The sequence below is a fragment of the Acinonyx jubatus genome, chromosome D4, assembly GCF_027475565.1.
Source record: "Acinonyx jubatus isolate Ajub_Pintada_27869175 chromosome D4, VMU_Ajub_asm_v1.0, whole genome shotgun sequence".
Classification (NCBI taxonomy): domain Eukaryota; kingdom Metazoa; phylum Chordata; class Mammalia; order Carnivora; family Felidae; genus Acinonyx; species Acinonyx jubatus.
Window position 1 is genome coordinate 81,568,304 of NC_069391.1, and position 476,607 is coordinate 82,044,910.

General features: G+C 45.2%; 3 protein-coding genes, 3 long non-coding RNA genes, 1 other non-coding gene and 2 pseudogenes across 11 annotated transcripts; 2 read left to right on the forward strand and 7 right to left on the reverse strand.

Moving 5' to 3' along the window:
• Positions 1-13,845: 13,845 nt before the first annotated feature.
• PIP5K1B (phosphatidylinositol-4-phosphate 5-kinase type 1 beta) lies at positions 13,846-325,127 on the reverse strand. 5 transcript variants are annotated; one of them, XM_027041084.2, is made up of 14 exons: positions 324,613-325,127; positions 201,068-201,136; positions 153,383-153,513; positions 143,508-143,625; positions 134,641-134,793; positions 128,629-128,928; positions 105,931-106,142; positions 104,283-104,366; positions 104,113-104,161; positions 100,745-100,829; positions 97,442-97,597; positions 90,586-90,730; positions 40,890-41,007; positions 13,848-14,079 (listed from the first exon to the last, which is right to left on the reverse strand). In XM_027041084.2, the coding sequence occupies exons 2-14, from the start codon at positions 201,134-201,136 to the stop codon at positions 14,044-14,046; spliced, it is 1,656 nt and encodes a 551-aa protein (XP_026896885.1). In that variant the 5' UTR covers positions 324,613-325,127; the 3' UTR covers positions 13,848-14,043. The 5 variants fall into 5 exon arrangements, with proteins under 5 accessions (XP_053061272.1, XP_026896885.1, XP_053061273.1 ...); XM_053205298.1 differs by lacking the exon at positions 324,613-325,127 and adding an exon at positions 292,142-292,766; XM_053205297.1 differs by lacking the exons at positions 201,068-201,136; positions 324,613-325,127 and adding an exon at positions 187,623-187,948 and having other exon boundaries at positions 13,846-14,079.
• TRNAR-UCG (transfer RNA arginine (anticodon UCG)) lies at positions 109,867-109,951 on the reverse strand. Its single transcript has one exon. It is a non-coding gene; the product is annotated as a tRNA-Arg (tRNA).
• Positions 128,946-131,917, reverse strand: LOC113594234 (40S ribosomal protein S2-like; annotated as a pseudogene).
• Positions 163,230-169,680, reverse strand: LOC128312242 (uncharacterized). The gene is made up of 2 exons (XR_008291269.1): positions 168,064-169,680; positions 163,230-167,191 (listed from the first exon to the last, which is right to left on the reverse strand). It is a non-coding gene; the product is annotated as an uncharacterized LOC128312242 (long non-coding RNA).
• On the reverse strand, positions 242,436-245,009 carry PABIR1 (PP2A Aalpha (PPP2R1A) and B55A (PPP2R2A) interacting phosphatase regulator 1). Its single transcript, XM_015064506.3, has one exon. The coding sequence runs from the start codon at positions 244,919-244,921 to the stop codon at positions 244,058-244,060; it is 864 nt and encodes a 287-aa protein (XP_014919992.1). The 5' UTR covers positions 244,922-245,009; the 3' UTR covers positions 242,436-244,057.
• A 2,371-nt stretch (positions 325,128-327,498) lies between the features above and the next one.
• On the reverse strand, positions 327,499-410,802 carry LOC128312244 (uncharacterized). The gene is made up of 5 exons (XR_008291270.1): positions 409,534-410,802; positions 369,006-369,086; positions 366,614-366,790; positions 345,979-346,106; positions 327,499-333,532 (listed from the first exon to the last, which is right to left on the reverse strand). It is a non-coding gene; the product is annotated as an uncharacterized LOC128312244 (long non-coding RNA).
• LOC113594236 (uncharacterized) lies at positions 329,509-340,961 on the forward strand. Its single transcript, XR_008291271.1, has 3 exons — positions 329,509-330,503; positions 339,199-339,333; positions 339,761-340,961. It is a non-coding gene; the product is annotated as an uncharacterized LOC113594236 (long non-coding RNA).
• LOC128312243 (heterogeneous nuclear ribonucleoprotein A1-like) lies at positions 375,283-376,404 on the reverse strand (annotated as a pseudogene).
• A 56,481-nt stretch (positions 410,803-467,283) lies between the features above and the next one.
• On the forward strand, positions 467,284-471,991 carry TMEM252 (transmembrane protein 252). The gene is made up of 2 exons (XM_015064504.3): positions 467,284-467,636; positions 471,419-471,991. Exons 1-2 carry the CDS (start codon positions 467,359-467,361, stop codon positions 471,642-471,644), a joined length of 504 nt encoding a protein of 167 aa, XP_014919990.1. The 5' UTR covers positions 467,284-467,358; the 3' UTR covers positions 471,645-471,991.
• Positions 471,992-476,607: the final 4,616 nt, after the last annotated feature.

The following is a 476,607-nucleotide window of genomic DNA, read 5'->3' on the forward strand; positions in this document are numbered from 1 at the left end:
TCCCTTACTTTTTTGGGCTCCTAGATTCCTTACCTTGGTATTTGTGCATTTGAATAAGCAGTCTCCTCTCCCAGGCTTTACATGTTCACTCTGGCAAAGACAATTCTTTACTGTTCAGCTGAATTTCATTTTCTGGACATGTCTGCCTATAATATCCTCAGGCAGGTGGGGCCTGTTATCAGGGTCTATTTTGGGGCCTGGCCGCTGTCCAAGCCTTAAGGTTGTATGAGGGGGTGCCAGCTGAGATGTTGGGCAGGACTGCTGGCTTTGTTCTCCACCCAAGCAAGGCTGTAGGATGGACCCTGCAGTTGACTGGATTCTCTGGTCACACTTACTAGGTTGTCTGGTTATTACACTCAGCAGTAGGTGGGGCTATGAATTAGCTTTCCTATCTTGGCAGGGCAGCAGGATGGGGCCCAGTGTCTGCATGGCCAAGTGGTTGGAGACCTAAATAAGGCAAGACTGTGCACTGAATTTCATAGCCATACAAGGCCACTGGTTTTGTTCTGCAGATAGGGATTGCCATGGGCTGTACTTTCTGTTTAAGTGACACTGTAAGCAGGCTTGTTGAATGGCCTACATAGCTTCCCATGTGCTCTGATGAAGGCAAGCTGAAGGCTGTATGAGCAACGGGCAGGGTTCCCTTTCTGAGAAAAGTAGAACAAACAGATTCAAGGTGGTAACGCTCTTGGTTTGTGGTTTTGACTGAAGCTGACCCAGACCCCAAGTTCCCTGGCTGAATAGAATTACTGGGGGAGCACACTCTGTGCTTCTGCATGGCTGAGCTGTGCAGCTTGGAGATGTTCTTGCCAGCCTTTTTGATGAGGCGGGGCTGGCAGCTACACTTAGCAGTGGACCAGCCTTTGACTCTGCTTCCCTGAGTGGCCAGGGACAGACCAGTCTCTAGGCTTGGCAAAGCCTAGAACTTATTTGAGCACGCAAATCAGGCAGACTTGCACCCTACTGAGTTCCTTTCAATAGACAGCATCACCATCTTGGTTCTGTAGATGAGCAAAACTCCTGCTTGGGACCACTTGAGTGCCACAGGTGGGAACTCAGTCTGCCAAGATTCAACTGCTGGTTGTTGGCAGATTCTCCCTCCTTCTCCATCACAATCAGATTGCCAGTGGTCAAGCTCTGAATATACTCCTGCAATTTTTGTGGAGTGGTACTGAAGTTGGACGTCCTAACAAGTGACTCACAATTCTGGGGGAGCTGTAAGTCCATCCTGGGCCTTCTTTTTCCACTGGAGGAACTATAAGCCCAGAGGAGACTTCTTGGGGAGGCTACAGTCAGCGTGTAGGTGTTCCTCCTATGCCTGTAATGTACTCTGTTAGTCTCGGTGAAGCAGAGGGTAGATGCTTCAGCCTGACTGCCATATTCTGGTCTCAGCGGTGTCTTGTTTTTGAATAGCGGTTAGTTCTTGTGAAAGGCAAAGGAGCCAGGGATGACCTTTTTTCGCCAATCATGGTCACATGACCCTGGAAGATCTTTGTAATTTCTTAATAGATGCACTCATTGCTATAACTTCTCTGTTAAAACTGCTTTTGCATCATCCCCTAGGTTTTGATATGTTGTGTTCCCATTTTCATTTGTTTGTGGAGTTTTAAAAATTTTCCCTTTTTACTTCTTCTTAGATACATTGGTTGTGCAAGTGTGTGTCTTTAGTTTTCATACATTTGTAGATTTTCCAGCTTTGTTTTTGTTGATTTCTAGTTTCATACTGTGGTTGGAAAAGATAATTGGTGTGATCTTGGTCTTCTTAAACTTGATGAAACTTGTTTTACATCTGATCCTGTGATCTCTCCTGGTAAATATTCTATCTGCAGTTGAGAAGAATGTATATTCTGTACCTTTCCCCCTGTGACTTGGGCATTCCATAACTGGAAGCCTGTACCTCCCACTCTTTGACCCATCTTTACTCATGCCTCCATCCTTTTCCCTCTGGCAACCACCCGTTGTCTATTTTAATGGATTTGCTTCTTCATTTTGTTTTTTTTGTTGTTGTTGTTGTTTTTACATTTTACTTATAAGTGAAATACAAATGGTATTTATCTTTGTCTGACTTGACTTAGCATAATACCCTATAGGTCCATCCATGTTGCAAAGGGGAAGATCTCATTTTTTCTCCTGAGTAATACTCCATTATAAACACACACACACACACACACACACACACACACACACACACTTTTATAATCACATTTTTATCCACTTATATCTATATCTGTATATATAATCCCATCTTTATCCACTTATCTATCAATGGACACTTAGGTTGCTTCCTTATTTTGACTAGTACACATAAAGCTGTAATAAGCATAGTGGTGCCTGTATCTTTTCAAATTAGCGTTTTCATTCTGTTTGGGTAAATACCCAGCAGTGGAATTACTGGATCATATGGTACTAATATTTTTAATTTTTTGAGAAACCTCTGTAGTGTTTTCCAACACTGATTGTACCAGTTTGCATTCTTACCAACAGTGTATGAGACTTCCTTTTTTTCCACATCCTCACCAACACTTGTTACTTGTTGTCTTGGTGACTCTAACCTTTCTGACAACGGTGAGGTGATAGCTCATTGTGGTTTTGATCTGCATTTCCCTGACTAGTGATGCTGAGCATCTTTTCATGTATCTATTGGCTACCTGTATGTATATTTTTGGAAAACTGTTGGGATCTACCCATTTTTTAATCGGATTTTTTTGGTGTTGAGTTGTATAAATTCTTCATATATTTTGACTATTAACCCCTTATCAGATATAGATGTATCATTTGCAGATATCTTCTCTTACTCAGCAGGTTGCTTTTTGTTTTGTAAATGTCCTCCTTTACTGCACAAACTTTTTTTATTTTCGTGTAGTCCCAATAATATATTTTTGCTTTTGTTTTTCCTTGCCTGAGGAGACAGATCTAGAAAAATGTTGCTAAGGCCAATGTTCAAGAGATAATTGCCTATGTTTTCTTTTAGGAGTTTATGGTTTCAGGTCTCACCTTTAGGTCTTTGATTGATTTTGAGTGTATTTTTGTGTGTGGTATAAGGAAGTGATTTAGTATAATTCTTTTACGTGGAGCTCTCCAGTTTTCCCAGAACTTTTTTTTCATTAAAAAACCTTAAATCCAAGTTAGTTAACATATAGTGTAATAATGATATCAGGAATATAACTTAGTGATTCATTACTTACATATAACACCCAGTGCTCATCCCAACAAGTGTCCTCCTTATGCCCCTCCCCCTTTAGAACTCCCCCCTCACTCAGAACCCCACCAGCAACCCTCAGTTTGTTCTGTATGTAAGAATCTTTTAAGGTTTCTCTCTCTGTGTTTTTATATTATTTTTACTTCCTTTCCCTTATGTTCATCTGTTGTGTTTCTTAAGTTCCACATGAGTGAAATCATATGATACTTGTCTTTCTCTGAGTGACTTCGTGTAGCATAATACCCTCCAGTTCAATCTATGTTATTGCAAATGGCAAGATTTCATTCTTTTTTATCACCAAGTAGTATTCCATTGTGTGTGTGTGTGTGTGTGTATACACATATATATGTATGTATGTATGTGTATGTGTGTATGTGTGTGTATACACACTCATATACGCATACACACCACATCTTTATCCATTCATCAGTTGGTGGACATTTGGGCTCTTGCCATAATTTGGCTATTGTTGATAGTGCTGCTATAAACATTGGGGTAAATGTACCCCTACGAATCAGCACTCCTTTATCCTTTGGATAAATTGCTCATAGTGCTATTGCTGAGTCCTAGGGTGATTCTATTTTTAATTTTTCTGAGGAACCTCCACACTGTTTTCCAGAGTGGCTGCACCAGTTGGCATTGCCATCAGCACTGCAAGAGGGTTCCCATTTCTCCACATCTTCGCCAATGTCTGCTGTTTCCTGAGTTGTTAATTTTAGCCACTCTGACTGGCGTGAGGTGGTATCTCATTGTGGTTTTGATTTGTATTTCCCTGATCATGAACTATGTTGAGCATCTTTTTATGTGTCTGTTAGCCACCTGTCTTCCATGTCTTCCTATGTCTTCTTTGGAAAAGTGTCTACTCGTGTCTTCTGCCCATTTCTTCACCGAATTATTTGTTTTTCGGTAAGTTCTTGATACATTTTTGGTACTAACCATTTATCTAATCTGTCATTTGCAAATATCTTCTCCCATTCTGTCAGTTGCCATTAAGTTTTGTTGATTGTTTCCTTTGCTGTGCAGAAGGGTTTTATCTTGATGAGGTCCCAATAGTTCTTTTTTTTTTTTTTTTTGCTTTTATTTCCCTTGCCTTTGGATATGTGTTGAGTAAGATGCTGCTGCAGCTGAGGTCAAAGAAGTTGTTGCCTGCTTTCCCCTCTACTGTCTTGATGGTCTCCTGTCTCACATTTAGGTCTTTCATCCATTTTGAGTTTATTTTTGTGTATGGGGTAAGAGAGTGGTCCGGTTTCATTCTTCTGCACGTTGCTGTCCAGTTTGACCAGCACCATTTGCTGAAGAGAATGTCTTTTTTTCCATTCGATACTCTGCCCTGCTTTGTCAAAGATTAGTTGGCCATACATTTCTGGGTTCTCTATTCTATTCCATTGGTCTATGTTTCTGTTTTTGTGCCAATACCATACTGGCTGGATGATTACAGCTTGGTAGTATAGGCTAGAGTCTGGGATTGTGATGCCTCCCGTTTTGGTTTTCTTTTTCAACATTATTTTGCCTGTTTGGGGTCTTTGCTGGTTCCATATAAACTTTAGGATTGTTAATTCTAGCTCTGTGAAGATTGCTAGTGCTGTTTTGATGGGTATTGCATTGAATGTGTAGATTGCTTTGGGTAGTATTGACATTTTAACAACATTTATACTTCCAATCCATGAGTACGGAATGTTTTTCTGTTTCTTTGTGTCTTCAATTTCTTTCACAAGCTTTCTATAGTTTTCAGCATAACGGATCTTTTGCCTCTTCAGTTAGACATATTCCCAGGTATTTTATGGTTCTGGTGCAATTGTAAATGGGATTGATTCCTTGATTTTCTGCTGCTTCATAATTGGCGTATAGATCTGCAACTGATTTCTGTACATCGGTTTTATATCCTGAGACTTTGGTGAATGCATGGATCAGTTCTAGCACTTTTTTGGTTAAGTCTTCTGGGTTTCCCGCATAGAGTATCATGTCATCTGCAAAAAGTGAAAGTTTGACTTCTTCTTTGCCAATTTGGATGCCTTTTATTTGATTTTGTTGTCTATTTGCTGAGGCTAGGACTTTGAACCCTATGTTTAACAATAGTGGTGAGAATGGACATCCCTGTTATGTTCCTGGTATCGGGGGGGAAAGCTCTCAGTTTTTCCCCATTGAGGATGATATTAGCAGTGGGTCTTTTGTATATAGCTTTTTCCAGAAGCTCTCCTTCCATTTCTAGTTTATGAAACAACTTGAGAAAAATAGATATTAACTCAGCTTTAAATCTCAGGTAGAATTCCCCTGGGAAGCTATCTGGCCCAGGACTCTTACTTGTTCAGAGAGTTTTGATAACCGATTGAATTTCTTCGCTGGTTATGGGTCTGTTTAAATTTTCTATTCCTGTTTGAGTTTTGATACTGTGTGGGTGTCTAGGAATTTGTCCATTTCTTCCAGATTGTCCAGAGTGTTGGCATATGATTTTTCATAGTATTATCTAATACTTGTTTGTATTTCTGTGGTGTTGGTTCTGATCTCTCCTGTTTAATTCATGATTACATCTATTTGGGTACTCTCTTTTCTTAGAAATCTGGTAGGGGTTTATCAATTTTGTTAATTTTTTCAAAAAGCCAGCTGTGAGATACATCTGTTCTGCTGTTTTGTGTGTGTGTGTGTGTGTGTGTGTGTGTGTTTGGTTCTATACTGTTGATTTCTGTTCTAATCTTTATTATTTCTTTTCTGCTGACTTTGGGCTTGCTTTGCTGCTGTGTTTCTAGGTCCTTTAGGTGTGAGGTTAGGCTCTATATTTGGGATCTTTCTTGCTTCTTGAAATAGGCCTGGAGTGCAATGTATTTTCCTCTTAGGACTGCCTTTGCTGCATCCCAAAGGGTTTGGACTGTCAAGTATCCTTTTCATTTGCTTCCATATATTTTTAAATTTCTTCTTTAATTTCCTGGTTGACCCACTCATTATTTAGTAGGATATTCTTTAACCTCAACGTATTTAAAGGCTTTCCAATTTTTTTTTCTTGCGGTTGATTTCAAGTTTCATAGCGTTGTGATCTGAAAATATGCATGGTACGATCTCAGTCCTTTTATATTTCTTGAGGGTTGTTTTGTGACCCAGTATATCTGTTTTGGAGAATGTTGCATGTATACTCAAGAAGAATATGTATTCTGCTTTGGGATGAAAAGTTTTGAAATATATCTGTGAAGTCCATCTAGTCTAGTGTATCATTCAAGGCCATTGTTTCCTTATTGATTGTCTGCCTAGTTGATCTGTCCCTTGCTATAAGTGGAGTATTAAAGTCACCTACAATTATAGTATTATTATCAATAAGTTTGCTTATGTTTGTGATTGATTTATATATTTGGGCACTTTCACTTTGGGGCATAAACATTTACAATTGTTAGCTCTTCTTGATGGATAGACCCTTTAATTATGATATAATGTCCTTTTTCATTGCTTGTTACAGTTTTTGGTGTAAAATATAGTTTGTCTGACATAACTATGGCTACTCCAACTTTATTTTGATACCCAGTAACATAATAGATGGTTCTCCATCCCCCACTTTCAATCTGCAGATGTTCTCAGGTCTAAAATAGTCTCTTGTAGGCAGGGTATAGATGGATCTTGTGGGTTTTTTTTTTTTAATCCATTTTGATACCCTATGTCTTTTGATTGGGGCATTTAGTCCATTTACATTCAGAGTGATTATTGAAACATACGGATTTAGTGTCATGGTGTTAACTGTAGGTTTGATGCTTGTGGTAATGTCTCTGGTCTTTGGTGGTCTTTCTGCTTTCCACTCACAGAGTCCCCCTTAGGATCTCTTGCGTGGCTGGTTTAGTGGTCGTGAACTCCTTTAGTTTTTGATTGTCTGGGAAAGCTTTTCTCTCTCCTTCTATTCAGAATGCCAGTCTTCTTAGAAAAGGATTCTTGGCTCCGTATTTTTACTATTCAGCACATTGGATATTTCCTGCCACTCTATTCTGGCCTGCCAAGTTTCAGTGGACAGGTCTGCAACTACCCTTATGTGTCTACCCTTGTAGATTAAAGGCCTGTTTGTCCCTAGCTGCTTTCAGAATTCGCTCTTTATCTTTGTATTTTGCCAGTTTCACTATGATACATCATGGGGTTGACCTGTTTTTGTTGATTTTGAAGGGAGTTCTCTGTGCTTCCTGAGCTTGGATGTCTACATCCTTCCCCAGATTAAGGGAGTTCTCAGCTATAATTTGTTCAAATAAACATCTTCCTTCTCTCTCTCTCTTCTTCTGGAACTCCTATGATAAAGATACGGTTTCATTTCATGGAATCACTTAGGTCTCTAATACTCCCTTCGTGATCTAGTAATTTCCTATCCCTCTTTTTACCAGCTTCATCAGTTTCTATAATTTTATCTTTTATTTCACTTATTCTCCCTTCGCTTCTTCCATCCTTGCTGTCACTGCATCTAATTTATTTTGCATCTCATTTATAGCATTTCTTAATTCATCGTGACTATTTCTTAGGTCCTTGATCTCTGCAGCAATAGATTCTCTGCTGACTTGCATGCTTTTTCAAACCCAACTATTAGTGTCATGACTATTATTCTAAATTCATGTTCAGATACATTGTTTATATCTGTTTTGAGCAATTCTCTGGTTGTCATTTCTTCCTGGAATTTCTTTTGAAGAGAAGTCTTCCGTTTCTTCATTTTGGCTAGCTTTTTTTTTTGTCTGTTATGTGTTTTAATAGCTTGTTATGTTTCCTGCACCTGAAAGTACTACTACATCAAAAAGGGGTCATACACTGTCTAGGGCCTGGCACTTCAGGAAGCATATTTGGAGTCTCTTGTTGAATCTCTGGTCACTTTATCTCACTGCTCATAGTGGTGGTTTGGATCTTCCACAGGTGTGCTTTGATTTGTTTGTTGATGTAACCCTGGGGGAAAAAGGGGGAGGGTGGAAGAAGCCTTATCCCATGCAAAGAGACAAATGACAGGGGTGAAATGAAAGTTGAGGCAGAGAGTCAAAGAAACCATAAGGCTTAATCCAGGGAGAGAGAGAAGGGGAGAGAGAAAGAGGAAAATAAAAAAGAAGGAAATACAGAAAAGGTATAAAAATAATAAGTGCCTGATTAAAAAAACAACCAGAACAGAGAAAGAAAGAAAGAAAGAAAGAAAGAAAGAAAGAAAGAAAAAAAAATATATATAGTGAGAACATATATATAATTATATTTATATATATGGCAGGATAGTTGTCTGTTGGTGCCTGGGACTGAAGGCTGTGCTGGTCTGGAGGAGAGGCCATCGGGTTTGTTCAGTGTCAATTTCACTCTGGTCTAGCAGTTACCAGTCAAGGGTGGGGGTTGGTGTGAGCAGCTCCTGCCTCCACTGGGGGCCATTGTCCTGTTCCTTGAAGCCCCATCATGTTGGTGATGGGGAGAAAAATGGTGACAACACAATCTCTCCTTCTCGGACTGGGTGTCCCAAACCACACTGTTTAGGCAATCCTCTCAGAGCCACACGAGTGGACCGGCTTGTCCTGCTCCACAGTCTCCTGCACCTCCTAGGTGCTCACCTGAGATTCAAGCCCCAATGTCTTAAAAGATCCTGCTCTGCATGGACAGCTTCCGGAATAGCACCTCTCTGCCCAGCCAACAAAGGGCCTGTGGCTGGTGCCTGCAGGGTCTTTTGTCCTTGGAGGGGCAATATACCCTCTTCCCACAGTACTCAAGGAAAGGGACTGTTTTCTCCCAGTGTGCCCCTAAGATCGCTACCATCCTCTGGGGCTGGCTCCCTCTTTGCCCTAGGTATGACCATCTGCAGTGGCTGCGGTCTGGAGAAAGTCGCGCACCCCTGAAAACTCTACTCTTCACTCCTAAGGCTGTTTGCAAAGTAGACACTGGCTCTCTCCATGTTCTTTGTTCCCTAGTCCGTGGTCCAGAGAGGTTTTTCTCTTCTCCAAATGCAATCCCGCACTTGCACAGCCTCTCTTTCCCTTCCTCTGAAGGGGTTCCCCCAGACCGTGCCTATGTCATCGATTTTATTTCTCCCAATTAACAAACATGCACCATCTCCTGTACCCTCATGGAGGTGTTTCTGTCACTCTGTGGCCTGGATTCCTGGAATGCCAAGTGTTCTGACCTCAATACTGCTGTGTTTGGGGGATGAGGGAAATTTGGGTTCCCCTACTTCTCTGCCATCTTGACTCTCCCCTTGGGTAGTTCTATTTGTAATTTTTTGAGGAACTTCCATCCTGTTTTCTAGAGTGGCTGCACCAGTTTTCCCCAGAACTATTGATTGAAGAGACTATTTCCCCATTGTCTATTACATGTGAACATAAAATTTCAATTTTCTGAGGTAAATTATCAAGAGTTGAATTTCTGGGTCATATGATAAAGGTACTTTTTTTTTGTTTGCTTTTATTTTAATCACCTAGTGCTTATCAGAAGTGTATTCCTGGGGCGCTTGGGTGGCTCAGTCAGTTAAGCGTCCGACTTCAGCTCAGGTCATGATCTCATGGCTTGTGAGTTTGAGCCCCATGTCGGGCTCTGTGCTGACAGCTCAGAACCTGGAGCCTGCTTCAGGTTTTGTCTCTCTTTCTCTCTCTCTCTCTCTCTCTCTCTGTCTCTCTCTGCCACTCTTCCGCTTATGCTGTCCCTCTCTCTGTCTCAAAAATAAATAAACATGAAAAACAAAAAACAAGCATATTCTTTAATCACCATCACCTATTTGACCCATTCGCCTACCTTCCTCCCCTCTAGTAACCATCAGTTCTCTGTAGTTAAGAATCTGTTTCTTGGTTTCTTTCTGTGTGCTCTTCCCCCTTTCGCTTGTTTAAATTCCACACAAGAATGAAATCATATGGATGGTATTTGTCTTTGACTTCTTTGACTTAGCATTATACTCTCTAGATCCATCCATGCCATTACAAGCAGCAAGATTTCATTCCTTTTTATGGCTGAATAACATTCCGTGTGTGTGTGTGCATGTACATATGTACGTAACACATCTTAAAAAATTTTTTTTAAATGTTTTTTCATTTTTGAGAGACAAAGAGAACAGCACATGAGTGGGGGAGGGGCAGAGAGAGAGGGAGCCAGAATCCAAAGCAGGCTCCAGGCTCGGAGCACAGAGCCCGATTTGGGGCTCGAACTCCTCACTAGATCAGAGCCGAAGTTGGACACTAAACCTACTGAGCCACCCGGGGCCCTGTACATACCCCATCTTTATCCATTCATCAATCGATGGACACTGGGTTACTTCCATACCTTGGCTCTTGTAAATAATGCTGCTATAAACATAGGGGTGTAATTAGCGTTTTCGTGTTTAGGTAAATACATAGTGGTATAACTAGTGGATTATAGGATAATTCCGTTTTTTTTTCCAAATTTTTATTTAAATTCTAGTTCATTAACATACATTGTAATACTATTTCGAGGAGTAGAATTGAGTGATTTCATCACTTACATATGACACCCATTTCTCAACACAAGTGCCTTCCTAAATGTCCATCACCCACCCACCTCCCTCCATCAGCCCTCCATTGTTCTCTATTGTGAAGAGTCTCTTATGGTTTGTTTCCCTCTCTCTTCCCCCCACCTTCCCATATATTCTTCCATTTTATTTCTTAAATTCCCCCACATATGAGTGAAATCATAAGGTATTTATCTTTCTCTGACTTATTTTGCTGAGCATAATACTCTGTAGCTCCACCTACCTTATTGCAAATGGCAAGATTTCATCTTTTTGATGTCTGAGTAATACTCCACTGTGTTCTTTATCCATTCTTCAGTTGATGGACATCGGGGCTCTCTCCATAGTTTGACTATTGTTGACTATGCTGCCATAAACATCAGGGTTGCATGTGCCCCTTTGAATCAGCATTTTTGTATCCTTTGGGTAAATACCTAGTAGTGCAATTGCTGGCTTGTAGGGGAGTTGTATTTTTAACTTTTGAGGAACCTCTATACTATACTCCAGAGTGGCTATACCAGTTTGTATTCCCACCAACAGTGCATGAAGAGGGTTCCCCTTTCTCTGAATCCTTGCCAACACTTGGCGTCTATTGTATTGTTACTTTTAGCCATTCTGACAGGGGTGAGGTGATACCTCATTGTACTTGTGATTTGCATTTCCCTGATACTAAGTAACGTGAGCATCTTTTCATAGGTGTGTTGGCCATTTGTATGCCTTCTTGGGAGAAATGTCTGTTCATGTCTTCTGCCCATTAAAATTTTTTTAATGTATATTAACTTTTGAAAGAGAGAATGTGGGAGGGGCAAAGAGAGAGGGAGACACAGAATCCGAATCAGGCTCCAGGCTCTGAGCTGTCAGCACAGAGCCTGACTTGGGGCTTGGACCCAAGAGCCGTGAGATCATGACCTGAGCCGAAGTTGGAAGCCCAACCAACTGAGCCACCCAAGCGCCCCAGGTTGTATAAGTTGTTGACATATTTTGGATACTATGTCATTTGAAAATATCTTTCCCTATTCTGTAGGTTGCCTTTCAGTTTTCTTGATTGTTTCCTTTGCTGTGCAGAAGCTTCTATTTTGACTTTTTCAAAAAACATTGAATTATTTTTGAGAGAGCACGAACAGGGGAGAGGCAGAGAGAGAGGCAGACACAGTATCCAAAGCAGGATCCAGGCTCTGAGCTGTCAGCACCGAGCCTGCCCCAAGGCTTGAACCCATGAACCGTGAGCTCATGACCTGAGCTGAAGTTGGACGCTTACCCGACTGAGCCACCCAGGTGCCCCACATGTAGTCCCAATAGTTTAATTTTGTTGTAGTGGCTCTTGCCTCAGTGGACCCTATCTAGAAGAAAGTTGCTATGGTCAATGGCAGAGAAAATGCTGCTTGTGCTTTGTTCTAGGGTTTTTATGGTGTTTGGGTCTCACATGTAGGTCTTTGAGCCATTTTGTTGATTTTTGTATACGGTGTAAGAGGGTGGTCTGTTTTCATTCTTGTGCGTGTCGCTGTCCAGTTTTCCCAACACCATCTGTTCTTGAGGGTGATGTCCTTACGAAGAAGAGTTCCCACAGTGGCCTGCAGGGTCGTGTCCTCTGTCCCCAGGGCCCTGTTTCCAGGAGCGTCTCTAATGGGTGCTGCGTGAGCTCTGCTTTTGTGTCCTGGCCCCTTGATCCTTCAAGCCAGACATGGGCAGAGGCTCTCTTTGCCTGTTGTGGGCAGTATTGGGTCCCCGCCTGAATGGGGGGCATTTTAAGTAGGTGTGCCCTGCTCTGTTGGTGAAATGGGACTTAGCACCACTGCTGCTGGAACCAAGGCCTTGCAAAAGTCCCAGGTGAGGAGATGCAAGGATGAGCAGGGGTTTGGGGCCCGTCTTGTGGGGGTGGGAGCCCCCTCCGCGCTGGGACTGAGGCACATGAGGCTGATGGGTGGTGACCCTAGGGCATGGGGGGCGGGGCTCGGTGTAATCAAGTTAGGTGGTGAGTGTCCGTGCTGGGCTGGGTCCTGCACGTGACCCTGTGCTTACGCTGAGGGGTAGGGGTAGGTGACCTGGTGCTGGCCAGCTCCTGCTCTGGGAAGAGCAACTAACGTCCCCACTCTGCGCCCCTGGTGCTCTTCAGACCAGATCCCATGCTGGAGGTGTGGGTCATTGGCCCGCCTTCTCTCCCAAGAGCAGCGCGAGGATCTCTGGACCGTATCCTGGCCAAGCCCGCTCACCTTTACACTCCAAGCTTCAAGCCCCTTTGCTCGCAAGAGCTCACAAAATTCAGGCCCTCTCAGTTTTCAAGCCACTGGCTGTGGGGATTTGTTTTCCCTGCGGGCTCCTCTGTGTGCCGGTCCGTCTCTCGCCTTGTGGCCACACTGTGGCCACAGCTGTCTGCTCATCACAGCAGCCATGACCTCTTTCTCTCCTGAGCTGCTTCTCCTCACTCCCTACCTTCTTTGATGTGACCTCTTCTCTTTCTTCACTTGTCAAGTTTGTTCTTCCTGTCTTCAGGTCGATTTCTGGGGTATTTCGGAGGAGACGATAGTCACCTAGTTGTATTTGGGGGACAAGGTGAGCGTATAGTCCTACTCGGCTGCCATCTGTCAGAAGCGTCCAAGGTCCGTTTAACCTTATGATAAACTGAAAAGGTTTTTTTTTTTTCTCCCCAGAATGGCTGTCCCATTTTGCCTTCCTAGCGGAAAAATACGAGAGTTAGAATTGCTTTACATTCTCACCAGCCCTTGGCATTGTCAATTAAGAAAAAATTTTCCATTTGAATATATGGGTAGTGAAATGTCATTATAATTTTAATTTGCATTTTCCTAATAACTAATGGTGTTGAGCATCTCGTGCTTATTTGCCATTCATATATTTTCTTTGAAGTGTCTGTTTAAATCTTTTGACCATGTATTTTTCAGTCTTGATATACTTTTTTGGGGGGAATCAGTTTAGATATACCGAAAATTTGCAAAGATAGAATATAGTTCCTGTATACCCTTGACCTAGTTTCTCTTACTGTTAACATCTTCTAGAACTATGATTCCTTTGCCCAAACTAAGAGATGAAACTTCATCAACACTGTTAATTAATTTCCAAACTTTATTCAGATTTCTCCAGTTTTTCTGCTAATGTCATCCGAAGCTCCCCCCACCCCCCACCCCCGGTCCAACTCCAGGATCAATTCCAGGGTATGGAGAGTTAAAGTTTTATGCCCTCATTTTATAAATCTCCTGGGTATCTTCACCTTCTTGGAGAACTGGGGCCCAGAGCCATCTGACCTCTAATCTTGAGAGTTTTTTGGATCTTCTCCATTATTGACATCTTGGGATATCCCTTTACCTTCATCTTGGGGGATTCCTTTCACCTCCCTCTTGGGTTGTTTGTCCTATTTTCTGGATCTTAGGCCTTTCATTTTCATGGCATTCTTTCTCTTGGTTCATTATCTCATTTTGGCAAAACACACATTTTGAAGCTTCTAGGTAAAAGGAAGATGGAAGTTATTTTTGTATAGATTATTCTATTCTTACATAATATTTTTTTCAGGATGTGGTAATTTTATTTTTATTTTTTAAGAACTTTACTTAAACCCAAATTAGTTAACATACAGTGTAGTACTGATTTCAGGAATAGAATTTAATGATTCATCACTTACATAGAACACCCAGTGCTTGTCCCAACAGGTGCCCCCCTTAATGCCCATCACCCATTTAGCCCATCCTCCCACCCACCACCCCTCCCTGATTTTGTTCTCTGTATTTAAGAGCCTCTTAGGGTTTTCCTCCCTCTCTGTTTTTATCTTATTTTCCTTCCCTTCCCCTAGGTTCATCTATATTGTTAAATTTCACAGGAGTGAAATCATGTCATATTTGTCCTTCTCTGACTTGTTTCACTAAGCATAACACATTCTAGTTCCATCCATATTGTTGCAAATAGCAAGATTTCATTCTTTTCGATTGCTGAGTAGTATGAGCAATATTCCATTATATACATATATTTGTGTATATATATGTATATGTATTTATGTATGTACACACACACACACACACACACACACCATCTTCTTTATCCATTCATCAGTCGATGGACATTTGGGCTCTTTCCATAGCTTGGCTATTGTTGATAGTGCTGCTATAAACATTGGGGTGCATGTGACCCTTGGAATCAGCATTTTTGTATTCTTTGGATAAATACCTAGTAGTGCAATTGCTGGCTTGTAGGGTAGTTCTATTTTTAATTTTTGGAGGAAACTCCACACTGTTCTCCAGAGCGGCTGCACCAGTTTGCATTCCCACCAACTGCACAAAAGGGTTCCCTTTTCTCCACATCCTTGCCAGCATCTCGTTTCCTGAGTTGTTGATTTTAACCACTCTGGCCAGTGTGAGGTGGGATCTTAGTGTGGTTTTGATTTGTATTTCCCTGATGGTGAGTGACGTTGAGCATCTTTTCGTGTGCCTGTTAGCCATCTGGATGTCTTCTTCGGAAAAGTGTTCATGTCTTCTGCCCTTTTTTTTTCACTGAATGATTTGTTTTTCGGGGGGTTGAGTTTGAGAAGTTCTTTATAGATTTTGGATACCAACCCTTTATCTGATAGGTCATTTGCAAATATCTTCTCCCATTCCACAGGCTGCCTTTTAGTTTTGTCATTTCCTTTGCCGTGCAGAAGCTTTTTGTCTTGATGAGGTGGTCGTGAATTTTACATCCCAACTTGCCTAGGGTAGAGTACCCAGTTAGTTAATCAAACACTGATGTAGGTATTGCTGAAAAATATTTTGTGGATGTGGTTGTAGGTCCGTAATGAGTTGACTTTGTTTAAACAGTAATTTATATTGATAGGTTTTTATTTAAATTCAAGTTAGTTAACATAGTGTAATATTGGTTTCAGGAGTAGAATATAGTGATTCATCACTTACATTCAACACCCAGTACTCATCACAACAAAGTGCCCTCCTTAATGCCCATCCCCCATTTAGCGCATTCCCAGCCCACCTCCCCTCCAGCGACTGTCAGTTTGTTCTCTATCATTAAGAGTCTTTTACAGCTTGCCTCCCTTTCTTCCCCCCACTGCCCCTATGTTCATCTGCTTTGTTTCTTAAAATCCAAATGAATGAAATCACATGGTATTTATCTTTATCTGACTGACGTATTTTGCTTAGCATAGTACCATAATTAGTTGACTTTAAGTAAAGAAAATTACCCTCGCCAAATGAATGGACCTCATCCAATCAAGAGATGGCCTTTAAGGAAAAAGTGATGTCTTCTAGAAAAGAAGAAAGGATGCCTCACAACTATTCTATCAACACCTTTGTATCCAGCCTGCTAACCTGCCATTTGAATTTCACAGTGGCCTTTTCTCGCAATCATGTGAGCCAATTTCTTAAATCGATTAGCTATGTCTATGTCACTCCTATTTGTCGAGAGAAACCTAAGTAACATACAGGGTATAGGATTATAGATTAGAAATAAATTCCTCTCAGAAGTTTGAAGGCTCCATTAGTTTCTAGCTTCCAGTGATGCTGTTGATAACTTTGATTCAATTCTGACCCTTGAGCTTTATACAAAACTAATTTTAGTCTCTGAAGGTCTAGAGAGTCTCATGATCATCCCTGGTGGCTGGAAATTGCATGGTCAGGTTCATTTTTGTCCGTCTTTATGGGCATTCATTCCCTTTCAATCTGGGAAGTCATGTTTTTGAGTTTGAAGAAATTTTCTTAAATTATTTGTTTGAAGGCTTCTTTACCTCCATGGTCTATGTTTTCTCTTTGTGGAATTAACATTGGATAGATGATCTGGTGGAATAGTCTGTAAAATTTTGAAATTCTTTTTCCTCTTTTAAAAAATTGTTTGGATGTTTCCTCAGTCTTATCTTCCAATCACTTTTTTTTTTTTGTTTATTTGTAAGGTCTGTGCCCAATGGGGCTTGAATTTAGGACCCTGAGACCAAGAGTCACATAGTCTACAACTGAACAAGGCAGGCACCCCAATCATTCTCTTAATTTCTACTTTCCACCATTATGCTTTGACTTTCCAAGAGCTCTTTGATGTTTTGTGAATGTTCATTTTTGTAATAGCATCGTGATCTTGTTTAATGGATGCCATATAATTTGTTACTTATAAAGATATAATGGTAATTCTTGTTTGTCTCGAGGTTTTTTTTTTTAAAGATTTTATTTTCAAGTAATCTCTACACTCACTGTGGGGCCCAAAGTCACAACCCCAAGATTAAGAGTTGCACGTTTGACTGAGCCAGCCAGGCTCCTCCAAATTTGCTTCATATACTCCGTTTCTCTCTGTCCTCAGTTTTCTGTGGGTATGTTTGTTCTGTTTTAGAGAATTTCCTCAGCTGTTTCTTGATCCTTAGCTGCCTGCTCATGAAGAGTGGGGACTAAATGCCACGAGCACTGGTGGCGGGGGAAGGCTTGGTAGCTGAAACTCATTGTACGGTGCCCTGGCTAAGTCAACCGCCGGGAGATCGCCAATGTTATGATCTGTAGACTCTCTCCTTTGGTAAAGTAATATCGTGGTGGTCCAAATGCAAGAGTGGGGAGAGTAAAAGAATGTACTGTCGTCATGCCTGAGAGTCGGGCATAATCTCAGGCTGTCCTAGGCAAATTAGAGGATGATCATCTCCTTCCTGATAGGGATATTCCTCACGGAAAATTCTTCCATATCCAGTACAGGTGCTAGAAGTCAAAATTGTCTGCGTCTAGCAGCTGTGTGAAGGAAGAGGTCTAGGAGTTCTTGTCATCCATCTTCCAACGTTCATGTTTGTTTATAGTCTTAAATCTGAGGCAGCCTACATTCCAATCGGCAACCGTGTAGAAAACTGGAATTCACACAATGGAATGCTACTCGGTAGTGAAAAAGAATGAGCCTCTGCTACATAAAAGGGAATGAATTTTAAATAGTGTTGAACAGGGACACCAAAAAACCAGATAGAAAGTACATGCCATATGATCCCATTTATGTGAAATACAAGAACTGGCAAAACGAATCCAGGATGATAGAAGTCGTAAGAAGTGAATTTCGGGACACCAATGGAGAGGCATTGATGGCACCAGGGGAGGGCACACGGAAGAGTCTGTAGGCCAGATATGGGTAGATTTACAAATTGGGGGTAGGAGAGAGTGGCATTTCAGCTAGGTAAACCTCTACCGGAGGTGGGGAAATTCATTAGGACAGGAATATTAGGGAAAGGGTCCTCAGCTGCTGGCTTCATTAGAATTCTATGTTGAAATCCCAACCCAGGATCGATGCCCAGCGCCAACTCTGCAGGTAAAATTACTACTTACACTGAGGAACCATGGCTTTAGGTTATATTTACAAAAGTGAATACCATGTTTGCCTTTAAGAATCTGTTGGCTTGAACTTGAAGTATTTTACACTGAGCATCTTAATCATCAGGAATGGCTTTCTGTAGCCTTTGTCATTCTGCTTTCCAATGCTGTGTTTCTCCATCGTAAGCCTCTGCTGCTGGGGAAACCCATGAGATGGTGTAGATGCAATAATAGCTTAAAATACCCACCGTGCCTCTTTGCCGAGTCAATTCCTCGGTGAGAAGTAGACTTCCCATTCCTCTGGCATGAGTCCTGTCAGTGTCGTTTACTTGGGCCAGTGCCATGTCACAAGGTGACGTTCAAGAGAACGTAAGCTACATCTAAGCAGAAGCTTTATGAGCTCCTCTTGCCTGCTTGCACTGTCACTTTTTTGTCTTCTGCCATACAAATGCCATGTTCTAGAAGGGGGCTGCTCTGGTTCCCCTATCCAGAGATTTTGGGATTATTTGTTACCTCAGTATAAGATACTGCACCCTAATCCACCAGGATGTTTGAGAAATTCTCTTGAACAAGTTGAGCAGAATCTACTGTATCTTCTCTCAGGATCCAGAGAATGTTCTCTGCTTTGATCATGAGAGATACAGGATCCCTGAATGTCTAAAAATGGAGAAATATCTAGGTTATGTGTTTTTTTAAATTTTAATGTTTCTTCATCTTAGAGAGAGACAGGGAGGAAGGAATGGAGACACAGAATCTGAAGCAAGGCTCTAGGCTCTGAGCTGTCAGCACAGAGCCTGATGAGGGGCTTGAACTCATGAACCGTGAGATCATGACCTGAGCCAAAGTCAGACGCTTAACTGACAGAGCCACCCAGGCACCCTAGGTGATCTGTTTTTAACTAATAAAAGAAATTTAAAGACCATAAACCATCAGAATTAATGTCCCACCACAATTGAGAACAAAATATTTTATTTCTCTCAATAAAACTATAGTTTACAATAGTATTTACTAAATAAATTATATAATTTCTCTTTTACAAGCCATAAACTAAATCACAAATATTTCAAAGACAACGTATGTACACGACATAAGGCCTTTTATAAATAGCTTTGCTTTTCTCATTTCACTAGTAAACAGTGAAAAAATCTTTATAGAAGCTAGTTTCCTATAAAGTATATGCAGACCTATTACACTGATCTTGATATGAAACCAATTTAAACTTTTAATGACATGGGCTATGATTATCATTTTGCAAAAAAAATGCAGAATTTATACTTTATTTACCATTTTGCATGAATGGATTTTTTTAAAAAATAAGCAGATTACATATGTTGCTCATGTATAACCACTGGATGCATGCAAAATGAAATAATGCAAGCGTCAATAGGAAAATAGCACTTCCAAGTCCAAAATGGTGATTGGCAATGGCCTAGAAAGCAGCTTAAATATAGTTCATGAAGTTCTTCACAGTTCAGCAAGCAACAGCAAATGATAGAATGGTGTGATGGTTTTCACATCACATCTGCTGATCAGCCTATGGACCAAGGTTCCCCCCACACTTTGCAAACTCCTAGATCCACTTGATTGTTTCTTGTGTGCCAGGAGGGTCAGCCGAGTTCCTCTGGGTAATTCTGGAGTGGAGAAACTTCTCTTCCACAACTGTGGAATGGTCACCATTTTCACTTACTGGGGAGGTTAAAAAAAAAAAAAAGCAGCTGTAAACCTAAGTTTTGGCATGGATTTATAACTGTTCCTCACGAAAGGGAACACAAGGTCATCATTAGGCCTAAGCCTTGTGCCTGGGAAATGTGCGGGTAGAGGTCAGGGTGCATTAGGCTCGGGGTCCTTCTGTGATGATTATCATAGCATTCACTTCTCTGGTGGACCTATGGCCTCTGAGGACACCGGGTGTATCGAGTTCCTGTGACAGCACAGCACTGTGCTAAGACTCAGAAGGAAACAACACTGGCTAAGGTGCACCCCTGACCTCTAAGGGCACAGGGCTTGGGGCATGTGCTGTTACAGCAGGCCTGAAGCCAATCAGAACAACTTGAACCTGGTCTTGACTCATGAATGCCGTGTTCGTTTTCAAACACTGTCCTCGTGACGGGGGAGTAAAAATATATCCAGCAAATATTTAACTTAAAATGGTAAGCATTTAAGGTCAGAGACTGCCGGTTCAGTCTATGACCGTTAAGCCAAGATCTACATGGGAAGGCAGTACCATGTTCAGTTTTTAGAGGCAGACGTAGCTGGTTAAACCTACTGGTTTCCTAAGTACTACAGCTACGGGATGTTATGCAAATAAATTTCTTTTTAAAATTTTTTATTTTGAGAAAGAGCACGAGCGGGAGAGAGAGGATCATAAGCAGGCTGTACACCACCAGTGCAGAGCCCAATGCGGGGCTCGAACTCAGGAACGGTGAGGCCAGGACCTGAGTCGAAATCAAGAGTTGGACGCCTAACCTACAGAACCCCCTAGGCAACCCTACTTAACCTTCTTTGTACCTTGTTTTAGCTGGAAAATGGGAGTCCTAAATCCTACCTTACAGGGTAGTTTAAGGGATAAACTTTTTGGGGGGAAATACAGTGCATGTATGTATGTGACTGTGGGTACACACACACAAGCTACATACACAGATTAAATAGGGGTCATTTAGTGTCAGCCACGTGCTTTTGTCCTCAAAATAGTTGAGAAGGTCGGAGGTGTTGGAATGTGTGGTCCAACACCTTCATTTGGAGGCTGAAAAAGCAAATGCATTTGAAATGATTTTGAAAATTAAGAGGCTATGTCAAAGATTCGGTTTAAAAAGGAATACTTTATCATGTAATTTAAGCCTATTGGGATTTGTAATTTTTAATAGTTTCCATTTTGTTTCCTATTAATCTAAGTTAGGAAGATTTGCCTGCCTAAATGTATAACCTGCTCTAATTAATACTTAAATCATCTTCCAAAAATAGCCCAGGGGTCATGAGCCACAGCAGTGGGCAGAGGGGAAGCTGCCCACGTTCTCAGGACAGATGTGTGTGAAGTGGACTTTATTCAGATTCAGTCTGATCCCTTAGTGTGGTGCATATCAATGAGGGACATAAAAAAAATCCATGTAAAATGATACGTTCCTACTGGTCAGCTTTATCAGTCTTGCTTTGTTTTTTTCTTTCTAACACTTTAATTCATTTTTGAGGGACAGAGAGACACAGAGTGTGAGCAGGGGAGGGGCAGAGAGAGAGGGAGACACAGGATCTGAAGCAGGCTCCAGGCTCTGAGCTGTCAGCACACAGCCTGACCTGGGGCTCGAACCCACAGACTGTGAGATCATGACCTGAGCCAAAGTTGGATGCTTAATCGACTAGTCCACCCAGGCGCCCCTATCAGTCTTGCTTTCTTAAAAAACAAAAAACAAAAGACTGAAGGAGGTGACAGTTCTGTTCTTCTTGTTCTCTAGATCACAGAAACCAGTCTGGGTCTGGTTTCTAATGATAAATTTGGAGAAAGCCATGACCCAGTTGGACACATGGCCGAGATGACCCAACATGGAAGGGCTCCAAACCCAAGACCCCATGAAAATGGTTAAAAACCTGGGCATTTTGGTCTAGTAGAGACCTAGAGATGCCCAGTAGAGACCTGGGCATGAAGGCTGTCTTCCAACTACTGAAGGCCACGGGGAAGGAAGAGTTGGGTACTCATTTAGTCCTAAGATACATGTCCTCAATAATAGGGGCACAGATGGCCTGGATCCTCGGGGTGGGGGTTAGAATATCAGCATGTGTGGAGTAGAGTAGCAAAAGCTTAACCCTTCTCAATCTCTTCCCATTGGACACCCTGATCAGTATGTCCCAGCCCAGGGACAAGAGTGTAATTTCCCATCTGTTGAGACCAATGAGTGAGACTAAATGGCTCTAAGACCACAACCATGGCAGACTCATGGAAACCAGTTTAGCTTTGACTTGGAAGTGTATTCTGACCACAGTAAAGAAAGGAGTGATCACCGAAGGAGGGGTGGTTGCTGTCACTGAGGCCTGAGGCAGGCCAGCCTCTTGGCAGGTGAGGCAGGAGACCCAGCATCCAGAACGCACTCGACATGGGCTGGCCAGCTGGGGGGACTTGGGCAGTCATGGTGGGCTGTGTCAACACATCCCATTGTTGTGTTCAAACCAAAAGATTGTATTAAATATGGTTAACAAATTTATTGTAAATAGTTCCCGTATATAAATCACTATTTGAAAAAAAGTAGTATTTGGGTGTCTCTCAAATTAGGTTACATTGATAATTTAGTAAAAAACCAAAGGCTTTATAATGAAATACACTCTCTAGGGGCACCTGGGTGACTCAGTCGGTTTAGGGTCCAACTTTGGCTTAGGTTGTGATCTCACGGTTCGTGGGTTCAAGCCCTGCATTGGGCTCTGTGCTGACAGCTCAGAGCCTGGAGCCTGCTTAGGATGCTGTGTTTCCCTCTCTCTGCCCCTCCCTGTTGTCTCTCTCTCAAATATCAACACTAAAAATTATAATGAAATATACTGTCCTTACTATTAAAAATAATGAAAAATCCTTAATATTCACCTGTTTTTATTAAATTGAGGGTGTTGTATAAGTTTCTTTTAAACTTGTATTAACACCTACTGTCACCTCTAGGGTCCAAGAATGTCCACGTGCGGTAAGAACTACCAACTCTCTATGTCCTAACATAATCCTGGGACGACATGATGGGTTACATGAAAGTGTCTGTTTTGTGCTAACTTAGAACTATAATAAAACAAGGTGGCCAGACAGGTCTTTAAATCTGTGTGGAATCTGACAGCATAGTGTCTCTCTGCTTGGCCACAGTGCGAAGTCTGCAGAAAGCAATTTTATTATCCTCTTATTTAGGAGGGGATGTGCTATAATTTTCCTTCAAATTAGACCCCTCAAGTCCTTACCGGTCACTGGAAAGAAGCACCAGCTGATGATCCTAGAAGGAGACTAAGCCTTTGAGTTGATTTTCCACAATGGGGCACACAGGCTGGTACCTCCAGCTGCACCCCCATCCTCCATCGAAGATGGGATTTTCACAGTATTATTGCCCCAAAGACGAGCAACTTTTGGGGTGCCCTGAGATGCAACCACCCCTGGCCTTGAGGCTTTAGAAACAGAAATGGGAACTGGTGTTTTGGCAAGAGAACCCGGCCAGATCTCAGAAAAGGGATGACAGACAGACAACGTCGTCTGAGCCGTCACCCACTGAACTGTCGTGTGTGTGCAGCTATGGCAAGGTTTCTTCCTACGCGTGTGGTACTGGGAGAATACGTAATATTTTAAATTCTGAGACCTGAAGGTACAGGTGTGATAATGGCCATGGGAAAAGTAAAAGAGTATTTAGGTACAGACAGCCCCCGACTTAGGATGGTCTGACTTAGGATTTTTTTTTTGACTTGATAGTGCGAAAGCCGTAGACATTTGGTGGGAGTCCAGCTTTGAATTCTGATCTTGGATCTTTCCCTGGGCTAGCAACGTGTGGTATGAACCTCTCGTAGGATGCTGGGCAGTGGCAGCCAGCCACGTGCTCGTGGTACCCATACAACCTTCCTGTTCTTTCAGTACAGTTTTTGATAAATTACACCTTCTTATAAAATAAGCTTGGTGCTAGATGATTTAGCTCAACTTTAGGCGAATGTAAGTATCCTGGGCACTTTAAGGCAGGCCAGGCTAAGCCACGATGTTCAGGAACTGGGGTGTCTTATGTGCCCTTTGCATTTGTGATACTGTCACCTTTTTGTGGGACCTAAACCCATCGTTAAGCCAAGATCTGAACTCCTGTGGCCTGATCCTAGCGTTATTTATTCCACGTAAGTGTTTACGTCTGAGAGTGTGGGTGACAGAAATGCATCTTTATTTCCACTGAAGCTTAAGTGCTTAACTTCAGTGACTGAAACCACACACTAATGCACACTTGTGGTCAAAGACTGCAAAGCTTTTTCGTATTTAAAAAGATTTAGGGGCGCCTGGGTGGCGCAGTCGGTTAAGCATCCGACTTCAGCCAGGTCACGATCTCGCGGTCCATGAGTTCGAGCCCCGTGACGGGCTCTGGGCTGATGGCTCAGAGCCTGGAGCCTGTTTCCGATTCTGTGTCTCCCTCTCTCTCTGCCCCTCCCCCGTTCATGCTCTGTCTCTCTCTGTCCCAAAAATAAATAAACGTTGAAAAAAAAAATTAAAAAGAAAAAAAGATTTAAAGCACAGACACAGAAATCAAAGAGCAAGTCATAAGCAGTCTGTTTGCTAACGGGAAGCCCTTTCCAAGTCTGGACTGCAGTAGGGGGAACCAGACACCCCAGGGGGGACCCTGAAAGTGGAGCACTTTGGGTGGGCTTCCCAGTGGGGAGAGCTGAAGTTCACTTTTCAGAACCATGTGCAGGGGGCATCAGAGATGAGACACACCTTTCATTTCTGAGGTCTCCTTTCAAGGCTTATTTCCAAGCCTTTTTTTCCCCCCCACCAACTTTCTGCCTAAGAAACTCACACCCTTAACCTGATGTTTACTTTTTTGGAATAATTTTTTTTATTGAAGCGTAGTTGACATACAATGTGAGATTAGTTTCAGATACAGAACGTGGTGATTCGACTAGTCTGTATGTTCTGCTCTGCTCACCGCATGGGTAGCTACGGTCTGCCTCCACAATACCACCGACCAGATTCTCTGCTATACCTTTTATTCCTGTGATTTAACCATTCTTCAACTGGAAGCTGGATCTGCCACTCCCTTTCGCTTGCTTTGCCCATTCCCTGCCTTCCTCCCCTCTGGCAACCATCGTTTTCTCTGTATTTCTCAATCTGTTTCTGCTTTTTGTTTTGTCTTGTGTTGTTTTTTCGATTCTACATACAAGTGAAATCAGGTGGTATTTGTCTGACTTGACTTAGCATAATGCCCTTTCGGTCCATTCACTTGTGGCTCATGTCAAGATCTCAGGATTTTTCTATGGCTGAGAAACTTACACCGCCATCTTTGGGTGGCTTCCATATCTTGGCTATTATAAATAAAGCTGCAATAAATACAGGAGCATGGTGATCTTTTAGAACTAGTGTTTTCGTTTTCCCTGGGTAAATACCCAGTGGTGCGATTATCATAAGGTATTTCTATTGTCAACTTTCTGAGAAACCTTCGTAGTGTTTTCCACAGTGGCTTCCCCAATTTACATTCCCACCAGTAGTGTACAAGGGGTCCTTCTTCTCCACGTCCTACCAACACTTAATTCTTGGCTTTTCGATTCTAGCCATTTTGGCCAGTGTAAAGTGATACTTTGCTGTGGTTTTGATTTGCATTTCCCTGGTGATGAGTGATGTTGGACATCTTTTCTGTGTCTGTGGGCATCTGTAGGTCTTCTCTGGAAAAATGTCTACTCAGATCCTCTTCGCAATTTTTTTTTTTTGATCGTCTTCCTATTTTTATTTAAAAAAACATTTTTTTTACATTTTTAATTTATTTTTGATAGAGGGAGAGAGCACAAGTGGGGGAGGAGCAGAGAGAGAGGAAGACACAGAATCCGAAGCAGGCTCCAGGCTCCAAGCTGTCAGCTGAGAGCCCGACGCGGGGCTCGAACTCACAAGCCACAAGATCATGACCTGAGCCGAAGTCGGACGCTTAACCAACTGAGCCACCCAGGCACCCCTCGTCTTCCCATTTTTAAACATTTTTTCTTTTAACGTTTTATTCATTTTTGAGACAGAGAGAGACAGAACATGAACGGGGGAGGGTCAGAGAGACAGGGAGACACAGAATCCGAAGCAGGCTCGAGGCTCTGAGCTGTCAGCACAGAGCCCGACGCGGGGCTCGAACTCACGGACCGTGAGATCGTGACCTGAGCTGAAGTCGGACGCTCAACCAACTGAGCCACCCAGGCGCCCCACGTCTTCCCATTTTTAAATCAAATGTGTGTGTGTGTGTGTTGAGTTGTACAAGTTCTTTATGTATTTTGGAGATCAACCCCTAATGGGATATATCAACTACAAATGTAGGTTGCGTTTTCATTTTGTTGATGGTTTGATTTGCTGTGCAGAAGCTTTTCATTTTGGTGTAGTCCCAGTAGTTTATTTGGGCTTCTGTTTCCCTTGCCTGAGGAGACTTACCTAGAAAAAGGTTTCTACAACAGATATCAAAGAAATTACTAACTTTGTTTTCTTTTAGGGACTTAATGGTTTTAGGTCTCATATTTTGGTCTTTAATCCATTTTAAGTTACTTTTTGTGTATGGTGTGATAGTGGTCCAATTTCATTCTTCTGCTGTAGCTATCCAGTTTCCCCAGCACCACTGATCAAAGAGATGGTCTTTTCTTAATTGTACATTCTTGCCTCCTTTGTCATAGGTTAACTGACCTTTAAATGCATAGATTTACTTCTGAGCTATTTGGTTCCATTGATCTGTGTGTCTATTTTTAGGATAGTCCTACACTGTTTTCACTCCTGTAGCTTTGCAATATATTTTAAAATCTAGGATTGTGGTATCTCCAATTTTTATTTCCTTAAGAATGCTTTGGGTATTGGGGGTCTTTTGTGCTTCCTTAGAAACTGTAGTATTACTTGTCCTAGTTCTGTGAAAAATGCTGTTGATGTTCTGACTGCGCTAAGCTTGTAGACTGAGTTGGGTAGTATGAACATGTTAACAATATTAATTCTTGCAATCCGTGAGCATGGACTGTATTTCCATTTGTTTGTGTCCTCTTCAATTTCTCTTACCAGTGTTCTATAGTTTGCAGAGTACAGGTGTTTTACCTCCTTGGTTAAAGTTATTCCTAGGTATTTGATTCTGTTGAAGTTGTAAAGGGAGTTATTTTCTTTGTGCTTCTTTGTTACTAGGGTACAGAAACTCAACTTTGCCGTGTATTGGTTTTGAGTCCTGCAACTCTACTGACAGCACTTAACTCTAATAGGTTTTTGGTGGCATCTTAGGGTTTTCTGTGCATAGCATCATGTCACCTGCAAACAGTGACCGTTTCACTACTTTCTTACCCATTTGGATGCCTTTTCTTTCTTGTCTGATTTGCTCTGGCTACAACCTCCACTACCATGTTGAATAGAAGTGGTGAGATAGACTTGTCTATTCCTAATGTTACAGGAAAAGCTCTTGTTCACTGTTGAGTAGGATGTTATGCTTGGGTTTCTCCTACATGGGCTTTATTTGGTTGAGGTATGAGCTCTCTAACATGAAGTTTTCATCTAGAACGGATGCTGAATTTTGTGAAAAGTTTTTCCTGCATCTAGTGAGATAATCATATGATTTTTCTCCCTTGTTAATGTGATGTATCCTGTTGACTGATTTACAAATATTGAACCATCCTTGCATCCCAGGAATAAGTCCCATTTGATTGTGGTGAATGATCCTTTAACGTATTGATGAATGAGGTTTGCTAATGTTTTGCTGAAGATTTTTGCATCTATGTTAGTCGAATATTGGCCTTTAGTTTTCCTTTTTATTTTTTTTTGTAGTATCTTTGGTTTTGGTATCAGGGTAATGCTGGCCTTGTGGAATGTATTTCGAAGCTTTTCTTCCTCTTCTATTTTTTGATCTAGTTTGAGGAGAGTAAGTATTAAGGCTTCTTTAAATGTTTGGTAGAATTTGCCTGTGAGGCTATCTGGTCTTGGACTTTTCTTGGGAAGTTTTTTGATTACCAGCAATGAAACTGAGTCAGTCATCACCCTGTTCAGATTTCCTACTTCTTCCTGATTCAGTTTTGCAAGATCGTTTATAGAAATTTGTCTATTTTTTCTAGGTTGTGCAATTTGTTGGCATTTAATTTTTCATAGTACTCTTAGAATCTTTTGTGTTTCTGTAGTGTTGGTGGTTCTCTTTTGTTTCTAATTTTGAGTCTTTTTTTTATCTTGGAACGTCTGGGTAAATGTTTATCATTTCCGTTTATCTTCTCAAAGAACCAGCTCTTGGTTTCATCTTTTCTTTTGTGTTTTTAGTCTTTTTCATTTATTCTTGCTCTGATACTATCTCCTTCTTTCTACTAACCTTAGCCTTGGTTTGTTCTTTTTCTAGTTCCTTTCAATGTAAGGTCAGATTTTTTTTTTTAAGTTTATTTCAATAGAGCACATGAGCCAGCAGGGGAGGGGCAGAGAGAGAGAGAGAGAGAGAGAGAGAGAGAGAGAATCCTAAGTAGGCTCTGTGTTGTTAGCATGGAGCCTGATGGGGGGGGGTGGGCTCGATCTCACAAATGTGAGTTCACGACCTCAGCTGAAATCAAGAGTTGGACACTTAACCATCTGAGCCACCCAGGTGCCCCCAGATTTTTTTTCTAGAGATATTTTTTTCTTGAGAAAAGTATGTATTAGTATTAATTTTCCTCTTGTAAAAGCTTTAGCTGTGTCCCCAAGACTTTGGACTGTTGGTTTTAGTTTCATTTGTCTCTATGTATTTTGATTTCCTCTTTGATTTCTTTGACCCATTGGCTGTTGAGTATCATGGTGTTGAGCCTCCATGGATTTTGTGTTTTTTTCCAATCTTTTTAAATTTACTGAGACCTGGGGCGCCTGGGTGGCGCAGTCGGTTAAGCGTCCGACTTCAGCCAGGTCACGATCTCGCGGTCCATGAGTTCGAGCCCCGCGTCAGGCTCTGGGCTGATGGCTCAGAGCCTGGAGCCTGTTTCCGATTCTGTGTCTCCCTCTCTCGCTGCCCCTCCCCCGTTCATGCTCTGTCTCTCTCTGTCCCAAAAATAAAATAAACGTTGAAAAAAAAAATTTAAATTTACTGAGACTTGCTTTGTGGCCTAACATGTGATCTATCCTTGAGAATGTTCCATGTGCACTTGAAAAAAATGTGTATTCAGATGCTTTTGGGTGGACCGTTCTGTATTTATTTATTTGTCTCCCTCCTTTTTAAAAACTATTTTTTAAAATTTACATCCAAATTAGTTATTATATAGTGAAGCAATGATTTCAGTAGATTCCTTAATGCCCCTTACCCATTTAGTCCATCCCCCCCCCACAACCCCTCCAGCAACCCTCAGTTTGTTCTCCATATTTATAAGTCTCTTTTGTTTTGTCCCCCTTCCTGTTTTTATATGATTTTTGTTTCCCTTCCCTTATGTTGATCTGTTTTGTCTCTTAAAGTCCTCATATGAGTAAAGTCATATGATTTTTGTCTTTCTCTGACTAATTTTACTTAGCATAATACCCTCCAGTTTCATCCACGTAGTTGCAAATGGCAAGATTTCATTCTTTTTGATTGCCGAGTAATACTCCATTGTATATATATATGCCAAATTTTCTTTATTCATTCTGTATATATTTAGATCCATCCGGTCTAATGTGTTGTTGAAAGACACTGTTTCCATACTGATTTTCTACCTGATAATCTATGCATTGATGTAAGTGGGGTGTTCAAGTTGCCTACTATTATTGTATTACTGCAGATTTCTCCCTTTATGTTTAATAGTGGCTTTATTTACTCAGCATTCCACTGTTGGGTGCATAGATATTTGCAACTGTTACATTATTTTGTGGAATTGATTGCTTTATCATCCTGGTAATGCCCTTCTTTGTCTCTTATTACAGTCTTTGTTTTAAAGTCTATTTTAAGTATTGATATACTGGCTTTTCCCCATCCCTCCACTGGTCTATATATGTCTTGAGGTCAAGACTCAACTTGAAGTTGAGTTTCTTGTAGGCAGCAGGTAGACTGTCTTGATTATTTATTCATGCTTCCATCTTATCTTTTTTGATTAAATGTAAATGCTCTAAATGCTCCAAAGTAACTTGTGATAGGCATGTCCTTACTGTCATTTTGTAAAGTCATTAAACCTACATTTAGAAAATGTAACACCTGGAATGGGGTGGCCAGGCAGAGCTTCCCAAGCTGGCCAATATGACCAGCACTAAATGGTCCATGAAGTCTCCACATTCCACGAACCCTTGGGGTGATGCTCTTTCTTAACTACATCTACCTTGGGGGATAGCCCAAGGGCCCCACATAAGTAGGCTCTTTCCCTGTATGGTTTCCAAATACAGCTTCATTTTGGTTTCAAATTGAAATTTTTGCCCTCCATATAGACAAGGAAAGCACTGATTTGGTTTTTTTCTCTCCAGGCTAACATAGGCAATAATCCTGTGTTCCCTTTCTCTGCACCAAGCCCCCATTTTCTTCAGCAATTTCTGAATTCTCTTTACCTCAGCCCTGCTTTGTTTCCTTTCTATTTTCTATTCTTCTTCTGGCGAATGTTCCTTCTGTTGCCCTGAGGGCACAACTAGTCCTGCCTCACGGTAGCCAAAGCTCCCGGCATGCCCACACACGCGCATAAAGGCTTTACAATGCCTCACCCTAACCTCATCCCAGGGGCTCTGGACTCCCCTCCAGCTCTGGGTTCACTAGATTGATTTCTCAGCACTCCCTGAATTTCAAACACAAAACAGTCACTGTTGGACTCTGGGAAGCTTTGAATCTTTTTCTTCCTTTCCTTAGCTAAGGCTCTATTTACATTTTATTGTATTCCTGTCTACCTCATGTTGGGGGTTACTTCACAAGACACAATCACTTGAAGATAGATTGGAGGGGGGCTTTCTCTTTGTCCAACAGCTGCAGAGATAGAAAAGTGCACCACATTCTTGGAGTGGGGTGGGGGGGGGGAGATGACTGTTCAGGCTAGTGCTACGGAAGCGAGGACACCAGGCGTGACTAGGTTAAGCAATACGACTATGGCATCTCATAGATGGAAGGAACCTTAGAGAAGCTATGGTCCAAACTGCCTACCTGGACACTTACAGAAAAAAAAAAATTAGGCTTGGGATCAGAGGTGAAAATACTCGGCTAAGAACCAAGGACTGTAGGCCTCTCACCAAGAACCTGTGAGGCCGAATGTGAAATGTTCTTGAAGGGCATGTCCAGCTGGGGTGAAAACTACCATGTTGTGCCCAGTCTGACAGAATGCCTGTTGAAATCCAAGATGCGGGCAGCACAGGGCATGCCCGGCCTCTGGCCAACTGTTAAATGCCCTATCAGAATTCCACGCCGACCAGCAGAGACTACAGGCATACTCTGGGGTGGCTGGGGCCATTTCTTAAGACAACAATGAAGTTGGTGGCATCGGCTGACTCTTCCTTTCCTGAACCGTCTCTCTGGAGGATGGTGATGCTGTCTGACAGCATTGTCCCCACAGCCGAACGTCTTTCAAAATTGTAGTCCGTCTTCCCCGCCACTGCTTTATCAACTAAGTGTGCCTAATAGTTTAAATTCTTGGCTATCACTTCAACAATCTGCACAGCACCTTCTCCAGGGACAGATTCCATCTCAAGAAATCATTTTCTTTGCTGATCTACAAGAAACGGCACCTCACGTGTTGAGGTTTTCTCAGGAGATTGCAGCCGTTCAATCCCATCTTCAGGCGCTAGCCCTCTTGAGATTCCCACCCATCCACAGTTACTGACTCCGCCGAAACCCGGAATCCCTCAAGGTCCTCCCTCAGGACTGGAATAAACTTCTTCCAAACTTGAATTTAGGCTGATATTCTGGGCCTCTTCCCATGAATCACATACGTTCTTGATGGCATCTAGTAAATCTTGCCAGAACATTTTCAATTTACTCTGCCCAGATCCATCACAGGAATCATTATCTAGGGCAGCTATGGCCTTATGAAATGTATTTTTTGAGACTTGAAACTCAAAATGACTCCTTGCTCCATTGGCTGCAGAACGGATGTTTTGTCAGCAGGCAAGGAAACCACAATCTGATTGTGCATCTCCCTCAGAGCCGCTGGGTGATCCGGTGCATTGTCAGCAGTAATACTTTGAAAGGAATACTGTGTTCGGAGCACTAGGTCTCCACAGTGGGCTTGAAATGCTCGGTAAACCATGCTGTAAACAGATATACTGCCATCTAGGCTTTGCTCCATTTAGAGAGCACAGGGAGAGTAGAATTAGCACAATGCTTAAGGGCCCTGGGATTTTCAGAATGGTACCTGAGTGCTGGCTTAAACTTAGAGGCTCATGGGACTTTAACAAGAGGGCCAACCTGTCCTTTGAAGCTTTCAAGCCAGGCATTGACTTCTCTTTTCCAGCTACAGAAGTCCTAGATGATATCTTCTTCTAAGACTGTTGTATCTACATTGAAAAGCTGTTGCTTAGTGTAGCCCCCTTTGTTAATATCTCAGCTCGATCATCCGGAGAGCTCGCTGCAGCTTCTACATCAGCACTTGCTGCCTCACCTTGCACTTGTAGGTCGTGGAGGTGCCTTCCTTCCTTAAACCTCATGAACCAACGCCTGCCAGCTTCAGACTTCTCTTCTGCAGCTTTCCCACCTGTCCCAGCCTTCATAGAGCTGAAGAAAGCTAGGGTCTTGCTCTGGGTTAGGCTTTGGCTTAAGGGAATGTTGGGGGTGATGTGGTCCTCTATCCAGACCACTAAAACTTTGTCCATATCAGCAATATGGCTGTTTCCCTTTTTTTAAAAACAATTTTTAAAATGTTTATTTTTGAGAGAGAGAGAGACAGAGACAGAGAGCCCGAGTGGGAGAGGGGCAGAGAAAGCTGGAGACACAGAATCCAAAGCAGACTCCAGGCTCTGAGCTGTCAGCACAGAGCCCGAGGTGGGGCTCGAACTCACGAATCCCGAGATCATGACGTGAGTCGAAGGCGGATGCTTGACTGAGCCACCCAGGGGCACCAGCTGTTTCACTTTCTTATCACTTAGGTGTGCATCGGAATAGCACTTATAATTTCCTTCAGGAGCTTGTCCTCTTGGCTGTTTGGTGCAAGAGGCAGAGCTTTTGGGCCATCTCAGTTTCCAAAATGGCTTCCTTGCTAAGCTTAACCATTTCTAGCTTTTGACGTAAAGTGAGAGACATGGGGTTCTTCCTTTCAGGTGGACACTTAGGCCAGTTAATAACCCTATAGTGGCCTCTAACTTCAGTATCATTGTGTCTCGGGGACTAGGAAGGCCCCAGGAGAGGGGGAGAGAGGGGAACGGCTGATTGGTGAAGCAGAACACACACGTTAAGTTCGCTGAGGTGGGTGTGGTTAGTGGCTCCCTAAAACTATTAGGGATCATTAAAACAAATGCAATGACAAAGTTTGATTGCAAACCAAGTTTGCAAATACTGCAAAGATTACCAGAACGTGACACACAGACACAAAGCGAGTAAATGGTGTTGGAAAAATGGGACGGAAAGGCTTCTTCATTGCAGAGTTGTCAAAAACCTCGAATTTGTAAAACTTACAATAAGAGGTGTGTCTGTATTGGTGAGATGAGAACACTCGAAAAATCGGGCACGCACTGTGGATGTCTCAGGGGAATGAATTTAAGACTATGGCCCCTCTTTTTTTAAACTGTTACCGCCGCTGTACTGTTTTAACACAGTTCCCTGCTGATTAATTTGTTTCCCCAAAACCTGAGAGAAGCCTGAGGGCATCAGTGATGCATACAGGCTGCCAGTTCTATGTTGGACTTTCCAGCGCTTGAGTGACTTCTGCTAACTGTAAATCCAAAATTGTTATCACCTAGTAGATCCTATAGCCCTGGGGCCTCAACCCAATTCACTCAGACCCCTGCTTATGCTGCAGTTGGAAAACGTCGGGTGTAGGAAGATAATCTTGGTTTTATTTGAAAAGGAGCAGTGCTTTGGGATGAGACTACTGAATTCTCTTCCACCTAGGTAGGGAAGGAGAGCACAGACGCCAGAGGCCCCTGGCCTCCATGCAGAGAGCAGGAACCAGAAGCTGTTCCCCCATCAAGCCTTTGTGCTCCCGCATTTCTATTGCTACCCTTTCTCTTTATAGAAAGACAACAGAAGCAATTATGGGTTGAATAGCATCTCTCCAAAATTCCTATGTGGAAGTCCTAACGCCCAGAACCACAGAATGTGGCTCCATCTGGAGGCAAGGGGTCTTTATAGAGCTCAAGATCTTAAAAGAAGGTCACTAGGGGGAGCCCTAGTGACCTAATATGATGGATGTCTTTACCAAAAGGGGAAGCTTGGACACTGAGACTGACACACACACACAGAGGGAGGCCCACGTGAAGACACGGAGAAGACAGCCAAGGTGAGGGGCCTGCAACAGATCCTTGCCCCACGGCCCTCAGAAGGAAACAACCCCCCCCCCCCCCCCGACACTCCTCTCTGACTCCTGGCCTCCAGAACCGGGAGATGATAAATTTCCTTGTTGGTAGTACTTTGTTACAGCAACCCTCTAATCCAGTATGGTAGCCATTCCTGGGATTTAGAAAGTTTTCTTTTTTAAGTGAAAAATCTGTAAGATACTCAAGGCCATCCCTTACTGGGGGTTACTTCGAGAAGTACAGCCACCTAGGAGTTGAGAGGCTGCAAGGGGTGGCTTGTCAAAGATTCAAAAGGATCTTTCGACCTTGTATTTGTCGATCCTCTGTTAAAGTTGCTGCTAAAAACAGTATAAAGGGCATTTTCTATGCTGAATCCCCAAACCGCTGAGGGGCCTTTCCAAGAGACTTCGGAAGAATTGGCCTTGACAGCTGAGGTCAAGCTCGGACGCCGGGGAAGATGAGCCCCTCCTGTGGTGCACCTGTTCCTCACCCGGACTGCAGAGCAACCTGAAAGGTGGCAGGTGTGGGGCCCGTCCGAGGCAGCTGCCTTTGTCAGCTGGAGGACGTGACCCTGCTGGCCGTGCACACACGGCACGGAGGGTCTGCGAGAAAGTCCACAGCGTGGACAGAGCTCAGCGAACTCGGAGCAGGCACACTTGCTCTTAGGATTCAAGGACTTGTGTCACTCCTTGCGCCCCGTGGTCACAGGTGCCTTTCCACCACTAGGTGGCAGCAGGGCTTGCTGCAAGAGGAAAACAGTCCCAGGCTGGGTAGCATGCTGGGAGTATGGTAGGAGTCCCCTGGGGGTCACCTTAGCTTTGCTTTCTGGTCCACAAGAAGGGGACCCAGAGACAAGGCTCCATGAAGACATCGGCAGAGATTAGTGCTGCACAGCAAAGAATGCCAAGGACCCCTGGGGCCACCAGAAGCTGGAGGAAGGGAGGAAGCATCCCCTCCTAGAGCTTTCCCATGGAGTATAACCCTGCTGATACCTTGGTCTTGGACTTCTGGCCTCCACAACTGTGAGATGATACATTTCTGTTGCAGCCCCCCAGATATGGGTACTGGGTTTTAGGGGAGCCCTAGGAACCTAACACTGGTAGAGACAAACCAAAGGAAGCCGAGCCCTCAGAGCCCCACTCCTCAGTCCTCCTCATACCGTTCGCCACACTCAGGGACGCCTTATTTTTTATTCAGTGCATAATGCATACACCTTCTCCGCCCTACCAAATGTGCCGTCTTCCTCCTCAGATCCCATAAGGGCGAAATGGTAGGAATGAGGACAGCCCTGTTCACTCGGTCCATGGATAGGTTGTAATTTGCTTTCTTAAAACCCATCTGTTCCTAGTGTGGGTTCATTTGGAGTGTGTTCCTGCAGGCTCCATGCCGGGCGGCTTCCAAGGTCACACCATTGGAGACTGTTCCCTTTGCCCAAAAATTGGAAAGGCTCGGGAGAGTAGCAAACATTGGCTCCCCCTGACATGGCAGAACATGGAAACTGAAATCCCAGAGAGAAGCGTTAGGGAGATTCTAGAGGGAGTGGGGAGGTGGAGACAAGCCAGCGCCAGGAGGCAAAGATGGAAAAATGATGGGGTGACCCTCGGGGTGCCCCGGATGCAGGTGCCTCAGGCAGAGCTGACCTCAAGGCAGAAATCAAGCGGGCCAGTGAGGCCAGGAGGCACTACAAAGCTAGGACCCAACAGAAAGGAAAAAAAAAAAACAACAAATCTCTGCTACCCTGCCTGCAGCCTGTCATTCAATTGCTAATTTGGGTGTAATTTAACTGAAAAGCCAGAATGCCTGGGTGACTACCAATGCCCTTAGCTAATCCTTAAACAGTAGTTTAACAGTTTTATATATATATATATATATATATATATATATATATATATATATATATATATATATATATATATATAAACCACAATCCTATGGGAGTCCTCCTATCCCAGACCAATGGGTTGCCTCGTTAATTTGAAAACTGTGTCAGTATGGGAATCGCTCACAGTTGCCATAGGCCTAGGAGCTGGGAATCCATTTTGTCCGTTCTTCTGCACGTCTTACAAGTATTATTTGGTCAATGACGTAAGGGGGCCCAGCATTTCTGGGAATAAACAAAGGGAGCAACTTTGCTCTTGCTGAAATCTCTCCATTTCTTCCCAATGTGGTCATATGGCAGAAGGAAACTGCATTCTGGTTAAATTCCTTACAAACCAAGGGCACTGCCTTCCTCCTCATCCTCCTCCTCTGCTCTCCCTCAAATCTACCAAGATCCCAAGCAGCCTCTTTGGCAGATGGGGATTCTAGCTTTCTGCTGAGAAGCAATAGAATTGCCCCGTTTCAAATAAACACCCCTTGCGGCAGCCAGTCTGGCTCAAATGGGAGTGATTAAAGGGACCTGATACTCCGCATACAAGTCTTTAAGCTCAATGCCAGTGAAGCGAAATCCACAAATGCTGTTTCTCTTGCCAGAAAGTTCCAGTGGATTTTCTAAGACCCCCGTGACCTAATTTAAAGTGTTTTTCTTCTTTTTTTTCTTTGGTCAGGCTTTTCTGATACATAATGCTACGATAAGCTGTTAATTCAATCATTTTCACTTCTCTGCCACTCTTCGTCCTGTGATCAAAGAGTATTATTAGCCACCCTAAAGACACATTAAATAAACAAGCTGTCCAACAGCTGCACATCAGAGCATTAATCTCCAATCCAGGCAAGGCTAAGAAATGGCTTAACTGTTTCTTTTCCTCTGCCCACAGCTATTTTTACACCTCAAACAGCCATCTTGCAGAGACACCTCTCTGGATGAAAGCACCTATTATTGAGAGGATGTTAATAGGGAAAGTGTGAAAAAGAAAAGAGTAGAACCTGGAGACTAAAAAGAAGAAAGTCATTGTTTAGTGGCATCTTTCAAACTTCCGTGTTCTTAAAGCAATCCCATGATCCCCCACGGACCCATCCCTGCTCAGCTAGTCAGACCCATAACATTTTTCAGCAGCGTTTGGTTGGTTGTTCCCCTTCTCCTTAAATTGCATTCTACATCAAAGAAGCTGCCTTAGGATGTGAAATAACCACTACGGGGACAGCGTCAGTGCCTTAGAATATTTGAGACTATTCAAAAAGTGGAATCTAGTTCTATTATGAAGATGGCATGATTGCCCATTTTCAATCAACAGAGCCTGTTCATCGCTGTTGTATTCTTTTAAATACCCTCATCTGTGCCATCAACTCAAAATTCAATGGCAGACGCATCTTTGGTCACTGCATAAAACCCTCCTGAAAAACAACTCCCGTGACTTGAATATTTGCAAATGAAGCAGAGAGCCTGGAACTCTTTGGAGTGAAGGTGAATGGTCTTTTTCAAAGGAACGCAGGACAGTGGAAACACGGAACCTGAACCCAATGCTTTAGTGAGGGTGATGGGACAATTAGCTGCCTTTCGAGGTAAACTATGCTTTCAATTTCATGTCAGATCACAGCGGAAAGCAGGATAGCTGGCTGAACTGACAAGTGTATAATGTGGGTGGGTCCTTAAAAGGAATTTCATAGGTTACCCGGTGTACATACATGATGTGGTTTTAAATCCTATTTTTAAAGGGTTCTACACAGTATTATATAGTAATAGACAAATAATAGCACCAGGGGATTAGGTTGTATCTATCTGTAGAGAAACACTGTATCCTAAAGGAGGAGAAGCATAAGAGAAACCTGCCTATTTCTGGTTAAACGCTGAAAACAATGTCACCACCAAAGCCTCCAAATGCCCTTCAAGTAAGGATGCCTTTGATTAAGAGGATTCTAATGAGGTCCAGAGGAAGACGAAAAAAGGTCTTCTCTTCTCCTGTTTATCTTTTCCATTCACGCTTTCAGAGTGTGGAGGCAAACTAAAAAGCGTGGCCCAGGAGCTGTATCCTTTTGGAACTGAAAGGGCATGCGAAATAAAAAATAAAAACCTCCAGCGTGAAAACACAACCTGGAATTGCTAATTACTGGTGCAGCACTTTCTAGATGCATTGCCCAAAAATTTAAGTCTAAATACCGTGAAGGTTCAGGGTAGAGAAGGTGATGAGACAGCAACATTCGGAGAAACCAGTGCTGTGACTCTGGCAAAACCTCCTTTACCACAGCTCCATGTAATTTGGAGGAAGTCAGGGCAGGCCAGAGCTGGTGAGTTAATGATCCATCTTATAGATGAAAACACTGAGGCCCTAATAAAAGAGTGGTCAATTCAAAGTCCACGACTGGTGAGAGGCAGAGATAGGCACAGAACCCAGGTGCCTATTTCTGAGTCATTCCTTTATGTCCCATGTGGTTCTGCAGCAGGGGAAGGGGCTAACTGAAAGGATTAGGACAGTGGGTGGGAGACCATTTCTGGGGATCCATCAGATCTTTGTAAATAATAATCAGAAGGTCACCTGCCTTTTCCTTCCCATGCCCTCTGGTGGGCACACAGGGTCGTATGAAGACGTGCCCGATCACAACAGACTGAGGTGGAAACAACACAAGAATCCAGCCTCTTCTATTAAACCAGAAGTTAGGGATTTTAAAGATGTAAAATACTGCTGCTCTTCTCATTTGTTTCTGTTCTGGAAAATCATTATTTTGATCGAAATTTACTTAAGTGAACACCAACGGTGTGACTGAAGGAAGTGAGGGGCTTTGGGGTAGACTCCCCCCAGTGGGGTCCTTGAATCCCAGCGCTTAATCAGTTACTCTTTGGTTGCATAACTTGGGGCAAACTGATGATCTTTCTGTACAACGGAGCTCCATTTGCTTCGTGGGTTGTGGGGATTAAGTGGCTTAAGACCAAGTATTTAGGACATTGCCAGGCTTGTAGGAAACACTGAAAAATGTTAAAGGGCTTACGGTTAGTAGCTACAAAATAGGATTAGGCTAGAGCAGCTTTTCTCCAAGCTTGGTGAGAACTTCTACTGCCTCGGCTGCCTGAGTCCTCTCACTTCCTGTGCTGCTGAACCACAAGGGACCCTGTGCGGGGAAGGCTGGGCAGATGACCACAGCCACCCGGTAACTATCACCACTGTCTCTTTCAGTTCTAAACTCCCAGATCCCTTGAGTTCTAAGTGCTGCTCAAGTGTTTTCAGTACAACCGACCATTAATATCGTGGCTTTTCCCTGTGGCTTCTTGAGGCAAGCATTATCTTTTAGTGAAATGTTGTGCTTGTCAGTGTCCAAGAAAGGCACAGAAGCAGCACAGTAAAATCAGACACTGATAAAAGTACATAAGCAGGCTCCTTATACATGAAACTGTTAATACCAGGGAGGAACAGCTGAAATGACTAAGGAGACAAGCTTTCTACCAAAGGAATAAGGGTAACAGATAAGGGACTGGCGTCAGCAGGGCCATTTAACCACCTTGTGATCTTACATTGCACGCAGCAGTATCCCATGCCCCCAGTTGGTGCAAATCTGGTTTTTAAAAGAAACACACAAGGAGCACAAACTCTTAGTGCATGAAGATGAGATTTCACTTCCTCTTTCATTGTAGACTTCCCAACTTCTACTTCTGGATAAAGCCAAACTTGCCCTGGGACCAAAAAATTACTATAAACCTTTTTTTTTTTTTTCCTATTTAATTCCCTATCTTCTTGGTGGTAGAGAGGAACCAGCTCTTCTGTAAGGATTTTACAATACATCATAGCTTATTTTAAAAAGTGGGGGCGGTGTGGGAGGAGTGTTGCCCAGGGGAAAAAAATTCTATTAGTGCCACAATCAGGATATTCAGAGGTCCTTTCCCAATGGTTGTTGTGGGGAGAGGGCTTCTGGTTTATGTAAGAGGTCAAGGAAAGCTTATCTGAGAGGGAGATGTTTGAGCTGAGATTGAAGGAAGCAAGGGAGCAAGCATGGAACAACAAATTATGTCCAGACAGTAATAGCAAATGCAAAGGTCCTGAGGCAGAGACATGCTTGGTTACGGGAGGAACACCAAGGCCAGTGTGGTTGGAATGGTATCAGGAAGAAAGACAGAGGCAGGGAAAGGAGGTCAGAGAGGCAGGGTGGATCAGACCATGCAGGGCCTTGAGGACTGTGGATCTTACTCTGGGAGGGGAGGGAAGACACTGGAGGCCTCTGGGATAATGAGTAGCATTCTCGGTGACTGATGTTCTCCAGAGTATACTTGAGGGGAATACAGGGCTAGGTTGGGGCATATGGACAAGTGTAAAATGGTGGTGTGGGAGTGTTCCTACACTGGTTCCCAACGTGGAGCTTGCACACACATGCGTGGAAAATCTGAAAGCAACACTTGACCTGTTTCATGGGATTTCTGTGCAGGTGTACAAGGATGTGGGGAATGCGTGTGGGATGTACTTCGTAGGGGAAATGCCCCTTCTCCTCTTTTACACTTGAGTCCATCATGTATCTTTCCAGCCCTCATCTAATAATTCAGTTAAGCCACTGCAGACAACTTGGCAGGCACTAAAGGGTGTTCACACACGGGATCACTCCTCATCCTGTAAGCAGCCTCGGGAGGCGGGTGTTATTTCCCTCCTTTGGCAAATAAGGACACACAGAGAGGTTCCTGTCCAGATCACACAGCTGGTTGGTGACAACTGAGGGAGAGAGCCAAGATTCTTGAGTGCTGACTTTTCCCCACAACCCTGTTCTGTGCCTCTTAAGCTACCAATTTACCAAGGCAGTGATCCAGAATTCGAGAAGATTTACACACAAGAGGATACACATTTGAGTTCAAGAAGGCCTGACTTTGTTGAGAATAACATGGAGAAGCCACACCCTGCCTCATGAGCAGGGGACTTGTTCTCTGGTTACATATGCCGATTTTGCGTCTCACCCTACCTATTCTTTTGTGTGATGTTCTACGCGAACTGTGGGAGAACATGGCTTGTGGAAAGACACGCCATTTGCAGCAGTGATAGGGTGCCACTGTTTGTTTAAAACCCAAGCATGCCTGTTCTTGTGTCGGCTGAGGCCTGGGTCCGTCTGTCAACCAGAAGGGAAGGGAAAGAAATGAAAATTACTTACTAAATAGACATCCAGCACAGAGGCATTATCATCCTGCATTTCCAGAGCATTGGACTCCGAAGTCAAGTAGATGGTCCCCTCTTCCAAGGTAAATGTTGAACTGGAAGGTAACCCTTTACTGGAAAAACAAAGAAGAATGATGAGCACGTGGCCTCCGGAGCAAAATCCACGGATACTCGCAAAGTTGTGGCTAAAGAAGCAGAGTTTGGGAAAGCCTTTCGGGATAAAAAAAAATGATTTTGAGAGTTCAAAGGAAATACGGTCCTGCCCAGAGATAGGCTCACTTGAGTTTAAGGAATTTGGTGGTGCCAGCAGATTTTTCTGTCTACTTTCCTCCATGAGATGCTTTACATTTCTGAGAAGTGATTTGTGGGTCCCCAGCCTCGGGAGGGTGGAGAGCTATAATCCAGAGGCACACGGGTCAGCTCTGACTTTGAGAAATTGGTTCCCACTGCCTACATTTTCCACTTGGAGTATTCATGCTCTGGTAGTTGATAAAGATAACCTTGTGCGCCATCCGTAGTGACGATTTCTCTCTACTGTTCTCTTTTCCTTTTAGGTGGGGAAGGTCCAGTTGTAACCATGGTTCTCAAACTTAAGTGTGCATCAGAATCCCCTACAGGGTTGGTTAGAACCCAGTTTCCTAGGCCCCATACCCCCAGATTTGATGAAGTTGATCTGACACAGAGCCCATCAGTTTGCATTTTTTAAATTAAGTTTATTTATTTGAGACAGAGACAGTGGGTGCAGGGGAGGGGGAGAGAGAGAATCCTAAGCAGGCTCCACAGCACCGACAGTGCAGAGCCTGATGCAGGGCTCGAACTCCCCAAACCGCAAGATCATGACCTGAGCTGAAACCAAGAGTGGGACACTTAACAGAGCCACCCAGGCGGCCCATCAGTTTGCATTTCTAATAAGCTCCAAGGTGAGGCTCATGCTGTTGTCCAAGGCCTACACTCTGCCTAATGATGACTGACGTAGACACCGAGCACCGTGTGATGTGATGTGCTGGTGAAAACAGCCTACGTGCGCCTTCGGTAACAGGAAGGACAACAGATGCAAAGGAAGGTGGCCAGACAGACGTACTCGTGAGTGAGGTACGAGGGAAAACCACCTTGTTCTGTCATGATGGGAGAGCCACTGGCACCTGTTGAAGTAATCAGCCCACTTTGATAGCAGTGACACTGGGAATCGAGCTAGGAGCTCAGGAATGTGCAAGTTAGATCTTTAAACTGGGAATTTTCCACGGGAAGGTTTTGCAAGAACACAGTGTGGCCAACAGCAGTGGAGGAGAGGACTAGGGAGGCCCGGTGAGCTGTGGCAAGGGGCTGGCCATCACCAGGTGGAGCCCACCTGCCAGGGGACCAGAGCAGGAGGGTGGAAGACTGCTCCCTCTCACCTGCCCTGTGACCAGGTCCCGCCACCCTGCAGGGCCCCACTCCTAGCTCACTGCTTCTGAAAACTCTAGTCCGAAGCCATCCTCTGAGTTTTTTGTCGGAGCCTCCCAGCTCAACAGGAGACTGACAGGACCTTCTAATCCTCTGCCCGTCCCTACTCTGGGAACAACACATCATTTTCTTTCCGTACATGTTTACCCATCAGTTGAAGCTATGTCACATAGTTAGAAATCCTGACCTTTTCAGTACTGGAAAAAAAAAAAAGGATCACTAGAATTGTAGGAGTCTTAATAAATCAGGTTCATTTGCATTTTTTTCTGATCATAAAAGATACTGAAACAATAACTGTAAAAATAGTACAAAAGTAGTGAGAAGGGCACGGGAGTCTCCTGCGGGCCTCTCATTTGGTGATGCGGGGGAACGTGAAAACGAAGGGGTAAAAGCCACTGTACTCTGCCTAGACAGGTTTTCTCCTACATTCTGGACACTGTAGAAAAAAAAAGTCCTCTTTGTTTTCAAAAACCCCACAGTGTGGGACACGCAGTTTGTCCCGAAGGACTTAAAAGAGCAGGGTGAGGGTGACCTCTCTCCATGGAGCTGTTGACTTCATAAACCTTTAATGTTTATTTCTGAGAGAGAGAGAGAGAGAAGGAGAGAGGGACAGAGTGTGAGTGGGGGAGGGGCAGAGAGAGAGGGAGACACAGCATCTGAAGCAGGCTCCAGGCTCCGAGCTGTCAGCACAGAGCCCGACGCGGGGCTCGAACTCACAAACTGTGAGACCCTGACCTGAAGTTGGTCGCTCAACCGACTGAGCCACCCATTCTGTAAACCTTTAGCGATTTCTTGGTTTGGTAAACTGTCAGCCTTCAAGGGAAGCTGCTTTGAGAAGCACTGTGTAGCCGTGAATACTGCTCAAGTTATTTTTTGCACCAAAAGTAAGGATGCAGTGATGGGTTTTAAATGACGTTTGCTTTTCAGCTGCGATACTGTCACTCACAAAAGACGAATTATCTACTTAAACATCAAACCAAGAAACAAGGTGGTCAGAGAACATATGAGTGTGGTATGACTTTTGATTTTTATCCCTATTTTTGGGGTTCATAGTTTATTTTTATGTAATTAAAAAGTCTCTAATGGCTTCTGGGCAATTTTATGAACACAGAATTTATTTGGTGAAGTTCAAAGCTAAGTTTTCCCCTTCTTGTCTGAGTTTTTAGTTGTGATATTTAAGAGTATAACCAAGAAGATTCTGGAAGTGAGTTTTCACTTCCAGAGCCTCTGTGGAGGCTCTGGAAAGCTCTGTAGGCTCTGTGCCTAAAGTGGGGCTTGAACTCTTGATCAAGAGTTGCATGCTCTATGGACTGAACCAGCCAGGTGCCCCTGGAAGTGATTTTTCTTAAAATTTTTAAATTTTTTTAATGGCAATAGATGTAGCATAAAATATAGCTAAAAGTCGTGTTCCTTTTTCTCCCATCCTTTTGTGATCCAGTCACTCCCCTGGAAGTAAACTTACATATTTTTCAATCTAACATTTATCTTTTATTTTTGGTAACTATGAGTAAGCTACTAGCATGGTTGAGAAAAATAGGGTATCCTGTGGGATTTGACAGGTACATGTATGAATTATTTTACCTAAAATACACTGTTATATTATAGAAAACAAGAAATACCAGATTCCCTCTGTTATTATCTGATCAAATTTGATAAAATCAAACAGATACCAAAAAAAAAAAAAACCCACTCTATTTGTACTGTTTCTCACATGTATCAGGATTCTTTCCTATCCCAACAGAATATTCTGAGCATCATTATATTTGGGGGATGAAAATGAGACTCATAGGGACTTAAATCCAGGTTACGTAAGGACCTCTTAAAACAATAAAAAGGCAAATCTCCCAGTTGAAAAATGAGTAAAGGATCTGAATAGACACTTATCCAGAGAAGATATACAAATGGCCAATAAGCCAATGAAAACATGCTCAACATCATCGCTCATTAGGGGAATGCAAAGAAAAACTAAACCAAGATACCACCTTCACACCCACGAGGATGGCTATAAAAAAAGATGCTAACAAGAGCCGGAGAGGATGTGAGGACACGGGAGCCCTCCTCCACTGCTGACGAGGTTGTAGAAAGGTGCAGCTGCTTTGGAAAACAGGGTGGGGGGTCCTGAAAACCAACCGACCCAGGAATCCCACGCCTAGACAAACAGCCAAGACAAATGAAAACATACGTCCACACCGAAACCTGTACACGAATGCTCCCAGGACGCAGGCTTCAGAATAGCCCCGAAGTGTTCATAACCCAAATGTCCACCAGTTGATGAATGGGTAAATAAGTCCTACAATGGAATGCCATTCAGCAGAAGAATAACAAACGACGGATGTGTGCGACAACATGGGGGAATGTTGAGAACCTTATGCTAAATGGAAGAAACTGGTCGTAAAGGACCACATATGTGGTCCACATATGTATGATTTCACTTATGTGAACTGTAGAGAACAGGCGAATCTAGAAGAGACAGAAGGCAGAGAAGTGGTTGCCGGGGGTGGGGGTGAGGTGGGGGGAGAACAGGGAATGACTACTATTGGGTGGGAGTTCTTTAAGTTTATTTTTAATCTATTTTGAGAGAGCATGCTTGGTGACACCCATGTGTGAGGGTCTACAGGTGGGGGAGGGGCGGAGAAAGAGGGGAAGCGAGAACCCCAAGCAGGCTCCATGCTGTCAGCAGACTGCGGACATGGGGCTTGATCTCACAAGCTGTGAGATAAGGATCTGAGCCGGAATCAAGAGTCGGATGCTTGCGGTGCCCGGGTGACTCAGTCGATTCAGTGCCAGACTTGATTTCAGCTCAGGTCATGACCTCACGGTTCATGAGATCGAGCCCTGCATTGGGTTGTGCACTGACAGTGCATAGCCTGCTTGGGATTCTCTTTCCCTTTCTCTCTGCCCTCCCCCACTTGCCCAAGCGTGTTCTCTCTCAAAATAAATGAATAAACATTAAAAAAAAAAAGAAAGAGCTGGGGGCGCTTGGGTGGCTCCGTCGGTTGAGCGACCAACTTCAGCTCAGGTCATGATCGCACAGTTCGTGAGTTCGAGCCCTGTGTCGGGCTCTGTGCTGACAGCTGGGAGCCTGGAGCCTGCTCCGGATTCTGTCTCCCTCGCTCTCTGCCCCTCCCCCACTCACACTCTGTCTCTCTTTGTCTCAAAAATAAACATTAAAAATAAAAAGTGAAAAACACAATTACCATATGATCCATCAATCCCATTTCTGGGTATATACCCCCCAAAAAACTGAAAAGAGTCTCCTATATTTGTTCACCCCGTGTTATGGGCTAAACATTGGGTCTCCCCTGACTGCCCTCCACCCACACCCCCACCCCACTCCCGTTCATATCCTGACCTCCAGTACTTCACAATGTGTCTATAGATAAAGTCTTTAAAGAGGTAATTAAGGGTAATGAGATCATTGGGAAAGGCTCTAATCCAATATGACTGGTGCCCTTAAGAGATGTGTACGTGCACAAAAGACGTATAAAAGACCGTGTGAAGACACGCGAGGGACCTCAGAAGAAACCAAACTTGCTGCCATCTTGATCTTGGACTTCTTGTCCCCAGAGGTATAAGAAAATACATTTCTGGTGTTTAAGCTACCTAATCAATGCTGCGTTGTTAAGGCAGCCCTAGTGAACAAATACACCCTTGTTCACAGCGGCCAACAGGCAGAAGCAAATCAAATGTCCACCAATGGAGGAAACAGATAAACACAATGTGATACATACGCACAAGGCGGAATTATTCAGCCTTGAAAAGGAAGTGAATTCTGACATGTGAATGGGTGAATCTGTAGAACATGGAACCAAGTGCAATGAGCCAGGCATTAGAATACAGATATTGTATCAATCTACTTCCATGAGGCATCTAGAGTAATTCAACTCACAGAGGTAGAAAGATGAATGAACGGTGGTTGCCAGGGGCTGGGGGAATGGGGAGTCACTTCATGGGGACATTCAGTTCTGCAAGATGAAAAGAGTTCTGGATGGGTGCCTGGGTGGTTCAGGAGGCTGAGCGTCTGACTTCGGCTCAGGTCATGATCTCACAATCCGTGAGTTTGAGTCCCACGTCGGGCTCTGTGCCGACAGCTCAGAGCCTGGAGTCTGCCTTGGATTCTGTGTTCTCCCTCTCTCTCTGCTCCTCCCCCCATTTGCACTCTGTGTGTGTGTGTCTCTCAAAAAGAAATAAACATTTAAAAAATTAAATGATGAAGATGGGAAATTTTATGGTAAATGCACATAATTAACAAGTCATTTAAGCTTCCAACATTTCAATTTAAAAAATGACATGAGAACTCTGTAAAATGCATACAGCCCTATGTCAATCATCAGGCATTGATACACTTAAGTCCCATTAAATGCACTCAAAATAATCTGACATTAATACATCTTGGCACGGAGCTACATGACCAATCCACTAATCTTTATATTTGCTATCCTCCTTATTCAGTACATACTGAGTGAGATCCGAGCACAGAACTGACATGTTACCTCCCTAAAACTATTACGTCAGGTACTAACTACCGCCTGAGAAAAGGGGAGAATGCATTTTAGGAAAACAGATACCTGAGCTGGTAACGCAGCACAGGCAGACTGGGAACTTTGGAACGAGACAGTTTTGATTTCTGGCTCATGTGCGTGGTTGTGGGTGATACTGGGTAACTTTTTTAACCTCTCTGGAACTCGAACTAGAAGCTCCAGTTTCCCACATATAAAATGAGAACAATATCAAACATGCAAGGTTGTTGGAGGGATTAGCCTCCTGCATGTACCACACAAACATCCTTTTATGCACGCTGTGGTCTAGGGGCCAGGAGGGAGCAGAGATGAAAATCAACGTCTCTGCCTCATGGAATTTACATAGTATCGAGGAAGGCAAATACTTCAAGCACAGAAAAGAGATACAAGGGAGGGAGGGGCGTAGACCATCTGTACACAGCAAACTCTCCCTGCTCTTCCAGTGGAGTTTTAAGGCTCTCAGGCATGAGTTGGACACTAGGGGACACTTGTATGTCCCCTCTACTCCATGGGACACTATCCTGCCCTCTGTAGTATCCCACTGAAGTGCCTATTCCTGGGCCGGGACAGGTACCCCCACTCCCTGACAGCTCTCTCTAATGATCACAGGCTAACTGCCCCACTCATTTCTTGGCTTCTCTAACAACTTTTATTTTTTTCTTTAAAAAAATTTTTTTTAACATTTATTTATTTTTGAGACAGAGAGAGACAGAGCATGAACAGGGGAGGGTCAGAGAGAGAGAGAAGGAGACACAGAATCTGAAACAGGCTCCAGGCTCCGAGCTGTCATCACAGAGCCCGACGCGGGGCTTGACCTCACAGATCTCACAGACCGCGAGATCATGACCCGAGCCGAAGTCAGACGCCTAACCGACTGAGCCACCCAGGCGCCCCTCTTTTATTTTTTTCAAAAACACTTTTAATGTTTACTTCTGAAACAGACAGAGAGATAGAGAGAGAGAGAGCGCGCGCGCGTGCACGCAAATGGGGAGGGGCAGAGAGAAGGGGAGAGAAAGAATCCCAAGCAGTCAACGTGCTGTCAGCACAGAGTCGGACGTAGGGCTTGATGTCACAGACGATGAGATCAAGACCTGAGCTGAAGTCGAGAGTCCGACGCTTAACCGACTGAGCCACCCAGGCGCCCCTTGTCTAACCCTTTTTAAAGGTGGGAGAGGGGTAGTCATCTACCAGTTGCACAACTGGTTTTGGGCCACTTGCTTTTCAAGTCCTGCAGGTTTGTTTTGGGCTTCAGTTGAAGCTGATAATAAAAACAATTCATTTTAACATTCTGTTATGTTTTTAGCCAAGAGATTAATAAAGGTCAGAGACACCATTGAAGATAAAGCTGTATCTTTACTAATCAAGAAGCGCTTCACATAGAATACAAAGTTATTTGTGCCATAGAACCTTTCCACTGTATCCTTGAATGTGCATGCGAACGTCCATTGCTACTTCAAAAAATTAATGAAATGTAATTATTAAAATAGGGAGGGGAGCCTGGGTGGCTCAGTAGGGTAAGCGTCTGGCTTTGGCTCAGATCATGATCTCACAGTTTGTGAGTTCGAGTCCCATGTTGGGCTCTGTGCTGACAGCTCAGAGCCTGGAGCCTGCTTGGGATTCTGGGTCTCCCTTTCTTTCTGCCCCTCCCCTGCTCACACGCTGTTTCTCTCTCTCAAAAATAAATAAACATTAAAAAAAATTTTTTTTAAATAGGGATATAATACAAGAATAAACCATCCAACTGAGCCACCTGGATCCACTGCCTGCAGCCATTTCCTCCGTCCTTGGAAATGCCTTGAGGAGTAAAGGTAAGATTAGTTCTAAAGAGAATTTTCCCTTAAATGCCTGAGCCACTGGTCAATTTCATGTTTGTTTCTCTACCATTCGACATCAGGGGACATTCTTGCTCCTTAGCCCTGTTTTCTTACTGCACTGTAGATTTCCTGGGCATTAGAAATTGGAATCAATTTCTAATTTGAGAGATTTCCAAAGCCCTTTTTAGGGGTCACTGTAAGTGAGAGCATCTCTCTTGGGAGCAATGCCCTGAAAGCCCAGTGGTTGTGGGAGAGGACCTGCCATTCCTTAGCCTCCAGCTCCGGAAGATCCATTTCTAGAACTGATGGTACGTGGCTGGGTTGAAGAGTCTGGCTGCCTGCCTGGGTTCTGCACCATCAATTTTTGCCACAATTCCCTCAGTTCAGACTGAGGGCTAATTGAGACTAATTTGCAACAAGGCATCCAGGAAACTGTTAATCTCCCCAGTTCTGTTCTTCCCTTGTAAAACCAAAGGAACTGCCAATACTCTGCAGCTGCTCAGGGCTCAGCTCTCTGCACACGTTGCAAACTTGTCATAGGGAAGCTGTTCGGGAGGGGGCATTTCACCCCCTGCAGGGGCGGGGGAGAGGGGCCGCAGAGAGACAGACATTAATGGTTCTCTGATGTCACACAATGTTACGAGCAACATTACTTTGGCTTCATTGGAGAGCACCAGCCAGCCTGCCCTGCTGAAAACAGTCATCCATGATTTTATAGCCTGGAACACTCTGATTTCTGTTTGCAGACCTAATGAGTGTTTTATGGCTAATTCTCAAGGGGGCATTTGCTCAGGGGGCACATGTTATGATCCACAGTTTTTTTCTTTAAGCGTTGACCTCTCAGGAGTGCCTGGCTGGCTCAGGTAAGTGTCTGATTTCAGCTCATGTCACGATATCATGGTTCACGGGGTCGAGCCCTGCACTGGGCTCCACGCTGACAGCCTGGAGCCTGCTTGGGATTCTCTGTCTCCCTCTCTCTCTGCCCCTCCCTTGCTCATGCTGTCTCCAAATAAACTAAAAAAATAAAATAAAGTTAACCTCTCAGTGCCTTTATCTTCTCATCTTCTTTTATCAAAGTAACAAAAATATATCACATGATATAAATGACATAAGATGAAAATACTTTCCTGTCCTGACCCCCAACCTACCCCCTTCCTTGGTGGGGGGCAGCTCCTTGAGTGATTTCACTTTTTAAAAACGTTTATTTTTTATTTATTTTTAATGTTTATTTATTTTTCACAGAGACAGAGCAAGAGCGGGGGAAGGGCACAGAGAGAAGGAGACAGAATCGGAAGCAGGCTCCAGGCTCCGAGCTGTCAGCACAGAGCCCCACGCGGGGCTTGTCAACTGCGAGATCATGACCTGAGCCAAAGCCAAAAGTCGGAAGCTTAACTGACTGAGCCACTTAGGTGGAGATTTTAGTGTTCTTTCTCTCGTGGTTTTATTTAAGCCATTTTCTTTTGGAAACATCTCAGCACTGAAGAGAGGGGCAGGAAATAAAAGTAGCTGGGCAATGGTATTGTCTTTTTTTTTCCCCCCATATTTAGCCACTTTTTCCACTTAACATGGCAGAAATAACTGCCCCCAGTGATTTCTCTTTTTAGCATTTCTGGTGGTTCTCAACCCTCAATAGGAAGGACATACACCTTTCCTACACGGCACTTCCTCCCAATATCTATTTATAATTAGTATGTAACTATGAATGATACACTTAATAACCTTTTAAAATTCCATTAAGCATATGCCATGCATCTTTGACTTCTCATATTATTTCATCTTTGTTCCTGCCCTCCTCTCTCACTTTGTATCAGACACCCTTAAAATTTTTTTTCTCTCTACTTTGTCATGTCTGTTAATGTTTATATTCTATCTTGTAGCTATAACCACAGTTTTCCTGCTTTGTCCATGGATTGATTCTAAAATTAGAAAACTGATATGCAGAATTTATATTATCAGGGCTATGGAAATATTGTTCACGCCTGGCCAACAGGGAGTCAGTGTTCTGTTTCCCCGCTCTGGATTCAAAACTACGCTTGCTGGGCTGTGTAAAGAAAAATATTTGCAACCACAAGGTTAAATGGAGTTATCTTTGACAAAGCAGGAAAGACTATTCAATGGAAAAAAGACAGTCTCTGTAACAAATGGTGCTGGGAGAACTGGACAGCAACACGCAGAATGAAACTAGACCACTTTCTTACACCATACACAAAAATAAACTCAAAACAGATGAAGGACCTGAATGTGAGACAGGAAAGCATCAAAACCCTAGAGGAGAAAGCAGGAAAAAACCTCTCTGACCTTAGCCACAGCAATTTCTTACTTGGCATGTCTCCAAAGGCAAGGGCATTAAAAGCAAAAATGAACTATTGGGACCTCATGGAGATAAAATGCTTCTGCACTGCAAAGGAAACAATCAACAAAACTAAAAGGCAACGGATGGAATGGGAAAAGATATTTGCAAATGACTTATTGGACAAAGGGCTAGTATCCAAAATCTATAAAGACCTCACCAAACTCCACACTGAAAAACAAGTAATCCAGTGAAGAAATGGGCAGAAGACATGAATAGACACTTTTCCAAAGAAGACATCCAGACGGCCAAAAGGCATATGAAAAGATGCTCAACGTCACTCCTCATCAGGGAAATACAAATCAAAACCACACTGAGATATCACCTCACGCCGGCCAGAGTGGCTACAATGAACAAATCAGGAGACTGTAGATGCTGGCGAGGATGTGGAGAAACGGGAACCCTCTTGCACTGTAGGTGGGAATGCAAACTGGTGCAGCTGTTTGGGAAAACAGTGTGGAGGTTCCTCAAAAAATTAAAAATAGATATACCCTGCCACCCAGCAATAACACTGCTAGGAATTTACCCAAGAGATACAGGAGTGCTGATGCATAGGGGCACTTGTACCCCAATGTTTATAGCAGCACTTTCAACAATAGCCAAATTATGGAAAGAGCCTAAATGTCCATCAACTGATGAATGGACAAAGAAGATGTTTATACATACAATGAAATACTACTTAGCAATGGGAGAGAATGAAATCCTACTATTTGCAATAATGTGGATGGAACTGGAGGGTATTATACTAAGTGAAATAAGTCAGAGAAAGACAGATACCATATGTTTTCACTCATGTGGATCTTGAGAAATGTAACAGAAGACCATGGGGGAGGGGGAGGGGAAAAAAGTTACAGAGAGGGAGGGAGGCAAACCATAAGAGACTCTTAAGGACTGAGAACAAACCAAGGGTAGATGAGTGGGGGCGAGGGGGGGGGTTGTTGAGGAGAGGGGAAAGGCGTTGATGGGCAGGGAGGAGGCCACTTGTTGGGATGAGCCCTGGAAATGAATTTGACAATAAATTATATTAGAAAAAATGGAGTCATCTTTTTAGTTTTGCTTAGATTCACCATGTTTTAGGCTGCTTCACCTTGGGGGGTGTTTTTGCCCTTTAGAAATGGACTCCCTGCCATGGGGATTAAACCCAGAGGGAGTGTATGGACTGAGCTGGTGGAGGCGCAGATACTGGCCCTGCTCCTGGGATCATTAGTTATTGGTCTGGGCAAGTCCTGACACTGAGCCCGGGCTTCCTCGTGTATATCGGGAGTGACAGGCCCCGCCCCCCTCATGGGGTCATCCAGGGGACAAGGTCAGAAGGTCATGCTCTTCAGTCCAAACGCAAAGCAGCAGTACCTTGAGTTTCACCTCTCAAACCGCACCTGTTCCGTGGTGGGGGTGGGGCTTGGACGCGACCTGCCTGCACAGATTTATTGTAACATTTTGTAAAGAATCCGTTTCTGCTCTTTTGAGTTTAGCCGCCCGAACGTTAACTGATGAGAAAAGCGGACAGGAAAGATCTCCCTGTAGAGAAAACCCACAAGGGCAGTCAAGTCTCACTTACAGGCTGCAAATACTTGTTCGGGCCTAGGGAGGGATGCCGCGTAGGGGCACACACTTCCAATGCGATGCGATGCGATGATCAGGCCAACCCCCCCCCACCCCCCGCCCCTCTCAGAAAAGCTCCCCTCTCGGCGCTATGGTTGGGGGGGGGGGGGCGCTAGGCAGCCATGGGGTGGGGAACTCTGAACCATGGGCCCTGCTTGCAGCCCGGGTAGAGTCAGCCTGCAGGTGCCAGGGCAGCGTGCCTCCTCCAGGGTGAGCTCCTGGGCTGAGCGTGCAGGTGGGTCTGCGAGACTCCCCGGGGTGGCCCCTGACATGTGGGAAGCCCTCGGCCACGGTCAGGGCATCTCGAATGCTTCAGCCACCCAGCTCCCAAACCACGCAGGGGGCTTCCAGAGAGATCTGCTGCTCCCTCTCTGCCTTTTCTGCGGGCCAGCCACGTGCTGCGGTGCTCTCCCACTTCTGCTACTTTTAGACGCGGAGGCCGCGTGTTCCCGGGGTGGGGGGCGGTTGGAGCGTGGTCACTGTCTGGGGAATCCACTGAGGGCTGCCCTGTGGGGCTCCTGCTCTGGGTGAACCTGCCTGTCTCCTCACAGAGGTGAGCGCCCGAGGCGCCAAGCCTGCGGCAGACGCAGCACCCAGGGCGGCACTTTGACCTGGCAGGTGAAGAGATAAGTGAACGAGGGGCCGCCAGGTCTCGGAGTTCGGGGAACAGGAATCTGTGCCGCTGCTCCCGGTTCTAAGAGCTGGGGGCAGCTGAGCGCCCCTCCCCAACCACCCCACCCCCAGCAGCCGAGAAACACACGCAAGAATGAGGAGCATGGGGTGGGGAGGGGTTAGAGGAAGAAACCTCTTCCAGAAAGGAACCCTCCTCCAAGTTCAGGGACCTCTCCCACCACGTATTTCTAGGAGATTTATTTTTCTTCCCATACGCCTTTAAGCTGGCCTTGGTCACTGACAGTGAGGTCGATGCTGTGATTATTTCATTTAATGCATTATTTCATTTAATCGCTCAAGATAACCCTGTTAGGCTGGGTCTCCTCCTGTTTGTAACGTGAGTATTCGGGCGAAGTCCTTGAACCACAGTTAATAAATGGTGGCCCCTGGATTCCACCCAGGCCTGATGACTGGAGCCACGCCCTACACATATTGCCTCCAGAGCCAACTACTGCAGAGAAATAGGCGTTTGCTGTGCTTCTAAGATATTCAGCTTCTGCGTGAAATCAAAGGAGAATGTCTCCATGACCGTGGGCGTCCTGACTGGGAAGGGGCAGGAGGGAACTTTCTAGTGTGAAGGGAATGTTCTTTATCTTGATCTGGGTGATGGTCACCTGCGTGTATACATCTGCCAAAATTTGTGGAACGACACACTTGAGGCTTGTGCATTTTACCATATACAAATTATATTCCAATAATGAACCGTCAGCATGAAAACCATATCTGCTTTTCTACTCCAAAACTAAGTCATTCCTCCAAAAGTAGACTGAGTGCCTACTTTGTTCCAGGGACTGTGCTAAAAGCAAAACGTAAGTCAGTAAATAGTTTATACATGGCTGGGTCAATGACTTAAGTCTTTGAAAAAAAATAGGAAAAATATATAATGATTGCTAAAAAAAAAAGCAAGTAAGTACATATATCATCATTATAAGATATAAAAAAACCAAAAACCAAAAATTAAAAACCTTGACAATCAAAGAAATTTCTCCTGGGCTTTACAATGAATCATTTCTGTTCTCTTGGAAAAACATGTTTTCTGTTCAATCTGGCAGACGTTAGTATCAGATTTAATTTCCTTCCCAGAGCGCTTATGCATGGAGTTGAGAGATAATCTATTTAAGTAGGTCCCAGAGGTAAAGCTTAGGGGGATAAAACAAATTCTAATATGAGCAATCCATGAAAACACCCTCAGGTAAGTGGCAGGCACTGAAAAGAGGTGATTGTGCTCTAGCTTCAGCAAAGCACCACAAAGGCACCAGGAATTTGAGACCTTTTGTATCCCAGGGGGCCCATGGCTGCCATGGCTGGGAGAAGCAATATGGGACGTGGAAGAATGACCCAGAACAAGAGGCAGGGTAGCTGAGTTCTTGGTACTCACAAGTTGTGTGTGCTGTGAGGACACACAGGAGCTAAGGAGTGAGGAGACCTACTTCATATACCGGGGCTCCCGTTTCCTCCTCTGTAAACATCAGGGCTTTGAACTTGATGAGGTCCTTCCAGCTTCGGAAAGCTTGGATTCTAAGCCTAGTTGGCCATCTCTCAACTTCCCCAGAAACCAAAGCTTGAGATCAGAGTAGCATATTCAGAAAGTCTGAAATCAGGATGCTGAAATGGAGGTGCTTTTGCTGTCTAAGGTGCTGGAGGTGCCTTTTGCTGTCAGTTTCAGAGAAACTGAACAGGAAGAAATTCATTCCCAACATCAGCGCAATATACTGCACCTCAGTGATGTAACTAACTCCTACTACAGATGATGTCAGGCACCCAGATATTCTGCTATCTCTTTACACTTACTTGCTACAAGGATTGGAAAAAATAGTCCAGAAAAGCAAAGCTTCATTCAGAGAGATGGTGTTACGGGTTGAATTGTGTCCCTTAAAATTCCTATGTTGAAGTCCTGGCCTCCTGGACCTCAAAATGTGACTTTATTTGAAAACAGGGTCATGGCGGATATAACGAAGACGAATTCACACTAGAGTAGGGTGGGGTCTAATGCAGTCTAACTGATGTCTGCGCAGGCACACGGGGAGACCACCCTGCGAGCCCGAAGAACAGACCGGGGTGATGCTTCTGTAAGCCAAGGAATGCCAAAGCCTGCAGACCACCAGGGGACAAGATGGAGCAGATTCTCCCGCAGAGGCTCTGGAAGGAAACAACACTACCAACATGTCATGTCGGGCGTCCGGTCTCCAGAACCTTGAGACAATACATTGCCGTGGAAGCCACCTGAGCGTGTGGCACTTGGTTGTAGCATTCCTAGAGACCCCATACAGGGGTATAAACGTTTCCAGGAAAACCTTGCCTTGGCAAATAGGCTGGCTCACTAAAACTCACTCTCCCTTCCCTTCCCCCTTAACACCAGCAACCTTAACCTTCAGGAAGTTAATATTTTGGGGGATCTGAGAAAAGTACTATTCCTCTTCTCTACTGGACATTACGTTTTCTAGCTTTATTTTTTTTCAACATTTATTTATTTATTTTTTGGGACAGAGAGCGAGCATGAACGGGGGAGGGGCAGAGAGAGAGGGAGACACAGAATCGGAAACAGGCTCCAGGCTCTGAGCCACCAGCCCAGAGCCCGACGCGGGGCTCGAACTCACGGACCGCGAGATCGTGACCTGGCTGAAGTCGGACGCTTAACTGACTGCGCCACCCAGGTGCCCCACGTTTTCTAGCTTTAAAAAGAAAGTCCCTACCCTCAGTAAAATCCACCAAGCATTTGTTGAGCCCTTATTATTTACCAGACATCTTTAGGTAATATTTGCGCCTTAGCTTTTAGAGTTTACTCAGGCCTTCTGTATACCAATGGGCTAAAAATGCAGAGGGCTGAAATGACTACCCTCAGCAGAAACATGGCCTCATTTGGTCAGCATCCAAATTACTATCAAGTCTGCAGAAGCTGCTGGAAAAAATAATATGAGAACAGATGATAAGGCAGCTTTGCTTTCAAAGACGTGTATTGTAACCAGAACCGTTCAGGGCTATCGGAAAACCATACGCAGAATTGATTTTCAGTATGGCTGCTGGCTTCAGAGATGTTCGTAATGACAAGTTTTCTCGTGTGTGGCTAGGCCGGTGCCAGATTAATTATAAGCTCTGATTTGAATGACTGGGAAATGCCGCATAAACTACCCGTGTCTGCTGGATAGGGCAACACCCCATCCTGAGTCATTAGAAACACAAGCAGTTTAGGGGCAGGGGAATCGAAAGTGCTCCAGTGGGCAGAGAAAGGGGGGTACCTGGCTGGGAAGATTTGGGAGGTGTTCAGCATTGGCATCTCTAAAAGGAACAACTTGGACTTATTTTCCTTTCCTCTCTCTTTTTTAATGTTTATTTGTTTCTGAAAGACAGAGAGAGACAGAGCCCAAGCAGGGGTGGGGCAGAGAGAGAGGGGGACACAGAATCCGAAGCAGGCTCCAGGCTCAGAGCTGTCAGCACAGAGCCCGACGTGGGGCTCGAACTCACGAACTGCGAGATCATGACCCGAGCTGAAGTCAGATGTTCAACCCACTCAGCCACCCAGGTGCCCCTTATTTTCATTTTCAAATCATGACTCGGCCTTAATCTCAGGCAGTGACTCCTCGTCCCAAGACCCTTCCTATAATATAAGGAACAAAACTAAGTGCTTTATTTTTAAAACAAAAAATTTTTTAATGTTTTTATTTATTCTTGAGACAGAGAGAGACAGAGCATGAGCAGGGGAGGGGCAGAGAGAGAAGGAGACACAGAATATGAAGCAGGCTCCAGGCTCTGAGCTGTCAGCAGAGAGCCCAATGTGGGGCTTGAACTCACGGACTGTGAGATCATGACCTGAGCTGAAGTTGGACGCCCAACTGACTGAGCCACCCAGGCACCCCTAAGTGCTTTATTTTTTTAAAATTTTGCTTATTTTTGAAAGAGAGAGAGAGAGAGAGAGCGCGCGCGCACGAGTAGGGAGGGACTGAGAGAGGGAGACAGAATCCGAAGCAGGCTCCAGGCTCTGAGCTGTCAGCACAGAGCCCGATGCGGGGCTTGAACTCATGAACTGTGAGATCACGACCTGAGCCGAAGTTGGACACTCAACCAACTGAGCCAGCTGGGCACCCCAAAACTAAGTGATTTAAAAACAAAGTCAATTTACCCACTTAAATAGCGGTCCTCAAACTTTAATACACATTAGGATCACCCACAGGCCCAGGGAGTGATGTTTTAAACAACCTGTTTTGGAAGCAGGTGATTACACCTCAAGAAATACTGCCTTACAGACAATGAAACAAAACAACAGCATGATCTCACTTCTATGTGGACTCTCAAAAAGTCCGCTGTGTAGAAACACAGAGTACATCGGGGGCTGCCAAGAGCAAGGGGATGGGATGTGCTGGCCAAAGACGGCAAAGTCGCAGTTCTGTGGGATGAGGAAGTCTAGAGGTGTAGATGTAACATGCTGACCACAGCTTATACAACTGTATTATATACTGGCCATTTGCTGAGAGTGGATTTCAGGTGCTCCCGTGACAGACACAGACACGCACACGCACACGACACACGCACACGTGGTACAATCTTCCAGCTCTAGGAGAAAGAAGTCCTGAGGATATCACGTATGGTGACTCTAGTCAACAACACTGCATTGTATATCTGAAAGGTACTAAGAGAGTAGACCTTATAGAAAACAACCCCCTCCCCCGCAGACAATCCAAACCAACCAACAAAAAGCAAAGAGACGCACAACACAGTCCCTACCTTCAAGAGTCCCTATCGGGGGGAAGGAAACAGACAAGCGAACATGTGGGCAAGGAGAACCAAGCTCTCGGTCTCAAAGCAACCAACAAACAAAATAACAACATGAGATGGGTATGTTAGCTGGCTGGACCACAGTGGTCATTTCACTGTGTGTATGGATCAAATCATATTAGAGGTCTTAAAGATACACACTGAAAAATGCTTACTTCTTTATTTAGAGAGAAAGAGAGACAGAGCGTGCATGTGAGCAGGGGAGGGACAAAGAGAGAAGGAGAGAGAGAATCCCAAGCAGGCTCCATGCTGTCAGCACAAACCCTCACTTGGGGCTCGATCTCATGAAGCGTGAGATCATGTCCTGAGCCTAAATCAAGAGTCAGACGCTCAACTGACTGAGCCACCCAGGTGCCCTGACATATACCTTTTTATTAATTGTATGTTATAAAAGCAAACGAATTCTAGGGGAGAACAGTTTGTAATCACACATGGAAAGAACAGGAAGTAGGAGAATAAGTTGCCAATGTATTTGGCATGATAAAACTTTGACGAGTTGCACACGTACTATTTCCTATGTAAATTTTTCATAAAAGTACTTTGCAGAGATGCGTCACAGGCATTCAAAATTAATGTTATTAAGTTATGATATATACTGAAATCTAAAAACAAAAGGAGGGAAAAAAAAAAAAAAGGAAATACTGGCTTAGAAGCATGGTAAGACTTGACGTGCAGCCCAGAAATGGTGTCGTGTGCTTCCGTGAATGGCAGGGGACCAGAATGATCTAGTTTGGGATGTGGCAACAAATGAGGAGGCAGACGGTGGTCACTGACGAAGGCCCCGTCTATGCCTTCGAGGTTCAGTGCGGGCTCTGCCCTGTAGCCGGGTCGAGAGCACCTAGAAGGGCTGGCAGTGTGGCTCTGGAGGCTGGACCTGGCTGGTGTTTAGGAGGCCGGAATACCAGGGTCAGGCACACAGCCATTCGCCCTGTGTCACCCACAATAAACTCTGCCTTCCAGAAAAAGCACGCACAGGTCAGCTAAGAAGTGATTAGGCACTTTGTAAAACACCGCAACATAAGCCGCCCATGATCTCACACGGTTCACACATCTGCCTTTTCATGACACATTAATGCGGCGACTAGCGTTCTGTAAATACAAATACTCACGTTTATAAGCTGCACTGAAATGACACTCTTCCCCAGTCATTCCACCTCCTTCCAAGAAGTCTAAGTGACCCATTTTTGGCATCTGCTTTAAACTCGGCTTAGTTTGGATAATGCCCGTCTTTCGTATGTGTGTCTAAATCCTATCTACGGGAAACTTCTCAATGGCGATTCACAAAAATGCTCTCCCAGTATGTGTCATTTCACACCATTTCCTTAGTCGGAGTTGTTCTCTTGCATCTGAGATGATTCAGGGGGAGGAACTTGAAAGCCCTGGGTCGTTAGCTCAGGCCCTCCCCGCTCACCACTGTTACTCGGCTGGGACTAGAGCAGTTCTTTACCCGTACAATAGCGGTAGAGCAGAACTTTCCTGATTTACTGCAGGTAGACATGAATAATTTATATGCAAGTGTCTGCCATGCTCCTTGCCCTCGGAAGCTAACTATTAAATGGCCTCTTTTCCACTAAAGCTGGAGGTGCCTCAATTTATCCTCCGCATTGTCTCCTCGTCTCCGGCAATGTAAGAGCATCTGTGAGGATTCAATAGGGTATTAGTAGCAAGTCTGTTGCTTGTATTTAATCATTTTGGCTGTTATTAGTTTTATCACTGAAGATGATAACGAAGAAACAGACAGTTTACGGACTTCCCTGGCACCAAGGGAGTGGCCTACTGATAAATGTGTAAGAACCAGTGTTCCGGGAGAAAGAGATGTATCTGTATTATACATTTGACTGACAAAGGAGGTGTAGCACCCAGTTTACAAATTATAGTAAGATGCACTCATTTTTTAAAAAAAATTTTTTTAACATTTATTTTTGAGACAGAGAGAGACAGAGCATGAATGGGGGAGGGTCAGAGAAAGAGGGAGACACAGAATCTGAAACAGGCTCCAGGCTCTGAGCAGTCAGCACAGAGCCCGACGCGGGGCTCGAACTCACGGACCGCGAGATCATGACCTGAGCCGAAGTCGGACGCTTAACCGACTGAGCCACCCAGGCGCCCCTAAGATGTACTCATTTTTACCCTAACTTTCCATATAACCGGTTGTCACAGAACGCTTTTGTGGAGTTTTGTAGAACGTCTGCATCTACAGCCAACCTACGACTGCAAATGATGAGTCTGTAGTTCCACCAGGATGTTGGTTCATGTTTTCCTTTACACGAATAAGACGATAATGAAATAAAGGCACGTGTCCGAATCTCACTCCTCTGTCGAGGATATGGGCTACATCTTTCCTGAATGGGAAAGCATTCCAAATACTGGAAGAGTATTTCCTCAATGTTTGGTGCCATTGGCCGGGCAATGGCTACAGCTCCCATACGCTTTTCAAGTTAAAAAAAAAAAATAGACAATCGACAAAAGTGTAAACGCAGCCCTGACTCACAGCGCTTGACAACTGCTGTGGAGTAAATACTTCCACATCAATCTCCCAACGTGATGTCACGGAAGAAATGCCCAGTAACGCACCACCATACGGTATTTCCACTAGACAGACACCGCGTATCTAAGTGCCTTCAGGAGCAAATAAAAGATACAAATAAAAGACACGTAGTAAAGTCACCAAGAATGGATGAGTGTTGACGACTACCCTTAAAAAACGTAACTCTTGTAACTGTTAAGTTTACACAGTTTAATTTCCAGTGATGGCTGTGCTTGACCCACGGCTCACAAAATTTGACAGCTGCCTTTCGCGAGTCAGAAGGAGCAGGCTCCCGCACACCGCTTGACAGAGGCAAAAGGAAAACGTCAGGAGCGATTTTTTTGTACATCTCCTGAAGTTGCTGTTTCCACGGGAATCCCCACTGGGTCGGGCAAAATGTTACCCATCAGTGAACCGCAGAGCCCAGTGGGACTCCCGAATAATTACGAGAGGCACTCAAATTCATAGGTCCGTGTGTCATTTCTTAATCAACTCCCATTAAAAACACAATTACGTGGGTATTTTGACTCTGAAGAGTTGGGACCCATTGTTTTTGGCTCGGAAACCTGAAAACTAACAAGGAACGTCTACCTGGGTGCATGGAAGATTATATTAAGGAAATAAGATCCACAACATTTGGATGAATAAAAGTTCATCTGTCTTGGTAGTAATGACCTAGTTTGTCTTACCAAAACCTTTCCTCCAAGTGTGGGAAAGGTGATCTCACACAATCCACTCTGTGCAGTATCGCGTACGTACGACAATTTCCTACTAATTGCCAGAGAAAACCAAACACCCGCTGTAATCATTAAAGCTTAGGCCAGTCCTGTTACGAGCACATAATGAACAAGCATCTAAAACACTTGACACAGTGCCTGGTCCTGACAACCCATGATTAACCCTAGCTATAATTCTAGATGGCACGGAGTTTCACTGGAAAACAATTTCAAGAAGAACAAATGATCCTTTGAACAATTTTAAATTTCCCCAGTCAACGATTTTAGAAAGTCAACATCCTCTCTTATAAAATCTAAGATCTAAGAAAACATCGATGGAAAGGTCACTTGGATCCAGAGATGAAGGACCTGAATTCTGATCCTGAGTCTGCTGCTACCTCTCTAAGCGATGTTGAGAAAATACCATCACCTCTATGCACCTTCATTTCCTCATCTATAAAGTTAAGGTGTTGGGTGAAATAATGGTCAGTTTTCATAAGCGAGGCTATCAGGCTCCAACATCAAGAGAATTTTGTGTCTCATAATAAATTAAAAACTCAACAAACACATCCTGAATTTCTTCTCTTGAATAACCATGAAGACTAGACCCTCCTACAGGTTTCCAAGGTCACACTTTCCCCCCACCCCCCACCCCTTTGTTTTAAGTAGGCATCACGCCCAGCATGGAGCCCAATGCAGGGCTTGAACTCAAGACCTTTAGATCAAGACCTCAGCCGAGATCAAGAGTCAGATGCTTAACGGACTGAGTCACCCAGGTGCCTCTAGTTCTTTTGAACAAATGCTGTGATTTCCCCAGTTTCCAAAAGTCTATCTGACCTTCTCTCAAGTGTGTATTATCAGCCTTCTTTACTGAAGTGTAAGCACTCGAAAGAACAAGCCTCCCTTTTCTGGTAGATCAGAAAGCAATTCCCAGAAGGAGTCAGAGGGGGAGGTATAGGATGTGCTTGGGCACTAGAGATATTTTATAACGTTGATGTGTCAGGAAAATAGGGGGTTGTGGTCCGAGTCCCTGGGCTGGTGACTGCTTTTCTTATACCTTCTGTCAATGCTGTTCCTATAAATGGCTAAGTCCTATTTTAAAATTCTGAGTCTGTGGTCTTTTTTAAAAACACAGTTCAGGGGCGCCTGGGTGGTTCAGTCGGTTGAGTGTCCGACTTCGGCTCAGGTCATGATCTCACAGTCTGTGAGTTCGAGCCCCGCATCGGGCTCTGTGCTGATGGCTCAGAGCCTGGAGCCTGCTTCCGATTCTGTGTCTCCCTCTCTCTCTGCCCCTTCCCTGCTCATGCTCTGTCTCTCTCTGTCTCAAACATAAATAAAAACATTAAGAAAAAAAAATAAAAAAAAAAGTAAAAACACAGTTCAATCAAACAATTCCATAGTTTTAAGCACGCTGTGCCTAAGATCGGGCAACAACAGCCATCACCCCTAATAACAGTAATAACTGCCCCTCACCGAGGCTCCAAGCTGTCTCTGCATACCGCCTCATTCACAACTTAAACAACCCACTGAGGTCGGTGTTATCGTCACAGTTTCATACAGGAAGCAGAGGAGGTCCTGAGAAAGCTGCAAGACCCAGAGTTGTCAAGCTGGTAAGTGAATAAACATTTTAACACTGCCAATAAAGCCCCAGCGTGATCCAGGCAGGACTGATGCCTGTCTTGGTTTTGAACGGGGAAGAGAGCAGGCGACAGCTTGAGAGAAGCAGGGCCTGGTGCTTTCCATGTCTCAGGGATGCAACTCGGAGCTGGGACAGGACGCTCACGTGGAAGCGGCTAAAGTGACACTTCACCTAGCAAAGCTTTGGACACATGCAAAAAAGAGTTCAGCTCAGTGAGGACTAACACGTTGTCCCACCCAGTTAAGATTCCCATAAGATAAAAACGATACTAGTAAAGCGTACCGAAATATCATTTGTTGCAAAAGCATGGAAAATAGCTGTAGATGCTATGTGTATTTCCCAACAGTGTGGAAATACAGTTAATTTTTATTAAGTCATCACCAGGACAAGCTCTCAACGAGCTACTAGATGTGATTCAGAGTTCAACCACCAACAGTTCCATGGTTAATGCCAAGCCCCGGCCAGGATGTAATGCAACCAGAACTCTTACATACTGCTGGGGGCAGTTTGAGTTGAAAACTTTATGAACACACACCTACCTTATGACCCAGCAATTCCACTTTTAGGTATAGACCCCACAGAAATGCATTCACACAGGGGCGCCTGGGTGGCTCAACTGGTTAAGCATCCGACTCCTGATTTCAGCTCAGGTCATGATCTCATGTTTTGTAAGATTGAGCCTTGCTTTCGGGCGCGGAGCCTTCTTGTGATTTCTCTTTCTACCCCTCCTTGCTCATGCTCTCTTTCTCTCAAAATAAATAAGCTTAAAAGAAGAGAAATGCATTCATATGACACCCAGAGTCATGTAGGAGAATATCCTTAGAAGCTTTATGGACAACCCAAATGTCCATCCTCAAAAAAAAAAAAAAAAAAAAGGATAAATATTTGTATACTATAATGGCTCTTATTCAGCAATGAGAATAAATATAGCCATACCAAACAACGTGGCTAAAACACAAACATAATATTGGGCAAAGACATTAGACCCAATCATACTGTATGATTACGTTTACATAATGTTCAAAGCCGGGCAAAACTAACACAGTGTTACGAGTCAGAATAAAGGCGACATCTGGGGAGGCGGAAGGGGTCAGGGATTGCAAAGGACCCTGAGAGGGCTTCCGAGAACAACAACAACAAAACACAATTCTATGGGATAGGATGATTATTCCCACTTTTACAGATGTAGAAAAGGTTATGGGAGTACATCTAAGGTAATATTTATTTATGTATGTAAGAGGCTTTAGCCAGAATTTTAAGCATTTTAGGAACTGCGATTTTCCCAGTGATTGCCTTTACGTTTCTCTCGCTTGCAAGCACAAAATCCTAGCTGATATCTATTATTTCTACAGAATTGTTACATGTACCACAATGACGGAGGACGCAGCCTTACGCAGTTTTAATTTTCCTGTCTCAATGCATTCTACCCATTAATCTCCCCTAAAAGGGAGCTGATTGGAAACTCAATTGGAGCATCCAGGAACTATATATAATCTCTTAGGAGAGATCATTATTAAGTGGCATGCAGGTCCCCAAGAAAAGGACGACCTACGATATGTGGGGACATAGTTTATCTCTACACGGTACTTGATTCACCCTTAAGTTGGACCAAGCTGAGCGTGTTTACCCAGGGCTAGTCCCACAAACGTAACCTAAGCAAAGTTTACGAGTTCAGAGGAAATGTAACACGTTCTCAGGAAGGGACCGGCTGATTGTTTATTAAGATATAAAAATCCCTAGTGTGCACAGAACCAATTTCAGAGAAACCATATGTCTTCTTGCTTTGACTTTCATCTTCCTGAGGGTGGAAAAGGCTGGCGTGGGTGTAAAAAGAGCATAGTAGCGTAATGATGCTGACACATGTTGCCAAGTCAAGTCTATGGGTAAGTTTCATTAAGGCAGCAGTGTATGGAGTGCGGTCGGTCGTGAACCTTCCCCTTGGAAGATACACAAGCCTGGTTTTCTACATTTGGGACATAAAAAAAAATCACAGCTATCTGCATGTTCAGTAATGGATAGCTCAATATAAGCAAGGAACTTTTCCTTACCCTTGGCACATATGCCTGAAAAACATCTTTGATCCGTCCCCAAATTCTGGAGACTGGAAGTTGGAGCTGTAAGAGCCAAGGTCATCCACATCCAGCCTTACATGGATGCAGATTCCATGGCAGGTTGAAATATAATCTGCCTGATAACATTAATCACAGTTAAGCCCAGCTGCAAAAAAAGACCCACACTATTAGAAGACTGAGTTGTCCTTCTATGTACACATTGTATAATGAGTACGACTTCTTTCAAATAAAGCCCCAAGAGGTCATTGTAAACATGATCCTTTAAACTCACATTATAACGAAGTGCTATTATAATGCATGCTTGTGGTGTGAATTTTGGTGAAGTCACTTTGAGGGAAAAAGCACCAACTCATTTTTTTTTTTTTTTAAACTAAACTCTGGGGGCGTCTGGGTGGCTTAGTCAGTTGAGTGTCTGACTCTCTTTATAATTTTTTAATTTTTTAACGTTTTTTTATTTTTGAGAGACAGAGAAAGACAGTGTGAGGAGGGGAGGAGCAGAGAGGGAGGGAGACACAATCCAAAGCAGGCTCCAGGCTCTGAGCTGTCAGCACAGAGCCCCACACGGGGCTCGAACTCATGAACTGCAAGATCATGACCTGAGCCGAAGCCGGACGCTTAACCGACTGAGCCACTCAGGCGCCTCCCTGAGGATCCGACTCTGGATTTCAGCTCCGGACATGATCTCAGGGTCATGGGACCGAGCCTTCGCACTCAGCACAAAGCCTGCTTAAGACTCTCTTTCTCTCTCCCTCTCTCCCTCTCTCGCTTGTGCTCTAAAAAAGTAAAATAAAATAAAACAACAACAAAGGCACAACTAAACTTCACACTGTATTTGGATTTTGTCAGTTTTCCTGAATGTTCTTTTTCTGTTCCAGGGCCACATTATCAGGGTACCACATTACATCTCCTCAGGTTTCTAGACATTGTGATAGTTTCTCAGACTTTCCTTGTTTTTGAAGACTTTGATACTTTTGAGGAGTACTTAAGAGCCATTTTATAAAGTGGCCCATGATTTGGGTTTGGGTAATGTTTCCCATGGTTAGGGTGTATAGGTTTTGGGGAGGAAGATCACAGAGGTAAAGTACTATTTTCATCACCTCCTATCAAGGGTATATACTATTAACGTGCCATCCGTGATGACGTTAACCTGGATTGCCTGGCCAAGATGGTGTTTATCAGGTTTCTCCACGGCAGGGTTACCCCTACCCTTCTTTCCATACTGTATTCTGGTTACAAACCACCAAATGTAGCCCTTACTCAAGGTATGGGGAGCCACGGTCTACCTCTTCGAGGGCAGAGAAGCTACATAAATTATTTGGAATTCTGCAATGGAGATGGGACTCTTCTCCCTCACTCATCATTCATTCAATCATATACTAACATCAGTATGGGCTCATATTTATTCTTTGGGTCTTTGGACTGTGAGATCAATATGGGCTCATATTTATTCTTTGGGTCTTTGGACCGTGAGATCAATATGGGCTCATATTTATTCTTTGGGTCTTTGGACCGTGAGATCAATATGGGCTCATACTTATTCTTTGGGTTATAATTCAATAGCATGTTATTTTGTTGTTCTAGTTTTAGCCATTGAGAGTTCCTTCAGTGGTCCCCTCTGCCTTCTGACATATTCCCGTTGTTTTACTTTATGAATACTAATTACTTTTTCTTTTTAATGGAGAACAGATATATATATATATATATATATATATATATTTTTTTTTTTTTTTTTTTTTTTTTTTTTTGATGTGGATGGCTTATGTATGGAACCACTGAGGAAACGGGTTGGGTCTTTTAATCCTTAGCAAATATAGCACTCTGGTATCATTTTATGGTTAATTCAAAGGTTTAAGATTAACCTCATTTACTTCATCATTCACTTACTGGACAAACTTTGTGTGTTTCCTATGTGCTAGCGATTCAGAAACGGGTTAGTTTCCTTAAACCATTCCTAATCCCCAAGCGATATTAATTCAAGCTTAAAGGCTAGGTCTTGGAAAACCAGACTCTCCGTCAGAAGCGTCAAGGGTGAAGTCAACTCTGTTAGAACATCAGCCTCTCCAGGGACACCCTCCGCCCCCTTGTACTTCTCCTTGAACTTTCAAATTAAATCACAGCTTTAGAGGCACTGGTTGGAACCAGTCCCTAGTGGGAACCAGCTTTCAGATTGGAGGTCCAGGGGTCATACAGATAAAGTATGGAATTACTCATTCATGGGGACTCAGGAGAATTCCAGGTATCCTCTGATCCTGCTGGCTGGGCACAGTGACTTACACTTTTTGTGGTATGTCTACAAAAATGTTTGCAGGACTATCTTATTAAAAAATGGATATCTGAGTATATGTTGTATTTTATTTTTTTAATGTTTGGTTTTGAGAGAGAGAGAGAAAGAGCGAGTATGAGCAGAAGAGGGGTGCAGAGAGAGGGAGACACAGAATCCGAAGCAGGCTCTGGGCTCTGAGCTGGCAGCACGGAGCCTGACGTGGGGCTCGAACTCACGCACTGTGAGATCATGACCTGAGCCGAAGTCGGACACATAACCGGTGGAGCCCTCCAGGTGCCCCTGTACGTTACATGTTAGGCACCATAAGGGATAGGCGTCATATACATTTTCCTGCTTTATCCTCACAGTAATCTTGTGAGGTAGATGTCATTATCTTTTCACTACAGGTGAGGAGACTGAGGCCTGGAAAGTTACGTCACGTAGCTGGTGGCCAGGAAAGTGATGTTCTAATTCAAGAGCCTCAATGCTAGCTTGCCTGTCCAGACTGGAAATTATGGCTGGAGAATCCTTGCGGTTTCCTCGGAGGAAGCGCGCTGTGCCAAGTGTGAAAAGTGTAAGCCTCAGGTCGATTTAAGGCAACATGCTTCCTGGTTTACTTTTGCTTTGTTCATAAGGAAGGCAAGAGAGGGGTTAAACTCGTGTAGATTTGCCCGCGAGGCTCTGTCTTTGCTGGCATCGAGCACTCTCCTCTTGGGAGTTGCCATAAGAGAAACCCAGCATTGCAGGGTTCCGAGGAAGCTTGGAGGCACTCTAGAAAGCCGCGTGAGGTTTGTCTGCCTTGGACAACAGTTCTCTCGGACGGTCATTCAGCCCCAGCAAGGGGCTCACGTTTTCAGAAGCAGCCCACTTCTTTAATGTCACCCTCAAACCTCTTCCTCCCACAGAACAATCACCTCTTTGTAACTGCGAGGCCACGGGCTGTGACTCTCCCCCTTGGGAAGAAAAGCTCTTAGCCTGCTTCCTCGTGCCAGCTCCCGCAGCTCCCAGGACAGCAGGGGACTCGGGTCAGCCCTGGGTCAGGTCCTGCTGACTCTGTGGGAGGGTCCAGGGGACCACCCCTCTCAGTGAGGCAACCACAGACCTGGGATGCCAATTTATGCAAAGCTCAGCGTACTAATACGTGCCCCCGTTCAGAGATCCCAAAGGCTGGATGCCTACTTGTGATGAATAAATCACATGCCCTTTACTTCTCTTAAAACTGTTTTTTAAATGTTTGTTTATCTTTTGAGAGAGGGAGAGATAGAGACAGAACATGAGCAGGGGAGGGGCAGAGAGAGAAGGAGACACAGAGTCCGAAGCAGGCTCCAGGCTCTGAGCTGTCAGCACAGAGTCCAACGGGGGGCTCGAACTCATGGACCGGGAGATCATGACCTGAGCTGAAGTCGGACGCTTACCAACTGAACCACCCAGGTGCCCCCAGCCCTTTACTTCTCGTGAGGCCTTCTCTCAACGGCATCAAACCAGCCTCCTGGAAACCCTTAAGAGACATTTCAGCCCACGGTGTCCATGTAAATTGCCTCTATAGGTGAGAGTGGAGCCACATACATTTCTAAACTTCTGTTGGATTCAAGTTCAAAACGGGAAAGTCGAGGAAACCTGGCACGTGCCTGAATACAAAAGCTGTCTCCAAGAAGAAGGGTGACTTACTGGCAAAGGAAAACAAGTGATGGGAGAAATCAGCAGCTCTACCGACTGCCAGTAGCTGAGAAGTAGGAGAGACATTTTCGGTCAAGGTCTTTATTTCTCCTTTGGGGATCAGATCTCAAGATTTAATTTAGCTTGAAAAATGTCACCCACTGAAAGCTACTGTCACAGCACCTGGAAATTACCATCAGCAAACGCTGAATGCCCACAGTGTGAAACACAGCGTCTATGGAACCACTCTCTCAAGTCTAACAGCTGCATGATTCAACTCCAGGTTATACCCGGAGTGCAGAGTTTTAGGTGAAGGCTGGGCAATCAATGTCCCCAACTGCTATCATAGTAAAAGGCTCTGAGCAGGGGAAGTGCAGTCCCTGAATAGCTGACCCAAAGTAAACTATTATTGGAAGAAACATCAAAAGGGTCTTCCCTCCGGGAACGGTTGCAGGGCTGGCTTCATGGGCACGTGACCCTTCGAGGCCCCTTGCTTGCTGCGATGCTGCAGTTATCTTGACATTACTAAGAATTTTTGAACAAGGGGCCCCACATTTAGTTTTGCATGGGATCCCGCAAATCATGTAGCCGGTCCTGAATGGTTGTGATGTTTTGGAAAGGTCAAGCAACGATGGTTAAAAATCTAAATCAAATACAAGTTTCTTTTATTAATGGAGTGATACAGGTTCTTTTTAAGAGTAAAAGAAGGGTGGCGTTTTGGGCTGAAAAATGGAATCCTAAGGTTTTAGAGACTGGTAATCTTAGAGATCATGGTTGTCAACAAGCAGACCTTGGCCCAAGGTTGTATTACACTGAAATGTTTCCTTGAAGGTGGAGACGATTTAGAATTCTCTGGAATATATACGACATGATTGCGTTGTTGACTACATACAGTTCCCTCTCTTGGTTTTTCACTTGATGAGCATGTGAGAAAAGATAATGTGACACGAGGGGCAATTCTAGGCATCAGAAATGCAAAAGGACAATTACATGAGCTCCCAGCCTTAAGGTCAAATATCACAGTGGGCGGTAAGTTTGGCCACTGGGCTCCCAATCATGTGAACACCCTGAGCTACAGATTCAGTCTCAATGAGCTGCAGGACTCCCTTTGAATTAAAGAACCACGTGAAGAGAGCACTGAAGGTAAGTATTCAACATCCAGTTTTATCTACGCAAAACGAACGGTACAGTTTGTGCGAGCCTTACCAGGCAGGAGGAAAGTAAGAACTCGAACCATTTGCTGAAGTAAAGAAGAGCTTCGTGACTTGAGCAGAAGCTTTTTTAATCCATTTATCTTAAATCACCTCATCGTAAGCTTTATATGGTTTGTGAGCGCACTTACCTGGCTCTGTGACTCCAGAGGGGACTCATTTTCCTATTTGCATATGAAAAATATATTCTCCTTTGGGAGCAGAGAAATACATGCAAATCTGGATTCTGCATGTGTCCAGAAGCAAATGTTTATTCTGTGTTATTACTATCATTATTTTTAGTTTTTTTAATATTTATTTTTGAGAGAGAAAGAGACGGAAGGAGTGTGAGCGGGGGAGGGGCAGAGAGAGAGGGAGACACAGAATCCGAAGTAGGTTCCAGGCTCTGAGCTGTCAGCACAGAGCCTGACGCGGGGCTCGAACCCACGAACTGTGAGATCATGACCTGAGCCGAAGTCGGACGCTTAACCGACAGAGCCACCCAAGCACCCCTATTGTTATTATTATTATTATTACTATTATTATTATTTGCAAATCAGAATTTTAAATGAGCAAGTCACATATATTGTTATGATCCTGAATAAGTGGAGAAGCCAAACATGTATTTGTGTTCAGGTAAAGATGGCGTGAACACCTCTTCTGCCTTTGCCTCCTACCCCAAAACTCGTAAAATTGAGGTAACAGCGTGAAACCACAGAACCCTCAAAAAAGCCCAGGAGTTAGGGATACCAAGTATCTCTGAAAATGTGTGTGTGCGTGTGTGTGTGTGTGTGTGGGCATGTGCGTGAAGAGGGAAGTCAGCAAAGATAGGGAGGTTTGTTTGCAAGTCTGATGAAGAGGCAGACACATCATCTCCCCTCACTCTCTACCAGGGGGCAACTGCCCTTTCTCAATTCTGGTAAACAACAACAACAATAACATAAAGGAGATGTATTCTCTTAAGTGGGTAGAATAGAGAGTCTCTGGACTGGGGGCTACCAGGGGCTAAGCAACCACAGTGGAAATGAGGAGACTCAGTAGGTATTAGCCTGCTGGATTGAAAGGCAGCCTTCTCACTCGGCTCCCAGAATGCTGGAAGTCAGCCCAGAATGCTGGCAGTCAGCCTTTATCCTCCAGCCTAAGGAGATTGGTTCAATCTTTCCTGGGGAATCTAATCAATCCAAGGGGGGGATAAAGAAAAACCCAACACCAAAGATATTATTATCAGAGGTTCCCTTAACTAAATAGCTTGGCCAGATCAGCCTACAGTGAAGCCCGTAGACAACAAGCCCCAATCACACATGGTGAACTTTTAAATCATCTTGGTAGTGTCCCACTTTGTTTGGAAATAGTTTTACTGAGATATTATACACCCACCACACAAACGATCCATTTAAAGTGCACAATCCAGTGGTTTTTAGTGTATTCAGAGTTGTGCAACGATCACCATGACTAACTAGAACATTTCATCACCCCAGAAAGAAAACCTTTCTCATGAGCAAGCACCCTTCATTCCCCCAGCTACTCTGTACCAGGTAACTACTATTCACTTTCCGCCTCCACAGAGCAGGGCAGACAACGAGGGGTTACCAGAAATCTGAGAAAAGTCACTACGTAAAAGAGATGGAAAATACAGAAAACAGCTAATTGGTGGGAAAATGAGATTATGCAGGGGGCAGAAAATGCCAAAATGCTCATGTCTTTTTTTTTTTTTTAATTTTTTTTTTCAACGTTTATTTATTTTTGGGACAGAGAGAGACAGAGCATGAACGGGGGAGGGGCAGAGAGAGAGGGAGACACAGAATCGGAAGCAGGCTCCAGGCTCTGAGCCATCAGCCCAGAGCCTGACGCGGGGCTCAAACTCACGGACCGCGAGATCGTGACCTGGCTGAAGTCGGACGCTTAACCGACTGCGCCACCCAGGCGCCCCTAAAATGCTCATGTCTTAACCATCATTTACATCCTCAGGTAAATTACTGTAACTAACTATTAAATAAAAGAATATGATACCTAAAAAAAGAAATCATAAAGATGAGAAAGAGGTCTCTGAAACTAAAAAAACAATTATAATAGTAGAAATGACTCAATAACAGAGTCATATGAAAATCTGAGGTAATCTCTCTCTCTCTCTCTCTCTCTCTCTCTCTCTCTCTCTTTCTCTCTCCACACACACACACACACTCACACACACACCACAAAGCAAAAAGAGACAGAAACAGAGAAAAATAATGGAAACATGGAAGGCCAGTCCAGCAATTCCAATTTTCAAACGAGGAGACACAGAAAGAGATAACAGAGAAAACATATGCAAGGAAATCCTTAAGAAAATATCCCAGATCTAAAAACAAAAAGGAAAAAGAAAAGAAAAAAAATGTCCTAGTGTGAAGGGTGTGTTCAGACTTAAAAGGCCCACTGAGTATACTGTACAATGGATGAAAATAAGACCCACTCCAGTCCAATTTGTCAAGAAAAACAAAGAATGCTTAAACTTTCAGAGGGAGGGCAAACAGGTCACATGCAAAGGATCAGGAAGCAGAATGACTTTGAACTTCTCAAAAGCAACCAGGGGGAGCTTGAAGACAATAGAAACAATACCTTTAAAAGCCTAAAGGAAAACTACTTCCAAGATGAAATTCTATACCCTGCTAAACTATTAGTTACAATAGTTTACAAGCTTAGCATGAAAACATTTTCAGACAGGCAAGATGTCAAGAAATTTAGTTCCAGTGAGACCTTATCTCGAAAGATACTGGAGGATGTGCTCCACAAAAACAAGGGAACAAACCAAGAAGAGGAAGACATGAGGACTATAAGCAGGGGAGCCAATACCAGAGGCAAATGGAATCCCCAGAGCAACACTGAAGGAAGTTCCAGGATAGCTGCACACCAGGCACAGCGAGAAGACTGGGTCAGATCAGGAGGCTCTGGGGAGACAGTCTTCAGGGGCAGACAAGGATATACTGTCCGATGCATCTGAACCAATCAGACATGGTGACAGGCTTCTTCACCTGATAAGAAGATTCAACTGGCAAGAAGCACACAGACAACCAAGTTAGCAAAGCAGAACAGAACATCATTCATTTTTGGGAAAAATACAAAGAAAAGTAATGACACTTCACAAGAGGAGAGGTGAACAGTGTTTATGACATAATCAGGTGAGTATCAGTCTAATCAAAATTATGACATGGGGTGCCTGGGTGGCTCAGTCAGTTGAGTGTCCGACTTCGGCTCAGGTCATGACCTCACAGTTTGTGAGTTCGAGCCCCGCATCGGGCTCTGGGCTCACAGCCCGGAACCTGGAGCCTGCTTCGGATTCTGTGTCTCCCTCTCTCTCTGCCCCTCCCCCGCTCACACTCTTTCTCTCAAAATTAAATAAACATTAAAAAAATTAAAAAATTTTTTGTTAGTATCTAGAAGTTCACTTTGTGGGCCAAGTTATGCTTTTGATTTGGGTGCACAATGGCCTTGATAATAACCAACTTTTTTTTAGATTTACTTTTTTAAAGACTGTATTTTTAAACAATCTCACGCTCAACACGGGAGATCAAAAGTTGCATGCTGAACCGACTGAGCCAGCCAGGCGACCCAATAATCGGCTTTCCTATGTTCCTGTCACGTGTGTTTCTAAGTAAGTCCCTTTTACTAACGCCACCAGTGCCTACCTGACAGAGTTGACAGGTGCACTGAACAAAATAGTATCTATAAAGTGCTTGGCAAACTACGTGGAACAGAGCAGACATTCACGCTCTCTGGGTTGTTACCATAAACAAAAGATGTAAAAATTGGGCATTGATTACTAAGTTCCTATAACTCACCAGTTTTCCAAAAAAGTCTTCCATAATGACAGAGTAAAAGACTTTATAAAAATATAAAGCTCTCAGCATTGCCCTGAATCCATGTAATTATTTCAATCTGAGGCCAGCTCTCAGGTGACTCTCCTTCCTGTCTTGGCAAAGAGGTGCCACGCTCCGGTTACGCCTGGGCCCCGTGTGTTCTTCAACAAAAACATCCAGTTCCCCGGGTCTCCAGACACCGAGAGGGCTTTATGTGGGAACCCCCTGTTTACTAAGAACGGTTTTTATGTCACTGAGACAAGGGAGTGAATTTTAAAGGTCTCAACCACAGAAGGGCACATGGGACTGAGTGACACATGAGCGCAAACGGAAAAACACCGCTGTCGCGGTGCCAGAGGTGACGAGCGCCACGCATCTGTCTGCACTTGAAGAGGAAGATCGCTTAATTATTGTTCCAAACGTGGCCAGAGGATTGTGATGTGTACACGCTTGCCTGGAATTAAACTTGTTAATAACAGAATTTCCCTTCTTAGTTCAAATACACATAAGCACGTCAAGTGGTGCATTTGGATAATGAAAAAGAAAAAGCAAAAACATCTGCCGAGCACTTATCATACCAAAGAAATGGACAGGCCTGTCCGGGACGTGTGGCTTCTGTCTTTAGCACCGTCCCTTTGCTGTGGGCATCACAGCCGGTGCTGAACAAGTCGTCTGTCCCAGCTGTTCTCCTGGCTCACTGTGCACACCTATTGGCACAAGTATACTGGTTTCCCGAGAGCAAAGATTTCCATCTTTTCCACCCTCTCTAGGGTCTTCTCCTGTGGCTAGAAGGCCCCCTCCCCCCCCCGCACTGAAATGCCTGGGGATACCGAATTAAAGTATTTGAGAAAATATTAAGAGACGTGGTAAGGGTCCCAGCCTGAGAACTGAGACAAAGCAATGTCCACGTGAAGGATTTAGATGGGACTGGGGGGCTGTGGGCCGGCCCAGGGGCAAGCGTACGTGCAGAGGAATAAGAAAGTTCTGCCAAAGCAAACGAATGGAGTCACGTCTTTAGTATCAGAGGGTATGTTTAGTTATGTGTGGAAAGCACCAGGTTTGATTACCAGGGGGAGAGGGAGAGGGAGACAGAGAAACTGAGACAGAGGGAGAGAGGGAGAGGAAGAGCAGGAGGAGGCAGGGGAGGGCAGGCAAAAGAAATTTAACAGCCAGAAAGACCTGCTTTACTAAAAGTCTGCAAAACACCAGGCCCAAGCAGTATTGCTTTGGGCCTCCCTCTAACAAGTTAGGGGGCTCTCCCCTCTGTGCCACAGAGCTCTAGGGGCTGTGGGCCTCCAGGGCAGAGGGCAGGTGACCCAGCAGGAGGTGGACAGGACAGAGTGAGGTGCCACGGAGGGCGGACGGGGGCAGTGATGGTGCTCAGTGGGATGAGACTTGATGGTGAGCACCCAGGAGGCCTCTCAGGTGTATCTGGAGGGTCCCAGATTGGGGACTTGGCATCCAACACACTCCAACAGGAGCGTGTCTGTTTTGAAAGGGGCTGCCGTGGACAAGGAGTCAGGAAGGGTACCCGCTAGTTCGAGTTCTGCTACGACGTGACAACCTCGGGATCCTCTCTCAGCAAGGCTCTGGGCCTTTCCTGGTTACAGACGAAGCAGCAGAGGCAGATGCAACAAACCCCATGCGACTGTACTGTCACCTGAACCCCCTCGAAGACTGTAATGAAGGGTTAGAAGGAGATCTAGCCTAGAAGGGGAGAGCCTAAAATCTCCAGCATTTGGGAGCCTGGAAAACACGTGGACAGGTAGTGAGAGCCAACCCAGACCGCCAAATCTGAAGCCACCGCTGGAGAAGCTAAGAGACAGATAGCCAGAGAGATACTCTGCCCTGTCCCAGGAGAAGACTAGAAGGTACTTTCCCCCTGCTTCTGATGGGGGCATAGAAGACAGGCTATCTGGGCCCACGGGCACCACTGGCAGGGGAGGGGAAAGAGAGCAATGAAGTGAAAGTATGCATGTTAGATGCTGAGACACCCAATCCTCTTTCCTGCCCCAGGTCTCAGAAGGCTGACAGTCAGGCCCTTCCCCTCTGAGCAAGAAACTAGAAGCATCTTCTCCTGGGGAATCTGGCCAGCTCGGCAGCAGAGATGAGCAAATGTTAACACCGGTTCCCAGCGGCCAGACAGACCACCTTTTATAAAGCTTGGTCATCAAGCTCGGTTCAGAGGTTGAAGCTTCCGGGCAACAACTTCTTCTCCCATTTCAAGCCTGTGGTTGAGCAATGAGCAAGGATTTCCAGAAATCTGAGGGAAACCTCCAACGTGAAAGACGCAGGCCAGAACCAATGGAAAATGCAGCCCGCAGGACACTTGAGACCAGAAAGGGAGAAAAGACAAAAATCAGAGCAAACCAAGAAACCCACAATTGTGATAGCCTCACAGAGGAAAGAAATTACAAGCATGAAATAAAAAAAGACTGCCACAAAAGGGAACCCCAGGGAACACAAAAGAATTCTTGGAGAATCTGACGAGAGAAATGAAAAACACAGCGGAGGTCAGGGGAAGAGCAAAGGAGTGCTCACAGAGAGTAGGACTGAAGGACACACAGGTGGAAATAAAGAAAAATAAACAAATACAAACAAATCCAGTATATCTTCCATGCATAGAAGGAACTGCAGAAAGAAGAAAAGAGAAGGGAGGAAATTTAAAGAGCTAAGAAAACTTTCCCAAACTCAAAAGCACAAGTTTGCAGACTGAAAAGGCCCTCTGAGTGTCCCACACGCAGTGGCTGAAAACAGACCGACGGCCAGGCACATGATCATGAAACGCTGGGTAGGAAGAGAGAAGTTGAAGACATTACAAACTCCTGAAGAAAAACACAGGCAATACACGGAAGATCAGGAATCGGAAAAGCCCTGGATTTCTCGACAGTAACCAGAAACCAGAAGATAAGGCTGCGAAGGCGCTACGATTTTGAAAACATAAATCTGTAACAGAGCGTTCTAGATCTGCCAACCTATCCGTCAAGTGTTGGGGTTAGAATAAAGAATTTCTTAGCCACAGAAGGCCTTGAATATTCTGCCTCCCGGAAATCCTTTTCTTCGAAAGATACTGGAGAATGATGGGTTCCCCCAAAATGAAGTGATAAACCAAAAAAGAAAAAAGGAAAATACAGGATATGAGAAACAGGGGAACCAATACAGACAAGAGGTGATTAGGATCCCCAGATCCCAACATAACACATATGCCTCAGGCCCTAGAGGGCAATCAGTCCGGAATGGAGAAGGTAAGAAGGCTTTTGGGGGGGAAACCGGACAAACAATGAAGACAGCTGGGGCAGGGTCTAGGCTCCCAGGAAGGACAAACAGAAAGCTAGGTAAATAACAGAATGAGACGGTATTTACTGCAGGGAAAACAAAGAGTCGGACAGAAAAGGAAAGCACACAGGGGTATTCACACCGTCCTACTAAAACACTCAATACAGATCGAGGTACGAGCATGATGTAAACCTACTGGAGAAGGAAGAGGCGGACGAGTGAGAGGGGTGTATGCACGTGGTAGGTGTGGGGTGGGGAAAACACAGCTACATCTCCGTCTTCGATGGTGGGAAGCTAATGCCTACACCAGAAAGATCAAGAAATGGCAGCAGTCGCATGCTACCCAGAGATACGGAATTCAATGCCAAAGGAACCAGCTAGAAGAGCTGAAGGTGGCTGCATTTGGGGACGGGGAGTGTAAAGGGACGTGTGCTAGGACCTGCTCTTTTTCCTAACAAACTGTATACAACTATTTGTTAAACTTGCCACATATAATTTGGATACAAAACAATTAAAGGCTGGAACAAGGCCAAAAGGACCCTGCTGTTCCCCAAACCCTATGACTCTTACAGGGTGAGCTTTGCCACTAAGATAGGAAAAGCATTGGGAGGGTGGGTGGGGAAAAGTCACAAGGTGCTCGGCATTGGCCTTGGCATGCCTGCCTTCTCTCCTGTCACAGCTCAGGGATGACAAAGGAGACGCCCAGGCACAGCAGTGAGAATTACTAGGGGACCAACCCAGACGCACTCACATGTAACTAAAAGACCAAACAACTCTTCCCAGATGAATTAAGTACAAGGAAGTACACTTCCATCGTGATGAGGAAAAACGGAAGGAACGTCAGACAAACGCTAACGCATAAGCCCTCCAAGCGGCCCGTCAGGATGACATTTTCATTTCAGCCAAAGCCTTCGTTGGGAAGAAAGTCTGGCCCTTCTGAAGTTCTTTTGTGACCTTCCAAATGCTAATTTTTAATGTGGGTGGCCAGAAAACTAATGAGGTCCTTTACATCATTATATATTTCATCTTTATTACTTTATCCTTGAAAACAGGCTATTAAATAATTACATTTTAGATTAATGTTATTCTGACTTGAGATTTTATCACTGCCTCCTAATTCCCTCATTACCCTTACCTAATCCGCCTCCCCACCCCCACCCCCATGACCACCGTGTGCTAAGAGCAAAAGGCTGGTTGCGGAGATACACTGAGCGCACTTGTAGGGGGCTGGGTATGTTCGTTTCTCTGAAATCAACGAGCACCCAGCAGCCAAGTTTCCCTCTCCGCACTTGGGTGAAATTCTTCCCCCAAAGATGAGCAAGTCACTTAAATTACAGGGAGACAGAGCCAGCTCCTGTGGAGATAATTCCACAGATCACAGAGGATTAAACAAAGGATCAACTCTCCTCTTGCCTTGAGTGAAATGGTATTTGTTCCTTTTTGTGTATTATGTGAAGTGCATCAGAGAAGAAATTAAAACTCAGGAATGTGGCGGAACCCGGCACCAGAGGACCCGTGGCTAGAGAAGGGCTGTCAGGGGCCTGGCGGAAATTCACTCACCATGGATCTCAGGCCGCGGCAGTCACCAATACTCCATGTGATGACAGAGCTCGACACGACGGGGACGGCTCAGAAGGCAAAAGGGAACACAGTGGGTGGGCCAAAGGGGTGCCTCAGAGAGAGGCTGCAGCAGCTGACAACCAACGGCTAAGTGGTAGGTATGGACAAGCCTGTGTGCTGCCCTGCGTGGGGCCACACGGCGGGGGACTATCTACGGCGACAGACCAAGATGCACAAGACTGGCTTAATCAGAACAGAAGTGGAACATGATGGGGCCAAACCAAATGGATGGAGGGAAATGGTCAGGATTGACAGGGTGACTGCCAGGGGCCGAGAAGGACCAAAATGACCTCTAAGCCGAGTGACAGAGTCATGAGGCCCGTGGGATCTTAGAGAGACTGACTTTTCTCGGCCCCTGAGTCAAGGATCTCTGTAGACTCAGTGAGGTCAAGAACAGCTGCTGAACAGAAACGTAGCATCGTGTGGCTCAGGGCCGGAGAGGGCTGAGCTGGGCAGAGGGTTTGCGGCAGGCTGGAGAGTTCTCCAGAGGGGTCATTAATCTAAAATAGATTTACGGCAAGGGAGGCCCTGCTTTGGATGTGTCCAGGTAGGTCTGAGATGTGAGCAAGAAACTGAGGTCCTGTCCCACTATCACCTGAAACCTCACTCCTAATGTTGTGATTTTACATTTCAGGAATTTCTTATATTCTCTTAATTCCTTGAACGAGCCCGTGTGTATTTCAGCTGAACCACAAGGCAAAGAAATTGTTTTGCCCCTCAGGGAAGATGGAGAGGGAGAGGATTATCTCCCAAGAACTTTTTTTCTGTGACTCGCACGTGCCTGAGAATTTCTTGAGGAGCACGCAGGGACCGGGATGTGGGGCCGAATCACACCTGCACAGGTATCTCTCTAGAGGTTTCATGAAGGAGGGCCTGGGACAGGGAAGGCCACAGAGATACTTCTCCAGCAAACCATCCTCCCAGAGATGCAGCGTTAGTGGCTCAAGTCAAGGGAAACAGAGATGTGCTTTTCTGGTGTAAGAATGAAGGGGCAGAAAATGGATGGGGGAGATCAGTTTTGATAATTTAGGATAACGTCAGGCTGGCCGCATTCTGCCCCCCTCCCCCTTTTTTTCCAATATGACTCGTCCATAAACTGGATCCATTAAAAAAATCTGACTGCACAAAAGGCACCTAGAAATATTGCCATGTACCAATTCATCAAAAAATGTGAGCATTACTCAGCCCCCCCCCCCCCACACACACGAAGACTGAAATGCCTTTCGCAACAACATGCATGGACCTTGAGGGTATTATGTTAAAGTGAAGTTAAGTCAGACAGAAAGACAAATACCAGATGATCTCATTTGTTTGTGGAATGTAAACAAACATGAAACAAACACACAAAACTCACAGATACAGAGAAGACAGTATGGGGAGGGGAGTTGGGAGGGGTGGGTGAAACGGGTGATGGGGTCAGGAGGTACCGACTTCCAGTAATAGGGGTGCCTGGGTGGCTCAGTCAGTTGAGTGTCTAACTCTTGATTTTGGCTCAGGTCACGATCCCAGGGTTGTGGGATCGAGCCCCGAGTTGGGCTCTGGGCTGAGTGTGGAGCCTCCTTGGGATTCTCAATCTCTTTCTCTGTCCCCCTCCCTCCCACTGCACTTGGGCTCTCTATCTCAAAAACAAACAAGCAAACAAAAAACCTTTCTGGTTATAAAATAAGTCATAAGGGGAATGTAGTATGTGCAGTGTGTGGACAGCATGTCAACAATCTTGTCATGCAAACTTGAAAGCTGCCAACAGAGTAAATCTTAAAAGTTCTCATCACAAGAAAAAAGCTTTGTTTTGTGACTCTGTGTGGTGACAGATGGTACCTAGATTTACTGTGGTGACTGTTGTGCAATACAGACAACTATCAAATCATTAGGCTGCACGGCTACAACTAAAATAACATTACGTATGAATTATACCTCAGCCAAAAAAAAAAAAATCTAAATACTCTACAGTTGTGTAATGACACATCGCCCCTCTAGACTCTGATCTCCAGGAGGAGAGGAATCACGTCTGCCCCTGGCACAATGTCTGGCATGTTTGGGGCCCGAGGAGTGTTTGTCGAATTTATGAATAAATGAATAAAAGACAGCAGGGAAAAAATGAGTGTTTGAATGAATGCTGAATCCTAAATGATTTCTCATAGAATGTCAGATATTCGAAAAATTCACTTCAATTTCCTGCCCATGCCAAAATATATGAAGGGTCGTTTGAAAAGCTAATCACTTCAGAAGCAATTCTACAATGTGTCAAAAAAAGAAAAACAAAAAAGGCATCGAGTAAAATCCAGGTGCAGACTATGTGTTTTTTTTTTTTTTTTTTTTGTGCTGAGGTTGAGGAGGGGAAAACTAAACTGGCAGGCATATTATGAAGCTTCTATCAAGCTCCAATTTTCTCTGCAGGTGCCTCAGTCACAACTGGAAAGGGAGGGGACATCACTGTTTGGTTTGCCTGTCATCCCAGCAGGGCTTAAAATGGTCCTAATTCCCCAAATGAGATCTTCTCCTGGGAGGCTGGGTAACAAGGCAGGTTTTTGCTTGAGGATCCTGAAGCGTGTTAGTTACTCTTTCCCACACCCGCATCATCATTTGCTTGGTCACCTGGTTTCCCGACACTAGGGAAGAGGTGACTAAATCCTTTTCTTCGTTATACGAAGAACAGAAGGGACACCGTATCCACCAGCCCCTCGCGTGTGTTCACTCCAGACTGAGTTATATTCAGTTGATGTGATGGGGTAGGTAGGGTATTCCCGGCAATAAAAGTGTCTGGCTAGGGCACGGGCGACAGATGTCCAGCCTGCTGCTCTATCGGGGGCGGGGAGGCGGGGGGGGGGGGGGTGGTCCTCACCCGGCATCCCCAGGCTTACAAATCTCTTTGTGGAGTTCTAGAGCTCAAGAAGCTTTTTATCTATCCCACACGCCTGGAATCAGCGGACACATTTCTAGAAGCATTTACAACCAGCATCCGTTCTAGCGCAGAGGCACGGAAAGCATTATCGACGATCGGATGGGCTTGCTGGTAAATACTGGCGTCCCCAGTGACACAGCTGATTTGAAAAAATTACGTCTGTTTTACATACGACGATTATATCGTCATGGCAATGAGTTGGCTCTGTGATTCCTTTTAGCGTATAGAGTCCAGATCGATTCCTGTTCCTGTATGCACCCTCTGCCTTGGTCAAGCTTTGATCATTCGAATTCTCTTTTTAAGAGACCCTGCATCTCCAGTCTTTGCCCTGTGGGCTGTGGCTGCCACTGATACCTTAATTCAACTCCACCTTGTGACGCTGCGGCCAACAGTCAGCGAACTACACCGCTCAGGCTCCAGTGCCAGGTTCCGCGGGCCGAGGATGATGAGGCGATGGGCGGAGAGAAGCTTTCGGTCCTCTTCTCTCTGGTGCTCCTTCCTTCCTTCCAAGGGCAGTGTTTCCGGCAGCAGCTGTGTCCCTGCCGCTATCCCAGCAATTCTGGTGATGCCCTACTCCGATGTCCCTGCTCTTACGGGGGCAGCAGGTCCCCAGGTGGGGCCTCCTTCGTGAGTCTATGTTCTGTAAGGTGCCGGGAGCCGCAGCCTGCAGTTAGTTACCTGGGTATCTCTGCAACGTCCCCTTTACACGCCTCCGGTCACAGCGGGTAACCGATTCCTCTTACTACATTCTGTATGAGGGGCCCCTAGGTGGCTCAGTCGGTGGAGTGTCTGACTTTGGTTCAGGTCATGATCTCATGGTTCGTGAGTTCAAGCCCCACATCGGGCCGTCGGCTGTCAGCGCGGAGCCAGCTTCGGATCCTCTGTCCTGCTCTCCCTCTGCCCCTCCCCTGCTCGTTCTCTCCCTCTCTCAAAAATAAATAAACATTAAAAAAAATAAATTCTGTTTGAAATTCCAAATGTGTTTTCCATTTCCTTGACCGGACGCTACCCGATAAAGCACTCTGGATGGCCTTTTGACAAAAACAATGAAGTCTTGCTATTTTATTTTAACAAATACTTTGATGGCATTTACTAGGTACCAGCGAGGGCTTTCCAATTACCATTTCTTTTTTTTTAAATTTTTTTTTTCAACGTTTATTTATTTTTGGGACAGAGAGAGACAGAGCATGAACGGGGGAGGGGCAGAGAGAGAGGGAGACACAGAATCGGACACAGGCTCCAGGCTCTGAGCCATCAGCCCAGAGCCCGACGCGGGGCTCGAACTCACGGACCGCGAGATCGTGACCTGGCTGAAGTCGGACGCTTAACCGACTGCGCCACCCAGGCGCCCCTCCAATTACCATTTCAACTCATGGTAAGAACAACCCTTTGGGGCAGTTGTATGATAATCCACATTTCACAAGTGGGGACACCGAGGCCCGAAAGGTAAAGTAACTTTCCCAACATTAGAGATGTCGAAGGGGGTGTTTTGGGGGCTGATGTCCTAAATGGTGACTTCTAATGATGGCTGTTGGCCGGAAGTGGGGAACAGTGGTGGTGATGTGGTCTGTCTGCAAGGAAGGACGAACCCGACGAGGAACCATAAAAGCGCAAAGGGTCTGGAGAGGATACTGAATATTCAGCATCTGCAGGTAGGGCTACAGAGACCTCCTGAGGGGCTGGTGCAGCCCAGATCGGCACCCGGTTCAGCAGGCAGCCGCTAGGTGCACGGCAGATGTCACGGGCACATGCTGTCCCTCCCTTGAGGTTATTGTTAGAGGACCGGAACTGCTAGAAAGTTCTTGCAAAACCCACCTTCATCTCCTCTCATCTCTTAAGGCACAAATGTCCCTTCTTAACCTTATTAGGTCAATGCAAGATAGGGGATTTTCTAAATCAAGCAGAAAGATACCTGACAAAAGTCTCTTCTCTGGGATCATGCAATGACACGGAAGTCTACTCGGAGAGCTAGAAATAAAAACTTGAGGAAACAGCTATTTCAGGTTTCTTGTGGACTTTAGTAGGTCATATTTTTAGCGTTTGAACCCTTGGTGTCTCACATCTGGAGAAGTGAAAATCCTCACTTACAATCACACGGAAGAAGAAAAGGCAAAACGCATGAAACGGAGGAAGGAGACAACTTGTGTGGCTGTTACCCAACTTCCATGAGCAGCGTCATCTCAAGGTCACGTGGTCGGAGCCGGTACAACACAGGTGAGGGCAGCCGATGAGGGGCTGAGGCTGGGGCCTCACGCTCTGTGTCAGTGCTGTGCCTGGAGACCATGGCTCTACCTGGCAGCCGTGTGACCTTGGGGGGTGACCTACCATTGTGAAGCGTGCCTGGAGATAATCAATATAATGGCCATAATGGGTTGCTTGGGAGAATTAAATCCCTTTAATGCATGTAAACAACTTAACACAGACTCTTAGGATTGTCCCAGAATTAGCTATTACTACACTATTGTGATCCTATCATTATCGATGGTTTGAAATACGACTACTGCTATGATAGAAAAGTTCCCATAGCCATGATGTTTTTTTTTTTTAATTAATCTGTTTTGAGAGAGAGAGTGTGTGGGAGGGGCAGAGAGAGAGGGAGAGAGAGAGAATCCCAAGCAGCCTCCGTGCTGTCAGGTGCACAGAGCCCGACGCAGGGCTCAAACCCAAGAACCCATGAGTCAAAATCAAAAGCTGGATGCCCTGCTGACTGAGCCACCTAGTCATGATATTCTTTTTTTATTTAAAAAAATTTTTTTTAATGTTTATTTATTTTTGAGACAGAGGGAGACAGAGCATTAGCAGGGAAGGGGCAAAGAGAGAGGGAGACACAGAATCGGAAGCAGGCTCCAGGCTCTGAGCCATCAGCCCAGAGCCCGATGCGGGGCTCGAACTCACAGACTGTGAGATCATGACCTGAGCCGAAGTCGGACGCTTAACTGACTGAGCCACCCAGGCGCCCCATCGTGATGTTCTTAATAAGCAAACTTAGCCAATGACTTCTAGAACAAACGTCACCGGTAGACATTCATATAGACCCACCACTTTGTCTAACAGAAATACTTCAGGTATTAAGCGGCAAAAAAGTGACTCAATCTTCGTGAAGCCAGAGTTCATGTTAGGGAGCCCCGGCCCATCAGCCTCCCCCGCGCACAGCACACACAGCAAGAACAACAGCACGACGACGAGAGGCTTGAGTGAGAGGGGGGTACGGAGGAGAGAATGTGAGGTTGGGCCTCCGAGACCCGTGTTCCAGTTAAATCCTACCAGCACACCGTGTGACCTCGTGGCAGCAGGTCACAGAATGTGCATGTCTCTGCACTTCGCTTTCCTGGTCTTTTAGACATGTCTGTAAGGTCACTCCCGTGCTCTCCCGGCTTTATGAGAGTCTAGTGGGATGAAAAAAATGGCAGAGAGCTGCAGTCAGAGCCCCTGGGTCAGCCTCTGAGATCTCTGATGCTGGACTCAACATTTAGGGGGCCTTTGCCAGCTGTCCCTCTATGTGCAGATGACCAGTGGCTTCTCCGGTGACATAACTGCCCTTCTTGTAACACTCCAAATGCCTCTAGGATGAGCCAGCTATTTGAAACAGTCACTAGAAAAACAGGAGAGCAGCCAGAGCAGTGATCGAGGCAAAGACATTTTTTCCCCCTTTTTAAAAAATGTTTATTTATTTTGAGAGAGACAGCGAGTGAGCGCACAAGCGGGGCAGGAGCAAAGAGAGAGGGAGAGAGAGAGAGAGAGAGAGAGAGAGAATCCCGAGCAGGCTCCACGCTGTCAGTGAAGAGCCCAACACGGGGCCTGATCTTATGAACTGTGAGATCATGATGTGAGCCGAGATCGATAGTCAGATGCTTAATGACTGAGCCACCCAGGCGCCCCAAAGGTAAAGGTATTTTTGATGGGGAAGCCACAAATAGGTTGGGACGCAGGTGGGCTTTCGATACTTGCGCAGGATCAGACCATCAGCTTTGCTACCAAAGGTGCCGGGACTCATGGCAAGAAATAAAATTCTTGCATGTAGCGAATCTCCACAATATTAAGTTGTTCTTATCTTTGAGGTAAAACACGTTTGCCTCTGCATTTCTTGGTGCTCATTTATACCCCCTCTAAAAGAAGAGAGCTCGGCCTAGGAAAGAAGACTTTAAGGATCAAAGACTCAAAATTTAAATCCCGCCATTTGACTGGGAAGCACGTGCCCACCCGAGTTTGCCTCCATCACTATGAACTACATGCCCGAACACCAAACTGTACTGTGGAAACAGGGACTCCCAATCATCAGGTTAAACATATACTTTAAAAATACAATCTTTTCTTTGCTTTCTACTCAATTTTTAGAGTACACTTCCAAAAAAACAAAAAAGGAGGAGGAGGCGGAGGAGGAGGAGGGGGAGGGGGAGGGGGAGGAGAAGAAGAAGAGATTGCAATTGGAGTTTTTGCCGTTACAGAGACTAGTCCCTTTTAAGGCAGAAAAATTTGAAGAGAGAGCAGTTTTCCCAATGCAACATACAATTCAGGTGTGGACACACCCCGGCACCAATCGACACTTTTCAAAGGATTTTAAAAAGACTGACAGAATGACCATTGCTAGCTGAAGTATTTACGGCTTATTTAAGCACAGATAGGTAAGGCACAGAGTCAAAATGGACAAAACGGGCCATTGTGCCTTAACACAAAAATGATTCACAGATTAAAAAAAAAAAAAAACAAAACCTGATGTGAATTTTAAGTTCAATGTGCAGCTCGTTTTCTTTCCAGGCTATTTGGATTAGGTTTTAAAACTGAGCAGGCCAGAAGAGACGTAGAATCATGTTTGTTTATTTTAGGGTTGGGGGCGGTGGGGGGGCGGGTAGGGATACTGATTCCCAGGAGTTCACAGGCTAGAGGCTTCTGTTTAGCACCTCTGGGCCTTTTTGGCCCCTTTTCCTTACGATTCCCCTAAAGCGGTGGTTAAGATCGGAGACACGTCTTTGGCTTCTTTTCTATCTCCAGGCTAAAACCAGAAATGCCCAGAGGAACAGGCAGGAGACAACAGAGGTGAGTGAAGCAGGGTCCAGGCTTCCCCCCTCCAGTGGATAAATGCCAAAGGCAACAGAGCCAAGAGGGGCCCAGACTAGTGATTTTTCAAAAGGGGATTTTAGTGAAACAACTTGATTTTTATTATTATTTTTTCAAGTTTATTTTGAGAGAGAGCGAGAGAGTGGGGTCGGGGCGGGGGGGGGGGGGGGAGAGAGAATCCCAAGCAGGCTCTGCACTATCAGCAGAGAACCCGATTCAGGGCTTGATCTCACGAACCGTGAGACCACGACCTGAGCCAAAACCAAGAGCTGGACGCTTAACCGACTGAGCCACCGAGGCGCCCCAAAACTGCTTGATTTTTAAATGTTAGCTTATTTTAAAAACATTCAGGGATCACCAAAATGCTTTCGCTAGCTTGCGTTCTGTTGGCAGGGCACCTGCTTGACTGCGGCCAAGGCTGTGGGGCTATCGGTCGGCCCGTTCAGTGGCATTATCCAGGAGCGATTTCCTGATGTCCAGCCCAGAGCCTTTTCAGGGACTTTGCAAGCACCTAATTCCCCGTATCAAATCCCTTTCTGTCTAAGACAGAGTGGTTTCTTGTTGCCACCTGACCGCTAAGCATATCAAAATGCAAGTTGGAGATACCATGCCAAAGAAGGTTTATCTCCAACAGTTCACTTCAAAAAAAGAAAGGGAAAAATATCACAGATAACACTGTTTTCCCCATCCAATATATGATAACCAGCATCCTCATAAGTAAAAGTACCAAGAATTATACCACAGCCCTGGAGCATGCAGAGGTAGCTTGCAACGCTGGCTAGGAAGGAGACAGTTCCAGACGCTGGGGGAACTTTATGAATACCCAAGAATTGAATACTTCTGGCCAAGATACTGCATACTTACTCACAACTAGTGCCACCAAAACAAACAAACAAACAAACAAACAAACCAACCAACCAACCAACCCACAAGCAAAAAACCCTTTTGTATTTGTGCTGAAAATTCTAGTAAATTAACAGCATATCCAATTACGTGACCCTGATAATGAGAACAGTAGCAAACATAAGAAACCACCATGCCTTGGGGCGCCTGGGTGGCTCAGTTGGTTAAGCTTTTGACTTCGGCTCAGGTCATGATCTCAAGGTCTGTGAGTTCGAGCCCCGCGTCGAGCTCTGTGCTGACAGCTCAGAGCCTGGAGCCTGTTTCCGATTCTGTGTCTCCCTCTCTCTCTGACCCTCTCCCGTTCATGCTCTGTCTCTCTCTGTCTCAAAAATAAATAAACGTTAAAAAAAAAAAATTAAAAAAAAAAAAAGGAAACCATCAGGCCTTCATGTGGAATTGTTTTTTGACCTCGCAAGGAGCTTCCCGTGACTTTCCAGCCATTGTTTTGAGCTGCTATTTCTATGTGAGAGCAAAACAGTGGTGTTTAGCTATACCACACAGATAGGAAAGCTGTCGCTTGACTAATTTACGTCACAAATTTGAACATTCAGGTACACATTACCGCTAGGTCACTTTAAATTCTTCTAACCTAAGGAAGCTAACCAAATTTCTTTTACAGTTTAGATGAGTTGAGTAATTTATAATGGAGCCTTATTTGTTGGCTTTTCCACCCGAGCAATCTAAACTGAAGCCCTACTAAGACTGAAGGCTCACCCTGCCATTCATTCCACTTCTCCAGACCAAGACTGGTTGCCTCACCCACTGCCCCCCAACCGGTATCGAGCAGAGAGAGCAGCAAACGGCAAGAGGGAAGAAATTTCTACAGAAGCTCCAATTACCAAACCGTAACTTCCAGACCAAGCTGGACTCTACAAATACGCGTATGTTAAAAAGCAGCCTACCATACGGAGTTCTCATTCTGGAAGTGAGCCAAGCTGCAACCGTGGAGGTGGAAAATGACTTGTGCCAGAAGGACTTTACCTGCACGAATCCCATCTTGATTCTCAAGAGCCAGATTTTTGACAAGAGCCAGTTCAACATTTAACAGATAATTATCAGCAACATATACAGAGCAGTCCCTGTCCAGCAACTGAAGCTAGTTACAAAATTGTATATACAGAGGTGCCTGGGTGGCTCAGTCCGTAAAGTGACCGACTTTGGCTCAGGTCATGACCTCGCAGTTTGTGAGTTCGAGCCCCGTGTCACGCTCTGAGGTGACAGCTCCGAGCCTGGAGCCTGCTTCAGATTCTGTGTCTCCCTCTCTCTCTCTGCCTCTCCCCTGCTTGTGCGCTGTCTCTCTCTCTCTCTCTCTCTAAAAAAAAAAATAAACATTACAAAATTTAAAAAACCAAAATTGCATATATAGAAAGTGAAAATCAATCAGCCACGCCCATAGGCAACATTGTGATCTTTGTGTAAAGATATCATCTCCTATTACTTGAATCAATATTTGACGATGTTTTGTTTAAAAAGCAAAAGTATCGAGGGGCGCCTGGGTAGCGGACTCAGTTAAGCGTCTGACTCTCGATTACGACTCAGGCCGTGGGATTGAGCCCTGCATTCGGATCTGTGCAGAACGTGGAGCCTGCTGAAGATTCTCTCTCTTTCCCTCTGCCCTCCCCCCTCACACGCTCCCTCTAAATATAAACAGAGAAAGAAATAAACATAAAAAGCCAAAGTAATAACTAAGTGACTCTCTATTTAGGAAATAATAGTACCACCCCCCCTCCCCCCACACACTGAAACACTAAATCATCGCATGTTGGAGAGTCACTGTATTAGTTTTCTATTGCTGCTATAAGAAATTATCACAAACTTATGGCTTAAAACAACACAACTTATTCTCTCACAGCTCTGGTCAGAAATCCTGAAATTCAACATGTTGGAAGATCTGTCTTCCTCGGTGAAGGCTCTAAGGGGGCACCTGTTTCCTAGACTTTTCTGGTTTCTAGAGGCTGCTGGCTTCCCTGGGCTCACTGTCCTGTCCTCCGCCTTTTGAAGCCAGCAGCTTGGTGCCTTCTAACATCTCTCTCTCTCTCTTCCCTCTGCTTCTGCAATTCTCTTTATTGGACCCTAACCTTTCTGTCTTCCCCTTACAAAGACCCTGTGCATAACTGAATTTTACTGCTTGAGGACAGACTGGCATACAGTTAAGGATTTTTAGGGAGGATACATTTAATGTAAAGGCTCTCAGCCTCCTAGTGGATTTTGAATTCTGTGTGACTCAGTGATCCAGGAAAAAACCAGAAGCATAAAGTTGCCTACCACTGTAGTGTTAATAAAACAATATTAAAAAAAAAGACCAGGCGATTTCATTGAGACAACCTTAATAATTGAAGATACACTTCCCACCTCGGATCTTTAACTTAAACACATTGGCAAAGTCCCTTTTGCTCTATAAGGTAACATATAAGGCACAGGTTCCAGGGATTAGGATGGGGACAACTTTGGGGGGCAGTTATTGTTTCTACCATGGCCACTAAGGTCACTCGAACGAAAAGAGAATATTCAAATATCTTTGCAGCTATGTGCAATATTAACCAAGAACACCTGCTTAAAAAATCCGTTCATAAGAAACGGCGAAATGATGAAATGATGAAACATCCGTCTTCTTCCCGAGAACTGAGTACATAATGTCTATAGGACATAATGATTAACTGTGAAGAAACACAAGGAGGGTTTTCCCCTAGAGGTGCTTCTTGACATAGTAAAAATCAAGCATGTTTTCACTTCCTCCCACTTACAGGGGAGGTGACGGTCACACCCTGGTTGTCAGGGAGAGCATGTGCTTGTTCAGAGATACCCGTGTAACTGTGGCACTAACGGGGTTAACAGGCAGACGGGTAATGTGATCGCGCGAAGTCTTACCTGTTTGAATAGAGCGTGGTCCTGTCGTGTGGACAATGTTCATTGACATATAAGGAAGAAGAAGAAATCGTGGTTGCCAAGGAAGCAGCTTCAAAGAGTGAAGGAGTGCTAGGCACCAGGTCCGGCCTGTGTCGGGATCCCAGGGCTGGGTGACAAAAGCAGGAGAGAGACTCATGAATCTCAGTAGTAAATGCACTGGAGTCGAGTCAAAAGCACTCATTTCGCAGATCAGGTTGCGAGTTAAATGATGAATTCACCTCACTCGTCTGAACTACAGCAGACCCGTAAGACAGCTCCTTGCAAACAGGTTAAACAGAAAGGGGACTGCATTAATTTACAAAACAGCTTATGGAAATGACATTATGAATGTTCTTTGAAAAACCTAAGAAAGTGATTTACTGTTTCAAAAGATGACATCAAAAGCTCGTAGGAGCTTAAGGAGATAATGTGACAGGGATTAACAGGATGATTGGCCAATGTAGAAACACACAGGGCACCTGCTCTCCCTCCCTGGGATATGCACGTATTTATCCTCCTCAATTCAGATCTAAGTACTCAGACTTTTTCTTAAATTTTTTTTTTTTTTAACTTTTATTTTTGAGACAGAGACAGAACATGAACGGGGGAGGGGCAGAGAGAGAGGGAGACACAGAATTGGAAGCAGGCATCCAGGCTCTGAGCCATCAGCCCAGAGCCTGATGCAGGGCTCGAACTCACAGACCGCGAGATCGTGACCTGGGCCGAAGTCGGTCGCTTAACCAACTGAGCCACCCAGGTGCCCCAGTACTCAGACCTTTTAACAGCCGGGAAACACATGCTTCCCAGACCTTTTTTTTTTTTAAATTTTTTTTTTAACTTTATTTATTTTTGAGACAGAGAGAGACAGAGCATGAATGGGGGAGGGTCAGAGAGAGGGAGACACAGAATCTGAAACAGGCTCCAGGCTCTGAGCTGTCAGCACAGAGCCCGACGCGGGGCTCGAACTCACAGAACGCGAGATCATGACCTGAGCTGAAGTCGGCCGCTTAACCGACTGAGCCACCCAGGCGCCCTTTCCCAGACCATTTTTAATCATCCTAACCTAAACTTTGGACAAATTTGTATCCCTTACTGCCCAGCCTGGTAGAGACAGTGCTTTAATGACAGGTCAGTCACACAGAACAGAGTTGCTTTAAAAACAGAACACTGTGTGGGGCACCTGGGTGGCTCAGTCGGTTAAGTGTGCAACTTCAGCTCAGGTCATGATCTCCTGATTCATGGGTTTGTGCCCCGCGTGGGGCTCTGTGCTGACAGCTCAGAGCCTGGAGCCTGCTTCGGATTCTGTGTCTCCCTCTCTCTCTGTCCCTCCCCTGCTCATGTTCTCTCAAAAATAAATAAATGCTAAAAAATTAAAAAAAGTTAGAACACTGTGGACATAACAGTTATGGACAAATCCTGGTCCTTAAACTTTTATAACTAGGCTCACACTGATTTTTTTCTAACCTAGGGAGACATCAATCATTATTATTATTGTTATTATTATTTTTTGAGAAAGAAAGAGAGAGACAATGGGTGATTTTTTTTTAACCTAGGGAGACATTATTATTATTATTATTATTTTGAGAAAAATAGAAAGAGAGAGAGAATGGGTGGCAGAGAGGCAGAGGGAGAGAGGGACTATCTTAGGCAGGCTCCACACTTAGCACGAAGCCTGACACGGGGCTTGATCCCATGACCCTGGGGTCAGGACTTGAGCCAAAATTGAGAGTCGGACACTCAAGTGACTGAGCCACTCAGGCACCCCAATATTTCATTTTTAAATTTTTATGAAGATATAATTGACATCTAACACTGTATTAAAGAGTCCAACGTGATGATTTGATAAACATGTACATTGTGAGATGATCATCATGGTCTAGTGAACATCCATCACCACACAGTAGTTACAATACAACACTTTTTTTTTCTTGTAATGAGAATTTTCAGGATCTAGTCTCTTAGCAACTTTCAAATATACAACAGACTGTTGTTAACCAGCATCACCATGTGTACCTAGACTCTTTTTCATCATTCCCCCAAGCTAAACCAAGACAGGCGATAATAAATACGACATAACTTTAAAGTGTTTCTGGGATCCCTTCACTGGCACGACGGGCTCAAAAATATGCATGTTTAGGAAGTGTACGCATGGAAAATGGTCCTAATAGGCACTATCGCATGAGTGTGAGGTTTTAGATGTGGGGTTTGAAGAGGGGGAGATGAAAGGATGGAGGGAGGCACAGAGGGAAAGGGGGTAGGCACAGAAGGGCTGGACTCTGGACCAGGAGACCGGACACACTTTAAAATATGTGGGATGGTGGCAATGCCAGCTGGTGCAGCCACTCTGGAAAAGAGTATGGAGGTTCCTCAAAAAGCTAAAAATAGAACTACCCTACGACCCAGCAATTGCACTACTAGGCATTTATCCATGGGATACAGGCGTGCTGTTTCGAAGGGACACATGCACCCCCATGTGTATAGCAGCACTATTGACAATAGCCAAAGTATGGAAAGAGCCCAAATGTCCCTCGATGGGTGAATGGATAAAGATGTGGGATACACACACACACACACACACACACACACACACACACACACACTGGAGTATTACTTGGCAATCAAAAAGAATGGAACCTTGCCATTTCCAACTATGTGGATGGAACTGGAGGGTATTATGCTAAGCGAAATTAGTTGGAGAAAGACAAGTATCATATGACTTCACTCATAGGAGGACTTGAAGAGACAAAACATGAACATAAGGGAAGGGAAACAAAAATAATACAAAAACAGGGAGGGGGACAAAACAGAAGAGACTCATAAATCTGGAGAACAAACTGAGGGTCACTGCAGGGGGTGGGGGAGGGGGGATGGGCTAGATGGGTCAGGGGCACTAAGGAAACTACTCCTGATATCATTGTTGCACTAGATGCTAACTCATTAGGATGTAAATTAAAAAAAAAAAATAAATAAATAAAATAAAATAAAATAAAATAAAATAAAATAAAATAAAATAAAATAAAATAAAATAAAGTAAAACGTGTGAGACGGTACACCTCTGCCTCCTATTCTGGTCAAAATAAAGAATTACCATGATGAGTAACAGATGGTAACACACTGTATAAAAACCCAAGTACCCCAAGCACTCAACATGCAAAAATTAGAGAGGCCTTCAATGTTATAGGACAACTGACTAGTGACCTTTAATATGCTTGATCCCACCTTCTCATTCAATATAGAGGAAAACACTGAAACTCTCAATAACATTGAAAAGTGGGTCCGAAAAACCACTGCCCATCAGATTTGAAAGGATTGCTACTCAATATAAGGCAGATGGGGCTGGACTGAAAAGAGCTCATCAAGACTCCAGTTTTGGGTACACCCAGCTTGACTTCATCAACCAGAGGTTGTTTGAGCGATCTGTCCAGCAACTTGGGCCAGACACTGGTGAGCCCCAATCTCTTAGGAGCAGCTCTTTAAAACAGAGAACTATCTCCTCAAGCTCCTATATCCTTCAGTGTTTTTAAGAAACTAACATGGTAGACAGAATTCTAGGATGATCCCCAGGGATATGTATGCTTGAACCATCTCCCTTTGAGTGGGGGTCATATCAGTGAATGCGATTTGGCTTCTGTAATTATATATTTGACACCACAAAAGGAATTATGCAGGTGTAATTAGGTTACTAATTCCTTAACTCCAGCTTAGAGGATATTATCCAGATGGGCCTGGCCTCATCACTTGAGCTCCCTTTTTTTTTCTTATTATTTATTTTGAGTGAGAGAGCGTGTGCAAGCAGGGGAAGGGTAGAGAGGACCGGAGAGAATCCCAAGCAGGCTCTGTACTACCAGCACATAGCCCGACGTGGGGCTCGATCTCACGAGATCATGACCTGAGCTGAAGTCAAGAGTCAGATGCTTAACAGACTGAGTCACCCAGGCGCCCGATCACTTGAGCCTTTTAAATGTGTGTCTGGCAGTGAGGGATTGGAAGTGAGAGAAGGATTCACTTGTACAAAATTCTCTGTTTGAAGATGGGAGGGGGCTGCCTGGCAAGGTATGTGCACGGTCTCGAGGGGCCGGGTGTGGCCCACAGCTATCAGACAGGCAGGCATGGGGTCCGCAGGGATGCCAATTCTGCCCACACGATGACCTTGGAGGATTTCTTTCCCAACACCTCCAGATGAGAACGCGGCCCAGCTGATGCCTTCAGATCCCTGATAAACGGTGCCCGGAGAATCCAGGGGAGCCTTTCCAGACTTCTCACTTACACAACTGTGAGCTAATAACTGGAGGTTCTATTAAGCGGCTGGCTTTCTGGTAATTTGTTACATGGCCCCAGAAAACCAATACAACCAAGATATGCTGACAGTGGCACAGAAGAGACGATTAATAACTAGAGGCAATTTGGTGCCCTATGAAAATGGAAGGCCCCAAGTACACAGCATGATAAAAACTTCGCAGAAAGAACTGTCTAGATAAACTCATTTAGACATGAAACTGGGTCCAAGAGCTCAGCTGAAGAAAAGCACAACATGTGCCCTACTTCCAATGTTTCATCCAGACTTTCTGGATGTTATGTAGTGTATGTGTTATACCCCTTTCCTCCCCCCAGACTGACAATTAGACTTGTTGCTTTAACTTCAGAAGTCATATGGTGCATCCTATTTGAAAGATTATGGGGCGCCGGCGGGGCGGGGGGGGGGTGGGTGGGGCTCAGTCAGTTGCACACCCGACTTCAGCTCAGGTCATGATGTCACGGTTCGTGAGTTCGAGCCCTGTGCTGACATCTCGGAGCCTGGAGCCTGCTTTGCAGTCTGTGCCTCCCTCTCTGTCTGCCTCTCCCCCGCTCAGGCTCTGTCTCTCTCAAAAATAAACATTAAAAAAAAATAAAGAAAGATGAACTAATACAGTTTAAAAATCCATTAATCCTATTTCCCAGACTGTAGACACCTTATAGTTTTCTGTGTGCTCTAAGAAGACCAGCAGTGTGGGAGGGACAGTGCTGGTGCAGAGGTGCTTAGGAAAAGGGAGTCACAGCTGCCACAAACTGCAGCCATCCAGCCGGAGAGAGGAGCAAGCGCATTTCATTAACTCTTTTGTCGATATCACTATATCTGGGTCTGAGCTGGTTTCTAGGGAGATGAGAAAATAAAGAATCCCAGCGTGGAACATGTGGGTAAGTGCTGCAGGAGGGGAGAAGGAGTATCACCCCGTCCTAGTGACTCTGAGGAAAAGAAAACCCCGAGAAGAGAGTTAACCTTTAAAAAAAATTTTTAAATGTTTATTTGTGAGAGAGAGAGAGAGCGAGCAAGACAGAGTGTGAGCAGGAGAGGGCAGAGAGAGGAGGCAGAGAATTGGAAGCAGGCTCCAGGCTGTGAGCTGTCAGCACAGAGTCCTAGGCAGGGCTCGAACTCACAAACCATGAGATTATGACCTGAGCCGAAGTCAGAGGCTCAACCGACTAAGCCACCCAGGCGCCCCTGGAGAGTTAATCTAAGTAGAAGAAATTTTCAGGAATTGCTGGGATTCCCAGAAGAATACATAGATTAAAAAAAGTCGAAACTGTCACTTCCTCTTTAACAATTAGAAAAGGAAAACACCTAATCAATTCAAGAAGACAGACAAAAAAGTTTGTGATAAAATTCAATACTCATTCCTGATAAAAACTTTTAGCAAGCCAGCAATAAGAAGGTACTTCCTTGACCCGATTACGGGTATCCAATACAGCAAACTTCTTTCTCAACAGTGAAATGTGAGAAGCCTTCCCTTTAAAATCAGGACAAGGCAAGGCCGCCCAGTCACCGCTTCTATTCATCACTGTACCACGAGTTCTAGCTAGCAAGTGACAAAGGAACGAGCAAAGAGGTGAGGTCCAACACCGTAGCAACAAACCGCCAGAAAACCCACATCTTCAAAAGATACCCTTTGGAAAGATAGAAAATACAGGTCTACATCTTTAACCATTTGAGAAGAAATCTAACAAAAGGTAGGGATATATGCCAAGCAAGAGGAAAGTTCTAAAACTTTTATTAAATTCATTAAAGACCTAAATAAGTTGGTAATTCATTGTTACAGTGTGTGTATATGTATATGTGCGTACATAGAAGCATATAATGTGTATGTTTGAAACACACACACACACACACACACACACACACATGCACAGAACAAGGTCCAAGTAGTAAAAACACAAAGATGTTCATATGTGTCACCTCCAGGTAGTGGGGTGACTGATCCTTATTTCTGAATATCTTAGTGTATTTCTAACATTTTTTACCTTAAGCCATATATTATATTGTTTACGTGTTTAAAAAATTTATAGTAAGCGAGTCATACTATAAGTATCCTTTAGAAAATTCATTAACACAATTTGTGTCTTTTTTTTTTAAAGTAAGCTCTACGCCTAATATGGGGCTTGAACTCATGATTAAGAGTGGCAAGTTCTACCTACTGTGCCAGGCAGGTGCCCCCAGGTCTTGTTTCTGAGAGCAGGTATGTTCTAATGTTTTTTTAAAAAAAACTTTTTAACGTGTATTTACTTTTGAGAGACAGACACACAGACAGAACCTGCACAGGGGAGGGGCAGGGAGAGAGGGAGACACAGATCCGAAGCAGGCTCCAGGCTCCGAGTTGTCAGCCCAGAGCCCGATGCGGGGCTCGAACTCAGAGCTGTGAGCTCATGACCTGAACTCAAGTTGGACGCTCAACCGACTGAGCCACCAGGCGCCCCTCTAATGTTCTAATTGTTCTATTGTGAATCCACAACACCTATATAAATAAAATCAGAAGAACTCCTCCCCCCCCACCTTTTTTTTTTTTTTTAAGTTGAACGTCTTTACCTTCCTCGTCAAGGCTGCTGAAACTCTGCCCCTCGGTCAGCAGATCCCGCTTCTCATCCTTCCATTCCTGGCTAATTGAGGACACGATCTCTTGGGAGGTTGCCTTCAGGGCAGCGATGGAGTTGCACCGTTTTTTAGAAGGTGAGGCCTTCAAAGCTAGACAGGAAGGACAAAGGAGTGACAAAGAAAGATATTTACTGTAAAAGCACATTCATATTTTTAATTAAGGTTTTATTTATTAACTTATTAGTCATTATTTGAGGAGAAATAAAACAAGAAACTTTGTTTTACATACACGAGGAAAGGGAGACAAAACTGTTGGCGTTTGGGCAATTTTTTTTGTCCGCAGTGACTTGACTTCGATTACAAGGGCCTAGAGTCCATGCAAACTGGAATGCATCTCCAGATTTTGAAGTTAAGTCTCACCCGAGGTGAAATTCAAATGTTTTGAGGCTAAAGGAGAATTTCTCTGCCTCCAAGCAATGTTTTCCTAGTGCTAGGAGGAGGTCGGGTGGGTTGGTAAACGCAGATGGTAAAGCAAGGAGAATTCTCATGACCCTGGTTTTATTAACTTGGGACTAGGAATTTCTAAACATGCCAATGTTTAATCGTATACTCAGGAAGCCTAATTTAGTCAAGTTACTTCGGGTTGCTTTTTTCTTTTAAGTGACTTTCCACTGAAACTTCCTGCCCTCTGGGTCTTTTTGAGGTCACGGCTATATCAGATGTACCGTTCACTCCTGACCTTTGTCCAAACAGCATTCTACAACTTCAGAAGTGTGTTGGGAACCCGAACCAGGGCAAATGGACTACGCTATCAATCTGCTCGCTGAAGGCTGTGCCTGTACTTCGGCTACGTCACTGGGAGCTGTTTTAGCCGCAGCCACACCATCCCCATCTCTGTTCAGTCCTCGTTCCAATAATTCTTGGCTTAACGCAGTCATTAAAGAATTTCCTTGGAGAGGAAGAGAGAAGTTGCGGCTTGTTTATGCCTTGCCTGAACTGGTTTTTGGCAGTGTCTCTCCACCTGTGGAGGTTTGCATGCAGGGGTGACCTGATAGCTGATGCATTAGAATAATTGCGCCTGGCCTTGGGAAGCTCAGAGCTTAGATTGCGACGCTCATCTGGGGCCTGCCCGTAGGCAGCTTGCAAGAACTTAATTGGACAAGGACTTTGGGACACACAAATGGGGAAGAATGGTGGGCATTCTCTCCAGTTCTGGAGAAGGAAAAGTCTGTGTGTCTTGTGAGCAGTCTTATAACCATAATCATATGATCATCGTAATAAATAACTTTTGTAGAGGGTTTTAGGGTTTGGAGACTAACATCACACTCCGGATCTCAAATTACCCACGCGGTTGTCTGAGGGAGGCAACGGTTGTCTGAGCCCTTTCATAGGTCCACAAAATGAGAGCTGAAAAGCTGTGACCTGCCCAAGGTCACAGAACGAGAAAGCAGGAAACCCAAGGTGTCTTTCTTTTCTCTGAAGTTGTCTTAAGCAGAATTCATTTCTTCGCTCGCTAGCATTCTATTTCCTGGCTGACAGGAGGGGGAGAAGAGATAAAACCAGACCCGGGTTTTCTTGGAGGGGAGGACATTTTGAATGTTTAAAACCTGATCGGAATGGATTTTATTGGAAAATAAGTGGCCCAAATACGTCACATTCACCTTGACTCCTCATGCTATGAAGACAATGGCGACGCCTGCTATCTAGGTGTGAAGGGATTACGCGCACTGGCTTCTGCTTTAAGGTTCTGTCTGCCGACTTTTATGAACCTTCACCTCTTGTCTTCCAACATAATATTTTAAAACTTTTAAGTCGGAGGATCTCAAATGTGGTTCAGGGAGTACTAGAGGCTCCTGAGACCCTCTTAGAAGGTCTTCGATGTTAAAATTATTCTCAGGGGCTCCTGGCTGGCTCAGTCAGTGGAGCTGGTGACTCATGATCTTGGGGTCATGAGTTGGAGCCCCACAGGGCTGTAGAGATTACTTAAAAAAACCAAATAAAATAACTAAAAAAACCTATTTTCATAACAATATTAAGGCGTAATTAGCCTTTCTCACTCTCTAATGAGTTTTCTAGATGCCACAGGACCTCTAGCCACAGACTGAATTCAGAAGCTGATAGGAGATTCTAGATGTCTCCTATTAAGCCAGAATTGGGGCTTTGAAAAAATGTAAATAATACCACTTCTCTCAGTCAATTATTTGTTTTAGAAAATACTGCTTTTCCTAATTATTACTATTATTATTATTTTAACGTTTGTTTATTTTTGAGACAGAACGGGCATGAGCCAACAGGAGAGCCCAATGTGGGGCTCGAACCCATGAACTGTGAGATCATGACCTGAGCCGAAGTTGGACGCTTAACCAACTAAGCCACCAGCCATCCCTTCATGATTATTTTTTATGTGAAATTTTTTTACCTTTTTGTTGAAACTGACCATTTTTACACACAATTTTTGAAATTGTTACTTTGTAAGAATTAATGAATATTTAAAACTTTCCTTAACTTTAAATTCTAATATGCTAAATAGTGATATACATAGCCCCACATGTGTAAATGCTTTTTCGGGGTCTTTAATCATTGAAAAGAGCGGAAAGTGGCCCTGAGGCCCAAAGATTTGAGCACTGCTTGTGGTGAGAGTGGATATACTTGTCTTGCTGCTGATGTCAGAGGAAAAGCTCTCAGGTTTTCGCCAATGGGTATGATGTTAGCTGTGGGTTTTTCATGTATGGCCTTTGTGATGTTGACGTATGTTCCCCCTGAACCTACTTTGTGGAAAGTTTTTACCATGAATGAATGCTGTACTTTGTCCAGTGCGTTTTCTGCACCTGTTGAGATGATCGTTTGGTTTTCATCCTTTTTCTTGTTAATGTATCAGATTTTTATATATTCCATTAGCATTTGTTGTGAATTTACATATGCAAACCAATGAACTATATATATACGTGTGTGTGTCTGTGTGAATAAATCTATGTCTATAAGGACTAAACGTACCTTTAGAATATGACTTTTATTGTACATATTATTCCATTAGATTGTACCATAATATATTTAATACATCATATAATCTGTATAATACAGGACTGGATAGTTAGGCAGTTTCTAATTTTTTCCACAATAAGACTCTAATGATTATGGCATCAGTAAATTACTGGTAATTACATAATTATTAAGTGATCACAGCTTTTGGGAGATAAATTAGTTCAAACCTTCACTAAAAATCTTGGAAGGATACACACCAGAAAGTCAGCAAGTAAGTGCTAAAAGTAAAAAAAAAAAAAATTCTAAGAACCTTACCTTGAATTTTCTTGAAAACTCTGGAATTCATAAACTTTAGAAATCTGTCAGCATAAAAGCTTGGTCGATGAACTGAAACAGTATCCTGAAAATACAAATCAGTTATCACAGGTTTATCTTGCAGTTCATTTTAAGCTAGAAGAACCATCTATTCAATCGGTTCTCTGTTAAGCCCATGTCCTTAACCAGAAGGTGTGGATGTTGACAGCCAGAGAAGAGCAAAGTCTTGTGACCTGTGGTGCCCAAGAGTCAGGCTGCAGAAGGAGGCAAAGACAATCTGAGCAAAGATTGTGGATGGGGCTGGGGAGAGCTAGCAAAAAGATGCTGCTTTATAAAGCAAAACATGTAATAAGTTGATTCTGATTGCACTGTGTGCCATGTGGGGCTTTTAGATTCTTTGTTTCACACGTAGGCAACGAGCACCTCAAGTCTCAGCTGAAATGAAGGATAACGCTTTGAGTTGGGGACAAAAACTGGGGACATAGACGCCCAGGTGGCTCAGTCGGTTAAATGCCAGACTTCGGCTCAGGTCATGATCTCACGGTTTGTGGGTTTGGGCCCTGCGTCGGGCTCTGTGCTGACAGCTCAGAGCCTGGAGCCTGCTTGAGATTCTGCGTCCTCTCTCTCTGCCCCTCCCCTGCTCGTGCTCTGTCTCTCTTGCTCAAAAATAAATAAACATTAAAAAAATTAAAAAAAAAACTGGGGACACAAATAAGCAAAACAACCCTAATGGAAAAATGGCATCTAGGTCAAAAAGGAGCACTGGTTTTATCTCCTAGTAAAATGGTGCAAAACACGGGGAAGATTCCGAGGGGACACGGCTGACTGATGACCTCCGTTATGCTGAATTATCCACTAATTAGATAGAATTGAATTGAATTAAACTGTTAACCCAATTCTCTCATGCTTGGCAGGAGTCTTCAGGACTGAAGGGGCGTTTTATTACAAATCCAGGAAAGGAGATGGATGAAGAAGCGAATTCTGTATGTTTATTCAGTGATCATTTACCTGCTCTCCAAGATATACATTTCCAGAAACAAATTAATGTTCCATTTTGATTCTAAGTTTGTGGGTTCCAATAAAAAAAAGTTCTAAAAGTTTAAATTTAGATGGTATAAAGTTCCCACTCCAGGTGTGGAGGGAAAAACCCACACTGGACCAGGGGTCTGGAGACCTGGTTCTGGTGTTAGTTCTAACTTTAAGAAGCTGTGCGATCCAGGAGAAAGGCAGTGTTTTGGTGCCTCCGTTTTTTTTTTCATCTGTGAAATAGGGAATTACATGAGGCATAAGGTTAATTCTGTAATTAGCATGTAATGAAGGACAGCACAGAGGAACCTTCTTTGGCCAAGGTCCCCTAGACAGTGATGTTGCAGACGTGGTGGGAATTTCCTACTGGTATGACGTGCACTCCCCCAGTACTCTGGCAGCTCCTGTCTGAAGTGGACACATATTCACAACAAGTGCATAAGATATTGAGGAATATCTTATGGTGCAAGATGATTAAGACCCAGACCTTCTCTTTCCAAGAGAAGCTGGGCTGTGGTTCTCTTTTGGTATGAAGGAACATTGTTTAAATAAGAGGCACGTTTGCAAATAAACAAAAGTGAGTCTTATTTACCGCTTATAATTCCATAAGTAAACAATCAACACAGAGAGTCTCTTAAAAAAAAGAAACTGCCACCAAAACACGGAAGATGTATTTTGACTAGACAAAGGTAGGGGCCTCTTAGATGCATCTGACCAGTTGAGTACTAGGCCATTCAGATCAGAAGTCTTAGTCTGGTGACAGGGAATTAAAGTTGTCTTAGGAAACAGAAAGGGAAGGGTGTTTGCTGTTTTCCTTTCCATGTTTAAAGCATTTTGCAGTCTTGGGACACCTGGGTGGCTCGGATGAACATCTGACTTTGGCTCAGGTCATGACCTCACAGTTCGTGAGCTTGAGCCCCACATCAGTCGGGCTCCCTACTGTCAGCCCAGAGCCCACTTAAGATCCTCTGTCCCCCTCTGTCTGCCCCTCCCCTGCTTGTGCTCTCCCCAAAATTAACAAATATTTTAAAAAAGGCATTAAACAGTCTCTATTTTTGTCAGCTGGAAGGGAGAATATCAGTCCGCCATCTTGGCCCTTAAACAAAAGGAATCTTCGATTTAAATAGTAAGCCTACATTTACTTCTCAGAAGCAAACTTGTGAACCTGTTGTTTACAAGTGCATTCTGACAAAGCCCATTCCTCAGCCTGGGGACAAAATGCAGATCTTTCATGCAGAGAGGTTATTACCAGCCTTCCACAGAAGTGAGGAAGTCAGTGTTCTTTTCCAATAAAGGAAGAGAATAATCTCTAAAATTTATCTTCTTTCAAAGGAAAGCAGCTGCGAACATCTTTAAAAAATGTGCGAGCAAACCTCTGCCCAATATATTCCGTGGTCAGGTTATTAACTGAGGGAGGCCGAGGCCAGTAAATGTTCCATCAGTAGCAAAAACTTCGCATGTAACACGTAGATAGGAACGTGTCTGTGTACTGAGTGGGGAGGAGGGAGACGGGGAGGGAGAATACCTCTGGATAATTGATTGTTTTCTTTTCTTTTTTTTTTTTTTGATTGCTATGCAACTCTGGGTCTAAGAGACCCTCACACCGTTCAGTCTTAGTCACGTACATCCGTAACAACTTGTATGTAAGTTTTCACTTCTTCCGTCTTTATTGTGCTCGGCATTGTGTTGAACATGACAGTGTATTATTTTATTTAATCCCTGCATTAGCCCTATGAGGGCTATTACTATATCTCTGGTACAGATGGGAAACCAGGCCCAGGGAGGCCAAATAAACAAGCAATGTGACTGGATCACACGGTGAGTAAAGTGGTGAATGCAGGGTTCGCATCCAGGGCTGTGTCCCACCAAAGTCAGGCTCAGATCGCTCCACAGCTTACTCCGGTGAGAACCGAGAATCTCATTTCAATGGTCCTCCTGTTCTTCCCCGGGGCTCTGCAATCAGTCTCCCTCCCCCTTTTGCCCAGCATCCTCTTGTAAGAGGGTCCTGGAGATTTGACATAGAAACAACACATCCTTTTAGGGCACTTGGGCGGCTCAGTCGGTTAGGCAACCGACTTCGGCTCGGGTCATGATAGCAAGGCTCATGGGTTCGAGCCCCGCATCCGGGCTCTGTGCTGACAGCTTAGAGCCTGAGCCTGCTTCGGATTCTGTGTCTCGCTTTCTCTCTGCCCCTCCCCCGCTGACCCTCAGTCTCTCTCTCTTTCGGAAATAAATGTTAAAAAAACAACAAAAAAGAGAACAACGTTTGGTCTGCTGATGTGACTTCCTACACACACGTTGAAGTCTGAGAAATCAGACAAGGAACATGGTAAGTCACTTACCCCATCATAAACAAGCGCTTTCCAGGAATGTTCTAACTTCTTCATTAACCTAAATGTAAACAGACAGAAACAAAAATGAGAATATAAAATCACTCCCATCTGGTGGATTTTCAAAGCCTTTTGTTGATTTACCTTGAAATAACTAAAGGCTTCTTCCCCAAATTACTTACCTATATGATTGCAGAATGTCAATAATGCCCATAAACAAAAGTAGTCTTTCTCCCTTATGGCTTTTAGCTGGAATGCCTCCCATTCTGTTGATAGGGCAAAAGAGAGAAGCTTTTACAATATATTAGGAAGTGGACATAATTTCTAAAATAGACTAAATAAAAATGGACAACTTTAAGAATTCTGGACTTGCTTTCCTTTTCTCTTTTCTTTCTTTCTTTCCTTCCCCCCCGCCCCTGGGTAGAGTCTTCCTGGGAATCCAGAATGATGTACTTCCCACACAGGAGAGTGAAACCAGAGCTGTCACCTCTGGACAGCTGGATGAGAAGAATCCAAACAAAAAATTCTTCCGATTTTAAAACTGCAAGCACGAATTTTCAAAGTATACTGAAATACTGCTTTTTATTTCATTTTTTAAAATGTTTATTTGTTTTTGAGAGGGAGAGAGAGAAGAGCGCACAAGGGAGGGGCAGGGAGGGAGGGAGGCACAGAACCCGAAGCAGGCTCTAGGCTCTGAGCTGTCAGCACAGAGCCCAATGCAGGGCTCACACTCACGAACTGTGAGATCATGACCTGAGCCAAAGTCAGACGCTTAACCAACTGAGCCACCGAGGTGCCCCAAAACACTACGTTTTAAAAATGCAACACTTTTATATATCTACTGTGAGATTTTAAATATACAAAAGAACCCATTCCAAGGATGCCAAGGACCTCTATCAGCATTTGGTACACCTTTCCAGGGGAAACGTATGTGTATATGTCTTTATTAGCCCGCAAAAGCATTTAAGTTAGCATATTTTACAACTTGCATTTTTCATTTGCTAAACGATGTACATTTCCTCATATTCAATGCTAATGCGTCTTTTAATGGCTGTGTAGTTCACTATACTGATAGAGAGTAATTGGTTTAATTGATTGGACATTGAGACAGATTCATAAGAGAGGAATTTTTAAAGCTTTAATACGTATGGAGCTCCTTTCTAAAGGTGAAATATGCCTGTGATTTAGTCATTGTTGGAGACTCCCAGAAGGCAGCCCCTTATGGCCTAGGAAAATGATGCCCTTCATTCAGTCTCCTGCACAGCTGGTAAACACGCATGACATAGGCAGCCATTTCAATCGCTTTCTTTGGTTGTAGCTGTTTCTGTTAGTCAAGAAGCACTTTCTCTGTGCCAACTAATCCTGCAGTTACCATCACATCTGGCTGAGGCCAAGAGACTACATCTGCCAGGGTACAGGACCTACAACAGCAGAATCTTTTTATGTGGATAAGCGGCTCTGAATTGTGAACGTAATTCCTGTCACATGTTTGCTTCAACGCATGGTTATTCAAATTCATAGTCTCCTGTCGCGGTGCCTGTTTTGAATACGCAGTAAATAGGGGTAGAAACATTTTCAGCCGCTGTTCAAAAATGGGGCCATCTGAAACACTGAAACCGCGTGCGTCAGAGAATGATAATGACCCAAAGAGCTGCAACTCCTCTAGTCATCCGCAGAGGAAGAGAAACGAAGGCTGCTTGATCCATTTTAGCACCAGATAGGAAGCCATTCTCCAAGAGCCACCAGGAAAGGAACATGACTGCATTTAATTACCTCACCGATGTGGGCTCCCCCGGCCAGGAGGGTGGGCAGGTAGGTGACCACACTTACGTGTCCGGGTTCTCTGTGATGATCCCGTCTCCTGGTTTCCCTGGACCCTGGATGGATTCCATTGCTGTCGAATAGAGGACCTTCTGCATCCCCGACCGTTTAGCATCAGGCACGTTTTGTGAGTTCTCCTCTTCTTTCTCTTTGAGGGAATGGTCCAAGATGTGGATTCCCAGCAAAAGGCTATAGTCCATGATTTTGAAGCTTTCCAGCACCTGAGTAGGAAAAAGAACCAGCAGGCCAGTCAACTGAAATGGCTCCTAAGTCTCATCTGGGGAGGATCAGAGAGCTCTAGATAAGCAGACACACGGCTGACAGAGGAAGAATCAAAATAAAAACATTTGAGGTTGTTATTAGGTCCTGTTTAGTAAGGATTATCACAATGGCTCCAAGACGATATTTTTTATGCAAATTGAAAAGAAGCACATCTTTTCCTAACCCTTCATAAATGTTTCACCCATAACATTTATTGAAAACTTCCCACGGGCCAGGTTCTAAGTAGGTCACCTTGGATTCAACCCTCACACCTCTTTGAGTTAGGTACTATTATTGTCTCTATCTTACAGATGAACAAATCGAGACAGAGAGAGAGAGAGGAAGTGATTTGCTCAATATCACACACGTCGTGAGTGGTGCCGTCGGGATAGGAACCCGGGCAGGCAACTCCAGCAGCCACACTCTTCAGCACGAGGAGCACAGACACCAACAGCTACTGGTCTCTAGAAGCCTGCAACCTCCTCAGCGTGAAGACTCAGCCGGAATGTGTTTTTGTTTGGATTCTGTTCTCCCAATCTTGACCTTGCTGGAGTTCGGTGGTCTCCTTTGGAAAGCGTGTCTTTCAAAGCTGCCATTCGGTTCCCTGTACAACTGTTTTTAAACTTTTTAAAACGTGTTTATTGATTTTTGAGAGAGAAAGAGAGAGCGAGCGAGCACGAGTGGGGGAGGAGCAGAGAGAGAGAGAGAGACACCCACATAAAATCCGAAGCAGGCTCCAGGCTCCGAGCTGTCAGCACAGAGCCTGATGCGGGGCTCGAACCCACGGACCGCGAGGTCATGACCCGAGCCGAAGTTGGACGCTCAACTGACTGAGCCACCCAGGTGCGCCCCCTGTACAAGTGTTTTTAAAAATTAGGATCTCAAAAGCACCTGGGTGGCTTAGTTGGTTAAGCGTCAGACTCTTGATCTGGCCCAGGTCATCATCTCATGTTTGTGGGATTGAGCCCCGCATCAGGCTCTGTGCTGACAGCATGGAGCCTGCTTGGGATTCTCCCTCTCCCTTTCACTCTCAAAATAAAGAAATAAACATTTAAAAAAAATTAAAAATAAATAAAAATAAAAGTAGCAGAGGCCACCAGACAAAGGAGGTAGAGGTACTCTGGCAGGAAAATGGCAGGAGGTAAGGTCAAGGGGAGAAGCAGCCAACACGGCTTCCCAGCGTAGGTGGGGCTCTGACAGTCCGGATGCTTCCTTAGTGGAAGAAAAGTATTCAGGAGCGCATGAAAATGGAGCATTTTCCTCCATGATAAAGTTCTTCTCCTTGTGGTTTGTACATGAATCTCCTGTACAGCAGGGTTTTAAATGCCTGGCGTTTCTCACACAAAGCTGTTTGGGAAATCAAAAAAGCCCAGAAATTAAGCCAAGCCTGCATGGCAGAACAACATGATAATCTGTCACTGTACCCTAGTTAGGAACCGCCTCTGAGGATCAGAGTCTATGGTCATTGTTTAACCAGAGACAGAATACGCAGCATTTCTAAGGCTTCTCATTCCCCCTCGGCCCAGCTGCTTTTTGATCAGACATTTATGATACAGGGAACAGGGGTCGAGCCCGAGGATTCAAACACCTGTGGCTGCCACTTCACGAATACCATCTGTCACGGGATTTGTGAACTATGGCACAGGAGGCCTTCCAGAAATACGGTTATCCCTGGGTCTCGTACATCTTTGCCATTAATGAGGAAGAATGAAAGGGGCTGTACATGAGCATCGATTATTCAGAGTATCATCTGTTCATCTTGCGGTTTACTAAATTAAGAAAGGAGGCAGGCAAGGGCCGCCTGGGTGGCTCGGTCGGTTAAGCGTCTGACTTTGGCTCAGGTCATCATCTCCCGGTTCGTGGGTTCGAGCCCCGCATCAGGCTCGGTGCTGACAGCTCAGAGCCTGGAGCCTGCTCCGGATTCTGGGCCTCGCTCTCTCTCTGTCCCTCTCCCACTTGCGCCCTGTCTCCCTCTGTCTCAAAAATAGATGAACGCTTAAGACAAAAATTAAAAATAAATAAATAAAAAAGAAAGGAGGCAGGCAAGAGCTGAGAGGAAAATCTTACTATTTTAGAGGTTTTGGCCATGGAACTTTATAACCCACGAGATCAGAGAGTGAGTGGCCTGACAGCAGTGTGGACCGAGCCTCCCTACCCTAAGAAGAAATGGAGGCCAAGATTGGAGGAGGCGGGAAGGGTGGCAGGAAAAGTTCCTCACCCCTGACCCAACGTGTGAGCCTCAGACTCACTGGTCGGTTCCCCACGGAGGTCTATCGGTGCCTTACGCCCCCACACGGTGGCACAGAGCCACGTAAGCAAACAAGACAGTTCTGCATCACTGTTGCCAAGGACCCAGCCCATTGAAGAGAAACCCTGACAGATACTGGATGCTTTCTTCAGACAGCAACAAGGGCACAAGGTCCTCGGACTTTGCAATTCTCAGCCACACCGCAAGGATGGCTGGGGAACAGTGCCCACCCACGTGGCATCACAGACCTTGCACGGCAATCGCCACCAGTCTTCCCACTGACATCTGTCAGCGCGCACGCGTCCGGGGCAGGACGTAAAAGGTAAAGAGTGTGGCCTAGGCAGCTTACATCACCCCCCTCTGCCAGCTTCCTCCTCTATAAAGTGGTGACAATAATGTTATATACTGTATGGGGTGCTTTGTAAAAATTCAACACGGACATGCAGAGAAAGAGCCTAGGAACATTCCGGGTACAAAGAAAATGCCGAATTAACTGCTTGCGATCGTCATCCTGATTTCAAGTCATAGTGACTCATTGCTCACACTAGTGTCAGAGATGACAGACGTCATCTTGGAAGTAAACGCCCTTAACCTTACACTTCTGAAAATAAAAATGCACAGAAAGCCACCAAAAATACAACTGTGTGTTCAGCCTGCTCACCAGCGCCCTTGTGGGCCTTGTCAAAAGTTCTGGGTTGAAGGTCGACAAGGAAAAGAACAGCAATTCTGGTCAACGGGTATAAAGCGATGACCGCACGATCCGTCTGGGGGAAGAGTCCTGATTTCGGCGGGCAAAAAATCACAGCTTCATGCCCGGCACAGCCCCCGAACTACCCACTGGTAAAGGTCCCCTCAGGGCGGCAAACTGGCTTCAAAAGCAAGTGCTCCTCAGACCGAGAGACGACGGTGTGAATGTTCCTGGCGGGCATCCAGAGAGGTAAACTGAGAGGTGGGACAATGGGAAGGTAATCTTGACACCATCAACTTTCTTTCTTTGTCCCTGCAGAGCATCCACAAGTTAGCTGCGCCTGTTCAAAAGCTTTCCTTATGAAACATTTTTTCTTATATTTTCAATGCCACGTACAACCTATACAGTTTGGTTGGTACTTCCAGTCACTTCTCTTGCCTCAGGACAGGCCAACGAGGACACGTGCACTTTCTAAGTGATGCAAAGTCAAGCTGGGGTCCAATTTGAACCCCTGATGCTGTAAGTGGCCAAGTATCTATCTGGTTTACTTAAAAAAAAAAAAACAAACGAAAACAAGCCTCAAGGGAGAATTAACTAAGAAAAAGCTACATGTAAATTTTAATTAAAAAAAATTTTTTTAACGTTGATTCATTACTGAGAGACAGAGACACGGTGTGAGTAGGGGAGGGGCAGAGAGAGGGAGACACAGAATCCGAAGCAGGCTCCAGGCTCCGAGCTGTCAGCACAGAGCCTGACTCGGGGCTCGAACCCACGAACCGTGAGATCACGACCTGAGCCGAAGTCAGACGCTCAACCGACTGAGCCACTCAGGCGCCCCTACACGTAAATTTTTAAAAGTGAATCATTTTTCCCTGTACTCCTAAACTGGATTGTTGGGAGTCCCTGAAGGACCCTGAACTGTCTTGAGGTGGCCAGGCTCCCGCTTTCAGAGTGAAAGGCTTAAAAAAGATAAGTTCTATTCCCATGTGTGGGAAGTTGGCCATGATAGTTAGATCACGGGTTAAAGTCACCACTTATATAAAAAAAAATGTTAAGGAAGGAAAAGATAAATACGCAGGCATGTATTTTAAGTCAAATTCAAAAACTTCCGTAATGAAAAATCCTGGGAACAGATTTTAGTCACGTGCATCGCAGACCCACATCAATTAGGAACAAAGTCGTTGTTATGCATATCCTCCTGCTTCCTTAATTAAAGGAATCAAATATATCTGCCAAAATCTTAGCATGTGTGGGCTTTGAGAGTGTGCAACATTCTGCAACAGGACAGACACCCATCAGTCAAGTCTGTCACTCAGGCGCATTTTTTTTTTTCCAGAATGTTTGCCTGACCTGGCTGTCGCTGGGGGATCCTGCGCCCATGTGGTTGCTGTGCAAAACTCAGGCTACAATGCAAACACAGGTGCTTTTCTGTCTAGCTTTGGCGAGACTTTACTTCCCCACTTGTAAAAAGAAGAAAGCAGGACTGATTTCACAGACGCGTGTAAAAGCGAAATCAAGACGGAGTATCGTTAACACTTTTATTGCCAGAGTCAGATTGGCTTCCCCCTTCTTTCCCAAGGACTGTTTTAAGGCAATAATAATACTGGAAGATAGTAAAAAAAGTCAAGGTCGAAGCAGCATCCTGAGGACGGGAGCAAAACTATCTGTTCCTGAAGAAAGCACCTTCTCCGTGTTCTCACGGCTGGTGACAGGTGGGGACTGCTCTTAATTCACATGCGGTTTCTGGAGGCCTGGTGACATGGTGTGGGAAACGTCCTAATGCAGAATGGCAGGCACTTCTGTCCTCTCCTTGTGGCCACATGTGACAAAGACTGCCTGGTCCTCCTCTTTCTATTCCACCTGCTGTGCCCCCCTCCCCCCCCCTCCCCCGCCACGCACTGTGTTCTGTCCCCCTGCTACGAGGAGCGACAGCAGCTGCACGGTGGTTAAGACTCTGTGCTCTGGGGGCAGGTGGGCTTGGTCGACCCATGGCTTCCCTACTCGTTCGCCCCCGGGGCAAAGTATGGACTGTGCTGGGCCCCGTTTCCTCATCTGCAAGAGAGAGATCATGGGAACTCCAGCCTCACGGAGTTACTGCGAGGACTGAGTTAATCCACGTTGAGTCTTAGGACAGCAACTGGCATACAAAGGGTGCCCGATAACTGTTAGCTGTTGCCGTCGTCGTTCATCCCCCGCCCGTGCAATCATCCGGGCTGACCACGCCCCCCGGCATCTCCACGTGCCCTCCGCTCTTGTTCTTTGCCTTCCCGTCTGTCTTTCCTTTGGATCATGATCTCAAGTCCCGACTTCCTCTGGATCATCCGCAGGACAATGATCCAAAGATGTTCACTGAAATTCTCTCAACATTCTTCTCTGCTTCTCAGCGGCGACATTCATGGGCTCCAGACTCGACTAGAAGTGAGTGTCTAGTGTTGTCCCAGGCACGATGAAGTTGCCAGGACTTCAGAGCTAAGTAAAATAGACAACAATACCATCCTCAAAATCACACAAACCCCAATTACAGGTTGGAAGAAGGCCTGGAAGAAAACAGTCAGGAAACCGTAGAGATACCCCACATAAAGGGTGCCTGTTGTTGACTAAAGGGTTTCAATAGCTTGGATAAGAGACGATACTTAGGCTCCACAGCAATTAGTCTGTGACCTGACTAGCTGAGGCAATCCTGAAAAAAGAAGAACAAAGCTGGAGGCGGCACACTCCCAGATTTTAAGATATTACTACAAAAGTGTAGCCATCAAAACAGAATGGTACTGGCACAAAAACAGATCAATAGAACAAAACAGACAGCCCAGAAGTAAACCCACGCCTATGCGGTCAATTAATCTATGACAAAGGAAGCAAGAACTTACAACTGGGGAGAAAGACAGTCTCTTCAATAAAAGGCGCTGGGAAAACTGGACAGCTACGTGCAAAAAAATAAGACTGGACTGCCTTCTCATACCATATGCAAAAATAAACTCAAAACGGATTAAAGACCTAAATGTGAGACTGGAAACCACAAAAATCCTAAAGAGAGCACAGGTAGTAAGTAATTTCTCTGACATCAGCCATAGCAACATTTTTCTACGTGTCTCTCCTCAGGCAAGGAAACAAAAGCAAGATTCAACTACTGGAACTATATCAAACTAAAAAGCTTTTGCAAAGCAAAGGAAACCATCAACAAAACAAGAAGGCAACCTACTGAATTCGAGAAGGTATCTGCAAATGACATATCCAATAAGGAGTTAATATTCGAAATATATGAACTTACACAACTCAAGACGAAAAACCAAAACTCCAACTAAAAAATGGCCAGAGGACCTGAATAGACCATTTCTCCAAAGACGCCATACAGATGGCCAAGAGACACGTAAAAAGATGCGCAACATCAGTAATCATCAGGGAAATACAAATCAAAACCGTAATGAAATACTGCCTTACGCCTATCAGAATGGCTATAATAAAAAAGACAAGAGGGGTGCCTGAGTGGCTCTGTAGGTTAAGCATCTGACTGTTGGTTTTGGCTCGGGTCACGATCTCATGGTTTGTGGGTTCAAGCCCCATGTCCGGCTCTGTGCTGATGGTGCTGGGCTTGCTTGGGATTTTTTTTCTCTCCCTCTCTCTCTGGGCCTCCTCCGATCTCTCAAAATAAATAAACTTAAAAAATAAAGACAAGAAATAACACGTATTGGTGAGGATGCGGAGAAAAGGGAACCTGCGCGCATTGCTTGTGGAAAGGCAAACTGGTGTAGTCACAATGGAAAAAAGTATGGAAGTTCCTCAAAAAATTAAAAATAGAGGGGCACCTGGGTGGCCCAGTCGGTTAAACATCTGCCTTTGGCTCAGGTCAGGATCTCACGGTTCGTGACTTTTGAGCCCCGCATGGGGCTCTCTGCTCTCAGCACAGAGCCCACTTCAGATCCTCTGTCTCCCTCTCCCTCTGCCCCTCCCCTGATCTTTCTCTCTTGCTCTCAAAAATAAGTAAAAACATTAAAAAAATAGAAATACCACATGATCCAATAGTGCCCCTACTGGGTATTCACCAAAAGACAATGAAAACACTCATTCAAAAAGGTATCTGCACCCCTATGTTTAGTGCAGCGTTATCTACAATAGTCAAGGTACGGAAGCAACCTAACTGTCCACTGAAAGACGAATTTAGGATAAGATGCATATGCGTATATGCACGATGAAATATTATGCAGCCATAGAAAGGATGAGATAATGCCATTTGTGATAACAGAGACGGACCTGACGGGTATTCCGCAAAGTGAAACAAGTGACAGAAAGATACCACATGATTTATTTCATATGTGAAATTAAAAAAAAAAAAAAGAAGAAACAAAAGGGAACTCATGATTGCCAGAGAGAAGGCGTAGGGGGAAGGGCAAAATGGGGGAAGGGGGGGTGGGGCAGACACAGGCTTCCAGCTGTGGGATGAACAAGTCACAAAAGGCACAGCACGGGGAACAGAGTTGACGGTATGGTGATAGCTTGGATGGTGACAGATGGCAGCTGTACTTGTGAGCACGGCCTAATGTTTACACTTGTCCAATCACTACGTGCCACACCTGAAACGAATGTAACATCAGCTCCAATCAAATTAAAAAAAACTTTTTTTTTTTTTTTTTTTAAGAGAGGATACCTGAACATAGATGGCAGCAGGGGAGTTCGAGGGAGAAGTGGAAAAAACATGAGCATCTTTTAGGGGGGTCACGTCCAGCTATCACCTCTCTACAGACAATTCCCAAGATCTTTTCTTTAGGCCAAACTCACTCTTGAGCTCAGCCCTGCATATTTGCATTGGGCTTCTGGACATCCGGAAACTTCTATGCAACTGCCTTGCTGTAACCGTAAAGGCTTATTTTTCCCCCAAAGCAGTTCTTTCCCCTACTTTTTTTTATTCGAAATCATTCTCATGTGGGTTTCAGACTCCCTGACTCCTTCTCTTTTCATTAAGCTGCCTAGTCCAGCAGCTTCTAATTGGAACATTCCTTTGTGCTAATGCTTTGATTTCAACTTCTCTTTCCTCCACCTTCCCATGTATTCCCGACCAGCCCCCTCACTTGACCAGGTCAAAAACCTTCAGTCTCTCACCATCACTCAGGTCCTTGTGACTGAAGGTCCTTGTGACGGTGGCCCCAGCCAACAACTGCCTATCCCATACTTAAGGTCTGTACTGACATATCTTCCAGGCTGGTCAAGCTGAAATCCCTTAACTACCCATAAATGTGCCCTAAAGATGTAATCCCTGATAGCACTGCTAATGCTGTGTCTTCTGGAAGGTCCTTACTATCTTTTCAAATCTTCCTGGTTCTTCAAAGCCTATCTCAACTCTTTTCTTCCTGAAAATTATACTCACGATCTCCATAAAACATCGAGAACACATCTCCCCTCTGAAAAATGAAGCACACTGTTAGTGGCCCTCTATGGAATCACGCTTGGTTGTATCTACATTTTTCCTATCATACGTACCAGACTGTTCCGCCCACCAAAGGCTTCTTTTGCTTTGTGGTCCCTGATGTGCACCCTGATCATAGCAGAAATGTGTACTTTTTATAGTGCTATCCACGTGAGCCAGCAATAGAAAACCAAAATATTCACTAAGAATCTACAATACTACATCTTATAACTCCGACATAAGAATTTGATATTGCATTTCAAGATGATAATGCTTGTGAAAAATCCTCAGTACTAAAAGTATTTACTGTGATTAGGTGCTCTGTGTTGTCAGAAGAATAAAGACCACAGTGTTTTCAAACCTACGGACGCCAGAGGTATTTATAAACACAAGTGAGGGGGTTGGCGCAGGGGGGCTGCTACTTAACAAGTAGACCTTATTTATTTGTTTCATGTTTTATTTATTTTTGAGAGAAGTGTCAGAATGCGAGTGAGGGAGAGGCAAAGAGAGAGGGAGACACAGAATCCGAACCAGGTTCCAGGCTGTCAGCACAGAGCTCAAATGTGCGGCTCGAACTCAAGAACTGCGAGATCATGACCTGAGCCGAAGTCGGAGGCTTAACTGACTGAGCCGCCCAGGCGCCCCACAAGTAGACCATGTTTAAATCCTAATCCAAACTAACCCAACTGTTTCTGAAACCATTAGAGGTTTCAGCGGGTCCTGGGTGACTCAGCTGGTTAAGCGTCTGGCTCTTGATCTCAGCTCAGGTCTTGGTCTCAGGGTCATGAGTTCAAGTCCAGTGTTGGGCTCCACCCTGGGCGCAGAGCCAACTTTAAAAAAAAGAAAAGAAATTTGAACACTGACAAGTAAGAATTAACTAATTTTGTAAAGATACGATAATGAAATTATAGTTGTTTTTTTTTCTTGTCTTGTTTTTAGAAAGGAGTCTTTAGTTTTTAGGGATTCTTAATGTTTGAGCCAAATAATGGGATACCCAGAACATGCTTCAGATTCTGGGAGGGGTGGGGGCAGGAGGCAGTGAGATGAAACAAGACTGGCCAGGGGTTGAAAATTCCTGAAGCTGGGTACAGGGAACATAGTGGTTCTTCATGCGTTCTGTCCCCTTCTGTGTATATTTGAATTTTTCAAAAGGAAAGTTTAATTTACTGAGGTGCTTAGGTGAAATGCATTTTATTTTTTATTTGTTTTTGAGACACACAGAGAAAGAGAGCATGCACAAGTCGGGGAGGGGCAGAGAAAGAGGAAGAGAGAGAATCCTGATGTGGGGCTTGAACCCACGAACCGTGAGATCATGACCTGAGCCGAAGTTTTGGGCGCTTCAGCAACTGAGCCACCCGGGGCAGCCCTAGGTGAAATGCATTTATATTCCATGTGGACTTCGCTTACTACTGTCTCGGCTGGTGGCAGGTAGAGAGGGCACAAAGATGAAAATTAATTATCTGGGATCCTAACTAAAGGGGTTAAAGCAGGAAACTTGCTATGTTTGCTCCTCACCTCACCTGCTCACTCACTGACAGAAGGTCTAAAGAATAACGAAGTCAGCAAAATGTGGAGCTGATGGAAAGGTGTATCAAAGGCCCTGAGTAATGTTACCCCCCCCCCCCCCCCGCCCCGGCCTATAGTCTCGCACTCGAATAAAGAATACGTGATTGGCAAAAACACTCGTGTGAATTTCAACAACATAAGACAACTGAAGGTAGTCTCCTATAGCTTTCACGAAAGTAGACATTCCTGGACACCCTGGTTTAGGGAACAATGAACCCAAGGGTCTGTCGTTCCATGCAAAGTAGGTCCCTTGGAGTACGGCTTCTGAATTACCTGTATGTGCAAGTCAGTTAAAGCTGAATACTGCCTTTTAAATTTAGTTTAATTTCCTCAATAAGGCTCGGAGTGCGCTTTGCTAATACAATAAAAAGAAAAAAATAGGCTGTGACGAGCTCTTCAATTTTGGCGGGGAAATCAGACTGAAATAACTATTCAATCCTCAGCCTGCTTACGGCAATGATGTGTTTTGCGCTGTGTCTAATGCAGTGATTTAGGCCTCTGGGCTGTGCTTGATTAACACGTACCACTGCTTTCTGTGCTCACGTGAAACACTTGCAATACTCAAAGTGTATTTTATAGGCATCAGAGATAGCCATGTACCATTTTAAAAGATTATATATGACCATATATACAGTCATATCTATATACCAACTTCGATTTTGGGTGAATTTGGGTTTTTTTCTTCATAGATCCTTTGTTTCAACAACTAAAGATGCCTTAACAAATTATTTTGTAAACACATTTAGCAATTATGGTTTATATACACAATGGAGTACTACATGGCAATGAGAAAGAATGAAATATGGCCTTTTGTAGCCACGTGGATCAAACTGGAGAGTGTTATGCTAAGTGAAATAAGTCATCCAGAGAAAGACAGATATCATATGTGTTCACTCTTATGTGGATCCTGAGACACTTAACAGGAACCCATGGGAGAGGGGAAGGAAAAAAAAAAGAGGTTAGAGACGGAGAGAGCCAACGCATAAGAGACTCTTAAAAACCGAGAACAAACTGAGGGTTGATGGAGGGTGGGAGGGAGAGGAGGGGGGGTGATGGGCATTGAGGAGGGCACCTGTTGGGATGAGCACTGGGTGTGGTATGGAAACCAATGTGACAATAAAGTTCATATTTAAAAATAAAATAAAATACAAAAAAATAAAAAATGGAAAAAAACCCCTAATGTATTAAAACTGCCAAGCCCTTCTGATTATCTATCTTCTGGGCATTGGGCCAGCTGCTCAAGGAGACTCACAAACCACACTTGCCACACGTTTCCACACCTACTTCAATGAATGAGGTGAGATTCCCGGATCCTCATCATGAGCTACTACAGTCTTCCTCTTCTCCGGGTAAAGGAGAAAAAGTACCCCCTGCCTTCCCTCTCTCTGCTCACTCTAATGGACAAGGAGAGGGAAGAAAAATGGGAGTACATGTCTGCCATAAATAAGCACTTGATGGTTTGCATTTAAACTGTAAACTCTATGCTCCTTAAAGGTAAGGACCATAATCTATTCATTTTTTGTTTTTTGTACCCACAGACTTCACACAGAGCCTTATGCAGAGCAAGAATTCAAAACTATTTGCTGAATGCCATGGGATTAATTCAGTAGGAAGGTAACACAGGATTTGTCAAATGAGATGCCCGTGTGGTCTGAAACCAGGGAAATCAAGCCAATCCCTGCTCCGAGATCACAAAAGGTTCCACGGGGCAGGAGTCGTCTTGGGTTTGGGAAAGTCACCATTGGCGGTGAGCAACTCACAGCCTAAAAGAACACCCAATGCATGCTTAGAGGGCGAGTTTGAGGAAGGGACAGAAAATCCTGCAAGTAACAGAAAGTCTCTGGGGTCTTGAGGTATTACAATTTAGTTTTTAAAATAGTAGCATGTGCACGGTCACGACCGAAGAACGTCTAAGAGGGCGACTCAATGCCACATTCCACGGAACATGAGTGTGATGATTTAAGAGAGAAAAACAAAATACAGAAAGTTAAAGAGCTTGAGGCAATGTTCTTGTCTCCATGTATCACCAAGTGATAGAAACTCCAATGGTGTTTCCCTAAAAAAATGGAGGAATGAAAGAGGGATGGCTTACACCTGCCCGGAGAGAGAGAGAGCTCAACTCTGAACAAGGAGAATATTTAAACTGCAGAGGTGACCAAACGAGAAGAGACGGAAACATTAAATGTGCAAGCTTACGTTTGTGGAGGCGGGTTCTAGTGAGCAAGTGTAGCGGAAAACAAACAAACAAACAAACTTGACTCTCTCCTGCACATCTGAGCGTAGAAAAGGAAATCTGCAACCTGGGATCACTGCTTTCGTTGTTCTGTGAAGATGAGGCTGTTGCCTTTTTTTCCCCCCCTGAAATTGCAAATAATCTAGAAAGAAGGTGGGGAGCTGTTTCGGAGAGAGGACCATCAGCGGATGTCTAATCTCTACCTCCTGAGGATGCACGTCATTGTCTGAAGCCAGATTAGCAGGTGCATGAGAACGAGAACTTGGGGAGCAGAGTGCTGGCACCCAGCACGTTTGGTTTTGGAAACGGCTGGAGCCGGCCGGACGTGGACAAACGGGCAAAGTTTACACACGAGGTCTTCGTGTGGAGAAACAAAGGGAGGAAGTCAGTGAGACACGGACTCCAAGCAGGCTCACATTCAGGTTTGGGCACCGGTATTTAAGGTAACCATCAGGGTTTAACTTCCCTGCATCCTGAAGAGCTACGGGCAACCGACGTGTCCAGGGGCAAACGCACCCCCTTTGGAAACGGGTTTTTTGAAGCAGACATGTAGGAAAGGGCCCAGGTATGTCCGTCTGAAATAAAAAGTTGAAATTTAATCCATAAACTCATAAATAACAGATTGTTCTTGGCCACCTCAGGCTTGTGGGGGAGGCAGAAATTCCTCGCCAGGCAGGAGGGCAGAATTTCAAGGGATGAAAGTGAGGAGAGAAGAGTTCTACTCGCCTGATCAAAGCACTACATTAAAAAATGTCTTTGAAGGAAGAACACTGGTGACATCAAAGGAACATTCACTTGCAGGGGAGGGGGCCAGATGGAAAGTGTTGACTGCCGCTGACGGGGATGAGCAGCTATTTACGTGAGCCAAAGCCTCTCAGAAGCCAGCATGTGCTTGTCTTCTTGGAAAGCGCTGGAACTAGGACGTGGCCCAGGAAGTACCTTGCCTTTCACAAGGCCGTCACGTGGGCCCCGGGTTCCTGCAGCAGTGCGGGGACTCAGCACGGATGTCAAACGAATAGAATAAAGTCCCGCCGAAATCAAACCAATTTCCCCCTTTGGAAGTGTTTCTACTTGCTGGAGGTGAAGGTTTCCGGGAGGAAGAAAAGATCACGTGTGATGGGTGCACAGCAAGCTGGGTAACATGCCACGAGATAGTTCTGACCATTTTCTAATGGCTTGGAAACTCTCAAACGCTGCTTCAGTCTCTGCAACTCCGTCCATCACCAAATTCCAGAAGTTTCTCCTAAGCTATGGAGCTTCTCAGCACCATTTTAGAAGCCACTAGGGTTTGCTGTCCTTTGTCTCCTTTGGTTTGAGCGTTGACAGTCCTGCTCTACTTCACACGGTCATCCATGTGACTGACTCACGCTGGAATCCACAACCGGACCCACACTGGCCAACCTCAAAGGCTTTCCAGACCCATCTTCAAAGGCAGAGTTGCTACGGTCATGTCCCCCTGAGGTCACCTCCCCTTCCGGCTGTGGCTCTCCTCAGGCTTCCCAGGATTCCCAGTGGGGACATTTCCTTCACTCTCCTTTCTCCCCTCGGATATTTTGTGAGTCCTTCCATTCGGGAACCTACCTTGACCTTACCTCTACATTTACGGTCAATGAGAAAATCAAAGACAGGCAGGTTCTTTGCACACCCGAGCAGAAAACCCTAATATATTAGACATGGCAGCATTCCATTTCATAAGCCCAAGGACTTCTGCTTCTGTTAAGTTGAACTGTTATATATTTCTATTTCTGCGTGACAAGTTACTTAAAACAAAAGCTGGTTAGGCACAGAACCACCACCGCCGTATGTCGGGGATACTTAAATTCTCTCATTTTAGGTGATCTTTCAGGCAAAGGAAAAGGAGCTTACGTAGGGGTGAGGAAGATGCTTTCAGCCTCCTATTTTTCTTCTGTAGAAATTTTTACAAGGCTCCATTTGGTTTGAAGGGAGGGTAAAAACAAACACTGGCTTGAAAATCCTGCCATTTCTGCTGGCAGTCGAGGAGCATTCTTGAAAGCTGCTCACGCAGGACCCAACAGCACATCGAAAGCCTCGTCTCCCTCTCCACACGAGGCAAAAAACAATCTTTGTCAAAGCATCTACTTCGCTGTAACTGTCACGTTTCTCAGAAAGAAGTCCTGCTCTTCAGTCAATCGGATTTGATGCACAGGCATGTTGGTAACAGTTGGGAGGTGTTAACGGGCTTGATTACACTTTCCATTAAACTTTTAAAATTAAATGTTTGGGTTCCTGATTTTATTTTGTGTTCCTCGGTCACTGTTCTCCTCGCTCCCTCCTTCAGTGAAGAAGGTTGCATGTTAACCCACTGCCCTGTCCAAACCGAGTTCTCTGCGTTCGTAGCGTCTTTTCTCTACAGCACCTTTCCCACCAGCTCTGCGTCGGAGCGGGGAAACTGTCACCGTGCACTTGAAGCCCACCCTCTTCAAACCCGTGGTGGGACTTACGGTTTTCATTTTAGCAGATGTTCCCCTTTGGTACCTAGAGGCTCCTTATGGAGAGCACACTGGTAAGAGGGCCTGGGTCTGGAGTCAGAGATGCCTGTGTGTGAGCTGGGACCCAGCATGTGAGCTCTGGGGACCCGGGAGGTGTCACCTGTCCCGCATCTCCATTTCTCCATATCAGAAAGGGAATCATGGCACTCACTTATGCCACAGGGCCATGGGGAGGCTCGACGAGAATCCACCTATAATTAATACGAAGCAAGTCCACAATCAACGTCAACTGGTCCAACCTGCGGACGCAATGAGCCTTGAAAATGGCTTGAAATCCAGGAGATAGGATGTCAAGTACCGTATCCTGTGCGTGTGTTTTTGGATTACGTATTATGGATGATGTGTTCTAAAGGCTCAGCTACTTCAGTATCTGCACGTTGCATCTAAGATGGGACCCTGCCTCCACCAAAAACTGGAGCAGCTGGTTTTGCCAAGTATTGAGAATTATTTGTCTGGCTCAAGGTGAGGTACCCCCAAGTTGGCAGAAAGTCAAGAACAGGTAGAGAAGAAAAGCAACACAATGCAATGGCTTCTGTAGCTTCCCCAGAACTCTCTCGTACTGACCATTTCCCCCCTTCTCCCGCTGCCAACAGAAGCTCCCTGCCATCATCCACCTGCATCATGGCGGACCTGGGGCCACCAGCAAAAGCCTGAGCAGACATCAACCCCTTTCCGGGGCTGATGAACAGGTGTGGTGTTGTCTTAAATTGCGACATCAGGCACCACCCTCAAGAAACTGTTATCTCTAAGGCTTTCCCAAAAGACCAACATGGGGCCAAGTGCTGTGCTGTTTTGTTAAGTGGTTTAAGGGTAACAAAACCAAGTCATACAGCTCCTGTTCTCCTAAAGGGCAGATTTTAGTGGGCAAACATTAAACACATACCGAAGCAATTACAGAATAATTGAGAAATATCCATGGCTACTGCATAGATCTAGATGAAGTCCTGTGAGCATTCAAAGTCTCAGAGAAAGGCTTATTACTAGAAACACATGTGGCCAAGTCCTGTGCCTCAGGCTCTCCTTCATAGGAAACCCTACTGATCAACCACTCAACTTAACCGTAACTTTTTCAGCTTCCTTTTTCGCCACTGTTTCCTGCATCTCCGAACGGCGTCATTGGGTTTATCTTTTGTTTTGCCGGAGCATATACTCAAGCAATTCTTAAACGAGAGACTTAAACACACCTACCAGAATAGCTAACATAAAAAAATACGGAAGACAGCGAACGCAGGAGAGGATGAAAAGAAATGAGATCATACGCTGCTGGTGGGGATGTAAAAGGGTAGAGGCTCTCTGGGAAAGAGCATGGCAGTTCCTTACAAAAGTGAACACGTGCTTACCACGTGACACAGCAGATGCACGGGACACTTCTGCCGGAGAAATGAATAACGCTTATGTAAAAACCTGCAAGGAAATGTTCACGGCACCTGTTTTTTTTGTTTGTTTGTTTGTTTGTTTGCAATAATCAAACACTAGAGAAAAGCCCCAGCTTCTTCAGCAGGTGAATGGTTAAACGGCGGTATATCCGCACCATGAAACATCACTCAGCAATGAAAAGGGGCAACTATTGATATACACAGTAACTTGGATGGATATGCGGAGTGAGAAAAGCCAATCTCGGAAGTTACATCCTGGATGACTTCACTTATGTGGCATTCTTGAAAGGACAAAATTACGGAGAAAGAAAACAGATTGGCGGTTGCAAGGGGTTGGGAGGGGTTGGCGGAGGGCGGTGGCTCCAGTTATATCTAAAAGGGTAGCAGGAGGGATCTCTGTGAAGGAACCTTTCCGTACTTAACTGTGGCCGTTAAGTCAATCTATATATGCACAGAATTGCATAAAACCACTTACACATATGCCCACCTACAGATACACGCAAGAGTGCATATGAAACTAGTAACATCTGAAGAAGGTCAGTGGACAGAACCAATGTCAACTTCCTGGTTTTGATGTTACACTAAGGTCATACAAGATGTTACCACTGGGGAAACCAGGTGGGGAGTATATGCGATCTCTCTGTGTTATTTTTTCCAACTACATGTGAATGTACAATTATCTCAAAGTAAAAATTTCTGTAAAAGAGGGTTTATAAGTAGAAACCTTTTTTAAGTCCCTGAGAACGTGATAATGTCTTTATTCTCACAAGGAAATCTGGCTTGGCCAGGCACAGACATCTAGGTCCAAAATTATTTTCTCTGACACCAGAGCGTGGAAGGCACTCTTCTACTATTTCCCAGGGACCTTTATGATTCTTTCCAGCTCAAACAATCTTTGATTCTAGGAGTTGGTTTTATTTATTTGTTCACCAATGTTGACTTTGCCTTGTGTTTATATTGCAATGCTATCAAAACAATAATAGCATACAGAGCAAAACTTATAATCTAAAACAATGGAGCAAATCCAATACATCATGGGATTAGAGTGTTTGGAAAACATAATTTGAAAGACGGTGACTTTATTTATGCCTTTTTTTGGGCAAGTAATCTTTCAAGAAATGGTACAGAGATGTGAAGTTGGTGATATTCCTGTACCTAACAAAAATAAGGTCTTTATATAAGACCATATGTATATGTGTGTGTGTATATATATATATGTATGCACATATATATATACACATATACGTACATGTATATGTATATATACATATATTCCTTCTTATATAGTTCTTCTTATATGTATGAGGACTAAGCATTTTTTCCTTTTTTACTTGAAACAAAATTTTTTACTGAAAATATTTTTTAACGTTTATTTACTTTTGAGAGACAGACACAGAATATGAGCAGGGGAGAGGCAGAAAGAGAGGGAGACACCGAGTCTGAAGCAGGCTCCAGGCTCTGAGCTGTCGGCACAGAGCCTGACGCGGGGCTCGAACTCACGGACTGTGAGATCATGACCTGAGCTGAAGTCAGACGCTCCACTGACTCAAGCCACCCAGGTGTCCCAGCATTTTTTCCTCTTTAATGATAACTGGGAAGGTGACCAATATAAAAAAGAAAGAAAAAAAACTGTGTACCCTAAGTGTAAAATCTTAATGCTGAACAAAATTACAGCTGGGGGGTAAGCACTAGCCATAATGCGAAACTAAGTGGTATAGAAAATAAGCTACGTGGTAACCCAGGCAAACGTGCCCATAGCTGAGAAGAACCTGATTTGCAAATTTAGACCCACACATAGTTAGATGGATCCCACTCTGCACATCAAAAAGTCTCAGTATTCTTAAGACTGGCTTCATTAAATTCTGAAAACCTATTAATATTTATGGTGACAGCCATTTGTATGAAAACAGAAAATTGGTTCCACACTATTTAAAAATCAATAACTTTGCCGCTCAACAAAAAAATGACAACAAATGTAAAATAAGGCATTTGGGTCATTAATGACCAAGACTGTGCCTGATAGGACTCCCACTTGAGGGAATCAGAAATATTTGGATTATAAACCCAAGTTCTCACTAATATACTTGGCAACAATGTCATTTCCCCCGAGTTATCGATAAATATTGTAGGATGTAATAATTTATCAAGTTAATTAAACGATATGGGACTCTTTAGATTTTTCATAGAGAGGCTATGCCAGAGAAGAAATAATTATAGTAAATTAAAAATGAAGATAAAAATAGTTCCTAATTATTCTTCCAAAATGAACACATAAATTTCGATTCAAAAGAGTTTTTTACATTATCTTGCAATAGGTACTGAGTGTATACAATAAGCCAGGTAATGCACCTGCAGAGAAATATAAGGAATGAGCTGTGGCCTTTGAGACAGTGACAGTCTAGCTGGGCAGATCAGATATACACCTGAAGGAGACAGGGGCCAGTATTAAAGTCTAATGACTTCTCCAATATTGTTCCTATGAAAAAACAATTCAAAGAGAAATACACTTTTATTATATAAAGGGCTTAATACAGGGACACTCAGTACCTTGACTGGGATTCGAAATGGAGATCATGTGCTTTATCACATTACAATCTCTGTGACCACAGGGCAGCCACATCAGTGAAAGTGGAGATTTCCTCCTCCACAAGCAGCACTCAAAACTCAGCTAGACACACAGAAGTCACCAAAGGCCGCTTTTTCTTGGAGATGTAACCTAAATGTGTCTCTTTGTCATCACATAGTTTACTGTGCTTATTCCTTTGTTCAAATACGTATCTCAGTAAACATTTACTAAGCGCCGGGCAATGGAGATACAAAGACAGATGAAGGTCTGATTCTCAAGCTCACGGACCTGCATGTGAATAAATAAAACAGTGCATTAAATGCCACAAAAGATGTGAATCCGGGGTGCTTGGGGAGCCACAGCATGGTGGTCCCAGAGCAAGTGAGGCCGGCGGTCCTGAGGGGGGCAGGTGAGGGAGAAAGGTGAAGGAAAGTGGGGAGGGAGAGCCCAGCAGAGAGAGGCACGCAGGAAAAGGCCAGAACCTTCACAGAATGTGTCCAGGAGATGGGAAAGGCTGCGGAAGGAAGGGGCTCTGCATGGAGGTGAGAGAAGGCTGAGAAGGGAGCTGGAGAAGCATCCGGGGAAGGTGGCCGGGGCCAGAGGAGGAAGGATGGTAATGGCCCAAGCTAGGAAGAGTGGGCTTTGGTGCACAGGCAGGTGGTCCTCTGATCACCGTGGCAGCAGCACTTGGATGTGGTAGAAGAGAGAGATCTTGAAAAGGAGTAAGGAGGCTACTGCAAAACTCCCAGCAATGAGCCGTTGGGGTTTCAATAAAGGCCGTGGCTGTGCAGAAAAAGAGGAGGGGGGGCAAGATCCAAGACTTAGAAGGCAGACTGGACGGGACATGGTGACTTACTGAGTCCAGAGAAAGAACTGCCTCTCAGCTTACATCGCATGGGGATGGTCTGAATAAATCCTACTTCCTGTTTTCGACAGCAAGTGACCTACGGTGTCCTGATGGTACTCCGCTATCACGACTCGGATCCCGGGTCAAGCTCACTTACGGGTGCCGAGGGCTGTCACAACAGGCACAGAGTGAGGCCCAGGGAGAGGAAATGCTTCCAGAAAGGGGATTATTCACATGTCCATGTTCCCCAGACACCACCGATAAGGAACAGCAACATGGAGACTGGGGAGGACCCAGCATGGGGATCCCCTGCCCTTTTGGGAAGAATCTTTGTCTCAACCGTACGGAAAGATGAAGTCCATTCGGTTTTTCTGGAAGAGCTCTGAGGCTCAGGTGCTGTGCGGAGGGGCCAGCCAGGGATGGACCATCCCGGGGGGCAGGCTTACCGATGAGGGCCCGAGCTCAGACTGGGGAAGCCGGGAATCGGGGAAGGAGACTGTGGGGAGCAGGGCACAACAGGCCCAGGCCGTGCTGGGTCCACGAACCACGCAGGTGTCTTCTGGCCAGTGCTCACGCAAGGGAAATGGGATCCTGGGGATGAGGGGGTAAGCCAAAAACCGAAAGAAGTGGAATGGGCAGGAAGCGAGAGGTCAGCACGAGGTCAGGAGGCTTCTCATGTCTGCCTGGGAAGGGCTGGCCCTTCCGAGGAGGACCTGACGACACAGAGAGAGGGAGAGGACCGTGCCTGGCTCTGGCACGGGGACTCAGCCTTCGGGGAGGCGGGTGGGTTGTGATGGGCTCCAGGGGTCGCAGGAACTGGGGAGCGGATGGGCATTTTTCTGGGGAGACAGTTCACAGCTTTCGTCCGTTTTGCCAAGTGGCCTGTGACTGCTACACCTCGAGACCCACCAGTCTGGAAATGCGCCTGAGCTCCCCAAGGCAGCTCTGCTCGGGGAGCCAGGGGCTGACTCCAGATCACAAAGGTCGTGGTCATGGTCAAGGGAGATCATGGAAGGGACTCAGGTTCCCTCACAGCGAGGCATTTAAAGGCTCCCACACCAGCCTGAGCAAAGCCTTTCTGGAGATGAGTGTTGTGTATCGTTTAAAGAAGTTCCACAGTCTGAGTCAGGGTCAAGACCCAAGGGGGTGGATGAGAGGAAGCTGGCTTCAGGACCTCTTCACTGGCCTTCCTTAAAACAACAAATCTTCCAAAAATAAAAAATAAAGAAGCCAATCTCCAGGGTCTCATTCCTGATGAAGAGACATGTTTGACTTCGTCCTGTCAGTACTGGGCTCAGGAAACACTAATAAACAGCAAGACTGGTGCAACGCCTCTTTTACATTTGACTCCCCATCCCTCTGCCCCCCCCCTTTTTTTTTTTGGCATAGGAACCTGTGGTTTTAGAAGACACACAAAAAAATGGCTTTCCATATTAAAGAGGCAAGAAGCACACAGGCACACAAAGAGAAAGAAAATCTAAAATTGGAGAGGCTTGTACTAAACTCTAGGGAACAGAGAGTCACTTTTCACCCACATCCTGTGAGGGCAGAGAAAGCACAGGAAAAGGTTTCTACTCAAACGTGTGTGTGTGTGTGTGTGTGTGTGCGCACGTTGGTTTTTCTTTTTTAAAGAAAAACATGAATCATTCATATCCACCCAGATAGCTGAATAGCTCAGCTGGACATTTTTGTTGTTGTTGTTGTTGGTTTGCTTTAGTTCCCTTGACTTGTGAAAAGATAATGAAAAACAAAAACTCCTTACAGCGAGCCATTACGTGTCAATTGTGAACAGCGCATACTTTGTACCCAAGGAGGTGTGGGCGCCGCCCCTGACTTGCTAAGTAACGCTGGGCAGGTTGCTTGCTTGCCCTCTTGAAGAGCCTGATGATTCACCAGTTAAAATGGGAATGAGAATGGTTACAAACTTCAAACGGATGCTGAGAAAATGAAAGGAAACGTACAACAAAAAATCCTAGGCTAGTCTGGCGCACTGGGCATTAAGAATAGGAGCTGTGGAGTAACTTTGCTGTCAGTGAAACGACCCACTCAATGACATACCTTTGCGCATCGTCATTCACATCCTAACAGGTAGAAAGAAACGACCCATAAATAGTAGGACTGTGTTTCTCAGCAAGGATTCGCCCCCTCCCCGGTGCACCAACGTGGGTCGTCTGTCCAGGGCCACACAAGGTCCGGAAAGCCACAGTCTGGAAGACACAGCTCATACGTCCCAGAAGCCCGTCCACTCCTAGAGAAAGCCCTGGCCACCTCCGCTATGCCCAACGTAGCTTGGAGCTAGACGGTATTCCCAAGTTCACTGGGGGCACAAAACGCTCTTTCTGAGAACGTGTTCATCAGATGATCATCCTTCTTCAGAAGCCATCACAGTTTCACTTCCATCGTTTTCTCCAAGGGAACCTTTACCTACTTTCTGTAAATTCACCCTATCGGGAAAAATCTCTCCCAGGTTCTGGGTCTCGTGATTTTGTTCCTAAGAGCGGCAGGCTGAGGGACTATGAATTCCTCCTTCCTTTTGACAATCCCACAGGCAAAGTTTACACGTTATGGTCTTTGCTCGAAGTGTTGGGACTCATTCATGATGGCCCAAAATAATTTCAGCAAGCGTACTGCACCCACCCCGAGTATCCAGGGAACTTCTCTCCCCGGTTGCAATGTTACCTGTGCCAAGGTTTGTATATGGCTTTTCTTGCTAATCATTGCATTACACCCAATTCCTTTTCCCTCCGGTTTAACCACAGGGGAGGATGGAAAGAAAAAAAAAATTCTTGTTTAATTTTATCAAAGAAAGCTGACTTTGCTTCTTACTAAAATTCATAGACACCCCTAGACATTTCCCTTATCGTCCACCAATTCCTTCAACATCAAGGAAGCATGGATGGGCACTGGGATGGTTAACAAAGGGATTCCACACGTCTGTTCTGGACATTCCTTACCAAGGTGACATTATCACAGATGCCTTTCCCAGGGCAATCCCGGCAATGGTATTTCCTTACCCGGCAGTCTCTCTGAAGTGTTTTCATGAGCGCGTTGTAAGTTTCTGTGTCAAAATATAACCCTTCGTGCATGTCCTGCAGGAAATCCAAGTCCTTGAAGGTGGGGTTGGATTTCTCCCTCTCTTTTCGGGAAGCTCTTCGCTTGTACGTGGAGCCTTTCAGGTCATACGTGAAGTGCATTCTCATGGAGCGTGGTAAGACGTTGTTCATCACCACGATCCTGATGTTAATGCCCCCCGATTGCATGCAGTACAGTCCGTAAAATTTTGGCAAAAGAGTCCTTGGATTCTGGTTCAAATTCTAAAAAGAGAAAAAGGGAAAAAAAATGTTTTAAATCTCCAATTTTCATAAAATAATGCTCCATCAAACATGTGCTTTCGTCCAATATGATAATGAAAAATGGAATGTGGTTATCTTTATTAAAGGCCATAACTAGAGGCACCTGGGTGGCTCAGTCGGTTAAGCCTCTGACTTCGGCTCAGATCATGATCTCGCGGTTCGTGAGTTCAAGCCCCGCGTCGAGCTCTGTGCTGACAGCTCAGAGCCTGGAGCCTGCTTCAGATTCGGTGTCTTCCTCTCTCTCTGACCCTCCCTTGCTCCCACTCTGTTTCTCTCTCTCAAAAATAAATAAACTTTAAAGGCCATTACTAAAATATTGCTATTTCTGATCTGGCTCTTAAGGTGGTTCACTGGAACAGTAACTTGATCATTCTAAACCCATGGTATTAAAAGTGGCTGAAATGAAAACAGAGTGTCCCAAATGAGATCCAACTCAAAACAGGGAAAGAATGGATTAGAGCCATGTGCGACTATGCTCTAAAGGAGCTAAAGACAAAACTCATTGCTGGGGTCTAAAAGATGAGCACTTAAAATTTTGATAGCTCCTGAAAAAGTGTCTTCCAAAAAATGGGTAGACCAATTCATAGCCACACTTTGTTAGACCATCTGTTTCTTGTCACTCGTCACCAGGGCCACAAAGTATCAAGCTTTAAAGTCTCTGGAAGCATGATCATTAAAAAACGGACACTTGTTCTCTGAAAAATGGGAATACCATGGATTATTAGAGAAATGGAACATTTCAATGTTATTTTTGGCCATTTCCAAAAGAATGATGCATTAATATCCTTTGCCTGCTTTTCTGTAGTTTTGGGTTATTGTTGGGAGTTTCTCAGTATATTCTGAATATTTAGCATTTTCCTATTCTCTACAGGGCAAATATTTTCTTCAAGTCATGTTATCTTTTCTACTATTAAGAAATACATGCCTATTTTTAGTGTTTCGCTTTAAAAGTAGGCGAGAAATTAAGAAGTTTGCTGGAGGGCATTTATGTCACGAAAAGTTTCCCTACTACCCCTGATCCTTCTTCCAATTCCCAACTTTTAAAAAAAAGTTTTTAAAAAACATTTATTTATTTTTGAGAGACAGAGACATAGTGTGAGTAAGGGAGGGGCAGAGAGAGAGGGAGACACAGAATCCAAAGCAGGCGCCAGGCTGTCAGCACAGAGCCCGACATGGGGCTTGAACCCAAGAACTGTGAGATCATGACCTGAGCCAAAGTCGGACCTTCAACCAATGAGTTATGCAGGTGCCCCCCCCCCCCCCGCCAATTCCCAACTTTTATATATATTCCTATATATTTGTTATACAGATGTTATACCCCAAGCTTATAATTTCTTCTAGTTTCTTCCAAATTTTTACTAGTTTTAGTCATTTACATTTGGTTTTTACTCCATATGGAATTATTTCGTGTGTGTGTGTGTGTGTGTGTGTGAGAAAGATCTGAAAATAGGAATTATCTGACTCGATTGATCTATTTGTCTAGAACTATACTAATTCCACATCTTTAATATTAGTGCAGGTTTATAGATTTTTTTTGGTATACGTTCCGGCAGGTCCACCATTTTAATTCTTATCAAAACTATTTTGTCTGTTCTTACAACCTTCCCCTTCCACCGTTTATTTTTTTAAATGCTCTTAAAACGATATTTGTTTCCACTGTCTTCTGTTTGTTTTGCTTTCATTTTCAAATGAATCAGTTCAGGGAAAAATCCCACTGGCATCTTTTTTTTTTTTTAAACACAGACTTAATTCACTTTGTTTTCCTTGTATAAAACTATGTGGCGAACACAAGTGGAGCCTGGGTCTTCTGCACGGAGACTCTGGTGTGGGCTTCCCAAGATGGTCAGTGAATTCCTGATAGGGAGACTTGATGAACAGTCTCTTTCCAGAGGTGGGGAAGAGACAGGTGTAGGTCTTGGGAATCAAAAGTGGCCTTGGTGAAGTTGCCCGGGGGCAGGGCAGACCCTGGCTGGCGTGTAGCAGGCGTCAGTACTGTCATTGTCCGTATCTTCTTGGGCTCAGGGACGGAGACAGTGCCAGTGCCCCTGGGGTCGAGGATGAAGTGCATCAGCACAGAGCCACAGCGGCTGGTCACTCCGCACGGGACAGTGTGGGGCTTGATGATCTTGTCCCCCGAGTCACCTCACCACACAGGTCCCTGGAAAGTTTGGCAGGGATCACGACCTCACGGTCGGCACTGGCTACCTCCCTGGAGCACTTAACACCCAGACCGATGTGTCCATTGTCCTCTCCGATGGCAACAAATGCCCAGAACCTGGTCTGCTGGCCAGCATGGGTTTGCTTTTGCAGCAGCATATTCTTCAAAAGCTCCTCGAGGGACACCCCCAGGAAAAAGTCCGTGATCTCAGATTCCTCGATGGGCAGGGAGAAGAGACAGATCTTCTCCAGATCTTCATGTCTTTGGCCAGGTGGCCCAGCTTGGTGACCGGGATCCACTCCTTGTCCTCGACCCCCACAGAAGCCACCGTGGTCTCCCATTCCGGGGCCCCCAGACCCCCCAGGCTCATCGGCAGCACCAGGGTCAGCTGACACTTGGTGTTTTCTCAAAGAAGCCCTCATGACTGCAATCAGACTGGATTTCTAAACTGATGAGGGAGAACTAAAGTCTTTATAATACTGAGTTCAGGAACGACGCGTGTCTCATTATTTCCGAACTTTGTATGTCTTTGAATAACAATTTGTAGTTTCTTTCATATTGATCTTATATATTTGTTTTTACAGATGCAAGCATTTTAGAGTTCTCATTACAAAAATTCTTTTGGGGGAGGCACCTGGGTGGCTCAGGCAGTTAAGCGTCGGACTGTTGATCTCGGCTCAGGTCATGATCTCATAGTTTGTGAGCTCGAGCCCGAAGTTGGGCTCTGTGATGACAGCGTGGAGCCTACTTGAGGTTCTCTGGTTCTCTCTCTCTCTCTCTCTCTCTCTCTCTCTTTCTCTCTCTCTCTATCCCTCTCTCTCTGCCCCTCCCCTGCTCATGCTCACTTTCTCTCAAAGTAAATAAACAAACTTAAAAAAATTCTTTTGGGGTTATTGTTTACACATTATAGTTCTTACTATAACTTGATTTCCTTATCAGAATTATAGTATGCTTTCATTTATTTGTATCTTTATTCTTCTCATCATGTTCACTACAAGTTCCTGTTGTCATACACAGGCTCTCATTTTTTTCCTTCTATTCTCCTACTCTGTATGATCTGCATAATGGAACACAATGGAGTGTGTAGACATATCCTGCAAATCTGGACTCTCATTATCTCTAGAAACTGCTGGCTAATTTTCTTGAAGTTTTGCTCCTTTTTTTTTTTTAATGTTTATTTATTTTTGAGAGACAGAGAGAGACAGAGCACAAGGGGGGTGGGCAGAGAGAGAGGGAGACACAGAATCCAGAGCAGGCTCCAGGCTCTGAGCTATCAGCACAGAGCCTGACGTGGGGCTTGAACTCACAAGCTGTGAGATCATGACCTGAGCCGAAGTCAGACGCTCAACCGAATGAGTCACCCAGGTGCCCCAAGTTTTGCTCCTTTTTAACTGTATTGTTTATAGAGAACGGTGTTTATACTTTTCTTCTATTTCTTTTTGGGCTCAAAAGTTATTGCTAGAAATTCTCACAAATACACCAGACAGGACTTCTATAGGAGGACACCTTTATCTTTATTTCCAACGAAAGGGCCCTTGTTCTTCTCCATGAGGTGTTAGGTGAACTCTTGGAGACTGAAGAGTGCATCGTACGTGTGTGTTCACTTATTTATGTTAAAAAACTTCCCTCCCAATTGAAAGAATTTTAATTAGGAAGAGATGCTGAATTCTGAATGCATTCATTTCTACCCAACATTTATTTGGATCATCACACGATATTCACATTTTTTCTTGTTAACTGGGTAAATTATATTATTTGTTATGTTAGCTTACAAGTAAGATTCAGATAAACCACTTGTTTGGCTAAATGTTACAATTTCATTTAACTTTAATTGATTTCAAATTAAAAGCTGCATCTGGCTAAGGACTACCATATTGGACAATGCAGTTCTATCTAAGCTTAGAACTAAAGAAGTTTAAGACTTAACTCACTTAGCAGGTGAGTAAAGTGCAATGTCAGTTTGATCCCAGTTTTATATTATTTAAAAAAGTGTGTATGAATAGAATACATCAGGAAGGACATACACCAAATGTTAGTAACATGTATCTCTGGAAAAATAATTAAAATTGGCTGCATTTTTCTAGCTTTTCTGGATCTTCTGTTTTATCTAATACAAAGCACATAGACCATATGCTCTAAAACAATTTCCTTTTTGTTTAGGATTAAACCTTTAAAAGGTTTTTTAAAAATTTTTTTTCTTAATGTTTTTATTTATTTTTGAGACAGAGAGAGACAGAGCATGAGCAGGGAAGGGGCAGAGAGAGAGGGAGACACAGAATTGGAAGCAGGCTCCAGGCTCTGAGCCATCAGCACAGAGCCCGATGCAGGGCTCGAACTCACAGACCGTGAGATCATGCCCTGAGCCAAAGTCGGACGCTCAACCGACTGAGCCACCCACGCGCCACTAAAAGGTTTTTTTAATGTGACTTATTTTTGAGAGAGAGAGAGAGATAGAGAGAGAGAGAGAGATAGAGAGAGGGAGGCAGGCAGGGAGGGAGAGAGGGAGACACAGAATCCAAAGCAGGCTCCAGGCTCTGAGCTGTCAGGACAGAGGCCGACGCGGGGCTTGAACTCGCGAACCATGAGATCATGACCTGAGTCGAAGTCAGACACTTAACCAACTGAGCCACCCAGGTGCCCCAGGAGCAAACAAACCTTTTAAAATCTGTGCCTGCTCTCCACTAAGATTTTTATTTAGATTTTTGACCCCTATATTTATGTGTATGATTTACAACATTTAATGTCTCCAGCAGATTCTGAAATTAAGTGGTATTTTTACAGCTGTGTTTCACACACAGCTTAGCGCTCGATGAACGCTAACCACTCATATGCCTACCGCGTACTGGGTGCCAAGGGTCTTGCGATGCACTGCTTCCTCTATCCCGCGTCCTGTACCCTTCCTCCACCACAACACTTGTCGAAGACACGCATTTCCCAGCTTTCACAGACTAAGGAGACTACAGCTCCGACGTTAAGTCACTTACTCGTGGTCACACAGTTAGGTGATGGCTGAGCTGGGATCTGAACCCAGGACTGTGTGGGTCAACTCTGCTCTACTAACAAGGCTCCTTTACCTTGTAAAATCTATCCCATAACCGTCGCGGTATAATCCAAACACACCACAAAGCTCACCAAAGGGAAAGAAACATGGCACAGGGTCACTGTAAGAAGACACAGGAGAAGAGGCGCCTGGGTGGCTTTTGGCTGATCAAGTGTCCAACTCTTGGTTTCGGCTCAGGTCACGATCTCATGGTTCTGTGAGACGGAGCCCCGCCCATGTTGGGCTCTCTGCTGGCAATGCGGAGCCAGCTTGGGATTCTCTCTCTCCCAATCTCTGCCCCTCCTCCGCTCACGCCTGTCTCTGTCTCTCTCCAAATAAACAAAGTCTTACAAAATAAATCAAAGATAAAGAAAACGAAATAATTTTTTTTTAAAGCATGGGACGGGGGGCGGGAAACTGTGGTGGAAAATAATGAAATCTCAAGTAGGATTTTACTGATGGGACGGTTACTTACCATGTAATAGCCTGGCAGTAGCTTCTGAAGGAACTCAGCTTCTTTATGCTGAACGGTTTTGATGATAAATTCATCATCGCTGGTCACAAAAAACAAGGATCCACTGGCTCCGGGGTTGGACAGCTCTATTAGAGGTTCACTACAGATGGAATACTACAAGAGTAGATAAATAAATGATTAAAAATACATTTAGCATATATGATGCTTCCAAGGAGGAAAATCATAGGATTATGATCTTGGCCATTCTGAAACAGGAAGTTCTCTTCCATGAGCTTCCAAAGGAGGTTCCATGTACATTAAGAGGGCTCTCTGGGATTTCTAAAGATTTAATTGATGCATTTATCTTAATGATTCTATGACAAACAGAAACGCCTTCTCACCTCCAGTGTCATATGACCGAATCATGAATCATCAGGTCTTTCCAACAAACTAACGTCAACAGTACTGTTGTCTAAGGTGTTTTGTTTTCGCCAAGTGCCCATAAAATAACGACCGAAGGTACAACTTATACTGTATATTTGTCACTTGAACACTAACACCTATTCTATTTGCTTTCCCAAAAGATGTCATCCATGCATGGTTTCAACACCTGTAGCTCCAGCCCAGATCTCTATAATGCTCCAGACCTGTACGCCTAACTTTTAAAAAAATTTTTAATGTTTATTGATTTTTGAGAGGCAGAGACAGAGCAGGAGTGGGGAAGGAGCAGCGAGAGAGGGAGACACAGAATCCGAAGCAGGCTCCAGGCTCTGAGCTGTCAGCGCAGAGCCCGACGCGGGGCTTGAACTCACGAACCGCGAGATCATGACCTGAGCTGAAGTCGGCGCTTAACCGACGGAGTCACCCAGGCGCCCCTGTATGCCTAACTTTTTCAGTAGATATTTCTATTTGGTTACACCATAAGCACTTCACTTGTAACAAGTTCAAAGTCAAATTCATCTCAGGGCTATGGTCAGCCCCTATGATGCCTCTGTAGTAACTAGAAAGAGGTGCTTTTCTTCTGGAAGAAGGAGCTCTGGGTCAGATACAAGGCTGATAAGTAAAAGAAAGGCTAGATTCCAGCCTCTACTTCTTCAGCTTAGCCAGGTATTCTTGGGCAGTACACACCCTAAACAACTATACATGGCAACTCTACATCATGTGCATCCCTTCAACCTCTTTCTTTCCCCTAATTCAAGGATCGGAAACATTATTTATTCTGTTCCCAAACCAGAAACTTGGGCATCACCAACCTTGATGCCCCCCATTCCCTCATCTTTCGTACCCAGACTAGCGATGGTATCTGCCCGCTTCATGCCATTCTTCGCTCATACCGTAAATTCAGTGGTTTTACATCATGTCTTGATTGCTATGGGAGACTCCACCTTGCCTCAACTATCCACTCTCCATTTCTCTCCTGCATTTTCCACCAGGAAACCGGAGATCTTTCTAAGATGCCAATCTGATCAAGCCCTTCCATGCCCTCACATCTTTCGATGGTTTCCGACGCCTGGATAGATGAGAACACCCAAATCCCTTAACAGAGCTTTCAAGGCCATGCATGGCCCCACCTGTCCTTCCAACCTTCTCTTTCATCACTTCCCTCCTTAAAATCTAGCTTTAGCCATGAAGAGGTGCTTCCCATATTCTCAAATGTGCCAGCGACACTCACCTACAAGGATTCTGCATTTTCCTTTGTCCCAAAAACTTCCATTCTACCTTCACCGGGCTGACTATTACTCATTCATGTATTCATTTAACACTGAGAAAACTTCTGCTGAGCATCTGTTATGTCTCAAGCACTCATGAAGCTTAGAGCCCAGGAGGAGAAAACAGACGGTAACCAAGTAAATCAATTATACATCAGAACGCAGTAAGTGCTGTGGAGACAGATGAGGCACGGAAAGGGGCAGAGTACCAGCCGGGACTGAGGACTGGGCTGCGATAAACTTCAAGAAGGCTGGGTCACTAAAGCCTCACTGTGTGGGGGAGGGGGTGGGGACTTGAGCAGAGGCCTGCAGCTGTCTGGGGGAAGGGCGTGTCAGGGAGAGGGGAGCTCCAAATGCAAAGGTCTTGAGATCTGGGGACCTCAAGGCACAGCCAGGGGGCTAGTGGCCGGAGCAGAGTGAGCAGGGAGGGCTGCAAGGAAAGGGGCCAGAGGGCAGGTGGGCCAGACCACACAGGGCGGCACGGGTCACTGCAAGGACTTGGAACTTTGCTCTAAGGGAGCTGAAAGCCGTTGGAAAGTCTGGAGCAGAGGACCGACCGCTCCGTCCACTGTGCTGAGAAGCCACCGCAGGTGGACAAAAGGAACACGCAGGGTGCACAGCAAGGGAGCGGCTGTGGGACGTCGCATGCAGGGACGCGTGTGGGACTGGACAGCACTTACTCTGGAGCCCTCTTCCCGCTCCTGCTTCCTGGCACCACATCTCTGGTTCTCATCACGTAAGTGACCACAAAATCCCTCACGTGCCTGTTCAGGATCCCGAGTCCCCACCAGCCTGCAGAACTCCACCAGGGCACCGGCTACTCGGACCTTACGCGGTGACACAGGGCAGGATCAGGCACACAGCAGGCACGACACGCGTTTTTGCCAGACGAAGGGCTGAACTTCACCAATTAAGGTGAAGGGCTGTCGATCTCACCCAAAACGTCAAAACAAACCCAGAAGAGAAGTCAATGTCTGGTTATGGAGCTCAGTGTTCACGAACCGAGGATCCCCAATACTGACTTAGAGAAACACCGAGCGGTAGACAAAAAGGTCAAGACCCAGCGTGTGAGATGAGACCAGTCCTGGTGAGGGGCAAAGAGGGGGTTTAAACAGTCGCACCCTAAGGGTGCAAACATTGGCAACATTGCCCAAAGCTTTCTACCTGGGCTTCTGGATATTTAAGTGTCCATCACAGAAAAGGCTGAGAGGAGGGAGTAGGAGGTGGGGGAGTGGGGGACAAGGAGAGGGGAGGGAGAAACCGGGAGAAAAAACAATTAAAAGGCAGTTCTAACTGGTGACTTTAAATTCTCTTGCTTCGGCAGCACGTGGATGAGGGAAACACAATTTTCCAAGAAAAGAAAGAAGTAACTGCATGCTGCCTTCTATCTTCTCCTTCTTTCCCCCAGGCTTGCTTTTTCTTTTTCATGTGGATTTATTTATTTTGAGAGAGAGAAAGAGCACACGCAAGGCGGGGGTAGGACGGCGGTAGACCGAATGTATCCCAAGCAGGTTGTGTGCTGTCAGCACAGAGTCCCTGACGAGGGGCTCGATCTCTTAACTGTGAGATCCTGACGTGAACCGAAATCAAGAGTCGGATGGGTAGCGGACTGAGCCACCCAGGCGGCCCCGGGCTTGCTTCCTGAGGCTTTCTTGCTGAGCAGCATTAGAATGCCTCGGTCATTACGAGTGATGCAGAGACGAGGAAAAATAAGACCGCACAAAGGATGCCGTAAAAGCCCAGCGGAAGCAGAGGGTGCTTTCCTGCCGTGGGTGCAGGATCCACCTGGAGAGCTGGTTGAGTGTGAAGGGCGTGGGACTTGGAATCACCTTTTTTCACATCACGGCTCTGCCAGCGGCCACCTCAGCGACCTGGAGGAAGTACCTTGGCATCTCGGAGTCCAAGGAACCTCATCTCTGAAACAAAGACACTAACGTCTACAAGAAAGCAGCTGAAGGTTTTCAAAGGGGATGCTTTCCAAAACCCTGGCAAAGAGTGACCACGTACCTACTGCTGTTCCTATTTCTTTCTTTCTTCTTCTTCTTTTTTTAATGTTTGTTTATTTTTGGGAGAGAGAGGGAGGCACAGAAGCCGAAGCAGGCTCCAGGCTCCGAGGTGTCAGCACAGAGCCCGACGTGGGGCTCGAACTCACGGACCGTGCGATCATGACGTGAGCCGAAGTCTGAGGCTTAACCGGCTGAGCCACCCAGGGGTCGCTAAGGATTTAATGCTGGGCTATGTCTTATCACATGACCACACACAGGCGAGTGAGTCCACACCGTCTAGGCGAGGAAAAACTGGTGCCTCAAGATGTACTAAGGGTTTCGGCTGAGCTCCAGCAACCAGGAGGCTACCCGAAGATCCGCTGGGACACAGTGAATCAAGGAGAAGAATGGGTCTCTCGTATAATCATAGATTTGAGACATTGGAAAATAAAGGTGTGGACCCCAAGCTCTTCTAAAGAGCGAAGGCAGACCCCAGACTCTCTTTAGGAATTCTGATTCTTTGTTTTACGGGCTCAGAATTCCCCGCACAGAGCCTTCCTACAGACAGGAGTTAATGTTGCGGAAGTCGAACAACAACACAGAATGCAGAAATTAGAGGCTGCAAATAGAGAAATTAGGGGGTGATTCAGGAAGAGCGGTCGAGAGAAAACTGGATTCAGACCTAATCATCTGCTTCTAATTAAAGCCTCAAATTCTTCTAGAAGCAGTGACATTATAGGGAAAATACTTCATTGGTTACTTGTCAAATCCTCCTTTAATAGGTAATTTATACATTGATATGCAGGGAAAAATAAATCGTTTTGGCATTTCTTAATAACTCGCTGGGGGTCACTACCAGCAGTGCAGTGGTGTGCAAGAAACTGGCATTTTGATATCAACCAGGAATATTACCGTCCTCATGTATAATCCCGTGATACCTCACCCTATCACTTGGTTACCACGCTCCGCGCTAAGCAACCTGCTCTGAAACGTTGCCATTTAAGAGCAAATAAAGAGGAGAGACGGGAACATTTTAATTAGCCTTGATCAACAAGGCCCCACGTGTACCCTGCGTTTTATGTACCTCCTTTCAGGCTCTCTCTTCTGTGCAAGCTGTTCCGATGCATTCATTGTCTCCCTTCTATTTCCTGTAGGGCCTCCTGACTATTCCCGCTGGAAAAAACTACAAAGTGCAATCCAGCTGCCCCCCCCACCCCCCAATGCCCCGCCGCCCCCGCCAAGGCAAAGTAACAACGTAAACTTGCACAGTGGGGTGGAGATAAGTTTTCCTGCCATTTCTTTCCCTTGATAGTGTTAAATATTCACCCTGTTCTTATCGGTGCCGGTGAGTCTGGAAAGACGTCATACAAATCACCCTGGATTTTGCACCACTCTGGCACCTGGGGGAGAAGGAAATCAAACCGAAGGCTTGCTGCCCAAGCAGAGATGGGAAAAAAAATGCTCCGGGGACCTTGGCCTTCCCTCGAGAGGCGTTTATTTTGGAACAAGGAAGGAAGGAGGCACAGCCAGGCTGCTGGGCTGTGTATGCACAAGCACCTTCAGTGTGCGGTCTCACAATCCAAATAATGCCTGTTCCAACATGAAACTTGTAATCGGTATGCAGATGGCGGATGTTAATGGTACTGAGAACGTAAACAGAGTAATTCAGGCAAAAATCCAGATACAAGACCACAGCACTGAGTGGAAATGCACACATATCAGGGGGATCAGCATTAGGCCCGGCTGGAGAGTCACCGATCACTCTATCATGTTACCTTCTCTCCCCTTTTAGATCAGTCTATCTTCACAAATTTGGGTTCAACTAGCCCCAGTTTGACAGACGCCAGGATGTACTTTGGCATTTGCACAGTATCCTTTTTTTCTTTTTCCCCACACTTTTTTTTTTTTTAAGGGAGGTCTTATTTGATTTTCCTGTGTTTTATTTGGGCTTAACTCTTCCAAAAAAATGCTTCGTTAAGGGTGTCTGACCCCGTTGGGGAGGTGTTTCAGAATGGATAATCACAGCTGACGGTTTCATGGTCGAGGGAGTCTTAACGCAGTGAACACATTTAATGAGAGGTCTGAGACTCAGTGGGCTGAGAGGCAGCTGGGGAATGGGAAAGAGCCCAGGGGAGGGCTGGGGGATCCCAGGTCTGGTCTGGGGTCTGCGCCTACCAACGTGGATAACCTTGGGCGCCTCCTTCACCGACCCCAGCTTTAGACTGTTCATCTATAATGAACGGTTGGACTAAAAAGTCTGATGGTTGTATCTAATTCTGGAAAGCCTGTCATGTCAGGTGAAAAACCCCTTCCTCCTCTACCACACTTGAGATCACTGGCTGGGGTTTTCAGATTAAGTGGTTTGGAGGTAAGCTTCTAGTTCTGGGCTGGGGGTGTCCCCGGGGGGTGTCTCAGTGCGGGGCAGGTAGATGGCCATAACCACTGGGGACCAGGTAGCCATGTTTAGCTAGAGGGCCAGTGCCCTCTGTTTCTCGTAGGTCCCAGAGATGGGTCCATTTACTGGACTGTGTTGATACAGGAGGTGGAAAAATGGAATCGAAGAAAAGCATTCTTACCTGCCTGTTCCTATCTTTTTCTCCCTGCCCCTCCCCCCAACTTCTCATTAGGGAAAATTTCAAACCTCCTACAAGCAAAGAGAATTGTGTAATTAATATCCGTATGCTTCTCTTCTGGCTTCTGCAATTATCAACTCATGGCCAATCTTGTTTCCACTATACCCCCATCACTCCTCTGCCTGCTTCCCTCAAAGTCTCTCGAAGCGAATCCCAGACATCAACTCATTTCCTCCAGAGAGACTCTGGCATGCATCTCTAAAAGACAAAGACTCCTCTTTTGAAACTGAACCCCCAATACCATCATCCCACCAAAAACATTACTGCTCAACATCATCAAATGTGCAGTCAACTTCCCTTCTTTCCCTCCGACTCAAATCCCTTCCAATTTCTAAGTCACTAGAGCTAAACCATTTCACGCCCTCCTAATCCTCCATGCGACAGAGAGAGACCCCCTCCCTCCTCTGAAATCCTGGGCTGTTTGCTATTTCCCTCTGGTCTTTTTATTTGCTGTCTGGTAGAACTGATGTTTCGCCCACACAAAGTCATCTTGCCGGGTTGGATTCTAAGTTCCCTGAGGGTCATGGCTTCTAACTTTCAAATTTCCCTATAATCAGTGGCAAAGTATTTTCGTGGCCTAAGTGTTCAAAGTATGCGATGATCGATTAATCTACCTTTTGCCAGCTCCATGAAGGAAGACTTCTGCTCTGCAAAGCCATCAGCTTTGTCTCCTGGGCTCCTTTGTACACACTCGAACCCCATGATGAAAGTAACTTTGCCAGCTTAAAGGCGCACTAGGAAACTCTGTAAGCCGTGGGCCCCATTGATCAGAAAAAGGCCTTCCCCCAAGAAAGCCCTTTTGCCGGACAGAATGAGCGCGAAAATTGCCTTCCCAGACTGTAGCTCAGTGGCCCCAGGAGGGCCAAAGACAGACCTACAGGTGAAGGGGAGGCAGTTGGCCATCTCATCACAATGACGGGATCTGTGCTATGAAATGCAAGCAAATGCCATCTCCTCGGTTAGCAGAAGCTCAAGGAAATTCAGAAGGAGAACCCAACTGATTTCTAACGTGTGGCAGAGGAGAGCACAATCTCATTTTCAATAAAACAGCATCAAGACCCCACTGAGTTCCATCAACATGTTTCCTGAATGACAGTGACACTCAGTAATGAGAGAATGGTCAGAAACCAAAGAATCTTCTCTAGTACCCCCCCACCCCCAACACGCATGGGTTCGTGCACTGGAGTAGCTGGGGAGGGCAGGTTTGGTAATGCTGGGTAGAGACACCTGACATCACAGCTCAAGGGGCGTGGCGAGGCAGAAAGCTACCTGGATGGACACATTTAAGGGGAGCAGGACTGCCCAGGGACTTTCTACTCAGTTCCCACTGCCCTGTGAAGTCTTGGTAATGTGCCTTGAGGAGCCAGTATCATCTCACTGAGCAGAAGTCATATGAGTTTCTTAGGGCTCAACTAAAGAAGAGAGTCATACCTGAGGGGAGAGGGGTGGGGGTGGGGGTGGGGTGGGGGTGGGGGTGGGGGTGGGGGAAGCAGGTGATGGGGATTAAGGAGTGCACCTGCTGTGCTGGCCCCAGGTGATGTATGCAAGTGGTGAATCACCATATTATACACCTGAAACTAATGTAACACTGCACGTTAACTGGAGTTACAATAAAAGCTGAAAAAAAAAAAAAGAAGAAGGTCATGTGCAGGTTTTCATCGGCGCAGAAGAGAATGAGCTTTGAATTTTATTATGTGCATCTCAGCCAAATTATACAATGCAGTTTCGATAGTCTCTGTTCCCAGTGATAAATGTTGCTATACTTCCCGTGCAAAGCTTTATTCCAGGATCTGGCTCAAGTCTTATTAAGATCATTCAGAAAAGGACGAACAATAAATATTTGATGGCATCCTTCCTACAGCTTCTTGAAAACCGATTGTGAAGAGCCCCAGGGTGTTAACAGTGATCAAATTATGAAATAAACCATTTTTCTCTTGAAACAAAAAGGAAGTTCCGGGTTCCTCGAGCAGGAGGTCAGATCAGACTACCTCACAAAAAAGCTGTTGTGTTACACCTGCTGCGTGCCAGAAAGATGATGGACAGAAACGACAATTCTAAGGATAAGATATGCCCTTGTGCCAAATAAAAATACGTTTAAAAAGAGCTTGCATCAAAAGATGTTGAGAACAAGCCTATCCAGCATCTTTAAAATGCTGTTCAAATTGTAGGTCAAGGTGAATATGGTTGCAGGCCAAGGCAGGTTTGAGATGAATGGAATAAATAAGGCAATTAAAACAGGAAGGCTTTCAAGTAGAATGCAATCAGCAAAATTCACAGGAGTATTTGTAACTAATTATATCTGTTAGAATAATGATCTGACGTAGCAACCAACACCACAGTTATTTAAATATCAATTACCATAGCAGATTCTGTAGTTATCAGTAAGGGCTGCAGAGTCAAATCATATTGCCTGAAGCTAAATTTATCATCATTATAAAACTTGGACCTTTTACGAGGCTCCAGAGCATTATAAGAGACACACACGACTTGTCGCTGTTGCTATGAGACAAATGTTTAGATCACACGTTTCTGAAGAAGGAAGGAAAACAACAGGTTCTTACCAAGTAATCATCAGGCTTGATACCAAAAAGTTCTCTGAAATATCGGAATGCCAGTGGAGCATAGGTCTTAAATCTGAAGTCTGGGTAATGATGTGCTGGGGTCAGATTGCTCCCTTCACTGCAGTTAAAATATTTAAAAAAAAAAAAAAAAGCGCGCGCGCGCGCGAGAAAGAGAGAGAGAGAGAGAGAGAGAGAGAGAGAGAGAAATTAGCAAAGACAATTTTGACTTCATATTGTAGTTCTCCTAGTCCCGGGCCAGTTTCCCTGTTAGAAAAACATACCCCAATTGAGGGTCTCTCTAAGCTCATGTCCAAGGGCAATGGCCATCAGGTCAAACCAGATGCTAAGTCAGCAGGGGCCACTCCAAGCCCATATTCCCTGCCAATCCCAGTGTGTCTTCAGCCTGAAAATTCTTTATCATCCCCCTGTGCCTGTGACTTTCCTCCTGTGATTTTCCATCGTCCCCAGTGAAACCAGTTGTGATGCTTTAGGTAGAAGATTCAGGGCTTAGTGCATGGAATGATTTGAAAAATGCATTTTTTTGACCATAAACATTGGATAAAGATTTTAAACTAGGAATAAGTGAAATGGTTTTAAAAATGTCACTCACAAAATCATCGCACTGGAAATGGGGGAGTCCTGAATCTGAACTATTTCTTACATCCATATTTATAGGAAAAGAGACCTTAAATATTTTAGCAATTTTAAAACCCTGATGTGCATTCCCAGAGACATCATTATCTTTTTCCCCCCTCTTCTGGGTTCATCTTTGAAAATTTTTGTGCAATATTTATGACACATAAAAGGTATAAAGAAATAAACCAGTGAATACTCATGAATCTAAAATGCTGCTTAAGAAATAAAATATTATCTGTATAGTTGAACTGCCTTCTATACTTTTTATTAATCATAAAACTCTCTTTCTCCTTTAGAGGCATCCACTAGCCTGAATTTTGATGTTTATCATTCATTTTAGTCTTTGACTACAACTATAATATATCTCACCCAACATCCGACAAGCCACCTAATCCACCTGTACTTAAAAGTTTTCATTGTGAAAAATGAGAACAATTCAGTAGATTAATACAATTTTGTAGAGAGGTTCAAGATCTCTCTTTACCACATTCTAAGTGGGTCACTGAGGCTCTAAGGCAACTCTGTCATGGTCTAATTTTTATGGATACGAGTAAGCCTGTGCAAAGAAAAACGCTTTCAGCATGCAACAAACACTTGGAACCTACAACAGTTTAACTGTGTCCATGGCAGCCAGATTTTTGTACAGATTTTTGTATCGGTACCCAGCACATCACTGACAGTAAGTAGTTTCTGAATAAAACAGTGAGTTTTTAAGACAAATGGTAAAATAGTAAAGTTGATTCTTACCTGAAGGTTAGGTTCAAAACTCACCAGGTAAGGTAAAAAAAAAAAAAGAAAAATCACTATAGTCTAGAGATATAGACAGATACAATGGAATATAACAGCCATAAAAAGAATGAAATGTTGCCATTTGCAACAATGTGAATGGATCTAGAGAGTATTATGCTAAGTGAAGCAAGTCGGAGAATCACAAATGCCATATGAATTCACTCATTATGTGGAATTGAAGAAACAAAACAAACGAAGAAAAGAGACAAACCAAGAAACAGACTCTTCATTATAGACAACTGATGGTCTCCCGAAGGGGAAGCAGGTGGGGGCAGGGGTGAAATAGGTGATGGGGATTAAAAAGTACACTTATCCTGATGAGCACTGACTAATGCATAGAATTACTGAATCACTATATTGTACCCCTGAAATCAGCATAACACTGTATGCTAATTACACTGGAATTTCAAAATTAATTAGTTAAAAAAAAAAACCCATCATTGTCAAAAATCAACCTTGAAAGCTATTTAGGAGATTATCTATTCAATATATCCACTAGGGCCAGTTCTTCCTCTCGCGTGGTCACAGATGACTGCTTCTTCTGGTGACTTCCAGCGGAAGTAGTTGGCTTGTATTGTCAGGGCTTGACATCAGATAATACATCTTATCTGTAGAGGTGAAGCTTGCACTAGGGCAGCAGCAAGGCTTGCCCTTCAGGGCAGTGGTGCAGGGACCGGGACTGCCTGGGGTAAGAGCCGTCACCTCTGCATCAGCTCGGTGTGTGAAACGGCCCGAAATCACCTACTCATCTGAACAGCTGCTGTTTCCTGAAGCGAGGATAGTTGAATATTCACAATGCACATGTGCTGCCCGGACATCGCATCGGAACATTTCCTCAGTCCGTATTTTGAGACGTCTCAGGGGACATGTACTCAGTTCCAGGTCCTATGGGATTGTCAAGAGGAATAATTCTGGAACTCCTAGGACATGGAGTAACTTGAAAATGCTGGCTGGGCAGAAATAAGAGAGAAAATCAAAGAGGCTCAAAGTGACCACTGACATGCCTCTGCCCCCTTGCAAACAAGTAAAAGCAAATACAGATCCTTGGGTTCCGAATTGGGCTGCTTTCAGGGGGCTGAGAGTGTTGCCAGTTTCTTATTTCTTCCACCCTCTTCTGTCCTTGATAGCTCATGCAATCAAAGTCATTAATTCCATTAGAATGCACGACATTAGCTTCAATGTTCACACAGTAAGATAAAACCCCCATGTTCTAGTCCTTGGTGTTTTTCTTCAAATGGCTTATTCTTATGCAGTTGGGGGACCAAGACTGTGAGAGAATCTTAAGCGAGAATCTCACAACTGTGAGATCATGACCTGAGCTGAAACCAAGAGTTGGTTGCTCCACCGACTGAGCCACCCAGGCGCCCCACCACTGCTCTTATTAAATCTAAAAATATGTATTTCTCAGGACGCCTGAGTGGCTCAGTCGGTGAAGCGTCCGACTCTGGCTCAGGTCCTGGTCTCACGGTTCATGGGTTCGAGCACTGTGTCAGGCTCCGTGCTGACAGCTCAGAGCCTGGAGCCTGCTTCGGACTCTGTGTCTCCCTCTCTCTCTCCCCCTCCCCTGCTGGTGCTCTGTCTCTCCCTGTTCTCAAAGATACACATTAAACAAATTTACAAAAACGTATTTCTTAGTGGCAAGGGACGTTTAGAATTATACAATGTTGAAGTCTGAAGGAAGCACTAGCCACTACCTGGCGATTCCCATTTAGCAGGTAAAAGAAAAAAAACAAAGTCCAGGGAGGGAAAGTAATGGCCTAAGCTGGTCAGGAACAAACAAGATGAGGACATTAGATTCACACCAGAGCCGTGGGAAAGTCATAGGCAGATAGGTACGCTTAAACTTAAACTTGACGTTCCTAGGTTAAGTCCTCCTTTTCACGATTCAGTTGCAGGCTTCCGAGTAGCCCCTGCCCAAATACACCAGCTCTTCTTCTCCAGGAGGACCTCACACTGTGGGGTCACGGGGGGCAGGATTGTACTTACAGAAGCTTGATGGGCCACAAGAACATTCTCAGCTGGATGCGCTGGGAACACCTTAGCTTCCTGTACGTGGTTCCACAGCCTGATAACCACATGCTATTTGGGGTGGCACTGGGAGGAGAGGGTTGGTGCTAAGCAATAAGATGAAACTAACTTGGCATCGGCAGGGCACATAAGGGGGGCTCCAGTTTGGGAGCCGAGAGCTAGAGCTCTGCTGTTTCCGAGGCAGCGTTTTATATCGGGTGGATTTGCTGATTTCAAGCTGTAACTGACAGTAGGGGGTTTGGAGGCTGTTGGCAAAAGGAGCGGGCCAGCAGCTCCTGGGGGACAGACTCATTCACGTGATTATGGAGGGGGAGAAGTCCCACCATCTGCCACCTGTAAGCCGGAGGCCCAGGAAAGCTGGTAGAGCTCAACCTTGAAGGTCTGAGAACCAGGTGAGCCAATGGAAGTCCTGGCCCGAGCCAGAAGGCCCAAGCAGGAGTGCTAACGTCTGCACGCAGGGCAAGGTGCCTGTCCAGCTCCAGCAGGGAGCGAATTTGCCCTTCCTCTACCTTTCGGTTCCATGTGGGCCCACAGGAAACTGATGAAGTGATCTTGGGTCAGTCTACTGATTTGAATGCAAATTTCCTGCGGAGAAATCATCACAGACACATTCAGAAGTAATGTTTTTTAATAAACGTTTTTAAAGTGTTTTATTTATTTTTTGAGAGAGAGACAGAGACAGAGCCCAAGTATGGGAGGTATAGACAGAGAGGGAGAGACAGACTCCGAAGCAGGCTCCAGGCTCCGAGCTGTCAGCACAGAGCCCGACGCGGGGCTTGAATTCGCGAACCGTGAGATCATGACCTGAGCTGAAGTCGGACGTTTAGCCGACTGAGACACCCAGAAGGCCACACCATCTTTTAAGGCCAGCCAGCTAACAGCCAATTTTTAAAAATCAGCAGATGGAGGCAGCTTAAATTCCACAACCAAATACTGCATCCTGGGCTGTCATGTACTTGGAACACGGGATATCACTGTCTATATGCTGAACTTCCCAAGTAGTTGGTACCATCCTGGGAAATCGTGTTTGAAGGCAATTTCAAGTAAGTTACAATGTTATATAACAATCACTACACACAATAAACCTTTTATCTGGAACTAAAGGAAGAGGTATGCGCCTTTTACGAGTAGGAAATCGGTATCTCCCCGTCCCTACCCCATAAATGTTAAACGCATATTTGAAGAGTTTTGACTTGAAAGGACATCATCCTGGTTGGCTTGTCCAGAAACAGCCACGCATCCTCTTTCATGATTTGTGTGTTATCCACCCACACAGAAGACGGGCTAGAAAATGTCTGTACCGACGAGGGGCTGGCAATCCTTTAAGAATCTCTGTTGTGGGGCGCCTGGGTGGCTTGGTCGGTTAAGCCTCCGACTTCGGCTCAGGTCATGATCTCACGGTCCGTGAGTTCGAGCCCCACGTCGGGCTCTGTGCTGACTGCTCAGAGCCTGAAGCCTGTTTCGGATTCTGTGTCTCCCTCTCTCTCTGACCCTCCCCCATTCATGCTCTGTCTCTCTCTGTCTCAAAAATGAATAAACGTTAAAAAAAATTAAAAAAAAAAAAAGAATCTCTGTTGCAACCACTCAGCTCTACTGCTGTGGTGGGAAAACAGACAATATGTAAATGAATGGATGTGGCTGTGTTCCAAGGCAACTTTATCAACAAAAAGGGGCAGGGAGCCAGGTCTGTCCCATGGGCTGGAGTGTGCTGACCCATGGTAGAGAGAGATGGGTTCTTGGATGAGTTTACGTCAGTATTATTTGAAATGCAGGCAGTTGCCTCATCTGTCAAAACCTTAACATCTAGCACTGAAATCTGGCAACGCTCACACGAACTGTTGACCTCTATGTTTGCCTGTCCCGTAGAAAAATGTCACACCCTCACAGCAGTTCTGGGTAATTCTCTGCCCAATGAGGGTATCCCTTGGCTATTCCCATCCACCCCCAAGGGTGCATACAGAGAGCAATCTGTGTTCGCCAAACTGAACTCCATTTTATGAGGGAGGAGATTAAAATGCAAGAGACTTTTATAAATTCTTTGGGTAGATGATTACTCTTGAATATGGAAAGATATATAAACTTTTACTGCCAGCTTTCAAGCCCTATTTTCCATTGCAGACAAAGCCGGGATGGCGTCTCCTGAAGGGGAACGGAGGACAGTATTAAAGCTGCTTGTCAAGGGGCTGGAGGGAAAACTTTCTAAGGTGGAAGCTGGGTACTTTCTCTGATTCAAACAAGCAGAACTATTGTTACTGTGCTTTCTTGCCACGGTGTAAGGAAAAACAAAACTTTGGAGTCGGCCATCCCTGAGTTCAAATCCTGACATCACCATTTATTGGTTGTATAGCTTTGGGTTAAGACACTTCCTGTTTCCGGGCCTCAGTTACTCCATCTGTAAAATGGATTTTTTGGTAAAGTTGAAAGATAGTAACAATAAGTTAATGCTATATGCTGTATCATATAAATGTTATGTCAGTTAAACTATGGGTGGTTCATGGCTGGCACTCATCAATTTTGCTTCCTTTTGCCATGTCAGGGTCATGTTTGCATGGCTAAACATTAGAAAACATCCTCCTCTTTCTTCCTAGTCCCTTTACACATGCCATTTTATCTACAACTTTGAGTTTCTGACTGCACTGCAGAACCTGGGGTCAAAAGATTAAAATGTGGTCATAGCTCTCTTACTAATCTACATTGACTTTGGAAGATCATGGGACCAGATTGTTGAAAGGGATTAAAAACAATTTTTTTTAACGTTTCATTGAATTTTTTAGAGACAGAGCACGAGCAGGGGAGGGGCAGAGAGAGAGGGAGACACAGAGTCCGAAGCAGGATCCAGGCTCTGAGCTGTCAGCACAGAGCCCGACACGGGGCACGAACCCACAAACCATGAGATCATGACCTGAGCCAAAGTTGGACGCTTAACCGACTGAGCCACGCAGGAGCCCCTGTTGAAAGGGATTTTCTATCATCCTTCAAATCCCAAGTCCAGAGGCTTTTTTTTTTCCATCTACAAAATGAAATGATGTGTGGAACAGGATATAATATCTAAAAATAACTGTGAGCCACTTTGAAATAAGTAAACAAACAAACATGACACATTTCGTTGCTAAGGGAGACAGTGGCAGTAACAAGAACATCTCAAGACACCCAATGCAATGAGTTTTCTCTATGACCCAGATAGACTCATTGCGTTTTAGAGCCATCAAAGACTTGGACGGTCAGAAACAGTCCTGCCCACCTCCTCCCCCTTCCTCCTGTCTCCAGGCAAGTGTGGGAGTTTATGGATGGGCAGGGAGGAAACTTTATCTGGCAGCTTTACGGATGTGTAGCTGACATAAAGTACAGTTTGTTAATTTTCACAGGGGGTCTATATCCATGAAACGGTCGCCATGGCCAAGGTACTGAATTGACTCATCACTCTGTGGGAGCTTTGTGGCTGCGAGAGTAACCAAGAGACAGATATTACTGGCAAGGCCTCGGGGGTGACAAATATCCTAACACGTGTACCCTGGCACAAAGTGTTGTCTTATCCAAAAGAGCCGATACCACCGCCACTGAGAAGAGCTGGGCTCAGTCCCTTGGCAAAATTAACGAACAGCCCAGATGAGGAAACTGAGGCAAGACCCACATCCGTTTCTTCTGTTTTCATGGAAACACATCCAGAGTGCGTATGTTATTTAAAAAAAAAAACAATATGGCATTTGCTAAAAGAAATTCTTGTCTGCATCAAATGCTTCCTATCACACTGATGCTTAAAAAGCTATATATATGTTAAAATGATACATTTTAAGTGACAGTGGGTTCCTCCCAATAGGGTCATTAGCTAAGCCTCCCCTCCCCCAGCGACATGGGTGCCACACAGGGGCTGATGCTTCTCCGCGGTCTAGAGGGTGAAGGTCAAAGACACAAATTCTAGGCATGGACACTGTTGGCTTTTCTACTCCTGAAGAAAAAGGAGACCTCGTTTTGCCTTAATCATCAAGATACAGTATGCTTTTAATAAATCATCCAGGAACAGAAGGATTCATGGCACCAAGAAAGAGCTCATGAAAACCTAGTTACACGCTCCTTGTTGTAAAGTATCTCATAGAGTGTCACGCATAATTTACTTGGGACACAGATGTAATTTTGATATTTTAGGTGTTCGCTGAAAAGTCATGCGGAGTTTAACATTAGTTGCAAAAATCACGTAAGAACTCCAAGAACAAAATTTGGTAGTTACGAGAAAGATCATCCCTGTCACATGGGAAGTCACACGCGAGGTCAGTGGTTCTTCAACAATTATGTGCTTAGAATCTCCTGGAAGGATGGTTCAATAGATTTCTCGGGCCCATCCCTGAAGTTCTTGGTTCAGTTGATGTGGGTGGGGCCCAAGAATCTGATTTCTTAACAAAGTTCAACGTGATCCTGAGGGTGCTGGTCTGGGGCCCATATGCTTGGGCCCCGCTTTTCCCCGGGGCCCGTCCAAAGCTGGCTCTGTTGATTGGACACGGTGGGTAGAAGAGACCAGCAGAGACAGAGCACCTGTCACTGTTCTCATTGTCTGGAAACTAGCTCTGGTGGCTGCCCAGGACCCTAGAGAAGCAACCTTCAAAATTCCTGATAGGTGTACTGTATTCTTCAACCAAAAGCATTTAAAGCAAAACTAGGCTGTCTGGGTTCACCACCTAATGGGTTGATTTCGGGACAGTTGACAACTGGATGTAAAGATGAACTTAAGTACCATTTCCCTGAAGACTTAAAAAAAAAATAAAGCAACGAAGATACTGAGGGTCAAAGGCTCTCCCCAGCCATTCTCACCCGAGCCCATAAGTAACAACTGATACCAAAAGTGGCTTCGTTTGGGGAGCAATACTTACATTTTAAAATGGAACTGTGTCTTACACATTTATCCGCAGAGCCCCGAAGACAAAGCGATTGCCCTGCACCCCCAAGTCAAATAGCTGAGTTTTTATTTGCTAGGCCATTGCAGTCGCGGGGACATTTCCAATTTAATCACGATTACTTCTCTTCCTATCCTAAGCTAGCACGAGACTTAACACATTTTAACTTATTTGCTTTCTTTTGGTAAAGAATACGTAACAGAAGCCTTACCGTTTAAACCACCTGTAAGTGGTCAGTGGCACCGCGTGTATTCACACAGATACGCAACTGTCTCCACCATCCGCCCCAGATTTATTTGTTGAACGGATTTCCCCCCCAAAACACGATCGAGTTGGAGGTGACCTGTACGGTCAACCGGGGTGTTTTTGACACCACCTATGGTGTCAAACGGGCGGGATTCTCCTAAGTTTTCTGGAGGAGAGCTAAGTTGAAGGCCTCACGGAGGAAGAGCTACGCGACTGAACCCAGATATGAGGCCCAACTGTGGGCCCCCAGCCCGTCTTGTGAATGACAGGCCGCAAAATCCTGGCATCAGCCGTTGCTTCTCCGATGCCCTCTTTTTCTTTTTCTTTTTTTTTTTTTTAAACTTTGGAAGATGTGTTTGTTTGTTTGTTTGTTTGTTTGTTTATTTTTCACTATATGAAGTTTATTGTCAAATTGGTTTCCATACAACACCCAGTGCTCATCCCAAAAGGTTCCCTCCTCAATACCCATCACCCACCCACCCCTCCCTCCCACCCCCCATCAACCCTCAGTTTGTTCTCAGTTTTTAAGAGTCTCTTATGCTTTGGCTGTCTTCCACTCTAACCTCTTTTTTTCCTTCCCCTCCCCCATGGGTTCCTGTTAAGTTTCTCAGGATCCACCTAAGAGTGAAACCATATGGTATCTGTCTTTCTCTGTATGGCTTATTTCACTTAGCATCACACTCTCCAGTTCCATCCCCGTTGCTACAAAGGGCCATATTTCATTCTTTCTCATTGCCACGTAGTACTCCATTGTGTATATAAACCACAATTTCTTTATCCATTCATCAGTTGATGGACATTTAGGCTCTTTCCATCATTTGGCTATTGTTGAGAGTGCTGCTGTAAACATTGGGGTACAAGTGCCCCTATGCATCAGCCCTCCTGTATCCCTTGGGTCAATTCCTAGCAGCACTTTGCTGGGTCATAGGGTAGATCTATTTTTAATTTTTTGAGGAACCTCCACACTGTTTTCCAGAGCGGATGCCCTCTTTTTCTAACGCAACGCAGACATTACTCTGAGTACTGCACTCCTTCCCATCGAATCTCAAATCTTCATACAATCTTCCAGGCGTTACCATCATTACATAGAACCTACTTACCGTCTCCCTATAAAAATAAACGCAACCTACGTGGCACAAGGGAAAGTGACAATCCTTGGTGCTGCTTCTGGGCCTGTTAAAGACCCAACGCGTGCATGTACCCATTCACTGGTAGGAAAGTCTTCAATGTGGAGAGGTCACCAGGAAGGTTCTTTAGCATGGAAATCCTCACAAACAGAAATGTTCTTACCTGGGTAGGAACACACTTTCCACCACGTAAAAGTCCTGCATGAGAACATCTCTATCCGGCTTGGAAGTGAGATTACCCACGGTGTATCCTATCCCCAGCTGAATAGCACCTTTGATAGCAGATGATGCAGTCTGCAAAGAAAACAAGGGTCTCAGGGTCAGCCTCAATAGTCAGGGCCTTGTTCAAGGTCACAAGCAGCAGAAACAGGAAAAGGGGGTTAGATTTTCTTTCTTGTTCCTCAACTGTGTGGAAGCTGGGTTTGGAAACAGGACAGGTTCCTTCTTTTGACGGTGAGCCTATTAAGGACCCTTCTTGATATGAAATTATTCTTGTGGTAGTATTTCCTACAAATATTTCTAAGGTCAAATTACAGTCCCAAATCTCCACCTTTCTGTTAGTAAGAGCTTAGAAATTTGGTACGATGCTTTCAACACATGGTATTCTAATTTGTACCAAAAAAGAAATGGTATAGTCACATTTTTTAAAAATCTGAAGTTCTATAACACACCTATGGATCAGGAAGTGTATTTGCTTATCTAGTTTGAGAGAGAGAGAGAGCGCGTGAGAGAGCGTGCGCATGCACGCAAGTGGGGGAGAGGGGGCAGAGGAAGATACAGAGAATCCCAAGCAGGCTCTAGGCTCAGCATAGAGCTGGATGCGGGGCTTGATCCCTTGACCCTGGGATCATGGTCTAAGCCAAAACCAAGAGTTGGATGCTCAACCCACTGAGCCACGCAGGTGGCCCCCTCAAGAGGAGTATTTTACCTTCACGAGAAATGAGACAGCAAAAAGTAATTTGAGTCTTCGGATAAAATTTAATTTGGAAATTGCTTACTAGTTTTGCCATGAATCCACAATCACAATTTCCTACACTGACCTGTGTAGGAATAATGTATATGCATTATTGGGGAATAATGTATATACATATATGTGTACACATACATACACATACGTGTGTGTGTGTGTGTGTGTGTGTGTCATTTTAGCCAATAAAATAGGAGAAATAGCAAAGTAACTCAATTTAGGAAAATTAGAAGGCATGCTCTTTTTTTTTTAATCTTGTAAATGTTTGTTTATTTTTGGGAGAGAGAGGGAGAGGGGCAGAATGAGAGGGAGACACAGAATCCGAAGCAGGCTCCAGGCTCTGAGCTGTCAGCACCGAGCCCAATGCGGGGCTCGAACTCATGGACCGCGAGATCACGACCTGAGCTGAAGTTGGGCACTTAACAGCCAGCCAGCCAGGCGCCCCAGAAGGCATGCTTCTCAATGTTTGTGCAAGTGTGGCCATTTCAGGTGAAGTCACCAAGTGATTACTGGGGACCTAGCCCTGTGCCTGCAGTGGTTTGTCTGGGGTTCAACCTCAGGTGACTGTGGATCACGGCACTTTGGCTAGAGGACACCAGTGTTGGGGGTGGGGTGGAAAGGATATACGACCTAGCTTGGTTCTGTATGTCCTTTGCTTGTGATCACAGAACGGCATCCAAATAGGTTTAAAGTGTCTGCGAGCTGTATGCATACAGCCAGTTTTGAAGCCTTTAAGAAGGGATTATCTCCACGATTCAGGAAATCTGAGGATCAAGGATCAAACCAGAGGCCAGGATCGATCCGAACTGCTCAGTCACTTCCACTCTACAACTCTACGAACCCTTCCCCACGGAGTCATCATTTGGTGGCTTGTTCACCCCACTGCAAATATGATATCCCCCCTAGTCTGAGCACAACTCCCTGCCCTCCTTCCTAGAGGAGGCAGAGAGTGGCTCGGTGTTTTTCTTCTTCCACATGCCTCTTCAAGATTCCAGGGCAGCAAGACGGCGAAAGACTGGGACTCAAGCCCCCAGGGCAACTAGGCTTCAAAAACAAAAAAGTTTGCTATTTTCATTCTCGCTCCCCGAGTTCTGCAATGCCACCAACTGGCATCAGTGACCTTTTGTACCAACAGCTCTGACTTTGGAAGACTGAAATGGATTTTCTTCACTTTAACCTCACACACAAATTCAAAAGGCATTTCTGTCCATCACTCAGAGCAGTATGGCCCAAGATATGACATCAGCACTTTCCAGAGGACCCGACACCCCGACGTGTTCTGTTCCAGAACTATCAACAGAGTCCTGTGCTCTCAAAGCGCTCGTCCCTCCCCACCCCTGACTGCTACCCGGAACTCTCGGTATTTCTGCTTAATTCAGTCCTCTAGTCCTTCTGGGGCCGGGGACACCTGTCATACAGATGAGGGAGTATAACCAATGGTTTCTTAACCACCCTCCTCCTCGAACCCCAACTACAGAAGGTGGTCAAAGCAGCAGAAGTCTATACCTGGTGTTTTCAAACTTTAGGAAGCATGAGAATCACGGAGATACTTAAAAGAGATGAAGGCAAAACCGCAGAGACAGGAAAAGCAGCAACGGTTGCCAGGGGTTGGGAGAAGACAGGGGGAACACAGAGGGTTTTCGGGGCAGGGAAAACACCTTTTATGATACTGTAATGATGGCTACATGCTGTGACACAGGTATCTAAGCCCACAGAACACACATAACGAGCGAGCCATGATGTAAACTATGGACTCCAGGTGATAAGGTAGGTTCATCCATTGTAACAAACCCAACCCTGTGGGGGAGGATGTTGATAGTGGGAGGCAGAGAGCATGTGGGAAATCACTGAACCTTCTCAATGCTTCTGTTAACCTACAACTACTCTAAAAAAAAACAGTCTTAAAAAAACAGTCAACGGGCATGGCCAACCCAAGCCAAAATCAAGAGCAGACCGATGGGTTGCATCTCCAGACTTTCTGATTCTGAAGGTCTGGGGTGAGGCTCAAGAATTCGCTCTTGCTCTAAGGAACACTGGACAAATCTTTCTCCGATGGCATGAGAGTAAATTTTGAATCCTCAAAGGAATAAGATTCGGGAAAGGGCTCTGTTGACGTCTGTTTAGTTAAACCAAAAAACAGACTTGTGATGCTATTACCTTCCTTTCTGCCTCCTTAAAATTCAAGTGCTCTGATGGGAGACATAACAGAAATGGTAACAAAAGTTCGTATTTTTTCGATCAACACTTCGCGCCTGGTACTTGACGCACAAGGATAATAATCGTAATGACAATCTGTTGTAATCGTAGCGCAGACATACGGAGCATTCACTGAGTGGCAGGCACTCTTCTGAGTGCTTTTATCCTCACACAGCTAGTGACGAGGTGCAAGTGGAACTCACACGTGGGGAGTCCAAGTTATAAGCAACTACACCGTCACCTAACAGGTCAAAATCCCTGATTTTGCCCTTTTTACAGGTGGGGATTTAAGGCGCAGCGAGGTTAAGTGACTTGTCCCACTCCCATTGCTAGCATATGGCACTCTGGCTGCAAAGCCCACGATGCTTCCACATCTGTTTTTTCATCCCCCATCCCCACTCCCAAAATAAGCCTGGGATGCAAGTCTGAAGTTCCCTCTTAAGCTAGCTGTTTGACCTCAGCAGAGGAAGGAGTTCTGTGGAAGCCATTCCTTTTAATAAGCCAGGGCTGAAATATTTTATTTGCTTCTAATCACACCCAACCATGAGTCAACCTAAGAAAAGCTGTAAACCGCTTGGTAAACCAGTATAAATACGGGTCAATGTCACTTGTTAATGTCACCACCAGCAACGGTGGGGGGGGGGGGGTGTATGTGGTATTTTGCTGCCAAGGGAGGGATGAAGTCTTGAGGTTTCCTTCTCCCCACCTCCACGTAACATCCGATGCTTTGGCACCCATGCATTTGTAGAGAATTAAAAAGCATCTTGCCCACTTCCTAGGAATGTCTGTGTTCACTGGGGCATGTGGTTTCTTGAGTCACCAGCAGTAAAGGCGCCACCCAGCACCTCAAGTTCTCCCAGCGGGCAGCAGTCATGGCAGGCGGATGGGCCGTGCTGTCGTATTTTCTAACACGGCCATGCGTAAGATGTGCTTTAAAACTGTAAAACTGAAATGCTACCTGGAGTGTCTCTGGTTAGCAGATTAGTAAACCATGATGGTGACAAAGAACCCGTGTATAGGGCTAGTGGTTCCTCTTGGACAACCAGCACATTCCTTCCCTGCAAACTGCGCGCCATAAGCCCTTCTTCGGTCCTTCGGGATTCCAGCCAACAGACCGGCGACCCAGTAACAAGTCCGTGGCTCCACACACACTCAGCCTCTCCAGTTTTCTCTGTAGGACTTGGCTGATGCTCTCACAGCGCTAGGACATGACCATTTTCCCTTCGAGCTCCACCAGGGACCTTTGACTCCTTTAGAACATGTAGCTCTAGATTTCGGAACACAGCGAAACAGAGCCTATTTTTAATTCAGGACTTTGCATGGGCTAAGTGGAGGCAACACGTTGCCTGGATACTAGAACAACCGCTAAAGCTTTGCATAGTCAGAAAAAAGAACCACAGAAGACCGCGAAAGCAAACCACTGACACTTCCATAGCTCCTCTTTCCTAACCCACCCTTGCGCAGGGCTGACGAGAATCCTAAGGGGAAAACGAACGTCAGCTCTGGGTTTGTGTGATAGGTTTGAGTTTTCAAAGTGCTATCTTTTGATGTTTGATCCTCACGACTGTTTTGCAGGTAGGGAGGGCTTATAAAGCCCATTTGACAGCTAAAGATAGCGTGGGTCTGGGAAATTAACCGGGTCTAAGTCCCTTGGCTAGGGTGTGGGAGAGCCAGGAATGATGCTCTGGTCTCTGAAGGCGCCTGGTTCAGCACTCCACCATCTTCCACTATCTTACGAGCCTGAATTTTTCTGCTGGAGACGATCTGATCTGCCGGAAAGTCCTCCCACGATGAGATAATCATGGTGGTAAGTAACAATCTGACAACATCTATGGAAACCCACCACCAGGGAAGCAATGATCCTGACGACAGTTAAGATTTAACTGACGTGACACTGGTTACAGGAGACTGCTTCCTCCAGCACATTGTCTATGAAACCGGATCACTTAACGTGCCATCTGGTATCAGTGGCTTGAAAAGGAAGTATGAAAACATTTCATGTCAACGGCACTTTCTCCTCCAAGGTATTCCGATGAACTAATTACGGGATTAGAGCCAATATAGATGATGCCAGAGTGATTTTTGTCAAAAGTACAGATCTCATCATATCACCACCTTGTGCAAAACCCTCTAATGGGTTCCTGGTGTCCTCACTATAGGATTAAGTCCAAACCCTTTAGCTTGACAGAGAACCCTGTCTTACAGTATTACTCCTTCCTGACCTCCATGGACTCCTGCATCTCGATATAAAAAGAGATTCTCACACTCCCAAACAGACACAGACACACACACACACACACACAATGCTTTGAGCAAGCTGACCTTACAGGTCCACGAAGCCCTAAAACTCTAAATGACATTTGCTGGTCGGGCGCATTCTTCCCAAGGAAGGGGTCCAACGTGTTCTCTTTTTTCAGAATGTGTTTTTCCAAAACCACACAGAGATCTAGAGAGTCTAATTCTAAAATTTTTTTTAATGTTTGTTTTGAGAGGTAGAGTACGAGCAAGGGAGGGGCAGACACAGACGGAGACACAGAATCCGTCTGAAAAGGGGCTCGAACTCACAAACCTCACAATCATGACCCGAGCCGCAGTCGGATGCTTAATCGACTGAGCCACCCAGGCCCCTAGAGTCTAATTCTAAATTAGAGATGTTCACTGCCAAGGGGCCTTAGACTGGGCCATGAAAAAACAGCTCAGCGACACCTCTTCACAGCGAGAGGTGGGAATCCTTGTCCGACAGGGAGAACCCCTACCTCCAGGTCCGTGTTCCCCTCATCTCTGAACCTATACTCAAGAACAGAGGCACAGGCTTCTTTGCCCCAGTGGTAGAATTAAAGGGAAAGAAAGTAGGAAATATTGCATGAAACGAGCTGTAGGAGTACAGAAATGGGATGGTTTATGGGTGGGCAACCTAAAGCCTTCTGAACGGGAGAGGGGGGCACTCTCATCTTCCACTTGTTCAAACCAATGCTCCAGTCCCTCTGTGTGTTAGGTTTCTACTGCTGCTGTAGCAAATTACCACAAATGAGTGTGCTCAACACAAACTTATCATCATACAGTTCCATAGGTCACAAGTCCTAAAATCAAGGTGCTAGTAGGGTTGCGTTCCTTCTGGAAGCTCAGGGGAGAATCCGTTTCCTTGCCTTTCTGAGCCTCTCGAAGCCGCCCACAGTCATTGACTTGGGGCCTCTTCGTCTTCAGAGACAGCAGCATCTTCAACTCTCTTTCTCTCTCTGACCTCAGCTCTTGTCACATTGCCTTCGTGGACTCTGAACCTCCTGCCTCCTTGTCATAAGGCCCTGCCAGGAGAGTACAGGAGGATCTTTCCATCTCAAGATCTTTAACCAAATCCCATCTGGGAAGTCCTTTTTCCACGTAAGCTAACGAATGCACACAGTGTAGGGATTGGGACATAGCCAACTGTGAGGGCGCCATGATTCTGCAGATCATACTCCAGTTCAGGGCTGATTTCTAGCATTTTCTCTGGGGTTTCCCCAGGTAAAGAGAAGAGCTTCCCTCGAATGCCATTCAGTCAGATGCTGTTCATTCATTTAACAGAGATCTGAGAACTTTCTGTGAGCCAGGCACCGGTGCTGGGGAAAGAAGCACAATGTTCTTGCTCTCATGGGAGCTTCTGGTCTGGTGGGGGAGACAGACATTAGGCAAAGACTCACACACATAATGACAAGAGCAGTCAGGGATATAAACAAGAGGGTGATGTCACTGAGGCCAACAGGGTGGAGGTCAATTTGGAAAGGTGGAGTTAGGAGAGGCATCCCTGAGGAACGGTACACACGCAGAGACTTGAAAGGTAAGAAGGGCCAGTCAGCAGGTCCTGTCGACAAGGGCTGGCTGGGGGCCCCCCACATGCCAGGTGCTCTTCTACAAATGGGGATACAGAAGTGGCCTGGCCAGGGTCCTGGCCCTTAAGGAACTCTGAGAGTCCCACTAGGAGGTCAAGGGAACAGATTTCCAGGCAGCAGTTCAGGGACCCAAAAGCAAACCATGGCAAATACACAGCAGTGGGCCCCATGGAAAGTGTGAGAACTAGAGGCTGGAAAGACCCTGGCCTCAGATCTGGGCCTTACAGGCCATGATAAGGGTTTTGTGTGTGTGTGTGTGTGTGTGTGTGTGTGTGTGTGTGTGTGTTGACAAGGAACAGCTTTCTAATTTTAAAAGGATCGCTCTGGCTGCTGGGTAGATGGAAAGGAGTTAGGGGGCTGCTGTAGTGGCTCAAAGAGATGTGGACAGCTTAAGGAGGGTGATAGACAAGATGGACAGGAGAGATGAATGGGAGAGATATTTTGGAAGGAGCTAAGACTTGCCATGAGCTAGTAATGAGGGTGAGCAAAGTCCTAAAACATCCGGGTGGTTCTCTGGAGCAACTGAGAGGACGGAGTTTGCTCGGCTGAGGTGGGGAGACTGAGGAGAACATATTTTGGGGCGGAAGATCAAATGTTCCATTTGAGATGCCAATGAGACACCCAGTCAGAGATGTTAAGATGTAAGTCAGGAGCTCAGAAGAGAGGTTTGGGCTGAAAATTTGAATAAGTGTTTTCCACATATAAATGGCATTGGGGGTTGACAGAGGAGTATTCTAGAAGGACCTGGAGCTTGGTGAAACATTTAGGGAGAAGACAGAAAGGAGAACCATTCGCAGTGACATAGGAGTGATGGCAGGAGTAGGAAGAAAGTAAGAAAACATGGCTTTCAAGAAACCAGAGAAGAGAATTTGAAGAAAGAAGTGACCTGAGTCTCAACCAAGCGATCCTTTTATTTGGTAATATGAATACAACTTGGTGGGATCTCGAAAGCTATGGGTTAAATTCTCTAATCTTTTCTCTCGTTATCCTTGATTCATAAGTCCAACTCTGCATCTAGAATATTTGACAAAATTAAGTTTATTTATTTGAGAGAGACAGAGAGAGCGTGTGCACACGCACACAAAGGAAGGGCAGAGAGAGGAAGAGAGAGAATCCCAAGCAGGCTCCATGCTTTCAGCACAGAACCCGACATGGGGCTTGACCCCATGAACCGTGAGATCATGACTGGAAAAGAAATCAGGAGTCAGACACTCAACCAACTGAACCACCCAGGTGTCCCTAAACCATATTTTTAAAATGTGTTTTTAGGCAGCCGACGGAATAGGAAAAGATATTTGAAAATGATAAATCAGATAAAGAGCTAGTATCCAAAATCTATAAAGACCTTACCAAACCCAACACCTGAAAACCAAATGATCCAGTGAAGAAATGGGCAGAAAACATGAATAGTCACTTTTTCAAAGAAGACATCCAGATGGCCAGACACATGAACAGATGCTCAACATGACTCATCATCAGGGAAATACAAATCAAAGCCACAGCGAGATACCACCTCACAAGGGTCAGAGTGGCTAAAATGAACAAATCAGGAGACTATCATGCTGGCGAAGATGTGGAGAAATGGGAACCCTCCTGCATTGCTGATGGGAATGCAAACTGGGGCAGCTGCTCTGGAAAACAGTGTGGAGGTTCCTCAAAAAATTAAAAACAGAACTACCCTACGACCCAGCAATAGCACTACTAGGAATTTACCCAAGGGATACAGGAGTGCTGATGCATAGGGGCTCTTGTACCCCAAGGTTTACAGCAGCACTTTCAACAATAGCCAAATTATGGAAAGAGTCTAAATGTCCATCGACTGATGAATGGACACATAAGATGTGGTTTATATACAAAGGAATTACTACTTGGCAATGAGAAAGAATAATATCTGGCCATGTACAGCAATGTGGATGGAACCAGAAGGTATTATGCTGAGTGACCTAAGTCAGTCAGAGAAGGACAGATATCACATATTTTCACTCATATGTGGAACTTGAGAAACTTAACAGAAGACCATGAGGGAAGGGAAAGGGAAAGGGAAAAAATAGTTACAAACAGAGAGGGAGGGAGGCAAAACACAAAAGACTCTTAAATACAGAGAACAAACAGGGTGGATGGGGGGGGGCGTGAGGGAGAGGGGAAAGTGGGTGATGGGCATTGAGGAGGGCACTTGTTGGGATGAGCACTGGGTATCGTATGTAAGTCAGTGTGACAATAAATTATATTAAAAAAATAAAAATAAAATGCGCTTTTAACTTAGAAAAATATTACGTTAAAAAGGCAGGATGCAAGTTACATATAATCAAGTTTGAAAAAGATAACCTCACAACTGTAGATATACACATCCACAAAGGAAAAAAGGACAGGAAGGAAATACTATATATCAAACTGTAGGATTACCTCTGGGTGGTTGAATCATAGGTGATTTCTACTTCCAACTCATGTACTTCGTGAATTTTCTAAGTTTTTTGTTATATGTGGGAAAAGAAAAGTCTTTCAATCAAGGAACTGCTACCATGTTTACAAATACCTTTTGAGGCATGAATTGAAATATACACACACACACACACACACACACACACACACACACACGTACGTTGGAATTTCTCATTTTTTAATTTCATTTTCTTTTAGTCCAGGCCCTAATGCTAGAACCCCACATAACTGCTACACTCTTAGGAAACATAATCATTACCAACCTTGTTTTTGTCTCCCATGGTTTCTCTAAATTTATTCTAGGGTTACATCTTCCCCTGCCCAAGGTTAGATCTATGACCCTTCTGGCACTTACCAGAAGCAAAGGTCCCTCTGTTCGTCAGATAACCAAAAAAGGTCTCATGTCAGTATTTGGTCTAGTCCACTTAGTAATAAAAACCTTAAATATACTTTCTGTAGCCATCTCTCTTCCCCCAGCTGGTCTGGCACAAGCTGGCTGCCAGTGGTGGGAAGGGTTCTGGGGGCTTCTCTTTTCTTTAAAAAAAATTTTTTTTTTTAACATTTATTCATTTTTGGGAAGGAGACAGGGCTCAAGTTGGGGAGGGGCAGAGAGAGAGGGAGACAAAGCATCGGAAGCAGGCTCTAGGCTCCGAGCTGTCAGCACAGAGCCCGATGTGGGCTCGAACCCACAGACCGCGAGATCATGACCTGAGCCGGAGCCGGACGTTCAACCGATTGAGGCACCCGGGCGCCCCATGGGGGGCTTCTCTTTTCTGACTGATTGTTGGAGGGGGCAGGAAGGTCTTGCTTGAAGAGTTGGAGGACATCCCAGGTACTTAAAAGGCTTGCTAGGTATCTCTCTCTCTTTCTCTGTGGCGTGCTCGCCTAGGATCTGCAGTTACCTCCTCCCATGGTGCTTATGTCCTCACCTTTAGCGGGGAGAGCACACCTCCTCTGGCTGATAGGTCCCCCAGGTCCTCACTCGACCAGGCTCAGAGATGACCACACATCAGCTTTATCACCGGCTCAGTGCCCTCAACTGGTTACATATCATTTATCCTGAAACTCCTCGTACACTCCCTAAGGGCCTTCTCTTTGCTTGGCCACCATCAGAGCTGACCCCACGATTCTCGCGTTCTTCTAATTTCCCAGGAAGTACTACAGTCAATCATATCCCCCAGGCTCCAGGGAACACATACGATACTCTTCAGTGGTCTCACCAAAGCCCCCTGCCCTGGGCTACAGATGATGGGCAGATCCTCACCTGACACTCTGCGTTTTGACAGTTACTCACAACCACAACTCTTTCCAAATTCCTTTTCTAGTCTCCGCATCTCAAAGTGGACCAGCCAAGCTCTTTAACTGAGTGGGGTGATCACTAAACGGGTCTTAGACAACCTCCCTCCTCAAGTTCTTCATGGCGGGCTGGCATCTGACCTTGGACTGTGATTAAAAGCCCACCATCCCTTCAGCTTCTCCTGGCCTCAACTGAACCACGGGTCCTGCTGACAACACGGGTTTTGGTCATGGGTGCATCAACTGATTGCTCACTGTGTCCCATTAGACCCACCACCTGACTGTCGGATTCATCCTTCTGAGGCTTTATAACAACAACAGCGAACACTACCCACCTCCCAGCATTAAAAACCTTCACTGTTTTGTTTTTTCTGGACTACTTATAGAAATGCATCTAAATTTCTTGATGGGCTTGCAGGACTTTCCACAATCTAATTCCTGTTCATTCTAACTATGCTAATAATAATTTAAAAATCCCCCATCGCTAACGTCTGTAAAAAACGCATCCCTGAAATTTAGTGTCTTACTGCAACACAACTTTATTTCTTAATCAGGAAGAATCCACTGTGGGTGTCCCTGATCGGTGTTCCGCTTTCCCCTGCTGGGCGGTGTCCTGTATCACTGTGGCTCTGACATCCCCTAGGGTCTCAATGTCCTACAAACCCAGCGGGCTGATTGGAGAATCAGGAATGGTGAAGGAACACCCACTTCCTACCGCCGTGGCCACGAGTCCCAGAGCAGACTGCGTACCCCAGGTCTGCTCCCCAATCCTTCCGCACCCTACTCTGTGTCCTGGCACACTCCCCGTGCGGCTACATTCGAGGGCTTCCCAGCCTTGTCTTCCAGTTGGATTTGGCCAATGGGACACATCCACAGAAGAATATGGGATGTTTGTAAATGATGTTTACTCCCTTCTTTCCTTCCTATGGTGGGGTGTGGGGAGGGAATGGGAGGTTGGACTTAGACTGCTATGTCCTGAAAGTTATAGTTCCTTTCTTGTGAGCCTCCCCAGAGAACTCCTATTTAGGGTTCTAGAAACTGTACCCTTCTCTAACCACTCAGGCCTAAGGCAGACAACGAGGTAAGTTCTGGCCTCGAGATACCATGCTGTCCCTTGTAGTCTCCTTGTACTCTTCCCCCACACTTTTGCCAACAGTGCCTTCCCTAAATGCTCTTCGAATTACCGATCTGAATGTATTGTCATCCATTCACCGTCCAGACCCTCCAGGTAAAGACCCACTTACAGTCCATCAGCAAGGATCAATCACACGGCCTCACCAAGATACGAGGAAGTCTGGCTATGGAAGAGGCACCGCAAGTTCGGGGGGGACAGCTTGCTGTCCTGGCCACACTAGAGATCCGAGTGCCTCTCCACAAACCTAGGTGGGTCTCCATGCCTTCAATGTTGACCTTCTCCATTCTCCATTTGGCTTCCCACCTACGCTCCTAGGCCCGCTTCTAACACCATTCTCCCCACCCAGTCCCTGTTCATACAACAGCCAGACCCGTTGGTTCCCTTATCCCAGTAAGTGTGGCTTCATAAATGACTTTTGGGGTATTCTGTTACTTTCATGGCTGGCAACTACTTTTCTGATAAAATTTCTGCAGCCATCTACATTTTCAAAAAGAAGAATGCTGGAGATACTGAGTAAGAATAATTATATCCTCCGCTGTGCCTGTACAGACCTTCTAGGTCGTGAAACTGGCTCATAACAAGGTCGTTTTGACATACTGGGCACTAAGCGACCTTGGAAGAAGCCCCAGACAGATTTGCTTTATATTTAACTTTCTCTTATTACTAAGCAGCCTTTTAACAAAAATCCCTGTGTATCCACTTATCTGAAGGAAGATTTGATTCTCTAAACATGCGAGAAAAGGCAGAACAAAGAAAAGGTGTTTCATGATTTCTTTCCGATGATCTCTATCTTATTTATATTCCTGGCAGTGAAATATTCTCTCATTGGAATGGAATAGCATATTAAGCAAACACTTCTCACGAATAGAAAAATACTGTACTCTTAAGGTATTCAGCAGTGGTAAATTATACGCACTTAATTGCCCTTAAAAGAGATATGCCATCAACTGCAGATGAGATTTTTGATTTAGGATAGGACGGCATTATGAATGTTGCCAGAGTAATCCTTTCAAAATATTAGTGTATGCTGAGACATGCATCATAAACGTGGCACGGTATAATATCCTTAACACTGGACACACCAGGGAACAAAGTCTGTATATTCAAATAAAAATAAATAGAAATATTATTTGATAAAAACTACAAATTTAGATTCAAAAAATAAAAACAAAAAAGGATTAATTTTTCACCTCCTGAGAATCAACCAAAATCAAGTTTCACCTAGTCTTATAGTATTATATTTCCTGTAAGGGAGTTGTTGATTTTTTTTTCAAGTTTATTTATTTATTTTGAGAGAGAGAGAGAGAGAGAGAGAGAGAGAGAGAGAGAGAAAGGAAAGAGTGTGTGGAGGAGGGGCAAAGAGAGAGGAAGAGAGAGAATCCCAAGCAGGCTCCACGCTGCCAGCGGGAAGCCCAACATAGGACTTGAACCCACGGACCGTGAGAACGTAATTTGAGTCAAAAATCGAAAGTCGGATGTTCAACCAACGGAGCCGCCCAGGCGCCCTAGGAATTGTTGACTTTAAAGGGAAATTATTTCGCTGGCGCTAAGCACTGTTTGGGGAGGAACAACACAATACTAATGACAGATGTTGCTAACTGTCTGCATTATCTATCTGTCCCTCTTATTTAGCAGTTGTTCTCAATGAGGGCTGATTTCATCCTCCAAGGGACACCTGGCAGTGTCTGGAGACAGTTTTGGTTGTCATACTTAGGAGGTGCCACTGACATCAACTGGGCAGGCCAGGGATGCCGCTAACACCCTACACCACACAGCACAGCCCCCTCGACAAAGACTTACCCAGCTCCTGATGTCAAGAGTGCCAATGTCAAGAGACCCTATTATACAGTAAGAGAAACTTTAATTGGGTATTTTGCCTGGTTTCTCTTGCAACTAGGTGTAGTCAGGTGACTAATTTCCGACTAGTGAGAGGAAATGATGTGGCCAGCTCGCAGGTCACACTTTTTTTTGTTTTTTTTTTAATGTTTATTTTTGAGAGAGAGAGAGAGACAGAGCGTGAGCAGGGGAGAGGCAGAGAGAGAGGGAGACACAGAATCCGAAGCAGGCTCCAGGCTCCGAGCTGTCAGCACAGAGCCCAACGCGGGGCTTGAACTCGTCAACTGCAAGATCATGACCTGAGCTGAAGTCGGACGCTCAACCGACTGAGCCACCCAGGCACCCCTCCCAGGTCACAGTGTTAACAGGGAGAGTGTCCTCTTCAGAGGAGATGACTAGAGATGAAGCAGCCCCTCCTTGATCGTATCTGGAAGCCGCACAATGAGAACGACAGCAAAACAAGTTGGAAACTCGGGTCCCTGATGACTCTGCAGAGGAAGTAAGTTACCCCTGAACTGTTATACGTGAGACAAATAAACTTCCACTTTGTGTGAGCCATGGTCATTCTGTTCTTGCTTTTATACGTAACTGAACCCGTATTCCGAGGGCTTGTAACCTGTGAAATGAGGTGCGAATGTTCTTTACCCGAACAGTGATGCAGGCTCAAAAACATCTCAGACTGAAAGAGAAATAAATGTCTAGGGGCACCTGGGTGGCTAAGTCAGTTGAGCATCTGACTTCGGCTCAGGTCATGATCCCACGGTTCATGGGTTCAAGCCCTGCATCGGGCTCTGTGCTGACAGCTCGGAGCCTGGAGCCTGCTTCGGATTCTGTGTCTCCCTCTCTCTCTGCTCCTCCCCTGCTCACATGCTGTCTCTCTCTCAAAAATAAATAAAGATTAAAAAAAAATTTTTTTTTGAAAGAGAAAAGTCTACACAGAGAGCAATGATTAATTAAAAAAAAAAAAACTAACTTAGGCTCACTGAGTACAAGTCAAGTAACTCTTAACTATAGAAAGTAAAGCAGGGAGCCCGCAACCCTGAGGACAAGTGGCCACTGTGGCCAAATACCTGGCTCAGGTCACTGGGATGGCTCTGCCAGGGTCCCACGGCAGGAGTTTGCACAGCTATGAACTCCTCCTCAAGGGAAATGTTAAGTCCATGGGCGGCTTCTCTACATGTAGTCAAAGGTGGCCTCAGCCAGGGAGCACCTGCTGGAGGTGCTCAGAGCCCAGGCCCAGGAGGACAGAGGGAAGGAGCCCAAAGGACCACTCGGCTCCCCCCGCCGCTCCCTGCCTACCACCTGTCATCTATAGCTTGGTAATAAATAGCTTTAATGCATTTCTCAAAAAAATAGAAAGTAAAACATGAATGTGCCCTTCTCGATCTTGCTCCTCGGGGTTAACTATCATTACTTCTTTTGTGTGTGTCCTAGACTTTTTTCTCTACACAATGAAAATACATGCGTGTGTGTGTGTGTGTGTGTGTGTGTGTGTGTTAAAGAATAAAAATGGATCTTACTATCCGTGATCTACCGCAGTTGGCTGTTTTCATACAATATCCTTCCATGTCTGTCTGCACAGATTTTTTAAAAACTTTTTTTAAAGTTTATTTACTTTTGAGAGAGAGACACACACAGCATGAGTGGGGAAGGGGCAGAGAGAGAGGGAAACAGAATCCGAAGCAGGCTCCAGGCCCCGAGGTGTCCGCACAGAGCCCGACGCGGGCTCGAACTCGTGAACTGTGAGATCATGACCCGAACAGAAGTCAGAGGCTTTACCGACGGAGCCACCCAGGCGCCCCAGATTCTTTTCAATTTTTTAATGTTTTATTTTTAATTTTTTTAACGTTTTATTTATTTTTGAGACAGAGAGAGACACAGCATGAACGGGGGAGGGGCAGAGAGAGAGGGAGACACAGAATCGGAAGCAGGCTCCAGGCTCTGAGCCGTCAGCCCAGAGCCCGACGCGGGGCTCGAACTCGCGGACCGCGAGATCGTGACCTGAGCTGAAGTCGGACGCTTAACCGACTGAGCCACCCAGGCGCCCCAATGTTTTATTTTTAATTTTGAGAGACAGAGAGTGGACACCCAAGACAGTGGGGGAGGGACAGAGAGAAGGAGACAGAGAATCTGGAGCGGGCTCTGCACTGACAGCACACAGCCTGACACGGGGCTTGAACCCACGAACTGTGAGATCACGACCTGAGCTAAAATCGGACGCTTAACCGACTGAGCCACCCAGGCTTCCCCAGAATCTCACTGTCTCTAATGGTTTTAGAGAGTTTGGTGGTTCCCGTGTAACACAACTGTTTGAACCGTTTTCCTTTGAAAGCAATTAGGATTCTTGTTCTCTCTTTCTAAGAGCAAATAATGCTGCAATGAATACTCTTTGTATATTCACGCCCATTTCTTTCTTATTTCTGCAGCATAGAGTCTTAGAAGAACCGCTCGATGGAAAGACATGCACATTTATACTTTTGGTGGGGTGCTGCCAGAAAGCTTTCCAACCGAGATTTCATCAGTTTATATTCTCACCAACAGAGCAGAAGAATGTGCTTATCATCAAACCCTCACCAACAGAGCTACCACTGATACTGCTCATTTCTGCTCATCTTGCTGGTTTAGTGCCCATTTTCCTGATCACCGACTAGGGAGACCCTTTTTGCATCTTCACTCTATTATCTGCCTCTAAATGAGTAATTTTCATTTCTTGGGGCACCTGGGTGGCTGAGCGAGGCGTCCGACTTCGGCTCAGGTCAAGATCTCGCAGATTCATGAGTTCGAGCCCCGCGTCGGGCTCTGTGCTGACAGCTCAGCGCCTGAAGCTTGCTTCAGATTCTGTGTCTCCCTCTCTTTCTGCCCCTCCCCTGCTCATGCTCTGTGTTTGTCCCTCCCTGTCTCAAAAATAAATAAAAACGTTAAAAAAAAAAAAAGACAAAGTAGTATCTTAGGAGAATTTATACTTCTATTCGTTTTTTGTTTTTTTTGTTTTTTTTTGCAAATAGCGATATAGTGCTCTGTAATTGGCTCACCGGGACAGGGGGCTCTTTTGGGGGAACACGTAACAGCAGCCTGGGGGGAGGGAGAGGCAGAGAAACATACCCGGGCAGAGATACAGAGGAACTGTCAAGATGCTACCTGTCCTTTTAGAGTCTTACGCTGTATCGTTAGAAGGGGCCTTGCAGGTGGCCTTCTCTGTGCTGAGAAGTGATCAGGTATGTGGAGATGGAACTATCTCACATGATGGTGCCTTTCCTGCCACACCTCTGCTTCTTTCCTTCCTTCCGGATGGGGGAGGTAATGCAGCATACGAAGACCACGTCACCATTCTGTTGGCTCCTGGCCCTTCCCGGGTGCTTACTGAGATCTGCGTGCTGTACTAAGTACACGGGAGGCATTTTCTCCTTGGTGTACGTGATCCCCACAACACTACGAGGAAGGTAAAACTGTTGCTCGTGGTTTATTTACAATGACACCGGCTCAGAAAGACAGAGAAGCTTACTCAAGGCCACAAAGTGAGGAGGTGACGAAGCTGGCCCTGGAAGGCAGATCGGCTAACCCCCAGTCTGTGTTCGCGACCATCACATCCGACATCAGGACCGGACACAGAAATAGAGATGCCAGCTGAGCCAGATGGTTTAGCACAGGCCCAGCTCAATTCTATGGCAAGTCTAACTACCACGGTACGAACTCGGCGGTGTGGGTCTGTTTCCAGGCCATAACCAAGCCAGGTTCGATCCTTTTTATTTGTGTTCTCCATCGACCGGATGCGTGGTTTGCCCAGAGGCGTGGAGGTGGGTCAGAGCCACGCCTCATCCCTAGAGAGTCCCCAGGAGACATTTTCACAGCACTCTGCCAGGTAAGGCACATGGAAACACGGGCACTGGTTTGAAGGGCAGTCCAGGTGGGGCCAAAGTGGAAAGGTTTCAGTGTGATGTCGGCATTTTGGGATCTTTCGGGAAAAAATGAGCATCTAGGCTCATCTCCTGGCTTTACATAAGACAGCGACCAGACAAGCAACCAAGCCCTCCCTGCCCAAGTCTTCAGCAACCGCACTCTCCCCACCATCCTTGCTGGCCTTACATCATCCCCACCTACTCAGAGGACACTAACCCTTAGCCCCGCGCCAGGTCTCCTGCCCCCGCCAAAGCTCTTGCTGCATGAGAAGGATGGATGGACGAAGAGACAAACAGACACACATACAGAACTGCTGTTACCATTTCAGGGATTAGGAGAGTTACAACTCCTTCAAGGAGGCAAAGACCTTGGGGGCAACTTACTATACCTCTGCAAACCCCTGCAGCAAATAAGATTTTGTTCTTTTATTACCAATGCCAAGACACCTCCTCCAACCTTTCCCCTTCGTTCCACCAAGCGACCTCTTCAGTATTCAAGAGACGTATGTACGCAGCTCAGGAAGAGAAATAGCCCAGTGCCCGGCGCTCTCATAGAGTCAGTGGGTCCGCTGGTTACTCCTCGGTAGTTAATTAATTCAAGACATATATTCTTGGACTTCAGGAAACAGGAGGGCTTGCTGGCTACCCATTTACCCAAACAAGGAGAACAAAGCCAGAAATGAAACTTCTTCCTGGGGCGGGGATCCCTGGATTCATTTTTTTCCCGTTTGTGCCTAGATTTGTATGCGTCACTTAACTTTTTTTTTTTAATTTTTTTTTAAACATTTATTTATTTTTGAGACAGAGAGAGACAGAGCACAAACAGGGGAGGGTCAGAGAGAGAGGGAGACACAGAATCCGAAACAGGCTCCAGGCTCTGAGTTGTCAGCACAGAGCCCGATGCGGGGCTCGAACTCACAGACCGCGAGATCATGACCTGAGCCGAAGTCGGCCGCTCAACCGACTGAGCCACCCAGGTGCCCCTTAACTTTCTTAATAACTAAGTTTTTTGCTCTGTAAAGAAAGACAAGTAAAATGGGGACAACAATCAACGATAAAGAAGCAGGCCTAAGAAGAAAGAAAACTAGCTTTGCTTTTCCTTTCAAATTTCTCTCACTTTGATTTTCCTTCTTGGTTTAATTTTCAGGATGAACTGTCTGAGTGGGCCAGAGGGAATTTTCTAAGGATACATAGCTCATATATATCCTACAACAGATGATCCCATCTTCTATACAGAACATACACCCTCTATAGGGACCGAAGATTTAAAAGAAGAAAGGGGATGGATTTGATTGCTAAATGTGACAGAATCATACAGGAAACAAACCAGAACTACACTGTTTTTTTACAGGGTGACAACGAAAAGCTTCATTTGCTAGTGATGTGATGTTTTCCAGTCTTGAACCACTTTTCTCTGTGCAGGCCCTCAATACTTCCTAGAGGCTACACCGAGCAGGTAGAGGACCCAGGGGTGAGGGATGTTGATAAAGGGATTTTAAAAAATGGCCTCTCTTTAAATGTCTACGATCAGGCTGTCTTTTCTGAATGAATGCAAAGTGAAGCTATCTCTCCATTCACAATTAAATTATGGGAAATGAGGGGCGCCTCGGTGGCTCAGTCAGTTGAGCGACCAACTTCGGCTCAGGTCGTGATCTCACGGTTCGTGGGTTCGAGCCCCGCGTTGGGCTCTGTACTGACAGCTCGGAGCCTGGAACCTGCTTCGGATTCTGCATCTCCCTGTCTCTCTGCCCCTCCCCCTCTCATGCTCTATCTCTCTCTCAAAAATAAATAAACATTAAAAAAATTATGGGAAATGATAATAGTAATTATTTATTGTATTATTACTGCCTGCTCAGTAGCTCTGCCTATGTTTCTGGAAAGCCATAGAAAAACAATGTCAAGAGAGGTATAAACAAAAAGATCTGAAATGCTCAGTATTTATCTGAAGGGGTTATAAATTTGGAATGTAGGTGTTTGCTTCATACCAAAAGATTGTTTTTCTTTTAAATCTTTATTTGAGAGAGAGAGAACGTACGAGCAAGGGAGACTCCCAAGCAAGCCCTGCACAGTGCAAAGCCTGATGTGGGGCTCGATCTCATGAATCATGAGATCGTGACCTGAGCCAAAATCAAGAGTCAGATGCTCAACCGATTGAGTCACCCAGGCCCCCCACAAAAGATTGTTTTTTAGGATAGAAAGCCTCGAATATAAGGATTTCTTTGGTGAGATATATTTATATAATATTGCCCTAAGTTTTGCAGTAACTGTTGTAAGTTATGTGCCAGGTCAAGTTAACGTAACTTTTTTGCCGTAAATCTATTACCTCCATTTTACAGAAAAATAAACTGAAGTTCAGAAAGATTATACACCCCATACACTAAAAGTGTACAGACTGATATATCAGAAGCTAGGTATGTATTTTGCAAGAATCTCTATAATCATGCTACAGCACTGACATTAGGGAATCATTTTAAATACTAAGCTCACTTCCAGGTTTGGATTAAGCATTCTTTGTCCACGTAAACTCGACGTTTCAAGATCTAGGAGTACACTGTATTCAAGATGTGATTTTGTCTCTGCACACTCTCTCAGAACTACCATGAGATGTAGTTTCTAAAATCCCCTATCTTAGAACCCTATTTAAAAAACAACAACAGGGGCGCCTGGATGGCGCAGTCGGTTGAGCGTCCGACTTCAGCCGGGTCACGATCTCGCGGTCCGTGAGTTCGAGCCCCGCGTCAGGCTCTGGGCTGATGGCTCAGAGCCTGGAGCCTGTTTCCGATTCTGTGTCTCCCTCTCTCTCTGCCCCTCCCCCGTTCATGCTCTGTCTCTCTCTGTCCCAAAAATAAATAAACGTTGAAAAAAAAATTAAAAAAAAAATAAATAAAAAACAACAACAAGGGGCACCTGGGGGGCCAGTCGGTTAAGTGTCCAATTATGGCTCAGGTCATGATCTCACGGTTTGTGGGTTCGAGCCCCGTGTCAGGCTCTGCGCTGACAGCTCGTAGCCTGGATCCCGCTTTGGATTCTGTCTCTCTCTCTCTCTCTGCTCCTCCCCCGCTCACGCTATGCGTCTCTCAAAAATAAGTAAATGTTAAAAAATATAAAGAAAATAAAAGAAAAACAACAAAAACCCCAGCCATGTTAGGTGCTGGGGACTCTGCCATCTGCCCGCAGCTCCCCCATTCCACATCTGATGGCTGTGACTCCCTTGCCTTCTGTACGTCTCCATAGTTGACGTCCAGATCACTGTGATTTTCCTGGATCAGCCCTTCTGCCAGGAAAGCTCCTTAGGTCTCAAAGCTCCTTGGAGAACGGAAGCGCTCTCAAAACCTAGCCGGACATCCAGCTGCAAAGGGAGATAGATACAACAGTCCCCAGCCAGGGGCTGCCTGAGTGGCTCAGTTGGTTAAGTGTCCGAGTCTGGGTTTTGGCTCCAGGCATGACCCCGTGGTTCGTGAGATCGAGTCCCGTGTCGGGCTCTGCACTGACAGCACAGAGCCTGCTAGGGATTCTGGCTTCTTCTATTCTCTCTCTCTCTCTCAAAAATAAATAAACATTAAAAAAAAGAAAAAAAAAAAGAGTCCCTGGCCAGGGGGCTGCAGGTCACCAAGATGAAGTGATGGGCGGCAGGGGCCAGGATCTCCCCCTGCAGTCCTGAGAAGCTCTACTGGGGGCCCTGCCTGCTTCACATGCTTCACCACAGCTCTGGCTCACAGAGAAGCTTCTTCCAGATTCCTACTGTGGCAGCATTCCACCATCTCACTGTCCCAGGCTCCCTCCCTCCTCCTGCCACTGGTGCTGGACGCTGGGGGTGCAGACGGGGGGACGGCCCCAGACACAAGTGAAAAGACACTTAATTGGATCTCTCGGCTTCGCCACTGACCAGCTTTTTGACCAGTGGTAGAAGAAGAGAAGAAAAAACATTCACGGACAACGACTCTTGCCCTGACTTCCTAAGGCCCACCGTATTAATTTGCGTATTAACATGGACAGACAGGTCCATACAACATGTCCGTATTAACATGGACAGACCTCTGATATCAGGAAAGAGGCAGAAAAACCGGAGCCTGGGGCCCCTCCCGATGCCGAGGGGTGGGGGGCTGTGAGACTCTGAGAAAGCTACGTGGTATCGCTGGGTCAGTTTCCTCCCCTACAAACGAAGGCATTTGAGTAGACGATGGCCAAGATCACATGTAAAAATGTCTAGGCCAAACCGAATTTATTTTCCAGTGTATATGGTCACCAAGCAGAAGTCACTTGCTCTGTAAATTTTAACCTAATTTATTCCAACATTATCTCTCTGGGTTTTGTTTTGTTTTGTTTTCAGGTACAGCTGCTTCAGTAAACAACAGAGCACAAAGGCAGCGCATTTCATCTACTTCAGATGACAAGTCTTTCAAGTTAAGACCGAACTGAGAAAGGGGAACAGGGAAGTCATTTCTCACGAGGGAAACCAGGGGAAGCAACCTTGGCTTCGCGCATGTGCAATTTCCGGAAGTGCCAGCTGGGGAGCGGCCACGGGCTGTTTGTTTCTGCCTTTTCTCTTGAACTCCGAGAGCACTGTTACAATGGTTTTGATGGCGCCTAAGGTCAAAAGGACAGGGGTCAAAGCTGCCCGCTGATGAACCCCTCGTTCAGGATTCTTCCCACCGGAGCTCACCACCAGACTGTGACCCCTTTCTGGACCGTCAGAGGATGAGACTGTGCTTAGCCAGTTTCTTTTCAACCTCTGGACTTGACCCCCAACCAACGAGTCTTCTAACGGCACCACCCAAAATGGATCCCTGGTGGCCCCGGCTGATAAGTGACCTGCTGGGACAGCACAAGTGAAAGCGCCTGACCCATAGCCCATTGGAGGGGTGTTTCCTTCGCCCTTTCCTAGTAACGGAGGAAACCATGGTGGATTCTGCTGCCAGACCCCTGACTCTGCACTCGCGAATGACCTTCACTACCAACTAAAGGAACAAGAACCAACTAAATGTCTGCTGCGCTCAGCACTCAATTCGGTACTGGCCGAACGACTAAGCAGATGCTACTGGAGAAATGAAGGCCATCCTGACATTAAGAATCTATGAGCCTATGGAGGCATCAGGCCTGCTGTGGGAGGTACCCTTCTTTAGGCCCTGCAGCAGCCAAATTTCAGGACGCACATAAGCAAGCAGTTGTCTGTCTAGAAATTTCTGTATTGTTCTCTCTTCCTTGTTCCTTGGGTCTCTGTGCAAAAGGCCTGACTGATTCTCAACCTTGTCTCTGTCTTCTGAGCCACACCTCTACTCTCTGCTCTTTTAGGCCACTCTGATGGGTCCTGTCCCTGGGCACCAGCATTTCACCTCCCTCCCAGAACCAGTATCTGATAGGCCTTGGCCTTAGGCTGTTACTGGAAGGTTGATTAGAAACAGCTTGGCTTGTGAAACAGACATACCAGATACAGGACATGACCTGGGGAAAACTTCTCCAGTCTGGCCGGGTCAAAGGATAGCCTTTCCCAAGAGGGGTTCATGTCTCACTGTGAAGGGAGGTGAGCGAAAGCGGGTCCAGTCTCTATCACCGACCGCCACAACCCAAACGTGCAGGTGGTTCTGGTGCCCCAGGGCCGCGGCTTGTCATCCTCCCAGGCTCCCGGGGCGAAGGGGTGTTATTTTCCTGGGAGGGAAACCACCTGCCCTCAGCCAACCCTCCAACAGGAGCATTATTGGAAATACCTGTGTCTCCATCCCATGATTTAATTTGTTTGGAATTTAACCACCGGGCAAGGGGGAAAAACCCCATACAGTATGGAAATTTTCTTTCAAAGATTCCAAAAGGAACAAGGAAATACAAATCATTCTTCTTACCCTCCGTCTGTGAGTAGAACACAGCACCCGGGCAGGGCTCTAGCAGCCTCCTAGTCATTTCTCCCTTTCCCGTTTCTCCCCCAACCCCTGCCTTTTTTTTTTTTTTTCCTCAATTATTTGCTGTTGTAATGGTCTCTGCCACGATTTGACCACACCGTGGTCCACTTCCTCACCTGCCCTCGGGTTCCCTGACTGGGCTGTCATGATAAAGAATGGACGAGGGTAAGGCGTTCCTCCGTCTTCACATTCCTAATCATCTTCTGGAATTCTGTGCTTGGTTATGGAAACTGTATCATGACCCCAAACCGAAACAGTACATCTAAGTTCTCAACCACAGTATCCACAGATGTCAAGAGGAGACGGAAGATGATTTTTAATTTCTGTCGCCGAGGACAGAAGCCCGAGAGAACGCGCAAGTGGCATTTTGGCAACGGGTGGGCAAAGTGATGCCCTACAGAAATTTCCTGGGGCCAGGCACTCTCCTGGTATGTTTACTCCACAAGCCAAGCTCTTTCTAAGTTCATCAACTCCCGACATAGCCTTCTAAAGCCAAGCATCAGATAAGCCATAGATTCCTTTAGGCCAGGGTTTCTCAACCTTGGCACCACGGACATTTGAGACTGGATAACCCTTTGTTGTGTATGTGGAGGGCTGTCCTGTGCACTGGCCTCTACTCCCTAGATGCCAGTAAGCATCACTTCCTCCAAACGGACAGTCAAGAATGTGTCCACACGTTGCCAAACGCCCCCCGAGGGAAGGGGCGGGGCAAAGAGCCCCAACTGAAAACCACAGCTTCATCTAAGTACAAAACCCTCACACTATCCACCAGCATAAATCACCCTTTTATTTGCGGTGAACACACGTCACTTTATGTTGTCTGTTGTCTGCGTATGTCATTCACGACAATGGAATGCCTTCTATTTATCAAGAACGGGGTCTTCAAACTTCACAGTTGTTTAAAAAAATTTTTTTAAATGTTTATTTTTGAGAGAGACAGAGACAGAGTGTGGGGGGGGGGGGCAAGGGCAGAGAGAGAGGGAGACACAGAATCTGAAACAGGCTCCAGGCTCTGAGCAGTCAGCGCAGAGCCTGATGCAGGGCTCGAACTCACAGAGTGCAAGATCATGACCTGAGCTGAAGTCAGATGCCCAACTGACTGAGCCACCCAAGCGCCCCAAAACTTCACAGTTGTTTTAACTCATATTTTGCTTCATCAAGCCAAGCGCAAAATGCTAGTAATGAAATGATTAAAAAAGGAAAAAACAAGGGACGCCTGGGTGGCTCAGCCGGTTGAGCGTCCAACGTCAGCTCAAGTCACGATCTCATGGTTTGTGGGTTTGAGCTCCGCATCGGGCTCTGTGCTGACAGCTTAGAGCCTATAGCCTGCTACAGGTTCTCTCTCTCTCTCAAAAACAAATAAATAAGCATTAAAAAGGTGAAAAAAACAACGATGGAGAAGCGGGACAGGAAAGTACTCTGTTAGCCTTTGTCCTGATCCTGGTCCTTAAAAATGCGGCTGGCATCATGTGTGTACAAATAAGCCTGCCCACCCTCTCTGCCTTCCACGTATGCATGCACACGTACACACGAACGCAGGGGCTACTGTGCATACAGCAGGCAACACTCTAGTTCTCAAGGGCAAACTGCATAGGGAACGTTTCGGCCATGTGCGTGTAAGAAACGCCCAAGGAGAAATCGACACGAAGGGCATCTCTGGGGCTCATGGCTTGGCCTGGTCACCCCACGAATTTGTCAAGGGTACTGCAAAAGAGTACAGCACACCGAGAAGGGTCCAGATACTGGCCGCCAGAGCTCCAACTCTGCGCGTTGCACGCAGCACGCTCTTGGCCACCGACTGGAGTATTTGGACATCTATTTTCTTATATGTTAATGAACAGTTTTTTTCAGACGCACTTCCAACTCTACCAGTCTAAGTTTCTAAGAATATAATGCAGACAAATGTCACTTCCACCCACCCCACAATCCTTCTCTGTTCTAAATTAATCATTTCTGCTATTTCCACCTTGAGTGATGGTGACTATACCCGTTTCGTCAGCAACGGCAAACGCGCACACGGTCTCCACTCTGCTTTCAAGAAAAAGGATTAATCCTGTCATCAGACGTGATGATCTTATTCCTATTTTATGCCCAACGTTAAATCTCTGAGGACAGCTAATGTTCCCTTTTCAAAGAGATATTAAAAAGATCCATTCAAGTCTATCCAAACTGGATGCTGGAAAATACCAGTCCCATGGTACACGTGAAGTCACCAACATATTTCTAGCCCTTGATCCCAATCCAGAGATCACTGGACTCTATATCCCATGTAGAGATTTTCCATCCATCATTTCCTCCTTCCAGACATGCTTCATAAATGGGACCTGCTTCTGTAAACACCAAAGAAATAACATGCACGTGGTACTGTGGAAGACGCAAAATAATACAGGAAATGAAGGAGACTATCTTTAGCAGTGAGCTCAAAATCTGATTTTAAAAACTGTGTCCAAAGACCGACTGCTTCACGTTACGGTAGGAACGTCAGCCATTCTTGCTTTTCAATCACATGGTAGCATCGGAAGCCCTGTTTCATGCTTACACCTGGTAAACGATCTCTTACCTATGTAACTTTATTACAGGGAGATTTAGGTCCTGGAAGTGTGTTTCTTACTCTGGTTAAATAGAAGTGTGAGGGGAAAGAGAGGGGCGGAAGGAAATACAGATGGGAGACAGTCTCCATGCCTCAGGTGCTCAAGCAGTGTCTGTTGAGAGTCTCGGACAGACTTAAAGAAGGGGATAAAGGGATGACAAAGGGCCCTACGTACTCAGAGGAGGACACTGTTACATTGTGGTAGACAGAACAAAGGTCTCCAAATAGGTTCAGGTCTTAATCCCTATGAACCTATGAAGACTGAGTATGTTTTCTTAGAAGGCAAATGAAACCCTAGAGGATAAAGCAGGAGAAAACCTCTCTGACCTCAGCCGCAGCAATTTCTTACTTGACACATCTCCAAAGGCAAGGGAATTAAAAGCAAAAATGAACTACTGGGACCTCATGAAGATAAAAAGCTTCTGCACTGCAAAGGAAACTATCAACAAAACTGAAAGGCAACCGACGGAATGGGAAAAGATATTTGCAAATGACCTATCAGACAAAGGGCTCGTATCCAAAATCTATAAAGACCTCACCAAACTCCACACCCGAGAAACAAATAATCCAGTGAAGAAATGGGCAGAAAACACAAATAGACACTTCTCTAAAGAAGACATCCAGATGGCCAACAGGCACATGAAAAGATGCTCAACGTCGCTCCTCATCAGGGAAATACAAATCAAAACCACACTCAGATATCACCTCACGCCAGTCAGAGTGGCCAAAACGAACAAATCAGGAGACTATAGATGCTGGCGAGGATGTGGAGAAACGGGAACCCTCTTGCACTGTTGGTGGGAATGCAAATTGGTGCAGCCACTCTGGAAAACAGTGTGGAGGTTCCTCAAAAAATTAAAAATAGATCTACCCTATGACCCAGCAATAGCACTGCTGGGAATTTACCCAAGGGATACAGGAGTACTGATGCATAGGGGCACTTGGACCCCAATGTTTACAGCAGCACTCTCAACAATAGCCAAATGATGGAAAGAGCCTAAATGTCCATCAACTGATGAATGGATAAAGAAATTGTGGTTTATATACACAATGGAGTACTACGTGGCAATGACAAAGAATGAAATATGGCCCTTTGTAGCAACGTGGATGGAACTGGAGAGTGTGATGCTAAGTGAAATAAGCCATACAGAGAAAGACAAATACCATATGTGTTCACTCTTATGTGGATCCTGAGAAACTTACCAGAAGACCATGGGGGAGGGGAAGGAAAAAACAAGTTGGAGAGGGAGGGAGCCAAACCATAAGAGACTCTTAAAAACTGAGAATAAACTGAGGGTTGATGGGGGGGTGGGAGGGAGGGGAGGGTGGGTGATGGGCATTGAGGAGGGCACCTGTTGGGATGAGCACTGGGTGTTGTATGGAAACCAGTTTGACAATAAATTTCATATTAAAAAAAGAAGAAGGAAAATCATTACAAGCTTGCAGGTGCAATAAAGGTTGGTAACCAGCTGAACCTGAGATGGGGGGTGCTGTCCTGGATTACCCCGATGGGCCCACTATAATAACACGGGTCCTGAAAAGTGAAAACAGAAGAGGCAAAAGGGAGGGTAAGCGAGTGAAATACAATGTGAAAAGGACTAAGTGGCCCTTGCTGACTTTGAGATTGAAACAAGGACCACAAGGCAAGGAAACTAAGTGGCACCCAGAAGCTGGAAAAATGCAAGAAATCGGATTCTCCTCCAGAGCTTCTACAAAGGAATGCAGTCTTTTTGATACCTTTTTTGATTTTAGCTATCGATTTTAACTGTTTTGATTTTTGATATTGTGCTCCACGTGTATCTTACAGAACTGTTAAGATAATAACTTTGTGTTGTTTTAAGCCACCAAGGTTGCGGTATTTTGTTACAGCAGCAAGAGGGAACTCCTAACACATATACATTTTACAACACCCTCGATGCTTTTTGGTCTGATCTGCACAAGGCACCCCAACCTTTTCACCCTTTGCCCCACTAGCCCCAAAGGATGAATCTATTTATACACAAGATGTTCTACTGGGACCTACCCAGAGTGGTTTGGGCTAGGTCACTCTTCTGTTTTTTGGACAGAAGTCACACTTACCCACCAGCACAATACTCACACACAGTGCAGTTTAAATACACTGAAGTCAGAACGAAGGGACCGATTGTTGGCTGAATATCTCTTTCTTTAAACCGAAGACTTACAAGTAATAATTTTCAAGGTCCTCTTCACTGATAATTTGCAAAGGGCTGAAATTAAGATCGGTTGGCACGCCTGTGGTCCCAGCGCATGGCACCAAACGGGCCCTAGATGACCATCTGTTGAATGAACAGGGTGATGGCTTTGACATGAGTACACATCTGGCCTTCTGGATGAGAGATGGTCTCTACAGGAGCTTTTTGAACTAGAGATCACCAAAGTAGCACCCAAAAGGAATTCAGCCCTCTAGCCTTTCTTCTCTTTGCCCCCCAAGACCACTTCTACATCTGAGACTCTGATCGTGGCCAGACTCCCCTAGGCTTGAAGAGAAAGTGGGGGTGGGGACACAGTCCCGTGCTTTATGCACACTTAACTTTCTATTCCTACAAGATTGAGACCTTTGGCAATTTTGGTAATTTTCCAGTGTATTCATTTTCCCTGGACTCCACATGAAAGAGGAAATCTCCACTTTTGGCCACAGAGGAGTCATCTTTTTTAAACCCACAGAATGATCTGAGTTTCTAATCCAAAAGGTGTTTAAGGAAGGGTGGGAAAATACACAAGATATTATCACCTTTGCACCAAAAGGAAAACCACCTGAGACACTCTTAACACAGATGAGAAATAAAATGTAAACTCCCTTCTTTTGCACTTTTCTGTGGCATCTTGCATACCCTTAATAAAGAAATTGCTGCAGGGAATAATCACAGAATCAAGAAACACACAAACAAAACCCAAAACAAATCTATTTAAAAAACCCAAGAAACGTAAATGGCATTTAGCGGTCATCCACACTCCAAATTTTACAAGGGGAGAAACAGAAGCCCAAATATAATAGGAAATTGCATTCAAAAGTAAAGTTAAGATGAATCAACGAAGAATTTCAGGCAAAAAAAATTTTCTAATACACAAAAGTCTATTTTTTTTTCCCTTGCCCCAAACAAAATTTCTCAGGAAGACGGATTTCAGCAACCTGCCTACCCCAGAAAAGCCTGTGTGAAGCATTAACTCAGGATAATTTCCACATAGATTGCTCTGGTCTGGGGGAAAGGCCAAAAGGATTTTAAGGAAGAAATTCTAAAAACAGCCTCAAATTATAAGCAAATACTACAGTTATTCCATCTATCCAGACTGATACCAGATCCAAATTAAATAATGTTTTAAGAGAAACAAAGTTTAATATTACTACTTTTAAGTACTCAGAGTATCTTACAAGCTAACTATGCTTTCAATGACTGCCTTTCCATGGTCTGCATAAATCAGTTATGTAAAAAAGTCAGTATCAATTAAGATTTTAAAAAATTCTTAGAAAAACCAGAGTAAGAAACAAACTTTCTCAACACAAAAAACAGTTCTTGAGCTAAATGGCAACATTATATTATTGGAAGAAGAATGACACTTCCCAAATGTATCTGACCAAGGGATTTTTTTTAACTCATTTTTTAAATTATTTTTTTTCTTTTAGAAGACAGAGCACATGAGTAGGGGAGAGAGGCAGAAGGAGAGGGAGAGAGGGAGAGGAGAGGGAGAGGGGGAGAGAGAGAGAGAGAGAGAGAGAGAGAGAGAGAGAGAGAGAGAGAGAGGAGAGAGAGAATCCCAAGCAGGCTCCACACTCACTGTGGAGCCTGACGCAGGGCTCGATCCCATGAACCCAGGATCATGACCTGAGCCCAAATCAAAAATCAGACGCTCAACCGAGCCACTAAGGCACCCCTGACTAAGGGATTTTTATGTAAATAGCTATTAATAATCCATGAGTATAGCAGAATGGACTCTGGGAGACAGTACAATAGCCATTTGGCTTTTAAAATCATGAACAAGACAAGTCCTTTTATCACTAACATTCTTTGATACGATTATGGAAGACCAAGCCAATAATATAAGAAAGCTAAATTCAAAATAGCGGTTAGAAAGAGAAAAACTATAATTTATAGATGATATGATTGCTACCTATCATACCCAAGAAACAATCATGGACCTAGGAGAATAGTTTCAAAAATGAAGTTGACAGTTTACAAAGCAAACACACACATCGAGAACTTACACATTCCCAGCTAGGAAATGTAATGAGAAGAAGAGAATCCCATTTATAACAGGGAAGGGGAAAAAAAACCCACAATAGTAAGAACAAAAAGAAAATCCTGGGGCACCTGGGTGGCTCAGTTGGTTAAGCATCCCACTTCGGCTCAGGTCATGATCTCATGGATCATGGGTTCGAGCCCCGTGTCAGGCTCTGTGCTGACAGCTCAGAGCCTGGAGCCTGCTTCAGATTCTGTGTCTCGCTCTCTCTCTGCCCCTCCCCTGCTTTCATTCTGTCTCTCTTTCAAAAATAAATAATATTAAAAAAAATCCCACATAAATTACTTAGGAATATAGTTAACAAAAAATAGGTACAAAATCTTGGAAGAAAATAATTTACTGAGGAGCATAAAAGACAAACATATAGACGCTGAACTCTTGGAAGGCAAGACTTAACACTTAAAGATGCTACTTCTCTCTAAATTCATTAATAAATTTAAACCAATTTCAACAACAATCACAATAGCAATCTTTTTAAAAGCCATAATCTTATAATTCCAAAGCTTAATTGGAGGAATCCATGTAAACACCTCATCAGGAAACTTTTGAAAATTAAGAATTCTTTGGGAAGTCTTGCATTATGAATATTATAGTGAAAACAAAGTATTGCCAGCATAAAATTTAAAAATGAGAGTGAAGACAAAAGCCTTTAGGGAAATATTAAAAAATTTGACTTCGTAAAAGCTTGAGTTAAAAAAAAAATAAGCAAAATTAAAAGACTCATTTAGAACCAGAAAAACACTTTCAAGAAAAATGCAAGCCCTTGATACGTAAGTACCTCTTATAAATAAAATGTGTAACTCCCAAAGGATTAAAATTATTCGGAAAAAAAAAAATAGTCACACTTACCAGTGATAAAAATGAATGAAAATTAAAAGGGAAATTAAGGCATTTTCATCTAGCTTGCTGGCAAAGTTTTTTAAAATGAATAGCACGCAGCGTTAGTGACAACCAGGGAAAATACGTGCTTTCCCAAATCAGCTGGACAGTGTAAATTGAGATCGATTTTTGAAAGGCAATTCGAGAAATAATGCTACAACGTCCAGACACCGTATAACATGATTCTGAGAGGTCACAGGCCAATCCCACGTGTTTAGGGCGACAGCTGGGTACCTAACATGTGTACATGCCCAGGTTTATCTACCGACAGACATTCTGGGGCTAAAAATGGGGGCCTGCTCTTTCCAGGCTACTGGGTGCCCAATTATCTCCAGTGCAGGTGACCCTGGGACGGGTGAGTTTGGGTCTATAAGCAGGAAGGATGCGGATGATTATACTCGTTTCCTATTCAATAGTAGATTGCCAGTTTAAATTCTTCCTTCATGAGGATGGAAAACTATGGGTGAAGGGCTGTGGCCCATTCACCCAGATTCAGCCACATTCTGCCTTGTGCACCAAGGATTCTGAGGGTCAAGGTGCTTCTCCTCCTCTGTGCAGCTACCTGGCATCTTGAGCAAGACACCCTTTTCCTTGGATCAATCAAGGGCTTTATGTAGCTCCTACTACTCCTATGTAACTTCTTCCCACCCAAGGGTAAATTCCCCTGAAGCAATTCAGGACTTCCACAATCCAGGAAAAAAACAAAAAACAAAACAAATTAAAAAATTAGCAATATGCATGTCAATCGAAATATCCAATATGCCTAAAAACACAAACTTGCTTAAAAGTAAATGTACGAATAAGAAGTGTGGAGATCAGCATCCAAGCAGGTCAACTTGGGGGCGCGTGGGTGGCTCAGTCAGTTAAGCGTCCGACTCTTGGTTTTGGCTCTCAGGTCACCATCTCATGGTTTGCGGGTTCAAGTCCTGCAATGGGCTATGTGCTGACAGCATGGAGCCTGCTTAGGATTCTTTCTCTCCCGCTCCCTCTGCCCCTCCCCTCCTCACTCCTCTCTCTCTCTCTCTCTCTCTCTCTCGCTCTCTCTCGCTCTCTCAAAAAAAAAAAAAATGCAGATCAACTTGGCATACCTCCAATTCCCAAAGGAAAGGGAGACTTAATGTTTTTATTACAATGAATACTTCCTTGAAAAATAAGATTTTTCTGACCTAACAGAATCTCAGAGACTTTAGCCTTTGATTTTGCTCACAAATGGAACTTCTCCGCTTCAAAATCTCTTCTGTGTTTACAATTTTTAAATACTCCTAATTTACAATATCATAGATATATCCAAATTTAACATCCCATTGAACATCAGGGGAGGGAATGGTGGAACAGATTTGTCTCCAAGTTTATAATAAGTAAGTTAAAAATTTTAAAAAAAGGGGCGCCTGGGTGGCTCAGTCAGTTAAGCATCCAAGTTGTGATGTCGGTGCAGGTCATGATCTCATGGTTTGTGAGATCGAGCCCCACGTCAGACTCTGTGCCGACAGCACAGGGCCTGCGTGGGATTCTGTCTCTCCCCCTTTCCCTGACCCTCTTCCTCTTCCCCTCTCTCTCTCTCTCTCTCTCTTTCTCTCTCAAGAATAAACAAAATGAAAGAAGCCAAAACAAAATAAAATAAAGTATAAAAAAAATCTTGGAGGAATACTGTGTCGTTTGTGCTGCTTGGTTCTTCCGGGCTTTTCTTTAAAACACACGCAACACGCCCTGTCTACCCCCATCTTCCACATCCTGCTGTCTTCAATGACACACGCTCACCGCATTCTGTTGTACTCTACATCCTTGGAGAGAATAACATTTGGTTCCCCCCAGAATTCCACTGGTCTGGGAAGAGCAGCTAGAACAGGTAAAGGCAGAGAAAGAGGAAGAGAAGGGACTCTTGAAGCCTAAATCAGTTTCCTAAAACTAAATCAGATGGGGAAGATGGTAAAGCTATAATACAATACAAAATACATTCCATTTTATTTAATGAAATGGAAAGCAAAGAAAACAGTTTTCCTTTTGGGACATAGGACACTCCCTTTTTTTTAAGGCGACTTCAATGAACAAAAGTGAGGTTTCCTTTGCCACAGAATCCCACTGCTCTTTCAAAACAACTGTCACCTCAGTATTCCACAGCAGGGACGGCCATCAATACAGAACAGGGTCCCAAGCTGTTTGGAATTCCCAATTCGAGCAGTGTCACAGCACGGAGAAGGTGAAGAACAACCTGTTCTTTCGCTCCGTGTTGAGTTCTACCTGGTTGGCCAAGTCCTTGCTCTTGCGGGGCTTAAGCTCCACTGGGGGTGACTAAGGATCCAGCAACAATAGTACCAGTTTAATATCTGCATAGCCAACTTCTATCTTCCGAGAGCCTTCTCATCCCTCATCAGATTTACCGGTCACACCACAGCGTGGTGTTGCTATGCTACAACTTTAAGTGTCCCACATGAAGCTGAGCTCATAAATGGTTGAGCCAGCCTGGCACCCCGGCCAGACTCCCTCTCAGCCCAGGGGTGGTGAGGGATAAAGGAACAGCATGGCAGCCAGGGCTCCCATCACCCCCTGCCTTTGGGTCCTCACTGCAGCTTTAACATCTATACACCGCCACTATTTTGTGAGGGTCGTAGTGGCTTCTGGAAAGTGCCAGGCTATGGCTCCCTTTCATTCCCTTTGAAATAGCAGCTCTAAAACATCACGGGGTCCTGTGTCTTTCACGTTACAAAGAAAAGGATGTTCACTATGGCTGCCATGCTGGAGAAATGGACGGCCAACCACCGTCAAATCCTGCTTCTCCCTGGCAGTCACCAGCATCTACCTAGGGGCAGCCTCTAAGTGGGGCAACATCTAGAAAGAAAAGAACCTTTCGACGATGGAGTTAAGAGACTGCCTTTTAAAATTTCATTGCTGAAGCTCTTCCATGAGTGGCTGATCATAAGCGGTCTACAGATTATAGACAAGGGGACTTACGGATGCCAAAAACTTAACAGCCAACTTTCAGAGAGCCATGCACTTGACCCAAGACACAGATAATCACTATCATCTCTGAAACACAAAAAGCCCAAAGAAGTGAACTGAGCTCTTTCAAAGTATTCTTTCTCCCATTCGAATAACCAAAGTATAAATTCCACCCCCCCCCGACCTTTACCTTTCTACCCTCCAACATAGCTCACCTGTAACTGCAGATCCAGAACTGTAGGCTCAAGAACATCTCTCTCTGCAAAGTCTATGACAATTTTAGAATTAAGAAAAAAAAAGTGATACATCTCTTGAATGTTGTGGGCCAGGCACTGTATGGGACCCTACGGATGTCAAGATGATTGGGCCAGGCCCCTGCTCTCTAGCTGCTCAAGGTGAGCATTTGGCAGGCTATCACTGCAAACAATTATTACAAAACAAAAGTCATCCATGATACAACAGAGGTTAAGGGCAGGGTGCTGAGGGAGGCCTGGGAAGGAGTAATGAACAGTCAGCGCCTAGAAGCATGGGGAAGGGCAATGGAGGAACTACTTCTGGAATGATGGTGGTTCTAGAATGATCAGCCCGAATAGAAAGGAGCCGGGATCCACATACTTAGCGCGGCTGGAGTTAGGCGTGAACTGAACAGCAGGAGATGGGACAAGACAAGCCCACTGGGGACAGACTGTAAAGGACTCGTATGTTGTGCTTCAGAGTGTAGATTTTCTCTGTATGTAACGGAAGGCCCACGGGAGACTGTAAGGGAATGAGTTGGCCAGCTGTGTTTATTTTGGGACTATAACTCCATGAAGAAGGGCCTTAAGAGGTAGTATTCCAAATGTGAATGCTTGCCAGTCCTGGGGCCTCTCCTCCATCTATCTCACCAATTCCTATGGATCCATGGCTCAACAACGAGAAGTGGAACCTCGGACCTCTCCCCTGAGCTCCAGATCCACATTTCAGAGTGTCCACCAAATTCGCCCCTTCACTGGCTCAAAATATCTCCAAACTAACATGTCCAAACTGGAAGACTAGATCTTCCTTCCCAAGCCTTTCCTCATACCACTCAAGACCACATTGGTCTTGGTCAATGACCACGACATCCACCCAGGTGCTTGAGTTAGAACCCGGGGTTCACCAAACATTCCTATCATGCCCTCGCAACCCCCCCCCCCCCCCCACATAGGCAACCATGGCCGGTCTGGCCTGGTATACATCTTTACTTAGGCCACCACCTATCTTTAATTTAGGATTTCTCAATTTAGCACTCGGCACTCGGGGCCAGACGGACCTGGGGACTATTCTGTGCATCACTGAATGTGTAACTGCGACCCTGGGCTCTAATCCACTGCATGCTGGTAGCACCCCTCTCGCGTCCCCAGCTGTGACAGCAAGGTCGTATGTCCCCCGGGACACAATAGGGGCCTCAAGTTCAGAGCCACTGCTCTCATCCCATCTTGCCTCTGCTTCCTTGTTCAGTACGCTCCATCACAACAGCCTCTCCTTCGGTTTCTGGAATCCGCGAAGCTCCTTCCTGCTTCTAGGACTTGGCAAATGGTGTTCTCTCTGTCAAGAACATTCTTGCTTCCACTCTCCTGTTGGCTGGCTCCTTCTCACACTTGTGATCCCAGCCCCCAGCTCACCTCCCCTAAATGCTTTATCCCCTAAATACTTTATCGAAAGAGGCCCCCCACTAAATACTTTATCTAAAAAGTAGCACCCCTGCCCTTGGTGATTTTCTTCATGGCATTTTTAAAAATTGAAGTGCAATTGACATATAACCTTGTATTAGTTTTAGAGGTACAACATAATGATTTGATATCTGTACATATTGCAAAGTGACCACAATATGTCTGGTTACCACCCGTCACCATACAGAGCTAGGAAACTTTTCTCCTGATGCAGACTTTCAGGATCTGCCGTTAGCAACTTTCAAATATGCAATACGATATTATAGTCAACACCGTAATCTGTATGTTATACATGCAATACGATAATATAGTCCTAATCACCGTTCCATACATTACATGGCTGAGATTTATAACTGGAAGTTTGTACTTCTGGATACTGATCACCCATCGTGGCCACCTCCTACGCCTCCCCCCTCCGGCCAATCTATTCTCTGTATCTATGAGTTGTTTTACTTGTTCGTTTTTAGAGGATTCCATGTGTAAGTGAAATCCTACATTACTTGTTTTTCTCTTATTTAACTTAGTATGATGCCCTCAAGGTCCATCCATGTTGTCACAAATGGCAAGATTTCATTCTTTTTTTATGGATGAGAATTCCAGTGTGTGTGTGTGTGTGTGTGTGTGTGTGTGTATCACACCTATCCATTCATCTACCAACGCACATTTAAGTCGTTTCCATATCGTGGCGATTGTAAATACCGCTGCAAGGAACATGGGGGTACATTTATCTTTACGAGTACGTGTTTTTGTTTTCTTCAAATAGCCGTAAGGTAGATCGTACGGCAGTTCTATTTTTCCATTTTTGAAGAACCTCCACATAGTCTGCCACAGTGGCTGCACCAATGCACATTCCCACCAACAGTGCGTGAGTAACGCCTTTTAACAACTCCCGTTATTTCCTCTCTTTTTTAAGAACAGCCATTCTGACAGATGCGAGTTGTGGATTTGATTTGCATTTTCCAGACGACTGCTGGTGCTAATAAGCATCTTTTCATGTGTTTGGCCATCTTAGGTCTTCTCTCGGAAAACGTCTATTCAGATCTTCTGCCTGCTTGGCCATCACATCGTTTGGTTTTTCTGTTACGGAGTTGTTTGGGTTCTTTATATATTTTGAATATTAAACCCTTTATTGGATATTATCATTGGCAAATATCTTCTCCCAGTCAGTAGATAGCCTTTTCAGGTTGCGGATGGTCTCCTTCACCGTGCAGAAGCTTTCTAGTTTGATGCAGTTCCATTTGCGTATTTTTGCTTCTGTTGCCCTTGCCTTCGGAGTTAGGTTCAAAAAAGCATCACCGAGACCAACGTCAAAAAGCTTACTGATGTTCTCTTCTAGGAGTTTTATGGCTTGAGGTCTTTCAATTCATTTTAACGTTTATTTTTGAGACAGACAGAGACGGAGGGGTAGACAGCGAGGGAGACCCAGAATCCGAAGCAGGCTCCAGGCTGTGAGCTATCAGCACAGAGCCCGAGGTGGGGCTCAAACCCACGAACCGTGAGATCATGACCTGAGCCAAAGTCAGATGCTTAACCGCCTGGGCCACCCAGGCACCCTGAAATTCATTTTAATTTTTGCGTATGGTGTAAGAAAGGGGTCCAGTTTCATTCTTTGGCACCCAAGTGTCCAAGTTTCCTGGCACCGGTGACTGAAGAGGCTACCCTCTCCCCACTGTATATTCTTGCCTCCTTTGTCACAAATTAATTTACCATATACGTGTGGGTTTATTTCGGAGCACTTTAAAAGTTAGTAATTGCTTTATTCTGTTTACTTCGTCCGGTTTGTCTCTACCATGACAATGAAAGCATTATTAGTGAAGGGAAGAGCTCCGTCTAGGCTTCTGTCCTACCCCCAAGGCCTAGCACAGTGCCAAGCTAAATAAATATTTGTCAACTGAATACATGAATGAATGCTTGGACGTACAAGCAAATGTGTGTCTTATATTCCAGGCACCGACCATGTCCTTAAAAAAATGACAAAGTCACAGTATGAAAAAGTAGCCCAGGAGAATTAGAATGTCACCTGGACAGCCTGTATGTCAGCCGTGTGCTCAATAACGAAACGCTCCCTGATCCATCATGCAGAGTGGGCAGCAGCAGATTTGGCTGCATAAAAAGCACTCCCGTAAAAGTAAGAGTGGGTGATCTTCACCGAGGAAAAAAACCCCACAGTTAGATTCTATGAACAGTTCAACATTTTCCTTGTAACTCAATCCAACTTGTGTCTCTGGATGTCAGGATGTACATACAAACTGGGGGGTTAGGCAAAAAAGATAAAGATTAAATTTACATCCCCAGAGACCACAACCGTCGTCTTCTTGTTCTCTCCTTAATGATGCGCTGTCTCAGGGAAGGCTTCTGTGCTGAGGGCTGGAATGCCTCATCTTCCTCCTGTGTTATGATAAAAGCTACAGACACAGGATCCGCAGACAGCGAACTTGCCAGAAAACACAGGTGTACCATCTGGGGAAATGTGACTCTCACGCAGGAAAATAACTTTCAAAGTATTCACCCTCCAACCCAATGCTTTATCAGATCTTTTTTGCTATTGAGCAAGTCGTTAGTGAGTTATTACCCCTCCTGTGACTTTCTATGGCACAGCTAGGTTTGAAACGTGTTCCTCTCCTAATATGACAGGTCAAAATATATCACCCCCTCCAGGTGGATCTCATACTTCACTGTCAATTTTTAGTTCGGTGCTCAAGAATGATTTTTGAAATTAGCACTTTGTCATTTTATTTCCAGTGTTTCACCCAGTACCCGGAGATGAGATTGTTTTTCATTTCAAAATTAATATGTACCTTCTAGAAAAAGTTATTTTGCGGCTACAGCTCAGATTCTGTATTCAGAGGAGAAACATACAAGCACAGCTGGCTTTGGAACCACTGAATCCGGGAAAACACTTTTCAGAATGATTCGCTACTATTGTGCTCCCAATCCAAAGGGGGCTAGTTTTACCTGTACCCCCTGGCTTCTATTCTTCTAGCGGATAAATGAGAACTTTCCATTTAATGTCATAGGAACCATAAGGTTCAGATAATATTGCAGCGGTTTGGGTCTGACACACCCGAGAGAGAGACAGTTGGGGTTAAAATCCCAGCCTCATTCTGCCACTTATGTGGGTGCCCTGGGGTGGGCAACTTATCTTCAGTTTTTCATCCATAGGGTAGCAAAATGGTTGTGATGAGACTACATGAGTTAATAATTCTGAAGTGCTTAGAAAGATGTGTGGCATATGCTAAACACTGGATAAATGTTGCTCTTATTATTGACATAGCTTTTTTAAAGTTAATTTATTTTGAGAGAGACATAGAGAGAGAGGGAAAATAGCAAGCAGGTTCTGCCCTATCAGCACACAGCCCGACACGAGGCTCGATGTGATGAATCGTGAGATCAGGACCTGAGCCGAAATCAAGAGTTGGACGTTTAACCAACTGAGCCGCCCAGGCCCCCCCTATTATTAACACAGCTTTTAAAATTGCTTCTAATTAATAATAACATGCTTTAGTTTGCCACAGTAATAGGTTTCTGGTTAAATAAACTCAATCGAATTTGATAAGTAAGATTCTTCCAGCAACCAATGATTCTAACTCCCTAAGACCGCAAAACTATGAATAAGCACATGGCATTTATCCTGTTAGTATCTGTAAGTAGAGAGAAGACTAGAACCTCTCCTATGTTACTGGCCTTCTTTTCTGGATTTCCAGAAAAAAGAACTCTAGAATTTTTCATTTCTCTGTGCTTAAACAACATTTATTATTATTATTATTATTATTATTATTATTATTATTATTATTTTAATGTTTATTTTTGAGAGAGAGAGAGAAACAGACAGACAGACAGAGGGCGAGCATGAGAGGGGCAGAGAGAAAGGGAGACAAAGAATCTGAAGCAGACTCCAGGCTCTGAGCTGTCAGCACAGAGCCCGACACAGGGCCAGAACTCATGAACTGTGAGATCATGACCTGACCCGAAGACGAATGTTTAACTGACTGAGCCACCCAGGCGCCGCCTTAAGCAACTTCTAAGAGACACCTTTCAAAATCACCGTGAACTATCTATCCAGGCAAGGGAAATAGAGTGGTAGTGCTAAGAGTGGACAAGCCAGGGATGCCTGTGTCCCTTAATCTCAGGGTTGTAAGGTCAAGCCCCACGTGGGTGTAAAGATAACTCAAAATCTTTGGGAAAAAAAAATGGACAAGCCATAGGCCTTGGGACAAGAGGCATGCTGGCCAGATCAGAACCCTGCTGGCCAACCTGTGCAGGGAGGCATGCAGATCACCGGAGTATATTACAAAGCCATTTAATTTGAAAGCAAAAGCTAAATTGTGCTTGGAGAGCAGGGGCTCCTGTTCAGATGGCCCAGCAGGCCGCAGAAGCACTGAAAACCCCAGCCTCCCCACCTGCCATTAACACCACACTCAACAATGGAGTGCTTCCTGTCGCCCCCGAAGAAAGCTGTATGGCATGTTTTAGGGTGTTTTGGAGACACCAAGACAACGTTTACTGGCATCAGGGACCAAAACCAGATGGAAATTCCATAGTTAATCAGAATGCAGAAGTGAAGCAAACCTGGGTGGCTTACCACGTGGACGCTCTTTCCAATGCCAAGGCCAAAGGAGGTCCCTTAGAAATGAACAGTCCAAGGAAACACCGTGATCGGAGGGTTGGCTTCTCCACCTATTGGAAGCCACCTATTGACTTTGCTGAATCACCTGCCATGTCTTGCCCGGAAGTCATAAAGGCAGATTGGTCATCACGTGCTTTAGGACTTAGTTTGGAAAAACACGGAAGCACAGGTGATACTATCCGGAAGCAGAAGGTTTGGAGGGAGGATCTGCCCAGCAGGGTGGACGGTAATGGTCTATGCTTCTACATCTAATGGGATTACCGAAAAATTTCCCTTCTCTGAATGACGTAGCTCATCTGGTCGCTGCTCAATTAAAAGAAAAAGGGCAGGGGCGCCTGGGTGGCTCAGTTGGTTTCCGCTCAGGTCATGATCTCATAGTTTGTGAGATCGAGCCCTGAGTTGGGCTCTGTGCTGTGAGCAGAGCCTGCTTGGGATTCTGTGTTTCCCTCTCTCTCTCTCTCCCTGCCCATCCCCCGCTGGCTCGCTCACTCACACACACTCTCTCTTAACATAAGTACACTTTAAAAGTATATTAAAAGAAATAAAAATAAATAAATGATAAAAACCCATAATGGCAGCCCCCCATCAGGAGCACGTCTTTCTCTTATTCTGAAGCCACGGCTACATGGAAGGCCACGAGGTCCTGCTCCGGCCCTCACTGTGTGCTTCTCCCATGCCCAGGCCAGACTGGAGCCAGCAGCAGGATGCTAAGTGACCAGTCGCCAGGGCCAGCACTGCGGGAGGCAGCCACGCACAACAGAACGCATCTGACTGGAAATCAGAGGCCGAGAGATGTTGCTTTTGCTAATAAAGACAGTGATGCCACTCACTGGTATTCCCAGGCTGTGTTTGATGCTCACCCTACAATGAGGCTGTCAGGGTAGGTACTGGTGACATTTCCTCAAGGAGCAAAATTAAGATTCACATCAATTAGGGAAAATGCCTCAGGTTACACAACTATTATCCAGAAGAGTGAGACGCCTATCCACCCTCTTTTAAAAGGAGAGTTTGGTTTGGGCCAAGTTTCTCAGCCTCGCTGCTACGAACACTGCAATAATTCTGTGTTGTGGGCACTGTCCTGTGCATTACAGGACACGGTATCGCCAGGCTCTACCTCCTAGATGCCAGGAGCACCAGCCCTCCACTTGTGACGATCAAAAACGTCTCCCGACATCACCAAATGTTCCCTGGGGGGCAAAGTGGTGCTGGTTGAAAACCGCTGGGTTAGGGTGTTTTGGATTAAGGTGCCTAGAAATAACACTTGGAATGCTGAAGGATCACTCTTCCTAGAGACCAATGTGGTTGCTATCCGTGAGAAATGCTGCTCAACGCACAGAAAAAGAGGTCTCCGCTAAGCTACAGAGGGTAGTGCAATCAGAGGACAAAGCAAGTATCTTGTTTTCTGGAAGCGATGGCTTTCTAGAATCTGAAGGAGAAAAAGAACAGTCAGGGCATGGAACACATATCAGCCCCCACTGCCACGTTAAAACGTCACTGATTCAATTCTCGAGTAGGTGAAATATTCACACGGTTCAAAATTAAACATACATACAGGTTTATACAGACAAGTTTTCCCTAACTCAAGACTCCCACCACCTGGTTCTCCCCGGAGACAGCCAAGGTTACCAGGGCCTGTGTATGTTCCCAGAGATATTTTATAAAAGAGTTCGTATTTCAATAAATGCTTCCTCTTTGATCAAAGTCTCTCGGAGTCATTACCTTGCTTAGTCATGACCTTAGGTTTAAAAAGTCATAAAAGCCATCTTTCCTTATAATGTGGTAAAGGGCTAGCATTATTCCCTCTTACCTCATCACTGCCTACCTCCACTGATAGGGAAACCGGGAGAGACACTGCAATTAAATGACAACTAAGGCCTTTAAAAAAAAAAAAAAGAACAGAACAAAACAAAACTGAAAGAACTAGGGTTCTTGGGTCAAGAACACTGGGTCCTAGTCTGCCGTTCCGTGTGCCGGTCATGGTGAAAATCAGGTGGACAGTTCTACGCTTGGGTTGTTGGTGTCGAAGGTAGGCAACCTCTACGCCCAGGGCAGCCTCCAACAGGCATCAGAACCCGGATCTTGGGGAAGCGGGGAGGGGGGATGCTATTGTGGGGAGGCCCAGGATGGAAGGAGAAGTAAAAGAGGGAGGGGCAAGAGGTGTGGAATGATGTTGGGAGGAGCCTGGAGAGAGGAAGCAATGAAAATGGCGGCAGTAACAATTGCCTGCGTCAGTCCAAGCCCAGGTGACTGGGAAACACTGATCGATTCCCAGGAACAAGTCACAGAACTGGGACGTTACGTGGCCAGAGATCTTAATCTCTGGGAGATTAAATCTCAGCGAGATCCTGACAAAGAACTGCTAGGTGACCTGGATGCACTCTGACATCTCTTTGTTCTGGACGGGTGGGGGAGGGGTGGGCAATTTCTTCCATGTATAAAATACTGAGAAAACTCTTATCTCCCGCATCAGTATTTTACTTGAGTTTAAAACAATCTCAAGTGAACGGATGTCCTGCCTTCTGCTTCCTTCTAAGTTTCTCACCTTATTAAAAAAAAAAAAACAAAAAACTCTTCCTCACATTACTATCAGTAGTAGAAAATTTCTAGTAGTTACTCTGAAACGTTTCAGGTCAGCCTCAGTTGAGATTTGTCGTCATTCGTCTCCAAACCACGTCATGGTACCTCACTGTCTGCGACTCAGCTGTCCGACCTGGTAGCTGTTGGCCACAAGTACTTATTTAAATCGAAATTTAACTAAAATTAAAAATTCATCCCTTGGACAAACTGGACACAAATTCAAATCCTCATCACCCAGATGCAGCCTGTCGCTACTGTATTAGTGCAGATTACAGGGCGTTTCAATCACTGAAGAAAGTTCTAGTGCACGGTGCTGGCCTAGAACACAAAATCCAAACTCAAACTAGCTTTCAAGGTTACCTGTCATTTAGAGCCAGTCCTTACCCCCTAAATCGCCTGCGCTTTCCCTAAACACTGACACTTGGCTTTGTCCAGCCTGGGCTATTCGATCCCTCCCACAAATCACGTTCAGCCCTGATTCTGTGCCTGTGCTCATCAGATTCCCCCCATCAGTGAAACAAACGAGTAGGTAAATCAATTCACAGTCACCTAAGGAGTGGCATTTTTCCATCGTGACAGAAAGCAATGAGGCATCTACAAAATTTTTATCCCAGCAAAATGCACTGCTAACGAACAAGTTAAAGGAAAGGACTTTTCTCTAGAAGACTGTAATGAGCTTAGGCCTCACCAGTATTTGCTAGATTATGTGAAAGGCCACTTGCCTTGGCACTTAATACCAACTTGGGTCATTACTTAATTTTTCCATGTGCATCTATGTCTTTTTTTCCCCTTTAATAAACTGTATGGTGGGTGTCTAAGTGGCTCAGTTGGTTGGGCTCAGGGCACAGTCTCGTGGTTTATGAGTTCGAGGCGGGGCTCAGAGGCTGACAGCTCAGAGCCTGGAGCCTGTTTCTGATTCTGTGGCTCCCTCCCCTCAGCTCCTCCGCTGCTCACACTCTGTCTCTCTCTCAAAATAAATAAAGATTTAAAAAAATTAAAAAAAAAATACAGAAGACACGTGTCTCCTCTTTACCACTCCCCCCCGCCCCCCTGGTTAGTTCACTCCCCTGTTACCTGCTTAGCTGCCGTAGGCTTTTGTGTTTAAAATTCTTTTGGAGTTCCATAAATGAACTGAGAAGGGAAATACTACACTCTGTAAAAAAAAGCCAGGCAGCCTTTAACGCTTGTCTTATGGGCCACATGTTCGTGTTAAGCAGGGAAAGTCAAAATTCTTGTTGCAGCCTTTAGCTGAAGATATTCGCCTCACCCACTGATTTTAGCTATTCTTCTTGGGTTGTCAAGAACTGACAATGGATCAGGGAAATGGTCACCAGAACGAACAGAAGAGCCCAGCTTAACTAGTCATGTGCAAATACTCAAGACTCGAGACTATAACATTGTTCCATGGACACCAAGGGTTCCCTAAAAACATGTGGAAATCCCATTCCTCATGATGCTGAGTGCTACTGACAGCTGCCCAGTAAATCTGGGGCTTGATACAGGAAGCCTAAGCCTCCTTGATGACTCTAACCCACAGTGATTTCTCCTCCTTTGAACCCTTTATTATTAACTACTGGGTTCTAAAGGAGAGAACTCCTGTCTTGTCCCTCCCACTCAACTGTAAGATCCTTATAAACTCCTTTGATATCCTTCCCATGCCTCACACAGGTCAGGGGGTTCTTAACCTGGACTGTCTTTAGTCAGAGGCCAAAACCCAACGAATTATCAAAACTCGTTATTAAAAAGGTGCATACCTCATGGGCAGGCCCGCAGGACTGGGAAAGAACTCTTTCAAGCATTTGTAAAAGGGCCAATACTTAATGAAATGCATGGTGGCCTTGATGACATTCGTGTGGTCTGTTAGTTACCTATTCAAGCTGTTTTGTCATTTGCACATTTGCCAAGCACGAATTCCATGTCTTCATTAAGGTCATGCGCAAAAAAGTATTAAGCTACCCAGGGTCAACGCGTGCACAGGCTTGGAGACACAAAAGAACAGGAAACAAAACTGCCATCCGATGGGAACATTAGTCCAACCAGGTACGAGCCCAGTCACCATGACGTTCACTCCATTCTTCTCCGGCTGGTCTGAAAGGATGCCACCAGAATATTCCTGGTGCCCTCAAATCAAGATTCATTCAACTTGAGAGTTCTTTCTTGTCTGTGACTAATTTAATGACTCTCTCAGAATAAGAAATGTAGTCAACTTGGCATAAACTATATCTTCATGAACCTCTGCAGGTTTGTACAAGACACGTGTTTCCTCTCTAACTGTACAGAAACCACATGTTGACTAATCCGTGCTCAAATTATGCCGAGGAGCCGTCTCACATCTGGTTTCCAGAAGGTACTTTTTCCTCACTTTTGAAAAGAGGGATGGTATCTTCTCGTCTCCTGCCCTGTCCCGCTTTTTCAGAGCTCACACCCAGAGGTTTCCCTACGTGAGCCTCAAGCTCTTTCATTCGGGGGAACGGTCCATCTGGGCCTAGAGACAAACACATTTCCAATAGCTAAGGAGACCCCAGCCACCTCTGGGGACGCTGCAATTAACACCTCCAGTGTGACGATGTCTTTGCTCCATGGAGAAGACTTTAATGGAGTAGTTCAGCTGAGCCATCCCCTGCTAGTGAAGCGATACTTTCTCTGAGTAGTCCCTCCTTCCTCCTGTGCACGTCAACACCGAATTACTGAGGACTGAAGACTCAGGAACTATGCTTTTCGGTGTTTTTCTCAGAGAAGCTAAACACCTCTCCCTCCACTGCTCATCTTTGTCTGAAAATCAGAGACCATTCGAAGCATCCAGTTGCCGCCACGCACAAGAAAAAAAAAAAACTCTGTCCTGTTAATAATCCTCCAGGATTAAATAATCTTCTCTTATTTACTGGAATTCTTTGCGATCTTAATATCTGACTTTCGGTTCTTAAGACCTTACCAACGCTGCTGAGTCAAATATGCTATCAGAGACGTCACTGCCTCTGGCCAGATTCGCATGTTTGAGATGACATAACATGACACTTCCTGGTTCCAGAAACATTACCCTACTCTGCCCCCACCACGTCGTCACTTTGGACAGAAACTCCCTGCTTATATTTCTAGGTTTGGCTGAGTAGGCAAGTCAGAAGATATACCAGGAAAAGGGGCATATTCTCCCACAAGACAATGGAACAGGAAATATATCCTGTTAATTCCATGACTCGAATATGCAGCTGGATCAGGTGGTTCCTGTACTTTATGGCAAAACTTCTTGCTAGCTATCCACGAAAGAGTAAAAAGCAAAAGGAAAAGTTAAGATATAATAGACCTTGCATATACAAACCTCCTACTTGCAAGACAGAAGGAGGGCAAGGACTTTTAAAAGTAAAATGTGTAGTCGATTTAAAATCAGGAGCAGTGGTGCCTGGGAACATATACTCCCCAGTAATATGTTTGAACATTAGCTTCCTCGCCAGGAGCCAAGAATTTATCAAAGTCAAAGAATGGCAAGGTAAGATACACTGGAACGTCTGGAAGGGGATTTTTGTGAAATGGGCTGAAGGCACAGAATCTGAGAGGCTTACAAAGGGATGGGACAAAAGTTCATACTACAATTTTTTTTTTTAAATACAAAGGTAGAAAGTGTGTAAAATTTTGGTGGGAAGTAGCAAGTCAATTAAAAGATGCATATACTGGGGGCACCTGGGTGGCTCAGTTGGTGAAGCTTGTGACTTCGGCTCAAGGTCATAATCTTGCAGTTTGTGAGTTTCAGCCCCGCATCGGGCTGTTGCTGTCAGCACAGAGCCTGCTTTAGATCCTCTGTCCCCTTCTCTGTGCCCCTCCCCCTGATCACCTTCTCTCTCTCTCTCTCTCAAAAATAAACAAACATCTAAAAAAATTATTTAAAAAAAGATTCACATACTGGACACAGAACACTGCACACACATAAGGGCCTTCTTCTTAAGAGTTACAAGAGTCTTCAAATAACCACCTTCTGTCAATGATCTATATAGCATAGTAACTGTCAATGATGTACAACATGGAAAAAACACCCCTCCCCAAAGACGTCCACGTCCCATGGCGATCTGTGAATACGGTATATGGCAAGGAGGTGTTAAGGTTGCAAAAGAAATTAAGGTTGCTGATCAGCTGACTTGAAAATAAAGGGATTAGGGGTGCCTGAGTGGCTCGGTCAGTTGAGCATTCAACTTTTGGTTTTAGCTCAGGTCATGTTCCCAGGGTCAGGGGATCGAGCCCTGCATTGGGTTCTGCACGGACTGTGGAACCTGCTTGGGATATTCTCTCTCTCTCAAATAAAAAACTAGTAATAATTAAAAAAGGGATTATGCTGAATTATCTACGAGGGCTCAGCGTAATCACAAGCGTTCTTTGAAGTGTCAGAGTGATACAGCCTGAGAGAGACTCAGCTGGTCTTTGCCATCTTTGAGGTTGGAAGGGAATCATGATAACGGGCAACACAGGCAACCTGGAAAAGCTGGAAAGACAAGGGAACAACAGACTGTCCCCTAGAAACTCCCGAAAGGAACGCAGCCTACAGCCACCTGGATCCTGGCCCAGGGAGACCCATGTTGGCCTTGTGACCTGTAGTCCTCCAAGACAATACCTCTGTGTCGTTTGAACCACTGAATCTGTGAGGGCAACAGGAAACTAAGGCTGTAATTTACACACAACTGCTTTAGAGGGAAACAAGGCCTCGGATATATGCAACTTTCCAGGCAACGACCGCGTTCCTCTTTCTGAACCGAAGAAAGAAAACAAAACAGTCACTCACCTTTTTGTAAGTTTTTTCTTCGTTCTGTTTTCCAGATGCTGCATCTCCATTTTCAGCAGCAGACGACATCTACAGGAGAAAAACGTACCCGGGTCAACTTACCACTCGGCTCTGAAACACCATATGCTAATAATACTGTTACCTGGAGAATCCGCTTCGGTTAATTACATCTGTGTTGTTATCACTCTGATCTCCAAGAAAGGAAGAGATTTCTCAGAATACTAACAAAAAAAAAAAAAAAAAAAAGGAAAAGAAAAAAGAAAAAAATCTGTGTTCCCCTATCTTTACAAAATAAATCTTTACCGCTAAACCATTTTGGTAGGATACTTGCTCCCATATGCTCTAAGAAAGATAGTATAGAAGTCCAAGCCCAAATCATACGCACAAGTTTCTTTCTATAAAGTCCTAAAAAAAAAAAAGCCTCCTCTGATTATAGACGCTTCCTCTAAAAGTATCTGGAAAGTACCAAAAAATATAAATCAGGACAAAAAAAGTACTCAATTCTACTGCCCTTGGGCAACTCCACTCTTCACATTTGGGCTTCTACGTTATCACCTTTGGTTCCCCGTAGTTTTATGCTAAGAATGTCAGGATACCACTTTCACCCAGCAGTTTTCAAAGACATTTAGGTAATATTTGTTTTCCCGTTTGATTATAAACATCTCATTGTAGGAATAATCATGGTCTCTGGCTGCAGGGCACGCCAGTGTGTGAACACAACTGCCTGTTAGTCCTTCACCTTCGACAACGCTAACGTTAAAGGACAGGTGAGGCGCTCCAAGGGTTTTACGCCTACAAAGAATACAACAAGAATTATTTTGTGCTTCTATTTTTGTCCAATTTCAGTGTTTTCTTAGATTCCTAGAATATCAAGGTCATTAGAAGAATAGTAACTTTCTTTCCCAGCATATGCCCATTCACACTATCTTCGGTGAGTGGGTGCTTGTTTCATTACATGCTTTCAGGGACTATTACCATTTTAATTATCTTTGCTAATTTCAGAGGTGAAAGAAAGCATCTCTTGATATTAATGTGCACGTCTGAAAATTATTAGTAAACGTTAAGATGGCTTGCATACCTTTTTTTTTTTTGCCTTTTTTTACCTCCCTGTATTTCTTTTGAGTTTTCTAAATTTTTAAAAATGTTTATCTTTGAGAGAGAGAGAGACAGAGAGAGACAGAGCACAAGCAGGGGAGGGGCAGAGAGAGAGAGAGACACAGAATCTAAAGCAGGCTCCAGGCTCTGAGCTGTCAGTTCGGAGCCTGATGAGGGGCTCGAACTCACGAACCACGAGATCATGACCTGAGCCAAAGTCAGATACTTAACCAACTGAGCCACCCAGGAGCCGCTCATCTTTTGAGTTTTCTATTACTGTGTTTGCTTATGTACTGGGTTCTTAGTGTTTTAGTTATTGATTTTTACCCATTATGGTTATTATTACTAGTGTTTTTCTTATTGATTTTTATGTATCAAGGTTATTCATCTGTATCCAAGCACGTTATTAATATTTTCCATGCTGCTGTCTTTCATATTATAATTATGACATAGAGTTTTCTATTTTTCATGCACAACACTATTGACTCCCTATGTGACTTCTTTCAATGCTTTTAGAGAAAATATTTTTGTCTCACTGGAATATGTAAGATGTTTAAACATGCGTCCTTTTCACTTTGTAAGGCTAAGATTTTTGTATCTTACCTTTTAATTCACCTGAATTTTTATAGCCACTTATCTGGCAAACGAGAAGAACTACTTAATCCAGAACCATGACATTTAAGGGTCTTTTCTTAGGATACACCAAGGAGGGGTAACACTTCTGACTTTCTTGTAACCCTTTAAAGCACATGTTATTTTATTTTTTTAAGAAGAAAAAGTTTTAATTAAAGTATAACGGACACAATGTTATATTAGGTTTGGGGGTACCACACAGTGATGTGACAAGTCTGGATGCTCTGCTCTGCTCACAAGGGCAGCTACCCTCAGTCTCCCTATAACACTATCAAAATTCCATTGACCAAATTCCTTATGCTGTATTTTTCATCCCTGTCACTTACTCATTCTGGAAGCCTGTATATCCCCCTCCCCGTCCCCATTTTTACCTGTCCCCCTCATCCCTTCCCGTCTGGCAACCATCAGTCTCTTCTCTAGATTCAAGGGTCTGCTTCTGCATTTGCTTGCTTATTCATCTGTTCTTTAGACTCCCCGTATTGGTGAAATCATTTGGTATTTGATTTTCTTTCTCTGACTTATTTCACTTAGCATTACACTCTCTGGGTCCATCCATATGGTCGCAAATGGCAAGATCTCATCCTGTGTTATGGCTGAGTAACAGTTCAGTGTGTGTGTGTGTGTGTGTGTGTGTGTGTGTGTACCACATCTACCTTACCCATTCATCTACTGATGGATAATTAGGTTGTTGAAGCAGATTTTAAATCTTGGGCTTTTAATTTTTTTTAATGTTTATTTTTGAGAGAGAGAGAGAGAGAGAGAGAGAGGGAGACACAGAATTGGAAGCAGGCTCCAGCACAGAGCCTGACGCAGGGCTCAAACTCACAAACCATGGGATCATGACCTGAGCTGAAGTCGGAGGCTTAACTAAGCCACCCAGGCACCCCTAAATCTTGGGCTTTTAATAAATATGGTGTGGATTAAACCTAAGAATTTGCTAGCCATTTCTCTGCATTGGGACTAAAAGACTCCTACATGCTTGAAAGGACTAAAAAAACATCCAAGGAAATTAAAGAATGGATCATGGCAAACTAACCTCACCAGACCTATGATTGCCCACCCATCAAAGCACTCTCTTAGACAAATTTGTATTTCCATTTGTGTCCATATAACTAACTGGATTATAACCCATCAACTATAATATGGACAGGTGTTTCACATGCTAGTGCTTCCCACACTATATCTGCTTAATACAATTAAAAAATAATTGATTTTCAATGCACCCAGGTGGCTCAGTCAATTAAGTGTTTGACTCTTGGTTTAGGCTCAGGTCATGATTTCACAGTTCATGAGATGGAGCCCCACAATGGGATTCTCTCTCTCTCCCTCTCTCTCTCTCACCCCCTCCCCTCCCCCAACTCAAAATAAACATTTTTGAAAAAATAATTGATTTTTTAGTCTCTTCGTAATATTTTGGTGAGGTTTGAATAATGTATAAGTGGAATTATAATACCTGAAAGGTCTCAGGCTCATTGAAACAAAAAGGCAAACCAAAGGCTAGGTCATGCCCCTGGAAAAGCTCAAATTACGCAATTACTTTATACGAATATATAGGTATTTAACTAATATTGGATCCTTGTGTAGGCAAACATTTTTATACACATAAAAGTTACACAATAAAAAAGTTTAGTTGATTTGACCGCTCAAATTTCTCGACTTAATATCAAAATAGATCATGAACGTATTAAAAGGCAAGCAAAAAGGCGGAAATGCTGGCAATGAATGTGACGACAGTTAGTAATTCTAAAACAAGAAAAGCTTATTTAAACTGAGCAGAGCCTGTCACCTATTCAAGGACTTCGTTCCTACGATTCTCCCCTTCCTCTTGGCAGCTTCAATTTTTCACTCTATTTCTACCCCATCAGCGCTCTGCCATTTCTTCCACCTTAACAAAATAAAAGCCTTTTCTGGATTCCACTTCCTCCTTGCGGCAAAACTCCTTGAAAAAGATGTTTCTACTCTCAACCCCCGATTCCTTTTCACATATTCTCTCTTTAATGCACCTCAATCAGGGGTTTGCTCTCCCCACTACACTGTGAACGTCTTCATCAAAATCACCAAGGACCTCCATGCTGCCAAATCCAAGGCTAACTCTAAGTCCCCATTCTGCCTGACCTATCAGTCTACTTAGACCGTTCTCCCTTTCTTTCTCTGTAACCTCTTAATATTGGAGCATCCAGGACTGACTCCTTTTTTAAAAATTTTTTAAAAATGTTTTTATTCATTTTTGAGATAGAGAGAGTGCAAGTGGAGGAAGGGCAGACGGAGAAGGAGACACAGAATATGAAACAGGCTCCAGGCTCCAAGCTGTCCGCACAGAGCCCGCTGTGGGACTTGAACTCACAAACCTGATCATGACCTGAGCCAAAGTCAGACGCTTAACCGACCGAGCCACCCAGGCACCCCCAGGACTGACTCCTTGGTTCTCTTCTCTATCCATACTTTCTTGAGAGTCTCCAAATACCATCTGGAGCTCTCTTCTGGGCTCCAGAGTTGCATATCCAATAGTCTTCTTGACGTCTCCATGTGGATATCTACCAGAAACCTCCAAATTTGCAAATCTAAAACCATAATCCTGATATTCCCTCCCTTCCTTCCCTTGGACCTTTGCCATCTCAGTTAATGGTATCTCCAACCTCTTGCTGTTCAGGCCCCAAATCTTAGAGTCCTCCTTCTCTTACACCATAGTCAACCTGCCGGCAAAGCCTCTGAAAGACATCCAGAATCCAGTCACCTGTCACCACTCCTGCTCTGTGTTCATGAGCAGAGCCACCATAGTCTGGAGCATGTGTTACCTCCTCTCGGTCTCCCAACAGGGCTTGCTAGGGCCATCCACACCCATCTGCAATCTACTCTCAGCCACAGTGATCTGTCTTTAAACCTAATCATACCAAGTCCCTTTTCTCTTAAGACCCTACAGTGGTTTCCCATTTCATCCAGGGTAAAAGCCAAAGTCCTTGCAATGGTGGATGTGGTCCTGTACGATCTACCCACCCTCTTCCCATTCCTCCTCTGACCTTAGCACCTCTGAACTCCCCCTCCATTCCCCTGCTTCACGTACTCTGCTTTTTTTCAAACACCAGAATGCTGCTACACTAAAGCTTTTTGCTTGAGTTATTCCCACTGCCTGAACAGTCTTCCACAGGTACCTGCTCATCTCCTTCAGGTCTTTGTTCAAATGTCAACTTCTATCTGATGCTTAGCTTGATGATCCTATTTTAAACTATATCCTATTTGGTACCTCCCTGCCCCAATACCCCATAGTCCTGATTCCCCTTAACTCTCCTTAATTTCTTTTTCTTTTCTTTCTCTTTCTTTCTTTCTCTTTCTTTCTTTCTTTCTCTCTCTCTCTCTCTCTCTCTTTCTTTCCTTCCTTCTCTTTCCTTCCTTTCCTTCTTTTGTTCTTTTATTTCCTTCCTTCCTTTCTTTCCTTCTTTTATTTCCTTCCTTTCTTCCTTCCTTTCTTTCTTCCTTCCTTCCCTTCTTTTATTTCCTTCCTTCCTTCCTTCCTTCCTTCCTTCCTTCCTTCCTTCCTTCCTTCCTTTCTCTCCCTTCCTCCCTCTCTCCCTACCTTTCTTTCTTTCTTTTTCGCCCATAGCACTCATCAGTATCCAACATACAATAGAGTTTCCTTATTTATTACAGTGGGTTTTTGTTTCAGTCTGTCTCCTCCTGAAGAATTTAAACTCCACAGAGGCAGAGACTTTAGTCTGTTTTGTTCAACGATGTACCTCTAACACTTAAACTGTACCTGGCATACAGTAAGTGCTTCGTAAATATTTATAGAATGAATGAATGAATAAATTGCTAAGAAAGATAAGAACACACCATCAGATCAATGCAGACAGCATCTGATTCCATCTCCTTGGGTGTTTTATGCATGGGAAGAGAGCTGATCCCCTGAAGGAAGGTGATCAAGACATAACTGAGGGGTCCAACACCAACAATCACCATGTACGCAGGATTCTTTGGAAGGTGCCAGCGGCGTGGTAACATTAGATATAGTTGGCATGGAATAAATAGCCATGTCATTAACTCAACACAACCTCCTTCATCAATGAAAAAGACTTTTAGACTGTACATACTTCAATAGACATAATCTCCACGTGCATTTTAAGCCCTTTTTAAGATGTAAAACACCTACTGAATATGCCACATTTTCATTTTCCTGACATAACCAGACTACTCTCAAAACTCAGCAAACTAACTTGGAGTTAAGTTTCATAATATATGGGGAAGGTTCCTTGATTTTTTTTAATCAAATGTATAAGTGTTCATGATCTTTCAGTCATTTTAAAAACTAAACATACTTTTTAAATTTAAAAATAATGTCTGGGGTTCAAATTTAAAAATAATGTCTGTGGGGCACCCGCATGGCTCAGTCGGCTACGTATCTGACTTCAGCTCAGGTCATGATCTCACACCTCATGAGCTCAAGCCCCACATCGGGCTCTGTGCCGATAGCTCGGAGCCTGGAGCCCATTTCGGGTTCTGTGTCTCCCTCTGCCTCTGTCCCTCCCCTGCTCCTTCTCTCTCTCTCTTTCTCTCTCTCTCAAAAAATAAATAAACATTAAAAGAAAATTTCACATAATGTTTTTTCCCTATGAAAAGTAAAACAAGTATTTTATTTGAATAAGAAAAAGAAAAGTAAAACTATCACCTTTAATCCTATGAACTGTGAATATTCACTTATTTTACCAGTGGATCTTTTTCAAATGTGCGTTTATTTTTTAACAAAACTGGGGTCATACATTACATACAACTTTGTACTTGGGCCCTTTTTGCTTTATATAAACATTGTCTGCATCACTAAATATTAATTGGAAAAAGGTCTAACATCTGAATAACTATCATAAAAATGTATCATAGCTCAATATTTATTAACGGACATTCAGGATGCTTTCTTTTTGTTGTGAGTAAAACTGCCTTCTGTGTTCTCAGAATTTCCAACAGCAAGTCCATCAGAGCCGCTAAAGATTCACAGAACGATGTTTACTGGGTAAAATATATCTAACTTTGTATCTCTCGCAGCAGCAAGGGTCATCATTTAAAATCAAATAAAACACTTGGCCAATTCTGGGCAAAAATATCATCTAATTTTGCCTGTGTATGTTTCAAAGCAAGACAGACAACTCTGTCATGTTTACTTGGTTGTTTGAACTCCTTTGGTGGATCATCTGTCTGAAGCTCTACCCCATTTCTCACTAGGGTATGTGCATGTCTCCCACTTATTACGCGCTAATGACAGTAAGGGCACAGTTTTCTTTACCCGTCAATGGTGTAACAGAAGCAACAGAATGAAGAGTTCCCTAAAGGATGCCATGGAGTCATTAAACCTCGAAGACTTGGCAGCTCTGAAAACTGAGAAACTTCCAAGAGCAACAATGAAGGGTCTTTGGAAAACCCATCATAGGGAGGGGTTGACTAACGGGCTTGAATGCAGGACAGATGATGAAATGATCCTTTGTATTATGTTGTAGGTCACCCCTGAATGGACAGCAGAAAAGAGGAGAAGAGAAATAGGTAAACTTCCAGTTTTAAAAAGCAATTTCTCTAAGGCAGTACAAAATAGGCAATAATGATAAAAGGATGCCATGAAACGTTGCCTGTACTCTACGACTTTTCTTAGGGCGATGTTGAACAAAGGTCACGCGGACCTCTTCACCGGGACATCTGTGCAGGGGAGGCAAATGAGACGCTGGGGAATGTTCTGGTAAACTGCAAATGGGCAATGAAATGGACAGAGTGGTAATTACCATTTGTTCCTAGACCTGCTATGCTCCTGAACCAGTTAAAGTGCATCATTCATAACTATGGGAGCCAAGATGAGTATGTTTTAGAGAGATTATGTACAATTCTATATATTTCTATATGTGCCTGGAAGAAGGAAGAAAGAAATTCACAGAAGCACTGGTGATTATCTGTGGACGATGGGATTATGAATGCTTTGGGTTTCCATTTTTATATTTTTTCTACATTCTCCAAGGATTATGCAATGAGCACTCCACACTTAACAGTAAGGAAAACATTAATGCTCTTCAAACCCTGAACCACAGGCAGCAATCAATAGCACGAACCATATATCCCAGGTTCTGTTCTGCCCCCCGAGGCATGCTGACATTCACCAAACTTCGTTTCTCTTTGCTTGTCATTTGTTTTAAATTTGATAATGTCAAAGTTAAAGGTCATGAACTAGGGTAGGATTTTGAATATTTGTAAATAAGTATAAAATAAAAGAGTAAGAGCTCCAGACTGAGTCCGTTGGAATTCATTAAAAATGCAGACGGTAGGGGCGCCTGGGTGGCTCAGTCGGTTAAGCATCCGACTTCGGCTCGGGTCATGATCTTGCAGTTTGTTGAGTTCGAGCCCCGCGTCGGGCTCTGTGCTGATGGCTCAGAGCCTGGAGCCTGCTTCGGATTCTGTGTCTCCCTCTGTCTCTGCCCCTCCCCTGCTTGTACTACATTGCAGCTCACATGACAGGGTTAGTGTCTAACGTACTAGGAAACTCTACAAATTGATTACGAAGGAAAAGACAAACCACACAGGATCAAAATAAGTGAAGGTTGTGAACTGAAAATCTAGATCACCGGTAAACCTGTGAAAGGGATAAGCCTGCTGAGTGGTAAGAGAACACAAATTATAATAACTGAGATGCTACTACCTGCCCACCAACTTCGAAAACATTTTAAAGATGGCGAACGTCCAATGTTGACAAGTATGTCAATAATCAAGGACTCTTCCTGCGCCATTCGACTGACAGCTTCAACCTTTTTATAGACAGGAATGTAGCAACGGCCCTTCAAAAAGAACCATTAATGCACTGACCAAGCTCGGCCCAACTTCTAAGATTCTTTCTCAGAGAAATGAAAGTTCTAGAACGTTAAAGATGTTTCAATAAGGGTGTTTATTCCTGGCTGGCTTATGATAATATAGTTATAGTTCTATCATATTCTCCTATAATTTTTTTTGTTTTATTTGTTTGCCTTAAATTTTCCACAACAATGCTGACTAGTGTATAATCTATGGGTAATAGTGTCCTGGTGAAATATCCTCTTTACTTTGAAAAGGATCCTTTCTTACTTAATAATTTTAGTTTTGAGTTCCATTGTGGTTCATGTACACCTCTGTTTTCCTTTTACTTGCATACACTTGGCGTATCTTTGTCCATTGAACTTTTTTAGCTGTCATTTGTTTTATCTGTGTTCCTTAAAACTAGCCTAAAACTGGAGTTTTGTTTTGTTTTTGCTAATTTAAGAGTCTGCCATTTCAAAGGGGATTTTAACAAATTCACATCTATTGCGATAGGATTGTATCTGGCTTGCTTCCAATATATTTATTTACTATTAACTACATTTATTGCTGCCACATTTATTTTTATTCATTTCCTCTTTGCTGGATTAATCCAACTTGCAATTCCACTTTCTTCTTCCTAGTAATGACAACAGTTCATGCCATGTATATTTGGTTAGTTATTCTATTTTTAAGTCATCAAGAAAATCTACGTTTTCCTATCTGCTCCGTCAGGGTCTGCCCCTGTCAAGAGCCACCTCAGCGAGGCGATGGCCTCCCCGGGGCTGCCCACATCCTGTGACCGAATGGTGGGGCAGCTCCTGGCCAAGTCGGGCCCGCTTCGTGGGTCCTGCAGGGGAGCCGGGCTTCTGCCTCTGCTCACCCCACCTCTTCCTTTCACAGGCTGTATTAGTCTCCACGTGTGTGCCTTCACATGGTAGGAATTTCTTCTCTCGTGGTTCTGGAAGCTGCAAGTCCCAAATCATGGCGTCAGGTGGGCCATGCTTCCCCTGAGGCTCTGGGTAAAATCCTTCCCTTCCTCTTCCTGCTTCTGCTGGTGGCCACTGACCCTTGGTGTTCCCTGGCTTGTGGCTGCATCGATCCTGTCATACAGCATTCTCCCCACGTGTCTGTCTTCACGTGGCATCTTCCTCTTCTGGAAAGGACATCAGCCATATTGGATTAGGGCTCACCCTCCTGACCTCATTTTCCTTGATGACATGAGTAAAGGCTCTATTTCCAAATAAGGTCAGGTTCACAGGTACCAGGGTTTAGAACTTGTGTGTGTGTGTGTGTGTATATATATGTATACATTATATATATATATATATATATATATATATATATTTTTTTTTTTTTGCAGGATACAGTTCAACTCCTAACACAGGTGTGGACCTCTAATAAATATCTTGCATGCAAAAACTCTGTTTCCTTGCCTGCTTTCAGAGAATCCAACCCATGACATCTCTTCTCTCTTCCTCGTCCACAGGAGGTATTAAGACATTTTTTTAAAAACTTCATTTTTGAGAGATATCAAGTGTGAACAGGGGTGGGGGGCAGAGAGAGAGCGAGACCCAGAATCCGAAGCAGGCTCCAGGCTCTGAGCTGTCAGCACAGAGCCTGACGAGGGGCTCGAACTCACAAACTGTGAGATCATGACCTGGGCCGAAGTCGGACGCTTAATAGACTGAACCACCCAGGTGCCCCTGGAACATTTCTTAAGTAATTTCCTCACAAGTGGCACATGGATGGCCCGCTTTGAGTCACTCCATATCTAAACATGTCTTTCTTTTGGCCTCATATATGACTAGATCTCCTGGCTGGTGACGGGATTCTGAGCTCAGTCCTTTGTTCCTTCAACTCTCTATAAAGATGGTATTGCTGTGTTCTTGCTTTCTGAATTATAAGTAAGGAGTTTCATGCTAGACTGATGCCCCTGTCATGGTAACTGACTGGTTTTCTCTGTCTAGAAACCTATGAGAGTTTTTTCCTCTCTTTTTAATTGAAGTATAATTATACATACAGTGTTTGTTATATGAGTTTTGGTGTTCAATATAATGAGTCAATGACTTATCTATTTCATGGATCCCCCTACCCACATTCCCTCTGGCAACCATCAGTTTGTTTTCTTTGTAAGTCTTTTTTTTCTTTTTTTGTCTATCTTTTTTCTTTGTTCATTTGTTTTGCCACTTAAATTCCACATACAATGGAACCATATGGCATTTATCTTTCTCTGATGGATTTTACTTAGTATTATACCTTCTAGGTCCATCCATGTTATTGCAGATGGCAAGATCTCGTTCTTTTTTATAGCTGATATAGCCAATACTCCATGGTCTACATATATCACTTTTTTATCCACTCATCTATTGACGAACATGTGTTGATTTCGTATCTTGCCTATTGTAAATAATGCTGCAGTAAGCATGGTGTGGCGTCTATTTTTTCAAAGTGCTTTTGTTTTCTTTGGATAAATAGCTGGTAGTGGGATTACTCAACCACACAGTAGTTCTACTTTTAATTTTTTGAAGAACCTCCGTATTGTTTTCCACAGTGGCTGCACCAGGTTGCATTCCTATCAACAATGCATGAGGGTTCCTTTTTCTCCACATCCTCACTGACACTTGTTATTTCTTGTCTTTTTGGTGTTCACCATCCTGACAGGTGTGAGGTGATACCTCATTGACGTCTTGATTTGCATTTCCCTGATTATGAGTGATGCTGAGCATCTTTTCATGTGTCTGTTGGCCATCTGGATGTCTTCTTTGGAGAAATGTCTATTCAAGTGCTCTGCTCCTTTTTAAATTGGATTATTTGGGTCTTTGCGTTGTTGAGTTGTATCAGTTCTTTATATATTTGGATATTAACCCTTCACAGGACCCACCATCTGCAAGTATCTTCTCCTACACGTAGGTTACTCTTTTGTTTCGCTAACAGTTTCCTTTGCTCTGCAAAAGTTTTTTAATTTGGTGTAGTCCCAATCGTTTGATTTCCCTTCTGTTTCCCTTGCCTCAGGAAACATATCTAGAAAAACGTTTCTATGGCTGACATCCAAGAAACTACTGCTTGTATTTTCTTCTAGGCGTTTGATGGTTTTAGGTCTCACATTTAGGTCTTTAATTCATTTTGAGTTTATTTTTGTATAGGGTGTAATAAAGTGGTCGAGTTCCTTCCTTCCTCTTTTTCCTCTTCCTTTTTTTTTTTTTGCACGTAGCTGTCCAGTTCCCCCAGCACCATTTGTTGAAGAGACTGTCTTTGCCCCATTGTATAGTCTAGCCTCTTTTGTTGTAGATTAATTCATAGTTTAAGTGAAGGTTTATTTGTGGATTCTCTATTCCATTGATCTGTATGTCTACTTTTGTGCCAGTACCATATTATTTTGATTATTACAGCTTGGTAGTGTATCTCGAAATCTGGGAGTATAACACCTCCAGGTTTGTTCTCCTTTCTGAAGACCACTTTGGCTATTCGGGGGTCTTGTGTGGTTCCACACAAATTTTAGGATTTGTTCTGGTTCTGTGAAAAAGTTGCTGGTATTTGATGGGGACTGCATTAAATGTATAGATCGCTTGGGTAGCATGGACATTTTGACAATATTGATTCTCCAAGCCATGAGCATGGAACAGGTTTCCATCTCTTTGTGTCATTTTCAATTTCTTTCATCAATGTTTCACAGTTTTCGAAACATAGGTCTTTCACGTCTGTGGTTAAGTTTATGCCTAGGTAACTATTTTATTATTTTTGGTGCAATGGTAAATGGGATTGTATTCTTAATCTGAGAGTCTCTGCATTTCACGCAGAGTTAAAAAAACTCCATAAGGATAGATGTGTCTTTTTTCACTAATCCTGCCAAGCAAAGGGAAACTGACAAGAAGCTATTACGTTGAGATCCCATGACTTGACTTACACCATGAATAATATTTAGGCTATCTCAATGAGGAATGAATGGACTGCATATGCTTCAGGCAATCCTCCCTGGAAAGTATTACTCATAACCAACCTTTTGATAAGAATTGGACAGTAGAGCCCTCAAAGTTATAGTCTCTGGCAAGAGCCTGGAATGCAGAATTCTTAGTGGCCAAGTAAGGGCATAATCGTAAGAGTCAGGTCTCCTTACGAAATGTGTTAACATGTGATCTGATACAGACTCCCAGTTAGGACTTATTTTCTTAAATGATTTCTGACATTGAACACAGCCAACTTACAGTGTCATATGGTTAGACTGTTGAGCACCAGTTCAGATAACAGAAATATATACCAAGCAATGAATTTTGACTATTTAATTGCTTATCTGTCCTTTCTGATACTTAGTATCTGGATTCTGTTAGCTTCAGGAGTAAATAATTTAGATGATCTCATAGCTTTCTACATTTTTTTTTTAATTTAAAAAATTTTTTTAGAGACAGCGAGCAAGGGTGCGCGTCGGGGAGAGGGGCAGAGGGAGACAGAGGGAGAATCTTAAACAGGCTCTACACTCAGCATGGAGCCCGATGTAGGGCTCCGTCCCACAACCCTGGAATCATGATCTGAGCTGAAATCAAGAGTCAGACACTCAACTGACTGAGCCACCCAGGCACCCCTTTAGCTTTCTCCATTTCTGAGCTTTCATTTAATTGGAGGGAAGAAGACACACGGTCATTTGTTGAGCAACAACCATGTGTGACAAGCCGTCCCATCCATGAGCTCATTTACCACCGTAAACAATCCCTTAGCATCCCACTTTAGCCAGTGCTATCGACACTCGTGACGGACTGTCCTACAACATCCATGGGAGGTAGTCATTTTTCATTTTCCCAAGGCAGGCTCTCTTGCTGTAAGGCTGGTCTGTAGAAGTGAAGCCCTTAGTGGGTGTAGGCAACACAGGGACCATCTCCCCAAGCACCTCCATCTCTGCCTGGCTCTACGGTTCTCTATACCAGTGCTGGCCCTCACAAGCACCCAGGGAGCTTTGTGAAAATGCAGATTCTTGGTCCACCCAGCAAAACAACGAAACCGCCACCTTTGGGTGGTGGGTCTGTGGAATCCGTATTCTCAGCACAGGCGTGGGGTCATCTAAGACATTCTGACTAGTAAAGGCAATCAACACGCTTTATTACTTCAAGCGAGTTGTCAGGGTCCAGTAGGGAAAACAGAAACCATTCTGGGTGCGTTAAAGAGAGGGAAGTTAATACACGGAATTGATTATAAATGTGATAGGTGAGCTGGAAAGTGAAGCAAAAATGGTGAAGCAATGCAGACATTCGCATCAGCAGGAAGCCACCACCACTTTCAAGGCCAGAGGCACACCAACAGAAAGGGGTGTTAAGGAACCACAAAAGGTGGAGCTTATCTGCTGGGGCCAGAACACTGTGGTGAAGGTTGATTGGCAGAAGCTGGAACCACAGACGGAGAGGTAGGTTTACAGGCATGGGGAAGACAGAGTCACTGATGGAGACGCTCCCTGAAGCAGAGAGAGGGGGAAAATTCCTTGGATTCTCTCTTATTCCCTGTAACTGCTAACCCCTGTGTATGGCTCCCAGGGGCCAGCCCGCTGAAAACCATCGAACATGAGGATCCCGAGACGTGCATCCTATAGGGGATGACTGGCCTGTGGTCCAAAAAAGAACAAGAGTGACCTCGGGCTCTGAGAACAAACAGGCCCATGACAGACCACAGAATGACACAGAAAGCAGTAATGGACGTGGGAAAGCAGGTATGTGCTAATGATCTGCCTAAGAAACACGATCTCAAAGGAAATGTGGATTAGGAGGTAGGCCAGGAGCTGGGACACTTCTATTTTTATGACTCTGGGGATCCGCAAAGAGCTTCAAGTAGATGGCTACCTTCTGCGGCCTCTACATTAAGTCTAAGAGTGAGGCTATGACTTGGGACAACGTGCCCGGGGTCACGTGGGGGCAGGAATGAGACCTGATCCGGAGTTTTGTGGGCCTGCAAGTCCGTTCTCTCCACAAAGCCACACTCTCCCCACAAGCTGTCTTACAAAAACAATCGGAAGTCCGTTTAATCAACAGTGCACTTCCTCTTTCAATTTGTAAACACAGCCCAAAGGTTAGGCCACAATATCTATTTACACGATGATTTTCTGTAAAACGCGTTCTACATCAGGGAGTCTCAACCTAGAGGGCGTTTCAGAATTTACCGGGTGGCAGGGGAGCTTTTGAAAGCTCCACGGCTACTCCAAGTTGCAGAGTTGTGACACCTGGGGACCATAGGTGAGTTAGCGGTGACCCTTTGCACCTCCGAGTCTCCAGCTAGGGCCACAGATGTATTTTTCATTTGCCGCTGATTGAGTCTGCTCCTCGTGCAAGACCAAATTGGGGGGGGGAGGGGGTGCAAACGGCTCATTACCTAATTACCCAACTAAATAGGCCAACCTGTAGATTCAAGACGTGAGGGCACTGCCCCCAAGTCCTTCCTGGTCTGCTCATAACAACAGGCACTCCATTAAACACCGATGAAGCCAGGCAACAGGGACAGATGGGAAAAACACCAGAATAGGCCTCTGCAGGTTTGGTGTCGATGCCCATGTCCGCCACGAACTCTGTGTGACCGTGGGTCCCACCCACTTCTCTTCTGCCCTGAATTCTGCGGACTCCCTTCGCCAGTGCCTGCGATTTGGAGCCACTGCCACTTCTTGGGTGAGGCCTCCTCTCAGATCCTCCTTGGAACCAGGAGGAGGCTCATTAATTCTTTGCTCGTTACAAGGGCAACTCGCCCTATGGGATCTGATCTGCCATCAGATAGCCACAGTCAAACGCGTTCATGCCATTCAGGCTACATATGGTAACACTGCCTAGAACATTTCCCTATAGGGAAAGCAATTAAAAAATATTTGGGGCCTTGGTCATGCCCGCATGCTAATGTTAATCACTTCTGTGTAAACTGTGCTCTTCTGAGTTCATTTTCGTTATCTGCCAGCAAATTAATTCACACGTTCTTTTTTTTTTTTTTCCTCTTTCATCCAATTAATTCAGTCATTTATTGAGCATTACATGTCAGGCACTGAACTTGGCCCTGGAGCCATCAAGACAAAGATCTTTCACAGAAGTCACATTAGTAGGAGAGACAGACATGGGGACAGCTACACTACAACCCGGCATGTGTTTTACTCTGGGGTTCTTGGAAGAGGAACAGCCTGAGTCCGCCCAGAGAGACCCCGGAAAGCTTCATTTCTGAAGAAAACTGAAAATGGACTTAGAGCAGCTTTTGGGGGACACGAGGTTCAGAGGCAGAGTGAGGAAGATGCCAGGCTTCAGGGCAGCTTGCTCAGAGCAAGACCCAGCAGCATGAAAGAGATACTTAACATATTTTCGTGGGTGTGCGTGAGATGTCCAACTTGCGTTTAAGGAATTTACCCAAAAGCAGCCCAAAGGTTAGGATGTTACTTAAAAGGGTTACAAAGAGATTTCCATATGCTCATTCTACTGGTGATCCCAAGTCCATGTTCAATCCTTTGAGGAAAAACACACTTGTGAAAATGTATATATATTCAGGAAAACCTCAAAAGCCATTCTTAGGAAAATGTCAGCCTTGTAAATAGCTCTGTTGGGGAGGTTAAGAATATTACCGGTCCTTCTTCAGTGCCTTGAAGAGGTCTGATGCTTTTCTAATGCGGCTTAGGCAATAAACAACAATAACAAGCAAGCAGGAAAAATCAAGGATTAAGACTGTGATGGATTATTTCCCAAGGCTTCAAAATAAGCAACCAACATGCACCAAATGGAAAACGATCCTTGACGTAGTTTCCCAAGTAGAAATGCCTAGATTTTTCAGACTGGAAAAATTCTGCTATATTAAGAAAGCACAGGGTCGGATTTCTTTCTTTAGACTATGCGCAGAAACTGTCAAAGAAAGGGCTGCACAATGGAGGGAGGCCACCTATACACATGTATGTGCAGACATATGGTCGGCTGCGCAAGTTTATGTTCCAAAGTTGTAGAAACAGACCCACGGTGCTCTTGGATTCGACATAAAGTTCCCCCTATTCTTCCTGATGAAAATAATTTAAACGGGGTTTCATTTCACGTATCTAATGTTTATGTAACCAAGCCACTGCCAAAACCAATTCCAAACGATGGCACCTGCTCGCTATGAATCAACATGGAGACCAATCAAAACAAATTGCAGGGCTCTTATAATTCTCTCATGAAACACATTCATCGACTCTCAGAATGGAGCTCACCAAGTGAATCAACAGAATAGCTATAAATGGCAATGACAAAAGGCTCAGCATAAAGACGAACCACTCGTAATTTGTGTTTCCAACAAAGGTTGTGCTAAAAGTATTCATGAGCCTTGTCAAACCAAGCCTTCACTATCAACATTAGACAGAAAAAAGTAGCTGTCTCAAATTTGGGGCACCTGGGTGGCTCAGGCTGTTAAGCGTCCAACTTCGGCTCAGGTCATGATCTCACGGTTCGTGAGTTCAAGCCCCACGTCTGTGCTCACAGCTCAGAGCCTGGAGCCTGCTTCGGATTCTGTGTTTCCCTGTCTCTCTCTACCCCCCTCCACCCGCCCCCCCCCCCCGGATCTCAAAAATAAACATTAAAAAAAGTTAAAAAAATAAATTGTCTCATTAATTTACCAGGTTATGCTTTCTGTCCGTGTTTTATTTCTAAACTATTAACATCTTTTCCCCCTAAGACCACACGCCAGGAACTATTAAATTACTACATTAATAGTAACTGCAAGCCATATGCAAATTTAAAGCCAGTTATGACTGGTAGAAAACGTTTGGATTCAGGGGCACCTGAGTGGCTCAGTTGGTTAAGCATCCTGATTTGGTCTCGGGCCATGATCTCAGGGCTATGAGATCAAGCCCCATATTGGGCTCTGCCCTGTGCATGGAGCCTGCTTGCTCTCTCTCTCTCTCTCTGCCCCTCTCACACTTTTGCTCTCTCTTGGAAAAAGAAAAAAGAAAGAAAGAAAGAAAATATTTGGATTTAGAAGCTTGCAGCAATTTCTCAAGCATTTCTGGGTCTATTTCGTCTTCTGTTGAAAAGCCCAAGTAACAGATCTTCCGTGCACTCCCATGAAAGACAGCTGACCTTACCCCACAGAAGCTGGGGGTGGGGGGCCCTGTGTGTCTGGGGGGGGGGTCTGAGAGAACACAGAAGGGTGTAGAGGGGCTGTGGCTACAGCCCGTAGGAAAAGCTGCTAAGGGCAGAAAGCCACCGAGGGAGCAACATTCTGCCCCCAAACTGTCTGCGGTTCTGGGCTTAATGGATTTAACTGCAAGACGTAGGAAGAGCAGTTTCCAAGGAGGCAAAGACACAAATGTTTAGAGACAGGGAAAGCCCGAGTCATGAGATGGCCATGTGTGATCTACTCCTCACCCAGGAGGGTATGCACCGCCTCAGACGTGTATTCGGGCAATCCTGTACGTAAGGCACTTTGGGGGACACATAATGAGTTACGTGGTCCCTGTTGTCACAGCGCTTCAAAGAGAAGCCAAAACACAAGCACACGGAATAATGAGAAAGTCTTTAACAGGATTAGGAGTTAATTCCTTTTACTTGGATTTGCTTCTAACAAATATTCCATTATCACAGTCAGAGGGCTCATATGGAATGTTCTAAAAAATGCAATAAAGAATTAAAAAGGAAAAAAACAACAACCAAGGCCAAGAGATTATAAATCAGCTATTAATCGCTAAAGTTCCCAAGTGTTTTTCAGACACACTGGGCAGAAAGCTGTTTTCAATGGACCCGCAACTTAACTGGAGAGTCAAGGGTAAAAGGCATTGCCCAGAGGACAGGGAGGTGACAGGTAAGAGGGCAGGGCAGGGGTGTAGAAAGGGGACATCTGGTGACAGGGGAAGATCAGGGTGACCAAATGGAGGGGAATCAAGGTGGAGATGGTGATCAGCTCCAGGCTGCATGGCCTTGGGAGCCGATGACGGGTCAGACAAATCACAGAGCATCTGAAGGCTTTAATATTAAGAGGAGACAAGACGAAAAGGCAAGGGAGCGTCAGATTGAAGGCCCGCATCTGGCAGGTGTTCTGGTGATGGGGATCTAGAAGGTTAGTGTGGAGCTGGAGGCTGAGAAGAAGGAGCCCTGCATGGCGTTGACAATGAAAACATCACCAGAACCTGGATACCAACTGGGCCTGGGGGAATACGGGGTGAGGTTGAACATGACTGAGATTTCAAGCTTCTCTGCCCACGAAGATCACGGCACTTCTGAACAGCGGCCCCTCTGTGCTGACGGTCCCCTCGCCACCTCCACCCCAGCTGCACCACGAGCTCAGGAGGGAACCTGACTCAGGCTAAACCGCAGATTAGCCACACGGGGAACATTCTACAACGTGGGAACTGAGGCAGTCAAGCGGTAGTGGCCTTGGCCTCGTCAGGTCCGGTCGAGCCAGCCAAAGTCACAGGTGAGTGAGACCGCGAACAGGCAGTTCGGCGAGACTGTGGACAGACACACGGATAAGACCCTGTGTTTCCAGAAGACAGGCAGAGACAGCACTACTGCCGGCTGGCCGTCCAGCCCTGTGAACCCTGCCAGGTTCCCCAGCCAGCAGCTGGGTTCTGGAAGGGCCCCGGTGTCCACAGCATCCACAGGACGCGTCCGCTGCGCCCTTGAACTCTGTGCGGGGGTACTGATCCTCAGAGCCAGACTTCCGGTGAAAAAGACAAAAGATCTGCTCTCAGGAGGCTGCCGCAGGCTTCGCTGAGGTCATCGGCCCATCCCTCCACCTGTCGCCCTCCCCGCCGGTGGGACAGATGGTGGCAACGTGGTGGTCACAGGAACAGGCTCTGCGTCACACTGTCCAGCTTCAACAGCTGCTCGGCCTGCTCGAGTCACTTCATCTGTGGGCCTTCGTGCTCACGTTGGAGCAGTGGGGAAAAACAACAGGGGCCTTTTTCCCGGGCCGGGTGTGAGGAGGGACCAAGTGGCACAGAGTACACGCTCCAAAACTTTAGTGTCGTCATCGGCACCACCAGCTGCCCGCATCCGCCTGTCACTGCTCTGCTTCCAAAATCTCCGTGGCCACAGAGGTGACCCAGAGCGCTCGGGGCCCTGCGGTCTGGGCTCCCCCTATGCTCAGGTGGCTCCCCGGCCCCTCTCCCTCCCTCGGGGCAGAAAGGGCCTCAACACACACACACACACACACACACACACACACACACGTCTCCAGACCACGCACCCCTGCCTCTGCCCCCAGTGTCTGTTCTCCCTGAAAGGGCCTCTCTGTGACCCTGAGTATGAGTCAAGTACTCCCATTTCTGACGACTTCCTGATGCCTTCCACTCTAGAAGAATACGGCGCCTCCTTTGCTGGGTCCTCCTAACGTGGCGCCCAACACTTACATTCTGGTGTTTTCACGGCCCCAGGCTGCATCCGCCCTCGGTCCTATTAATAATTCCCATTATAGATAATCCACGTGGAGCGCGTCTTGTATCAGGCACAGCTGTAAGTAATGCACGAACCAACTCATTCGATTCCCCGCTACGGGTTTCTGTTATCATGCTCATTTTACAGATCAGAAAACTGAGGCACGGAGAGGTTCAGTAACTTGCCCACGCTGACACAGCTAGTGAGTGGCGGAACCAGGAGGGGAGCACAGGGTCTGCTCCGTTCCAAAGCGGGGCTCTTCACCACTCTGAATGCGCCTATATTCGGACATCATTTGCTTCCTTCCATCCCCTCCCCACCATCTCTGCATCTTGCCTCCTGCTTCCCAGAGGAGTGGACGGTCCCTTCACCAGCCGCCCTTCGCACCTGCGAACTCAGAAGCACCGATTCCCAGCCCTCTGTGTGGTGCATCGCCAAGATGTGTCCTATGCGCCTTCCAACACACCCCTGCCCGGAGCCCTCTCTCCGTCATCCCCAGTGATCCCTTCACCTGGATCTTCCCCCTTTTATCTCATCTGGCCCTTTCCCTTGGGAATATAAGTGTGTGTGCTCTTTCCTGAGCCCCCCCTCCCCCCAACGTCCTGCCCCTGACCTCACATCCCCTTCTGGCTGCCACCTTGTCTCACCCTCCCTTACACTCAACGTCAAATCCTCCAGAGACTGGCGCCCACTCCCCACCTTCACTTCCACCTCTCCATTCACCTCCAGGGGCACAGCAATCTGGCCTCCCCCACAGCCACACGACACTGCGGCTCTGCCCACGTGGTTTCTTCCATTATCTTCCCGGACTTTTCTGAAGCGTTGACCTGAGAGGGTTCGGTACACAGTAGGCTCTGGGATATCTGTTGAAGTGATAAACGACCAGTCCCCCTTGGCCGAGGGCCCCTCTGCTCTCGGCCAACACCGTCCTTGGCTTTCCCTAAACCCCTACGCCGGTGTTCTTTACCAACACGGCCCTGGTACTGTTGGGGGAGGCAATGTACCCAGTGAAACAAACATGAGAACCTCATATTCCCAGATGTTCTGGGAAGGAGACGCTGGCGGATGCAGATGTCCTGGGACATCTGTTAAAGAGGCAAATGAGGGGCGCCTGGGTGGCTCAGTGGGTTGAGCATCTGACCGGCTTAGGTCATGATCTCACAGTTTGTGGGTTCGAGCCCTGGGTCGGGCTCTGTGCTGACGGCCGGGAGCCTGGAGCCTGCTTCGGATTCTGTGTCTCCCTCTCTCTCTGCCCCGCCCCCGCTCATGCTCTCTCTCTCTGTCAAAAATAAATCAAACATGAAAAAAAAATTAAAGAGGCAAATGCAGTCAGCGTGGTCATTTCTGCCACCCATCACTTGCTCTTTTGTCCACGGACAGTGGACCTGAGAGAAAGCATGAGCACGGATTCCACATTTCCTGTTTTCCCCTAATTCTCTGAACACCTCTCTGTCTCTGGCAGGCTCCCTCTTAACTATTCACGTTCCTTGGGGGTCTTCTGTATTCTCTTATTCTCACTCTTGAATAACGTCTTCCATTGCCAATGGCCTCAAAGATAACCTCCTTGTGATAAGTCCCGAGTAACGCTGGATCCCAGATCTCTTTCTTGAGCTCTGCATCCCTATTTATTTCTGGTGGCTTTCACGGTGCCTACAGAGTCTTACAGGCTCTACAAATCCTAGAAGCTGCAACTCCAATTTCTCACATTCTGCCCCCCTCACAGGACACTACCATCTCCCACCGGGCCATCCAAGCCCCACATCGAGGGATGGCCATCCCGACTCTTCTGTGACACCCCCCCCCCCACCCCATCCCAGCCCATTCATCTCTCCAATCAACCTCCTTAATGGCCTTTGATTCCGACCCCTTCTTGGCATTTTCTCTGCTACCATCTTAAGTGAGATGTCACCCTTTCTTGCACAGATCACCGCCTCAGCCTCGTCAGTCTGCCTCTCTGGGGCACACCGCGGCTCAAGGGACCTTTCTAGGATGCCAATTGGGCCACGCCACGCTCCTTCTTTAAAATCCGGCAGAGGCTTTCCCACCGCTTCGGGGCAGAACTCAGTCTCCGGCATAGCACTCGACCTCTCCTGACATGGTCTCTAACTCCTGTCTCCCCACGGCCAGCCCCACCGCAGTGGCCGCCCATATGGTATGACTTCCGGGAGCCTTCCTCCTGTCTTTGCTTTCACAGCGGCGCCTGCCCCTCCCCCGGTCAGGGGCTCCCTGTCTTCCAGATGCTGCTGAGGCACCACTGCCTTCTGGAAGTCCACGCTTAGCCCTCCCAAATCCGGGTTCACCGCCTCTGATCTGTGCTCCCAAGATGCCGTGGGCCTGCCCCGACGGTCTCACTGACTGACTGCCATCATCAGTTTCGTGTTCTTTTCTTTCCTCTACACTGACAGCCCTTTCAGGGCAACAACCTCCGTGTATTTATGTGTAAATCACAAAACCTAGCACGGCGCCCGGCGCGTGGACAGACTTGGACGTTGAAAGCCGGATGAATGTATCTAGGCGTCTGTCCACTACACTTCTTAGATACACCATCTGGAGGGCACAGAAGATGTCCTCTCATCGGGGCTTGCACGTTAAGTCAATGCTTAATGTTTTCTTCTCCTCCCTTCTAGCATTGGATGATCCATCAATGTTCAGTTTACAGAGTGATAAAACGAGATGAAAAACAGGGACAGTGATCAATCTGGGACGCAGAGACTTCCAGGAGATAGCTTTCCTTCTTCCTCCCTTGTCCCTTCCTCCCCTCTCCTGCTGTTTTAGGCCCATTTTACACAAGACAGTCTCAGTTGCTTTGAATGGATTCTCTTGTGGAGTAACTTAGAAAATCTGATCCTAAGTACCGCTCACACCCTTCCGGGGGCACCTGAGTGTTTCAGTCAGTTAAGTTTCCGACCCTTGGTTTTAGCTCAGATCATGATCTCGCAGTTTCACGAGTTGGAGCCCCGCGTGGCGCTCTGGGCCAATGGTGTGGAGACTGCTTGAGATTCTCTCTCTCTCCTCCTTTCCTTCTCTCGCTCTTTCTCTCTCTCTCGCTCTCTGCCCATCCCCCACTCATGCTGTCTCCTCATGCTATCTGTTTCTCTCAAAGAAATAAACTTAAAAAAAACACCTCACATCTTCGTAGAAATAGCAGGTGACCCACAGAATCACAAAGAAAACTGATGTGACCAGCGGTCTCACCACCCAGAGATGCCCAAAGTCCATCTTGTGGGGCAACTTCTGATACGTGTTTTGTGATGCCCACATGCTGACTTTTTTGCTCTCCACCCCCTCACTGCTTCCAGAAGGGCCCAAGAGGCTGAAACGGGCCATAACACCCGGGGGCAAATATCCTTCATTCCATCAGAATTCAACACAGCATCAGACACAAGAGAAAAATGTGAGGACCCCCGTGGAGCAGCTGCCCCAAACAGGAGCGACGTCCCCCTGAGACTGGGCTTCTCTTGAGCAAAGCTGTTCACCACCTGCAGACCTTAGTGGGTTTGTCTATGGCACTGGGGTCTGCAAAGGACCCGGACCTTCAAGGGAAGACCTAATTCAGGATTTGGGCTTATCTGTCCACTCTGGCAAAGACTTCTTGTCAAGTGGTGCCTTCACTTCACAGGAGTGACTCTGAATCTTGTCATTAAACCATTTCCCTCCCAATCATTTTGAAAGTAGGAGGGGAAACATTCCAGATCTTCACCTTTAGGGTATTTCAAATCTCATACACCCGGCAGGCCACCGCAGAGCTCACCACTGCGCTGATGTCTCAGAACTAAACACACCTTTTTTTCAGCATCACGGAAGAGGATGAACCTTAAGGTGAGCCCAAGTAAAAGAAATCCGGGAAGGGCGGAGCCAGGTTGCGATTGTTAGCAATCCAACACAAAGAATACGTGCCCTTTCCCTAGTGTTAACACTGTTAAGTATCCCTGGAATATTCGTGCCCCCAACTGCCAAGGCCTGCCGTTTGCCTTTGCAGACCTCTACTTGGGGCTTTCATTAAAATACACAGGGCTGCGTCCTCGCTCAAGGGAAGTACACTGCCTCCTGCCCTCCCACCTCCAAACACAATGTCAATTCACCTTATCGGAAGGCAGGCAGAGGGATCCGGAGACAGAGGGACGGCTTAGCAGACCTATGGACCCATCTATCTGTGTGGTTGCAGCAGGCGCTAAGTAAGAGAGGCTCCTGGGCACTGGGGATGGGCAGGGACACCTGTGATTGGATCAACAGCTTCCTGTTTAGGACTTGGTTGGGGGGAGAGGGGAGGGGATGCAGGTACAGAGACCATCCCTCCCAACACCCTGGCACTTGGAATGGTTACAGCTTAAGCATCTCAAGGACTTAACAGTAATGGAGATCTTGGGGAGACCCACATTTTCTACCCTGTCATGACCCTGGCAAGCTTCCAACACCTCCATCTGAATGACCAAAAAAAAAAAAAAAAAAAAAGCCCTTCTGACGTATCAGCAAAAACCCAACTCTCTGGAGAAAATGAGAAAACACATCGCCCCCGGGCAGATTCAGCCCCTGCAAAGATAAAGGACCTTTTGCATCGGCAGGTTCAGGGCCCGGCAGCTAGCGGGGGCTGGAGAGGAGCTTTCGTTCACTCCTCGCAGGCACCTTCGTAGAAGCACACACAGCAGTCCCGCACCCTCCTGATACGGGCCGCGTCCACGGGCAGCTTAGGGGCATGGGTGGTGAAGGCCAGTACGAGCAGGAAGAAGGAGCAGTGGGGCTCCAGGGGGCTCCAGGAGGTTCAGGCTGCCCTGATTCATCACAAGGCCAGAGAAGTCCTGGAGGCCTGGAGCATTCCTTGAGAAACACACGTATGTGCGTGCGTAGGTCCTGTTCCAGGGAAAGCATGGCCTGAATGTCAAACGCCGGCCGTCTAAGGAAAGGCCCACCCTGACACGTGCAGGGTCCGGGCCCGCGTGGGGTATGCTGTGTGGTTCCTCCTCCCTCGCCAGCGTCCCCTGGTCACCCGCTGTCCACACATACCTCCGTCCCCACCAGCGTCACTGTTTTCAATCCCACCGAAGGACCTGATGTGGAAAGGCTGGGCTATGGATTTACAATTCCTGGGCTCTTCGACAGTCGGGGCCAGAAAGGGCTCACCCCTGACCCTGGGGCTGCCACCCTCTCTTCCCCACTGCAGTTCTGTCCCACGTCTCAAAGGGACGTGTGTGCGTATGTGTGGACAGCCCTGCGGAAGATGCTCCCCGTCCTTCAGACTCAAGGGTGTAGTCACTGGGGCCATGGCTGCCCTTCAAGAGGAGGGACCTGGAAAAGAGGCCCTCAAAGGAGGCTCAGTATCATTAGTGTGGAGAATTCTGGAAGGTGGGGTCCTGGTTCCATGGAGCATGGCACAGAGAGGAATACATGCGCTTCTGCTGGGCACATCCCCTGGGCTTCTCAGACTTGCTGCCCCATGGAGAAGGGGTGCAGTCAGAGAAGGGCCAGAGAGAGTCCCTTTCAAGGACAAGACCTAGGTTAGGGGTTCCAGGGAAGGGCCCCCCTTTGCCTGGGTTCCAGGGCAGTACTGCCTAAGAGACAAAGGTCCACCCAGCAGCCCCAAAACCATGCAATCTGTGCTCAGACAGGGTGGACACAGGTTGCTCAGAGGAGCGTATGGAAGGGGCATGGGGCCTGGGCTCCGGAAAGGCTCCCCTGAGGGGGGTGGGGCCCACCTAAGTTGTATCGGAAATGATGGCTCGCACACAGCAAGGTAGAAAGAAGCTAGAATGAGTGTTTCCAGGGCATAGGAGCAGCATTTGCAAAGGCGTGGAGGTGGGACAACATAGTGTCTTCTGGAAATTAGCGGTTATGTGTCACAGTGCCCATCCAGGGATACTGGCACGATTCCGGAAGGTTCTGCAGGGAAGGTCTTGCGTGCCATGCCAAAGCATTTGGAATAAAAGAAGGGTCACCAACGCTCTACTCCCATCGCTTCTGACCTGCCCAGCCCATCCAACGGCCCCTTTTTACTCAGGTCAGTAAACTAGGCATCATCCCGGATTTCTCTCTTGTCCTCCTCCCCTGCCCTTCTCCCAGTCCTGCTGATTTCTCAGAACCACCTCTCCTCTCCACCTTCTGCTATTCTTCAGCCCCGAGACCAGCACCGTTCGCCTAGTCTAACGCAACTGCCTCGTCCTGGTCTCCCTGCCTCCCTTCTCCACAGGGCCAGATGATCATCCGAGAAAATCTTTCAGATCATTCCCTTCCCAAAACGCCGTTAATACTTCTCCCACTGCATTCGGAATCAAATTCCAACTGCTCACCTTGGCCTCTAAAACCCTGTAAGAGCTTCTGCCGACCTTGCTTTTCAACCTCACGTCATGCTGTCCTTCCCTTCACCCTCTCCCAGACTGCTTCTCTACCATTCAAATTCTCAGCCCCTTGTGTATTTCCTTCCCAACCTTTATTGTCATTGGCATGTAAATGATTTCACTATCTGTATGTGAGTCTCTCTTTCTGCGGGGGTAAGGGAGGATGTCTATTTCCCCTCACAATAATATAAACTCCATGAAGCCAGGGGATTAATGTGTCTCTTAGAAACAAGACATAAAATTGTTAATGACAGCTCAGGATCTGGCCCATAGTAGGTGCTCAAGAAATATTTACCCAGTGAACAATGTGACAACCATATTAGAAATACACCCTATTTATTACTCTCCAAACTTTTGTGAGTTAAGCTTCTTAGACTTAAAAAAAAAAAAAAAGTCCTTGCTGGGGTGCCTGGATGGCTCACTTGGTTAAACGTTGACTCTGGATTTCAGCCCAGGTCACGGTCTCACTGTAGGGTTCCATGCTGAGTGTGGAGCCTACTTAAGATATTCTCTCTCTCCGCTTCTCCCCTGCTTGTGCACTCACTCACTCTCTAAAATAAATAAGTAAATCCTAAGAAAATTTTTAAAAATCCTTGATTATAAAACAAGCTCAAAATTAATAAATAAATCATTATACTTGGAGGAAGTTTAATTCAAATCCGGACTCCAAAAGATTATTTTCTTCAAGTATTCCCATTGGCTGGTACGTAGCATTCCATGGAACATTAAAAAAAAATTATGAATGCAAATTCATTTATTAAAAAAATTATGGCAGTAACATCATAGGACTATATGCCTTCTTTAATGTGGAAAATATTTAAATAAGGTCATTATGGCTCTCTTACAACGTATCTATTTAGTCTAAACCTCTGGTTCATTTCTGCTGTAAGTCTACTTTGTTTCAAATCTCAGAATGTAGAGCCCATGAGGCTCTTCCAATGCTGAGATCAACAGATATACACAGCAATCTTGACCGTGGTTCGGAGTATTACTAAGAGAATGAAAAATTTAGTAAATAATTTAAACTACATATTCTTTGTCTAGTCTATCCTTCTATCTCCTGGAATCTGCAGTCATAATTCTAACCTATTAAATCCAAGGCAGAAGAAAAAAGCATGTCACTGAGATGGGAGGTAATTACAAGAACACCTTACGAAGGCACGTCTGTTTCATTTCCTTTTTTAGGATCCAATGATTTAATAAATTTATAAAAAGGAATATAGCAATAAACAATCAGGGTTGTTTTTTTTTAAACCAGACACAAAGAAATAAGAAAACATGAAAATAGTAAAGAAAAATTTTAAACTCAAGAGTTGTTTTAAATTGTTTTTAATGTTTATTTATTTTTGAAGGAGACAGACACAGAGTGTGAGCGGGGGAGGGGCAGAAAGAGAGGGAGACACAGAATCCCAAGCAGGCTCCGGGTTCTGAGCTGTCAGCACAGAGCCCGACACGGGGCTCGAACTCACAAAACGTGAGATCACGACCTGAGCCGAAGTCGGAGGCTTAACCGACTGAGCCACCCATGGTGCCCCAAGAATTAATTGTTTTAAATGAGGATTGCGATTCTTGTTTGCTGGAAATTCCTAGAATATACTCTTTCACACAGCTGGATAACTCTTCTGAGGTTCCCCTTGTCTCCTCTTACACCCATTCACTTATCAACCTGACAAAATAGAGTTGCTTCCTTTAGAAACACCGTTGTTATTACCTTCTTCTGGATTCCTGTACCATGTGGGAAATAAGTCTATTACATATTGCGACAAAGTACTAGCACTGTTTGGTAGTTATTTGTAAGTGCCTGGACCCTACAAAGAGCAGCTTAAGGATTTGCCCATCCTTCTTTTTTTTTTTTTTTTTTAATTTTTTTTTCAATGTTTTTTATTTATTTTTGGGACAGAGAGAGACAGAGCATGAACGGGGGAGGGGCAGAGAGAGAGGGAGACACAGAATCGGAAACAGGCTCCAGGCTCCGAGCCATCAGCCCAGAGCCTGACGCAGGGCTCGAACTCACGGACCGCGAGATCGTGACCTGGCTGAAGTCGGACGCTTAACCGACTGTGCCACCCAGGCGCCCCTGCCCATCCTTCTTTGTAACACCAGCTTCTAGCACAGTGCCAGCTACGTTGTAGGTATTCATCAGACATTATTGTAAAATGAATGATTAAGTCACCTCTACTATTCCTTCTCTGAACACCTATAAATTTGGTGACCACATTTTATAACCCTAATACTTAAAAATATAACTTCATACAATGGTTAGAGAGGGAGGGAGCCAAAACATAAGAGACTCCTAAAAACTGAGAACAAACTGAGGGTTTATGGGGGGTGGGAGGGTGGGGGGGGTGGGTGATGGGCACTGAGGAGGGCACCTGTTGGGCTGAGGACTGGGTGTCGTATGGAAACCAATTTGACAATAAATTTCATAATAAAAAAAAGAATCATATCAAAAAATACATAACTTCATGAAGGAATTTTGTCATTTGTCATCTCTAAGTGCACGAAACAGAACTATACTAGTTTCAACGTCAAGATTTCTGAGATGCTTCAATGGGCTGTTGGAGGTAATATGTGATATCTTGAATAACTTAGAAAATTAGGATCTAAAGTTGCCAGAACTATGAAAGATGGAAACAGTGGTGGCCGTAAGTGTGTGGGGTAGATACCTATTTAACACTGGCCTCCTTCACCAACCACCACCCACTCCCTATGTTTCAGTCTTTCTTCCACGGAAATGACAGAGGCATAACAACCCACCTACTGGTGACCTGACTAGCCCGGAATTACGGATCATTCTAGTGTAGGAGATAAAAAGCAACATTTTCCTGACGACACTGCCATAACTCTCTAGTCTGGATCAAATGAGAAAAAGGCTGTTGCAGATTCATGAAAAAAAAAATCTGCAACACTTATTTTCTGAGAACTACACTTTTTTTTCCTTTTCTAGTCACACACACAAGCTCCAAACACGACTGTTAATAAATCATTCAAAACTGACTTGGAAAAAAAAGTTTCTAGAGTGGACAAAACTTAATTGTATATTACAGGAGAAATAGCAGAGTTTATGGGGCTGAGTATACAGTATGATGCCATTTGGGGGCGAAAATTACATACACATTTTCAATCACAGAAAAAGCGCAGAATAATCCACATGGGAGTATACACAGGGACGTCTCAGTGAAGTGTACTTTTTTTTGCTTGTTGGAATTTTCTAAAGTTTGTAAAAGGAACCTATATTGCTTTATCGTTAGAAAGTAGGTGTGTGTGTGTATTTTAGCCTAGGTGGATACTTGCCTTTAGTCTTCTTTCGCAGTATTGAAATACATGGCTTAAAAAAGTTTACTTAAAAGTCATCTAAGCTCCTCGTCTAATTATACAGAATTTCATAGACTGTGTCAAAGTTAAAGCACATTTCTTTATTCTAGGCTGTGAAATGTCAAGAAGGAAGAAACTCAGCATTTTCACGAGTGTTTGGAAAACTAGAAGGGAAGCTTATCGACTTCATGTACCATAAAATTTGTAACATCGCTCCCGAAGACTGTGCACCGTATGGATTTGAGTCTAGAAGATATCCAAAAGCCTGAAGTACTCACCAGTATGCAATAATCAAATACATTAGGACACGCATATCGCAGTTTTCCGTGAGCACACATCCCCGGTTCCCCAAGCACCAACGACCACCAATAATAAACACTTACGGAGTTCTTTCTATGGATAAGCATTGGTATGAGGAAAGATACATAAGTCAGTGTCCCTTTCTTCCAGGAAATGTGCCGTCAAGATAGGGGATTACTTCACATATGATACATACTCTTCAGGCTGCCACTCATTCAAGCTACCAGTTTCCAGGTAAATAATTTTACATGCCTTATAATCCCTCTAATCCTACTTTTGAGCTAGGGGCTATTCCCATTTAACAGGCGAGCAGACTAAGACGCACAGAGATTAAGCAGTTTGCGGAAAATCACAGAGCTGGGAAGTGGGAAGGCTAGGTCTGGAATGTGGTTCTACCAGTCTGCAGAAACTGTGCTGTGGAACCATTACTTTAGGACCCCCACCCCCCACCCCCACCCCCAAACACAGGCTGAAAACGACAAAGAGCCCCAGGCAGTAGGCACTACGGTGATTGGGAGGAAACCCAGACTACTGAGAGCCCGGAGAAGCAGAGGTGGCCCCACGGAATGAGCTGTGCTTGACTGGAGTCTCCAAAGACAGAAACGCGGTATCAGGACAGAGCGGAGCCCAGAGCAGGCACTGTTGCGTCCCGGGTACAAATAAGGCTTGGACGTCCCTGAGTCCTCTTTTATGAAGGATCGGGACACGCCGCCCAACCCGCAGGAACGAATTTGACAGTATTTTATACTTAGAATGAGGTCTGAGCCATTCCACGTGAGGAAGGCATTCTTTCTTCCTTATCATTACTGGCGCTGTCCTCTCCCACCGTTCGGCAAGAATTTTGAAAAGGAGTAAGGAAAAAAAAAAATCGGTCCCTGAATAAAATCTAAGAGGACAATGAACTACTTAAAAATAAATAAATAAAATAAATATAAATAACAGCACTCACTGAAGAGGAACATGTCTCTGGGTTAAGAAACTGGGCCAAACTCACAGAGGTGATTGTGTCACGGATGTGGAACTCAATTTCAGTTTATAAGTGGAAAAAAGCCATCAAAAATAGACGACAAGGGAATAAAACGAAATCCGATGAATTCATGAAGGAAGCCCATCAGTTAAGCCTTTAGCTTTTGCAGTTTAGTCATGTGTGGGGTCAAAACATTTACAGATCTTCTCCCCCCCCCCACAATAATGCAAAACAAACAAACAAGTCAAGAAATTGTGACTTGGCCTTGTTGTTTTTCCCCCCAGACTATAATCATATATAGGTAAAGACACTTCCTGGGAAACGCTTAAAAACAGTTTCCCAATAAGAAAGAGCGGAAGGATGACCCTTACTTTGGCTCGTCTTTATCCTCAAGGATCCGATCTCTTTCTTGAGCCATGTGGTTCACTCCCATTTGGCTCCTGCTACTCTGATGGGGCTTCTACACCACCACTCTAAGGCAAGGACTCTTTGGGAGGCCGCCCTAATATACATGTTACCAAATCGGCACTCAGCCATCAGTCTTCCTTGTCAGATCAGCTGCGATGGGCGTCCCAGACGGCTCCATCACCTTTCACACTTTTCTTCACCCAAGTTTCCAGGACACCATACTGTCTTCGCCTTCCTACCTCCCTGGTTGCTCCTTCTCATTCCTCTTCCTGACCTCTTGACGTCACAGAGTGCTCCAAGGTTCATTTCTTACTCTTCTATTCTTGGCACACAGTCATGTGACTGACCCTTGCGTTGGTGGCACAGTGGTGAGCGTAGCTGCCTTCCATGTGACTGACCCTTAGGGATCTCAAGGGTGCTCTTGATTTTAAACACCTTCCACAGGCAGAGGACTCCCAAGTGTGTATTTCCAACCCAGCCCCCTCTCATGAACTGCAGACTCAGATATCTCACTGCTCACCTGATAGCTCCACTTGAATGTCTAAAAAGGATCATGTGCCTAACATCCAAAATGGAGGAACTGATGCCCCCTAGGTCCACAAACCCAGCCAAAAAAAAAAAAAAAAAAAATCTGACTGTACTCATAGATTTCCACATCTCAGGCGATGATGGCTGCTCTATTCCCCCAGTTCCTCAGGCCCCAAACCTTGGAATTATCATGTGACCATCTCAAATCTGTTGGCTCTACCTTCAAAATATAGAGTTTAACCACTTCTCCCCACCTCCAACGCGACCACCTTCAACCAAGCCATCACTATCTCTTATTGGACTGTCAGAAAGCCTCCTGACAGGTGCCCCTGCTTCTACGCCTGCCTCTCAGAGCCTACTGTCAACCCAGCAAGTGTGGTCCTTTTATGTGGATCCTGAGAAACTTAACAGAAGACCATGGGGGAGGGGGAGGAAAAAAAAACAGGGAGGGAGCCAAACCATAAGAGACTCTTAAACTCTGAGAATAAAGTGAGGACTGATGGGGGGCGGGAGGGAGGGGAGGGTGGGTGATGGACACCGAGGAGGGCACCTGTTGGGATGAGCCCTGGGTGTTATATGGAAACAAATTTGACAATAAATTTCATACTTAAAAAAAAAAAAACTTAGGACAGATCATGTCCATTGTATGCACCAAGTTCCACAACGGCTCTCCATCTCTCATAATCAAAGCCAATGTTTTCCCACGGTGCACGAGACCCTACATCACGTACATTTGCAACAATCCCTCCTCCTGCGCACCTCTCTAAGCCCCTCCGACTATCCTTCCCTTCAGTAACTCTTCTCCAGCCGCCCTGACCTCCGTACTGAGGTCACTCTATATATTATGTACTTACTATGTTTGTGGTCACCTTTCCCTCTATCCTGTTAGAATGTAAACAGAACGTGTGCTCTACAGGGGCCTGAGTCTCTGTTTCGTCCACTGATGTATTCTAAGAGGCTAGCCAGCGTGAAGCACGTGATAGGTGCTCAAGTCAAAGGCGCTCAAAAAGTGAATTTCTAGTCTCTTAGCAAACCATAAAGAGTTCGGCCACACGGCCGGATTCCTTAAAAATAGTCTGTACCATTCGTTCATCCATTTATCCATCCGTTAATCATCCATTCAGTGTAAGTTTCAGCAACTAAAATGTGCTCTGCACAGGTAGTAAGGACAAAAATAAAAGGCTGAGGCTTTGTTTCTGCACATGGCAGAGAGACAAGAAACCACACAAATACGAGGCAACCTGTTAATGGACTTCACAGAAGGAAACACCAGGTAGAAAAGGATCAGAGAAGAAAGCCATCTCACTGACCAGGGCTGGAGAGGCGGGGGCCATCAGGAAAGGCTTTCCAGAACATGTACCTCTTGGACTAAGTTTTGAAGGGGTTAATGAAAGAAGGTTGGTACAGACTGTAGAAGAAGAAGGGAGTAAGAGCCACTTTCAGCAGAGGACACAGCTTGCTACAACACAGGCAGCAGATGGGAACGCGAAGCCCCGGGGGGCCTCAGGCAAGCTCAGTGTAGCTAGAGTCCTGGAATTCAGGGGATACATGGAGGTGGGGAGGTCTCCTTACACTCCCGCTGCATAATTTGATTTAATCCTGTAGTTGGAGGGTAGCATTTCATGCTGCATTTCAGAAATACCTCGTAGCAAGCAGTGTGGTAAAATGGGGCCTTGAGGAAGACTATATAGACGGGTATAGAATTTTAATTCAGAGTTAGAAACCCAGTAGAAATTGGCACGGTAAAGCGCAGCAAGAAGTGGAATTCTTTTTTTTTTTTTTAATGTTTATTTATTTTTAAGAGAGAGACAGAGTGTGAGTGGGGGAGGGGCCGAGAGAGAGGGAGAGAGGGAGACACAGAATCCAAAGCAGGCTCCGGGTTCCGAGCTGTCAGCACAGAGCCCGATGCGGGGCTCGAACCCACGAACCGCGAGATCATGACCTGAGCCAAAGTTGGACGCGTAACCGACCGAGCCACCCAGGAGCCCCAAGAACTGTAATTCTTGACTCAAAGAAACCTGACAAGGATCATTCTTATTATTAGCATTTACTGTTGTTTTTTTTTCCCCCAGAAGACTCAAAAGAAGAGAACATTCAAGAAAGACGCTTGAAAAAATTCATAAACCAGATCCTGATTCAACTCCAAATCCCCCAAGGAGTGGAGCAAAGACTCAACAAAGGTCCACAAAGAAAACCACCGTGAAGGTCGCTCTCCAGTCAACAAGGAGCTCGCAAGAGTCCAAGAGAGGGCTCACGTGCCAACAGAAATACCCGACCCACCCACCACCTTTCACTCGCACTCCCTCCCAAATATCCCGTTTTCCCGTTCGGAAGATACCAACGCTCCATGGCCACCTGGCATTCTAGAATTCCCATCATCCTCCCGGCATTCCAACAGCAAAACTGTTCCTTCTCCTTAAAGCGAGGGGGAGGGACCGCCCGAATCACAGGAATGGTTACCTCAACCAACCACTCTACTTTCAGAAGGCACAAAAGATCTTTCTCAATCGTCTTCTTTCACAACATGCCTTTGTGAGCCAAGCCCTAGATGTTAGTTTGGCTTGGAAGACCATTGTAGGCAACTGGAAACAACCCAGAACATCCCTGGCACTGATACAGAGCCGAACTTTCGCAGGTCCATAAACGCAATGAGGTTCTCTGTTTTCTGGTTTCAGTCCTAGGTTTTTTGTTAAGGAGGGATTTTCCATCTCCCTAAGCACTTCTTGCAGACGTCCATGAAAGAGAACTTGATTTCAGGCACAGAGAGGTTACTTCTCTTGTAGGGTAGCACTTGGAAATAGGAGGGGGAAACGAGAGGTAATCTAAAATGGGAAGAAAGCTAAATATGGCTCCAGGCACACAGGTCAAGGGTCATGAAGCAGGTCAGGTGTGCGTGCTTCCGAACACGTGAATGTGTGCATGTGCTGTGTGCGTTAGGCTGGACATACACAAAACTTGAGTATTTGATGTTATCTGTCTATATTCTCTGTTACAAAATTATCTTCACAATCAAGCTATAGGACCAAAAGTCACTTCTGAAGTGTTTTCAGAGATTTGTTGAACTTCTGGGACACCCAAGTGGCTTGGTCGGTGGAGCATCCAACTCCAGCTCGGGCCATGAACTCACTGTTCCTGAGTTTGAGCCCCACATCGGGCTCTGTGCTGACAGCTCAGAGCCTGGAGCCTGCTTTGGATTCTGTCTCTGTCTCTCTCTGTCCCATCCCCTGCTCACACAAGCATGCTCTTTCTCTCTCTCAAACGTAAATAAACATTAAAAAAAAAAAAAAAAGATTTGCTGAACTTCTAAAATGACAACTAATCCTTTAGAACAAACTATGCCTTTCAATGGTTTATTTCAAAATGTTTAGGGGCGCCTGGGTGGCTCACTTGGCTAAGCATCCGACCTCGGCTCAGGTCATGATCTCACGGTTTGAGTTCAAGCCCCGCATGGGGCTCTATGCTGACAGCTCAGAGGCTGCAGCCTGCTTTGGATTTTACATCTCTTTCTGTCTGCACCTCCCTGGCTCTCAATCTCTCTCTCTCTCTCTCAAAAATAAATAAACAAAAAAAATAAAGAGGGGCGCCTGGGTGGCTCAGTGGGTTAAGCATCTGACTTAAGCTCAGGTCACAATCTCACAGTTTGTGAGTTCGAGCCCCACCTGGGGCTCTGTGCTGGCAGCTCAGAGCCTGGAGCCTGCTTCGGATTCTGTCTCTCCCTCTCTTTCTGCCCCTCCCCCGATCATGCTTTGTCTCTCTCTCAAAAATGAATAAACGTTAAAAAAATTCAAAATGTCTAACGTAGGGACATGTCACCACAAAATGTGAAGTCTAAGCACAAATTCGAAAATGTATTGAAAGGCAAGTTTTCCTTTTGGGGTCCTTTCATTCAGCACTGATTTTCTATGAGGTGAAGTTAAAAAAAAATAATAAAGTTTCTCAGAGATTGCTCAATTGTTCTCAATTTAAATGTCTGCCCTCTGGGGAGAATTCTTGTGGAGAAAGAAGGCAAGCTTGTTATTAGGCAATAAAAGGTTTTGGATCCTCCTTTGAATCCTGCTTACTTTTCCTCTAAAAAAAGATACATTTTCCCCCATTCAGTAGGTTGCCTTGTCATTTTGTTGACAGCTTCCTTTGCTGTGCAAAAAGCTTTTTATTTTGGTATGGTCCTGACAGTTTATTTTTGCTTTTGTTTCTCTTGCCTGAGGAGACACATAAAAATGTTCCTATGGCCCATGTCAAAGAGATCACTGCCTATGGGGCCTTCTGGGAGTTTTGTGGTTTGCAAATGATGTATCTGGTAAGGGTTAATATCCAAAATACATAAAGAACTCATACAACGCGACACCAAAATAACATACAATCGGATTTAAAAACGGGCAAAGGACCTGAATAGATGTCTTCCCCAAGCTGACATAGAGATGGCCAACAGACACGTGAAAAGATGCTCAACATCACTAATTATCAGGGAAGAGTAAACCAACACCATGAGGAGGTATCGCCTCAACAGAATGGCTCCACTCAAAAAGACAAGAAATCATGTCGGTGAGGATGTGGAGAAACAGGAACCCGTGAGCGCTGTTGCTGGGAATGCAAACTGGTGCAGTCACTGTGGAAAACAGTATGGAAGTTCCTCAAAAATTTTAAATGAGAATTATAATCCAGGGTTTCCCCTACTGTGTAGCTGCCCCAAGAAAAAAAAACACGAATTCAAAAGAATATACGTACCCCCGTGTTTATTGCCGCATTATTTACAAAAGTCAAGAGGTGGAAACACCTCAAGTATCCGTCGACAGAAGAACGGGTGAGGGCGATGTGGTATGTACAATGGAATATTACTCCGCCATAAAAATGAAGGAGATCTTGCATTTGCAACAACATGGATGGACCTAGAAGGTATAAGACTAAGTGAAATAAGCCAGAGACAAATAACATATGATTTCACTCCTATGTGTTATTTAAGAAAGAAAACACCCAAAGAAACCAACACAAAAACCAGACTCTTAAATACAAAGAACAAACTGGTGGCTCCCAGGAAGGCGGTGGGTGGGGGATGGGTGAAACAGGTAAAAGGGATTAAGAGCACGCTAATCTCGAAGAGCACTAATATATAGAATGGTTGAATCATTATATTGTGTCCCTGAAACTACTATAGCACTGTATGTTAATTATATTTCAATTTACAAAAGGAAAAAATACACATTTCTAACCTACAGGGCTAATTTGGGGGGGGGCATCAAAATGGTCTTGCTTTTGTTGACCTAGGAATGATAATCTAAGGACAACCAAAGATACTGTATAATTCAAATATAACAAAGCATATATACATATATATATATATATATATATATATATATATATATATATATATAAGAGAGAGTGTATATACAAATGTGTGTGTGTGTGTTTAAGGAAGCAGTCTAAAATTTATTTTGGTTTGGGGTTTCCTATTTCAAATAGCAAATCAGTTAAGAAATATGTAAATCCTAATTTCTTTCTATACTAATTTACTTTTAACTATTACTAAAGAAAACAATTCTGAGCATCCTCGACTATGATAACAACGTCTAAAGCCATCATTTTACATCAACATATCATTTGATTCAACATACAAGGGACAGTGCTAGCCAGCTGGAAACGTGCTTTATCTCAAGTAAGGAAAAATTCTGTACGTAAGAAAAAAACAAAAAAAGACCTAAATTCAAAAGGAAAAAAAAAAAAAAGAATATAGGCTTGAGAAAATGTACTTGTTTCTCTCATCTCATGTATGAAACATACATACAAAGCACTGGAAATAGTGTCTAGGGGCTCAATTTAGCACTCAATAAATGAGTGCTAATTCTTATTAATTATCATTACAGGCGATGGCTCATGTTAGCAGGCCATCTTCCATTTCCCCACTGGGGAAGGCAAGCAGTACTGAAGGGATCACAATCTTGCGAAAATCTTCGCTGTAAAGGATGCTAGCCCTATTTCCCAGGGGTGGGGAATACACTGAAAAAACTGCTCAAGATTTCTCAAATCCAGAAGCAAGAGAAGGTAATTACAGAGGATCAGTGTTTCTGATCTGTCAAGGAAGGGCTATCGCCTAAAAAAGAGAGATAAGGCTTGTTCTGCCTTTTCCAGAGCCACAGCCTTGAATTGAACGGTGAAAGTTACAAAGGAACATGGTGGTTATGAGAAAGACTCTCCAACATGGAAAACACTCAGCTCATAAAAGGATGGGATGCCCTGAATAGAGAGCATACTGTTACCGGTGTGAATGCAGGAGTTTCACCAGGCAAGGGTGGTCAAGAAAAGCTTCCTTGGCACATCCTCTCTAGATGACAATCAGGACAACCACCACAGCCACGGGGATAATGACAGCTGACACTTCTAAAGAAACTGCCCAGCACTGCTCCACTTTAGATATACGGACCCATTTAATCCTCACCACCGCCACTGGGCTCCACAGCCTGTGCTCTTAACTGCGACTATACGCTGCCTACCTCCCACATTTAGAAACCTGAGCACTAACCTCTCTTCCTCATTTGTAAAACGAGGATAACAGCATTTTTCTCAGATGATAGTGATAAGGAGTAAATGAAATAGATTTGTTTAGTACCTAGAATAGTGCCTGCCACATAGCAAGTACCTTATATACAATTTTGTGTGTGTGTGTGTGTGTGTGTGTGTGTGTGTGTATGTATATATATATGTCATTTCAGCTTTTAAGAAAATTTTCTACTTGGATGCCAAGTTAGGGGAGGAATAAAGAGCCGGCCTGGCTACAGTGAGCAATGTGACTTAAATCGTTTATTTATTTATTTTTGTAAGTGCAACTCAAGCCTTGCTGATTTACGATCGATTCTCTAACAAAACAAAATGAGCCGTGAAAAATATGGGCCAAGCTGAAGCGAGAGTTCTGCAGTGAGGTCCGATTCTCTGTGTGCACTGCCACGGCTGATCGTAAGCAAGGCCGTGAAGAGAGGGGCCTCATCCATCACCCACTGCTGACTTCTCTTACCATCCTCAAGGCCCCGGCCAGCAATTCAGCTACACTCTTAGCAGAAGCTTTAGTTGCTTCAAACACTGGACTCAACCCAGATCTACTTAACCAATGCCCAAACCTAGGTCAATCCAATCCATTTCTTTTGCACCTGCCATCCAACTGCAACCAGCCATCCAATGTGGCCTCATAAACCTTCCTCTTGACCTTAAGTCACTGCTTTATGGAATTTCACAGAGGCAACATTAAATCTTTCCTTTGCTCAAGCTTCTGAATCTACTCCCGCCCGCCCCTGAATATCCTAGACTACTTGATAACTGGAAAAAAAGAAGCAATCAGATACAAGTTCTTTCTGCTTTTCAGACACCTTCTTCCCCACCCATAAACTTCTGCAATAGCAAATCAATTCCGCAGGTACTGGTATCTTTGCCTAGCCTTTCTGCTCTCCTTTCTGCCTTTGGACCTCCTTTCTCAGGCCAACCCCTTCTTCTATTCACTGATGCTACTCAGGAAATAGAAGTTACATCTTCCTTGGTTTGTTGTTCTGGCAACTATTCCCGTCTCCCACCTCTCTCTTGGGTCTTCAAACGTGTCCTACTCCTCCATAAAGATGGCTATACAAAAAAAAAAAAAAAAAAAAAAAAATCCCTAACTCTGTTTCCCTTATAAGCCTTGACACCTTCTCCCACCTTACTGCCAAATATCTAAGAGTGGTCTCTTGCTGTAGGAGTGTGACCTGTTGACCTAATGTAATAAATGTGAATCAGTGGAACGCAACGTGATACAGATTATTCTTGATTATAAGCAATCTTTTAAGTACGTTTATAGGTTGGGACACCCAACATCTGTGTATTTGGTGACCGTTCATTATTTTTTCCATTTTCATTGTTTTTCACAAATATAATAAAGGGAACTATACCACAGACGTTTCTTACATAAAACTGAACTTTAACTAAATGTGGATAGGTGCTTTGGGACTTCGAGCACAAAGTTTATAGCACAGCAATACTAATACCTTAAAAATGTTTCTTTGAAGGATAATTCTTACATGAGCTAAGTCCTCACATTTTACAAAGTAATGACTAACGTTACGAACAAGAATGTGATCATGTAAATGGTCTCTATAAACTCTTAGAGCTACATCTGATTTAAAATTTACCAACCATATAGAAAAATAAGCTTAGAGAAATGAAGGTTTCCCTATACTTTCAGAAAAAACGATTTGGCAAAAGGACCATAAAATAGCAGAGAAGATGCTGTCTTTAACAAGAAAGCAGGCCAGTGAGAATGGGGTACAGAAAACAAGGGGACAGAGCACCAAGGGTCAGATCCCTTAGGGCCTCCTAGGCCAGAATCAATACAATTTGGTACACCAGGAAGCAAATGAAAAGCTTTAAGCTAGGGGATGGAAGGATCACATGTGCAATTTTAAAAGGATTACTGTAGTTGCTTGCTGTATGGAGAACGAATGGAGAGCCAACCAGAGTGAGTGGTGTAGGGACAAGTGGGAATTAGGAGGCTACTTGGGAAGTCTAAGAGGAAAATGATGGAAGCCTAGGTCAGGGTGGCAGTCCAGACAGATTCTGGAAGAGAAAATCAGTTAAGACTTGGTGAAAACAGGAGGAAAGAAAGGAAAAGAGAGGTCAATGACATGTTGGTTTCCTGAATTTATATACATATATATGTGGAAATGAGGCATAAAACACCTTGTACAATATATACTGAATTAACAGAAATTACCTAGGGGAAGGGAAGATGAATTTTACATAATAAACGGCAGACTTCCATTTTTTTACTCCACAGATAACTGCATTGTTTAAATATTTTTATAATCAGCAGGTATACATTCTTCCATAGTTAAAATTAACAGGCAATAAAAAGAACCAAAGCATTTGCCTGGCTGAAAAGGATAGGAATGGCATTTTAAAGAGAAGGAACAATCCATCCAAAGGCACAAACACATGAAAGTACATGGCGTATTTAAGGACCATCAAGTAGTCTAGTGTTTGCAGAGTGAGAAGGAAGGATGTGTATTGGGATAGGATAAGCAGAGTTGTACAGTGGTTTTCCAGGATGGCCAGTTCATGAAGGACCTTATTACATGCCAGGCTAGAGAAAGCATTCCCTAAACTGTGGGAAATGGGGAAGCAAAGGAAGTTTTCAAGCAGGAAGGTGAAAACAAAGCAAGTTTTCTACTTGACAAAGATCACTTCAGAGGCCGTGTGGAGACTGGGTCAAAAGGAGGGTGAGAAAATGGGTGAGACCACCTTAGGCTGGAACATAAGCTCAGAGGCAAAAGAAATAGAGAAGAGGAGAGGCTGGAGATTCATTTCAGTAAACAGAACTTAAGTGATGAAGCTGGATGTGACAGGAAAAAGAGAAAGTCAAAAATGCTTCTCATGGTTTCTAGTTTGGAAAATCAGAGAGTGAGGACATCAATTTAGGTAATTCAAGAACAGGTTCAATGAGAAGATGATAAATTTTGTTTTGGAGATGCTGAGGTTAAAGTACCTCTGGAAGCAGGTTAAGGTACCCAACAGGAAGCTGGATATATAGGTTTGAATTTGAGGAACAAGGTCAAGACTGAAGCATGTGAACCATTACCCAGAACAGAGAATTTTAAGCCTATATAAACAATCTTACCCTTGACATAATTTCACTGAATTCTTAAGGCAACTTTCAAAAGTTGACCAGTTCCATTTATTCTCATAGCTGTAAAAATTCCACACAATCGTTAAGTCTCTGTAAGCAGTTAACTTAAAGAAAGTCGGAGCTTTTTGTATTGGCCTCTCTTTTATTTTTTCCCCTTCTCCTTTTGCTGCCATTCTTTCTATCTATCCAGTAAAGGAAGATATAGGAAGTAGAATATAGAAACGTTTGTTATTAAATATTTCCGTATTTTGTCTTAGTTGTAACAAGGCAAGGAAAAGAACATTTCAGAACTCTACCTAAACGAAACCTAAGTTAAGCAATGATTTACCTACGTGACCCTCCACTGATTTTTCTCTTGCACGTCACTGACCCTGAATCAATCGGCAATCCCAAGGCAGTCGACTCCAGCTACAGCTTTAACTAGAGGTTCCTGACATGACTCCACACTTCTGTGGTTGCTCACTGTCAGAAATCCAAGTTACACTGTACCTCTGTCTAACCGATGATGCCCTAGTTCGTTGGGAGGTGGGGGGGGGGGGGGGGAAGGACCTGTTGGCAAGGAAACAGCTGCTTCCCTCCTGAGCCAGGGAAAACCCGGAAGGTGACAGATGGGCAGGACAGAAAGGTGGCCAAAAGTTGCTCTGGCTCCTTGGTGGCAAGGATTTTCACTGAGGCACAACTGGATATTTTAAAGCGTGTCAATCAACGAGAGACTTTTATCTGCCTGGGGACCCTGGTGAAGTCCAACAGAGCTTCCCACATTGTCTATGTTTGAAAAACTTTTAAGTTTGCAGTGGTAAAAGAACCTGGTCTCAGCCTATGTACAGTGGGCTGAGACTGCAAGGCACTGGCCCGTGTCACTTCAGGATTATACCCGAGAGAATGCACTTTCTGGTCTAAAAAAAAAAAAAAAAAAATTTTTTTTTAACCTTTCTGTAGCGATATTTGCATGACTAATTAGAATTTCCATTAAAATTTCATTAGAAAATGCTTTTCTTAAATGTTTACTATTATATAATTTTAAAAGACTTGTTGCAAGCTTTTATATTTTGCTCATCATTCCCCCTCCCAGCCACTTATGTACCCAGAAAATTAAATATCCAAGGACTCCTGGGTAAAAGAGACACCACTGGGTTGATGTGTTATAACTAACATTCTTTTTAAAAAACTGCTGTAAATACGTAAGTTATTCTTCAAATAGAAATCAGCAATCACTGAAAAGTAATATTAAAAATTAGTGTGGGCATGAAATATGGAATTCTAAAACATCAGTTTACTATGCTGATTAATTCAACATTTATATTTGCATCAGAACTTAATCCCATAAATAAATAGAGCTCTCAATTATTTTAAAAAATCAAGGGATAACATATGTATTTAAACATATTAGCAGCATAAAGACGTATGCTTCAACACACTTATTGGGAAAACGTCTGAAAATATTACTACACTGAATTCAAGGGCATCCCGCAGGAACCTGACATAAAAGTTCTCTAGAATAACAACATTTCAGGAAATTCCAAAAAAAGGAAAAGGGTCAGATAGGAAAGAGCCTCAAATTAATTGACAAAGTTCAGTGCTTGCTCCAACTTGATTTTTCTCTCCATTGCAAAAAAAAACACCCCGAGTCTCAGATGGGTGGGTGAATCACTTAGATGAAAGTTCATCTACTGGAATAAATGGAGAGGCCGCTTGGGCAGGCGACACAGGAGAGTCGGTGGTAGTGCTGACTTTCGCTGGTGAGTTACAAGAAGATCCGGCACTGCTACTGTTTCCATCAAGGGTATCAGAAGGTACACACACACCGGGATCTGACAGCTGTGCAACGTCAGAAGAAAGCATGTTGGTGATGCCCTGGAAAAATCTCTTTGGCTGATACTCAGTTTCCATTTCACATTTTCTTTTCAATGGTCCAAGAACGCTTGGTCTAATGCAGTTGATGGGACTCTGGCTTCTCCGGGTGGTAAATCGAGTCGTTGGGCTGGGAATAGGACTTGGAGGCAATCCATTGCTACTCACAAAACTTTGCAAGGATGGTGAGAAACACTGCTTCCCAATCCCCCGGGTGGGTGAGGGTGCTGGTGACACCGGAATGAAATCGATGCGCTTCGGGGAGGCGGACTTCTCCACATCGTTGTCACTCAGGCTGAAACTTTCCTCCCAGGAGTGGCTTATCTGCATTGCGTTCTGCACCTCGCGCTCGTGGACCGTCTCTCGGTTGATCAAGTCCATGCCTTCCTCCTGTTTGATCTGGTGCAAGCGGCTGCTGTGCATGCGGACGGGGGAGGCCGGCAGCAGCAGGCCGTGGCGGTTCGGGAACGTTGTGCTGTTCCGCCTGGCGCTCGGCGCCTCGGCCTGGAACACCGGCGAAGTGTCACTGAGGCCGTGGATCAGGGGGGCGCTGTTAGACCTCCTGAGGCCCCCGCCGGCGCTAGTGCCGCCGCCCTCCGCCGGGCTCCCGCCAGTACCCGGAGGCAGCTCCAGGTCTAGCTCCATCTTCTCCTGAGCCATGTCGGGGGCAGGGAGGCGGGGGCGGCGCTCAGAGACCTAGGACTCCCATTCCCCGCAGTCCAGGGCCAGGGCCAGGGCCAGGGCCAGGGCCGCCGCCGCCGCTGCCGCCGCCAATCTGTCAGCGGGCTCGTTCTTTTGCGCATGCGTGCCCTTTCGCGCAGGCGCGGTGAGATTCCTCTCCCCGCGGCGCCTGCTTAATGCGTAACAGCCTCAGCGCAGCCCTAGGGGGAGGGGCGAGGACCGGCCGGGCGACTATTCAGTACGTTTCTTCCGCAATTAGCTATTGAACTGCGAGCTCGCGGCTACGCGTGTTTACAAGGCTACCGTATTCCAGAGTGTGCGCTTATAAAACCAGAGCACTGAAAGAGACGTCGTGGATGATAGGGGGCTGCATGAGGGGGAGTGGAGCTTGGCCTCACCAGGGAGGGCTTCCCCGAGGAAGGGACAATATCCCGAGTTCTGAAGGAGACCACATGGGTGCTGGGTAGTGAACCCGTCCAGGAAGCGGTACCAGCTTGGTGGCAGGCGGGAACCAGGAGGGGAGGGAGGGAGCGTGGGCTGCGGTGGAGACTGAGGGCCGGCTTACAGGACGTAGCGGACCAGGGCGGATTCTGGCCTTCATCCCGAGAACAATGGAAAACTTCGGCTTTCAAATTTCAAGCAAGGGTATGGCAACGACTGCAAAGCTCGCCGGCTGCTGTCTGCAGTCCGGATGGTTGGGAGATTAGAACCTACAGGAAAAAGACCGGAGGGGAGGCAGTCCTCTAGGCCACAGAAGATGGTATTTGCAGTAAGGTGTTAGTATGGGAGAGGAGATGGAGAGAATGGTAAATTTGAGAGCCATTTAGGTCAGGGAAGAAACCAATGTGTCGTTACACTGTTTCACGGTCCTATTTCTAGCACAAGCATGTGTGCCCAGGCATCTTCATTCAGTAGGAGAGATTAAACGAAGGGAAAGTTTTCACACTGGAAAACTACAAACACAATCCTCCGCTTAATATGAACTGTGATAGCTCCTTAAGAATGAGCTTATACTTATTCCTTCATGTATTTTTATTTTGCATTCTTACTATGTACGATGCGCTGCTAGGAAAAAGGCCCTACTATGAGGGCGTTTCATTTCTACCGAAGACAGAGAGAGATAAATAAGCTATTTTCAGATAGTGGTAAACCTCAGGCAAACGCACGATGGTGTGATAAGGCACTAGCGGGAAGGGGGGCAATTAGGGCGGAGCTCTAAATCCAAGAAACGAGTTGCGTCCACATCTGGGGGATGAATATTCTAAGCACAGGAGGCAGCCAAGCCCAAGGCAGACGTGAGTTTGGGGAGCTGGCAGGAAAAGAGAAAAGGGCAGCTGGAGCACAAGAGGGAGAGTGGTGGGAGGACATACAAGAGTTTGGATCTCATCCCCGGTGGTGAAAAGCCACCGGGGACTTTAGAGCAGAAGAGTGATATCATCTGGTTGAGGTTTTAAATACCGCTTTGGCTCGGTGGGAACGAGGCTGAAAGAGGGCAAGAGTGGAAGCAGAAAGGCAGCGGAGGGATGGAACCCAGATCCGTTCTGGAAGTAGAACCAAAAGGATAGGCAGATAGATGAGATGTAGGTGATGAAAGGAACAGACAATTCAAAGGCAACCCACAGGTTTCTTACACCGATAGATGGTAGTATCATTCATTTACGGAGACAAGGAGGGAGTGTGTTTCAAAAAGTGGAAATTAAGAGTTCCGTTTGGGTCGATTTGAATTGCAGGTGGCTATCAGATATCCGCGTGGCTATCTGAACTGAAAGGAAGCTTAGAGATTTTTGTTCATCCTTCTCTTTCCGCGGCTGAAGAATGTAAGGTCCAGAGAGGCTAAGTGACATACTAGCCATCACACAGCTTATTTCGTAATGGGAACCAGTACTAGAACCAGGTCTTCCGGTTCCTAGTCCATGCCTCTTTCTCCACTGTATCTCAAAATGCTTTTATTTTGAGTTCCCTATAAAATACAGGTCCTAATGATACAATAATGTTGGCTATTCATGCCTGTAATTGTATGGAAACTGATTTAAGCTTCCCAAGTGTCAGACACTATTCAAACTGCTTCACATGTAGTCCCTTGCTTAGTCCTCACCACAACCCTAGCAAGGAGGTATTATTGTCCTCATTTTGCAAGGGTAATCGAGATGCAGAAATTAGGCAACATCCCCAGGATGACAGTACACAGAAGCATCTGGCTTTTCTGGCTCCAGAGCTGGGGTACCACACGGACTCCTCCAAGTGCAGTGATGTTTTAGGACGGAGACAAGCCATTTCCAATTGTGAGCTCTGTGAAGACAACAGGACCCAAGACAGGGTAACAGAGTGAAGATGTTCTCATACAGAAGTGACAGCATGATAATAAAAATGGTGAATTTGCTCTACATGAAATACACGGAGAAGAACCGTAATGGGGGCAAAGTTGGAAACGGAAGTCATGGGGAGAGAACTGGGGCTCTGAATGCCAGGCAAAAGGGCCCATATTTAACCTGTGAGGCAAAAGGAAACCACGAAAGGTTTCTGGCAAGAGGAAAGACAATGAGACCTACGCTTTGGGCCCTGCCAGGCAGCTGAAGGATGGAGCCAGCTGGAAGGATGGAAGCGGAAAGAATCCACTCCTCGGACCTGCCGGGCACTCTCAACAGTCCACAGTCCCCCGTAATCCTCCCTGTGATCCTACCAATTAGACACTGTTATGCTCATTCTGTAGAGGGACAACTGAGGTTCAAAAATTGCAAAATGCCCAAGAGGTACGTGGAAGAACCAAGATGGCCCAATCTGAATCAAGGCGTCGCTACAAACCCTGCATTGTCTCTGCTACCCTTTCCACGGAGTGGACAAGGGGAATCTGATGGCCAGCTGTGAGACGAAAAGGAGGGTCTAAACTCAAGTTGAATTCAAGCAGAAACAGGATATGGGTTTGAAAGACAGGCAGGTAACAACAGTATCTGACCCCTGTGTTTGGAGACTATGGAAGGAGACGTCACAGGTGACAAGTTTGAGCGTGAGTGGCTCAAAGAATGGTACAACATTAAATAAAAACAGGAGAGAAGAGAGGAAGACCTTTCAGAAGGACACGGCTATTGGATAAAGAAGAGCATTAACGACAGAACTTCCCAAGAGCCACGGCATATTGCTAATTGGGGCATTAGTAAAGTATTACTAACGTGGCTCAAATGTGCCAACACTGTGTTCATCCTTATCTGGACGAGTACGATAATCTTTACCAGTAAAGCAAAGAGATGGTGGTAAATGCACAAAATCAAACACCTGTGCCCTTTGGTTCCTGCCTGAATACACTTACCAGCTATCTTTACTCATTTCTTTGTTCCCATCCCTGCCTCTACAGTCAGTTCACCAACCATAGTTCAAGGTAATCCTCAAGGGAAGACTTGAAGAGAACCCTTCAGTGAGTTCTCATTCAGAGAAAAAGCCAATGTCCTTACAACGGTCTGTAGAACTCTATGTGATGTGGGTCTCTGCTGTCCCTCTGACCCCGCCTCCACATATTGCCCCCCTCACTGCCTTTCCTCCAACTGCAGAGGTCCCTTACTGTCTTTCAGCCCACTAGGCAGGCTCCCCACTCCTCCTGGCTTACTCTTCTTTCCAGTGGACGTCAATCCCTTCAGGTCTCGGCACAAATGTCATTGAGAGGCTTTCCCTGACCGTCCCTTATAAAAAGCAACAGCGATGCCCAACACCAAACCTACACTCATTCCCATACCCCTTACGTGGTCTGTATTTTCCTCTAGAGCACCAAATGACATATTTGCCTATATAGTTTTCTTGCCTCTTGTCCTCGAGAAAATCAGCTCCACAACCACAAAAACAAGGCCTTCGCTTTACTTCCCACTGTATGCCTAGTACCTAGAACAGGGCCTAGTACGTAGGACTCAAGAAGTAGTTGTGAATCCCTGTGTGAATGAATGATGAATGACTGAAAAGCCTAGCACAGCTCCATTGAAATGGAAGAAAGTTCTATTATTTGAAACTCCAGCTTAACAGCCTTTTCTACACAGAAAAGATAACGTTTATCTGTTTTTGAGAGAGAGACAGAGCATGAGTGGGGGAGGAGCAGAGAGAGAGGGAGACACAGAATCCAAAGCAGGCTCCAGGCTCTGAGCTGTGAGCATACAGCCTGAAGCGGGGCTCGAACTCAAGAACTGCAAGATCATGACCTGAGCCAAAGTCACATGCTCAACTGACTGAGCTACCCACGCACGCCTTTTTTACACTGATTCTGAGTACTTATTTGGACAATTTGTTTTCTTTTATCGACATTATTATTAAAGTGCCCTCCAGACCACACAGGTTGATCTCTTGAACTAACGGTTAGGTGAACTGAGAAACTGAAGCCCTAAGTTTCCATTCTTTTTCAATCATTTGCTGATACACTCTTGATAGAATTAAAATGCTCAGTGCTGAGGACTCCAAGCAGTGTTTAATATATTTAGTTACTGCTTCCTCTCAAAGGGATAAATGAGAGAAAACAGCCGCCATAAAATGCAATTCAGCCCGCTGCAAATGAATAATGCCAGAGGCAGGACTCAGGAGACTGTCCCTGAGTCAATTCATCCTTCTGGTTTCACTCTGGTATGAATTAAATACTACACATAGATAGTTGATATTCAAGCTCACTCCTGAGTCATAAAAGCAGATTTCTATTCAATAGTTAAATTTTATTGTGATTAATATTATATGTTCTTAAACCAACAGATAGTTTCCTTTTAATTCCTAGGGGCAGCTTTTCACTATTAAGCCCCAAGCATATGGCAAGACAAATACCTACCTCTGGATCCATACTGAATGAATTTAAAATACAAACGTGTGTGTGTACATACTTTTATTATTTATTTTTGGTGAGAGGGAGAGACAGGGAAGGAGGAAGGGAGGAAGTGCATGTGAGTTGGGGAGAGGGACAAAGGGAGAGAGAGAATCCCAAGCAGGCTCTGTGGTCAGTGCAGAGCCATAAGCGGGGCTCGAGCCCACGAACTATGAGATCATGGCCTGAGCCAAAGTCAAGAGTGGGATGCTCAATTGAATGAGCCACCCAGGTGCCCCTAAATGTATACTCTTAGATGGACTGACAAATATCTCAACATCTCACAGTTACTAGCATCACCAACCCAGAAAAAAAATACTGCAGAGGAAAACTTGACTTTCAAAGTATAGAAACTCAGCAGTGTCCACTAGTTCAACAACTTAGGAAAAATGCTGGCAGCGTCTACCAGAAGGAGATATATGTATGCCCTGTGGTTGAGCAACTCCACTCCTGGGTATATACCCCAGAGAAATGCATGCTTACGTCTCCTAAAGACATGTACACGAATGTTCCTTGCAATATTATTTGTAAAAGCACCTAACTGGCAACAACCCACATGTCCATAAACGGTTGAATGGGTGAATAAAGTTATACAATGGAATTATTTATTTAACAACATGAGTGAGTTACAGGATGATACCTCATGGAAGAAACCAAACACAAAGGAACAAATCCTCTGTGATTCCATTTTTATGACGTTCAAGAACAGCCCAAATCCATCTCTAGTGGTAGAAGGTCAACATATTGTTACCTTTGGGACAACTGACGGAGAGGGGCACAAGGAAGTGTTCCATTTCCTGATACGGGTGCTGGTTACAGAGGTATATACACATGTGAAAATTCATTAAACTCAATACCTGAAATGTATACACTGTACCGTATAAGGAATCAGGAATCATCGACCTCAAAATGTTACCAATGCAGAGGAAGAGAATGGGAAGCTGAAATGTAAGTGGAGGGTGGAAGAGAGTAAGAATGTATTTCAATTGAAAGGAAGATATTCTGTTCACACACTAATCATGAGTTTACACTAGAATCTCTTCCAAATCTCTCTGACATACAACAGTATCAGCCTAAGAACAGCTAGCCGGCCTTGCCAGCCAGAAGGATGGACAAAGACACACATGCACCGCCCCCCCCCACCCCAACACACACACATACACTCACTCCTCAAGCTACGTTTCACTGGGGTCATAAACACCAGCAGCCTCACGTAAGCACTGGATACCTGTCTGAAGCTGGTTACGGATCATCAACACAACCGCTGCCTCTCCGTGGTCCTGTTCCCACAGTGCCCTCAAAGCTGGTCACTTCTAAGAAAGCAGGGAGGAGGAAACGAAGCCCATTTCATAGCCTTGGACTTTCTCAACTGTGTATTTGTTCAAAGTCAGCTCTGTGATACCCCCCCCACTAGCTGAATTCATGAGATAGAATGGTCAAAGTAACCGGAGTCCAGGAAATCGCCAGGGGCTGTCCTCATATATGGCAAGAATGAGAACTGTATTTAAGGACATGATTTTGACCACAAGGAATTTATTTAGTTATCCTTATGAAAGAAAAATAAACACAAGATGACATCAGAAACTGATCAACCATTCCATCTCTAATTACTGAGAGTATGCTAAGTATAGATATGCTCTACAGTGTTTACCCTCAAGGTTGCTTCACCTAATCCCTAAAACTTTCTGGTAAGGGGTGCTTGGGTGGCTCAGTCAGTTAAGCGGCTGGCTCTTGATTTTGGCCCAGGTCATGATCTAGTGGCTCATGAGTTCCAGCCTGGTTGGCATCCTCTCTCTTTCCCTCTCTCCCTGACCCTCCCCTGCTCACTCTCTCTCTCTTTCTCTCAAAAATAAATAAATAAACTTAAAAAAAACTTTAAAGTGACAGCAAGGATTAGAAAATCAGAGCAGTCAGGGCACCTGGGTGGCTCAGTTGGTTAAGCATCCGACTTCAACTCAGGTCACGACCTTGAGGTTCATGGGTTCAAGCCCCGTGTCTGGCTCTGTGCTCACAGCTCAGAGCCTGGAGCTTGCTTCGGATTCTGTGTCTCCCTCTTTCTCTGCCCTTTCCCCGATCGTGCTCTGTCTCTCTCTCTCAAAGAAAAATAAACATTAAAAAAAATTAAAAAGAAAATCAGAGCAGAAGTTTACCAACGGACATTAAAACCACTCTTGCGTTTTATTTTTCATAACCACTGAAAGCCATCAGAACACTCACACAGAGCAAGGCCCATCATATGCACACGGGCCAAATGGTATAAAGGGGCCTCAAAGCCCTAATGGAAGAAGCCTCATAGACTAGACCCTCAGCAAAGTTCAAGTAAAGAAGTAAATGTGAATTGTAGTTATTTTGTTCAGTTTGCCCAAAGGAGAACATCAAGGAAGATATTGCAAAGAGCCATCCAGCCCCCACACTCTACCGCCTTAAGTCTTGCAACAGAAGAGAAAAAGTAGTTGACTTCACTTGTCCCTCACTGGTTTTATGTGTTTTAGGCAGCATCCGTTTTTTGGTGCCTTCACTTTGGCCAGACTTCTAGACTGTAAGCCAAGGCCAGCACGGGTATACCTTTCTGTGGCTATACGCTTCTCTCTGCCTGTCTGCTAGCTTTCACTCGCAGGAGTGATCCATCTGGCAAGAAGGAAACAATAATTCAAGGCTTTATGGATCGTGTATAAAGTTCGCTGCAAAACACACAAAGGCTACAAATCTAGTTGGGTTTACGTACTTGGGCCTTCCAGTTGCGTGTCTCAGAAGCCTCCAGAAAGGCTCGACAAATCAGTACATAGCGCGACCGCAGGGAAAAAGGGCCAAATCTGGAGTCAGACTACTATACTTGTAGTTCTATGACCTTGGGCAAGTTTGTCAACCTCTCTGGGCCTCACTTGTCTCATCTATGAAGTGGGGACGCAACCTCTTCGTAAGGATCAAAGGCATGAGGTCTATACTAGGCCTTACAAACAGTAAAAGCCCTGTACCAACGGGTTCCTCTCTATTACAATCCTCAGTGCCATGATCCCGAAGTGGTCCTCCCCACTTTTCCACCCCTCTCACCAGAAGGCTCCCTTTTTTTTTTTTTTTTTTTTTTGTCGCCTTTTAGTTTGGTTCTGTGCAAGAAAATTCTCTCTCTGGCTTCTTCCCTGAGATTGTCGTCATTTTTAGAAAAAGACGTTTTCTGTGGTTTAAAAAAGTATGAGTGGAAAGGTTCATCATCGGTCAGGTTGACAGTTTCTGACAAGGAGAAATAAGAATAAACCTCCTTTCTAAGACTTTTACTGGGTCTGAGGAGAGACAGATCCCAGGGCGGTAGAAAGGCCGTCAGTAAGTTAAAAAGTAAAAATGCGGCCGGATCAGTGAATACTGTTTCCTACAGCAAGCCATTTGTTAATCCCCAGAGGCTGCGGCTACCCTCCCTGGCCGCTCTCAACTTTTCAATGGCGACTAATCCCAGTGGCTTATTCTTATTCATTCATTTTAAACCCTGTTTTGAATTAGTGCTGTCATGCTACTGTCCTTCCTGGCATATAATGAGCTGCGCAGGGACGCATATTTGGCGATGCCCGACAAACAGGTTGAACACGGCCTCTTTCGGACGAAACAAGCAGAAAGAAGTACAGGGCAAGGAACTGCAGAAAGGTTCGAGAAGTTTGCAGCAGTCACCATTCCTCTAGATGTGTCTTTCCCTCCAGGTCGCTGACATCCGTGGGCATGTTCTGAGGAGCAGGTCAAATGTTCCAAAGGAGCTGGAAGCCAGACTTAGAGGCTGAGAAGCAACATGATTCAGGGCCACTTTTTTTTTTTTTTTGACTTTAGAAGGTGACCAATGTGTAGCCAAGAGTCCCTTAACCTCTCTGACACAGAGGGACGTCTATGATTTATTCTTTTCTTTGTACCCACAGTCCTTTAAGGGTAACAGGACAAGTAAACGTAGCAAACAGAACAAGTATTAAGGGCAGGGGTGCTCAGATTCCTCCAGTTTTACACCAGCTAATTTCTAAACCAAACGCAAGTCCATTTGTTAACAGGAAGTGTATTTTTTACCACCCGTGGGGTTCAGCCCTCTGAAAGTTCCCGCCTATTAGGAAATGGTACAGATTTTTCTTTCTCCTTTTGAAAGCCAAAAGTCTAAGATGAATTTTTAAAAAATTTTTTAATATTTATTTTTGAGAATGAGAGACAGAGCATGAGTGGGGAGGGGCAGAGAGAGAGGGAGACACAGAATCTGAAGCAGGCTCCAGGCTCTGAGCTGTCAGCACAGAGCCCAACGTGGGGCTCGAACCCACGAACTGCGAGATCAAGACCTGAGCCAAAGTCGGACACTTAGCCGACTGATCCCGCCAGGTGCCCCTAAGATTGATTTCTTAAGATGCTTTCCACCAATGGTTTCATCATTGTCATCATCATAGAATAGTAACATATTTAGTGAAGGCATGCATGCCAGGGACCCTTATAAGTACTGTGTATCACCCTGTTCAGGCCCAAAACCACCTCTAGGATTATTATCCTCATTTTATAGAGGTTCTCAGGAGGCTAAGTTGCCTGAGGTGACATAACCGGTTAAGCGGTACAGGTAGAGGAATGGGAGCCCAGAGGTGAGTGGGGTTTTTTTAATGCTTATTTTCTGATAGACAGCGAGCAGAGGAGGGGCAGACAGAAAGGGGGACAGAGGATCCAAAGCGGACTCCACACTGATAGCAGTGAGCCCGATGGGGGGCTCGAACTCACAAGGTGCGAGACCATGACCCGAGCTGAAGTCGGACGCTCAACTGACTGAGCCACCCAGGCGCCCCCAGAGGTGAGCTCTTAATCTCCCCTACTGCCTCTCAAAAAATACCCTTGGATTCCTCACACCTGCCCCATTAATGGTACTCTGAGTGATCTTCCAAGAAGGTCAGTGGACTGGACGTGGACATGACCATCGTTCTGATTGCCAGACAGATGAAGCCTCCATGAACTGCGAGGGCTTACGGGTCCTAGCGACCTTACAAAATCAGGCCACTACTAAATGCCCTGTTATCCCAAAGCAGTCATGAGCACCAGTGCCAAGGGTCAGAATGGCAGAATATCCGATCGGAAGGAGGCTTTAGAAATGAGGCGTACCAAACTTGACCAGCAAGTAAACTGAGGTTCAGCGAGAGCCAACGATTTCTTCAGGCTCAAAAAGGCATCCAGGATGGACAGAGTCAGGATGTTTTATTAAATTTGTACAGATTATTTTGCGATGTTTGCCCCGTGGGTTTCCCTTGCACCTCAGAGTCCTTCTCCAAGCAACAGCATCCACGGCCATGGTTTTCACTGCAACCACTGTACTGATGGCTCTCACATTTCTGTCCCCAGATATGGCTGACCCTCCTTGAGCCTGGAATCTGTAACCACCTACAAGGCATTGTCTCCACGTGGACTTTTCACACCTTTCGATGAACAAATTCACTCTTCCCCTCCCCCAGTCCGCTGGTGTTAACAATGAGTTACACCACAATCTCCCCCCGCAAGTCAAAACTCCACATCATCTAGATCTCTCCTCTCTTTCCTGTCTTTGCTCACTCCATGTCCTCGGTTTTACCTTCTTAGTACCTTGTGTCCTTCCCTTCTGCCTTTGTTACTAAAGCATTTGGGTCCCCGCCCCCTCCCCCACGCGCCCCACCCCCAATGCCAGGACTCCAGTGAGGCTTGGTCAGGTAGGATGCCTCCACTCCTACCCAGTTTGCCTCAACATTGCCGGAGTGAATCAACTGAAATCATCTCATCAAGGTCCATAACGCCCTCTTCCTCTTCCTCGATTCTTTCATTAATGCTCCTCAAGGGCAAGAGTGCAGGCAGGCAGACTACAGAGAGAAAGGCACAAGGAAAAGGAGGGCAGAAGGGAGGGAAGGGAGGAGGCGGGTAACCCTAGTATCTCCCCAAATTTCTCTAAAGCTTTACTCCCCCCTCCCCTGCCTTCAGGGGAAGTGCTCTAACACAGTATCTAAGAACTTGGGCTCTTGGGGCGCCTGGGTGGCGCAGTCGGTTAAGCGTCTGACTTCAGCCAGGTCACGATCTCGCGGTCCGTGAGTTCGAGCCCCGCGTCAGGCTCTGGGCTGATGGCTCGGAGCCTGGAGCCTGTTTCCGATTCTGTGTCTCCCTCTCTTTCTGCCCCTCCCCCGTTCATGCTCTGTCTCTCTCTGTCCCAAAAATAAATAAACGTTGAAAAAAAAAATTAAAAAAAAAAAAAAAAGAACTTGCGCTCTAGAGGCACCTGGATCGCTCAGTCGGTTGAGCGTCCGACTTCGGCCCACGACATGATCTCACAGTCTGTGAGTTCAAGCCCCGCGTCGGACTCTGGGCCAACAGCTCAGAGCCTGGAGCCTCCTTCCGATTCTGTCTCCCTCTCTCTCTGCCCTTCCCCAACTCACGCTCTGTCTCTCTCACTCTCTCAAAAATAATAAACATTAAAATATTTAAAAAGAACTTGGGCTCTGAAGTCAGAAAGCTTGGATTTAAATCTTGACTGTAACTTACAAAGGTGTGACCTTGGGGATCAAGTTACTTACCCCTCCTTGAGCCTCACTTTTCTTACCTAAAAAATGAGAACAGTCCCTCTAGCAGCCGATTGTGGTGAACAGTAATGCAGGTGATATGCACAAAGCTCTTAGAACACAGCCCGACAGGACACTCCTCAAAAGAGATCCTGGAACCCAAACCAGGATCATATCTTATTTACTTAGATTGTTGTCTCCTGCTTCTCCTTCTTGGGCACCGACTACCTGGCCAGCAAATCATCCAATATTTACTGAGCACTAAAACTGCACACACTTCAATCTGAAGACAGAACCAATGCTGGTAACACAGCTTCTCTGCCAGAACCCTGAGATTTCAAATTTCTTCGTGCCACAAAACACGTCCTCAGAGTCTGTTATGATTAAGTCTCTGTAGAGGGTGTTGCAAAGATGAAAAGGACCCCGAAGGAAGTTGAGAGTCCGGGAAGGAGGTAGGTTGCAAATGAATAAATATAATACAGGCTAGCTCTTGTGACTTCCGCCTTCGGGGAGCATCAGGATGACCTGTGGAATTTTGAAAAACAAACACAACAGAGTCCCAGTCCGGAGATTCCTACTCACTAGGCCGGGGGCGGGGTATTGGAATTTCTATTAATTTTTTTTTGCCCCCGAGTGAGTCTGATGTGCTCCAACGGTTAGAAACTATGGGGGGAGGCGGAGAGAGCACCTCTACAGCTCCCAAGTCCTTACCAAAGTACGAAGAGTTCTGGAGACGAGCAAGAATGCTTTCGGCTGAGAGGAAGGACCCACGGTCTGTGAAGATTCCTTGAACCCAAAACACGCCCAGAGAGTCTGGTTTAACTTGCTGAACCCGGAACACGAGAAGCCATCTTATAGTAGTACCAGCTGGGTAAGACCTCTGACCGAGAATTTTTGTTCTTCTATCACCTGGATTCCTTCCTCCCCCTGCCTTGACCCAGGGAGGTCAGAGCCCCAGCAAGATGGCCAACGGCAGGGGACGAGACAAGCATGCCCTCCTCAGGAGCCCAGCAGCTTTGCCTGCGGCCACCCCCCACCCAGGGAGGGGAGCCCCTAACGTGAAGTTGGACTCTTTGCCAATTGCAAGGCACCCAACATCTGCGACACCAGCTGCAGACAGTGACTTCAAGTGACAGGAGAACACTTCACCGCCCACGAGCGAGCGGAAAGGTTCCTGGGTCTCACATTCACAAGAGCAGACCTTTCCCCGTTGAATAAATTTACACCAAGAGGCAAAAATAAAGAGTTCTGCGCACATCCCACGAGTGCTGCTGGTTACACATGGGACATCTGACACTTGTCCCATGTGGCGGAAATGCTGAAGAATAGGATTGTGGGGAGGGGGCATTTCTAGTGTCTGGGAGACACCTGGTAACCGTGGGGAGAGGACTCTGGTAGAGGCAGAGGGAGAGAGTGCAAAAAGAAAAAAAAAAAATCAAGATGGAAGGAGCCGGGCCCGGAGGAGGAGGTGACAAAGGTGGGGGTGGGGGGAGCCACACAGACTAAGCACTGAAGAACTTGGCTGATTCAGACTGAGAACCCGGGTGCACGGTGCTTTCACGTACCCGGAGAGGAAAACAAGCAATAAAATGTCACCAACGATGGGTCACGGGATGGGACTTGCTTAAACTTCTTTTTCTCTCCTGAGAAAAGACTATTGGTAAGAGAAATGTGGGTGGTACAAAGAAGAAAGGAAAAAATATATATAATTGAGAGAAAAAGCCTGCCGTGGTGGAGGAGAAGAGGAGGACACCAGTAACAGATTGCAAATATTTATTTAAAGTCTATAAAATAACCTTTAGCTCTAGATCAGTCAGATCTGGGGGAAATTACCTCATTCTTCTCTTCATCAAGAACAGCCATAGTTTCAGGGCGCTACTGACATTGAACCAGCTCCATGACTGACAACATAAAACCGTCCACCTTCCTTCTAGAAAAATGTAGGCAAAAGGCCACTGCTGCTATTGCTTCTAGAATACCCAACACATCTGGCCGCCAGACACAGAAGACAAGAGGCAAAAAGTCCCACGGCATAAACGACAGTGAAAGCCTGCCCCGTTAAGTTGAATTTGCTTGTGGAATGTATAAAATCTAAAGGCTCAATTAACCTTAATGATGCGTCAAAGAAGAGAAGGATCACCCTGGCCTAAAAGCAATTCTGCACAAACCGCAGAACCCGGAAGGAAGAATGTTGAGGAAGAGGTGGGCGATGGCCAGTTCCCCGCCAAGACGAACCCTCCATCTGGTATTTCAAAAAATAACAATTTTTCCATGTGAAAACTACGATGAGGGAATTAAGGACATTATCACTGGGTATGAACAAGTTGTGCGTTCAGTGCAGTAAAAATCCTATCGTTTGTTCCAATTTTTCTTCCATCACTTTTCCCAACAGGAAGACTAGTCGATTCCCATGGACACGGCTTCACCACTAAGAACCCAGTTTGCCCTGAATCGCTCTTCAGTTTATCACCAACACTGGGAGACGCAACTGAACTGCTTCCAAGGGCAGACGGATAGATGGATGAGAGTACTGGGAGACAGCACTGCACTCAGCAGACTGGAGAACCTTCGGGCATCTCAGGAGAGCAGGCAGCTGCCACTCAGCTCCCGCAGATGGCTGCCCCTGCGGAGGAGGGTGGCCGTGGATGCTGGAGCCTCCAGTTATTCAAGAGGTTGGGGGCGCCTGGGTGGTTCAGAGTCTGACCTCAGCTCAGATCATGATCTCACGATCTGTGAGTACGAGCCCCACATTGGGCTCTCTGCTGTCAGTGCAGAGCCCACTTCAGATCCTCTGTCCCTCTCTCTTCTCCTCCCCCACTTGTTCTGTGTCAAAAATAAAATAAAACATTTAAAAAGAAGGGGGGGGGTTGAAAATCCAGATTTCTAAAACTGTGGACTCTCACAGTCTACGGATGTCAATTTTTTCAAAATTTTCTTCTAACATTTATTCTTTTTTTTTTCAAAAATTTTTAATGTTTATTTATTTTCGAGACAGAGAAAGACAGAGCATGAGTGGGGGAGGGGCAGAGAGAGAGGGAGACACAGAATCCGCAGCAGGCTCCAGGCCCCAAGCTGTCGGCACAGAGCCCGACGCGGGGCTCGAACTCACGAACCGTGAGAACATGACCTGAGCCGAAGTCGGACACCCAACCGACTGAGCCACCCAGACCCCCCTACAGACGTTCAATTTTTTAAAAAGTGAAGAGCGAACACATTTTAACACTGATCAAAAAAACAATTAAAAGCTAACACTAATACCGATTAAAAAAAACAAAAAGGAAAGTCTGGCTTAAGCTCAGCCCTTATGCCCCACGATTGTCACTCCTCTTCTCTTTTTGTAAGGTCCTTGTCATTTTTATTTATGCTCAACCCCCATCTCTGGCCACATGCTCTCTAGGAGAGGACAAAGTCATGTCCTGCAGGTGAAAGAATGTCCTGCAGTGCCTTGCAGGGGCCAGGTGTGGGGCACTGCCTATGAATGATGGTGGGCGATACTTCAGACACCTGTGCTAGTGGATGATGTATGCATCCACTTTTTCCCTCTCTTCCTGCCGCTTCCCCCACCAGGCACCAGTTCCAACTGGCCACACTGATTCTCTTTTTCCACCGATTCCCTACTTTCCAGGTGTGCACTTCAAACACCTACAAATAACAGCGAAGTTTGCAACCTCCACTCCGATGTTCTGTTTCGTTTTTGTTTTTTTCTCATCTTCTGGCTCGTCCCTTCTAGTCAGGTTTCTAATTTCACCAAAAGTGAGCATTCTTAGCACACATTTGATTTACAGGGGACTGCGCCCCGTGTTTCACAAAATATGATGCTGGTTTGGCATGAGGCCAGAGATTTAAAATAAAGCAACATGTAATGAATTCTACTTATTCTAATTGTACCAAGTTTTAATTCTTTTTAAGCTTATTTATTCTGAGAGCGAGCTCAAGAGGGGAGGGGCAGAGAGAGAGAGGGAGACACTGAATCGGATGCGGGGCTCGAACTCAAGAACCAGGAGATGGTGACCTCAGCCAAAGTCGGACGCTCAACCCACTGAGCCACCCAGGCAATCCCTAAAATTCACCCTCATAAAGAATACAGTTTAAGGAGTTTTGACAAATGTGTATGGTCACGTAACCACTGCCACAATCAATGTATCACTGGACGTTGAATTACAGCAAAGCATTTTTGGCACTGAAAGATGAACACACAGATTTCCTTTTTTGGTCTAGCGTGAAACCAAGCTCACACATTCCTGGGATGCACCCCACTCGATTATGGTACTTCTTTAATGTGCTGCTAAATTCTATTTGGTGGTATTTCACGGAGGGGTTTTGCATCAATATTCATAAGCATGACTGATGTTCAGTGTGTGTGAATGAACGCACGCACATATGCACACACACTACCAGTGCGAAGCTCTGGCATAAAGATCGCTTTAACATCTTAAACTCCCAAGTTTGGACTTTTGCCATATGCATAGAAAACACTGAAATCGTGGTGGGAAAATGTATCCAGGTTTACGCAGAACGGTTCTGGTTTACAACAAATGTCCCGCACGAAAGCCCCTTGCAATAATTTGTAACTTCACCCTATTTAATAATATCCTTGCATGCTGGAAGAATTTACTGAGGCCATCTGGGCTTGCACTTTGAATTTAGAAAGCACCTTTTGGTAAGTTTTTCATTTCTTACGTGGTTATTGACTTCGGATCTCTCTGCCGGGAACCACTCCGATAAAGTAAATTTTCCTAGAAACACCACCCACTCATCTATCTCCACAGAATGTCCCATCGTATCTCATAGTCTTTTGTGGTAATTTCTCCTTGTTTGCCTCTAATTTTGTTGATCTTTACTTTCCCCAGTAATCAAAGGGGTATCTGTTCGTTGTAAACAATTGAAAAAATAAAGAGACATAGAACAAGTTGAAAATGACCCATAATCCCATCACACAGAAAGGACTACTAGTGCGACTATCATGTAAAACACTGCAGACTTTTATCTGTCTACATACCTACCTTCCTTACCTGCCCACAATGTTTGTTACCCTGCCTTTTCCTTGTTACACGATGTGAACATCTTTTCCGTATCAATACATACAGATCTATAATTTCAGTGGCTATGAAGCATTGTTATGCCATGCTTTACCATTGTTATACCATGACTTTCTTACTAAAATTCCTGACAAGAGGGGATATATATGGTAAAACTTTTTAGAACCATTGGGCACATGGGTGGTTCAGTTGGGGAAGTATCTGACGCTTGTTTTCAGCTCAGGTCATGATCTCACGGTCCTGAGATCAAGCCCTGCACTGCTCAGCATGGAGCCTGCTTGGGATTCTCAGTTTCTCTCCCTTCCCCTCCCTGCACGTGCTCTCTCTCAAACCAATAAAAAAACATTTAAAAAATTTTCTTTAAAAACCGTTAATAGTGCTATGTTGAACATTATTTAACATCTTTGCGATGCGCATCCAATTATTCATATAGAAGTGATAGTCAAAGGTAAGTTTCACAAAATGGTTTTGCTTATAAAACAAGTCTCTATTCCTTACATTAAAAAATAAGCAAAGAAAAAACATAAGCCAAGAACAAAGATTTCTTGCCATCCACTATCCAGTGATAGCTTCTGTTAATTTTGTCAGGTACCCGAGCTCTAACACTCTTTTTCTGTAACCATCAATGACACTGTATTATCCACACTAGTTTTTAACTAACTTACCATATTACGCCATCTTTCCATAGTATCATTGTAGGCAGCTCTAAAGTATTCAGGGATAAAAGAGCTATAATCTGATCATCTTCATGGAAACTGGAGAAGTTTCCAATTTTTACTTTTACAAACAATGCTACAATGAATATCAGTGTGTGTGTGTGTGTGTGTGTGTGTGTGTGTGTGTGTGTATTTATTTAAGGCCCCATCGTTCAATTCTTTCCTTAGGCTAAATTCCCAGAGGTGGAACTATTAGATGGGAAGTTATGTACTTCAAGGCTTCTGATGAACACCCTCACCCTTGAGAAAGTGTACATCAATCGATGCTCCCAACAGAGTGTTCTCTACATCTACTCCAACCTTGGTATTATAGCTCTCCTCAAACTGAGATTTAGGTAACAAAATGTAGCGCTTTTTCCCTTCCTCCCTTCCTCCCTTCCTTCCTCTTTCTTTCTTTGCTTGCCTGCCTGCCTGCCTGCAAAAAGCTATTAACAAATAGGATATTTTCTTTCATGTGCTTTTTGGTCCTTTACAATCAATGAAGAAGTCGCTTTATATGATCTAGTATCTAGCTATACACAAAACAGCCATACGAAATTCTATTTCTTCCTTAACACTGTAGGTCCTATTATTTTCCTGGAGAATTAAAAAAAGAAGAAGAAAAACATGCCTTGCATTTTTAGCAGTAGGTCTGGTACTGTTGCTGAAAGTTGCTGAAATTTTGCTTTTAGTTTATTCCAAGTGAGGGAGAACCCCCATCATCTCCATGTTGCATTAACATAAATATGGACCAGAACATTATTATACGATGTTTTTGCTAGAGCACAGAATTCAGTGGGGCACAAGCCACGCCCAACTTTTCCGTGCACTGTAAGCATTTTAATAAACGTTTCATTATACTACTGTCTCATCTCTCACAGCTCCATGGAACAGACCACTAAAATAACACTGGAGGCAGGCTCTGGTTCATCAAAATGTCAACATCTGTAACGTCTGAAACATTAAAAATTATGAGTGCAGTCTCTCGCAGAGCTTTCATTTTTATTTTTGCCAGAGCTCTCCGTTTTAAATAAGCACCCGTTAGGAACAATTGTGACTGATTTCCTTTGGAGCAAAAATTTCCTTTGGAGCAAGAACATTCACTTTTTTTTTTTTTTAACAGCCGAGAACAAATGACCTGCAAGTGAATTCAAGATAATGAGCACTGAATGTAGCATTCCATCAAAGCGTTTTTGTTTCAATGTTTAAGAACAATATTCAGAACATATATTCCATAAGGCAGCAAATTTACATGGGCCTTCTCCACCTTTTAAAAAACACTGGTTTTATTTTAAAATACACACGAACGTGTCAAATGCTTCCATGTTTTTAATAACTGTGATTAAAGACATCAACGTGATTACAGTTGGAAACCTAAGATCGATTTTTTTTGGGTACGTTGCTATTTGTGATTAGGAGATCACATAACAGACATGAGGGCAAGAAAACATTTACTTTACCAAGGATAACTAGAATAATTCTGTCTTAACATTACTTTTTGTTTTAAGTATTGCTTAATCAGCCTGACCTTGTAATGCTTGATAAAAATGTATAAAATAACACTATAGCTTTAAATGGTAGCATGAAAATCCAGTAAAATAAATGTTGTTTCTATTCCTAAAGCATTCAGTAAAAGATCCTAAAAGGCTGAAGTCCTACAATAGTACTCTGATGAAAGAATGTTCATTATGATATAAATACAACAACTTTAACATACAACTGTTACCCTACCAACTCATTCATTCTACCACGGGTCCCCGGATATAATGGATTCCACAGTTTAGTGGGAGAGATGACCAGAACAACAGATTAGGGAAATACAATGACATCAAGAAATGGACAGGCCATTCTACATCATTAATAGCTCTCTGAATTCACCCTCCATGGGTGATGGGCTCAAATGAATACATACTCCCAGAAATAATCCACCATTTAGCTCGTGCACACAATGAAAAACTGACCACTATGGAGACTTTTACTGTTGAGATTAAGCAAACCCCAAAGCCTCATCAAAGAGCAGCCAACCTTAAAAGAGAATCCAGATAAACTGGAAAACCACGACATCTCCTACAAGTAAGCTGAAACAAAGGTAAAGAAAGAAAAAAGCGGGGGGACAAATGTATCAGAAAAGATGGACATGTATCAAAGGAGAGAGAAGAGAAGTGTGGCCTCTCGAGCTTCTCCAGAGAAGGTGGGGCCCCGGACCCCGTGTTAGGAGAATCTTCATCTAACAGACACGTAGTTCATGAGCCGGACTGACCCACGGGGTCGACATCATCTGCTGAAACCAGCCCTTCGAATGTTCGTCTGCATTTGCTCTGACCCTCATCCTCACCTACAGACCATCTGACCTTAACAGACGAGCTGAAGAAAAGTTGGCCCATTCGTGGGAGGAAGATACACCACCCCATGGCCATGATTATCGCAGCGTGATGAGTATTTTCACGTTTGCACGTACATGAATAAGGTGGCCCTTTTCATCAATCTGGTGATTGTGAGTGGGATGAGTCAACTCACGAGGGTCTCATTAGCCTTGAAAAAGGACGACACAGAGTTTATAAACCTACAAAGCTGTGAAGCACGTTAAGAAAAAATTCCTTTATAATTTTCCCCATGCCAGCATTAGGACGCTGAAATTCCTTCGCTATGCGGACCTTGCCTACTTTTCAAACCTCACATGACAGGACTGTGATTGTCTTCATCGATAGCTGACGTTTGTTAAGTGCTTTTTCTTTTTTTTTTAAATGTTTTATTTGATTTTGAGAGAGAGAGACAGAGCACGAGCAGGGGAGGGGCAGAGAGAGAGGGAGACACAGAATCCGAAACAGGCTCCAGGCTCCGAGCTGTCGACACAGCGCCCAACGTGGGGCTCGAACTCACGAACGACAAGATCATGACCTGAACCGAAGTGGGAGGCTTGCTCGACTGAGCCACCCAGGCGTCCCAAGTGATTTTCCCATGTAAGCCCCTTTCTAAGCATTTTACTTAGGGTAGTTCATTTAAAACTCACAAGAACCCAAAAGGTGGCTAACGTTTTCTTTGTTTCACTAAATGAGGAACTGAGGCAGAGGAAGGTTAAATGCTCTGCCTCATCATGTTCCCACACGAATCTCACACCTCACTCACGCCGAAGTAGTTGTAGGTCTTGCAAATGCCATATGCTTTTGCACATTGCTCATGTGGCCCAGAGCACTGTCTTGGCTTTTTCCGATCTGACCACCTCCTATTCATTCTTCCACACTCGGTTTAGGCTGGGCTTCCTCCGGGAGACCTTCCAGATACCCCAACTTTTTCAGGAAGAGTTAAGACACTCTCGTCCGTGCTCCTGGGCAGGTGCCCACGCACACGTAAGGTAAGCACTAAGGGACTCAATGTAAATCTGTTCCCCACCAGGCTAGGGGCTCTCTCAAGGGCAATGTCAGCGTCGCTGTCTTTCACTGCACCACTGCGAGGGGTGCCATTCTTGGAGACGACACAGTGACACAAATCGTGACTCCTAGCCTCGTACAGTATGGCAGCTCTAAGGACAGTAAGCCCATCGCTTTCTAAAATGTGACACGCAAGAGTACGCACTCATCAACACTGCTGAGTGAGTGGCTGAGACAGATATCATGATCATATCAAACGGAGCTTAACCACGGAGGTCTCCCAATCAGGCTACTACCCTCTAAAGCAACACTGCAGAAGGTAAAGTCTAAATAACACCATCAAGTTCAAGGTAAAGGCTGCTGGTGCTTACTGAGTACACTCAGAAATCTCTGCCTTATCTTCTCCGTATCAGCTTCTTATACATTTTTTCTGAATGCTCACGGCGCACGCAGGAGATTTCCCTCTGAGCCTTTGATAATGGCAGAACGCATCTGGAAATGGATGTGGCGTTTTTGCCAGGGACACAAAGAATTATAGTGAGAGCCGGATATAAAAATCTACCCAGAAGAGTGGACTGAAGTGCAAATTAATACAGTCCAATTCTTCTATTTTAACGAGCACGTTCACATTATGATTACGACATCATGATTCCGTCCTCAGAAGAAAGACACTCCCCAACTTTGAACCACCTGCGCAGCAGAGACAGAAAACTTCATGCCGACCTTTGGCAAACATTTATGGGGTCTCTGATGAGAGGTAAAGGAAGAAAAATAAACTTAGGGAATACATCCCTATTCCCTTTAGAAGGTCACAGTCTATCATCCCATGGATGGGAACATGGTCCTAAGTAAGAGAACCTTCTGCATCTAATTAGTTTCAACAAACAGCTGGAGGTGGAGGTAGGCTTCACGGAAGAGAAATTCTGCGTCAGCCGTTCGACGTCACTACTTAGCCCTCATTCCTTCAGTTGACTCCTGCCTTATGACTGCTGCCTGTCTTGGAGAAGGAAAAGGGAGCAGAGCAACAAAAATGAGTAGCTGCGAAACTACTGGCAAAATCTATGAAACCTCGGAGGCACTGTGGCAGGCAGAAAATCGGTCCCCCGAAGATGGCCATGTCCTAATCCCCAGAGCCTGTGACCGTATTGCGATTAGGCCAAGTCGGGGCGTGTGGGGGGCGGGGGGATTAAAGATACAGGTGAAATTAAGGTTGCTAATCAGCTGGCCTTAAAAGAGGATTATCCTGGATTATCTGGTGGGCCCAGGGGAACCACAGGGGTCCTTCAAAGGCAAGAGGGAGGCAGAAAAGCTGGTGTCTGAATGACAGACTGTGAGAAAGACTGTCCCGGCTACTGCTGGCTTTGAAGACGGCAAGAGGCCATCAGCCAAGGAATGCTCCTGGCCTCCAGAATCTCAAAAAGGCAAGATGACAGATTCTCCCCCAGAGCCTCCAGGAAAAAGGCAACCTTGCTGGTGCGTCACTGTTGGCCTCGGGAGACCAATGTTGGGTTTCTGACCTCTCGAACTCTAAGATAAATCTGTCGTTTTAAAGCAGTAAATCTGTGGGAATTTGTTACAGCAGCAACAGGAAATGAATATAGGCAATTTCATGAGAAAAGAAATACACTCATTCTATAATTTCTACAGCACGTGGACATCTACCGCCCCCCTCGAAGGAGAGCAGAGAGCGCCCATGGACTACCATGGCCGATGTGGCCATTCCCTTCTCTCCCCCCACCTGAGCTATGGATCGTGAAACATAACACTTGAAAGCTGTTTATTTCACAGCAGTGGTCTGAAATACATTCAAGTTGATGTTATGTTGCATTTTGAGGCTTTCTGCATCCAAGATTCATCACATTTTGTGAGCATCAAAGGGACCTCAGTGAAGAACATACATGGTCCATTCCTTGTAACTAATTTATAAATGAAGACCTCCAGGCCCTGTATACTCCAGATCACACAGCTAATCACAGATCCAATAGGAGTCTCCTCTTCCTCAAGCCAGTTCTCTTCCAATTCCCTATGCAACTAATAACTAGGATTCGACACCATGCATAAAATTAAATGGCACTTGAAATTGTGTAACAGAGGTGGATTTTTTATTTTATGTAATTAAAAAAATTTTTTTTGACATTTATTTATTTTTGAGAGAGAAACAGAGAGCACAGGCAGGGGAGAGGCAGATAGGGAGGGAAACACAGAATCGGAAGCAGGCTCCAGGCTCTGAGCTGTCAGCACAGAGCCTGACACGGGGCTTGAACCCATGAACTGTGAGATCATGACCTGAGCCAAAGTTGGACACAAAAGACTGAGGCACCCAGGCGTCCCTAATTTTATTGAATTTTAATGTAAAAAGTTTTTAAAACTCTGCTGGTTTATGTTACTGGGAAACTTTTACATATGTTTGGGACCACCTGGGAATGGGAGTCTACTTTTTCAGTTGAAAACTTATGAAATCTCAGGAAAAGACCCAGTATTTCTGATGAAAATCCAGTGTCTGAATGTGTTCTCAGTGTAAAATATATGCTGGAATTTAGAAGAATTGGTGTGAAGAAAAAATAGATATAAAATATGTCATTAAGTTTTCATGTGGCTGTTGAAATAATATTTTTGATGCATTAGGTAAAACGTGGCTACTATAAAATTTAAAATGATGTAAGTGCCTCTCACTGTATTTTCTATCAGACAGTGCTGTTCTAAAGGAGTAAATTGCCACACTCGTATATGTTAACCTGAAATTCTAGAAAATGGAAACACAGGCAAAAATACAAGCTATTTGCTTGATGTGAAGAAGAAATTAGAGAAGGAACAGGTGGCAAAGGATCATACAGACACATGATCAGAATCTCCAAACTTTGTAAAAATGTCCAAGATACAAAAAAATTCTCTTCCTATTCATTCATTCATTCATTCATTCATTCATTTAATTGTAGAGAGAGAGGGGGGAGGAGAGAGCACGAGCGAGATGTGAGCAGGGAGAGGGGCAGAAGTAGAGAGAGAAAATCTCAAGCAGGCTCCACACTCAGTACAAAGCCCGATGTGGGGCTCGATCCCACACCCCAGGGAATCATAACCTGAGCCGAAATCAAGAGTCGGAGGCTCAACCAAATTGAGCCACCCACACGCCCCTAATTTTATCTCCAATCAGTTGGAGTACAGGATGCCTGCCCCCCCCCCCAAAACGTTACAAAATTACTTGGCTTAAAACTTCACTTATTTGTGGTTGGCTTGTAATTTACAGACTGGCTTGTAATTTACAGACGACCTTGTAAAACGACTGTAACCTAAGAAGGAATACATGGGCCACAGAGCAGCCACTTACACATTTTTAGAAATCTATTTCTTCCACAAATGTGTCACACTTACAAAATGAAAATACCAGCAATTCACAAATTCTTCGCATTAAATTTCTAATTCAAGCACTCCCAGCACCCCCTTTTTCGGCTTTGGTAACGGATCAGCTATAAGTTTTTAGAACTAATATTATACCACAGCGGGAGATATGCTGATCTGGCAAACAGGGTTCTTAAAAATATTTATGTAAAATATCACATGGCCAAAGGCCCCCCAAAAAAACAAATCCCTGGAATTCGGCCTTAGGAATAAGGCCATTGATCTGCTCTCCCTCTACATGCTATTCTTTCCGTACAACAGGAGTGCGTCTACGCGGGTAATACCTCCATGTGTCAGATGACTGATCAAAGATGTCAAAGTGAAATCTACATGGTGGCTCAGAGAGTGAGGCCAGCTTCCAGAAGCCACCGGGCTGCTCAGAGGAAAGGAGGGTTTTTGTTCAGGTGACCCTAAGCCTCCCAGAGGTCATGCGGGATAATCTCAGCTTTGCTTTCCCGGCTCGCTGAGGATACCTGGGTCCGTGATTGTTTCAGGATGGTGGCAGACCATGCCGAGGTCATCCCCTGGGACTCATCCTCAGGACTGTGGCCATCTGTAAGGCTGTAAGGATCATCTCTCCCCAGATTCCCACAGCCCAACTGCCCTGTTTTCCTATTTAAACGCTACGCATCAAGGAGAAACATCTATTTATAATGTTTAGGTGAGAAGACCTGGATATACAGTATGACAGCAATTACACAGATGAAGGAAAGCTACCGTGAATGCCAACAATGGTTATCTCTATTCGTAGGATTATATTCCTTACACTTTTCAGGATTTTGCACACGTTGGAAACTTGAATTATTTATACAGGCCCATATTCCCCCCTGACGTTTCTTTTTGTATGGGTAGGGGGGAGTGTTTAAAGAATCCAGGGGTGCCTAGGTGGCTCCAGCATCCAACTCTTGATTTTGGCTCAGGTCATAATCTCACAGTTCATGAGTTCGAGCCCCGCATCGGGCTCTGTGCTGACAGTGCAGAGGCTGCTTGGGATTCTTCTCTCCTTCCCTCTCTGCCCCTCCCCTGCTCACACACACACTCTCTCTCAAAATAAATAGATAAACTGAAAAAAAAAAAATAAAGAGTCCATATTACTCAGGTACTTGAACATATTTTGAATTAACACGTTCCTCTGACCCTAGCACATAATACATTAACACATAATACATAAACTGCTTGTGACATCATTAAACAGAAGTACACTCATAAATGTGCTTTCAAAAGTACCACACTGCTAATCCAAAAAACAGGACCAGTACGAAAACCAAAAATGGGTTCTTTAGGAGAGCGGCCTCCAAAGTAAGACACGCTAAAACTAAACTTTTTTCGCTGACGTAGGAATGAAATTTAAACCATTGAACTACGTGGTGCATCTAACACCTTAATAATACTGCATACAAAATTAAGGCTTTGCATTATAGGAATTTCTAACCCACTCTTCTAATTTGAGTGTGATGTATTCCAAATCCTTTCTTACAGGTTTTTGCAAAGTTCCGCAGGGCAGCCAGGTATCCCTGAGAATCTACGCGCAAAGGTATTTCTTTACAGGACCGATGAAGTCACCTAGAAGTCACAGAACTCCAGGCAAACGTAGTTACCATTTGCACACAGTTTAACCATTAAACATCAAGAAGGCCACACAGCAGTAACTTGTTATGAACTATACCTTATTTGGAGAAGAAAGAGACTGGAATTGCCAAGGTCCTGTGGGAAGAGATCCACTAATCACACAGGCTGGTGAAACGCTAGTGACATTCCCTTTAAAGTCAAAAAGTAGGTAAGGATGCCTCCTATCACCTCTGTTATTTGAATACTTTTCTCCGAGCTTTAGCCGAAGCAGTACAAAATTATAAATGACGGGAAGTGGAAGATATAATTAACATTATTTGGAAAAACAATAATCAATCCACTTATCAAATCCAGTAGAATCGCCTAGGCGGAAAAAATCAGAGCCAAAACATAAAATTCAATAGTTTCCTAGGGCACCTGTGTGGCTCAAACATACGACTCTTGATTTTAGCTCAGGTCATGATCTCACGGTTCGTGGGTTCGAGCCCTGTGTCAGGCTCCTTGCTGACGGCATGGCGCCTGCTTGGCATTCTCTCCCTCTCTCTCCGCCCCTCCCTCACTCTCTTTCTCTGTCTCCCTCTCAAAATAAATAAACATTCTTAGAAAATCAGTGATATCCTTAATCTTGAGAAATAACCCACTAAGAAATATAATGGAGATGAAACTCACATTTATCAAGGAAAAAAAGACACCAAACAAACAGGAGTACATTTAAAGAGAGGTGAACAGAAGTTACATAAAGAAAACCATGTCAACTTTAGTGTGGGACACAAGTGAAGACTTCAACTCATGAAATCATGTGCCATCCTTCCCAAGGGGCAAGCTAATTGTAAAGATGACAATTCTCTCCAAAGAAATTCAGAAATGAAATTCAGTTCCCATTACTACCTCGCTGGAGGTTTTCTTTAGAACTTGATAAAATTACTCTAAATTTCCTTTAGAAGAATTGTCCAGAATACTCAATAAATTTGGGGGGCAAGAGGATGAATAACTACTGCACTACCGGATGTCACCCAAATGTGCTCTCAAGCCACAGGAACTTAAACGCGTTTTGTTCTTAGCAGCAAAGTGTTGAAGAATAGTCTAGAACTCAGCATTTGACATTTCAAATCAATGCCAAAAAGATGAATTTTAAATCAGGTCGCTCAACTGGCTGTTCACTTTGGAAACAATAAACTTGATCCCCATCTCTCTTGCCTTACCCAAAAGAAAGTTCAGGTGCAATAACTTTCAAATGTGAAAAAGAAAACCACGGAAGTACTAGAAGAAAATTACAGTACTATTTCTATAATAATGGTGTGGAAAACACCTGGCTCAGCATGACAAAGGCCAAATTCATATAGAAACATGCTATGCGATTTGACAGCATAAAATGTCAATCTTCGAGAAAAGTAAAACTACTAAGCACAAAACCAAAAGGCAGGCAAATTGAACACAGGGCAGAAAAGGAGTTCATAACCTTAACCAATAAAAAAAGTTCTTGTGAATTAACTTAAAATTTTGCTTTTAGAAACAGGCATGTGACATACGACAATTTATGAAGCAATACAAACAGCCAAAATATTCAAACATACCTAAAATCAAATATATGCACATCAAAGCATTTATACAGTGTTTTTGTTATCAACATGTTAAAGATTTTTAAAAAGTGGTCACATCAAATGTTTCCAACAAGCAGGAAACTGGCCAATCTCATTGCTGGTCTAAAATCTAGATAAATATAATTTTGCTGGAGACAAATCTAGTCATGTACATTTAAAAAAACCTATCATTTTTGGGGCGCCTGGGTGGCTCAGTGGGTTGAGCGTCCTACTTCGGCTCAGGTCATGATCTTGTGGTCTGTGAGTTCGAGCCGCACATCGGGCTCTGTCCTGACAGCTCGGAGCCCGGAGCCTGCTTGGGATTCTATGTCTCCTCCTCTCTCTGCCCCTCCCCCACTCATGCTCTGTCTCCATCAAAAATAAAATAAACATTAAAAAAATAAAAATAAATTTTAAAAAACCCTATCGTTTTGTAACCTCAAATGATTCAGTAATTGCATTTCCAGGAATTTATCCCATGGAAATGACTGGACATGTTTAAAGCTTATTTAAAGTATTTTATAACACTTAATGGTTAAATTACATTTCCAATACTAGTAATCTGTACTCATTATACTATGTCTGTTAAAAATGCAACCAGTAAAAAAGTTACAGAAAATGTATACATGCCATCTTAGATTTTATACGTTATTATTCAAATTATTATGTGTATATATATACATATAAATAAATACATGTGTGTGTTTGTTTTTTAAGTAAACCCTATACCCAATGTGGGTCTCAAACTCACAACCTCGAGATCTAGGGTCACATGCCCCACTGACAGAGTCAGCTGGGCACCAACCATCCTAAGTTTTTAAGAAGCAAATTCCAAAGCAGTATGTTTCCTGTGATTCTTTTCTTGTTTTTTTTTTTTGTTTGTTTTTTTTTTTTGTTACAATGAACTTAAAATACAGCAGCATCTTCGTCCGCCCTCCAGATAGGACCCTTTGCCACCTCTTCCGCGGCTATATTAATTCCTTCTGGATCTTTCTCAACCACTATCATGAAAACAGTATGAAGAACAGGTCCGATTTAAACAGAACTTGCAATAACCCCTCATCTTGAAGTCAGCTCAACACCACCTCACCAGCTAATTCCTGACAGGGCAGGTGGAATCAAAAGAAGCCTCAGAAGGATGTCTAGTCCAGTCCCTGGCCCCTACTCCTCCCACTTGATAGGTGAGCTAGCAGAAACTTGGAGAAGAACTGGCTGAAACACACATTGGCTAAGCAGTGGCAAAAAGAAGAGATGAAACCTGGGTCTTATGTTTCTAGAAACGTGATTGGGTTGCCAGAATCTTAGAGAGAAAGTAAGGAAAAAAAAGGAAACGAATCATATTCCAGTGCTATCGCTGATGGGATTACCTACGGATGTTTTCACAAACACTAAGTTTAAAGACGACGACCTGGGAACACAGGCAACCTTGTGCACTGTTGGCGGGATTCCCAAGCGGTGCGGCCTCTACAGAAAACAGTACGAAGGTTCCTCAAGAAATTAACGAGAACTACAGTCAGGTTCAGCCATTCCACTTCTGGGACTGTATCTGATGGGAAAGACAACAGTAGGTCAAAGAGACATCTGCACCGCTGTGTTCAAGAGCAACATTATTCACAATCGCCAAGATGTGGGAACAACCCAAGTATCCATCAACAAATGGATGGACAAAGAAGATATGGTGCACACACACACACACACACACACACACACACACACACACACACACTGGAGTATTATGCAGCCATAAAAAGGAGAAATTCTGTCATTTAAGCCAACACAGTGGGACCTTGGGGCATTATGCTAAGTGAAATAAGTTAGGTAAAGACAGTACTGTATGATCTCACTTATATGTGGTATCTAAAAAGAAAGAAACAAAAGAAAAAAAGTCCAAACTCATAGGAAAAAGAGATCAGATTTGCATTGCTCAGAGGTAGGGTGGGGGGACGGGGATCTGGATGTAGGTGCTCAAAAGGGACACACTTCCAGTTTTAAGGTATAGAAGTACTGGGGAGGTAACGTACAATGTGACTACAGTTAACAATGCCATATGGTATATTTGAAAGTTGTTACGAGAGTATTTACTCAAGGCTTCTTATGTCAAGGAAAAGACCAATTTTTTTTCTTCTGCCTGTATCTATAGGAGATGATGGATGTTAACCAAACTTATCACTGTAACCATGTCACGATATATGTAAGTCAAATAATTACGCACACACCTTAAACTTAAACGCTGCTGTAGGTCAATCAAATCTCAATAAAACTGGGAGGGAAACACAGCATCCTGGCCTTGCCACTAACAATATGACTGGCCCCACCTCTCTGGGCCAAGGTTACCCAACTGAGAGCAAGGTGAACTTCAAGATCGCTAATATTGTATAGTCCAACGCCATTTCCACTGACGTACTACACCTAAACTTACGGCAACACTGAAAACAACATACATTCAGTTCAATCCCGATTTACTGGGCAGCTACTACGGGCAAGATACTGGGATAAATACCAGGGGGAAACCGCATTGGCTTCTATCTATGTCAACAATGTATCAGGGCTGAATTTTACAAACAAGCAAACAATCCCCAAATGTTGGATATCTGAAACATCAAGCTTTTAACACATTTGTACAGTTAAAGAACAGTTATTCCATAGGTACCAGCATAAGATGCCCTATTCTCTGCTGACTTTTTTGAAGAGTAGACATGGGGATGGAGGAGTTGGGGTCTTAGTCCTGGCACTGTCATAAATTCATTTTTTTTAAACTAATTAAGGTGAAATTCATAGAACATGAAAAAAAATTGTTAACATTGATTTTTGAGACAGAGAAAGAAACAAAGCATAAGTGGGGCGGGCGGGGGGGGGCAGGGAAAGAAGAAGGCACAGAATCCGAATCAGGCTCCAGGCTCTGAGCCGTCAGCACAGAGCCTGACGTGGGGCTCGAACTCACAAACCGCGAGATCATGACCTGAGCCAAAGTCGGACACTTAACTGACTGAGCCACCCAGGCACCCCAAAACCAACCATTTTCAAGTGAATGATTCAGTGGCACTTAGCACATCACAGTGTGGTACAACCACCAAGTCCATGACCTCTAGGGCTTTTGTGGTGGTACAGCAGGGCATCCCGTGTATGTTCTGTTCCCGGTCCTGACCATTTCCCAATCAAGCCTCTCCCTCCCTCGGGAACATCTGCAGTCATTCAGCATCACGGAGTAACTTGCTCTTCTCCATCATTTAACAAATGCCTATCTAAGCATCTACCAGCTAAGTGAATAGCCACACCCCTACCTAAGAGACAAAAGTCCATCAATGGAACCATCCATGATCACTGATTAATCACATTTTTTTTTTTTGATAGCTGGATTTTATTACCTGAATCATGCCCTGCCTCCACTCTCTCATTTCAAACTCCTTTCAGGTCATTTTGCACAGAGCACTCAAAGTGTGTCTGGACCCCAAGCTCACGAAAAGCCAATTCACAGGCTCTCGATGTAGACTTCCCTTCTGCAGGCAGGGTTTATTAGAGCAGCGGCAGCACACATTTGAAACAATTACAATTACCACGAATATTTACATACTACCTTAGACATTTTCTATGTACTAACTGGAAAACTAAACTGCCCGCATTTTTGGAGGATTTGTTATGGTCTAGACACATGTCTAAGCGCTTTCGATGCATTATTTCCTCTAATCCTTACCACGGTCATAGGAGGGTGGGGCTTGGAGACATTAAGTGACTTGCCCAAAGTCATCCACTATAGACGTAGAGAACCAGAATTAAAAAGATAATCTATTTGACGTAAATACCAGTGCTCTGAGCTGCTAGGCAGCTCCCATGCAGAATTCCCACGGCAGCTGGGATAAACCAAAGCCCCATGGCTTAACCTTCAAAGACATTCCCAGGCAGCACTGTGGAGAAGGAACAGAGTTTTAGCACCCTGGAAAGACTCAGGTATCCCAATTCTTCATCAAAAGCAGAGGCCCATTTGCAAACGTCAGTTTCAATCCACAAAGACATTTTCATTCACCCCTATGAAGAGTGAAAAATGCTCCCAACCTATTCAAGGTCACGTCTCGTCCCCAAGTGCCTATCCAGAACTCCGACCCCCCCTCTACCCTAGACTGCTTGTTTTCCTAAATTCTTACGACCCTCCAATATACCCTACCATTTACTCATCATGCATATTATTATTATTCTGTGCTCGAACGCAAGCTCAGGGACAAGAGGGAGTCTTTGTTTTATGCAGTGTCCCCCGTGCTTAGAGACACAATGGCCTAAACCACAGTTGGAGCACATTCCTCTTCCTTACAAAAGTAGATGATGGAGCTATTCAAAACACTTTCTAGCATTTCACCAAAAACTGCTAAACGCTGCTAAATATTTCGCACATTTGAATAGAGACGTTGACATGTCTATAAGTGAATTCAACAGTTACGTCATGAAGGAGAAAGCCGTAATTACAGAATAATAGAACGATCACTGACAGATGGAAAGGGGTTTTCTTGTTGTTACAGCTCACGGACCGGGATCATAGGAAGAGTTCAGCGAGTTAGCACGGCTGACAGGCGATCCGAGCGCGTAAGCTCAGCCACGATTCCTCAACTCTTAGGCACAGAGTTGGGGAGCAGTGGGGTGGGAAGGGGCGGGTAATGAAAAAAGCATATTTAATTTCAAACCCTGATCTTTGTAATAGAAGTTACTCCATGGAAAAGGTTTTAAAAGCCCATTATTTCTATAAGGGAAACTACACAAAATAGCGTGATAAACGGGTGCGGCGGAGCATGCCTTAATAATGTAATAATTTTCACTTATTTAACACTTTACTAGGTACCAGGCGCTATTTTGAGGCCTTGGTGTACGTTATCTAATGTGCTTACCTTCACAACCACTTTGTGAGGTAGATATCGGTATTATTTTATAGATCATGAAACGGAGGCTCAGAGAGGTTGTCTAACCTACTTGGGAACACACAGCTCTTGAGTGAAGAAGCGAAGATCAAATCTAGGTTAGCGGTGCTCAGCACAGTTATTTTGTCCCCCAGGTGCTATCTGGCCATGCCTGGAGACTTTTTTTTTGTTGTTACCACTGGACGGAAGGTGCTGCTAGTATCTGGCCCGGTAGGAATGCTTCTAAATATCCTACGATGCAAAGCACAGCCTCACCACAAAGAAGTATCTGGCCCAGGAGGTCAACGGCGACAAGCCTGACAAACGTAGTTCTGGAGTGAAAACTTTTAACTGCTGCACACAAAGTTCGAGAAACACCATCTTTGATGCAAGGAGAGAAAGGAGGAAAACGAACTGTGACACGCCAGCTAAATGCAGCTACACACTAGCTTAGCAAAGAAGGAGGCGTGTTTCCCGACAACACCTGAAACAAAGCACAACAAGCCTGCTGGCTTCAAACTACACAAACGTACTCCTTCCCACCTCCGCAGCCCAGGAGTCCCCAAAACCAGTACTCCTGGGCTGAAATCAAAGTGTCAGCGGCCGTAGTCCCTCGGAAGGCTCTATGGGAGAAGCTGGCCCTTGCTTCCTCCAGCTTCTGGTTGCTTCTAGCAGTGGCACTCACTGGCTGGTGGCCGCATCACTTTGGTCTCTGCCTTCGACTTCACCTTCTCCTCTCCGTGTCTATGTATCATCTGCTCAGTCTGTGTCCCTATGTGTCATCCCCCCGCCTCTCTTATTAGGAACGCTGGGATGGCATTAGGAACACAGGGATAATAATCCAGGATAGTCTGCTCATCTCATAATCCTTAAGTGGATCACCTCTGCAAAGATTCTTTTATTTTCCAAATAACACACATTCCAGAGACGAGGACGCCGGTCTCTTTGAGAGCGATTTTTCAGCTCAGGACAAGGGGGTGACAACATGTCCGCTGACCCCTGAGGGACCTCAGGTCATTTGCCCAAGGACCAATAGCTAACAAGGGGTGGAGGTGAAATTCGAACCCAGCTGTCTCCGCCTCTGAAGCTCATGTTCTTCTTTACATCACTCCACCTACAAAGGCCGAAGAAAAGATCTTAAACCAGCAAGTCCCAGGCTCTGAGTGGGAACCAACGCAAAGAAACTTAAAAACATCAACAGGTGCTTTAAGCACTGCCAATAAAAATCACGAAAGCACAGATTTTCATGATGCGAGAGTCTTGAGAATGTTTGTATCCATTATATTCTTGACATAATTTAGCGCACATCTCTTATCCCCAAGGAGCTACCTTCTTATCCAAAGAATTACTTGTAATCCTTACAGAAAATGGCCTACGGCTTTCTTCCTGAGTCTTGCTGTAGTAATATGCAACTGATTATGGCTTTACCTGCACATGCATCTTTAAGATCTGCACGTTATTATGGGTTGAAATCCCAAGCTTACTGAGATAGAAAGGCATTGCCAACCAAGAGAAGGATATGGTGGGTCTACAGGGGGTCAGTGCTGGAATTTTCAGAACCCCATAAAACTTGTGACATTAAGAACACTGGGTATGCAGCCGTAGAAAAGAATAGAGTACGGATATCTACTACAACGTGGGTGAGTCTTGCAAACGTACGCTAAGCCAAAGAAGCCAGACCCAAGAGGACCCGTATTGTGTGATTCCATTTCGATGAAATACCCAGAACAGTTAAATCCACAGAAACAAAAAGCAGATTAGTTGCCCAGGGCTACACGGAGCAGGTACTAGGCAATGGCTACTTAGTGACAGGTGGTTTTATTTGGGAGGGATGGCAATGTTTCAGAATTAGATAGTGGCGGTCGCCTCTGTTTTTCACTTTAAAATGGTGACATTTTAGGCCGCATGAATCTCACCTCCATAAAAATCAAAATAAATCAGTGGAGGCCTCTACGCTAAGCAAACTTAGCATAGAGTAGACAACCCACTTCTTTACAATGTAATATTAAATCATATTCTGGTTCAGATCTGAGGGTACTAGGACCTGGCCGGGAAACAAGGGTTTATTTCATACGATCCTGGACAGGGCCCATCTACTATGACTCTACCTTTTGGACTGTGACAAGGAGGAGGCTTCAAGAGCTGGAAGTCCTACAAACTCAAAGCCACTTTTTAATTTTCACTAATAACCTAAGATACGCTCGCTGTTATAAAAAAAAAAATAGTCATATCATGCCAACGTTGAAAGTTACTTAACCCCACGGAGAAAAGTGTTACCTCCCACTCCCCTAGCCTAAGGAGCCTGCTTGCATTTTCCCAGGAGATCATCAAATGGAAGGTGCTCGGCGAACTCCGGAGGACATTTCAAATATCAGGCATTATTAGTAGGAGGGTGAACACTGATGACCGTTCAGAAGCCAGCGTAAAGTAAAACGTGGCCTTTCGTGTGCATTGGGAAGCAGTAATCACTAACCAATGAAATTGGCGGTCTATTACTGTATAATCAACAGACAGTAATTACACAACCGTCAACAGCTGCAGTTTCGATGTGATAATAACCAGATAGGACACACCAGGGAATGTGCATGTCGGAGATAAGATTCCCTCCTCCTGAAGCAAGCATATGCGAACGGCGTTGCCCTAGGGAGTCTGGACGGCCCTGGATGGAGTAAACCTCCTCAAAGGAAGAATGTGAAGTTCTCGGACTTGTGCCTGGGGTTAGGACCGTCTGTGGGGCAACCCGGGGAAAGGAGGAGAGGGGAGGCGGTCGCCCAGCCGACTTCAAGCCTCACACGTTCCTTCAAAATCCAGCTTGTACTTCTCCCTTGGGAGGACGACCTTCCCATCACGCATGAACTTCCAGCTGTGGAGGCCAAGGACAGGGAGGGGATTTGAAACCTGCGAACGTACCGCTTTCTTAGGGCAGAATCTGCAAGAAAAATCCTCGTCCTCTGCACCACGCAAGATGGGCTGTGGATCAGGAACTAGTCTTTTGGTTCCAAATGAAGGCTGCACTTCTGTGGCCTTCCCATAATTCGGAAGCAGTGCTTGAGGCCACAGTCAGGCACCACGGCTGGAGGACAGCTGTGACAACAGGGACGGCAGGGGAGACTGAAGTGAACAAGCCCAGGACAGAACTGGGAGTGCTGAGCTCTGGGCCAGGCTTGCCATTCATCCCTTTGGGGAGCCCACACTTAACTCTTTCCCCTTGGTGTGCTTATCTGTACAATGGGGCGATGGCCCTGCCCCGCTTGCCGAAAACAAAGTTCTTGTTGGAAGGTCATGAGAGTGAGCCGGTGGGGGGAGGGGGGGCATCATTAATGACCAGAAAAGTACACACAAGAAGTTTAGGCTCCTATCAGCATGCCTAAACTCTGCGGCCACATCCCACACAACCAAGACCCCAGATGTTAAGAGTTAACATAAAAGAGGAGATCCATTTGGGAAATCATAGCTTAAACCACATTTCCTTTTTTAATTCATGCCTTCATTTGTTCAACAGATATTTAATGGGCACCAACTAGGTAGGTGTTACTGAATAAAACAGACGTGGACTTCTTCACGGGGCTTACAATTTGATGGGAGAGTCTGTAGAATTTTTATTTGGAAAAAATATCATCTGTAATATGGGCTGTGAGGACAATGAAGGGGACAGGGTGCAGTGATAGATAATTAAGGGATGATCTATTTAGGTGGGGGGCAGGGACAAGAAAGTCTTTTCTGGGGCAGCAACATTCAAGATTCCTGAAGGCTCGGGGTGCCTGGGTGGCTCAGTTGGTTGAGCATCCAACTCTTGATTTCGGCTCAGGTCACGATCTCACCAACTCTTGGTTTCGGCTCAGGTCACCATCTCACCGACTCTTGGTTTCGGCTCAGGTCACCATCTCACCGACTCTTGGTTTCGGCTCAGGTCACCATCTCACCGACTCTTGGTTTCGCCTCAGGTCACCATCTCACCGACTCTTGGTTTCGGCTCAGGTCACCATCTCACCGACTCTTAGTTTCGGCTCAGGTCACGATCTCACCGACTCCTGATTTCGGCTCAGGTCATGATCTCACCGACTCTTGATTTCGGCTCAGGTCATCAGGTCATGATCTCACTGACTCTTGATTTCAGCTCAGGTCACGATCTCACCGACTCCCGATTTCGGCTCAGGTCACAATCTCACCGACTCTTGATTTCGGCTCAGGCCACCACGATCTCACCATCATGAGATTGAGCCCTGTGTCAGGCTCTGCACTGACAGCGTGGAGGCTGCTTGGGATTCTCTCTCTCCCTCTCTCTCTGTCCCTTCCCTGCACTCTCTCTCAAAATAAATAAATAAACTCAAAAAAAAAAAAAAATCCTGAAAGCTCAGGGGGAGCCAGCATTGCAAAGAAGGAGCAGGGAGCTGGCAGTGAGTTTCCATAGGAAGACCCAGTGTGAGCACAGGCCTCGGAGCAGGAGGGTCAGGAGACGAAGAGGCTGCAGACAAGCGGGCAGGAGGCCTGGAAGCCTCTTCTATGCTGTGTACCTTGTGAGCCTCCAAGAGTGAGAGAGAGGATAAGCACTGCCTCCCAAAAACGTATCCCAGGATGCTAACAGGGACGTGTCAACTAAGCCACCAGGTTAAGATGGCTATCCCATTCCAAGGTGAAGAGCCAGGCCTGGATGCACTTCTTCAGAAGACAGAGCCCCAAACCAAGTTCACTGCTCTTGAACTCACCCAGAGCGAGGGTGCAAACGTGTCAGGCTGCAGGTGGCTACAAGGAGGGAATGACTGAACGAGTCGTGGGCAGTCTGGTCCCCGAGGGAGGGCCTAAGAAGAGCCGGCTTCCCCATTCCGGTCCGGCAAAGGGCTTCAGCGGGACTAGCTGGAGACACCAGTATGGGAGACACCACGACCTTGCTGGTGACTCTGGCCTGAGAAACCGAAAGCGGGGGATGGGCGGGCGGGCGGGCGGGCTGGCTGATGGACAAGCCAAATGACACAACACCTACCCTGGGAATAGCATGCAATCCCCAAGTCTGTGGGGACCAAGGATGTGCATGTGCCAGGGCCCAGATTCGGATCGCGCCAAGAGCATACGTAGGGGGCTCTGCCAGGCTCCGCCCAACGAGGGCCAAGTGGACGGCAATGGAACCCAACAGATAGGAGAGCGAGTGAGCTTTCCAGAGACTGAGAAAGGAATGGCAACGAGACTACAGAGTTGTACAGCAGCCAAACCAAGGTGGCTGGAGGGAGGAGGTCCCCACAGACAGGATGGCAGGATGTTTCTGAAGAACGCACCGAAGGGCCCCCTCAGGGCAAGATCCAATGCCAAAAACCCGCCACACAAAAACAGCTCTACTGTGACACTGTCTGCCAATACAAACTTTCCTAGGCCCCGTCCCGTCCTTCCCACCCCCTCCCTACCCAGAAGCAAGAGCTACTGAGTGAGCAAGAGAGAAAGCGTCCAACCACAGACCCTTCTCCCAGCAAGAGGCCGTAGCTGGAGGAGGGGGAACAGAATGAAGTTGGGAGGTTTGACTATTACATGGTATTAGATATTTTAAGTATTTGGCAAATTAAGAGGGGACTCTTTATAACGTAAGACGTGTCACCACAGTCATGTGATACGTTTTCATCCAAACAGAGGGAAAATGCTTTCTGCTGAAAAACTTTTTAAAGTTTATTTATTTATTTAGAGGGTGGGGTGGCGAGGGAAAAGGCAGAAAGAGAGAGAGAGAGAGAGAGAGGGAGGGAGGGAGAGAGGGAGGGAGGGAGGGAGAGAGAGAGAATATTCCCAGGCACTGTCCGCACAGAGCCCTATGTGGGGCTGGAACTCACAAGCCAGGAGACCATGACCTGAGCCAAAGTCAGACGCTTAACTGACTGAGCCACTCAGGCGCCTCTCTGCTGAGTAACTTTTAACGGGAGAGTGGGTGATGAAATAAAGTTGTCTTGTGACAGCATCCCACGACATCTGTTTGTTTGAGGAGGATTACACAGAGAACTTTGTCATGGCGGCACATTTCGCGGAAAACAGACTTGGTGAAAATGAGGTCCATCGTGCCCCAGCCTCAACACGGGGGCCACCGCAGTTCCTGGGCTCACCCTGTACCACCTGCATCCCCCGCGGAGCCACACAGAGCCTTCGGCAGCTGTAGACACGGAGCCTACTGACTTCCGGCCCACAGAAGAGATTCGCATCCCCTACACCCTCCTCCTCTTCCAGAAACACACGTGTGGTTCAGGAAGGGATCCCGGCCACCAGGAAGCACCACCGAGCTCAACTCTGATCCTCATGCAACAGGCTCCAAAGAAGTTCCCAATTTTAAGCCTCCTGAGCATGTCCTCGGACGCCACTTAATAGGATTCCTTCCATGGGGATCCAGCTACGAAGCGCAGAGCCTCAACTCATACCCAGCAGTGAACCCAAGGAAATCAAGCACAGGACGGGGGCCTACCTTCCTGCATTCATTCTCCCCTTGCCTTATGTCACGAAGAGCACATCTCAAGAGGGCAGAGCAGTCAAACGTGATCCAGAACTCACCTTCGGTAAGCCGTGCAGAAGTCCCCAATTACAACGTTAAGTATATTTCAGCGGGTTTTGCCGATCAACACACACTGGCTCGCTCTTTCCGTGATTGTAAATATTCGCCAAGTCTCTACCAGGTAAAGGAGATTCGTCCTCGCTCATAAGCCCTACCCTTGTGAGAGCGTATTTAAAACCGAGATAATTTTAAAAGATGTTCCTGGGCCCACTGTCCACTGGATTTTCGGTTCCTTGAAGGCAGGGACTGGGTCTCATCTACTTTTGTGTCCCCGGGGGCCTGGCATGGAATCTGGGACATAAGCGGGTTCAAAAATCCGATGGATAAGTAGTAAGCAAATGAACAAATGAATATCCTGGCTCATGTTTTAAGCTAGATTCATGTGAACAGTGTACATATGTTTTAAGAGAGAGAGAGAGAGAGAGAGGGAGAGAGAGAGAGGGAGAGAGAGAGGCCTGCTTTTCATCATTGTTGACTACCCCAGTCTATTCCCTACAGATGAGCTTTGGTATGTTTATTTGATGTTTATAACTGGATACTTCAGTGTTAGGTTATACAGAAGGTTTCCCTCAGGCTACTCTTTCTACAGATTCTGAGACCACGTCAACTGCCCATTCACTGCCCACTGAGAAAAGAGTGAAAAACCTCCATGGTGGTCCATGACTCCATCTACGAGAATCAATGAGTCGGGTCTCTCAAAGTGAGTAGTACTGCTTTAACACAGATACAGCTAAAAGAATGTGGGCACCTGGGTGGCTCTGTGGGCTAAGTGTCCGACTTTGGCTCCGGTCACGGTCTCGCAGTCCGTGAGTTCGAGCCCTGTGCGTAGGCTCTGTGCTGACAGCTCAGAGCCCGGAGCCCGCTTTGGATTCTGTGTGTGTGTCTCTCTCTCCGACCCTCCCCCGTTTGCGCTCAATCTCTCTCTCTCTCTCTCAAAATAAAAAATAAACATCAAAACATACTAAAAAAACAAATTAATTTTCACCTCTCTTGTGGAAGGACCTTTGGGGACGAAGCAGAGAGAAGGAAGGCTGGCTAGTGCAGGGATGGAGGCAGCAGGCACCAAAGAAGACAGGTCACAAGATTCGGAGTTGGACAGACCTGCGGTCATGTCTTAGCTCCGCTGGGCCTGAGCTTCCACATCTGTAAAATGGAGGCAGTAATGCCCACCTCAAACAAGCACTGTGAGGAGAACCAAACGGCTGGAGGCTCTGAAGGCAGTGGCTGCCACATCAAGGGCGGCGGTTTCATTCGACAGTGGTCTTACGGTTGCGCACACATAAAAGGGATTATATACACCTACCTGCATATTCAAGGACGCTTTCATATACGGGGGTTTCACAACTCAAAGGAGGGGAGATCCACAGCTCAGCTGCTTGGAACTTGGAATGCCTCTTCCCATAGAAACAATGCTAGAAATCACAGAATTTTAGAACCAGAAGGGGCCTCTAAGAGCATCTGTAAAAGCTCCCGCGCAGTGGAGTGGGTCCTACCCCAGGCACCCCCGTGGGTACAAGCCCGCCAAAACCATACAGCCCGTGATGCAGCTGAAACGCTACGCACCAGCAAACAAGAAAGAGAAAACGATTTTAAAATATTCAGTGACTGCGCATCTTCACAGGCTCTGCTGACCTTAACTAGACTGTCTCTCTACCCTGAAGTTCAGTGATGTAGGAAGGGGAGACCTACGCTTGGCACGTCTTGTAACCTACCCTACCTCTCCCCACACCCAGCAACTGCTACAAAAGAAATCTTCCAGTCAAGATACGATAAGAACCTTATCTGCAGCATGAACAACATGCAACAGGCCCGTGGAGGAGAAGGAGATACGTGGGGGAGGGGCGGAGGGGTGTCCAACCAAGGCAGCGAGAAGTGGGGCGGAGCAGGGCACAGGCAGGAAAGCCTTGGTTAGTTACCAAGTTTCCTTCCGTTATCCCCATCGGCCCTGTTTCACCAAGTTGTGCCCAGACGTAACTATCTGTTGAAGACACCGGAGACCCTGCTGGGTCCCATGCGTATGTCACTGTTTAGGAGCCCCCTGTCACCCTCACTCTGGTCCCTGGCTGTGCCCACCTGACCCCCTGCCACGGGCACAAAGCGCTCTGGGGTCTTCCTACTGCTTATTCTTTGGGATGACGGCAAAGCCTGGCTGTGTGTACTCACAGGATGTTTGCAAGACAAGTGTGCTCAGCTTGGAGAGTGCCTGTAATGGGCTCTCGAATAGAGAACATTTGGAAGAGACTGCAGAAATGACCAAGCTTTTATGTAGTTTTACGTAAACACAGCACTACTCGGACCACGCGAGATATTACTCACAGTACGATGTTAAATGAAACAAACATCACTTTATGAAAATGTGCATATGGTATGATCCCACTTGTGACATATATGTACGCACTATGGCTTAGCCACTCTTAGCTGTATCTGTTTAGAAAAAAGACTGGAAGGAAATACTTAAAAAAAATTTTTTTTTAACGTTTATTTATTTTTGAGACAGAGAGAGACAGAGCATGAACGGGGGAGGGTCAGAGAGAGGGAGACACAGAATCCGAAACAGGCTCCAGGCTCTGAGCTGTCAGCACAGAGCCCGACGCGGGGCTCGAACTCACGGACCGCGAGATCATGACCTGAGCCGAAGTCGGCCGCGTAACCGACTGAGCCACCCAGGCGCCCCGAAATACTTTAAAATGTAAATGATGATTTTGTCTGTGTGATGGAAATACGGGTTATATATAGATTTTTTTCCTTTGTAATTTTCTGTATTTCCAAGCCTGGTGAAATGGGCAATTGTAAGAGGAGAGGTGAAATGACATTTAGATACGGTGATTAGATACGGAAAAGCAAAAAAGTCTTTAGAAATGGCCTAATTCAGGGGGCGCCTGGGTGGCTCAGTTGGTTGAGTGTCCGACTTCAGCTCAGGTTGTCATCTCGCGGCTTGGGAGTTCGAGCCCCTCGTGGGACTCTGTGCTGACAGCTCAGATCCTGGAGCCTGCTTCGGATTCTGCATCTCCCTCTCTCTCTCTGCCCCTAACCCACTCGCATTCTGTCTCTGTCTCTCTCAAAAATAAATAAACGTTAAGAAAAAAAAAAAAAGAACTGTGTGTTCTAGGGGTGGCTCAGTCGGTTAAACGTGCAACTTCAGCTCAGGTCATGACCTCACGGTCCGTGAGTTCAAGCCCCGCGTCGGGCTCTGTGCCGACAGCTCAGAGCCTGGAGCCTGCTTCAGATTCTGTGTCTCCCTCTCTCTGCCCCTCCCCCGCTCATGCTCTGTCTCTCTCTCTCAATCATAAATAATCGTTAAAAAAAGAAATTAAAAAAAAAAAAAAAGAAATGACCTAATTCAGTATTTCTCCCAATCTCTCCCAATCATGTAGGTAAAACACGTCTGGACCCTCAGGTGACTTACAAACCTCAAGCCTTGCAACTGATTTGGCAGACAACTTAGCCAAATCATGGCTTGAACTCAGATCTTGTGACATTTATGGCCTGTGCCACTCCCATGATATCACAGTGTCCTAGAGTCAGGGACGAATGAACTTCATAAGGAAATGCTCCATAAGGAAAGAGCAAGACTTACTGTGCACACCTACACTTCTCACTAAATAAATATTTGCCTAGCATTATATCATAGTTTTATGACAGGCAAACAAGTCAGTTGCTACAGGAGCCCCAGTGACTTTGTCACAGCTAATGAACCTGAGTCCTGGTTAAAAAGGTCTTACGCCTGCATTGCACAGAAGCCCACCTCCAGAGACTTTCAAGGTCAAACTGTATCAGAACGCACCCCTATCCTTTGAAGCCAGGCATCTCTGGAACAATTAAGAAATGGGCCATTCTATCTTCTACTGCTGCGAACTACACACATAATAGTCACTTCACTTCCACTCCATGGCATCATGTTGAGCAGATGTAATACAGCAATATTTTTAAGTTTTTTTTTTAATGTTTTATTTATTTTTGAGACAGACAGAGCATGAGTGGGGGAGGGGCAGAGAGAGAGGGAGACACAGAATCCGAAGCAGGCTCCAGGCTCCGAGCTGTCAGCAGAGAGCCCCACGCGGGGCTCAAACCCACGAACCGTGAGATCACGACCCAAGCCGAAGCTGGACGTCCAACCCACTGAGCCACCCAGATGCCCACACTACTTAATGTTTACCCAGTACCAAAAAGGTCTGGAGAGCAGACAGACTGAAAACCTTCTTTAGAAGCACCCACACCTTAAAGGCTTCAGGTACTTCCTATTTGTAAATAGGGAGCTTGTTAGGAACAAGCATCATCTCCAGCCGACAAAAGCATCAGTTCTAAAACCTTTCACTTAAGGAAGAAAATTCGGACATTTGACGCAAGCACGTGTACAGAGCAGCCTGGGGCCACACAGGAGTGGCTTTCCATTTCGCTCTGCTTATCTCCAGCTGGCTGGGCTGGGAGAGCTTTCTAGGCAAAGGGGGTGGGGACATGGCCTCCAAGGACACAGGAGCAGAGAAGGCCCGGCTACAGGTGGCAAGTTGAAGAATTTTTTCAGACAAGCATACAGACTCCCGATGGGCTAACCAGAAACATAACGCATGAACCCAAGATTCACTTATGGCAGGCAGGGAGAGAGCATGCCGGAGCCTGGACAATATGCCCGTTGCCTTGCCGCCTGGGCCGAGCAGTAATTAACCGAGACTTAGAACTTGAAGTTAGCTGCCAAGCCTGGAGCATGCACAGGCAGAGCAGAGCTGGGAGTGCCCGAGTCGAGCTGCAAAAATGCAAAAAAAAAAAAAAAAAAAATGCTGACCGTGGGAAGAATTCAAGGTGGACGAAGCCCCAAAAGAATCTAGGTAAGAGCAGGCTGAAAAAGTACTGCCACCTGAGAGACCTCAGGGTGCGCTCTATTCCTGTCCCCCAAATGACTTCGGTATTGAGGGAAGCCCTGGAAGGAGACGGACATAGACATGTTTCAGCGGAAGCGTGGAATTCTGAAATACCTTCAAGTTTTCACGGAAGAATGTAGTGTGCCCAAGTGGCCTGTCTGCTTTGCAGTCAGTCAAAACAAAGGCGACCAAAACGAAACAAGAACCATGTGGCTTTGGGCCTCAATCACAGACCTCAACTGCGAGAATTTAAGTAAATAAGACAAAAGAAGCCAAAAGGCTAGACTGTACGAAGGTGTCTAAGACGTCATGTTCCATAAAAGCAGAAACACCGACGCTGGGTCATATCTGACGACTAATGATAGGGAAGAATTTGACCAGACACACAAGGAAACCGCTCAACCCCTTTAGGACTGATAACATGGAGATCTGCGTTGGGAAGATAAAACGTGAGGCTTAAAAATTCAAAATTAAATGTTCATGACGGATACGGCTAAATCAAAATGGTGGTGGCCAGGGAGGAAGCTGGAGGAGTCTGTGATCGAGAGTAGATGTTGACCAGGATGGTCTGAGGTGCCCCGATGGAGGACACAGAGGCTGAGGGCAAGTCCTCCTTGGGTAAAGGGTAAAGCCATGCAGAACCAGTCAAACAGAGGCTCCAGCTCATTCTGAAATCCCAAGGGGTGCGTCTGAGCCCTAAACAAGAACAGATGTTGGTCTTGGCTGGTTGATCGAAAGGGGTTCAAGGGTAGTGCTTAATTAACCTTGGATTGAAGGGCTGAAAATAAGGAGTCTCATAGGACCCTGAAGGAGGGAGATCTGAAAGGACTTGCAGATTGAAAGTAAATGGAGCCCTTTTCACACAGGGCCTGTAACACTCTGTTTAATCCAGAAACATCTGGAAGGTTCCAATTAGTCTAGAAATTTGGTCAACTCGCCGAGGAGCACGAGGACCAAGTTGTAAGTGCCTGATGACCACAGGAGAGCGGGAATGGGGCAGAGGGATTAAGGTCACCCCACCCCCCTTCCGTCCCCACCTTTCAGATAAGAAAACTCACACCCAGAAAGGCGAGGCCAACTGCTTGCCCAGGATGACAACTAACTCTCTCACGGCAGTGCCAAGGTTAGCACCTGGATCTTTTACTATCATTCCACCAATTTTCACATTATTCCGTGCTCTCACATGAACCATAGGTAGCACCCAGCATTCTCCCATCAAACAGGAATTAAACTTGTTTTTGCTAGAAAACTATTACTGCTTTTATTCTTAATTGAGGGGAAATTCAGGAAAGCCATAAAAGAAGGAAAATCAACTGCAGCTTCATTTCTCAAAGCAACCTCCATTTTTAAGAAATTTTCATTATTTCTGTTAAATATGGTTTAGAGCCATTGTCATAGTTGGACAATATATATTTCATAGCGTGACTATTTATTCTACTGGTTTATTAGCTGGCCCACTGAACTTTGTGTCATCAGCCAGATAAAATACAGGGCTTTTAAAGATTTCCATCCAAGTCCTAAGGATCTTTCTTACATGGGGGCCAAGGAAAAATCTGAAGTCCTGCCTCTGGGGACTTCCTTCCAAGCTGTCACTCAGTCGTTAATTGAGCTATGGCATCTGAATAGACTCAGCTGTGAACTTACTGGATTGTTTTGCCATCCTCCAACCGCTATTATGTGCGTAAGGAAATGTGTGAAAGGTTTTTGTCAAATGCTTCCACGTCTATGGCTCTCTCTCGCTCTGCCAATCTAGAACACTTCTCGAAAAAGGCAGCTGGGGGAGCCTGGGTGGCTCAGCCGGTTGAGCGACCGACTTCGGCTCAGGTCATGATCTCATGGTTTGTGAGATCGAGCCCCGCATGGGGCTCTGTGCTGACAACTCGGAGCCTGGAGCCCGCTTCAGATTCTGCGTCTCCGTGTCTCTCTCTGCCCCTCCTCCGCTCGCACTTTGTCTTTCAGAAATAAATAAACATGAAAAATTTTTTAAAAAGGCAATGTGATCAATTAGTGACTGCACATTAGTAAATTTATGCTGGTTTCTAGGGATCAATACAATCTCTTCTATGGGTCTGCAAATCACGCACATGCATGGTAATCCAGAGTATTTGCAAGGGAACGATTCATACGCTGACGTGTCAGGAATTAAACTCCTTCAAAAGTTGCACAGAAGAACATCTGCATGTTTCTCAACTTCTGAAATGTCTCCCCCCTGCAAAATTTATTCAACGATCACTGGCAGTGTCTCAAAGGTGGTAACTTCTAACTCCTTCGACACCTCCAGATATGATCTAGTAGGTCCTAGAGATCTGAACTCCTTCAGATTAACTAGATGTTCTTTCACTGTCTTCTACATCCCCCTTAATTCTTCCCTTTTCACTGTGAAGATCATTTTTCTCTTTGCCGGAGAACTGGACGCAAAATAGGTCTGTATGGGTCATGTATTAATGTCAGCCTCATCCTCTCATTTATGCAATAGTCTCTCTCTGTCTCCATTCTTCCAGCTCCAGCTATAACTAAGCAAAACAAACTAAGACACTATTTTCAAACTACAAACGACATACCACACACTGTACAAACGACATACCACACACTGGACATTCTCAAACACACACCTGCATGTAGGCCAAAAAGGTTCAACCTGGCCAGTGAAGAAATTAACACAACAACGAAATGTCATCTTGTAGCAAAAGCCATGGAAACCCACCTTTCAACAGCATGCTGGTGAGTTTGCAGGGAAAACGGACCTACCCGCTGGACCTAGGATAACGTTAACTGTGCCTCTGGAGGGCAAATACACAAGATGTTTGTGCCCTTTGGAAACCAGGAAAGCTACACCTGAATGTTTATCTTAAGGGACTCATTCCGAAATAAATCTGAAATAAAAGAAGGTCCAAGTAAACAAATATGCCCCTCAGAAATATCATCATGGCCCCAAACAGTCTAAATATCCAATAGATACTGAGAGAGTAGACAGTCTAAATATCCAACAATGGAAATGGTTAAATGAACTACAAAACCTCAACCACAGCTGGCCAAATAACGTCCCCTCCCGAAGATGTCCAAGTCCTGACCCACGGAACCCGTGAATATGTGGTCTTACGTGGTAGAAGGAACTTTGCCGACGTGATTCACTTAAGGATTTTGAGATGGAGAGATCACCCTGGATTATCCAAGCAGGCCCAACACATCACAAAGGGCCATGCTAAGAGGCGGGCCCTGCCTGGGCCAGAGCCAGAGAAGGAGCCGTGACAAGAGAAGCAGAGGGGAGAGACTCAGAGATGAGACTTGAGGTTGGTCTGTTACTGGCTTTGAGGACAGAGGAAGGGGTCATGCACCAAAGTACGCGGAGGCCTCCAGGAGTCGGAAAAGGCAAGACAACATTCTCTCCTAGAGACCTGAGCAGGGACACTGTCTTGCCAATACCTCAACTGTAGGAATTCTGATCATCAGAACCGTAGAATACCACATCTGTGTCCTCGAAGTCACTACACTTACGGTAAATTTTTACAGCAGCAACACTAATACACGACCAGGCAGCCACTAAAAACGATAAAACAGAGGAGTGTATGGCAACAGAAGAAAATTGTTAACACGCACAGATGGGGAAATGGCAGGCATGGCGATTATTACTCTGTGAAATACATACAGATAGACTGAGGTTCTGGGGCACCTGGGTGGCTCAGGAGGCTAAGCATCGGGACTCCTGATTTGAGCTCGGGTTCCTGACTTCAACCCCCGCACTGGGCTCTACACTGACAGTGTAGAATCTGCTTGGGATTCTCTTTCTGCCCCTCTCTGGCTCGCTTGCTCGTTCTCTAAATAAATAAAGTAATGAAAAAAAAAAGATTTATAGGAACAGTTGAAAATATATCAATAGATTAAAAGACCTCGTAACCGGTCCCCCCACTTCTGCCCACAAGCACCGAAGACCCAGAATGGTCCTTTTCAAATATGGAATTAATTACCTTACTCCTCTGCTCAAAACCCTCCAATGGCTTCTGTCATCGCAAAGAAAAAGCCCAAGTCCCAAGAAGAACATACAGAGCCCAGGTCCGTGGCAGCGCACGGCTCTGGGAAGAGGCACCCACGCGTACTTTACGTGACTGGCAGTGACCTCCACCCAGGCACGAGCCGGCTCCTACTCCCTCCGGCTCTCCGAGCTTCCCGCCTTTGCTCTCTGCCTTGCTGACGCCACCTCGGGCTCACTGGCCAACTTTCTATTCCTAGAACATACCAAGCACACTCCTTCATACTTTCCACACGCCCTGCTCCCTCTGCCTCAAGTACCATATCCAGGGGTAGGTTTCCTAGGACTAAGGGCAGGACAGGGCCGTCTCCTGGATCTGTTCTCCAAACACTTACATCATCTGTAAAGAGGTGGGTATGTCTATTCCCCTACAACCTCACCAGCACTGCCTTTTATCACTTCAAGGTGTGTTTGTTACAAAGTGATAGTTCAGTTTTGTGTTCACTTCTAGTTTGAACATTGTGAGCGTGTACGACTAGAAATAACACGCCACACACATTACACACTGGGATACCTTTTGGTGTCATCTGTGTAAGAGAATAGTGGGGGGGCTACGTCATCTGTATTTTAATGCCTCATTACCTCACTTCCTTCCAGTCGCTGCGCAAAGGTCACCACCTTATGAACGAGGCTCTCCTTGACGACTTTATTTTCAATAAGAATCCCAGCGCCCACCTCCCAATTCCCTAATCCTGCTTACTTTTCCCTGTGGCATGTATTACCATCTGTCATTCTAAAAAATACCTCGTTGTTATACGTCTCCTCGAACTAGAACGTATACTCCTTAACAACACAGACATCAGCAGCTTGGCCTATTGGGGTGTTCCTGGAGCCTAAGTGAGTTCACACGGTGGGTGTTACAGAAATATCTATGTGTGTGTATGTGTGTGTACATATATATATATTTAATTTTTGAGACAAAGAGTGAGCATGCAAGCAGGGCAGAGGGCAAGGGAGGGGAGGGAGAGGGAAAGAAATAGAGAAAGAGAGAGACAGAGAGAGAGAATCTGAAGCAGGTCCCACGCTCAGTGTGGAGTCTGATGTGGGGCTTGATCCCACAACCCTGGGACCATGACCTCAGCCAAAATCAAAAACGGGATGCTCAACCGACTGAGTCACCCCGGCGCCCCCATGAATATTTGTTAAGGGACTCGCTTAAGATTAGAGAGGACTTCAGAGAAATGAAATATGTAGCTTGGTTGAAGGTGAACTGTACCCACTTCGTTTAGTGCTGTCATAATACTGTTTTCACAAAACACCAGCCAAGTAACTTTTAGTGATGCCTTTCATGGAAACTCCCTGTTCAATCACAAGTCTTCTGCACAAGCCTTTTAAAAATCAAGTTAGTCATCAAGTATCCTCTGAACCCAGATGCCGTCTCCCGTCTGTCTCATCAAGTTTCATAGTTTTTGTGCAACCAGAATTCCATTCTTCAGAAACTCTCAGCCCTTTTGGGTCACATTTCCCTTAAAATCCATGAGATCCAATGTATTTCCACTGAATGTTTTAAATTCCGCCCTCCTAACACCCTAGTCCCATGTCTCATGACCACAGTTGTTCTTCTGTTTTCAGATTCCAAGAGATTCAAGACAGGAAACACACAGGACGAGCCCCAAGTGCTTAGAGTGTCAGGAAATAAGGAGGTGCGAAAGCAAACAAACAAGACCCCACAATGATGGGGGGCACGTCAGGGATACAGGAATGAACTGAAAAAGGAAATAAAAATGGGGGCCAAAGCTACGACAACATAAGAAAGTAAAGCAGTATCAGATTATAACTCAAAGTATAACATAGAGGAGGCCACAGAGACATAAATGACTGAATAAATAAATGGGGGGATGGGGCGACTAGGTGGCTCAGTCGGTTAAGCATCTGACTTTGGCTCATGTCATGATCTCGCGGTCCACGAGTTTGAGCCCCGTGTCAGGATCTGTGGTGACAGCTCAGAGCTTGGAGCCTGCTTCGAATTCTGGGTCTCCCTCTCTCTCTGCCCCTCCCCTACTTGCGCACACGCTCTCTCTCTCTCTCTCTCTCTCTCAAAAGTAAACAAACATTTTAAAAAAATTTTAAAAATCAACAAATGGGGGCAGAATAGACAAATCTCCCATGCAGAAGATTTCCACATTCTTTCTTTTTAAAAATATTTTAAGTAATCTCTACACCCAATGTGGGGCTCAAACTCACAACCTCAAGATCAAGAGTCAAGTGCTCCACCGACTGAGCCAGCCAGGTGCCCGAGAATTCCATATAATTCTTACAGAAACTCTTCCTTCAAGGGAAGGACCGTAACTTCCTACTTTTTAAAGTGTGGGCTGCACATAGGGACTTCCTTCCAAACAGTACAGTGTGGAAAGGCGGAGGAAAGAAAGAATAACTTTATGGTGGAGAAATCTGACAAACACTGCGTCACCCAGGCAATCAAGATCAACATCACAGTGATGTCATGTTAATAGGATATGTAATCTTGCTATGATGTGATGAGAACAGCACATTATCTCTCCAAAACACCTTACCCTGGGTTAATCATGAGACAACATCCAACAAATCCCAACTGAGGGACATTCTGTAACACACCGGACAGTAATTCTGTCAACTGTCAAGGTCATCAAAAACAAGAAAAATCTGAGATCCTGGCACCGTCGTTAGGAACCATGAAGACACGACAACTACATGTAATGTGGTATCCCAGACGCAAACTGGAACACAAAAAGGGCAGTCGGGAAAATCAGCAAACGTGAATAGAGCGCACACTTCAGTCGATTATAACGCAGAGATGTTGGTTCAGGAATTGGGACGCGGGAACCGTGTTCATCTAAGAGCGCTGCCCACACTCTACGCTGTAGTCTTGAGAATTCTCTACATCTAAAAAAGTTCTAAAGGGTTCACTGCAAGTAATTCCAACAGATCATCAGCACTGTCTTCAAAGGTTCCTCGGTCTTCCACATCCTACAGTAATTCTTCCTGAGTGGCCAGTGGTAAGTCCCATGCAGGGACTTCCCCCGTTGTATTCTGCCAAGTGACTCCAACAAAACCAAAAGGTATTGGACTTTGGGTCCACTTAGCCACCTGGCAGATGCTGAGACAATCATCCCTACTGCCTCTTCCACTTAGGCAGCTGGTGTTAACAAACTCCCATCAGCCTCAGCCTCCATCTGTCTGCTTAGCAGAAGGTTCCCGTGACAAACTGACAGACTTCCCTCCCACCCCCTTTTAACCTCACCCAATGCTATGTAGAATGGCTTCTCCATTAAATTATAGCTTGGAGATAAGCCCATTCTTCCTTGTTTATCAATCCAGTTTCTCCTCTGGCCTTCCACAGACTGGAGAGACAATCCCATCCCTTTGAGAGTCTCAGGGCATTTGAACAGGAAGCCAGGGGAGCAAGTATCAGTCACCACAATAATAAACAAAAAAAGCACAGGGAAAAGAGTAGGATCTTCTCTATCTAGTCCACATGACATATTCTGGAATCACCTGCCTGCTATCCTTTGGTCCTCAGTGGCCAAGTTCCTAACCCAGCCGTAGAGACAGGTCACGTGGAGCTCTGAGCCTTTGCTCTCGCTGTCCTTCTCCCCTCCCCCTCCCCCATTTGGGACATGTCCCTCTTCTCTGGTCATTCTTCCAGCTGCAGTAATCCTGCGTGCCTCCCCCACTGGACTGATCCTTCCCTTCTCCCAACGCTCGGTAACCCCGTCTTATTTCGCATTCCTGGCCCTGCTGGTTGTGTTTCACGATCTTACCTCCTCACCTCCACTCTGAGTTCCTCCATGGGGTGAAACTCGTCTACTTTTCTGGTTACCTTTGGCGCGCTGATCATTCTAACTGTCCAGTCAACACCAGCAAACATTTGAGGGCTTCTCAGACAATCTTCCAAAGAATCCCACCTTACAACAACTCACCGACAGAGACACACAATTACCCCCATTTTATAGCTGAACATGCTGACGAGTGAAGCAGTCGAGTGGCTTTCCTGGGGTCACATGGAAGAAACAGAGGCTGAATGCGAATCCAAATTCATGCTCTTAATCACCGCAGCACATCTCACTGCATCTTACCAGCTAAACGATCCCTTACAGAGTCTAGGTATTTTAGTAAGTGGTGATCTCAGAAGGAAAGTTAAAAACCCTTGGTCTACAGGCCCCAAACTGACTGAGAAAACGTTTATCCAATTGTGCCCCCCAAACCTAAAAGTCACATAGAATGGGCTTACAGCAGAGACAACGGGACTCAAGGAAGAGAGCACTTGATTCAAATTTCTTTAGGAAGCACCACGGTCAGCCATCGTTCTTCACACGTTGGCCAGTGCGAAGGACCGAGGGACACACGCTGGACAAACAGCGAAAACTAAGACAGGCAAGGCTGTAGCGTTTCGACTGCAATGCCAGGCTAGCTCACATGCTTCGAGGAGACGGGGCAGAGACAAGGCATCGGGCCAGAGGAGTAACCAGCCCCCAGCACCGTGCTGTGTGAGCACGTCCAACATAGAGCAAGGTTCTCTCCAGCCATCTGCTTCCCATCTCCTGCTGGCAATTTTGTGGTTGGGTGACCAGCTTCTTACATGATGTCTAAAAATAAGTGAGCGCCAATTCAATTACCCAAGTACATGAGTATTTACGGTCACCTTGTGGCCTACACCAAAATCAAACACCCTTCCTTTCTATTACAAGGAGCAAGGTGCTGGCCTCCCTCCGCAGGTGCGAAGCATCAGAATTGGTCCGAGGCTCCAATTTCCTCATGGTCACCACCAGATGACAAGCTTAAAGAATGCCCGACCCTGGCGGCAGCCATCAGTTGTAACGCCCACTCCACGCAGCCAAGAATTACCAGGCTTTGCCAAAGGGGCGGGAGCACCTCTCTACTCTGCTGTGTTCCTGACGTCTCTCTCAGGCCAGGGGCTACTTAACCCTGAGCACTCCCAGAATGCCTCGCCCGGGGAAAAACTACTGGCCTTGCCGCACCTGTTAGATGGGTTAACTATTTTCTTTAGGCCCCGCTATCTTCGGTTTACCAGACCCAACTGACTGCCTGGCTTAGCTATCAGACTGGAGACCAAGTGCCCCTCTTCTGAGGTCCTTTTCACCAACAGGAGGTGGCCACACTTGGGAGCTTCGGAAGAAATATGAAGACCACGTGAGACGTACCATCGCCGCTGCCCAAGTGGGCCGAAGGGGATCTGGCAGTGGAGCCTAAGTCAGAAGTGGCAAGGGCATGAATTTCCTTCGGATCCCAGATATGCCAAACCCCGGATGATTCGTTTCAGAAACTCCTGAACAGGACTTCGCCACAAGTAAGTGCAAGTGATCCAGGGGACTCCATCCGTCAACATGATTCTGAGGTCAAGATAACCGCTCTGGACATTTTATTTCCTAAAAAAATAATCAGGCAACCCTCGTTCCTTCAAGGAACTTACAACCCCGCAGGAAAGAGGAGACATGCCTGCAGATAACTGGAAATACACACCGGAGAATGCTAAGTCCGTAAGCGCGGTTTAAAGAAAATGCTTATCTCCTCCACCCCACTACTGATTCCCCAGGGTCACAGGAAAGATTTCGAGAGCTTCTAGAAGCAACTCCCTCTTGGCCTGGTTCACATAGAAGCACAGGAGCCCCGGAAGCGGAGGATGAGCTGGAAGGTGCTGGAACCCGGCTCGCTCCTTTCCTCGTCTCCTAGTCTCCTTGCCTCCACGTTATAAAAAGGCTTGCAATCTGTTTATTATGAAATACTTCCCGAAACACTGCAAAGAAAAGGCCATGTGCACAAGCAAGGAGCATAATTCTAACATTTTAACACTTTTTGAAGTGCAGCACTAAGAGCAACTTCTATTTTGATTTAAGTGTTTTTATTTATTTTTGAGAGAGAGAGAGAGAGACAGAGTGTGAGCAGGGGAGGGGCGCAGAGAGAGAGAGAGAGAGAGAGAGAGAGAGAGAGAGAGAGACATCACCCGAAGCAGGCCCCAGGCTCTGAGCCCAACCTGGGGCTCGAACTTGTGAACCACGAGATCGTGACCTGGGCTGAAGTCAGGCGCTCAACAGACTGAGCCACCTGGGCACCCCTGTAAAAGCAATTTCACAGCATGTTGTAAGCCCTTGGCTCCAGCCTGTCTTCAGATCTGGAGAACTACCAGCTCCCCTGCCACCTCCAAGGCTTACTTTAGAGCCCCTGGGCTGGCTTTACCCCCAACCCTGCTGAGTGCATGCTCAGCACTCTTATCAACCCCTAATCAACAGTGCCTGGCTCCTCTAATCTACTGTAAATTCGCTGAGGGCGAAACCCACTCATCTGTTTTGCAATTTCCCTCCCCACCTCACCCCCACTCTAAATGTTACCCCCTTTGCCCTCAGCACCTCACAAAAAGCTTGAGACCTGTTATAAAAAGCACAAAACAAACGACTCAGTATTTACCTAACTCCTACTACCAATATTGCTTTATTTTAGCCCGTCTTCCCAATAACCTGTCGAAATAGGCGACATCAGCTTCATTTCACAGGCTGTTCTTTGCTGGGAAGACAAAGGAAATTGGCTCATCTTAGATTCTGTCCACCCTACACAACGCAAGGTCAAGTTTCCCTCTCTTGGGAAACTTGCAGGGCAAAACGTACACATCCTACCCAGACAGGACAAGTATCAGAAATCATACTGGTAGAACAGAGACTCGTCAACTGATGTTAAATTGAAAACACCGCAACTTTCAGACATCAAGAGTTAGTCTAGAGCAGACTAACTCTAAGGCTCGAAAGCAGCGCTCGAACGTGACCCATGTCCCTTGAAACGAAATTATCACACATATTTAAAAGAGTCCATAGGCTCGTGCTAAAGGTAACTTTCCTTAACAGGGATGGCTCTGGAGACGGTTATCTGTTTACCTGTTAATGATTGAAGGATAAGTAAGGAGGAACAATTTTCAACTAAGAGTGTAAAGGAGGTGCCCCAATCTTGTCCCATCTCAGGAATAATTCTCATGGGGGAAAAAAAACCAGAGAAGATACATTAGAGCAATTCAAAACAATCGGGAAATCACTGATCCCTTTCCTGTTTCCACTCTAGTTGATCTGTATTTGTACCGAGTGTATATACAAGGTGGGTAGGACCCACTTTAAGCACCCAATGAAATCCATGGAATTTACTGTCAGTTCCAATACACCTGATATGACAAGCTCAAGAGTTTTATTTCTCAACACAGCCCAGGTCAAATTCCATTCCAGTGACTCCTGTGGGCTTACTCAAATCCTCTACTTTCCTGCAATTTAGTTCTCATAGTACTTAAAGTGTGAAATCGGTTAAGAACTGAGAAACTTCTTGACACAATTTCCAAATGGACTTGGCTATGGGCTGTTAGAATAGATCTAAAACCTTTTTAATCCCCAAATGAGTCTCATCTGCTGATATGGGTCATTTCTCAAGAATTGGTAGCAGTCCTGGGTCCCCTGGGTGGTTAGAAGCCGGACTCTTGATTTCAGCTAAGGTCGTGATCTCACCATTCGGGAGTTCGAGCCCCCTGTCGGGCTCTGTGCTGACCACGTGGAGCGGCTTCAGATCCTCTCTCTCCCCCTCCCCTGCTCGCACTCTCTCTCAAAATAAATAAACGTTAAAAAATATTTTTTTATAACGTTTATTTACTATTGAAAGACAGAGAGAGTCAGAGCGTGAGCAGGGGAGGGGCAGAGGGAGAGGGAGACACAGCATCCGAAGCAGGCTCCAGGCTCCGAGCTGTCGGCACAGAGAGCCCCACGTGGGGCTCAAACTCACAGACCGTGAGATCATGGCCCGAGCCGAAGTCGGACGCTTAACCGGCTGACCACCGAGGCGCCCCTCAAAATAAACTTAAAAAAAATAATAATAATAATTGGCATTCATCCCAAATTAGTCTTGTGGAGTATTTCTTCAATTGCCCTATCCTCACCCGTACGGAAAGCAGGGAAGGGACTGTCACTGGTGAATGGCTCCTGGTGGGTGGTATCAGGTGCTCCAAATCTTGTTGACCCTGTATGTTATCTTCTCCATCGTACGACAGCCTGTGAATTATGTTCTCGTGGTCCTCCTATCATATTCATATGCGACCAAATACACCCAATAAGAAGGTCAACAAAAGCATCAAAGCAAATCGCACAAAAGTACTCTACGCTTTCTCTTGCTCATCCATGTACTGAATTACAAATCCTCTTTTATAGCACTATACCCTATTTTATATTTATTTTCCAGGGGCTTTTCCATAGTATTGTATAATACAAAGAAGAGCGTATTGTTCTCTTACAGTTTGTCCAATCGTCTCCCCATATGTTAGAGAATGAAGTTATTTGTAGTCTTTCATTAAAACTAACACTGTTCTAGGGGCGCCTGGGTGGCTTAGTCGGTTGAGCGTCCGACTTCGGCTCAGGTCTTGATCTCACGGTCTGTGAGTTCGAGCCCCGTGTCGGGCTCTGTGCCAACAGCTCGGAGCCTGGAGCCTGCTTTGGATTCTGTCTCCTTCTCCCTCTGCCCCTCTCCACTTGTGTTCTCTCTCTCAAAAATAAATAAATGGAAAAAAAATTTTTAAATAAAACTAATATTGTTCCAACAAAATTTTTTTCTACTTTTTTTTCCCCTGCCAAGAGAAATTACGATATTAAAGAGTACGTTCATTATAATAACTTTTGTTAAATAATTTTGGTACTCTTCAGGAAATATGCACTGATTTGAATGCTACCAATTGTGTGTATTTGCAAGTCTACACAGCCACACCAATATTCTAACTTAGCATTTTAATTATTTTTTAAAATCCCAGTTGACCTCAGGTTGCATTTCTTGTATCTTTACCACGTTTGCTTCTTTGTGCACACACTGGTCTTTCTCATGTATAAAAATGATAAAGTACTTAACTTTTGGCCATTTATCCAAATAAAGACTAGTCGTAACATAGCTATATCTGCACCTTATACATTCTGGATAGTAACCTTCTCGTGTGTGTGCATGTGTGTGTGTCGATGTGTTTCCATTTCAATAGGTGTTTCAAAAATCCTAACTTTATTGGTTCTAATATAATCTCTCAAAACAACCGAACATGTTTTTATCTTCCTTTTATATCTTGGAAAATAAATTAGACTGGAGATTTTATTGTCTCCCATAAATAAACCCAAATATACTTTGTTCTACATGACAGAAATTAAGGATTTACTCTTACCCTTCAATGACCATTAAAACAATGAGAAATGAAAGAGAAGATGTTACAACTGATGATACGGAAATAAAAGAGATCATAAGAGACTATGAAAAACAGTTTTATGCTAACAAACTGCACAACCTAAGAAATTAGATAAAATTACAGGCCAATATTCCTGATGAACATAGATGCAAAACTCTTCAAAAAATTTTTTCAAACCCATTTCAACAATACATTAAAAAGATTATATACCATGATCAAGTGGAATTGATTCTAGGGGTGCAAGGATGGTTTAACACCCGCAAACTGTTTACTGTGAACACCAGAGTAACAAAATCAAAGATGAAAAAATCCTATTACCATCTCCATAGATGCAGAAATCAGAAAATAGATGAACAAAAAACCCGAGCTTCTATTTATCATAAAAACTTTCAAAGTGGGTTTACGGGGAACATACCTCAATGTAATAAAGGCCACGTGTGACAAGCCCACAGTGAGCATCATACTGAACAGTGAAAAGCTGTTAAGATTTTCCTCTAAAATCAGGAGCAGGACAAGGGTACCCACAGCTGCCATTTTTATTCAACATAGTATTGGAAGTCCTAGCCACAGCAATTGGGCAAGAAAAAGAAACCAAAGACATCCAAATTGGACACAGAGATGTAAAGCCGTCACTCTTTGCAGATGACAAATCATCATATAAAGCAAACCCTGAGGATTCCCTCAAAAAATAACAAACTACAGGAAAGAGAAATTAAGAAAACAATCCCATTTATAACCGCATAAAAAAATACCTAGGAATAAATTCAGCCAAGGAGGTGAAAGACCTCTATATTGAAAACTATAAGAGATTAATGAAAGAAACTGAAGAAGACACAAATAAATGGAAAGATATTCTGTGCTCAGAATATCTTCTCTGGCTGTAAGACGTAATATTTTTTAAATGTTCATATTACCCAAAGCAATACACAGATTCAATGCAATCCCTATTAAAATTCCAATGGCATTTTTCACAGAAATAGGACAAAAAAAAAAATCTAAAACTTGCATGGAACCATAAAAATACCCCAAAGCAATCTTGAGAAAGAACAACAAAGTTGGAAGCATCGTGCTTCCTGATTTCAAACTACATTCCAAAACTACTGTAGCTAAAACAGTACAGTAACAGAGTACTGATAGATCAATGGAACAGAATAGGGAGCCCAGAAATTATCAAAGGAATATATGGTCAATTAATTACGAGACAGAGCCCAAGAATATACCATGAAGAAAGGACAGTCTCTTCAATAAATGATGCTGTGAAAATTAGACATCCCATGCAAAGAATGAAATGGGACCCTTATCTTACATCATGCACAGAAGTTAACTCAAAATGGATTAAACACTTGAACATAGGCCTAAAACCATGAAACTCCTAGAAAAAAACAAAGGCAGATACAGGTCTTGGCAATGAGTTTTTGAATTTGACACCAAAAGCAAAAGCAACAGAAGCAAAAACAAACATCAAACTAACATCAAACAGACATTAAACTAAAAAGCTTCTCCACAGCCAAGGAAACCATTAACAAAATAAAAAGGCAACTTACCGAATAGAAGGTACTTGAAGTCATGTATTAAGTAAGGGGATAACATTCAAAATATATGAAGAACTCATAGAAATGAGTAGCAAAAGAGGAGAAGGAGCAAAGAAGGAAAAGGGGGAGGGGGAGACACAGGGGGAGGGGGAGGAGAAGAAAATAATAATCCAGTTAGATGGGCAGAAGAACTCAAAAGACATTTTTCCAGAGGTAGCCAGCAGGTACCTGGAAAGATGCTCAACATCGTTAATCATCAGGGAAACGCAAACCCAAAGTGCAGGAGATATCCCCTTACACCTATCAGGATGGCTATTACCAAAAGGCCAAAAATAACAAGGGCTGGTGAGGATGTGGCGAAAAGGGAACCCTCGTGCACTGGTGCTAGGAATCTCAACTGGTCCAACGACTACAGAAAACAGTATGGATGTTGCTCAAAAAACTAAAAACAGAACTACCACATGACCCAGTAACTCCACTTCTGGGTACTTAGGCGAAGAAAACAAAAACATTAATGCAAACACATATATGTACCCCCAGGTTCACTGCAGCACTATTTACAATACCCAAGATATGGAAACAACCCAAGTGTCCATCAACAGGTGAATGGATACAGAAACTGCGATGTACAGGTACGTTAGAATGTTCCTCAGCCATAAAAAAAGGATGAAATCCTGCCATTTGTGACGACATGGATGGGCCTCAACGGCATTGTGTTAAGTGAAAGAAGTCAGAGGAAAACAAGTACCATACGATTTCATGTGTTTGTGAAATCGCAAAACCAAAACAAACAGAAATAGACTCATAAACACAGAGCACTGATGGTCAGAGGGGAGGGGCAGCAAATGGGCAAAATAAGAGAAGGGGATTGAGACATATAAACTTCCAGTTCTAAAAGAAATAAGTCAGGGGGGTATAAAGTACAGCAGAAGGAATACAGCCAATAATATTGTCCTTACTTTGTACGGTGACAGATGGTAACTAGACTTATTATGGTGACCATTCTGTAACGTATGTAATTGTCCAATCGCTACGTTATACACTTGAAACTAATATAATATTGTATGTCAACTATATTTCAATAAAAATAAATTAAGGAAAAAAAAATACAGCAAGGGAAAGCAAAGAAGTGATTCAGCACTAATGAGTATTGATTACAGATAGGAAGTAAGTTAACTGAGTGAGCTGGTAAGTTGGTTGCTAAGGGAACACCTCCCTTGGGATAAAATCATCACCAAAGTGTACGTGGGTAAGGACCAGAGGTGCGGAAGGCTCTTTCCTGTTTTGGAGCAAGAACATGAAACATTAAAACAGTGGAAAGTAGGGCGTCTGGGGGCTCCAGTCGGTTAAGCAGACTTCGGCTCAGGTCATGATCTCGCCGTTCACGGGTTCGAGCCCCGCGTTGGGTTCTGGGCGGATGGCTCGGAGCCTGGAGCCTGCTTCGGATTCTGTGTCTCCCTCTCTCTCTGCCCCTCCCCTGCTCGTGCTGTCTCAAAAATAAACAAACATTAAAAAGAAAAATTAAAAGAGTGGAAAACACCGGAGAAGGGAAGTTTAAAGACTTTCCGTCAACCCAGGCTAATGCTTTTCTACCATAAGGGTGTCTGCACTTGAGTTTGGGGAAAAAGCCTCTCTCTTCCTTGGAATGTAGTGTGCACAAGACGCAGGACAGCGACCTGGGGCACTTCTCTGCGGTAAGCGGGCAGGTCCATGAACTTCCCACTGGAAATGGTGGACGTGAGAGGAAGAAACTATTTTCCGGAGATTTAAAAGAAAAGCCAAGGTTTATTCGCATAGACGTCCGTAACAGCTGAGCATGGGAGAAAGGTGACAGTTTATGCCTCCAGGTTTCTATTTCTTTACATTTGGTTCTATACTAGCTCACATTAAATGCTAAAAGCCAGCCATGGGAAAGCCTGGGACAAAAGTGATATCCCAACTAGCAAATACTCAATACGCTGAGGCACGTGTTTATTCACTAACCTTATTCTTTCGGTCTTATTTTCCTGGTTCTTGCCTCCCCTCCCCCAGATTTCCTCAATTGTTTCTACCCTATTATATTCATAAGCAATTTGGTCAGCCACCTCAAATTCTTTTTGAAATGAGTATATAAGTAAATAAAATCCGTAAATTTTGTAAGGTGTTATAATGATAACAGGTAAATTTTTTTTTAAGGTAATTAGAGTGAAATAAATGGGCACTCTCTATTTAAGGGCTGCAAAACTTAATCTTGTTAATACGGCAATACTTCCCGATCTACAGATGCAATCCAGTCCCTGTGAAAATCCCTTTTCAAAGAAATGGGCGACCGTTTGCTTTTAACATTCATATGGAAACTCAAGGGACTCAGAAGAACCAAAACAATCTTGGAAAAAAAGAACCGTCTTGGAAAGGAACAAAGTTGGGAGACTCACATTTTCTGATTTCAAAACTGATGACAAAGTTACAGGAAGCAACATAGTTGGTACTGGCATTAAGAAGTGACCCACAGATCAATGGAACAGAAATGAGAGTTCAGAAATACACCCTTTTATAGATGATGGAATTGATTTTGGACAACGGTGCCAAGACAACTAAGTGGGGAAAGAATAGTCTTGTCAACGAATGTTAATGGGACACACGGATATCTACATGCAAAAGAATGAAGCTGGAACCCTACTCCATACGATATACAAAAATTAATTCTAAATGGACTGAAGACCAAACTGTACGAGCTGAAACTATAAAACAATTAGAAGAAAATACAGATATAAATCTGTGACCTTGTATTTGGCAGAGGATTCTTAGGTAGGATACCAAAAGCCCAAGCAACCAAAGAAAAAATAAATAGGTTAGATTCATCACAATTAAAAACTTTAATGCTTCGGGGGCACCTGGGTGGCTCAGTGGGTTAAGCATCCACCTCTTGATTTTGGCTGTCATGATCTCACCGTTTGTGGGTTCAAGTCCCACGTCATGCTCTGCACTGACAGCATGGAGACTGCCTGGGATTCTCTCTCTCTCTCTCTCTCTCTCTCTCTCTCCCCCCCCCTCCCCTGCTCACACTCTTGTCTCTCTCACTCTCAAAAAAATAAAACATTAAAAAAATTAAAAATCAAAAAATAAACTTTAAAAGAAATTTTATAAAAAAATTTAATGCTTCACAGGACATCATGAAAAAGCAAAAAGACAAATACACAGAATGGGAGTCTACTTTTGCAAATCATGCATCTGTCAAGCACCTGTATCTAGAATGTCATAACAAGGATTAAAACTTAATAATAAAAAGACAACCCAATTAAAAATAGGTAAAGGATCTAAACAGACATTTCACGAAGGAAAATATACACGTAGCCAATGAGCATAAGAAAAGATGCTTGAGATCACTAATAATTAGGGAACTGCAAATCGAAACCACAAATCAGTAAGATGATCCCTCACACCCAGAATGGTTATAATAAAAAAGTATGCATGAGGATGCAAATAAAAAAAAAAGGTTGATTTTTTTTTCTCATTTCATTGAAAAAAAATGAATGGATGTCTAGAATTTCCATTTATCCAAATATTTTAAATTCAAGTTAAACCCTTCCTTCAAAAACGTGTACCTCTCCATACGCACCTCACACATCAGTCCACGAGTATATCCTTGCAATTATTCCTTTATAGCCCAGAAACACATTTTTTAACTTAAGGTTTTTATTTAAATTCTAGTTACTTGACATGTAATGTAATACTGCTTTCAGGTGTCGAATTTAGTGATTTGTCACTTACATTCAATACCCAGTGCTCATCACAACCAGCGCCCTTGCTCCTTAATCCCCATCACCCATTTGGCCCCTCCCCCATCCACCTCTCCCCACCGACCGTCAGGTGAAACACAATTTTTTAATGGTGTTTAAACATATGCACTTTATTCCACCTAGAAGGCAATCAGTAACAGTACCATGAGTCACCATCTCTATGTAGGCACACTTCACTACCCTCCAGGTCAATAAATCACCTTTAAGGAACACATATGGGAGTACTGCGAATGTGGAATTTTCCCTTGTCCACAGAGGACCAGACTTCTCTAGCAAATCCTTCATGCAAACTTTCACTGACCAGCGAAACGCCATCAGTTTGGAAACACACTGCCTCTTCATGACAGACGACACAGAATGTTCTCTTTTAACGTCCTTTTCCTTTTCTCAACCCTTTAAGGACTTCCCGTCACACAAAATTCAAACCCAAAGTCACGGTCACGTGTAGGAGACTCTATCTGCCATGGCCCCGGGTTCTCCCTTCCATTCCCTCAGCTCTGGAGGTACCGGTTTCCACCTAGCACTCACACGAGGAACTCTGCCTAGCTCAGGGCTTTGCATTTCCTGTTACTTCTGCCTGAAATGCCTTCCTCCAAACCTGTGTAGTGTGCTCGTCTATTTCGTGCAGAACTTTGTTTGTTATGGACTGAAAGTTTGTGCCTCTCCTGCAAATTCCTACCTTGAAATTCTAACCCCAACATGATGGTACTAGGAGGTAAGGCGTTTGCAAGGTCATGAGGTCATGAGGTCATGAGGGCGGAGCCCTGGTGAATGGGATTAGTGCCCTTGTAAGAAGAGGCAGCAGAGGGAGGCTTCCTCTCTGCCACGTGAGGATACAACGAGAAGACGGCCACCTACAAAGGACACAGTGGGCTCTCAGCGGACCTACCAGCACTTTGATCTTGGACTTGCAGCTTTCACAACTGAAAGCAGTGAATGTCTGCATTGAAGCCGCCCAGTGGTGCTACATTTGTTATAGCAGCTGGAGCTAAGACAGTGCTCATAGGTATTCCTTGACCTCCCTTGGAGAAGAACACCCCCCTCCCACCGCTATCTCTACTCCATGCCTTGTCCCGCTTTAGATTTTCCCCACAGCATCTTGTATTAGATTACACGAGTAAATATCATATATTACACGTGTACAAAATACACTAATGAACTTATTAAAGTTATGTGTTAAATTATACACCATATGTTAATTACAAATTATATACTGCCCTCCCCGGCTAGAAAGGAATAATCCTACTAGCGAGAACTGTGTTAACAGGCAATGACACATCTGTTGAACTGCGAATGAATTAAAGTTAGGGACCTCTTTAGAAGACTTCAGAGAGCGAGCCATGGTAGCATTAAGGATTGCGCACCCGATGCACTGGGGGGTGTCAGGCCCATCGTCCTCCATGAGACCTGATCCAGAGGGATGGTTCTGGAACTGGACCACCTGGCTCTGAAATCTGGCTGTGTGGCCTCCAACACCGTACTTAGTATCTCTGCTCCATGGTTTCCTCACTTACAAAATGGTAACTGTAGCTACCTCATGGATCGCTATGAACATTCCACAAGTTCATGCATGTTTATTGTTTAGAAAGTACCTTGAATGTACTGAGTACCCAGGTAAATGCTAGGTATTCGACAGCTTGGTTACGCGAGGGTGCTTCCTTCCCTTATACAACTTTCCGATCGTTGACGGTTTCCTCCGGCATTTCTTACAATGTTCAGTTCTTACACTCTACCCATTTCAGTTGCTTCATGTTAATTTTTACCTCTGTGTTCTAATTCGCGACATACCAATGATTTATCACAGAAAGGCACATGCACGGTAACGTACCAAATGACACAGAGAACTTCGTGACCACGACCGCCTCCGCATTTTCCTGTTCCTGCCACAATTCTACCAAGACAACTGTTGTCAAGATTTTCTGTTTCGGCTTCTTGGTGGTCATCTCCATGACCTGATCACATGCTTCAATGCCTCATTCTTGATTCATGATAGGAATTTCCACCATACCGTTTTAATTCTTCTCATTACCTTCCTAATGCGAAGTACTCAAGTCTTCATTGGTGTCTCCACCCATTTTTTTCCTTGACTGAAGCAAAACTGCTTTTGTTCACAGACAACATGATTGTCTACATTAAAAAAAAAATCGATGCATGCCACAACAAAGTTACTAGAATTAATACGTGAGTTCTGTACCTTGCCCAAGAACATGTAAGGACATCAAATAAACATGACTTGATACTCAACATCATTAGCCATCAGGGGACTACAATGTGAAAGCACAATGAACCACCATTATACACTTACTAGAATATCAAAGATGAAAAAGACTGAGTGTATCACGTATTGATGAAAATACGAAGCAACTGGAACTCTCACGCGCCAACGGTAGGAAGGCAAGATGGCACAACTCTGGAACGCCACCAACTTTTAACAAGCCTATCTCAGTCCCCGTTTTAGGAGATGAGGACTTTAGCACCTGTTTTCTCACTTCTCTCTGCCTTCATGTCATCCCACCTCCTGCCAGTGAGAGTTTTACTCTGTGGAGGTTGCTACCATTTGCCATCTAGCCTACGAGCATAACCAAGTCCACCGTGCTTAGGCCACAGTCTGACTATAAGGGCAGAAAACCAAGGAAGTGCACCTGTATGATTATGATTATGCCACTAAGCCAACTTCCAGGTTGAGCAAGGAATTCAAATTTTGGCCCCTGACCCGAAGTCATGACTACAGATCTCACGTCACAACCCCTGTTCCAACGACGTTAAACTCTGTGAGTTCCCTTCATTTCTGATCCGGTATTAACCCATGTCAATAACTGCCATCAAACCCCTCTGCCACTTGATATAGGTCATCAGGTCACAAATTTTTCTGTCATTAAGTTTTCATCTCATTCCTCATTTAGGGGATGTCCAATGAGCTTCGAACAACTTCCCATAGGTATTAAAATAAAAGTGCTTTCTGGATGACTTCTAGGATCCTCTCCTACACCACCTAAAAAGGCATTCACGGAAACACTGACCATCTCTGTATGTGAGGCACGGCGTTAGGCGAGCGCAGTAAGGTGGGATGATGACAACCATCCACCGTACAATCGAAAGTGAGTAAGCAACGAACTTGTTTAATACACTGAGCAGATGTTCTAGTTTAGAACGTGTCCTATGAATTATCTGCTGCCTACGAACATTCAGTTTCTTTAACAAGTAAACCTGAGTTCCACTTTGACAGCCCTGCACCGTTAAAAATAAAGGTATGCTGCTCTCCTCATCCATGACGAGGACGGGTTTAAATTCTGGAAGTCTCCTCAGGCTTTGGCAAAGCATCCCACTTGTCACCCTTGACCCCTGGGAATAAGGAAGGAGAATTCTTTCATGGGAACCCAGTCACAACAGATGTTACATCCTTGGCGTCAGAACTGCTTACCCATGGGCCATAAATGGGGCTGTTCGGAGCCTCACCTCCTTCTGCAGCTCTTACGAAATCATGTGCATGAGGCTTTTGTTCTAAGAACCTCAAAGGCCTTCATTTCGTGTGGCCTCACGACGTGCCTTTGAACTAGCCAGGAGCCAGGGTATCGATTCTCATTCAACAGATGAGGGGGGAAAAAAACACACAAGACTGTCAAGCCACTTGACCAGAGATCATCAGAATGTCAGGAGAAGGGCGGGATGAGCCAGAATCCTCGCTTCTCAGGCTGGAACTCTTGCCACATCCAGATTCAGCCTGTGCAAATGTATGCAAAATGCTGTCTAAAAACACAGGAAGCAGGACCCAGAGAAGCCAGGAGATACCCTCTATGTGAAGTAAGGGTAGGCACAGGGGAGCTGTCGGAGAGCTCTTCTCCTCCTCTCAAAGTTTCAAATAGAATAAAAAATGACAAGACTTCGGCCCGCATTTTGTGGACCTTTCTGTCAGCCAAATTTCATTTTTTCGGGGCAAGATGGAACATCCTACCTACAAACCCATGATAAGCAGGTACTTTCAAGTTAGTTCAAGGCACAAGCATGGGCAAAACTCCTTACAGAACGTTGAGTTATTCACCTTTATACTTCAGTCTTCTAAAATGGAATAAAGTTCTGGGGCACCTGGGTGGCTCAGTCGGTTAAGCCTCCGACTTCAGCTCAGGTCATGATCTTGTGGTTCGTGAGTTCAAGCCCCACGTTGGGTTCTGGGCTAGCAGCTGAGAGCCTGGAACCTGCTATGGATTCTGTGTCTCCCTCTCTCTCTGCCCCTCCCCTGCTCATGCTCTCTCTCTCTCTCTCAAAAATAAACATTTTTTAAAAATTAAAAAAAAAATAAAATAAAATGGAATACAGGTCAATCACAAGGGGTGGCTATAACACGTGGAAGACACTGGAGCCATCAGGGAGGGTGGGAAACACGGAGAGACCGAAGACGTGGTCCGTGCTGTCAGGCCTCTGCATCTGCTTGGTGAGATAAAGCTGAGAACAGATGAAAAGCCAGCCTGTAGGGAAAGCTCCCGAAAAGTCAGAAGAGCAAGAAACCCAAAGGGAATGTGTGCCGAGAAATCCCTTCAGGGCAACTGAGTGTGGGAATTGGTGGGGTCAGAGAAGCTTTCCAGAACCATGGTACGTATGGGGGGGGGGGGGGTCATGAAAATCTGATGCCATTCCCTTAAACGGAAAAGAAAATCAAAGATCCAAAAAGAATAGATATAAGAAGCCAAGGTACAGAGAAGTAAGCTGCAAAGGAAGGTTAAGTGAATGAGGCTGGTTCTCAGACATTTTCTCTTCTTTGTCTCTAAACCCATTCAGCCAAGTCTCATTTCATCCACAGCTTCAGACACTGGTGAGCAACCGTAACACTGTCCCCATCCCGAGGCTCTCTCCTTAGAGCCATACTCATAAAGCTTCCTTCTAGACCTTCTGCCTGGTGTTCTACTCGATTTCAATCTCATTGACTCCCATGACCTGCAGCCAGGGACCATCACAGCCAGTCTTCCCACCACAGACTTCTCCCCTCACAGCCACACTCCACCTTGCCATCCCACGGGTACCTCAAACTCAAGTTCAAGGCCGGACTCCTCATCACAGCCCTCCTGCCACTGCCAACGCCTACACGCGGCCTCTCCACAGAACCAGACCATCACTCCCCAACCTCTGCAGCCACTCCAGCCAGAAGCCAGAGAACCACCTTCCACGGCTCCTATTCCCTCAAAATTCACATATGCGAGCGGTCGCCCAGTCCCATCAATGCTCCCTATGACATCTCCAACCTGCTCACCCTTCCCCTCCCTCTCTACCTTCAATGGACCCTCATCTCCCCTGTAACTAACCCCCTACCCTGTCTCCGGTCCCTCCCCCTCCCTCGTCTCCCGAACTACAGCCCACGTTGCTGATCTCACATAAAACACGAGCTCAACACTCGTCCCTGAAAATCTTCTAGCTGTTGCCTCATTGCTCAGAGAAGAAAAGTTCACACTCCTTAGCACGTCTAAGAAGATGTCCCCGGTCTGGCCTCAACACCCCGCTGCAGCCCTGTCTCCTTCCACCCACACCAACCCTACGCAATATGCAGTCACACGGCTCCAAAATGCACCGAAAACCTTTCTGACCTGTCTTCTTCTATGCTGTGCCTGCTAGAGAGTAAGCATTCAAGAAATGGTACCTGTAGGGGCGCCTGGGGAGCTCAGTGGGTTAAGCGTCCATCTCTTGATTTTGGCTCAGGTCACGAGCTCACAGTCTGTGAGTTTGAGCCCCAAGTCAGGCTCCACATTGTCAGCATAGAGCCTGCTTGGGATCCTCTCTCCTTCTCTCTCTCTACCGTGTGTGTGTGTGTGCGTGCCCACTCTCTCTCTCAAAATAAAGAAAGAAAGTTAAAAAAAAAAAGAAGAAATGGTACCTGCAGTCACACTATAGTCCTACAAGGACAGCAGGGACAACAATGATAATGAATGGTCCGTAAGGGCCAGAGTACGGATGGTTTTGTGGACCAAACAACAGCACTGAGATTTCGGGCACGGTAAAGCATTTAAGCGTCTGGGGGCCTGCTGGTGACAAAATTATAATCTCTGATAGCAGATATTATCGATGATTAATAGAAGGGGGGATGTGGAAGCCAATGGGGAACCTGCCGCAATAGTCCAAGTAACAGGTGTTCGTACAGGAAATGTAAGTGAGCACAGAGAACAACGTGCTTTGGTTTAATTTCTCAGGACTTGGAAGCTGCACGGAAACAAGGGTGAGCAAAATAAACGTCAGTGAAAGTTCTGAAAATAGGTTAAAAAAGAACGAGGGGATCTTTGATGAAAATTGAGAACTTGGGAAGGGAGATGGGTTCCGTTTTTTAACAAGGGACAGCTACAGGAGACACCTGGGGGGCTCATTCAGTTAACTGTCCGACTTCGACTCAGGCCATGATCTCACGGTTTGCGGGTTCGAGCCCCGCGTCGGGCTCTGTGCTGACAGCTCGGAGCCGGGAGCCTGCTTTGGATTCTGTGTCTCCCTCTCCCTGCTCCTTCCGCGCATGCACTCTGTCTCTCTCTCTCGTTCTTTCTCAAAAATAAACACTAAAAAAAAAAAATGAAATTAAAAGAGGAAGGGGAGCTGGCAAGTTGAAAACAGACAGTTGTAGCCTAAGGACATCAGTTACTCACCCATTCAACCACTCCTTGCACTGGACACCTTGCTAGGTGCTGGGACAACAGCAGTGACCCGTACATAGTCCCTCCCCCCTGGGGAAATCACTTCCCAGTGAAGGAGGCAGACAAGGAAGGAACCAGTAAAAATGTAACTGCAGGGACTGTTAATGATCGTCTCCGGAGCTGCTAGGTGCACGTGGAGGACGCTTAACACTCAGTTTCCAAACGCTTCCAGACGTCTTCTGATTTACGCGGCAAGTGACTCTGTCTTATATAAAGTTTGCACAAGATGAAATGCTGCATCATGGTCACGTTTATAAATAGCCACTTGGGAGAGGGAGTTTCTGACAAACCACAAAACTGAGTAATGGGGCCCAACCTTCCACAAATCTCACAGGCTGAATTTCCATTCTGTTTTCTACAAACATAAACAAAAGTCATGTTTCCCTCTTAACCCTCAGCATGAGACAATTCCCATTTACTCCACTTTCCACAAATCTTCGCTACATCGTCTAACTGCATGTCTTGGGAAAAACAATAAAAAGGCATCATTTAAATACAGCTTGCTAAAGCGACAACACTAGTAGGTTTTTTTGTTTCTCTGTAAGGCATTTCTAAGCCTCCAAAGAGTGTGGTTCACCTCACTCCTTAAAAATAAGTTCCACTTCCCTGGGGCACCTGGGTGGCTCGGTCGGTTGAGCGTCCAACTTCAGCTCAGGTCATGATCTCCCAGTTCGTGAGTTCGAGCCCCGCGTCAGGCACTGTGCTGACAGCTCAGAGCCTGGAGCCTGTTTCAGATTCTGTGTCTCCCTCTCTCTCTGCCCCTTTATAACTCACACTGTCTCTTTCTCTCAAAAATAAACACTGAAAAAAAAAATTTTTAAATAAGCTACATTTCTCCATTTAAAAAAAGTTAACTATCTCATATTCACCTTCCTGGTTTTAGCGCAGGTTTTAAGTCTATTTTCCAATGGAAGAAGTACATCAGGAAACTGGGGAAATTTTTCTATGGCATTTCTCCAATGGGAAGAAAAATATCTTCAGTTATCTACTACCTCTAAAGGCATCAAAGATTAAAAATGAAGCTGTCACCAAAACACCCATAAATTACAACTCCATTTAAGTTAAATTAAAAAGTCAAGCAAGTGTGCTCTATGCCATCATGTAGGAAACACATAAATATTTTATAAAAAGAAAAAAGAAACCATGAGTATCTCAGCCTAAGAGGTAGAAATTTATTTATCTGAACAGCCGCAGAACAGGGTAAGAAAAACACACTCTTTATTGGCCAAAAAAACAAAGTGAATGAGGAAAAACTAAATCTTGCTTGCTTTACATCAAGAACTCTTGAGGTCCCCCCTCAAAACCTGTGTTTTTCTCTTTTTTTTAAATATCAATGTCAGCGCCTAATACGAATTTATTTGGGAAATCATTCAGACAGCTTGGGTGCTATCTGGTTCCCAAGATCACAACAGATTCTCAACAGCAAACAACGAATGAAGGGGCGATCACTGCTGAAAGTCACAGAAAAAGGGCCAAAACAATTTTTTTTTTTCAAGAAAAGGCAGATGCAATTTTCAAAGACGGTAAAGTGGGGCTGTTTGGTACAGGGGCAAAGAGCTTCTCATCCCTGAATAGATCCAAAGCTATCACTTTATTATAGCACAAAAGACACGCTCTGTTCTGTATAATCTTAAGAACTGGGGAAGGTTGTGACAACTTTGTGGGAATGTTCCATGCAAATGTTAGATGTGACAGATTAAGAGACTTCAAGGAGCAAGCAAACTCTTAGCCATCAGGAAATTCACTCCAGAAGCAAAACAGCCTAAGAGTTCTGAGTAGCCCAGGGTTCTCTGGCTTAAGCTCCTTTCCTTTTGTGATTGGAGAGGCAATTAAAATGGGCAGTCTCAAAGTCTCCGTGAATTTCAGGCAGGAAAAAAATAAAAAACACTGTCAAATGGTTCTTAACATATTTTTAAAGCTGGGTTCGTTTTTTCTTACAGTATTCAGGGTCTTGCTAAAATAAGTCAGTGCGAACTTTGGGATGAGGCTCATACGAAAAAATTGAGACAATACCCCCGTATAAAGGCGGTGTTTCATCACTGCAATTTACCGATCCCGTGTAACAGGACAGGCTCTTAAGTTAAAGCGGGAAGGAACATCTCCGAAAATACCAGAACACATCTCGTGTAGTACACTTTTCTCACATGAGACGTTTCTTTTGACTGTATTTGTTGGTTGTAGGTCTCTGGATGCGGGGTTTCAACACAGAATGATTTCTTAAAGGGCAATGACGTAGCCATAAAGGCTTGTACGATGGCCTCGATATTTGGGTTCCCTGTAATTCATATACTGAAATCCTAACCCAGTGTGATGGTACTAAGAGGTGGGGCCTTCGGGAAAGGATTAGTTATTGAGATTGGGGCCCTTATGAACGGGATTGGTGTCCTGAGGAAGAGAAATCCCAGAGAGCCCCCTCATCCTCTCTCCACCAAGTCAGGGTCCAAGAAGTCAGAAGTCTGCAACCAGAAAAGGGACCTCACCCAACCCGGACTGGGCTGGTGCCCTGATCTGCGACTGCAGCCTCCGGGACTGTGGGAAATAACCCGCTGTTGTTTCTAAGCCGCACCGTCTGTGGTACTTTGTGACAGCAGCCTGAGCTAAGACAGATTAATACCGGTCTTTTACTCACGGTTCAACTGTGACTGAGCAACTGAAAAGCCACGGGCAGAGATCAGTGTGGAAGAGCAAGTCCTGAGAGGCTATGCAGGAGTTCACCAGCCCACCTACCCGGAGAGCCACAGAGGCCAGGATGTGTCTGCTTCCCTGAGGACAAGGACGTGCGTGGGCGACAAGAATTCGGCCGGCACAGTCTAGGCCACCTCGACTGGCCTGGCTGCAGCCGGGTGACAGACGAGGGGAGGGCCAGAGAGGACTCAGGGGCCCGGGGAGGCTCTGGCTAGAGTCCAGCGGAGGGATGAGAAGCTAGGTTAGGACGGAATCAGCAGGAACAATGAGAAACAGACGGGCGGGGGAGATGTTCACAGGAAGCAAAAGCAACAGAAACGGGACGGGTTGGATGCCCTGGGGTCAAGGACGGCTCCTGAATGTCGGCCTCGTGTGACCTGGTGGATGGCAGGGCCCATCACAGAGCTAAGGAACCGCAAGAGAGGACCAGGGATGGAGAGAGAACAGCCTCCTGGTCTCAAACGAGTCAAATCTGAGGTGCCTTTGAGATACCCAGGCACGAAGTCCGTGATGTTAATTATGTAATCTAGAGCTCATAGAGAGGCTCAGGTGGGAGAAACAACTTCTAGATTCACTTGTGTCTTCCTTTTTTAAGCTCTCCCCCCAAAACTTCATTCCGTGGCGCAACAGCGAGAAGCGGAGAAAAGCATGTGGGCTTTCAAGTCAGAAAAGCCGTGGGGCGCCTGGGTGGCTCAGTCGGCTAAGCGTCCGACTTCGGTTCAGGTCATGATCTCACGGTCCGTGAGTTCGAGCCCCGCGTCGGGCTCCAGGCTGACAGCTCGGAGCCTGGAGCCTGCTTCAAATTCTATGTCTACCTCTCTCTCTGCTCCTCCCCTGCTCACGCTCGGTCTCTCCCTCCTTCAAAAATAAATAAAAACATTTATTTTAAGTCAGAAAAGCCGTGACTGGAACCTTAGCCCCACTCTTACTGGCTCGGTGCTCATGAGCCTGTGATCATCCGAACAGCTTTCCCTGTCCTCCACTGTTAACAGGGATGCTGGGCCTGCCTTCAGGTGCACGATGCAGACCCAAGAAAGAGCACTTCACATCACAGGTGCCTGGGATACGTTAAGTTCTTGGTCGAGCTGAGCCAGACCATGTTTATACTTTTTTGCACGCCCCACGGCAGTGGCAGAGTCTGGGCCAGGTGTTCCGTCAATCTCTAGCATGTTGAACGGGCTTGAAATACCCTGGAAATTGTCAGAACACCACCAGTCTCCTCTTCCCAGACAACCATCAGCTCAAAGAATCATTCCTTTACCTGCTATCCTCCCAGAGTCACATTCAAACCTAAGTTATACATAGAGCATGGCTCATCCTTCATCACCTAGATACCCTGGTCTGTCTCCCAGTCCTGGCAGGACCCATCACTTAGCAGGGCCATGACTATCAAGAGCTTTTGGGGTGCCCGGATGGCTCAGCTGCTTAAGCGCCCGACTCTGGATTTTGGCTTGGGTCATGATCTCACGGTTTGTAAGATCGAGCCCGGCGTCTGGGCTCTGTGCTAACAGCACAGAGCCTGCTTGGGAATCTCTCTCTCCCACTTTCTCTGCACCCCCCCAAGTGTGCTTTCTCTCCCTCAAAATAAAAAAACTTAAAAATACTGAAACTTAAAAAATAAAAACTTAAAAAATACTTTCTATATATATATATATAAAAAAAAAAAATCCTAGGGTGGCTCAGTCGGTTAAGCGGCCGACTTCGGCTAGGGTCATGATCTCACGGTCCCTGAGTTCGAGCCCCGCGTTGGGCTCTGTGCTGACAGCTCAGAGCCCGGAGCCTGTTTCAGATTCTGTGTCTCCCTCTCTCTGACCCTCCCCCATTCATGCTCTGTCTCTGTCTCAAAAATAAATAAACGTTAAAAAAAAAAAAATTAAAAAAAAAAAAAAAGAAACATCAGCTGAGCCTTGAGAAGTTTTCACCTCAAGGGTCCTAGGACTTGCCCCGTAGACAATCACAAGCTGTCTTAGATAGGCACTGCATGTACTTAGGAGTTAGGGATGTTGAAGCCCTGGTTTAACAGTTTTGGAATGTTTGGTTTCGTGCTTGAGAAGTTCTTAACAGTTTGCTGCCGTTCATTTTTGAGTGAAGAGAAAGGAATAATAACTCAACTCTCGAAACAGAGACCTTGCTTCATACTCAAGCCACAATCTAGTCACCTAAGCAAGCTCTGTTTCCTCCCCCTGGAGGACTCGGCATTCCCGTAGAGCTACGACAGCTAGTGCTTAAGAGCTGTCTTGGAGCAGCACCTGTTCGACTCCAGTGCCCTCAGGGGTGGTCCAGTTCATCTGCACAGCACGGATGGGACTCATTCATTCATTCAAATACTAAGCAGGCACCTACTATGTACCAAATACTTGAGAAATCGTGTGAAACAACCAGGACTTCTGCCCTCAAGGAGTTTCTACTTTTTTTTTTTAACGTTTATTTATTTTTGAGACAAAGAGAGACAGAGCATGAACAGGGGAGGAGCAGAGAGAGAGGGAGACACAGAATCTGAAACAGGCTCCAAGCTCTGAGCTATCAGCACAGAGCCCGACGCGGGGCTCGAACTCACGGACCGCGAGATCGTGACCTGAGCCGATGTTGGACGCTTAACCGACCGAGCCACCCAGGCGCCCCAAGGAGTTTCTACTCTTAAGTTGGGCGGGAGTTTGGGCAAAGGTGGTAGAAAAACAAGTGAAACACATACATGTACAAGTATCCATTGTGAGAAGTGAAGAAGACAGAGGAAGAACGTTCTCTTTAGGTCAGATGATCACAGAAGGCCAAAGTCCCAAGAAGAGGCACGCTTAAATCCATTAACTTAGAGAAGCTTGGGGCACCTGGGTGGCTCAGTCAGTTAAGCGTCCGTCTTTGGCTCAGGTCATGATCTCATAGTTAGTGAGTTTAAGCACCGCGTTGGGCTCTGTGCTGACAGATCAGAGCCTGGAACGTGTTTCAGACTCTGTTTCTCCCTCTCTCTCTGCCCCTCCCTCACTCACCCTCTTGCTCTCTCTCAAAAATAAACAAACATTAAAGAAAAAAAACCACAACAACTTAGAGAAAGTCCATTCTTCTCTGTGTACCTGAACCAAACTCACTACTAAAAATATGTCAGGTGCTTTAAAAATATGTCAATCTGGTACTTGTAAATAATAAAAGAAAGGGCACATTTTATATCTAGGTTAGAAGTAAAAAAAAAAAAAAAAAAATCATTCCCAGGCATGCTGGTTAAAAAGATTGGGTCTGGTGAATAAACACTGTATGTGATGAAAAATGAAGGACCCCTATCAAATGCTGAAACTACTGATGTTTTTTAAATGGTCTGAAAAAAATAAAATCATTACAATAATTATGAAAACATCCCAGAGGTGTGAAGAGCATTATTTGTCTGAATGCATACATCATTCACTACCCATTTATTAAACCCCTACTATCTGCCAGCCCCGTGCTAAGTTCCAAGAATACAAAAATAAAACCTGGTGCCCAACCTTTCCCACTGATAAATATTAGGTAAACACGCATGAAAGGCTTATTACTCCCTCAAGCAGGTCATAACATTGCTTTTCATCGCTCCAGTGTTTTCGTTTCCTACTTTATCAACAAATGTTAGGACCAAAGATCCAGATCTGGACGGAGAAGCTTAAATATCACCTCGTTCTTACCAAATAAATTTTTTTTTTACAGTCCTATCTTTCATCCCAGAACTTGAGCTCCGATTCAAGATAATTCTAGTTTCTAGCCCACTCGCCTCCATGCCTGAAAGTCCAACCCGTGCCTGCAGAACCTCTACTGAAATACACATTCGCCCATTTTTAGTGGAAGCAACCGTGTCCACTCAATGCTTTGCAGTTCATCACAATTTTGCAAGTGCCTTTTTAAAACTCTTAGAGAAAACAAGTAGGTCTCCAGAAGTTGCTCACCCACGGTGTAAACTCCCCAAAAACACACTGCACACCTGTCGTTCATTCATTCCCATAAACAACACAGAAGACTTTGGACCAGAAGGACACATACTTTGCGTAGCTCTCCATTCAAGTACAAGTTGTAACTTAAAATAATGCCAAGGCGCTGCCGGCTGAGTCAACATGTAACCACGTGCCGATTATTATCCGTATTTCAAATACACCTTACCCAGGAGTAACCTCCTGTGAGTACAATTCCTGTATGTTCCTCTATCATGATCTCCTTTATATACCTCCTGCAAAACCAGACAGAAGTAGCTACGATTGTAACTGGAATACACAAAATCAAGCCTGTTTTCTCGGGCCTTATCTTTTATACTGAAAGGAGCCTGGCTGAATAAAATACTTCATCAATGGCAGCCAATTGTTTTCTATACAGTATTTCAAAAATTTCATCACTAAACTAGGTTTAGATGTTGTTTTTTTTCAAAAAGAAAAATATTAAATAAAACCGAAGGCTAGGTTTCCTCCCTAATTTTCCTTGCATTGAGAATTGGCCATACATGAATCCACAAATGAACAGCTGAGCTACATAATGTACAGTTCTAACTGGGCAGCTTCTAAAAAAGAAAGGACTCTTTCCAACTCCGGTTAATACACTTGATACAAAGAACACATTTCTGCAACAAATACATTTAGGACTTGATGTTTTACAGTGTAGCTAATGAAGGTTCTAGCCATAGTAAAAAAAAAAAAAAATGTATTTTTCCCCCCAGGATATCAAACTTCGGACTCCCATTTAACTGAAGTACAAGCAAAATGAAAATGCAAATTAAACGTATACATATTTATGACTTCACTGGCTCTACAGCAATGCCACCTTTGGCTTCTGGTTTTATTTACCAGGAAGAGAAGCCTGGAAAACCACCATACATTTGTATTTCTATTCCAACTGTTCCCTTTCTTCAAGCACTGGTTGGAACAAAGTATTAATTCTGAGTCTGATGTTCTACATAAGTCAGGACAATCAGAGTGAATAGATGAAAACAGACAAACATTTTCTAATGGTGTCTGCTTGGATGAGAAATTTACAAATCTCCATACTAAATCATTTAAAATTATGACAGTTTACTATTACTAGTAAAGAGAAGTTTTCTGGGGCGCCTGGGTGGCTCAGTCGGTTAAGCGTCCGACTTCACCTCAGGTCACGATCTTGCGGTCTGCGAGTTTGAGCCCCGCGTCGGGCTCTGGGCTGATAGCTCAGAGCCTGGAGCCTGTTTCCGATTCTGTGTTTCCCTCTCTCTCTGCCCCTCCCCCGTTCATGCTCTGTCTCTCTCTGTCTCAAAAATAAATAAAACCTTAAAAAAAAAAGAGAGAAGTTTTCTGTTAATCTCCATGATTTTTAAAAATCAAGAATGCACCTTCACCACAGAACCCCCAGCGCAACCTTAAATGTGAACCTTCCTAAGAATTCTTGCAAAACATAGGTGGGACCCTGAGTAAGCCACTTCACCTCTCGATGCCTCAGTTGTCTTACCCATAAAAGCGACAAGTCTCTGAACTATTTAACATTTAAATTCTTTATCACGAAGACATACATCTCAATCCCAATGGCTGGATCTGTTCATAATATCTAAGAACCATTCTAATTCTTCATCATTCTTCTGAAAATAAAAACACAACTTTTGTGTATATGGGAAGGAGGGGTGGAAAGAGGACCCTTAAAGGGAACAGAAACTAGGTTGGTTTTGTTAATTAGGTTTCCTCTGTGAAACCTCTAGCCAGTATTAGCAGCTGCTTGAAACTTACTCAAAAAAAAAAAAAAAAAAAAGCAGTAGGTTTCTCCATCTCAAGACTCTTACAAAAGGGCGTAAGTCAATGTCTAGCAATGCGCAGCCAGCTACCCATTACTAACAACTAAGGGAGGGAAAGGGGAGCAAAAGAGCATGACAGAGACAACATGAGTCTATTGCCTACGTGGAAAAAGAAAAACTCTTCTTTATATGATGTATTCAGGAAGGAGAGTAACAGGCACCTGTCTCTGCCAGCTTCAGGAGGCGCACCTCCTGTAGGTAAATTACCTTATGGGTCAGCAGATGTTGGGAATTTACATGGCGAGACACTTGCTTTGTTTCACAGCATGTGCTTTCCTTATGAGTGATTTCATTCACCCCCCCCTTCATTCAACAGCTATTTCTTGAGTGTTACTACACACAAACTCCAAAGCTAAAAATATACTAAAGGTATGAGTTGACTGGGATAGCCAAGTGAATCTTAATATGTATTTTACAGTAGATCAGCCCAGCAGGATATTTCCAAGTCAAATAGTAACACTAAACAATACGGATGCTAAGTTTAAAGTGCCCTCGGAATTTTCTCCCCCTCGCTAAGTGGGACGTGGTCAGTGGGAAGGGGGAGTAAATTACAAGGGAAAGAGATAATTAGCTAAATCCCTTACTCAAGGCAGGGTGAAAAAACTTTCTTTCCCCTAGAGAAAATGATTAGACGGATTAAAAACACATCGATAAGCATTATAAAATGCTGAGACTAGAAAGAGAAAAATAATTCATTTTTAATTTCTTACTGTGTATGTGGGACACTTGAAGCTCAGAGGTGGTATGATTTGGCCCAGGGTCACACAGCCAAAAAGAGTGCCTGAACTAGAACTCAGGTCACCAGCAGACACGGTTAATAGTCCCCCAATGTACTGCAGTATCCGTGATGTCCCCTCATCGCCATCAGAAGTGCAATGATGGCATCATTTGCAAAGCAGTGGACGGGACATCAAGAGCTCTGTTATAACCTCCACTAGCTTAGGCAGGATACCATGGAAAAGTCCCATCCCGGTCTAAACCTCAGTTTCCTCATCTGTCAAATGTGAACAGTGATTCACAGTGAGACAGCACAGACCACAAGAAATGCAGAAGCACTCTGGCCATCATGAAAACCTTAAAGTTCAGAGCCAGCACTACGGTGATGGGGGGGGGGGTATTTCAGAGAACGTGGCTGTGACTCTAATTCCAGCCTCCTGTTACCTTGGTAAGTCCCTGAATCTGTGGGCCTCAGGTTCCCACTGCGAGTATGTGCTTAATAATCTTTGCCCTGCCTCCCCCAGAAATGGTTAGAATTTAATGAGCATTGAAAAACATTCACTAACAACAAGGCACGGATTCAAAATGCAAGGTATTATTATTAGATTTCCTCTAGTCTTAATTTGGACAAAAATGTAGTGTGGTTTTACCATTCAGTTCTGAACAGTTTTCTTTCTCAACTAAGATGTCATTATTCATGAGGCTCAGATTTCACCGCTTTCTCCCCGGTATTCCTAAGTCTCCACTCCCATTACTGAGCATGGAATGCATCATTCCCCTCAGCACCGAGACTAGGTGCAAGGCTCACTCAACGAACGTGCCACCGGCATGGGCTTGGCTGAGAAAGGCTTTTTTTCCCAGGGCCTCCTTTCAGCTGGAAATGCTCTGCCCGAAGCTTCCATGAACGTTATTCTACTTCATCACATTAGAGGGGGAATGAAACCAACCCTTGGGCCTTTCTCCAACAATTGCAGAACACTTCAGCCTTTCCACGGAAAAGAGACAAGTCTGGGTGGATGCTTTTCCCCCGGAGGGGCAACCAAGGATCCCCAAACCCATGCTCAGGAGGGCTGATGGGGAGACCCGATTTTTTTTCTTTGCAGGAGACTAACACGTTCTGAGGCCCAACCTGTCTCTCAAGGGTCATTAGCTCCGGCCCCTGGGAGGCTGAAAAGGTCCTGCGAAGACCGGGTCGGTGGGTGTTTGGAGTATCCAACACTCTGTCTTTAAAAAAGCATCAGAGTAACTAGCATTTCCTTGTTGAGAGCCCTGATTTTAGTAGATCAGATGAAAGAATTCATCAGCCTATCCAAACAACTTCTCTGGAACAGGTTTCTACCCGACCATGCTGGGCACCAGAGACTAGGGAGCCGGGGCGGTGAGGGGGGAGGGGGGGCGGATAAGAATACAACGGGCTCATCTGCATAGATGCGAGATAAGCAGACTGGTTGTCTTCAGTTTTGGCGACTCCGGGCACCGGCCTGGCATATCGAGCCCTGGCATTCTCCCTCTCCGTTGCCCCCACATTCCCACCCCTCGCCCCAGCTGCTGAAGCGTCACGTTGACGGGGCTGGGGGAGAGAACAACGCGCAACGCCCAAGTCGGCTGCTGCATATAGGCTGCAACCGTTCCGCACCTGTGCAATCCGGCTCCGGCGCCAGAAATGACCAGAACACCGACTCGCAAGCCCCTCTTGAGATCCCAGGGGCGCCTAACAAGTTCGCCTCTGTTTATTGCCCGGGGAGGGTGGGAGATCCCACCTTCTGCTGCCAAACTCAGCCGGTTCCTCCGAAAAGGGGGAGGGGGGGAGCTCCCCCTTACGTGAACCCAGAGAGGTCCCCGAGGGTTACTGCGGCCGGAGGGGATCCGGGCGGCGAGCTAGTGGGTGCTCGCGGGGAGCGCGCGGCCGTGGCCCCAGCGGAACCAAGGTCCCGCTCCGGTGGCCACGCACAACCTCCACCCTACCCCCAGCACTACGCCGACAAAGTGCGAACGTGGAGAGACCTCCAGGGTTGGTCAGGACGCGGAGCCCCCCCAGCCCCAGCCCTGGAGGAGGGTCTAGAGAGGAGGGGCCGGGGACGCGCAGGAAACTTACCTCACCCGGGCAGCATTCGGGCGCCTCTGCTGTCGAGACCAGTTGCGCCACAGTCTGCAAGTTGTCGGGATGTAGTTGCTTCCCCCCCGGCGCCGGGAGATCTGTGCCGGCGAGGGGCGGGAGGGGCCGGAGGGTCGGCGCGGGCGGGGGCGGGGCGCGGCGCGCGGAGCCGGCAGGTGCCGGGCCGGAGCCGCGGGGCCAAACTCGCCCGGGACGCGCCTCGGCGGGGGCGCGCGGCGGCGAGTGTGCAATGCGCGCGCGCCGCGGCGAGTGTGTGTGTCCCCGCGTTCCCCTTCCTTCCCCGCCAGTCCTCCGGCCACACGGAGCGGCGAGCGGGCCGCCGAAGCCCCGGCAGCCGGAGCCCCCCTGCCCGGCGCGGCCTCAACGCGGCGCGCCCGGGGGCCGGGAGCCGAGGAGCGGCGGCGCCCCCAGGGCTCGGGCGCGGGCGCGGGTCCCGGCGCAGTGCGCGCCTGAGTCGGAGCGAGGCGCGGAGAGAGCAGTCGGCGCGGCGGCTGCCGCGGCTCGGGGAGGCTGCAGGCCCCGCCCGCCGGCCGCCCAGGCTCTTCCCCTTTTCTCTCCACCCCCTCGCTCCATCCCCGCACGCCCTGCAGGGAAGGCAGACCGGTTTGCAGCGGCGGCGGCGGGAGCCTCCGCCGCAGTCGGACTGGGCGCGGGAGTCGGTGCGGAGGGACCGGGCGCTCCGTCCGGCCGCCGCGTGCCTAGGACGGAGAGCGGGGCCGGGGCGGGCCCCTAGGTCTGGCGGGTTTTCCAGGGCTCGCCACGGGCTCCCCGGCCGTTCTAAAGTCTTGGAGCCCTGCTAAACAGAGCCGTGTTTCGGAGAGGTCACCCCCCACCCCCCGGCCTGCCTCAGGCCGCTGAACTCCGCAGCGCCCGGTCGCCTGCCCGCTGGACTGTGCTTGCGCGAAGCCAGCGTTTAAGCCCAGGTGCCCCCTGCACCAGGAAGGGACAGCTAGGATTCCAAGGCGCCGGTGTCTCCCCTTGCAATGACAGCAGGAGTCCCCAGGAAGTAAGACCTACCCAACAGGTAGGGTAGGTTGGCGAAGGGGTCCCGGGAGAGAGAAGGCTGGAGGGACGTCGAGAGGTCGGTCAAGAGCGGATGGGCTGTGGTGGGAGAAGGGGACACATCGTGTTGATGGCGCTGAGCGGGCGTGGGGGCACCTGCAGTCTCACCAGAGGTTGGGGGAGAGAAGAGAGGGTAGGGGACAGATGTACGGACGCTCTGGGGAAAAGGCCGTCTTGAAAACGATAGCTGAATTTACTTAATAGGAACTGAAAGGTACCCACCGGATCTTTCCCAGATGAATGGAAGCTAGTGGTATTTCTCACCCTCATCATTTCCTTCCTTCTCCTTGTTTAAAAAAAAAAAAAAAAAAAAAAACAACAACACTGATGTAAAACGTGGGATACGTTCCGTTGGAGGAAAAGCACTTCATGGCCCCTATCCTCACATATCCCTGGCTTAGCGAGTCACAGACAATTTCTGATTGAAAGGATGCTTCCTAAGCTCTCAGCAAATGAACACCTCTTTTTGGTTTTGAAATCTTCTTGTACCTTTCCCCCCCTTCCTTGGGTAAGTTTGTAATGGTTTTAATATCAGCTCGGAAAGGAGCATAGTCATTCCTTGGTTATGCAAATATCGATTATTTCTTGGACAGGTTTTTCAGCCTACCTCCTCTAGATGTGTCTGGCCATTCCTGGGAGTTTTAGGGCATCACGTGTTGAGGATCCTGGGACTTTGTCCTGGCTTTTTTTTTTTTTTTAATGTTTTTTAACGCTTATTCCTTTTTGAGAGAGAAAGGCAGAGCAGGAAAAGGGCAGAGAGAGAGACAGGGAGACACAGAATCCGAAGCAGGCTCCAGGCTCTGAGCTGTCAGCACAGGGCCCGATGCGGGGCTCGAACTCGTCAACTGCGAGATCATGACCTGGGCCACAGTCAGACACTTAACCAGCTGAGCTGCCCAGGCGCCCTGACTTTGTCGTGGTTTTATCTTAGCATCGCAGACTCTTCGAAGTTCAGAGCAGGAGCACACATCTAGTTCAGCGCGATCGCTTTGCAGAAGAGAAAACTACTATCCAAAGACATCAAGTGACCCAAGAGCCAGAAAACAGGTTCCCTGACTCCCAATTCCTGAACAGGAAATAACAGAGGCACTGGATTAGCAAAGTTCAGTTTGGGGTTGATAGAGGGGGCGCTGGAGGAAGAACAGATCCAAGGACCCTTCATCTGCCTGCAGTGAATCCCTGCATAGGGGGCAGCACCACACCGCCCTAAGTAGCAGGCTGGCTAGGATCTGGGAATGGTGATCCCAGTCTCCCCTTCTCTGCTCCTCTGGCCGCTCTGAAATCCAGGGAGTGGAAAACGAAGCTGCTTCCCAGAGTGGGAAAGGCAAATGTAAAGTCCGTTTTCAGTGTTTTCTGGGAATGCAGGGGAGGTGAGAACAGGTAAAACCGGACTGAAGTCGCGGTGGATCAGAGGAGATCACGCACATTACATACAGATGCATGCATATACGTGTAACACAGCCCTTCTTTCCCACTACCTCCCTTCTGTTGAGCCAGCAGCCTTAGGTTTCCAGAGAGAAGTCACAAAGCAGACTGCCCACTGGCTCATTAGAAAGCTGACTCTTACTGGGGTGCCTGGGTGGCTCAGTCAGTTAAGCAAGCATCCAGGTCATGATCGTGGGTTTGAGCCCCGCATCGGGCTCTGTGCTGACAGCTCAGAGCCTGGAACCTGCTTCAGATTCTGTGTCTCCCTCTCTCTCTGCCCCTCTCCCACTCATGCGCGTGCTCTCTCTCTCCCTCTCTCTCTCTCTCTCTCAAGAATAAATAAAAACATTTTTAAAAATTAAAAAAAAAAGCTCTTATTAAACAGGATTCTAAGGAACTCTGCCAAGAGTCTTAACATTATCATTACTGTGAATTAATTCATGGAACAAGGGACCGCATAGTGATTGGTCCTACATGAGACGTGCATTTCTTCCCAATTCTGTCTCTCCGTAGATATCAACAGAAATTGGGGAACGTCACCCTCTAATGGAAATAAAACAACATCAATATCAGAGCAAGAGCGACTTGGCAGAAAGCTTGGAAACATTTAAAAATTAGAAAGCGCTCATCTAATTGTTTTACCTAATTTCAAATGTGACTTTTCTAGTTGCTTCTAGGTTTTAGTCCAACATCTTACTGCCCTTTAATACTCCCCTGTGAGAAATATGCACAGATTCCTTATGGTAGATTTGATGCCTTAATGGTTCCAATTAATGGCCTCCTTTTATCCAGGCCCTTTCTCTTCAATTTTGTAGTCCCCTCCCACCTTGGGCTCACCTGTACGATTTACTTTGGCCAGTAGAACATCCGTAGCCTTAATGTAAGCGAAGCCTTGAAAATTGTTCGTGCAACGAGATAGCTCTACGTACCTATTCGAATTTCTGACGGAAGAACGCTGATGGTCCCAAACACTAGCGAGGATGTAGAGCAACAGGAACTCTGAGTCATTACTAGTGGGGACGCAGAGCAGTACAGCCACTTTCAAAGACAGTTGACAGTGTCTTGCAAAATGAAGCACACTCTTTCTGTATGATCCAGCCGTCCTGTTCTTTGGTCCTTACCCAAAGGAGCTGAAAACTTAGTTCCATATAAAAACCTACATGACAGTGTGGAGGCTCCTCAAAAAATCAAAGATAGAACGACCCTATGACCCAGCAATAGCACTACTAGGAATTTATCCAAAGGACACAAGGGCACATGTACTCCAATGTTTATAGCAGCACTTTCAACAACAGCCAAGTCATGGAAAGAGCCTAAATGTCCACTAACTGATGAATGGATAAAGAAGATGTGGTTTATATACACAATGGAATACTACTTGGCGATGAGAAAGAATGAAACCCTGCCATTTGCAGTAATGTGGGTGGAACTGGAGGGTATTTTGCCGAGCGAGAGAGGTCAGTCAGAGAAAGACAGATACCATGTTTTCACTCATATGTGGAACTTGAGAAACTTAACAGAAGACCGTGGGGGGAGGGAAGGGGGAAAAATAGTCACAAACAGAAACGGGGGCAAACCACGAGGCACTCTTGAATACAGAGCACAAACTGAGGGTTGACTGGGGGAAAGAGGGGAAAATGGGTGCTGGGCATTGAGGAGGGCACTTGTTGGGATGAGCACTGGGTGTTGTATGTAAGCAGTGAATTACAGGAATCTACCCCCAAAACCAAGAACACACTGTATAGTCTGTAAGTTAGCCAACTTGACAATAAATTACATTTAAAAATATAGCATCCTGAAAAAAACAAAAACAAACACCTACACACAGAGTTTTTAGCAGCTTTATTCATAATTTGGACAAAATTTGGAAGTAACCGAGAGGTTCATTAGTAGATGAACAGATAAACGAACTGGCACATCCAGACAGTGGAATGTTGTTTAAGGCTAAAAAGAAATGAGCTATCAAGCTAGGAGAAGAACAAGGGGAAATCTAAATACATATTGCTAAGTGAAAGAAGCCAATCTGAAAAGGCTACATATTGTTTGATTCCGGTCATACAGCATTCTGGAAAAGGCAAAACTATGGAGATAGGAAAAAGATTGGTGGTTTCCAGGAGTTGGAGGTGAGGAGGTTTGAAGAGTAGAGCAAGGAGGATTCCTAGGGCAGTGAAACTACTCTGTTTCGATACTACAGTGGTGGATACTTGTCATTATACATTTGTCCGAACCATAAACTGTACAGCACACATTCCTAACTGTGACCTTTGGCTGATAATGATGTGTCAACGTAGGTCCACCAACCATAGCAAAGGTACCACTCTTGGTGGGGGGGTGTTAATACAGGGGGGCGGCTCAGCATGTGGGGGACAGGCAGGGAAGATACGGGAAATGTCTGCACCTTCCCCTCAGTTGTTTTGTGAATCTAAAACTGTTCTTGAAAAGTTTGTTATTTAAAACAATTTTTTTAATGTTTATTTTTGAGAGGGACAGAGTACGAGCGAGGGAGGGGCAAGAGACACAGGGAGACACGGAATCCCAAGCAGGCTCCAGGCTCTGAGCCATCAGCACAGAGCCCCACGCCGGGCTCCAACCCACAAACCGTGAGATCGTGACCTGAGCCGAAGTCTGATGCTCAACCAACGGAGCCACCCAGGCACCCCCTGAAAAGTTTATTTGTTAAAAAATTTGTGCATTTTTGCTCTTGTTCTTGGCACTCTGCCACCGCCGCGGGACAACTCCATTAAAGGATAAAAGACCCTGTGCTACAGAGATGAGTCATCACGGCTGAGGCCATCCTTGACTGGCGAGCCCTCCACAGGCTGCAGAGGCCCAGGCAGGTCCAGATGAGGTTGGCCAGGCTCGGTCTAGATCTGCAGAACCACCCCTCCGCCCCCGACTCCCAGGTCCGTGAAAAATAATGCATGGTGCCGCTTTTAAGCGGTCGCTTCAGTCCTCCATCACTGCATGACAAGCCACCCCAAAACCAAAACCCAAAAGCAACCTCCATTTACTATTTCTCATGAATCTGAGTCAGCTGGGCACCGGCTAGTGTCACTCACCTGGCTGCAACCAGCCAGCTGCTGGAAGGTCTGAGAAGGCTTCACTCACACATCTGTGCCCCATGTCTCTTTCCATGTGGCTTCCAAAGCATGTGGTCTTTTCAGCAAGGGGGTCAGACTCCTTACACGGCAGCTGGCGTCCAGGAGGGGGGAACTGGAACTTTGGTACTGAGCGTGGAAGTTCTAGAATGCTACTTCTGCTTCATTCTATTGGTTACAGCAGTCACAGGAGCAACTGGGTTCAAGGGGAGGGGAAATACACCCTACATTTTGCAGGGCAGCGTGCACGTACAGGGATAAAGCGGCCTGGTCGCAGCCATTTTGGTGAGACTATCCTGCCCGCTATGTTTTAGGGTGATTGTGGTACCACATTGGATACATTCTTCTAAGCTATGGGGGATTGAGGGCTAGTTACAATTCCGTTCTGGACCTCTCTATGAAATGAGGAAGTGTGGGTTCTTCTAGGTTGCTCAACGCGTATTTGACTTTTTCATTAGTGATATCTAAGGGAGATCCAGAAAGGATGGCCAGAGGGAATCTGCGAAGCATTGATCGGCCGTGGGTAGATCTAGCAACTTGGTCTGCCATTAATTCTCCAACTAGAAAAAAACCGCTCAAGCATCCACATGGAAGGCATGCCTAGCCTCCAGGGGCATCAAACGGTAGGAGAGTAGAGACTACAGCCTTCACAGCTTCTGAAGGGTCATCTTAACATCACAATGCCTTCTCTTTCTAGAAACTTCCTTTCTAAGCAGACAAACCAAATGCTTCGCCGACTCCCCTGTACAATGTGAGATGCTCATTTCAGAGGACCGGTTCCCCCCTGGGGACCCTCTGATCTCTAACTTTGAGTTTACTTTTCAGGTTAGCAAAGGCTTGGGCACCTCAGCCCCAAGTCCCTTTCTTTCTCTCCTGGACCATCTTCCCTTTCCCGGAGCTTGGGCTCTCTTTTCCTGTTGCTTCGTTGCTTCCTCAATCCCATCCGCCTTCTGTCCCTCCTTCCTCTCAGGCTTGAGAAGAACACCGAGCGAGGAGCCCCAGTGGCTGTTTTCTCCTCGCAGCTCTGTCCCCATACCAGTGAAGTCTGCATCCTCTCTTGGGTTGAGATTCCTGGTCTGTATCCCGAGAGTGTGAGACAGGAGGCTCAGAAAGGTCACTTGGAAACCTAACGGTCTCCGGTCATTAGACACCTTCTGTAGCACATTCGGTGCCAAGGCTTGAGCTGGGTGAAGAGTCAAGGACGCGGAACCCTTCGCAGGAAGTACACGTGTACCTCGGCCAACTCCCACTACCTCACTACTTTTTTCCTAACTTTTTTTTTTAGGTAGAAAACATGCCCCTGTAGCAGCTGCACACCCTATTTCACTTACTAAATGATACGCGTTGAGATGGGCATCGCGCAAAAAACATATGTACATGAATAACTCCCCAAAGAAAACGGCTGCCAATTAAAGGTTCATGCTGGGGTGGGGGGAAACCCTAAGATGAAGAAAAAATTTGATGTTTCGTTGCCTTCGCGTCTAAAAACAGGCACAGGCCGTGAAAACCTCCAGCCGAATTTCCACCGGCCCGTACGATCTGTTTTCTGTGTTCACTTACTCCTTGTCTCCGTGGCGTCTTTTTCCTGTTACCACCAGACTCACGTGGGTAGCTTTTCTAGGTGAGTTTTCACTTTGCCCAGAAGTTACAAAAAAAAAAACAAAACAAAACACAAAAAACAAACCAGCATAGACTTAACGGGGTTTGGTTGGAAGAGTGAACAAGAAAAACGAGACAGTGTCAGAACGGAGGGGAGAACGAAGGAAAAGAACAGAGAGGGGACGGCAGCATGGAAAACCATGCAACAGTTCAGAAAGTAAAGGCACACAAAATGTATACACACATTTGGTACATCAGGTCTGAGCGTGGCTTCTCAGGAAGCCGAAGGTCAAGGTCTGCATAAGAGAGTAAGAAACCTTCTTTGGGTTGAAGAGGCTTAAAAAGAGAGGTTTAAAAGCTTGAAGCTGGGGGGGGGGGGGCACCAGGGTGGTTCAGTCGGTTAAGCACCTGCCTTTGACTCAGGTCAGGATCTCGGGCTTGTGAGTTCGAGCCCCTCATCAGGCCGTCTGCTCTCAGCACAGAGCCCGCTTCCGATCCTCTGTCCCCCTCTGTCTCTGCTCCTCTCCCACTTGCACTCTTTCTCTCTGTCTCTCTCAAAATAAATGAATAAACTTTAAAAAAAGGGGGGGGGAGCTTGAAGTAGGGAAAAGAGGCTGAAATACATCAGTCGTGTCACTCAAAACTCCTCAAACTGCATCGCGACTCTTCCGCCCCGAGAAACAGTGTGTTGTAAAAGTCACAAAATCCAACTGTGGAACCAGGAGTGAAACCTAGGCTGCCATCTTATCCCCAGAGCAGAGCCGGGCCCTGGGTTCTTCGTGACTAAGCAAAAGTTCATTCAAGCCAAAGCCTTCTTTGTTCTAACCCGGGAAATGCTGTTTGTTTTTGACCTCCTTGCAACACTGAAAACAGTTCTCATCAATAGCGAACCTATGTGATACCAAATGGGTCACCATGAAAGGGTGACAGGTCTGGAAAGAGTACCAAGAAATAATGGAGTCTCCCGGGAAGGGAAGGGAATGGATACAAGAGACACTTAAGCTCCCTGAATACAGGCAGTAGACGTCCACCCGAGACATCACATTGGCGTAGCTGACACATTCCTGCAGTTCACTTGTCATGAGCCATCTGAGGTCCCCCCTGCGTGGAGGGGCAGCGTCTGGGGCCAACTCTTGAATTTCTCAGACTTGCTTTCTGAGGCGAGATGGGGGGCATGATGCTAACCACACAATAAATACTTGTGGAAGAGAAGGGGGTGTTCACTTTCGTCACCCGGCAAAGCCCACATTAAGACGTCTCAAGGTCTCTGTGACACCTCACGGTGTGAACGCACCAGGAGGACAACCTTCATTTTTCCTTTTATTTCTCAAAAAATGCAGGGGCTTCCCTGACTTGGAAGCATTTCGGCAGAACCTCACCGGCTAGCCTCGTCTCTTGGTGACGTTTGAATGCTTGGCTAGCAAAATGGAACGCTTACCCTGACATCTCTTTAAGCACACGGTCCACAAGCTGTCCCGGCCACCTAGAACGTTTTGCTGGGATGAGGGATAGAAAAAGGAAATCTATTAAGCAGGCTATGCCAACTGCTTTAAGATACAACCAATGTGGATTAATGCAGTAAAGGTTCGTTGCTCGTTCATGTCTCTGTTCAACACAGTTTGGTGGCAGAATTGGCTTCACGCGGTCATTCGGGGACCCTGGGTCTTTCCATCTTGTGGCACCATAATGGTCAGCCGTCGATTCCCAAATGCCCGCTGAATTAGACGAGAGGGCAAAGGATTTAAGATGTCAGCGATAAACATCGCATCCGCCCACGTTCCGCTGGTCAGACTTGGGCCTTCATAACACCCACCAGCAAGACGCCCGGAAAAATCTGTTTCAGCCCTGTGCCTGGGAAGGAGAGAACACTATAGTCTCTCCCCGATGTGCCGAATAAAGACAAATCATTTCACGTTAAACTTATTCTCGCACAGCTCTGCTTGCGAGCTGAGGGGAGGGTCTTCAGCCATCAGATTTCTTCTATTCTTGTTTCTTAGTGTTTTCACTGAGTGTCTAGGTTGGAAGCAGCCTAGGATGTGGGGGGTTGGGGGACGGCAACCCTGTCTTGGAAATGTTTGTGGACATGCACGGGAACGTAAAGAGTCCACAGCTTTTATTGTTACCGAGAATCGAGCACTTGAAGCAAGTGTCAAGGTGTCTTCTAGCAAAGAGTGCTGTCGATTCCGTTATTGTGGGAGAAAATGGAATCTGTGCCATCAGCTTTTGAAGCCACTGCCACTGGAATCTCTGGAGCCTTTGGGAGGGGGGAAAAGAAAGGCAAAAAGAAGCACAGCTCTGTCTGCAGTCAGCCTGTCCAGATGGCCCAGGTGACTTCATGAGAAAGAGGATGGGGCAAGCACGAGGAATGTGGTTTTTTCCTCGCACAAATAATCCTTGAGGAAAAAATATGGGAATTTAGAGTGTGGTGGGGATTTACAAACACTTTAAGTCAAAAAGCCCAGCCACGCCATGGAGATGGGAGTTAGAAAATTTTGGACAGCCGCCCAGCTCGCTCGGACTGTGTAAGGCTCCTCTCTGTCCTTCCCTGCGTGAAGCAGGGGGAGGGTCCGACTGAAGCAAAGGACGGGCTACATGCTCCCCAAGCTCTACTGCACTTGCGGTTTCCAAGGGTTGGGGGACAGAGCGTGTCCGTGTGCGCCTTCATTTTTTCCCCTTCATTTTAAAGTCATGACCGTGGGAAAGACGCCCTTTTTCAGGACCATTCTGCACACCAAGAGATATAACATGACTTTTTTTTTCTAGAGACTTTCAGAAGACACAGTTCAAGAGGTTTACTTAATATGCAAGGGCTCGTTTATGATACGATTAGAACAAAAGGCATCACGTGAACTTGCGTGTATTCTGCAGCCTCATACAAGTACAGAAAGTCTAGAAAAATGTCCTGGAGGGACATCTGCTGAAGTGTTAGCTACTGTTACCTTCAGGTTAATATTGTCTCTACTTAAAAAAAAAAACAAACAAAAACAATCTTGTGCTACTTTTTCACATCAGAAAAGACAAAGAATTGGGGAAAATATCTAATATCTGACAATGACAAAAGCTTACGTGTGTTGTAAAAATTGACAAAAGCAAAAAAGAAATGACTCCATTTTCTTTCCCCAGAGACGACCATCCCCAGCATTTAGTATTTGCTCACTATGCTTTACAACATTTTATACTCTATTTTTACTGAAAATAACATATGCACAGGGCAGAGGATGGGAATAGACACTTTGTTTTCAAAGAAGGTATACAAATGGCTAATAAGCATGTGAGCAAATACTCAGTGCTATTAGCCACTAGGAAAATGTCAATCAAACCCACCATGAGCATCGCTTCACACCTATTGGATGGCTAGAATCAGAAAACATAATAACAGGTGTTAATAAGGATGGGAAGAAACCGGAGCCCATATACCCTGCTGGTGGGAATATAAAAAGGTACAACCACTTTGGAAAAGAGTCTGACTTCCTCTGGGGCGCCTGGGTGGCTCGGTTGGTTGGGCATCCGACTTCGGCTCAGGTCATGATCTCACGGTCCGTGAGTTCGAGCCCCGCGTCGGGCTCTGTGCTGACAGCTCAGAGCCTGGAGCCTGTTTCAGATTCTGTGTCTCCCTCTCTCTGTGCCCCTCTCCTGTTCATGCTCTGTCTCTCTCTGTCTCAAAAATAAATGTTAAAAAAAAAATTAAAAAAAAAAAGAGTCTGACAGTTCCTCAAAACGTTAAACACAGAGTTACCCTATGACCCAGCAATTTCACTGTCAGGTGCACACCTAAGAGAAATGAAAACACACGTCCCCACGAGAGTTTACATGGCATTATTCACAAGAGTCAAAAGGTGAAAACACCCCAAATCTCCATCAACTGAAGAATGGATGAACAAAATGGAATACATCCATATAACGGAATATTATTCAACAGTGAAAAGGAATGAGGCACCGATAGGTGCTACTGCATGGATGAACCTTGAACACATTATGCTAACTGAAAACAGCCAGTTACAAAAGGCCCCATTGTTTGATGGCATTTCTAGGAAATGTTCAGAATGGGCAGATCTACACAGACAGAAAGTGGGTTAGTGGTTGCCTGGGGCTGGGGAGCGGTGGACTTGGTGGGGAAATGGGGAATGAATGCTAATGGATGCTAGATTTGCAGGGAGAAGGATGAAAATGTTCTAAAATTGATGGCAATGACGGATGTAGAACTCTGTGATTATAATGAAAACCATCAAATTATACATTTGAAATGGGTGAATTGAATGGCATACAAATTCACCTCAATAAAGCAGGCTTGTTTGCTTGTTTGTTTTTAAAAGGAAAAAGTAACATGCCCTTAAAAAACTAAAGCACTTTCAAAGGGGGCCGTGCAGAGCAAAGGAAACAATCAACAAAATGAAAAGGCACCGATGGAATGGGAAGAGATGTTTGCAAATGATATACCAGATAAAGGGTTAGTATCCAAAATCTGTAAAGAATTTGCCAAACGCAACACCTGAGAAACAAATAATCCACTGAAGAAATGGGCAGAAGACATGAGTAGACACTTTTCCAAAGATATCCAGATGGCCAACAGACACACGAAACAATGCTCGACGTCACTCATCAGCAGGGAGATACAAATCAAAGGCACAGTGAGATACCACCTCACACGGGTCAGAGTGGCTAAAATGAAAGGAAACTACAGATGCTGGTGAGGATGTGGAGAAACGCGAACCCTCTTGCGCTGGGAGCGCAAACTGGCGCAGCCTCTCTGGAAAACAGCGTGGAGGCTCCTCAAAACATTAAAGATAGAACGACCCTATGACCGAGCAATAGCACTACTAGGAATTTATCCAAAGGACACAAGGGCACATGTACCCCAATGTTTATAGCAGCGCTATCAACAACAGCCAAATTATGGAAAGAGCCTAAACGTCCATCAACTGATGAATGGATAAAGAAGATGTGGGTTATATACACAATGGAATACTACTTGGCAATGAGAAAGAATGAAATCCTGCCATTTGCAGCAACGTGGATGGAACTGGAGGGTATTATGCTAGGTGAAATAAGTCAGGCAGAGAAAGACAGATACCATATGTTTTCACCCATATGTGGATCCTGAGCAACATAACAGAGAACCATGGGGGAGGGGATGGGGGGCAAAAAAAGTTACAGAGACGGAGGGAGGCAGACCATAGGAGACTCTTAAATACAGAGAACAAACGGAGAGTGGATGGGGGGGTGGGAGGGGAAAATGGGTGATGGGCATTGAGGAGGGCACTTGTTGGGATGAGCACTGGATGTACGGAAGCGATGAACCACAGGAATCGACCCCAAAAACCAAGAGCACACTTTACATGCTGTATGTTAGCCAATTTGACAAAAAATTATATTAAGAAAATAATAAAATTTTTTAAAAAAAGAAAACTCAAGCCCAATGCTGGCGAGGATGTGGAAAAACTGGAATTTACACGAGGATCTGCCTTTTATTCCCAAGGACCAGCTCGCGGCAGGCACTTATTATAGTGAATTGCTTTTGTGTGTATGAATTGGCAAAACTCTTTGGGGGAAAAATGTGGCAATGGATTCCAAACACCTTGAAAATAAAAATGTTTAGGAAAAAAAAAGGTGGCCAGTGCACCTGAGGGACTAAATTTTAAATTTTTATTGAATTGTAATTAAGTAGCCACACGTGACCCTGGATTGGACTGCACAGCTCTGAACAATGCCCATTACAACATTTAACACACCGTATATCTTGCATAAGAATGAGCTCCAACAGGAAATTCACTTTGTGACCATCATCACTGTCTCCACAGCACCTAGCATGGGGCTTGGTACACAGTAGGCTCTCCACATAATAGCCCTCATCATCTTCAGCATGGTCCGGTCCACCTTTGTATCCCACAGCTTAGCCCAGCACACACTACGGATACTCAGTAACTGTTGCTAATTGAGTTAATCGATTTCTAGGCTTACAAAACCCGCCAGTTATCTGTTCGCAGAGAATGCTCGACCATGGGGACTTGCCTTGGTGTTTTTCTGATATACTTCTTTGTGTTCAGTATGCAGGCTAAAAGCATCTGCTTGCATTCAAACCCTGGCTTTATGACCTCTGGAATGGAACGTTTCTGTGGCTCAGTTTATTCCTCCGTAAAGCGGGCCCATTGATGGCCCTGTCTCAGTTGTTGTCAGGATTACGTGTGCTGGGGTTTACAACTTTATAGGAAATATAGAGAATGGAGGGCTGGGTTAAATTACATCATGAGGATTCAATCAGAAAAACCCAGATGGTAGCCAAGTCTAGTTGGAAAACAGAGGCAGCCATCCTGTGGTCATTAGAGAGAAAATTTAAGGACCAAGACGATACTCTGAGATTGGCAATCTCTCTACAAGGGAGGCTTGAAAAAAAAAAATCTGGCATCATTACTGTAGATAGTAAGGGGCAGGAGCGGCTTCTTTCTAACAACCAATAATGCAGGTGCTCTAGCCTTTGGTAAAGCCCTGCCTGTAGCTGCCTTCAACTTTCCATGGACTTAAGGCAGGCAAAGTTGTAGTAAAGAGGGTCCCTGACCTTCAGATTGTGTCTGTAGGATGCTGGCAAGTCAGGCACAGGAGCTGTGTCAGCTAATTGTCTCCGCTGTCGCATGAGTAGCAGCTGTAACAAAAGCTGTCCTTTACTCATACCGAAATGAGACCATGAAAATAGGGGGTAAAATGGGTGTGTGGGGGGGTGGGGGGGGAAACAGCTGGAGAAACTTGCCTCGTTCTGCCGCTTTCAAAATTTCCTCGGAGCGTCCAAGGAAGGCAGTCCTGGGGTCACCCTGCCATCTTCCTGGGACGTATCATTCGCAGGCTCCCCTGCTTCTTCTCCAATTTGGTTTCCATAATTCCGTAATTGAAAATTCTGTTTCCGAAGAAATTTCAAGTCCTTATTTTATAAAGTGCAGCAAAATAAATGGCCTACCTAGAACTTTAAAAACAGTGTCACCTTCACAAAATCCTAACTGGCTCGTCTTCTGTTCGTCTGTTCTGCCTTAACCCTCCTCCGAGGAGCCACAGCCTCTTGCTTGGACGACCACAGGGACCTTTGAACTGATCGCCTTGTGTTGGCTCTTGCCTCCTTCAAATCCATGTGCCAAACGCTGCACCCCGTGATCTTTAAGGCGATAGATAGCGCATTTTATCACTCTGCTGCTTAAAATCTTCCAAAGACTTTCCAGTATCATAGAATAAAACTGGAACGCCTTTCCTGTGGACTTCAGGGCCCTCCACGGCCTGATCACAAAATACACATCCGTGGTGTCACTGCTGACAACTCTGTCCCTCTCGTCTCCAAATTCCAGCCATACTTGTCTTTTGCTTTATGTTTCACCAACACGCTGATCTATTTTCTCTTCAGGGAACTTGAACTTCTCGCGCCCTCTGCTAGAAGGCTCCTAACCCCCAGGCTGTAAGATTCTGTTCAGGTGTACCTCCACTGCTCAGTCATCTCCTCCAAGAGCATTTCTCTGACCATTGTACTCCAAGATTTACGGTAACCACCTTCCCTCTAAAGCGCGCGCAGATGCACAAGTTTTACCGGATGTAATAATACGGATGAAGTGAAGGGCTTAGAACAGCACATTATAAGTCTGCAGTGTCATCCGGCGTTATTTTTTTCATTACACCACATATTATCCACATTTCTCTTGTGTCTTAACGCATTTACTCGTCTATGGTTGGCCCTCCTCACTCTTAGCTCCTTAAGAGCAAGGACCCTCTGATTGTTTGGTTCATTTATATATCTCTAGCGCCCAGAAGAAAGCGTGGCACGCAGTAGCTGATCAATAATCATTATGGAAAGGATGACTTCAGTGCAGGAAAATATACATACATATGGCGAAGAAAAACAAAGACTACCGCCACCATAGTATCAGGATATTCTTGGGAGACTAATATTTTCTCCTCTCTTGCTTTTTCAGATATGCTGAATTTCTGCAAAGACACGAATTCTTTTTCACGGTAAAAACAGAGTTAATTTTCACAAAAAGACTTATGTTGGTATGCCATATGAAATGTCAGTCGGTCCACTGCTGCAGGCATGTGGCAGGTTGTATTCTCTGGGTCTGTGTATTAAACCGCTTAAGAATTTCGCAGTTTGTGAGTTTGAGCCCCGCGTCAGGTTCTGTGCTGACAGCTCAGAGCCTGGAGCCTGCTTCAGATTTGTGTCTCCCTCTTTCTCTGTCCCTCCCCTGCTCGTGCTCTCTCTCTCTCTCTCTCTCTCAAAAATAAATAAGCATAAAAAAACATTAACACCACTTAGGAAATCAGAAGTCATCTGACGTTGTTCAGGAAGAACCCTCAGCACCGGGTGTCTCAGCACCGTGTGCCTTAGCTTGTGAATGCATGGGCAGGTCCTGCTGAAAGCCCCCTGGGGGGTGTGACAAGTCTCATTCCAACAGGGGCCATGTGCCATGTGACTGGCCACCCGCCTCTTTATCTCTAGTTCCTTAAGTGAGGAGTTCTGTTTGGCTATAGACCTTGACACTGTGGAGGTCAGCCAAGGTCAGTGCTCCAGTAAGAATGACTCACACCCTGCTCTGTGCTCTCCGCTGGGCACAGGCTTAGAGTACCATGAACACCATGATTTTCCGGACTTAGCTCCCAAGAGGTGAGGCTCATTCCCTGAGACACTGATCTATGAAAAAAAAATCCCCAAAGCAGCCACCCAAGGTGTATCTGGCATTTAGGGGAAAAATAGAAGCTTCTATTCTCTGATCCTATCCAGTGGGGTTCTAATTCAAACTTGACTATCCAGTGTGAACATGCTTTTCAGGCTTGTCTGAAGAAGGACAATCATTATGATTTCAAAAAAAGTATTGTGGAAGATTGCAAACACACACACAGGTATTAACAATAATACAATTTGGGCGCTGGGTGGCTCAGTTGGTTAAGCGTCTGACTTCGGCTCAGGGCATATCTCGCAATTCGTGGGTTCAAGTCCCCCTGTCAGCTGTGCTGACAGCTCAGAGCCTGGAGCCTGCTTTGGATTCTGTGTCTCCCTCTCTCTCTGCCCCTCCCCCACTTGTGCTCTGTCTCTCTCTCAACAATAAATAAACATTAAAAAGAATTTTAAAAAAACAATGATCAATAAACAATTGCAATAGCAAGACCAAACTTAGCAAGATTTTTTAAAAGCCTTACTTGCTTTGGAGTGTTATACCTTTAAAAAAAAAATCACGGATAGGGGCGCCTGGGTGGTTCAGTCGGTTAAGCATCCTACTTTGGCTCAGGTCATGATCTCATGGTTTGTGAGTTTGAGCCCCGCCTCAGGCTCTGTGCTGACAGCTCGGAGCCTGGAGCCTGCTTCAGATTCAGTGACTCCCCCTCTCTCTGCCCCTCCCCTGCTCATGCTCTCTCTCTCTCTCAAAAATAAGTAAACTTTAAAAATAAATGAATATATAAAAATCTCAGGTTCCATACACCCACCCTTACTTCCATCCCTTTCCTTTCCCACCGGTGGCAGCTGGGATCAAAAGTAGCTGTTTATCATTGCTTCACATGGTTTGATAGACCCATGTATCCATCACCTTTGTTCTCTTGTTTGCTTATTTTAAGCTTTTATGTAAAGGTTTCCCATACCTCACATATCATGGGGCAACTTTGTGTTGCTGGTGCTCAGCATTCTATTTACAAGATTTTCTTTGTTGACACGCACGATGGTTGCTTTTATGTGTCAACTTGGCTACACTCCCCACTTACTCCATGAAACACTCACCTACGTGTTACTAGGCAGGTATCTTATAGATGTGCTTTAAAGTCCACAATCAGCTGTCTTCGAGTCAAGGAGATTTTCCTAGATAATTTGGGTGGACCCGATGCGATCCATCGGTTGAAGGACATTAAGAGGAGAGCCGAGGCTTCTCTGAAGAGGAAGAAATTCCATCTGTGGACAGCAGCTTGAGCTCGCACGCGGCTGTTCCAGTCTGTCTTTCCCGATGACGTGTGCTGTGGATTTCAGACTTGTCTGGCCAGGTCCACGGTTGTATGAGCCAATTTCTGGCAATAGACCTCTTACTGTATGTCTCCCTCTGGTTCCCACTGGTTCTGTTTCTCTGGGTGAACCCTGACTGATACAGTATATGTATCTCCGATTCATCTCTTTGCATCGCTGTATAGCAAGCACCCACAAACTCCTTATAAAAACCAAACAGTCAATATTGTAGGTTTTGTGGGCCATACAGTCTCTGTTGCAAGCACTTCCCAATGCCACTGTAATATGAAAGCAGCCAGAGACAACACGTCAAGGAATGGGGTGGCTGAGTTTCAATAAAGGTTTATTTACACATACAGGCATCGGGCTGGATTGGACCCAAGAGCTATGGTTTGGTAACTCCCGCAAAATGATACACTGTTGTACGGGCAAACCACAATTTATACACTCTCCTGTTTCATATCTTCTACGTTTTCCCCCGTTACAACACAGTGCTGTCCCGAACGTTCCTGTGCACCTTTCTTATGCACAACTTCACGTGTTTTTCTCAATCTGTCTAGGAGTGGAATTGATGGGTCCTGGGGTATACGAATCCTCCACCTAATGGTGCCAAACTTCAAGCTAAAGAGATCATTCTAATTGACACACCTACTAACAGGGCCCAAGACTTTTGGTTTCTCCCCAACTTCCACACCGTTGGGAGCTATCAGACGTATATTTCCAAAATGGCGTATGTAAAACTGCATTTCATTGTAGTTTCAATTTACATTTTCATAACACCTAATGGTGAGAGGCATCTCTTCATGTGACTACTTTCCATCCATATGTCCTCTTTTTTTTAATAGCAACTATTTCTTTTCCAATTAAAAAAAACATTTTTAATTGAAGGAGAGTTGACATACAATGTTACATTCGTTTTAGGTGCACACATAGTGATGTGACAATTCTATCCATTACAAAAGGCTCATCATGTTACATGTGGTTACCACCTGTCACCATACATATATCCTCTTGGATCAAGTGTCTATCCAAATCTTTTGGCTATTCTAAAAATGGGGTTTTGTTCTCTTATTCTTGACTTTTGTGAACTCTTTACAGATCATGGATCTAAGTCCTGTGGTGGATACGTGATTTGCAAATGTTTTCTCCCAGTCTTTAGCTTGTCTTTTCATTCCCTGAGGTGTCTTTTGCAGAGAAGAAGTTCTTAATTTTGATGACGTTCAAATTCATCAGCTTGTTCTCTTGTGGATCATATTTCTGGTAACATAGCTAAGAAATCTACCCAGAACCCCAAGTCACAAGAATTTTTTTTTTTTTTTTGCCTGTTATCTTCCAAAAGTTTTGTATTTTCAGGTTTACATTTTAGGTCTACGATGTATTTTTATGTTTTATTTTTTTAGGTTAAAAAAACTTTTTTTTTAATTTATGTAATCCCTACCCCCAACATGGGACTCGAACTTACAACCCCGAGATCAAACGTCACACGCTCTCCTGAACGAGCCAGTCGGGCACTCCTCTCTGATGTATTTTTAATTAATTTTTGTATACCGTGCACGACACGGGTCAAGGTTCATTCTTTTTGCACATGGATGTCCTATTCAAGTACTATTTTTGTTGAAAAGACTATCTTTCTCTGTTGCCTTTGCATCTCTGTAAAAAATATCAGTTGATCAATAATGTACGCGTCAGGTTCTGGGCTCTGTGTTCTGTTTCGTTCATCTATAGGTCCATCCTTTTGCCAATTCCACACTGTCTTGATTACTGGCTTTTTATAGCAACTCTTGAAATCAGGTGGCCTGCCTCCTCCCATTCGTTCCTCTTTTTCAGAAATGTACTGACTATCCTAATTCCTTTGCCTTCTCACGTCATTTTTAGAATCAGCTTGTTGACACCTATAAGAATACCCTGCTGGGATTTTGATAAGGATTATGTTGAACGGATAGATCAATTTAGGGAGGACAGACATTTAACAATGAACAGGGTACGTGTCTTTCAGTCAATTCGGCTCTATGTTTAAGTAGGCTTCATGCCCGGCATGGGGCCCAATGCAGGGCTTCAACTCATGACCCTGAGATCAACACCTGAGCTGAGATCAAGAGTCAGACACTTAACCTTCTGAGCCACCCAGGTACCCCAAAATACAATTGATTTTTGTATATTGACCTTGAATCCTGCAACCTTGCTAAACCCATTAGTTCTAAAAGGTCTTCCTTTGCTAATTTATATATTGGCTTTGGGCTTTTTAAATTGGTTTGCAAGAGCTATTTATGTATTCTGTATATTCATTCAGTGGATAAATATTTATTGAGTGCTTCCTATGTGTCAGGCACTATATTAGCATATTAATCTTGAGTCCATTTTCTTCATTGCAAAATTCTTCGGGAAGACATTATTTCATCTCAGTTACAGAAATAGTTATAGAATACCTGTCCATGAGTTTGCTTATTCAAAAAATTTATTGAGTACCTACCATATGCTAGACAATAGCTTAGCTAACGGAGACACGGCAGAAACGACAGGACAGATGCTGGAGGTCCCTCTACTCCTCTGATGGAGGAGAGAGACCACAAATAAAAGGTAAATGCATCATCTAATTACAGGTAGTACAAATGCTTTGGAGAAAATAAATTGAGATAATAGGCCCGAGGGGACAGGTGGGAAGACAGGAAAAAAGGTGCTAGGAGACAATGTGTAAGCCGAGCTGAACAAAACGAGGCAAGAGCACTCCAGGAGGAGTCCCCAGCAAGTGCAAAGGCCCTGGGTGAAAATGAGCTCGGCATGATCAAGGGACAGAAGGAGGGCCAGAGTGTCTGGAGTGTACTGAGCAGGGGACGGCGGTGTGAGAAGAGACTAGAGAGACAGAGAGGGACCGGAGGTAGGGAGAGGCCATGATAAAAGGGCGACACTTGATTCGCAGTCCTTGGGAAACAGCAATGTATATGCCAAGCATCTCTGATACAAAGATAAGTAACACAAACCCCTGCCCTCGGGGAGGCCATGATCCAGTGGGAGAGACAAACACACGAATCGATGCACTGAAGAGTGAAAAGTAATGTCATCGAGGTGGGTATGCAGGACGTGTGGGGGTAGGAAGCAAGAGTGATTCTTTAGCTGTATTTTGCAAGTTACAATTTCTGCAGCCTCCTATTTAAACCCTAAAGTATAGAACTTCCCTTAAAAATCATATAGCACATATTTCATATGTGGCACCGCCTTAATTTCAAAGGGTAGAGATCCCTTCTCTCTGCTGCCACTGTAGCTCTTGCTTGTCCCCATTCTAGTACCCATAGAACCTACATGTACTTGCCTCTCTGTCCCAACGATTGCTAAGTTCCATGAAGGCAGCAGCTGAGCCATATTCCCTACTATCCTGCTATTAGTATCCCATTTTGCAGATGAGCAAACTGATGACCAGAGAGAGTAAGTGGCTTGTCCTCTGAAGCACAGCTATGGTGGCAGGTAGGGCAGACTGTCAGGGGCCTCGCCTTTTCCTGGGTTAGGGTTTTTTTCCTTCACTACCCCCTCCATCCTATGGTGACTTTGGGGAACATCTCACAGAACATGCATGTCAAAGTGATGGGCTTGCTTCCAAACGAATTCACTGACACGCCTCTCACTACTGAAATGGCGCCAGGAAATTATAATTAATTCAATCATTTTTATCGTAAAACATATCGTGCATCGAGAAGAGAATAAAATTGTACAGTTGGAAAACCAGTAAAGCTCCGAGTCCACAATATCCTGGAGAAGAATTAGATCTTCTTCTTTTAGAAGCCTTCTGTAAAGGGTCTCAGTCGGCTGAGGGTCTGACTCTTGATTTCGGCTCAGGTCATGATCTCGCGGTTTGTGAGTTCGAGCCCTGCATCAGGCTCCATGCTGACGGCCCTGATGGTGCGGAGCCTGCTTGGGATTCTCTCTCTCTCTGCCCCCTCCCATACGCACTCTCTCCCTCCCTCAATATAAATAAATAAACTTAAAAAAAAAATGCCTCCTGTGCATCCTTCCCTAATCATACCCCTCCCTCCCACGTTTGAAGTAAACATTTACCTTACTTTGGGTTCATCAGTCCCTTGCTGGTTTTTGTTTTTGTTTTGTTTTTTACAGATTTCACACGTTTATGTATATATCTAAACAAAATATGGTTTTATTTTGAAATGCCGAGTAGCAAGCACAAGCCTAGCTGTGTTAAGGACAGGGTGATCTTACCTCTATGGGATGAAGGCTTCGGGAAAGGATAAGCTATGGAGTCCTGGAGCCAGAGCCCGTGGGCAGGTGCTTGGGCGTGCATGGAAGTGACTAGGAGGGAGGTCAGCGGGCAAGGTCCTATCTGAGTCCTGGGGATGAAATGGGAGAAAAAGGGTTAGCACAGGCCTGTAATTCACTCCTTCCCTGAGATGCCTCAGCCAGACCTCCCTATAATCCCGGCAGTGATATTTAGGAGGAGAAAGATATGGGGAAGGACTATGTAAAAAATGTTTTCAACGGGAATCCCCTGCTCTGTTTAGATTGGGTATTGTAAATAAACGTGTACTTTTTGGATTAAGGGGTGTGGCTGCCTAGAGAATTGGGTATTCAGGTAAACATTTCCTACCTGCATAGTTAATGAATTAAAAAGCCACGAGGCTCCAAACAGATGCAGCCTTCTTTGAGAGCAGTCGTCCACACGGTTTAAAACTCATCAGCTGCTCAGACACCAAAATGTGTCTTAATGCGGGAGGAGGGACATCGTTTGGCAGCTGGTGGTTTGAGGACCCAGCGGGAAAAGAATGTTCTGTTTGTGCCTTTTTCTTGCCTGTAGCCTTTGAGTCGTGAACAAAATGCGGTGTTAAGTGAGATCTAGGACTCTTACAGTCCCACTTGACAAGCGGACATTTTGTGCGAACTCAATCCGGATCACCACAGTTGGGGTATCTGGCAGTATTGTAGAATGGTCCGGATACTCGATGTCTACTAGAAATGTGGTCAAAGAATGTGATCTCTAATATCTTCTAAGTTCACCATGGATTCCCCCAGCTCTCCCCAGCATGGTAAACCATGATGAGATAGCACCTTACACCATTAGGATGGCTACTAAGCGTTGACAAGGATGTGGAGAAGTTGAAAGCTCGTGCACCATTGGTGGGAATGTCAGTGGGTGCCACCACCACGGAAAACAGTACGGAGGTCCCCCCCAAAAATTAAAAATAGAAATGCCATATGATCCAGCGGTTCCAATTCTGGGTATTTATCCAGCGGAAATGAAATCAGGACCTGGAAGAGGTAACTGCACTCTCGTGTTTATTGCAGCCAAGATATGGAAAGAACCTAAGTGCCCGTCAAGAGATGAATGGATAAAGAAGACGTGACACACACACATACACACACAATGGAAGTTTAGTCCACCATGGGAAAGAAGGACAGCCTGCCTTTTGCAACAACACGGATGGGCCTTGAGGGCATTATGCTAAGTGAAAAAAGTTAAATGAAGAGAGATAAATAAGTGGTGTCACTTATATTTCAATCTGAAGAAGCTGAACTCCTAGAAACGCAGACTAGAATGATAGTTGTCAGGGGCTAAGGGGTGGGGGGATGGGAAGATGTCGGTCAAAGGGAACAAACTTGCGGTTATACGATGAGTAAGTTCTGGAGAGCTAATATACAGCACAGTGATTATTGTTGATGATGCTGTATTTTATATTTGAAAATTGCTAAGAGAGTAGATCTTAAATGTTGTCATCTCAGAAAAGAAGTGGTAATTATGTGATGCGGTGCAGGTATGAGCTAACACTAGGAATCATTTTGCTGTATGTATGCATATCAAATCAATACGTTTTATATCTTAAACTTACATGACGTTATATGTCAGCTGTATCTCAACATACCTGGAAAAAAAATAGAATTACCGTATGACCCAGCAATTCTGCTTCTAGGTATATATACTCCATAGAACTGAAAACTGGGTCTCAGAGGAATATTTGTGTGCCCACCTTCACAGCAGCAGTGTTGAGAATATAAGGTGGAAGCAACGTAAACGTCCATCAGTGGATAAATGAAGAAACAAATCCGCCATGTACCCACGGCGGAATATTATTCAGCCTTAGAAAAGGAAGGAGATTCCCATTCCCATTCCAATATGGCTGAACCCTAAGGACATCATGCTAAGGGAAATTTGTCATAAAAGATGAATATTGCATAATTCCACTTTTATGAGGTATGGAGTGCAGTCAAAGTCATACAGATAAAAAGTGAAGGATGGTTCCAGGGGCTGGGGTGGGGAGCATGGAGTGTTACTGAATGGGTACAGAGGTTCAAGTTTGGAAACTGAAAAGAGTTCTGGAGAGTGGTTACACAGCCCCACAGATGGACTTCGCACTACCGAACTGTACATTTAAAGGGGTTAAGTTTTTAATAAATAGGTAAACCTACTTTCGCCACAATAGAAAACAAAAGAATAGGACAAAGCAGGTCACATTGGTGTGTTACAGGTGCCCCCGCTGATCCAGGGAGCAGGGCAGGGAGGGGAGACAGGCCAAGTGCAGGTAAGAACCGAGGCCAGTTTCACCCAGACACGTCCCCTTTAGTGAAAGACAGGACAGTGGCAGAAAGCATCACGCTGATCACAGCATTCTTTCTCTGCCACGCTGCTCCAGCCGGACGGGCTGCCCTGTACCTCTCTGCGGGGCCGTCCCTCTGAGCTCTCCCTCTGCCACACTCCTGGGGAGTGCTTTCACCTCTTTGCTCTGTTGGACCTTCTGTTTTCTGGATCTCACCTTCTCTGGACTCTGCTCCAAGGTGTACTCCCTCCTTTGGTGGGGCATACATGGGAGGCAAATCTCTTGAGATCACGCACTCGAGAAAGCATCTTTATTCTACCCTCTTACACAAAGACAGTCTGGGTGAGGGTGGGATTCCAGCACAGAGCCGCTTTTCTTCAGAATTTTGGAGGAATGGCTCCACTCTCTTGACTCCGATGTTGCCATCGGCAAGTCTAAACCCGTTCTGACGGCCGTCCCCCTGGGGGTGACCTATTTTTTTTTCCTCTCTGGGCCTCGGAAGTGCCACATTTGTTTCCAGCGTCACGGGAAACTTACAATGACGTGCGCTGGTGTGGCTCTAGCCTCGTTCATCCTGCCGTGAGTTCTTTAATCGGGCAGCCCAGCTCACAGGTAAACCTAACGTCCGTAATGCTTATTGAATTATTTCATCAATGATTTTGCCCCCCCCCCCCACCATGTGTTTTCTACCACAAAATCCTCTATCACTTAAGTATGGACTTTTCTGGACTGCTCCTCTATTTTCTTATCTTTTCCTCTTTGTCATTTTGCTTTACTGTCTGGGAGATTTTCTCAGCTTTGTCTTCTATTCCCTCTTTTGAACGATCTTCATTTCTGCTATTAAAAGCTCTTTTTTTTTTTTCCAAAAGCTCTCTTTGTTTTCTAAATTTTCCTCTATTACAGCATCGTGTTCTGATTTCATGGAGGCATTGTCTCCTCTCTCTGTGGATATTTATTACAGTTTATGGAGATGAAGTTTTCTTCTCCCTGAATAGCTTGTGCCTTTCTCGCTATGCTTTTATTTGTTCATCTCATTGTTGGAGGCTTTCCTAAACTGTCTGGTAATGTTGGCTGTTTGCTCATGATGAGGAATTGGGAGTTAAAATGCTGACCAGAATCTCTCAGAGCACGGGTGGGGCTTGTTAACTCTGGGCATCCTTCTAGGGCTTTCTCGCAAGGCTTTTTGGGGGGACTGATGCATCTTGGAGTCATTCCTCCAGAGCTGGCCAGACTCCCCCTCAAGAAGAGGCTTAAAATCACATGACCACAATGTTCTGGAAGACTGATGGGAGAAGAGGGCTTGAGGTCTCTGTTACAGGGTACTCAGCACACATACTGACACTTAATTTCCCCCCTATTGGCACGGTTCCTGTCTCCATCTTAAAGAAAAAAGGCGTTTGCTTACTGGGTGAGTTACAAATGACTCTCCACAAAAAGACAACACACGCAGAATCACTTTTGTCTCTACTGAGATACTACAGGGGGTTTCCTACTCACACTGCTGTCTGGTCGACCCCTTTCCTGGACCACCTCTCTGCAGCTTTGCTCAGAAGCTTAATAACCCACGTGAGAGCTTTCTTACTTGACTACATCTTTGGTTTTTACCAACTGCCAGCGCATTTCTTAGGCTCATGAAGCTTTACACCTGTTTGCTTCTTGTGAGCAGGTGCGGTACTCTCCTCAGTAACCAAGAAGCCCCTAGTATCTCCTTTGGTAAATAGGACGGGAAATCAGGCCATGGTCGACTGACTTCCTTCTTTTCAATCAAGACTCACATGTTGGGCCTCCCAAATGTCACCCAGCCCTGAAGGATGAGAAGGTGGAGAAAGAAAAAGAGAGGGTTCTAGACAGGAAACAATTTTCGAGTAATTTGGCTTATTTAGGGAAATGGGAGGGAGGCTGGAGGGTCGGAAGGCTGAGGGTGGGTTCGTGGGCCGCTGTGGAGGGCTGAGCGGGGATTGGCAAGAAATGAGTGACACAACCCAACCAGGAGATGACCAGCTGGCAACAAGGGGACCGGACGAAACCCCAACCGGGCGGTTTAGAAGATGGATGAGAGCCAGAGACACCAAGTGTGGAGCCTGAGATGATGACAGTAAAAATAGCAACCAAATTATCAATGCTAATTCGCATACCAGATGCATCAGGACATTATCTCCAATTTTCATCCAACCTCCCACAGAGGGATCGTCACTCCTGCACTACAGATGCAGAAGCAGAGGGTCCCAGAAACCCAGAGCGGCGAGGTCTGGCTGCCTCTAGAGTCAAGCTGCCTTCTCGTGTGCCAGGCCGGGTCCTAACTCATGCCAAGTGTATTTGCTTATTCAGCCAGCCAGCCAGCTGGTACCAACTAACCGCTGAGCTAGATGCTGAAAACAACAAGAATACCGTCCCTAGGGGTCAGAGAACCCTACGTTCTCTTTAAAAAATTATTAAGTTAAATTATTAATTTTTATTTGCGTGTAGTTGACACGCAATGTTCCATTCGTTTAGGTATACAGTGTAGTGACTCGACAAGTTTCAATATCACACGACGCTCGAGTGTGGCGACCCTCTGTCCCCATATGTTGCTAGTACGATATCACTGGCTATGTTCCCCATGATGTGCCTTTTGTTCCCATGACCTATTAATTATGGAACTGGAAGCCTGTATCTCCCTCTCCCCCTTCACTCATTTTGTCCATCCCTCCCCCCGCCCCATCCTTCTCCCTCTAGCAACTATCAGTTTTTTCTCTGTGTTTACAGGTCTGGTTCTGCTTTTTGTCTATTTGTGGTTTTTTTTGGGGGGGGGGTTTGGTTGGTTTTAGACTCCACACACGAGGAAATCATATGGTATTTGTCTTTCTCAGGCTGACTTATTTCACTTAGCATAATACCCTTTAGGTCCATCCATGTTGTTGCAAATGGCATAATCTCATCCTTTTTATGGCTGTGTAATATTCCCGTGATGTGTGTGTGTGTGTGTGTGTGTGTGTGTGTGCACGTGTGTACTACATTTTCCTTGTCCGTTTGTCTACAGATGGACACTTGGGTTGCTTCCATATCTTGGCTTTAGTAAATACTGCTGCAATAAACATAAAGGTGCATATGGCCTTTTAGATTAGTGCTTTTGTTTTTTGGAGGGTAAATACCCAGGATTGGAATCATTGAATCATACGGTACTTCTATGTTTAATTTTTTGAGGAACCTCCAAAGTGTTTTCCACAGTGGCTGCACCAACTTACATTCCTACCAACAGTGCACGAGGGTTCTCTTTTCTCCACACTCTCATCAATATTTGTTATCTGTCCTTTTGACGTTAGCCATGCTGGCAGGTGTAAGGTGATATCCCATTGTGGTTTTGATTTGCAATTGCTCGATGATTAGTGATGTTGAACATCTTTTCATGTGCCTATTGGCCATCTGTATGTTTTCTTTGGAAAAATGTCTTTTTAGGTCCTCAGCCAATTTTTAAATTAGATTGTTATTATTATCTTTGGCATTGTGTAAGTTCTTTATGTATTTTGGATACTAACCCCTTATTGGCTATATCACTTGCAAATATCGTCTCCCGTTCATTACGTTGCCTTTTTGTTTTATTGATGGTTTCCGTCACTGTGCATAAGCTTACTTTGGTGTTGTCTCAACAGTTTAATTTTGCTTTTGTTTCTCTTAGCTTCGAAGACATATCTAGAAAAATGTTGCTATGGCCCATGTCAGAGAAATAACTGCCTCTGTTCTTCTCTGGGAGTTTAATACTTTTAAGTCTTTAATCCATTCTGAGTTTATTTTTGTGTATGGTGTTACAGGGTCGTCCAGTTTTCTCAAAATCATTTGTTGAAGAGACTGTCCTTTTTCCCGTTGTATGTTCTTGCCTCCTTTGTCATTGATCAATTGGCCTTAGGTGTGGGTTTATTTCTCAATTTTCTATTCTCTACTCTCTTCTCTTGATCTATGTGTCTGTTTTTCTGCCAGTACCATACTGTTTTGATTATTACAGCTTTGTAGTAGATCTTGAAATCTGGAATTGTGATACCTCCTGCTTGGTTGTGGTTGTGGTTGTTGTTGTTGAAGGTGGCTTTGGCTATTGAGGGTCTTTTGTGATTCCACACAAATTGGAGGATTATTTGATCTAGTTCTGTGAAAAAAGCTGTCGGTATTTTTATAGGGACAGTATTGAATCTGTAGATTGCTTTATGTAATATGGATATTTTAACAGTATTAATTCTTCCAGTTCACAAGCACGGTATGTCTTTCCATTTGTTTGTGTTGTCCTCAATTGCTCTAATCAATAGTTTATAGTTTTCAGAGTAGAAGTCCTTAACATCTTTGGTTAAGTTGATTCCTATGTACCTTATTCTTTTTGGTGCAATTGTCAACGGGACTGTTTTCTTATTTTCTCTTTGGGCTGCTTTGCTATTAGTGCATAGCAATGCTATGAATTTCTGGGTATTAACTTTGTATCCTGCAACTTTACTGAATTCATTTATTACTTCCTGGGGTTTTTTTTGAGGGAGTCTTTAGGGTTTTCTATGTGTAGTATCATGTCATCTGCCAATAGTGACGGCTTAATTTCTTCTTTACTAACACGGATGCTTCTCATTTCTTTTTCTTTTTTTTTTATTTATTTATTTTTGGGACAGAGAGAGACAGAGCATGAACGGGGGAGGGGCAGAGAGAGAGGGAGACACAGAATCGGAAACAGGCTCCAGGCTCTGAGCCATCAGCCCAGAGCCTGATGCGGGGCTCGAACTCACAGACCGCGAGATCATGACCTGGCTGAAGTCGGACGCTCAACCGACTACGCCACCCAGGCGCCCCATTCTCATTTCTTTTTCTTGTCTCACTGCTGTGGCTAGGACTTCCAGTACTATGTTGATTAAAAGTGGTGAGAGTGGGACATTCTTGTCTTGTTCTTAATCTCAGAGGAAAAGCTTTCAGGGTTGTTTTCATTAAGATGTTCGCTGTGGGTTTTTCATATATGGCCTTTATTATCCTGAGTACGTGCCCTCTAAACCCATTTTTGTTGAGAGTTCTATCATGAACGGACGTTGAATTGTGTCATATGCTTTTTCTGTATCTCCTGAGATGATCACGTGATTTTTATCCTTTGCTTTGTTGATGTGATGAATCACATTGATTGACTTGCAAATATTGACACATCTTTGCATCCCTGGAATCAGTCCCACCTGATTATGGCCAATGATTCTTTTAAAATATGGTGGAATGTGGTTGGCTAATATTTTGTTGAGGATCTTTGCATCTATGTTCATCAAGGACATTGGTCTGTAGTTTTCTTGTGTGTGTGTGTGTGTGTGCGCGTGTGTGGTGTCTTGGATTGTGGTGTCAGGGTAATGCTGACCTCATAAAGCCTATTTGGAAGCTTTTCTTCCTCTTCTATTTTTTGGAATAGCTTGAGGAGGGTAAGTATTAACTCTTCTTTAAATGGTAGAGTTCACCTGTGAATTCACCTGATCCTGGACATCTATTTCCCATAGTTTTTTGATTTACCAATTCAATTTCATTAACAGCTATCAGTCTGTTCGGAGTTTCTACTTCCTCCTGACTCAGTTTTGGAAGATTGTATGCTTCCAGGGATTTATCCATTTCTTCTAGGTTGTCCATTTTGTTAGCATGTAACTTTCTGTAGAATTCGGTTATAATCTTTTGTATTTCTGTGGTGTCAGTTGTTACCTCTCCTCTCTTGTTTCTGACTTTATTTGGTCCCCTTTCTCTTTTTTCCTTGATAAGTCTGGCTAGAGAATCCTACATTCTTTTAAAATCCACTTACCTTCCCAAAATCTTGTCTGTGAGCTCCATTTCAGTTCTTCGACATTCCTTTTGAATGTGAATCTCTATTTTTTTTATTTAAGAGAAAGAGAGGGTGGGGAGAGAGAGAGAGAAAGAGAGAGACAGAGAGAGGGAATCTTAAGCAGGCTCTACACTCAGCACAAAGCCCAACACGGGGCTTGATCCCATGACCCTGGGATCAGGACATGAGCTGAAATCAAAAGACACTCAGCAAACTGAGCCACCCAGGTGCCCCCGGACGTGAATCTTGAATGTGGGGTAACAGAGGCCGAGCCTTCCTGACTTAAGCATCAGTTCACAAGTGAGATCAAGGTAAGCTCTCCTTCAGAGCGATGGAATCCGCTACCCAAGCCTGTCAAGAGCAGGAGGAAACACGTCCCGAACATAAGGTCCGAACTATTCCAGGACTCCAGAGGAGTCCTTAGTGCCCTTACCTGCTATCTAGGTTCATAACTACCTGTGCCAGTGTGGGAAATGCCAAGAAAGAATCTTGCCCCTTATAATGGCAGCCTGTTATTATGACCTACAGTGTGTCGAGGATATGGATAGCTGCAACATTTTGCCCAGGTCCCGGGGTGTGGTTAAACTGAAAACATCAGCCACCTTCCTTCTTATGGAAACCCTCCCCCATGTATTGAAAGAAACATTCAAACTTTTGCCAAGCTCCTTCCTGAAGCTGTCACCCACCCATCCCATTTGCTGAACTCCAGCCATGTTCGTCTTTTTCTTGAATTTCTAAGCAGGCTTTTTTGCATGTGTGCTATTCCCAATTTCTTGGAAGCTTTCCCCCAAGTCTTTTCAGGGTTATCTCCTCCTTATCCGTAAGCCCCAGGCTCAGCCCCTTCTTTCCATCACAGCGTTTATTACAAATTAAAACGTTAAAAAATTTTTTTTCCAGTTTATTTTTTGTGTTGATGTCCTCGCGTTACCGTGAACTCCATCAGAGCGTGTGGGTATTTGCCTGGAATGCTGTCGTGTGCCCTGCACCCTGCAGAGTGTTAGGGAAAGCAGTTGTTCGATGCATATGCGATGAAAACATAAAAGTAGAAATTACACACACAGATTCACACCGCATATTCTGATCACTGAATTGGATTCCTTAACGTCTGAAAATTTCTATGTGGAGGATGTTTTATTCTTCCTTCTGTTAGACCCTCAGTAGGATCATTTTTAATTATAAGAATTCTATGGCATAATGCTCACTGATTTTCTCATGAGCAAGTATCACCTACTGATAATTTTTTTTTATGTATGACAGATTAGGTGTGGGTTCAAATGAATCACACCAGGGAATTTGTTCTAAATTCCTGAGTCACCAAGAAGGTGAACTAAAGAATCACATGGCTCTCTCACCGTCCCTTGTATAACTGCCCTGTCGAAGATTTAATCCTTGTAGGTATATTAGCTCTTGATTTAACAAACAGTAAGTGTTTGCTAGAAAACTGAATTACAAACAGCCTGATTCCTGAAATGGAAAATTGAAGTTTTGCGGCGACAGTATCTTAGTTTTGCTTTGCTTGTGGGATACAAACTATGCGCGCAAATCAGGATAAATCTGCAGTTTCAAAGGTTTGAAGCTGGACTCAACAAAATAGAACAATTTTCACAAAATTTGGAATTCGGAGTCATCGCTCGGTACAGTGTATTGCCAGGCACCCAATGTTCGTGACATTGCTAAGTAACAGGTGACCGTTCTTAAATCAAACTCACTACCGACCTCTGAGCTTCGAACAATTCCTGTTCTTCCTCCTCTGAAAGGCACCACCACTCACCCAGTGACCTTCTGTGAAGGCCAGAAACCTGGGACGCATCCTTGAGTTACCCATTTCTTTACCTTCACATACTGTCATATTCCAAATGCTTTCAATTTTCCCTGCCAAATATTTTTTGGACCTGGTCCCTCTATTCTATGTTCTTTTTGGTTCTTGCCCTCATAGAATTAGGTGGGCATTGTTCTAAGCACTTTGTATTACTGTCCATTTAGTCTTGGATGGCTAGCTCACCAGTTTTATGACAAGCCGGATTTTCAGATGAGGACCTTGAAGCACAGAGAAGTTCAGTAACTGAAGCTGGCAACCAACAGAGCTGGGATGTGAAGGCCACATGTGTAACCACTAGGATATGGAGCCGCCATAACACCTGACCTGCAACCCTATAATAGTCTCCTAACCAATCTTGCTGCTTCTTTCTTCTTCTAAAACTCTCCATAGAGCTATCCAAATGGTCCCTCAATAGAGCTATCCAAATGGTCCCTCAATAATGCAAAATGGATTAAGCTTGTTTAAAACTGTTCAATGATTCCTCATCTCCTGGAAGGCCAAGTCTAAAGTTCTTGGCATGGTGGGCATTGCCCTTCGTGACTTTGTCCAGCTAAGCCCTCCACCTCCCATCTCCAGAACTCAGTCAGTCACCTAATGTTGGGGCTGACCTTTCCCTCTGTAACATACTCATGCCCAAACCTTCATCACCCTGGTAAACACCAACCCAGGCTTCAAGATTCAAATATCACCTCTTCCTTATTTCTGTCTCTGAGAGACAAGACGTTTCTTCCTTTGTCTTCCTATATCACCTGTGTTACTAACAATGATCTCACTGCAATATAATTAGTTGTTTTTAGCTACGTCTCTAACCTGGACTATGAGATTCTTGAGGGAGAGATAATCCCACAGGCAACTTTACATCCTAGATATCCTTGGTGCACTGTGACATTTCTGACACAGAGGAGGTGCACATCACACATTTAGTTATGGGTTAAGGGATAAGAAACTTGGACCTGAGAGGGTGGAAAGTGACACCGCAAAGAGTAGAAGAGAATACGCCCAGTGGATTTTATAATGCATAATTTCTAGACATTCCCAGCCATTGAGCCCACCTATCTAACACTTGATTCTCTTTTACCAAGTTCACTAATTTAATAGACATTTCTTGAACGCCTATTGTGGGTCAGTATCATGCTAAGACGTAAGCAACACAAAGAAGAACAAGGCAGTGTCTCTTTCTGATGAGATCAAGTCCTTTCAGGGGCCTGGTATAGGTGCGGGGGAAGCCAGTAAGACTGGGCAGTCCCCATGCAGTATGGCAGGAACGGTGGGACAGGGAGACCCAGTGGGCGATGAGAGCACAGAGAAGAGGCACCAAACCCAGGGTGGGAGGGTGAAAGAAAGCTCCTCAGAGGTGGCGAGGCCTCTAAGAAGGGGAGACCGCAGACATTTTCGGAGAACAAAGAAAGCACTGACTTTTCTAAGCTCTGAGGTACGTTGGTTTTGCCAAATAGGTAAGCGAGAGATGGAAAACAGAGGGTGTCGTAGGCCATCCTGAGGGAACTCTGGCCTTATCCTCAAAGCTGCGGGGAATTGTGAAACATTTCAGATGAGGCAGGAATAGTTAGAAAAATCACCCTGACAGCGGGAAGCAGGGGGAGCAGAAGGTTGTTCAGTACTTTGGGCAAGAGATAATGAAATTCTGGCTGAAGGTTCCCCAGTGGAGAACGAGCAGTAGGCAGGTGTGAGATAAAATGGAGGGGTAGAATCCACACAGCCTGGGGACTGAACATGGAGAGTGAGATCAATGGGAGGGAGGAGTGAAATGTGACTCCCAACCCCGCGGGGGGGACAGAGCCATTCATGGAGCTAGGAAGCGTGAGAGGAAGACCAAACGGGTGGGAGGGACAGTGCGTTCATATTTGGACACGTCTCAGATTGCAGGGCTTGTGTCCTACCTGAGAGGAGATACTCCACAGGATCCGTTCAAAGAGGAGAGTTTTGAGCTGGCGATAAAGCATGAAAAATCACCGACGTATGAATGTTAAGGAAGAGGAGGGAAGGACTAAGGACGGACCCCCGAGGGATATCCACACAAGACATAAGAGGAAATGCGAGTACACTGACCACGCAAACACCCAGACGTCCATATTTGCAAAAAAAGAAGTCACAAAGCTGCAGCATTCTTACATTTAGAGATTCTGGTGTCAGCTAACCTTTGGAAAGGGGAAGATAGGCTAAGGCCACCGAGGAGGAGTGTATGTGCCGCGCACTCAAGAGCCAGGGGCAGGCTATAGCTTTAACGAATGAGGAACATGATTTAAAAAAAAAAAAAATCTCTCACATAAAGTCAAGGAGATTAAAATTAGTCAAGGGACGGTATGAATGCAGATATGAACAGCAATCACCGTCCCTGATTGCTATTGTGATGATACGAATGCATCACACTGTTTTTGAATATTTTTCTCCACGTGCTAGTATTTATATATTTGATTTCATCTAGCCTTTGGCACGTATATTTTCAGAGTTTCATTTGGGGAGGAACACTGCTATACTCCATAAAACGCACAAGTCCAGGCATTTCGATTGTATTGGGGTTTCATTATGTTCCCTGAACGAGAAAGAACATGCGAGCAAGAGAACGGAAGCCTTTTCGAAAGACTTATTCTGCAGCCTTCTGCGGCAATCCTTTGGTCCTCGTGGCCGGGGAATGTTTATCTATGTATTTGTGTAATACGCAGTCCCGCCGTATCCAAGCACCTGGAAAATCTAATTAGCCTGGTCTTGATTGACTGTGTGCAGGACAATGCCATAGTCCTCAGTCTGTTCTTTGTCTCCTACAGCGCGCTCACTGATATGAAAATGAAGACACAGTAAGAGTTTCCACGAGCAGCGCCCAACGGGCTTCTTACGGTATCGTGTCTGCACGGAATAATTGTCCATAAATAAGGAGGTCTCTCCACCAGTCAGGGGCTGGGGAGTAGACTGCACCCGAGGAGAACTCAGGGCAGGCGGTTTAGGACTACACCCCGGTTACACCATTAGAGGCAGAGCAGTCTTCAACCCTTGCTGGGGTAGCCCCCCAGCCAGCCTCACTGCATCGTTAGAGACTAGAGCAAAAGCACGGGGAAGAGGAAATTCAGGACATGTTCTGCTTTGTTTTCTTACCATTTAGCAAGATGCTGCCACCACGTTTGGCAGTGGCTTTGAAAGCTTAGAAAGTCCAGCCTGTAGAGGGGGGTCTAACCTGCCATTTGTGCAAGTAGGGAGGATTTGACGGAGACGGTGGTGAATGTACCCGAGCAGAGGCGGGTTGACCATGAAGCCGATAAGGCTTCAGCTTTCTGGTCCCTCACTAGAATAGGTCTCTTCCAAAGTGCTGTATTCATAAATCTGTGGTCATCAGTTTGCTTTCTTTGTCCAAAAGAGGGCTCCAGGAGGTGCCTGAGCTTCGGGTCCCATAAAATCTGGATCCGCCCCTGGGCTCAGTCCAGAAGTTGTTCCCTGCAGCCGAGCCCCCTTGTTGTGCTACAGAACTCATTCTCCCTCGTTCCTTTCCACGACCTACCCACCCACGCCCACTCTGAGTTTTAGATGGGCACAACTGCCCGTCCAGAGACTGCATTTCCCAGCCTGGCTAGATGCCAGGAGGGAGTCACGTGACTAGGATTTTGCCAGTGGGACGTGGACAGAGGTAATGTGGGCAACTACCGGGGTTTCCCCCTTCTAAGGGTATACACTCCCCATTTTTTTTTCTTTCCCCTCTTTCTACGGGCTGGCAAAGGGCATTAACGGGAGCAGCCATCTTGGGACCCAAAGAAGGAAGCCACGTATGAAAGGGAGCAGGCAATGATAGACCGCTCACTTCTGGACCGTGAGTGGGAAGAGATATAAGCTCATATTTATTTAAGCCTCTGGACGTTGAGGTCTTTCTGTTTCAGCAGCTTGGACTGTGCCCTTCACACCAGCGGGCCCCTCCGGGTGAGGATTTATTTCCAGGGCAATGTGACACAGAGACAGTTGGCACAGTAAGGCTGAGCCACAGCCTTTGAAGGTTCTCGAGGAGTCAGAAGCCAATGCAAATATGAGTGGCCAGGTGTGGAATCATGATTAAGAGAAGACTCAGAGTCAGGAAACTTGGGGACACGGGATGAGAAGGGGCAGGGTAGGGAGGTCCTAGACCATCGCCTCTTGGTGCCCATGGCTTGGACCTGGGGCTTAGGCGGGTCCTGGAGAGGAGTCTATGAGTACAGCCAAGTCATAAGGCTTTGTATGCCCTGCCCCGCCCCCCACCAGCCTCAGCTGATAGAACCAAACACGAGAAACTGATCCGAAGCCAACATTTACAGGCTGTCTGGTAGTCCTGCACTATCCTTCCTGCAGGTGTTGTTCTACTCTTCCCAGGATACAGATGATCCAAATCACACTCTTTCTCATACGGAATGGGAAGGAGAGAGCTCGAAAGGGTCAGCAGTCGGCAGTGAAGTTAGAAGCCAAAGGACACTAAGGAAGAAGACAGCAGGAAAACAGTTAAGACAAAGCCCCGCTCTTAGGTTCCCTGACCTTTGGATGGAGGATTGGAGCTCCTGTTGGGTGCCACACTTTGCTAATCTTTCACGAGATTGCCTGGCTTTGCAGCCCTGAGAAGATATCTTGCCCTCTTTATGTCCCTGTGTAACCTTCCAATAAACCCCTTTAACTGAAATAAACTGAGTTGACTTAAAGATAAAAAGCCGAGAGAGCCAGATAAACCTGCATCGTATCTCCTCTGAATTTTCAATTTCCATCTCAGTCTGGATTCACGACAGTCACGACAGAGCTACCAGATAAAGGAGAATGAAAGTGAAGCCAGAGTTGTGGTTTTGGTCCCAAAGGCATGATGGTGAAGTTGGAAAAGGCAGGAAAGTGATGGGGCGCGCGTAACCCTTCTTTGTGATTCGTCCAGACGAGCCCCACAGCAGAACGACACCGTGTCACTGTTCACGCTCGCAGCAGGTATAAATTTGGAAGAGTTTGTGTGTATTTAGTCTCACTGCTGGAAGAGCTGATGGAACGTTACATGCTATTCTGGTTCCTTCCCGTGAATGCCAGCTCTGCTGGAGGGAGGGGGAGAGGTTTTACACCGTGTTGCAAAGACATCTACTGTAAGAAGCTATTTCCTGAAACCCAAAGACGATCGCCTTAATAACACCTGGCAGGCATCTACGAAGCTCATGGCCATTTTATCCTATCTGACTTGTCCTTACAACTCTTTGGAGAGAAAAATGAGTGAGCCGAAGAAGCGCCCTCTCAATTTCAGAAAATGAGGTCCTCCAGCATTCCTGCCTTACCTATCGCTCTTCTTCTAGGATCATTCTCCTCTGCTGCTCAGTCAGCCTCTTCAACATCCTTGTTTGTACTTTGGTGTCATGATCTCTGTATCTGAACATCCACCCTCCGTCAGCCAAGACTCGGCTTATGTCCTAGGTCCTATTGGAGTTGAAAGGGGGAGAGGGTGGATGCTCTTTCTCTAGCAACTAGATATCTGCAGAGGTGACAGGTTCCTGGCCAGGTGTCAATCACCTGGATCAGGGGTCAACAAACTTGGGCCTGGTGGAGACGACCTAACCTGATGCCTGTTTTTGTAAGTGACGTTTACTGGAATACAGCCATACCTATTTGTTTACGTTTACGAATGCTTTTGTGGTTCAAAAGCAGAGTTAGGTAGTTGTTGGCAAAGCCTAAATCACGTACTCTCTGGTCTTTTCAACAAGCGTGCTGGTCGTCGACAGAAGGGAAAGGCATCACTGCCGCATCTAACATCGAGCAGAGTGGAAACACCCAGGAAATTCCTACTGAAGGAAGGATGGAAGGAGGTGCAGGGAGATGCAATGAATTGCCCTCAGATCACATTAAAATGTTTTTTAATGTTCACTTATTTTTGAGACAGAGAGATAGAGAGTGAGCGGGGGAGGGGCAGAGAGAGAGGAAGACACAGAATCCGAAGCAGGCTCCAGGCTCCGAGCTGTCCGCACAGAGCCCGACACGGGGCTCGAACTCACGTGAGATCATGATCTGAGCTGAAGTCAGAAACTTAACCGACTGAGCCACCCAGGCGCCCCAAATCAGATTTTTTATAAGGAGATACAAGGAAGAATGAGATTCAAGGCAGAAAACGCTCAGGATTGGCAATCTTGGGTAAGGAGGCCGAGGATAGGAGGGATTGGGATAAAAGGGGTTGTCCTCGTTAATTACTGCTGGGTTACAAACTACCCCAAACCTAATGGCTTCAACACAATCATTTCACTGTATCTCACAATTTTATGGGTTGGAAATTTGGACAGAGTTTGGTTGGGTGATCCTTCTACTGATGTGTCATCAATAAAGGTCAGTCTATGGTATTCAGCTGGTAGCTGGGCTGGTTTGAAAGGGCCAATTCAGTTTTGCTACTTGCCTGGTGCCTTGGGAGTGGTGGTAAGGCCAGGCTCGGCTGTGGTTGTCCACCAGACCACCTACCCATGGGCTTTCCAACATGTCAACCTCAGTGTGGCCAGGCTTCTTATGTGGTAGCTCAGGCTCTGAGAACAAGTGTTCCCGTGAACCAGCAAAAAGCTTCAGTGTCTTTCGTGACCACAGAAGTCACATAATGACACTTACACCCTACTCAGTTGGTTGAAGTAGTCGTCAGCCTGCCCAGATTCAAGGAGAGGGGACATGGACCCCACCTCTCAGTGGAAAGGGTGTCGAAGAGTTCGTGGCCATGGCTTAAAACCAGCCCGGGAGGGGACGGAGTAGCCGGGGCAGGTAACTGACACTTACTAAAGGCTTTCCATAGTTATTTCAAAACAGCTGTGTAAGAAAGGTATTATTATTCTCATTTGCCAGTTAAACAAATTCCAAGATTCAATGATTTATAATTAACTTGCAGAAAACGACTGAGCTGGTGAGTTACAGAGTTGCAATTTCAATGCAGATCCATCTAATTCCAACTGTGGGACTTTTTCCATTTTACCATGATGTCTATCATGAGGAAATGAAGAGTCAACCATGGCAGGCAATGCAATGACGGGGGTTAAAGGAAAAAACCCATGGTCTTACCTTCTTGCTCTTGGACAATAGAGTCACTAGTGGCAGAAGGGGCCTGAGTGTCCTTCTGAGGAGATATAAGATAGAACAATACCCCCGGAAACCCCAGTCCCAGAGATGCCAGATGTCCCTAACTCTTCTCCAATTCCTGGTCAGCTGTGCCAGGCAGTCTCTACCTAAGGGCACACTCCTTTCACAGTGAAAGAGGGCGATGTGGAGGGAACACATCTCCTGTGTTAGAGGCAACTCTCACATCTCCGCCTTCAGTTCCAGCTTCTCACAAAGACACCTGCAGGCCACCTCCACTTTGATGTTCCCCCTCACACACATTTTCTCAGGGCAAGCTTCTGTCCCTCCTGCCCTCCTCAGGTCCTAGACCAGTGAAGAAGACTTCCAGCTTCCAGGTCTATAAGGAGCTTGGAAGTCACTACTCCTTCCAACAAGTAAACAGCTGAACAGACTGAACAATCCACGGCTACTTTTGGATGCTTGGAGGACACAGGGAAAATTGCTGCCCCCACAGCTGGAGAGACAAGGGTGTAGAGGGAGTCACGGTTTCCCAAAGCCGAGACTCACAAGTGGATACCACTGGGGGGAAGAAAACCTGAACTGTCATTGATGAGTTGATGTATGCTCACTGTGGACAAATCTGAGAGTTATAAACTCCAGGGAGACCCACTTGGGGTCTCCACAGCACTGGGAAATTTACTTCTAGGAGCTCAACTAGGTTCCCACAGTATATACGGAGGAAAATCCCCTTGGGCTTCCAGCAAGTGGAAGGAAAAAGGAATCATTTTGAAATAAACCCAGAGCACTCTGTTCTTAACAAGGTGTGCCCTCAGGAGCCTAACCTGCCAGGGTATTATCAGAGGCTAACTGACTGAGAGGGAAATACCGAACTCCAGCCCAATCTAGTCAACCTGTCCCATGTAAGGGGGAAAAAAAACCCTGAGAAACACTTGTGAAGTTCACAGGCCAGAGGCACAGGCTCACTCAAAAACTGAGACCTAATCCCATGACTGTAGAACACTTCCCACACCTCACCACCTCATTACCAAATGCCTATTTAGAGCAGTAGTTCCTTCCACACAGTACATCAGGTCTGGCCAGCAAGAAAAAATTACAAGGCAGACTAAAAGGCAAAATAGACAGAGCAAGCATCAGAACCACATGCTGCAGGGCTGTTGGAACTTCGGACCAGGAGTCCTCACTGACTGTTTCCTTGCTTCTTCCGATGTTGCGGAGATAGCATAGCATGAAAGTTCAGCACCCAGGCTTTGGTACCGTGCTGCCTGAGTTTGAGTCTATTGCTTTTGTTCTTAGGTGTTTGATTTTAGGTGAGTCGTTTTATCTCGGTGAGCTTTAGCTTTCTCAACTGTAAGATGGCAAGCCTAAGAATATCTACTTACAGTGCTTTTAGGAGAACTGAGTTACTATATTGAAGGGCTTAGAATAGCACTTGGCACATAGGAGGTACTTAACAAAATGCTGGCTTTCATGATGTCCAACCAATCTCCAAGCTCTACTAGTTTTTCATTTATTCAAGGTCCTTTCTGTTACCACCATCACTATCTTAGTCTGGGTCCTAATGATCTTATTCTTATATAGCTGTTATAGCTTCAAAAAAAAAAAAAAAAAGGAGGTCTATGTTCTCATATCTATATTCTGCACATAGTTGGCTGAGAATCTTCACCAATTTTTGACCCCTTATGTACTGCATTGCACTAAGCACTTTAGAGACATTATTTACCATCTTTGCAATACCTCCCTAAGCTAAGGTGACTACTACCCCCCTTTTACAGATGGAAACACTGGACTCAGAGAAATAACTTGCACTAGGTCACACACCTGGTAAGTGGCAGAGTCAGGATAAGAAGTCTGGTGATGTTTTATTACACCATACTTCACTTTCAGTACCATCATACTTTGACATTCATTATGTCGCCTCCCTGCTTAGAAGCTTAAGTAAATGAGTGAACAAATAAACCAATTACTCAGAGGCAGAAGGCTTCAAAGGTTTTCTATTAAATACAGGATTTGTTTTCACATAACATTTCAATACATGATAATTTAGCCCTTGATTAATTTCCCAATCTAATTTTTCGTGCTTCCTTGCCCCAGCCCTCTATTCTAGTCAGGCTAATCTATTCACCACCCCACCAAAGACCACAACCAATTTCCATTCCAAGTCTTTGTGACATTCATCCAGTGGAATGCCAGCTTCACATCTATCTACTTACACTGTACTCACCATTCAGGTCATAGCTCAGACCCATTTCCTGCATGTGGCCAGCTTAACTATCTAGAACCAGGAAGGATCTGAGATTTTGCCCTACTGGAAAGATAACAATTCAGCCAGCTATAGTTTCGTGGTTGTGGCAGAAGACACAAAACGCTTGGGTCAGAGACAAAGGTGGTTTTTTTACTCACAGCAATAGTAGCAGCTAGAGGATCAGCAGTTTCATGCTGCTCACGAGATGTGCACAAGCACATGAGAGTCTCCTAGAGAATGATCTCCCAACACTGGTAACCTAGTGTATGTTGACATGGCCTTCCTTGCAGGCCCTAAGATGGTATTTCTCTAGACTGAGTAACGTGCAAAGAAAGCTCTTCTGAAAAGACAAAGTCTAAAAGATTTCCCAGGGTTCACTGTAACATTATTTAACTAATGTTACAAGTAAACCTAGGTATAGAGTCTCATTGTGCCCATAACTTTCACGTACTAGACAAAGTGCGGGGGGGGGGGGGGGAGGGGTTAAGTTAAATGTAAATCAAAACAAGAAATTCAATCAATTTTATGTTTATAATATTAAATTAACAGTTGGGAAATTATTGTTCAGCTCAAACTAAGTTGATAATGTAGGTGCCGGGCTTTGGTAGCATGATGCCTGAGTTTGAATCTATTGCTTTTGTTCTTAGGTATTTGATTTTAGGTTTTAGCAGCAACAAGACAACCAACTTTCAGCTCTGCCCCCAGTTCTCTAGGGAGGGGAGGAGAGGAAGAGGTTGAATCAATCACTAATGGCATGATTTAATCAAGCATGCCTATGTAATGAAGGTTCTATAAAAATCCAAGAGAATGAAGTTCAGAGAGCCTCTAGGTTGGCAAATGCATTGGGAGGGTAGTGCGCCCCAGTTTCATGGGGACAAAAGTGCCTGAGTTTGGGGCCCTTCCTAACCTTGCCCTAAGTACCTGAATGTTCTCCTGCATCCTTTAGAATAACCTCACAGTAAACTGGTAAACACACAAAAAAGTCCAGATCTACATTTATCCTGCTCTTGATTTTTATTTCAGGAATATCAATGTGAATACTGCCTATTTGCAAAGCATTTTGTACAAAATCATATTAATAACAATACTGTTTTTCTTTAAATTTTTTTTAATGTTTATTTATTATTGAGAGACAGAGAGACACAGCATGAGCAGGGGATGGGCTGAGAGATGGAGAGACACAGAATCTGAAGCAGGCTCCAGGCTCTGAGCTGTCAGCACAGAGCTCGATGCGGGGCTTGAACCCACAAACCGTGAGATCGTGACCTGAGCCGAAGTCGGACGCTCAACCAACTGAGCCACCCAGGCTCCCCAGTACTGTTTTCTTTACTTAAGCGTAATCATATCTTACATTTAACCAAATTAAAGGGCAATTTTAATGTTGCATTGCTTTATAAACTCTGAAAAGTTATCATACTCACGTTACAGTTTGTTAGCTCCACTGAATTATCAAAACCTGGACCAAATGCATTCTTGGATCTAATTACTGGTGGCATCAGTGGAGGGAAATAACGTCTCAAGATTTTTTCCCACAGCAGACGTCAAAAACAAATTTCTGGGTTTAGTAAAGAGGTCACAATCAGAATGCTCACAAAATCCTGTAAGTATTAGAAAGAGAATATTTTAGGGGCGCCTGGGTGTCTCAGTCAGTTAAGCGTCTGAGTCTTGATTTTGGCTCGGGTCACGATCTCACGGTTCGTGGGCTTGGGCCCCACATCGGGCTCTGTGCTGACAGCTCAGAGCCTGGACCCTGCTTCGGATTCTGTGCCTCCCTCTCTCTGTCTCTCTCTCTCTCAAAAATTAAAAAAAAAAAAACATTAAAAAAAAAAGATAGAACATTTTAGAAACAATTTGATCTCAAGTCAAGTTTTCTTTATGTCACCAGCTCTAGGATTTCCACCTAGGATTTTCACGCTCCTGTAAGACCTTTGCTCAGGCAGCGTAGTTAAGTGTCCTTTGCTGGGTCCTTGATTCCAGCATCTCACTTGCATTTTACATCCACCGGCAGCAATCACAACAGTGCGTTATTGCAAATCCCCGTCATTTTCACAACGGCAAACGTTGAGCCTCAATACCTAAATAAAAGAGGGACTAAAATTGTACTCTGGAAAAGGTTTCCAGGGGCCATTTATGACCCTACAGGTCTTGGACACGAGGACAGTGGCAGATACCATGCTATTAAGAGCCCATCCAACAGAGGCCAGACTCTAGAAGTCAATAAAAGTCAAGGCCTCTAACTTGAGGGGATTGCTTAGCAATTATGTACACACAAAGGCCATATTATGTAGGATATACTTAAATCACTGTTTGGTTATCATGATAAGAGGAAAACAACATTTAAATATCCTTACTGAGCACTGAGAACCAAGAATCTGTCTCCACACCCCTCGGGGTTCAAGGACCACAGTTTGAGAGACCCATCGGTCTAAAGCATCTTTGCCAGTAGTTCACTGTCTTGTCTTTCCTTATTCTTATTTCCTTCCTGGATATTTCCGATCCCCAGTTTCCGTTTCCTATCTGCCTCCCTGGTACTCACTCCTCACACAACACACTGACCTTTCTCCTCCCTCTTCTTCATTTCCATTGTTCCTGTTGGAGCAGCTTCTCAGCCCAACACCTGGCCCTCTTCCTCCTGAGTGGACACTCTCTTCGCAATTACCCAGGATGCTTCGCAACAGTGACTGTTGTCCTCAACTCACAAAGACATCAAAGGGATTTGCTTAAAGTCACGCCTTGGTCAGGGAGCAAGGCCACCCCCTCACCTCCTTCTCCGTATTCCCCCCACATAGACCTTGCTGAGTCCCTGAAGTCCTTGGGGGAGCGCCAATCTCTGAAAAGACCGAGTGCCAATATGGCGGGGCGGGGGGAGGGTCACAGTACCTTTGTGGGTTGTTGTGTACTGAGCTCAGTAACATCTTGTAAAAACATTTTTTGGACCATCGTGGTGAAATATGCAAAACGTAAAAACTATCACTCCAATCATTTTTAAGCGTGTAGTTCAATAGAATTAAGTATGTTCGCACTGTTGTGCAATCATGCTCCAGAACTTCTTCGTCTTGCAAAACTGAAATTCTATGCCCGTTGAGCAACTCCCCCCCGATTTACCCCTCCCTCCAGCCCCTGGCAACCACCGTCCTACTTTCTATCTCCATGAATTGTATATATGTGGAATCATATAATTTTTGTCTTTTTGTGACTGGCCATTCTCCCCTTGACATAAAATAACACCTTCCCCCCCACCCACCACACACCAGATTAGCCCTAGACAATCACTGGCCTAGGAAACAGCACATGGGGACTGTATGTTAACATCTTTCCTGTTCTTAACTCCCACACATCCTGCTTCCCATCAAGCTGCTCTGTCAACAAGTTGAAATATTAACTCCATTCCCTTTGGTTTCCCAGGCTGAAAGTGATTTGATTAAACCTGACAGAAATAACTCTTCTTATCCATGAAATGATGAGCACTGTTTTCTTTTACCCTTATTTGGGTGCTGGGTAAGAACTTTTGAGAAGCTGATGAAAATCGTGTACCCTTTCCCAGAAAAGTACGCAGGCATGCATACGTTTGCCTAGAGTTTCGGGGGTTTATAAGCCCTGACTTAAATGTGAGTCCCCTCAAGAGCAGGCTCTAAGATGAGAATTTGGGGGCAAGTAGTTTATTTGGGAGGGAATCCCAGGAAACACCGGGGAGGTAAACCAGAGAAGGGAGGAAACCCAATAAAGGGTGAGTTTGTTAATCAGCAGGTGCCACTGTGGATAACAGAGGCTCATTTCGGCTGGAGACCCTCTGAGACAAGGTGCAGAACGTACCTGGGAAATCGGAAGTTAACTCTGCAGCGAACCCAGCCTGCTTTGCCCTTGGGGAAGATGGTCCTCCGGCCACAGAAAGTCCTAAGGCAGAAGAGACAGGTGTTTGAGAAGGCTTCAAGGTATATGGGAACCATTCAGTGAATCTGAAGGTGACCTTTGGGAGGGCCCGGGGCAGGCGGGTGGGACACTAACACGAATACGGATCCTGGGAAACTCATCCAGGCACGCTTGTTAAGAGGCTCTGGAACAGGTTTACTAATAAACCTCCCAGCCGCAATCGTCTGCTTCTCTGTTGAAGCGGTGGGTGGCTCACTTGTGCTCTCAGGCCTCCCTTTTTGAGCAGTTATTCAAGTGAGCCCTCCCCCCAGCAGCCTGTAACAGACATTCATGCTGACATTGCACCCCGCCTACACGGCCGAACGCAGCCTCATCTGTGCCTGTGATCCAGCTATCGTTACTTACCCCAGATGTTCGTTTCGACAATAGGGAGCAGCAGGGCCTGACTCAGGGGGGCTCACTGCTTAATTGCATATGGCTTATGAGAATGAAGTACACGGTGGGGATCTGCAAAAAGCTACCTGGAAATGGCCTCACTGCCAGGTCAGATCGGTTTCTCTGTCGTTCATTTCCTTGGCCTTATGGTTACAGCCCACAGAGGAGGTGGTCAATTTCATTAAAGGACACACCAGCCACAACATGGGGACATTAGTGATGAAAAAATTCACAAGCAGGACCATCAGGACTTTTTGGTGGTGGTTTTCCTAAACGTCACCTTGCAGCAGGTGGGAGAGAGCAGGAACAATTAGATAGGAGGTGAGAGCTCGCGATCTGTGGAGGGTTGAATTGTATCCCTCCAAAAGGTTCTGAAGTCCTAACCACAGTACCTCTGAATGTGACCTTATTTGGAAATAAGCTTTGCAGATAATCGAGTTAATGAGGTCATGAGGGTAGGCCCCCATGCAATTCGATGGTATCTTTCCAGTGAGAAGACATTTAGATCCAGAGACAAACACACAAAGAAGCAAGACAACGTGAAGACTCCGGGAGAATGCCATCTCCAAGCGAAAGAACACTTGAGCACAGACCCTCCCTCAGAGCCCTCAGAAGAAACCAACACTGCTGACCTCTTGATCCCAGACTTCAGCCTCCTGAATGTGAGACGGTAAATCTCTGTTATTTAAACCGCCATTTGCCGTTCATTGTTACAGCAGCCCCCAGGAAACTGAACAGAGTCTCAAATAAGAAAACAAACTCAAGTCCAAGTTTGGGGAGGGGTAAAGACGATAAAGAACACAAGATAGTTAAAGGACACAGTAGGAAGCGACGTTGGGAGTCTGAACCATCACACCAGGTATCTCTGAGTCACTAGGAGTGAGGGACAAGGCTCAAGAAACTTAAGAGTAGGTACTGGCCATCGGCGAAGGACACACGATCCATGAAAGGGCCTTGTTCTCCTTTCCTGGGAATATTCTCCACCTTCCTCCCCACGTTGTGGAGCTCACCCCTTGAAGAATTCTATATCCTCTCTCCCCCTTGCCCTGACTGTGTTGAAGGGCCTTCTGTTAACCCATGACACCTAGATCTTATCCCATCAGAGTATTGTCCCTCGGCATTGTAACTGCTTTCCCAACGGTCTCCCAACTAGACTGTGACCTGTTTGAGATGAAGGACTGGGTCTTTCCCATTATTGCATCCCCAGCATCAGATACTATACCTGATGCATTACAGGGAGGCTCCAGAAATGTTTCTGGAAGAAATGGATGGATGGATGGATGGATGGATGAAGGCACAAAAGGCATGGATTTGATATTAAGACGAACATTAGCTTGCATTTTGGTGCTGTTTATTTATTTATTTTGGGGGGGGGCTTGAGATGATTGTAGGATGTGGCATCCTAGGTAAGAACTTGGTCAGTAGGATGAGCACTGGGGAAGGCCTGTGACAGACTGAGCATTGCAACACCACGACTAGTGTCGTGGAGCACTCATTCACTTATCCACCCTGCTCACACATACTTGGAGCACTATAGTGTTCCAGACGCTCCCTACAAAGATGGGGACTGCAAAATTCCCTCCACATATGGGTGGAGGGAGAGGTTTATAAATCAGGAAGGGCAGAGGATATATTCCCAAAGATATTTGCGGCCACGTTATTTATAATATCTGAACGCTGGAGTAAACCTCGGAGCCTATATCCACAAGGAGAAATGGCTAAATATAATAAGGTATATTAATCTGATGGAATATCATGCAGCAAATAAAAAGAAAAAAATCTTCAGGCAGTATTCCAGAGAAGACTAGTTTGGGGTATGAGTGATAGAAAACCTGCACTTAGAACAGACTAAACGGCAATGTATTTCCTTTCATGTCAAAAAGCCAGAGGGAAGCGGGTGTAAATGGCGGCTCCACAATCACCAGCTTGGCTTCTTCTCTTGCTGTTCCTCTGTCCATAGAGTGAGACTGCTCCTTCATGGTCCAAGAGTTGCTGCTAGAGCTCCAGCCATCATGTCTGCACTCCAGGCAGTAGGAAGAAGGAACGGATAAAGAAGGGGAAGTCTCTCTGATAGATACGGCCAAGAAGTTGCTCATGATGTGTCTGATTTCATCTGGAGCAGTAGGAGTTCAGGTAGGGAGACGAGTCATTTTGTGTGTTACAGGATAAAGGACTTCTTATGGAAAAATAATAACTTTTTCCTGCGTGGGAAGAGCTGTAGAAAGTTGGAGGGTCAGAGATGGCGCCACCAATTGGTCATTTTGAAAAGCCACGCCCATCAAGCTACTGGAAGGGAGCTGCAAAGGGGGAGTTCGTGGAAAGGTCTGAGGGAAGCTGCTACTACCTCTGGGGATCCTAGTCAAGCATCTGGAGGGGAGTCAGTGGCTGCTGTTGGTCAACAGGGCCAGAAATCCCGAAGAGGAGCTGGGCATACAATGGACGAGGGTGGGAGTGAGTTACAGCTGGAAACTGTTGGACACCTCTACAACCATCTGTCACCATAGTGGACCACAAAATGACCATTGGAGAATAATGACCGCTGCCCTACTTCTGCCTCCTAAATTTCACACGGGTTCCTTTTTTGGCCAACTACAACCTGGAGCCATACACGCAAAGGAATTCTGGGAAATGGAGCTCCAAGTTTACAAGGTGGTGCCATACAAACGGCCACAACGCACTCCTGGCATGCCTATACAAGTCTCTCTCTTTTTTTAAACCACATTAAATTTTCAAGTAAAGACAATAGTAAAATCATGCTTCTATATAACATGATGCAGCTGTCCCACGTACAGCTGGAAGATGCAAACCCTTTCCCCAAAAGAGGTATACACAGAAACTCACGTGTCACTGCTGTCCCTCACTGGATGATGTTCAAACCTCTCCTAGCTGAGTTATGTGTCACCTTCAGCCCTGAATTTAAACACTGGGATATAAAGTTCACTGCTATTAACAATCCTATGTTAAAAAGTAGGAGAATTAGAAAAATTACAATGGATAATATTTATTATGAATATGTTCATATCAAAGCAAGGGACAGTTATAATACTACCTTCCTAGGAGAGCCTGGGTGGCTCAGTCGGTTAAGCACCCGACTTCAGCTCAGGTCATGAACTCTCATGGTTCATGAGTTCGAGCGCCACATTGGGCTCTGTGCTGACAGCCCAGAGCCTGGAGCCTGCTTCCGGTTCTGTGTCTCCTCTCTCTTTGCCCTCCCCTGCTTGTGCTCAGTCTCTCTGTCTCTCTCTCAAAAATAAATGAATGTTAAAAAAATATAAATAAATACTATCTTCCTCATTTCTACAACTGATCATGTAGTCATAGCTGATACTTACTAGTTTTCTCTTTTGCTACCATAGTCTGTATGTTCTTTTTTTTTCAAGGTGTATTCATTTTTGAGAGACAGAGCACAAGCTGGGGAGAGGCAGAGAGAGACGGAAACACAGAATCGAAGCAGGCTCCAGGCTCTGAGGTGTCAGTACAGACCCTGATGCGGGGCTCAAACCCACGAACTGTGAGATGATAACTTGAGCTGAAGTCGGACGCTTAACCGACTGAGCCACCCAGGTGTCCCCATAGTCCGTATTTTCTTTTTCCTCAGCAAGCAGTGCAGCTAGTCATATTTTGCATGATGGAGTGAAACAAGCCTTCGTTCCAGAACAGTCTGGGCCATTAGCAATCTTGACTGTACTGGCTGTTGTAGTTTTCCATTAACATTTATTGCAGGACACAGGAAGGCTAACAGGCAGCCTAAAAGATCTCCTATCTTCCAGCTATACTCTTCCCTGACCTCACTTCTTGATGGTCAGCATCTATCAATCACCCCAGTCAGCAAGTATGGAGACCGGTTGTTGTCGTTGCTAGTTTGTTCCTTCGCGTGAGTTGCCTAAAATGTCAGTAGAGCATGTGAGGTTCCAGTCAAAAACCCACTGCTGTGTTTCCTAGTGGAAGCTTTCTCCTTTGGGATTTACCTTTAAATCAGTAGATCCCAAAGCTTTGGAACAAAAGCCAAACATTTTACTAATGGATCCCTGAGGACAGTAGAGAAAGGAGTGACTCCCATTTCTACCCCCTTGATTCCTGGCCACAAGAGAAACATCGCCATATACTGGTTGGTAATTTAGAGCTTATACCGCATCCTGGTGGATGTTACCCTAGCAATGAAAAGTGTTGCCACAGAGCTGACGCCATAACTGAATTCCTTTTCAATCCAATTAAAAATCATATATATTTAAGGTATACAACTCGATGATCTGATGACTGTATACTTCGTAAGATATTTATCACAATCAAGCTAATTAACATATCTATCACCTCACACAGTTATCATTTTCAAGTGCATGGTGAGCACACTTGAGATCTACCCTCTTAGCAAATTTCAATTATACGATGCAATATTGTTAACTATGTAGCCACATTGCTGTACGTTAGATTTCCAGAATTTGTCTTACACAACTGAGACTTTTACCCCTTAATCAACATCTCTCCATAATCTCCTTCCCCTGGCATCTGGTAACCACCATTCTTTGTTTCTGAGTCTGATAGTTCCAGATTCCACATACAAGTGAGTTCTGCAGTATTTGGCTCTCTGCGTCTGACGTCCTCTAGGTTCATCCGTGTTGTTGCAAATGGCCATTCTAATAGGTGCAGAGCGGCCCCCCTCAACCCACACACAATTTTAAAATTAATATTGACTATTCCCCTAAAATGGAGTTACATACAAAATTTATCTCACATTGGCCACTTTTCTATTAATGAAGGAACTATATTTTCATAACCTGTTCCCCTCCCTTTAAATATTTGATGAAAAGAAAGCAAATGTTACCAAAGAAAATTCAAGAAATTAAAGGAAAATAGAATTGCCCTTCCTCAGAGAAGAAATTTAAGTCGTCCTTAAGAAAAATCTGGGTGGTCCAAAGTGTCTGGAACCATTTGTGATTTCTCTGGATTCGGTGATGGTTCTTTGCCCTTCCTTGCCTCCTTCCTTCCTCTTCCTCTTCCAACTCTTCCTTTTCCTCCTTTTCTTTTCTTTTTTTTAATGTTTATTTTTGAGAGACAGAGACAGAGACAGAGACAGAGCATGAATGGGGTTGGGGCAGCGAGAGAGGGAGACACAGAATTTGAAACAGGCTCCAGGCTCTGAGTTGTCAGCACAGAGCCTGACATGGGGCTCGAACTCACAACCATGAGCTCATGACCTGAGCCAAAGTCGGATGCTTAACTGACTGAGCCACCCAGGTGCCCCTCTTGTCCTCCTTTTCTTTTTCTCTTCTTTTCTCTTCTTTTCTTTCTTTCTTTTCTTTCTTTCTTTCTTTCTTTCTTTCTTTCTTTCTTTCTTTCTTTCTTTCTTTCTTTTTGGTGGGAGATGGGGGAGTGTTGGGTAGATTTTTAATATAGAGTGAATTTCTCTAATGATTCTAAGTCCATTTGGGTTGCTATTTCTTTCTGAGTCAGCCATACAAAATTGAATTTTCCTGGGAAATTATCCATTTTTTTCTAAACTTTTAAATTTGTTTGTTTAACGTTCACATGATTCCTTTATCATCATTATTTTTTTTAAAGACACATTTATTCAGCATCACGATTAGACTATCACATTTAGCCATCAACAGCATGGGTGCAAAAAAAAATCCACATTAAAACCCTTTGTTGGAAGGCTTTACACTTTCCACAGAACAGAAACTAAAGTCACCTGTTATACGATTAGTCACAGATGCAGCCCTCGAGTTGTTTGTGCATACACATGAGTATTGTCTAAAACATGTCTTCTTTGTAGCAGCTGGGCCCTGCCACCACTGTGCTCGGCTGACTTCACGAATCTATTGTAACCTCTAGCTTCCCCGTCACGTCACTGGCCCTCCTCTCCTGCTAAGCTTTGTTTCCCAGCAGTAAGCTGCCATTGCCAATGCCATTGCCATCTGCCGTTGCCATCGCTACTGATACTGCTGGAACTGCCATTAGCCACCTTGGTTTTGTGGTTTGGCAAAGTATTGGCCTCGACCGCCATAGGGGCCAGAGCTTCTGTCTCCAAACTTTCCTCCTGTCATGGGTCAAATATTTGAAGATTGATTGTTGTAATTGCCAAAATCATTATAGCGTCCACCGCCTGCAAAATTGTCTCCATCGTTACCAAATCCAGGATAGCCGTCCCCACTGCCACCATTTCGACCACCACCTTGACGGCCACCAGAGCCACCTCGCCCACTAAAGTTTCCTCCGTGACCAAAGTTCTCATTCGCACCAAAACCACTTCCACGACCACCACTGGAGTTTCCAGAACCACTCGCCCTCCTTGGTTGGGTGAAGCACCTGTCGTCTCTTGCTTAGATAGAGCTCTCCTAGCTTCACAGTTGTGGCCACTGAGAGCATGGTATTTCTGAATGACAATCTTGTCTACGGAGTCATGGTCATCAAATGTTACAAAGCAAAGCCTCTCTTTTGGCCACTGCCTCGGTCCGTCATGATTTCAGTCACTTCCATCTTCCCATACTGTTCAAAGTAATCTCTTAGATGATATTCTTCAGTGTCTTCTTTAAGGCCACCGACACAAATCTTTTTCACAGTTAAGTGGGCACCAGGTCTTCAAGAATCTTCTCTGAGACAGCCCTCTTTGGTTCCACAACGCTTCCATCCACCTTGTGTGGCCCTGCATTCACGGCTGCATCCACCCCCTCCACGGTGGCAAACGTCACAAGCCCAAAGCTTCTGGCGTCCTTGGTGTTTGGACCTCTCATTACCACACAGTCCGTGAGCATTCCCCTCTGCTCATGGTGGCCCCTCAGACTCTCATCGGTTGTTTCAAAGCTCAAACCTCCAATGAAAAGCTTCCGTGGCTGTTCAAGCTCTTTGGGAGACTCTGACTTAGACATGATGGTGGTGGGAGGGGAGACTTTAACCGTGCTTACTCACCGGTGTCCAAGGGCAGAAAAGTCCTTTATTATTTTAATATCTGTTTTATCTTAGTTTATATTCCCTGTTCCATCTTAATACATATATCTATATATATTAAGTGCCATATATATATGCTTATATGCTTAATATATATATGTATTAACATGGAACAGGTCATTATAAAGCATATATATATATATATGACCTGTTCCATGTTAATACGTATATATATAAAGCATATAAGCATATATATATGGCACTTAATATATATATGTATTAAGATGGAACACATATATGTATAATATAAAGCATATATATATGACCTGTTCCATGTTAATACATATGTATATATAGCATATAAGCATATATATATATATGGCACTTATATATATATATATGTATTAAGATGGAACATATATATATGTATAACATAATGCATATATATGTATAATATAAAGCATATATATAATAAAACATTATATATATATATTAGGGCTCTATATCCTTTTTATTTTTTCAACTTTGTCCAAAATGTGTCTACTTTATTAAACTTAAAATGTTTGATGTGGTTGATCCTCTCTATTGTATTTACTAGAAGGAAATACTTATGGTTTACATGTGATTAGATTTCCCTAAATAATCCTGATGTTCTCTCATATTCCTTACTCCTCTGCATGGAGGTGATCTTGAGTATCCATTATTGGGACTCATTTCTTGATTGAGTGATTGTAAACCATCAAAAATCCTAAACACCAGAAACTGGATCTCTTTCTACTCTCCAAACCCGTGTAAGATAACAATCCTAATAGTGCATCTGGCTCTCTCTAGTGTGGAGTTCCAAGTTCTACAAATGGAGGCTGGGCGGAGAGTACTGGGGGACACATTTGGCCCTTGCTGCAAGTCATACCCTGTAAGTAGTTTATCATTAATAAAGGAGATAATTTCATAATTGTGACTTTTTCTTCACCTCTCAGGGGATTCGGGGTTAGAGAGAGAACACCACAGTCATTTATACAACATGTGGTCAAACACCAACATGTGTTTTCAATTTCATTAATTTGTGTTCCTTTTGTATTATATGGTCCCTCTTTCTTTGGATTACTTCATGTTCCTTTCAGCTGCATGTAGTATGGCCCCCCAGAGTTTTGTTTTGTTTTAATTTAATTTAATTTAATTTAATTTAATTTTTTTTAGTTTCACATTTTTATTTAAATTCCAGTTACTTGACAAAAGTGTATTATTAGTTTTAGGTGTTGAATTTAGTGATTCATCAGTTACATACAATGCCCAGGGCTCACCACGAGTGCCCTCCTTAATAACCATCATCCATTTAATGCACCCCCATCACTCACCTCCACTCCAGCAACCCTCAGCTTGTTCTCAACATTAAGAGTCCCAAAGAAATGGAAAAACATTTCCTGCTCATGGATTGGAGGACAAATATTGTTAAAATGTCTATACTACCCAAAGCAATCTACGCATGTAATGCAATCCCTATCAAAATACCAACAACATTTTTCACAGGGCTAGAACAAACAATCCTAAAATTTGTATGGAACCACAAAAGACCTCAAATAGCCAAAGCAATCCTGAAAGAGAAAAGTAAAGCTGGAGGTATCACAATTCCAGACTTCAAGTTACATTACAAAGCTGTAATGATCAAAACAGTATGGTACTGGCACAAAAAAACCAGACACATAGATTAATGGAACAGAATAGAAAACACAAAAATGAACCCACAACTATATGGTCAGCTAATTTTCAAGAAAACAGGAGAGAGTATCCCATGGAAAAAAGACAGTCTCTTTAGCAAATGGTGTTGGGAAAACTGGATGACACCATGCAAAAGAATGAAAGTGGACCCTTTTTTTACAGCCTATAGAAAAATAAATTCAAAATGGATGAGAGATGTAAATGTGAGACAGAAAACCATCAAACTCCTAGGAGAGAACAAAGCGGTAACATTGGCTGAGGCAACTTCTTACTAGATACGTCTTTGGAGGCAAGAGAAACAAAAACAAAAATGATGAGGACGCCCTCAAGATAAAAAGTTTCCGGAAAAAAAAAGAAAACAAAAAAAGAAAAAAAAAAGAAAAAAAAAAGCTTCTGCACTGCAAAGGGAACAATCAACAAAACTAAAAGGTAACTTTTAGATTGGGAGAAGATATTTGCAAATGAGGACTGTTTAATTTCAAATAATTCTGATTTCCTTTATAATTTTCTTTTTGATCCATGAATATAAATCTGTTCTTTAAAAATTATTCTTAAATTTTACTTATGAACAATAGCACATTGTAAGGATGTGTTTTTGGTAACTAAAAAAAAAACAGTTCAATTCCAAAAGGAAAAATCTCTTAAGAAAGGAACACTTAACGAAAAATCAAGAAAATAATCTTAACATCTGGCCATTAATGTATCAACCCAAAATAATTTAAAGAGACAATAACAATATTTTTCCAACTCTGAACCCTCCTACTTCAGGCCATAATTTCTACAACAAGCATGTGCTTACTTGAATACATTTTATTTTATTATTTAAAAAAAAATTTTTTTTAAGTAAGCTCTTGGCCCAACATGGGACTTGAACTCATGACCATGAGATCAAGAGTTGCGGACTCCACCAACTAAGCCAGCCAGGTGCCCCTGCTTGAATACTTTTATTTTTTTAATATTTTTTATTAATTTTTAAATGTTTATTCATTTTTGAGAGAGAGAGCGAGAGTGCGTGAGTGAGCGGGGGAGGGGCAGAGAGAGAGGGAGACACAGAATCTGAAGCAGGCTCCAGGCTCTGAGCTGTCAGCACAGAGCCCAACGTGGGACTTGAACCAAAGAACTGTGAGATCATGACCTGAGCCAAAGCTGGGTGCCCAACTGGCTGAGCCATCCAGGCACCCCCTTTACTTGAATACTTTTTAAATGGTATTTTCCCCATCATGATGTCCCTAACGTAATATTTTAAGTCATTCTAGTTTCTTAAAGTTAGCATTTTATACAACGTTAAAAATAAAATAGATCTAAAGTAAAAAAACCTTGCAACCTGTTTGAAAACATAACTTGTAATCCTTTTTTTCCTTTGGTAAAAGATTCATTTAGCTTCAGAGGCTAATTATCTGAATTATCTTACTATGCCTTCATAGCTTTCCTGTTTGCGATTTGAAACGATGTCAAGTTGAATGCCAAGTGGTTCACTTCCTTACCATGGACTATCATTTTTTAAAAGCACCATTTTAATAAAACCCAGTTAAAGTGTATTTTGATAAGTTTAAGAGTGTTGTTCTAAATAAGGATTTCTCCCCAGTAACCACGTTCCCAGCTAGCATAGAGAGTGGCTCTTTTCATTGCTCTTCCTGAACAGAAGAATAACTACTTTCGCTGGTCATTGTATGTTCTTCTATCTAATAAGTGCATGTAATTCTCACTACCTTGTCCTGGATTTCCTAGGTATCTTTTTTTTTTTTTTTGTAATGTTTATTTATTTTTTTTTTGAGAGAGGCAGAGAGACAGAGCAGGGGAGGGGCAGTGAGAGAGAATCCCAAGCAGCCTCCACCTCAGCATGGAGGCTGACGCGAGGCTCGAACTCACAAACCGTGAGACCATGACCTGAGCCAAAATCAAGACCCTTAACGGACTGAACCATCCAGTGCCCCAGAACTTCTCATTCTTTAAATGTTTCTTCTTATCCTAACTTTAATACTTTTAATCTCTTTCTCTGTGCTACTTTCTAAGTAATTTCTTCTGTCCTGTATTCCAGTTTATTTATATTCTTTTCATCTGTATTTAGCTTGTATTATTCCCTTTTTAAAATTTTATTAACTACATTTACATTGTTAGAAATTCTTCTTTGCCAGTTTTTCAAATCAGCTTATTCACTTTTCATAGCTGTTGTTTTCCATATATTTTTAAGTTTTAATTATTTAAAAACTTATAGGTACGAATAGACAATTCCATTATCTGAAACCCTGTGTATCCCCTCCAGAGAAGGTTTGTGCATACTTTTACAGGTATGACCCACCAAAAACCACTTTGGTTTTTATTTTTCAACTATGACTTCCTAAGTGATGTGGGTCATATTAATTTGAGATCCGAACCCATGCCTAACCCATGTCAGGACATTCATGTGATAATAAATTCTTAAGGGAGACATTTCCCCCCACCAGTTTTTAGATTGAAGCAAAGAAGTTCCCTGTGCCATTGGGCAAAGTTGTAACTCTTCCGGGGTCATGGCTTTACGTAGAAATTTCATTTTCAACTCCCCACTTTGTAGGGACCCAAAGCTATTAAAATATAAGACTCTACCTAAGTAATGGAGACCCTTCTTTCTCAAGTTCGCACAGTGTCAGATCTATTTGCTGATCCCTCTGGTTGTCAATTCCTTGTTTATTTTTGGCTACTGAAAATTTCCTTGGTTGTTTTTATTTCCATATATATATATAATATATATAATATATATGTTTTTATATATTATATATATATATATTTTGCAGGTACTAGTCAATTAAGAGAATGTTTTTATAGTTTATCTAAAATCCTATGTGTTCTGTATTAGAAGGGTTTTCTGGCTATGTAGTTTGGCATAATGCCAGATATGGTAATCCACTGTCTAATTCTACTTTTCCCAAAACATCACCTGAATCCGTATCAGTGTAAACATCGAAATTCACAACTTAATCAAAACACCTAGCTTTTGACTGAAAAAAATTGGTAGGTCACGTGGGTCAGACATTCTGACTGATGGTTGGTAACGTCATTAGACATCGTGATTCCTGTGGAGCAAAGAATTACAGGAATTCTTGAGTGAAAATGTGGGTTCTTAAATACATTTCACAATCAGATGTACACACTCCAAACATTTATGTGGTTAACGGCACGTCAGTGCCTGACTTCAACAGGCGCAGGACTCAAACTGACCTCTTTGTAAGCATCTTTGCACCCAAACCACCTTTGTTCCCAGATTCTTGTGTTTTATTCCCACAAGACACAGTTCTCAGTGACCCGAGCTAAAAGGTCCTACCACCAATAGAAAATAAGGGACACGCAATCTGCAGAAGACTCTTAGGCAATGAATGACCATTTTCTCAATTAAAAAAAAATTTCTCCACAGCGTATTTCTAATATGTGTATACCCAGAATGACGTTTTGGCTATTACTTAAAAATGGATGAATTAGTAGGAAACCTATCGTAGCCGAAAACCCATACACTTAATTTGTTAAAGATACTGTAAATGCTCATATCAGTTAAGATGTAAAGACCTGTGCAGAGTTTATGTAATGAAGTCTTTATTGCTGGAAGTAAACTTTTCTATGATCCTGAGTGTTTCCATCTCATTGAGGTACTTTCTAGCTCTCATATCCCATAATCAGTTTTTGGCTCAACTGATAACTTTGCTCAAGTGATCTATTCTACAAGGAAATTAGACCTATCAATATTTCATGGCATTCTGCAAAGGGCACTGTAATTTCTATGTGTTCTGACCCCTGGCAAATGTAAGAGACTGTATCCTAGAACAAAGTCTGTTGTCGCCAACAGCATGATATCACAATCGGTCACATAAAATCAGGAGAACTGTGGTAGTTTTAATGTTTCAAATATACGCTCATCGTGTTTACAAGTTGTTCATCTATGTCATCTAGTTTCAAAGCCTTCTCTCCATCAAAGGAGCCCAGACTGGCATCCAAAGAAACCATTCAAAAATAACTCAAGATATTTACTTGTCTTTCGAGAACACATTAGAATGCAGAGCTCTCAAAATTCCTCTTTTATCTTGCACCCACTTTCGACACACACTGCGGCAATGCCCACGCTCCTTTCCTCAGACTGTTCTCACACCCAACTCAAGTTCCTTGGTCCTTTTCTCCCTCCAGCCATCTTAATCATTTAGTGGCACAGAAGTCTAACACAGTGGACCGCCTGGCCAGCTGAGACCTGCCGTGGTGGGGGGAGGAAGAAAAGAAACATAGCCCGTAGAAGCAGAATTCTCTTCATCGTGCAATCCTGAACGCTTATGTGCTTGGTACCTTTTCCTCTGACGCACACGTATCCACGTAAATGGAAAGAATTTTCCGTGTGTACTGGAAGGGCCACGTGAAGTTGTCTGTGTCACCTCAACTCTCTGGGTATCAGTTTCCCCATCCAGTGAAAACGAGCATCTATCTCCTAATGTAGTCTCGAGGCTTAAAGGAGGTCTTACTTGGAAAGCTTTTAGGAGCAATGCCCGGCACACGGTAAGGACATCAAAGTGTTACTGGTTATTACTTGATAGTAATAACAGTACATGCACCAGATGGTGATGCAGTAAAGACACACCTTATACTGGTTTACAGGTGATATACAATCTACCTTAAGCAAGGCCTGGGGTAATAACATGACTAAATATTGCAGTGGTAATGTTGGTGATCTCATGGTTCGTGGGGTCGAGCCCTGGGTCGGTTCCGCGCTGACAGCACAGAGCCTGCTTGGGATTCTCTCTCTCTCTCTCTCTCTCTCTCTCTCTCTCTCTTGCTCTCTGCCCCTCCCTCGCTTGTGCGCATGCTCTCTCTCAAAATAAGTCCATAAACTTTAAAACAAAGAACGGTACTGTTGGCGATGGGAGATGTAACAAAGTTTTACACTTTCCTCTTCAAACACTTTTTTATTTGAACCTCGATAAAGCATGATATACTTTTGCCTATCAACTGGAACACCGGTATTGTTATCTTTCTATCTGGTTTAATAACAACCAGGTTGTGCCAAGTGTTTAGGGTGTGCTTAGCACCCCGCTAAAAATATATATGTTATCTAATTTAACCACTAACAACCGCAGAAGATAAGGTTATTATGATCATTATTACCTTCATTTTCCAGGTAAAGAAATGGTTGCTCTGGAGAGGTTCCTAAGGACACTGAAGATATGCTTCTCTCTTGGCATGTCTGTCGTCTATCCCGGTGTATCCCATGGCCTGGAACTTAATACAGATTTGTCGAATGGGTGAAAGAAATAGTGAAGCCTCCTGAGACTTTATGTTGGTCCTGGGCCTTTCATCCAAAATAGGTTTTCAAAATCAATCATGGAAGTAGACACAACCATACTTTAGGAACAAACCAATCTCCCCAGGCTATGTGAGGAGGGGAAACGGAGGATGAAAGTGGGAAGCAAGGTGAGCATCGTGGTGGGATGCTCCGTAAAATACACGGAGAGCGAGATTGCCAAGGAGAGTAAGATTGCCAAGGGTTTCGGGCTATGGTGGATGGCTAGGGTCACATGGCCTGGGCTAGGGGAGCTGTGAAACAGAAGCTGAAACGCAGGCTAACCCAGCAGCACACAGGGGTACTGTTGCGGTCTCTTGAGACCCACAGTCTTGGGAGAGGGGGAGGTTCAGGAGGCTGGGCAAACCTCCCACCGACCAGGGCTTTCCCCGTGCAGGATAATGGTGTGCGTCCCTCATTCCCCACAGGGTGATCTGCAGTGGCTCTGTGGTCCACAGGCTTGTCACGACTCTACGGTTTTGTCCTCGGGGAGCTGGAAATTGTGCCTAAGTTGGCCCGCTCGGCAGGCTGCTGTGAAATGCAGAGCAGCAAATCCTCCCCTGCCAGATTCCTTTACAGAAATACATTCTCGTTCCTTGAGGAGCTCCTGGAACAGTGGTTCTCAAAGCATGCCTGAAGCAGCAGCATCACCTGGGGCCTGAGGTCAAGGGAGTTGAAGGGGAGAAAGAAAGCCCTACTGGGATGGGCGGAGAGATGTTAAGAGTTTATTCCTTAGCTGATCTTTTTCCAGCTTGAATATGTATATAGATGGTTATAGACCGGCTGAAAAATTCTCAGAATCGCAGCTTACGGCCGAGGCTTAAGATTTAAAGGAGAGGGAACGTGGTCACAAATGTTGGGTGACCATTTCAACAGATTAGTAATGAGGAGCCTGGGTGGCTAAGTCAGTTGAGCGAATGACTCTTGATTTCAGCTCGGGTCATGATCCCAGGATCATGGGATCGAGCCCCAAGTCGGGCTCTGTGCTCAGCCTGGAGCCTGCTTAAGATTCTCTCCCTCCCTGTCTGTCTCTCCCTCTGCCTCTCCCCCACTTGTGTGTGCGCACGTACTCTCTTTCTTAAAAACCAAACAAACAAGCAGTTTACTAATAACTGATTTTACATTCAAAGTCTTGTTTGGGAAAAGCTCTGCTCCTGGGTAAGTATCTTACAGAGGTGTTGGAGAGACTGAAAATGAGCTGATTTGTATGAAGGTGTTTTGAAGCCATGAAACACTATGAAAATGTTACTGCAAGGTAGTTGGAAATCTTGGCAAGAAAGTGATTAAGGCAAAGGAGAATGAGGGGTCTTGATACAGATTATGAAAAGGGGACTAGAGGAGTTCATTATTTATTCACTTGACAGTATTTATTAGGTGCCAAATACACACACAGACACACACAGGCACACACATATGCACACATGTGCCAAGGACTGGGCCAGATGCTGGGAATAAAATGTCGAACGAAAACAGCCATGGCCCTTGCTTTCATGAAGTTCAAGGCTAATAGAGGAGACAGATAGTTAGCAAATAATTGCATAAATGAATGACTAATTACTAAACCTAAGAATGGTATTCTGAAACAAAAGAATAGAGTTCTGCGACACCACGTAATAAGAAACCTATTCTAGACTGGTGGAGGGAGGGAGTGAAGAGGAAAAGAGGGATTCTTAGGGAGGATTCCTCTAGGCACATTCTGCTTCATCTGGGATCTGAAGGATGAGTAGAGGTCAATTAGGTCAGGCTGGATGATAAAAGGTCCGGAAGGAAAGTCCTATGGACAGAGAGAAGACTATGGAAGGGCCTTGGTCAGGAAAGCCTGCGTGACGTACGTGAACAACAGAATTCAGGCTGGTGTATACCGAAGAACATAAGGGCAGGAGTGGGGCAAAGAGAGCTGGTGGGGCAGAGAAGAGACCAGCCCACAGAGAGCCTTGAAAATCCCGTGTGTATCAACCAGAGACTGAGCTCAGCTGCTAGAGCCAGAAATCCGATGACAGTGTTTAAAACTCCAAGGATTTTGTTCACGCATGTAGAAACCCAGAAGTAGACAGTCAAGTCTTACACGGTGGTTCCACAAAGTCACCAGGACACAGGCTTCCTTCATCTTTCTGCCTTACCATTTCTAATTCTAACATCTATCCTCTGTGTCTCAAGATGGTTGCTGGAGCTCTAGTCATCATACCCACATTTTAGGCATGAAGAATTAGCAGTGCTTCACAAGGGCTTTCCTAGCCTTTCCATTTGACAGCTTCTGCTTACATCTTATAGGTTATTCCTCTCTGTCTAGGAGGTTAGAAATGTCTTGTGTATGTGTGTGGGTGAGAGAGAGATTGGATGCCATCCCAATAATATCACATCTTTGTGAAGAGGGGGGAAATGGATATGCTAGAAAAGTAGTCTCTGCCATACCATATAAGGATCTTGGCTACTTTCTTGTGATCAATAGGAAGTCATTGACAAGGTTTCTGGAAGAACAGAACATGATCGGCTGTGGTGGCGAAAGGAACCGGGCTGGGAAAGCAGAACATGAGGGCAGCGTAGGAGTCGGGATTATTTTGAGAGGTTATTTCTGAAGCGGACGGTATAGTAGGTCTTGGTGATAAATTAACAATGCAGAGTGAGGGAGAGGAAGACCTAAAGAATGATACCCACAGGATGGATTGCAGTGCCTTTCGCTGAGCTAGCGTACAAAGGAAGGGGAAAAGATTTGCTGGGAAAGATCATGAACTTGGTCTTGGGCACGCTGACGAAGAATGGCTTCCAAGTGGAGATGTAACAGGTGGCTGAGCCTGTAGGACTGGATGACGCAGAAGCACTCTGCTGCAGATAGAAGTCGGTTTCCACTGACGTGGAGATAAGTGAAATCATAATTGGTAACAATTTCCTGGAGACGGGGCACAAAGTGACAAGAAGGTCTAGGCCCAAATCTTGAGGAAATTTGACATTTAATGAAAGGGGGAGGAGGAGGAGCCAGAAACAGAGACAAAATAGAAGCATCCAGAGAGGTGGAAGGGGAGCCAAGATGCATTGTCTCAGGGCCAAGAAAGACCAACAAGAAGGACCATACCCAGTGCTGACAAGGGGTCAACGAGGTGAAGACTGAAAATCTGAAAATGGCTTTTGGATTTAACCACACGGAGAGCACCAGGGGCCTCAAGACTCTTGGAGGAATATTTGGGCTGGAAACCGGATTATGATGTTCTACGCTGTGGATCACACATGAAAAATGGCAGCAATGAATACACAATTGGTTAAAGGCTGAAGAGAGAATGGAGTAGTAGCGGGGGGGGGGGGGGTGCGGGGGACGTGGTCCAGGAAGGTTATTTTCTTAAATTTTTTTTTCAACGTTTATTTATTTTTGGGACAGAGAGAGACAGAGCATGAACGGGCGAGGGGCAGAGAGAGAGGGAGACACAGAATCGGAAACAGGCTCCAGGCTCTGAGCCATCAGCCCAGAGCCCGAAGCGGGGCTCGAACTCACGGACCGCGAGATCGTGACCTGGCTGAAGTCGGACGCTTAACCGACTGCGCCACCCAGGCGCCCCAGGAAGGTTATTTTCTAACATAGAGGCACCAAGAGGGGTTCCGATACTGATGGGAAGGACCTAGTTGGAAGGAGAGAGGGGATCCTTGACCCATCCAAGGTTTCTTCCTAAGGAAGATGGGAGAGAAAGGGAGCCAAAGCAGACGTCATAGGGTAACCCTAAGGAGGTTGAAGAGAAGGCGTGGTTCAAACTGGAATACATGACAATTTCAAGGAAAAGTGCGGGTCGTGGTAAAGATGTCATAAAATCTGAAGCACTTCCTTTCGTCTTCTCTCTCAGATGTGTAGGTAAGTAAGACCTCAATAAGGTATCGCAGTTCGAGTTAGGGTCTCCTGAACCTTTATAAAATCATGCAATCCTTACAATATCCCTGTGACATGGAAGCTACTGTGTAGTCCCAACTTCAGTGACCGGGAAACTGGTGTGAGATTATGGAACACTCAATTGGTAATGACGAGATTCAAGGCGTCCTCTGCCTACCGTGGGGTTCTTACTGCCATGCTGGGCCACGAGCCTCACCAGAGAAGACGCTGACAAATCAGCTCAGAACCAGTCTAAGCAGGGAGGCAGGCATGCTCCAAGTTAAGGTGAACCCCTGTGTTTGTGGCCTCAAGGTGATCACAACATCATCCCTCAGTTAAAGGTTTTCTCCTCTCAAAGTGTCACAGGAGGAATAGAAATGATTATGAAACAGAAGGGAGAGAAAAAAATCAAGAGCCATGAAACAAGAAATGCCACCCAAAAAGAGAACACGTTTATTTAAAGTTAATCTACACAAACAGAAGGACAAGTGTTGATACGAGCATAAAAATGCTCAGGCAAATATGTAGCATGTGGGACTTCCAAGCTGGTGCTCTGGGATTTCCAGGCTTTTCCTGTGCAGCCGGAGGGCTAATACCTGCTGGGGCTGAAAGGCGATGTCTGTTTCTACCTCACCACAAAGCACCTTCCTTTCTTCTGCCCAGTGATCTTTTCCAGAAAGGTCTGCGTATTTCAAGGAAACGCCATACTCAACCAAGACATATCCGCAACTACTTTGCACTGGACTCAAGGAGCTTCCTTGAGGCAAAATGGCTGCTCAAATCTTTTTCCAAGACAATGGTCTTTGGTCATTTTCAACAGATCTCGTGAAATTTGACCTGTGGCTACAGGTTACCAGGATGTGCGCATGAAGTAACTTACTTCCTCTTCTTTAAGCTCCAGCGACTCAGGTCAGCAAAATGGAGGGTGGAATCATTGACATCTGTTTGCTTAGGGCTAGCCTCTGGGCTCTCTTGGGAAACACCAGGAGCATTGTTTTTCTAGAGAAAAAGGAAGCCTCGAGGGTGGGGAGTCTCCATCACTATTTCGGGGAAATCTGAGAAATGCTTTTGAGCCTTCTTTCTTCCCTCCTTCCTCTCCACCCAGAAAGAAAAATTTCCCCCAAATCTATAAATCCTGAAAACAGAATGACATTTTTGTTGAAGTTTCTTAAATTCATGGCCCTTGGAAGCTGAATCAGGAAACTACAGAAGACTTGCAATCATCCAATATCCTTCTGTTGGGGGATGCCAGGGGCTTGATTTGGGGATTAAGCAAGCCTGGAAATTTAAGGCAATTGATAGTAAATGACAATGAGTGTGTTATGGAAAGAAAAAAAAGAGAGAGAAAAAAAGCTCTTTCCAATACTCTGGACTGAGAGGGTATATAAATATAAAATATAATTAAAATATAATATGAATCAAAATATAAATATATATAAGTATAAACATATAATATAAAAATAAACTATAAAATTCCTTCAATGTCACTGATGCATAATCTCGTAAGGCAGATTCTCTCTGCCTTAATTCATGTTTTCAATTTGGATCATTGGGGGGAAAGCTGGATCCAGGGAAGGTGATGCTTCTGACTTCTTGCCTTAGACCTTTTTTAAAAAATATATTCATTCTTTGAGAGAGAGAGAACTTTAAAAAAAATTAATTATTCTTTGAGACAGAGAGAGAACACAAGCAGGGGATGGGCAGAGAGAGGGAGACACAGAATCTGAAGCAGGTGACGCGGGGCTCAAACTCACAAACCGCGAGATCATGACCTGAGCTGAAGTCTGACGCTTAACACACTGAGCCACCCAGGCGCCCCTTGCCTTAGAACATTTTAGCGACTTTTGGTTCATTGATTTCACTAACCTTTACCAAGGCCTTAAAATCTCTTCCTAAGACACTAAACTTTCTAAGACACTAAACAAGTGTATCGGGAGTGAGGGCGTAGACCAGCAATGATACGTAGTCGTAACTGTAAAGGTAATAATAATAATAATAGCCACTGATTATTTCCCAGCTACTGGGCTCAGCACCCTGAGACGTTCCCCCGGTGACTGTGAGGTGCAGGCTTTGGAGCAAAGGACTCCGGATAGGAAGCAGATATGGTCTCCATCCCAAGAATTATCTTATTTAAATATTTGCTTTCTTAAAGTTTATTTATTTTGAGAGAGAGCGAGCGAGCGAAAGAGAGAGAGAGTGAGCAAATATGAGCAGGGGAGGAGAGAGAGAATCCCAAACAGGCTTCGGGATGTTAGCACAGAGCCCGACATGGGGCTCGATCCCCTGACCGTGAGATCATGACCTGAGCTTAAACCAAGACTCAGACGCTTGACCTCCTGAGCCACCCAGGCGCCCCAGATACTTTCAATGACTTTCTAAGGTAGGTATTACTATCATCTTCCTTTTCTTTCTGCTCAGGAAACGGGTTTAGAGCGGTGAAGAAATCGGTGGTAGTAAGAACTCCCAATCCAGACCCTGGGGCCTGACCATTATGCTTCCCTGCCCCCGGGAAACGTCATTCCCTAGGTGCATAGAGTCCCGTGGAAGAGGAAGCCAGGGGGCTTACAGGGACAGAAGCTGGCAAGGCGACTTTCACTGAAACAGAGCTGGACAGAACCTTGGATCCCATCCTTCACTCTTCTGGCTTTCAAACGTGATTATGATCTGCCCTAAAAATGAGAACGGACCCAGAAGACTGTGTAGCTGTCCTCTTCTTCTGCGAGGTCATCCCCAAGCTCTCAGTCCTCAGTGAGGTCCCCTCCCTGCTGTCCGGCAGTATTTCCAAGGAATGAAGCTCAATGAAGACGTTTCTGCGAGTGTTTTACAGCAGGTTCATATAATTAGTTTGATCTCCACGGGACCTTGTGAAGTAGGCCAGGGGATACGTTATACTTGCGTTTTATATTGTTCCTTTTCTACAGTCCAGGAAATTGAGTCCCTAAAAGGTGAGGTGACTCGCCCAGGGCATTGAGCTCGTCTGGTGTAGGGCTGGGACTCTCAGCCTCCAGACCTGATTTGTCCTATGACACCCAGCCCCTCCTGTCTACGAGGTGCAGGCTTTTGAACGAAGGGCTCTGGACAGGAAGCAGAGACCGTCTCCACCCCAGCAAGGATGACTCTTTTCTTTGGGAGATGCCCCTAATCTCATCCAATGAGTGACCACACAAATGGTACGTTTTTTTGTTTTGTTTTGTTTTCAGAACTATTTTGCAGGCACACTTGGTTTTGTATTTCTTTCTGTGCCCCGTCCCGCTTTCTGGGGATTTTGTGCGCTGGCCAGCAACTGGGCCGTCCTTACAGGTGTCAGCGAAGCCTGTGTCAGCGGCTAATGGGGACAGCCTGGGGGAAGGGGCGGAGACTCCGAAGTCAGGCCAACCTGCACCCAAGTCCTGCCACTGAACTTCTGTCTGGAATAACTCGGGGCATGCACCTGACCTCTCAGTGCCTGGGGCACCTCAACCTGGAGGAAGATCCTACTAGCTTCCTGCAGCGCGAGGGCTAGAACTGAGGTACTGCAGGAATCCTCTCGAGCGCAGGGCACGGCGGCCGCCAGCCGGAAATGCTCTCGGCGTAGCTGTTATTGTCGTTGGGGCGTCTTCCTTATCACCTTCCTGAAAGGTTCAGCTAATCCTTGCTGAGCCTGCAAAGCTTCCTCTGTGTATTTCAACACGTGCTTCTGCTGAATCTGTACTTGTGGGCGGTTCTCTTTTATCTTCATTCAGGCGAGGAGCAAGCTCGCATCCAAAACCATGGGTCAACCAAGTGCAACCTAGCACTGTAACTTCCCCCAGCTGGAGGGATGCATATTAATAGGATCAACCTGAGACCCCCCTAGGCAGGTGTCCACCCCCCCGCCCCCCCCCAGAAGTTCACCAAACACACGGGTTAAATTTGGAACAGGAGCTTTTGAACCAGAACCCCCTTTTAACCATTTGTGGTACCTCCCACCCCACCCCCACCCCCTGCTAAGTGCCTGCTGAGTGCGGCCAGTGGGAAGCTCCGTTTTATCGTCGTGGGTGCTTCCAACAAGGCCAGCGACCGCCAGAAACCAAGTCAATACCTGTTCAAGGGACCGCGGACCCCGCCTTGTAGAGCACATTCACGCGGACCAAAGGCATTGCCCGGAGAGCTGATTTCCTCCCTCCTCTGCGCCAGCGAAGGACACAACTGCTCCCAGAGCCGCACAGCTGTCCCCCATGATGCCTCTGAGGCCAGCTGACTCTAGCTCAGTAATCCCAAAGCTGCCTGCTTGTTCTCCTCAAAGCGGTCTTAGGAAACGTTGCCCGCGTTAAGGGCCTCTGCTGCACAAAAGCAAACACAGTCCCACGGCAGCCCAGTGAGCTCAGCCCTCGCCCGGTCGTGGAGGACACAGCAACCAACCTCTCTAGGCTCGCCACCAGGGACCCTATTGCTTTCCGTGTCCCCAATTTACCCACCCCTCTATTTCAGGGGCAAAAAAAAAAAAAACAAAAAACCAACAATACATGGCCGTGACTTTGAAAGCCACCCCTCCACTGTGACTTCCCAGACCCAGAAGCGAGTTCCTTTCCTATCCATTCTTCAGCGCTATTTCCCTCTCTGTCTACCCCAGGGCACGGAAATGGCACGGGCAGAGTGTCTGTTCCCACTGTGGGCTCACACTTAGCGTGAAAAGCCTTGAAAGAATTTGATGGCAGCTTGGACTGGACCTGGAATACGTCCAGGTAAGCCTCTGGAGTACTTGCATTTGGACAACTGCTCTCCTCATTTCTGAACCGACCTGTAACGAACTCTGAACTCTCAATGCCAAGCTCTGCGCTGAAGTTGACTTGCGTGACCTCGTTTAAACCCAACAAAGACTCCGTGAGGTTGGTACTGCGATTATGTCCGTTTTAATGTTAAGCGAAGCCGGGGGAATTAACTAGAACCCACATTACTGCCCTCTCTGCCACAGTGTCTCCCAGTTACGAAAGGCTGTGAGCTTTGTTCTCTTCAGAGATGAAAGTACCTTGAGGGGTGGGGACCAAGCCTTAAAGTTCTGTGCCAAGTTTACAGCTCCGTTCTCACTACCAGGCGGGCGTTTCAGAAATGCCGAGACCCGTCCACCTCTCAACGAGAATCTATCCAGAGCACGTCTCTGTTTAGAGCCTCCTGGGTTTTCAACGTAGCATCAAACCCTACAGGATAGACAAAGGAAGTACACAATCCCTTTGAGGGAGGTTAGTCCATAAGAAACAGAAAAATCAATTAAGTGTTAAACTAAAGATAAACATTTCAGCGGTCCAGAGAGGGGATCGGGACATCACACCGAAGTGATGGGATTTGAACTGGCCCTTGAAGAGTGAGCTCATGTCAAGAGGTGGAGAGGGAGGAGAGGGCCCAAGTGTGGGAGGAAAGTCTTGGGGGAAGAAAATGGGGAGGTGGCCTGTAACGACATAATACATACACTGTAAGTCCTTTTCCTCATCAAGGCTGGGAATTCTAGAAGCCTCACAGAGTCTCTCTCCCCTTGATAAAACAAATACTTCTTAGCTCATCAAATAGATTTTTCTTAAAAGCCTGGGGTAGGAGTCCCAGGACCCATGTAGGGTGTGTCCCAGAGGCAGGAGGGGTGCTTCTGGGCGGTTCTTGCTTTTCAAGTTTATTTATTTATTGGGGGGCTGGGGGGGAGGGGGCAGAGAGAGAGGGGGAGAGAGAACCCCAAGCAGGCTCCGCACTGCTCCCCACTGCACCCGGGTTGGTATCCTGGCTCGTGCTCCCGCCAAGCTGTGTGCCGTCGCTGAGGATGGCGATGACAACGCGCGAATCACCGAGTCTCCGGTGACAGGTGACACGCCAGGTATTTGACGTACATTAACTCCCTGAATCTTCACAGGAAAGGTAGCTCATTATCATATCGCCTCCCTTTTGGGGATGGCAAAATGGAGGTTTAACGAGACTAAGTACCTTGCCCAAAGTCACGCTGGTCATTAGTGGAGCGGGGGCTCCAACCTCAGGGGTCCAGGGGACCCCTCGGTGTATGTTCCCAGCCTGCTAAGAACTGCTTCCCAAGTCACCGACCTTCCTGGGGTCTCAGTTTCCTCATTCGTAAGGCATTCATGGAAACACCTATGGTGGACAGCAGGGAGGAGTAACACGGGAATGCGAGTGAACCCTCTGGCCCCAGTGCTTGGACATCCTGAGTGTTCCTGGTTCTGGGTCATCTACCAGGCTCATCCCCTGAGCACTTTTTTCTTTTCTTTTTATCATTTTTTTTAATGTTTATTTTATTTTTGAGAGAGACAGAGCATGAGCGGGGGCGGGGGGGGCGGGGAGCAGAGAGCGAGGGAGACACAGAATCGGAAGCAGGCTCCAGGCTCTGAGCCGTCAGCACAGAGCCCGACGCGGGGCTCGAACTCACAGACTGTGAGATCATGACCTGAGCCGAAGTCGGACTCCCAACGGACTGAGCCACCCAGGCTCCTGAGCACCTTTTTCGTGGAAAGTGCAATCATTATTAGTCGTCACCATTTAAAAACAGGGCATGTTTACATTAGCTTGTCTTGTAACGTGACTCTACACTTCGTCAAGGATTGTGTAAGTGGTCAGGAAGTACAGAGGGCTCTTACACAGTCTCCTGTCTTACTCAATCTCCGTGATACCACATACAGAAATGGGCAACTGCTTTCTCTTTTAGCTTCTTTCTCCTTTTTCTCTTTTGCATAGCTTTATGGCTCTCACTGAAGGTGAAACTAGGAAAATACTTCACCCAGAGGTGAGTCTATAGGTGATGAACGTTATAACAAGGCTCTATTGTCTTTGGTGGAGGTGGGGAGCCCCGCATGCCCTGGGCTCAGGCATTAAGTACCGTTCTACCAAATACTCACACACCGGGCAGGTGTTTGAGGTGGGGTGGCCCCGGGGCAGTTGCTGAACAGGGTATACAAAAAGGTTAGTGAGTATAATTACACTTTCATAAAAATGAATGTTGGACTTCCTCCCCTGCTGCGTCTTAGCTACTGGGGCTAAAATAAATATTTTAATTAGTTTCAGCTTCCAAAAGAGTCTTAGCAGGCCAGACTTCCGAATCTGCCTCCCACGGGGAAAACGCTTTTAAATCCCACCAGTTGGCACCAAATCCCTCCCAAGCAAAAATCCAAAACCGAAAACCACATTTTGAACTAAACAAGTCACTGCTTCTTAGATAGACAGCTGCAGTGTGCACTTGGAGCTTGGCGTGACACAATCTCGAGCAAAAGCAGAACCTCCGGGTCTTTTGTCATTTACCACGAACTGCAGGATGTTACCACCAAAGCACCGCAGAAGTCTTAGAACCCACCACCCTTTCATTTGACGTTTCCAGAAAAAGATAGGTGTGCCCCAGAGAGTTTATGGCACATAAATAGGTAACAAGTTCATAGTGGATTCAAGGTTAGTTTTCCTTTTTCCTTTTTCTCTTTCTCCTTTTCTAGAGGGTCTACGTGTTGCATTACTCATGCATGGCCGTCGTCACCTTTCGAAAGAGGTGCCAACATTCCCCTTTCACACATGAGGGATCGGGGCTGAGACCCCACTAAGTGACACGTTCGGTAGGTATCACAACTGGCAGGTGCGGGACCTGGAACCGAATGGTCTGGCCAGCTGACTTTTAACTTCTGCATAATGCCGCCAGGGCCATTTTAGAACAATTAAAGACGAAAGGTAGCACAGACATGAAGGAGAAAATGCCCTCGGAAAAAACCTCCACCCACTTTTAATGTAACACCCTTACTTTATTTCCACACAGGCCACTATCTCTGGGGGGGAGGGGGAAGGTGGGGCTACCTTTGGGAGTATCATTCAGAATGATGGATGGAGTACACAGGTAAACAAAACAAAACAAAACAAAACAGGGAGAAACAGAAGCTAACTCCCAATGTTATTCTTCCCTGAACAACCTGGCAGATTATTTAGGCCAATTATGCTCTTGGGAAATAACCCTCTCCACTGTGACGCCTCCTCACTTTTTCAAAGAGCTTTCAACCCTGCCCTCCTGTTGACATAAATGATCACAGCGGGTTTTATCCGGGCCAGTTTCAGAAAACACTAATAGGTTCATGGATTTCTGGGATTAAAGAAAGAATTCTTATTTTCTTTTGTTGCTTCAGGTAGCATTCGTTGCACAAATACTCCTCTTGCTGAAATCCCAGTAAAGCTCAACAAACGTGCAAAAGGGATTGGGGTGTGCTATTTTAACGAGAAAGGGCATCCCCGCCAAATTCTTTAAAGGCGCGGACTCTCCCTGGTGTTTATTTATGCGAGCCTATTTTGAGCACCACACCAGACCCTGCTAGGTGCTGCCTGTGTGGTGCGCAATGAGCAGTCTCTGGGGAAAACATCTATGAAATAGACAAATAGGTTTCCAAACAGTCACAGGCAGAATGAACGAGAATGACTGTGGGCAGAGGAAAGTGACTTGATTTTAGGGTGGTCAGTGAAAGCATCTCTGAGGAAAGAACATTTCTACTCTGTTCCTGAGACTTGACTGATACGTGGGGGCCAGTAAAGAATGGGAAAATGGGAGGAGTGGAGAGAAGGAACACATTCCTTTAAGAGGGAACCGTATCTGCAAAGCCACGGAGGTGGGGAAAAGTTTGGCAAGTGTGAGGAAAAAAAAAAAAAAAAAAGCATGACCGGAGTGTCAAGAGCAAGGGGGTGAGGGGTCCAAAAGGAAGGGGGCGGGGCATAAGACTGTGTCTAAATCACCTTTTATTTACAGATAGAGAAACACTTCACAGAGAATGCAAGAACTAAGAAAGGCTACCATGTTGGGAGCCTCTGTTCACGGAAGAACTATCAGAGGTGAAATTATTTTCCCCCCAGAAATTATAAAATTAGTCAATGAATCGGGGCGCCTGGGTTGGGCTCAGGTCATGATCTCACGGTTGGTGAGTTCGAGTCCCGCGTCGGGCTCTGTGCTGACAGCTCGGAGCCTGGAGCCTGCTTCGGATTCTGTCTCCTCTCTCTGCCCCTCCCCAACTTGTGCTCTGTCTCTCTATGTCTCTCAAAAAATAAATAAATGTCAAAAAAAAAATTTAAATTAGTCAATGAAGAACTGATTTGATTTCCATACATCTGTTTTATCACCCAACTGGGAAAAAGGTGTGATGCTTGATTCTGTGTAAGTTCACAACTCGGGTAACTTACTAGCACTTTTTTTTTTTTTTCTCAATTTTAGGCAATAATGCGTGGGCCAGAAATTCCAAACTGGTGAACGGCAAGCTGACGGGGGCACACAGACTTACATGGTTTCTTTGGCCAGAACGGTGTTTTTCAAAGTCTAAGCGAGCTGCAATGGCACCAGCTACTTTTGTAATGGTGCACGGCTACACCACAGGTCCCAGCTTCCCCAGCGTAGAGCAGGGACCACGAGACTGAGTTCTGCCAATGGAACATACGCTTCTGGGCAGTGTCATGGCAAATCCTTCCCCCAGTATTCGAGCTGTATCCGCAGCTGGACGCACGGAGGGAAACTAGCGTAGCACATGTGGATCCTCATGAAGAAGAGAGCCTCTGCCCCTGAAGGAGCTGACAGGGTCTCCACCGTGACCTGCACTGGCTGTGATGGGAGGGAACAGCAACACCCCTGAGATGTTGAGTTTGTGTGCGACAACCGTGTCTTTGTTTGGGTCCCTCTAAAATCGGGTTATGAGATATGGATTCCCGTGCAAGTGGCTTATTTGGAGGTGATCCCTTGGAAACATCGGTGGGTGCGTGGGGAGGTGGAATGGGGAAGGAGTAGAAACTAATGAATGATACATTGTCTGCCAGCGTCTGCTGTGGGCAGCTCAGTCACACAAGGGAACGATGGGGGAACACAGAAGACGCCTCAGGGCTGTCTCAGTGGAGGGGTGAAGAGACTGGGGATTCATGCACTCCCCGTGTGTCTGTCATTGGTGGGACGATGCCTCCAAAAGCATTATTAATTCTTCAACATTCCGGGCATACTCTGCACAAATGCCGAGTGCGCATACAGTGTTTTGAGCAAGACTTAAAGTTGTGTTCAGGAGGCAGCGTGGTGAGCAGAGACAAGTGCCGAGTGGACACGAGGAGGCCACCAACAACATCTGCTGAAAATGTTTAGCCCACACTGACTGATGCAGGTGCCAACATCCGAAACTAGACGGCAACATAAAACTCTGAATTTCTGACCTCTCTCAAAACATAAGCAGATAGTCACCAGTGGGTCTGCATTTCTGTATGGCGGTAACTGGTTGGAGCGGAGTAGCGATTGATGCTTTAGATGCAGGTAGTGTCTCTAACTTTCCACAGTCGCCACTGCACCCTACTGTCTCTTAACCGCACCCTATTTCCCTTGTTTATGTCGTTTTAATGGTCCTTACAGTAGGCGTTTGAATCTGTAACCTCCGGTGCTCTAGTACGACAAGGCTTTTGTTTCTTTGCTTCTTTTTCATTCCAGCTGCGTTTTCCTCCCTCCCTACTCCACTTTGAAAGCTGCTCAAAATATGTCTCCGTGAAACCTTCCCACCGACCCCCACCTACGACACTCACGACACTTCTGTAGCCATTTGGAGCCAAAGTGTCCAATAAGTCACTGGCTACATGTAGCGATTAACATTTAAATTCCAGCTCATTAAAAGTAACTAACTAAGATTAATGAAAATTAAACATTCAGTCCCGTCCACTGCACTGGCCACATTTCAAGGGATCGATAGTCCTACGAGGTCAGTGGCTAGCATATTGGACACCACAGCTAGAACACATTTCCCTAATTACACAAAGTTCTTTTGGATACGCCGATTGATAGAATGGGCTGTCGTTCTTCCTCTTGGCTTTTCTTGTAGGTGATCTTGTGTTTTCCATAAATATCCACCCTTTAAGATAAAATCCACTTCAAAAAGGAGAGAGCTTGCTCAGCATACCATCCATTCTTTCTCCCCCTCAAGTACCTGTACAATTGTCCGCAGTTAACATTGTGAATGTTTCTCAAGTTTCTGCGTGAGGTTCTGTATCGTGGTCCCCCATGGTCTCATGCAGGGAGATACCGTGTGTTCTCCTGTCCCCTCAGGCTTATGTGGAAAACTGGGAAAGTTGCTTCGGGTGGAAAAGACAGGATCAGGTATGATTTCAACATCATACCCTTGCGGGATTGGAAAGAAGCTCATTAAGACCACTTACTGCTTTTGCCTTAAAAAAAAAAAAAAGTATGGGTTCCATACTGTGATTTAATGTGTTTTGTGGTTTTTTGGTCTTTATTTAAAATCCCAAAGTGACTGAGGCAGTATAGCAACAAGTTAAAACACTTTGACTCAGAAGTCTGACAAACTGGGGTTGAAATCCCAGCTCTGATACTTGTTACCTACAGGGCCTTGTATGACTAACTTGCCTTCCCTAAGCCTTGGGGAAATAACGCTTCCCTCATGGAGGTTTTGTGAGGATTCGGTGAGTGAAATGCCAAGGAAAATGTTATAAATGCTAGCTATTATTTTTTTAAGTTTATTGATTTCTTTTGAGAGTGAGAGCGAGCGAGCAGGGAAGAGGGGTAGAGAGGCAGAGGGAGAGAGAATCCCAAGTAGGCTCCACACTGTCAGCATGGAGCCCAATGTGAGATTCGATCTCATGAACCATGAGATCGTGATCTGAGCCAAAATCAAGAGTTGGATGCTTAACCAACTGAGCTACCCAGGTACCCCAGTGCTAGCTATTATTATCAGCAAAAAATCACACACAAAGGAAAAAGAATCAAGATAATAATAGACTTCCGGTTGTACGCCATTGTGGAAAGGACCAAAGCAGATGATGCATTCAGAAAACTCCCTCCAACAGAAAGATGTGCAGAATTGCAGGAGATCCATTTGGCAAACACTCATTATTGGGGGCAGGGTGGGGGATATTTTAATGTATTTCCATTAGCATACGATTCAGATTATCAGACAAACATCACATTCTCCCCTTGCCCTACTCCTCCAAACAAATAATATGTCAAGTTAAGGCACCATTCAGTGAAAAACAAAAGGAAAAGCAGATGTTGGAAACAGGATGACCAGGAAAAAAAGGACTGGAGAACTTCAATTACTTAGATTTTTTTTTTCAGAAAATAAAGTCATTATAGGGACTATCTCTTTTTCTGTCTTCTCCATCCACATATCTTATCCTTTTGAAGAGAATAGAACACTTTGAATAAAATTACTGTCTTCTTTTTCCAAAGAGGTAAACAGTGCCTGGAAATGTTCATGCTCCCAAGCACCCCTGAGGCATGACTCTGTCCTTCTCTTGGCCAGCGAGCTGTGAAAAATCATTATACCGTCCAACACTCTCACTGAACAAAGGCATTTCCTGCTGAACACGTCATGTGAGGCATATCTAAAAATGGAAGTTTGGCCAATGGCCATAATGTCATGATGTAAAAGGATTTGGGCAGAGGCTCAGAAGTGGCATTGGGTAGATTTTCCTTCTTTCCTGGGCCCAGTTTACTGTTAGGGAAAGATGCTCAAAATCAACTACTAAAGGACACAGCGAGATTCCCAAAGAGGATATAGCATATGATTATATTTTGGTAAAAGAATGGAAAGTCTCAATTTGACTTCTTTGTTCACAGCCCCAGAAATTCACTCTGGCTGACAAGAAAAAGAATTTATTGGGCCGATGTGGAAGTTCATGGATGTATCAGTTAGCTACTGCTGCATAACAAACCATCTCAAATACAGTAGCTTAAAAAAATCAGTTTATTCAGCTCAGTAATATAGGCTGCTCTTTCCCATATCTCTCTGGGCAGTGAGGCCCCAGACCCTCCTTCCAACGTTTTCTCATCCCCAGCAACCTAGGCCCTTCTTGTTCTTAGAGTGGAGTCAGGGTTCTAGGAATAGTGAAAGAGCACACAGGGCCTCTGGAAGAGTAAGCTCTGAGCTGGAACGCCCTCGCCTCCCCTGTACTCAGGCCAAAGCAAATCACAAGGCATCCGAGACCCAAGGGGTGCAGAACTAAACTCTACCTCTTCATAGGATTCTACCCCTGGAATTAGCACGAATATGGAGGTGACCAATTGGGACCATCAATGCAATCAATTTACTATAAAAGAATTGAAAGGAAAGCTGAAGAATTAATTCTCAGAAGGCCCAGGACCTGGGCGTCTGTGTGATGGGAACCAATGGACGATCTCCTCGCTGTTTTTCTCTTGGAAGGAAAGACGTCCAGCATTTTCAGTTCGTGAGGCTCACTTAGTGGGAGATAGAAATACCACCTTGGTCATCTGCCTACTGTCTTGCCAACAGAGCTCGTGACATCCAGATTGGCAGTCCCACTTGAAATGATTTTCTATGGGTGGAGGGGCCATGTATGGAACAAAATGTGGGTGTGGCTCCCTGAAGAAGGCAGAATGAATGCTGGGCCACCCATATCAATGTATTCTCTCTCTCTCTGTCTGTCGGTCTGTCTCTCTCTCTCTCTTGTCCACCAAAATGGTAACAGTAGTACTATGTGTGCTGTGGGTTTATGGAAGAGAGTTTTCTTTGTGTTTGCATGAACTTCTGAAATTTCTCCAAGGGACCTGTGTTAGTTACGTAATATTTTTCAGGTTGTAGAAAAAAGTTATAGAAACACACAAACTTGTATCAATACAATGGGAAGGTATTTGGACTTTAGGTAGTTCTGTCTCAGCTCTCCTCCTCTCCCTCCTCCCCCTCCTCCTCCTCTTCTCCCTCCTCCTGTCCTACCTCCTCCCCCTATTACCCCTCCCCCTACACACATGTGTACACACACAGAGACACACACACACCCCTTGCATCTCATTCCGCACAGGAAACTGCTTTGAGTCTCTCTTCTCATCTGTAACAGGACAGGAGAGGAGACAGTCTCCGAAACTGTCTCCAAAAGGAGACATTTCCATTTGTGAATAATGGCTGTATACATCATTCTAATTTATCAGGTGAATTCTTTTATATCCCGTTTGGCACTTTTTCTGTTATTTTAATTGGTATACTGTATCTGGACTGTAAAATCTCAAACCTGTCCTAAAAGCACAGGGGGAGAAGAGTTTTCTTCAGCTTCCCCTTCTTTGGTCCCCGCCGGCAGATGCTGATGTGACAGTCCACTGACGACTGTCAAAGAGATCTAACAAACGCTTCTCCATCCCTGGGGAATTTCAGTCCCTCGGAGAAATACCTCTCTTCACCCTCTGCACTATCTAGACCCTAACGGGGGAGGGGGGGTGGGCGAAGGGGGACAAGAAGTGTGTGTCAGAGCATGAGCGTAATCTGTGTATGCTTACAGGGGCCCCTGACAAGGGGCTTTGACCTTGTGGGGTGGGAGTAGGGTAGCCAACATACCAAAACCAAAACCAAACTGTAGCATTCCGTTACATTTGAGTTTCAGATGAGCAGGAAATCCGTGTTGGTATAAGTCTGTCTATACGAGACATATATTGCAGATATTACCAATTTGAACGGCAAAGACTTATACTAAAACACGTGTTCGTTTGTACCTGAAATTCAAACATCCTTTGCTAAATCTGGCAGTCCTAGTTAGCACAGATGTCTAATGTTATTTGTTCCTCTACACTGCCTAGCCTCAGGCACCCGGAGAATATATGACCTGAACCAGACTCTGGCCAAAGAAAGACCTCAAACTCCTGACTGCTTTGAAGCATCTGAAAGAAATCAGGAGGGGAAACATTTTATGGGAGGATATTCCTCATTTCCTTGTGGTCATGACAGTCTGGAAGAGGAATTAGAGTTTGGTTCTAAATTCAGAGCAAAAGTAATGGGGTTTTTTTTCCCCTTGTTTTTATTTTCTTTCATCTAAGTACCATATATACATATATACTAAAAAGAAGAAAACAAGCAAAATCTATGACCAGTCACAGACAGTAGTAGTATGTCGGAGGCCAAGTGAGAGGTCTCCTTAGTACCTAAAAAAAAAAAAAAAAAAAAAAAAAAAACAAAAAGGAAAAAAAAAAGAACAAAGTCGGCTCTTCAACTCTAAGATTGGAATTAATGAAATTGACTCATAATACCCTTGAAACTCCCCAGAATGGCCATATGACTAGGAAAATTTGCCAAATTAGCTCATGCAGGAAAGGAAGGTAGGAAAAGAAAGGGGGTAAATTAACCACCGAGCATTCGAAAACTGGCTTGAAAAGGGAGGTTGGGGCCAGGCTGGCTTCTAGGGCCTGAGGGTGGGGGCGGGGGCTGGGGAGGTCCAGCTGAGGGGAGGGAAAACAAGAGAATGGGGAGAGAGAGCGCAGATTCAGAGATGACCCGGTTGGAAGATAATCTGTATGTTGTTGATCATGTTCAGCATAGTGAGAACTCCGGCGCCTTGAAACGCCCAGTCTGCCCGGTGCACAAACACTGATGAGACCTCACGGGAGAAAATGATAAAGAAGGTGAACTTCAATTGTGTGCCCCAGATAAACCCACTGAGGCTTCCTGTAAATGAAGGAACGTCAGTAAGAGGCCTAACTGTTGTTTCTTCCTCTGACACTGTGCCTTTGAACAGGATTCGTGTAGCAACCATTTCACTGCTCATGTCCTCCCAGCACTAATGAGGTCGGTCTATTTTAGCCTTTATTGACACGGAGGAAATGGCAGGCGGGCAGGTGTCCAGAGCACTAATCTATGAAAGGACAATTTCCTCCGTGTTTGCAGCGGGTGGGATGCTTCCGATGGTAAAACTCTATTCTTTGGTTATGTTTCCTAAACGGAGCCCAGATGGATTCTCAAATGGCCCAAGCAGACCCACTCAGACACGTCTTATTTATATTTTCCCTCTGACCATTCCACTCTGAAGCCATGCAATCAAGGTCAAGTTACTCTATTTACAGTTTGCCAAAGGCTTATGTAGCACGGGTTACGTGCCAGGCAATGTTTTAAAACAATGAAAAGCCAAAACTACAAGGAGGTATCACCTCACACCTGTCAGAATGGCTAAAATTAGCAACTCGGGAAACAACAGGTGTTGGCAAGGATGCAGAGAAAGGGGAAGCGTCTTCCACTGCTGGTGGGAATGCAGACTGGTGCAGCCGCTCTGGAAAACAGCGTGGAGGTTCCTCAAAAAGTTAAAAGTAGGACTATTCTACGATCCAGCAATTGCACTGCTAGGTATTTACCCAAAGGACCCAAAAATACACATTTGAAGCCATACATGCACCCTGATATTTATAGCAGCACTATTGACAATAGCCCAATTATAGAAAAAGCCAAAGGTCCATTGATTGAGATGGAAGAAGATGTAGAGTGTGTGTATACACGCACACACACACACACACACACACACACACACACACACGATGGAATATTATTCAGCCATGAAAAAGAATGAAATCTTGTCATTTGCAACAATGTGGATGGAGCTCGAGAGTATTATGCTAAGCAAAATAAGCCAGTCAGAGAAAGACAAATACCATTTGATTTCACTCATATGTAGAATTTAAGAAATGAAACAGACAAGTAAAGGAAGAACGAGAGAGACAAATCAAGAAACATACTTTTAACCATAGAGAACAAAATGATGGTCACCAGAGGGCAGGTGGGTGGGGGATGGGTAAAACAGGCGAGGGGGATTAAGGGCGTCTGACTTTGGCTCAGGTCATGATCTCACGGTTCATGGGTTAGAGCCCCACTTCGGGCTTTCTGCTGACAGCTCAGAGCCTGGTACCTGCTTCACATTCTGTGTCTCCCTCTCTCTCTGCCCCTCCCCCACTCGCGGTCTGTCTCTGTCTCTCAAAAATGAATAAACGTTAAAAAAAATTTTTTTTAAGTGTTGAATCACTAAGTTCTACTCCTGAAACTAATATTACCCCGTAAGTTAACTGGAATTTAAATAAAAACTTGAAACACCAAAAAACACAACAACAACAAAAAGCAGCAAACTCATTCGAATCTCCTGTTAGCTGTACGAGCTAGGGACCACGGTCAACCTCACTTTACAGATGGGGAAACTGAGGCATAGAGTGGTTAAGAAACCTGCCCACATAAGCGACAGAGTCAATACTCTTGACCGCTTTGTTATGTGCTCTCATCTTTGCTATGTGCCGATAGGACATGCCGATCTTGTGAGTACGGTTGCTAACGCTCCTGATTCCTGGGGGAATAAATTTTCCTGGGTGGGAGAGGTAGAGACGGAGTGCCAGGTGAAGGCTTGTTGCCAAGTGGGCTGGGCAAGATGATCAGTTGAAATCAGTTACCTCACGGAATCTAGTTCTGGTCTTCCCAGGATGAAATTGGGGGGCTGCCATTTCCAAGGGGGTTATGGAACCTCAGACAGGAGCACCCACACCAGCGGCCGTCTCATTTCCTGAAATTTGGCATCTATGGATATGGAATGTTCACGGGTGCTTTGGGTATCACCAAAGCCAGGGGGAAATTCCTCTTCTAACGTGACGAAAATGTCTCCACTATTACTATTCTGATGTGTGGTAAGTGGGGTGACCGTATATATCTCATCACTCAAGTTGCCAAGACTTTTAAGAGTAAAAGGGACATTATTAATCGTCATGCAAGGACAAATGGGCCTTAAACCAGGACTCAACCAGGCAAACAGAAGGTATGGTCATTCCAATGGTAAATGAACACGGAACGAGCGGCTTCAAGCTGCGCCAGAGGCTTTATTCTGCATAAGCCTGACTCGGATATCAGGCATCACCTTTGCTGTTCTTTGCTGCCCACCTATGCCGGGCTCGCGTTGGTAAGTCGGCCAGGTTTTACAAGTGCGGTCGGAGCTCCTGGTGGTATTGATAACAGGGCCCCTGCAGACTCGCTTTTGTGTGTCACTGACGCATCTCTTAATAGAATACCCGAGACCCCACAACGTTAGGCCAAGTTCGTGCATGAACACAGGGTACCACGGACTTGCTAATTTTCAACAGACAACCAACTGCCATTTGAACTTCTGAATGGATTTCTCTCTGAGCCCCCTTGATCCGCTCTGGCTCAGGGGAGGGGGACAGAATGTCAAGGAGACCTGAGACCTTGCCAACTGAACGGCAGCTGAGGGAGATCGGAACACGCAGCTTGGAGAAGAGAAACAGAGGGCCTCACGGGGGGTGGCCTCACGGACCTGATTTGCTGCTGTGTGCAAGAAGGAACAGGCTTATTCTGTGTTGCCCACAGTGTAGCACAAAATGGAAACGCTGGGCCACAGGATTTCAGCTCGATTTAAGTGATTTCTCGTTTCTGTTGTTTTTTAAATGTTTTTGAGAGACACGTTTTAATGATAAAAATAGCACACGCTCTTCTAAAAAAATATTCAGACCATGACAAAACATGTAAGGTGGAAAGTAAAAGCCTTCCTCTTTCCTCCCGTCCCCCCTTCCCTCGCCCACACCCATTCCTCAGAATGCCTTATCCCCCCACATCCCCACCTCTGCACACTCAAACGTGCTCTCTGCACGTATACATAGGCATACTACATGTATACGTATCATTCTATTTTGCCTATTTTTGTTTTATTAAAAAATATGGGGTGCCTGGGTTGCTCAGTCAGTTAAGCCTCCGACTTCAGCTCAGGTCACGATCTCACGGTTCGTGGGTTCGAACCCCTCACCGGGCTCTGTGCTGTCAGCTCAGAGCCTGGAGCCTGTGTCGGATTCTGTGTGTGTGTCTGTCTCTGCCCCTCCCCTGCTTGCTCACGCGTGCTCTCTCTCTCTCTCTCTCAAAAATAAGTAAACATGAAAAAAAAATTTTTTTAAATATAGTCATAAAATGAGCATGTCTCAGGAGGTGATGAAGAAGCACCCCGATCCGTAATTTTATGTTACTTCTGAAAGATGTTAACCAGAGAAGCCTCGCTGAAGGATCTGGAACAGACAGTCCTGTAAGACTTAACTTATGGACCGTAAGTCAACGTGAGTTAACCTGTTCTGACGTTTTTTTCCTTAGAAATGTTTTACCAGGGGCCTCGGAAAATCGAAGTAGACATTTCACTCCGGTACTTGTTCTTATGAGAAAGGATGTTCAAGTGACTTCAGCTGCTTGAAAACGGAGGGGCCGGCTGGGGGGTTCTTAGCCACTGCCTACGATCCGGCCAAGGTTGGCCGACCACGTGGCAGGGACCCCGAAGGGGAGATCAAATCCACAGCTGGGCAGAGAGAGAGTTAAGGTGCCCTCCAAGATCCCTTTCAGCACTCTGATTCCCGGACTTCCCCGCCAGCTCACCTGGGCAGTGAGAACGAGCCAGAAAGAGCCCCCGGGAACAGGAGTGTCTGCAGGGTCCCCACCTCCCCCTGCAGGAACGGCCGGGTGCGGGTGCCCCCGCCCCAGCCTGGTTCCCGGGGAGCCCACGGACCCAGGAACGCCTGCCAGCAGCCCAGCTCGCTGCTCTTTGGACCTCAGCAGCTTTCATCTGAGGTGCCTCCGCTGAAAAGAAAACAAATTCCTCTCTAAACCCGGCAGGTTCTAAATGGACAGCAAATACTGTACATTCTTAAGAGCCTGGCGAAGCAGGAAATTACTCCTTCACCTGTTTCCTATTTTGACATTTCATCAAGATGGAATTTAGTGGCTATAAAAGATAATACTGTTGTATTTGACTTTAAACGAGAGCCACTGGTTACATTTCTGTGCTCAGAATCTCTTCTATTTGTGGATGGGTTGGGCAGAGGTAGGTCTTTTCCTTTTATCTGGAGTAAAAATAATAACAAGCCCCAGAGACACTGCAAAACGAGTACATGGAACGTTATACTCTTATTCACAGTCGTCAGGTAGTAATATTTTACCATTCTTGCTTTATCTCTCCATATACATACGCACGTATTCATATTATTGTCAGGACCTGCCAGCGGCTGAATGTTTGTGCCCTGCCCCTCCATTCCTATGTCGAAATGCTGACCTCCAACGGGATGTTATGAGGAGGTGAGGCCTTTGGGAAGTATTACGCGACGAAGACAGAGCGCTCCTGAGGAGCAGTCCCTTTCTGAAAGAGACCCCCACAGTGCTCCCCAACCCTTCCCCGTGTCCGGGTATAAGGAGAGGTCGCAGACCCTCACCCAGTCACGCTGCACAATGATCTTGGGTTTCCACCCTCCAGAACTATGAGAAAGAAATTTCTGTTGTGTACCTTCCACTCTGTCTGTGCTCTTTTGTTACAGTAGCCTGCGAAGACAAGGACAGGAAATGTTTGGGGTAAACTGCAGACACCCTGACCCTTCCCGTATGGGTAAACCTACGGGCAAGTGGCTCCTAAGAACAAGGGCACGGTATCGTGATCGAAGTTAGGACATTTAACGTTGATAGAACACTATTGATGAACACGATCGTTTTCAATTTTTCCCAGTCTCTCCGATATTTTCCTTTATAACATGCTTTCCTAATCTAGGATTCCATATGGATACTTCACTGTCATGTTTCTTTGGTCTCTGTTATTCCAGAGACGTTCCTCGACCTTTGTCTCTTATCGTATGATATTCTTTTTTTTTTTTTTAATTTTTTTTAACGTTTTATCCATTTTTGAGACAGGGGGAGACAGAGCATGAACAGAGGAGGGTCAGAGAGAGGGAGACACAGAATCCGAAACAGGCTCCGGGCTCTGAGCTGTCAGCACAGAGCTCGATGCGGGGCTCAAACTCACAGACCGCAAGATCATGACCCGAGCCGAAGTCGGCCGCCCAACCGACTGAGCCACCCAGGCGCCCCTTATCGTATGATATTCTTGAAGAGTACAGGCCTGTGGTTTTCTGGCATGCATGCCCTTTGAGGTGGGTTTGTGTGGCCTGTCCCTTGAATGAGTTTAAATTCTGCACATGGTATGTCCTTCTCAGGACATCATGCTAGGAAGCACCTGCTGTCAGTCTATCCATGGTTAACTGTCAGTCATGGGGTCAAAGTGAGTTCTCTATTTTGTTTAAACATTTTTTAATGTTTATTTTTGAAGGAGAGAGAGAGACAGAGCACGAGCAGGGGAAGAGCAGAGAGAGAGGGAGACGCAGAATCCGAAGCAGGCTCCAGGCTCCGAGCGGTCAGCACAGAGTCTGACGTGGGGCTCCAACTCACAAACTGTGAGATTATGACCTGAGCTGAAGTTGGATGCTTAACCAACTGAGCCACCCAGGCGCCCCGTGAGTTCTCTACTTCAGAGGATTCTTTCCCTCTTTACAATTGATAAATAATCAATGAACGGACATTTGGTGGTGCTACCACATTTCTTCACTCTTAGGGTAACTTTTTTTCCCTTTGTCTTAATAAATCTGTAGAGAGATACTTTTAGACCGTGTAGATAATTGGTTTACCAACAAACTGGCTTTAGCATCTCTTGATGGCCCTTTCCTGAATCGATTACAGTATTGCTATGGCAGGGAGGTGCTATTGAAAAAAGGAAGATTGTCACGTTGAGGTTTTCTCTGTGTACTTCTCCACTATTCCTTCCCCAAGACCAAAAGAGATACTTAAGGCAAATCATTTGGGCCGGTGGGACTTAAAGTCCCTGACAGCACCTCCTCCCCACCATTCCATAGAATGATCTATGTCTGGAGGACGGGGTGGCCATACACAGTGGAAAGGGCCTCGGGTGGAGAGTCAGATGAGCAGACGACCTGGCATTCCCGTCCTGGAGATTCCACGTGTTCTACGTGAACATGTCCTAACCTGAACTCCTCTGAGGGGGTCACCCCCTCCAACCTGGGCCTCCTCCAGAGTTCTAATGTCATTAAATACCGCCACCATCTACCCAGTTGTCCCAGCCAAAAATCTGAGCAGCATTCTCTACCCCTGATTCTTCCTTACTGTCCACATCTAGTTGACAGCCAAGGTTAACATGACGATACCTTCCAAACATCGCCAGGAATTCAGCCTCTTGTCTCCTGTTGTACCGCCTGGGCCAGGCTACCATCATCCCACACCTGCTCTTCTGCCATTTCCTCCTGACTGTCCATGGGCCTTCAAGATCTTGTGACCTACAATCTGTTCTTCTCACTTTAGCCAGAGTGACCTTTCTGCCATACAAATTTGATCATGACCCTTCTTCTTTCCCCTTAAACCTTTGGGTAGCTCCCCACTGCAGTAAGGATCACTTGGTTAAAGTGATATGTCTTAACTCCCCGCCATGGCATATGAGCCCCCCCCCCCAGCCTAGAATTGGCCCAGTTCACCAGGGGGATTTGTCATCGTGGTGCCACCTCTTACTAGCCTCGACTCTGGCCAGACAGATCAAGACAGGCACAAGGTGACATATATATGGAATGTGTTCTTGAAAAAACATATACAACTCATCAGTGTCCACCCACAAGGCAATCTTCCCTTAGAAAACCATGGAAACAGCGCTGACTTGACCATTTCTAGGATTCTGACTGTAGAAAGTGGCCCCTACCCTGTGGATCCTCCTTTTCAGTTGAAAAGAGAAGTACTCACCAGGAGACGGCTTCTGAAAGATTGCTCATCGGGGCAGGCAAAGCCATTGAAAGAGATGGGCCACCAGAGGGCGTGCCATGACCCCGCAAAAGGCTTGAGGAGAGATGGGTTCCACATTTACCTTAGAAGAAAAGATATTGGAAACATATCAGATATATTTATTTATGCTTTCTGACTACCACATGCATCTCAAATCCCAGGGCAGTCACGTTCTTTTATTTTTATGCGGTATCCATGGTTTCAGGACAAACAAGCTAAGAAAAACCTTTCCCACCACTGAATGGAAAAGGAAATATGAAAGCTCAGGTCTTTTTTTTTTTCTCCCTCTAGAAAGTCAGGCTGCATTTTAAATAGTCTCCCCTTAGGCAAGAACTCTTGATTCATTGAGGAAATTTCTAAAGCTTTGTATGGCACATTACTCATAAATATTTGAAAATTCTCAAGACTATCGAGGATCAGGCAAAATGATAATCAAATATGATGAATAGCTCTCACTGAGCATTTGCTATGTTCCAAATGCTGTACCAAGAGTCTGATGGGTTGTAAGTAAATATATTTAACTCACATGATACGCTTTGAGGTTAGGAATTGTTGTTCCTATTTTCCAATGAGAAAACCAGAGCTCTGAGCACTTCAGCGATTTGACAAGACCACAGACGTAGGATTTGAATTCGGGACTGTGAGATGCCCAAGTCGGCACTCCTACTCACTGCGCTATGTTGTCTTGAAGACCTCTCATCTTTCTTTCAGAAGCCCAACATCTCTAGGACTTTCCTCCTTTCCTCCCTTGCGCTCGTGAGAACGCACAGAGCAAAGAGGAGACTTCAACAGCCATCTACCAAACATTCCATTCCAACTGCCCTGTCCTTCTCTTGACTTTACCTTCTATTCCCCATCAAAAGGGGGGCTATCCTATGTCTCATTCTTTCAGAACCAATGTTTCTTGCTAGAGCACTTTTTAGGGACTGGTAATCGGGCAGTCAACAAATACTGACTGATATATCTCCGGGCTAGACCCGTATGATTCCTGCATACATGAGGTCCAATAAGTTCTTGTTGGATGAATGAATGAATGAATGAATGAATGAATGAATACTAGTACAAAGTGACAATAGAGGAAGTTTCAGGTAGAGGACAAAACATGAGTTCTGGAATAAGAAAGATTTGGGTTCCAGCCTACCATTTAAGTGAAACTTAGTACTAGTCACCAAATTAAAAAAAAAAAAAATTTTTTTAATGTTTATTTTTGACAAAGAGAGAGACAGAGCATTAGTGGGGGAGGGGAAGAGAGAGAGGGACACCCAGAATCCGAAGCAGGCTCCAGGGTCCGAGCTGTCAGCACAGAGCCCGACGTGGGGCTCGAACTCATGGACCACGAGATCATGACCTGAACCAAAGTCGGATGCTTAACCGACTGAGCCACCCAGGCGCCCCACCAAAAATTTCTGACTATGGTAATCTCAGGCTCTCGACAGGTTCTATCTTCCACTGCTTAATACTTCCAGAGTCCTGAGAGGCATCAGTCTTTGGGATTTGGGAATAAGAAATCAGAATTCCCAAGAATTCTGAAATCATAAATTATTCTCTATTTTTCGTGACACTATTTACTTGTTTAAATAATAATGTGCAACCATAATAACCACTGGATCAATTTTTTTAATAGAATCATGCTGCTGGAAGTTTTCACTAAAAGTTATATAATAAATGCATGGTTTATTATTATGAATTGATTTCTTGTGATAAGATTGGGTATTTCAATAACAAGCAAAAACAGTCTTTTCCTTATACAGAAATTTGACAATAGAACATATTAAAAGAAGGGAAAAATACACACGATAAATGTCAAATGAAAATTGCTATAAAAATTGAATACAACGCAACATATAATTCTGTAAAGTATGACTATTAAAAGGAAAATTTAGAAGACACAGGCATTAATTGCCTGACCAATTTCCTTTTTGGCCTTGACATTTGTTTAACTGTTAGGAGTGCATCCAAAAGTACTTTTGAGTCAAGTTCTAGAGTACCTACTTCTTCATATAAGTTTATTTCCTTTTTTAATGATGAAAATTAAAAATATTTATTTTTCTTATCTTCTTGCCCTGGTCTTGATTTTGCTGTTGAAATAGATACTGCTTTACTAACGCAGATTTTTGTTCAGTTTCTGATTTCCTGTCAGAGTTTTCCACAATATTCACATCATCTGCTCTTTGCATTTCTTCCATTTAAGTGTTTATGAAGACCTGTGCCTGGAGGGAATATTCAAACACTGGAAAACACCAGTGCGTGTTGCTGGGTTGTATTCCAACAACATAACATTCGGATCTCCTACCAAAGTTAACAGCACTAAGTAGAATCATGTGTTGAAATTGCCAATTTAAGGATATATTTTGTTTCCAAAACTGATTTCTTAGAACATAACTCATAGGACTCATGTGAAGTATACTATGCACACAAACTTACTGATATTTATTTTATGTGTAAGAATGGCTCACGTAGCAGACAGAGCCATGAAGATTCACTTATACCACAGCAATAGCAGCTAGAAAGACTGACTCATGAGATGGTCTTGGCTTCTGGGGTGCTCCTGGCCTTGGTTCCTGGAAAAGTTACCCTTAACCTCTGATTCCACACATTAGCATTTCTTGGTCTTGCTTTCACCTTGCCACGAGTGAGTCCTTTGGACCAGTAACATCTCTAGGTTGATTCTTATATTTTAATTCTTACAGGAGAATCACAGCTTTTTCCTGTTTTCCCAATTTCTTGGCTAAATGTTACTGGGACTTTGGAACTGGGGCGGGGGGGGGGGGGGGGGGGGAGCATTTCGGAAAAAATTGCCAGGAAAGAATTCTCTTCTGGAAATACTCTCACAGCCTTTGAACATACAGTATAGCATGTGACAGGCTTTGGCCAATGAAACGTGTTACTTCCAGGCACAAACTCTAAGAACCATTATGAGATTTGCCACATTCCCTTCCTGCTGCTGCATCAATTAGGGAAGCACGTGTGTAGTCAGAGCTTCCAGAAATGGGGTCCGTGAGTGCCTGTGACAGGCAGAGCTCACCGACAATCATGGAGGATGCGTGACAGGAGAAACTTTTTTTGAGAGTTTGCAGTCCTCATTATAGTATACCCTGTAATGACAGGCCCCATGTGTTGGGCAATACACTTACTTTCTCTGAGTCTCAGTTACCCTATGTGAGAGGAGAAAAAGTAATTTCTATCTCAGGTTTGTTTATTTTTGGTGAGGACTAAGCAAGGCGAGAGTATGCAAAGCTTCTAACACAGTGTCTAATGTATGACAAATGCTCAATATATTCTTCCCCTTCGGAGGGATCAAGAGAACATCCCTAGAAATAGATCAAAATTGGAAATCAGAGTAGCATGAGACTTTCCAAACGTGAACACGGGAAGCCATATGTCAAAGGAGCAATGCCTTCAGCATTCTGAAGGAAAAGTCTATACCCAGCCAAACTAGCAACCAAGTATGAAGATAGAATACAGTCATTTTCACAAAACTTTTACATCTTCTGTATCCCTTCTCTGAAAGTACTCTACCAAAATGACTGTGTTAGGAAACAGGGGACCCCAACTCAAGATAGAAGGACTTCGTGAGAAGGGCAGTCCCAGTTTGATGTCTGGGCAGAGCCAAGGGAGCCTCTGGCTGGCCTGGAGCAGGAAGATAGGGCTCCAGGGGAACCTAGCCAGGAACAATATTTAACTGGAAGGAAACCTGATGTATGTGGAAAATAGGGCTGGTGGGAAAGTACATTCTGTTGGCAAGTTTAAGAATTAACAACAGTAGCTGGATGACAAAGGAAATTTAAGGGCGCCTGGGTGGCTCAGTCAGTTAAGCGTCGGACTTCAGCTCAGGTTATGACCTCATGGTTTGGGAGTTTGAGCCTCACAATGGGCTCTGTGCTGACAGCTCAGAATTTGGAGCCTGCTTCAGATTCTGTGTCTCCCTCTCTTTCTGCCCCTCCCCTGTTCATGTTCTGTCCCTCTCTCCCCCAAATAAGTAAACATTAAAAAAAAAATTAAAAAACCCAAAAACCAAAAACAAAGGAAATTTTAAAATATAAGGTAATTATTAACTCCAAGAACAAGAAAATTTTGCAAACGGCAAGGACATAAAATCATAGTATATTATTTGACTCCGCAAGAAGAATATTAACATGCCTGTAAGAATTTTTTTTTTTTTTTGTCGTTCTCCATTTAATCAGAAAATTTAAACTAACTGCCACATAGAGGTGGCAGGGGGGTGAGGGGGAATTAGCCAAGGGCTAAATCTTCACCTTGCAAAGTAGGAGATCAGATCATGCCTTAGCTTGATGACTCAAGAAATTCGGTGGTAGCAGATTATTTAAACACGTGGAGGCACAAGCCAGGGGAAGCAGGTGACAGGTTAGGAGGTGGCTCTTCCTGAGGAGTGAAATCCGGAAACACATCAAAATACTTCAGGTTGAAAAGGGGGCAAGTACAAGGCTCTGACACATTGGCCACATTTTGTCATGGAGTATTTCGTAACAGCTTGGCGAGCTCTGGTGGGGGGGGGGGACCCAATTTTAGTTTATGCAATGCAGGTAAGTAAACACAACCTTGAGAGTTCTCATCTTCACATGCTCCACATCTCCCCCCCACACCCCGCCAATCCCCAATCGGGACAGTTTCAAGAGCTGTTGAACCAGAATTCGGTGTCCAGAGAAGCAACCAAGAATACTCTCCCCACTGGAGAGAGATTCCTGTGCGTCTACTGCAGGACTCAGAGGTTTTATGTGGAATGAATGAAGCACTTGGGTGGTCCAGAAATTTCACCGCAGAGAACTTATTATCCACCTCACCCCAAGCTCCCGTGCACCGTTCCCTGAGCTGGGCTAACCCCTCACATGGGGAACAGCCAAGAAATCAACGTTTCTGAAGGAAAGGAATCCAACTTCTAGCTTCTCCCAGAGAGAGGATTCACTCCACTGTCTAGCCCTGGCTGCTTTCTGTTTCTTCCTTCTCTGGTTTCATCCCTCCCACGGCCCACATAATCCTTCCAGATGGACTTGCCCTTAAACCTACGTTCTCCTTTCCGCCCGATTTGTTTTTCCCCACAGCCAGAGCTCACTTCCCCAGCCTCAGGTGGTCCGGCTGTGAGCAGGTGAAGGTAGCTGGGTATAATTTTCAAAGAACCATTTCCTTTTCGGCAAGAGCAAGCCCCTGGGATCTTCGTCCATCAAAACCTCGATTCAGAAAAGTGCATCTGACAGCCCCCGAGTCCCGGCCCCAGAGCACCTGATTAATCTCTGTGCTCAGGGCCCAAGGTGAGGAGGCGGGAGGGGATTCCTTGCAGCTGGAAGAGGTGGACGGCAGGCAACTGCTACCCTTCCGGCGTCCTCACTGGCTTACGCAGAGCTGAGGTTTGCCACACCTTGTATGAGCTAGCTCATTTAATGCCTTAAGCGCCCCATCCCCGTTTTACAGGTGAAGAAACAGGCACAGGGAGGTGAAGGAGCTGCTCCAAATTTGCACAACTAGGAGGTGGTAGAGTCTGACAGGAGCGGAGGTCTGAGTTACTCCAGAGCTGCTGTCTTTGGTTGCCCCCGGGGCCACCGCTGTTAACTCCCCCAGTTTTGCCAGTTTTGGCTGGGTTTGAGAGACAGGCTCAGAGGTTTGGTGACTCAATGTAGAATGTCATGGGACGCCTTGGCTGTTGAATGCCTTTTCTCAGTATTGGCCAACTTTGGTCATTCTTGGTCTCCTTCAATCCTTGGAGTCCCAGGTCTGGACTGAGAAGTGACCACTGGTGAAGCGTAGGATATACCGGGATACGATTCCAGTCTGACATGGCCATAACATACATGTGGTTACGTGCGAAGTCACTGGAAGTGTGCTCGGGGGGCAGAGAGTGACCTCGCTGCTTTTTCATCTTCTTTTTCATGCATTCCATTTTCCAAACCTCCGGTCCTGTCTTCCTGCTGTGGCAGGGACAGGGGTCCCTGGGTAACCCCGAGCTCTAACCTGGTCTACAGTAACTCCTCTGCCCCGCAGGCTCTGAGGACTGGCTTAGAATCTGGTCTGTGCAGGGTGCCTGGGTGGCTCAGTTGGTTAAGCATCCGACTCCGGCTCAGGTCATGATCTGGCAGTTTGTGAGTTCGAGTTCCGTGTAGGGCTCTGTGCTGACAGCTGGAAGCTGGGATCCTGCTTAGGATTCTGTGTCTCCCTCTTGCTCTATTTCTCTCTCTCTCAAAAATAAATAAATATTTAAAAAAAAAAAAGAATCTGGTCTGTGCTGGTGAAGAGAACTGGTTGGTGACAGTCTTCCAGCCAGCAGGGGGCGCCCCCTCAAGTAGACCTGCTGACATCTCTGCGGGGCCTCAGGGTCCTAGAGATGCCCGTGGGTGCAAGAGGTCCCAGGCACCAGACAGAGCCCAACCTCAACTGAATGCCCTGGGTTTGATCTTACATAACTGCTCTTCGTATTTACTTTTCAAAAAGCCCTGGTGACGGCTGTAAATACTTTACAAGAACATTTCTGGAGGGTTTTTGGTGTTGCTCAAGTGCCTTACGTCTTCATCACAGAAAAAGGAAAAGCAGACATAAGAAAAACAAATATTCTCTGTAATCACACCAACTGGAGATGATAACATTTAAAAATGGATAGCATTTCTCTTTTTCTGGGCCGATCTATATTCACTTTTATTTCTAAAAATGGAACTCTATCACATTCACTGTTTGTGTTACCTGCCGTTAGCCTAGCTAATAGCCATTTCTCTCCTTTCTGCTTTGCCAGCCAGCCCCGAGTTTGGTCAGATATTGGGCAGCCCTGTGCCCGAGGGAAGGCTGGGATCTTCTCCACCCTGAGGGAATGAAACTTAATAGGTCTAGGCCACTCTTGATCATTCCCCTGGTCTTGTCAGTGATTGGCTTGGGAATAAGCGTGACATTATTTTGGCCAAAGAGACATGAGGGAAATCTTCGGGGAGCTCCTAGAAAACGTTCTTAAAAACAAAAAACGGAGGGGGGGGGCGCCTGGGTGGCTCAGTCGGTTAAGCGTCTGACTTCAGCTCAGGTCACGATCTCGCGGTCCATGAGTTCGAGCCCTGCGTCGGGCTCTGGGCTGACGGCTCAGAGCCTGGAGCCTGCTTCAGATTCTGGGTCTCCCTCTCTCTCTGCCCCTCCCCCATTCATGCTCTGTCTCTCTCTGTCTCAAAAATAAATAAACGTTAAAAAAAATTAAAAAACAAAACAAAACAGGGGATACTGGGTGGCTCAGTCGGTTAGGCGTTCCACTTCGGCTCAGGTCATGATCTCACAGTTCATGAGTTCGAGCCCCGCATCAGCTCTGTGCTGACAGCTCAGAGCCCAGAGCCTACTTCGGATTCTGTGTCTCCCTCTCTGTCTGTCCCTCCCCCACTCACGCTGTGTTTCTCATTCTCTCTCTCCCTCTTTCAAAAATAAATAAACATTAAAAAAATTTTTAAAAAATGCCCTGCAAAAAGAAATTTCTCCCTTTCACAGCTGGAGGTATTTGAACCCAGGGCAGCCCATTTTGCGGGTGTAAGAGGTGAGGGAGCGGGCCCGAGAGGTTCAGGCAGGGCAAAGAAAGGTCGTCAGAACCAGCACGGCCGCTCCTTGCCAAGCTTCTGAGTTCACCAACCTTGCAACCATCCCCAAACTGGGCATCTTGTTCCAGGATAAGATAAAGAGCTTTGCGGTTCATGCTGTTTAAAATCTTCTGCTACTTGGAACCAAAAGCATCCTATCAGACAGACTTTTTCTTGTCATCAGGTGTTCTTTCACAGCATCGTTTGAACCGGACCAACTCTATTCTGGCTGGCACAGCATAATCCAGGCAACTTCCTTTGTGTGGACACAGAGTTCATTCACGTGTTTCGCTATTATAGTATTAGAGTATGGTATTATAGTGTTTCGCTATTATAGTATAGTATAATACTATACTATAGTATTATAGTATTAACTGAGCCCGTTTCCTACGTGCTTAAATTGAGTCAAATGTTCTGAATAGTTTTACGGCTTTTAATACACATTGTAATTGCCCAGGAGTCGTTATTAACGTGTTTTGTCCTAATCTTTAAAAATTCGTCAGAGAAGGTCGAGGTCCTCTTTCTTTCCAGGGAGCTCTCAGAAGAATCATTAGCAAAAAATATTAGCAAAAAAAAAATCCTGCAAATGCCAACTTATTTTCCAAGATGAGTTCCATTTAAGCAAAGCATGTCTTCTCATGAACTTTAATACTTCATATTCTTTTACTACATTACATTGGACTCAAATGATTAGGACAAAGGAGGTTAGATCCCAGGGCCAAGTAAGGTCATATGTTTGGGCTGACGGCTCTTGACTTTACCTACCTATACTCTTGGAATTTCCTCAGGAACTCAAAAAAAAAAAAAACCCAAAAAACAAACAAAAAAAACCACAATCCTCATTGAGGTATAACTGATGTACAATAAACCGCACATATGAATAATGAGCAACTTGGTAAATTTAAATATATGTATACATCCATGAAGCCATCCCTAAAATCAAGACAATAAATAATTTATCTCCCTTCCACTGCAGGGATCGTTGTCCTTGGTTGTTGGTGTCCAATGACTTGAAAACTACTGTTTCATGCATTTTGGCTGTTAGTTTTTTTTTTAAGCTGTCTCAGGTGGGAAGGAAAAATCCGGTCCCTGTCACTCCATATTGGACAGAAGCAGATATTCCCCACCTGGGGAGCTTTTAGGAGACAATCCCTGGGCTCCAACCCAGAACAAGTGAATTGTGATACTGGGGGGGGGGGGGGGGGGGGGAGGGGGAGTTATTTTTATTTTTTGATGAAGGTATACTTTACATGCCATAAAATTCATCCTTTTCCGTGTGCGATTTGGGGAATTTCGGCCAGTGTATGCCATCATGAAACTATCACCGGAATCAAAACGTAGAACGATTACATTCCCTCGCCCAAATTCTTTGCCCCACTCTGGTGTAGTCACCCCACCCCCAGCAACCCCTAGCTCCTTGGCAACCGTTACTCCCCATAGTATGGGTACATGGATGGGTACATCTACATACCAGAGTAGATGTTCCAGCAAGGGAGATTGGGAGATCAAAGGTCTAGAGACAACAACACACATTTGCTCCTTCGAAGAAACAAGCAGAAAGTACACTTGGCCAAAGCTATAGTTATCGATTGGCGTGGTGAGCAGCTATGGTCTTTGTCTATATTTCTTGGGCACAGAACATGCGGGGCCAGAAGGACCATCAGAAGGACCAGAATGATTCCCTCTCCTTCCCCAGCACGTGAGGTCAGCCTCACAGAACGCTGGTGACCACATCCAAACGTCTTGCTTCTCTACTGGGCAACGTTCCCTCACACTATAAATCCCTCTTTGCAGCCCAAGGTAAGTGAGCAGCTAACAAGGGCAACAGTGGTTTTCAAGCACCTCCTTTGCTTAGGTGGCCCAGGGCTTGAACTGGGAGTGTGGAAGACGCCTCCAGCTTTGGGTCCGTGCCCAAACCGAGAACAAAGATTTCAAGGTCACAACGCGCTTCAGACTTCTGGAGTTCTCTGTCACAGATCTGCTTGGGGGAAAGCATAGAGGCTGCCATTCACTTCAGAATTCAGCCCTCCTTCAGTCTCTTCCCCTCTCTGTGCCTGTAGCTTGGGTCGGTGGTTTTCAAAGTGTGGTCCCTGACCCAGCAGTCTCAACATCACCTAGGAATTTTAGTTTTTTATTTTTATTTATTTGTGTGAGAGAGAAAGAGAGCACGAGTGAGGGAAGGGCACAGAGAGAGGGAGATACGGAATCCGAAGCAGGCTCCAGGCTCTGAGCCGTCAGCACAGAACCCGACACAGGGCTTGAACTCACGAACCATGAGATCGTGACCTGAGCCAAAGTCGGATGGTTAACTGACTGAGCCACCCGGGCGCCCCCCATTTTAAAGCACGCGGTTCTTTGTCACTTAGTTCCACTGTTGGTGTTGTGCCACTATCCCCCCATCTATCCCCAAACTGTTTTCATCACCCCAAAAGGAAATCCCACACCCATGCAACAGCCACTCTCCACTACCCCTCCCCCCAGCCCCTGACAACCATGAATCTGCTGTCTGTATGGATTTGCCCATTCTGAGGGTCCCTCAGGTCATAGCAAGTATCAGGACTTCATTCCTGTCTATTATTCCAGCAACTTTTTACAAACGTCCATTCCTTGCCGCACTTGGGCCGAGTGAATCAGAAAACTGTGCGTGTGGAGCCCAGCCGCATGTGTCTCTTTTTTTTGGTTTTTTGGACTCATCCCAGAGAGTAAGAGCCGCTGAGCTAGGAGATGTCAGCCTCTGTCGCCTCACTCAGAAGGAAGATGTTGGGTTCCTAAATTCAGGATTGTGTTATTCTGCCAAAAACCCACAGTCAGTATAGACATCTTTAAAACTAATTTTTTCCCCCTTTTCCTTGAGTTGTAGGAGAGGGCTGTCGGGATCTGTCAAACTCCTTTCTTGCCTTAGAAAACACCGAAAAACTAGAGCACGTTAGTTCAGAATCATCGCAGACTATTTTTAGTATCTCTATATTAACTTCAACCTTCTCCATTCTGTTTCCATCCTATTTATAGCAGGGCTAATTGCTTCTCAAACAAATCCAGATGTGCCTTCCATCACCCAAGCTGTGCATTGTAGGTGACGGCACACAGGACTGTCCCAGAGGATTCCTTGCTTCCCTCCCCCGTCATGCATTACAGATTTGTACGCGCACATGCCTCGACGCAAGAGCCTGCTTAGAAGGCTCTCAGTTGCCATGAGCCTAAAGGAACTTCCGTAATTTGACACCCAAATTCCAAATTTCTTCTCTGCTATTTCCCCCTCCTAGTGGCTTGGGGCAACCCACCTGGCTCTCCGCTAGTAATCTGAAGATTTAGGAAGAACTTTCTAGCATGGCACGGAAACCTATAGGGGAGGCTATGCAAGCAACCAGGGGCCAAATGACTTGGGTGTTCCAGAGCTGACTTGATTCATGCTTTTATTCAACAAATGCGATATTCATTCAACACCATGTAAACTATCTACTAGGTGAGAAGACAGCGGTAAACGAGATAGACACTGTCCCCTCCATCACCATTTTGGGGGGGCTGAAAGTCTAGTGGGAGGTCAAAATGAGAGGTGATTTCAGCATTGTGCAAGGATGTCACATCGGGGAAGCTCCTGTAAAATATGCTACATTGTACACTGGAAAGGCACATGCTCTGGAAGGGGGAAGGGACGGGGATGGACTAGCGGCTCTGAGGAGGAAGAGTTGGGGAAGTCTGAGTAGAATTAGCCAAAGGGGAGGTGGGTGGAGCAGGTATGGTTTTACCGGAGAGAACATTCCAGAGAGGAAATGGCGTGTGCAGATGTTGGGGGGAGAGGCAGGTCTTGCGCGAGGAACTAAAAAGATCATGAAGTTGCTGGACTGTAATGTGGTGGATGGGTCTGGTATGACACAGGGGTAAGAAGAGATTGCAGAGCTAAGTTAGGGCCAGGGAAGCCGTGTGATCTTGTTGGGAAGCGCAGTGAAAATCCACTGGAGGGTTTGGAGCAGACTCGTGGCTTGATCTGCTGTGGTGTTAGGGGTTGCTTGGACTATGTAGGGGGGACGAGTTGTAAGGATTCAGAGAGGCGGCTGGGAACCCAGTCAAGGCTTTCTTGCACTGGGACCTCGCAAACAGTACTAGTGGGATGAATCAGACAAACACTTTGGAGACCAATTTGGGAATGTCTAGTAAAGTGGAAGATGTGTCTGCCCCAGGATCCAGAAATTCTGATCCCAGGAAGGTACGAACAAGATGCTCATAACTGTATTGTCTGAAATTAAAAAACCAAAACCAAAAAACAAAAAAACAAAAACTAGAAGCAATCTAAAGGCCCATCAACAGGAGAATCGGTAAAATGGACATATAGAACATGCCATACTTATACAAGGGAACTTTGTAGAGCAGTTAAGATGAATGAATGGGGGCTACGTTTATCAAACTGAAAAATCTCAGAAGCATAATGTTGAGAAAACAATCTGGTTAGGAGAAATACAGGTTCAACTGGACACCCCCTAGCTAAAGTTTCTAAGAGATGCCATTGTTTTGTGCACCGTTAAGACAAAATTGCCGAAAATGAAACGGACAAAAAATGCTTTCTTATCTCTTGTGATTTCATTATATCTGAGGGTTTTGTTTTTTTTTACCAGATATTTTTTTTTGCATGCGTTAAGAAAGGAAAATGTAAGTGGACTCAATTTAAGGGATTCCTGAAACTTTTCCATATTTAAACTCTGACTCTTCTGCATCTTCTTAAAAAAACTGTTTTTGTTAAGTAGCCTCCATGCCCAATGTAGGGTCCAAACTCACGACCCCGAGATCAAGTGTCAGATGCCCCAGCCAGGCATCCCCTCTTCTGCGTCTTTTTGACTGTTACTGACATCTGTGTTTCTGCCGTGCAATAAATCCTCCATCTGGCCCGAGGATTGGGGATACAACATTTCTGAAAAGAATCCATAGAAGAACGAATAGTCATTGGCACGGAGTTCTTAAACTGTCTCTGCAGCTACGTATAGCTAACCTTCGGATTCCTGCTCCTGGAACATGGCTCAACATTTCTGATTCGCCACCTCCTGCACCCTCTCCTCACGACCATTTTGTTCCTAAGGGTAAACTAAGTGCCCTCTTACTGTCTCCAGAATTTTCTGCAAGCACTTTCCTGACACCTTGGATGTTGGAGAATGTGCAGGCAGTATGGCCGTGTTGCAGCGGTCACCTGGCCGACAGCTGTTGTAAAACGTCATTAGTTATAAGAGCATCCTGATGTTAGAGATATTAAAATGTGAAAAAAAGTGTGCCTCAGAGCCACTGAAAAATAGTAGCTACTATTTCTGAATAAAAGATGTATTTATAAAGTGCGCAGGAAGGATAAACACCAAATTCAAGATGGACGTCATCCCAGAGAGCGGTTATGTAGAAATGGAGGGGACCGGGCTGGGCTGTGAGGCACAGGGGGCTTCAAAGGAGTATCTGCCATTCTGGTCTTCAAGCTAGGTAGTGGTTACACAGGTGGGTGTTTTCATCATTCACCACACTTTGTGTGTGATAAATATTTCATAATAAGAAAAGGTACCAGTCGGGGCACATGGGTGGCTCAGTCAGTTGGGTGTCCGACTCTTGATTTCTGCTCAGGCCATGATCTCACAGTTTGTGAGACTGAGCCCCCCATCAGGCTCTGCACTGGCAGTGTGGAGCCTCCTTGGGATTCTGCCTCTCCCTTTCTCTCTCCCCTCCCCTGCGCATGCACGCTATCACAAAATAAATAAAGAAAGCATTTTTCTAAAAAAAAGCCAAGAGTCATATTAGTGCAGTTCTGTTAATAACCAGCTATGTGAGTTGGGGGAACCTGTACAACTACGGCTTCCCAGTCCATGTCATAAAGACGGTAATACCTCTTTTTCCTGCCTCGCAGGAAGTTTGCATGGCTGTGAACGTCAAAACAGCAAACGTTTGCAAATATCTTTGTTGGGTTGTAAAGCCCAACGAAGAAAGGTTATCAAGGTTGTCATCTCACAAGCTCACCAAACTCTTCCTAGGGACGAGAGGTCGATGGCCATCGTACTGGCCTCCAACGGATCAGGCTTCTCTGTGTCTACGCCTCTGTGGCAAAATGGCTCTGCCACTCTTCCCGTCAAGTGGTGGAGGCTATTTCTGGGACTTGCTCTGATCAACTGAAGAGGACAAAAGTAAGCCTAAAAGCTGCAGAGCCCAGACCTTGAGTCTGAGGTAGCTTTGACTGTAACGTTCTTGGATTCCTGGGACCTCCTACTTGCTGTGAGGAAGTCCTGTCTGACCTCCTGGAGGATTCAAAAGCATGTTTAGAAAAACCAAGAAGCTTAGCCAACAACCGGCACGAATTGGGAGGCATGAGTGAGGCCATGTTGGATCTTCGATCACGGTGCCCCTCCAGCCCAATTCTCTAGGCAAGCAGAACTCCCTAGTCAAGCCACAGAACCCTCAGAAATGATGAATCGTTATTTTTAGGCCGCCATATTGTAGGACAGTTGGTTGTGCACCAAAGCCTATCTGAAACAGGTTGCCTTTGAAAGTGAGGCACACTGACCCACGACTTGCAGATGGGTATGATCTATTTTGCAGACCACAAGACCCCGCCGTTGCCGATTCATATCCTGTGTCAAACAGTAAGTAATTACAAACCACCGACTGCGTGTGCGTTACTGGCGGGCTTCTAGAAAGACCACAAAAAGGCACAGCAGACAGACAGCTCACCTAATCTCCTCAAGGAGATGTAGACCATAGAAAGTCAAATGAAAAGAGACTAAATGGAAACATACGAGCTGTCCAGAGAACGCTGAACCTTTAGGAAGTTCTTCCTGCATAGCAGGAACGAGGGCCTAACGCATCCGATCCTCGCAAGCACCCAATGAGGTAAGTGTGATGACTGTTTGCATTTCATAGGTTGAGTCCGCAGCTTAGAGTTGTGCAGCCTGCAGGTGGTCAAGGCACACCCAGGACCCAGGAGCCTGGCTGTAAAGCCCGTGTGCCCCGGACGACGTGAACGCTGGTGACAACCAGCACTGTAACCTGGATGCTCTGGGCATGAGGATGGTCGAGAAGGGAGAGGGAGATCTTGGCCGGGGTCGGCATGGAATTAAGGCAGGGGGCCCCAGGCGGGGGTCATGACGCGCAAACGGGGGGAAAGAGAGAGCAAGCCTGGGGAGCGTTGGACACAGTGTGAGCGGCTGAGCCCGGCTGGATCAGGAGCTCCAAACCAGGAGTGTTCGTGACCGTCCTCACTAGTCGCCTACATCCCAGGGAGACCCCCGCAGCCTGACTGAGGGGAGGCCCGGGGGGAGGTGGGCTGGGAGGAGTGTGGAGAGCGAACGCAATGGCATTGTCACCGGTCAGGTGGTGGGACAGAACCAGAAAACAGGGACAGGAAGTCTCCAGGGGCCACTTGAAATTCTGTCGGCTGGTCTGGGGAGGACGCAGGGGAAGCCGTCTTCCAAGTGCCCTGCGGAGCCCCACGTCCATCAGGCAGGACAGCAGAGAGCCTGGGGCAGGGCACGTGTGCCAGGCCCCAGGGCACCCCATTTCCACCAGGGGCCTGCATAGTGGACCGGCTTCTCGTGGCCCCGCATGTGCCGTGCCCAGACCACCCTGTCCTGCTCTCCTGCATCAGCAGTGACGTCAGGAGCCAAGAGCCATTTCCGGGCAAGCCTTGCCTGTGCTTCTAGAGGGAAAGGTATGCTCAGATATACTTGTAAAACTCTCATCCCTGGGGCGCCTGGGTGGCTCTGTCGGTTGAGCGTCAGACTCTTGACTTCGGCTCAGGTCACGATCTCAAGGTTCATGAGATCGAGCCCTGTGCTGGGCTCTGTGATAACAGCACGGAGCCTGCCAGGGATCCTCTCTGTCTCTCTCCCCCTCTCCCTGTGCCCCTCCCCGACTTGTGCTCACTCACTCTCAAAATAAGTTAAAAAAAAAAAAAAAGAATATAGTTCTGGAAGGAGAATAAATTGGAAAGGTAAGGTGACCGGGGTGGTGTTAAGGAGCGAGAGCCTTGAGCAGGGACACTTCAGAGACATAGCACTGCTTTCTGAAAGCAAGAGACAGCCAGTATAACATTATGGGAAGGCAGTAATTCGGCCTGGCCCACTCTTAATTCAGCCTGGTGATTTAGGAGAAGGACAAAGGGATGAAGATTACACGATTATGAGAATATCCAGGGTAAAAAGATCAGACAATCCCTTGAAACGCTATCATGCATTCGGGTAAACTTAAAACTCTTAGATATATAAGTACATGGTGAGGTAGAAAAATCCCAAAACACAGTTAAGCAAAAAAGGGAAAAATATAAAGGAAATATCACTTATCAGTCTCCCATACAGAGATAATCAGTACAACATCCAGACTTTTTCAACGTACGTATATAAATATACATTCCATAAACAGGCTCATAGTGTTTTAGAACTTACTTTACAAAGCCTAAGACATCGTGGCTACCTTTCCCTGTCGATAAATCTACTCCTCGGCATCATTTAAAATGGCTGCTTATTATTCCACGTTGAAGAACATCTTGAACCTTCTCCAATCTCCCACTGCTATTTGTGTAAAAACCTTAAGTGTCTCCATGCAAGCGATGTGTTCTGAGCCACATGCACCAAGAGGGTACTCGAAAAATAAACACCAGAGGAATCATTATTGTCATTACGTTAATAACTACAGAGCTCTTTTCAAAGCACACCCCAATGGAGCATTCTGCTGTCTTCCAAAAGAGTCTTTCGGTGGTGCTATTAGACGGTACGGTTCCTTCAGAACACAGGTGACTCACGTGACGCATCTGGGGAGTGCGTGGGCGACTTCTGTCCACACTTGACCCCTCCTGTTGCCTCTATTCTGGGTTAACCACAACTCCCTCAACAAAGAAATGACAAGAATCAGACATGTTGTAATCAACATGAACTGGGGCTAATGTTAATGGATTGAATATATCCTGCAAAACTCGGGCAGAAGAAAATGCCTTTTCTGACAAGTAGGCTGGACCTGGGGTGGCCCTCGAAGTTACCTGCCGAGATCAGACCGAGCCTGTTGAGATGCACATGGTGAACCCCGATGGTGTGCAGAGCACATTTTTCTTTGACGCCAATCACACACGAGAAAGTATGTGTCTTGGATGATATGTCTTTAAAAACGAGGACATTATCAACACCCACAAAGTTGAATCCCTCAGAAAAATGAAGCATAAGGGCCTCACTGCTTCCCTCTAGTGGTCATGTCCTGCCTCATCGTGTCTCTGGGCTCTCGTTGGGACCGTCCCGGGAAACCCAGCGCTCTCTGGTGGAGGGCAGGAGGCAGAGACTGAGGCTGTACGGAAGAATCTAGAAGACTGACAAAGACAGAGTCTCCTCCGCTGGAGTTTGTGGCTTTTACCCCCTTCAGAGATTGCTTCAACGCACAACCGAATCACTTTGCATTCCTTGGGGCTGATTGATTTTTACATATTTTTTGATGAAATACCTTCTGTTGTTCTATTTATCCTGTTACCTAGGAACATCCTCTTGAAATTAGCCAGCTTAACAAACACAACGCTGCCCCACTTTTCAGACGTGGTGTGTGGATAGAGGGAACGCCCCAGAGAGCTCACAGGGTAAGCCTTGGGCCACTAAACCGCTCGTGAGGTTTCCCGGATGGAAAAAAAAAAGAGATTAAAGGTGCGGGCTGTGATCAGACAGACCTGCTTCCGGAATGGTTGTGCCACATGCTATGTAGACACCGGGCTTACCTTCTCAAAACCTCATTTTCCCTCCTGTAACATTTGGATGATCAGCGTTCCGACTTTGCAGAGTCATTTTGACAATTAAAGGAGAATATAATAATTAGCATAATCCTGAGCTCACAGTATTAGCAAACGTTAATGACTACTATTTAACCAGGAAGATAAACATTTTTTAAAGGTTCAATGCACTCTTCACTGCCGCCTTTTTTTTTTTATTTAATGTTTATTAACTTTTGAGAGAGCACAAGCAGGGGAGGGGCAGAGAGAGAGAGGGAGACGCAGAACCCGAAGCAGGCTCCAGGCTCTGAGCTGTCAGCACAGAGCCCCACGCGGGGCTCGAACCCACAAACCATGAGATCGTGACCTGAGCCGGAGTCCGACGCCCAGCCGACTGAGCCACTCAGGGGCCCCCCTTCGCTGGCTTCTTAAACAGGGTACAGCGGCCTACATTAACCATTTTCTCTGGGTCTCAGATTTTTCCCCGTAAAAAATCATCTCTGTGCCCCTAAGAGCAACCGACTGCTGCAAAGTGGCTGAGGTCTGAGTACGGTTCTACTTTTCTCCGCTGCGGAGCAGGTGGTCCGGACGCAATCTGCCTGCAGCCTGCACCCCTTCCAGAGTTCTTTCTACCCCGTTTCACCTGTCGGCTCCCTATTACGCCGCCCGTCCCTAATACCATGGTGCGCCCACCTTCTTTCTCATCTGCTGTGGAATCAGCAACGAGATACCATAGCTTGTTAGAATTCACCTTTATGCAAGAAAGTGAAGAGATTCCAAAGACCTGACCTGTTCCCCTCTTTGCAAAAGACCTACCTAACTTGGACGGAGGCGGTGGGAAGGGGTATATCTGAAACGGGGAAATTCCACAAAAAGATGCTGTGATTCTTAAGGTGTTATTTTCCAACAGCGCTCTACTATAGTATTTCCCAAATGCATCCCACAAGCCACCAGGAGTTCCATGAGCTGTCATCAGATGGTCCCTAAAAGTGGTTTCCTATATTTAAGGAGCTTTTGACAATTACACATCATGAGCACTGAAAAGCTTATTAACCCATCCTGAGTCCCCACTCTGGACTCCTGTTGTGGTCCCGTGGTCTGGTTCTGTCCCTTGACCAAAGGCCACAACTCGGGTCAGGCAGACTTTTCTCGTAGGAGGGAGTAATGCTAGCCTATTGTTATCTGCTCTGGGACGGTGTCCTGTTCCTTGTGATAGCCCTACATCCTGCCCACACTTAGTCCTTCAACACAACTGTCATTAAATTACCCAAATTGGGTAGGCCATCTCTTTCCTTTCAGACCCCTGACTGGCATGTCATTTATTCCGTGAGAGATCCAGGATGTCCAGTAAGATTCAAAAACCTGTTTAGCTTATAATTTCTTCATGGCAGCGTCTTCCACTAGAAATCACAGTGTCTGGAACACACACAAAAATGCTGGTCTTAGGTGGGGTTTTCTTAGAAGCAGACCCTGAAACAAAAATGGAAATGCCCATGATTTATTAAGGACCAGTTCCCAGCAGAAACTGCTAAGAGAGTGGGGAGGCCCCAGAGAGCAGAGGAAGAAGCCATGTCAAGTAGAAAAGTCCCAGTCTTCGCTGGGTCCCTCGGGGAGCCTGAGAGCCCAAACCGTACCGCAGAGTTTGTTTCTTCTTGAGGCACGGAAGTTGGTGTTTTCAATGTTCCCTCCCACAGCACAGTCAGTCACTGAGTGGCGGAGATCAGGGAGGGGACCGTGGGTCATAAACTCCCAGGCGCTTCAACGCTCTAAATGGGCAAGGTAACGTCAGCAGTCACGGCCAAAGCTCAGGGGAAAGGCAAAGCTGGAACGGGAAGGGAAGCTCGCAAAAGCTGGGTATGGCACACAGAGCCAAGGATGTGTGGGGATCAGGGGAGGGCATCCGAGGTGTCCCCTAGAGTTCTCGTTCAGTATGTGACAAGTCCATCGATGAAAGAGTAAAGGCCCTCCAAAGTCCCTGAGTATAGACACAGAGCATCATTTTTCTTATTATATATATTCACATTTCAATTACCTCATGTTCTGCGGATTAGACTATGGTAAAGAAACAGTGCTCAAAGAGAGAGCTAATTTTCTTGATCCGGGACAAGGGGGTTAGGGCAACAAACTTTCTCATGGCTGAGACAGCAGGGCTGAGTCACTGCCAGCATCAGCCCGTCCAAAGAGCTGGAATCGTCAGTGTGGCCTGAGAAAAAGGTGTGACCAATGAGGTCACGAACCTCGCATAAACGTGGACAGTATGGGATCTAACATGGAACCAAGCATATCGCTAACAAGGAGATGACCAAAGAGGCGATGGGACCCTTGAAGTCCATACAAAGGGCAGCATGAGAAGGTGATGTCAGTGCAGCATGGAGGGGGAGGGGGAGGGGGGGAGGGGAGAGAGAGAAATGATCAATATAAACATCCTGTGAGGAGAAGTAGGCATGTCAGCAGCAGTCATAAAAATAATCTTTATGGCAATAATTTTATGGGTTTTTATGGCAATCAAACATTTGCGTGATGATGGAGACAGCACAGGGACGGAGGAAAACCCCCAAACTCAAATCAGATGGCGGATCTGTCCTCGCTGCTCAGGAACAGGGAAAGACGTCATTACTTGCGATGCCAGAGGAAGGAGTAAAGATGAAAGCCAGAATGATTCCCCGTTCACGATCTTTATTTTAGGTGAAATGTGTAAAGTTACTGAGGAGAAATTTTATGTTTGCCTACAGTGAGGCAGTTATGTCCAAATCAAGATACACTTCTTTCTTCTCTGTTAAAGGACCCCCAGCACGGACGGTGCTGTGGTGGGAATGCGTGACTCGGAGGGATGGGCACGTATCACCCCCGTGTTGTCCAGTCCAGAACACTGGGTATAAATTGCTGTAGATATCATCACCCACATGAGATTCTTGGGACTCTGGTCTTATTTGTTTTAGACCCTTTAAAACAAACAAGGAGACGCGAGATAGCGCCTCCTGATTCTCTGCCCAGTCTCCAGTACTTGAGGGCACAGGGTGAGTGGCTCCGGAAGCTTGAGGTACTACAGTGCCTGAAGCTCCAGCTAGAAACCGAGGCCGTTCCCTCTCCTCCATATTTGAATTACGACGTGTTTCACGTGCTCTTTCGCTGTGGACAGGTGCACGCTGATTTACAGGATTAGGACAAAAACTGAGGGGTGCCTGGGTGGCTCAGTCGGCTGAGCGTCCTGACTCTTGATTTCGGCTCAGCTCGTGATGCCAGGGTCACCGGATCGAGCCCCTCGTCGGGCTCCGGACTGACAGCACAGAGCCTGCTTGGGGTTCTCTCTTCGCGCCTCCCCGCTCATGCACATGCTCTTTCTCCCTCAAAATAAAGAAATAAACTTAAAAAACAAAGACAACTGATCGGATCCTTGTAACAGCATTTTAAAGGAAGCAGAAATAGCAGCGCTGATCGTGCACGTGGGCTGGTTTTCGCAGTTTGAAAATGTACAACCAATCCACACTATTCTTCCTCCTGGGCTTTAACCGCTAGTAGTGATGTGCTAACGCCAAGGCCAAGGGAATTTTGAGATTTCCTGGCCCCGCCCATAAGTGTGAAGAAGAATAGAGCTGCAAATGAGCCAGGCCCATCAACCACTCATTGCCACCCAAGGCATCACTGCTCTGCATCTGGAAGAGCGCTATTTGGGGGGGGGGGGGGGCCCTGCATGATGGAACCTCTCTGTTCCCGGGAAAATCAAAGTAAGCATCTGCGGCAGAAAACGGGGGCTAGAAATGGATTAGTGCCCTGTGTCGAAAGGTTGTGACAAAAGGTGTTAGCCGTTTTCCAGAGAGAGATTTTCGACATAGTCACAAACGCCGCAGCGGGTAGGAAATCCTCCAGCATTTTGAGTCTACCCATGCTTTCTGATTTTCTGCAACAAAGCGAGGTCCCTGCACCTGACCTTGGGGAAGAGGTCTCATTGCTAACCAAAGCCGCTCAAGGAAGCCTGTAGCAATGACCTTTTGGAAGGCCTTGCTCAGATCCGACTCGGTGTCGGATCTGGTTCAATGAATGTCCTTAAAATTGACCCATCCCATGAGAACTCCTCCTCCTTGGGGGTAGCCTGTCGTGGAGTTGGGGTGTGGCTGTATGGTAGGAACCGGAGGGAAGGGGGAGTCATCATTTGGGGTAGATTGCAGGTTTCTGATTACCCTCTTATCACCCTCCTCCTCTTCCTCTCCTTCACCCCTCCACTCCCCCACCCTGCCACCAGCACCCCCAGGGCCAGTATCACTCTTCACTATCAGAGGGAAACAACTGGCTGTGTGTATATCGGTCTCAGCAGCCGAGCAGCTGCAGAAGCAAATGCCTGCAAAAGTCACACAAATAACAAAAATTCTAAGAAGCCCGCTGAATGTCAGGCCGCCTGAAAAGGCATCCGAATTCAGGAATTTCGTTTGCTCGCGTGCTTTTTGTTTTAACCCTGGGCTGGCCAAACAAAACACATCAGCGGTCCCAGTTCTAACCCCGGGCCACCGGTGTCTACCCCGGGACGCAGACCAGCTTTTCCCGGACAGCTTTTAAATTAGGTAATGTGGTGTTAAGGTCCTAGAGGGGTGATTCTCAATCTTGTGCATTTGAATCACCTGGGGGAGTTTCAAAAATATACCCATCAATGAATTCTCGATTTCCTATCCCCTGACCGATGAATCCAGAATCTCTGGGGGGTAGGGACTGGGCATCAGTATTCCTCAAAAGCTTCCCTAAAGAGTCTATTGTGCAGCAGGGTTGAGGACGACCACCTTCAGGCCGCCTCCCTGCTGCTCTCCCAAACCTGAAGAAGCCCTGAGGAACGAGCCTATAGGATGTGGCCCCCAAATACGCTTTGCGGGAGGCCCAATTTGGAGAAGACATATCCATAGGCATCGCAGTTCCTTCAGACTCCTCCGAACCTTCTTCATTCCCCAGGACCAGACTGGAGCCAATGTTAGCCACTGCCTTGAGAACTCTACCTAGACCTTTCTTTCTCTGTAACCTTTTGCCTCATCTAACCACCCATCTTCCCACAGTTCTATCTACCACCAAACCCAAACGATAAGAATTAGACCTTGACCTCCAGCAAGGCAGGACTCCAGCCCCCTCGTGACTCCAGGGGACGAGGTGAAAACGAAGGTGGTTAAGCAGAGCAAACAAAGGAACAGAGCCAGAGGGAAGGACATTTAAGGAAAGAGTAGACAGATGAGAAGCTTGGCCAAGTGGCAGCGGGGAAGGCCCTAGCCCATCCACAACCTCCACTCAGGCCATAAACATCCCACGTATTTGTGCCCAAACATGGTCACAATGAACTGCCTCTGACTGTCAAATTATTAATGCCACTTTATCAAAATAGAATGTACTATCAGACTAAGGCTTAACGTGACTTGCTTCTTCTTAAAATGGAATATCCAGGGTCCTTTTCTACTGGACTGTACAAGATGTTACTTAGAAATGAATTCGCCCTAGAAAAAGTACTCTCTGCACTGTAAAAATTTTTAAGGCAGGCTGAAAGAAATAACCCAGCCTCCACTTTTTTTTTTAATTTTTTTAATGTTTGTTTATTTTTGAGAGAGAGAGACACAGAGTGCGAGTTGGGGGAGGGACAGAGAGAGAGGGAGATGCAGAATCGGAAGCAGGCTCCAGGCTCTGAGCTGTCAGCTCAGAGCCCGACACGGGGCTCGAACTCATGAACTGCGAGATCATGACCTGAGCCGAAGTCGGACGCCCAATCGACTGAGCCACCCAGGCACCCCTCCATTTTTATTTTATTTTTTTAGTTGTGAAGACATTGAGGTCCTGGAAAATGAAAGGACTTGTTGAAGATCACACAGCCATCTTGTGGCAAAGCTAGAAGGGGTAACAGGGTCCCCAATGAACGCGCACTGCTTATCAATCAAGGCTAAGTCTGGATACAGCCTTCGAAGACTTCTCTAAGGCCCACTAGTCGAGAGGCCAGAGTTAGTGCTTAAAACCTGTTTTCATCTCTCTTCTAGGGGTCTGATGATAGGCAAGGGTAGGCCTTACAGATATATTTCACTATCCCCATATTTGCATATGCAGAGTGCATGAGTGCATTTCTGTCCCTGGTGTCTTACACGGTGGGGGTGACTCAGAGTGGCCCCCTTGGGAGAGGGAGTATAGACACTACATATCTGGAAGCAAATGGCAAATTTCAATCATCCAAACTTTCAAATGTAGCCAAATAATCACTTCATTGACTTTGGCTTAACAACAACAGCAACAAAAACGAAGGATCCATAAATGAACGCTCTATCCGCCGACTGCTGTGCGTAAAAGATAAAAATCCACTCGTATCACAGCTCATCATTCACAATTGAGATAAAAAGGTAGAAGACGCTTTGGGGCGCCTGTGTGGCTCAGTCGGTGAAGCGTTCGACTTTGGCTCAGGTCGGGACCTCACGGTTTGTGGGTTCGAGCCCCTTGTCGGGCTCTGAGCTGACAGCTCAGAATCTGGAGCCTGCTTCGGATACTGGGTCTCTTTCTCTCTCTCTGCCCCTCCCCTGCTTGTGTGTGTGCGTTCTCTCTCTCTCTCTCTTTCAAAAATAAAGTTAAAAAAAATTTTTTTTAAAGTAGAAGACATTTAAATTTCCTCTTCGCATTTCCGGACGCTCAGTTCCCCTCCCTAACCTGTTTATTACCCAGCTAGTGGTTTGGCCCTCCACCATAAGCTTCCCTTCTCTCCCTCTCCCCCTCTCTCAAGCGTGGACACCACCCTGACCACGTTTGGCAGGTGTTCTCTAGATTCTCTCTGGTCCACGTGAAGAGAACACCTAAGGGCTCTAGATAGGATCTCAGTCCCCAGGAGAATACTCTCTGCTCTTTCCTCCTCTTCCCAGTCTTTACTTGACTGACCCGTGCAACCCCACTGCCATGATTATTTCCTCATCTCTCTGGTCTCCCTCCCTTGGGTCAATGCCTCATTGTCTCAAAACCATCCCCCCCCCCACCGCCGTCAGATAAATTTATCACATACTTTAGCAATTATTTATTTCTCCACCTGTATTACCCAGCCAAATATTCACTTCCTATGGACAGATAACTATGTTTCTGTGCCATCCAGCATCCAGCAAATGGTGTGCTGACTCATTCCACAGATGGACGAAAGAAGGAAATAAAAGCAAAAATGAAAAAAAAAAAAAAAGCAGCTTTACTATCTTGGTTTATGTGGATGGTTCTTTGCCTAAGAGAACTAGACGTTTTGTCCAACTGTGTGCATAAAAGCACAATTAGAAAAGAAACATTTCAAAGCACAATTTTTCAAGGGTTTCACCTTGCCTCTTAAGCCCCAAACAAGAACCCAGTGAACCTAAAGTTAACACTGGTTTTAGACAGCATTTCGCTGCTGGAGGTAGAATTAACGTAGCCTTGCCCCTTGGGAGAACAGTGGTAAAAGAAAGTCCAAAATGCCCCCAAATATCTCCTCTGCTGGTTTGTTACAGAGCCCTAAAGCTGTTGCCATTAGCAGCCATTACTGAAATTTTGGAAAACAGTGATAATTCAACAATCGCATATTAAATTCCCAGGAGTCATTAGGTTTGGGCATTTTACCCAGGACGGTTCTCACTTACAGACATAGAACACTGACTGGGGAACTCAATAGTGTGGGGTTGTTGACTTGATTAATCAAAATGAACCCCCCATCTCTTGGCAAAGATCGGGGGTCTGGGGCAATGGGCAGGTAAGTTTCATTGGCCAGGATACTTCAATTGGAAGCATTTACTGCGACACTGTCTTTTTTTTTTTTTTTTTTGGTGACGCCTGTTGTCAGGCATGATTTGCAGAAGATTTTAACTTTCTTTAAATCAATGGTATGTTTTCATAAAGGAACAAGTCAGCCTTGCTTTTTGATGCTTATGCAGTCAACGTCCTGAACCATGGAACTTACACATGGCTGTTAGGACTCTCAGGAAGGTGAGGTCATCTGCACAGTCCTCGAGGCTCATTTCCAACTTCTTAAATGACTGCAGGTTTTGAAAGGCTTAATACAGAGTGTACATTTTTCTCGTTCTGTCTAAAAGACTGCTTATGGGTAACTTCTACCTTTCCCGCTGTGGAACCTTTGGCTTCTTCTCAAACTCCAGAAGAGCCTTATGAAAAATTTCTTCCCTGGGATGCCTGGGGGGCTCAGCTGGTTAAGTGGCCGACTTGGGCTCAGGTCATGATCCCTCAGTTCAAGGGTTTGAGCCCCGCATCGGGCTATGGGCTGACAACTCAGAGCCTGGAGTCTGCTTTTGGATTCTGTGTCTCCCTCACTCTCTGCCCCCTACCCCCTCCACTCCTGCTGTCTCTCTCTCTCAAAATTAAACATTAAAAAAAAATTTTTTTTAAGCTAAAGAAAAATCTCTTCCCTTTCGATTCCACTACGAGACCATTTATCCCTTAAGCAAGTTACGTATCTCTCCCGTGTCAATTTTCTCACTGTCTAAAATGGTTGTAGAATCTGGCCTTACTTTCTCAACTATCTCTAAGTAATATATGTATAAAAATATATATTCACAAATTCACATATGATAACCACTCAAAGTCGTCTTCTGTTAATTACAAATATATAGACTCAAACCTCTTTGATCTAAAACCCAAGTACTTTAATTTTTTTTAATGTTTATTTATTTTTAAGAGAGACAGAGACAGAGGGTGTGAGCAGGGGAGGGGCAGAGAGAGAGGGAGACACAGAATCCGAAGCAGGCTCCAGACCCTGAGCTGTCAGCACAGAGCCCGACGCGGGGCTCGAACTCGCAGACTGTGAGATCATGACCTGAGCTGAAGTCAGACGCTCAACTGACTGAGCCACCCAGGTGCCCCAAAACCCCAGTACTTTAAATGATAGATTTGTCCCTTTAAACCCATGAAATAGTAAGAAATGATTTACCCCCTCTGGAATTCACTTTTCCATCTATAAAATGGAAATACAACCAAAACATGTCGCACAGTTGTTGTAAAGATTACATTAGATGATCCACAGGAGTAGACTCAGCACACTTTCTGGTACACTGGGTTTTAAAATGTTGATTTCCCTTTCAAGTCCTTTTTGTTATTTTTTAAACTGACATTTGCTGCTCCTGGGACATAATGTGACAAGGCTATCATAGAAACATACACCTTACCACGACTGAATCAGGAAGGCGTAGGAAATTTAAATAGAACAATTACTAGTACAGAGGTTGAATCTGTTGCCAAAAATCTCCCACCAGAGAAGAGGTCTGGGGAAGATGGTTTCACAGGTGAATTTTGCAAAACATTTAAAGAAGAATTAATATCAAATGCTTATCAGATTCTTCGCAAAGAAGAGAAGGAAACACTCAAACTCGTTTTATAAGGCCAGCATTATCCTGTTACCAAAGTCAGGAAAGGACACTACAAGACAACCATAGGTCGATATCCCTCATGATGTAGATTAAAAACTCTCAATAAAATACTAGCAAACCAAATACGGCAGCACAATACGAGGATCGTTTACCCTGATCTAGTGGGATTTATCCCTGGGACATGAAGTTGGTTGAACACACCCAAATGTATCTGCTACATCCCATTAATAACGTGAAGGAAAATAATTATATGATAGTCTCCACAGATGCAGAGAATGTATTTGGCAAAATTCAGCAACTGTTCATGATCAAAATTCTTAACAGATTGGGTATAGAAGAAATGTAACTCGATGTAATAAAGGCCATCTATGATAAGCCCACAGCTAACATCATTCTCAGTGGTCAAAGGTTGAAAGCTTTTCCCCTAATATCAAAAACAAGACAGAGGTGCTCCCTGACACCACTCCTATTCAATATAGTACTAGAAGTTCTAGAAACAATGAGGCAAGAAATAAAAGCCATCAGGATTTAAAAAGAAGTAAAATTGTCTTTATTAGCAGATGACATCATTATATATGTAGAAAAACCTAAAGACTCTACAAAACCCGTTAGATCTAATTAACAATTCAGCAACGTTGCAGAATACAAAATTAACATACAAAAATCAGTACCACTTCTACACATGCACAGTGAACTATCTGACAAATGAAGAAAATGATCCCACTTACAATGCCATTAAAAACAACAATACTCAGGAATAAATCTAACTAAGGAGGTGAAAGATCTCTACACTAAAAACTACAAGACATCGATCAAAGAAATCTAAGACAAAGAAACGGAAAGGGGGGCGCCTGGGTGGCTCAGTTGGTTAAGCACCCAACTTCGGCTGAGATCATGATCTCACGGTATGTGGGTTCAAGCCCTGCGTCGGGCTCCGTGCTGACAGCTCGGAGCCTGCTTTGGATTCTGTGTCTCCCTCTCTCTTTCTGCCCCTCCCATGCTCACACTGTGTCTCTCTCAGTCTCTCAAAAATAAACAATAAAAAAATTTTTAAAAAAGAAATGGAAAGGTATCCCATGTTAATGTGTTTGAAGAATTCATATTGTTAAAATGTACATATTACCCAAAGCAATCTATAGCTTCAATGCAATCCCTATCAAAGTTCCAGTTTCATTTATCACAGAAGTAAAAAAAAAAAAATCCTATAATTTATATGGAATTACAAAAAACCCCAAATGGCTAAAGCAATCATGAAAAAGAAGAAAGCTGGAGGCATCATACTTGTTGACTTCAAGCTATATTACACAGCTATCATAATCCAAACAGAAGGGTACAGGAATAAAAATAGACACACAGACCAACAGGACAGAATCAAGAGCCCAGAAGTAACCCGCACATAGACATTCAACTAAGACTTGAAAGGGAGCCAAGAATACTCGACAGGGAAACAGTCTCTTCAATAAATGGTGCTGGGGAAAATGGGATATTCACATGAAAAAGAATGAAACTAGCCCCATATCTTAACACCACTTGCAAAAATTAACTTGAAATGGATTAAAGGTTTAAATGCAAGACCAGAAACCATGAAACTCCCAGAAGAAAACAAAGGAAGAAGGGTCCCTGATATGGTCTTGGGCATGATTTTTTGGATATGACATCTAAAATAGAGCAACAGAATAAAAAATGGGACCAGATCAAATTAAAAAGCTTCTGCAGAGCAAAAGGAATGATCAACAAAGTAGAAACCAACCTATGGAATGGGAAAAAACATTTGCTAACCCTCTATGTCATAAAGGTTAATACACAAAATATAAAGAACTCACATAACTCAATAACAAAAGAAATAAATAATCCAGTTTTAAAAATGGACAAAGGGACCTAAATAGACATTTCTCCAAAGAAGGTATATGAATGGCCAACAGACACATGAAAAGTTGCTCTAATTAGGGAAGTGCAAATCAAAACCACAAGGAGATACCACCTTATGCCTGTTAGAATGGCCCCCATCAAAAAGACAAAAAGTAACAAATGCTGGTGAGGATGTAGAGATAAGCAAACCCTTGCGCACTGTTGGCAGGAATGTAAACTCAGAGAACCACTTGGAAAAGTGTGTGGAGGTTCTTCAAAAACATTTAAAATAAAACTGTTAGGTGGTCCAACAATCCCATTTCTGGGAATATATCGGAAGGAAATGAAAACACTGTATCAAAGAGATTTATGCACCCTTATGTTCAAAGAAGCATTATCTTCCCTCACCAAGTCAAAAAAATAACCTGAATGGATAAAGAAGGTATGGCAAACATACACAATGGAATGTTATTCAGCCATAAAAAAGAAGTCCCGCCATTTATGACAACATGAATGAATGCCCTTGAGGGCATTATGGTAAGTGAAAGGTGTCAGGGAAAGACCAATACTGTCTGATCACATTTACATGTAGAATCTTAAGAAAAAGAAAAAAGGAAGGAAACAAACTCACAGGAAAGGAGATTAAACTTGTGGTTGCAGGAGGCAGAGAGGACGAGAAAGGGAATTGGAAGAAGGTGGTCAAAAGGTACCAACTTCCATTTAGAAGATAACTAAGTCCTAGGGATGTAATGTACAACATGACCACCTATAGCTGACACTGCTGTATCATTTATTTGGAAATTGTTGAAAGAGTAGCTCCTCAAAGTACTTCCACGAGGAAAAAAATTTTTTTTTATCTATACGAGATGATAGAGGTTAACAAAACTTATTGTAGTAATCACTTCACAACACAGGGAAGTCATTATACGTCCACCTTAGATTTACACAGTTAGATGTCAATTACAATCTCAATAAACCGGGAGAAGAAAGAGATCATAGAAGTAGTCAAGGATATTTTCTAGGTCACCTACTCCAACCTCCGCATTTTACAGGTGTGGATAATGAGCTTTAGCACCGACCCAAAGGTTACAAACTAATGAGTAGCCAAACCCAAACTCAAATTCAGATTTCTAGATCCCAAGTTCAAAGCCCTTGTGATTACGTTGCCATAAAAGCTATATTGATAAATTCTCATGGATCACTTATCAGAAATGTGATACGATGAGCTGCAGGACTTCTTATGTTGGATTTCAGGCCTGAAGTTAGGGAGAAAGTCTTTGCCAAATGTCAAAGGGGAGAGAGCTTCAGGCAGTAGTAGGAGGGGAGGTTGCAAGAATTCAACCATGACTGATGGCTAGGACTCTTGGGAGGAGACATAGTATCAAAATTACAAGATTTTTGAGAATCGTCAGTTTCCAAAAAGGTTACCTTGCAGGTAAGGGAGGAGTAAAAATCCCAAAATACATGGTGTCCTTTGCTCATTTGTTGTCTCTGGCGCCTGAAATGTTGTTGAGACAGAGCTCTCTGAAGTTTTCAGAATAAACATAAACATCGTCAAAATACCATAGCTTGTACGTCCCAGGAAATGAATATTAAACTCCCTTCCCCCTCCCTACACACAAATTCTAAACACAGGGTCAGATTTCATTTTAAACCCATCTGAGAAACTGCCCCCAGTTCTGCCTTCTCCTCCCTCTTCCCCCCATCCTCCCCCTGCTCTGCTGCTTTACTGAAATGGATCATCATCTGGACTTTGAAGTTTAAGCTATTTATTATCATTTCAGTTCATGTCACATTAACAAAGAAGAAACCTTCCTAAAAAGGACTACTTCACAGAGATCTATACAAACTTTAATAGCCCAAAGATATGTTTTCTAGGGTTCCTTCTATGGACATTTATCCCTTACTCTATATACATAGTCACCATCAGCCTGTTTTCTGATGACTGGTAACTAACCCTGACTACAGAAATAAATAATTGTTGGTAATCGTACTAACCAATTCTAAAACTCAAGCTCTGGCTGAAAATACACACACTTTGAAGCTGGAAATATCTACTTGGCAGGTTGTAAACCCTCAATCATTTAGAGAGAAATGTGACTTTTCCGTGGTTGATTTCACGGTCAGTTCAAAGTTTGACAGCCTTATTTAACTGCTCTCTAGAAAGAGGATATTCTAAAAATTATAACAAACCACTTTGGTAAACATAATATATATTTGTATTTAAGATTTTTTTTTGTAGAAGTACGAGCAGCAAAATTAGAACAGTTTCAGAGAGATTAAGTACACAGAAATGAACTCATTCCAGGCAATAATTTGTAAAGTTCTATTTGAATCTTTATTAGAACAGGAAGTCCTAGAACTAACCTCAGCGTATAGAATCCCCTTTATGTGAATCAATACAGTGGGCTGGAGAATAATTCAACCTTTTTTAAATGTCATCATCAACCCTCAAAACACTAAGCTCTGCCTCCCAACTTTTCCCAACTTCTCTCCTTTTATGAGAAAAAGGGCAAGTCCTTGGGAACAATCCCCCACTAAGTGTTCTTCCATAGGACAGTGGTTCTTGAACTTGGGTGAACTTCAGAATCCGCTGGAGGGCTATTAAGGTTGCCACCCCCAGGATTTCTGGTTTAGCCTTCCTGGGGTAACATCCAGGAATTTGCATTCCTTTCTCTTCTCTTGTAAGTTTATTTATTTTGAAAGAGAGAGAGCAAATGAGTTCAGGAGGGTGGGGCAGAGAGAGAGATAATCCCAAGCAGGCTCCTTGCGGTCAATGCAAGCCTGACACGGGACTTGATCTTATGGACGGAGATCATAACCTGAGTGAGTTTATGACCTGAGCCAAAATCAAGAGTTGGATGCTTAACCAACTGAGCCACCCAGGCATCCAGGAATTTTTATTTGTAACCAATACTCAGGTGATTTGGATTCCCAGAGACCACACTCTAAGGACAACTAAAATGTATATGTATATAATTATATGTGATATATGTGTGATATTATACACATATACACAGAGGATGCCAGAGAAGCATATGTGACAAAATGTGGACAATTACTGAATCTGAATTAAAGAATTATTTGGGAATTTTTTACTCTTCATGCAACTTCTAAGTTTGAAATTATACCAAAATAAAAATTAAAAAATTTTATCATGAAACAAACTATTTGATATTGGGGGTAAAAAAAAAAAAACCAGAATGAATAAAATTTCCTTGAGAATTTGTCTTGGGTCACACCCACTATTTAATGGCCAACTTCCTTCCTTCTTGACTCATAATTATCAACAAATTATCAACAGCAATGATTGTCAATTGCAGGACTCAGGGTCTGGGGACACGTAGGATTTCTGAAGCAGATGGCTAAAAGATGGGCTTAGGATCCTGGGGTGATTCCTGAATCTGCCATTTACCAGCTCTGTGAGGCTGGGAGTCACCATCCATAGAAAACAAAGTGAATCAGTCCCCTGTAGTTGTGCAGCACTGTGGCACTGATTCCACCACGGTGAATCTCAGTTTCCATACCTGAAGAATGGGGACAATCAGGATATCCAGAGTGATTACAGAGATTAAATGGCAGTGCTGGTCAAGAGCTTAGCATGGTTGCCACAGTAAGTGCTCAAAGAATGGCAGCAGTGGTGACGATGAGGACAAAGTGGAAACCACAGATTCCCTGAAGGAGAAACGACCTCCATGGTCTCTTCCAACACCAATGCTATCAGCTGGAGCCTGTTGCACTTAACAAAGACATGATAGGCTTTTCTCCTTTATTATCTTTTTCTCCTGGGAGACATGATGAATGTAGCTACTTAACGTTGTTTTTTTTTTTAATGTTTGTTTATTTTTGGGGGAGAGAGAGAGAGAGAGAGAGAGAGAGCATAGCAGGGGAGGGGCAGAGAGAGAGAGAGGGAGATGCTGCATCTGAAGCTGGCTCCAGGCTCCGAGCGGTCAGTCCAGAGCCCGACGCGGGGCTCGAACTCACGGACCGCGAGATTATGAGCCGACCCGAAGTCGGATGCTCAACTGACTGAGCCACCCAGGCTCCCCCCACCGATTTAACTTCTGTCAAAGAGAGAAGTTTATGATTTTTCCCACCCCATGAATAAAAACAGTGTTTTCTTTGAAGTGGGTCACATATTTCTTGGAGATATTAAAGCCCAGAACTTTGCGGATATGCCTCGGCAGGCTTTATTTCTCCCAGGGCACAGTGCACCGGCAATTCTCAGGAAATCAACACCTACTTACTTATCTACCCGAAGAGCCAATAGGATGCTGTTTGAGAAATCTATACTAGGCAGCGAGGACAACTGGCCAGTTGAAAATACATCAGAGAAGCAAAAAGTTAGTAGACCGAGAGAATGAATTCCAGAAAGGGGATTGAGAACAATGGTTCAGAACTCGATCTCTGACTGGCAGGTGTGTGCTGAGGGCATAGGTCCAGCCAGAATGACCAGCAAGAGAGGATCCGATCTGGGACTCCAACAACTGTTCTGGTCTCAGCTACAGCTGAGGATCTCTGAGGTCTTAGCAGATCACTTACCTTTCTGGCTTTCTGTGGCCTCAAGTCTGAAAAAAAGGAGCTGGACGACATCAACGTTTCTCAGACTATTTGCTAAAATCCGTTTTATGAGAATCCTCGGGTGGAAACCAAATAAATGCAGAGGTGTTCTGGGAAAGTTGGGCAGGTGAGTCTAGGGATGAATGTGCTCACCTCTTTCCTCTGGCAATTCCGGAGGGAAATCGGAGGGAACTCAGGGTTCCCTCAGAGCACAGAATGAGAACCACCCAACTGAATGAAGTATGAAGCCTAGTCAAACGCTTCAGCCTCTGGCTTTGCTCTATTTCCTCAGAGGAACGAGCGTATTTGACAATCACGTGAAGTTTTATTCCCGAACAATCCTTCACAGGCTCCTTTATCTTCTGACAGTTCTGCATTATTAGCTAGCTTTGTTCTTGGGCAGATTTCACAGTTCTTGGGCCAAGGCTTTTGAGGGAGAGGAAGTCAGGGCCAAGATTTAAAAGCAGCAAACCTCGCCTCCAATACACAGACTGAAATAATTTTAACATCCGCACCAACTCTCAGTGCTGTGAGCCATGCTGATTTCCCTGGATTCATAGTTTTTCCTGCTATTCCAAATAACTGGGTTTCTAGAGCCACTAGCCACGTAGGGTGAATCAGCCATGAAAAATTTCATACGATTTATTAGCTGCAGAGAAGTTGCCGGAAAGCCCAGAGGGAAAGCAGATGGTTTAAAAATATATACACTTTTCCTGGTGAATTTGGGGCTCTTTCCTATGAGAAATTACAGATTATTTTCCTTCCTTTACATTTAGTCAAAAGATGGCACACGACGGAGAACACGAGTCCCAGAGAGTTTCCATGGCAATTGGTGAAGAGTCTGGGCCCATTTCTAATGAGGTGTAGGGCAGTATTTAGGGGGGAGGGGACATTGCAAGAATTCAGTCTGCAACATCCACTGAGTGTAAGCTATTTAAATGGCATTTGTTGAGCCCCCACTGTCTAAAAAGCCATACATCTCCTAGTTACTGGGGACAGGGGAGAGGGATGTCTTAGACAACAAAGTATTAGCTTTTCCTTCCAGAAGTTGACAGTATTGGGTGAATATGTGTGGATCATCGAAGAGCTCTAATAAAGCCACTGCCTGGGTCTTGAAGATAGGGTTTCCTTTAAACAAGTGCTGTCCACTTAAGCAGCGGCAAGAATACAACCCTGGGCGCTGGGTTAATCATCAGCTTTTTTACTTGTACACGTAGAAGAAGCATGACAGCCCCGTGAGAGTACCTTTTCTGAGCCAGCCAGCTGGTGTTCAAGTCCAAGCACAGCCATCTCAGTTCATTTTGCGTGACTTAGTGAAGTGCGCGGGTCCATGGCTTCCTCATCCATAAAAACGGGAGTAACGATGGACACAACCTCACAGAGGCTGGAAGACACTGTGAGTTAACGCGCAGAAAGAGCTGGAGACAGGTAGGTGTTAAATATTAGCAAGAGGTCCGAGCCCTCGGTGCAACTTTGTCGACTAATTCTCCAAAGATAAGACCCACCTGACCTGAAGGGGGAAAAGAATGGACTGGTTAAGACACTATTATCTGGTTCTATAACCTTTGGTGAGGAATTTCATCTTGGAGGCTCAGTTTCTTCATCTGCACGACAGAGAATGTTGTGTCTGCCTGTTGCGGTCACCTGTCAGAGGTGAGAGGGACCCCTCACTCAAAATCTGGTTTCGATGCTCAGACTGATGATGCTCCACAGACACCATGAGGCTCTGGAAAGGTTTCTGAATCACAGGATTTCTAGGGCTTTCTGGGGAGAGTAAGGTGGGTAGTCAAGCAGGTACAGGAATGGTTTAGGGGAGCAGGGAAAGGACGCTGGCTTTGGAGTTTGGGGAGCGGGGGGGATGCCCCTTTGCAACTAGCGTTTGCTGAGGGTTAGGGCTGGGGAGGATTTCCCCTTGCAAGTTGAGGTTGCATGATTTAACCTTCTGGTCAGCACCAAAGGAGGGAACACCAGGGCTGTTTTACAAGCTTGTCAGGATGTGGGGCAGAAGGGTAAGGAACCCGGTGGGGTTTGAAAGCGACCAGCCCCTAAGCATCAAAAATGGGCTTAGATTGTTTAGGATACATCTCAAAGGATTATTGTCAAGATTGAGTAAAATGATACACACACAAACTTTAGTCCGGTGGCCTGTACACAGTAAATGATGTGACCTTTTGAAATCAACATTGTTTCTTTAAAAAAAATTCATGAAGCCACACCTGCCTTTTCCTCGTTCTGTTTATTCTAGATGCAATTTTTAAAAACTTCAATGTAATCTCTACACGTGAACAGTTACCAGCAAGCCTCCAACAATGAAAAGGCTGTGATCTAAGAATTCTGTTTTAAACGGATTGTCACTTGGAACACTCTTTTTTTTTCCCCCCATAGAAACGATGTTATAAATAGAGTTAAATTCCCAGAAGAAGGCTCCACGTCTTCGGCAAGTGCGGTATAGCTAAAATAGTCCTAGAGAGAACAAGGAATTCTGAATCCTCGAAAAGCACCTGGGCCTCTTGGACCCCAACCTCTCCTGGCTTAAGGGGACCCCAGATGAGACTGGACCCTAAGGTTTTTGTAAAATTTGGGGAGAAAGATGGCGGAGTAGAAGCTGAAGGGGGGTGGTGTCCCTGGTGGGAACCGGTGTGCAATTAGGACCACGCTTCCCATGACAGTCTCCACATCAGACACATTAACATCTCGTCAGACCTTACGGATATCCCACATCCCTATGGTTGGAGTGGGGCTTGTCCTTTTGGGATTTTTTTTTTTTTTTTGAGAGCAAAAGAAGAGAGAGAAAATCTCAAGCAGACTCCATGCTCAGTGTGGAGCCTGATGTCGGGCTCAATCCCACAACCCTGGGATCATGACCTGAGCCAGAATCGAGAGTCAGACGCTCAACCAACTGAGTCACACAGGCACCCCGGGGGCTTGTCTTTTCCAATGGAAGGGATGCTTCAACTCTCATCCACCCCAGGGAGGGGTCAATGCAGAGGCAGGACTTGAACACTCCAGGTGGACCTTAGCCTAGGGGGAGAGAAAAGCGTGGTCTTATTTTCTGGAGCCGGATTCTGAGATGTGGGGACACCTGGAGAGGGTGGTTGGGCACAGCTGTCTCTGGTCACATGGAAAAGGACAGGACCAAGCCAGGAGCCTACTCAGAAGTCAACCCTAAGATGGGCGCCTACCTATGCCAGAGGGGGAAGGTACCCTCTGCATTCTCTCTCTTGTCTAGGCCTCCAGGCATAAGGACAGGACTTGGCTCTCCTGGGCTGCGGGGAATCACAGGGGGGCAACCGGGGGGAAGAGGTGCCAGCAGCCACGTGAAGGAAGACGATCGGGGATCGAAGATGCAGGCCTTGAGCAGGGAAGGCAGTCTAGAGCTCGCTGAGGGGGCCAAGGACAGCCTGCGGTTAATGTGAAGGAGAGCGCACCATCGGTCTCCTACGGAGCACCTGCTACGCATCAGAGACTATGCTAAGCACCTCATTAATACATTCAAACCTCATCAACCTATGATGAACTATTATTACTACCCCATTTTACCGACAGGGAAAGTGAGACATGTTCAAGTTAAGAAACTTGCTCAATAGTTGACAGCTCGTAAGTGACAGGGCCAGAAATTGAACCCAAGCAGCTTGGCCACAAAGCCTGAGCCCTTCACCCCCATGCTTTATTCTCTCTTGCACAGAAGCGTTTGCCAGGCGTAGCGCTGGAAAGACAGGGAAACGTGAACGTGGCAAGAAGCCCGATCCCGTTAGGAAGCAGAATAGGGGCTCGGACAACGGGGAGTCCAAGTGGCTTTCTGTTCTCACGTGAGGACAGACAGGTTAAACACCTTGCTCACATCCCGAACTCATTTATTTATCCCTTCAGCACGGATGCATCAAATGCTGTAATGGATGCCAGAGAGAAGGAAACAAGATTGGGTCCCTGCCTTCAAGAGGTTCTGAGTCTCGTAAGAGAAACAAAGAAGCAACCGGAAGAGTCTGCGCATTGAGGACGTCTTTGACTCCCCATGAACTCAAAAATGCCCCCTCAATAGGCTAATTTTCTCCCAGCCACATGCTGACTGCCTGTCTGGTGGACCTGGCACCATCCCGGACAAAAGCCCCCACCCTCCGAGAGCCACGCCTGACTCTCCTGACTCAAGTCTGTGATAGTATCGTGGGTTTCCTTCCTGTAACACTGAATGCGTGAGGTATACTTGTCAGGGATCTGTCTTTCCACTGGACGGTAATGGCCTTGTCCCGTTTCCTGCTCTGTCCCCAGCACCAAGGACAGTGTAGATGCTTCATTATCATTTGCCAGCCGAATGAATAAATAAAGTGAGTTTAGCATAGCCAACTCTAGGTGTAGGGGTATGAAAACAGTGAGAACAAGTTGAAAATTGTTGATACAAGTTCAACTTGTATCAACTTGATACAAGTTGAAAATTTCTGAAAAACTTGGTATTTAGGAATACTGTTGTCACATATGCACTTGAGGCTGGCCTATCTATGTGTATACATTTCTTTATGGAAATTTTTACACAAGAAAGTGTATGTATGTTTAACTATAAGGGTTTTTGTTTGTTGCTGGTTTGTGTTTAGTAATCACCATCTGGCTGGAATTTTCAACCAAACCCCTGTCAGTTGGGCAGTATTATTTTTTAAAACATTTATTTATTATTGAGAGACAGAGTGCAAGCAGGCGAGGGGCAGAGAGGGGGAGACACAGAATCCGAAGCAGCCTCCAGGCTCAGAGCTGTCAGCACAGAGCCCAAAGCACGGCTCGAACTTACAAACCCCAAGATCATGACCTGAGCCGAAGTCAGACGCTTAACCTACTGAGCCAGCCCGGCACCCCAAGGCAGTGTTATTTTTCACAAAGTTTTATTGAGAGAATTTATAGCATACTTCACTGTTCATGTTCTCCTGGTGACACGTCACGAAATAAAAACATGTGATGTTCATCCTTTTAAAACCATTTTTTAAAACCTATTAGTTATATCAACACAGCACCCAAACCTATTATTCCATTACGTGCAGCCACGTTGTTCAGTTTCCGATAAGCAGTGCTCAGTAAGGAAGTGATTCACCAGTGTATCAGCAGCCACGTTGAAATACAGTATCCCAGACCACTAGTTCTGATGGTACGTACTCCTAAGGCTTGTGCCCCCCAAAGTCATGGTCTAAACAATGACCCTGGGAAAAGCGAGAGCTGGTGTAACAATAGAAGCATACCAACTACGTCCTCGCCAGCTGGCAGTGTGTCGAAGTGAGCTAATGGTGACACTGCCTGGCACGTGGTAAGCAATCATTAATGGTATTATTGAATCATTAATGACTTATTAATTATTAATATTCCCTGTGACGCCAGTTGCTACCTACATGCTTCATGATTATAGGGATTTTTGTCTGTTTTGATTACTACAAAACCCCAAGTGTCTGTTGAATAGTGCCTGGCACATCATTGGGACTTAATACTTGTTGAGTAGGAGTTAACGGAACTTTAAGCCAACCTGATGTACTCGTAACACGATGAGTGGACCCCAGGACTATCCTCACCTCATTTTCTTCCCATGATCCCATTCAAGTTCAGTTCTGCCCAACTCCTGACCCCTGACTGCCAACTTTTACACTTACTCTGATTTCTTGGATTGACCAATACCTTCTACAGGGAGTATCAGCCTCTGGTTCCTTCCCGCACAGCTAAGGGAAAAAATCCTGCCCCACTTTTCACTTTTTTAACAAGTGAAAAGGGCCATCAAGGGCAAAAACCATGGCTCAATGGAGTAGGCGCCCAGCCCTAGTCTCTTTGCAACACCCCTGCCAAAGCAAGGGACCCCTCCACCCAACCCCCTGCTGGTCCCCACCCCTCATCACCACCACCATATACGCTCTGCTTGCCTTCCAGCATGCCCTCTGTTTCACATCCCAGGGCCTCCGCTGTGGGGTGTCTAGGAGAGCATCAGGGACCATCATATTTAGAGGCAATCCTCTTCTCTGTCAGATCCTACATCGTGAGGTACTAAAATAACCATCAGAATATTCCTAGTCTTTGCTGTCTGTGAGTCGAGCCCTGGGCTCCAAAACACTGTGGCTGCCCTAGAGAACTGAGTCACTGTGGCAAAGCTGTCCTCCTTTAATCTAGAAGATGATTGTATTTACTTTCCTCGGGACGCAAAGCCAAGAAATATAAAGGAGCTAATGCCTAGTCTGTGTTTACGTACGTCTATGATCGGCCTATGGCACAACTATTTCAAGACAGGTGTAGTGCGTAAAATACAAACTGCCTTTCCTCTGAACTGGTGTTTCTCCATTGAAGTATGCATCAGAATCACCTGAAGGCTTGTTAAAACACAAATCTCCGGGACCTTTCCCAGCGTTCCTGATTCAGTAGTTCTGGGGTGGGGCCCGACTCTCTTCCCGGGTGAAGCTGCCTATACTGGTCAGGAGACCATGCTGTCCTAAGTAACTCTACTGTCTCCAATCATTACCTAATAGAAATACTATGCGGTCTCTGTATGCTTGTCATTATGGAATGCCTGTATGTTAAATATCATGCAAGATGCTCCTTTACTTGCTAGCTGAGGACTTAACTGTTGCTTTGACTACCAAAGGTTCACACCTGAGAGCCCAGATAAGCTTTGTTTCAATCTCCTGTGACCCACGCACCACACCGGCCTTTCATCTCCAAAATGACACGGCGGGCTGTTGAAAGTTAACTCCTGTTGAAACTCCTTAGCACAAAAACAGGTCCCAGGAGCTCTTTTAAAAGGTTCACCTCTCCCCATAGATTTTACTTTGTATTTCCAGACATTTGGGTGTTTTAGAAGACACTCAGGTCTTCCCTCATCATTATCATGCCCCCTGTGAGTAAAATACGTGCTTTCCAAGTCCCTGGACTTTTCTTAATGAGCTTTGTACTTGGTAAATGATTACTGAAGCCGTCTCCAACATTTGACTACTGTTCTCGATGTCCTGTGGGTGTATGGAGACCGCAGCAGCCTGGGATGGGTGTTAAAAATAAAGTACTTCAAAAGCTGTAGGCTCCTGATAGTAATAAACACAAAATTTGAATATTAGAGAAGAAAAATAGCATGCCAATAACCGTAAGCACCAGGAAAATTTCCCCCCAACTCCGCAAGTTTACAGAACGGTGGGAAACGGGGCACAGCTTTTACCCGTAAATGTCTATTTGGAAGTGAGGCGCCCCTGCCGGTCATGCCTTTCCCAGCGTGCTTTGCGCCAGGAGTCACACAAGCAGCAAATGACCATCTTCTCTACATGTCGGGCACGTGTAGCTCCTCAGTCGTGCCCACTGTGGCCCAGGTACTGCCTTAAGCCCTCGACGTGGGTTCTGGATCCTCACAGCTGCCTTGGCAACCAGGTCCCGTTCTCATTCTCAGAGGCCCTGAGACGTTCAGAAAGGTCCAAGGTCATGCCCTCATGACACTTGCTACAACCAAGTACCACCTCCGTCATCAGGTAGTGAATCATTTTTTAAATTGAAGGCAGATTTTTTTTTTTTTAAACTTACGTCTAATCGGAAAGGAAACCAGGTCTCTAACCGTAAGTGGAAGATCAGCGTCACTTGCCATAAATAGGAAGTAACTATGAAAATATAGACAATTGGAAGACAACGTCATGAACTTCCAGCCTAATTCTCTTGCCTGCCAATGTCAAAGCTTTGCTCTTTGGGAAGAGGAAGTGGGGAGAGAAAAGCAGGTGTGACCGAGGTATTAAAAAACAGGTCAAAACCAAAACACCACGACAAAACAAACAAACAAAAAATCAAACTTCAAACATGGAGTGGTGCCAGAGGGAGACATTCTCCTCAACGTAATCCTCACGAATGAAAGACCTTGAAATGTAATTTTATTATGTGCTCTCGAGTCCAACTCCAGACTAGAGTCTGGTCCCTTCCTTGACCTGGGTCACCTGACCACCCTGAGCCTCAGTTTTGTATCTGAAAATAGGAACAACCTCAGACATGTAGACATAACATACGTGAAGTCTGGCACATAGTAGGTGCTACCATCATAAGGGTCAATGGTCACTTCTTGGGAAGCAGAAAAAGTCAGGTCCTAACAGACCTTAGTTCTGTGCTTGATACAAAGCACGCACAGAGGGGGTCTCTTGTGTTCTTGCTTCAGCTGAACTGAGGCAGGCTGGGGGTGGGGTGGGGTGACAATTCCCATTCGGCAGTGCCAAAGTAAGGACACGTGGAGGGCTGCCATGAGGAACGTGCTCACCCAGTGGGCGTCCTAAGTAGGTGCGAAGGAGAGAAGGAAACTTCACAGGTGAGTATCTGAAAACTGGAGGCAAATAAGGGACCATGGAATCTACTCCTGCTCCGGGTCACACAGGTCAGGACTCTGAGCCTCCATGGCCCGTGAGCAGCGACAGGCAGCCCGACTCGGGTCCCTCCGGCCCCACTGGGGGAACCAGCTGTTCCAGGCTCTTCAAGTTGCCAGGCACTGAAAACCTACAACCCTTATTCCCAGGCTCTGGGCTCCAGGACCTTCATTTGCAAAACAAGTGTTGGCTTCGGGGCTATGTACTAATTTGCTAGCAAAGTTGTAGCCTTTTTTTTTTTATGCTAAGCCCTGATTACATCATTTCTCACCAAAATAAATCCACACCAAGGGCAAATAGTTGCAGCGGAGACTTTGGTCCCCAGAGAATCACAATTCCCTCGATTCCGGAGGTAGAAGACGGCCTGGCCTTTACAGCCCCCTCCCCAAAGGAAAAAGATGCTGAGAACGAACCAGGAGCAGGAGTGACAGGTTCAAAGGACTAAGCGATGCAATGGGTTCCAGAAAAACCAGGACCGGGAAGCCCACACCCCTCTCCCATCAAGAGGGGCTGGGTGAGGGTGCCTGGGGGCTGGGCAGGGAGACAGAGGAGAAATCTGGTCCCAGGACCAACAACACCATCAAGGGGTACAGGAGGCGGTTAAAGCTTTCAGCATTCAATCTCACGCTCCTTCCTGGATCCCTTCTCAAAAAAGGATCTTTCAGAGCTGGGTAACAGTTTTCTCATACAAGGATGGCTAACAGTGAGCAACACCCTGGCCAGTGGGAATGGAGGTACCCGTCCCTTTTTAAGAAGGGGATGCAGGTGCACCTCCTCGGTTGGTACCGCGCGGGACCGGGGATGCCCAATTGCCAGATGTGGTGGTTAGGAACTTATTACCTATTCTTCTGCATCGTGCTCAATGGTGCTGGGGGCCAAGCTCCATGGTCAACCGCCTTCCTGTTAGATGCTGCCAGTAGGGGGCACCAGAGGGAACCAGGCGGCAGGAGGTGGGCACCAGGCTCTCTCAGCCTCCTGCTGGCTCCTTGGAACACCTGCCTTACCCCAACAGTGGCCTTCACCCCAGCAGCAGCGGGTGTCAGAAGCCAGCTCTCCTTCCCACTGCAGACCCAGCCTGGCTGCCCCCCTCCACCCCCCCCCCCTGCCAGGTAGCAACAGCTGCCAAACCTCCTACTTTGAACCCCTGGGTTTATACCCCCTCATTATGCCCCTCATTCCCCCAACTCCAGGAGCGGAGGCTCCTTCTTGCAGTCAATGCATATGGGTCATCTCAGGGTCCCCTTGTCCTCCCTTGATCGTCCTATTAAATCGCTGTTGCAACACACAGTGTGGATTTTCTTTTCCTGACTGGATTCTGACCGGTCCACTCGTTATGCTCATTTTTTAAGAGAGGCCGAGGGTCTGGACTCCTCTGTGAAATTTACTTCTTCTCCCAAGTTTTTTGTGGGGGAAAAAAACCAACACACGTGTCAGAAGACCAGATTGAGCCTTATAGCCGGCAGGCACCAAGGTCACCGATGGGCAGTTCTGCATGGCCCCAGAAGCCCCGTCTCCAATGAAGGCAATTTCCTGGGGCACAAATAGTCCCCTTCCCAAGGCCTGGCTTCTGGCTCCCATGTAGGCACCTCCAGAGGCCTGTTCAGCTCCAGGGCTCCCTAGGAGCTTGGCTAAAGCCTCTGGGTTGCAGCCCTGCGTACCCCCCCTCTCCACACCCTCCCTCCCCTCCTGCTGTGGGTCAGCTTCTCCCCTGCCGAACGCTGCCTTCTGCGCTCCCTTCCGGGGTACTCTCCAGAAACCTGCTGCGTGCAGCTGTCTCAACGTCTGGCCCTAGGGACCCGGACCTAAGTAAGTCAAGGCTGCTTTAGTCTGACATACAGAGCACAGCACTCCTACAGGAAGCCTGTGGAAATAACGGAAACCATTCCTCTCACCAAGAAATACACAACTGGAAGGAAAGAGAGTCAGGGATCAAGGACAAAGACAGGGGCAGTAAGAGACCATGTGAAATATTAAGTGGAGGTCAATTACGTAGTCCCCTGAAACCAAATGGTCATTAAGAGTCAAAGGACCCCCCCCCCCCCCGCCCCGCGGAGTTTCGTCACGAACCGTAGGCAGGATCGTTCGCCAAAGCCAAAATGACGCAGCAGCCACCTCAGCCTTTTCTGTCTCCCCACAGCTGACATGGACGGAGCACGGAACACACTGCTAAGGCCTCGATTTGCAAACAACTTGAACTTCTCCGCCAGCCGAGACCTCCCCAGGGCCTCACGCAGGAATGAGTGCCGGTTTCACATCCCCCTCAGGCTGGCAGCACAGAATGGCAGCCAGATGGCCCCGTGCTCCCTCTTCTCGAGCACGACTGGGGCGTCCGGTGCTGGAGATGCTGCCGTGGTGGGGGGAGTGAGGGGATGCCAGACTTGACCCCTCCCTGACACCCTAACTCTGCACCTGCACGGGGCAGGGTCCCCACTTCCTCTGACTACTGCATTGGTTGCTGAGGACAAGATGGGCCCGTGGGAGCTTTGGCCTTTGTAGTTTCCGCAAGACGCGGTACGTGAACCTCCAGGGCCCGTCCCCAGTCTTCTGGGAACAGGACATTGCTTTTTTATTAAAGTGTAACAGGTCCCTTTTCCCCCCACCAGCTCCTTCTTCAGCTCAACCATGTTTTTCTGGTCAGCAGGCCGGTCAGCACAAGTTGGAATCACGTCAAAGGGAGTTGTGGGGAGGCAGGGGTCAACCACGCTGTAATATTTAACTATATTACTTAAAAGCAACCGGAGAAAACGCGTTTTAATTTTCAACTTCAAAGCGAGGCCAAGGTGATTACTGGAGTATCCCCTGGGGACATGCAGAGGCAGAATGTATTGAACGGCATGAAAAATAGTTGAGGCTGATCAGAAGTCAGGGGCCTGACTTGTTGGTAGGCCTGGCATTGACAGGAGGGTGCAAGGGACAGAAAAATGACCCGTGGCAGTGTAGGCGAGAGAGAATCACACTCCTTTAGGTGTCACTAAGTCACATCTTTGCATGGGAGTTCTGATTAATACAGACAGGTCAACTTGGGAGCCAGGCATCATAGATATTCGGTTAACCAGGATCTTCCCGTCTGGCAAGCAGCAAAAATCACACTCGCAGTGACTACATAGGCTTCTGTTACACACCTGACCTTCAGCTGGCGTTAATGGCCCTTATTTGGAATATTAAACAGAGGTGCCTGGGTGGCTCGGTCGGTTCAGTGTCCGACTCTTGATTTCGGCTCAGGTCACGATCTCATGGTTGGAGCCCTGCATTGGGCTATGTGCTGACAGTACGGAGCCTGCTTAGGATTTTCTCTCTCCCTGTCTCTCTGCCCTTCCCCTGCTCATGTTCTTGCTCTCTCTCAAGATAAACTAAAAACACAAAAAAAAACAAGTGTAAACCTCCCAGGATATTTCAACTGGCCACATACCACTTTCAGGCCATTGGCTGCTCTGTAAAAATGATTCACAACTGGTCATCATAATTAATCCAAGAACGGTCTTAAACACTTTTATCTATTTAAAAAGGAAAGAACCACTACCATGTATCAGCCCCTGGGCTTTGTGCTATGGTTCCAGGGCAGAGACAGAGCAGATGCCGTCCTTTTTCTTATAGGGAAAAAGACTTCACGATGAGTAAATAATTCCAATTATGCTGTGCTTTGTGCTGGAATGACCCAACCTTATTCAGGAGCCAAGGAAGGCTTTCCTGAAGAGTTTATAGCCATCTGAGATTTCAACAAGCAAGGAAGGTTTGATGCATTAAGAGATGATGGCAAGAGAGAGCTCCTGGGAGGAAGAGAACCTCCAGGGGTCCAAACGTGAGGCAATACAGAACATTCGAAAGGCTGCGAGAGCCCCAGATGGCACGTGTGAGGACCAGACAGAGGAGATGGTGAGAAACCAGTTATGGACTTCCTTCCCAGCCAGTTTATTGATTGGTGGCTTCACCCTTCGATTTCATAGGGAGGTGCCACGGTTAGTTGGTCCCTCTGGCCGCAGCATGAGAACGGATTGCCAAGGGGTGAGACAAGATGTGGAGAGGTTGAGTTAGGAAGCAAGAAAACAGTGCTTGGGATCAGAAGGGTGGCACTCATGGGGAGAGGCGAAAGGTATCTGAAAGAGACCTTGTTGAAAGAGGCACGGGAGTGAAATAAACCAAGTTCGTAAAGGGAGTATGTTGGGCGTGAAGGGCCAAGAAGGACTCCCAGGATTCAGTTGGACTAAGTGGGGGTGAAGGTAGTGCCCTTTCCTAACACACAAGCAGCGAGGAGGAGGGGTGGAGTGGGTGGTGAGGGAGCACGGTGCAGGCCTGAAAGGGATAATGCTGAGCTGAGCTCGTGATGTGGATTGCTGAGCTTTCCGACTGCACATGGTGAGCGGGTGGGTAAAGACAGGGGTTTGGAACCGAGAACACATGCAGGTAGAAACGGAAGTAGAGAGAGAGGTTTGAGAATCCTAGCAATGAACGAGAGTGCAAAAACCTGTAGTTCTCAACGTTCGAGGAGGCCCTAGAATAAGAAATACATTTTCTATCCCGCATACGTCACCAAAGAAAATGAACCTGACCAAATCTTACCTCTACCACGGGGAACGTTCAGGGATACTCTGTTCTTTCTCCCGGTGCTGGGCACAACCTGCTGTGGTGACTTCATGACCTGCCGGTGAGTTGCTACCCACAGTTTGAAAACTCTAACGTGGAGAATGAGAGATGAAAAGAGGGTCCAAAATAGCTCCCCATGGGATTCTATTGTTGAAGACTCTACGAGGGTAGATGCGGACAAAGACAGGATCTAACGGAGAGGTAGGGGGAAGGGGCCAAGGAGCTCTCTCCTTAAACTTGTAGACTAAGCACAGAAGCTCCAAGAATCCCATCCTCACCGGGGAAGCTCCAAAACCAGGAAGTGGCAAACAGCCATCCTGGGAAGCTTTATCAGAGCAAAAAGAAAAGAAAAGGAAAAAAAAAAAAGGCCTTTCTAAACATGTCTTTCTCCCCACCCCCCGACGGTTTTCCTTTTATCTCCTAGACCAAGATGGGTCACATGGCCCGTCCCGAGCCAATCACTGGCAAAGGGAGTAGAATTACCATGATGGGCTTGGGCTGATTAACATGCTCCAGTGGGACCGAGCAGGAGTTACTCTCCCTGAACCCCGTGCAGGTAAGCACCTGATCTTTAGGGCTCGACCAAGGAAGAGGATAGGTGAAGCAGTTACCCTGACTCCTTGCTACTTAAAGTGTGGTTCAGGGGCCAGCAACATTGGCGTCACCTGGGAGCTTGTTAGAGATGAAGACTTGCAAGCCCCGCCCCAGACCTGCCTTATCAGAACCTGCGTGTTCTGGAGAATTCAGGTGGCTTGCCCAGACCAGCAGTTTGGGAAGCGCTGAGACACCAGGAGACGCTCATAGTGTCTACCACATTGCCTCCCGTGGCCTGGCTCTCTCTCCCTTCCTTCTCCCACTGGCTTGTTCTGTTGCAAATCCCAGACGGCCACGCGTGCTTTGCAAGGTTTTGCTTAAACGACTCAACAGAGCCTCTATCTTCCGCATAAGGAAGCAGAGCAGCGTTTTGGTATAAACACAGCGAGCTTCCATCTGGGACCAACTCAAGCCATTAATATTATTCCCTCAGATCCCCGCACATCCCCGTTCTGTTCCTACGAGGTGTAAAATCCTAGCCCACCGCTGACAATGCCACTTGGCTGCTGGAAAGTTCTGTATTCTTTAAAAGCCCTAGGCAGGGTTGGAGGGGGTTGTTTGTTTTTTAAATTTGGTTTATTTCTTAGTAGAGCTCCTTTCGCCGAGTCTACAGGGGGCAGCGTCTCGTGTAGCAAGTTGCGTCCAGAGTTGGAGGCTCTGAGATTCTGAGACGCCCAGAGAGCCTAGAAAAATTTCGGAGAAAAGACAAATTTGGTTACAGAATTGGAGGATCGAACCTAAAAGGTAACGTTAAGAATTAACATAACCTGCGGCTGAAGAAAGGAAGACAGGGAACGCATTAAACATGCAGAATCGGAGGACATCTTACGGAGGCTTCACGCAAGCGGCTCTATTCGGGAATTTTTGTTCTTTCTTTTAAAAAAAACAAAATTAGGTGCGGACACTCAGAAGTTGACCAGCTCTCAAAGGATGCACGCAGAATGTCTTTCTCAGCTTTCTTCCTGCTCATTCATCCGTCCGGTTATTGGGCACCTGTTACGTACCAGGGGCTCTGCTCTGATGATCTTGTGATTTGACTCAAACGGGCACGAGAATGTATCCTTCTAAGAATGGTGACTGTGTCACTATAGTAATACATTTGAGACAACATGGATTCGTCCGAAATGTCCTCGACAGAGTTCTGATAAGATACAGCAGCTTCAATGTAAAGGCACTCTTTCCTTATATGGCACGGACACTTCCGAGATCTGCCTCCAAATGGCTTTTCCTTTCTTTGACTTCATCGCTTGTCTTACCCACCGGCCTCGCTTTCCTGCCGGTATAGCCATCTTTGCTTGAACACACCCACCCCTTTCCCGCGGTTCCCTTGGTGGCGGTAGTTTTCTCCCTAAAATCCTGCAATCCTTCAAACTATGAAACTCATCTGTATTCTTCTCTACAAAGGCTTCTGGGCTCTTGCCATTTAAAATTAACGGTGAAATTAAATCGATGAAAAATGAACTCTTTCCTCTGTATTCCTCTAACATGATGCTCCAACTACTCTGGCCCTTATGCTTCTCTGCATTACGTTCCTTTCCCCCCACCCCACCCCCCCATGCCTCAACGGTAAGCTCTCTAAGAACAAAGACCACATCTTATGTTTTGTGTTCCCCCCAGCACCTAGCTGCGTACCCAGTGAGACACAGTTAGTGTTGCTCACCAAATATTTCTGCCTATTAGAATCTTCTGGGCCTGACCGGTTTGCACTTCTTGGACCCCTATGGTTGATTAGGGACATGTAGCCAATCACCACCAATGAATCGTACGTAAAACGGTGCGTGACGCTTCTGGGCCGAAATTCTAATCACAATCAGTGTGGTCTTTTCTCTTGGCCATTGTGACCATTAATGTTATGGACAATAGCTCCTCCCTCGGCTGGGGTAATGTCAACTTATAACAGAGCCCCAGCTGCCCCATGATGGATATGTTGAGTGAACGAAGAAATGCACTTTTGTTATTTAAACTCACTGACATCTAGGGTTGGTTGCTCTGAAGCAAAGCCTAGCCCGTCCCGAGTGAGATATTTGTAAACGGTAGGTGATGAAGAAATACTGCAAGTCTACAATTTTCTTACATCCACTGGAAACAGCAATTAGTAATTTTATCTGTTGTAAGCTAATCCAGTAAAATTTCCAGCCTTGAAGTCAGCTGTCAAGAGAGGCACTGTGAGGTAAGATGAAGACTGGATAGTTAGCTGTCGGTTTGCCGACTGGCTGTAAGTGACCTCGGTCGCTGCTCCTCCCAGAACTCAGCATCCTCCAGTCCCAGCTGGAGCTTATATTTATCTCACAGTGTTGTGAGAATTAAAGAAAGCAAACCAATGGTACCTGGCACACGGAACTCAATACGTGATAATGACAGGTTTTTTTAGATAAGTTTTTCAAGTCAGGCCATGTGAAAAGCGAGAAATGTGAGAAATCATACAGATTTCAATTTCAACTGAATTATTCCCGTCCTGCGGGTCAGTGGCAAAATGTCCCTTCCGTCCTTCTTCCATACATCTTTCAAAATATGAACAAATTTGGGCCCTTATTGACTGTTTTTAAAAGCCTGTGAGACTACTCTATGTTTTGAGATAGTAATTTATGTCTAAAGCTCAGCTTCTCATTGGAAAATAGGACTATTTTTAAGGAATTATTCATTTTTCCCCTGTGCTACACACCAGTGACTCATTTTAAAGAAATAGAGGCACTGACAAAAAGAAAGAGGAAAAAAAATAAGACCCTGGATTTGTCTTCCAGGTTTTGTGTGTGTGTGTGTGCGTGTGTGGATAGGAAATGGGAATCATCTGCTTTTAAGAATCTCTATATTTATAAAGTTTGAAAAATCGTCCTGGGTTTGATGATGAACCCAGAGTAATTGTTGCCTTTTGCTTTTTAATCTTGATTTCCAACACTTGGTCAAGCGTACTGAACTATTCATCCCAATACACTGAAATAAAGGTTTCTAACACTGTGCATGTCACAATCCCAGGATAGCTCACAGTTACTGTCATGGCATCCTCATGACTTGGTTACACTGCTGGCTGCAAACAGACATAACTTCAGTCCCTCAGTGTAAACAGAGAATGACTCATCCTTCTGAGGCAGTAAATAGCAACCTGGGTAGATGAACACCATCTTTAGACTTTTTCATACACCTGTAATGTAGAAACACATCCCCTCTGAAATACTTTATACGTATTTTGATGTGTGCCGAAAGAAACATGGTGTGCCAAGGGCACCTTCCTATTTCTATGGCTTTAATAAGAGGAAGGAAAATCTGAACATCCGTATTTCCCAGCCCGACTAAGGATCCACTTCTGCAATAGCACCAAAAAGTAGAAGAGGGGAAATCAAGTCAGAAGACAGGAATGCCTAGATTGGTCTTCTCTGCTCCCAAATGAACCTTCTTTCCTGCGTGCCCCTCCATCTCCTATCCCAAGTCTTTGCCTTGATTCTGATTACTCAGCTGAAAAAAAAAAAATCAGAGTGAGTCAGGATCACTTATTGAGCTGCCACATGGCAGACATTTTAGTCTTCAGGATGACATATTTCTCTGTCCTCAAGGACCTTATTATTCAGTGCTGAAGAAATAAAAGAAAATTAGTAATTATACTCCAACTGGATGGTCTGTAAAGGCTCATCCTTGAGTGTGCAATCATAAAAATAATGTTTTCAAAAAGCACATGTTGTTCTAGTGAAGACAGTGAAATACAAAATCACATATATGGTTTTATCCTAATTGTGTAAATAATGCCCACTCACATCATCGTATACTCTGAAAAACGGTAGGGTCAGATTGGCAGGCTGAGAACATCTGTATGCTTTTTGTCCCTCCCCAAATTCTACTGAAACGTCACACAAGAAAAGTTAGAATGGAAGATCAGAAAATGTGAGGATTTCCTAGAAAATGAAATGAAGAAAATTGGATTGACAGAGCAATAAAAACTTTTTTAAAAGCCAGTCAAAGGATACCGCAAAGGTAAGAGCTATTTGTACACTAACTGGAGGAACTTCAAGATCAAGGTTAACCTGTAGCATGTAGGGCGGGTCCTTGTCAATCATAATCTGGTCAGTAAATTAAAAGATTGCATTATGAACTCAGGAGCCGGTCATGATCTGCCCATGTCCTTCATATGCTGACGTTCTGACAACAGGGGTGTTTGCTTCCACGTTAAAGCCTTGTAACTGTTTTAGACAGTGAGCCTGGGGGTGCCTGGGTGGTTCAGTTGGTTGAGTGACTCTCGATTTTAGCTCAGTTCACCATCCCAGGATCATGGGGTCGAGCTCCATGTTAGGTTTCAAGCTGAGTGTGGAGCCTGCTTGGGATTCTCTCTCTCTCTCTCTCTCTCTCTCTCTCTCTCTCTCTCTCTCTCTCTCCCTCTGCCCTTCTCCCCTGCCTGTGCGTTCTCTCTCTAAAAAAGTAAGGAAACGGGGCACCTGGGTGGCTCAGTCGGTTAAGCGTCCGACTTCGGCTCAGGTCATGACCTCACGGTTTGTGAGTTCGAGCCCCACGCCGGGCTCTGTGCTGACAGCTTGGAGCCTGGACCCTGCTTTGGATTCTGTGTCTCCTTCTCTCTGTGCCCCTCCCCAACTTGTGCTCTGTCTCTCTATGTCTCTCAAAAAATAAATAAATGGAAAAAAATTTTTTAAAGTAAGAAAGGAAAGGAAGAAAAGGAAGGAAAGGAAGGAAGGAAGAGAACCTGGGGGCTAGCCTATCAGAAGGGCTGACTCTGGACATAGAATTAGAGTAGAACTTGATAAATCTACATATACAATAATAGGAACAGGGTGGGAAGAGGTGACAAGAAGAGGAAAGCACCAGATGCTTCTGATATGAGAGGTTTCCAGATCTCATATGCTGTAGAGAGGAACCTCCCACACCAAGATCATCTACCTGCACACCCTAAAAGCTGGCCCCGATCATCAGCACTTTATTCGCTGGGATGATTATTGCAGCCATAAAACAGAAAAGCAGCCGTGTGAAAGAGATAATCAGACTTCTGGATTATTAAAAATATAATCACCATTCCTTAAAAATTGAGCTGAGTATCTAAACGGGCACAGATGAATATTAAATTAATGAGCCGGAACATTTGGCTAAGGGACGCTTCCAGAACACAAGGCAGGGATAAAGAAATTTCCAGAAGCTCCCACATCTATCTAAAGAGTTTGTAAGGGAAGGAACAAAGAGAATAGATAGGACGACATAACAAAAATCAGAGGTGACTGTTGTTTAGTACTGAAGAGATATTATAAACTTGTGGATTTTTATGTATTGTGTTTCAATTTACTTCCGTTTCTGAAATGTTGGTGCTCAGATCGTCCCATCTTGGGCTAGTGCAATCGTTCTCAGCCAGGGGCAGTTTTGATCCCCAGGGGACATTTAGCAGTGTCTGTAGATATTGCTGATTTCCGTGACCGGATATCTAGTGGATAGGGTTACCACTGCACGATGCCCAGAAGAGTCCCTGTTGCAGAGGAGTTTTTGGCTCCGAATGTAAATAGTGCTGAGGATAAGAAACCCTGAGCTAGCGGAGACCTCTTCAGGGGGGCTCCCATACCCATTAGGCCTAACTCTTGGAGTGTTCGTTCACTTCCTTGCTTTCCACTTTAACATTACATCTCCTGGAGCTTCTGCCTGAGCCCCAGAATCAGCCACTTCTCCCAACATAGTTGGGTTATTTGGTGGGATGGTACATAGAGACAATAATCAGAGTACCGTGGATGCTCACGGCTGCTGGGTTGTCACTGTTTGCAAAAGAAGATCACGGGGCATCTGGGTGGCTCAGTTGGTTAAGCGTCCGACTTCGGCTCAGGTCGTGATCTCACGGTTCGTGAGTCTGAGCCCCTGCACGGGGCTCTGTGCTGACAACTCAGAGCCTGGAGCCTGCTTCGGATTCTGTGTCTCCCTCTCTCTCTGCCCCTCTCCTGCTCACACTCAGTCTCTTCTCTCTCTCTCTCAAAATAAATAGACATTAAAAAATTTTCAAGAGAAGTCAACATGAAAGAGAATTTCGTAAGGTGGGACACAGAACCCGCATTATATTTGCAAGTAATTGACCATCATGCCAACTGGTGTAAAAGCAGGCCGTCCAATTCTGCCCTGCCTTCGCCTTCTGCTCTGATTCTAAATGGTCACAGAAGTAGGGTCTCTTTTCAGGTTTCCACAGATCCACAAAGAGAATAAATCTTTTCTGGCTTATTTCTGGATTAAGCTGGAAGCTGAGCTCTTTCTAGAACAGAATTTGTCTTCTTCCTTGGTCCATAGACATGACTCAATTTTCTCACCAAAACTTCATTCAGAGAAACAGGTGGCCAGCTCATGGGTCACAGTTTGTCAATTTGAGTTTTTAAAATACTGTTCAAGAATACGATTTATCTTGATTCCTAAGCGTTTTGGCACCCCAGAAGTTTTGTACCCTAAACGAATAACTCACAGGTCTCACCGGTCCTGGCCTTGCTGGGCGTTCTCTGTCCTTCGTGCTCACTAGGTTCATCCCAAGGTGAATGCGAGCCTTGTGCCTCGGTCTAATATCACCTTACCGCACGGTGCCACACATTTTCTGAGAAGCTGTCGTTGCCTGCCAACCTAAAAATGTCTGCATGCAAATCTTCCTGAGTGAGTGGGGCAAAAGTTTCAAAAGCAAAGAAAACAAGGAGAAGGAAGTGGCCAGTGCTCAATGAACCTGCACGTGTGAAAGGCTAATCCAGAAATCACTCAGTAATCACCACCATGAAATCGGACCGGGCTGACATGCCTGGCTACGCATATGCTCACCTTTCCCCCCTCCCACAAAGCTTCACTTCCTAAACCAAAGTGACCTTCTGAAATCTGGCCACTCTCCCCCAGCTCTTGACCCCTCCTGTGCAGCAGCTCCTACACACCCTTAGCTAGCTTCCTTCCAAAGTCCCCATTAGCCTCTCATCCAAAACAATACAATTTTCCTGTTTTTGAGAGAAGGGAGCTGGCCCATGTGCACGGTAAGCAAAGGCCGGAGTGCAGAGAGCTGTTAGAAGCTGCACAAAATCTACATATTACACAGGAGAGTCCGAAAGAAGGGTGAGGGTTCAGGGGGCTCTGACGTGGGAGGCAAAACAGCGCTTGGACCTCAGCTGCACTCAATGTTCAGAAGTGCTCATGGGTCAGTCATGCTCAAAGGAACAGTGTTGAAAGAGCGATTATGTTTTAAGATGGTTTGGCTGGCGGCCAAATAACGTCTTACTGTCCATTGCCAAGTCAGGAACTTTTGCTGACGAGTGAGTTTTTAAGAATTATAATAACGAATAAAGAAACTGGTTTAAAAGCAAGACATTTTCTAGATGGATCTCCTTTTTGAGAGAGAGAGAGAGAGAGAGAGAGAGAGAGAGAATCTTAAGCAGGCTCAGCGTGGAGCCTGACACAGGGCTTGATCCCACAACCGTGAGATCATGACCTGAGCCGACATCAAGAGTCAGACGCGTAACTGACTGAGCCACCCAGGCGCTCCCGGGATGGATCTCTTGAAGGGGACTCGGGACAGGAGGACTATGGCTTGGCTTCTACTGGGTCCCAGAACATCTCTCTAACAGAGATGGGCTTCTACCCATACTCCTCTGGTGTATTCTTCTTCCCATCAGTCCCAAGCCGTCTGTATCCACTCGGGTGACTCAGAAATCTGTGCCTCAGTCTCTCTCCCTTTAAATGGAGTCGATATTTTTGGCCTCTCCTTCTCACACTTAGTGCTGGGTGATTGGCGAGGTGGACAAGATCAGGAACATTGGCCTGGGCGGTCAAAGCAGACCTAGGAGACAGGACAGAGCATAAGAGAGCCAGCCAGAGGCTCAGAGAGCTCCTGGAACTGAATCTTTCAGGTGATGTTTTGGTATTGGGCTCTTTATTGGATTTTTAAAAATTCTCTCCAGCCCTGAGGATTCGGCCTGTGTTTTCTCTTCTGTCATCGCAACCTCCCTTCTGCTTGAGGTTCTGCATCTTCCAGACTGACGGAGACCAGGGTGCTTTCTCTCAATATCTGTGCTATTTCATTGTCACCATTTTTGAGGCATTAAAGGAGAATAATGCTCAGAGAGCAGTCATGCATGTGGTTCAGAACTGAAGCAGAATCACAGTTTTTTTATAGATATATATAAATATATATATTACTGTGATCCTATATATATATATAATTTAATAATTTATACCTTTAATAATAGTAAACACAAATAGACAAAAATAACTTCCGCCTAAAGCTTACGGGAGGACGTCTCAACCGTCGTGAGGGAGACACATGGCTCCCAGCAATGCTTCATGTTTCCATATTGACTTTTTTCTCTTTCTCTCTACTTTCTTCACAAACTACAGATACTCCTGGTCTTTCTTCTTGATGCCCCACCTCCCCGCAGAGAAACTCCTCCACTCTTCTGAGCCCAAGGTCGTGCCCTTTATTTTCGATCAAGTAAGTGACTCCTTTCCTCCTCCTGCTGTCTCCTGGATCTTGCCCCTTCCTACCCAATTTCACCACCAATAATCACAGTATTGATGATGTTAACAAAAACGGTGAGCGTGATCACAGCCTACCTTCACGGGGTGGGTTCTGTGTGCAGACACCGTGTAAACACTTAACCCCGCTTGTCCCCTTTGAGACAAAGGGCTGTCCCCAAAGAGCTGTCTTAGTTATATATTGCTGCCTAACAAATTGCCACAAAACTCAGCAACTTAAAACAACACACGCTTATCATCTCACAGTTTCTGTGGGACAGGAAGCTGGGTGTGACAAAGCTGGGTCCTTAGCTTTGCGGCCTCTCCAACTAGGTGTTACTTAGGATATAGTCATCTCAAGGCTCAGCTGGGCAAGGATTTGATTTCAAGTTCCCATGATCATCGGCAGGATGCAGTTTCTCCCTGACTGTTGGCCACAAGCTGCCCTCAGTTCCTCGTCATACGGGCCTCTCCAATAGAGCCATGCCCTTCTTCAAAGGGTATAAGCCATGAGGACAATAGAAAGTCTGCTAGCAAGACAAAGCTAGTGGGGAGCCTTGGTGGCTCAGTCGGTTGCGTGACTGACTTCAGCTCAGGTCATGATCTCACGGCTCGTGAGTTTGAGCCCCACATCAGGCCCTGTGCTGACAGCTCGGAGCCCGGAGCCTGCTTCGGATTCTGTGTCTCCCTCTCTCTCTGCCCCTCCCCCGCTCATGTTCTGTCTCTCTCTGTCTCAGAAATAAATAAACATTAAAAAAAAAAAAAGATGAAGTTACCATCTTTTGCAACCTAATTTCAGAAGTGACAGCCAGCCATATTCTATTTTTAAAAAAAAATTTTTAATGCCTTTATTTATTTTTGAGAGAAAGAGACAGAGTGCCATCAGGGGAGAGGCAGAGAGAGAGGGAGACACAGAATCTGACGCAGACTGCAGGCTCCGAGCTGGCAGCACAGAGCCCGACGTGGGGTTCGAACCCAGGAACCGCGAGATCGCGATCTGAGCCGAAGCCGGGTGCTTAACCGACTGAGCCACCCAGGCGCCCCAACCATATTCTACTGGTTAGAATCAAGTCACTGTGTCCAGCCTACCCTCAGTATGTCCAGCCCACACTCAAGGGGACACAGATAACAGAAGGCGGGGATCAGCAGGGGCCATCTTGGAAATCTGAAAACCTCAAGACCAATTGGGGAAGAAGGGAGAACAAAAGGGTTGTTTTCAGACTGTAAGGATAATAGCAACACTAGAAGAAGAAAGTAGATGGGGCAAATATTGAAGCTAATAAGGGTAGAGTTTAGGAGGCAGAATAGGGAAGCGTCTTATATCATTTTTGATCCCGTGTCTTTCTCTCTTTTAGCCCGTAACATGAGATGATGGGTATTCGGCCAAAGGATGTGCAGGGAACTACGGGGCACAGCACAAAGAATTCCTTTTCCCATTGGGAAAGTAAATGGAAAACAATCGTAACCGAGGAGCAGGGTAGAGGAGCAGCGGGGAGGGACTGAAGACAATCTCTCTGCACAAATGTGACCCAGAGTCCCGGTGGGCAGGAGACTCTCGGCAGGGACATGCCAAACCATCAAATAAAATTGGAAGGAATCGGAGCACGCGCCAGATCTAGAACAGGGTGTCTGTGACCAAAGACGGTCAAGACGGAAGAAGCGAGCCCCAGACAGAAAACAGAAGGCTGGTTCCGTAAACCTTTTTTGAGGCAAAGCTACCTAGAGCAAGGTAGAGGGGAGAGGACAGGGAACCTTTTTTTTTGCACGGCAGCTACCAAAACAAATTTCATTTCATGGTGTATCTTCAGAGGGGAAGAAAGACTGCAGGACTTTTCAGAGGCTTTACTATGCTTTGTGACACCCTAAGGTGTACGTAAGGGAGGGTGTGGATTGAACAGACACCGCTTCTCACACGTGTCTGTCTGTTTGGTGTGGTGGCAGAGACATGCTGTACATTTTAGGGCATACTCTTTTATTAAATACCTGTGGCCTCTTGCAAGAGCAGGAAAGTTAAGCCAAGCATGGTTGCCAGCAGTTGAGCAATAAGCAAACATTTTTTTCTCAAACACCTGCGTGTTAACCAGCAGTGACCCCACGATCTCAACGTTTGGGTCCAACGGTGGGAAAGATACAAAACCAGAATCAGAGAAGTCACCAGATCATCACCTTTTCCAACCATCCCCGGAAATTCCCCCCCAAACTCCCAAAGCTCCGCCGATTACAATCCTTCTCTCCAGAATTCCCTTTCCTCCCCCTGTGGATGCTCATTTTCTTATCCACAGAGAAGGAATCAGGGAGTTCATCCCCACGGGATTTTCTCCTGGAATTTTTCCCAGTAACATAGGGCGAAGGCAATAAAGGGAGTTCCATGGAGAGAGGCACGACATACTTGTTAAGAGCTTTCAAAATGTCTTTTTAGTACAGAGAGAGAGAGAAGAAATCAGGGAAGGATCCCCTGGCAAACCACAAAGAAGATAGTTCATCAAGGAATGCTAATTTCTCGAGCATTAGTGGAGAATTACCCACCAGGGGGATTAAGAGATCCGTGCCCTTTTAACCAAAGGAGACCTTCCCTCAAACAACTGGGGTTGGCCGAGGGTCCAGCTCGGAAGAGCAACACAGCAGTGAGAAGCCACGCCTTCCTGCATTACACAATGCTGTGTTTTTAGGTTAATCCTCCAAGGATATTACGGTTACTTTCGATGGTTAATGAATAGCTTCTAAGTGCCTACTTCACTTAATTGTCCAAAGGCCACTTGGTCCCAGAGCATATAAAGCTTCGAGCTGGCTAATGAAAGCATTCTCGAGGAGCAAAGGAAGCAGGGGAGAGGAAGGGCTACGGAGGGGCAGGGATGCGGAACAGAACCGGTCTAGTGCTCTGTGCCCTTGTCCTCCTGACGGGCTTCCTGATGATCTGCCTGGGAGCCTTCCTCATTTCCTCAGGATCGATGTTCAACTGTCAAGGGAACCTGATCCTGGCCTATATGCTTCTGCCCCTGGGGTTTGTGATCCTTCTGAGTGGAATTTTCTGGAGTACCTACCGCCAGGCCAGGGAAAGCAAAGGGGTGTTCACGCACGTGCTCAGACGACACCTTGCTCACGGGGCACTGCCCCTGGCCACAGTCGACAGGTACGTGCTGAAAAGCCAGGGGACAGAGGGGAGCTGCAATGGGGCTGAGTTCTGGAAAAGTGGAATGACCCTAATCCCACAGTGGAATAATATCCATGTCCCGCCAGGCTGTATGTCTAGAAATGGAGCTTTCTTGTTGGGAAATTACTTGGGGTTAATCCTTAGGAAGCATGGGGCTGCTTCTGGGGAAATCCGTCCAGTAGAGGGAATTTATATCAGAGAAACCACCTCTCCCCCGTTGAAGAGCTACGTCAGCCAACTTAAGAGGCCCAACTCTTAGGTTCTTTTGTTGTATCATGGGAGCTGTCCTTAGGGGCAGGGGGTGGTTAAGTCACCCCCACAGCCTGGCTACCGGGTTATAATGAAAGCAAGTTCCAGGCCCAATTCTGCCACACAACAAATGAATAGACAGGCACAGAATTAGTCCTGCCACCTCTTCACGAACTCTGTGTGGTCCCAGCTTATGGACCTTTTGGGTGTTCTGATCACACCTGGCATGAAAGATTGATTCAAGGCCAGATAATAACATTCCAGAGGTAGTTCAGTTAATCTTACCACCTCACACCCATTATGATGGCTATTGTTTAAAACACACACACACACACACACACACACACACACACACGGAAAACAAGTGTTAGCAATCCAAAACCTTATACACTGTGGGTGGGAATGTGAAATGGTGCAATCATTTTATGAAGCATAGTACAGAGCTTAAATATAGAATTACCGCTTGATCCAGAAATTCCACTTCTGGGTATACAGACAAAAGAATTAAAAGCAGGAACCTGAAGCGATATTTGTATACCACTGTTCCCAGCAGCCTTATTCACAAGGGCAAAAAGGTGGAAACAACCCATATGTCCACCAGTGGATGAAGGAGCAAAAAAGTGTGGTCTACACACACAGCGGAATATTATTCAGCCATAAAGAGAAGGAAATTCTGACACCTGCTACAGTGTCGATGAACCTTGAAGACATTACGCTAAGTAAAAAAAAGCCAGACGCAAACAGACAAATACTGTATGATTCCACTTATATGAGATGCAGCGAAATTCACAGACAGAAAGCAGAACAGCGGTGACCAGGGCTGGCGGTGGGGGAGGAGGGACTTACCATTTACTGAGTACAGAGTTTCAACTTGGGACGATGCAAAAGTTCTGGAGATGCCTGGGTAACGGTGTGGCTGTACTGAATGCCGCTCGTCGGTACACTTAAAATGGATAAGTGGTAAATTTCAGGTTATATATATGTTGCCACAGTATAGCCAAATGCAGTTCACCTGAGGGTTGGTATCAGACAACCAAAACCCTCCTAACTCTTGGCCCACCCACCACAGGACCACTCAGGGATAAAACCTCAAGCATCATCCTTAAGACACAGGCTGTAAGACTCCTTAAAAAAATTCTTTTGCCTTCTTGATCTAAAATATCTTAGCTACTCAACATGGATGGCACTGGAGAGTGTGATGCTAAGTGAAATAAGCCATACAGAGAAAGACAGATACCATATGGTTTCACTCTTATGTGGATCCTGAGAAACTTAACAGAAACCCATGGGGGAGGGGAAGGAAAAAAAATGAGGTTAGAGTGGGAGAGAGCCAAAGCATAAGAGACTCTTAAAAACTGAGAACAAACTGAGGGTTGATGGGGGGTGGGAGGGAGGGGAGGGTGGGTGATGGGTATTGAGGAGGGCACCTTTTGGGATGAGCACTGGGTGTTGTATGGAAACCAACTTGACAATAAACTTCATATATTGAAAATAAATAAATAAATAAATAGTATAAACCATTGGAAAAAAAATAAAATATCTTAGCTACTGCATGTATCCTTTTTTCCCCCCAAATGTTTGTTTACATTTGAGAGAGAGAGAGAGACAGAGACAGAGACAGAGCACCAGCAGGGGAGGGGCAGAGAGAGAGGGAGACAAAGAATCCAAAGCAGGTTCCAGTCTCCAAGCTGTCGGCACAGAGCCCAACATGGGGCTCGAACTCACCAACCGTGAGATCGTGACCTGAGCTGAACTCGGACACTTCACGGACTGAGCCGCCCAGGTGCCCCAAATGTATCTTGATTTTAAGCAATTTTACCCATGATGGTTGATTTTTGGCATTATGCTAATTAATAAGATACAAATTATAATAACCAACCCCCATTTCCAACGTTTATTATGCTAACTGGCAAGGTCTCTGGGTTTGATAAAAGATTAAGATAACTGAAATGATCATAGATGATGCTTCTCGAGGGATGATTTTTTTTTCTTGTATAAATGTTAAATGATTGCCTCGAGAGTGTGAATCCCTGATAAGAGTAACTGCCTATAGGAGGTAGCTCGAATTTACTAACACACGCATAACATCCCAGCGTGCTGAATTATTTTAGTCATCTATGATGCGGCTATCATGACACCACATTGACCTGCCTCTTCCCACGGCACCTAATAGGTACCCAGCCTACTCAGAGCGGCCAGTAAGTCAGTTAAGGAAACGTTGCATTGCTGAGAAGCATTTGTATTCAAAATGGGAACCCACACCGAGGCATCAGAGCAGATGAGTCTACAGTGGTGGAATGTGGGGCACCGAGAATGTGAACTGGTGTGGGCGGACGGGTTTGGGAGAGGTGGATGGGATTTGGGGGCGGGTGGCAGTGATCCGGAAGCTTCTCAAATCACTCCAGGCAAAAGCTCACCTCTCTGTCTTCAGTGTCTTTGTGCGTGTGCCCTGTGACACTTCTGAGTGAAGGCTGAGATTCATGCCATACAGTAGACAGCGTCTTTAGCCATCTGGCTTTGGGCCTGGTAATATTTGGAATGGAGCTGTGGCCACAAATGGCAGTCTCTGTTCTGTTGTGGTTACATACCACAAACACTCCCTGTAGGCACCGAGGGATTCGCGCTATAAATAAACCCATCAAGCTCACCCTCTCTCTTCCTCACCTCGCACCAACCCCCACCCCGTCCCATTCATGATGGAGAAGCCAGAAGGATTCAGCAATTAGCAACGTTGGGCAAGATTACCGATGAAGACATCACCTTCGGCGGGAATGGCTCCTTTCGCCATTGGCCTATTGGCATAGAAAGGGCTGCAAGTGAAATCTACGTGAAGTTGTCAGTGGAGATAGTTTGAGAAACGCGTTATGTTTTTTGGAAACGTGCTTGCTGAGACTTGAAAAAGGGAGAAGAAAGAGGGGAGCATCTGTCAGAGTTGAGGAGATTGCACCGAGCTGGGGTTTTTTGTGTTTTGCTGTGTTAATGTTTTACGTGAGTGTAGTTGACACACAATGTTACGTTAGTTTCAGGTGTATAACATAGCGATCTGACCAGTTTGTGGGCTCTGAGGGTCTGAGACAGTGAGTGCAACCACATAGAGAAGGAGGAGTGTATGCACGGGGACAAGGATATGATGAGTTAAATAACTGGGTGGAAGGCAGCTCCAGCATTGAGGCCCCCTCCTCCTGCCCTCTAGAAGAACCCCCAGCTGAAAGCCCCTGGTTCCCGTGAGCAAGAGGAAGGGAATAACTCAGAATAACCCACCGGGAAAAATATGACTGTAGAGTCACACATCCCATGGCTGATGAGGAGGGTTTTGCTGGGAAAAAAAAAAAAAAAAAAAGCACATTTTTAAAAAAAACTGGTGATGCCAGGGAAGAAGTACATCTGTTTCAAAATCAATGTTTCTTAACAGTTTGGCTTCACACAGTGTGATTTGAGAGAGTCAGGCATATGCCTCTTTGGCGTTAACCACTTAAATAACATGTGTACGTGTGTGGCATTTTGATCCCCAGGCCAGATTTCTACCCCCCTGCGTATGAAGAGAGTCCTGATGCGGAGAAGCAACCCTGTCCGGCAGAGGGAGAGGCCTCGGATGTCCCTCCACCTGTGTACACAGAGATGGGCCTTGGATTCGAGGATGCACCTGACGCCCGCCCAGAGGCCCCACCTTCCTACGAGGAGTCCGTGGCAGGCGGGGTGGTGACAGCCACACCATTTGCAGGACGCTCAGGATGCTGAAGCAGGAGATACTCTCTAGTGCTTGGGATGCACCCTCATGGGATACGGCTGCTGGTAGTAAACGCGGGCACTGGACGACGGGAGGGAAAGGGTCTTCGGGGACCCTCATGAGCGCACGCCGAGGAGATGGGGGAAATGACAGCATTATGGTTTCCTGGACGTGCTTTGGTCTGCAAGGGCAGCGTGGGGTCCCGGAAGGGTGTGGTGGACAGCAAGCCACATTTCAAAGGATCCACACTAATCCCAGCCCAGTTGGGCTTTTGGACTGCCGTTTGGAGCTGTGCCCCAAGAGGCTTTTAGCTCTCACTCAACCCCCGCCAGCACCCCAGCCCCCAACGGGGAGAACAGGGGCTTTCAGGTACATTACCCAACAACTGCAAGAAGAAAGTGTACTGGAGACGAAGGGTCATCATCCCGTTTAATTTGCAGGTTTTGGGGGCTGGCTTTGCAGCTCCCCCCGTTTACCCTATTAACTAGAGTGACAGCGTAATAATTCACCTTGCGGGAGGTTTCCTCTTGGAAGCCACGAATGTTACTTTGTATGCCTTTCTTTTAATTGTGTGTGTGTGTGTGTGTGTGTGGTTTCTATGTGGACAGCAACTGTAATATTTGCGTTCAAAATGGCTGGAACACAGAATTTTGAAGGAAGATCTAAAAACGGGATGGTTGTACAAGCAGAGAGGACAAGATTTCTCAGGCACTCAAGTGGAACGGACTTAAAAATTCATAAGGCACAGAATTTAGGGGAAGAAACTGTATTAGCCATAGGTTGTATGAATCTAGATTTTGATGTAAATCTTGAAAAGCATTAAAATATACATGTATATTTCAACAAATCGCCCTGTGAATCTCTAGACTTTGAAAGAAAGGAGACTATGGTGGAATGCTTTGATCCTTAACAGAAAGTTCTCTGTGTCTCAAGATATGGATCCATGCATTTTTGACTCGGGACATGTCTTTTAAAACCCCCTGATTCCTCCTCAGCTTTATTATATTTTATGATATGTTTTAATATAAGAAGACAAGTCGGGTGGCAAGGTGGAGGGGAGAGATGCAGCTTAATGTGTTGGCGCTTGGACAAGAATCTTCTTCTGTCCGGGCCTCAGTTTCTTCCTCCATCAAGTGAGGAATTTATGCTGGGATTAATATCTAACAATTACAGAGTGTCTTTTATAGGATGGGCTCTGCACCATAAACTTTGTGTGCTTTGGATTTAGCCCTCAATATACTCTTCGGTAACAGGCGTGGCTATTCCCCTTTTACAGACACATAAACTGAGACTTCGAGCCATTAAGCAACTTTCCAGATAACCTACAGTTGTTTCCGGGAGGGTGAAGCAGGGTCCACAGAGGGGCGTGAGAGGATTTTTCGCTTCAAACATTTGTGCTGGGTTAACCCTGTCTTACTTTCCTCCTCCCACGGAGCAGTCTGGACTTCTGTCCTGCTTCGGAAAGTGGGTCCTAACAGGAGCGGAGCCCCAGGGCAGGTGCACTACCTTAAAGCCCTTGGGGAAGCAGCCAAGCTTGCTTTAGCGTTTGCTTTTTTTTTTTTTTTTTAATTTAAAAAAGATTTAAATTTTTTTCATTGTCATTGACATCTAATAGGGTTCACTTTTAAAATGTAAATAAGCCCCCCACGTTTTCTGCCCAGGAGCTTGGCCCTCACCTCATGGTGCAGTTTCCTTGCCTCTGATCATTCTGTCGATGACGAAAGATGGTTTGGACAGTGGTGGGAAGGGTGAAGATCTTTCAAGGAGGAAGAGAGTTGTAGAGATGGAATGGGGCCTCCATGGCCTCCTCTTCTCCTTTTTTGCTGAGTGCACAGATTATGCGTGTCCTGACGAATACACAGGAAGCCACAAGAAAGGAAATCCTGGTCCCTTCACATGAAACATGAATTTGGGCAACCGTGATTTGAATCCTTGACATCAAGGGCATAACTGGATATGAAGGCCAGTCATGGTTGTCCAACAGGAAGGTGATCGTTTATCTGCAACGCAATTTATTATTTCTCTCTTGTCATGTCTTTCCATTGCTCTACTGAGATTGTTCTCCTGGAATATTCTCTGGGGTCTGAGCGCATCCACTGACCTGAACAAACTCTGTCATTGGGCTTTCTTCCAGAGTTTGCTTTGTAGCGGATGGTTACTCCCACTTCTGATAGTCACATGAAACACACTAAGAGAATCGTTTTGATCTCTTTACTGCAATAAATTTTGTACTTAAAATAAGGACCACTAATAGACATTCATTGCTTTCTTAAAAACATATGTCCTTTGAAGCAAGCTTGCCTCAAGGACATGGGGATTACCCCAAACAAATCTCACCTTTGAGAGGCCCAACAGTTAAGCCCCACTGCAACTCAGAACAAAAGCGTTCCGTGGTGCTTTGTAAGATTCACCGGCCACCCCTGGGAGATTTACTCAAGGAGGCATACACTGCATCCCCTTGTCTTCCTTAAGTATGTGGTGAAATGAATGGTGATGGGTGGAGAACCACGATTCCCTGGATGGCAAGGGAGGCCTGTAGGCTATGAGAGTGCGGGGAAGACGCAAACTCCCACCACAGTCTTCCCTCCTTCCCTCCTCCCAAATGGGAATGGTAGACTCACCCATCGAGGAAGGGGAATCCTCAGAGGTGCTGGCTCTTCAGTATTTTAATCTTGTAACATCCCTCTTGAGTAGCAACTTTAAGTACTCCCCCATCCCCCCCCCCAGAAGATGTGCATCACGAGGTCGGTTATAGTAACTATGCTGCATCTTACGCATATCCAAGATGCAGCAGGTGTATATTTGAACTCTCCACTCCAAAACTCCTTTTACTGGTAAGTCTACCCATACCTTAAGTATTCTACATAAACACATGGTCTTTGGTGAGGTATCTCCCCAGCTTCCCTATATTGCAGGGCACATCCTAGGCATGAAAAGACGATAAGGATGTGGGTATATAATGCATACACCATGTTCTGTAATTTTCCATGACAGGTTAGGCTGATTCACATACCAGATGGGCTGTCAACTGCATGAGCCACGTCCACCGATAAAGACTGTGGCCAGTTGAGGTGGAAAAGGCATCTGCTAAGCTCTGCTGCCTCTGGCAATCTCTTGCTGTTTGTAACTGTTGAAGGGCCAGGAACTGATTTACGGGCAGTTACGTCATTTTGAAAGGTGCACGATTTTCTCAGGCCCTTCTCCACTTGGGAAAGGAAATGTCCTCCAGGCAGGTGTCTGAGATGTCAGTGTCCATGTGCTCCAAGAGCACCTAGTGCACGATCAAATAATAAAACGGAGTCACCTGTTTTGTCACTACCAGATCCCCCAGGTGCTTTTCAGCTTCCACGCACCTGCCATGGCGGATGGATATGGCTGTCAAAGTAAATCCCATGCCTTACACTGACCCACAGTTGGCCAAGCAGAAGTCAGCACACCATTGGCCCCCTCATTGCCTGTATTATCTGCAGAGACCGCTGGCTCAGAACAGCCAACTGTCAGCCCAATGTGCCACCATGGGGCCAACCATCAATCTGAGACTTCCCGTGTAGAAAGCCTTCAGGTCATGTCCAAGGCCTTCAGTCTGAAACGTCACACAAAACGATCTGTTCCGTGAGTACTTTGGATATAGGCTGTACCTTGGATCAGTAAGATTTCATACATGATCTCATTTTAATAATGGCTGCCTGCCATTCTCAAGGTCAGCTAATAAACCCAAGAATCACGAATGAGGCAAAACAATTTTTTTGTTCTAAGGGACTGGCTGACACCTGGCAGGATATTTAGAATCGTGGTCTCCTCCCTGTAAATGCCTCCATGGCATGTATCCACACACATTTCCAAACACCCCAGGGTAAGTAGTGGCACTGCCCTGGTTGGGAACCACTGGATCATCCACACTGTCGCTCATCATTGTTCTGGAGGCACATGGCGTAGCGAGTAAATCCCTCAATATTAGCCGAGTAGAAGAGGGGGCCCTCATAGTTGCCACACTCCATCCACAGCATCTTCTATGACTGCCTCCTGGGGTCCCCACAAAATTCTTGGGCCTCTCCACTCATTCATTCTTCAGAAAGACTGGTGGCTGGAGATTCACCTTTAAGACAGAGAGACCAGGGATTTCCTGTCTTTAACGTCTCCTAAGGGTAAGGCAAGAGCAGATACATATATAGTTCTGCAAGAGAAGCTTGGATTCTATGCAGAGTGGAAAGAACATCCCGGCAATGTGAAACTGAGCAGGTTCCCAGAGGGAAAGGCTGTGTCCTAGGGTCACTACACGACCTCCTCCTTGGCAACCTAGCTGAGAGAAAGCTCTGTAAAAACAGGTGGCCGTGCAGTTGCTTCTTTCCATAGCTGGGCCCAGACCCATGCCCCGCCTGGTATTTATAACGCGGTGTCTCCCTCGACCTCACTCGTCCATGCCATCCTCCCACCGGACCCAAGGCCAGCCTCCCCTCCAGCCACCCTACCTCTCCACTCTTAGTCTTCGTTCCGCTACACCGACCCCTGGTGAAACTACATAAATGGTTAGAAGTCCCGGGAAGCCCCACTTTTTGGGAAACCCCTCAAGTGCCACGGGTCTTGTCAGCTCAGAGTCCACCTTGCTGTGTTTCCCAAAGCGTGTTGCTTGTACCTCTACCCTAACATTCACATCCTCCTGTTCCCAAGTTACAAACTCCCGGGAGCGGGAATCATGTTTTGTACATCTCGCTGCACCAAAAACAGGACTCTCTATAAAGTAGTTGTTCAATCAGTGTTTGCTGAATGAATGAATGAATGAATGAATGAATGAATACCTGGGCTGTGCCAGACACATATGCTAGAAATAAAAAAAAAAAAAAAACAGAATTTGTAAATGAGGATTTACATTTGAACCTCGAATTTAGAGATGGTCAAAAATTCAGCAACTTGAGAAAAATTACCTATTTTCTGACCTAGGAGGTAAGCCTAATAATGCATCCAAGGTGTGTTGAC

Excerpts from the sequence above, each read along its gene's own strand:
- PIP5K1B (XM_053205297.1), bottom strand. The coding sequence starts at position 187,715 with ATGTATCACTTTTTTTTTCTTAATTCTAAAATTGTCATAGACTTTGCA. Across the intron at positions 143,626-153,382 it reads GAAAGTGTGTTCCTACCCAG|TGAAGGGAGCAATCTGACCC; the intron begins GTAAGAACATTT and ends TTTTAACTGCAG. Across the intron at positions 104,162-104,282 it reads GACATTCTGCAATCATATAG|GTTAATGAAGAAGTTAGAAC; the intron begins GTAAGTAATTTG and ends GTTTACATTTAG.
- PABIR1 (XM_015064506.3), bottom strand. The coding sequence starts at position 244,921 with ATGGCTCAGGAGAAGATGGAGCTAGACCTGGAGCTGCCTCCGGGTACT.
- TMEM252 (XM_015064504.3), top strand. The coding sequence starts at position 467,359 with ATGCGGAACAGAACCGGTCTAGTGCTCTGTGCCCTTGTCCTCCTGACG. Across the intron at positions 467,637-471,418 it reads CCCCTGGCCACAGTCGACAG|GCCAGATTTCTACCCCCCTG; the intron begins GTACGTGCTGAA and ends TTTGATCCCCAG.